Source organism: Elgaria multicarinata, chromosome 7 (assembly GCF_023053635.1).
Source record: "Elgaria multicarinata webbii isolate HBS135686 ecotype San Diego chromosome 7, rElgMul1.1.pri, whole genome shotgun sequence".
NCBI lineage: Eukaryota > Metazoa > Chordata > Lepidosauria > Squamata > Anguidae > Elgaria > Elgaria multicarinata.
This window is the reverse complement of record NC_086177.1, coordinates 31,455,646-32,032,361: the sequence shown is the minus strand read 5'-3', so window position 1 is coordinate 32,032,361 and position 576,716 is coordinate 31,455,646. Positions and strand designations below refer to the sequence as shown.

At 43.0% G+C, this 576,716-nt stretch overlaps 5 protein-coding genes across 8 annotated transcripts; 3 read left to right on the top strand and 2 right to left on the bottom strand.

The window, feature by feature from the left end:
• Positions 1-63,989: 63,989 nt before the first annotated feature.
• NRN1 (neuritin 1) lies at positions 63,990-77,318 on the top strand. The gene is made up of 3 exons (XM_063129764.1): positions 63,990-64,078; positions 69,314-69,458; positions 76,948-77,318. The coding sequence occupies exons 1-3, from the start codon at positions 64,024-64,026 to the stop codon at positions 77,174-77,176; spliced, it is 429 nt and encodes a 142-aa protein (XP_062985834.1). The 5' UTR covers positions 63,990-64,023; the 3' UTR covers positions 77,177-77,318.
• Positions 77,319-182,752: 105,434 nt separating this feature from the next.
• FARS2 (phenylalanyl-tRNA synthetase 2, mitochondrial) lies at positions 182,753-451,572 on the bottom strand. 2 transcript variants are annotated; one of them, XM_063130326.1, is made up of 11 exons: positions 451,464-451,572; positions 449,679-449,762; positions 437,821-437,984; positions 395,881-395,959; positions 392,801-392,998; positions 389,503-390,135; positions 377,381-377,540; positions 372,356-372,487; positions 298,584-298,744; positions 278,060-278,211; positions 182,753-183,023 (listed from the first exon to the last, which is right to left on the bottom strand). In XM_063130326.1, exons 6-11 carry the CDS (start codon positions 390,115-390,117, stop codon positions 182,885-182,887), a joined length of 1,359 nt encoding a protein of 452 aa, XP_062986396.1. In that variant the 5' UTR covers positions 390,118-390,135; positions 392,801-392,998; positions 395,881-395,959; positions 437,821-437,984; positions 449,679-449,762; positions 451,464-451,572; the 3' UTR covers positions 182,753-182,884. The 2 variants fall into 2 exon arrangements, with proteins under 2 accessions (XP_062986396.1, XP_062986395.1); XM_063130325.1 differs by lacking the exon at positions 437,821-437,984.
• On the top strand, positions 451,481-520,495 carry LYRM4 (LYR motif containing 4). 2 transcript variants are annotated; one of them, XM_063130337.1, is made up of 4 exons: positions 451,481-451,821; positions 458,516-458,636; positions 518,427-518,593; positions 520,139-520,495. In XM_063130337.1, the coding sequence occupies exons 1-3, from the start codon at positions 451,736-451,738 to the stop codon at positions 518,568-518,570; spliced, it is 351 nt and encodes a 116-aa protein (XP_062986407.1). In that variant the 5' UTR covers positions 451,481-451,735; the 3' UTR covers positions 518,571-518,593; positions 520,139-520,495. The 2 variants fall into 2 exon arrangements, with proteins under 2 accessions (XP_062986407.1, XP_062986408.1); XM_063130338.1 differs by lacking the exon at positions 518,427-518,593 and having other exon boundaries at positions 451,497-451,821.
• A 7,657-nt stretch (positions 520,496-528,152) lies between these two features.
• PPP1R3G (protein phosphatase 1 regulatory subunit 3G) lies at positions 528,153-532,863 on the bottom strand. The gene has a single exon (XM_063130331.1). It carries the CDS (start codon positions 532,514-532,516, stop codon positions 531,464-531,466), a length of 1,053 nt encoding a protein of 350 aa, XP_062986401.1. The 5' UTR covers positions 532,517-532,863; the 3' UTR covers positions 528,153-531,463.
• Positions 532,864-552,638: 19,775 nt separating this feature from the next.
• Positions 552,639-568,009, top strand: RPP40 (ribonuclease P/MRP subunit p40). 2 transcript variants are annotated; one of them, XM_063130318.1, is made up of 8 exons: positions 552,639-552,772; positions 557,086-557,230; positions 558,607-558,675; positions 560,800-560,895; positions 562,291-562,416; positions 564,601-564,799; positions 565,275-565,409; positions 567,228-568,009. In XM_063130318.1, the coding sequence occupies exons 1-8, from the start codon at positions 552,647-552,649 to the stop codon at positions 567,421-567,423; spliced, it is 1,092 nt and encodes a 363-aa protein (XP_062986388.1). In that variant the 5' UTR covers positions 552,639-552,646; the 3' UTR covers positions 567,424-568,009. The 2 variants fall into 2 exon arrangements, with proteins under 2 accessions (XP_062986388.1, XP_062986389.1); XM_063130319.1 differs by lacking the exon at positions 558,607-558,675.
• The last annotated feature ends 8,707 nt before the right edge of the window (positions 568,010-576,716 follow it).

Genomic DNA, 576,716 nt, shown 5'->3' with positions numbered 1-576,716 from the left:
CACACACACACACACACACACACACACACACACGACTACAGAAGGAAAGCAGAAAGACTCACCAGCTTCACTTCACCTGACCCTATACCTTCCTGGCTTACATGGGAGGCGTTTTCCTCTGTCTGCACTTTTTCAGGCAAGCAGTCCCCAGAGACTGGCTTCCTGTATTCCCATTGGGGGATGCTGGCCCATCCCCAGAAATGCTGAAAACCTCCCAAGGGCAAACACATGTCCTTTTCTTTGCACATTCCAGTACTCAGAGTAGGCTGTGTATAGTAGGGTGACCATATTTGGGAAACCAAAAAAGAGGACACCTAGTGTGTGTGTGGGGAAGCAGCTTTCTGAGTCCTGCAGAAAGTACGTTATTCCCCCGCCACCTTAAAGAACCCAATTGGAGTGGAGGAGGGGAAAGGATTTCATTCTGTACCACCACCATCCACTCCAATTGGGGCCTTTTCTATAATGTCCACGAATGACCCACTTTCCCCTTTAAGACCTCAATTGGAGCTCGGGGTGGGGGGATGATGTGCCTCAAGAAAGCATGTCATTCACTCCTGCCATGCTAATGGCAGCCTTAATGTGTCATTCCAGGACATTATTGAAAATTATAGAAAATCCCCCCTGACACCATGGAAAGAACAAAAACCAGGACAAATCCGGGGAAATCCTGACAGTTGGTCACCCTAGTGTATAGCAGCCCTCCCAAAGCTGGTGCCCTCCAGTTCTGTCGGACTGCTACTCCCAGCATTCCCAGTCAGCTTGGTCAATGGTCTGGAATGCTGGGAGTTGCAGTTTGATGCACAGGTAGGGAAGGCTGGCCTATAAGACTGCAGTCCCAGACACAGATATCCTAAGTAAGCCCTAGCTGGGGCCTAAGAAAACATCTTTGGTGTACATCATCTAAACGTGTGAATACAACAAAACCATGCTTTTAAGCAAAGAAATCATAGACTCCTCATTAGGGATCTGTGATGTTAAAATATGCTTGGTTTTTTAAAAAATATTTCATATTTCCTGTTCTTATATCAGACTCTAAGGGTGCAATCCTATGCATGTTTAGACAGACATGGCTGGCTGGGGAATGTTGGGAGTTGTAGGGGGTGTTTTCTGCCTAAATGTGCATTAGATTGCACCTTAAGGAGCTATCGGGTCTGCAGCTATTCACTTCAGCAGGACTGGTGTGCAAAGTGCTATCAGGAAGTTCAAATTGTTAGGGTTGTCCGTCATTCGGAACTCCGTTTTGCTTTTGGCTTGACGGAGTTCTGCAGGGTGTCCGGCATTAACTAACACCAGCAATGCCCTAGGTTCCAGGGTTTTTTAAAGTGCTCTGGATTATCACACTACACTACACCTATGATAATTTTTTGGGTGGGGGGCATGAAGTATGAAGCACCATCACTTAAAAGCTTGGAATAGTGAAAGACAGTCAGGCCTAGATGTACCAACACACAATCCTAGGGACATCTAAGTATCTGGGCAACTTTACACTAGGTCTGAGGTCGGCCCCACCTGATTGACTAGCCAAAAGCAGCAAAATGCCAGAAAACGTATCTGCTTTTGATTAGACTGCAATCAATAACTGGAATGCCAAACTGTAGCTTTGATTCACCTAATCTGATCTCAGCAGCAGAAGCTCAGCTCAGAAACTATTGGGTTACAGTTGACTCAAAAAGTTTCCCTTGCACAGCTTGGCAGTTTATCATCAAGATGCTTGAAGAATACCGAGAAATTGGGAATCTCTCCATCTATGCACAAACACACACACACACCACGTCTCCCGTCAGGGTAGTTAGCAAAAATGAAACAAACTTTTTTTTTTTTTTAAATCTATTCCTGTAACCTGAATAAAATGAATTCGTTGGCTGAGAAGTCTGCACGCTCATCGATTGCATTTAAATACATGCAGATTACAGTATAGGTACATTTTTCAATTAGTGAAGGAAATGTGAGAGAACTTACAATTAAAGGCAGCAAAAGCGACCAGGTATTTTTAAAAGGGAGAGGCGTCTTTAAACGTTTCTTTTCCATGTCCTGTTACAGTATCCTATTAAAATAGCTTCCAAATCTATTTGCCAATCTCTTGGCTTAATTCGCACCAATTAAAACTGCCCCTGAATTTGGTGCATATTAGGCATGTGCTCCGCTCCGATTAGGTGAGGAGAAGCAGTAGCGAATTGGCCTGCTCCTCTTTCAGGCGGACCGCTCCGATCGCCATCTTGAAAACATTTCGCCCATAGGATTGCATTGCGGGAAATAATCGCGCATAACTGGGTTGTTTTTGAAGCTATCGTTCTGAAAATTCTTGTGCTCAGAGAGTCGTGGATGGGGGTCATTTTGAGACTACTCTCACCTCTCTGCGTCGTGCGGGTCGCGTGCTAGAATTTTTTAAAAATTGGGTAAACAAACGGACAGCGCGGGTCAAACGGCGGTTTTCACCCATAGGATTGCATTGAGGAAAAGAATTGGGGATAACTGGGTTGTTTTTTAAGCTATCGTTCTGAAAATTCTTGTGCACAGAGAGTCGTGGATGGGGGTCATTTTGAGACTACTCTCACCTCTCTGCGTGGTGCGGGTCGCGCGCTAGATTTTTTTAAAAAATCGGTGGGAAAAATACCTTTTTCAAAGGGCTGAAGGGCAGAGTCAGCTCCCAGTCATGATGATCCCAAAGTTGGAGGAGGGCATAGGCAAAACGGGTAACTTGGGATTCTGGGAAACTTCTCTTTCTTAATCTGAACGGACTTTTCCCAGTGTTTTTTAACACAGTAGCCCCACCAAATGCACAAACACAACCTGAAATCATATACTAAGCCAATAATAAGAGATAGAAACACAGCATTGCTCCCCACCCTAACTTTGGGGAACAACTGAAAAGATGTGGTGCAAGGGGATGAGCTCCCCTAGGGCATCTCATTGTGGACGTGCCCCCACTCTCTCCTGTACTGGAAGGCCATCAGAGCCTTCCAAAGAGAGTAACCCGGTGGAGCAATGCCTATTATGAGTCGAAGTGAGCGTTCTACTTCTCTTAGTGGTGGAGCAATGCCTATTATGAGTTGAAGTGAGCGTTTACTTCTCAGAGCTGTTGGTGAAGCAATGGCTTTCTTGAGCTGAACTGGCAGCTGCTTCCCTCTCCCCCGGGCACGTCCCCCTATTACTGGTAAAAGACAGATATAGCCTTTTTTTTAAAGTTCTTCTTGTTGTTTATTCAGCAACACTGCTGCTTTTAATTCCACCCCTCCTTTGTTTATTTATTTATTTATTCCATTTTATATGCATTACTGGCTTATCCTTGGCTCACTTCCTTATGCTCCCAGAAATGCCAGCTGCATGCCTGCCTGCCTTCCCTCCCTCCTCCCCTGTCCACCTCGCAGGGATGTTGTGTGTGTCTGGCTTTGACTCAGGGGAGAAGTCCTTCCTGCGCTCACTTGGAGTTTTGGAAGTTCCAAATTTTGCAGGGTTTTTTTTTTTTTTTTTTTTTTTTTTAATTTTTTAAAATTTTATTCAACAACATATAACAACAACAAAACATCAAATAAAAAACACTTGTTACATATACATAAAATTACCTTAATATCAAATATTCAAATTTGCCTATTAAACATATTTATACTAAACATAACAGTGCTCCCCCCCCCCCCTCGGGATCTCATTCCTGTTTCCAAAAACTCATAGTTTCTTCTGTTGGTGGTTTCCCACTGCCTTTAGAAAATACAAACTCCAGGAACTTTTTCCATATACCCTCAAAATCATTTGTTTTTGCTATACCTTTTTTCATTTTAATATTACATGTCAATTTATCATTTATAGCAATGTCCCACACTTCTTTATACCATTCTTCAATACAATAGTCTCCTTGCATCTTCCAGTTCCTGGCTACAATCAGTCTCACAGCCGTCAACAGATTCGTTATTAGCTCTTTCGTTTCTTTATTACATTTAAGTTCTTCTTGCGGTGAAAGTAGTGCAATCCTTGGTGTGACTTCTACTTTAAATCCCACTATCTGCTCAATCTCATAAAAAACCATCTTCCACAACTTTTGCACATGTTTACAGTCCCACCACATATGTAAATACGTTCCTTTTTCACCACATCCCCTCCAACAATCTGCTGAAAGCTGATTATTAATCTTATTTAATCTAACCGGAGTTAAATACCACCTCCATACCAGTTTGTAGTAATTCTCCTTTATTCTTACTGACATATTTCTCAACACTCTCTGTCTCCATAATCCCTCCCATCTCTGCTGTCCTATCTGTATCTTCAAATCAGTCTCCCAAACCACTTTCCCACTGCTATCCCACACTCCTTTCTCAGTTAATATATTGTATAGTTGACTCATTAACCCTTTTATCCCTATATTTTGTCCCTTATCAATCCCTTTTTTTTCAATTAATTCCTCAAATTTCGTCTTCTCTCCACACTCTCTATTTTCTTTTACCCAATTTTTAGTCCATTGTTCCAATTGCCCATAGTTTAACCATGATAATTTCAAATCTTTTAAAACATCTTCCATCCTCTCTCTTGTATTCATCCCCTTTAACCATTCACTTAATCTCATTTTATTTTCCTCCTTTAAAACTTTACCTAATCTATTCTTTAAATTTTCAGGAAATTTCTTTAGCATTATCACTGGTGTTAAAGGGGAATTAATTGAAAGCAATTCCTTTTTATATTTATTCCAGAGTTCCCAATGGAACTTCAAAAAGTAATTATCTATTTCATTAAGCCAATTACCCTTCCCTTTTTCCTTAAAAAAAACATTCTGCAAATTTAGCTCAATATTATCTAATGTATTTTCTTCCATCCATTCTAAGTCCCCTACCCCTAGAATTGCTTCAGCAATGTGTCTTAACCTGTTTGCTATATAATAGTACTCAAGGTTCGGGAGACCCAATCCACCCTTCTTTTGATTTATATACCAATTAGATTTGTTAATTCTTGCTTTCTTCTCCGCATTGCAGTAATTATTTATAAGATTCTGCCAACTTTTTAACTCTAAATCTGAAATTCTTATTGGTAACATCCTGAAAATAAAATTGATCTTTGGCAAAATTTTCATCTTTATTAAAGCTATTCTTCCAAACCAAGAAAGATTCAGTTTCTTATACTTCTTTAGCTTTTCTATTACCTCTTTTTTCAATCCAATTAAATTTTCACTTTCCAAATCTTCTAAATTTTTAGTAATCTTAATACCCAAATATTTAATTTTTTCTTTACTATTCAAAACTGAAGCCTTCCCTTCCCATTCCTTCTCTTCCTTTTTAGTGTAATTAAATAACATCAACTCGGATTTTGCCCAATTTATTCTTAACCCCGTAACTTCTTCAAATTCTTTTAACTGCTGTCTAATTCTTTCCATTTTGCTTATCGGATCTCTAAAAGTCATCAATGTATCATCTGCAAACATATTCAACTTAATTTTCTTTCTAGTACCTATCCCCTCTATCTCCCCATCTTCTCTTATTGCATTTGCCAACAATTCCATCACCAATACAAACAGGACTGGCGAGAGTGGGCATCCTTGTCTTGTCCCTCTGGCTAGTCGTATCTTATCCGTTATTCCATCATTTACTACCACTACAGCTGTGTTTTTAGAGTATAACTGCTCTATTATTGCTCTGAATTTGTTACCAAATCCCATTTTGTTTAAAACCAACTTTAACGTTTGCCAACTCACACAGTCAAAAGCCTTAAAAATATCTAGCGCTAAAATACCCGCCTTATTCTTTGACTTTTTTATCCCCTGTATTGCATTTAAGACTCTCCCTATTAATGTATGCATCTGTCTGCCTGCTATAAAACCACATTGGTCTTCCCCTACATAATTTGCTATAAATTTATTTAATCTTTTGGCCAAAATAGTTGAAAAAATTTTAGCATCTTGATTTATTAACGAAATTGGTCTATATGAATCAGGGAGAGTCAAATCCTTATCTGGTTTCGGGATTAAAATTATTATAGAATGCTCCCATGACTCTGGAATCTTCTCCCCTTCCATTATTGCATTATATAATTTCAACAACTTTGGCACTATTAATGTTTTAAATCTTTTATAAAACTCTGGTCCCAGGCCATCTACCCCCGGTGATTTCCCTACTTTAAGCTGATCTATGACCTCCTCTATTTCACATTGCAGTATGTTACTATCCATAATTTTCTTATGCTCATTTTCTAATCCTTTTTTCACAAATTTACCCACATACTCTTCCTTCCTCTTCGTTTGAATATCTCTTTCCTTGTATAAATCTTCAAAAAATTGCTGAAAATTTTTTATTTTATCCTTCATCATATGACAATAATTACCCTGCCTATTTTTTACTGCCCCTATCCCATTTTTAGCTTTTCCTTTTGTGTGAGTTTGGCAAGCATCTTCGAGTTCCTGTTACTATTTTGAAAGTATTCCCTTTTCATATAAATTAAGTTCCTCTGAACCTCTTCTAAATTAATATTTTCTAGTTCCTTTTTTTTTGCCTGTACTTCTATTAATTTATATTTATTTTTAGTTTGCCAATATTCATTTTCCAGCTTCCTTATCTCATTCTCTAAAGTAACCTGCCTTACCTCCTGTTGTCTTTTTAGATTACACATTTCCCTAATACAATTCCCCCTAAACACAGCCTTCATGGTATCCCAAACCACTGCCGTTCTTGTTCCCCCTTTCTCATTTATTTCCCATGTTTCTGACAGTTCCTTCTGCATTTTCTCAATTACTTTATCGTACTTAAATATCTTAGTATTCAGTCTCCACCTTAATGCTTGTTTGTAATCCTTATCAACTGCGAAAACTAAACTTACTAGTGCATGATCCGTTACCTTAATTGTCCCCAATTCCATTTTACATATCTTAGTTAAAAAATCTCTGGATACAAAAATATGATCAATCCTGGAGTATGTGTGATGGACTGGAGAATAATATGTAAATCCTGGGTCAGCCCCTCTAAGAACTCGCCAAGAATCAACAAAATCCTTTTCTTTAATTAGTTTGTTTAAGATAGTGATATTGTTTCTTTTTTCTATCTCAGAGGGATTTGACCTATCTAGTCTATTATTCATAACCATATTAAAATCTCCAGCCAAAACAGCATACCCCTCCTTAAATTCTTCAATCTCTCTTAATACCTCCTCATAAAATTCTTTTTGTTTATTATTTGGAGCATACATATTGATCAAAGTATACATTTTCCCTTCCAATTGACCCTTTATCATAAGATATCTCCCATTCTCATCTTTTTTAATATTTTCCATCACAAACCCACTTCTTTTTGAAATCAAGATGGCCACTCCATTTTTTTTTGATGTCCCCAAAGACACTTCGTAAAACACTGGCCATTTCAAACGAATAACATTATTTTTTTCCTTAAATTGATGAGTTTCTTGCAAAAAAATTATATCAGAACCATCCCTATTTAGCAATTGTTCAATCCTTCTCCTCTTTACGACCGCCCCCAGACCTTTAACATTGAGTGTTGAGATTCTTATCTTCTTATCCATATCTAATTCTTTGAACTTCTTCTCGATCCCGAACGTGTTGAAAACTTAACTTACATACATAAAAATACAACAACCCACACAAACCCTTCCCTCCCACCCCACTTCCCCTTCCCCTCCCATCTCTTTTCCCCCCAATATATCTCCGGGAGTCTAACACTCCGGCCATTATTTTAACCCTTGGGGGGGGGGGAAAGCAGCCAGGAACCCAAAGCCAGTAGGATCTAATATGATTATACTTCTTATCATCCCTATAATATCCACTTTACACCACTCCGCCTACTGCACCTCTTTCTTCTTCGTCATCACTCTTTGCGTTACCACCGGCTTCTCCTTGCGGACCCAAACCTAAGCTCTCCAGAAGCTCCATGCCTTGCTGAAGGGAGAAAACCTTATGATTTTCCCCCTTATATGAGAAACGCAGAAAAATCGGATATCCCCATGCATAGGGGATTTCCCTCTTCTTCAATTCCCCTGTTATAGACTTGACACTGCGTCTCCACTCCAAAGTTTGTTGGCACAGATCATTAAAGACCTGCACTGTTGCTCCCTGGAACTCCAGCTCTCCCAATGCTCTCAACTCCCTCATAAGCTGCTCTTTCTTGTAATAACTTGAAAATTTCACCAGGACATCTCTGGGAGTTGCACCGCTTCTAAAGCCGCCAACCCTGTGAACGCGCTCCACATCTTCTTCAGTTAGTTGCAGGGTTGGGACTAGTTCTTTAAACCAGCCTAGGAGATTCTTCCTGAGGTCCTCCCCCTTCTTCTCCCCCAGACGACGAACGCGTAAATTTGCTCTTCGTGAATTGTCCTCCAAGGAGATAAGCCTCTTATCATAGTCGTTAAATTTCACTTCTTGGTCATCTTGTATCTTTTTAAGATCTTTAAACTGATTTTTCATCTGATCCACCTCTGTCTTCAAAAAGCCTAATTGCTTATCTCTTATAGCCATTTCAGCAGCCAAATCATCCACTCTCTTGTTAGTTTTGCCAACTTCCGTTTCAATTTTCATAAATAACTCATCTTTTAGCCCTTTCAGCAGAGCTGAAAATTGCTGCATCATCTCTCCCTGCTCTGCTGGCACTAAGCCAACTTTAGCAGCCATCTTGTGCTCTTCTGTTGCTGTTGTGGATTCTTCTTGCTTATCTTTTTGAATATCTTCCCCTTCTGCCTCGGCTACTTTCTGTAATCTCCTAATCGTGTTGTTTGACGCGTGGGCAACCCACCGTGGCTTGGCCGCAACTTGTTTTTTGGGTGGCATATATTCACGATTACGGCTGGTATTAGTTTCGTTTCAAAGTCAGTCACTCAGCACACTCCTGAGGGGTTTATTGCCGTGTTTAACAAAATTTACTGCTTGCTAAAGGAGGGGTGGCTATTAATCAGTCTCTCCCGACGCTGGCCTCTGCAATTAAAATTCCCTTTAAGATAAGCACTCCGTCTGGGAGACTTCTTATAATATCGCTCCTTGAAGTTTTTAAAAAAAACTTCCTCCGGTCTAGCCCCCCTCTCTTTGCCTTTAAATTGCAGCCTTTACACAGCAAAATGCATTGTTCTTTCAACCCCCGTCTGTGGCTCCAAGCTTCCAAACACTTTAATCGGTGTTCTTCACCATTTCCAGCCCTGACACTTTTAGATGATAAGAGTTATTCAAAACCTACCGCGGCAGGAACAAATTCTCCTACTACGCCATTAGGATGCTGGCTCCGCCCCCCCAAATTTTGCAGGTTTAAGCCCCGCCAAAAAACAGGGGATGATGGGACTGCCTTGAGTCTTGGCATGCAGCGTATGTATCCCTGAATAAGCTGTCATGGTGATGAGTTTGAGGGGTTTTTTTAACGTGCAGATTGACGGAGCTATTGGAAAGGGGTGTGAATGGGGTGCCCGATTTTCATAAATTCCCCCAAAATCAGGGGATGATGGGATTGCCTTGAAACTTGGCGTGCGTGTGTATACGTCCATGAGGTGTCATGGTGCCAAACATGAGGTTTCTAACTTGAACAGAAAAAAAAGTTGTTTAATTTTTTAGCTTTCAATGCAACCCTATGGGGGGGGGAAACGGAGCTCCGATCCGGATCCGGAGCTCCGAGCGGAGCGGAGCGGAAGTGGGCGGAGCGGGGGCGGGGTGAAGCAGCCCGCTCTGAAAATCGTGGATCTGCAAGTGAAGCGGAGCGGGGGGTCTGTGCACACCCCTAGTGCATATGTTGATCCTTCGGCGGGGGGGGGTTGTGGCCAGGTGGTGGGGGCCTTGGGAGAAGCACCTTCAATGCTCCCTTCTCTCAGTGAGTCTCCCTTCTCACCACCATTCTCACCAGCTGCTGTTTCTCCTCCTCCAGTTTCCCACCACTTGCTTGCTTGACAGTCTGAGAGCAAGCCGGTTGTGGCATCTTCTGCTCCACCTTCTTACCACCCCTGTTGTCTAGGCCAGAGTGAAAGGTGGGAGGACAAGCAGGTTGCAATGGTGAAGAAGAAGAAGAACTACCAGGGGGTGCTTTTGTCAGTGGGCCCCTGCTGGGATATGGATCCTTGGCAGGTGCCCAACCAACCCCACCCTTGATGCTGTCCATGGGGTTTACTTCTGAGTAGTCCTGTATACAATTTCACTGTTAATGTTTGAGTAATGGATTAAAAACTGAAATGCTCCCCTAATTCGTCTGAGCTGACTGACTACTCCAAAGTCATGCAGGGGAAATCTTACAGGCTCTCCTTTTCAGGGTTGGATTGAGAGAATCCAGCTTCTTCTTTGGAGAGGCTAGGGGCATGTCTACACCTACGGGTGTAGAGGGCCGGAGAGGGGGAAATCCCAGAATTACCTACTTCCGGGATTGTCGCCCTTTGTCTATACGTGGCGCGCAACATCCTAGGAGGAAGAGGACGGCACGCACGCCATTTTGTTGTTGTTGTTTTTATCGGAAAAGAGAGCACAAGCGACAAAGGTAAGTTCTTTTTTAAAAACAAAAACAAAAAACCTCCCGCTCCCCCCCACCCCCAGTTACTCATGAGGAGCCGGGACAAACCCAGGACAGCCAGCCACATGCCCTGCGGTCTCAAGATCATCCCGAGACTGCGGGAAAAGTTGGGATTAAAGGATAGGGCTATATCCCGGGGACGGGGTGGGGGGATCATCCCTCTCTGCTCCCGGTATCGCCTGCACGTCATGTGGACGCACAGGGACAATCCCGGGACGATCCCTGGGATATCGCCCCGTCCACACATGCCCTAGGTCTTCTTGTGCTGTGGCCATGATCAAATTCCCCCTTCTCTGGTGGCCTTTTTTAAAGAAAGAAATCATGCGGAGAGTGCATTGTGGGCCTCTCATGTAAAGTCTCCCTTAACCCTTTTTCCAAAGTCCTCATGCAAAGTGAGATTGACAGCATGGTTTGGCAGGCAGGGGTGGGCGGGCTCTAGACTGTGCACATGAATGACTGAGCTGGGTTCTGACACTGAACATATGGGCTCCCCACCCATGAACTGCCGGCCATTTTGTTGATAGCCCTACTGAACCTCTTTCACCCAAAGGGCCAAATTCAGTTTTGGAGAGGTATTCCAGTGGTGGGCAGGGCCAAATTATCCCCAAATAACAGCATTTTCTTTTAGCTTAAAGCTACTTTAAAATTACTTTAAGGGCTTTACTCTTTCTAGTTATTCTTACTACCAGTAACTAAGCCTTAGGAGAGGCATTGTAACATTTTACAATGTGGGAAAACACACAGAAAAGCTGGGAAACCACAAACAGTTGTTGGACAGGGCGAAGTGGGTGGGCTATGGGAAGGGAGCATAGCCTTCTGGGGACCCCCCAAGGGCCAAATTGGGACACCTGGAGGGCCAGATTTGGCCCATGGGCCTGAGGTTCAGCACCTTTAAATTAACATTCGCAGGCCTAATGCCACATTATTTTTACCACCCCCATGCTCTTGAGATAGAGTGAGTTGAACATTTTGGTGAACACACACAGGTGATCATCGGTGTCTGCATATTTGATGATGGATTTCTCTCCATGGATGCTTTAACTAAAGTCCTTTTCAGAAACTTTGGGGGGAAATGATGCAATAAAATGCTAGCTAACGTCAGACCAAGTTGCCTTTCATCATGATCTTCCAGAAATATTGGCAGTTCCCTAATGGGTCTGGCCCATCAGTGTGTGGATTTTAAATTCTTGTCAACTGCTTTTAAAAAAGAGAGCTTGTTATTGATTTGGAAATATTAATGCATCCCAATTATATGTGTCTCTGTGTGCGCATATATTTCCCATCATAGAAGCAATTCCTTTTGGTACATTATGTATCATATAGGCAGTGCACTTTCTGGAGTGAAACCACTGGCCTGCTAAAGATGCAGTGGAATAGAAACACTCTAAATTCAAATCCCCATTATGTAAGGGGGGGGGGGAACCAGCTTCATTTACTTTTACTTTTGCAAAGCATGCACTCCTTAAATTTGAGACAAGATGCACCCATGTGACAAGGGCATGAGGGTGAAATAATTTGATTTGTCCTGGAGCAATGTGGGTTTGGTCTAGGGTTTCCATATATCAAACCTACTTCACTTTACTGACTGGCTGATACTTTTTCTATTAAGATTAAGATTTAGGATTATTTCATACAATTGTAGTTTGGTTTATTTTCTCTCTGTCATTGTAAGCTCCTTGGAATGCATTCTGGAAAAGTGAGTTACAGAGATGGATGGATGGATAGATAACTTAAAAAACTGAGTTTTACTGATTGTTATGCAGGCTTGCCATTTGCTTTCTAGGACAGAGCTGGGTGTCTTTAAATGATTTACCAAAATACATTACTATTTTTGAAAAGCACCCAACCGCCTGCCCCCCCCACAAAACCCCAACAATAGAAAAATGATCAGAAACAACAACACAGGTTTCTCTTCAATCTAATATGTCCACAATGCACATTCCGATATATAATAAACTATTATCCATTATCTGCTGGATTCATCATTTGACAAGAACCAGATCTTCTACGAAGATGCTTTTAAGAGTTTTGTAACTCTGCCTTTAAGAGCTTCGCGGCTGGGAGAATTTTAGCAGCTTTCTCCATGTGTTGAAGACCAGATATTCAATAATTCCACAGAGACCCAAGACTGTAACAACAAGGAATCATTTAATTTAATTATTAGAAGACTCTTTTCTTCCTGGTTGTTATGTGTCACCTGGAGGGATGATATAGAAGGGTTTTGTGTGTGTGTTTTGTAATTTTAGTTCCAGTTTTTCTCTTTTGTTTCTATTATTATTTATCTTTATATTGAGTGCTTTATTGTGCTATAAATTATTACTTTAAAAGAAAAATTCAGCATCATAAATCCATATTTTGTGCCTTGGTGTAGGTGTGGATGAATGTCTATTTCCAGCCCATGCCAGATTTGTATTGAATCATAACCCCATTCCATCCCATTTCTGCATCAGTCTGTGGGGCTTTTTTAAAAAAACAAAATGAACAAAAATTTGAATTTAGTTCTGTCCACAATTTCCCCCAAAAGACACATTTTTAATGAAACTTTACCTAATATGTGCATTTTTAGATACAACTTCCTGTAATATGTGAATTGTTGTATACCACTTTCCTAAGATTTCCATGTTTGCTACGTATTTTCTGAGCAGAGAACTGTATCCAAAGAAGCACAACATCCAAAGAAGCAGAGTCTAAAGTATACCTGTGCCCTATGTTTCATGTTGCTCCAGAAAGAGCACATTAGGTCAGTTCGCTTAAAAATGTGGACCAAAGAAATGCACCTCATTTCTACCTTGAAATGCATTTGGAAGAATCCTTTAGTAAGGAAAGCATGCCTTACATGGCATATAGTAGGCTCCCTGCCAATCCTAATTTTTTCATTTCATTTATGATTTTTAAAATTATTTTAACTGCACGTTGCAAATCAAAGTTTTGCCCTCCAGCACCATCTTTATTTGGATTCAAAAGAGCAATTGTGTGTTTTAATGTTCAGACCTACCGCCATCTTGTAATTAGGTTCTTGGGCAAGTGGCATTTTTCCCCCTCTTCTTTTTTAGTCTCACCACTTTACATACTAGGAAATGAGTGTTTTGTGAACAGCCATGCTCACTATGTCAACCTTTTTATGAATGGGCAAGCTCCACCCTCATGGCATCCATTTTGTGAGAGTGCTCATGGCACTGTTAAAATTCCAAATGTGCCTCAGAATGGTTGGGGACCACCTGCCTTATAATGAGTAGAGCTCACATGTACAGGGACCTAAACAAACAGAGGTGGGAAAGAAAGATGAACACCAGGCCTAGCCCTACCTATAGGCAGTGTGAGGCGGCCTGCCGCCTCAGCAGCAGTTGCTGGGCAGGGGGATAGTAGGAAAATGTTGGAAGACAGAACTGTGTGTACCATGTGGCCTACTCAATACTCCAGGATGGAGAAATCTGCCAGTTTTAGTTGTTCTGTTTCTCATTTTTCCAATCTTAAATTTAGTTTGTGCCCAGTTGTTGCCTTTTAAGTTCACATGAAAATTCGTAAGCATTCTTACTCACATTTCCCCAATACGTTATATTATTGTATTAGGAAAATGTGCATTATATTAGGAAAATGTGTATGTTAGGCAAGCATGTATTCATTTTCCTAATATAATGCATTTTAATGTGATTTCCCCTAATGTATGCATTTTTGTACATCATCATCATCATCATCATCATCATCATCATCATCATTATTATTATTATTATTATTATTATTATTATTATTATTGAAGAACTCCATTGTATGATTTGGAGATGTGCGGATTTCGAAGGATAACTAAGTTTCGGTTTCACCTTGAAGAAGCTCTTGCCAATCCAGTGGTGGGCAGGGCCAAAGGTAAAAGAAGTGGTGCCAAAATCCTCCAAATACCAGCATATTAGACCGTAAAGCTCTTACTGCCAGAAACTAAAACTTGGGGAATGCATTTCAACCTTTTAGAATAGGGAAAAACTGCATAGTAAATGGGAAACCATCCAATGAACGGTGGTTAGAAGAAAGAGGGTGGGGCCAGGGGATCCAGATTTGGCCCCAGGAGTGAGTTTCTGTACCCCTGGCATAGTGGTTCAAAGGTGAGAAATTGTTAGCTGAACAGCAAGAACCTGACGAGGCTGTGCTGTGTGAATCCCAGCTGAAAGAGAACACTTTGCCCTGGATGAATCGCACTGGAGACTCTGGATCAAAGGAATAAGAAAGCTTGCATTTTATTTCAGGAAATGCATGTTGGATAGGAGAGTCCCCAACACTGGATGGAAGGAGACCCCAAAAGATGCCTCCTCTCTGAGAGGCAAGGGTATATAGAAGGAGGAAGTGAGGTAAGCAACCCTAAGGGTACCAGTCCAGCAATAGAAGAAAGGTCAGCACAAATCAGAGGGCAGTCTAGGAAGCTTGGAGGTCCTCCTTGTTTTCCTTTTGAAGCTAGCCCAGTTGCACCCACACTTCCAACAGAAATTCATTTAGATATGAATTGAATGACTGTCTCCCCATTCCTACTTGTACCCTCTAAATTAGACTCCTGCCTTTTGGTGTGTTAGGACACTTCGCCCTCCACCAGCGTTGGAATAAAATTCAGCTGCTCGTCCTGTTGGCTTCCATATGTGGAACGTGGAGGAAGACACCTTGTCCTTTGTTTCAGGTAGCAAAATGACTTGGGATGGCCTTGATGCGTGCACAAATGTGCACAGGCAAAGAAAAGAAAGGCGAACACACATACAGGAGGCAGAGAAGGGCTCAGTGCCTGGTTGGAGAGAGGCTTTTCTATTGATGAGATTCCTGGAACAGGCAAGTCACGAAACACGTTCTCCTGAGTGGTGGTTCCATGGATGAATCTGTCTATTTGTCAGGCTGTGATCACATCTTGATACGGGGAGGCTTCCTCCTCTGTGCCGAAGAAAATCCTTGCACTACATTGTATTTAGAACAGAAGCCGCATGGGAGCAACCTGCTTTGGAGAGATTATATTTTGCTTGCTATTATTTCAGCTAACAGCTTACTCCTGTGCTATTTTGGCCCAGCCACCTGCTCAGCCAAGCTCAGCATGTCGCTAAGTGTCACAGTACCCTAAATCAGAAGTGGAAAGTCAGCCAAGCCTCGTGCGGCAGCAAGCGCTAATGAGCTTGCCACAGAAGTTTATTTATTTGTGTGCAGACATCTCAGCTCCTGGTATTAGTATAACAGTACACAGGGAATCTATGAATATGGCTAAATGCGGCACACCATTTAAATAAATATATAAATACATATGCTTTGACATGTGGAAGGGGAACAACATCGCCGGGGTTTCAGTCCTTTCCCATAGACATTCTGTTGAATTATATTCTCGGGCAGATAGAAAAGGCCTAGTCCCATATCAGTTGAAAATTCCATATAGAAATCATGGGTCTATACCAGGGATAGGGGGAACCTTTGGCCCGTAGGTCTAATACAACTCATGGAAGTGGAAGCTGGTGGCTCCCATTCTGGTGGGGCTGTGAATTCATTCTGGGTTTTAGTCAGAAGCAGCCAGAACTCTAAGGTTGCTGAAACTATTTTGGCATGGGTTCAGCACCTTGGATAGCTCCTTTAGAGTTCTGGCTTATTCTGACTGAAACCGAGAATGGACTCATAGCCCCATTGGAATTGGAGCCACCAGCCTCCACTGGCCCATGTGGAGTTCCATCTGGCCTGCCACTCTCTCCTCCAAGGCCTGCCCCTATCCCTAGGCCATGCCCCCTCTCCCCCACCAGATGAAAATCTCTTATCTCCACCTCTGCAAGAGTTTTGTATGTGTGTTTGAGAGAGAGGAGGGAGGGATGGAGAGAATGGTGTCAGGACAATCATATTGGGAACTACATGCCCCACCCATTTTAGGATATGACTCCACCCACTACTGGCATGCCGCCCTCCCCCAAGATACTTGCACAGAACCAATTAAGCCTCAGGCCTCAGCACCATCTAGTGGTGGAAGATCCTGCTTTTTCAGATATTACCACTTTAAAAGTAGTTCTTTTCATGATGGAATTTGCAACCAATGCTGTGGGAGATGTCCTGGTCATTTAAAGACCTGCAAACTTTTGTGAGCGGCCAATCTCAAACATGCAATAAATCGTTCGTTTAGAGGAGTCCTTAGATTGCTTTCCTACCTTTCAAAAATACCCTTATATTCAAAACACCATGAGTCACAATTACATTAAAATAAGCTAAAAACACCAACTCTATAAAAGCTAATTGAGGGGCTATCAGAGGACACATGGGCTGTGGACTGTGTTGTTGTTGTTTTACTTTCTGGAATTTTATGGACATTTAGTCATAGAAAAATATGTAAAATAAACAAAACACCAGCAGGAAATGTGCATTTCTCCCATACACTAAAGCACGAAAATACACATTGGGGAGGGATGTATTTTTTTGTGGGGGGAGGGATTTGTGCATTTTCACAAGTGCAAAGTTGCAAAATTCTAGAAACAGGGAAAAATCTGATTCCATCAATGAATGCACAATGGAACAAAAGGCACCTGAGAATCCATAAAACGCAGACACAACAGATTTTACAAAATCTATACATTTCTATCTGATGTGAAGAACAAGATGGTGCTTGCCCTTTCATTCTGTGTGAGGTGAAGGACAAAATGTACATATATCAAACTGACTGGATTCTTCCATCAACATTGGTAATGGGTAGCCTCTTCACCACACCTGAAGGCAGCAGACTAGCTTAGGAGACATGGGATATGCTCTGTGGCCCACAACTCTCTCTTCTAATGTCTTGATGCCACTTCCCAGGATGACGCCTGAGGGGCCTACTTCACTTTGCTTCATGAGAGGGCTGGCCCTGAGCACATGGAGGCTGTATACAGAAGTAGAAGACAAAATTAGAAAAGGGAAAACTGAGACAGAAAAAAAGCCACCAGGGAATGTAAATCTACAAGCTAAAAACTCGACTGTGGCATGAAAAAACTGCAAATAAAAATGAAAGTTGATCTAGACTTTGCAATGATGGCAGATAAAGAGAAAACGATGAAGATGAAACTGTTTTGATACCTGACAGGGCAAGAGGAAGGGAGATTAGTGAGATTCCAAGTACAGGTACTGCCCAAATGCAGCATTCACTACTGGCCATAATAATGGATAGCTCTGATGCGCATTGCAGAACCAGACGAATGAAAGAGTGGGGGAAATACATGTTCTTCACCCTGGATTAAGGAGCACAAGAGGTACGAAGAAGTGCTGCTCTAACTAAAGATGCTACCAGTTTGCTCCAATTTTGATTGGAGCAAAATCCAAGCATAATCCAAGATTGTGTTGGTTCCAGGAAACACAAGAGTAGTTCAGAGAAGCCAACTTTTACATTATTATTTTTATTGTAAAATTTCAACAAAACATAACGAAATGAAAAAAAGAGAAAAAGAAGAAAATTATCACTACATAAACTTAAATGTAACAATTTCAATGTGTGTTGGTGGGTGGGTGGGGGCTTTCTAAGAATTTTACATAAACTTCAACAAAAGCAGACCAAATATCCATATAAATATCCATTCGCAAGTGCTGACTGTCTATATATCACCCATTCAAATGTTCAAAGCATTGTTAGGTCCTTATAATCCATTGCATTATAGGAGGTGAATGTGATGATTGGAGATAGAATATTATCCTGGCAGTCTATTATGGCTAGCAGATAAAAGTTCCTGTTCTTGAAAAGCTCCCCCATATTAGGATAATAACACCTCCCTGCATGTAATAAACTAGCACATCAGGGAAGAGAGTTATGCTAAACCATTCTACATGCAGGGACACTGTACTGTCTAGAATTCCACCACCTCAGCTAGACCTCATTCTACATCATGAATAGAATGGCTTTCAATCAGGCTGCCTCCTACCAGTTCATCTCAGCCTGCCACAAACTCAGCAAGGAAGATATGGGGGAGAGGAAGCCTGCCCAAGGACAACTCCCTGGATCTCATTCTGGCAGACAAGAGCTGATGGGAAAACAAAACAAAACAAAACAAAAGCTCTAATGCAAACCACAAAGAGGTGCCCTATGCATCACTCTTAATGTGTTCCTTAATGCAAGAGATTTTCAATTTGTTTTCCTGTGTTAGAGTAAGGTGGGCACTTTACAAAAAGAGGGGGGATCTCCCCAAAAGAGTATAAAAGATGACACAGGTTTGCATGTGGGAGAGAAAAAATAGAAATTATGATTTAAATAGAAATACAACATAACTCACCAGAGTGAGAACACCTATGACCCGGTGACCAGCGTGCCTCCTCAGTTTGCTATCCAGGTATTAAATGCTGGTGGCTAACTTCAAGGCCTCTGCTGCTCTCCCTTCTTATGGGTCTTTATCTTTAAACAAGGTTTGGACTGGGCAGCCATTAAATTGAAGGACATGGCTACCCTATTTTAAGCCTGTCCATTGTTCCATTGTTGGCAGCCCATATTTCTGGCTAGAAGAAACAACCTGGCCAGAAAAGGAAAGGTCAAGGCCATCCTAATACAGCCCTAAACACGCAGCCTTTGGGGCTTTTCCAGCTGTATACCTTAGGTCAACAGACAGTTTTTCCACTGGGCTCTACCCTGAATTGAATCCCATACATGGCCTGCCTTAGATTACCTTGGGGCTCACAGGGGAGACTGGGTTGCAGCAGTGACACTGCATAGAAAGGCTGGATCATGTCTGGCACAGCGAGATCACATCCATTGAGGCACGGTCAGGTTAGGCAATGCAGGTTCCCAACAAGCCAGGCCTGTCAGGACCCTGGACAGATCACTGGCTGAAACTCACCTACAAAGGGTGGTTGTCTCAGCAATGTGTGGAGGTCTTCTGGAGCCTTCTGAAGGCTGGCAGGTCTGGACCTGCTGTTCAATCTGCCCCCCTCTGAGGAGCTGTGTACTTCTTAAAGGTCCATTGTCTGATTGTGCAGTGTGGAGGTGGTGAGGACTGCATGGGCTGCCAACAATGTCCTATGGCCTGCCAGGCCTGCCCAGAAAGGCAGATGATGGGTTACTGGATGAATCCTCTTCCCCTTCCAAGTCCTCCTCTGAGCCAGAGGAAGGTATTGAGCCCAGAGAACATGATAACACACACACCTCGTAAAACAAATAGAATGAACTTCCAGACCCATATATGCCGCCCGCCCCCCAAAACACTGGGTTCCACCCTTGGATTTGCTTTGGACAAATTCCCCCTCACATTCTCCCAGGCCTGCACAACTTACTCTTTAACCTGTCACAGAGGTCTAATGATTCATCCTCCCGATCAAAAGACTGTTTGTGCAATCAGTTTTCAAGCCCTTCTCACCCTTTTTGTAGGAGAGATGATAGAAAGGAGGAGGAGCCTGGAGTCAGTCCTCCTTCAACAGATGACCAGCACTCTTCAAGTAGATACAACGAAAGAGGAATAAAACATTGAAGCACTGATCATCATGCCACACGTGGTTGATGGATCCACCATGGCACCGGAGACCTACATGTGCAACTGAGGATCCCTGATTTGGAGATACTGGGAAGAGGAACTGTCCATGCAGCACAGGAAGTTGCCTCATACAAGGTCAAATCAGTGGTCTGCCCAGCTCAGTACTGACCACACCAACCTCCCCAAATTTGGTGCCCTCCAAATGTTTTGGGTTACAACTCCCAGCATTCCTGATCTTTGGCCATCCTGGCTAGGGCTGATGGGACTGCAGTCTAACATCTTGAGGATACTTGGATAGAGAAGGCTAATCTATATCCACGACCAATGACTCTCCAGAGTTTCAGGTAGGAGTTTTTCCAGCCCTTCCTGGAGATGCCAAGGATTGAACCTGGGACCTTCTGCCTGCAAAGCAAGTGCCCTGCCACTGAGTTCTCCCTGAATTCTCCCAGCACCTTTTGTGTGCTGGGATAACTCAGTGGGGCTGGACTATATGGGGAAAGGGATGCACATAGATTACAAATCAAGATAACCAGGCTTCAGCTAACGGGGGACTCCTTCAACTGTGTTCCCCAAAGCGTTGAAAGGCAAATTGAGAGACTGAGCAGGATATCTGCTTCTCACTCCTCTATTAAAGTTGGAACGTCCTACCCTAGAATCGCATCAGGCTCAAAAAAACATCAGAGGAGCATAACTAGTGGAAGGAGGAAACATAAATGCAGCTCAGCTTTCTAATGCACAAAATGTCTTACTGGAAAGCACAGGTGGTGACTCTCTGAAATTAATCTGATTTCAGTTTTCTAGCACCAGAACCTATATTGTATAATAGCATTTGCACTTACTGTAATTGAATTTAATGTGATTTTGTTTGAATTCAAAAGGGCATAATTACAATAATCGATACATTATAAAGTGGCATAAAAGCATATATTGGAGCTCTGGTTCGTGGTGGTGGTGGGGAAGAAAGATCTTATGAAATCATAGCAATATCCTTTACCATCTTTCTACAGTGTTTGAAGCTTTACACATTTAAAATGAGAATTTTAGTAGGCATGTCCTCCGCTCCGATTAGAAGCGGAGAATCAGAAGCGAATTGGCCTGCTCCGCCTTGCCCAGAGGCGGAGTAGAAGTGGACCGCGGACCCCTAGAAGCAAGGCGAAGAGAAGCGCCCATTTTCAGAGTGATCCTCTTTCCGTGGACCGATCCGACCACCATTTTGAAACATTTCGCCCATAGGATTGCATTGCGGAAAAGAAAAGGGGATAACTGTGTTGTTTTTGAAGCTATCTTTCTGAAAATTCTTGTGCTTAGAGAGTCATGGCTGGGGGTCATTTTGAGTCTACTCTCAGCTCTCTGCGTGGTGCGGTTCGCTTGCTAGAATTTTTTAAAAAGTAGGGTAAAGGCGGGAAAAAGATTACCTTTTCGATTGCTGAGGGGCAGAGTCAACTCCCGGTCATGATCACATGATCCCAAAGTTGGAGGAGGGGATAAGCAAAACGGGTAACTTGGGATTCTGGGAACTTCTCTTTCTTAGTCTGAACGGACTTTTCCCAGTGTTTTTTAAAACAGTAGTCCCACCAAATGCACAAACACAACCTGAAATCATATACTAAGCCAATAATAAGAGATAGAAAAAAGACAGCACTACCCACCCTAACTTTGGGGAACAACTGAATAGATGTGGTGCAAGGGGATGAGCTCCCCTAGGGCATGTGGACGTGCCCTCACTCTCCTGTACTTGGAGGGCCATCAGAGCCCTCCAAAGAGTAACCCGGTGGAGCAATGCCTATCATGAGTTGAAGTGATTGTTTGCTTCTTAACGACTTGTACCTAGACAGGAACTGTCAAATTGGCAGATGATTCCCCCTTTGGGCACGTCCACACACACCCTCTTACTGGTAAAAGACAGATATAGCCTTTTTAAAAAAGTTCTTCTTGTTGTTTATTCAGCAACACTGCTGCTTTTAATTCCACCCCTCCTTTGTTTATTTATTTATTTATTCCATTTTATATGCATTACTGGCTTATCCTTGGCTCACTTCCTTATGCCCCCAGAAATGTCTGCTGCCTGCCTGCCTTCCCTCCCTCCTCCCCTGGCCGCCTCTCAGGGATGGTTTGTGTCTGGCTTTGACTCAGGGGAGAAGTCCTTCCTGCGCTCAATTAGACTTTTGGAAGTTCCAAATCCATTTTTCAAGTGTGGAAGAAGATTCATATTTAGGTTGATCTCTACTCCCCAATTCATGGCATCTTGGGATTTCCTTTGAAATGGCCCCATTGAGCTGTCTGCAGGTTTAAGCTCCGCCAAAAATCAGGGGATGATGGGATTGCCTTGTACCTTGGCATGATTGTGGGTCTAGATGGCATCTGTGAGTGTGCCCACTTCCCTTTTTTTTAATCTGTCCAAATGTCAGAGAACAGTCCACATCTGCAAATGGGGTGCCCGATTTTAATAAATTCCCCAAAAATCAGGGGATGATTGGACTGCCTTGAGTCTTGGCATGCATGTGTATCCCTGGATAAGCTATCATGGTGGTGAGTTTGAGGTTTTTAACATGCAAATTGATGGAGCTATCAAAAGGGGTGTGAATGGGGTGCCCGATTTTCATAAATTCCCCAAAAATCAGGGGATGATGGGACTGCCTTGAGTCTTCGCGTGCATGTGTATCCCTGGATAAGCTATCATGGTGGCGAGTTTGAGGTTTCTAATGTGCAAATTGACGGAGCTATCGAAAGGGGTATGAATGGGGTGCCCAATTTTCATAAATTCCCCCCAAATCAGGGGATGATGGGATTGCCTTGAGTCTTGGCATGCATGTGTATACATCCATGAGGTGTCATGGTGCCAAACTTGAGGTTTCTAACGTTAACAGAAAAAAAGTTGTATACTTTTTTAGCTTAATGCAAGCCTATGGGAGGGAAAAAACGGAGCTCCGATCCGGATCCAGAGCTCCGCAGCAGAGCGGAGCGGACATAGGCGGAGCGGGGGTGGAGCGAAGCGGCCCGATCCGCAAATCGCCGATCTGGAAGAGAAGCGGAGCGGGGGATCCGTGCACACCCCTAAATTTTAGTGTACCACAGAACCTTTCCTCCTTGATTATCAAAACCTTAGTAACCAAAGCCCCTAAGACAATGGAAGCCAACCACGTTGGCAACAGTGCCACAAGCTGATCCCAAGGTTGAGCTAGTGCCCTGTCTAGACCATGTATACTTCCAACCACAGTCTTGGGATGGTTGGATGGATGAATGGTTTCTATGCTACTGTTCTGGAGAGCCGGCAACAGCACTGTGCTGGCGAGCGAGGCAGGAGTACAGGCCTGACACCATACAGTTTTGCCAACTCTTGATTTTAAACAGTTATTGGCCTTCACAATAGAGCAAGTGGATCAAGCCAGAAAGGACCCACAAACAAAGCCAGGGTCAACTGGGATGAAGGTAAGGATACTGCCCAATCACGCACACACATTAACACTCCTGCTGAATCTAGTGGTTCTGAGATACCCGGCCATGCTGATAGAGATGAATTGATATGGGATTGTGTCTGGCATTAGTCCTACTTAAAGAGCCATTGACATGAACAAGACTTAAGTTAGACTAACATTGGATACAACCCATGAGGTTTGTCTGCAGCTCCTTTAGCTTGCTTCTCCGGAGTCTACTGCACAAGCATAGCAAACATATATCTGATAGCAGTGTACATGAATGATTTGGTGATTCTGGGCAAGTTCATTACTGTTCCTCTTTACCACCCTTGAAATCTCACAACATGCTGGGCATGAGAAGCACTTGTTCTGAAAGCTAAGCACTGATATATCCATGAGCTTGCTAGACGAATTAATCTTCCCACTCTTCTGAATAAGCAAAAATGGCCATGGATCCAGATCACATGCATGATCCAGATTCTTTTATTTTTTTGTTACCCCCTACTCCCTCAATATTATCATCTGCAAACATATTTTTTTGTTTTTGTTTTGTTACCTATGATCCAGATTCTAAACATGCAGCAATCCTGGCTACTAATAAGAGAGAGACAGGCACCCCAATATTATTTAGCTACTTCTGAAGGAGAAAACAAGACAATATTAAGACATATTGACATGTAGGTTATTGAAGTCGGTATGTATGGTCAGGACAGTATTCTAGTTTGAGCCCCAGTTTGACCTCACACTCATTCTCAAGTGAGCCAAGAAGATATAAAAGATGATGCAATGCTATGAAGCTAAAATTTTAGAAAGAAAGCTGATGTGAATGACACTCTACATTTCAAGTCCAAGACAAAGCTTGATTCTACCCCCACCATATTTTTTCCAAAGAGGCAAAGAAAGATATAAACTCACGAAGATATAAACTCATGAAGATTGAGTTATCAGAATGAAACATGGTATCTACACTTATGACATAGTTCTCTGTTTGATGTTTGAATGTTGGCTTGACTGTGCACCTGTTTTACAGAGGAGGGAAGAAAGAAAAGATGCAAAAGACATTGTGATGTCTCCCAAATATTGTGCTTTACTAGTACATTTGGAATTTACCTTTTATACACATCTCAATTCCAACAGGGTGATGGTGCAATAAAACTTCATCCAGAAGCACCATTAGAGTAGACTGAAAATGATGGGACTTAAGTTAGTCATGATTAACTTAAGTCCCATTGATTTCAATCGGCCTATTCTTAGTATGACAAAGTCTGGATCCAACTCAGGCTGTTTCTACACCTGCCTTCCCCCCCCCCCCCCCGGATCATCCCTGTGCATGCAAATGACACACAGGGGATCCTGGGAGCAGACAGGGATGATCCCTCCATTTTCCTGGAATAATCCTTAGGTGTAGAAAGGGACCCAGTATGTGTAACCTCTACTAGAAGAAAAAGTGTCTTAAACTCTCATGAGCCAAGACTGCACAATTATAAATCTGGCTTTCCACTTAACTATTGCTTCGGTTCTGGCAGGATCCAGTGCGTTAGTTATTCATTCTCTCTGTGTTGTTGATATAATAGTTAATGACCTCTTTAACATAACCCAGAAGAAAAATGTTCAAATGTAACAGAAGATCATATAGAAGGCTTTAAAATGTATTGCCTTTCATGTTAGTTGAGCTTGACTATTTTAGCTCCTGAGGGATTTCCTTTTGTTCAGCAGCACTTTCAAATCTTGAACAGAATATCACAATATTGGGCTATAGACCGTTGACTGTTTTCCAGTGAAAGGGAAAACTAAAGCAGCTGGTTAGCACTTTTAGACAAGTCAGTCAGCAGTCTGAAAATGCTACACGTGATAGAAGCTGCCACCTTGACCACTCACTCCTTGGTACTGTGGTAATAAATTAGACAACATGATGATCAAACTAGACATGGGAAGAAAACATGGGTGGGGGGAGGGCGGCGACTGATTTTGAGCATAGAAATGGCCAGAGGGGAGAGGGCTAAGCAGCCCACACTGCCCCAATGTTCTTCTGCTCCTAGCTGTCAGGGGTGGGGGTGGGTCGGACATGCAATGGAACATTACATCTAGCCTAACCCTGAAAGGCCAAAGTCATTCCGAAGGATGTCTGATCTTGGCTAAATGTATGGGGAGGGAGCATTTTATCTTATGCCCATTACTGTCCACTCACACTTTTTCATGGGTCCTTTTGACGAAGCCGTCCACCTCCCACATGTCTCCTGCTCCTTCTGGCCTTCTTTCTGCCACAAATAAGACCTGTTAAATCTGATTGTTTTTTGGGGAAGTGAAACTTGCCACCATTCCCTGCTGTGTGCAGGAAAAGCAGTGTGGGGAAAAAACACCCACTGAATGGGCCACGTGGTCATAGTTTACTTCCTCTTTCTTCCCCTGTGTGAAGAAAAAGGAAGTATCATGGGACAGAAGCAGTTGGGGGAGGGGAAGCGACCGTAAGGAAATGTGATTTCTCCACGTCTGAAGATGCTTTTAGAGGAGTTCTTGCCCTGCCCAAAGGTGTAGGTTGGCTTTGTATGAGATCCTGCTTTGCCCAATCAAGAGAGGTGACTTTCGGGGATGTGGATGAACACCTGGCCTCCCCCTATGGACAGCAGAGACTTCTAGGCTTTGAGTGGGCATATTGTGCCTTCCCAAATTGTGGGACCACCTGTACTTTCCACTCTGTCCCCAAAAAAGATGCTCCTACAGATGGCTCTTTTTCTACTGCAGCTAGCAGCAAAGAAAGCCTGATCTGTGTCAGGGATGTGTGTCTGCATGTATGTGTGTATGCATATGTGTAGCTCTCTCCCTTTCTGTGTGCATTTTATTTATTTATTTATTTACAATATTTCTATACCACTCCCTATCCGAGGATTTCGGAGCATGAACAAATGAGGTAAAAAAATAAAAACGTCATTAAAAATTACATTTTAAAAGAACAGGTACAAATTAAACCACGGCGGTTATTCCGGGAAACCATCTTGAAACAATCATGTTTTGAGGAGGTGCCGAAAGCAATACAGTGTTGGCGCCTGCCTGACTTCCAACAGCTGGGAGTTCCACAAGAAGAGGGCCAACACACTGAAGGCATGAGTGTATTTGTGTGTATCTACCCCTGCACGCCCTGTGTGGGTGCATGTGTGCAACCCCTGACCCAGCATCACATGACCCAGCATTGCCCTCGGGGAAGCACAGGGGCGTTACACCTCTTTCAGTTCAAGGGCCAAATTCCGTTTCATTGAAGCTCTCGGGGGTTGCATTCCAGCAATGGGCAGAGTTGAAGACAAAGAAGGCGTGGCCAAAAATACTGTCGTTTGAAGCGCTTATTGCCAATAACGAAGCCTCAGGAGAGGCATTTCAACCTTTTTGAATGCGGGGGCGGGGACTGCAAAAAATGCGGGAAACCACGAAACTGTAGGTACCTGGGGAAAACAGGAGGGGCAGGGTGTGTGGCCTTCTAGGAGACTCCAGAGGGGCCAGATTGGGACCTCAAGTGGGCTGGGTTTGGCCCCTGGGCCGCAGTTTCTCTACCCCTGAGGTAGAGGATGCCAGTATGAAGGACTTTTCCACAGAAACAGGAAGAAATCAGCAGCCTTGATCTGCTTCGTTGGTCCAAATGTATTTCCATGGGCTACCCTAATCAGTACCCCTTTATTTCCATGTGCTACCCAAATCAGTACAGGAATAGTTACTGGTTAGGCTGAAACTCAGCTACATATCTGAAGCCTTTGCATGTCCCCCGCAGAATGGGGTGCCAGTATAAACCGCAGTCCTATTTGATTCATCCAGATATTCTGGATGTCCCGCAGGCTATTTGAATAAATGTGGTTATCCTGTATTGAGAACTAATTTGACCAAAATCCCAGCAGTCAATGCAAAAGATTTCTATTTTGGGTTTTTTAAAAACAAAGAAGGAAAAGAAGCTGTTTCCCTTGAAAAGCACTACAGCAGAAAAATAAATAAATTCTGCTTTATTGTGTCCATATTGATCCTGCCTGAAGATAATTTCTATCAGATCGCTGTGCTCCTCTTTTGCCTTCAGGGCCTGATGTTGATGGGGGAAATGAAGCTATATTACTAAATGGAAAGTGGGGGCATTAGTTACCGGAGCAAAAGCAAACCCAGCACAAGCATTCATTCACAACAAATAGATCTCAGCTGCTGTGCTCGGCATCTTTGTCTTGCGGGAGGGAAGCTAAGTGCTATTTACTTACTCATTTAAAATCCCTCCTACTGAAAGCTAAGCCGAGGGTAATACAGTTAGGAAGGAAGGCTGAAGTTTAAGGGAAGTTTTCAAAACTAACTGTATATTTAGTTCCCAGTAGGTTAGGTATAAATGTAGTCCAAAATAGAAGAATTTCTGTTATTGTCGTTGCTTCAAAACCAGGCCCAAAGTAGATGTGATGCAGAAGAAGGCCCGTGACCAAAAATCTCTGTAGGATTTTTTTTTTAAGTGAAAAGCATGAAGACGTGGGCCCTTTCTACACCTAAGGATTATCCCAGGAAAATGAAGGGATCGCCCCTGCCTGCTCCCGGGATCCCCTGTGTGTCATTGGATGCACAGGGATGATCCTGGGACGATCCCAGGGGAAAAGGCAGGTGTAGAAATTGCCACAGACTAGAGTAGGCGTGATGCAGAAAATCTGTGACTAAGATTTTGTGTAGGATTTTTTGTTTTTTAAATGAAAACTAAAAGTAGTCATAAGAGACTCAGGCCAAAGTAGACATGATGAAGAAGGTATGAGATCAAGATATCCTATAGGTACTTTTTTAAAGTGAAAAGCAGTAATGGGAGACCCCGGGTCCAACCAAAGCTGTAATTTGTGCTGGGGTAGAAAGTTTAACCCATTCCCATGTCACTTCCGCAATCTACTGTATGTTTCCAAGATAATCCCCTCCTTCTGCAAGGCACTTTTCCAAATATTGCCATGGACTTCTCCAGTTTTTTTTTTAAAAAAAAACAACATACAAAAATGTATATATTAGGTGGGAAGTGTTTAAAATGCATCGTATTAGGAAAATTGTTTCCTAATGGTAAAAAAGGTGCATATTAGTGAAAAAAGCATTTATTAGGAGAAATGTGCACAGAAATGGTTATTAATTTTCCAGAAAAAAGATTCTCAAAGTTTGGGACTATCCAGACTTATGTGAACTGAATTTAAGATTGAAAAAATGAGAAACTGAGAGAAACTGAAACTGACAGATTCATCCACCCCTGCTAGGAATACAGCCTATGTGCTGTTGACACTTTTAGGAGGTTTCAAGTTCTGAAGCACTGTGAAGATTGAGATTGAGAATAGTGGCCAAGGCAAGAATAGCCAAATGTGACATAACAAGGTGTAGAAAGATGAACAAAATGCATAGGTGTTTGTATGCTAATATTCAGGTATTACAAGGACAAGAATTGATCCAAGAAAGTCCAAGGTTCACTTTGTCCTCAGAACTCCACACTGGGATGGCTGGCCAAGGCCTTAGCTAGACCAAAGGTTTATCCTGGGATCATCCCGGGGTCATCCCTGTTCATGTAAATGACACACAGGGGATCTTGGGAGCAGGCAGGGACGATCCTGGGATAAACCTTAGGTCTAGCTAAGGCCTAAGTGAGCCATCTTCAAGTGCATTTGCAAGGAGACTCATGGGGTGGTGTTGATATTACAAATCTGCCTGTAATGAGACTATAGTTATATATTCCTGTTATATCTCTATTGTGTTTATGGTGAGTACCTCTAGTGTGAAAATGGGTGAGTGACAGGAAGAATGGAGGATTTCCTACGTGTGATGATTGGTTGAGTGTATGAAGTGGGGGAGGAAGTTTGCATGCTATATAAACTGTGCTGTGTGAGTCAGATAGGAAACAGAGAAATAGTTTATATTGGATGAGTAAAAGAGAGGGAGGTCTGTGGAGATTGTGAGGGGATTGTTTGAAAGTGTAATCTGGAGTACTGTTTATAAAAGGACATACTGTACATAGAGTCAATTAATAAAGCTTTCTTTGTTGAAAAAATTCTATGCCTTCTGCTCTTGGCTATGTAAGAGGGAGGTAATAAAGGGAACAGTACATGGTTATAGGGTTAAAAGGTTATAGGATAAATAGAGTAAAGTCTGTGTGTCTTTAGAGACTGTGGGTTAGGCCTGAGCTTAAGGTCCTGGTGGCAGAAAACCCAGTGTGGGGGAGAGGTGGTTCCTGCTTGGGATAAGAAAGGCCTTAGAGAAGGGGGATTCTCATAGGAGAAGGAAACTTAACGCTCAACCTCACAACTCTGCCTTCTCTCTGCTCCATTTTAATTCCATTTCCCCCTCTCATTACCTCTTAATGATGTTTGCATTCATCTTGCATTCCTTAATATAGTTTGTTTGCATTTTGATTGTTAATTTTAAGAGGTGACTATAGTGGGAAGTTTGTTTGTATTTTGAAAAATTAATAAAAAATTTAAATAATTAAAAACAAATGAAGGTAACTTCTCGACAACTGGTTTTTGCCATGTGTTCTATTTGCGTACTCCCCTCCCCCTTCCTATGGCTTTGGATATGTTTCCAAAAATAAAAAGCTCTAATACACTTGAACGTTATAACAGTGGGGACCCCCAAACTATGTTCTGATTATGTGCATGTCATTTCAGTGATTATCGTAGGAGTGTGAAACATGTGGAAATAGGCACACACAAAACAGCTTTGATAAAGGGACTAACAGAGGTGTGTTCTCATTTTGCAAGTTTTCACTTGAAACTAAGGCTGTGTACTACTTCGGCTCTGGCTCCAAATTCTGAGCTGAAGTGGGCTGATCCAGACTGAATTGGTCTGGATCCGGAACAGATCAGATTGGCCTTGAAGCACTTCAGACCAATCCAGACGATGCAGCAGCCCAGCCTGGACAATAGGGTGACTGGCTTTCCTGAGTGGGCGCTGAGCAGCTGCCCCCACATGCGTATCCCCCACTTATGCCCCCCTGGACATGCCCACCAAGCCGTACGAGCCCCCTGCTCCTTACCTGGACCCACCGCAAGCGCCCACAGCAATCCGTGCTAGGGTTCAGCACCTATTAGAGTTCTGGATGGCTCTGACTGAAACCCAGAATGGATTCACAGCCCCACCAAAATTGGAGCCACCTGCCTCCACTGCATCACATTATTTATTTATAAAATAAACTGCTGCAAGGTCTTTATTCTTGATATAAACTAGAGGATGGATCCAGGAGCACCCCCAGGCTGCAAACTTAGGGCCTTGCTAGACGAGGCGTTAGCGCGCTTTGAGGCCCGTTTTCCCTGCTGTGCGACCACATGACGCACAGGGGAATCCGGGCCCAGGCCACACTAAAGCCTCCCCTAACGCGCCATAAGCGAAGTCACTTATGGCACGCCTTTTCCGCAGCCCCGGCCTGAGGCCGGGGCTGCGGAACGTCTAGCAAGGTCCGTGGCTTTTTGCGGCTACTCGCTTACTCGCGAGTAGCTCGTAAAAGCCACGGACTGGGCACAGCGCTGAGCACTGTGCCCATCGGGCCAGGGGGGTGGATCCCGGGGGGGGACATGGGGGGGGGGAAGGCCGGACCGGCAGAAGAGGGGGATGGCGAAGGGCGACACGGGACAGGGAGGGATGGCGAAGGGCGACACGGGACAGGGAGGGAGATGGCGAACGGCGACACAGGGGACGGGACATGGAGGGAGGGCAGGGAAAGAGTGGGCAGGGGGCTTAATTTAAAAAAAGTGGGGGGCTTAATTTTTTAAAAAAGGCTCCTACCTTGTCCGCAGTCTTCGGGGTGCACGTGGCCCCTTTAACAGAACAAAAAACATGGCCGACGCTGCAGGGCTTCCGTAGTCCCTGCGCATCGGCCGTCTAGGAGGCGGGGCGGTGCATGCTAAAGTTAGAGCGCCATCGCCCCGCCTCCCTGCCGCCTTATCCGGCAGGGTCCAGCAAGGCCCACAGTCTTTCATGGGGAGTGTAACCCCATCCAGAACTGGTTGACACATCTCCAAACCCAGGTTAGGGCCCTTGACAGTAAGCACCTCCGTTTTGTCTGGATTGAGCTTCAGTTTTCCTTATCCAGCCCATTACCGCCTCCAAGCATTTATTCAGAGGAGACATACTATCCTTAGCTGATGCTGTTATCGAAGGCATAGAGAAATATATTTGGGTGTCATCAGCATACTGTTAGCACCTCGCCCCATGCCTCCAGATGATTTCTCCCAGCGGTTTCATGTAGATGTTAAACAGCACTGGGGATAGGATGGTGCCAGGTGAAGACCTTTTTATTCTCCCAGTATTTTAACAGTCTATAAATTAATTTGAACTTTGCTGTTTTAAATTTGTATTTTAAATTTGTATTTTTGCATTGCAGCTGTTTTTATCTTGGTTGTGCTTTTATATTGTATTTTATATTATGGTTTTATACTGTTGTTTTGTTTTGAATTGTCTTAAATTTGTAAACCGACCAGAGAGCTTCGGCTATTGGGCGGTATAGAAATGCAATAAATAAGTAAATAAATAAATAAATACAGCATCTCCTTCTTTGAGGAGCAACTATCCCTAAGCATCACCATCTGGAACCTACCTGAGAAGTAGGGCTGGAACCACTGGAGCGTAGTGCCCCTGAGTCCCAATCCCCTCAAGCGTTCTAAAAGGATACCATGGTTGATGGTATCAAGAGCTGCTGAGAGGTCTAAAAGTACCAGCAGGGATACAAACCCCTGTCAATACTCATAAGAAGATCATCCACTAAGACAATCATAGCGGTCTCACCTCAATAGTGGGGGTGAGGTGTTTTGATCGCATGATGCCTATATTGCACCAGCCACACTGGTTACCAGTGTGTTTCTGAGCACCATTCAAAGTGCTGGTTTTGACCTTTAAAGCCTTAAATGGTTTTGGGACCTAGTTCCTTGAAGGACCGCCTTCACCTAAATCAGCCTGCCTGCCTTTTAAGATCAGAAAGAGAGGCACTTCTCATTTGCACACCCATGAGAGCAGTTAGGTGGGTGATCATGCATGAGAGGGCCTTCTCTGCAGTGACCCCACAACTTTGGAACAAGCTCCCATCAGAGGTCCACCACACATACTCCATCTTTGCAGGCTTTTAAGAAGGCCTTGAAAACATTATTTTACCATGGCCTTCTTGTGATATGGCTACTCTTGTTGCTGCTATTGTCATAGTTGTTGCTACTCGTTTTATTGTTGGTTTTTATTGTTTTTATTGTTATTTTATTGTGTTTGTACTTTTATTACTTTTTATATTTTAACTCTCTCTCTCTCTTTTTGTATTTTATGGTTGTAAGCCATCTTGTGAAGGCTTCTGCCCAGAAAGGCAGTCAAGACATGTTTTAAATAAATAAATAAAATCCTTTAGGTAGTACAATAAACTTTGGATTGATTGATTGATTGATAAATAAAATCTGATCAGGGAAGGTTCTGATTTGGGGGGGGTCCTCCCTCTTGTAAAAATCCCAGCATAACATACACATTAATATTCACAGATGGTCTTCCACCTCAGCACTGACCAAACCCAGATCTGCCTGAGCTCACACATGTCTTCCTCCCCTGAGTCACTCCATTTTGGCTGCAATCCTAAACACCTTTACAAGGGATTAAATAGGGTGACCATATTTGGGAAACCAAAAAGGAGGACACCTAGTGTGTGTGTGGGGAAGCAGCTTTCTGAGTCCTGCAGAAAGTACGTTATTCCCCCGCCACCTTAAAGAACCCGATTGGAGTGGAGGAGGGGAAAGGATTTCATTCTGCACCACCACCATCCACTCCAATTGGGGCCTTTTCTATAATGTCCACGAATGACCCTCAATTGGAGCTCGGGGTGGAGGAATGATGTGCCTCAAGAAACCATGTTATTCCCTCCTGCCATGCTAATGGCAGCCTTAAAGGGGAAGGTGTGTCATTCCAGGACATTATTGAAAATTATAGAAAATCCCCCCTGACACCATGGAAAGAACAAAAACCAGGACAAATCCGGGGAAATCCTGACAGTAGGTCACCCAGATTAAATCCCAGGATTTGCATCAGAGTAAACACGCAGAGGCTTCCACTCTTGGTTAGTTACTTTCTGGTTTGTGGCAAACCACACTTCACCGTTGCATCCGAAATAGCAAACTAGCGCAAATTCTTGATTTCACATTATGTTACGGTAATCCTTACAAGAGTCCCATAAAGTATTATTTTTGGAAGACTGCTGAGGTTAGATTTGAATCAGAGTTTACCAGACTGGCAATTCACTAGTCTTCATGCTAAACCACCTCACTCTTCAAGCCTTAAAAATCTGATAAAAAATATAACATTCTTTTAAAATTAATATCCTTACTGAAGAATATAATATCCTTATTTGAAGCAGTTCAAACTGGGGCTGGTTATTTCTGACTGAAGTTAGGATTCGAAGTGCATCTAGAACTACGGTAAGCCCATCACAAGGAGTAAAATAAGTAAGATGCTCCTCCTTCAATGATCAAAGTTTATTTTCTTCAAGGGATATTTTTTCCTCAAGCTGACTTTCCCTGGCACCTAGTAATTCTGTTGCATTTTAAAAAGACAAATTATTTACAGCTAGATTAATGGTTTTTCCCATTTAATGGATGGGGAGGAGTTTTCCCATCCAATAGTCAATAAAACAAAATTACTGTGCGAGCAGTTGAGTTGCAAGCCAAAGATGCTAGAAATCAATTTCTCTATTAAAATCCATTTGAGACCAGGTGTCTGCCATTCATTTCCAGCTGGGCCATTTTTATTTATTTTTATTTTTGGAGATTATAGTTTGAGTCCTGGAAACACAGGGTGCTCATGTGGACTTACCATCATTTTTAAGGCATGGGCAGAAAGAAAGAGAAAGACAGAGAATTGATTTGGGGCTGGGGATATTATGATTCTCCAGTTATAGACTAACAGTCTGTGTCAGGCTTCCCCAATCTGGTGGCCTGCAGATGCGTTGGACTATAATTCCCATCATGTGCAGCCAGCATGGCCAATTCTGGAGAAAGCCAATCTAAGGAGATGCTTGAGCTGCCTATGCCCTGCTGCACACATCCCTAGCCATTGGCCATTCTGGTTGGGGATGGTGAGAGTTGCAGTCCAATACATCTGGCGGATGCAAGGTAAGGGCAGATGGCCCTACATGGCTAGTTTCTGACTGCCAGGTGTCCTGGGGGAAAAGGTGGTTGTCTTTGTGGCCACTTGGCACACAGCTGATCACTCCCTGGAGCACTCCACCCACCATGCAAGCAGACCCCATTGGAGAGATGTGAGAATCCATGAGTGTTGAATTCGGTGCCTTTTTGTAAATTAAAGGTTATAGAAAGGAGGAAGAAAATGTGATTTGGGAAGAATGGGACCCTGGGGACAGGTGTGATCCTGGCAACAAGAACCCAAGGTCTTCTTCAAGCTGTCCAAGAAATGGCAGATGAATGATAGAAGCAGATGCTTGCTTTTGGCACTGCTTGTGATGGACAGCCGTACAGAATGTCAAGCAAACCTAGGAGACAAGGCAGCCATTATTTATAGCTTACACAATAGCTGCATTGGTGCTTGATTAGCATACAGATTTATGAACGTATAAATCCAGCATAACCGCAGGACTCCTAACCCTAACCTGAAGTCATCCTTGAGGTTTTCCTCTCAATGGAAGAGGGGAATGTGGCTTTATTTACATGCAAGTCAGAGGTCCTCAGGAATTTCACCGTTTGGCCCGAGAGACTGAACTACAGATCAATAAGTCCCCAGTTCAAATTTCACCTCTGCCATGAACTCATGAGGAAGCGTTAGGCAAGCTTCCCTCTCCCTCAGCCCTCTCACTGCAATATGGCAGAAAATGCTACTGAGTTACTTTGCACAGTTGTTGTAAGGACTGCAGGTAGATAATACACGTCAAACGCTAGCTTGAACACTTGAAAGTGCTATATAAATGTTATCATCATCATCATCATCATCATCATCATCATCATCATCATCATCATCATCATCCCCAGATTGGGATTGAGGGTGATGGGTCTGGCAGAGTTATGGAAAAGGAACAATGGAGCCACGGCTATCACTCAGTGTAGTCATAAGGGCTTTAGAACAAGGACAGGGAACATCTTTCAGGCCAAGGGCCAAAATCCATTTCAGAGAGGCCTTCAGGGCTGCCTTCCAGTGGAAGGTGGGGCCAAAGACAAAGGGGGCAGGACTAGGGTGACCTTATGGAAAGGAGGACAGGGCCCCTGTATCTTTAACAGTTGCATAAAAAAAGGGATGTCAGCAGGTGTCATTTGTATGCATGCGGCACCTGTGATCCCGTCTTCATCACAATGGTTAAAGCTGTAGGAGCCCTGCCCTCTTTTGTATCTGGTCAAGAGGGCTGTCAATAATAAAGGCTTTGTAAAAAATAGTGTAGTAGTAGTAGTAGTAGTAGTAGTAGTAGTAGAAGAAGAAGAAGAAGAAGAAGAAGAAGAAGAAGAAGAAGAAGAAGAAAGTTGACCACTTGCTAATGCAGTAGCTGCAGATCGGATTCTTATTGCAAAATTTTGGAAAAAGAAAGAAACATCACTATTTAAGTTATGGGGTGAAAGCATATGGCAAAGAATATTAAAGTATAAAATAACTCTATAAAAATTGAGAAGGTAGAGCAACAAAGGAAGACTCAGTGAGATAGTGGAATAAATTTATTATTTATTGGAAAGGAAGAAATAAACATGATAGGTTTAATTGAAGAAGTTCTGGAAGTAATTTAATTATTGGAAAACAAGAGTATTCAAGTGAGAATAACAACTATTGATCTACTCTTTATTGTTGAAAGTCTTGTGTAATGAGAGTATGGGTCATTTTACTCTGTTGGTTATAACTAGAGGTGTACACTGATCACAAGATTTGACTTGGACCCCTGATTCAGTGCCATGGAAAATGTTCCACTTCTGCTCAGATTGATTTGGAGGCCATCTGTTTTGACTTGGTACCAGATTCAAATTGGGATTTGGAAATCCAAGGCTTTGTGACTGCCATTGACTAACATGGGAAATCAAAAAAACTATAACATGTCTTTCTCTTCATCAGAATCGGATATAACTTTCAGGCATCATAGTCCCTTAGGAGGGTTTTATGCCTTCCAAATTTCAGAAAAGTAGGTGCAGTATTGTTTGTGCTATACACCTTTATATTTTATTATTTTAAAAGGGAATTTAAGTCTTGGGAGAATTAAATTAAATTTGCAAGGATAGTTGCCCCTTCTGAGGAGATCAGACCTGCCAAGTTTCAGATGAATAGGTATAGGGCTTTTTGTGCAATATCAGCCTTTACATTTTGAAAAATTATTTTAAAAGAAGGGGGGGAAAGATGCACCTGACCCCCTATGGTCCTTGTGTACCATTCTTCTGAAGATGACAGACAGCTTGGAGGTGGCCCTAAATAAGAAAACTGCAAAGTTTCAGGGGGATAGGTGCAGGAGTTTATGTGGCAGGGATGTCGTAAAATTTGAAGGCAGTGTGTGAGGGATTCACTTCCCCTTCACTGCTTCCATGTGCTGCTGCTGCTGTTGGTGGTGGTACACTTCACAGAGGTGTCTCCAGGCAAGAAATCTGGGAAGTTTCAGAAGAGATGGATGTAGCTGATGGTTTTTCATGATGGTTGAAAAAGCAGTTTAAGGTTTGTTTGTTTTTCATAGACCTTGTTCAGGGAACATGCTAAAACATGCCACTTAACCACAAAATGGTTAAGGGAATGCATCCTTAACCATTTTGTGGTTAAGCAGCATGGTTTAGTGTGTTGTCTGAACCAGGCCATAGTGAAGCATAGTGGTGTTGAAAGAATGTCCAGTCTCAAAGTCCCATTCTTGCCCTCCCCAAAGTACAGTGATTGGAAAAAATATGCCATATGATTAGAAAGTGGACCTGTCAGTCACCCAACATTCCCCTCCCTTCCCCTCCCTCCCATCAGTGTTTAAAGAAATGAAAGCAAATATGCTATTTTTTTGGAAACACGCTGTCTGCCTTTCCAAAGCCAATTTATGAATGAAGCTCCATGCAGGGTCCAACTTCGGAGGAAAGCCCATTTAGCCACAGGGATCACCAAAAGTGGTTTCAAAGGGCCCAATTTGGCCTGGACTTCAGCCAAATTCAATGCACATTCCTATTTACAACACATTTCTCTATGGCAAAAATCCTACTGATTTGCTTAATACAAACAGCGGTAGATTGCACCCATAATTTGAATTTCTCACTTTTTTAAAAAAATGACAGTTTTTTCCTTCACCTAACTAGTTTTCCAGACTGTTTGGGCTATAATAATAATTTATGCTGTTTATATTTGATACTTGTTTGGCTATCATATTAAAAGGTTATAGTCCCTATCATTCTGGTTGGTTCACAGAAAAAAGTACATCTAGCTGTCACATTTTATCTGAAGATGCCATGATGTATTGGTAATTTTTATTTCTAAGCTCTGTATCACCCTTTATTGTGTTGGTAAAGTCTGTCAAACTGTCATCCCTACTGGATTTATTTAGAGTGAAAAGTGTCAAAAATGTTTTCCAGATTTGAGGACTTATTTGCTAAAACAGAATAGAGCAAAATTGTTATAATTAAGATATATATAGAGAAAGGAGGCTTATGCCATTACCAGTGACAGTACAAGAACTGAAGCACAGGCAGTGAAGGTGACAGTTATAGGAGGTGAGTGCCTTGGACAGAATTTCCAGCTTGCAAGAAAAGTACAGGGTGGTGTTATTTTCCAAGTTCAGGACATTTGGGGTCAATGGGCCTGTTCAGACAACATGCTAAGCCATGGTTAGTGAGCATGTTTAAATTGTCCAGCAAATTGATAGTGTGTTTAAACCATGGTTACATAGCCACCATGGTTAGGAATGGTTCCCATGACACACTGAGTCATAATGTTCAATTCACAATGCTGAACTGGCATGGCTTAGCATATAATCTGAACAGGGTTAGTGTGGCCAGTCTATAAATTCAAGAGTTTTTCCTGATTTCAAGGACTGTCAGATTAGATGGTTGCTCTATTGGAAAGATTACCATGGCCATAACTAGACCTAAGGTTTATCCCTGGATCGTCCAGGGGTCAAACCTGTTCACCTAGGTGACACACAGGGGATCCAGTGCTCAGGCAGGGGTGAACCCTGGATGATCCCAGGATAAACCTTAGGTCTAGCTATGGCCCATGTCTGAAAGGTTGTGGCCATCAGAATTAAAGTGTTTCCCTAGATGTTGTCCTGTCTTCCTTGCTATTATAGCTGATTTTATGGTTTCTGGATCTTGTACAAAGATCAGTGTTGCGTCATGTTACAACAGGGGTTTTTGCACTTGGTGATATTTGTCACATTGTTAGATTTGCAAGTGATGTGCTGTTGTGTTTTTGAATCTTGTTGCCTCATGCAGATAAGAGCAGGTAACGTCATGGCTGGTCTCCAAACTACCACTTGGCAATTGAGGACTTAACTGCTACCTCTCTATGTCTTGCAAAAGCCATGATCTAGTCACCTGTGGTTGCCTTCAGCCAGCCCAAGCTTCTTGTGAGAACAGATTTCAAAAATTCCACCAGGGATCTCCAATCACACCAGTGTACACACACACACAGATGGGTTTTTGCATTGGAAATATGCACCCTAGTATATCCAACAATAATCAATGAAAAATACAAGGAGGAACACATGAAACACCATAGAGGTATAGAGCTTTTCTATATGAGGCTGTTAATCTGCTTTTGATCCACTGTATCGCCAAATTGAGTTCTGAGCATGACATAAGGAATGTTTCCTTTCCTGCTTTTCCAATACATAACCTTTAGGTAGCACTGCGGTATAGTAGAATAGTACAAACACACAACAGGAAATTGGTCTTTCTTTTGCTTTCACAGTTTGGAATGTTGCAAAATTCCACCTGGGTCTATGAGGGCAGCAGACACCCCTGCCTCTGGCCCTCACGGGCCCAGATAGACATGCTAAGAGCTGGGAAGACCTGTGGCCAAGTGCTCACAAGTCCCCAAAAGCACTTGGGTGCGAGTCTTCCCTGGCTTCTGGATCACTCTCTTTCTCCCTGCTGTGTTAATGGCAGCAGCCGTTAACACACCAGGGAAAATACGTAATTTCCCCCTCCAAGCTAAAGTTGCTGCCATTAGCACAGAGGGATGAAATACACAATATCCTCAACCTTGGGAGATCGCATGTTCGCCCCCCCCCCATTGCTGGGGGACTTAAAGGCCTATTAACACTTGCATTAATAGGGCATTTAAGGGGCCCCTTGGGGAGGGGGAGAAACATGCAATTCTCCCAAGGAAACATGCAATTTCCCCAAGGCGCTGCCATTAGTACGGGGGGGGGGGATATGCAATTTCCACAGCCTTGGAGAAATCCTGTGTTCCCCCTCCCCCAGCTTATGGGGGGGGGCTTAAAGGCCCTCTTAACACTTGCAGGGGAAATGGCTGAGGCCGGGTGAGTATCTGCTGAGCATTCATGAACCTCGTGAGTACTCGACAACCCCTACTCACAATTAAGTTTCTCATTTTCCCTGCTCTAAAAAAAATTGCCCGGTTAGACAAAGAAGTGGAGGTTCACAACAGCATCTAAAGATCCTGGAAACAAAGATGAGTATGCAATGATAAGCACATGATAAATGCCTCATGTAGAAAACTCCATAGTCTGAGGAAAAATGGTGCTGCAGAGAAAAAGTTCATCTAGAAAACCTGAAGTATATAGGGACAAGAGCAGCTTGGATTCTTGCAGACCAATTAGGATTGTAGATATTATTGCTGTGATCTGACAAGGCTCTAAGGAAGACTCTTTCTGTCCCTTATTTATGTTCAAAGATAACTGACAGAATGGCACCACTGTTTGAGAGCAAGAGGGAACTATTTGGAACAGGATCAGCTGTAACATGAAGCAAGATGAAGTAGTGGTTTCAAACAACAGTTTCCCTGTGGGGGCACCATTCTCCTGCCTCCAGTCCTGATTTTCATGTGCCATTATGAGCCAAAGAGCTCAGCTTCTGAGAAATGAGGAAGCATTTTTACTCTTTGCTTTGGGTGCAGATATAGAGTTGCCATCTTGTAACCTGGTATTGCAACAGATATTTCAGTCTCCCACTACAGTGGGTAACAAGGCAACTCCAGTTTATCCCATCGTTCCCACCATGATCCTGTCATTTCATCTTCTCCAGCTGTGGAGCCCTATTTACCATAGCAGGCGAGGAAAGGGAATGGAAGACAGAACCGGGTAAGGAAGAACTGGGAGGAGCCTGTCTCTCACTGTTGTGGATGATCTATACGCATGTGTCCAGGTAGTACAGGGGAAACCTTTGTTGGTAGTTGTTGGCAAATAGCCAAGTGATTTCATAGGGTCCTTACGGCAAGGCTTCTGACTGATGGGGCATACCCTGATGGCAGCAGAGGCTGGTGGTTCCAATTTCGTTGTGTGTTTGTGAATCCATTCTGGGTTTCAATCAGAACCAGCCAGAATTCTAAAGAAGTTATCTGAGATGCTGAACCTTATCCCCAAAATAGGTTCTCATCTTGATTTCGTATTCAAGACTCTCATCTTTAGTTTTCTTTGTCATATTGAGGGTCCATTGATTTGGTTAATGTGTGCACATGAACATTAGGGCACTGTGCAGGTCCCAGGACTAACCCCTTGGTCAATTTAGCCCCAGCATCATGACCCAGCTATCCAAGGCGCTGAACCTATTGTGGGGATAGGTTTCAGCACCTTGGATAGGTCCATTAGAGTTCTGATTGCTTCTGACTGAAATCCAAAATAGATTCATGGCCCCTCCAAAATTGGAGCTACCAGTCTCTGCTGCCTGGTGCCCATTACTGATTTGCCTGTATATTGAGTAGGGCTGGAGGAGAATTTCATTTGGTCTGCATATTTAGGTGAACTAATCTCATTTGCACTTTCTGGAGTAATACGCAGATCAGAATGCCGCGATCCCTTCATGTTGTGAGATTTTGTGATGCAGTTCTTGGCTTGAAAATTGCATCCAAAAATGTGTATTTGGGGTGGGGGAGAGGGCAACTAAAAATTTGAAGCTCGGGGGTATGTGTGTACAAAATTGTATATTTGTGGGGGGAAACGTGTGCCATTTAAATGCAGATTTTGTATGGGTTTTAAAACATTTGCAGAAAAAGGGACAGAATGGACTTCAGATTGAACACATGCCGAAGTGGCATAGAGCACAAAGAGACTTATCCATCCATCCCTAATATTGAGTAATGTAACTTAAAACCACTGCTCATTGGTGCCTGGGGAATACCTTTCCTTTACAAGGGAAGTCCTCCTGTGGTCAGTTCCACTTGTTTTATGGCCATTTTACACTGAGACTCACAGCCCGTGCTTCACAGTTCTCTAAACTCTTGTTTAATAAGAGCCCGCAGGATCCCAGGGGGAATTGCCTCTTCCAAAGATTTGCCTTAGGAACAAGGGGAGGGGGAGCAGTGCTTTTCAGAGAATGTATTACTAGGCTCATTTCCCCCCCCCCCTTTTCTTTGGCAAAGATTTACAGCACGAAGTTCCTCCAATTTTGATATTGTTTTGCTGTCTTTTTTGGAAGACAGGTGAAACAGTTGATATTATTTTGCGTTCAGTTACTGGGTGTGTGTTTCTTTCAGTGAGGCCAACCCCATGTCTTGAGGCGATGCACAATAAAACAGAACAAGACATCAGGATCTCAACCCAAACCATAAAAATGTATCATTGTAGAGTCATAATAAATACAGAAAAGGCTATACATATCTGACTAAGTGCATAAATGTCTACAAAACATGATTTGGGAGTTGTGCTGCCCTATTGCATAAAGCAGGGACAGGCAGTTCGGTACTCTCCAGATATTTTGGACTAAAGTTCCCATAAGCCCTAGCCAGCTTGGCCAAAGGTCAGGGACTATGGGAGTTGTAGTTCAAAAACTCTCTCTCGGCTTTAGTACAGTCTGGCCATACTGGTTAGCGGTGGGAGCGTGTTCGTAAGCACTAGCAATGCCCCTTGCATGCCACACATTTAGCGTATGTACATGTGCAATGCTCCTCAGCATGAAAGGAAATCCTGATTCTCCCAGGAATCCTTCTCTCATAAAGCATCATCTGATAGGGGGTAAATCGCGTTTTCCTACTGTTATTTTGCTTCCTGCTTCTGTCTCACAATAGGGATGAACAGCTCCCTCTTTCTTCACATGGGGAAGAAAGAGGAAGCAAACAATGACGACGTGGCCCATTCAGTGGCCATTCTCATTGTGCTGCTTCTCCTGCTCACAGCAGGAAATGGTGGCAAGCTTCATCACAGCCCAAAAAACGAGCAGAAGGAGTGGGAGGTGCGTGGGAAGTGGACAGCATCATGAAAAGGACCTGTGAAAATCTGTGATTGGCCAGTAACAAGTGTGCGATAAAACACTCATCTGATGACACTCATAGAGAAAGCTACATGGGTACCTCTGAATGTGTGGACAGCCATGTCACACAGATACCAAATGTGTGACTTGTTGGAGGTGCGCCCAATAAGCACATTGGCAGGCAGGGAGTGTGGCCAGCACACTCCTTTGTTGCCCCTTCATGTGACAAGGTGTTGTGTGCAACTACTGGTCCAAGACAACAGAGAACACACTGCTTGTTGCTAGAAGAATGGGAAGGCACACACACACACACACACACACACACACACACATCAAAATAGTATGTGGTAGAATGGGGAAGAGTCAAAATGGATCTCTTACACCCAGATGTATGACACAATGCGGATGCACACTGAATGCCCATCTGCAGCCAATCATGAGCATGTGCTTCCTAATCCAGATAGAGGATCCATGAGCAGCATCCAACTTCCACAGGCAACTCTACCTTACTGGCATTAAGAGTATAAAGTAGCATAGAGGTTCTCGAACTGTTGCCTGCAAACTCCTTTCAAGTCGTTCAGAGGAACATTTGTGCCTGAACTTTATTTATTTATTTTCCTGAGGATAGAGATGAAGGTCATTTTGACCAGAGCCAAATGATCAAACAGGCTAACAAGACTCTCACCTAGGGCCCGTGATTTTCATAACATGGTACTGGTGCTGTCTGCACATTTTTCCCTTTAAAAATTACCAGGTTAAAGGTAACTTTGCTGAACCTGAACTGAGCCTCAAGTTGACAAACACGACACCCAACTTCACAGAACTTTGCTTGCAGAAACTGGCACATCCATTGCATTAGCAAGGCATGACTGTGATTATTGAGATAAGAGTTAGGCATGCACTTTGATTTGCAGAACAAAACTAAGTTTATTAAGAGGTCCGCCGGGACCCCCAGCAGTTTTCAAGTGGTCTGGAAAGAAAGAAAAAACAGTTTGAGAACTGCTGAAGTGGCACATTTAAATTCCAGAGCTCCTTGAAGGCACAGTAACATGCCTAACCGACAAAACAAAACAGCAGTTGCTCAAAACGCCAGCTATTTTTCAGTTACTCGTACTTCTAATGCTTTATGTGTTTCTCTGTATCAGTTCAAAATTATGACATTTCAGAATAACTTGCCAAAGCCTTTTCAATGACTCCACCTTTGAGAACCTCTTTTCAGATTTCCTTGGCAGTCACCAACACAAAAGCTTTGTAACCGCTTACAGGTATGCAGAAGCTCTAAGGTTGCTTAACCCTTTCGAAATGGCCACCTTCCCAAGCTACTTCCCTCCCTCCATAGGGGGATTTCGAGGAGGTTAAAGATTAAGTAACCTCTCACAAATTCCCCCTTCCCAGAGGTGTTTTTCCAGCAACCCTACCCCCTCCCAAATCTGACAAGGTTCAGCCTTCGTTGAAGAAGATATGCAGTGAAGATGTGCCTGAACTTATATTTTCAGGAAGGGAGTCTGAGGAAAATAGTCATGGTGGGTATATATTGCCTCCTCTATTGGAGGCATTGTGCCTCAGTATGGCATTTGCTGGGGAACAAAAGCAGGAGAGTGATGTTGCACTCATGTTCTGCTTGTGGGCTTCCCAGAGGCATCTGGTTGGCCACTGAGTTGGACTAGCTGGGGCCTTGGTCTGATCCAGCAGGGCTCGTCTTGTGTTCTAAATGCATGTTGTTGGGCCCTAAAAGTCTGAAACTATCAGTTGTCACTGGAGGTGGGGGAATTCTGTTTTCCACTTGGCAGATCTGGGCATAAGATGCCTTTCAAGAAAATGCAGTCTCTTCTGTAAAATGTGAGCTCACACTGGATATTCTTCAGAAAGTGCTCTTATTGCAGAATATATATTGTCGAGAAAAACCGCATTTAAAGTAGCAAAACAAAGGGTTGTTTAGGCTAATGCAGCGATGCAGACCCTCTTTCATCCCAAAGGTCAAATTCCATTTTGGAGAAGATCTTGGGGGGACATGTTCCAGTGGTGGGCGGGGCCAAAAGCCAAAGGGGTGGGGCCAAAATACCAACACCTTTTCGCTTGACGCTCTTACCGCCAGTACCTAAGCCTTTGGAGAGTTGTTTTAAGCTTTTAGAGCTCTATCAGATGAGTGTTTTATTGCACGCTTGTTCCTGGGCACTCATTGATTTTTGTGGGTCCCTCTCATGACGTCACCTGCCTCCCATGTGCCTCCCACCCCTTCTAGCCTTCTTCTTGCAACAGAAAAACACCCTAGTAAGTCCAGCTTATTTTTAAAGACAGAAGTTACCGCAATTTCCTGCTGTGTGCAGGAGAAGCAGCACGATCAAAACGGCCCACTGAATGGGCCATGTGCAAGTTGTTTGCTTCCTCTTTCAAAAGAGGAAGTAATGAGGGACAAACGCATGGGCAGAGAAGTGACAGTAAGGAAATTCAATTTTCCCTTGTTTGATGATGCTCTTAGAATGGAGGGGGGGACTGCAGAAAAGCTGGAAAAACACCTAATGATCAGTGGTCTGGGGGAAGGGGGTAGGGCCAGGAGAAGGGGGGTGGCCTTTGGGGAACCCTCAAGAGGGATAGATTTGGCCTCTAGGCCTGTGGTTGTGCATCACTGGGCTAATGTATGTCTTCTTTGCTTGGCTTGGATGTAGTTTACTAGGTGAGCTTATAGTTCCTAGAATTATTCATTCAAGGCATCCTAAAGACCACAAAAGGGTTTCCCTAGTCTCAAAAACCAGGGAAAGACCAAAAGAGGCAGAAAAAGAGTTTGCAAGTAGTTTCGCCACCTTTTAAGCCTAAGATCTTCTATCTTGGTAACTGGATGAGATATCCAAGCTTCCAGGGCACTGGGTCAATTATTACTAGGTAATCACGCCTGACATTATGCAGTGGAGCTGGGTAATCTCACCTCCACCAGGTAACCAAACCTATTAACATTTATATTGAGAATTCCAAGGGATAAAGGCAAACTAAACAGAATCTACATCCTTGCTGCTTTTGTTTGACACGTAGGATCCACACACAGGAAATTAAACATGCAGCACGTATGGGTGCTTTTTTACACCCTTGGTGGTCTCCAAAACCGGTGTTGGATTCTTTTAAAATGGAAGCCACTTCAGTCTAGCTGGTCAATTCTTTACAGCCATGATCCATACATATTTGGGCTCATTACACTAGGATTCACATGTCAGATGGTTCTCAGGGTCATGTCACATGTTACTTTTCTGAGATGTACACTAAAGAGATCATAATTATAGTGTTAAAAGTTTTTTTGTTTTGTTTTTTAAGTCAAGTGTGAATGTGATGACCAAGTTTGAAAACACATGTAGCATCGGGGAGTCTCGACTGACTGCATCTCCCTGTTGAGTGCGTGCTTGGTGGCAAACTTGGGTGTGCCCCTTTGGAAATGTGCGAAATGGCCTTGATGAGTCTCCCAAAACAGTGATGCTGCAAGTTGTCAAAGGCAGTGGCTTCAAGCCCAGGAGCTGAGATACGTTTACACACACTGTCATGCACACATGGTTCTCTGCTTCCTGATTCCACCTGTCGTAATGGGCAAGTGGTTCTGAGCTTCTTTGCTATGAATGGTGGAAAGAGCAGGAGAATAAATCCACAGCGTTTCTCATTGACCCTATTCAATGAACCATAGTGGTTAAGCATTTTGAGCTAGACATTATGGCTCAGCATGTCGTGTGAACCATTCCTAACGATGGTGACTACATAAACATGGTCAAAACATGTTCACCAACGATTTGCTGCGAAAGAGTTAGCGGCCTAGCCATGGCTTAGCATGTTGTCTGGACAGGCTGATGTCTCCAATATTAGTGGGACTGTGAATCTGCTCTGGATTTCATGCAGAACCATTCAAAACTCTTAAGGATCTATCCAAGGTGCTGAATTTATTTATCTATTTATTTATTGCATTTTTATACCGCCCAATAGCCAAAGCTCTCTGAGCGGTTCACAATCTACTTTGAGGATTGGCTTCCACACCTTGGATAGCTTCTTCAGAGTTCTGACTAGTTCTGACTGAAAACCAGTGCAGATTCACACCGCCACTGACACCAGAGCCACTAACCACTATTGATTGTGATCTGTCTTCTTTTCATTTCAGTGGGAAAACTGCACACTTTTAAATGCATACTCTCACCCATAGACCAAAGCATAACAATGCACATTTATTTTCCAAATGCAAGTTCATGCGAACTTCTCCCGCAAGGATGCACTCACGTCCGCGTTCATAGGTGCAAACAGGCCAATTCAAATTGAAAATGACACAAAGCACAATTCTTGGACATCCCCATTCTGAGCCCCTTGCGTACTCTGCAAAATGTGTGAGGATGGCAATCAAACCGCTTTACTCATTCATTCAGGGTTCATTCATTCAGTTCTGCACAGTCCACTCCTCCAGCAGGCGGGTGGTACTTCATTGCAACGCATCTATACAGAGAAAGTACCTGTTTCCTTATTAAAGCAAAAGCAAAAAAGCCAATGACCCACGCCTTAATAAAACTCCAAGCGGGCTGTCATTGAGTGGGTGGTTGGCAGTATGAAGGGGAGCTCCTAGAATGAGTCAGTTTATCTAGATGTCAGCGCTTACTGCTGCCCTTTTACTGATCATTATTTATTTTTCTCTTCTTCATTAGGAAAGAGAAACCCTACATCCAATGTATTTGGTACCATTCCTTCACTTTGAGGAGGACCGCTGGCCAGCGTCCTGATTGGGAAACCTGGAACGGCATCATAACTTTCAGAAGCGGCACTCTCACAGCGTGCCGAAGTGTGAATACAATGACAGCTCAATCCCATGCTTGTTTACTGGGCTGTCAAGTCATAGTGAGCCAGTGTGGCTTTGTTGAAAGTAAGCGTGGCTAGGATTGCAGCCCTGATAGTTGGACCTTGCTGCCAGAGGAGGCATTTAGACGGCCTCATCCTGCCTCATTCACAGAATTTTATGGGGTGGGGAGGGGCAGACATCATCGTATTCCACTTGTAACTAGGCATGGATGAACTCACCCTTGCCCACCTCACACACCGCTCACCCAAACCCACCAGCTCGCTCACCCTGATCACCACACATGGCAAGCCGCCAGACAGTCCGTGGGAGACTGGTGAGCCGTGTGTGGCATTCTGCTGCTCCAGCAGCCACCATTTTGCAGAAAACGGCAGCTAGGCCTCTTATGCAAATCACCATTTTGCGCAAATGGCGGACGTGATTTTTACAGCTGCCATTTGCACAAAATGGTGATTTATGTAAAAGGCTTACTCATGATTTCCCACAAAATGGCAGCTTGCGGGTAAGCAGGGGTCCAGGGAGCCAAGCAGGCAAGAAACCTGCTGAGCTTGAATGGCCAACTGGCCTCTTGCAAACATCCCTACACACCCCACTGCTTCTTCCATCTTTTTTTTCTTACCACAGAAAGGAGGAAAAGTTGAAAGAGCCCCATAATGCCTTCTAACTTATAGTGCTAAGAGCCATCCTTCTAGAGATGTGGACTGAATGACCTGAGTTCAAAGTCAAATTCAGCCAAGGCTTCTCCCTGGATGGCTGTTAGTCATGATGGCTATGTGGAGCCTCTGTGTTTTATTATTTATTGTGATGTGTTAGTGTGGTGTAGTGACTAAAGTGTTGGACTGGGATTTGGGAGATCTGAGTTCTAGTCCCCACTTGGACATGGAAACCCACTGGGTGACTTTGGGCCAGTCACAGACTCTCAGCCCAACCTACCTCACAGGGTTGTTGTGGTGAGGATAAAATGCAGAGGAGGAGGATTATATACGCCACCTTGGGTTTCTTGGTGGGGAGAGGCAGGATATAAATACAAATAATAATAATAATAATAATAATAATAATAATAATAATAATAATGTTTATACTTTATTAACCAACTTCATAGAACACTTTCCATAAAGTTTCAAAGCAGTGAACGTGCAATATTCAAACAACTATCAAACAATAAAACTACACAATCATTTTAAAAAAACTAACCGGTGATAAAACTGTATGCTTTGCTGTGTACTAGAGACCGCAAGTGCCTGGCCACACGTCAGGGAAAGCCTGTGTGAAGAGGACATCTCCTATGTGCGGAGAGGTCTAAACGTCAGGTGATATGCCACTAAATGCTCTGCTGCAAGTGGTCCTGAGGCAAACTTCAGGAGCGTGTGGCAACCATCAGGAGTGCTTCCTCAGATGACCACAGAGATCAGGCAGGGACATAAGGTAACCTGGTCCCAAGTTGTTTAGGGCTTTATAAGTTAGCAACACCTTAAACTTGGTCTGGTAGCTTATTGGCAGCCAGTGCAGTTCTTTTAACAAGGGCTTAGTTAAGATGCCTAGTCAGCAGCCTTGCCGCTACGTTCTGCACCAGTTGCAGCTGCCAGACTAAGTCCAAGGGAAGACCCACATAGAGCACATTATCATAATCCATCCAGTCTTGAGGTCACCACCATGGCAAAGCTATCAAAGTCCAGGAATGGCTGTAGCTGCTGTACCAGCCGAAGCTGGTAAAAGACTCTCTTAGCCACCGAGGCCACTTGAGTGTCCAGTGACAAACATGATTGCCCCCCAAACTACGCACCTGTTCCTTCAGAGGGAGTGCAATTCCATCCAAAAGAGGCAACTGATCTATTTCTAAGAGCTGTGACCCACCTGCCCACAGTGCTTCCATCTTGCCAGGATTCAAACTCTATTTATCGGCCCTCGCCCAGCCCACCATTGTGTCCAAGCACCGGTCCAGAGCCTGTAGGGCTGCAACTTGATTCAAATGCCCATAAGATGCTCCTGCTAAGTGTTCCTGGTTCAGAGCACTTTTGCAGGATGTCAAGTCAAAGATCTTTGTACACCTGTGATTTATTTTTCACCTTGCTGCTGAGTTTATGCATTATGGTTTGTGATGGCCTTATGCTGGATTGGATTGATTTGATTATTTATTTATTTATTTATTTATTTGTTTATTTATTTATTTAGGGCACAATCCTGTACATGTTTAGGCAGGAAAAGAATCCTACAATTCTCAGCATTCCCCAGCCAGCATATATAGGATTGTGCTCCAAGGTATTTTATATATTTGTATCTTTACTGTTTTAATTATGGTTAGTTCCTCTGAACACTTTCTTTCTTTCTTTCTTTCTTTCTTTCTTTCTTTCTTTCTAGGCAGAAGGTTTCAGTATATATGCTTACAATAAAATATATAATAATAAATTCCACTATCTTCTCTTCCACATGTGTTGCTTTATACCAGATGGAGATGTCTGTTGCATCCTGTTAACTATTTGACATTATTGCAGAATACTGTTCTTTAATACAGTCCCTGCTTTATTACTTCCAATAGTTGTTTGGTAGAAATATCCTGTGAGCTTGACCTGCCCCATGTCCTAAAATGTCCCTGACTTTGAAGAATATTCCTTCTTCTGTCCAGATGACAACCCCAGAGGGCCATTGTTCGCTCTCTCCCTCCCCCCCTTCCTCTCTCTTTTTCCTGCTTCCTTTGTGAGTTAACCCTGTCTGCCCGTGTCCAGATAACAGTATTATAGACATCGTAAGCTGGCTTTGCTGATAAAACAACTAGGCCTGTGCATGGACGGACACACCCCATCCACTTTGGTGGCAGATTCAGAGCTTCCATATCAAACCTGCTCTGCCTTGGCCTGCCTCGGTCCAGATCCAATCTGTTCTGGATCCCAAGCAAGATTTGGATGTCTGAATTATTCAGATATCCAACAGGCCAGATGGACAGCACCAGCTTTTCTGGGTACCCTGGAGTACTTGCCTCTGTTTGTGAGTCCCCATCACTGTACAAGCCCTCTGCTCCTTACCGGGACCCACCGAGAGCACCTGCCACCATCTGAGCCTCTTCAAGGGAGTCTTCAGGGCCTCTTCATGGTTGGTCCAGGTGAGGAGCAGGGGCTCATGTACTATATGTGTGTGGGGGGGTGTCTGAATCGGTCTGAAGTGCTTCAGACCTGATCTGACCCAATTTGGCTCAAAGCAGCCCAGAGCCACCATGCTTTGGTTCTGGATTGATTCAGTCCAAATCAGCCTGCTTTGGCTTGGAATTTGGATCTGGAGCTGAAGGTGAGCACAGCCCTAAGAGAAACACATCTGCTTCAGGTCTCAGGTGTAACTTGTCTAGTGGTTCTGTGGAATAAGCTAGAGTCTTTTCACAATGGCAGAGTGTCATGAGTTGAGCTAACTTCCTGCATGATTAATGTGAATCAGTTCATCAATATCACTAGATGACCCTATGTGGTCTCCGATAACAATCAGTCTGTGACTTGGCTCAGTTCTTCATGTAGATATAAGTGACAACCAGTAAGATCAAAGTGTTTAATAGGTGAATGTGACTTTGAATACAGCCCTATCAGAAAGCTAACAAATGCAGGGGTTGGCTACAGATTGGGGATGGTTGTCATGTGTATTACTGAAATCCTCTACAGAGTGCTCCAATTTCAGGGAGCACATGTCCTTCTGATATGAGCCCATCCCACCTTTAATATCTGCCAGTGAAGACATTCATTAGACAACCCAACCATTAGCATCTGCCAATGTTTTGAGTACTATAAGTTATGGGTGCTAAGTGGTTGTTCTCAATAACAAGCAATCTTTCTATCTATGGTGGTCCCTGATTTATGGAACCTCCTCTCTTTTTCTGAAGACTTACCTTTCCACTGTACTATCAGCAACTAGGTTAAACAAGTTATTTTTGCTGTTGTTTTTGCTAGTTGTGATGCTATTGTGATTGTCCCAGTGTTGGAGTTATTGACCCTGTTCAGATGACACACAACGCCATGGTGGTTAAGCAGTTTGAGCTAAACATTATAGCTTAGTGTATCATGTGAACCATGACTTAGCATGTTGTGTGAACCATTCCTAACCATGGTGGCTACATAACCATGGTTTAAACATGTTCACTAACCATTTGTTGCAAAAAGATGATCAGTCTAACCATGGCTTAGCATGTCATCTGAACAGGCCCATTTATCTAGAGTTTGGGCCTATTTAAAAAAAAATAGGCTTGAATTGTTGCAATTGTGAATCATTGCAACTTCTTTTTATTGTAAGTCACTTTGGGAGCTGTTGTGGCTGAAAGGCGGTCTATAAATGAAGAAACGGAATGGAAAAGAGATGCTCCTTCTTAAGGAGGAAATCTTTCCCCTCCTAAAACCTGATTGTAGAATCTGCTGGGGATGTACTGCAAATTGCCCCAGACTTTCCAGGAAATACATCTCTGGAAATCTGTGGGTGCTGCAAACTGCACACCTTCATCAAGTACTCAACAGTATATGCAAGGTCCTATGTCCACCCTCTTACATTGTTAGCCTACTGATTCACTCCACAAAGCAAAAAATCCAGACACAAACCTTGGAGGCTGCCAGACAATTTAGATAGATGACAGGATGCTGAACGACTCTTGAAATTTCTGCCTGCCACCTCCTGAGCAGCAGCTGTCATATTTTAACTATGGCATTTCTGTTAGTCAGGTTTTTATCCAGAAACAAGGATATTAGGGAGATACATTTATATGATATGCCTATAATGGATTGAGAAATGTGACAATGATCATCATCAACATTTCCTCCCCCTCCCCCTGTCTCTGGCCCAGTCCTATGGGATGTTGCTTGAACAAAGAAGCAACAGCAGTGGAGGCTGGTGGCTCCTATTTCAATGGGGCTGTGAATTTGCTCCAGGTTTGTCAGAACCAGCCAGAATGCTACAGGAGCTATCCAAGGTTCTGAATCCATTTGGAGGATATGGTTCAGCACTTTGGATAGCTCCTTTGGGGTTCTGACAGGAATCTAGAGCAGATTCACAACCCCACTGAAATAGGAGCCACCAGCCCTCACTGCTCACCCTATTGTGCTTTATATGACCACTGTGCCAGGATAACACCACAGCACACCTTATTGCCAAAGCGCAAGTTGTTGCTACAGCAGCCACCACGGCCATTACATGCCAAGCTAGCATAAGAGAAACAGTGCCGTGGAGTGGTTAGAGTGCTGGACTGGGACTTAGGAGATACAGGTTCAAATCCCCAATAGGCCATGAAGTGCACTGGGGTGATTTGTGGCCAGTCATTGGCTCTCAGCCTAACCTAACTCACAGGGTAGTTGTGAGGATAACATGGAGGTTCCTTGCAAGAGGGGGAAAAGGGGAGATATAAAGGTAATAGTAGTGGTGGTGGTGGTGGTGGTGGTGGTGGTGGAGGAAGAAGAAGAAGAAGAAGAAGAAGAAGAAGAAGAAGAAGAAGAAGAAGAAGAAGAAGAAGAAGAAGAAGAAGAAGACATTTTGGAGCCTAAGAAATAAAATGCAAATAGCATCTCTTCCTAACGGCTAACAGGGGGCACATTCCACTGGGGCATCCTCCAGCGAAAGCCTCATGGAAATGAACAACAGCTCCTGTAGTAGATGGTGCCTACACTCAGTTCTCTGTGTGTGTCTCATATAGACTGCCTTAATGGCATCCCAAATCCACTGCCTCAGCAGCCACTTCATTTCTGCTCATGGCAAGTCCACCTCCGGGCCTGCATAGCCAGGAAATGTATAGTCACAGAATCACAGCGCTGGAAGGGAACATTTAGTCCATGGAGTCCAGTTCCCTGCTCAGTGCAGGAATCCGATTTAAAGCAGCCCCTGTCCAGTCTCTGCTTGAATACCTGTAGTGACAAAGGGCCCGCCAGCTTTGTAGCCAGTTGGTTCCATTGTCTGACTGCTCTGACCTTTAGGACGTTTTTTCCTGATGTTCAGCTGAAATCTGCCTTCCTGTAACTTAAGCCCATTATTTTGTGTCCATCAGTCTTGGATGAAGAGGAACAGGTTGTAGCCCTCCCCTGCGTGGCAGACCTTTAGGTAGTGGAGGCTAGTGGCTCAAATTTTGGTGGGACTGTGAATCCATTCTGGATTTGCGTCAGAACAATCCAGACCTAGCCAAAGTGCTGAAACATATTCCTGAAATAGATTCAACACCTTGGATAGCTCTTTTAGAGTTCTGGCTGGTTCTGACTGAAATCCATAGTGGATTCTCAGCCCCACCATAATCTCAGCCCCTACCACTGCCTTTAGGTACCTGAAAAGTGCTATCATATCCCCCTCTCAGTCTTCTCTTCTCAAGGCTAAACATACTCAGTTCCTTCAATCATTCCTCTTAGGAAGTAGCGTCTAGTTCCTTGATCAACTTTGTGGCCCTTCTCTGAACTTGTTCCAATTAATCTGAATCCTTCTTAAGGTGTGGTGTCCAGAACTGGATATAGTATTCGAGCTGAGGTCTGATCAGCACAGAGCAGAGTGGAAATATTACTTCCTGTGGTTTTGAATCTCTAGTTCTATTGATGCAACCTGAAATTGCATTTGCCTTTTTTGCAGCCACATCACATTGCTGACTCATGTTCAGCTTGTGACCAGCTACTACTCCAAGTGAAAGAATATGGCAGGGATTGGAGACACCAAGACTGGGAGCAACTCACGTTTGAACATTTTGGCCACCCCAGAGTTAATTACAGGCAAACCTCTGATATATTGCTGCAAACTTTCATAACCAAGGATGGATGCTTTATTTTCCTTGCATGGCATTCAAGCACCATTACCACTATATGTAATTCCAGCATGGATCATGAAATAAACATTCCATTCTGGACTGTGAACCCTCAGAAAATCTTATCAGGAACCATAGTTTCTAGGTCATGCAACACATGATATGTTTTTAACCAGTTTTATGCAGTTTATGTGATTTTGTATTTAATGTTGTCCCCACCTTGATCCAGAGGGAGAGGCAGGTAAGAAATAAATATTCTATATTCTATTAGGAACCTACAAATATAAGAAGAGCCATGCTGGATCAGACCAAGGGTCCATCTAGTCCAGCACTCTGTTCACACAGTGGCCAACCAGCTGTCGACCAGGGACCCACAAGCAAGACTCAGGTGCAGCAGCACCTTCCCATCCATGTTCCCCATCAACTGGTCTATATAGACTTGCTGCCTTTGATACTGGAGGTAGCACATAGCCATCAGGACTAGTAGCCAATGATAGCCTTCTCCTCCTGGAATTCCTGGTGCTCTTCATTTTTGTCTTCACAAGTATGTCTCCTTATACCCATCTCTCAGCAAGCTTGGAAGTTGGAGCACAGAGCTCAATGTGAGCTGTTAACCCAGCAAAGGTATGGGAGGAGACTGAGGGCATAAATCAGTGTGAGAGGGTTAGAGTGCTGGATGGGGACCACATTCCAGTCCCCCCCCCCTTGGACATGAAGCTCACTGGGTGACCTTGGGCCAGTCACTGACTCTCAGCCTAACCTACCTCGCAGGGTTGTTGTGAAACTAAAATGGAGAGGAGGAGGTCTATGTATGTTGTCTTGGATTCCTTGCAAGAGGAAGAAAGCGAGGATATAAACGTAATAAATAACTACCCATTAGCTGCCTCTCTTCCTGGTCCAGCTGGCTCTTCCTCATTGTCTGCAGCTGGGACGTCCCCTTCCCCCTGAGTAGACTCTGGTCAAAAAGGTCTACTAGTGGCCAGACGAACATTCCTATGAGGACCGAGTCTCCCACCTGGTCCACCACTTGTGCTCTGAAGAACGACAGGACAAGGGATGAGGATTGGGTACCAAGGCAGGATGCTGGATGGGTCTCCTCAGGCTGTTCCACATTGTCTGTAGTATTGGGGTTCACTGTGGAACCTCCTCCTCAGAAGTTTCCCCTGGGCTCAGGTGGGCTGGGCGCTTGACCCCCTCCCTGTAGCTCTGGCACCCATTGGATCATTTATTTCATCCTCCCACAACCTGGAGCCCTCCAGATAATTTGGCCTGCAACTCCCTTCAATATCCAACACATCTCCAGGTTGACAGGTTGGGAGAGGCTGCTGGATTGGCATCCATGTCATACCAGAATGTCTTACATTGCTTTTGTGGAGAGAGCTGATTCGGAGGAAAGAAGCCAAGAATGTTTGTATAGAGTCGCCACATCGACCCTGGCAAATGGGCACCTGATCCAGTGCTTATGCACAGTGGCAACTGAGGCCTTAGCTAGACCTAAGGTTTATCCCGGGATCGTCTTGGGGTTGTCCTTGCCTGTGTGTCATTTACATGAACAGGGATGACCCCAGGACAATCCTGGGATAAACCTTAGGTCTAGCTAAGGCTTTAGTCTCCATTTCTATATCTGGGATATGGATCAGCCAGACTTGTATGGTCTTATGTTTTAGGCTACAATTCCCATCATCCCTAGCTAGCCATAGCCAATGGTGAGGGGTGAGGGGAGTTATAGGTCAAATTATCTAGAGGGCCACAAGTTGCTCATCCTTGTACTATTATACATAACGTGCCTGGTGCCTCTCTGCCATGGGTGTGTTTGCATGGGCTGCTGGTGGCCTATTTCCTTTTTCTCTTTCTCTTCTTCTTTTTAAAAAAACATAAATAGCTGGGTTGGTCCATTAAAAAACAAAATGCAAAATCCATAGTAGGGCGATTGAAAAACAGAAGCATGGCTTGCTTGTTTATTTATTTAGGTCCCAGCAGCCCTCGGTGCAAACTGAAATCTGTTAGCACCTAGCATAGGGTAATCCAATTAGAGCTTCTGTCTTATATATACTTACCTGGAAGTAAGCTCATTGAACTCAATGAGACGTACTTCTGAATAAACGTGTAGGATTTGCACAGTAAGTCTGCAAAACCCTTGCAGGTCTGCATTTTAAACTGTTACAACTGCTGCAGACTTTGTGGTTTAATATCATGCCAGCCTTTTCTCTCCCCCCTCCCACTGCCCCCATTTTAAACAAAACCCATTTTGCTTAACATCTAGCCTGAGGAAGGATTCTGAAGAACTCAAAAGCTTGCTCACTATTTTGTGACATTTGGTATTGCCTCACGGTCGATTTTGGATTTTTAATCATCCTGAAGTTCCCTGGCAAATGTGGATGCATTGCTGAAGAATGAGGATGTGGAAAGCAATTATTTAAAAGAGAGAGAAGCTATGGTCCCATTCAACCAATATGCTAAGCCATGGTTAGGCCACTCATCCTCTTGCAGCAAATGGCTAGTGTGTGTGTGTGTGTGTGTGTGTGTGTGAAAACCATGGTTATGTAGCCATCATGGTTTGGAATGTTTCACACAATATGCTAAGTCATGATTCACATGACATGCTGAGCCATAATGTTTAGCTCAAAGTCCTTAAACTCCATAGCTTCGCATGTTATTTGAACAGGATCATTATTTGTTTCCAGGGCAATGGGTACCTGATAAACCCTTCTCTCCTGCCCTCTTTAAAATGTGTCCTCTTCAAAGTAAAATATTGCTTTAAAGGAGTAATATAGATTATCAAAAAGAAAACTCAGCTTGAGGTTTTTAGATATTCATGTGTGGCTTTGACTCGAGTTCAGTAGTGGCTCTTGCAATAGGTGCTCAATAAATCCATAAAATAAATACATGGCCCAGTTTACTGATTACTACAAAAGGCCCTGTCTGTTTCCCAAGTGCAGTCAATGGATGCTTTGCCAATTAGAGCAGCTCAAACAGTGCAAGCTGACACATAGATTTCACGTCAGCTATGAGCCGTCATTAAGAAGGCAAAAATTGTCACCAAGCTGTGTTTGGTATGCCTGTAGCAGACCTTCCCTGTCCCAAGTCTCCCTCCTCCCACCCATCCCCAACTTGGTTTTGATTTAGTTTATCTCGCTACACCTGTATTGCCCTTGTGCTGTTGCACGCCTGTAAGGCACATGCACCAGGAAGCAGCTCATCAACCATGTCATAGGAGGTACAACTCAATTTCAAGTGGTGTGCTGCACTCTCAAGTAAAATACAATTTTCTCAGGAGTAGGAACCTCTTTCCCCTATCTTCCACTGTTCCAGCCAACAATTGCAAAAATCTTGAGATGACTGGCTGTTTTAGCCAATGGAAAGGTTACATTTGAATTTCAAGTACAGAATATGCACTTAGTAACTTTAAGAACAGGTGCCTGAGCTTTCTTCTTCTTCTGTGAACAGCCCAGAGAGCTTCGGCTATTGGGCGGTATAAAAATGTAATAAATAAATAAATAAATAAATTCTTCTTCTTCTTCTTCTTCTTCTTCTTCTTCTTCTTCTTCTTCTTCTTCTTCTTCTTCTTCTTCTTCTTCTTCTCCTCCTCCTCCTCCTCCTCCTCCTCCTCCTCCTCCTCCTTCCTCCCAATCCCTTTTTCTTCATGTCTTTTACATTGTAGACATCAAAGCAGGGATTGCCATGCTACTGAACTTTGTAACCTGCTCTGTTTGTCTAACAAGAGGAGTAAAATAATATCAATAAATACATAACATGCAAAAAAGAAAAGACTACTTGTGAAAGCAGCCTTATGGCACAATCCTGTCCATGTTTACTCAGAAGTAAGTCCCAATGAGACTTACTTCCCAATGAGACTCAACCCAATCTGATGCATGTCTGCTCAGAAGTACATTCTATTGAATTCACTGGGGCTTACTCCCACTAGAGTGGGCAAGGACTGCAGCCTAAATCTGTCATTTGCTTGCTCTTTCATCCTCAGGTTTTGAAAAGGTATTATCGCTGCATTCTTAAAATAAAAAGAAATCCAAATCAATTCTAGACCTCCTTTTCAGTGCATCTAGCAGAGGGATCCACTGCACAACCCTCCCTGCTTCTAGAGCATAATGACTTCATTATATTTACTCATTAGGTGGACAAGGACGGGCAAACAGCAGCAGCAGACCTTGCATTACTCACAACCTGCAACCTGCTGCTTAAACCATGGGATGTGAGTGAAGGGCAGTAATTATGTGCGCTGTGTTATATGGCAAAGGGAGGAGCTGACCATACAGGTGGTAATTTTGTAGTAGGGAAACAGAAGGAGAAGGGGGTAATTTGGTAGCATGAGCCCTGGGGGAGAGCAGCTATGCTGTGGCGGTGATAACTAGGTAATTGCTGGTAAAGACAGCAGAGGAAATAAGGACAGCTAGGCTGTACTACTGTGAAAATGGACTCTGGATGCAGCAGGATTTTGCAAACTATCGTACTCCATAGCTAAGAGAGGGTTGCAGGTAGGAGAGGAATTCTCCATAGACATTTGGATGTCAGCCTGCTAGAGGAAGAAGTCATAGAACCACTATTAAAATAGGAAACCAAGCACTGTCATTAAGGTATTAGCATCATTCTTCCACCTTACATTTGATTCAGCATTCCAAAATGCAATCCCTTTATTAGGTCATCTTCAAGGTCACCAAATATGTGCATGCTTTCAGGGTCTTTGGATGTCTTCATCAGGCAAGACGTTACCAAAAATAAAAATAAAAGGTGTGTGTATGTGGGTGTGTCTTATTCCCAAACCCCTCCAACCCGCTTTTTGTAACATCTTGCTTGATGAAGAGTTCTGGAAATCTCACTTGCACAGTTTTGGGTGATCTTGGCTTTGGTTGGCCTAATAAAGGTATTACACAGATATGGATTTTGGCATTTTTCTAACAGCCAAATCAGGCTTCCTTTACTTAGTGAGATATCTTACCTACGGAGCTTTTCCAGGTCACAGCTCAGGACCTAATAAAGTAGAAAACAGGCAGAGTGAGAGAATAGATTTTTCCTCTTCCTCTTGACAGACGAGTAGCTCCCCTGACAAAGCTGAAAGGATGGCAGAGAGAACTCAATAGCCACGTCCACAACTGCATTCCTCATCCTTGAACAAGGCAGGCAGCTCTAGCGAAGGCCAAAACAGCCTTCTGTCCAGATGTGTTAGACTGCAACTCCCATCCTCCCCGACCAGCATGTCCGACACATCTGGAGGGTGCCGAGTTGGAGATGGCTAGGCTAAACCAATCCTAGATGTTTGGCCACCCTACTGGTACACCATCCACAGCTGTCTGCCCTCAGGAGCACTGGTTTTGATTCCTGTGCAATCACAGAGCGCAATGTCTGGATAGGCAAGAATTCTACCTGAGAAGCCAAAATGCAAAGAAGCATTCTAGCAATGCAGGGCAGTGGCTAGGGCTTCATTGCTTGCACTGATCCTCATTATGGCAAGGATTCTTTTGCCTCTATTCAGACTTTCCCCCTGCTCACCCCTAGTCATGGCTTTCCCTTCTATTCCCCAGCTCCACACAACTGCAAATTCAGCAAAAATCTGGATCTTGGAAGCAGATCCAATCATGGGGCAGGGTGCAAAATCACCACCTCCACTTGCAATGAACCAACCATCTATGCAACTGGTTTGCCATGATGAGAACAGTTTCAGAGCAGGCTCAAGCAGAGAAGAAGAAGAGGAAGAAGAAGAAGAAGAAGAGGAGGAGGAGGAGGAGGAGGAGGAGGAGGAGGAGGAAGACCAGCACGCTTGGAAGTCCCCAGTCTAGATCAAGGTCCTGGTGTGTGTGTGTGTGTGTGTGTTTGTAGTGGGGGGGGCTTGGTCCCTATAGAAGCTTTTCTTTCAGTGTAGCTGCTAATTGCATGAATGTGCCCAGTTTGGCCCTAAGTTACAGTCCTCTCTTGTAAAGTGCACATGGGATGCACCAGCGTTTGATCCTTCCTGGCCTAGCTGGTGGGATCTGTTTTCAGCAATCATTTGAATGCTTGGCGGAGGGGGGAATATCATATCTCCATCTCTGCCAGACTATGAATTGCATAGGATTTTTAAAGTGATTTGTGAAGGGGAGAGGGGAGACTCAGTCCACATGAGACACCAGCCAGACCTGCAGAGCCTTGCAATTGCACCATGCAAATGGAACTGCCCCCACCCCACTCCCAGGATATACCCAGCTCTACCCATACAAGCGTGCACTGGAGAAGAAGCCGTGGTGGACAAAGTACCTTCCAGGTAACTTTGTCTACCATGACTCGTCTTTTGGTAATCAGACGAGCATTTTATCACACACTTGTTACTGCCCACTCACGTTTTTTTGTGGGTCCTTTTGATGATGCCGTGCATCTCCTGCCACTTCTGCTTGTTTTCCTGTCGCAAACAGAAAATTCAATTTTGTTCATCTCTAGCAAAACATGCCACCATTTCCTGCTGTGTGCAGGAGAAGCCACACACCCACTGAATGGGCCACATGGAGGAGGTATGGTGGGAGAGAAGCGGGGGAGGGGAAGCAATGGTTAGGAAACACGATTCCACCCACCCACCCCGTCCCCCATCTGATGACACTCTTGAAGAACTCTGTTGGAGTTCCACTTCCAACACCACTGCCTTGGCTATCCTCTATCTAGAACTGGAGCAGGGAAGTGGTGGCCCACCGGATGTTGCTGGACTCCAGCGCCTTCATCCTTGAGCAATGGCCACATTGACTGTGGCTGATGGGAACTAGGAATCCAACCACATCTAGAGGCTGGTGACTCCAATGTCAGTAGGGCAATGAATCTGCTCCAGGTTTCAGTCAGAACTCTAAAGGAACTATCCAGGGTGCTTCTGACTGGTTCTGATGGAAGCCTAGAGCAGATTCACTGCCCACTGTCATCAGAGCCACTAGCCTCCACTGTTTGGAAGCTTGTGGGGCCCTGGTCAACAGCTGGTTGGCCATTGTGTGAATAGAGTGCTAGACGAGATGGACCCATGGTCTGATCCAGCACCGCTCTTCTTACGTTCTCCAGCCTCTGGCAAAAAGCAAGATGGCCACGTCATCTACCTGCTCTTAAGAACTTTCTGCCTCTGTTCTTCGCCTTATTCCCTAGCTTATTCTCTGTTCTTCACCTTATTCCCACACTCTCCCGGATATTCCTAGTCTAAGCAGCCCTTCTGAGAAGAAAGGGGGTCAGGATAGAGCCCCCCTCACTCTCCCATGTGGTTCTAGGACATGCAATACCACAAGGGAGAGAGCCCAAGCTCTCGACCTCAGAGAGAAAAAGAGAGAGAGAGAGAGAGGGGTGTGTGGTGGGGGGAAACAAGTCCTCGGTCAAAAAAATAGGCCGATTAAAATTCTGAGCAGGCTCCGCAGCCGGGACAAACCAGCTCTCTCCCCTCCTGCCACTTGCGGGTGACGTCATCGCTCGGAGTGTGGGGGAGGGGGAGGCTCCAGAATCCTCCTCCTCCTCCTCCCCCCCTTCCTCACTGCAGGGGCCGGACTTGGACAGCTCCTGCAAAAACGGCAGGCACCGGCCGCCCCCGCAAGCTGCTGCGGAGAAGCGGGGGAGGGGAGGGGAGGGGGATCCTACAGTGCTATCCCCACCTAGGCGAGGGAAGGAAAAGACGGGCGATTGCTCACGCTCGTGTTCTCCCGCCCCCCGCCTCCCTTGGGGCTCCTGGATCTCTCTGCAAAGCTCCCCCCTCCCCTCCTCTCCCCTCCCCTCCCCTCCGAAATCCCCCCTCCCCGAGGCGCCTCCAGAACCTCACCTGATTCTCAAAACTCCGGCTACGGCTCTCCCTTCTGCAGCGAGGGTGATTTCCGCGCCGCGGAGATATCCCCCCCCCCTTCACGGCGGGCCCCAGCTCAAGAATACCGGAGAAACACATCGCCGCCTCTAGTTTTCGCAACATGATCGATTGGAAGGGGCGGTGGGCAGATGGATGCACCGTAGAGAAATAGACAGAGAGTTCGAATTAAATTACAAACAAAAAAACTCGATTGATTGGTGCACGCTGGGGGGGGGGGGCAAAAATGCTTTCGCCTCTCCGAGGAGAAAGTCCTTTGATAAGACCCTACCCTAAAAATAAATAAATAAATCCCCCCTTTAAAAAAAAAAAAAAAAAAAAAGGAAAAAGGCAGCAACACTCGTTTTCCTGGGAGTCAATGGGACTTACTTGTACACATGCCTGGGCTTGCCCTAGTAGGCGTCCTTCAACCCGCTCCTGGGTTGCAGGTCCGGCTGGGGCTGCAATCCTACACGCTTCGCGGGGAGGACATCCCATCGAACTCAATGGGGCTTTCTTCGGAGCAGGCAACGCATAGGTTGGCGCTGTCCCTGCACTGGCACGGCAGGCGCTTTCCCGCAACATCACTAGGGACAGCTCCAGTTGCGTCCCCTCTAGTGGGATTAGGATTCCCCCACATCTGTGTTTTCTCGTTTATGGGATGCTCTGTGTATTACATAACGGGGCGGTGGCAAATGCAGCCTTTTCGGAGTCCGCAAGCAAGGGCACATATATTGGAGAGCACAGCGGGGATGGACAGGTTTTTTGTTTTTTTTTACGGGTACATATCAATGAATTTAACTGGCAACGGTGGAGGCTGGTGGCTCCAATTTCGGTGGGATTGTGAATCCATTCTAAGTATCAGTCAGAACTCCAAAGGGGCTATCCAAGATGCTGAACCCTAGCCCCCAGGATAGGTCCAGCACCTTGGATGGCTGCTTTAGAGTTCTGGCTGGTTCTGACTGAAACCCAGAGTGGATTGACAGCCCCACCGAAATTGGAGCCACTAGACTCCACTGTCTAGGTCTTCCTCTACTGCGTCCTAAGACCAAAGCTCCTTCTTCTGCCTAAGTCCCAGCGAATGTTCGCGGCAATCCTAACTTATCTGTAGAAAACCTCCGAGACAGCATACTGGGTAGGGGACTGACGACCCGACCCCAGCGCCAGTGCCTGTTGCTCTCCGTCCGCTCCGGCCAACTCTACGCGCGCCTTCTGGGCTTGCTGATGGAGGGCGGCGGGCCGGCAAGTGGACGCGGCGGCGAGCGAGGAAGCGCGCCCCCTGCAGGCCCGGCTGGAGCCTCGCCCGCCGCCTGGCCTTGGGAAGCGAAGGTGGGACTGGACTAAGATGGCAGGCCGGGCCAGGCGCAGGCGGGCAGGCGGGCTGGGCCAGCGTGGCCTGGGGCTGCTCTTTGGTGCGCCCACGAGCCGACGCGCTCCTCGCAGGTCCCGCAGGGTCACTCAGCCTGGCGACTCGAGGGTGGTGGGAGAGCTGGGAGGAGAAACCTCGCTCCGAGGAGAGGCGCGCTGGCTCAATCCAGTTCGTAATGCCTGTAAATGGCGTATTCTCTCTTCCAAGGTGCACATTTTTAAAAAATAGTAGTAATAATAATAATAATAATAATAATAATATGGGGGGTGGGGTGGAAATCACTCCGTGTCATCCCCCACGTCAGGGCCGCTGTGGGCGTGAGGTTGTACTTCCTCCGCCCCCTCCTAATGGAGTGAACCATTCCCTGCTCTTCCTTCCTACCCTCTCTCCTTCTCTTTCTATTTCTGCCCCCCCTTTTCTCTCTATCTCTCCTTCTTCTCCAGCCGTCCCTCCAGCCTGGTGTGTGTGTGCGCGCGTGTGTGTGCGTGCGAAGAAGAAGAAGAAGAAGAAGAAGAAGAAGAAGAAGAAGAAGAAGAAGAAGAAGAAGAAGAAGAAGAAGAAGAAGAAGAAGAAGAAGAAGAAGAAGAAGAAGAAAGTCTCTTGGCTGCTCGGAACTTGTTGGCAATGCCTGGGGTGCAGCAGCCCCCTACATTTCCCCAAGACACACTTTAGGAACAAGAAAGGAAAAGAACGAAGGAAAGAAGGGGGGAAAAACCAAGATCTGCAATCGCAAATGGTTGTACTAAATATAGGATGGGACTTAAGTTGAACGGCAGATACATTTCTCTGGTCCTTGCAGTGCAACTAGGTAAGTGGACTCGCACCTTCTTATGGGAGCAAGACTGGAGGTCTCTGGAAGGGAAGCGTTCGGGGGTTGTTGTGTTTAATGCATCATAGCAGGCAGGCAGGGGGGAAAAGGGGGAGAAAGCAGCAAGCGACCTAACTCGTAATATCTAAATTGATGGCAAATTATTGCCATTAACTGATAGCAACAGGACTCTGCAGTATGTGGTTTCTCTCTGTGGGCATTACATGGACTCTCTTTTTTATTTTAAAAACCAAGTCTCTGCATTTGTGGGTTTATTCAAGAGGTCAAGGTGTGTGTGTTTTCTACCACCCACCCCACAAGACACAATCCTTAATTGCATTGCTATATTTCTCTCTCTCTCTCTCTCTCTCTCACACACACACACACACACACACACCACCTTCCCTCGATACATACATTCATACACACACACACACACACACACACACACACACACACACACAAATTGCATCACAGTAGAGTGCATTACAGCATGCTATTTGTCCAAACCAAAATTGTTCTCTCCCACCCCCCACCCCCTCCGGAGAGAAAGGCAAAAAGGAAGTATGGGGAAAGAGAGAGAGAGAGATGCAAAATTATCTAGTTTGACTATCTGGGGTGCTAATTTGCAAAAGAAAAGGAAAACAATTCAAGGCTGTTTGAAGTTTCTGTCCCAACTGCGGTCATTTTGATAAAATAATATTTGGGAGGACGAAGAGGAGGCATCTTGTGCTGGGTTAAAAGGAGGAGAGGACGAAATAAATCAAATTGGGCTAAGTTTGCTCGGATATTTCTATTGCCAATAGAAAACTTCTTTTTTTTAAAAAAAAAAATCTTATATTGGGGAGGGGTATTTTGGTGCTAAAAATAGCTACGCTTCCTTTCCACACTGGCGGTTGGGGAATTGAGCTTTTCCTGGGTTTGTCTGATGTGAGTCGTGGTTTCTCTTGCTGAGAGTTTAAGGCGAGGAGAAGGCTCCTTTGAAGTTAGCAGCACCACTTTGGGTTCTGCCCTGAGCAAATTTACTATTTTGCTGGTGTGGTCGGGGATTTGGGGTGGGGGGAAGGCAAATTTGTTTTGGGAGCTTCATTGAAATCCTGCCCTTCTACGTTTTGTCAAGGTGATCGATTTAAAGAATGCAGCACCTGGAAATGCTTTTTTCCCCATCACCCCCAGAAGCTTATAGTCCAAAATCTTCAAGTCTGGGATTTCTGTCAATGGTCCCTGCAGCATTTTGGGAGCAGAGGTGGTTCTGAGCGGGGAGGGGGGGAGACGCTGGCTTTGTAGACTCCTCGATTATCTAAAATAATAATACAGGAGAGGAAATAGTACGATCGTTGCAGTGAATATGAGACTTGAGCAAACAGGCGAATGTTATTCCAGAGCCATCCCGGGACTAGGGTATATGGGAGGGTAAAGCTTTCCTGCCTCTCCCCCCACCCCCGCCATACACTACCGGCCCCCAGTTGTGCCTTTACTGTGTTGGAATTTCAGTTCTATGAAATAAATGTGTGCATGTCTATATTTAGAAATAGGCTCTGTCTCTTTCTCCTCCTGGTCCCACCAGCGCAGGTTATTTTTGCGAGAAATGCGGGATTGTCCTCCAAATGAATTTGTCTCCATTTGTTCCTTTCACTGCATTCAAGAGCTCTCATTACACCGATAATGCACGAATTGGGAAGGTTAAATTGGGGAGAGGAGACAAAAACGAGAGGCATCGAGAGGGATTGATTTTATATAGGCGCATATATATATATATATATATATATATATATATATATATATATATAATCAAGCCCTTTAAGATCTCTTAACCCCGTTTGGTTTTGAGTATTTTTCCTCCAAAATCTTTTTCAAGGTTTTGTGCAATAAGAGTCCACTGTTGGTAGTCGTTTAAAAGGAGAGGGGGGTGGGAAACCGACAGCATCTGGAGATCATTTACACGGCGAAATGTGTTAGACAATGTCTTGATGATTTGATTTGGAAACCAGCCGTACACAATGACTGGTGGGTTTTCCCCTCCGTATGCTTCAAAATAAATGCATTTCTTTGCACCAGTATGGCTGGAATGTGTCCGGAATGGGTTACCTTTGGGGGCAAACAAGGTTGTTGGAAGAGAAGGTTGGGAAATACGGGCTGCGGGAGCTAGAGCGATTTTAAATACACGGGGAGAAAGAGAGAGAGAGAGAGAGAGAATGAGAGAGAGAGAGAGAGAGAGAGAGATTACACAGAGACTGACACACACAATTCTTCACATCTACCAGTTCTTTAGCGTTATCCAAGGATTTGGGGGGGGGGAGTCGGAGGAATCACGTGTGTGTGTGTATGCACGCGCGTGCACGTGTATGTTATAGTGAACGAGGTTCTGTCACCTTTTAACCGTGCAGGTGGCTGAATTATGGATTATGGGGAAGAGAAGTGGAGGCAGAAAGGCTGCTTCGGAGAGCCGCTGGCAGCGTCCCTCCCGGTGTTCTGGCAGCGTCGCGGGAGTCCGTTTCAGGCGCGGCTGCGGCGCGTCCCTGCGGGGACGGCCCTTCTCTTCTGGCAACTCTGGTCAGGTCAACCGAACAGGTGGGAGGGGAGCGGCGCCTGTTTTCCCCCACCCTCTCCTCGGACCACCGCCGTCGCCCCCCTCCCCTCTTTGCACCAAAGCGTGAAAGTGCAGGGAGGCAGGGAAGGGGCCGGGAGGCTTCCTCCGGGAACGGACTCCTTCCCAGCGATCGCCTGCTCAGCCCAGGCCAGGCGCCTCGAGAGCGCACGTTGTGCTCGGCCGCGCGTGGACTCTTGGGATCGTCTCCCGGGCCTGTTATTTGTTTGCAGGTTCCGTATGTGAGCCAATGTCTGCAGCCTCTGCGTGTTTTGACGTGCTGGGGAGTGGGCTGGAGGAGGAAGGAGGCGGCTACTAAATCAGGTTAACGCTACATCAGGTGGGGAAGAGGAGGGGGTGTCCACAGGCGTTGGGCTTTATGGGAAGGATATCTTTTATTTTGTAGTTGAATCCTCCTTTCCCTTCGCCCTTTAAATACACACACACACATTCAGCCAGGCAAAGCGTTCCCGTCGAAATTCTCTAGGGGATTTATTATTATTATTATTATTATTATTATTATTATTATTATTATTATTATTATTATTATTATTATTAAACTCCCTTTTCTAGTTGCAATCCCCGATCTCCACTGCATGTCCTCGAGGCTGGGCAAGCGCACTAGAATGACAGAGAGAAATTGACACTTTCCCTAACGCGATTGCTGTTGAAGGCTGGGGGGGCGGGTTACGGGGGGAGGACGTGAGCAGCAGCTTTGCTCGGGATCAAGCCAGTGATCAATTAAACCAACAAGTCGCTAATTCCCTTTCATTTGCTGCAGGATTGATAGGGATAAATTCCCCGTATGCTGCTCTCGATCCATCCACCTGCTCTTGCAAAGCCAGAGGAACTGTAACCGCGGCTGCTGGGTTGGATTTGTGTATGTGTGTGTGAGAGAGAGAACAATGTCATCAATTAATTGGCCAAGGCGCGAGTAAAAATGGCACAATTACTCTCTCTCTCTCTCTCTCTCTCTCTCTCTCTCTCTCTCTCACACACACACACACACACACACACACACACACACACACACACACAGAGTATGTGTGTTGCGTGTGTGGGAAGAGAGATCCCCCCCCAGTGCAATCCAGATCCATTACGATCCCAGAACGTTTTGCCATTGACTTCCATGGGAAAACACCGCCTTTGGGGAAAATGTGGAACGAATAACAAAGCCACTCAAACGAACGGGAGTTTTCCCCTCGACTTCGATGTGGTCTTGCATCCAACAGAGAAGTCTCGGCCCCGACCCCTCCCCACCCCAAAAGGGGTCACAGGAAAGACTTCAGCTTCCCTGCGGATCTTTCCGAGCGTCTGGGGCTTTTCAGTGCGGGAGAGGCGGGAGGTGGAGAGTCGGCGTCGATGATGCGTGCGGCGGAGAGAGACAGCGGAGCAGACGCGGTTGGGGTGGCGGGATCTCGGCGAAGGAGGGTGGTGTAGCGATTAAACGAGACAGGGGGAGCCTGGAGGAGGCTCTCCTGTCTGCACTCAGCGGAAGAGCCAGGGTGGATCCGTCGTGGAGGGGGAGGAGGAGGAGGAGGGACCACATGGCAGGCATTAAGCATGCACCCAACATGCCAGCTACTCTCGAGCTTCTCACTCAGGCAAGGAACACATGTAGGGATTGATCTGTGAGTAACTAGCCCACGCTTCTCCCGGGTGCATTGCATTGCATTTACTACATCGCCTTTCCAAAATGGGCGGGACTTTGGGAGCCGGTTCCTATCAACATTCTCATGATGTAACACCGGCGGGAGGGGGGAGGCTTTACTGCAGGAAATAAATTACCGAAGAGAAGAAGACCCTATACATCCATGTGCGATGATTTGTATTCTCTTCTTCTTCTTCTTCTTCTTCTTCTTCTTCTTCTTCTTCTTCTTCTTCTTCTTCTTCTTCTTCTTCTTCTTCTTCCTCCTTCTCTTATGGACAAATTCGCAGCAGCTCCAATTTTTGAAAAGTGCTTTAATATTATACACACGCACACAGTTGTCCTAGGAGTCAATCCCTCCACACACACACACACACACACACCTTCCCCCACGTCCTTCTTTGTAGATTGCTGCAACCCACTTAAGGGTTAATCGCAGCAATTATGAAGTGTCTCTAAACTGTTTGCTGAAATGTATTTATCGATTCTGATCTCCTCAGAAGTTTGCATTTTGCATTTTTTTAAAAACGAAAGGAAACCAACAAACAAAAGTGTTCTCCCCTACCCTGAAATAATAATAATAATAATAATTAATTCAAAAGTTTGTATCTTTAAGAAGTAATATAACAAAAAAAATTAAGAGGATCTATAACAGGAAAAAATACAAAGAAATGCGATTATTATAAGAAGTAGAACTATTTTTTTATTTGCTAATTTATTTATTTATTTATGGGGCATTTTAAGAAGAACCAAAGACAGGATAAGCTGTCTGTGAATTGGAGTACATGTTATTTCATTTAAAATGTATTCCATCCAATTAAATGCTCTTGAAGAGGGGAGGGGTGGGGGCTTTTGTGGGGTGAGGAGAGCTGATAACACAGCGGAGGGATAGTTCGGGTCGATCACGCCGTTTCCTCCAGTCAAACCAGTGTTGGGAATCGCGGAGCGCTTTACCTTGCTAGGAGCTGTCCTTCTGATGTGGTGCTGATCTGTTCCCCAGCGTACCTGGTGCAAGCAGTCAGAGCGGCGGGCAAGTGCGATGCGGTCTTTAAGGGCTTCTCGGACTGTGTGGTCACAATGGGCCAAAACATTGCCAACTATCCGCAAGACCTGGACGACAAGGAAAATCTCGAAACAATCTGCCGGTAGGTTTACCTCTTTTGTTGTTATGCCTGATCCTGGTCATTTGAGCGTCTATCTTGTACTAATATATCTTGTACTAATATATTAGTACTATCTTGTACTAATACAGTTGCGCTCACTCGCTCTCGCTCTCTTTTTAATGCATTTTGCTTGGCTTCATACTGGGGTCCTCTATGTTGCATGAACGTAGTAGTTTTTTCCTATGTGGTTTGACAGCACATCTCACAGGCTTAATCCCCAACCCACTGAAATGCTAAGTTAAGCATAACCACACAAAGCAGGCAAGGATGTCAATGCAGTCTTCATGCCATTGAAGCAGGTGACAAAATCCGCACTGAATTCTCTAATGCTAAACCTAGAAATAAAATACATCGAGTGGGATTTGCTTCCATATACATGTGACTTTGTGTGCGGGTCACATTCCATTGAAAGTCAATGGGGAAATGGAGTTTTTTGAATGGACCTCAGTTGCACTCACTGGGCCCTGTTGCAATTAGCTGTGATGTTGAACGGCGATTCTTTTATTTCCTTTTTCTGACATGTTTGATGGTTTTGTTTGTTTAATAAACTGACTGGGTGCTATTAATAGCGTTCCCTCCCTGTTAATAGTTTAATAGGTCTTATGCATACCTCCACCCATCTTGGCAAACCTGTTGTTGTCCCTTCCTCTTTTGAAATGGTAGTTTTCCATGCACACTGAATGCCTGAGAACAAGGCATCCAACAGACTTTGAAGCAGCTTGCTCCATTTCCTTCATAGTCCATTAGGAAGTTCTTCTGTCAAACTGGATTTACCCTGTTTTCCCAATAGCTTAGTGAAGGTAGTAGTAGGAAATAGCTCCCCCAAAATGAGTCAAAGGGGATCGATAATGCTTTAAAATAATTCTCGAGCAATGATAATGTTTTCGAATGGGATGTAACATTGCAATGTGGTATCACGGGGCATTGCACTAGCATTTTAATACGATGTCTACCTTCGCCATGTGTTGTCATCATCTACTCTAGCTGTATGTATAATTTAAACAATCCATATGAAATCGAATAGCTTGGTCACTGTGATGTGGCAGAGGAATTACGTTGGGATTTCCCCCCACAACCCTTAAAGAGTTGCTGCAATGTGAAATGCAGGTTTGAACCCAGGTCTCTTTTCACATCCGATACTCCTTTTCAGAACATCACATTGGCCATAGCTAGATCTAAGGTTTATCCCAGGATCATCCCGGGTTCATCCCTGCCTGGACACTGGATGCCCTGTGTGGCACTTAGATGAACAGGTTTGACCTCAGGACAATCCTAGGATAAACCTTAGGTCTAGCTACAGCCATTGACTCGCCATTCAAAAGTGAAGCCATTCAAGGGTTTTACATTGCAATTTAGCAGTCTGGTGTGGTCTTGTAAGCCACAAGCAACTTTTGAGCCACTTTAGCTCTAAAGTAACTGGGGATGGAACTCACTGTGTTTCCATTAGAGCAATGGGATATATCACATTTTTAGAGGGTCCTTCCGATTTAAATCCTAAATCCTGCCCCTGTTTATAGGCTGTGTTAGCGAAACCTCCAGCCATGCTAGGCGCACTTAAAAAGCTGTGATCCCAAATGTGCAAGCAGGTTGGATTGAAAACAACAGAATGTAATGCTGTGAAAATATCTTTGAGATGGGTTGCGTGAACCCAGTCCAATATTCAGATGAAAAGCTGATATGCAGTCCAACCTTCTCCCTGTTTGCTTGGAAATAAGTCCCTCTGATTTCAATTAGATTTATTTCCAAGTAAGACTGTGTTGACCTTGAAGGAGATTCTAAATAATCAAATGAAATTTGCTTCCAAAACCAAGACTCCAATTTTCAAACAGATTCGCTAGAAATTAAATTTACTGGGAGTGATTTCTGGGTAAGCCTTCTCGCATAGAATCGAGCTGTAGACATGTTTTAGTGTTGTATTTTCGATGGTTTCTGTCAAGCGTAGGTTGGGAGGAAAACTAAGCCGACTTACCCGGAAGTAAATTCTGTTGAAAGCAATGGGACAATTCCCGGTTAAAGGCATCGAAGATCTGGATGTCAACCAGTTTGAATGCAGGGTGCGGATCGGGCTGCGAGATGTCTCACACCTCGATGCTAAATCCATTTACTTCGAAGTCAGTCCTATTAAAATCACTGTGTTTAAAATCAGATTGAATTCAGACAGTGTTATTGACTCTGGTATGTTTTTGTTGTTTTTTAAATAAAGAGTGCAATCTTTTTTCTTTTTTTAAAAAAATGTAGGCTCCGAAATCTTAAAAAGAAATCGTCATTTATTCTGCTCGCTTCCCCACCCACCCCGCACCTAATGTGGTGGTGCGACATTGCGTTTTGCTGTGGAACGCTTTGAATGACTAACATTCCTGGTAGATCTCTGTCTAGACGAGACAAAGTACTGGTATTTGGACAACAGAATGCGGGGTGGAGGGAAGGCGGGGGAAGAGAAAAATCTAAATACTCCCGGCGTGAAACCTAATAAATGCAAGCAACCGTCTAATAATAATAATAATAATAATAATAATAATAATAATAATAATAAATGCATGAAGTGAATACATTTGCTACAGTGCTTAGAAAGAACTCCCCTTTCGTCAACATATTGGAAATCCCCTCCATTTCTCCAGGAAAAAAAAAACCCGAAAAATGTCTGCCTGGCACCCTGGTGGAATAAACCCTTGGTGAGCTACAAGAGCTGCAGCGTGCCTTGCGCGAGAAAGAGGCGAGATGTGCTTTGCTCTTTTGGCGAGGGGGGAAATGAGCAAGTCCTTGCCCTAGATTCTGGAGTCCCTTGCAGCGCCTGGATTCTAGAGAGGTCGCCTCCTCCTTCTCCCCCCCCCCTCCACTTCTGCTGCTGCTGCTCTCGCTGCTCGCCCTTGTGTGTGTTGAAAGAAGCTCCGCGAAGATTTAGTTTTCCTTTGGGAGATGCAATTACGGCAGAAATACAGCAGGAGAGGCGCCCTCTCAGCCTCCCCGCCATCTCCATGCCTCATTATTTATTACAAATGCAGCCCCGCGTTGGACTCCGCCACCAGCTCCGTGTGCTCATAAATTAGGAGGTGCAGCACCCAGCGCCGTAACCAACCCAAGCCAAACAGGGGGTGGTTTAGGATTTTTTGTTTATTTAAATTATTCTTATTTGGGATGGAGGAAGAGAACAAAAGAGAAGGGATGGAGACCAACAGGGCATCCTCCAGATGTGTTGGACTGCAACTCCCAGCATTCCCAGCTGGCATATTCTATGGTGTAGATGCCTCAGGGATGATGGGAGTTGTAATCCAACACACCTGGAGGGAACTGGGTTGGGATAGGCTCTTATGTTTGCCTGGATTAGCACATGCCACTTTCCTCTGAAAATGCAGCTCTGCAGTGAAGCTGGAACAAATTGCTATTATTATTATTATTATTATTATTATTATTATTATTATTATTATTATTGAAATTGGTTTCCAATCTAGAAATGAGAGATGGTAAGCCTAGATGAGGTCAGGTATGCAAGTATGTGTTCATTAAAAAAAGGAAAGTGCCAAGGCTGCCCCACGACCCAGTGTTGCCTGAGGTAGAAATCTCTTCCCCCAACCCAACATCCCCAGGTCAACTTGCTTTGGGACCTGAGACAGAAAATCCCATCAGTGTCTTTCTCCTTCTCTGGCTGTAAAAAGACAACAGCTGTAAATTAGGTCACCAACAAATTGCTGGGCACCCAAAGCCAGCTGCCTGAAGTATTGGCAGCACTAATGGTAGGGCCAGCCCTGGAAAGTTGGTATCACATGCACACAGGGCTAAGTAAATGGAAGGGGACAAGCTAATAGCAGTCTGGGGAAAGAGTATGTGGATCATAATTGTGTGCTTGCAAGATATCCTAGCATCAGATGACACAGAAACATTTTAGCAACTTACAGAAGTCAGTGAGTGGTGGAAAGGTACACATTATTATCAACGTCACATTTCCAGGGATCAGCTTTGGAACTGAAAGCAAATTCCAGAGCTAAGCTATGGTGAAGTCAGGCACCTATGAAACCCTGAGTCGGTGTTATTAATGATTGCTATTCAGTTTCTACCATTGGCCATTCACATGTGCATGCACTAAAAAGTCTGCATTCTGCCTCTCTGTGCACTTGGAGGCACTTTAGAGTGAAGACTGATCACATTCGTTGCACATGCATCCTAAGAAGACTTTAATATTTAACAGCTTCAAAAGAAGAACCAGCAGGGCAGTAAAACCCTCATTGTTGTCATCATCCATCATCAAGTTCACCAAAGCAGACCAAAATAGAAGCCCTGCAGCAATCTCTCTGCAGTGTGAAGGAGGCCAAGTACAATCAGACTGCTAAGGTGTACTCCAGGCAGGAGAGTACATCTCCCAGTCTCTGCAGCTGTTTCCTCTGGTCGCATCCAGAGCCTAAAAACAATGGGTTTAGGAGGGGCTGCCATCAGATTATCATGGGCTTCCAAGTAAGTACACTTAGGCCTACTGCCCAAGATGTACATTCAGATCCCCAAGGGGAAGGGTTTAGTAAAGCAGTAGCCAGGATGGACCAGGAGAGGTGAGAATTGGTAGCACTACTGTGGTGGTACTAAAATAATCTACCCAAGGCTTAATAAATATGGCTCCATTTGGCATGCACTTGATAGAGAGCACCAGAAAATAGGGGACAATTTTATATAATGGAATCCTTCCGAGCACCATTTTTGCTCATGACTAAGTTTTCATAAAATGGGCTAGCTGACTGGTTTCTCATGGAGCCACATGACTGATAGCACCTGGACTACTGGGATGAAGGTTTATGGATTGCCTGTAAGTGCTTGCATTTGTGACATGTCTATATCTTATTTAATGGAGTGGGATTTTCCAGCATTTGACTTTGTATGTGCAACTCCATTGTTATAGTACATCATTATAATTCTTTGGGCAATGTATTTTAGGGGCCATTGTTTCTCATTTTAAGGGGACCTATTATTTGTATTTTCTATTATTACTTTTAAGTCCTCCTTCCTTCTATGCCTTGTTCCCTCTCCCCCTCCCAATATGTTTGGCATTGACAATGACAGAGATGTGTGGGATTTTTTGTTTAAACAAGTAAAGGGGAATTTATCATCCTTAGGGCCTGTAGTTCAAGCTTTCTAGGGCTCAGATCCAGCAATGGAATTCAGTACCAGGATTCAGTTCCATAACCTGCTAAGCTACCTGTGAGGTAGCTTAGGCTGAGAGCTAGAGACTTGCACAAGGTCATCCAGTGAGCTTCATGGCTGGGTGGGGTTCTGAACCTGGCTCTCCCCAGTCCTCCACTGCCCTAACTACTAGAGGCATAACTAGGGCATTATTTTGTCAGGCTCATGTGAGAGCTATGTGACCTGCTTTTTCAACTCACAAGCTCAGCCCTGAAAGATAGGAAATAATAATGATAAAAAAGAATGTTGCTTTGAACATATGCAGAGTGCATTATCTTCAGCACCTGAGTAATCACAACTCAGACTTCTTGCACCTGCCATTTAAGAAAGGAAGGCACTTGCTGTGTAAGGCAGAGATTTCCAAGAATATCCTATCCCCTGAAATCAGCACTGGGAGAGCGTACCTTTGGGCACATGCAATGTGTTTATCTATCACACTACATATTCACAGCCATCTCGCTCCCCACCCCAACCCAAAAGCATTGCGATTGAGGTGGGAGAACGAGAAGAGATTCCAGGCTAGGAGGTTCCCATAGTTCAGCAGGGCTTTTTACGCAGATGGTCTTCGGTTCAAATCCTGACATCTCCAGTTAAAAGGATCTCATAGAATCATAGAATAGCAGAGTTGGAAGGGGCCTACAAGGCCATCGAGTCCAACCCCCTGCTTAATGCAGGAATCCACCCTAAAGCATCCCTGACAGATGCTTGTCCAGCTGCCTCTTGAATGCCTCTAGTGTGGGAGAGCCCACAGCCTCCCTAGGTAACTGGTTCCATTGTCGTACTCTCTTTCAGAACCAAGATGCTGGACTAAGGTGGATCCTTGGTCTGGTCCAGCAGAGTCCTCCTTATGTTCTTAGTAGCAAGTATTGAGAAAGATGTCTGCTGACATCATGGACCAACTATTGTCAATCCAGTGTCTTTCAGATGTATTAGACAACAATCTTCACCAATGGCCATTGTTGTTTGGGGATGAAGGGGTTCATAGTGCAACTCATCTGGAGAGCACCAGGTTGGGGAAGGCTCTTCTGTACAGCCACCTGGCCTTCAGTCTATTGAATGAAGTCCCACCAAGCTAGGGGAGAATGGAGCTACTACCAGTAGGAAAAGATCTTGCTTGACTGAATGGTCCAGCTCAGTAGGAGGCACATATAAATGGCGCTATAGCAACCCAATTAAGAACATTATAACAAATTAATCATCTAAATTTTAGTCTATTAATTAAAGAGTCTATTAATTACACTTGCATGTAAAGTTAATATTTCTGAAGCATGAAAGAAGCCCATTCCTTTGTTGTTTTTATTATTTCTTTATTACATTTCAAGGCCACACAATAGCCAAAGCTCTCTTGTTCCAAAATGATGCATACCTGTATCTTACCAAACCTCATCTTAGAAGGAGCAGTTCCTCCTCTGTGTCAGAGTAAGAAGAATGCATCTCTTAAGATAGTGCTTGCCATCTGAGGTTTTCAGAAGCACTTGTATTACACAAATCAATATGTTTTATTTATTCCGCCAGATTAAGGGGCTTTTTTATTTGACTAAGAGCACAATCCTATGCATATTTAGACACCGAAAATGTCCTACAGTTCCCAGCATGCCACAGACAGCCATGGTGGCTGGGGCATGCTGGGAGTTGTAGGACTTATTTTTTTCTTTCTAAACATGCAGAGGTTTGCAGCCTAAAAACGTTTAATAGATTTATCTGATGAATTGATTAAATGTGGAAACTCCACCAGACTTCTCCATACAGGTGCCCTCCAGACAAGTTGGGCTACTTTGGATCCAGCATAAGTTGGGGATAATGGGAGTTGTAATCCAACACGTCTGAGGGGTTTGGGGAAGGTTATACTAATAGCAAGCTTATTCTCTGAGCATGGGTCCTTATGTAACCAGAAGGGCACCATGTACGGACAAGAGGGAGGTATCAGTAGGGTTAAGGGAACCCCAATAGTTTCAAAACTCTTAAAGGGTGGGATGGAGGGGAAACTAAGGAAGGGGGATCCAAAAGTAGCCCAATGAGGACTGAGCATGCTCAGTGAGCAGGTATTGCTGACAATGTCGGGGGTGGGGGAAATGGAATGGAACCTCCCGGGAAAGGGCATGGCTGGCTGGAATCCTGACGGAGGAGGCTGCAGCCTTTTGTAGCAGGGCCCTTCTTGTAGGCTTAATATTCAAGTGACTGCGAGGCGCCTCCACCTGTCCTTTCCGAGCTCCGCCGCTGGAGGGAAGGGGGGAAACGCTGGGGTGCCCACCATTCCTGATCATCTCCTGTCCTTTCTCTCCCCCCTCCCCCACTTTTCTTTGATCAGATACTGGGACGATTTCCACGCCTGCACCCTCACAGCCCTCACGGATTGCCAGGAAGGGATGACAGACGTCTGGGAAAAACTGAAAGAGAAATCCAAAAAGCTCGACTACGAAGGCAACTTGTTCGTCCTGTGCAGCAAAACCAAGGGGGCGGCTCCCTCCGCCGTGGCGTCCGCCTCTCTGCTGCTGCTGGCTCTTTCGGCCGCGCTGGCGACTCACTTCTGCTTTTAGAAGGCCCTTCTCGTGTAGAGAGCACACCCGTCCACACGACACCGCGCCCGACCACCCACCCCCCATCCGGCCGCCTCCACTTCCCACCGCTTCTTCTCTCTTTCTCCAGGAACTGGATTTATAGAGGAAAAGCCTCCATCCCTTTGCTTTTTTGGGGGTGGGTGGGGGTGGGGGTGGCCAGGGGGGAGGGAGAACCGTTGTGAAATCTCCGTGATGCTGAGCACAACATCCATCTTAAGGCAGGACTGTGTGTGTGGAGGGAGAAATCGGCAGCCACCGACACCCCCCGACGCCTCTCTCGCCACCGACACCTCCCCCCCTCTCGTTTCTTCCTTTCCTCCTTTGCGTTCTGATGATTTGCCAAATGGTACCAAACGGTGAGCAACCAACAGCCAAAATCGGACCTCAGCTTTATTCTTCTCTTCAGATCAAGGTCAACTTGAGCCCTCTTTTTTTTGTGTGCAAAAAGAATCTCAGGAACGGCTTTGAGCCACCACCGAATATTAATAAAGCGTTAATAGGTAATAATAGTAGTAGTAGTAATAATAATGATACTATTCATAATACTACTCGCGGCAACAAAAGAGGGGCTCTTCTGGGGAACATCATCAGGAAGGATGGAGTTGAGCGAGGGAAGCGGAAGCGGAGCGGAGCGGGGGAGGGGCGGAAAAGAGCACCGGAAACGGATCCACCTTCGCTTGGCCACGTGCGTGAAGAGGCGTTCCAAGGTGAATCAACACAGAGACGATCATCTTTCTTAGGAAACTCTCGTGGTTTGTTTGTTTGTTTGTTTAAGAAAAGGATTTTTCAGTCATTCCACTTCAAAGACATAAGACCCCCCTCCTCAAGGCCTGTGGGGGGAGGGGGACAGAGAACCAGGAGGACAAAAATGAAAGAGGGGGAGGGGGAGAAAGACCAAGAAGGGAAAATGAAAGGAAAATTAGCGAAATGATTGACCCAATGAATGCTGCTAAGTTTGCGGAGAGTTGGGCTTTACTTAACTGTCAAGGCATCTTTTCAAGTTCCACTGGCTTTTCTTTCTTTCTTTCCTCCTTTTTTAAAAATATAAGTTTCCCCCTCTTCTCTTGTTTTTTCGGTGTTCCACCATTACCGTAAGGTATTTGATTATCCAACAGTGTAGATCACAGGAAAAAAAAAGGGGGGTCGTATATGTTAACGTAAAAAAGAAAAAAATTAAAATAAAAGTCTAAAGGGTTGGGGGGATAGTATTAAAAGAGCCTTGATTTTAAAAGAAAAAAAATGTACTTTAAGAAAGTTTATTATAAAGTCGATTCAGCAAAAAAAAATTATAAAAGATTTGCTACGAAGTATAGAAAAAAGGTATAAAATAAAATTATTGTTTGAAATGAGGATGTAGTTCTATTTTTTAAACATCTCAATGTATATTGGTATACATAATATAAGAACAGAATATATAATATATAATGATTATATTATATATAGTCTTTGAAAGGTGCTTTCAAAGGCAAGTGATTGAATATAGTGTGGAGACATAGCGACATTGGAGCATAGGGTGAAGTGGGCAGATGTTTATGAGCGATGACGTACACGATCGATGTACGGTCAGAACGTGGGAATGTCTGATGCACAAGCTATCCTATAGATGTTGAGACAGAAAAAAGCCCTGCAGTTCCCAGCATGCTGGGTGCTGTAGGACTTTTTTTCTGTCTCAACATGCACAGGATTGTATTTTAATTCGGTAGGGAATTCTTGCTTTCAGTGGATTCGGTCGCAATTAAGGCTTAACTCTTGCTCCCCCCCCCGCCCCATTGAATTGTATGAGTGAAGCTGATGGTACGTTTTCGTGGAAATAAATGCAGACCTTTGTATATGTTTACGTTTAATATTTAAAGGATGCCTTGATCGAAAGTATAAGGCAATTTTTCTCCCAAATTAGGGGGGGGGGAGAGAGAGAGAGAGAAACACCCACGACATCCCAAAATGTAGCTCCTCCCCACACGTCTAACGCACAACTCAAAAAATGTGAAAAGTCGGGAGGAAACTCTTCTTTCAAATCCTCCTTGGAAGCAAAAGCGCAATCCTAGACACGCCTACTCAGAAAGACGTCCTATGGGGTTGCATCCAATGTTAGTCCTACTCATAGTAGACCTATTACAATGAATGGGACTTAAATTAGCCTTAATACCCATTTGAGTTAAATGGGGCTCACTCCTAAGCAAATGGATATGCAGCCTTCCCCAAACTTATGCCCTCCAGATGTGTTGGACTACAACTCCCAACATCCCCAAGCCAGCCATGGGAATTGTAGACGAAGACATCTGGACAGCACCAGATTAGGGAAGGCTGGAATATGGGCTTGCTGGCTACATCCTACTGCATAAAATGAATACGTGCACTTTCAGGGTGTCATCACTGCCCCCAAGACCAGCTTGGGCACATATATATATATATATATATATATATATATATATATATATAAAGCCGCAATCCTAAAATGGATGCTTTGGGAAGGGAGCCCCATTCCTTTCAATAGGGCTTTCTGCCAGTGGAGGCCTGTGGCTCCAATTTCGATGGGGCTGTGAATTCACTCTGAATCTAATAGGTTCAGCACCTTGGATGGCTCCTTCAGAGTCCTGGCTGGTTCTGACTGAAACCTAGAAAGAATTAAAACCGTAATCTGAGCCACCAGCCTTCACTGCTTCCTGATGATGCCGTAACCCTCAAGGTACTAATGAAGTGTGGGGGGTGGGGAGCACGTTTCATCGATTTCAGTGAGGCTGAAGTCTGACTAAAAATGCATCCTAGCATCGCACTTCCATTACTTTTAAGGGCGAGGTGTGTATGAGAGAGTCAGAACCTATAACAAATACAAATCAAACCGCCCCCTCAATCAATTGCTGTGTTGATAGATTCCGGGGCATCGTTTCAAATGTGGGGGTGGGGGATTATAGCAGAGTGCAAAGACCTGCTGTTGGAAATACACAGCTCAGTGGAGACTAGTGGGTCCCATGAAAGCGGGGCATCAGCTCCGGGTTTCAGCCAGAGCCCCCCAGACTTCTAAAAGGAGCGATCCAAGGTGCTGCTCTCTCCTCCCCCAAACAAGTTTTAGCACTTTGGATCGATCGCTTCTTTGGAGTTCTGTCTGGTTCTGTTGAAACTTGGAATGGATTCACCACCCTACTGAAATCAGAGCCACCAGCCCCCACTGATGATCTCTCTCTCTCCCCCACCCCAAGGGCATTGTATTTGGAGATTATTTGTAGTTACTACGTTTTAAAGACCCTATAACAAATCAGAGACAGACCTGCTCCCAAGGAAATAATCACGTGTAGTTTGAAACACGCGAGACAGGGCAGGCTAAACGCCATCCCTGGGCGGAGGGAAAGGTAGATTATCTGTTTGCATCCATCTGTATACAGTTTTGAAAGACGGGGGGGGGGGGGAGTCCTACAACTTTCTTGGACTGATTTCTTCCCCGATTGTGCAAAGGGCAGAAGAGTCTCCCAGGGTGCCTCCTCAGGCGCAAGCCCCATTGAGTTCAATGGGACGTACTTCCACGTACAGGATTGCAGCCTACGTGCCTGTATTTAGATCTTAGATCTGTTAAATTTAGCCTTCTCGTGTCCTGAAATGAAATCCCCCCCCCAACGCCCCGTGTGTGTGTGTGTGTGTGTGTGTGTATCTACACTAAGCAGGATATGACACTTTGAAAACGTTTGAAAACAGAATATGGAGTGTGCCCTGGGCCCCAACAGTACTGTTATAAACCATTTTAAGCAGTAGTGTAGATCGTGCCCATGTGTAAGAAGAAACCACCCCTCCAATGCTTTTGACTCAGCCCCACACCATAATTTATGATTTGTTTTGTGGGGGAGAGCAATTAACAATTCCTGCAAAGGAAGAGCTGAACGCTGCTCTGGCGAGTTCTTTAATAATTAATAAAGCAGGGGGGGGGGGAGGAAAGAGAGGGAGGGGGAGGGAGAGAGAGAGAGAAAGAGAGAGAGAGTCTATTGATCTGGCACCAGAAACTGCTGTAACCTCGTCTATTTATAGCGTCCTGGTGCCTTTATAAAGAAGCAAACATCAAAGAGTAAATAACAGTCTTTTCCTTTTTCTCTCCCCCCCTTCCCCCCCTTTTCTTTACACCCACGCCTTTCCCTTTTTTCCATTTAACCGGAAGAAAGGGAAAGTTCTATGCAAGAGAAAGGAGATAGGGGTGTGTGGCCTATACGTGTATTTCTCTGATTCTACTCTACCAGTCGCGTGTTTGTTTTTCATCTGAGGGTGGGTGGGGGGATTGTGCGCACGCGCGCCATCAAGCAAGGTGTTGTGCGGGGGGTGGGGGAGCGGCAGCAGCGCTTGCATTGTAACGCCCCGCTCACTATAACAGGCCGAGCAATGTAATGGGTAAGCAACGGCCAAACGTAACAGTCCATAAATCACACACAGCAGGGCGGCTAGCCAATCTGCATTTCCCCAATGGCTCCAATTCCAGCAACAAATGTGCCCAGGAAGTGCAGCCAGGCGCCGGCAGCCTCTAAACGTAGTCGATTCCCCACCCCCACCTCACCACCACCCGGTTTGGTGATGATTAACCCGTCTGGCCAAGCCTCAGCGCCAAGAACCCACCACAGAGAATGGATTTCGGGGAATATTTTCTACACCCACAGACAGTCCACCCGGGCTCGCAGCCAGGGGTAGGCTGGAGGGCTGCCCCCCGTAAATTCTCCCTACCCCCCTAAAAATATTACAAACAAATGATTAAAAATTGTTTGTAACTTTGTGTTTAAAAGAACTGCAGATCAAATGAAGTGCTCCTTACTATTCCCCTCCCCCCCAAAAAAACACGTTTAGGGTGGCTACGGGCGTGTGGCAACATGGCTTGGTCCTCTCCCCTCCCCCCACATAAACTCGAAGGCTGCAATCCTATACCCACTAATCTGAGAGCAAGCCCCATTGAACTCGATAGAACTTACTTCTAAGTAGACATAGCTCGGAGGATTGTGCTTTAAATTGGGGATTCGTTGGTTTAAAACGTGTGTGTGTGTGTGTGTGTGTGTGTGTGTGTGTGTGTGTGTAAAAAGCAACTGTTGGTGATTCCATATAAATGAGAAAGAAAGGAAGGAAATCAGGAAATCAGGATTGCAGTTCAGGTGCCATTGAAATGAAAGATGGTGTCGTACATTTTACGCATACTAATATTGTGTTTTTTGTTATTTATTTATTTATTTATTTATTTATTGCATTTATATACCATAGCCGAAGCTCTCTGGGCGGTTTACAAAAGTTAAAAACAGTGATCATTAAAACAAATATACAAAGTTTAAAAACATAAAAAGCATAAACTCCTATAGAGTCCTGCAGGACTCCATTTTGTCTACTATCATGCCTTCGATCCCAGACGTATAGTGGATTCCCTGAGAAATTCCAGAGTGTTGTTGTTGTTGTTGCCAGCAGTAGTTTGATAGGTTGAGCCAGACGGTAGACTCAAGTACACGGACGCTTATGCATCATCAATGTGTTAGTCATCTTTTAAGGTGCCCTAAGAGACTGTTGTTTTTAGATGAATACCTTCATTCGCTGATAATGGTAGTAACGGTTATTCTTAGCGAATAAGATGATCTTACGCTAACTAGTCGATTGTACGTGCATACAGCTACGCACAGAGTGATTTCAGTGAAAATTGGTTTCTCCCTCCTCCCCAGCAAATTCTCCTTGAAAAAAGAGCCCTTGCTGGTAAACCTGTTTAACCTAATCCTTTAGAAGAGCCCTCACTGAGTTGGCAAAATTAACAGGACTGGGCTGACCGAGCCGAGGTGAAGCCTACAGTTCTTAGGCAAGAATTTGGCTGAGTAAAGAAATCCAGGTTGAGAGAGAGAGAGAGAGAGAGAGAGAGAGAGAGAGAGAGAGAGAGAGAGAGAGAGAGGAGTTTAATTCGAATAGGTGAGTGAATGGGTTCGAAAAACAGAATGGGCATTATGATAGATGGACAGAATTGTTGATGGAGTAGAGAATCGAATTAGATTGACAGAATTAGATTAGATTGATGACAGGAAGAGATAGGCGCCGCTTAACAATGGATGCGAATTTCAGGCGGACCTTAGCATGCTTTCTCGGAAGTCAGTCTCATTGAGTTCAACGGGATTGACTCCCAAGTTAGTGTTTACGGGACTGCAGAGACAGATCGACAGACATCCTTTTCAATGGGGCTGCAGGTTTGGATCCGAGATCAAGTTCTTTCTTTCTTTCTTTTTCTCCCCGCCCTCTTCTTTCTTTCTTTCTTTCTTTCTTTCTTTCTTTCCTTCTTTCTTCTTTTTTGCAAAAAAATACACCTTAATGAGTGGGCTACAAATATTTCCAGGCTCTTTTTCCTGGGATATTTCCCCCCTACAAGTACGAAAACCCAGCCGTCTTCAGGAAAGGGGCGATGTCCTCGATGTATTTCCGAGGGGGATGAATTATGAATCACCCTTGGTCTATAATTAGCAAGCACGCGATTGCCAGCTACGATTCGAATCTGTGGGCCTTTTAAAAAATGATAACGATAACATAATAATAATAATAATAATAATAATAATAATAATAATAATGAAATTTGATCAAACGACTGGTGCAAATGACCCTTTCCAATGTGATTTTTGAGGAAGCGGGCGGGGGGGGTGTAGGTTAGCAGTGGCAGAAGCGTGCTAGACGATTGTCTGGGTTGGGGGGGCGGGTGAACATTTGGAGAGGTTGGCTCCAGTGGAGGCTAGTGGCTCCGATGTCAGCGGGGCGGTGAATCCACTCTGGGGCTCAGTCAGGAGCTACTCTACTTGAGCTATCCAAGGTGCTGAAACCTCCTTTAGAATTCCGACTGGTTCAGACTGAAGCCCAGGGTAGATTCATCACCCCACTGTTCTCGGCGCCACCATTCTCCACTGCACTGATGGCTCGTTTGGGAACCTTATGTACGTATTTGCAAAGAGATTGTAAATGGTTTCGACCTTCGTCTCAATTTTCCTGGAGTGTTTTTTGTTTTTAAAGCAAAGAGGGTTTCTTTCTTTCTTTCTTTCTTTCTTTCTTTCTTTCTTTCTTTCTTTCTTTCTTTCGCAAGACGAGGTATACCAGCGTTGCGCGCCCCCCGGGAGATCTCTCCTTTTCGCTGCTATTTCCATCTGCAGCAGCATGCAGATACGGCTTGTACCACCGACAAGCTCTTGCTTGCCCCTTCTCTCCCCACCCCACCCCTCCACACTTCTTCCCTTTTATTTTATTTTTTAAAAGAGAGAGAAAATAAAACGAGGACGACAACGTACACGGGGTGGATACATCTACATAAGACTGAACCAAGGGCTCATATTTATTTCCTGTGTTTAGCAGAAGAGACAGGAAGAGTGGGAGGGGGGAGGAACAAGCAGGCTATAAATAAATAAGGCATTTTACGTTGTCTGCTTGTTGCCTTTCCATAAATAGAGAAGAGGCGCCCACACAAGCCGGTGCTGAAGAGGGACAAAGCTTCCAAAGCTTCCAAATCAAGGAAATCAAGGCTTTAAAGGAGCCAGAAAGGAACTATCGCAGCCATTTACAGGCTAAGACAGCATTTCCTAACTTTGCCCTCTCCACCACCACTACCAAGGCGTGTTGGACTACAACTCCCATATTCCCCAGCCAGCCAGGGGGTGATGGGAATTGGAGTCCACTAACATCTATGGGAAAAGCTGGCTGGAAGGAAAGGCTATGTCATATTAAGGGCATCTTTCAAAAGAGGACCCTGTCCTCCTGTCCTCTCTCTGCCCACCCTCAATATTTTCAGTAGACGTTCATTCCTTTTCAACACGGAAAGCCCAAGGGACAAATGGTTGATGTAAGGAAAAAAAGCATCCATAAAATGGGGCAATAGGAAATGCTAAGGATGTCTTTCAGAATAGGATCATGGGTCTACTGAGGAGGAGACATATTTCCCTAAGAATATGATTATGTCTCCACCCAAACTGGAAGGGTGACCTTGGTTCCCACATAAGAATAAATAAGGGTATAATTTGAACTTCTTTTCTGATCTAGCTGAGTGGTGTTAATCTACTGTATGAATGTATTTATTTTCAACATTTTAAAGCATTTATTGATTGATTTTGTATTAAGCCATTCTGGACATGTTTAAGTCGTTGCGGAGTAGGAGAAGAATGAATGTAGGTTTAGAGAGTGTAACTCCAAACTAACAGGGTAGCTCTCCACCAGCTGTGCTCTTGGGTCTTCAACAGCAGAACAACAGGCAAAAAATAACACTGTAACTGAAAGTCTGTTTAGGATTGTAGCGTAAACTGCCACCCCCACCCACCCCTCCAGAAACACTCCAGCACTTAGGGAGAAATCCTATGCATGATTGGAGGGGGGGAGGAAGTCCTACAACTCCCAGCATGCCCCAGCCATCATGGCTGGCTGGGGCATGCTGGAAATTATAGGACTTTTCTCTCTTATTATTATTTATTATTATTTATTTATATAGCACCATCAATGTACATGGTGCTGTACAAAGTAAAACAGTAAATAGCAAGACTCTGCCGCATAGGCTTACAATCTAATAAAATCATAGTAAAACAATAAGGAGGGGAAGAGAATGCAAACAGGCACAGGGTAGGGTAAGCACATTGGATTGTGCCCTTAATGTCTATGTTGGGGTTGCATAGCAAGCTCGTGCTAATGGCAGAGGATGAGAACCAGTTAAAAACTTGGCAACCCTATTAATGTACCATATTTACTATGCCCATTTGCCTAAGAGTAATTCCCATTCAACTCAAGAGGGCCTACTTTTAGTAGGCATACCTAGGATTGCAACGTCTAGGGCAGATTAATTTGTCTGCCTCCAGTCTAGCAGACCTGACATGTGTGTTTTTATTTATTTATTCAGTAATTAAGCAAATTAGCTATTGTTGCAGCAAGTACTTTATAACCTGCCTTTCTCATACTCAGGGTAGCTAACAACAATATAGCAAGGGAACATTAAAAACAATACACATCAAAATAGAACATAATTGAGTTTGAGTCCAGTGGTGTATTTATGGATGAATTTAGAGAGAAGGAGGTCCTGCTGATTTCCATGCAATTTCACCTAAGGAAGCAAGCACTGGTGTGGGAATTTTACACAGATTCCACTCAATGACACTAATTCAGGGTTGGCTGCTGCTTCACTCATTACAAAATCCCTACACAGAAGTGCTAGCTCAGTAAGAATAATCACCTAATCTATTCACTACGTGTTGTAGGTTTGCCGTAAGGATACATAATTTTAAAAAGTGTGCAGTCGTCATGCATGGCGATTTATACGCAGGCTGCATATTAATTCCGACAGTGAAGTGTGTGAAACAGCCCTTAGCACCTCCAGAGGAGACGGTGCCCATGCCCAGCTGGCCTTGATCCCACCAGTCACACAGTAGAGCAGCTCTTGGCAGCTCAGCACACTCCAGATGTGTTGGACAACAATGGCCATCATCTCCAGCCAATCGCCATGCTGACTGGGGAAGCTGGGAGATGTTGCTTAGTGAGTCTGGAGGGTGAAGGACTGGGACAAACCATAGCAGGGTATTGCAGGGGGGCTGTGGGCCTTAGAGCAAGCAGGACACTGGTTGCACCCCATAGCCAGTGAGAAACAAGATGGGGGAAGGAACCACTGGAGCAGCGGTTCCCTTGCTGCCTTCAAACATTTGAAGTAACAAGCAGTGTCTTCAGGTGATATCTTCTATATAGTAATATGCCATGTTTATGGGACTGTGGAGTGTTTGAAGCAATGTGCAGAATAACTATGCAGTAACTTTGCTTCCCACTTTACTAGTCCAGTTGTTCCCTTATGCTCATACGTTCTGGCCAGCCTACCCAATGGTGAGTGCTAATGGAAGGTGTAGGCCAAACCATTTGAAGAGCCACAATTAGCCAACCCCAGCCCTAAATAACCTCTTAGAGTGTGAATTAGCATTTAAATGGTTTCAAAACATTAGGCACATCTCATGTAGCAATGCAAAACATTGGGTTGGATCCAGGGTTAGTCACACGAAGAGTAGACCCATTGAAATTGGTGGGATTTATGTTAGTCATGACTAGCTTGGACCCCTTGGTTTCAATGGATCTGCTTCATTTGTGGAACACCCTACCCATGAAGGCGCAATTGGTGCTAAAATGGTTTTTGTTTGCTTGGTTGGTTGGTTTCCCAGGTTGGTCACTTTATTTTTTCGGTTCTTACTCTTTTTTTTATTGTTTTATGGTTGTGTTTCATTGCTTTTATTGAATATTTATTCACTGCCCTGCTATCATTTAATGAAGGGCAATGTACAAATATTCCAAATAGATAAATATTTTAAGTATGAATAAATCTGGATCCAGCCCATGGTTAAGGATTTATTCAGTCTGTGAATCATAGCTTTCCCATTCATTTTAATCAGTCATACAACATAAGCAAATTGCCTAAGATTTATACTGTCTTTTCTCTTGTAAGAAGTAGCTAATGTAAGTAGTAGTATTAAACCTAAATTAGCATATTCACGATCATCGCTTTATGCAGCCTTCCCCAATCTGGTACTCTGCAGATGCGTTTGATTACAGTTCCCAGCCTCCCCTGGCTGGGGATTATGGGGCTTGCAGTCCAACACATCTGGAGGGCAGCAGGTTGGGGAAGGCTGACGTAATCACTTGGCATTTGATGACTGACAGCTAAATGTCTAAACAGACAGAGTTGAAAAGAATTGTATTTGAAGTGATGAGAAGGGAATGGACTTCTTGTTGTACTCATCAAGTGATGAATTTGCATGTGTAAACCAGTTCCTAGTAATTGTTTTGCCCTTACCCCGAGGGCTATTCCATATGAGACCATTTGTACATGGGTCTCTTTAAATCCATACAAAATACATAAGAACAAACTATTCAACACTGTGGAGCCTACTGTCAGACAGCTGTTAGACAGCTCTTAAAATGGGCTAGTCATATTTAGGGTGGATGCGGGGAGCTATATCAATAGTTTTTTAGTAGCCTACTGTGGTTGGTATCTCTGAAAAAAGAAGATACAAATTTCCATAAAATCTGCATAGCCTAATTTATATGTATAGATTCCAATTTTGACATACTCACTATAATTTAAAAAGCAAGGCAATCCATCCCACCGTAGCGGGGAAGACTGTGACAAATGACTAGTGTGTGTACCTGCTCAGTCTGCTGTACAGGTGCTAAGGCTTGATGGACATTTTCAAGGGCCACGCTCTCCCTCTGGTTCTGGTTTTGAAACCAGACTTGGGCTGGACAGCCCTTCAAATAGTCCTTTATTTTATAAGACAGTCCTTCAAACAGAGGACTATCCTCTGTAAAGTAGGACACCTGGCTACCCAAACTTAGCCATGATCACTAAAAGTGGAACCTCCATCTTCATAGGAAATACCTCTCAGTACTAGATGTGGAAGCGATACAACTGGAGATGGTTAGCTCAATGGTGCCTTCCTTTTGCATTTCCAAGAACACTTGCACTGTAGCCACAGTGGGCTGGAGGGTAGGGAGCTGCCCCTCCCCGGGGGGGGGGATATTTCAGGCCCTGTGCCTGAATTTTAAAGCTTTTTCCCCCCTTTTAAGTCTCTAGTTCTTTTATTTGTGGGTATATAGTGTGCAGGCATGAATCCCACCTTTCCTTCTTCTGGCCAATGAATTCAAAGACTCTGACATGATTGACAGGCACTAGGCCCTTTGCTTTACATTTTGTAAAAATAAAACCGCATTTTATTTTATTAGTACTAGGACAACAGTGTGAGTTTAAACATCTTACGCTACCTATCGTTATATGGCTCTTCTGCTCCCTTCCTAGTGCAAGTCGTCTCCCTCACCACAACATGTCTGGCTCTTGACCTGACCTGGTTGGCCATTGCTGGAGACCAAGAACCAGAAGTCTGCACTAGATGAGCCTTGGGTTTAATCCAGCATGGTGGTTCTTATATCTGCCCCCAAATGAGCTGCAAATCAACAACATGCTGCTACTACTCCTGGCTCTCTGTCAAACATACTCTTATGGTATAGAATTCTGTTGCATTTACCATTGTCTTTTTAGCGGTACCCCTAAAGCAAGGGTAGGAAAGGTCTTTCATTCTGAGGGCCAAATTCAGTTTCGGAGAAGCTCTCAGTATGATGGGCAGAGGATCAAAAATATAAAACATACAGGACACATGCTGGCATATTTTAGCTTAAAACTCCCACTGTCAGTAATTCACCCTTTGGAGAGGCATTTCAACAATCTTTTAGAGAGGGGGGGGACTGCACAAGAGCTGGGAAACCACCGAATGATTGGTGGTTGGGGGAAAGCGGTGTGGCCTTCTGGAGAAGTACAGAGGGCCAGACTGGAACACCAGATGGATTGAATGCGCCCCCCATGCCTGAGGTTCCCCACTGATGTAATGTGTGAAGTGACACAAAATTGACAAAGCCAACTGCCAGCTAGGAAGGCTTTGTCTTCATAATCAGGGCTGCCCCACAACATTGGGGCACCTGATGCAGAATTCCAAAAAGCACACCTAGAGTTGAAGCACCATCACCATCGCCACTAACAACCACCACCAGCAGCTCATGACAATTTGCTGCCCTTCAATGGTGTCCACAATCCCATGCCTGATGGAGCTGCTTGCTTCATTCATCCCCATGGTAGGGGAGGCCGTCATGGCTAACAGATGCATTAACTAAAGATGACCGGTGAGGCCAATGGGACTCTTCTGGGTTTCACCTGCAGCTCTGGTCTCAACTCACCCATTTTCCAGGCTGCTCTAGCATCGCTGTGCCAATTCCCAGGCTTGGGGCAAAGGGGTACTGGGTGCATGTGTGCCAGCCAAGGCCCAAACCAACAACTTTTCAAATCAAAGGATGGGCAAATCTGTCATTTACTCTTTCTCCCACATTCACATTTTTAAAGTCTCAAGTTAATTCTCTCCTGAATATGAAGAATGCCATGTGAATTTTGGTAAATTCTTTTCAAAAATGATCTAAAGCACAACTCTCATCTATCTGCAGCAGCCAAATTCAATAGGCACAGCTATTTTCAGCATGGAGAGAGCCATGATTTACCCGGCTGCCGTGTAGCAGTCAAAGATGAGGAGCCTGTCAGAAAAAAAGTGGCAACCCTAATTCAAGCACCAACATGGTCAAATACACTGGCATTCAACGCCATACTTTTAAGAGCTCAGCACTCAAAGGCCTCGGTCTGGATGGGCAAAGCTGTCAATTCCATCTTCTCCCACATTCCTTTAAAAAAATATCTCAAGTTGCTTTATCCCAACTATGGTAGGGTGACCATATGGAAAGGAGGACAGGCCTCCTGTATCTTTAACAGTTATATAGAAAAGGGAATTTCAGCAGGTGTCATTTGTATGCCTGCAGCGCCTGGTGAAACTCCATCTTCATCACAACAGTTAAAGCTGCAGGAGCCCTGCACTTTATTGTATCTAGTCATGTTCCTGCAGCTTTAACTGTTGTGATAAATGGAATTTCACCAGGTGCTGCATGCATACAAATGACACCTGCTGAAATTCCCTTTTCTATATAACTGTTAAAGATACAGGAGCCCTATCCTCCTTTCCATATGGTTGCCCTAAACTATGGAGAACTTTCTGAATTTGGCTAGATTCTGATCAAAAGCTGAACGGAATCAAAAGCCTCACTCATCCCTTGGCCTGTTGTAAGTTGACAGCAAAGACAAAACCCCATGCCAGCTCTACAAGACAGGCTTCCCTTTGCTCAGATTCCCAAGTCAGCTCTACTTTGGCTGGGCTTCTTGGCAGTGTGCATTTTTCAGAGGCGTTCTTGTGACAGTGGGTGGGTTTTGTTTTTGATCTCAGTTCAATCTGTGAGCCACATGCAAGCTGCAACCTGGCATCCCCTGAGACTCCCCAGGAGCTGAAATCTGGATGAACTCATATTTAACGACACAGTGCTTTCTTGCTGAATAATCCTTGGCAACCCTCTCCACCTTTTAACAAGGAGCAAACCACTGAGCCACGCAAAGGGAGGCAGGAGCAAGATGCCCCATTAGCTTTGGCTTCTCAGTTTGGGTCGCCCATTAAAAGACATCTGACGGACCGAGAATTAACTTAAAAAAAACAGCAACAGCAGTGACGGCTGTCTCCTCTGCTCAGTGGAGGCAGTTGCCTCCGATATCAGTGGAGCGGTGAATCCACTCCGGATTTCAGTCAGAACCAGTCAAAACTCTAAAGGAGCTGTCTAAGGTGTGGAGCACATTGGATAGCTCCCTTAGAATTCCAACTGAAACCTGGAGCAGATTTACCGTCCTGCTGGCATCTGAGCCGCCAGCCTACACTGACTCCCTGAAAACCTCTTGCAGTGTAAGAAATGATAAAAGGCCCTGTTAGACGTATGGTGGCGAGGAGAAGAGATTGGTGGATGCAATATCAGGCTTTCAAGCTTTATTTGGGGAAAGTGTCTGCTGCTGGCACCCAGTTGTGTGGACTATCTTCCTTATTTTATTTATTTGTTACATTCCTATTTATCCCGCCTTTCCTCCAAGGAGGTGTGTTCATGATCCTCCTCCAATCTATTTTATTTTCACAACAACCCTGTGAGGAAGATTATTATTATTATTATTATTATTATTATTATTATTTATTTATTTATTTATATAGCACCATCAGTGTACATGGTTCTGTACAGAGTAAAACAGTAAAACAGTAAGTAGCAAGACCCTGTCGCTTAGGCTTACATTCTAATTAAAAGTAAAACAATAAGGAGGGGAAGAAAATGCAAACAGGCACAGGGTAGGGTAAGCAGGCACAGGGTAGGGTAAAACTAACAGTATAAAGTCCAAACAACATCAAGTTTTAAAAGCTTTAGGAAAGAGAAAGGTTTTTAGCTGAGCTTTAAAAGCTGCGATTGAACTTGTAGATCTTAAATGTTCTGGAAGAGCGTTCCAGGCATAAGGGGCAGCAGAAGAAAATGGACGAAGCCGAGCAAGGGAAGTAGAGACCCTTGGGCAGGCGAGAAACATGGCATCAGAGGAGCGAAGAGCACGAGCGAGGCGATAGTGTGAGATGAGAGAGGAGAGATAGGAAGGAGCTAGACCGTGAAAAGCTTTGAAGGTCAACAGGAGAAGTTTATATTGGATTCTGAAGTGAACTGGAAGCCAGTGAAGAGATTTCAGAAGTGGAGTAACATGGTCAGAGCGGCAAGCCAGGAAGATGATCTTAGCGGCAGAGTGGTGGACAGAAACCAACGGACTGATGTGAGAGGAAGGAAGGCCAGAGAGAAGAAGGTTACAGTAGTCCAGCCGAGAAATAACCAGTGCATGAACAAGCGTCTTGGCAGAAGAGACAGACAAAAATGATCGAATTAGCCTGAGAATGTCAGCAACTGGCTCAAAGTCACCCAATGAGCTTCACGGTCGAGTGGGGACTTGAACCCGGGTCTTCCCAGTCTGAGCCCACTACACCACATTGGCCACTAAGGGACAATGAGACACACTGCAACCAATTTACAGTTCCAGTTGCTACCCTCTTGATGGTGCGCTTCCTCCATTTTGACAGTTGCCAGAATGTTGACACCCTCATGGTCAATACACTCTCTCTGGACTGTTAGCAACTTGCTTCCTCCTCCTCCAGCACTGTTTGGGCAACTTTCATGGAGTGATCGCGCCGTTTCAGTTCCTTGCTTATGCCGTTCCTTGTTCCCTGGAGGTGTAACAGTTCCTTGAATATGATTGCCATAGAGTAGGGTGACCATATGGAAAGGAGGACAGGGCTCCTGTATCTTTAACAGTTGCATAAAAGGGGGGGATTTCAGCAGGTGTCCTTTGTATGTATGCAGCACCTGGTGAAATCCCCTCTTCATCAACCACCTGACACTGAGCATAGGGCCTAGGTCTAGAATCCAGAGTAGTCCTCATAGAACCCCTGACAGCAGCCCAAAAATGCTGTGTGCTGAAGCTGGTCCAAGTAGCCATGACAATTAAAAAAAACTATAAAAATTAGGCATCCTTATAGTATACAAGGCCTCAAGCCTTGGCTCCATTATGGCAACTTTAATCCCAGTGATAGAAGTGGATGAAAAGCTTTGCCAATACCTGATACCAATCGGTTTCTGTCCAGTTTCACCACTGTCCACCAGATATCAGCCTTCTATTGAACTGGTTCACACATGTCTGCAATAGCCAGTGATAAATTACATGTGTGAAGGAGCCATCCGAGATTTAAGGATTGAATTCTCTCATCACCTCGAACACAGTACTTTTCAATAGTTCCCACTTTTATGCATTTATAGGGCTGGCCCTACCATTAGGCAGCGTGAGGCAGTCACCTAAGGTAGCAAATGCTAGGAGGTAGCAGCAAGGTGTTGGAGAAGAGAGTTGTGGGACACGCAGCTTGCTCTGCACTCGCTAAACTAGCCTGCTGCCTTCAGGTGTGGTAGAAGATGGTGTCTCATCTCCGGTATTGCCAGTCCAATTGACCTCTGTACATGGAATAGGAGAAGGCACCATTTTGTCCTTTGCGTCAGGTAGCAAAATGTCTCCGGCTGGCCCTGATGTATTACAGGACGCATCACTGACCAATACCACATTTCACCCTATGCCTCAAGTAGCTGGGGAGGGGGAATGTCAATGTTTTAGCCTTTATTTGCCCCCCAGAAAAAGCAGCCAATAAAGGGGAGTGGGAGGAGGGGAAATGCACATACAGTGATGGAACACCATCAAAACAATTTTTTTTTCAACAATTCATTGTTTTAATGGTCCTTTCATGCCTGTAACGTTGCGCAAATCGCCCCTTTACAGCTGCCATTTTTTGCAAAATTAATTTCCAAAATGGCAGTTTACTAGTTGGATAGAAGACTTGAGCGCTTGCTGGTTCATCACGCAGCTCATGCCCCACTAATCGTGCAGCGGGCTGCGACAGTGGCTCAGCGAGCACACAGCAGGACCAGACGGAAGTGAGTCCATCCATCTTTTTCACCTTACATGGTCCTCCTCCTTCTCCCGATTTTATCCTCACAACAGTCCTGTGAGGTTGGTTAGGCTGAGAGTCAGTGACTGCCAACACTCCAACCACTGAATCACACTGGCTCTCTAACCACTACACCTCACTGGCATTGAGTTGTTTCTCCATGGCCTCCACGTGGCTCTCACAGTGGCCCTTTGTGTAAGTCAAGACTCCATCCTGGCACCACACTAGCCTCATGTTTAGACATTGTCTGTGTCGCATGATGCGAGGAACAGAATGGTACGGGGCACTTTCCTGTGAACTTCTGGATGACAAATGATGTCTTTTGTCTAGCGCAGACAGTCATTATCTGAAATGGAAACCGAGAGCATGCTCCCTTATCAAAGAAGTGTCATTGGAGCTGACACAGTGGGCAGCGCGTGACATGCGAGGGCTGGTAATGGATTGGGCCACAAGCAGCTCTTCTACCTGAATGGCAGCCGCCATGCAAGGCCCTTGGAGAGCTTCTGCAGCAAGTGGCTCTGCACCGTGGCAGTGGTCAGATGTTCTTGAATTTGCTTGACGCCTTTGGATAAGCAGGAACACCATCACCAAAGACAGGCTGGGATCAGTGGGTGGAATTGTGGCGGGGGGTTCCGGCTGACAAACATTCCTCTGAAAAAGCCTGGGGTTTCAGTGCAGCCTGAGTCACTGGTGTAAGAAGTATTCCAGAGAGCCAGTGTGGTGTAGTGGCTAAGGTGTTAGACTGGGAGTCGGGAGATCCGAGTTCTAGTCCCCACTTGGACATGGAAACCCACTGGGTGACTTTAGGCCAGTCACAGATTCACAGCCCAACCCACCTCACAGGGTGGTTGTTGTGAGGATAAAATGGAGAAGAGGAGGAGGATGTACTCTGCCTTGAGTTCATTGGAGGAAAAATGGCGGGATATAAATGCAATAATAAATTGTCTTTGTCTGGGCTAATTGCCTCTGGACAATGTGTGTCTGTGTGTGGCAGCTTTAACCTCATCTTCTCTACGCCCTCCTTGATGTGAGTAACTCCATTTCAATTGTCCAAGATGAAGGAGATTTCCCAGTGCAACATGCCAAGATAAGATGTTAGTGATAACCTATATACTTTGTCAGGGGCACATGAATAGCTGCATCAATGCTGCATGAATAGCAGATGTGTACAAAAGCAAACACACAAAAGGGTCTCAAAGCCACATGAGGGCTAATTTTGAAGCATATGCTTGAGTTGCCAAAGTTCCTCCCCTTTGTTCACAAAACTGCTACTGAAAAATCCCACCTGGTAAAACCAGAGGCAGAAATAGTAAGGATTTATGTCAGTGATTTCAAGTTTAATGGAAATTGGGATGTACAAAAAAATTCATTTCTGTTCTCATTCTTAAATGTGAATGCAAGCAGCAGTGCCTTTTTTTTCAAGAGACGTTAGAAAATTCCCGAATTTGTGATTGCATTCTAAAAATGCATATATATATATATATATATATATATATATATATATATATATATATGAGAGAGCAGTTTGAAATGGGCATCATTTTAAAATGTATGCATTCTCACACATTTTAGTCAATGGGGAACAGTGCACACTTCTGAAACATACACACAGAAATGTGCAATTCACGCAAATATACACTTTCCCTGTTCAAATGAGCTGAAAAACAGGTTGAAAACAAAATCTGAAATGAGCTCAGAAGAGAATTTAGGCAGGCATAAAACTCAGTGGCTCTCCCATCCCTTGGTGAGTATCTGTGTTCAACTTTATACAGCACTTTTCTGGCTAAAAACAGTTTTCAGAGTCGCTTAGAATATCACCTAGAGTTATGATATTGCCAGACAGGGTTGGGGAAAAACCTCATAGCCCAGAAATATGAGACTGGCAAATCATCATCATCCACAATGCTTAGCATTAACATTGTACTCTCAACTCCTTAAAATGCTTCTCAGACAGTGGTGGCACCAGTAGTTCGCAGCAGAGCCTGGGGGAATATACATTTCAGCTGAGGCAAGTGAGCACCAAAGGTTTTTTAGTCTTGCAAGTGAAATACATATTCAAGAGACTGGTGAACGGTTTGTGCATCTTTAAAGCTACAAAACCCTTGATGCAAAATGCAATTGCTTGGTTAGGAGACACACAGCCTTCATTCCTTATGTAAACATGCATTTCCCATCCAGAACCTCTGCAGAGGCACCCTTATGCATTAACTTAATAGCCCTCACAGGTGGGCAAATGAGAAAGGCCTCTCTTTCTTACCTTAAAGTGCGGGCAGGCTGATATGGGTGAAGGTGGTCCTTCAAGTAACTTGGTCCCAAACAGTTTAGGGTTTTAAAGGTAAAAACCAGCACTTTTGAATTGGGCTCGTAAACACACAGGTAACCAGTGCAACTGGTGCAGTAGAGGCGTTGTGTGGTCAGTTCGCCTTGCCCCCATCAATACTTGGGTGGCCGCATTCTGCACCAGCTGAAGCTTCCAAACCATCTTCAAAGGCAGCCCCATGTACAGTGCATTAGAAAAGTCCAGCCTGGATGTGACTAGTGTGTGGATAACCAAGGCTAGGTCTGTCCTCTCCAGATAGGGTTGCAGCTGGCTCCCCAGCCTATGTTGGTAGAATGCACTCCTGGACATCGCCATCCAGTTAGCTCAGAGTCCAGGAGGACTCCCTAACTGTGCACTTGGTCTTTTAGGGTGAGTGCAACCCCATCTAAGACCAGTTGTAAACCTCCATCCAAAGTAGTTGGTTTCCCCACCCACAGTACCTCCATCTTGTCTGGATTAAGTTTCAGCTTGTTCACCCTTATCCATCCCAAAACAGCCTCCAGACACTGGATCCAGAGTTCCCCAGCCTCCCTGGGATGTGCAGATGGAAATGAGAGCTGCACATTATTAAAACCTCATTCATGTAAGGTATTCATTTGTTAAAATTGTGTTCATTTTTGTATTATTTCATGTATTTACATTCTGTCCATGGCTCTTGTGCTGTCTGGAACTTCTGTGTTTTCCATTCCATCGGCATCCCCTCAGCACGACATTTTCAGGCCTTCTGCTCCCCCTCCACAGCATTAGACCTGCCAAACTTCAGGCAGCTTAGAGATACAGGTCCTTGCTACATAGGCATTAAAAAAACGAGTAGACAGACACAAAGGTCAGACTATTAACTAATTATCTCTCTAAACTACAAATAACTAAAACATAGGGAAATGGAAGAGATAGGAAAACACAGAGTGAAATGGACTGAAAATGCTTCCAGCAATTATAAGAAATGATGAATTAGGTTTTGTTTTTTGGCACAAACTCAAAGAACAGACTAACAGAGGAACCTGCAACTGCTCAGTTAAAAAACAAGCCTTCATCTTCCATTTTCATAAACGTTCACATGTCCCCACGACCACCACCACCTCTTTGCCACTGTGATCGGAAACGTTTGTGTGAAAAGCAGAGCTGGCTTCCAGTTTTTGAGGGCCCTTGGGCAAGAAGACACCCTCAATGCCCCCCCCCCTTCAGGGACTCTACCTTCTCACCACCATTGTCACTCTTCTTGCTCCTCCTCCTCTTTCTCATCATTGCTGCTGGTTGATTGATTGACAGGCAGAGAACCAGTGACCAAGCAGTGTCATCTACCAATCCTCCTTCTCACCATCACTGTTGTCTGAACCAGAACAAGAGGCAAGTGAACAAGCAGGTTGTAACAGTGAAGAACCATACATTCCTCATCCCTGGAGTAGATGGATGGATGGAAGCTGTGGGTGTGTGAATGTGGGTGTGTGGAGAAAGTGTAGGGTAGTAATCAGTGTGAATGCAGTTTGTATTGCTGTATGGAGTTGTGTGCATGGAAGGTGTATGTGGATGGATGAGGGTGAATGTAGTGAGGATGTGGCTTTGGCTCAGCCGACTTTTGGCTCCATCCCTGCCCACCATTGATGTGCAGCCCCCGGAAACTTACCCACAAGGGAATGTAGCCCTTGGGGTGAAATGCCCCCACTATAAACACTTGCCAAGGAGAAAGTCTCACCGAACACCATGGGGGCTTACATCTGAGTAAACATGCATAGGATTGTTACGAGTCCATAAACGTTCTCAATAATGACACCCCAAATCTCTCCAGGTTGGTATCTGACTAGGACAATTTGCATTTGTCCTCTTTTTTCCTTCATAAAAGTCAGTGAATGTCCAAGACCAACATGGTGTTTTGTGCCTAGCAGCATCTGGCAATAAAATTAATAAAAACCACTTCTGGATTTATTTATTTATTTATTTATTTGGGGGGTTTGTTTCTTTTAATGAAAAATGGTATAGAAAACCTCTGAAATAAAAATAAATAAATCAAATAAAACCCTTAAGTCATTTTTGTTTTGGGGATTTTGTTGGTTTGCTTGCTTGTTGGTTTGCCTCTGCTGGGTTACCAGCAACTGTAAGCAGAAAATTCGTTCTCCCTATCTGTCTCCAACACTTTGGCAGGATATTGCACTATGAAAGCAGTATAGAAGTGGTATATCAAAGGCAGGAGCCACACCAAGCAGGATATAGCACTATGAAAGTGGTCTATGGTATGTGTCAATGGGCCCCAACAGTTGTCAGTGCACTTCAGTACCACAGCAAAGCAGTAGTGTGGCCCTTGCCTCTTATATACCACGTTCATAGTGCAATATGCTGCTTGGTGAAGATTAGGCCTTTGACCGCCCAGGATATTCACAGCAGAGCTTAGACAGAACAGTCTGCCAATGGAGCCAGCCCTATCAAAAGGCTGATGTCCATCAAATATAACATGGTGCTACCCCTTTTCGGGACAAATTGCAGTGACTAAGGCCATGGCTAGACCAGGCCTATTTCGCAGGATTGTCCCGGGATCATCCCTGTGCATCTAAATGACACACAGGGGATCCTGGGAGCAGGCAGGGATGACCCCTCCATTTGCCTGGGATAATCCTTAGGGCTAGCTAAGGCCTAAGACTAGCTACCATCATGATCATCATCATCATCATCATCCTGGCAATATCTTCTGCTGGATGGGTGTGTATTGCCAGTGGCATTTCAGACTCCAAATGATCAGACACTGGAGCGGAGCAGGTGGTGGTGGTGGTGGTGGTGAGAAATGTTTTCATCAGAAGAATGGCAGGAGGGAATGGACCACTACTCCTGCTCAAAGCAAGGCAGCAGAGGGAAGAGAAATAACTGTCAAGGAAAGAAAGAGAGACAGAGGCAGAAAGCATGTCAGAGGGAGAGTAATGAGAGCGAGCCTGTTTGGACTGTTTTTGCAGTTGCCGCTTTGATAAATCAATGCACAGCCTTTAGCGGCTGCCACTCTCACGAGGGAAACGGAATCTGTGACATTCCTTCAGAGCCTTGGAGCTTGGCTTCCTCTGAAAATGGGTCCTGTGCAGGGAATCCGGGGTAGAATGGCCCCCATGTCTTACATTACAGAGGACAGTCCTCTGTTTGAAGGCATCCTCTGTGGGACTGATGGGCTCTCCAGTCCAAGTCCAGTTTCAAGATCAAGAACCCTAAGAAGGGACAGCAGCAGGGGCCTTGGAGTAGCCTATCAGCAGGTGGCACCCAGACAGCAGACTGAGCAGCCAAACAGGTCACACTCTGGTGGGAGGTGTCATATTTCTCTTTAAATTAAAGTGTCTATTTCTTATATATCTATGCACTGTATTTAGCATTTGCAGGTTTTAGGCAAATCTGTGCCTGTGTCCTCTTCCTTTTCTTTCCTTTTTTTGCGATGCATAAGTGGCCACCCTAATAAAGGGTGCTAACAGGATTTTCTGGGCCCAATCCACCGGATAAGGATTGGGCCCTCTGTCCTCCTCACCACTAACACCTCAAAAAGACTCGTTGCACCAGTCAGAGTGCTAATCCAATTCCTGCCTTTATCCACCCCTCTTTATTTTCTATTTCAAGGCTGCAATTGCATGTATACTTGCCTTAGTGGACCCAGTGGAACTTGCATCTCCGTATAACTACATAGGGTTGCCCTGCATGTCCTGCCACCTGCTCTTTTTCTCCGTCATACTCCTGAGTAACTTGGCTGTACCTCTTGCAGAGAAGGAACAACAGAAAGAAGGTAAGGAGAAAGACCAGAAGCAAGACTTCAGCAAAACTTCCTGGCTGTTAGAGCAGTACAACAATGGAACCAGTTACCTAGAGAGGTGGTGGGCTTTCCCACACTAGAGGCATTCAAGAGGCAGCTGGACACCCATCTGTCAGGTATGCTGTAGGGTGGATTCCTGCATTGAGCAGGGGGTTGGTCTTGATGGCCTTATAGGACCCTTCTAACTCTACTATTCTATGATTCTAAGAGGGGGGAAGAGAAAAGGGGAATAAGAGTGGGGGAGGCAAGAGGAAGTAACACCAGAGGAGAAACCAGGGAAAAGGAAGAGGAGGAAAATGAGGCAGAAAGGAATGGAAAACCCCAGCTTAAATAATAACACTTTCTTTCCAAAGTGTCGTTCATGCACACTTTGGAAAGAAACTACTTGGAGAACAGGGTGCAAAAATATTGATGGCTCTTTGGTTCCAGGCAGCTTGGTTCTTTCCTGGTGACTGAGGCATGTTGGACAGGACAGAGGAACAAGCAGTGTCCATGAAACAGGGACGGTGGCAACTCCTGGAACCCATTGTTAGCCTGCAGGCTGCGTGGCTGACAGGCTTAGAGCTGGGCCTTCCCTCGGCAGGGGCCAAATGGGCGGGTAGCTTCAATGTCCGCCCTTCTTGACAAATAGCTCCGCTACAGCTCCTACAGCTGTACCCTCCCCCCAACCAACAGCTCTATGGTAATTTAACATAGCTAAATGTTATGTGTGTGTCTCAATTTCACAAGTTTCGAATTCAGCCTTCCAAAAATCTCCATGTTGTTTTTGAAAAAACAAGTTGCTAGGCCTTATGATTGCAAAGACATGCAACATTTCAGAAGGCACAAGACATGCTGAATAGGATGATTTAAAGTAGCCAGGGCCAGACTATTCCCCAGAACTATCAAACCTAGAATTTGCAAAAGAGTAAATGGCAGATAAAGCTTGCAACACTTTAAAAAAAGTAATCATCAAATTTGCATAACATACCACTCACATAGTTTAGCTTTTAAATGATACAGAATTTGGACCACCTGGATGCACTTTTTAAAAAAGCACATACAGCATTGTTCATATCACTCGGGCCATGCATTAATCAAACTAAGAAGAAAGTAACCAAATTAAGGTCACTTTTGAGAATATTTCCAAGGTTTTTCTGTCATAGACTCCAGAGCCCTATTCAGGTGTTTGCCTGAATGCACAAGGGCTGGGTAGAAGGTCAGGGCTGTGCACACTGTCCCTGCTCCCTAAACCCAGAGAGGATTCACAGCCCCACTGACATCAGAGACATCAGCCTCCACTGTCCACATCAATACAGCACACTGACTGCTGCTGTGAAAAGTACACTTGCCAGTGATTTTATTTATTTATTATCACTGCTGCAGAAAGAAGTTGGACTACCTAATCTAGGGTGACCATATGAAAAGGAGGACAGGGCTCCTGTACCTTTAACATTTGTATTGAAAAAGGAATTTCAGCAGGTGTCATTTGTATATATGAATTTCCTCTTCATCACAAGAGTTAAAGCTGCAGGTGCCCTGCCCTCTTTTAAATCTGGTCACTCTAGCTGTTGTGATGAAGAGGGAATTTCACCAGGTTCCTGATATATACAAATGACACCTGCTGAAATTCCCTTGTCTATACAACTGTTAAAGATACAGGAGCCCTGTCCTTCTTTTCATATGGTCACCCTACCTAATCTTTTCCACTTATCAATGCTCGACCCAAAGCGATAAACGCCTGAAGATGTTGCGGGGTTCCCCCCCCAACCCACCCCGCTGCGCCCTCGCCATCCAATCTATCACATTGCTCACACAACCTTTCCGATAATTGGTTTAATTGTTAACAGACTGAAAAGCCTTTACAAGCAACATGCTAATGCCGGCAGCCCATAATGTTGCACAGATGTTCCAGGAATGCTGATGGCATCATAGACAAATATGCCAGCATGAATGGTTAGGATTTCAATGCCGGACCTGTTGATTTCAGTGACATGAAAACTACTAAAATCCAGGGTCAGTCCTACGTAGAGTAGACACATTGAAATGAAAGTGATTTATGTGCACTGTTGTTTGTAGGACCTGCTGGCTGACTTCCCTTTATTCCATGGGTTATTTATTTATTTATTTATTTGCAATATTTATATATTGCTCCTTATCTAAAATAGGTTCCCGCTTCCTTCCTTCCTCAGATCAGTCCTGAAACCTTGCCCTGCGATTTCAGTAGGAGCTGGAGGCCGCTGAGCTGAGAGACTGGTGTTCAGCGGAGTCACTTCTGTAACTAAGTCAAGAGACAGAGTGGTGGCATTTAGAGTCTCTCCCCCACCACCCATGAATAACAAACTCTTCATCTATTCTAGTGTTAACAACAAGACAGTGTTCAGGGTCATTAAGCAGCCAATTCTAAGGAGGCTTCTCTTAAAGGGGAATTTACAGCATGCATTTGCCAAAGTTCAATGATGCAGTAGATCCAGAGTGAAGCACCACTTCACTTGAACACAGAACGCCCACGTGTACATCATCAGTTCAGTCACCAGCAAAGCATGAAGGTCTAGGATTTCAAACTTGCAGCCACATATAAGGCACATTTACTCAGATGTAAATCCACTTTATTTACTGGCAATTATTTCTGAGTAAGCATGCATAAGATTGCATCCCTAGTCAGGTGTTCATACGGTAGGGCTCCTGTATCTTTAACAGTTGTATAGAAAAGGTAATTTCAGCAGGTGTCATTTGTATGCATGCAGCACCTGGTGAAATTCCCTCTTCATCATGACAGTCAAAGCTGCAGGAGCTATACTAGAGTGACCAGATACAAAAGCGGGCAGGGCTCCTGCAGTTTTACCTGTTGTGATGAAGAGGGAATTTCGCCTGGTTGGCTACTGTGGGATGAGATAGGTCTTTGGTCTGATCCAGGACAGCTCTTCCTATATCCTTATGACAAATTTCCAAATCTGAGTTGTGCTATCTCACATTGCCAATACAGAAAAGGCTAAGGCACTTCTGCAGGATGAGTTGGATGACCTCATCAACTGGAACAGAAAAAGCCTGAATTAAATGCAACTGTACCAAATCATGCATTTGGGGGGGGGGGGGAATCAATAACCATTTTGGTTGTCAGCTGGGGGCTCATGTGCTGGAGATGCCAGAGGAGAAAATCAGGGCTGTTGTTTAGAGAAATCTCAAATGGAGCTCCTGGAGGAAAGTGATCGTAGGATATTGGCAAAGTACTAAATGCACTGATACGGAAGCACACAAACAACCCGGCACCCTCCCTCCACATTTATCTCCACAGCATGAGAAAGAAAGAGCCAGGGTAGAAGTAAGTGAAGTAACAGCATCTAAATCAGGGACATAAGACCCTCATCAATTAGGGTTGGGTGGCACACCGACCCCAAGTGAACTTTTCATTGCAGAATTTACACTGAAGCAGATCTGCAGCATAGCCCTCCATGAGAGTGTTACATTCTATCATCTGCATGACGTCCCAAAATATCAGCTACTACAACTTACTGCTTTCATTTTGGAAACAAAAACATGCCATAGGCATAAAATTTCACAATAATCTATTGATTTTGCCATGGGTGTGTGTGTGTGTGTCTTGATGCCCCAAACATAAAGTGCAGAAAAGGGCAACTAAAGTGATTAAGGGGCTGGAGCATCTCCCCTATGAGGGAAGGTTACAACAACTGGATTGTTTTGCTTGGAAAAAGGGAGTCTAAGGGGAGACATGATAGAGGTGTACAAAATTATGCATGGTGTGGTGAAGGTGGCTAGGGAGACATCTCCCTCTCTCAAAATACTAGAACCCGGGGTCAACTCATGAAGCTGATTGGTGGGAGATCCAGGACAAATAAAAAATAAGTACTTCTTCACACTACCACAAGATGTGGTGATGGCCACCCATTCGGATGGCTTTAAAAGGGGGTTGGATAAATTCCTGGAGGCGAAGGCTATCAATGGCTACTAGCCCTGATGGTTGTGTGCTATCTCCGGTATTTGAGGCAGTAAGCCTGTGTGCACCAGTTGCTGGGGAACATGGGTGGGAGGGTGCTGTTGCACCATGTCTGGTCTTGTTGGTCCCTCGTCGATGGCTGGTTACCCACTGTGTGAACAGAGTGCTGGACTAGATGGACCCTTGGTCTGATCCAGCATGGTGCTTCTTATGTTCTTAACATCCTGGGGTATCAAAAAATGTCCCATGGGGTTTTGAAACAAAACTGACCTAGGAGAACAGACTTAAGTATCAGTAGATTGGCACATGGAATTTCATTGGGGAACACTTACCTCCCCAGAAAAGATTTGTTATGGGAGAAGAAAGATATTCCACAAATCACAACATGTTAGCTCTTAGTAATTGATGTTTTACCTAAAGTATTACCTTGACATTTTATGATACTTTTCTAATATTTTGAGTGTATAACATACTTCTTCTGACACCGCAGAAGACTTCTGTTTGCGGGGGCATTTTACCACACCAGGATACATCAGAAAATGGCTTGCGGTAGTAAGATGTCCCACAAACATATTTGTGTAGATTTTTTCCCCACCTGTGCACAAAGGTTATGTCTCGGGTCTAAAATTTCCTAAATGCACCACTGTAATCCCAACAAGTCCGCAACAGGAGGAACTCAGCACTACTTTCCCTCCTCAAGCCCCAGAAGAAAATACTGAGAAAGACACAGACTTCTGATTATATAAATGTATTTTCAGGTCTTGATACGAACAGAGATAAATAGGTTTCTGAGTGTTGTAAGTGGGAGCAATGGTAGGTCTTAGATATCACATATTCAAACTTCGTACCTCAGAGGCTACTGTGATACTTTGGTACAAACAGAATGAGTACAGTTCTCCCTGGAGAGCAATCCAGTCCTTCCTAGGTAGGAACACAGATACATGAAAAAGTAGCATATCGCCTGGAGCCAAGATGAAGAACCACCAGCCCATGCGTCTGGGGGGGGGGGGGCACACAGGTTCCACGGCCATGGTATTGTCCATTCAGTTTGTAGAGACTGCTGCCAACATATACTAATGCAATGCAATGAAGTTCTATTTTCTGTATTTGGGGCCTCAGTTTGAGGCTCATGAATACCATTAATCATACTAGATTAATATGAATGTTGTTGTTGTTACTGTTACTGTTACTGATACTATACATTCATATACTGCCCTTCATCCTACTGGGATTTCAAAGCAGTGCACAACCAATTACGTATTTATTTATTTATTTATTACATTTTTATACCGCCCAATAGCCAAAGCTCTCTGGGCGGTTCACAAAAATTAAAACCACAATAAAACAACCAACAGGTTAAAAGCACAATTACAAAATACAGTATAAAAAGCACAACCAGGATCCATCCAAATAACAATAAAATAAAACAGATTAAATCCTAAAAACAAAACTAAAATTCACAGTCTTTTAAAATGCCTGGGTGAATAACATTGTTTTGGTCTGGTGGTGAAAAGATTGTAATGCAGGCATCAGGCAGGCCCCTTTTGGGAGAGCATTCCACAACCAGGGTCCCCTCACCAAGGAAGTCCTGTCCTTTCTTGTGAAGTTGCAGACCTCTGATAATGGAGGTGCCTGAAGCTTCATTGGAGAAGATCTTAACGCATGGGCAGGTTGGTATGGGAAGAGGAGGTCCTTCAGGAATCTGAGTCATTCTCCAAAAGTGTTACCAAAACAGCACCATCTATGTACAAAAGGCTCGCTCAGAGATGGAGCTTACATCTTTAAACTGATGAAAGCACTAAGATGGGAAGCAGCCTTTGTGGGTCCCACTCTGTTCTTCCACTGATTGGCCATATACATTTTCCACCTGCTGCAGAGCAATGACATAGTTCTACTGGGGATTGGATGGTGGGTATGTAGGCCAGCAAGGTAGGACCCCAGTATTCTGATGCACAGATACAGTGCGAACACTGCAGTCCGTGGAATTCCTCATTTTGGGACTTTCTATGTGCTACCACCTTTGAGAGGAACAGTTGCAGCTTTCTACCTGTCCCAGCACAATGGGGCCCTCGGCTGCAGGGGAGTCCCTGTCCCCCAGATTGGTGGCTCTCCTCTCTGCTCATGGAGGCCAGTGGAGGGACACCAAAATACCATCTTAACCCCTTCCTGCCATCATAACTAGTGCAGTGGAGTGCAGTGGCTCCGATTTTGGTGGGGCTGCAAATCCATTCTGGGTATCAGTCCAAACCAGCCAGAACTCTAAAGGTGCTGAACCTCTTTTGAGTTCAGCACCTTGGATAGCTCCTTTAGAGTTCCGGCTGTTTCTGACTAAAACCCAGAGCCACCAGCCTCCACTGCATTAAGGAGGTTAGAATTGTGCTCTTATAGATAAAAGAATATGGAACACTGAAAAGATTTGTTAAGTAAGCAATTAGTTTATTTGTATAATATCCATGAAAATAGAAGAGCAGGGAATACCACCCCCCCAAAAGGGGAAATCACAACTTATATAGAGAAAAGGAAATCCATTCACACTTAGATCATGTCGTTTATTAGTAACTAGCAAGCATTTCGTTCTTTTAATCTTCTTCAACCCAGGGTTTAATTATTTGTTTGTTTAAAGTGATATTTTTTTTACCCTGCTCTTCAACCAAAAAGACTCCCAGAGTGGTTTACATATGATCAATAAACAAGTCAACCCCTGCCTGCAGGCTTACAACTAGAAAGACATGACACAAAAGGAAAAAAGGAGGAGGATGTCAAAAGAAAACCAGCAAACCTAGGTGCCAAATCTTAAAGTGACAGAGAGCTCGTAAATTAGCAGTTCTCATAATGGGTTAACCGCTAGAAAGGAAGATGAGATGCTGAAAGAGTCTTGTACAGGAAGCAATCAATTCCAAGAAGAAAGCAAAACTATATCAATTCCGAGAAGAAAGCAAAACTTGCCCTCTTATGACTTCTGGCAACTCTCCACAGCTACCAGGTTTCCATCTTCTTACTTCTCTTGTTCAAAACAGGATTCCCCACAGTCTCTGTGCCAGTTGGAATGTAGCACTGAGTGCACACTTAGCACCAAGCTCCAAGCTTTGCTCTGGTGCGTTCACGGCAGTCACCTGATTTTCAAGGGAGTTGACCTGGAAGTGCATCTCCTGCTGCTGACCCTCTGTTCCCTTTCTAGCTCCAGTGAGAGAGGTCAAATTCGGTTAGGGGTTTAGTAGTTGACAGAGTGACTCTGTGTGTGTGTGTGTGTGTGTGTGTGTGTGTGTGTGTGTTTGAGGGTGAGGGGATAGCAAATAAAGCTGTCATGTGGATAAAGCCAAAGTTGACAGTGTTCTCCTCAAGAGAAGAAATTATAGGGTGACCATATGGAAAGGAGGACAAGGCTCCTGTATCTTTAACAGCTATATAGAAAAGGGAATCTTAGCAGGTGCCATTTGTATGCATGCAACACCTTCACCACAACAGTTAAAGTTGCAGGAGCCTGGTCCTCTTGGCCAGATACAAAAGAGGGCAGGGCTTCTGCAGCTTTAACTGTCATGATGAAGACGGAATTTCACCAGGTGGTGCCTGCATACAAATGACACCTGCTAAAATTCCCTTTTATGTACAACTGTTAAAGATACAGGAGCCCTGTCCCCCTTTCTATGTGGTCACCCTAAGAAAATGATTTGTTTAAAAAGTACCCATGATAAATTCTACTGGGACAGGTTCCATGTTCTGCTAAAACAAAAAGATCACAGGCCCATTTCTGCTCACTTCTTTGCTTGTTAGAGTAATCATTATTTTTTAAAGTGCTTTGGGATACAGCCAGGGCATAAAAACAGTAATGGGAAAGCCAAATTCTTTTGCTAAGGACAGCCAGCTGAGCATGAGTCTGAGAAACATGAGACTCACTCTCTCTCTCTCTCTCTCTCTCTCTCTAAGGCACAACAAGTTGGCAAAAGGCAGAAGAGGTGAGCCGTTTGGCCTACTGAGTGAGCTGTTATGAAACGTAGCTGCTCTCACATGGGCTGTGGAGCTCTAGCGCGGAGAGCAGTGATAATTGCAGAAATAGCTTGCCAGGTCTTGTATCTAATCTATCAAGCCAAATACAAATAAAAGGGTGATTTCAAGCTGTTATGCTTTTCCCTTGGGAACTCCAATCTTGTTGATCCATGCCCATTATTGTGGTGGATTAAAAACAAACAAACCTAAGTTATTATTTATTTTATTATTGCATTTATATCCTGTCTTTTTCCTGCAAGGAACCTAAGGTGGTGTACATAATCCTCCTCCTCTCCACTTTTATCCTCACAACAACAACCCTGTGAGGTGGGTTGGGCTGAGAGTCTGTGACTGGCCCAAAGTCACCCAGTGGGTTTCCATGGCCCAGTGGGGACTAGAACCTGGATCTCCCAACTCTCAGTCCAACACTCTAGCCACTACACCACACTGGCTATTACTGGTCCAATATAAACCTATGCCCTTCCTTGCTTGCTTGTTTTAGTTTGACATTTGGCTTGGAGGTCAAAAGTTGTTCAGGCTTGCTTTATTTATTTATTCATTTATCTATTTCCTTTTTATATCTCACTTTTGACCTACAGGTTCTCCAAAAGAGTTCACAGCATGTTTAAAGACAATGAAATCCAATTTAAAATTAGAACGATAAAGTGATCAGATCAAAGAATTTAAAAGCAGGAGGTAGCATTCGTTCTTACCACAACAGTTTATGACCCAATAACCCTGACCTGAACCTCCCTCCCCAAAGAGAATAGCTTTAATGGCCTCCTAAAAGGGAACAGATCTGACTGGTGGTTTCCTTTGGGAGGGAATTCAACCAACTAGGAACCACCAAAGTCCTATTCCTGGTAGATGTCAACCTTGTGGTTGGACTTACAAAAGGACCTATATGAACTCTCTGATACTTTCTCAAATATTTTGGAACTGGGCTGTGAAAAGTCAAAACCAAATACTAGTGACTTCATTATTGGAACTTTTGCAGAATTCAGAGTATTTTGGCAAGGCCTGGGGACAGTGAACATTGTGGGATGTGGGGAGCAACAATGAAAGAGGACAGAGCTATGTGAAAGATGTTATTCCAGATAGTAAGATCCAGCTGCCAATCTGAGCAGCTTCTGTACAATGGAATGGAGGGAGGGTGCCATCTTGTCCTTTGCAAGAGGCAGCAATATGTTTTGGGCTGGCCCTGGAATGGAAATAGGTAAACAGATGCCATGAGGATAGAAGATCTGGATCCATAAGGACAGATAGTGGGAGGAAGGCATTATTTCTGAGTAGAAATGCACAGGATAGGGCAATTAAATTCTATTGAATTCAGTGGGAGACTTAAACATGTGCTTAACTTTTTGTAAACTGCCCAGAGAGCTTCGGCTATTGGGTGGTATAGAAATGCAATAAATAAATAAATAAATAAATAAATAAATAAATAAATAAATAAACAAACAAACTTCCTCCCTTCAAAATAAGTGGGACTTTAAAATGTTCACCTCTGATTGGATCATGCTGACAGTGCCTCTGAACATGTCAGCCACCACTACAGGAACTATAGAACCATCTTTCGACCTCCACTAGAGGAACCACAGTCCACACAACTTTACACATCAGGGATTAGAGAGTGGGTCTCGCAGGTCACTGAGCATCACTGTTAGGAAGATTCTTTTAGGTTGCAATCCTATACATATTTACCTGGAAGTAAGTATCATTGAACTCACTGGGTTACATCTGAATAGACATGCATAGGGTTGTGCTGTTAAAAACTAACCATTCCTTCACGTAAATGTCATTTTAAAATCCCTCTAATTAAGAACACAAGAAGGACTGTCCCAGATCAGACCAACGCCCATCTAGTCCAGCATTCCGTTCACACAGTGGCCAATCAGCTGCCACAGGAAACCCACCAGCAAGACGTGACTGCAATAGCACAGGAGACTGGAGCAGACAGAGACCATCAGACCATCAGTTGGACCCCACCCCACCACAGGGCTAACTGTCATCTTCACCCTGTGGGGAAGAAGGAGTGAGGAAGAATGGAGCAGGCAGAGACCATCAGAGCCTGTTTCAGTTGGACCAACCTGCCCACCCCCTGCCGCCGCCGCCACAGGGCTAACTTCTTCACCCTGTGGGGAAGAAGAAGGAGCTGTTGATCTGCCCCTCCATTGGGAGCTGATAGGATGGAGCAGGGCCTTCCCACCAGCCTGAACAGTCTCCTTAATTTCTTTTTATTTTCTCCCTCTTCCCTCCCCTTACCCTTTTCCTTGTGTGTCATGTCTTTTTTAGAATGGAAGCCTGAGGGCAGGGACTGTCTTCTTTACTGATCAATTGTAAGCTGCTCCGAGAGCCTTTTTGGCTGAGGTGCAGGACCATGTACATTGATGGTGCTATATAAATAAATAATAATAATAAATAAATAAATAAATAAATACTGCTTCTGGTACTGGAAGTAGTGTATAGCCATCAGGACCAGTAGCCATTGATGGCCTTCTCCTCCAGGAATTTGTCCAATCCCATTTTAAAGGCATCCAGCTTGGTGGCCATCTTCATTTCATTGTGTCACACACACACACACTTTTGACACACCCATTTAAACAGTAAGTTAAAAGAGAAATTAATTGAAAGATAGAATCTGTCCTTCAAAATCAAGTACTAGAAAGATGGATGCTCACTAACTATTTGCTGCAAAAGGATTAGCAGTCTAACCATGGCTTAGCGTGTTATTATTATTATTATTATTATTATTATTATTATTATTATTATTATTTATTTATATAGCACCATCAATGTACATGGTGCTGTACAGATTACACAGTAAATAGCAAGACCCTGCCGCATAGGCATAGCTCTGTTTTCCAACACATCATGGCTTCTCGTCCATCATCTGTTGCCTGGGGTGGCCACCTCGCTTTGCCTAATGGTAGGGCTGGCCTTGCATTCATACCACCTCTAGACGGAAGCCCTGGCTACCTCAAAGGTATGATTGAGGATAGTTGGTTGCCTAGGATCTACCTTCTGATCACACACTCCAGAAGTCACAAGAGATTTTTCAATATGGAGGCTGGCCTGCCAGTCACCATCACAAGTACAAGTGCACCTACATGGAGGAAGCAACCGAAGGTGGAAGTAGTCATTATAAATATTTATATACCGCTCTTCAGCAGAGCTTCCAGGGGGGTTGACAAAAACAAAATTTATAAAAAAAAAAAACCACCCAAATGAAGCAGAAAGAGGTCTGGAGAGCAGCAAGCCTCCTGAATGTTTGACCTTTCTGGTCAAAAAGCTTATATACACATCCCTTGAATGCAAGGCTATGAGCAAGGAGATGCCTGGTATTTTCAGTGACAGCTTATTTCAAGTGAACATTATTGTAAGGAAAGGATGAATTTGCTACTCTCAGTGGTGCTGTGGATGAATTATGATACAGAACATAATTTTGAATAACAAACGGGTTTGTGAAAGTCACAGTGAACTTCTGAGTAAGACAGTAAAAAGAGCAACTTCACTGAAATTATTATAACAGATCTTCTGTGTTTTAATTCTGTTTGGTGCATGTGTTTTTCCTTTTTCCTTTTAGGAGAATCTTACAGTCTGGTAAGAAAGGCATTTGAATGAGTCAGATGTGGAAAATCTGACATCAGATTTCTGCTTCAGATTATTTTTCTGCCTTATTGGGGATGAGAGGTACTCACCTTTCCCCAGGCTCATTAATTAATTAATTTTATTTATTTAACTTTATTTTTAGGTCACCTATAAGGATGGAACCCTCTCAAGACAGTGTACAAGATAAAACCACATGAAGAGGGTTCAATAAAAATCAAAAAGTGTATATTCAACAAAAATCCATAAAAAGAGAGATTACCAAGACAAACCAAAAAAAGCAGAATTTACCAATAAAACCAGCAGCCCAGACATTTCAGGAAGGCCAACAGAAACAGGTGGGCCTTCAGAGCTTTTCTGAATGGGATGGGAAGGCAGTGGCACCCAGGGATGAAGGGAAATGTTGTAGCTGTCCCAGTTCTGCTCCTCTGGGCCTAATATTTTCTTCTGCTGCCCCTTACGCCTGGAACGCTCTTCCAGAACATCTGAGATCCACAAGTTCAATCGCAGCTTTTAAAGCTCAGCTAAAAACTTTTCTTTTTCCTAAAGCTTTTAAAACTTGATGCTGTTTGGACTTTATACTGTTAGTTTTACCCTACCCTGTGCCTGTTTACCCTACCCTGTGCCTGTTTGCATTCTCTTCCCCTCCTTATCGCTTTACTATGATTTTAATAGAATGTAAGCCTATGCGGCAGGGTCTTGCTATTTACTGTTTTACTCTGTACAGCACCATGTACATTGATGGTGCTATATAAATAAATAAATAAATATAATAATAATAATAATAATAATAATAATAATAATAATAATAATAATAATAATGTTTGGACCCCCTGTCATGCCCCAGTCTTCCCACTATGCCTGTACTTACTATCCCTTTGCTTAACCATCTAACAAATGGATAAGACCGCTTCTATCATTTCATGCAAATTCTGCAAGGATAATGCTTGCTGATCTATTTGAAAAACCAACAGGGCAGATTTGGAAGCAGCTTCAGAAGCAGAGTTCTTAGCAGTGCATCAATGCAGCAATCTCCCACTGTGCCCACTGATACCGACTTCTTAACCTTTCTTCAATCTCCTTCAACACCACACACACACACACACACACCAGCTGAAAATCAAAATGTTGCTATTTGTACAAATGCGGTGGCAAACTGCACATATTTACTGTACAGATCAAAATAACCCGGAGAACGCGGAATGTTTTCCCAGAGGAGAAAGGTAGGGATTATTCCCTTCTTGTTTAAAAAGAAAGCACATCACTGAAAAGGCAGAGAGAGAGAAGGGCCAGAAAATCGGCCCAGGCTGCATTTTAGGATATGTCACAGCTGTCTATATGGCAAAATCATTGCCTAAACCAGAGGTGCAAACCCTGCAGCCCTAGATCCCTCCAGGTGCGGCCCGCAGAGCTGTGGGGACCCCACCCACTTCCTTCCACAGCCCAGCTAATCAACTGGACTGTGGGGATGAACACTTTCTCCTCTCCCAAACCCCAGTGATCCCACTTGTGAGATCTCTGTTTTCCCAACATCCATGAAAATCCCTAAGTCAGGAAGCAGAGATGGGACATTTAAAGCTGGGGTGGAGTGGGGTGGGGGAAGCTGTGTAGGGAGGAAATGGTGGGGGGAGAGAAGTTGCTGCATCAGCCAGAAGGGAGCTTCTGAGGGTGGGTCTCCCCATCCAAGGTTGGATCTCTCTCCCCACCCTCACTGTGTTCAAGTGACCTGTCTGCCTGGTCAGTCTGCTGCCCCTGTGCCAACTGTTGATGGGCTACTCCAAGGGCCCTGGGTTGCCCTGCCTTATGATCCTCTGAATGCTTCTAGATGGAGGGTTCCTAGCACTGCAGTGATTCCACTTTTCACCTCCTTAATGGACGTTCTGTGATTTTTAAAAAAAAGACGGAAAAGCTGGGGAAAAACACAGGAGGGTTTTGAGAGGAAGCCGTCATTTTCTGCCCCACCACCACTCACTCTACTAAAATTCTGGGAAGGAGGCAGGACACTTGCATAGTAAAAGCCTCATCTGGGGTCAAGCTTTATCTTTACACTGGACTTCGATGACTGGACAGTCCTTCAAACAGAAGACACCTTCAAATAAAGGACATCAGGAAAAACTTCCTGACTGTTAGAGCAGTACGACAATGGAACCAGTTACCTAGGGAGGTTGTGGGCTCTCCCACACTAGAGGCATTCAGAGGCAGCTGGACAACCATCTGTCAGGGATGATTTAAGGTGGATTCCTGCATTGGCAAGGGGTTGGACTCCATGGCCTTATAGGCCCCTTCCAACTCTGCTATTCTATGATTTTATTATTCTACCAGGAGTGCTGTAATAGTGGGTTTCCAGCATCACCAGAGGGTTGGACTAGATAACTTTTGAGGTACCTTCCAATTCTTTCACTGAGCTAGAAGTATTTAGCCACCTTGAATGTCCAAGCTTTGCAGATGGGGGCCTGGATGAATGGACAGACTGGTCACATGTTTTTAGGCCAAATCTCAGAAACTAGGCTCTCCAATCTGCAAACATCTTATTGTGGATGGAACACAGGAGTAATCCTTGTAGAAGACAAATACTGACACATGGTAAGTCTCAAACCCGTGGCTGAAACTGAAAATGTAGCTCCTTGATTAGCTGAATCCCTGGGTTCAGATTGGAGATGCTCCTTGTTCCTTACCGAAGGATATAACCTTTACTCCAGTGCATCACACTTCCATAAAATAGAATGGATGTCCCCTGTGTCACAAACACAACAGCACTAATGTGTCCATTTGTGAAATCTGAACGTGGCAACCCTCCCTTAAAGAGAGAGCATTAGAACTGTCTTTGTCCATTTGTTGGCTTTTCACTCATCTGTCTTGAGTAAAGTACAGCCATTCCTGACTCTTGCTTCTTCCAAGCTATCACTTTGTCAATATGTAAAAGAAAATAAATCCACAGGAGCTCAGTTCTCTCTTACTAGAAGAAAAGCAGTCCTACAAAGACCATTGGATTTCACCACCATCTGGGAGGACAGCCACAGTGTATCCGCACAGTTATTTAATTGGTTTATTTGTTCTAGAACTTTGGGTACCGCTCTTTATCAGTTGATCCCTGACAAAGGAAGTGCTGACAACTTTCAAATTTCATGGCATAACTGGATGAAATTTGCAGGGATAGTTGACCCTTCTGAGGTCACAGAATCATAGAATAGTAGAGTTGGAAGGGGCCTATAAGGCCATCGAGTCCAACTCCCTCCTCAATGCAGGAATGCAGGTGACCAAGCCTGCCAAGTTTCAGATGAACAGGTGCAGGGGGGAATTGTGCAAAAAAGATGTGCCTATCCCTATGTCACATACAGCATAGAGCTGGTCCTAGTTAAGAAACCTGCAAAATTTCAGAAGGATAGTTGCAGCATTTTGTGTTCTAATGTTGGGGGTGGGTAAGTGAGTCACTTCCTCTTATCCTCTTCCAATTTGGGGGAGGGGAATTTGTATGGAAATGGCATATGGCATAGAGGTGCTCCTGGGCAAGGAACCTGTAATATTTCAGAAGGATAGGTGCAGGAGCTTGGAAGTTATGATGAATCAAAAACTTCTTTTGTTTTCTGCTCAATTGGCACCAAAGTCACAGAAAGTGTATTCCTCCTCCTTGTTCTCCAGAACAAAAAAAAAATTATGAAACAGAATATATATATATATACACAGAGAGAGAGAGAGAGAGAGAGAGAGAGAGAGAAAGAGAGAGAGACGAATGTCCGAAAGTGTGTTAAGTCAGGAGTGGTGTGAGTAATGGATGGGAATGTACAGTGACAGAGGCAGAAGGTCTTGAACATCCAGCATTTTCTAAGCAAGCACCCAATGCTACACCCTCCCAGGTCCCACAGACTCCACCAAACCCCTTTAATGTTCCTGCTCCTGGGAGAGAGAACTAGCAAAGAGTTGTGATATATTACTTCAACATCCCTTCTCCCAAAACACTGGGATTGGAGAGCCCTGGCAAAGACAGCTTGGAGAGAAATGTACCCATTCTGTGTCAACCTGAATCCCAAATCTTCACCAGTGTTCAGATTCAGGCCCTATCTACACCATCCGTTTTTCTAGGGATCATCCCTGGATCATCCCTGTGCATCCAAATGACACACAGGGGATCCGGGGAGCAGGGAGGGATGATCCCTCCATTTCCCCGGGAAAACTGAGACCTCAGTTATCCCGCTTTTACCTGCAGTCCCAGGACGATCCCGAGGACCACAGGCGGTGTGGGCACCCGTCCCAGCTTCTTCCCTCCTCCCCATGAGTAGCGGGGATCATCAGAGGGAAGGAGCCAGGATGAGGGGGAGCCCAGGGCCATTGGGGGATGGGGGTGGGGTCAAGCTTTTCTTTTTTAACCTTAATTTTCACTGGAGCATAAATGTACTAGGCATGTGCTCCGCTCCGATTAGGAGTGGAGAAGCAGTAGCGGATTGGCCTGCTCCGCCTTACCCAGAGGCGGAGTAGAAGCGGACCGCGGACCCCTAGAAGCAAGGCGAAGAGAAGCGACCATTTTTCGGAGCTCCTAGTTCAGGCAGAGCGCTCCGATCGCCATCTTAAAAACATTTCGCCCATAGGATTGCATTGAGGGAAATAATCGCGGATAACTGGGTTGTTTTTGAAGCTATCGTTCTGGAAATTCTTGTGCTCAGAGAGTCGTGGATGGGGGTCATTTTGAGACTACTCTCACCTCTCTGTGTCGTGCGAGTCGCGTGCTAGAATTTTTTACAAATCAGGTAAACAAATGGACAGCGCGGGTCAAACGGTGGTTTTCGCCCATAGGATTGCATTGAGGAAAACAATCGGGGATAACTGGGTTGATTTTTAAGCTATCATTCTGAAAATTCTTGTGCTTGGAGAGTCGTGGATGGGGGTCATTTTGAGACTACTCTCACCTCTCTGCGTGGTGCGGGTCGCGCGCTAGAATTTTTTAAATAATCGGCGGGAAAAATACCTTTTTCAAAGGGCTGAGGGGCAGAGTCAGCTCCCGGTCATGATCACATGATCCCAAAGTTAGAGGAGGGCATAGGCAAAACGGGTAACTTGGGATTCTGGGAAACTTCTCTTTCTTAATCTGAACAGACTTTTCCCAGTGTTTTTAAACACAGTAGCCCCACCAAATGCACAAACACAACCTGAAATCATATACTAAGCCAAGAATAAGAGATAGAAACACAGCACTGCTACCCACCCTAACTTTGGGGAACAACTGAAAAGATGTGGTGCAAGGGGATGAGCTCCCCTAGGGCATCTCATCATGGACGTGCCCCCACTCTCTCCTGTACTGGAAGGCCATTAGAGCCTTCCAAAGAGAGTAACCCGGTGGAGCAATGCCTATCATGAGTCGAAGTGAGCGTTCTACTTCTCTCTTAATGGTGGAGCGATGCCTATTATGAGTTGAAGTGAGCGTTTACTTCTTAGAGCTGTTGGTGAAGCAATGGCTTTCTTGAGCTGAACTGGCAGCTGCTTCCCTCTCCCCCGGGCACATCCCCCTATTGCTGGTAAAAGACAGATATAGCCTTTTTTTAAAAGTTCTTCTTGCTGTTTATTCAGCAACACTGCTGCTTTTCATTCCACCCCTCCTTCGTTTATTTATTTGTTTATTTATTCCATTTTATATGCATTACTGGCTTATCCTTGGCTCACTTCCTTATGCCCCCAGAAATGCCAGCTGCATGCCTGCCTGCCTTCCCTCCCTCCTCCCCTGCCCACCTCGCAGGGATGTTGTGTGTGTGTGGCTTTGACTCAGGGGAGAAGTCCTTCCTGCACTCACTTGGAGTTTTGGAAGTTCCAAATTTTGCAGGTTTAACCCCCGCCAAAAAACAGGGGATGATGGGACTGCCTTGAGTCTCGGCGTGCGTATGTATCCCTGGATAAGCTTTCATGGTGGTGAGTTTGAGGGGTTTTTTTAACGTGCAAAATTGATGGAGCTATGGAAAGGGGTGTTGGATTTTCATAAATTCCCCAAAAATCAGGGGATGATGGGACTGCCTTGAGTCTCGGTGTGCATATGTATCCCTGGATAAGCTTTCATGGTGGCGAGTTTGAGGTTTCTAACGTGCAAATTGACGGAGCTATGGAAAGGGGTGTGAATGGGGTGCCCGATTTTCAAAAATTCCCCAAAAATCAGGGGATGATGGGACTGCCTTGAGTCTCGGTGTGCGTATGTATCCCTGGATAATCTTTCATGGTGGTGAGTTTGAGGTTTCTAATGTGCAAATTGACGGAGCTATGGAAAGGGGTGTGAATGGGGTGCCCGATTTTCAAAAATTCCCCAAAAATCAGGGGATGATGGGATTCCCTTGAAACTTGGCATGCGTGTGTATACCCCCATGAGGTGTCATGGTGCCAAACATGAGGTTTCTAACTTGAACAGAAAAAAAGTTGTATAATTTTTTAGCTTTCAATGCAACCCTATGGGGCGGGAAAAACGGAGCTCCGATCCAGATCCGGAGCTCCGAGCGGAGCGGAGCGGAAGTGGGCGGGGCGGGGGCGGGGCGAAGTGGCCCGCTCTGAAAATCGCGGATCTGCAAGTGAAGCGGAGCGGGGGGTCCGTGCACACCCCTAAAATGTACTCTAGCACTTCCTCTTTTTTTTTAAAAAAAAAATGGCTACCGTGACTGGCGCGACGCCCGGGACATCATGTGGCCCATGTAAACTGAGGGCGACAATCTCAAAAGCAGGTAAGTCTGGGATCGCCCCCTCTCCCTCCCTCTACACCTGTAGGTGAATAAAGAGCCTCAGATTCGGACAGCTCTAGAGAAGCCCCACATTGATTCAGACATCTCCCAAAACTGTCTGAATCAGCTCAATTTGATTAGGAGTTTGGGAACGAGATTCATCCAAATCCAGAGCACAGCCCTAATATATATATATATATATATATATATATATATATATATATATATATGGCAGCCACCACACATTATGTGGATACACATTTATTTATTGCATATGAAGTTGTCACTCGGCATGTATCTCTACATCTTTATACACTTGTGATACCCAAGGATTGTAGCATTGAGGCTGCAATTCTATGCACGCTTACCTGGAGGTAAGTCCCCTTGAACTCAAAGAGTTATACAGGTGCAGCCAGACATAGGTTTGCACTGAAATTATAGTCAGGCTAAGAACTGAAATTGTCACTGGCCTTGCACTTTTGGGGAGAGAGAAAAGCGTTGATATGCTTTAATAGTTTCAGCCAGAGCAGAAGCGGACAGCATGTCCCAGCAGTGTACTGTGGTTTCCTAGGCAACTGAAGTTGAAATAAGGTGATCTCTAAAACTGGGTTGTTTCAAATCAATTTGCCATAGGTTCACACTTAAGGGGTGGGGAGAATAACACATATAGCCCTTAAATAGGCTGTAATGTTCATTCTGCTTCTCTATTATCAAGAACCAATTTCTCCTCTAACCTAACCTGTGAGCAGAGGGTCCTATAGAAAATATTTCCACACATATTTTATATTATTTATATAGTACATTTGTTAGGCTACATCCAAAACATCATGCAAGAAGTCTTCCTTACATGACAGGAACTTCTTTTTTTCTCCTCCCCTTGCATCCCCCTGTGCACCCCTCAGTCTACTGCAGAGGGTCCCCCAATTCTCCAGAGCAGATTTCGGGGGACCAGCAAGAGGAAGGACAAATCTGTTCCCCCCCAGAGGTGTCTATTCCACTGGAGGATGGAGACTATGAGAATACAACCCATAATTGTTATTATTGTTGTGCCTAACAGCTAGTTACGTAGCTCTGGACTTCCCTTAGTGATAGGAAGTTCCAGTTCCAGAATTTGTTTCTTCGTATGCTCAAAAATGGAAAGGTTCAATATTTCCCACAATTGATGAATGGCTAATAAAGATGGTGGAACTGGCAGGGATGGCAAAACTAATGTCAATAATTAGAAAAAATCAACAGTTACGTTTTTGACTGAATGGAAACCTCTTTTAGACTTTTTTGCAGGGACTAGAAAATAATAATAATAATAATAATAATAATAATAATAATAATAACAACAATAATATATCTATTTATTTGTTACCCGCCTCTCCCTCTGGATTGAGGCAGGGTACAACACAATTAAAAACAACATAAAGTACATAAAACTAATTCAAACATTTAAAATCAGTGCATCATTACTGGTTACCTGGTGAAATTTCCTCTTCATCACAACGGTTAAAGCTGCAGGAGCTATACTGCAGCTATACTGTCACCAGATTTAAAAGAGGGAAAGGCACCTGCAGCTTTAACTGTTGCGATGAAGAGGGAATTTCACCAGGTGCTGCATGCATATAAATGACACCTTCTGAATTTCCCTTTTCAATACAACTGTTAAAGATACAGGAGCCCTGTCCTCCTTTTCATATGGTCACCCTAGAAAAAAATATATTGAAGGAGCAATGCAAATGCACATTGGGAAGGGAAAAAAAGTTAATAGTAAAAGCAAAGTCAAAATGAAATGTAATTTTCCTCCCCTGGTTTAAAGAGGACCTGCTCCCAAATAAATGTAGATAGGTCTGCACAGCCTTAATCCTGTTGATCTCAGTAGAGCTTATTTTGCATAAACTAGATCAGACAGTAGATGTTGTTAGCAATCCTCAGCCTTGGGGGAATAGGGCAGGTTAAAAATTGTAATAAATAATAATGCATCAATCATCTTTTTGAGAAGCACCAAGATACTGATTATGGTAGTGATAAATGTAACTGTCCTGCTTTACTTCCCTACCTACCATTTTTCAGGCTCTGATCTGGATATTACTGATTAAAGGATACATTCTCAGTCTGGAAATGATGGGCTGCCATCTCAGAGATCTTTAATGAGAAATTACAAATTAATAGAACTTCTTGAAGGAAAATCTACCTGGGATTGTAATGTGCTGAGAAACTGAAATAATAATTCATTGTCTCCACAGTCCCGAATAAGCACCATTTACTGAATAATAGCATGGCATTTCTCTAGAATGAAAGGGTGGGGTGGGAGTTTGAAGGAAAAAACCCACGTGGCTTAACTGTTTCATGTGGGGCCTCGCTATGGCAAATTTAATTAAGGAGTTTTATTTGCATCAATAAATTATCACCCAAGGTAAAATAAATGTTATTTGATTTCTTAGCAATCCAGTTTTGCTTCGGTGTAAAATTAGTGCAGGCTTTCCCTGCTACAAAATAGTTCAGGCATGAAATCAATGTCAGCAGCATCAATAAATGGTACCAAGCAGACTCAGTACATGCCTCACAGGTAGGAATCTGCACATGACTGACAAGTAAACATTCCTCTTCAGCAATGCTGGTTACCCAAATTTGGGTTCCATCCATTACCTGGCTGTTGCAGTCCTAATAAAAATAATTTCCCCTGTTTGAATTAGATGACCTATTGCAGCCTTCCCCAACCTGATGCTCTCCAGGTGCTGGCTATGGATTATGGGAGTTGTAGTCCAATGCATCTCGAAGGCACCAGGTTGGGGAAATCCGATTAAGTGAGGAGCCTTTGGTATCCATGTACGTTCCCTGTGCAATTTTTAACCCAGATTTCTCCCCACTGCAGAAGTTCACTCTCAACATATGGTGGGTGATAAAGATGGAGAGGAGAAGGCTAATCAGAAAACTGAATGTGTGTATTTGTGTATAGCATGAGTAGATCTTTTCAAGGTGGCCTGAGAATGTTTACAGATATTTGGACAGAACCCAAAGCTCGGTATAGATAGATGCTACGCATGGACTGGGGTTCTCGAAACCTTCCGATTGCAGTTCCCTGTACAATGTGACAATAAGCCAGAGATCCGTCTGGAGGGGTATCCATCCAAAGCAGTGGATGGGCTAAAGCTATGAAAGGAACGCACAAGTGTGTGCTGCACTTTTGGCCTCAATGTTTTATAGCCGTGCTTTTAGAGAGCTAGGAAGCTTGACATAGTTGAGGCAGGAATCCTCCCCAACATAGAAAATAGCCTTTGTGCAATGTTTCATGCCCAGCTGAAATGAAGACACATTGGCTATCTAATGATGATCATTCTAACGTGATTCCTTGGCAGACGTTATAGGACAAATGGTGACAGCTTCCTTGTAGGAGGGGAGCCTTTTCTAGAGTTTTCGTATTTGAGCGAAACATGTCGCACAGCACTTTTTTATGCAGTTCATCAGAAGAGCATTTTATCACATGCTCACTACTGCCCACTTACAGATGTGCATGCATCCTTTAGGCAACGATGTCCGCCTCCCACTCGCCTCGTGATCCTTCTGCTCATTTTTCCACCACAAAACAGACCCCTTTTAATCCAGCTTTTTTTTTTTAATGGAATGTGATGCAATCTCCTGCTGTGTGCAGGAAAAGTGGCGCAATTAAAATGGCCCCTGAATGGGCCACGTGGTTATTATTATTATTATTATTATTATTATTATTATTATTTATTTATTTATTTATATAGCACCATCAATGTACATGGTGCTGTACAGAGTAAAACAGTAAATAGCAAGACCCTGCCGCATAGGCTTACATTCTAATAAAATCATAATAAAACAATAAGGAGGGGAAGAGAATGCAAACAGGCACAGGGTAGGGTAAACAGGCACTGGGTAGGGTAAAACTAACAGTATAAAGTCAGAACAAAATCAAGTTTTAAAAGCTTTAGGAAAAAGAAAAGCTTTTAGCTGAGCTTTAAAAGCTGTGGTTGAACTTGTAGTTCTCAAATGTGGTCTTTGTTTACTTTCTCTTTCCCCTCAGGGCAGTACTAATGAGGGACAAACGCGGGGGCAGAAAGCAACGGTAAGTTCGCCGATGACACCAAATTATTAAAAGTGGTTAAAACACAAAGGGATTGTGAAGAGCTCCAAAGGGATGGATCCAAGGTGGGAGAGTGGGCATCCAAATGGCAGATGCGGTTCAATGTAAGCAAGTGTAAGGGCAAAAGAAACCCAACTTCAAGTATGTGATCTGAGCTGGTGGTGACCAAACAAGAAAGAGATCTTGGGGTTGTGGTGGATAGCTCAATGAAAATGTCAAGCCAGTGTGTGGCTGTTGTAAAGAAGGCAAACTTCATGTTAGGCATTATAAGAAAAGGAATTCAGAATAAAACAGCCGGTATCATACTGCCTTTATACAAATCTATGATGCGACCACACTTAGAATGCTGTGCACAGTTCTGGTCACCACACCTAAAAAAGGATACTATAGAGCTGGGAAAAGTGCAGAACAGGGCAACTAAAATGATGAAGGGGCTGGAGCATCTCCCCTATGAGGAGAGGTTACAACAACTGGGATTGTTTAGCTTGGAAAAAAAGGAGGCTAAGGGGAGACATGATAGAGATTTACGAAATGATGCGTGGTGTGGAGAAGGTGGATAGGGAGACATTTTTCTCCCTCTCTCAAAATACTAGAACCCGGGGTCATCCCATGAAGCTGTTTGGTGGGAGATCCAGGACAAATAAGAGGAAGTACTTCTTCACACAGTGCGTAGTTAAATTATGGAACTCACTACCACAAGATGTGGTGATGGCCACCCATTTGGATGGCTTTAAAAGGGGGTTGGATAAATTCCTGGAGGTGAAGACTATCAATGGCTATTAGCCCTGATGGTTGTGTGCTATCTCCAGTATTTGAGGCAGTAAGCCTGTGTGCACCAGTTGCTCGGGAACATGGGTGGGAGGGTGCTGTTGCACCATGTCCTGCTTTGTTGGTCCCTGGCCGATGGCTGGTTGGCCACTGTGTGAACAGAGTGCTGGACTAGATGGACCCTCGGTCTGATCCAGCATCAGGGCACTTCTTCTGCTCTTATGATTTCATGAATTATCAAAAATTCACAAATATGGGGCTTTTCCAAATGAAGGTTTATTGAGGAATCCAAATGTGGATTTATTGAGGAATTCATCCACTTTTCATGGGTGGTCTGCATGAAGTCGTTCTTTTGTAATCTGCCAGTGTTTCCCCAGCAATTTTGACTTTTTTGCTTCAGGTGGAAAATCCATTAAGGAGGGAAAGAGCAGAACAACTGTACATTTTCTTTGATGGTGTGAACAGTAACATGTGGAATGGAAGCAGTGCTACCTCCATTATCCAAGAAGTAAGCCTATATACGCCAATTGCTGGGGAACATGGGCAGTACGGTGCTGTTGCACCTGTGACCTGTTTGTGGGTTCCTGGTTGACAGCTGGTTGGCCACTTTGTGAACTGAGTGCTGGACTAGATGGACCCTTGGTCTGATCCAGCATGGCTCCTCTTAGGTTCTTATAATCAAAGTGGGAGGGGTTTTCCCTAGGGAAGGTGGTATATCTGTTGGAGATGCCCCTTCTTTCCTGATTGCCATGTATTTCTTGTCGTAGAGTCATGTCCTGCTGTTTCTTCAAACTCTTGAAAACAGCACTAGCAGCCAATTAATAAATTGTTTCGTTATTTTACTCCCAGAATGCAATATGTTTAGCACCAGAACTGAAATTGCCTGCTTAACTTCATAGTTTGCTTTGGTGCTTTTAAAAAAAATGTTAGTGGTATTCCAAAAAAACTTGTGCAGGGATTATAAATAAAAATTAGAAAGTTGTAAATTGTGTGAGACGGCTTTGCAATGGTGGTGATGGAGGTGGGGGCAGGCTCTGAGGCTTTCTTTTTACCGAGCAGCTACAGTATGTGCTACGAGGGCTGGGGGCGGGGAGGATCTTCTCAGTCCTTTAAAGAGGAAACTGGTGCAATCTCCTTTCAGTTCTTCCAAATGGCATTAGCAGCCACTATTGTTTGTTTGTTTTGCTGCCTTACTCCTGGAATGCAGTACTGCGATTGCCTGCTTAATTTTATAGTTCATATATTAAAATTAGAAATGTATGTTACTGGTATTCCAGAAGGACAGACTTGCACAAGGACTATAAATTTAAAAATAAACAAAATTGTGTGAGACATCTTTGCAATGATGGAGAAGGGGTGCTGAGGCTTTGATTTTTACAGTGCAGGGAGAAGAGGATCTGCTAGGTCTACTCTCAGCTGGCTTCCAGTAGGACCCCTTTCTAGCAGCCATGTTTGTTGAGAAACCGAGCAGGAAGTTAGCAGATGTAGGAAGGTTGCATACCCCATATTTCTAAATCAAGAAATTCCAAAATACCACTATATATATATATATATATATATATATATATATATATTGCAAGTTACACTCACCAACACACATGCCCATAATGGAGAAACGGTACTTTGGGAAGAATATGGACCAATAGGAGGAGCCTTCGGAGGGCCAGGGAAATGACACCTGGACACATTCTGTCATGGATTGACCATCTCCTGTGGATGTGAAATCCCGCCATGGCCACCAAGAAAAAGTGGCTTGGTGTGGATCATGGGTTGCAAAGGCACAGGCAACAAAACCCAGTACAGATACTACCTAACCACACACACACAAAAGGTAGGGCTCCGTCTGGAAAAACCCATCCTGCTTGACAGGACAATATTGACAACCGCAGCTATCATGGTCTGAATCTCCACTCTGGCTCAGAGGACTCAGAGGGTGAGGAGGGTTCACCCGGTAACCCATCATCTGCTACTCCAGGAGCCCCAGGCCAGATGAAATGGCTTTACCAAACTCCCCAGACACATTGGTCCCTCCTCTGATGCAGTTCTAACCCCCTCCACACTGAATGACCAAGGAGCTGCAGAATTGCACAATGGCTCTTCAGTAAGTAGATATTTCCACAGAAAGAGCTGGGTTGACAGCACATTCCTACCTGTCAGCTTTCATGAGGCTTCAGAAGGCCTCTGCATATTGCTAAAACAACAGCGCTTTTTGAGTAAGTTCCAGCCCATTCCTCCATTCCTGTCACAGTGATCTGTCCGCAGTCTGGACAAACCCCACCTGGCCTGACTTTGCCTTGCCATGGTCCTTAGCCAGACCTAACTCTGCTCCATTGGACTTGACCCTGCCTCATCCTCCTGGCAAGTGCAACTGTTTTTATCTGGTTGAGCTTTTATATTGTATTTTATATTGTGGTTTTATACTGGTTTTTTTATACTTTGAATGTTTTTAATTTTTGTGAACCGCCCAGAGAGCTCTGGCTTTTGGGTGGTATAGAAATGTAATAAATAAATAAATAATAAATAAACTGCCTCATATCAGCTTGTCTGGGAACCTTGAGCTGAGTTAGACAGGCCAAGAGCCTCGCTACTTATTATATCAAAAATAGCCAGGCTCCTACAAGAATTAAGAATTATGATGCTCCTTGACAGCCTGCCTCCGTCTGGAAAAGATCCTAGGGGTGGGGAACCAACCCCCTGTGGGCCAAATCTCCCAGCCTCCTAATCCAAACCTCCCCAGGCCAACTCCCCTTCTCCCTAGGCCACACTCCTCTCCCCAGGCTACTCTGGGTAATTGATATTATTTACTCCGTCCGTTTTATCTGCAGCTATAAAGCTGATGAAACCTTGCGTTAAGCGGGGGAAGGGGAATGCCGAGTTGCAAAACTCTTTTCTTTACCATGGGATAGAACAAAAGGAAGAATCACATCCTTAACTCCACCCACTTCAGGCCACACCCACTGCTGGAATGCAGACTCTGACAGATTTCAGCTGAGGTAATGTGGACCTTGGCAGGAAAGAAACATTTCCCACCCCTGGCCTAGACAAATACACAGGGGAGCAGTAGCCTTTGGCTGCCTTCCTTCATCTGCTGTACCGCTCTCCTTATCTGGTCTCCTCTTCAGCAGCTATTCATCTCTAGAGGCAGAGAAGGGGAGGAGGCAGGAACAATTAGCCACTAAAGGAGAGATAAGCAGAGGTAATTTGTATGAGTTTTAGCAGGTCCATTAACTCATTAATCAACTGAATCTGCACGCGTTTGCGTTTGAACGAAACAACACTGCCAAAGAAAAAGAAATATTTTACTTGTTTTGGGGGAGTGTCTGCACATGCTGCAGAGACCACCACAGAAGAAGAGGAATTCAGTCCTGTGTATTAGAAAAGGGTGTTGCTTCTTCTAGACTGGGCCTGCTATTTACAGTAGAAGTAAACTCTTGTATCAAATAACCAACCTTTTTAAATACTATTTTTTTAAAAAACCTAAATGGTCCAATTAATCATATTCACCTGATTAATGCAATATAATTATTCAGATTCACCAGATTCAAATATATATATATATATATATATATATATATATGTGTGTGTGTGTGTGTGTGTGTGTGTGTGTGTGTGTGTGTGATTATATAGAGAGAGACTGGTCACATAAAGCTGCAGTTCTACACACACTTACTTGAGAGTAAGCCCCCTTGAAATGAAGGGAATTTCCATCTGAGTAGACATGTGTAAGATGACACTGTAAAAGTTATAGCTTTACTGACTTCCTAAATAGAAATAGTAACAAATCCTAAACAAGAAGATTAGAGAGTGTATCTGCATGCTCAAATTGTCGGTATGACACCTTTGGCTTCTGAAACACTAGAAATGTGTGAAAGGTAATAGGAAATCCCACAATTGCCCTTGTAAGAGCATCTGCTGCCACTCTGTAGCATCTGAAACTAGACAGTTAGACAAACAGATAGTCTGAAATTCTCAGACTATGCTTATCTTCTTAAGATGCCATCAGCTGCAAACACAATATCTCCAAGACCACTCTACAGAGCAATATGGAAAGATGAATAATACAACCCCAGTGCTGGAAGCTACCTAGTCTCACATCCTGCTGCAAGGTGTTCAGCTCACCATCTCTCTTCCTCCAAACAATCCACAATGCAGTCTAGAACGTTATGCATCCAAAAGAGAGAAACACCAGAGAACTCACAGTTTGTCACGGATTGTGGTCAGAAAATTTTGTTTTGTTGGTTGGGTTAGCTGTGTTTTGTTTATTGTGAAGGTAGGGTGACCATATGAAAAGGACATTTGTATGCATTTGGCACCTGGTGAAATTCCCTCTTCATCACAACAGTTAAAGCTGCAGGATCCCTACTCTCTTTTGTATCTGGTCACTCTACAAAAGAGGGCAGGGCTGCTGCAGCTTTAACTGTTGTGATGAAGAGGGGATTTCACCAGGTGTTGCATGCATACAAATGACCCCTGCTGAAATTCCCTTTTCTATACAACTGTTAAAGATATAGGAGCCCTGTCCTCCTTTCCATATGGTCACCCTAGTGAAGGCAGTCTGTGTGTAACTAAGGCCCTTTCTACACCTAAGGATTACCTCAGGAAAATGAAGGAATCGTCCTTGCCTGCTCCCAGGATCCCCTGTGTGTTATTTGCATAGGTGTAGAAACAGCCTAAATTTCAGTAAGTTCTGCCTTCTGTTTCAAAGAAACGCACTGGGCAGGGGAACAGTTTCTGGTAAGTAACGAAAAAAGAATGGTTTTAAAAACAACTAATAATAAAATAAATTAGGGCTTTGAGTCTGAACCTGCCTTCCATGAGAGGAAGAGACTTTCAATGGGTTTACCCTAAGTAGAACCTTAAAATGGGGTTGGATCCAGGATCTGCCTTCTGCAAGAGGAAGGAAACTTCCATGAGAGGAGTTCTGTTTCCGGATGGTCCCTTCACCCCAGTTTTGGAGCTCCACCCTCCACTCCGTGCCACAGCTCACCCATTCAGCAGAACCTCCTGACTCTCTCTGTAGCATTTGCAGGAGGCTGGAAGGGCTGCTGTGGAAAGGTGAGAGCAGGGGAATCTGCTCCCACAAAGTCCGGTTGCTCAAGCATAAATCTGGATCCAACCCTTTATTTGGAGAAATATAATACAGTAATTTTGTTTGCTATCTTAATAAACGAAATTGCTGCATAAGGGGTTATAGTCGTCATTGGTGACCTGATTTCCATCTCTGCTTTTAGGAATTAAAATAATTCAACATACCGTTGTATCCCATGGTGGCTCTGCACTGCAGGAAAACATTTCCACTTGAGCAAGGCTGGGCCCTCAGTTTTTGTCAATCTATTTTTTAATTAATATTTTTTTTCTTTTTATTGTGAATTAAACAAAACGGAAAACAAATCTTGACAAGAAAAAATGAAAAAGGAACAGAAAATTACATGTGTAGAAATATCAACGTTCTATCAAATGCAACATTCTTTTAAAAAGGGGGGGGCGAGAGGTTATGCATAAGTTTCAGAAACGCAGATCAAATATCCAGATATTACTCCACCCATGAGTATATACCACCCATTCAAATGTTGAATGGGTGGTATATAGGTCCTCAGTCCATTCCATTCTGGGAGGTAAACATTTATCCTTCCAATGTTGTAATATCAGTCTTTTCGCTGTCATAAGTAGGCTAGATTTTTGTCAGTCTAGCCTACTTACTGCAGCCTTCAATGCCATATCCCACACTGCTACAGAGAGCTCTCCAATTCTCAGGAACATCTTTTGTGGGGCTGCTTGTTTTGCCCTCTGGACTGCTCTTAATTTGCCAAGTTAAAAGACGGTGACCCTAGGAAAGGTATCTTCACAGCAAGCAAGTTCTAGATTAAACACATAAGAACCAAAGAACCTTTTCTTTTTCCTAAAGCTTTTAAAACTTGATGTTGTGCAGACTTTATACTGTTAGTTTTACCCTACCCCGTGCCTGCTTACCCTACCCTGTGCCTGTTTGCATTCTCTTCCCCTCCTTATTGTTTTACTATGATTTTATTAGATTGTAAGCCTATGCGGCAGAGTCTTGCTATTTACTGTTTTACTCTGTACAGCACCATGTACATTGATGGTGCTATATAAATAAATAAATAAATAAATAAATAAATAAATAATAATAATAATAATAATAATAAAAACCAGACAGCACCAGCCTTTCATTCACTTGAAATGTTTTCTGTTGCTCTTCACAGATTTTATTTTCTTCAAGGCTCCTTCTCTCTCGATGTATTCACCAGGTCATTTCCATTGTATTGCTTAATGAAGGAGAAATGGTTTTGCTGAGAAGCTCATTCCTGACTTGCTTGATGAAGGGAACGCATCGACATTAATACATAAAAAGTGCAGCTTCATAAAGCCATTTTCATTTTGCACATTTGCTCCCATTGATACAATTAAACTATCAGCGTTATACCGCCTGCAAAATGTGCTATCACAGTACATATCCAGTACTTACAAGCATAAGGTGCTAAGATGGGACACTCTTTGTCGCCAGCCTGGAAATGTAAGGGACTGTGAACCAAGGCTCATTTCAGACGTAACTCTAAACCATAGGTTCGTGCTGCATGAAGCAGCAGCACAAGCTTTCCCACCACCCGAGGTTGGAGAACACACGTGGCCGATGTCCACCATTGCTGCCAACGCCACCCCATCGCCACATACCCTGTCTCCATGTCCCACTGCCACCCTGTCCCTGCTCCCATTGTGCCACTGCCTGAGGCGTTAGTTCATGTAGCTGAGCCCTAGCTACATGAACTAGAGGAAGTGATCCACTGCCCCCCATTACATCCTTTCTCCTCCAGCATGGCCAGTAGGAGGAGATTAGAAGCATTCTCTTCCTGCCTTAATCTTGCAGTTTATTGCTATGCCCTTAAACCAGGAACATTCTGGTTTGTTAACAAGCCAAGATCAAGCCAAGATCATAAGCCGAGGTTAGAGCCAGAAACACGAATAGACTTTTTTTGTTAGTTTGAAACAGAAAATATCCAATATTCTTTTCTCAGCCATGTAGCAGGAGAGGGAGAAATGCAAGAGTCCAAGGCGTACTCCTGCTTTGTCATGTAGCATTTACACATAGTTTAGTGTTAGTATTACATTCAAAATGGGCCAGCAAAGATGTCAAAGCTAGTGGTGCAAAAGGCATGGCCTACAGTCCACATGCAGCCCACCAAGCCATTTCTGGTGGCCGGCCAGGGATCTCCTGCATCTGCTGCAGTGGCAACCTTCCTATCTGTTGCTTATGTCGGATCTCTCATTTCTTGCTTGCTAGAGCTGATGAGAGTTTCAATTTAAGCAGTGATGCTGGGGGCACTGGGGAAGGGAGGCGGATGCAACCTTCTCCCTTCCCCAGAGATCCAGAACCAACCAGCATCTCAGTTGATAAAGCAGCAGCCAAACTGGGGCCACCGGAGAAGACAGGAGACTACAACTTCTTCCCTTCCCCAGTGACCCCAAAACAGAATGCTGTGTCTCCCACCCCACCCCCAAAGCAGAGAGGTGTGTGGGTGTGTCTGTTTCTCCCCACCCACCCCACTGTGTGTCTCCCTCCACCCAGTTGAGGCTGACGGCTTTGATTTCAGTGGGGCTGTCAATCCATCATGGCTTTCAGTCAGAACAACCCAGACTTTCAATGGAGCTATCCAATGCGCTGAACCCACCCACCCACCCCAGTGTCAGCACCTTGGGCAGCTCCTTTAGAGTTATAGCTGGTTCTGGCTGGAATGGATCCACAGTCCCACCAAAATCAGATCTACCAGCGTCCACCCCAGTGTAAGCACAGCCTCCCCGCCCAGCCACCGGGACCCCCAAATTCCTCTTGAGGCCAAAAGGGTTGTGCACTCCCCTGGGCTAAGCAAAGTGATGGGCCTTCCACCAGACATTAAAGTCATGTGTGAGGACATGTCACGGTGATGCCAACCCCACTCCATCCTACATGTTGCCCCTGACCCTACGGGCCATGGGTTCAATGGCCATGTAAAGCATCCCTATGTGTGTAAAGATGTATGTTCAAAGGGTTCTCCATCTAAGGGAGAGTCCTGGACCAATCAGAATCCCCTGCCTCACATGGAGGAGCCACGTAACATTGAAAGCCATCCTGGAACTCACATTTGTCTGAGGAAAGGAAACTCGCACCAGGACTCAACCCTGCTAACCTTTTTGCTTTTTAAAAGTACAAGATTTGTCTTACTATAAAAGCATTCTTCCCAGGTATCAAATAGGCTCTTCTCCTCTGGATGTTTTGGATTTATCTGCCTCTATAAAGCATGCACTTGATCCCACTAAAACCAAGATTTTGCAGCTGGCAGACAAAACTGGAGTTGCTACGGTCACTTTGTCCTCATTTAGAAGGTAATAAAAAAGTGGAAGGGAAGGTGAATGAAGCTTTAATACTTCATTACCCAATTCTTTTTCCTCTGACAAACTGATTTCTGAAGCTGGCATCTGACTGAGGGGCCATGAAGACCTGTGTTTGTCTAATTTAATTTCACTTCTGCCCAACACAATCAGAAGCACCCAGGCCAGCAAGTTAACATACGGGTCTTCCTTCTTATACCAAGTTAAAACATTGTGTCATGCCCTGCATGGAACCGGAGTCGGGAGATGAGGGGGAGTTGGCAGAGGCTGGACCCAGTACAGTGGGGCCTGGCGCAGGAGAGGAGAATGGACTGGCAGAGGCTGTGGCAGAGCCTCAGGGAGAGGAGCCACGGCCAGCAGGAACCTCTGCCAGCTCTGAGGGCCTGATGCCAGCAAAGACTCTGGAAGAGAAGCAGGGATCTGAGGAGGAGACGGAGAAGCCCGGTTTCAGCCAGTTCCGGGCGGAGAAGGCCACCCGACGCAGGTCTAGCCGTCTCCAACAGAAACGCCAAGCAATCAGAGACCAGCTGCGGAACGCTGACTCAGCACTCTGACTGAGGATAAAAGAGCAGCCGGGAGCCCTGCCAAATTGTCAGAGATTATCTGAGCTTTCTGGCGAAAGCCTCGGTTCCTGCATCTCGTGACCTCGTGCCTTGCTCCCTGACTCCTGGTTCCTGATTCCGGCATTGACTCCTGGACCCCGTGACCACGCCTTGCTTCTCTGGACTCCTGGTTGACCGCGGACTGGTTAGTGACTACGCTTGCCTGTTATTGCCCCCTGGACTTTTGGACTGTTGTTTGGACTTTGCTGAATGCTGGCTGTGCTGACCCTGGACTGGACTCTCGACTACCTGCTTTGCCAATTCCCTAGACTTTGGACTGGACATTGACTTCTCTGTAAGCTTGAATCCTGATCTGCCACGTCCTTTTGCCTTTACGTTCACAGCTCCGTTTGCACTGCCTTCCCTGAACTGTTTGCATACTGCAATAAACTCATCTGTTGCTTAGTTACCCGCTGTTCTAATCTGTCTTTGTCAAGCCATTTGGCAGCTTTCCCGGACAGAATAATCTCTGACCTGGCTGACAAAGATAAGGGCAATGGAAGAATTACTAGCAAAAAACCAGCAACTGGAGACTCTTGTTATGCAGTTACAGACCGCCGTCGCTGTATTGCAAACGCAACCAGCCCAACCCCCGCCCCCCCTCGAAGGAATACATGTTTGGCAGCCCTACCTGAGAAATTCTCTGGCAAACCGCAGGAGCTGGAAGGCTTTTTGGCCCAGTGCCGGCTGCATTTCCAACTCAGGCCAGAGGATTTCCCTACAGACACTCAGAAAGTGGCGTTTGTCATCAGCCTCCTGTCTGGACCAGCGCAGCGATGGGCCACTCCGTATCTGCTCCAAGACCACCCGTTCCTGAACCAGCTGGACAATTTTTTAAAAGAGATGTTGGCTACCTGGGGAGATCCAGTTAAGGTGGAAACAGCAGAAAGGCTCATCCATCACCTGCACCAGGGAAAGGGCTCCGTGAGGGAGTACACCACGGAGTTCCGCCTCATCGCTCAGGACCTCACCTGGAACGATAGCGCCCTCCAAGCCCAGTATAGATATGGACTCTCAGACGCTATCCTCGATGAATTGGCCCGAGCGGCTCCACCTGGGTCTTTGGCTCTGCTCATGGAACAGGCGGCACGGATTGATGGCAGGCTGCATGCCCGCAGGCTAGCCCGCTTACAGAACCCTCCCAGGTCAGAAGGGTGGGCTTTGGGGAGACATGCAGCTGCTCCAGAGACATCCATAGCCTCGCCCAAGGTGCCTGTACCTAGCCCACCAGAGGAGCCGATGCAGCTGGGAGGAGCACGTCCACGTCTGTCAGCAGCAGAAAAAGAGCGAAGGAGGGCAGGGGGCCTTTGCCTTTACTGTGGGCAGGGGGGCCATTTTGCCCGTGTGTGTCCTCTCAAGCAGCGAGGGGCCTCCTTGCCAGGAAACGGACCCTCCCAGGCTTAGTTGGGGTTAAAAGCCTGGGAGAACCGGCTTTAGCCACTACCCCACCCCAGTCAGAACCCCGAAGGGATCCATTGCTGGTCACAGCTACCCTTAGGGGACGGGAGGGCCCGGTGATGTCAGTAGGGGCCATGATTGACTCTGGGGCGTCCAACAGCTTTATGGACCTGGGGTTTGCCACCCAGCATCAGGTGCCGTTGCAGCAATTGGAAGAACCCCGGCCAGTGGAGACTATTGACGGACGGCTCCTAAAGTCAGGCCCCGTGACCCAACAGACGGAGGTGCTGACTATGGAGATTCAGGGCCATGTGGAACAGGTCCAGTTTTTCGTGGCCGCTGTCCCACACTTCCCGCTGGTTCTTGGGATGCCCTGGCTGACCCAGCACGACCCTTGTATATCATGGGCTCGGAGGGAAGTGCTGTTTGCCTCACCCTACTGTCAGGAGCACTGCTGGCCCGAACGGATCCCTGCCGCCCCAGAAACACCCCCCCAAGAACCTGCGGGCAGCCTACCCGCAAAATATCAGGAATTTGCGGGAGTCTTCAACAAAAAAGAAGCTGAGCGACTGCCTCCACACCGGACATATGATTGTGCCATAGACTTAGTCCCAGGAGCCCCTATACCGGCGGGGCGCCTATATTCATTGTCGGAACCGGAACTGGCCACCCTAAGGGAATTTTTGGAGTCCAACTTGAGGAAGGGCTTCATTCGTCCATCCACGTCGCCTGCAGGGGCCCCGGTCCTCTTTGTGAAGAAGAAGAACACTACTGAACTCAGGCTCTGCAATGATTACAGAGCTCTGAACAGAATTACCATCCGCAACCGGTACCCGCTACCCTTAATCCCGGAATTGTTGGAACGTCTTCATCATGCTCGGGTTTTTACGAAGCTGGATTTAAGGGGAGCCTATAACTTGGTGCGCATCCGACCCGGGGATGAGTGGAAGACTGCCTTCATGACCAGATACGGCCAGTACGAGTACACGGTCATGCCGTTCGGCCTGTGCAACGCCCCAGCCGTGTTTCAGCACTTCGTGAACGATGTGTTCCGGGACTACTTGGATCGGTTCGTAATAATTTATCTGGACGATTTTTTGATCTATTCCCCGAACCAGACCATCCACGACGTCCATGTGAAGGCAGTGCTTCGGAGGCTCCAAGAACACCACCTCTATGCAAAATTAGAAAAATGCGAGTTCGATTTGACGGAGGTGGAATTTTTGGGGTACCGGATCTCGGCAAGAGGGGTGGAGATGGACCAAGCAAAGGTGGAGGCGGTGTTATCCTGGCAGCCTCCGAGGAACAGGAAGGAGGTTCAGAGGTTCTTAGGATTCGCAAATTTTTATCGGAGATTCATTCCCGACTTTGCAACCCTCGCTGAGCCTATCACCCAGTTGCTCCGGGGTAAGGCCCCGTTCCAGTGGACTATGAGCACCCAGCAGGCCTTTGAGAAACTGAAAACTAAGTTTACCTCGTCTCCAATTCTACAGCATCCCGATCCTCGGACCCCTTTCATAGTTGAGACAGACGCCTCGGACGTTGCTATCGGAGCAGTGCTGCTGCAGCCAAACAAGGAGACATCTCGGTTGTCGCCTTGTGCCTTTTACTCCAGACAGCTCACGCCCCCAGAACGTAACTACACCATCTGGGAGAAGGAGCTGCTGGCCATTAAGGCAGCCTTTGAGGCATGGCGGCATTTGCTGGAGGGAGCAGTACACCCGGTGGAGGTGAGAACGGACCATCGTAATCTGGAGTATTTGCAGACTGCACGAAAATTGACGCAGCGTCAGAAGCGATGGTCCTTGTTCTTCGTCCGGTTTAACTTTAAGCTGAAGTACATCCCACGCTCCCAGAATCGACAAGCGGATGCGTTATCCCGGAAGCCTGAATATGCGACACAGCCTGGGGAAGAAAAGAGGTCAACAATTCTGCGTCCAGAACATTTTGCGGCTGCCCCAGTAGGATCCCCCTTGATCGAGCAAATTCGGGACCTCCAGGGGCGGGACTCTTTGGTGGCAGCACACGCCAGGGATGACCCACCAACTCCGTTCGCCATGAAGGACGGCCTTCTGTATCACCGTGGCCGTCTTTATGTACCAGGGGGGCCTTGTCGGGATTCGGTGCTTCGCCTGTGCCACGATTCAAAGCCTGCCGGGCACTTTGGGTTCTGCAAAACGCTGCATCTCCTGACACGTGAATTTTGGTGGCCTCGGGTCCGAGCGGATGTTGGCCGCTATGTGCAAAGTTGTCCAGTCTGTCACAGAGCAAAGGATTTGCGGGGGCGGCCGGCAGGGTTACTGCACCCCTTGGCGACTCCTTCAGGTCCTTGGCGGGTGATCTCAATGGATTTTATAACGGACCTTCCGCTGTCTTCAGGCCATACCACCATCTTCGTGGTAGTAGGTTTATTTTCAAAGATGGCCCATTTTGTACCTTGCATAGGGATGCCCACGGCAAAAGAAACGGCGAGGCTCTTTGTAAATCAGGTGTTCAGGTACCATGGCCTCCCAGAGGGAATAGTCTCAGACCGTGGAGTGCAGTTTACGGCCAGGTTCTGGAAGAGTCTCCTCCAGCTGTTAGATATCAAGGCCCACATGTCGTCAGCATACCATCCTCAGACGGACGGTCAGACGGAGCGAACGAACGGCACACTGGAGCAGTACTTACGCTGCTATACAAACTATCAGCAGGATGACTGGGCAGAGTTGCTCCCCTTGGCGGAGTTCGCATATAACAACTCGGTCCATGCCTCCACCCAGCAGACCCCTTTTTTCACGACAGGGGGGTTTCATCCTCGATGGTTTCCAGCAGTCGTTCCTTCTTCGGCGGTTCCTGCAGCAGACCAGTGGTTGCGGGAATTACAGGCAGCTCGGGCATTGCTTCAAGAGCAGTTGGAGGTCGCTAAAGAAGCATATAAGGCCGGGGCGGATCGGAAGCGACAGGAGGGACCTCCCTTAAAGGTGGGGGACCGAGTCTGGCTGTCGACCCGAAATCTGCCTCTGCAACGCCCGTGTCGGAAGCTGGACGCTCGGTTTATAGGGCCGTACCTAATAACCGCAGAGGTCAACCCAGTGGCATTCAGATTACAGCTGCCTCGAACCTTACGGATACACCCAGTCTTCCACCGATCCTTGTTAGTCCCGGCGACTGGGGTGCGACCGGATTCAGGGGCGGGGCCTCCTCCTGCTCCAGTACTCGTAGATGGGGAAGAGGAATTTGAGGTGGCACAGGTGTTGGACTCCCGAAGATACCGTGGTCGACTCCAATATCTGATCGACTGGGTGGGCTATGGTCCTGAGGAGAGATCGTGGGAACCAGCTTCAGAGGTCCACGCTCCCATCTTGGTTCGCGACTTCCACCGCAGGTATCCCCGGAAGCCGGGCCCTCAGGGTTCGGGGGAAGGGGATAATGGAGGGGGGAGTAGTGTCATGCCCTGCATGGAACCAGAGTCGGGAGATGAGGGGGAGTTGGCAGAGGCTGGACCCAGTACAGTGGGGCCTGGCGCAGGAGAGGAGAATGGACTGGCAGAGGCTGTGGCAGAGCCTCAGGGAGAGGAGCCACGGCCAGCAGGAACCTCTGCCAGCTCTGAGGGCCTGATGCCAGCAAAGACTCTGGAAGAGAAGCAGGGATCTGAGGAGGAGACGGAGAAGCCCGGTTTCAGCCAGTTCCGGGCGGAGAAGGCCACCCGACGCAGGTCTAGCCGTCTCCAACAGAAACGCCAAGCAATCAGAGACCAGCTGCGGAACGCTGACTCAGCACTCTGACTGAGGATAAAAGAGCAGCCGGGAGCCCTGCCAAATTGTCAGAGATTATCTGAGCTTTCTGGCGAAAGCCTCGGTTCCTGCATCTCGTGACCTCGTGCCTTGCTCCCTGACTCCTGGTTCCTGATTCCGGCATTGACTCCTGGACCCCGTGACCACGCCTTGCTTCTCTGGACTCCTGGTTGACCGCGGACTGGTTAGTGACTACGCTTGCCTGTTATTGCCCCCTGGACTTTTGGACTGTTGTTTGGACTTTGCTGAATGCTGGCTGCGCTGACCCTGGACTGGACTCTCGACTACCTGCTTTGCCAATTCCCTAGACTTTGGACTGGACATTGACTTCTCTGTAAGCTTGAATCCTGATCTGCCACGTCCTTTTGCCTTTACGTTCACAGCTCCGTTTGCACTGCCTTCCCTGAACTGTTTGCATACTGCAATAAACTCATCTGTTGCTTAGTTACCCGCTGTTCTAATCTGTCTTTGTCAAGCCATTTGGCAGCTTTCCCGGACACATTGGCCCTTCCAGCCTGGTATAGACTATTCCAGGAGTGCAGGACTTCTTTCATCCCAAGGGCCAAATTCCATTTCAAAAGAGCTTCGAAGGGCCACATTACAGTGGTGGGTGGGCCTGAAGGCAAAAGGGGCAGGGCCAAAATACAAAAATTATCAGCCTATTGTAGTTTGAAGTTCTTACTGCCAATCACTAAGCCTTAGGAGAGAATGGGGGGAACTGCACAAAAGCTGGGAAAGCACCAACTGAACGGTGGCTGGGAGAAAGGGGTGAAGCCAAGGGGAGGGGGCGTGGCCTTCTGAGGACCCAGAGGGCCAAACTGGCATCCCAGGTGGGCTGCATATGGCCTGAGGGCTAAGGTTCTGTACACCTGGTCTATTCTGATTGGCAGAGGCTCCCTATTTTGTCCCAGCTCTGCTACCAGAGATCCTTGGAAAAGCCATGGCTTGATCTTGGGTCCATCTGTGTTCAAAGTATGTGCTGTCTCATTGAACCATGAGTTCCATGAACATGTGCAAATGTCTTCCTCCTACCCCCAAGTTACCATAACCAATTCTTAGCATTTAGGATGAAGGCATGGGGAGATTTCCAGGGCAGAAAATGTGACCATCAGGCAAACCTGAGCCTTGGCATCTCTCTCATTTTAAAAATTCAGCACACCATGCTCTGTGCACCTACTAAGTCTCAGATAATTATAGAAGCAAAGAATCTCGACTCTACAGCTTGCTTATCATAGTAGTGAATCCAGCTCTGAAGACATCCTCTACCCTCTGTCCTATATTGAAAATTAAAAATTCTCTTTCTCTTTCTTTTCAACTTCTCTATTTATTAATTAAAATAGAAACCAAACTTAGGAGCAAGCAGGAGTTGTGTTCTTAGAAGCTACAGAGTGCTTGTGTGGACTTACTTAAGCAGACGAGTTCCATTTTTAAATTAAAAAAAAAGAAAGCTAAGATTTACTAACATCAACTAATCTTCACAGGGTCACAGTTTACATAATTTTAATTAACTTTCATTGAATGTTGACACTCACTTTCCAAATGGAAATATGTTCATTAAAACACTTATTAAACAGCTTTGCAGCAATGCCGCTAAAACGAAATGCTAAAGCAAAGGACAGTTTAAATCATGCTGACAGTACAATTGTCCTTCATGTATTCAAAAGGCAGGATGCAATGGGAAGTTCTCCTCCACAAGCTCTTTCACAGCTTAGTTCCTCTGTGCTCTTGGGGAGCCCCTCTTCCTTTCAATGGGGCTTGTGCAGGAGAACAGCGCAAATTCTTTCCATTTATGAAAAAGGGAAACAACAAAACCAATGAGGGCAGTGGCAAAAAAACAGGACAGAAGCGGGCACCGATTTGAATAAAATTTGCATATGCTTTTTTATATGTATCAATCCAAACAGTGATGGCTGGTGGCTCTGCTTTCAGTGGGGCAGCGAATCCATTCCAGGTTCCAGTCACATCCAGCCAGAACTCTAAAGGAGCGATCCAAAGTCCCAAACTCTATACCCAAAGTGGACTCAGCACCTTGGATAGCTCCTTTAGAGCTGTACTGGTTCAGACTGAAACCCAAAGTGTATTCGCCACCCACTGAAATGGGATGCACCAGCCTCCAGTGGATGGAAATGTATAAGGAATCACTATGATCTAAACATAAATAGAATATATATCTCTTTAGTGGGGAAGACTGTGATCAGACACACAATCCACTGTCCAAGTCCTCCTAACAGTGGGTGGGCAACTTTGAAGTCTCTGCTCCTCCTTCTTATAGTTCTTTATAAGAACTGGAGTTGAGCTAGGCAGCCTTTCAAATAGGGGATGTCTTCAAACAGAGGACTGTCCTCTGAAAAGTAGGGCACCTGGCCACCTTACAAAAGAGCATTATGAGAAAATATAGCTATTTTCAGCCTATTAGAGTCTCATGTTTTCCCTGAAGAAGAAACTGGTAGGGTTTTAAAGTTGAGACACATTGGGACGGTCATGCTGAGTAATGACCCTGTTCAGATGACACACTAAGCCATAGTGGCTAAGCATTTTGAGCTAAACATTATGGCTTAGTGTGTCATATGAACCATGACTTAGTGTGTCACGTGAACCATGACTTAGTGTGTCATGTGAACCATTCCTAACCATGGTGGCTACATAACCATGGTTTAAACACGCTCACTAACCATTTGCTGCAAAAGGGTTAGCGCACTAACCATGGTTTAGCATACTGTCAGAACAGGCTCATTAAATCCATTTGCACTTATCCAGTCAGGAAGTGCTGCTTTGCTTTACATTTGCCATTATAGTCAAAAAGCAAATGTTTTCTCCAAAGGCAGTTATTTGCGCCGAATGGATTGGAACTGAGAGGCACGTTATTATTGTAAATCTAGTCCTTTCAGTTGGAGCTGCATGGGGACTTCCTGGAGACTCATTACCTTAACGAGGAAGGGAAGCTGATCAAGAAGCCGGGTGACCGCATGGCCTCATATCCTTTAGCTTTTAGGATGCTGCAAAGTTCTGTCTTGTTCCTGTGCTTTTTAATATGTACATGAGCCCACTGAAGGAAGTCATCCAGAGGTCTGGGTTATTATGCCATCCTGATGACGAGCTGTAATCATCATTGTACAAGACAGAAGTACTGTCAGTTGGGAAACTGATTAGCCTAGATGTGAGTGTCCCACCAGTTCCAGATGGGGTTGCACTCCCTTTAAAGGATCAAGTAGATAGAAGGAGCGGGGGTGGGAGGAATGATCCAGGACTCAGTGCTATCTGTAGAAGCATAGAGATTGTTAGGAGTGCCTTTTATTGGCTGAAGCTGATACGTACGCTGCCACCAGAACTTTGAACTGGGCTTGGAAGTAAATAGGCAGCTGGTCCATTTGATATAATATTGGAGTGACCTGCTCCACAAGCATCATCCAGGCAAGTTCATTCTGCACTAGCTGAAGTTTCTGAACAGTCTTCAAAGACAGCCCCACAGACAGCATAGTGCAGAACTCTATCCTGGATATGATCAGGGCATAGATAACTGAGGCAAGGTCTGCCATTTCTAGCTAAGGTCACAGTGGATCCATTTAAGCTGATAAAAGGCACTTCTAGCCACTGCCACCACCTCTGCCACCCATACAACTAATAACTGTCAGCAGAGAGAAACACTTACACAACACAGATCCAAAGATATCCATAGATCAGCCATAAATACCCAGGCAAAAAGATAGGTCTTAGCTTGGTGCCAAAATGCCAGTAAAGTTGGCACCAGGTGGACCTCTTGGGGGACACCCTACCTTGTATCACCACCTCAGTTGAACCTAGACCTGGAGGATGTGTTCATCATCTCAGGGTTCCTGAGGCTGAAGTTAGTAGTGCAGCTGCTCTGCTAACACAGGGAAAGGTAGAAGTCTGGGCTCCTAGCATGTATACCACCATGACTGGACCATCCAGGGGCTTCTTATAGTGCCTGCCAATCGTAACTGTTGACACTGCATTCCTCTCTTTACTTTTGCACCTGAAGAGGATTCTGAGCATGCATATTCCAAACTAGCCTGAGCCTTGCCTCAGACCACAAGGTTTCTTGTTAGGCTCCCATGTCCCTGGCAATCTTTCCCCCCTTGTGAATCCACTTTAAGAAGGTTAAATAGCACAGAATGAACACAATCTCTGTCCAGGCTATGGCCAGGACATTGATGGGGTGAATGCAAAATTGGGTCTACATGCCTTGCAGGTTCACTTTTATTTTACTCTGAAAGCTAAACATATCTACGGAAGACATTTAGAAAATTGCACAGCTTTTGGCAGGTTCCAACCCACCCACCCTTGTCTTACTAGCCTTTTTCCCCCTGGAGAAGAGTTCGTGTTCAAAACGTGTCAAGAATTTCTGTTTGCTCAGTATAGCATTGGACACCCACTGGAACAAAATATTTTCCTGACACCTTTGCATTGCCAGTTCTGCATTACCATATATAAATTTTTAATTTTGTTTCCCAGTACAATCATTCAAGACAATTACAATACATAAACATAACTTATATGCAGTATAAAGTGGAGGCTGGTGGCTCCTATGTCAGTGAGATGGTGAATCCGCTCCGGGTTTCAATCAGAACCAGTCAGAACTCTAAAGGAGCTAGCGAAGGTGCTTCTGCACCTTGGATAGCTCCTTTAGAATTCTAACTGGTTTTGAGTGAAACCCGGAGTGGATTCACTGCTTCACTGACATCAGAGCCACCAACATCCATATCTATAGTTGCTAAATTACCTATTATTCCAATAGATTCCAATTATTGGAATCTATTCCAATAATTGATAAAAGGTATTCCACTTTTTTGGAACATCTAGATGGAGTTCATTCTTCACTCCAGTAGCAACTTATAACTTGTTATTTTCATCACCATGGCAGTCCGAGGCCTTAGCTAGACCTGTCATCCCTGTCCATGTAAATGACACACAGGGGATCCCGGGACAATCCCGGGATAAACCTTAGGTCTAGTTAAGGCCTGAATCTTCTTTTCCATTGTATCAGAGACAGTATGCATCGTGATCGCCAAGCTTTTGCTAAGAGGATCCTTTGAGCTATTAACATATAACAACCATCCCCTCTATATCGCAAGGGATGTGATTTTTAATTTAACCCAGGGGTATAGTTGTTGGGGTTAATGGCAACTCATAGCCTGTCATTTCTCAGATGCTGTTCAGTATCTTCTTCCAATATTCCTTAACAGGACTGTAAAGTCAACATCTATGGGCAAAACATCCTCTACCACTATACCCCAGAACCTATTTGCTACCGTGTTACCATTTCCCAATGGATTACGCAACCTTCTGTCTGAGAAGGAGTTTATCCAAAGCCTGCACAGTTTTCAGGGAGGTCACATACTTCGTTTAACAGCTGGCAACAAAGCAAAAAGGCATGAGGTGCGATGCAAAGAATTTTCAGGAATGCTTAGACACCCTCAAGAAGACTCAATTAAAATGTCTCTGGTTGCCTGGTGTCCTCTTTTACAGAGGAGAGTCCTCTATTTGAAGAGTTGTCAGAGGACCATCTTCTATTTGAAGGTGCTCTCCATTTGAGGGGCTGCCCTGTCCAAAGATAATGAACCCAAGAACGGTTGTCCATCAGCAGTTAACAACTGAACAACAGGCTAAACAAGGAAGGCACATGAGTCAGTTGGTTGCACTAGTCTTCCGCACTGTGATGAAATGCGCTGTGTTTCTATTTAAATTATAATAATTATTTCTAAATTTGCATTAATACATATAAACTGGCATATGCAAATGTTACTGCAAATCATTATCCTTTTTGCTCCTCCTTTTTTGATGGTGCATTTCCCTTTTCTTTCTTTCTTTCTTTGGCAATTCATATGGGGCCCATCCTGGTCTGTCTTGTGAGGCCATTTCAGACAACTTTCTCAGAAACGAGGTTTGCAATGACTTCAGCAGAGGGAAGTGTGAGGAAGCTGTTTATGAAATCCCCATTCAAGGGATTTCTACATTGTCTTTCACCAGAGCCTCAAGGTTCCTTACAATTAAAACATCATTTAATCTACAATAAAACACAATAATAAAAAAATACAAGAAACACAACGACCTGGCAACTAATAACAAAATAGCTCAGATAAAATTGCAGCTCAGATAATTAAAAGGGGACAAATATCATAGCTCAGTGTGAAAGAACACATGTTTGTATGCAGAAATTCCCAGGTTTGATCCTCGGCTTCTCGAGGTAGGGTGAGGAAATGAATCCTGCCTGAAACCCTGCCAGTCTGCTACCAGTCAGTGTCAACAATACTAAAGCTAAGTAGACCAATGGTCTGACATAGAGCATCATCAGACGAGGGTTTTATTGCATGCTCACTACTGCCCACTTACGGATGTTCGCACATCCTTTAGACAATGGCATCCACCTCCCACACGCCTTCCACTTCCTGCTTGTTTTCTATCACAAAAATAGACCCCTTTTAATCAAACTTTTTTTTAAAAAAAAAACACCAGAATGTGCCACCATTTCCTGCTCTGTGCAGGAAAAGTGGTGTGATAAAAATGGCTCCTGAATGGGCCACATGGTCTTTGTTTACTTCCTCTTTCTTCTCCGGGTGGAAAGAGGAAGTATCGTGGGACAAGAGCAGGGGTGAGAAGTGCCAGTAGGGAACCACAATTCCACCCCCACCCACCCCATCTGATGACGCTCTCAGTATAAGGCAACTTCATCTGTTCTTCTCATAAATTCCACTAAAAGGCCCAGAGAACAGGATGGATTTCCCTTGGCTCCTAAAAGATAGTTATGAAAGTGCATGAATGTATGCACTTAGTATGTTCACTAGGTATGGTGAACATATCTAGGCAGAAAATTTCTGAATGCCAGCACAGAAAAGCCGTCTCTCCAGGAGCCACCCAACTAATCTCTGATGAAGGCAGTAGGGATGGGTGGGTGAGAATTTCATTTCAGGTCAGTTTTGATTGAGATTTAACAAAAGTCACAAAGCTCTGCATATTTGCAGGGCGGGGGGAGAGAATTTGATTTTTTTAAAAAAATGAATGCAGGAGAGACCAAAACTGACAGCTTTGTCCATTTAAGCCCAAGGCATTCAGTGCTTAGTTCTTAAAAGTCTGGGTTTGAAAACCTTAGTGCTAAATTAGGGTTGCCGTCCCTTTTTTCTTACAGACTCCTCTTCTTTAACAGCTATCTGGCAGGCAGGTACATTATGGCCCTCTTCATGCTGTGAATGGCTGTATTGAATTTGGCTGGTGCAGATGGTGTCAATTCACTTTTGATAAGAATTTACTAAAATTCTCAAGGTTCATATCTGGGAGAGGGGAAGAAACTGAGATATTTTTTTTAAAAAAAGTATCTAATGTTGGAGAAACCAAAACTGACAGATCTGCCCATTCCTAGGTGGGGGCACCTGGAGAAAGTCCTCAATTTTCACAAAATTAATCTTTGCTTCTGCTACCTCTAGCTGATGAATGTCCTCTTCCATAGACCTGTAACTACACCATCTATTATTAAAGGTTAGCTGGATAAAATTTGGTTACCAGACACAGAATGACTTTTCATTCTGTCCCTGTATAATTACCTTGAAAGCATCATTTAATCACTCCAAGATACACATTAAAGAGCTGCTTTTATTATTACCTGATGAAGCCACTGATGTGCCTTGAGATAATAGCATATTCTGGGCTTTGGTGAAGGTCAAAGAAAATGGTAGACAGTGAAACAAAAGCCAGTATCTGAGAGTCGCAGTGAAACACCAGCCTCCTCCCTTCATCAAGTAGTTAAAGTAGATACTAGGCTGGTTCAGACATAACAATAAACCATTATATAGCATTATGACAATGTGCCTTGATTCTCCCTGGGCTTGCATGCTCCCCCTACAAGGAGGAGTTCGGCTTTGATTTCCATTTTAAATTAACCACAGCTTGCCATGTTATCAAAACCTAGATAAACTGTGGTTAATCTTAACTATGATTAATGGAAAGGCACTATGGGCCTGTTCAGACAACACGCTAAGCCATGGTTCAGTTGCTAACTCTTTTCCAGCAAGTGATTAGTGAGTGTGTTTAAACTGTGGTTATGTATTCACCATAGTTTGGAATGGTTCACACGAAACACTAAGGCCTTAGATAGACCCAAGGTTTATCCCAGGATCGTCCCGGGGTCATCCCTGTTCATGTAAATGACACACAGGGGATCCCGGGAGCAAGCAGGGACGATCCCAGGATAAACCTTAGGTCTAGCTCAGGCCTAAGTCATGGTTCACACGACATGCTAAGCCATAACGTTTAGCTCAAAATGCTTAAAATCATGGTTTAGCATGTTGACTGAACAGGGCCGTCAAGTCCTAGTTTATGAAGCTGGCTTATTTTCCCTACCCAGTTAAGATTAAATACAATTAGGACTCAGATGACACACTAAAAGAGAACCTAATTGAATTCTGAATTCCTTGTGGCTGTACCAGAAAAGGAAAGGAAAGTGATTGGGTCGGGGGGATACATGCAAGCTAGGCTCGGTCTCAAAACAAGGAACCATGGTTCAGCCAAACTCCACCATTATGTCTGCAACTGCTTTTAAGTCGACTATGCACCTTGTCCACATCATGTGACATCTCAGCAGGGAAAAGGAGAGCTCTGAGGTTGGGGAAATGGCAGAAGGAGAACAATGAATTATTTCCAGCCAATGGAACACTTTGCACTGAAGAGTGTATTTCCATTTATTATAAGTGCCCAGTTATTAACTATTCATCATAATGTATTATCGGAGGCCCTACCCCGGGCACTCAGAGCACTTCCTTCAAAATCCCACGATGTCTTTGATTCCCTAAAGCATTATCTTAGCTGATTGGTATGAATGCTGCCTCTCTCCTCCTCAATGTTCCAGCTGAGAAATATATTTCTGATTTACTTTCCCTATGTTCTCTCGTTAACAGAAGTCATTTCCTTTTAGTGCCACTGATGCAGGAATGGAAAGTTTTGTTTTATGTACATATTACAATTTCATCCCGCCTTTCTCCCAAGGAGCTCCAAGTGTTGAATATTTGGGCAAGCCAGCATCTTCCATTGTATCCTCACAACAACCTTGTGAGGTAGGATGGGTTGAGAGAGAGTGACTGTCCTGAAGCCACCCAATAAGCTTCAGGGCTGGGTGAGGATTTCATCCAGAGTCTCCCAATCCTTGTCTGATACTCTCTAACCACTACACCACATTGGCTCGATGAATTTATATCACACTTGTAACAAAATGAGATAACTAATGAATAGATTAAAACTTCTTGTGCCATGTTTGACGGCTGCTGGCCAGTCCTAGAACCCAGACAACCTCAGAGGGCAGAAGGTTATTTAGTCCCTGTGTTCTTTGGCTGGCTGGAATCTATGCATTCAACCTGAACTTTGTAATGGCAGAATGGAATTTCACAGGCCAATTTCATGGGGGTCGGCAAATGATTCAATTCCAAGTGTTTTGGACTACAGGTCCCATAATCCCTGACCATTGGCCATGGTTAAGGATTATGGAAGTTCTGAATCAACTGATAGGCAGGTGATGAGATGCACATGGTAGAGCACCGAAAAAAAGAAAAGAAAAGAAAAGACCACTAGTCTAATTGTTATTTGTTTTGTGTTTTTTATGCTTATGAAAGTTGCATCCCAGCATATCTGTAGGACCTGCCCTTGGGCAGAAGGAGGCCTTGCAACAGAGGTCAACTTCCTGTCCTATGTCAAACATTCAGAAGACTGAAATGATGCTATTCTCAAAGGTGCTGTCAGAGTTCTGGGCATGTCCCATACGGCAGAGCACACAACTTCATTTAAAAAGAGTTGGCAGAACTCTACATTTATCCAAGTTCTGTGGAAGGGGCAGCAAGGTAACTGAAGTGCAGGCGGCGGCTGCTGCTGCTGCTGCTGCTATGCTGTGATACTTCAAGAGAACATTTGAAGGACAGTGTGGGTAAAGAGGCAGTTCACACAATGGCCTTAATCTGACCCTGTGCTTGTTATAGTTCCCTAGCTTGAAAACATTCAGTAGCTGTGACATTAGCCTAATCTACACCAAGCAGGATATTGCACTGTGAAAGCGGTATATAAAAGGCAGGAGCCACACCAAGCAGGATAGAGCACTATGAAAGCGGTGTATGGTATGTGTCAATGGGCCCCAACAGTTGCCAGTGCACTTCAATACCTCTATAAAGTAGTAGTGTGGCTCCTGCCTTTTATATACCGCTTTCGTGCAGCTTTCATAATGCAATATCCTGCTTGGTGTAGATTAGGCCATTGTCCCCGAATTCAGTGGAGAAACTCGGCTGCCATTAAAGCTGAGGTGTTGAGTCTCTTTCAGCCCCAGGGCTGAATTTCATTTCAGAGAAAATCCTAGGGGGCTGCATTTCAAGGGTGTCCAGAGCCCCCAAATCCCAAAAAAGCCAGCATCTTTTAGCTTGAAGTTCTTGCTGCAGGGAACAACACCTTCAGATTTCATTTCAGACTTTTAGAATGCGGGGGTGGGGGGACTGCACAAAATCTGGGAAATCCCCAAATGTTCAGTGGTCAGGAGGAAGAGGATGGGAACAGGGGGAAAGGATGTGCAGGGATTGTCACTGCAGGTGAGCCAAATTTGGGCCCTGGGCCCGTTAAAGGCACATGTATTGAGATGGGGAACCTCCCATGGGGCCTAGAGATAAGAGAGGTCATGCAGCACGTGTATTGGGAAGGTGGCAAGAGGGATGTAAGACCCCAAAATAAGAACAGCTATAGCTATAAGCGTTTGTGGAAAGAGGCCTAAGGTCATCAGAAGTGGTTACCTTCTACAATTGATTCCCAGCACAGTACCTGGAGTAACAGGGTCACCATTTGTTTGTTTATTTGTACAGGATACCCCAAATGCATCTCAACATGCTGATGTCAATCCCCACTTAGTAGGAAGTAGTTTGAGCAGAGTCAATGATTCTGGTGGCCCAGTTCCTACGAGCCAGACTGTGGGGTGCCATAAAACCAGGGGAGCATGCGCATTGCACAGAACGGACCTCTCTGCAGGATCACCTCAGTTTTTACTAACAACACTAAGTCAAAGGGTTGATTTATTTGCTTACTCGTGGATGATGCATTGAGCAAAAGGCTGAAAATCTATTTTAATGTCACCCTACAGCTTCAGGTAGATGTCAGATGCGGCAGGAAGCCAGGCAATTAGAGCAGCCGCCTTCACCCTGATATTAGCAGAGGGCTTTTCTGGAAGTTGTGATAGATGTAGGTCCCTAACCATTGATTTTTTTTTGGTACCTGTCTGAGTATATTATGATAAAGTGGGGGTTTAAAAACTCAATTGAGTTACTGCAGCTCCATGAAATACTAGTGATGTCATTCTATGTGAGCTGTCGGAATACCTGACACACAGAGCATTAGAATTCATCATATCTACTATTGTCATTGTACCAGCCAGCTGCTATACATGCAGTCACACACTGTCAGGGCACAACTCTGGGGCAGAGGTCCAGAGCCCCATTCAGGAGCAGGGGGCTCAAACACAGCAGGACTGGCTTCCCAGTGGAGGCTGGTGGCTCCGATGTCGGTGAGGAAGTGAATCCACTCCAGGTTTCAGTCAGAACCTGTCAGAACTCTAAAGGAGCTAGCCAAGGTGTGGAGCTTCTTAGAGTTAGAGCTTCATCCCATGTACCTGTTTCCCTCGAATTATCCCCATAGCGCTAAGCTGTTGGCGTTGTTGTTGTTGTTGCTACCAGCGGCAAGATCCTTTGCATACCAGGAAATGGGTTTAAGGGGGTAAATGTAAAAAAATCATAAAAAATCAATGGATGACCCAATCCAATTCAAATATGGTATGCTTAAAGGTCTCCTTAATATCTATTACTGTGCCAATTTTGATGTCTTTATCTTTAAAGCTTACGCAGATGTAAACATTTGTTTATTTTTTCTTCAAATCCTGCTCCTGCGCCCCAGTTGCTGCTTGGAAATGATATGCTCGAAAACTAGTAGCAAAATACGGCGAGTCTTTTGCCTTTATAGCACAATTAAAGCAGGATGCATGGGAGCACTTCACAATAAAAGCAGATTATAAGCTGGAAAACTTCAGAGTCCTTTGCACGCAATTCACAGTGATTGCACAGTATAACGCTGGTGTGATAAAGCGCTTAGAGCTCTGACTGAAACGTGGAACAGATTCACTACCTCACTGACATCGGAGCCATCAGCCTCTGCTGGCCCTTCCCCCATTTTGAAATCATAGAAGTAATACCTAGCGCTACTGCCAAATCTCTTCATTAGTCAGTTCGTTGCTTGAAATTCATCCCGAGCCTGGATCAAAGTCTTAAGAATTCGCTATTAAATTCAGAACTGATTGTGAGCTCCAGAGCATGCCCAGTAAAGCAGTACATCAATCCCACACAAATTTCCACTCCTCTTACCACCTAGACCCCACAAGCTCTAACTTCAAGATAGATGCTTGTCTCCTGGCGTTATAAAGCCAGCTTCGGGTGGACCACAATGCTGCAACCGGAAAAGATACCTTGTACATTCTGGGGGACCCATCTACCCTGCACTAGCACTTGCACAACAGAAAGTTTAGGTGGAGCTCCGCTCGCACTATTTGAGCCTGTAGAATAACACCGTTGGGTTCTGCCCTGCATGTTTGCTATTTATATATGCATACATGGGAGCAGTGAGCAATTTGCAGGTGTAATGTACCACTGGGTGCTGTAAAAAGGGCACCTGACGTAGAAATGGGTTCTCTATCTTTGTGTGTGTGTGTGTAACAGAGAGAGAGAGAGAGAGAGACGTGCGTGCACAAACATAGCCAATAAAATGGGTCCTTATGGGCCCTTTAATGAGAAAGGGGGCTGTGAGTTGAAAGAAAAACATGTGGGTGTAGTGACAGCTGGGTAGCTAGGCAATGGGAACATTGCCTGCTTTTCAGGGTGCACTGCAAAGATCAATTTTCAAGTTGCAATTTTAACATTTCACTCTCTTAACAGCTCACTCCCACATGAAGGCCTCCTGCCGGATCCCTCTTCCCACCCCCCTTACCTGGGGTGAGCCAGCTATGCGGCAGCTTTCTGGAGGAGAGGATGAGCGTTCCTTTCCATTCCAGTGTGGCCTTTCTTCATCCGCTTCTGGTTTCAGCACGATCTCCTGAAGCAGGTAGCAGCAGCCCGGGACCACGGAAAAAGCGGGCCCAAAGGGTTCGGCTCTATCTCAGGGCAAGGGAGGGATCATCCCTCCCTGATCCCGGGATCCCCTGTGCGTCATGTGGACACACAGGGATGATCCCAGGGTTCACCCCATGATAAAGCCCGGTCAAGCTAAGGCCATAGAGACCATGTGTCCAACCCCTGAAGGTAGGAGCCACTGAAGGCAAACATCTTTAGTCATTCTTATAGACTTGGCAAATATTATTGGAGGAAGGTAATCTTTCAGGTGGTGCCAAGTCATCCAGTACCCACATAATGGATACTAAGCTTCATTGGACTTAATGGGGCTTTTTTCTGAGTAGACATGTATAGAATAGCTCAGTTAGAAGCTTAAAGGTCAAAAAAAGCAACTTCAGTTGTACCTGGAAATGCACTGGTAACCAACACTGAAGATTGTTTATTTCAGATATTTTTATGCTGCATTTCAAAGGTAAAAGCCTTCCCAAAGCAGCTCACAATCTTTTTAAAAAATAAATAAATAACACTATCAATATTACCTGAACTATAATGAATTTGAATGGTTTTCTAAAAATGTGAAAGTAACAGAGTAGTATAAAACGTATTGTAGCACCAGCAAACATCTGCAAAATATTCTAAAAATAATTAAATAAGATACATTGGGGGCCTTCTTTATTTTCTTTTTAAAATGACATCTTTGTTTTAATCTGGGAGAAGAAGAAGTGGGAGGAGGAGGAGGAGGAGGAGGAGGAGGAGGAGAAGAAGAAGAAGAAGAAGAAGAAGAAGAAGAAGAAGAAGAAGAAGAAGAAGAAGAAGAAGAAGAAGAAGAAGAAGATAATGCATCTCTCTAGTTGCAAACCTATCTAGGGATGGTAGATCTCACCTCAGTTACCCCTGTCTAGAGTAGGAATGTGAGTTCAAGCAAAACTCAAGCTTGTGGAAATTCTGCAAATTTCACCTTGAAGCACATTCCATCTTATGTCTGTCTTTGATTGTAAGCTTCTTTTTTTTACATGAAAATTCCTGTGTATTTTCCCAAGTGTACGCATCAATTGTACACATCTTTGAAATGTACCCATTAATCTTATTGATGAAAACGTGTTTGTGTGCATTTTCCAAAAGCAGGTATTTATAACATACATTTTCCAAATATATGCTTGTTGTTGGATGCATTTGAAGGGTGGGGAGTCCACAAATCACATCACAAGCTCAGAAATGTATGGACTTCAATTGCAGATTGTGTTTGAGTTCAAGTTCAGTCTAGGAGCTACAGACTGGGTGAATCCTGAAGGAAAATGAACTGAAACAAATCATTAGGAACTCTCCAGTTGGCAGTAACATGAGACAGCATAGAGATCAGCCATAGAAGCTCTGCTCACTGACATCATGATCAGGTTGGTAAGAAAGCGAGACAGAGCCTTTTCAGTGGTGGCCTCCCGTCAGTGGAACTTTCTCCTGAGAGACATACCGTTAGCCCTCTCGTTCTTTTCTTTTAGGTGGTCCCTAAAGTCATTTGTATTTCAGTCTACCTTTGGTTAAGATGCGGGCTTGGTGTAAGTATTGCTCTCCATCAGTTTTTAGAATATCTTTCAGTTGGTTTTAGGCACATGTTATGATGTGTTTAATGTTTAGCTTTTTAAAGAGGGAATTACGCTGCTTATGGTTTTTAGTGATTGGATGTGTTATTCTATTATTTGCTTTAAAATTCTGATTGTAAGCTGCTTTGAGAAGATGTTTTGGTGTTGAAAAGTGGCATACAAATTTCATAAATAAATAAATAAATAAATAAATAAATAAATAAATAAAATGACACTTATCCACCCAAAAGCTTTGTAGTATTGCAACCAAAAAGACCTGTGATGCTTTAAATATTAACTAATTAATTGAGTTTTGAGGTTGCCAATGATCCTTCCCCCCCCCGAACACACACACAATGGCGAAAGACTTCCAAGATTAGTCTTCTGAAAATTAAGAAGAAAAATTCTTTGTGACTTTTCTTTAACCTGAAACACAAAGCACATTAACTGATCAGAGTTTTAAAATATGGGAACTACAGAACCCAAGAACGGTTTGGCTAACAGTTTGGTCTCCTAAGAGCTGGGTCGGCTGCTCAGAGTCAAACCTGAAGGAGCTGTAGTCGAACTCTGAGGAACGACACCAGAGGGCATTGTAAATGTCCATGAATGATGGGACGTTTATGGCCAAAGGAATCGCAAGAGCATAAAAGATGCCTCTCCTAAGTATCTCTATGACAACTTGTAGCCTCTCTCACTTAGTAGTCTAAGCTGCAGGTATTTGGGATGCCTCGTAATTCAGGCTGGCAAAATTTTGCAAGCACACAAAAATCACAACAGTCGACTGCCGCATCTCTGTTTCAAATTCAGTTCATACTGTTTCACAGCAATAACCGTTCCTTATCTAAATGTTTACTTACAGATCCACAAATCCTCCAGCTTTATTAAGGATATCCTTGTGTGTATATATATACACACACCTGCACACAAGCTGTTAGAGGTGGAAACAAGCAAGAGCATAATGAAACCAAGGACAAATCTGGAGTGTGTGTGTGTGTGTGTGTGTGTGTGTGTGTGTGTGTGTGAGAGAGAGAGAGAGAGAGAGAGAGAGAGAGAGAGAGAGAGAGAGTCTGTTTGTTGGCAATGGGGGGAATATGTTGGCATTAATTCCCTCACTGATGGTTACCATGACCTGAGATACATGCCACAGCTAGACCTAAGGTTTATCTTGGGATCATCCAGGGTTCGCCCCTGCCTGAGCACTGGATCTCCTGTGTGTCACCTAGATGAACAGGTTTGACCCCTGGCCGATCCAGGGATATACCTTAGGTCTAGCTATGGCCACAGTAGCTCCTGTTCTCTCTCTCTCTCTCTCTCTCTCTCTCTCTCTCTCTCTCTCTCTCTCTCTCTCTCTCTCTCTCTCTCTCGTATGTGTCCAGAATCTGCTCTGATAGCTCATCTCCTTTTTTTGCACAAAGAGACAAAGCAACCCTTATAATAGGAACTCTAAATGCAGAATTAAGGGTTATGCCAAACTTTTGAAACTACAGAGAAAGAGAGCTTAAAATACCAAAACAATACAAATAAGCATTCTTCATGACTGTGCAACATGATCTGCTTAAGTGTGTTGACTCAGTCGTGCATTTGGGGCAATCAAGGCCTAAGGAAAGCCAAGGCTTTTTGGTTCACCTGCAGGACTTTTCACACCTGCTGTGGAGCAGACACTAAGAACATCTCTGGGATACCCATTTGATTTTTCCTAAATGGAACCCATTAGCAGCAGGATCCTACCTTTCTGTTAGATTCAGCTCAGACGTTTAGCTACAGGAAAGTCATACGCATAACCCACGGGTGAGCAACGTGGGGCCCTCTAGACGTTTTGGACTACAGCTCCCATATTTCTTCACCATTGGCCATGCTGGCTGGGCCTTATGGGACTTGTCTGAAACATCTGGAGGGCAACAGGTTGCCAACCTCCTGTAGAACCAGTTCATTGAATAACTGCATCTGTATACATTCACAGGGCCACATAAGACACGCTGTATGGGCCACAGGAAGATGGATGTCCTGAGAATTTGACATTTTCCACAGGAAAAAAGGAGAAGCCATAATTTATCTCCAATCATTAGGTTATGGGGAGGGGCATTAAAAGAATAGCCTTTAAGCCAGTCTTCCCCAACCTGGTGCCCCTCCAAATAGGTTGGATGACTCCCAGAATGCCCCCCGCCCAGCCAGAAATGTCATATGGGGAATTCTGGGAGTCATAGGAAACCAAGTTGGGAAGCCTGCCTTAAGAAGGGATGTCCAGCATGGGGAAATCCAGCCCTCTTTGGGGCTCGACAGATTTCCCCGGAACCTCTGGCTTGGTTGTCATTCAGAAGCCAAGCCCCTGGCTCCCCACTGAATCTCACTGCAGGTCAGGTGTGCAAGACTCTCCTTGCCCCTCCCAGGCCCTAGGAGGGAGAAGGAGCCACTTGCTCACAGCATGGCTGGCAATGGCGACGGTGGCAGCGGAAGTCTGTGAGCAGGCCCAAATCAACCTGTGTTGAGTCAGGCCAACTCGCAGAAAAGCGACCCAGAATCCGGGGGTCAAAGATGCCAAAAGCTTGGATGGACTTGACCCCCAGATGGATATGTCCACCATCCCTAGCCTTAAGCAAACCAGGGAGCCAAGAGACCCATCCTACCCTGACCATGCCACCGTGAAATCCCGTTTTCCTTTGTCTCTCTCAGACACTGCCTTGAACACCAGATATTACACTGGTAGAAACCCTTTGTGGATAGGTTATTATACATTCAAGAGAGTATATATATTCTCGAGTGGATACACACTTATCTAGTCATTTTGATTCAGATTGGATGTAGTTGGGTGGTAAAACTGCAACCCGAGGAAAGAGAATTCAACAAAGCATATTTCAGTACTGTAAACCTTGCTGCATACCAAAATGAACCCCATCACCACTCTGGGTTTGTCCAGTTAAGCATAACGCTATAACTATAAAAGGACAGAACATACTTCTAGAACTTCCCGCCCTACCCGTCTATGAGGCAGTTAATGCATTTCTCGTGCTTTTCTCTCTCTCCATGTGTGTATAAGGACTGACGCACTGAAAGATGTTAGCAGGCAAATTTGACAAAACTAAGGATGGAATGAAAGTTAGCTTTTATAAACTGGAAACTGGTTCAAGATGTTTCTTATAACAAGCAAACTGAGGGGCAGAAGATATCCATTATTAAAGAGTAGATTCAATATAAAATGTGAAGGGATACAAAGGAAATAATTGTTCTCTCTGCTTCCCCAACCTAGAATTTTCAAGGATTTGACTGATTGATTTTTGCCACTTACTGAATCCAGATATTTCTGCCCTTGGCTAAGCATTCTCCATTCCCCCTGTGTCCTCTGGTAATCCCAGCAAGAGACCAAACAGAATAGTGCCAAAAAGAATAAGCAGGGGAGGCAGAGAAATAAAATCTCTCCAGTTGATGAAGGGGTCATTCAGTGCTCATGGATTTAGTGGAAAGAGTATCTTTGACAAAAAAAATGCACTGTACTGTGAAGATATATTAACTGCATTGTAATTAAAAGAAGGAGCTACATCTACATCAAATGTATGGTAATATATATTTTCTCTTTCCTGAATTAAAAAAAGTACCCTGTATAGAATATGTTGTAATTCATTGACTGTATTTTGTCATTCTCCAGCTCTCCCCAACAAGAACAGGTGGATCTTCAGAGATTTCCTGAAGGCCTGAAAAAAAAAAAAAAGACCCAATGGATCTACAGTAGAAGCTCATTCAAGAAGCATGGGGCCACGACTGAAAAGCCCCCCTCTCTTGTACTTGCCAACGCAGCAGAGGGGCAAGTGAGAAAGGTCTCTGTTGATAGCCTCAAAGTGTGTCCAGGCTGGTATGGGAGAAGGTAGTAGAATTGTGAAGGGGAGGGCCATAGCTCAGTGTGATACAGCACATGCTTTGTATGTAGAAGGTCCCAGGTTTGATCCCCGGCATCTCCAGGTAGAGTAGGAAAAGTTCCTGGCTGAAACCCTGAGGAGCCGCTGCCAGTCCGTGCCAACAATACTGGGCTAGATGGAACAAAGGTCTGACTCAGTATAAAGCAGCTTCCTATGTTCCTGTGTGTATGCTGCTTGCCTCCATTTGAGCTCTACTTTGTAACTAAATCAAATACTACAAAATGCCATAGGTTTCTGGTGATCTCTCCTCCCAAAGCATATCGTATTCAAATAGCACAGCCCCTTTGAACTGGAGGAAAGCGGTTTGCTGACAGAATTTTGGTGTGTGAGATGTGAAGAGTTTCAGGCCGTACAGCTCCTTCCTAGTTTTGGAGGAATGACAAACGGGAAAAGTCTGGCACTTCAGCTCTAATTGAATCCAACTTCGTATCACTGAATAAAACCTCGGAAGGTTTGGGGCTAGAAAATGTGTGTTGGGATTCAACAGCTGACTCAGGAGGAAAGCCTGTACGTCTCAGTAGAATCTCGCCCTCCCCTCTTTCTGCCCTATTTCAATCTTCAAAAACAATTAAGCTGAGTTGGAACTACTGCAATGCCATGAGCCATGGAATGATTACATGATGCATCCATGATAGGAGCAGATATTACTAGTGTTGTTTTGAGAACTATCCAGAAAGCTTCAACTATTGGGCAGTATAGAAATGAAAAAGATGATAGATAGATTGATTGATCGATCGATTGATTGATTTTGGAAATGGGAGGAAGAGGTCAAAATTCGGGATGCTGAAGAAATCTGGCATGGATCAGCAGGGAGTTCGCAGTGGACTGGCTCTTCCTGCCAATGTGTTTTCTGGATTTGGGGGTGGCAGGGAGTTCCTTCTGTAAACAGGGCAAGATATGCCAATTGCTGCTGCAATTTCTGCATCTTGGGCAAATTATGGCTGTAGTTTGCATATTTTATGCAATTTGAGGCCACAAAGTGCTTAATTATGAGTAAATTGTGCCTATTTATTTATTTATTGCATTTCTATACTGCCCAATAGCTAAAGCTCTCTGGGCGGTTCACAAAAATTAAAGCAATTCAAAGTATAAAACAACAGTAACAACAGTATCGAAACAACAGTATCGAAACGCGATATAAAATACAATATAAAAGCACAACCAGGATAAAATCAGCAGCCGTGCAGAAATACAAATTTAAAATACAAATTCAATGAGCTGAAGAAGAGAGGGATGACTCAAACTGAGACCTTCCTGTCCTTGTGATGCAATTGGGAGAATTGTGGGAGTGAAATTTCAGAAGTGGGCTTGGCAAAGACTGACATATTTCCTGGTGCTTATTTTTAAATTGAGGCCAGTTCTGAATTGGGTCACTCTTGTAACACGTGCACACACTTCCATCACTCAAAGGGATTTATTAGTACAAATTATACATTTGTCCAAAGGTAGACTGCTAAACATTAAAAACACACGTACACAAAAACCCAGTGGTGTGCAACATCAAACCCACAAACATCAAACACACACAAGAAGAGAAAAAGATAAATAAAAACATTCCCATGGTCAATCAAATCAATGGGTCGGGTCTAGGTTCTGCCTTCCTCAAGAGGAAGTCACTTTCCATGAGAGCAAGTGCACTGGTTATGGAAGGTCTCTCCACCCAATTTTTGGGTTCCCGCCTCCTTCTCACAACACAGCTCACCCTGACTAGCTGGGTCTCTTGAGTATCTGCATAGCATTTCAGAGGGCTGGAGAGGCTGCCTTGGGAGGGATTGGGCAAAGAAGTCCACCATTCACCAGCACAGTTGATCCAGCATCAATCTGGATCCAACACAATGTGTGCATGGCTGGATCACATCGCAGGGAAAGCCTGAATGAAAAACAAAACAAAACATTTTCAGCAGGTGCCTAAACGTCAGTACTGTTAGTGCTGATGTCTGGCATTAACGGGGAGGGGATTCTACCAAGTCAGAGCAGTGACACCAAAAGCTGTGTTCTTAGTAGCCAAAAGATGGCCCTCAGGAGCATGCAGCACTATCCGGAGTGCTTCTCCTGAGGACTTCAGTGACCAGGCAGGGGTATAGGTTCGGAAGTCAGATCATCCTTGAGATCACCTGGTCCCATGTTGTTGATATACATTCAGATGCAGACGTTATTGCTTCTTTTGTCAAGTCGGCAGCTTTTCAGCGTTTATCGTGAGTGGTTAGGCAGCGTTTGGCTTTCCCTGTTTACAAGCACACAGGGAGGCATGAAATGGAAGTATCCATATGTTTAAAGCACTGAGAACATTCACCTTTCCTCCTGAGCCCCTTCCACGGGGCAGACTCGTGTGTTCTTTAGGTTAAGTGGGCTTTGGTTAGATATATTTATTGAAAGCCTCCGGCCTTAAACAGAAGTCAAGGAGGGAGGAAGCTCACCTCTGTGCCACTCCTCCGAGGCAACCGCCATTGTACTGGAAACAAAAGGCCCTGTATTACTGCCACGTTAACGTTGCCATTCATCAGGTAGCAGAATGCTGGATTAGGCTGCTGCATTGTTTATGGCTCACAAAGTTGCCATCATTCTCAAGGTGTGCAGTATAAAAACAGGGACAAGAAGCTTCCGCAGGCCAAAGAGGACACAGATCTTACGAATGGCAGGCTGAGGCAGGGCAGCCGGGAATCGTGTTTTATGATGAGTGGAATGATTACCCCCCACTGCAGCAAAGGGTTCCTTGAAATACGGCTGATTTCAGTCAAGGATTCAGAGCCGATGTGTAATGACAGCCTCTCTGAGCAAAGGTGAGCTCTTCACAAAGGGTTTATTTTCATGAGCAGGAAGAATGGAGAGAAAGAAGAGTTTTCGCTTTGATTCGTACAAAGCTTGCCTCCCTGCCCAGATGTCCATCCGTTTCTAAAACGGACTGCAGTTCTTGGCAGGCAAACCAATCAATCAAAACTCCTCCACCAGAGGCATGAGGGGTCCCTTTTAGCTAATCCCCAGCACAGGATAGATAAAGGGAAGGCTGGATATCATCTGGTCGACTTTCCTCCGGCAACAAATGTACAAGGAAAATATTACACTGAATGGGAGGGGGGGGGGGAAATCTGGGTTTTTCTAAAATGTTTCCGAACCCAAACTCAAGATTCCTGCTGACTCCTGCTCTTACATCTTTCCTGCTAAATCCACATGCATCTTCCATTGATTCAAGATAAAGCCTGATCTGCGACAAGTGCGCCTATCAGTAGGTTCTGCTTCACTCAGATTTATTAACCTGAGTAGGGGTGTTGGAACTCAGTCCCCTGGGCCAAATCTGCTTCCCCAAAATTAATATACCCCCTTTCTACTGAAAAGATATATAGCATGTATTTGTTGCATTCACCTAGTATCCTTTTGATATTGACAGATTGCACACATTGTAATGAGCCAAACTTTCTTTTGATGGTAATTTTAATAATAGCAAACACTAATTGAGATGCAAAGTATAATTAAACAAACAAATACAGAAATAAACATAAAGCTGAAAAGTTCCGTACCATCCTGGCCTTTTCCTAGCTTTGCAGACTAAGAGGGGATCTACACAGCGTACTGAAGGCGTTTGCGTGCGCCTCCAGTGCACCCCGAAAACGATGGTGTAGATCCTGCCTCGGACTATGCTGGGAAGGGCGCCTCTAGTCCGTCCGTCAGGCTGGCCCTGCCCCATCCCGGCCGTGGGCTTTATAATAGGAAATCCTTCCTCCCAATGGCCCGGGCTGAAGCATTTAACCTGTTGCTGCTGGAGGGGGCAGACGAGCAGTTAGTTTAAGCATCCTTCTCCCCCGCCCCCCCCCGCCGCCGCCGCCGCCCCCCGCCCCCAGAAACGCCGAGGCAGCAAGGAGGTTGCACTCACCCAGGGCCCCGTAGCTCTGTGGGGATGAACCTGAGGGAGAGGCCGCCCCCTCCAGCAGCAACAGGTTAAATGCTTCAGCCCAGGCCATTGGGAGGAAGGATTTCCTATTATAAAGCCCACAGCTGGGATGGGGCGGGGCCAGCCTGACGGACAGACTAGAGGCGCCCTTCCCAGCGTAGTCCTAGGCAGGATCTACACCATCGAAGCACACGCAAGCGCCCAGTACGCTGTGTAGATCCCCTCTAACAGTGGCTGGGAAAGAGTCTTTGTGACAACATAAACTGAATATCTGGCACCAAACAAAATGAGATTGTGTGAATGTTTTTATTTAAGTAAATAGCAACCAAGGGAACCTTGATCCAGATTGGGACCATGGTGTGAGTGAGAGAGACTTTAACCGTTTCCCCCTGCCATAGTCTCAATTTGGATCAGGCCCCTCACTGCTGTTGTGTGCATCGGACAGCAAGTTTCCAATGGAGGCAACGGGAGCTTCTTTCCCAATCCAAATAGCAGTTGCGGCAGGGAAGGATGGGCGAACAGGATCAGGACCATGAGTTGTATCCAATAAGTTGCATCTAGGGGTGTACAGATTTTGTGAAATCCATTCCTTCTGTGTTTTATGGATTGTCAGGCATCTTTTCTTCCATCATCCGCTCAATGACAGAATCGGGTTTTTTCAGAGGATGTACGAGAATTCCATTCCTCTTTTGCTAATGCTGATGTGCAGACACGCAAATGCAATTCAGTGCTAATGTGTATTAGTGCAAGTGCGAATTTGTACAAATTCCCACCCAAATGGGGTGGGGTGGGAATGATCCGCAGATCCACAAAATCCACGACTCGAAAAAAAGCCGGTCTGTTGCAGAATCTGCAGGACAGATTCATGGAAATCCAAACACAGTTGAATCTGTTGAGGATTACTCCAGCATCCCTAGTTGTATCCAATGTTAGTCTAACTTTTTTTGTCTTTTTTGCTAAGTGTAAGCCGCTCCGAGAGCCTTTTTTGGCTGAGGAGCGGGGTATAAGTATGATAAATAAAAAAATAAAAAATAAAAAAACTTAGGTTCTACTCACTTTAATGGGTCAACTCAAAGTAGGGCTAATATTGGATGCAACATTGTAGGCAGGAGAAACTCATGGCTTTTAGTATATTTATGAAACTCCTTTGAATCTAGACGCAGTAATAAGAGTCTCATCTATCATCATCATCATCATCATCATCATCATCAATGAGTGCACCTACTGTGCTGGTTTGCCTACGTTTTAAATTATTTCAAAGGATGTCAGGATGGTTTTAAGACTATTAGAACCTTACTAGGGGCATGAATAGTAAGCTGATTAATTTCTACTTCTGAGAGCTCTATTTTGCACTTAGCAAAGAATTTGTCCATCCTCTCGAATGTATATATGGATGTCATCTTTTAATATAGGTGTTCTGTGGGCTGTCTACCACATAAACTGTTTGTGAAATGTAAATGTTTACCAGTTATTATTACGTACGTTCTTCTTTTTGTTGCCTTTATTTTGTTAACCTTATTTCAAAAATAAAATAAAAATTTCTTGAGTAAATGTTTACCAGTTCTAACAGACTTTGGAGATGTTGACCATAGCATCAGGGAGCTGTGAGTGTGCTCTATAAATATATAAACAAGGTTAAATGCAGAAAGGGAACAGAGAAAGATTTCAGTAATGAATAAGTATTGGAATAATATCAAATAGCCATGTGCTCTCTCCCTCCCTCCCTCCCTCCCTCTTGCTCGATCTCTCTCTCCCCGGTCAGAAACCAGTTTTACTGGTGGATAACTTTAATAAAGGAATTTGATAGATAGGTCATAGAATCATAGAATAGCAGAGTTGGAAGGGGTCTACAAGGCCATCAAGTCCAACCCCCTGCTCAATGCAGAAATCCACCCTAAAGCATCCCTGACAGATGGCTGTCCAGCTGCCTCTTGAATGCCTCTAGTGTGGGAGAGCCCACAACCTTCCTAGGTAACTGATTCCATTGTCGTACTGCTCTAACAGTCAGAAAGTTTTTCCTGATGTCCAGCTGGAATCTGGCTTCCTTTAACTTGAGCCCGTTATTCCATGTCCTGCACTCTGGGAGGATCGAGAAGAGATCCTGGCCCTCCTCTGTGTGACAACCTTTTAAGTATTTGAAGAGTGCTATCATGTCTCCCCTCAATCTTCTTTTCTCCAGGCTAAACATGCCCAGTTCTTTCAGTCTCTCTTCATAGGGCTTTGTTTCCAGACTCCTGATCATCCTGGTTGCCCTCCTCTGAACAAGCTCCAGCTTGTCTGCGTCCTTCTTGAATTGTGGAGCCCAGAACTGGACGCAAAACTGGTCAAGGCCGTGTAACCTGTCCCTACCAAATAGATTGCTGACAGATCCTGTTGCCATAAATTATGCTCATTTACACCCCAGTTTTGTCCTGGGGGCTTGGCAAATGAAGGGACAGATGGAGCCGCTTAGAGAATAAGATTTGGTCCACTGATTGCCAGTTACTGACACACACACCACCTATTAACAGGATAGGTTAGAGTTCATAAGAAAGTTTCAATTTGTGTGTGTATATATATTAAGCAACAACAACATTCCTCTGTTTATCAGAAAGCCTATATGCCAGGCATTTGTTTCCCTGTTGCAGAATCCTAAAAATAAGCATTTTGAAAGCTTTTGAATAAAATGCCATATGTTATAACAACCACCCTCCATATATATTTTTAAAACCAACCCCTATTTCTACAGTATGCATTATCCAGACACAGGACTGCAGCAGTGAGAACAAAAAGGCTCAGTTGCAGAAAATAAAATGCAACACACCACAGGAATTGGGAGCAGACACACGCACACAGTGGTGCAAAATACATAGGGGACACCGTTGCCATAGTAACCGGCATTACGGCTTGCTTCTGATAATTAATGGAGGGGTTTGCTATTACAGTATTCTTGAAATTTCGCTTTCCCCCACCTCTTGTGCTGCACTGCAGAATGCAGTATCATTTTCCCATTCATAAATATTTCATCACCACAGGCTGCTGTGTTTCATCATCATTGCTAACAGTCGGCCTAATCGCCCCTTGCTGGATTCATGTATTCCTGTCAGGACGGCAACGCTCATTGCCTCCTTTTACTTCGGCAGGCTTCATTGCTATTTATTTCGTGGGCACGTTCTTGGGCTTACATTCTTAAGTTGCAGGTGTGGGTTTGGGAGAGGAAGGGTCACTTAAAATGAACCGGAGATTGTGCTCGGAGATTGCCTCGGCCTTTTAAAAGCAAACAAACGGGACGGCTCAAAAAGACAATCAGTTTTTTATATGCTTAACAGATAATCTACTTATAAGGGGCACAGGTGCCTCAGCACTTGAGTAAAGGCGCAACAAGCCACAGTCCAGCACACCTATGCATCTTTAGGAGCAAAGGAAGCTGCCTTATACTGAGGCAGGAACTACATTACTGCTTTAAAATGGTTTATAAATGTAGAGCTCCATCCGACGAGCGTTCTATTGCACGCTCGTTACTGGGCACTCATGGATTTTTTGCAGGTCCCTCCCATGATGGCGTCTGCCTCCCTTGCGCCTTCCCCCCCCTTCTGGCCTTCCTTGTGTGAAAAAAAACCTCTTCACAAAGCCCGATATATTTTAAACCCGGAAGTTGCTGCTCTCTCCTGCTGTGTGTAGGAGAAGCAGCGCCATTAGAACAGCCAATTGAATGGGCCTCATGCTCGTTGCGTACTTCCTCTTTTGAGAGAGGAAGTAACTGAGCAATGAAAACATGGGCGGAGAAGCGACGGTAGGGAGTGTGTTTCCTCCTGTGTGATGGAGCTCATAGTGACAACTGTTGGGGCCCAGGACACAATCAATATACAGTTTTCACACCGTTTTCAAAGTGTCATAGCCTGCTTGGTGTAGATCGGGCCTGAGTCAGAGCATTGATCCATCTGGCTCAGTATTGTCAACACTGATTGGCAGCAGCTCTCCAGGGCCAGATCTACACCAAGCAGGATATTGCACTATGAAAGCGGTATGAAAGCAGTATACAGGGTGACCATATGAAAAAGAGGCCAGGGCTCCTGTATCTTTAACAGTTGCATAGAAAAGGGAATTTCAGCAGGTGTCATTTGTATATATGGAGAACCTGAGTCAGGGTTTCCTGACTCAGTGAAGCGTTTTCAGGGGACTGGAGGGGCTGCCGTAGGAAGGAGGGGGCAGGGAGCTCCAATTCCGTCAGTGCAATGCAGAATGAATCTGGATCCAACCCCGAATATTGCTCTGCCCTGAACATGTGCTCTGCTCTGTCAGCACATGGACCTATGGTCTGATTGGAGTCCACCAGGAAGATCCTTCAGTGCGTGGCCCCCTTTCCATGGAATTCCCTGCCTTTGGAGGCAGGCATCAACACTGCATCGTTTCCGGCACCTCCTGAAAACGTTGCTGTTCTAGTAAGCTTTCCATGAATGTTTTAATAGTACTGGGCTTTTAGCAGAACTTTGTTCTTTTAAAAAATGTATTTTCAGTATAAATATTGTAAATAAATAAATGAATAAAAATAGTACTGATCACCTCTTAGGTGGGTGGGAACAGGAATGGGACGGCCAAGACCAAAGGGACCATCTCCTTCCCCCAACACCTAACAGGAAATTGGCATTGTCAGAACAGGCCGAGGTTGCAACATGTACATATGAAGAAATCATGACTAAAGGGCTGGTGGGAGATTGCTTCTACAAGGCCCTACTAGTGGGCCATGGCTCTGCAAAATATATATATGCACAGGGCTTAATTTAAACTTTAAAAGTTTCACTCAAAAAGTGTGAATGCTCATTTCTTTTGCAGCTGTTGAGCCTTTCATTTATGACACACTAAAATTACTGACTCACACCTGGCATGAGAACCATTCCCAGAGGTGGCCCTCGGCCGCACTCTGCAATGGCAGGATTTCAGTGGGGGTGACTCAACACGCATGTACCTTTATGCAAACCTGCTGAATGAAAACCTTCAGATGTACTATGAGCAATCCAAGCCCTATACTGATGAGGAAGAAATGACTGGGGGGGGGGGGGAGATGATTTCTTCACTTCGCCTCCTTGGCAGATTAAGAGCAAAATTACAGGCATGTGGCTCATTGTCATTAGCAGATGTGAGTCACAGCAAAGTGTGATTCTTTTAGCATGACTTTTAAGAAAATGGAAAACAATAGGAGTCACGAAGTAGCTGCTTTAGTGAGCTCCTCAATGGACAGCATGTACAACATATTGGAATAAGCAGCAGGCCCCTCCACGATCACCTCCTGCTGCACATTTAAAAGCCCTTTCATGATTAAAGTCTTTGTGAGCACTTGGAGAAGACACCCTCAATGGGCAACCTCACCACCATTGTCACCAGCTGATACCGCTTCTTCTCCTCTTTCTCATCATTGCTACTACTTGCTTGCTTGACAGGCAGAAAGCCAGTGAGCAAGTAGGCAGGGGCATCTACTACTCCTCCTTCTCACCACAACCATTGACTGGGGCAGAGTGAAAGCTGCTGAACAAGCATATTCCAATGGTGAAGAGGAGAAGCAACTCCAAGGGGCTTTTGTCAGTGGGTCCCTACTGGGGTTTGGGCCCTCAGCAAGCGCCCAACCATTCCTACCCTTGATACCTGCCATGAAAGCCGTCATAATTTTTATTTGTGGATTTAAATGATTTAAAACAATGTAGACTCTGCCCTTCAGCAGAGCTTCCATGGTAGCTTACAAAAAACAAGATAACAGATAAATAAAATATACTATACACAAAAAGAGAAAATACATTCATTTATAGTTAAATGCCTGGGAGAATTTTTTAAAAAAAACATCTTTGTGTGGTGCTGAAGGGACAAGCATGCTGGCACTTGGTGGGCCTCTCTGGGAAAGGAATTCCACAAATGGGACGCCATCACTGAGAAGGTTCTCTGTCTGCTTGCCATTTGCCTTATCTCAAATGGTGGGACCTTGTGGAGGAAAGCCTGCAAAGAGGACCTCGTGGGGTTTTTTATTAAAACTTTGTTCTTTTCAAAATTGTGTTTTCAATATGGTGTTTTATTCTTTTATTCTATTTGTTGTTCGCTGCTCCAAAATCTTTGGATGGGGAGTGGTGTATAAATAACGTAAATAAAATAAATGCATTGGCAGGTTGGGATGAGAGCAGGTACTCCTTCAGGTACCTGGTTCCTAAGCCAAACAGGGCTTTAAAGGTGAGTGAGCCTATGCGGCAGAGTCTTGCTATTTACTGTTTTACTCTGTACAGCACCATGTACATTGATGGTGCTATATAAATAAATAATAATAATAATAATAATAATAATAATAATAATAATAGTGTCAGCTCTTTGAACGGAGCTTAGAAACAGAGCAGAAGCCAGTGAAGTGACATTCCCACTGACTGGTCCCAGAGGGCCAGACTGGGGCCCCAGCAGGGCTGAATCTGACCCCTCAACCTAAGGTTCTGTACCCCTGTGTAATGTATTTGTTATGATTGATTAATTGGCTGTGCCTACTATCAATTGCTCCTGTTTTGATTGTTCGGGGCTGCCAGCAAGCAGTTGCCAGACAAGCCCCTTTTACCGTTTTGTCATTTGGGTTCCAGTAGCTTCCTAATAAAGATGTATAGTTGAAGCTCCAAGCCTGACTCCTGGTCCTTATATTACAAATAAATAATAAGGACACAACACCCTCCTTTAGGGGAAGGGTAACCCCATCCATAATAGATTGAAAACCATCTCTCTCAACAGATGTGATTACTATTCTTAATGTACTAGCTATCAATGAGGTAGCTGCTACTTATTTCAAACCCACATTGGGCCTGTTCAGAAGACACCTTAAACCATGGCTTTAACCATGGTGGTTAAGCCAGAAAGCCAGGCCGTGTTCAGAAGACAGTGACCAGGCAAGTTGGCAACTGACATTTATATCCTGCCTTTTCACCAAAATGGGTGCTTAAGGTAGCCAACAATAATAAAACTGAGATTAAAACAAAAAGTTAATTAAAGTATAATGTAAAATAAATTCTTTTTAAAATGCAAAAAAATGCAATTAAAACCACACACTGAAAGAACTAAACAGCAAAATAAAATAGCTGACATTGACATTTGAGCAGGAAACAAGCATAAAGGCAGAGGGGCTTTTTAACCCTTTCCCTTCAGGTTGTTTCCCCACTAATCCTCTGCCTCCTCTGCTGTTTTTATCCCCCAAAAAGGAAAAGATAAAACCCATAATATTTGCCTTGTGGGGTAAAAGCAACATGGAGATGGTTTTCTAGCAGGAATTCTCCCAGCCCTCTCCTCACAGAAGAACCTCTCTCCTCCTTGAAAGTACAGTCACAGCGACTGCATTTTGTTAAACAGAAAACAGTCTTTAAAAATAATTGTATCACATGTAGTTCTGCCTTGAGGAAGATGATAAAGATGCATCCCTCTAAGGGCCACTTTTACGTGTCTATTAATTCAAGAGAACGGATTTGCTTTGTTAATCACAGAAACAGGTTTCTTTATAATGGTTCTAATTCAATGTTTTCTTTTTAACCCATTCTATCTCTTTTTAAAATTATTATTATTATTATTATTAGTAGTAGTAGTAGTAGTAGTAGTAATAATAGTAGTAGTAGTAGTACCCTCCCTCCCCCTCCCTCAATGATGTTCCAGGTGGCTGACGATCATAGGAACTTTAAAAACAGATGATCGATGGAATGAGCTCCCCACTCTGGCCTGCCTGGTGCTGACACTGTCATCTGTTTGGTGCCAGGTAAAGACTTCCCTCTACTCAGAGGCATTTAATGATAGTTTATAAGGTTGTGCACTGTGTCAGGCTGAAACCGTGAATCGGAGCTAAGGGCCCGTGAATCGGAGCCAAATCTGAGGTGGTACCAGGTCAGCCTGAGGCACCCTGAGGCTGAAGTGGGTCAGTATCGAAGCCCTGGGGGTACCTCAGACCAATTCGAAGAGGTGGTGGACCACTCCGCCTGGGAAAGTCAGCTCAAGGCTGGCAGTGAGTCCATTGGATGCACCAGATTCACCTCCCTATCCCTTCCCACCCTACCTGGGCATCTCCTGCCACCACTACCAGTGGGACATTCCTGTGCGTCCTCCTCTCTGAGAACTGAGCAGCAATTTAAAGGCAAGATCACGGGGGCTCTCTTTTTTTAATTGCTCTATGGCCACAAACTATGGCAACCATAAAGAACCATTTCCCTTAGTTTCTGAGCATAGAGCTATTAAAAAAAGAGAGCAGCTGTGATCTTACTTTTAAATCATGGCTCGACTCTCAGGGAAGCAGACGCATGGGAAGATAAGTTCCGGCAGTGCCCACTCCAGATTTGGGGAGAGGGAGGGAGCAGGTAGGCAGGGAGTCCAATTGACTCCCAGTTGGCCTTGCTCCCAGCTTTCTGGGGTTGCCTGCACGTGGCCAGGCAGCCGGGAACCCCGCAAAGTCCAACCCACTTCAGGAGAGACGAATCTCGCTTTGGCTTCAGTGCCAAGCAAGCCAGGAAAGCCCTGAAGTGGCCCAAGTTGAATCAGGTTCTGTTGATATTAAAAGGATACATCATTAATAAAGTACAACAAAAACATGTATTATTATCACCATCATCATCATCATCATCATCATCATCATCATCATCATCATCACCTTTTTTCAGTTCAGAGTCGCATCAAGGCATGGATATTAGTATGTACCCTACAAGGGTATGGCTATCACCATTAAAATGAGCAGCTTAAACTGCTGCATTACCAATAGAAACCAAAAGATGAAGCTCATTCCTTCAATGCATCACCATGCTAGGAAAAGGTTTCTCCTGTAAATTTCTTCCTGCTTTCAAAAGCTGCAGAGCATCTGTCCACTATAAAGGCACATACCTTCCCTTGCAGACATACCTGTGGATGGGACCCTTGATCCAGTCTTGGATCAGACCTCAGTCATAAAGAAGTCTGAACTCTGGCACAAACCCAACAGAGAGCCAAGAAGTTGGCATATAAGGCTATGAGACACCTCTCACAGGCACTGGAAGTCAAAGGCCCTGGGCAATCATTTCTGAGCATACAGGAGGCTACTGTGACCTACAGCTTTGAAATCTTTCGAGCAGAAGTGGTGGAGTCAAGCAGCATATTAAGTACATCAGCCAAACAGACCAAATTTTCCCAGTTCCTGGCTGATTCTAATATTCATCCCATTACGATTCACTCTGCTTTCTCATCAGGGCCCCGTGGAGCCATAAAAACACTGGGTACTTCATGGGCTGCCTGAAATTAACAAGGGAGGAAATAGCGATGGGATTTGTTGTTGTTTTTAAAGAAAAATCTGGACACATTTATATGAAAAAGAGCTCTGAAACAAAATCAGCAAAGGTTTGCACATAGCACTAATTGTCTTTGGAGGCAAATGAGGCTTTTGAAATATGCTCGAGCTATTTCTATCACGCAGCCCAACAGAAACTGCCTTTAAAAGCATTTGACCTGTTAAAGGTGAGGTGTTTCCTTGGTAACTGCGACAGATGCCAAATCGGCTGTTCGCTATGTGTGAAAGCGGTCTGAGTTTCAGGCAGGGTGTTGTCAGACTCAAATGAACTAGAGATCCCAATTCCCCATCCAGCAGCGGCTCAGGGGCTGCAACCCCAAAGATCAGTCCCAACTGGATTTGACAAATTTCATCTCAGGGACTAAAACTGCATGAATTAAAAAATGTGCCTGCATCTTTAGCCAGTGATTTATTCCAGCAGAGACTTGTGGCTGCGATTTTGGTGGGGCTATGAAAACATTCTGGGTTTTAGTCAGAACCAGTGGAACTCTAATGGAGTTATCCAAAGTGCAAATTCCATAGTTTAATGATGTGCTGTGTGAAGAGGTCCTTTCTTTTATCTGATTCAAATCTCCCACCATTCATCTTCATTGGATGTCTAATAATAATAGGCTGCAAAAAGTATCTAGAATCTTAGAATCATAGAGTTGCAAGGGGCCTATTAGGCCATCGAGTCCAACCCCCTGCTCAATGCAGAAATCCACCTTAAAGCATCCCTGAGAGATGTTTGTCCAGCTGCCTCTTGAATGCCTCTAGTGTGGGAGAGCTCACGACCTCCCTAGGCAATTGGTTCCATTGCTGTACTGATCTAACAGTCAGGAAGTTTTTCCTGATGTCCAGCTGGAATCTGGCTTCCTGTAACTTGAGCCCATTATTCTGTGTCCTGCACTCTGGGATAATGGAGAAGAGATCCTGGCCCTCCTCTGTGTGACAACCTTTTAAGTATTTGAAGAGTGCTATTGTGTCTCCCTTCAATCTTCTCTTCTCCAGGCTAAACATGCCCAGTTCTTTCAGTCTCTCTTCATAGGGCTTTGTTTCCAGACCCCCGATCATCCTCGTTGCCCTCCTCTGAACACGCTCCAGCTTATCTGCGTCCTTCTTGAAGTGTGGTTCCCAGAACTGGACGCAATACTCAAGATGAGGCATAAGGTCTTAGGATGACAAAATAGAACTCCAGACTTGGTCCTCACCGCCAGGCCTTATATTTATATATAAGGCTTAGGTAAACCATATCAGTTTCAAAAGTAGTTTGCTATATGGCAGAGAGGGGACTGCAGTTTAAAAAAACAAAAACTCTGCCAGATAAATCTCTCCTCCAGCTTCGGCAAATGGCTCTTGTTATGTGGTGGTTGTTTGAATCCCAGTTAGTGAGATTACACTGGAAATTAAAATAGTTTATGTATGTGCAGAAGCAGTCTTCCCACACCCTTCCATATAGCAGGCACATTTACATTGCTATAAGCAACCAATCCTGTGTGTATTTGGGTGTGTGTGTGTGTTATAAGTTTGAGAAGGAATTTATTTGCTGTTGATTAAGATAGAGTAGAAGATTTAAATCTAAGAAACATGTGACCCTCTACTATAGATTTTGGAATCACTGCGATCCAGCAACTTTTCTGGTATTTCTGACTACAGCCTTGCGACAAGAATTTGTCTTTAGTAACAATATATTGCTTCCTTCTTTCTTTGTGGCACTAATCTATTCCGTTGTCATGGCAACCAACTGAAGTTCAGGTACCTGTTTCCCAAATAACCCTTTGCACTGAAGAGTGTCAGATATGGTGGGGTGTTTGTTATTATTATCATTTGTCCAGCTGCCTCTTGAATGCAATCAAGGTGGTAAGAGTTTGATGTGCTATGAACTGAACTTAATCTCTGGATCCCTTCACTAATTCTCAGTGATGCTGGAGTTAGCTGCTAAGTGCTGTTTTATATGTTATGGTAGTAAAGAACAAGACACAAAGCGGATAAGACACCCGAAGAAAACTAAGGATGATCCACAGTCGATGTGACAGACAGGACGGCTAAGGGGTCCACAGTGTTACCTGCTGAAAAAGAAGCGTTAGTGTACATCTAAACCAGGTGTGGGCAACCTGTGGACCTCCAGATGTTGTTGGATTCTAATGCTCCACATTGCGAATGCTCAGGAATGATAGCAGTTATTGTAGTCCAACAACATCTGGACAGTACAAGTCCCCCACTCCTGCTTTAAGCACCCATGAGTACGCTCCTGAGCACCTTGTTTTGATCAAGAGAAAGGCCTCTTGTCAGTAGTAAAGCGCACATTTTGCATGAGGAAGACCTCTGGTTCAACCTTCAGCACCTCCACTTAAGAGATTACATGAAGACCCTCCTAAGCAAATGTATACAGCAGCAAAGTCGTGTATACCAGCACACAATTGGAAGTTTCTCAAGCAACAGCAGTTCAGTAATAAAATCTAGGAGACTGTGGGCATGGCTAGACGAGGGGGTGGAGGGGGATGATCTTGCGATATGATGATCGCGAGACCCTCCCCTTCAGTCTACATGCGGCGCATGGCATCCCGGGATGAAGAGGATGTTGCGCCCGCCATTTTTTTTTTAATCAAAAAAGAGCACAGAAGTGCTCCATCACAAAAGGTATGTGTTTTTTTATTAAAAAGAACCTTCCTGCGCCATCACCCCACCCCTGATGGGCACAGAGTTCCTGAGGAGCTCCACGCCCTATGCCTGGTTCCCGGCTACTCACAGTTACTTCCGAGGAGCCAGGACGAAACCGGGACAGACAGCCACTCATCCTGAGACCGCAGGAAAAATCGAGATTAAAGGGTAGGGTGATATCCTGGGGAAAGGGAAGGATCGTCCTTTCCTGCTCCCGGAATCCCCTGTGTGTCATGTGGATGCACAGGGATGATCCCGGGACAATCCCTGGGATATCGCACCATCTAGACATTCCCTATGATTACGTACAAGCTTATTCAGCAAGTGCAACTAGCAAGGAATCTCAATTGTAACGAGGATGTTATGGCACCATGGTTTCCATTTATTTCCTATACTGAAGCCATTCAAACTTCTGATCACATCCAGTCAAACACAAGTGCTTCCCCACTCCACCCCAGCTATGATTTGTCCAGTGAGTGGTTAGTGAGCTTTTCCTTAAACCAGAGGTGAGTAACATGTGGCCTATGGTCTCCAGTGTGCCCCCCCCAGCCTTTAGTTCAGTCCCCCCACTGCCAGTGTGCCACCGAAATTTTGCACTGGCAAAAAAAATAGCAGTTTGCCATCAAATTTCAACAGCAAACTGCAACAGAGGCTGAAAAGGACAAATTTAGTTTAAAAACAAGTTCAATTTGTCCCTTTTTAATCCATGTTGCAGTTTGCCATCAAAATTCAGCATCAAACTGACAACTTATTTGCTGGCAGCAGCAGCGGGCGTCCATTACCTAGTGGGGGGAGGGGGCCTGGAAAATGGCTCCTGGACCTGCCAAAGTTGTCCGCCCCTGCCTTAGACTGGTTTACTCTAATTCTCCCACAGGCTTTGCCATGATATACTGGAAATTCATTAATATCCCTTTTCTTTTAATTAGGGATGGACAGATCTGGCAATTTTGGTTTCTTTCCGTGTCCTATGGTCCCATTTCTGAGTCTGGAATGGATGTCTCCATTGTCCTGCCAACAGTGTGGAATGCCAATTTCAACTCTGCATGGAGCTTGCAGAAGAAGGACAATGATTTAGTGGTGGTAGGAGCCATTTGTCTGGATGCACGCTCTGACACCCTAGCCCTGAGAGGGTTTAGGTAGAACAGTGGTTCTCAACCTTCCTAATGCCGCGACCCTTTAATATAGTTCCTCATGTTGTGGTGACCCCCAACCATAAAATTATTTTCGTTCTTCTCTACACGATCCATTGTCGTGGGATGGTTTGCTAATGAAAATAATACATAACAATAGCTTTAATAATACAAAAGATGATACATGACATAGTTCAGTCAATACAGTTTCCTAAGATCATCGGAAATATGTGTTTTCCGATGGTCTTAGGCGACCCCTGTGAAAGGGTCATTCGACCCCCAAAGGGGTCCCGACCCACAGGTTGAGAAACGCTGAGGTAGAAGATAGTGGAGACATTCACGCCAGACTGAGAAATGGGACCATAGCGTTGTATCCAATATAGATCTAAGTCAAGTCTCATTCATTTCAATTGACTAAGTAGGAGTAACATTGGAAACAACCCATATGAAGGAACATCAGAAATTACCTTATAGCAAGAGAGATTATTGGTCAATGTAGGTCAGTACACTTAGCGGCATTGGGAAACCCTCTCCAAGGTTTCAGTCAGGAGTCTTTCCCAGCCTTACAAGATGTCAGAATTTGAACCTGAGACCTTTGTGGTCTACCACTGAGGTTCAGGTTCATTTATTTTTTTGGCCACATAATGAGAAGACAGGATCCCCTGGAGAAGATGCTGATGCTAGGGAAAGTGGAAGGCAAAAGGAAGAGGGGCTGACCAAGGGCAAGATGGATGGATGATATTCTGGAGGTGACAGACTTGACCTTGGGGGAGCTAGGGATGGCGACAGCCGACAGAAAGCTCTGGCGTGAGCTGGTCCATGAAGTCACGAAGAGTCGGAAACGACTGAATGAATAAACAACAAAATCCTGAACCAGAGCTTCTGGGCAGAGGAAATGGACAGAGGAGGAGATGGACAGATGTGGCTTCCCATATGCCATCAACCAACTGAATCATTGCTCAGCTTCTAAATATCTGCCTTTAAACCAATCAACTAAAAGATAATGTTTGAACCCACCCTCAGAGCTTCACATTATTTATTACAGTGTGCATTGTTCTTTTTCCAGTACAGGTGGATGGAGCTAGTTCAATGGCAATTGCTTTCCATCATCTTGGGAAAAGCGTGCTTGAAGCAAAATAACCATCTGCAGCCAGTCCTGTCTCCTCCGAGACATCTTTCACCCAAGTTTGACTGCCCAGTTTCTCTCAAACTACTGTTCCTTCCCCTCTCTGTTCATTACTTTAATCGTAGTTTATGTGAGACTGGAGGAGAGGTTAATTTGTCTTAATCACCTATATATTACTGTCCCCTTTGAAGTAAAAGCAGAGGCAGCCTGGCTCACTGCTTTATTAATTCTCTTTGCTGTAAAGTGTCAAGAAGTCAATAATCATCCCAAACTACTCTGCAATGAATTATGAATTGTGGATTCATTCAAAGAAACACAGAATGGGGCCATGCACCAAAGCTCATTGGGAACAAGCATTCTTTGATAAGGAACATATTGTTTGTCATAAAAGGCACAGGTGTTCGGCGTGCTTTGGCATTTTTCACATGAATGGGAGCATCTCTTCAAAGGAAAAAGGAGGTAAATTTAGGGACAAACTATGCTTTAAAAAGCTCTGATGGTCTCCTTCTCCCTTGCCAAGTCCTCAGAAGGGGCAGTTGCACTGGAAAAAAAGATGGGAAGAAACCCTTTCCTGCCCGTTACTTCTTTCCCCTTGAAATATCTTCCCCCAGCTTTGATTCAACCAAGTGTTCCGTGCTCATGTTTACTTCAGAACACAGGCCTGGAACCCCATTGGGATAAAGCCTGGAAGGGGGTAGACATTCCTTGGGGATAGTGTCTGGCAGGGGAAACCCTTCTCTGAGGGTGCTTTGAAAAAGTGAAAGAACCATCCATGCTTTGGCACACATGGCCAAGATGCTTCATGTATTTCACCCCTTAAGGCAGGATCTACACTACCCCCATCCCCATGAAACTACACTTGTGAGCTCATTCACTCCTCTAACACAGCAATTTGCTTTTGAAGTGCGGGCATTTCCCCCTCAGAGATTACTTCAAAACAGTCAATGCACAGTGGAGTCAGGTCTGTAGGAAATCGAGTGATATAGATAGATAGATAGATAGATAGATAGATAGATAGATAGATAGATAGATAGATGGATGGATGGATAGATAGATAGATAGAGATATAGAGGCCTTAGCTAGATGGGGCTTTATCCCGGGATGAACCCCTGGATCATCCCTGTGCGTCCACATGATGCACAGGGGATCCCAGCATCAGGGAAGGATGATCCCTCCCTTGCCCCAGGATAGAGCCCTCCACTTTGGGCCCGCTTTTTCCGTGGTCTCGGGCTGAGCCCAAGACTGCGGAACGTGTGGCCCGTTGCTGCGGGTTGACCCGGCTCCGCGCGGGAGCCACGCAACGGGGCACAGCACTCCTCATGAGTGCTGCGCCCATTGGGGGTAGGGTGGGGGGAGTGGGAAAATTTAAGTATTTAAAAAAACCACTTACCTTTTGGCGCTCAAGTGCTTGTGCGCTTCTGTCGCTTTAAAAACTAAAAAATGGCAGGCGCAACGCCTCTCCTCCTGAGGTCGTTGCGCCTCATGTGTAAACAGAGGAGGGATCTCATGATAATCACATTGCAGGATCTTCCCTATTCCGTCCTGGATTAAAAGGTAGGTCTAGCTAAGGCCATAGGGAGATAGATAGATAGATGAGATAGATAGATAGATAGATAGATAGATAGATAGATAGATAGATAGATAGATAGATAGATGATAGATAGATAGATGATAGATAGAGTATTCCTAATTTGTTTATATACATGCTTCAGATCATTGTTACATGAGCAAACCTTCATGATCAGACAACATTGAAACACAGAGAAACAGATAAATACATGGTAATTTATTTGCCTCCTCCTTCTTTCTAACATCCTTATGCTTCTCTCTCACTCCAACTGCTACTTCATCTTCTTTACTCTAGCTAAACAACCCCTGCTCCTTCCTCCCCACCCCACATTAAAAAAACCAAGTAATTCTCACTTTCTAGCCAACAGTATAATGCAGGATTGCCAATAACCCCAAAGCTGGTGCATTTCAGTGACAAGTGCTAAAAGAATCAACATTAAATACATATCTACACGGTTCCTTGGAATTTCCCCCCCCCTTAAAAACACGCTTTGAAAGTCAATCCTTTTCATAATCATTTCCAATATAGCTATTTTCACTCTACTGTTTACAAGACTATTTTTGAATCACATTATTTGCCAGACAAACAGTCCACTCTCTCGTGCTGTCAAATCTGTCTGTTACTCTTCCCAAGCCTTAAATTAACCTTGGGCTTTTCCCCTCCCATTTCTAGTATTGCTCTTTCAACTTAGTTACTTAATTTAACACCTAGCAGATATATTAACATAGAGAAACAAAGAAGATGGAAACCAAAACATTCGAAGATCTAGCTGGGATCTAAGGAGCTGCTTAGGTTTATGGTAAGAGGCCTGGGCTAGCACAGTAGAGATCGTTGACTTTTTTCTCTGAACAGCTGCTCTCCCCGCCCCCCACCCACAGTGAAGAAGGTGTGGAGAAGGTGGATATGGAGATGTTTTATCCTTTTCCCATAACAACCTGGGGTCATCCCACAAAGCTGAATGGTGCGAGATTCAGGACAGATAAAAGGAAGTACCTCTTCACACAGCTCATTGTTAAACAACACAACAGACTTTGCTACCACAAGATGGCCACCAACATGGAAGGTTACCAAATTCATGGAGGATAAGGCTATTAATGGGTACTAGTCATGTTGGCTGTACATTACCTCCAACAATGCCTCTGTACACCAGTTGCTGGGGATCACAAGTGGGAGAGTATTGCTTGCATTCCATTCCTGTCCTACCTGAGATGTCCTTTCTTCCATTGTTGGGGTGGGGCCAAAGGCAAAAGGGGCAGGGCCAAAATACCAAAAAAAAAAAAATAGCTTAAAGTTCTTACTGCCAGTAACTAAGACTTAAGAGAGGAATTTATTTTATTTTATTTTATTACATTTATATACCGCCCCACAGCCGAAGCTCTCTGGGCGGTTTACAACAATTAAAAATGGTAAACATTAAAAGTATACAAAATTTAAAAACCATCAAAAACATAAAAAACCAGTATAAAAACAACATTTAAAAACAGCAATTCTGGGGTCCATTAAAAACAAACTTAATGTTGTTAAATGCTGTTAAAATGCCTGGGAGAAGAGAAAAGTCTTAACCTGGTAACAATGTTGGCGCCAGGCGAGCCTCATCGGGGAGATCATTCCATAGTCGGGGGGGGGGCACCACCAAGAAGGCCCTCTCCCTTGTTGCCATTCTCCGAGCTTCCCTCGGAGTAGGCACTCGGAGGAGGACCTTAGATGTTGAGCGCAGTGTATGGGTAGGTTCATGTCGGGAGAGGCGTTCCATCAGGTATTGTGGTCCCAAGCCATGTAGGGCTTTATAGGTTAAAACCAGCACCTTGAGTTGGGCTTGGAAACATATAGGCAGCCAATGCAAGTGGGCCAGAATCGGTGTTATATGCTCAAACCTCCCTGTTCCAGCTATCAATCTGGCCGCTGCATTTTGCACAAGCTGCAACTTCCGGATCGTCTTCAAAGGCTGCCCCATGTAGAGGGTGTTGCAGTAATCTAATTACTGCAATGCCCTTTCAACCTTTCAGAATGCACAAAAGCTGGGAAAGCACCAAATGTTCAGTGGCTGGGGGGAAGGGGGTGGAGCCATGAGAAGGGGGCATGGCTCTCTTTGGGAATCCTGGAGGGATGGATTGGGAGGGAGGGATTGGGAGCCCAGGTGGGCCAGATTTGTTCCATAAAGATTTCTGCCAAGTAAGCAGACATTTGATCAAATACATATTTTATTTAGAAATACAATGTTAATATAGATGAACTCACCCCAGTTAAATTCCCCTCCTGTCTCCACAGGACACCATCAGAATAAAGCTTTTAAACACCTTTCCTAAATTGTATACTGTGGTGGTGGGGTTGTTTTGTATTGAAACGGGCTTAAGTCCTACTCTCTCAATGCACTTCTCCGCACCAGTTAAACTAAATCCAGACCCACAGATAATAAAGGAGCAAGTAGAAGTTGTTTTCCTCTGGGCAGGTCTCCTTTGTTCTGGAGAGATTACAGAGGAGAAGAAAAAGAAACATCAGAATCAATCCTCCCCTTTGTTCCAAGGCCTCTCAAAATGGAGGCCTAGGCCTGCCTGTCTCTTCCTACGGTATGAGAGAATGGGCAATGTGAATAGAACCCCAGTAAACTCTCCACACAATCATGTAAAAAGCTACACTAGTGGAGCAGAAAAGGCTGTTAAGCAGGCCGTTTCACCTCTCATCGTAGTTTCAGGACTCCTAACAGCGCCCGATTTGGAATAGCACATCTCCTGAAAGGCTGAGCATACTAAAGCCCAGGTGGTAGTTGCTTGGCTCCTGATGTAGGTTTTGTTCAGGCACGGCAGGCAGAGGTCCTTGCAAAAAGCAGATCCATAGACGTATAGAGATCTGTAAATATGCTAGTGCCTGGCCCCTTTGTTCTCACTCAACATGCGCTTTTGCAAAGCGCGGAGATTAGAGCAGCACCATTAAAAGCCTTGCAACATCCCTCCTTGGCTCCCATATCTATCTTCTGCTAAAATGAAAGGCTTCCAGGTTTTTGAAGAGAAACACTCCATTACAGCTTCCTAAGCATCACCGTAAAGAAAAAACGGTCAGATCAGTTATAGCAATAAACGACCCAATACTCACAGTGACCTGGCTCGCACAATGTGATAAGCCATGGTGGGTTGTCACCATGGGTTCTTTCAGGGTAATTTACGGTGACATCCAAACCCAGAGTGTTTTTTCATCGTGAGTTGTTTTCTACGAACAAGCCATCCTGAGAACCCATGGCTTGTTCTTGGCTTGTTTTCAGGGTGGCTTGTTGTGATGTCCGAACCTGGCAGGGCAATTTCATCATGAGTCGTCAGGAACAGCTAGAAGGACACCCGGCAAGAGCAGCAAAAATCCCTGCAGTCCTTGTGATCTTGCTCATGCTGCTGCCATCCTCCTTCATTCTTTGTCAGTGCCCTAAAAATCTAGAAGAAAGGACACCGGAGAGTGTCTTGGCCCCTCCTGATTTTTATTTTATGTCTTAAGATTTATTTAAATTACTTTTTTTTTAAAAAAAAAAATGGGAGGCTGGCATGCTGCTGATTGAGGTTCTCCACCCACCACCCACCCCAGTACCATCTTTATTTTGGTTCAAGAGTAGTTTTGTGTTTTGGAGCTCAGACCCCCACCTCTGTGTGGTACTTCTGTTCTTGGCCCAGTTACTTTTATTGTTGTCTCACCAGTTTGCGTTCTGGGAAATGAGTGTTTTATGATCAGCCATGTACACCATAGTTGTCATTTTATGAATGGGCAAGATCCACGTCCATGGCAACCATTTTGTGAGAGCAGCCATGACATTTTCTCAAAATTCCAAATGTGCCCATTAACCCAAAAAGTTTGGGTACCCAAGTATATACACTAATCTCATTGTCACCTCATTGTTGCATTTTTCTCTTTAACATAACCTTTATTTCTGAGGTTTTCTTCAATGGAACTCAGGGCATATGCATGGTTGTCTGCTGAACTCTGGCATGTTTATTCTCACAACAACCCTGTGAGGTAGGCTATGCCGAGAAGGACTGGCTGAAGGTCACCTTCATGGTTCAGTGGGGATTTGAACCTGGGTCTCCCTAGCCCTGGTCTGATTTGACACTCTAACCACTACACTGCCGCTGGCTCTCTTGCATAGATTTTCCTTTGCAGGCATGGAAGTGATTTAAAAACCTGCAAACACATTAGGCCAGAGATGAGAGGAGGACAAATGTATTGTGCATGTACACAGAAGGCCATTGTCTTCAGTCCTCCTTACTGGGCAGGATGGCTTTGTATACTTCAAACCCTTGGCATATGGAGTTTTCTACTTGTACCCAGAAGTTTGTAGACTTCTGAATTATCGTTTTACTAGACACATTGCATATTTGTGACAGTTGGGTGTAGGACATATGCTAGGTATAGAAATATAAATGGTGCCTTTTTCTGCTAACAAAAACGCTCTTTTTAAATAAAGCATTTAGACAGTTTTAGTTAGAAGAGTTTCTTTTATTTATTTATTTATTTTAAAAAATGCTTTTATTCCCAGTTATGAGGAACAAAAAACACACTTTCTAGCAGGTGTTTCAAAGAATCATAAAAATAGATTCCACAAAGACAGTAAAGCAAGAAGGGTAAAGTACTAGAGCTGAAAGAGGAGGATTTTCAGGGTAAAATTGCCTGGCCTCTGAAAAGGGAATGTTCACAGGAGTGCCGAGTCTAAGACAGCAGGAAACTTTATGAAGTATTTAACTTCCTTTTGGGAAGGACGGGTAATTCTCCCTTACTCAAAGCAAACACTGCAAGGTTGAACATTTCTGAACACACAGCAAAGAAAAGAAAACTCTGCTTTTCTGTATTATATAAGCCAGGTTCTTTTCACCAGAATCTGTTATTTCTCCAATTTGCTTCCTTAAAAGGCTGACTCACATGGCCACATTTGAGGTGGAAAATCCCTAACTAGAATATTTGTCTTGTCAGAATTATTGTGGTCTACACCCCTTACCTCTGGTATTGTTGTGGGGGTGGGGGGACTGAGTCTGAGACATGGCGGCTTGCCTAGGGACACCAAGTGAGTTCTTGGCTGAGGTAATATTTGAACATGGGTCTTCAGCGGTGTAATGGAGCCGTTGCTCATTTTTATTAGAAAGGATGTTGAATTCATCTGCCACCAACTCTGTGAGTCCTACCCCAGGCTCACACTCATAGCCACTTATACACACCACCAGCTCTCAACATGTTACCTTCTGACCTTGTGAGGACCAATCACCTCACGGTGGTGATGGTTTTTCCACCTCAGAAACGGTCCTTAAATCTATTTATTTGTCAGAGAGGTCTTGTGCAAGTCCGACATATGGATTTGACAGATAAGCTTCAAGGAGATTTGCCAGCAGTGTGCATGAGTCCCTTGTATTGTCACATAACTTTATCCATTTTACCTCTGGACTTCCCTATGCCTATGTTTAAAAGGTGCCTACATTTAAAAGGTGAACCTTCCTTGTGCTGTTTTTTTTTTGTTTGTAGTGTATTTATTCATTTAGCTTTTTGTAATCTGTCCAGAGAATGTTTGTTTTGGGCTGGATTAAAAATAAAAACAATAAAATAGATAGATTACCTGCCTTCCTGCCCCATTATGTATTTATTTATTTATTATTGCATTTATATCCCGGCTGTTTTTCTCCAAGAAACCCAAGGTGGCATACATAATCTTCCTCCTCTCCATTTTATCCTCACAACAACAACCCTGTGAGGTAGGTTGGGCTGAGAGTCTGTAACTGGCCCAAAGTCACCCAGTTGGTTTCCATGGCTGAGTGGGGACTAGAATCTGGATCCCCTGACTCCCAGTCCAGCACTTTAGCCACTACACCACACTGGTTGAGAAGCACCTCCATTTCAGAGCAGCAGCATTCCTAGATGGAGGTCCACTCATAATAATTCTGAATTATTCAGTCTTTCTTCTGCTGTCCCCTGACTAACAGCTTGGCATAACGGCAAGTAATTTGTTTGCATTTTAGAATATAATAAAACATTTAAAATGAAAAATGCCACCACCACCACTTATTACTATAAAAAGAAAATAGAAGCAATCATGATTGAGGCTGAAATCTTAAACTCACTTATAAGAGAGCAAATACTATTGAAATTAGCAGATTAATGTCACAGTAAGCATGCATAGGATCAAGCTGTAAACATCTTCAAGTGTATGACATAAAATGTCTGCTGCAGCTCTCTTTCTCAGAACATAAATTTTGGAAATATTCAATAGGACAATGGAGGTGGCAGGCAGATGTACCAATACCAAGGAGGAATATAGTCTCCAGGCAGTTTTAAAAAATAAAACTGAGTCAAAAAGACATCGTGTCGCTCAACAGCCGTCAAATGACCCAGCGAGATAAATGAAGTCTTGATTGTGAGTACTGTGTACCTGGCCCTTTTCAGATTAACGTTATTGTCCTGGGAATGTGTGTTTACGGTAGAACTCATTGGAGTCTGAAGTGGTGCAATTGCAAAGCAATTTGTGGTGCAGGTAATTCACAACTGTTTCCCTTTGTAAGATCTTTACAAGGAAAGCTCAAAAAGAGCAAGTTAAGCTGTAGGGTTGTTATGTATCCCATTCTCAGTAAGCTCCTGTGTACTCCAATATGTTTTTTGCGCAAGGCTTGACCAAATTAGTTTCCAAGGGATTGCTTCCATCACCATTTTTATAGCACAAAAAAGAGGTGGGCTGGGGAGAGTGGAATGGAATGGAGTTGGCTGGAGCATAACATCTTGCTGTAACTCCCACTTGTAACGTCCAGTTCAGTCTGAGCCTCAAACCATCTGTGAAAGGCTTGTCTGTAGATGGTCAGGGACTCTTATCTCAGGGGTGGGCAGAAAGTAGATTCCCTGATGTTTTGGACTTCAAATGCCAGCATTCTTGACTATTGGCCATGCTGGCAGGGGCTTCTGGAAGTTGGTCCAAAACATCTGGATATCTACTTTCTGCCCACCCCTCCTCTACCGCAAGTGCATGGAACTTCCTACTAGTGCAGAACTAACATACATTCTCTGTAGTTTAATACAACCACAGGAATTGATTAATAACATACAGCATAGCCAACAAGGTATTGATTAATGTTCACTCACACCGCCAAGTTATTCATCTTTATTACGTGAAAGTTACACATTGCCAAAGGCTTCCACATGATGGAAACCATTTTCAACGGGGAGAAAATGAAGAGGAAAAAGGAAAAGAAAACCAGAGGATTCAAAGCTACAGGGTCAAAATCTTCCCTCTACTCCTAATTCTTGTACAACAGATTGCTCAATGGTGTGATGGATGTTGCTTACTTCCTTCTGAGTCAAGGTCCTTTCCAAGTGCCGGTAAGTTATTTGGTAACAATGACTGACCCGTTTTGTCCTGGAAAACAAACCAGATGCCAGGTGTTAGTTATACATCAAATTGTACACCTTTAAAGGGAGGGGGAAAGAATATCCTTGTACTCATCCCTTGCGTTTCTTGTCATATTGTTAGGTATATTGCTCACATTACTAATACAAGGGACAGACTCAGGTTCTACAACTCCTCTTGTTAATGCATACTTCACTTCAAGGGGAGAGCGAGAGCAGTCTACCTGTTTCTCAAGGGTTGTAGCCAATATTAGTCCTACTTAAAGTAAACTTATTGACATGAATGGGTCTACTCTAAGTAGTACTAACGTGAGCTACAATTCAATATATACAATCATCTCACTTTTTCATCTTTTAACATTCTCTCCCATCTTGAAATCTCATTGCAGTGATTTATGTTTCCCTCTGCAGATGTGTTTGGGGGAAAGCAATGTGAAAATCATCAGCCTTGAATTGGTTAACACCTATGAATAGAAATTTAAAAAGAAAAAGGGACTTTAGACAAGAAATAGTTCATCAGGGACTTGGAGGTGGCATCAAAGCATCATTGCTGCAGTATGGAGGTGCGGCCCTCCAAATGTTTTGGCCTACAATTCCCGTCAGCCCTAGACAACAAAACCAATTGTGAGGGATCATGGGAGTTGTAGGCCGAAACATCTGGAGGGCCACAAGTTGCACATGCTAATTTCCTGTGGATCACTGTAACCTCTAAACAACTGCTTTTGCAGTTTTCATTGTGTTTCAAGCTGTGCCAACAAAGAGCTAAAACTAGCACTCAGGAGAATAATCAATGATGTTCAACAGGTGCTGACACATGGGGAGGCAGAGGGACAGAGTGAGAGAGCGAGAGCTTGTTCTCTGGACCAATTACAGCCAAAGAGAGCTGCTGTTAGCCCCGTTTGGTTGGAGGTTGGGCCCACTCCAATCAGGAGGAGGGCGAGACGGGGAGCTGCGAGGTCTATTTCTGTCTAGAGATTGGACAAAGCTATTGGTTTTGCTTTTGACTTTTTTTTGGCATTTGATTTTTTTTAAAAGGTCTCAAGTTCTTTCAATATATAAGAAATTTCTGAATTTTGGTATGTTCTTCTTGAAAACGAGCCAAAACTAAATTCTCACTCGTCTGCCTAGGACAAATTCAATCAGTGCAGCTATTCTCAGCCTGGGGTGGACTATGTTGTACCTGCCTGCCAAGATGAAGAGCTTGGCAGAAAGAAAGAAAAAAAGAGGTGGCAACCCTAATTTAGGCCACAAACATGGTTGAATGTGCAGGGATTCAAAGCCAAACTTTTATAAAGAGCTCAGCGCTCAGAGCCCTCTCCCTAGATGGATGAATTTGCCACTTTCGCTTTTGCCCACATTCGGATTTTTTAAATCTCAAGTTCTTTCTGTACCATTTATGAAGAAATCCGTAAATTTTTATAAGTACTTAAGAAGTGGGGGGGGGAACTGAACTAAATTATCAGCCAACTGGATCATGACACTTCCTCAGCTGGGAAGCTTCAGCAGTGCCTGCTGAAAGAGAGAGAGAGAGAGAGAGAGAGAGAGAGAGAGAGAGAGAGAGAGAGAGAGAGAGAGACCCTGTTCAGATGTCACACTAAGCCACAGTGGTTAAGCATTTTAGGCTAAACATTATGGCCCAGTGTGTCATGTGAGTCATTCGTAACCATGGTGGATACATAACCACAGTTTACATGTTCACTGACCATTTGCTGCAAAAGGGTTAGCGGCCTAACCATGGCTTAGCATGTTGCCTGAACAGGCAGACAGCAAGAATACAGGGGGAGTGGGGAGAAACAAAGGAAAGGAGTGAACCAGAAAGAAAAGGACAAAGTGTGTGTATGTTAGAGAGAGTGCAGATATGGATGAAAGATGAATGGATGGATAGACAGATATAGACAGACAGACAAAATGATTTATTTATATTTTTAAATGGGTTGATCATTGCACCCGCAGTGGCTTCAGAAACAAATAATACAATGGGCAAAGAAAGGGCAAGTCTACATAGAATCTTGGAATTTTGAGGCTCCATCTTATGTATTACAATCTTCCCAAACGGCACCAAATTGATATGGTCCATATTACAGAGTCGTAAACAAAAGCTGCAGTGCAACTCCTAAAGGCACAAAAGCCAGAGAGAGAGAGAGAGAGAGAGAGAGAGAGAGAGAAGTGGTGGTGGTGGCAGCGGAAACTCTAGAAACTAAGGTGTTATGTTTCAAAACTTAGTAGATCATTAAATAAATGATTTGGCTCAAGGAAGGAAAACAATCTACGTTCCTTGGAACACTATGTTAAATGAAAGTTTTTGACAACCCTGGACAAAAAGAAACCCAATTCAGAAAGAGGCAGGGTTGAAAGATTAGGGAGAATGAGGATTATGTTACTCTGTAAAATACCATTTTGATTGGGAGTGCTTTATAAATCAAAAATAAGAATAATGCATCAAATACAAAAGAGAGACGTGTGGCACCTTAAAGTCTAAAAGATTTATTGTGGCATAAGCTTTTGTGGACTAGAGCCCACTTCATCAGACACATGATGTGTTATTCTCAGTTGGCAAACACACACACACACACACACACACACAGAGAGAGAGAGAGAGAGGGGGGGGAGGGAGGGAGGGAAGGATAGAGAGAAAAAGTATAAATGGTATGGCCGAAAGTCCATGAAATGCAAGCTTCGGCCATGATAAATCCAAGTCCCCACTGCCACAGTTTCTTGTTACATGTGAGCCTGGAAAGGTTGGGTTGTTGGGATGGTTGACAAGCTACCCAAAATCCATGGGCTGTCTTAGGGTTGCAAGTCGTTTGTCAACCACCCACCTTTGCTGGGTTCACACATAATGAGAAGCTATGGTGTGCCCTGCCACGCTCCAAATTTTCAAAATGGTGGCTGCCATCTTGACCTGAAGCCCCGAAGGAAAATTCGCCCATGATGGGTTCTTGTTATGTGTGAACCAGACCAAAGTGTTAAAGCAGAGGGGTGAGGCAGTATTCCCTCAGAGCCCACATACTGGTAAATTTAAGATGCCATGAGATGTTCCTGTGTTTCCTATAACATGGCTAGTCGGACAGAATCCTAAAATAAATGTTCAGACATACAATTCCACTGTCTTAACCGCCCCCCACAGATCTTATTGGTATTATTATACACTGATAAAATGCAACAGTGCACTGTCACTCTGTACAAGTAACTCATGTTACATTTGCATAAGGATTTTTTCATTTTTCGTTTTTTTGTTTCTTTTGTGTGGGGGGTATTATTACCACTTGCAAAATGTCACCATGATTGCACAATAGCACATAGTGACAGCTTTCTTAAACTGAGCAGGCTGCATATCAGAACAGAATACTTGTCTTGATACTCAGTAGTATAATGCCTTTGCAGAAAAAAAACATTTTTTTACTGTGCCAAGAACATAAAACACAAAATCAGCTCAATACGTACTTATGGCAAATCAGGATTGATTCCAAATATATTCAGTCGAAGAGGATGATCTCAAGTACACAAAAGGAATAAAATAAGATCTTGAAAGAAATTAGGGGATCCCATTCTGTTTCCTCAATGAGGGTGTTTGGGGAAAGGGCGTAAGAGGGTGTAAGCATGTCCAAAATCAGTCTTTCAGGTGACACCACCATCATGATCATGTATTACTAGAAGTGCTTGAGAACATACTGTAGGTAATACAAGGGAGATGGTGAGTTGTATCTAATGTTACTCCTCCTTAGAATAGACCCATTGGAATGAATGTGATTTAAATTAGATTAACATTGGATACAATCCATTAGATAAGACAACGCACCACCCACACTGTACATTCTGGGCAATATCACTTTCTTTTACAATGGTTTATCGCTGCAAGCAAACAGTAAACAAGATTTATCTCAATATAATCAGTATATACCATTAAGAGTTAATATATCGCTCTGCTTCTTTGCTGGGTGCTAAGAAGGGGAAGCCTCTTTCTAAGTGCCCAGCAGTGAAGACAGAAAAAGACATCCTTGGTGGGGGAGGGAGTATGTGGCTGAATCAATGTAAATGGGGGAGAGTGGGTGGATAGATGGAAGATGTGAATAGGGGAGGGAATCTGGATGTATGTGAGTGAACGCCTTCGGCTATGGCCCTTACCAACCACCAGTATGTGGGCTCTGAGGGAATACTGCCTCACCCCCCTGCTTTAACACTTTGGTCGGGTTCACACATAACAAGAACCCCTCGTGGGCGAATTTTCCTTCAGGGCTTCAGGTCAAGATGGCAGCCACCATTTTGAAAATTTGGAGCGTGGCAGGGCACACCATAGCTTCTCATTACATGTGAACCCAGCGAAGGTGGGTGGTTGACAAACCACCTGCAACCCTAAGACAGCCCATAGATTCTGAGTAGCTTGTCAACCATCCCAACAACCCACTCTTTCAAGACTCACATGTTACCAGAAACTGAGGCAGTGGGGACTTGGATTGGAAAGGTGGTACCTACCATGGTGGGCTGTGGTGACTCTGTAAGCCAACTCATTGCATTGATCTAGCAATTTTCCTAACTCCTAAAAGTGTTTAGTGAAATTGCTAGAACATTAACCTGAGCCCACCCTCCCCATACACACACACACATTTTTGTGTGGGTTTTTCACTGGACCTACTCTGAGCACCCACTTTCAAACAGGGTAGAAAAGGACAAGCAGTGTTGGAGGTGGAGCAGGATGCACAGTGGTCCTCCAAGCTTACAGCCTTGAATCAATGCTCTGCTACCCCACCATTCCGGATAAGCTGATGTGGAAGTGTGAAGGAAAGTGGGACCAGAGGCATGTCTAGACGGGGCGATATCCCGTGGATCATCCCGGGATCGGCCCTGTGCATCCACATGACGCACAGGGGATCCCGGGAGCAGGGAGGGATGATCCCTCCCTTTCCCCGGGGTATGGCCCTACACTTTAATCCTGGTTCTTCCTGCAGTCTCGGGATGATCCCGAGACAGAGGGAGGTGTGGTCAGGCGTCCTGTTTTCATCCCGGCTCCTCGCAAGTAACTGCGGGGAGCCGGGCACTGTGCATAGAGCTTTTCAGGAGCTCCGTGCCCATCGGGGGTGGGTTGGGGGTAGCGGGAGAATTTTTCCTTTAAAAAAATACTTTTTCGAAGGAGCGCTTGAGCGCTCACTTGAGTAAACCAAAAAATCCAAAATGGCGGATGTGACGTCCTCTGTCCTCCCGGGACGTCGCACGCTGCGTGTAGACTGAGGGGGAGGATCTTGCAATCATCATGTCACAAGATCCCCTCTCCACCCCCCTCATCTAGCCATGCCCCAGTTCCCCTGCTTCCTGGAGCCTGGGTTCCTTGACACTCATCCTGAATGGGGGAGAGCTGAGCAAGCGCTTGTGTCCAATAAAGGCACTTCTTTCTTCCCTGCAGTACTATTTTTCCCCATTTCCTGTCGGCTTGGCTTGCTGACAAGCGCTTCCTAACACTGAAACGAGCAAGCTGCATGTATCCCCCATAGTGCACACATGTGGGTGCTATAACAGAGGCAACGTCTCCCTCTACCCAGTCATTCCCAACTGCCTTTTCAAAGAGTGCAAAAATGGAGAGCTTTACAAAGGAAAGGGGATTTTAAAGAAGTCCTTTGAGCCTCTGTGCTGCTTGTTCCACCCATGGAATTGTGCCACCTTATAGCCTTAGCCTCTAAATCAAGCCCTTTCTCTGCTGCATCGCCCACCCAGCTGTTGGAGGCTACCTATAGGATATTTCCTCTATCTGGAAATGTTGCAAGACACTGTGATAGAGAACGTGGCTGTACTGCTGTTAACAGCTGAAATATCAAGCCTGCGGTTCTGCTAGGTCAACAAATGCTCAGGATTAACACTGAGTAAGAAGGACATTATTTACCTAAACTGCACCTTCCGACAACTCCATCCGGTTTGCAGTCACACAGCCTCCTTCTCCTTTCATTAAGCTTTAATTGATCTTAGCATCACAACATACTTGGCCACAGCCTGCGGCTTTTGGGTAATGAAACACCGTAAATACAGAGCAGTGCTGCACAAGGCTGGTTGGGTGGGGGTGAGTAGCAGAGAGATATTGCTGGATTCTGATGCCACAGGGGCACAGCCTCCCACCCCCACCCCGCAACTCTCCACCAAGGAAACAGCTGAAACAATATTATTTTGTGTAACTTTGTCGGCAAGCTTTTAACTCAGTAGATGCTGGTGGTTCCTCTTCTGATGGGGCTGTGAATCCATTCTGGGTTTCAGTCAAAACCACTCAGAACTCTAAAAGGAGATATTCAAGGTACTGAATCTGTTTTGGCAAAAAAGGTTCAGCACCTTGGAGAGCTTCTTTAGAATTCTGGCTGGTTCGGACTGAATCACATGATGCCCTTCCTTAAATATGTGCGCTGACCTCCTGTCTGCTCCTGGTTTCAGCCCAAGCATTCTGAGCTTCATCAGATGGGAGGAAACCACGGTTCCCTACCATCGCTTCTCCGCCCCTGCTTCTGTCACACAATACTTCCTCTTTCTCAACTGAGAAGAGGAAATAAACAATGACCACGTGGCAGTGGTCTGTTTTGATCGCACTGCTTCTCCTGCACACAGCAGGAGATCGCAGCAAATTCCATTTTTAAAAATAAATGGGACTTACCGGGGTCTTTTTTTGTCACGGGAAGAAGGCCAAAAAGAGCGGGAGACTGATGGGAGGTGGATAGTGTCGTGAAGAGGACCTGTGAAAATCTGTGAGAGCCCACTTCCAAGTGTGCTATAAAATGCTTGTCTGATGATCAACTCTCCATGGCCTTACCTGCCCCTGCCCGCCTTGCCTCTCTGCTTTTATATCCCAATACATCCCTGCCTGTGATACTTGATCCTTCAGCTCCTCCATCGTCCAAAGGTCTCCTATCCCCTTTCCTCAAAAGACTCCGCCTTCCTACCTGCCACCCCGTATGCTTGAAACTGCCTCCCACAACACCTGTGTGGTGACACCTCTCCCACTTCCTTCAAATCCCTCCTCAAAACCCACATTATCCCTGAAGACTTTGCCACAATCCCTAGCTCCCATACCCAACTTGAACTCAACCCGAGCACGTGGAACTGAAACAATTGCATATTGCTTCCCTATTTACCTCAGCCTCCACTTCCTTCCCTTTCTTCATTTGTTTCCCTGTGTCCAATTTTAGATTGTCACCTCCTTGGGGCAGGGACCTGTCTACGTGTACTCTCTCCACTGCCCTGCACACTGATGGAATTATCTGAATAATAACAGAAGCAGGGTAACACAACCTCAGCATTACCAAAGGCCGAGAGATAAAAAAGTACAGCCAATTATTTTTGGGCAACGAGAGATACTCATCTCTGTAGCTTTATGAAGCATGCAAACAGTTTGCTCTGCTGTCGAAAGATTTTCTGCACACATGTACACTGAAGTTTGCTACACACTTTATTCAATTGTTCGGGCAATAACCATAGAGCTCTCATTGCTAGAGATCTCGTTCTACTAGAAGAAAATATTACTAAGTGATTAGAGTTGACAAATAATTGTTGTTTCCTCTCCACTTTAGGCTTTCAAAACACCACATCTACCAGAGTGCAGACAATTACTCTAAGTCATGCTACAAATTTTAAAGCTGACAGTTATTGCTCTTGGCTCAAATCCAGATCATGGCAAGTTTGCCAAGGCTTGCGTGATACCACATAGTCAATGATAATATGATTTAAGTCAACAATCCTGATGCACATGTGTGCAACAACATAGCCCCATCAATGGTGAAATGCCGAACCGCACTTAAAAGTGTTGCTGATGGTGCAGAGTGAAGCATGCGTCTCAGAACGAGAGGTTTATGATCTCTGTCAGATGGACAAAAACTGAAGCACAAGAAAAAACAGAAATGGACTAATGAAGCATAGGGAAGAGTTCAGTTACAATGGAAGGGCAGGTATGTGCCTGAAAGGTACAAATCAGTCAGAGAGCTGCTGCTTCAGTAATAGGCCACCAGTACGAGCTTTTCTACATGAAGCTTTTAACCCACACCTTCACCAAGGTTTCTGCTTCCAGATTCTTTGCAGGATTAAGATCAGCTCTTTTACATGATTCCCCCCCCCTCGAGATTTTATTTCTCTATCTTTCTATATATTCCATTATACAGGCACTATGTAATGCTGTGGTATAGCAAAATTACACAATTTCTATGGTATTATAGAGGCCATTCATTAAAAAAATCACACTTTCCCCATTAAGAAAAAAATGTGATAATGGTTGCAAAGCAAAGGTGAGGCACTGGACAATAACAACATCATGTAAAGAAACCGCAAACTACAGCGAGTGAGTAATCTCAAGCGCACAATAAAAGCCTTGTATAGAAAAGGCTCAAAAATGAGAGCCTTATCAGCCTATCCTAAACTGGTGCCTTCCAGATGTGTTGAACAACAAGTTGGACAATCTTCAGTCAGCATGGCCAATCCTTAACCAATGGCCATGTTGGCTAAGAACTTCCAATGTGACCCCTAAAGCTCTAACCTCAACGGTTAGCCAGATACAGGATGGCAAAATCCTAACAAAACCCCTTGGACTAAAAAGAAACATGAGCAGTTGAAGCCAATCAAACCCGAGGATGGGAAGGGACGTTCAGATTTTACTAAATCTGTTCCATCTGCATTTCACGGATTCTCAGGTGCCTTTCCCTCTGTCATCTGCTCATTGACAGAACTGGATTCCCCCCCCCCCCAATTTCCAAAAGGTGCAGATTCCCCCAAAATGTGCATTTTCACGCTTTACCCTAGGGAAGAAATGAGCATTTCGACCCGTGTTTTTTAAAACTAATTTATTTACTTTATGTATTTTTCTATGACTAAATGTGTGTAAATCCATGAGACTCAGGAAAAGCTGGTTCCGCTTCAGTATCTGTGGGTTGGATTCACAGAAATCCAAACTCATTTGATTCCATTACAGAGTTCTCCAACATCCCTAAAGATGGGCGCTCTTCTGTGGCCTTCTATTATTATTATTATTATTATTATTATTATTATTATTATTATTATTATTATTATTATTATTATTATTTACATTTATATACCATCCCATAGTTGAAGCTCTCTGGGCGGTTTACAAAATAATAATAAACAGATGAGGGCAATGACCTGGCAGAAGGACAGGGGCCCAAAATAATGTAGAGTTTAGGGGAAACATGCAGAGATAACTCTGGTTTTGACATTCTTGCATCTCCAATGACCTGAGGTGAAGCTAAATAAGGGGCATTCAGGGGTGTGTATGGATGCGTACGTGGGACAAGTCACAGCATCTCTTCCCACTACATGCACACTCCGTTCAGTCTTTAAAATATAATTTGGTTCTTTCCTCAGCAGAAAGGTAAGTCATGATATTTTCCCATAAAGCCTCAGTTCGAATGAGTCTATGTCCTGGTATAACATAATCTTTGTTTTACCACCAATGCTTTTGGAAGGGTGCTACATCAGGACAGATCATCACTGGAAGGGAGGGATTGAGAGAAACATGGTGGTCTGCTGGGCTCCTGAGGGGGGGAAAAACCAATGCTGCTGCTGGCACAGGAGGCCAAAGGACACTTTTAAAAAGGTAGGGTGACCATATGAAAAGGAGGACAGGGCTCCTGTATCTTTAACAGTTGTATTAAAAAGGAAGTTTCAGCAGGTGTCATTTGTATATATGGAGACGCTGGTGAAATTTCCTCTTCATAACAACAGTTAAAGCTGCAAGAGTCCTGCCCTCTTTTAAGTCTGGTCACTCTAGTATAGCTCCTGCAGCTTTAACTGTTGTGATGAAGAGGAAATTTCACCAGGTTCTCCATATATACAAATGAAATTTGCTGAAATCCCCTTTTCTATGCAACTGTTAAAGATACAGGAGCCCTGTCCTCCTTTCCATATGGTCACCCTAAAAAGGGGACGGAGTGGGGGGGTAAATACCACCAACGCCACTGCTCATCCTGGTAAGCTCTGTCCCTGAAAATATGGAGAATTCCCCCTTAGAAATAGGTGAAAATGCCATCTTACTTTCATGGTCTGCCAACGGAGCTGTAAAGGCATAATGGCATTTTCAGCTCAACTCTACTTCTACAAAGGCCTTGCAACCCCATCACTGGAGCAATATGCTTTTCCATTCTCCTCCTAAAAGTGCTGCTTCTCTAGTAATTCACTCCAACTGACCATTACTAACATTACCACCTCAGAATCTTGGATTTAAGAGCTGTGCAGAAACATGATTTAGTGATAACAATATTATTTTAAAACATTCTTCTTTAAAAAGTATTTGACTCATCATTCTGGAAAAGGGAATATTCAGTAGGAGGTTTTCCCCTCCAACCATCCCTCCCCCCCAGTTCCATTTTTAAAATATTTTATTTATTTATTTATTTATTTATTTATTTATTACATTTTTATACCGCCCAATAGCTGAAGCTCTCTGGGCGGTTCACATTTTAAGCCATATCAGCCTCCCGCTCGTGCATGTTCACATCTCTATGTGTGACAAATCGGTCAGACTGGGGAGCCAGGCCAACATCAGCAGCTTTACAGGACCACCTGGCACCTTACTGGCCCTCATAGGCGTGTGCAGCACATTTCATTAGGTGGTTCGGCCAGGGATTATTATTTTTTAAGGTAAACATTAATTGAATATACAGTAATAAAGGACTTTTTTTTCATTCATCAAACAAACGAAATAAACGAAAACTGAAGTAAACTGCATTTTTTTTTAATTAACAAGTAATCTGTACTGCACTGTTGTAATTATTTGATTGAGACTGAAGTAGAGGAGCACTAATTTTACTGTACTTATTGTCTTTAAATATGGTTAAATATCCCAGTTACCTTGCTATTCTATTTCTACAATTCTTTTTCTCCTGTCTTTTTTTTTCATCCTCTCTTCGTTTTCAGGCTGCATCCTATGCACATTTACCTCAGAGTAAGTTTGATTGATCTCAGTAGGGCTTACTTCTGTGTAGAGATACATAGGATTGTGCTGCAGCTCTGTTTTAAAGTCACACAAGATACACACATACCATGTTTACCAAAAGAACGGCTTGAAAAAAGGGAGTTGGACACCCTAAAATAAGCAAGGGCAGATAGGAATTGTTTTAGAAAGCATTCTGAAAAAGGTGCTGCTGAATGAACCCTCCTTAGCCAGGAGGTCCTGGAGGGCATTGCAGTTCTCCCCCCTTCCCCTTTCTTTTCTCTTGCTGGAGGGTGGTGGGGCAGCGATGAGGAGAGAAGGCACGTAAACATACAGCTTCTCTCTCTCTCTCTCTCTCTCTCTCTCCCCCCCCCCCAAACATTACAGTACCTGCAGGGCTGATGAGGAGAGGAGGGCAGCAGCTCCGAAGGGGGGAGGGCCCCAACCCGCAGCTCCAGGCCATCTTACTCCTTACAGAAACAGCCCCCTCCTCGGCTCCACCATGTGCTGCTTCCTGGCCCCAGCGTGGCTGCTGCTCCCACCTTGTTCAGCAACTGTCGCAAGAGGTCAGGCAGAGCAGCTGGGAGCAGGGAGTGGCTGAATGAGTGAGTGAGTGAAAGAGCGAGCGAGCTGGGGGGGGGCAGCGGGTGCACCGGTGAAAAAAGCCTTCCAGAGGAGGCGTGCGGTGGGGAGCAATTGAATTTGTCGCTCTTTCCTACAGCTAGCACTGGCCCTGCTACCGCAACATGGCAGCGGCGAATTAGGGTGTTCAGCTGAACCCTTTGAACCTGTTGTCCGCACGCCAATGCTGGCCCTTCTGTTATCCTTTCATACCTGCCATGTTGGCAGTTGCAATACCACTCCTGGCCATCTGCAGTGCTGTTGCTGCAATATAACAGAGATCAGGCCAGCAGTTTTGTCCTCTGGCAAGATTTCACATGATAGGGGAAGAGATGCTGTGATTTGTCCCACGTACACATGCGCACACACACCCTTGAATGCCCCTCACCTCAGGTCACTGGAAATGCAAGAATGTCAAAATCAGGGTTTTCTTTGCACATTTCTTTGCATCCCTTGATTACAGAGGCACATTTTTAAAAAATGTCATACCTGCAGAAGGCTACTGCTCTTCCAAGAACCCTACAGAATTGAAACATCACCTCCAGTTAGCCTAGTAGTGCACATCAACCATCTTCTATAAGTAAATTACTTGACATTTACATGGTCCTGAGGAGCATGTCCAATTTTATTACTAAATCCATACAGAATGATGGTGCTGGGCTTTGCGTGGAAATATAGCAATAAAATAGAATAAAACTGAAACGTGATACATTTTTCAGTCTTTATTACTAATAGATCAAACCCAAAACTTATAAATAATTAGCAGGAAGATTCCCCCCTCCCCCAATTACATGTTAATACTAACGGATACAAAAAGTATATCTAAAAATAAGATTAATGTCAGATTAAAAATGCATTCAAATAATGAACTAAAAAGAGAATTGATAAACAGAATTTAAGACTAATTTGCCTTATTTCAAGGAAGCAAACCCGAATCAGAGTGACAGCAGGTGTCTAGATATTTCCTAAGTTTAAATCAGTCACTTGGTTAATATCCTAGGAACCCAGGACTCTAACTGACTTGCCCAGTAGAGTGTGCTGTGACGAAACATGCAAAAAGTTGGCCCCTTGCAAACCATGCAAAGATCTTTTTTTCTTATGATCAAAAGCTGTAACCATGGTTGCAGCAAAAATAGACGATGAGATGCAGATAAATAAGGAAAAAATTAAAGGCGGAATTAGAGGTGATGAAGAACATGGCCAAAAATGGCAGCCCCCCCACCTCTCCTGGTTAATGTGTAGTAATACAAATACATGCTATGATGTCACCGTGTTGTACATCTCCACATTTCCCTGCAGTGAAAATGAGGTGGGGAAATATGAAACATGGTGATGTCATGTCACACATTTCCATTGTTGAAAGTTACAGGGAAGAATTGGAAAGGAACTTGACAGGAGTGCATTGACATTTCAGCCAGAAAATTTCATGTTCTTAGGTCTGCCCAAATATTCCTAGCTGCATGCGCTATGCAAAAAAGGAGGAGGAGGAGGAGGAATCATCCCAATTCTACATGAAAGAAACATCCAAATCTGCCAACAAATTATGGAATTTATGCAACAATCTGCTTTCGAATTTTGCATAATACATGTATTTAACTTTACTAAATTTATTCCATCTCCAAAATTAAAAGGGTACTTGGACCATCCAGAGACTTCAGAATTTTGGGCAAGGACTGGGATAGCAGCAAAAAAATGGAGGGAAAGGAGGTTATGGAGAGAACTACTACAATGTAAATAGTGGGAAAGACTGACCTGTGTGCCTGCTCCATCTCCTGTCCAGGTGCTAACAATTTATGGACGTTACATCACCTGATCTACCTTCTTATGCTTCTTTATCTTTATACTAGACTTGGACTGGACAGCACTTCAAAGAGAGGAAGCTTTCAAACAGAGGACTGTCCACTGTAAAGTAGGACACATGGCCACCCTATCTCAGAACGTGCTGAAAAGTTATTATGTGCTCAGAAAATCTTGTTGTCCAGGGGAAAGGCATAAATGCAGGTTGCTTACCTGTAACTGTAGTTCTTCGAGTGGTCATCTATGCATTCACACATATGGGCTTTGCGCCTGCGCAGAGACCAGACCGGAACCTACTATAGCTGAGTGGAACGTTTTTGGCGGGAACCCCTCCCCCACGCTACCGCGCATGTCCATGGGGTTCCCGCCCTTACCTCAGTTTACAGGAGTCCGACATCGTGCCCCCATAAACATGAGTGTAATAAAATAAAGTACATTCCATAATATAACAGTGTTATTTTTAAGTCTCACACCACCAAGTGGGGATGGTGGGTGGGTTGTGTGAATGCATAGATGACCACTCGAAGAACTACAGTTACAGGTAAGCAACCTGCATTTCTTCTTCGTGGTCTCTATGCATCACACATATGGGCGAGTAGCAAGCTGACATACCTTTGGAGGTGGGTTGGTGCATCATCTGAAGATCTCTGAAAGCACTGTCCTCCCAAATGAGCAGTCCTGCCTCGCACGGGTGTCCAAACTGTAGTGCTTGACAAACGTGGATGGAGTGGACCACGTTGCGGCTCTACAGACGTCTGCCAAGGGAACACCTCTGGTGAAGGCCACCGATGTTGAAACAGCTCTGGTGGAATGAGCCGTCACAGGTTTCACTAACTCTAATTTAGAAATAGAGTAGGCCAATTCTATTGTCTCCACTATCCAGCGTGACAACCGCTGGCAAGAGACAGGGAGTCCCTTAGAAGGCTCACCATAACAAATAAACAATTGCTTTGTTTTCCTTAAAGCCTCTGTTCTGTCTTTGTAAAAAGCAAGAGCCCTTCTTACATCGAGAGTGTGCAAGGAAGACTCAAGAGGTGTAGTTGGATTAGGGAAGAAAGCAGGCAAAGTAATATGCTGGGACAGATGAAAAGTAGACACTACCTTAGGTAGGAAGGCTGGATCTGTGCGTAGCACAACCTTATCCTTATGAAAGATAGTGTATGGGACATCTATCCTAAGAGCTCTAAGCTCACTTGCCCGTCTTGCCGATGTAATGGCTACTAGAAAGACAGTCTTTAAAGTAAGTAGCCTAAGGTCTGTCGAAGCCATAGGCTCGAAGGGTTTGCGTGTCAGTGCTTGCAGCACAACTGACAGGCTCCATGGCGGCACGATACTCTTCACAGTCGGTATCGTGTTCTTCAGACCTCTTAGAAATTTCTTGGTTGTTGGATGGGTAAAAGGTGTAAACCCATCTATACCTTGGTGAAAAGATGTAATCGCAGCAAGGTGAACCCTGATGGATGCGAGCTTAAGTCCCTGCTGGAAAAGTGTCAATAAATAATTGAGAATAAAAGATAAGTGGCAAGATTCTGGTGTTTGATCTTGTTTTGAAGCAAAATTCCGAAATCTTTGCCACTTTGCTGCATAAGCTTTCCTCGTAGAAGGCTTTAGTGCTGCCAATATAATGTGGTCCACAGTCAAAGCTCTGGTTCCAGAGGAGGAGCGGTTGCTATCCTCCATGCAGTCATCTTGAGGGTCGACAGATCTGCGTGTCGAACTTTGCCCTGGTGTCGAGACAGTAGCTTCGGTGTCGACGGGAGCCTGATGTAATTCCCTCTCGATAACCGAAGGACGTGAGAGAACCACGTCTGTCGAGGCCACCACGGTGTGATCAGGATGCAATTGGAGTTGTCCATCTGGATCTTGGCTATCACTCTTGTCAAAAGTGGAAAGGGAGGAAACATGTACAGGAGATTTCCTCTCCAAGTCCTGGTGAAAGCGTCTCCTAGAGAGCGCTTTCCTTTTCCTGCTCTGCTGCAAAACTTGGTACAGACTGCGTTGTCCTCGGTAGCGAAGACATCGACAGCAGGGCGGCCCCAGTACCGAAAAAGACTTTCTCGAACTTCGACATCGAGCTCCCACTCGTGGTCGACATGGAAGGACCTGCTGAGAGAGTCCGCAAAGACGTTCTCCTTGCCGGCTACATGGATTGCAGTCAGGTAAGTCCTTCTCTTTATGCACCAGTTCCATATCCTGAGTGCAGAACGGTTCAGGGGGTGAGATCTTGTTCCACCCTGCCTGTTGATGTAAGCCACTACGGTAGTATTGTCCGTCGCGATCAAGACATTCTGGCCCTCGATCATCTGTGCAAATGCTTTTATCGCATTTTCTACTGCCAGGAGTTCGAGGTGATTGATGTGCTGTTCTCTCTGTGATCGAGGCCAACGACCTTGAGCGGTAAGGGAGTTGCAATGGGCTCCCCATCCTTCTAAAGATGCATCCGTTGTGATCGTTACCGAAGGCGCCTGTTGTTGAAACGGAACGCCTTCGAGAAGAGTCGATATCGAGAACCACCATTTCAGCGATGCCCTCACTTGCTTCGGTATCGAAAGGTAAGTTCGTCGAGCATTGTGCCTGAGATCGAAAGTCCTCAGAAACCAGGCCTGCAATACCCTCATTCTGAGTCTTGAAAACCTGATGACTGCCGTAGTAGCTGCCATCAGACCCAACAATCTTTGAACTGTCCATGCCGAAACTTTTCGGCGGCTCTCGGTATCGATGGCTAACTGCTGCAAGGTGTTTGCCCTGGTTGAAGGTAAGTATGCTCTCCCGTCCTGAGAGGATAGGGTTACCCCTATGAAGTCCAATCTCTGCTGTGGAGTCAAAACGGACTTTTCGCGGTTGACCCACAGTCCTAACGAGTCCAAGAGGTTGAGGGTGGTTCGTATGTCCGACTGGAGTGTATTTCTGTTGTCTGCTACGAGGAGCCAATCGTCCAGGTATGGGTAAATGTAAATGCCTTCCTGTCTTAGGTGGGCGCATACTACCGCCATGACTTTGGTGAAGACCCTCGGCGCCGTGGCCAACCCGAACGGAAGAACGGTGAACTGGTACTGGGATGCACCGATCGAAAACCGAAGGTAAGCTTGATGCAACTTCCTGATGGAGATGTGGAAGTACGCATCCTTCAGATCCACCACTGCGAACCAAACTCCTTTTTGTAGAAGCTGTAAAATAGAAGTAACCGTTGTCATACGGAATTTCCTCGGGGTGATGAACTTGTTCAGATGTCTTAAGTCCATGATCGGTCGAAGACCTCCATCCTTCTTCGGGACCGTGAAGTAACGGGAGAAAAATCCCTGGTTGAGCTCCTCTGCAGGTACGGGAGAGATAGCTCCCTTCGATAGTAAAGTCTGTACCTCGAGAAGCAGAGGAGGGGATGGAGCCGTTACTTTCACGCCGGAAAAGGGAGGAAGGGCATCGAGCTCGATGGCGTAGCCCGAGTTGATGATAGTGAGCACCCAGGAGTCTGATGTTATTAACTCCCATTGATGGTAATGGGGTGCTAGGCGGTTCGCGAAGGGAGGTGGATCTGGGTCCGAAAAGTCAAACCCGCTGCTTTTTAGAGAAGTCGGGCTGCCGCTTATCCTGTTGGTATCTGCCCTGGTAAGGCCTCTTCCTCTGCAGCTGCTGTTGTTGCTGCCGAGGTTGAGGCTGATATTGTGGTCGATGTTGTTGTTGTATGGGAGGCCTTGTCCATCTTTTGGTTCGGTATTGGGTCTGAGGAGGAGCAGTAAACCCCATCTTTTTTGCTGTTGTCCTTGCTTTATAGATGGAGTCCAGTGTCTCATCGGTCTTGGTATTAAATAGACCTTCGCCATCGAATGGCATATTTTCAATTCTCCACTTTGTTTCTTGTGTGAGATTAGCTGATCTGAGCCATGCATGCCTCCTCAAAGAAATGGCACCCATCATCGACTTTGAGTGGCAGTCCACTTGATGTCGAGCGGTGGACAACTGTTGTCTTGCTATGGCCGTCGCTTCGCTCTGAAAGACTCTTGCGAGCTCCTTTTTATCCTCAGGAAGATGCTCGCATAGGGAACCCATCTTTTCCCAAAGGAAAATCTGGTATCTCGCCATAGTCGCTTCATACGCCGACGCTTTGATTCCCAAAGAGGAGGATGCATAGACTCTTCTTCCAGTTTGATCCAACTTTCTCCCCTCCCTATCTACAGGCGCAGAATGGGCTTTATGAGACTGTCCTTGTGCCGATTCTACTACTATAGAATTCGGCTTAGGATGCTGTACCAAGAATTGTGCCTCATCCTCCCTAACGCGATATAGTGTCTCTAGTCTTTTTGATGTTGTTTGAGCCACTGCTGGAGTCTTCCATGACAACTGAGCCGCTTGTTTTAGAGCGTGGGGTATAGGAATGGCCAAGCGTTGATTTGTAGTTGTTTGGAACACATCATAAATAGGATCGATGACGGATTCATCTGCCTGCTGAATGTCGAGACCTAATGCGTTAGCCATTCTGAGCATATGGTCTGAGAACCGGACCATATCATCAGACGGAGAAGAAGGGTCAGCATCATCGACTGCATCGTCCGGCGAAGGTGCGGTTGGAACCAAAGAGTGAGCCGACTCGGAGTCAGATGGATAGTTCCCTTCTGGCGAGGACAGCGTCACCACCTGCAAATCTAAACGTTCTTCCTGTGTAGGTAGTGCAGTCGATGCAGCGATCGGTATCACATGTTGCTCATGGTGTCGAGGGGTCGACACCGTGGAGACTTGATGCTCGGAAGGAGGAGGCAAGGGCAACTGGCATACCCTCGATGTTGGAGGAGGATGTGCATAATAGCCCTCAGGCTGGTAATGCTCCTGGCCACCTTGAAAAAACTGCTGTGGTCGGTAACGATCCCACTGGTAGTAGCCGTATCTGGATTGGGGATCAGAGTACTGAGATACTCTGTCCCATTCACGCCTTGGAGTATGTCTTGGCGAGGGCTGCCCGGGGATTAAACCCTGGAGCTCCAAGGGTCTAACAGGTTGTCGAGCGGAGGCCACCGACACCGAATCTCGAATCTCGCCTTCGGATAGACTTGTAGGACGTGTCGGTACCGTGGCCATCGGTACCGACATCGATCTCGATACCGAAGGAGACCTCGGTATCGAAGTGGTCGGCGCGGCGGGAGGGGTGGAATGGCTCCTGGCCGATTCCCGCGGCCGAGGTGACGCTATGGTGGATTTCTCTGCGTCCCTCTTTTTCTTCTTCTTCTTCTTCTTCTCCAGCTCAGAAGAAGGTATCAAAGTTCTGGCTTTTTTAGAGATCTTTTTAGCCAACGAACTTGATAAAGACCGACCAGGCGTGAGGGGTATCTCAGCCCTATTAGCTCTGGCCTGCACTTCAGTGCTGTGGTCTGGCGGTTTTTCCGTTACAGTCGTTGTAACTGCCGTCTTACGGGCAACAGACTTTTGAACCGCCGCTCTCTCCATCGTAGGGGCCTCCGTGGCCTTAAGAGCTTTTTCCCAGAGTGTCGAACGGAGTCGGTCTGCTCGATTTTTTCTAGTTTGCTTGGTAAAAGACATACAGTGGTGGCAGGTCTCTACCACATGTCCCTCTCCCAAACAGATAATACACAAAGAATGGCCGTCCGAGGGAGGAAGCTTCGCTCCACACTTTACGCACTTTCTAAATGGTGCTTTGATTGCCATAAAGGCCTCACGCGACCGAAGTCGCTGAGGAGAAATCTAACTATAACAATTTTTTTTTTTTTTTTTTTTATAGGACAGAATAAAGGCTAAAGAAGATAAGTTAAAGTGAGAAGCGAACGAGAAGAGAAAAGAATGAAGAAAAAGGTATTTTAATAGAGAATACGCTAAGTAGGCTGGTTCTATGTCTAAGCACGATGGCGGACGACGAAGAACTGAGGTAAGGGCGGGAACCCCATGGACATGCGCGGTAGCGTGGGGGAGGGGTTCCCGCCAAAAACGTTCCACTCAGCTATAGTAGGTTCCGGTCTGGTCTCTGCGCAGGCGCAAAGCCCATATGTGTGATGCATAGAGACCACGAAGAAGAATTAGCAGACTGAATAAAAGATCTTGCTTAAATTCTAAGCAAGGATTAAATTATCAAGGTTTTGTCAAAAGGCAGAAAGTGACAAAAGAAAGAAGAGGGATTCAGTAGAGCTTCTGATCAGGGGGGAAAAGTAGTTGTTTTTTTAATGTTACTCTTAGTGCTTCTTTGAACATTTAACAGCACCTGTGAGTTCTATACTTGTGTGAACACTATAATGTGGGAGGAGGCAACTCATGCAATATGGCAGGACAACATGCACCAGCAGAAATTTCCACTAAGTGCTTCTGAGTTCCCTCCTCCCACATTAAAGTGTTCGCGCAAGTGGACTGCTCATGTGAAGTGTTAGGAACATTAATCAGCAACTAATGGGGATAGTTGACTCTCCCTGGCTCGCCTGCCAATTCATTTGTTCATCAAGCTTTCTCTGAGAATTCTCAGAAAATGTCTAGGGGGAAAAACAAGACAAGGGGAGATTGTCTACAACTCCCATGAAACGTACCCTTCTGAAGGTGGTGAGAACATTGGCAGTGAGGGCTAACTGGAGGCTGGAGGCATCTTGTGGACATCATCTTTAAGGATGAGCACTTCTGAATAAGCTCAGTCAGAGTCCTTCCTCCTGGAATCCATGGGACTTCTACTTTCCTGTGCTTCCCAAGTGAATCAGGAGCCATTGGAAATGACAAATGCCATGAACTCCAGCAGGAAAGGAAGCAATTAAGGAATTCAAGCTTCAAAGATAAGACCTACAAGACCTATCCGGCATCCAATGATCCCTCCTCACTGGGTTTTTTTTGGTTCAGCTTGTAATGGCCATACATTTCTGAACTGACAGAGTTCATTTTCTGAACCCCTCCCCATTTCCAAAATTTGCCATCACCACTATGAAATACAAATGTTTTGATAATGTACAGCAAGGATATAACAGAATAGAAGTTTTTTCTCTGCATAGATTGAAGTTAGCGGAAAGCATGCAGAATTTTCATTTTCATAAGTTCTATGTTCAGTATTTTTTCCTTTGATTTCTGGGGAAACAAGGTAGAACTTTTCCTGTACAAAACAGGATTCCAGCTGTTTGCATTGCTTTCAACTGAGTAGAGGACTTAATTAAGGTCCCAGTCCTCCTCCTAAGGAGAAGGAAAAGAAAACCCTTCAATGACACACAACGTAAGCAAGGTGATACCTTTGATTGGACCGACTTTTGGCGGTAAGAATATGCAAACCTTCTAGTTCACAAGACTTCTTTGTGAGGGAATAAAAGTTCTGAAAATTAATTTCCATCAGAAGTACCAATCTGTGAAAACTTGTGCTCTCATCTTTCCTCAAAGCCCAGAGTAGATGGGGGGGGGGGGTCGACCCATCACTACTTTCCCAGTGAAAGAAATGGATCTTAACAGCACAATACGATACATCCTACTCAAAAGTAAGTCCATTAAATTCAAAGGCATCTACTCCCAGGAAACAGCAGGCAGATTGTAGCCTGAAAGTACTTAACCGGCCCGACGATGCCATAAACAGACAGGCTAGATTGATGGATATTCACAAGCCCTGTTTAGGGGTTATGTCCTGCATGCAGGAGCCATGGGGGCCACAGAAACTGCCCATGCTCCCAACATCCCCATCCGTTCCACACACACACACACACCCCTACCTGATTTTCTCACACTGAGAGGGAAGATCTGAAGGCAGCTTCTACTTGGCTGAATGCATGTAGAACCCTTCCTGTGATCAGGAACTATGCTTTATTGGGGTTCCTGATCATGGGGTGGCTTCTACGTGCTTTCAGCTGAACATACGTAAAAGCAGCCTTCGGACCTTCCTCCTCAAGGAAGGGCAGGAGTGGAGAGGGCAGGGCTGGGGCACATGGGGACACTGAAGGACAAATAAAAGGAAGTACTTCTTCACACAGCGCGTAGTTAAATTATGGAACTCACTACCACAAGATGTGGTGATGGCCACCAATTTGGATGGCTTTAAAAGGGGGCTGGATAAATTCTTGGAGGAGGCTATCAATGGTTACTAGCCCTGATGGTTATGTGCTACCCCCAGTATTCGAGGCAGTAAGCCTGTGTGCCCCAGTTGCTGGGGAACATGGGCGGGAGGGTGCTGTTGCACCATGTCCTGCTTGTCCATCCCTGGCTGATGGCTGGTTGGCCACTGTGTGAACAGAGTGCTGGACTAGATGGACCCTCGGTCTGATCCAGCGTGGTGCTTCTTATGGAGTTGGGGCCAGTGTGCATGTACGGCCCCTGATGCCCCTACAAAACTTGGGACTCCCTGTTCAATCATAATGCCTGAAGAGACAAAAACATTTGGTGAGGGGCTTAGCTACATGAGGACATTCTACTCAAATCCATCTTTCAATGGTTATCAGCGAAATGTAATCACGAATGCATTTTTCATCCACATGTCAGTTCCTATGGCATTTGTGAGAAATCTAAGCTGCAACGGGCAGCATGAACTACTTGTGATAATTTCTTGTCATGAAGAGACTTTGGGAACAAGCTGATATCGTTTCCCAAAGAGAAAGCGGAAAGTGGAAAATCATAAACACGTGGTTTTAAGAATGCATTTTTTTTGTTGTTGTTAATGAACATGAGCTACTAGACCAACCTTTCCCAACTTGGTACCCTCCAGGAATATTACAATTCCCATCATCCTCAATCAGCTGGCTTTGAGAGAGATCTGTGGACCTGATCTCGGTGGTTGCGTGGCAAACTGTACTATCAGCCAGCTGCTGCTGATAGCCTCCACCTGTCCCCACCCCTGGAGGGGGATACAGAAGCCGACAGGCTGAGGTGTCCTACAAGAGCCGATGCCTGCAGGAGAAGGAGAAGGGGAACACCACCACCACCACCACCACCACCACCCAGGGAAGAGGGAGAGCTGCCTGTTGCTGCTGCTGCCTGCCTGCCTACTGCTGTTGCTGCTGCTCAATTACCATCGCCGCCCTCTCCCTGTTGGACTCTGCTTGCAGGCTGCCACGCCCTGCAGGACAAGGCCCCCAGGTACTCAGTCAGCTGTTGCTGTTATCCGCCACCTGTCGTCGTCCCTGGAGGGAATTCATAAGCCGGCTGGCTGAGGTGTCCTGGGAAAGCTGGTGCCTGCAGGAGGGTGGGGGGGGACACACCACCACCACCACCACCACCCAGGGAAGAGGGAGAGCCACCTGCTGCTACCTGCCTGTGGCTGCTGCTGCTGCTCTTTTTTCTTTCTTTTTTCTGAGAGTCTTAAGCTATGTGCCTGGGAGGGGGGATACAGAGCCAAGTGGGGGGATCTGAGGGGGCCCCAATCAGTGTAGTGACGGGTAGAGGGCGATATGGTGTTGTGAGGAGGACTTGCCAGGTAAGGGGAACGCAGCCCAGACAGTTAATGGTTGTGCCGTGTTCTGCTCCTCCCCGCACCCACAGGTTTGTTGGTTGCCCTATCAGCCAGCCCTCTGGCCTCCGGATGCTGCTCTTAAATGCCAGACTGGTGCATAGTAAGAGCTCCCTCATCCATGACTTAATTGTGGATGAGGCAGCCGATCTGGCATGTATAACCGAGACCTGGGTGGGTGAGCAGGGAGGAGTCAGTCTCTCCCAGTTATGCCCACTGGAGTACTTGGTTCAGTATCAGGGTAGACCTGAGGGCTGGGGAGGGGGTTTACTGTTGTCTATAGGGATTCCATCTCCCTCTGCAAGCTTCCTGTCCATGTGACTACTAGTCTGGAGTGTTTGCACCTTGTGTTGGGTCAGTGGGACAGATTAGGGATTCTGTTGGTGCACCGCCCATCCCGCTGCTCAACAGATTCCCTAGGTGAGCTGACGGAGGTGGTCTCGGCTGCACTGCTGAAATCCCCCAGACTGTTGGTTCTGGGGGGTGTCAACAATCATGCTGAGGGCACCTTATCCAGGGCAGCTCAAGATTTCATGGTCTCCATGACAACCATGGGACATGCCATCGGCCCAACGCATGTAGCGTATGTCCTGCATGTAGCAGGGCATACTCTTGATCTGGTTTTCGCAACTGGACATGGAGATGGTGATCTGAAAGTGGGGGACCTCACATCAGTCCCTTCGTCATGGTCAGATCACTGCTTGCTGAGTTTTAGACTTACAGCATCTTTTCCCCCTGGAAGGGTGGGAGACCTATTAAGATGGTCTGACCCCAGAGACTAATGGATCTGGATGGTTTCCAAAGGGCTCTGGGGAGTTTTCTGGCTGATAGGGCTGGTGCTCCTGTCGAAACCCTGGTTGATCTGTGGAATGCAGAAATAACCCGGGTGGTTGACACAATTGCTCCTGAGCGCCCTCTCCTGAGTACAGCTCATATGACTCTGAGCTGAGACCAATGAAACAAAATAGGAGATGGCTGGAGGGCAGATGGAGATGAACTCCTAGTGGATGCAACCAAACACTGGTAAGTGCCTATAGTAAGGTATATTCAGGGGCAGCGAGGGTAGCAAAAAAGTAATACCTTGCTGCCACTATCAAATCATCAATCTGCTGCCCAGGGGAGCTTTTCAGAGTTGTCCGGGGGCTATTACATGCCAACCCCAAGGACATGGTAGAACCATCTGAGGCCCACTGTAATGAATTTGCTAGGCACTTCCAGAATAAAATCTTTGGCATCCGCCAGGACTTAGACTCCAGTGTTACACCAGGTGAATCTAGTGAGGAATCCAGAGCACAACCTTGTCCAGTTTTCTTGGATGAACTTCAGTTGATGCAGCTCGAGGATGTTGACAAGGTGCTTGGACAGGTTCATGCAACCACCTCTGTATTGGATCCTTGCCCCTCTTGGCTAATTAAAGCTAGCAGGGATGGAACAGCCGGCTGGGCCAAGGAAGTGATTAATGCCTCTCTGCGAGAGGGAGTGGTCTCGGGCGGTCTGAAAGAGGCGGTAGTGAGACCACTCCTGAAGAAATCTTCCCTGCACCAGGAAAATCTTAATAACTACAGGCTGGTGGCAAATGTTCCATTCCTGGGCAAGGTTCTTGAGCAGGTGGTTGCGGGCCAGCTCCAGACTCTCTTGGATGAGACTGATTATCTGGATCCATTTCAGTTGGGTTTCAGGCTTGTTTGTTTGTTTGTGTTTTTTGAAACAATAAAACATTTAAAGAGAATTAAAAAAAAGAAATTTCAAAGAAAAAGGACACCATGTGAGATACATATGGATTTCTGAAAAAATATGAGCAATTAAAATTAAACTACACAGCAATTATCAATGTCCACAGTAACATTATTCTGCCATTTACCGTTTAATTAAATATGCTTTGAGATCTGGATTTATGAGGCTTAAAAATTAGCACGGATTTTTGAATATATATTTTATATTTTGGTGCAGATGGGATGGATGAACTGCAACAAGGTTCTTTGAACAGACATATCTGTTCTGACACTTTCACTGAGCAAAAGGAAGATTGGAGGAGAACACCAGACACTCAATATAAATCACTGATCTTTCACCTCTTAGGACGTTTTCACATTCAAACTGCGACTGTAAATGAGTTCAGAGCTTAATATAAAGAGAACTTAAATTAGAAAACTACCACCACTGGCATAATTCATTTCAGGGTAATGGCGTAGCTTAGGCCTCAAGGTTGAGTCTGTCTGGCAACTCTATTATAATCTTTCACCCAGTGAAAGAGACACCTAGTGACAATATTCCTACAATTTATGACTACAATTCCCCGTCCCCCAAGATAACACATACTCTTCAATACCACCCCAACATCTTTAAGGAAAATAGAAAGAGGTCACAACTTAATCCCCCCTTCTGACCCCCATAGAATTCTAGTTCATCTATCAGATCATTAGTTACAACACATGGCATGTTCAGCTGACTTGATCCAATAGCAGTTGTTGTCAACCTAGCACAAAGGGCTAAATATCTGTTTTTGTGTGTAGCCTGCCTGCCCTCTCTCCATCTCTCTACGTCAGCCTTTCCCAACCTGTTGCCCTCCAGATGTTTTGCATTCCAATTCCCATCGGTTCCTGGTAAGCATAGCCAACACTGTGGGTTGTAGTCCAAAACATCTGGAGGGCACCACGTTGGGAAAGGCTGCTCTAAGGGGATATGCCGGCTAGAGATGAGCGCTGTTTGAGCTTGTCCAGATTCTTTAACTCCACCTCGGATCGCCTCACTCCCGTTTTCAATGGAGATCTCTTTCCTTTTTGTTTGACCAGGACATATACACCCCTAATTGTATCTTATTGTGACTCTTTTTTTAGTCGTTTTAAATTGTTTATAAATTTCATATGTTAGAGATTTTATATTATGTTTTTATCATGTTATATTCTGGGTTTGTAATTTATTTATTTTTGAACCGCCCAGAGAGCTTGAGCTATTAAATGGTATAGAAATGAAAGAAATGAAATGAAATGAATGAATCATGCCAACGCTCTTTAAGTCACAATGTCAGGGCACTGGATACACGGCTACAGCTAGCAAAGAACAGATATAATATAACATCCTAGGTTCAGCAGATGAAAGCAGTGTGCTCAATCCTCCTGGTAAGAAGTGCTAAATGAATTGTCTCTGCTACTCTGTGAGTCAATGTTACGAAAAATGTGAAGTGGGGCTTCCCTAGAGAGGTGCAGACAGCTTTCAGGGAGGTGCAAGCTTCTCCATGGTCCCTCTTAGTTGGGCTAAGAGACAGGGCAACAACCCATCAGCACAATAGGCAGCAAATTGCATGCTCTAACACTTCTGGCAATTGTCTGTTTTTTTGTGAGCATTTCAACTCCATATAGTTTCTCTCACAGGATTTCTAAACAATACAGTGTGGTCTCATGAAGCACCACCTCGTCCGTTTTCTGTTGAATTGTCTTCTCCCAAGCTAAGGACACAAGTGTTTATATGCTGCCAAGTAAAAGACTTGAGAAATGAAAATGCAGAGGGAGGCGAGAGACATCTTCTTAAAAGACTATGAGCTCCTGCTCCTGAATTGTGTGTTCCTCTGAGTGTTCTGTAGTACTTTCTACTCAGAACCTTCCCACGGTGCCTTTCTTCATATTTAGTAGAAGTAATTCCACTCTGGAAAGTAGACATCTCACATTCCGACACTGGTAAAGATGCTTCAGGATTTTTTCTGTTAGCATTTCAAAGGGAACTGACCTGATTTGCACTTTCCAGACTGGAACACTGTTATCCTTTGGAGCTCACACGTCTTCCATTTTTGCGATGCATTTCCCTGCTCAAATAAAGTGCTATTGTGTATATTAATTACAACCTTTGGGATAAAATACACCTAGAAATGCATACTTGGAGGAAAAAATACCTTACGAAATTGAAATTCTCTGAGGATCTTTTTTTAAAAAATCATATTTACGTATGATTTTTCTGCAGATTAAAAACAAAACAAAAATTAATGCAGAAATCTAGACATGATTCTCCTTTGGAGGGGTGGGGGTGGAAAGGCAGGCAATATATTCTGTTCAAAGTTAAATTCACAGTTTGGAGATCCAGGGATGTTTAAGCTTGCAGCCTAGAGATGTGAAGGCCTGGTTAAAAACCCGGAAAAATTCAGAAAAAAACACGTTTTTTTCAAAGCCTTTTTTGTTTTTTTCCCCAAAAATTGAAAAAAATGGGGGGGGGGGAATGAAGAAAAAATGAATTACGGGATGTTTTATTTTAGCATGATGAATAAATGTTTAAGACAAGGTGTTCAAATATTTACTTTTCCAAATGATTTCTAAACACTATGTACAGTATTAGATTATTACAATTTCTGTGCATCGAGGACAGTCAAGTCCCAGGTTGCAAACTGAGACTACAACTCTCAAATGCAAGAGCAAGATACATTTCTGCCTTTAGGGGGCACTGCCACTGAAGCAGAGACTGAAACTGATAGTGATAGCTATAGCTCAGGAAATGAGTCTGATTAAATTTCATGCATATTCATTGAATCTTGGTCCCCCCTTTTTCTCAGTTCTTTTTGTGGGAATGGGTGCTTTATGTCCGCTTAACACTGTGGAGGACTAGTGGAGACATAAATAATTTTCTTTGTTTCTAATATTGATACTTTCCTCTGTCGTTGTTTTAAAATTATTTTTTGCCTGCTCCTCATAAATCGGTAAAATCAAAGAGGTTCCTTACAGTTCAGGTGTTCCTAACAGTTCAGGAGCTTGTAGCTCCATTTGTTACCAAAAAGGTAAAAATAAATAAATAAAAAAGTAAATTCAGTTTGTAATAATTGTTTGAATACACTGTACTTTTAATATACCAAATGTAATAATTTTATGCCAAACCAACTTGGACATAATTACTTTTTATGTTCCTAAAGTAACAAAGTGACTTTCAATCTGTAAAAAGTGCTAACATTGCATTATTTCAATTTTTCTAAAAAAATTCATTTCCCCCCGAAAACCCCCAGGAAAAAATGTTTTTTTTCCATGGCTTCAAAATTTCCAGAAATTTTACATCTCTAAGCTTGCCAAAATTCTCCAAAAGTCACTTCGAAGCTTGATTTGGCTTGCTCCTATTTCTGTCTGTGACCTGTTTTCCAGTTCATTCAAATGGGAAAACTGCACATTTCTTGTAGGCATTTTTTTTTCAAAGTGAGCACTTTTCTTCCATTGACTAAAGTATGAAAATGCATAGTTTTTGAAAAATGTGCATTTCGACATGTGCATTTTTTAAAAAAAATGTTTTTGAACACAATCACAAATTCAGAAACAAATTAGTTAAATGGTTTTGTGTGTGTGTGTGTGTGTGTATGTGTGTGTGCATGCATGTGTGCATATACTCTTTTCTGGGGCTTTTTAGGAATTATTCCGCACTTACTTATGAAATACCCAGAATTTATTTTAAGCAGCCTGATTTGCAACCTTGAACAGATTCCAATTTCAACAGGACTAGATATGCTTAATTTTAAGGGAGGCGTAGGCCAACTGGTGCCCTCCACAAGTTTTAGACTACAACTCCCATCAGCCCCAGCCAGCATGGCCAATAGTCAGGGATTGTGGGAGTTGTAGTCCAAAACACCTGGAGGATACCATATTGCCTACCCCTCTTGTTAAGGCTTAACAGTGTTATGGATCAGCTTGTCCGTCAATCATGTAACGTGTGACTTCAAAAATACAGCTGAAGCTGCAAATCCATCTCTGGTTTATCGAGAGAGATTCATTTTATGGCTTGTCAAGACTTCCAGCCATGATAGAAAGATTACCAAGGTGCAGGAGGAAAAACATTTTTATTTGGGGATTTTAGCAGCAAGCAATACAAGGCTGAGCTCATGGTTAAAACAGGAATTTGCTAATCCAGAAGCAGTGATGCAGGAGATTTTCATTTCATGGAATGGAGAAGAGGGATTTGCTTGTCAGGTGTTTCTCCAGAAACATTTGCTTATGAGAGTGCAGGGAGGCAGGAAGGTCCCTGACATTATTTTTGGGAGAAGGAGGTCCCCTGAAGGATGCTGACATCTGTTTTGATGGGGCGCCCCAGAGATTTGCTGACTGTTGTTTTGCCAGATGAGGTAGCTGTGGAACTAAGCACTGCACTATCTTCTTGCAATAAGAGCTACTCTCTTGGATAAAGACAACCACAAAAATAGAAAAGGGAAATGCTGAATAGATGGTAAATTTTTCTCATTTCAGAGGATGAGACATGAACGCTATGGCACAGTACTAATCCAGGCAAGCCTTCCAGCAGGAATATGTTTTGGGAAACCAGAAATAAGTAGAAAATCAGCAGCAAACCGCATCACCACATTTCGGTGACAAACTGCACCACCCAAACTCAGCAGCAATTTGCTTTCTCCCTTTGCTTAGCAAGGACGAATGATGTCATGCTAGCATAAACCAATGCTAGAGCGATGTCTTTAGCACTAGGGCTGTGACAGCCACACCACAGTACTAAGTCATTGAAAGCAACTGGAACAGCATTACTCTCAGGAGAATGAAGCTTAAGAAATTGAATAAAGCAGACTGTGAGAATCAAGGTGTGCACAGAAAGGGGGAAATAAGGTTGGGAGAGGCCAGGGCTGAACAAGTTGATCAGTTTACTCAGTAGTAAAGGTAGCCTATTTTATCTTGCATGCATTCAAAAGCACAAGGAGTGAGCTCTGTAGATCTGTAGGTTGTTGGTGTGTAAGCCTCTCCCAATCCTTGTTCTCATGCACGTACACACACACCGTTTGATTTCTCAAAATTACATGAAGGAACTGGTTGGCTCATTTTTTGACATATTTCCGAGCCAAGATGAACTGAAATTGATTGGAGTGTGCCGTGCATATGTAATACATATAGTTTTGCATGTTCCTGATGCATGCCTAACCAAACACAAATAGAATGAAAAGGTCAGGAACATTTTATTAGTTGTTGTAGGGAGATTAACTTGGATATGGATGCTGACAAGATGAAGACTCATACATCCCTGACCTACAGCTAGGGATGTATGGATTTTGGTTTAGAGATGTATGAGAATTTTGTTCCATTTGTGCAAATGTACATTTGCACAAATCCTCCTAAAAGTTTTTTTTAAGGTCCACAATTCTACAGAATCTGCACAACTCAGAAATAGCCGATCCACTGTGGAATGCATTTGATTCTGTGGTGGATACATAAGAGTCAAATGTACTTCTCTATTAGGCAAAGCCATTCATTCAGAAATGATGGGAAGTTGCTTTCACCCACCAATGACTTGATTTGGAACCTTGACTTCCAAAATAATAAGGTAATTGTGTATGTGTGAAATAAATTAACATTTGTTTTGCTGTATCACAGTGCATAACACTTTGTACTAAGAAAATCTGAGAGCCAGCACCAACATCCCTGATAAAAGGCTTGACGGTCATTGGGATTATGTAGAATGTGTAGTTGCACAAGCGTTATAAGCCCATATTGGATATTTTCTGGGATATGAAAATCCACAATCTCCTTTCCCCCTTGTGAACAGGTCTTGTGGCAAAGGTACATCAAAATCTCCTTGATCCATGGACTCTGTCAGAGACGCAACAGCTAGAAATAGGCTTTAACTCAAAAGTTTAACGAGAAAGACTCTCCTAGCTACAACACTGGTAGTTTTCAAACAGAACGTTAAAACAATTGGGTAATAGCTCATTCGTTAGAAGAATTCTCGCCACCTTCACCTACGGCAAAAAATGTCACCAGGCACTTAATATTCTTTCTCTGCCAAATGCACCAGAAGAACCAGCACCCACAACTGCTAAATGTCTCTGCTGTTTCCTCATAGGAACTTTCCCTCAGAAAACACGAACATGTCCTCCAGTCTTGAGCAGTGAAGTCAGTTGCAGCCTTTTTAAACTTCCTCTTAATGGGTAGGCCTTTTCTCTCCCCAAGAAGTTAAGAGGCTCCTGAGGAGTGCAGACTGTCAGCTGCCAGGTAAAAGGCTGTTCCTACCTCCTGGCTTGCATCTTGGGTCTCTGTTCATCTCCCCTTCCCTTCTCTCCTTCTCCACCTCCCCCGCTATCTCCTTCCTCCTTTTACCTAGTGTCAGCCTGCTTTTCCTCCTATCATCCTCTTCACACACCCTTCCCTCTTCCAGATGAATCCCATCACAGTGATGGGCACAAGCCTCCAACGTGTGCTGGCTGGCACTTCAATTCATTTGCACTGCTGCTACTTGCAGCAGCCTTGGTATAGCCAGTCTGCTTGAGCCCAGCATTTGAAAGGGAAGCCCAGTGAAGGAGCAGTTCCCCCACAGGTGGTGGCAGTGCCGCAGGGAGGAAATCCCCCACAGGGAGAACCTGGATCTGATAGATACATTCAACGAGGCAGAGAGGGCTTTGCATGCTTAGCTTTCAAAAGTTTGGGTTTGGATTCTTGTCTTTTTAACCACTTTATGGTGCTGAATTAGAGTTGCCATCTCATTTTTCTTGGAGCTTCATCTCACGTACCACTTTCCCTCGAATTATCGCCATAGCATAAAGCTGTCATTGTTGTTGTTAGCTAAACCACACCCCGGGCGGCAGCGCTCCTAAGATCCTTTGCATACCAGGAAAAGGGTTTAAGAGGGGAAATGTAAAAAATCATAAAAACAACAACGGATGACCCAATCCGATTCAAATTCGGTATGCTGAAAGCCCTCCTTAGTATCTATTACTGTGCCAATTTTGATGTCTTTATCTTTAAAACTTACAGAGATGTAAGCATTTGTTTAATTTGCAGTTTAAAAATATCTAGTCGTATCCAGTGGCCGCTTGGAGAACAACAAAAGATTTGTTCTTAAAGGAGTCCAAAATATGACGCTTCTTTTGGCTAAGAAGCACAATTAAAGCAGGATGCACGGGAGTACTTCATAGAAAAAGCAGATTATAAGATGGAAAATTTCGGAGTCCTTTGCACGCAATTCGCAGTGATTGCACAGTATAGCGCTGGTGTGATGAAGCTATTGGAGGCTCCTCATCTTTAACAGCTAGCTACATGGCAGGCAGATACAACATGGCCCTTTCCATGATGGGAATAGCTGTACAAATTGAATCTGGCCAGTGCAGATGGGTGATTTTTGTTGTTGTTGTTGTTCAGTTTGCTTTTTAATAAGTATTTGAGGATTTTTTTAGATTTTGGTAAAGCCGGCCCAGCAAAGTCACAAACAAAATTCAACCTATAAACTAACAAGAAGGAGCATAAGCTGTCTCTGAATGGCTTTCCCAGCATGCCTCTTTAGGGTGGTCTGCCTCACAGGTGGAGGCGCCATAAGACCAAATTGTTAGCACTCTCTCATCTCAAGTTAACAAGATTTCAAGACACTCCGCATATCAAAGAACTATATTCTGTCAGAGTTTTTTTGATATTTGATATTAGTATCACCACACTAATAGATTTTTTTAAAATTATTCTCTTTGATATTATGCTTTAAAAAAAACCAACACCTCCCAATATTTCTGCCAAACACTTTGAATTCAAATGGTGCCTCAAATACTTGATAGCTCTTGTTAGATAATTACACCTTCATTTCCTTGTTAGGGTCACAAAGAAATGGCTAATATAAGCCTTTTCCAAAAAGATAACAATTTACACTAATGTACCCAGGCAATGCTGCTTGGAGAAGGGTGAGACTTAAAGGTCAAATTCCACTGTAATTTCGAAAAGGAAATGCAAGAATACCAAGTAGCATATCTCAACCTTTACACTGCAAATTAGCTGATCTCTTTTAAAGTTCCCATTCAGCCTTTGCAAACTATGGTGCATGTGTTTTTAAGCAGCCATTAGATAACCAACCCATCACACTGACACCTGATTTCTGTGCAGCTTAAAACACTAAAATGCGGAGAAGCACGAGCACCATGCCACATGCTCGGAGGGAAAAAAGAACAGATTTTTCAATGGAGAGGGAGAGAGCATACATGATGGACTGGTAGATTTGGGAACTCTGTCCTATAATTGGGGAGAGTCGGGTTGTCATTTTAGGTCTACTCCATATATTGCAAAATGTCCTACACGAATATCAGTTCCTTATCTGAAAACCATGCAAAGCATTCATGTTTTGACTGCACATATCTATTTTGGTACTAGGGTGGACACTTAAGCATTGCCAAAAAAGAGGAAATGAATAATCAAAACAGAAGATACCAATTTGCATAAAATATGCATAAACTCATGTATATGTCCAGATGCAAATTTAGAAATTATTATTATAATTTAAATAGAAATACAATACATCTCAGCAAGGTCTTTGAGCAGGTGACCCTATGTACCTGCTCTGTCTGCTGTCCAGGTGCTAACTGGGGATGGCAAGATCAAGGCCCCTGGGCTCCCTTCTTGGGACTCTCTATTTTTAAACTGGATAGCCCTTGGAATAATGAAGACGGTCCTCTGTAAAGTAGGACTCAAGGCCACTCTATATTGCTGCATGCATGTGCAATATATACATAAGCTTTGAAACAACAGTCATTCATGGCTTTCTGGCATGTTTACCAAGCGAAACAAACATGGGTGTAACAATCTACATAGCCATGGGAAAAATCTAATTTTAACATATTTTTTTAAAATAAAGAATTTAAAAGTGTAATTCCCCCTGCTCCCCTCATCATTAACAGATTTAAGTTAGAATTCTACGCACACATACTTTGGATTGATCCCCGCTGAAATTAATGGGTCCTCCTTCCAAGTAAGGACATATTTAAGACTGCACTGTTAGACTGTAATCGTATGGTGAGGTGTAGATCCCACTGAACACAAGTAGACTTACAAGAAAACATGGATAGGCATAGGCAGCATCACATGAAAGCTCATGTTACCAACATATATAATAGGAAGTAACAGCTTTCATACAGTAACTAAATAATTCCTTTTAAAATTTGACAATATTTAAATTTATTGTACATGTTGGATTTTAAGTATACATTTTAATGTCATCCCCCCTGTAATTGGGATCCACTCTGTTATGAGGAAAGATGTGATAATAACATTTAAAGTAAATAAATTAACCATTTGCCTCCCTTTTAATAGAGCACAAACCAGCAGGAGTTTGTTTTTTTCTGCAGAAGCGCCACTGAAATGAATGAGAGCTGTGCAAAAGTAATAGAATTTACAACTAGATTGTACCCTATGTGCAGGCTGGGCAGAAAATAGATCTTCACATGTTTTGGACTTCAGCTCTCAGCACTCCTGACCATGCTTGGCAGGGGATTATGGGGCTTGAAATCCCCAAAAAGGAAGACCCACCTTTTGCCCACCACTACCCTTTATTATTATTTGGTACTAGCATTTTATTTGTTAATTTGCATCTTTAGTACATCCCTTCTTCTAGGAACTTGGGAAAAGCACACATGGGGCTTCTTGGTGGTCATGCCACATTCAGAACTGTTCAGCTTTCCACGAGGCACTATGCACCATTCTCTGGCTAGTGGGTCTCGTGTCCCTTATAGTTACTGCCATGTTTATAGAAGCCAAAGACTAGCCTGATGGGGGGAAATTTTATGAAGAATTAATACACAGCATGGGGCTAAGACCTCAGGGACAAGGCAACTTCCACAAGCTCAAAACGCATGGCACATCAGAGATATTAGTAGAAGTGTTGCATGCTAATATCCAACCATATAGCCAAGCTGGTGAATTAGTTGGATCAATAGCAAATTAGATGAAAAGAATGCCACATAATCAATCACCACGCATAAGGACAAACAGCTATGATATGGTTGATAGGGGAGCTAGTATGCATTAATGCAATATTATTTTGCCTTCATTTACCCCACAGGAAATATTCTGTCTTATCATAAATAACAGATCAACTAGATCTTCTTCTTCTTCGCTATAAGAACATTGATTTTCCCCTTTGAATACAGTACATGCCTCCTATCCTTAAATGCCCTCCTAAGCTCAGTTTTTGAAAAAATGGTACAACGGCCATCTGCAGAAGGAATGAACATTGTGAGTTCTCAGAGACAAAGAACTCAAAATTGCCATACATATAGCATCTACAATTCTCAAGGCTGGGTCTTAATCATCAGGCTTACAACAAATCAAGCACTTACTTCCCCCTCCACTGTGTCCTAAAGTTATTTAGATCAAAACATATGAAGCAGTGTTGCTGTTGTTGTTTTTTATGCCTGGCATGCTGAGCTCTCATACGTGGAACTAAAAATGGGATTCCTTCCTTTCAGAAAAAAAGAGATGTTCTTGAAATACATATTGGGAGTTCTGTAAAGATGTTTTCAGTGATGGTTAATGTCTGTTTTTGTCTGCTTGACAGATAGCCTACTTTGTGTTCGGGTGCAACAGTAAGAGAATAATTCAAAGCAGCTCTTTCTTTAACTAGCTGTATCAAAGGGAAAAAACACAAACCTGCGAAAACCAAGGCATAATTTGAATTGTTCCCTCTTATGCATCACCAATAAAGAGAGGAAACGCATCACCAAAAAAGAGGACATGGGTTTGCATTAAAAATGCATATGCTGATTTATACGAGTAATTTTAAGAATTACTATTATTTAAACAGAAATGCATCTTACCATAGTGATACAATACAAAGGCATAACCGTGAGTAGTTCATGCTGTCCTTTGCAATCTTAGATTTCTTGGAACTGTAGCTCATTCCTATTGATAATTGTAATTACATTTTTCTGGAAATCTTTGAAAGGAGGCTTTGGAAGAGTTGAGAATAGCCTCGTCCAGCTAAGCCCCACCAAATGCTTTTTGTGTGTAGCTCTGTTCAGTCATAATGCCGAGGCATTATAACTGAACAGGAAATTCCAAGTTGTGTAAGCCCCTGCCAGCATGGCCGAAGGTCAGGAATGTTGGGAGTTGAAGTCAAAAGCATCTGAAGACCTCCCCACCCTTGGTGTAGGAGGCGTGGAGGCACCCATGCTGATCCTACTGCCAGTGTACCCATGTGTGTTGGCCCCACCTTCTGCACCTTCCCAACCATCAATCAGACAATGAGCAACTGCAGCTTGCTTCCTGTCTCCTCTCCCAGCATGAATACTGGTCCATTTGCCAGTTGTCCTGCAGATGCAGAAGTGAGGGGAAGGTCCCTCTGGCCCCTGTCACACTGGACTCCTGGTTAGTTGCACCACCATCCCTCCTAGCAAGAATGCCAGCAGGGGAAGGTCAGCCTGACTCCAATCAGAAGCAAATGCCTGTGTTAACAATTCAGTTTTCAGTCCTGGCATTCTCAAATTCATTTCCTTCTACTCCCTTCCCTTCAGTATCTTGTCCTTTCATTTATTTGTAAGCCCGAAGGCAGGGCCTGAGCCGCATTTTCATTTATGTACCACACCCACCAGTTGAATTTCAATTGCTGTAAGGTGTTTTGGGAGACCATTGCTGTCTGAAATATGGAATAACAAAGAAAGAAGGAAAAACAGTTCTGTTCTGTTTTCAATGCCAAGGATCACCCCCAGAACATCTGAACTGGCATTTTTTGGCCTGCTTTTAGGGTGCTGGGGGCAGGGGCACTTGAATCCAGGCAAGTCCCGAAACCTTTCCTCCTGCACCACCACAATTTTGGTTCGTCAACAAACCTGAGCAGCTACGTTCTTGGGGTCGGAGATACCATCTAGGCTACAGTAGCAGCCTGCTGAAAGATCACCAGCTGACCCTACCTACCCATTTTGTTTGCCAAGCTCTATAAAGCCCTGCACTCAGAGCTTGCTCCTCACTCTAAGCAACAGGTCTAGAGTGTGAAAAATCTGCCTCCCCTTTTCTGACCTCCTCCTGACTTGACCTCATGCCTGTGCTGCCTCCAGTTTTTTGAGGGCCCATGGGCAAGACGCGTTCAATGGGGCCCCTCCTGCAGCGAGCCTACCTTCTCAGCACCATTGTCACCAGCTACTACTGCTCCTCATGCTCTTTCTCATGATTGCTATGACTTGCTTGCTTGCTTGGCAGAGAATCAGTGAGCAAGAAGACAAGGGCGTCTACTGCTCCTCCTTCTCACTACCACCATTGTCTGCAGGAGGCAGGCGAACAAGCAGGTTGCAGGGGTGAAGAGGAGGAGTAAGTCCAGGAGGCTCTTGTCAGTGGGCCCCTGCTGGCCCTCAGCATGTGCCCAACAATGCCTTGACACTGGCCGACGGCCTGCTGCTTACTTTCAGCCCTTCCCTTTCAGTATTTCTGCCTTTAGTCTCGGGCCCGATCTGACCACAGCTATGCTTTTGCCTCTGATCCTCAAGATCCTTGCTTGCCTTTTCTGAAACATGATCTTCTGTTTGGTTCTGGTTATAGCCCTGCCTCTGGCCCCTTGGATACTCTTTTGCCTGGGACAAATACTGTGCCTGATTTGGACCACCTGCCCCCTGGGGACCAAATGGCCAGGTTTCCGGGGTCCTGGGACAGAACAAACCAGGAGCAGGTCTCTAAAAAGGGATGATGCTGAAGAGGAAATTGCCTCTGAATATGCGCAGAGTACCTTCGCTTCACTACTGAGTAGCAGCAGACAAGGTAGAATAATTATATTATTTAGATTAATAAAAATGCCCGAATACTTCTGGGCCTTTGAGCATATACATACATAAAACACCTAGCAGCCAATTAACAAAGAAGATTATAAACATAAAACATTTCTCAGCACTAAACACAGTTCCTGATGTACATATATTCCCAGATATTTTTTCAACCTGCGTCTGGGATTTTGAAATAATTACCTCCTCATATAGCATACTCTAATCATAAACACACATATCCCCCACCTTTTTTCTTTCTTTTTTGAGTTTTGAACACCCATGCTAGTCTCATCCTAGGTTAAAGTAGATTAAGAGCCCAATCCTATGGATATTTAGAAAGAAAGAAAAGGCCTACAACTCCCAGCATGGCATGATGAGAGTTATATGCCTTTTTTCTGTCTAACCATGCATGGAATTGAGGCCTAAATTAATTCCAGTTCATGCATACCCTAAAGGAACATCTACTCATTCCATGCAATCTTTACACAAAGAATATCATAGAATCATAGAATTGTGAGTTGGAAGGGTCCTATAAGGCTATCAAGTCCAACACCCTGCTCAATGCCTTTTGAATGCCTCTAGTCTGGGACAGCCAATGACCTCCCTAGGTAATTGGTTCCATTTTTGTACTGCTCTAACAGTCAGGAAGTTTTTCCTGATGTCCAGCCGGAATCTGGCTTCCTGTAACTTGAGCCCATTATTCCGTGTCCTGCACTCTGGGATGATCAAGAAGAGTTCCTGGCCCTCCTCTGTGTGACAACCTTTTCAAGTACTTGAAGAGTGCTATCTTGTCTCCCCTCAGTCTTCCCTTCTCCAGGCTAAACATGCCTATATCTTTAGAGGCCCTTCTCCATGTGTTTCTGCTGTCTGAGCTGAGGCAGATGGCAACGGGAGAGAGGTCCTATTTGGTTGTGGCACCTCACTTATGGAATTCTCTACCTGGAGAAACTCACCTGGTGAAGTGTTAATATCTTTTCAGCACCAGGCAAAGACCATTTCGTTTTCACAGGCTTTTCTCATCTAACGAGGCATTAACGCCTGACTGTTCTAATGCTGTTTTATCCTGCTTTTCTAATATTAATTACTGTTATTCTACTGCAGGGTTAGACAACTTGGTGCCCTCCAGATGTTTCGTACTTCAACTCCCACATTCCCTAACCACCGGCCATGCTGACTGGGGTTTTGGCAGTTGCAGTCTAAAACAGCTGGAGGGCACCAAGCTGCTTACCCCGGTTTGTTTGTGTTTCTCTGTTGTGCTGTTGTGTTTTTTATGAAATACACTGGCAATTATTCACTAATGGGTAGTATACAAAGTTAGAAAACAAAACAAGCAAACAAAATGATTATTACTATCTGCATTTCTACCAACAGGCTGTCCATTAAAAGATGAAATGTTGACATCCCTATGTCACAAAGGCTATAAAGGAAAATATCATGGTGTTGTTAATGTCTTGCCATGTTTACCATCCTCCAGGGCCCAGTTAAAAGTATATTTGTTTCTGCCTGCTTCTGTTCCTTCATGTTCCAACTTTTTTTTTCTTATTTAAAAAGCATTTTAGCATCTGTCCTTCAGTCTTTTCATCTCACACTCAGTCAATCTTATTGAGAATGTGTATTCCTTTTCTCTACACCTGCTGATCTGTGCACCTTCGTATTTTCATTTTATTTATACTCGTACAGGAAGTAAGTCTTGAAAGGTTTTGTATTCAAAGATCTGGACAGGTAGACGGCCATGGCAGGGACTGGTATCTAGGCATGGGATCTTGACAGAATATGGATTATGCACAGGGCACAACTATAAGGATGGCAAATGAAATGAATCCACACAACACTGTACAAGGAAAAGTCATGCTGGATATATATTACTTTTCAGGTGTACCTACGGATCATTTTCATGTAATTCCCGGTTTTACTCTCCCCATTTTTTCCTAAATCCATACTTTAATATCTGACTGAAGAAGAAAAAAACAAGCAGAGAGTTTGCAAACTAATTTGATGTACAGGAGGCACATTAAAGACTAATTTTCCTCTTTAGAATTTTAACATGCATAAAAGCATAAACTCATAAAAAGCAACATGGCACTGTAGCATAAATAATGTGCTGCAAGTAGGCATAATGTAAATAGAAATCAATAAAAGACAACTGAATAATGCTAATTAAAGTCTGATTTAATCTGCAAACAATTCTGAAATTTCAAGGATAAGAAACAACATTGTATCAGAGTAAAATGCGGGATGTCAACTCAGGGAAATTTCCCATCTCTGTTTTGAGAATATATGACTACTTGGCCAAGGCTAGAGAAAGACAATTCACACACACTTGAGAGCTGAAACTGGTATGACAAAGTCATTGCTGATTGGGTTTTCCACTATTGTTGTTTATTCGTCCAGTCGTTTCCGACTCTTCGTGACTTCATGGACCAGCCCACACCAGAGCTTTCTGTCGTCCGTTGCCACCCCTAGCTCCCCCAAGGTCAAGTCTGTCACCTCCAGAATATGATCCATCCATCTTGCCCTTGGTCGGCCCCTCTTCCTTTTGCCTTCCACTTTCCCTAGCATCAGCCTCTTCTCCAGGGTATCCTGTCTTCTCATTATGTGGCCAAAGTACTTCAGTTTTGCCTTTAATACCATTCCCTCAAGTGAGCAGTCTGGCTTTATTTCCTGGAGTATGGACTGGTTTGATCTTCTTGCAGTCCAAGGCACTCTCAGAATTTTCCTCCAACACCACAGTTCAAAAGCATCTATCTTCCTTCGCTCAGCTTTCCTTATGGTCCGGCTCTCGCAGCCATAGGTTACTACGGGGAATACCATTGTTTTAACTATGCGGACCTTTGTTGTCCGTGTGCTGTCTCTGCTCTTAACTATTTTATCAAGATTTGTCATTGCTCTCCTCCCAAGAAGTAAACGTCTTCTGATTTCCTGGCTGCAGTCAGCGGCTGCAGTAATCTTTGCGCCCAGAAATACAAAGTCTGTCACTGCCTCCATTGCCTCCAGTACTTCCTCCCATAGAAATAACTGATACCTGGCCATAGTGGCCTGGTAAGTAGCCGCGCGTAACCCCAGCGATGTGGAAGCGTATATTTTCCGACCTAATATATCTAATTTTCTTCCTTCCTTATCTACAGGTGCAGAATGGACCTTTTGCGACCTGCTTTGTGCTGACTCAACTATTATCGAATTTGGTTTTGGATGTTGGAACAAGAATCCCACATCCTTTTCTTGTATGCGGTACATAGATTCAAGGCGCCTCGAAGTAGGGGCGGTCGACGAGGGAGTTTTCCATGAGAATTGTGCTGTCTGCAGCAAGGTAGGTGGAAAGGGAATTGTGATGGAAGCATTAGCCTCTGTATGTAGTACATCATAAATTGGATCAACCAGCTTTTCAGTCTGCTGTTGCGTTTCCAGGCCGAGTGATTGAGCCATCCTAAGGATGTGTTCAGAAAATCTTCCCGTGTCATCTGAAGGTGATGGTGGATCTTGGGAAGTAACTGCATCCTCTGGGGATAGTATCGAAGGTGCTATCGACACCGATGACGCGGAGTCCGAGTGATAATTGTCATCGGGGGGTGACGGTATTGCAAGTTGTACTGACTGATCTGTTGGTTGAATTGCAGGTACTGGTGCCGAGCTCGGTACCTTGGCTGACGGCTGTTGGCGTCTTTCCAGTTCGGGCAATTGTGGATTAGGTAATGATCTTGCCACTGGTGGAGGATATGTGAAGTATTCCTCAGGCTGTGGACGATAACGGTGGCCGTATTCGTCCGAAGGGTAATACGGGTATGGGCGGTAATAATTCCAGTCAGGATACTCATAATGTCTCCGAAGAGAAGCTAAGTATTCGGATCCTCTGTCCCACTCCGAACGTGGCGAATGAGAGCGTTCTCTATATGTTGGTGGTCGAGGAGACCGAAATGTAGCAGGCGAGGGGGGTGGTATCGATCCCCTTGGGGATGTGATAATCTCGATTGGGTCTTGTTGTAAAGACAGAGGCCCTTGTTGAGTTGAACGTGGTGGCGTGGAGTCCCATATTTCGCCCTCCGAAATAGACTCTATAGGTCTCGCCGCCAAAGTTGGACGAGATCTGCTTTGGTTCGGTACCGAAGTGGTCGATATTGAGGGTGTCGGTACGGTCGCCGGCTTCAGTCTGGTTGGTACAGGTGTTGTTTTCGGTATCGAGTGAGTCGTCTTCGACGTCGAGGGTCTCGGTACTGACGCAGTCGGTAGCAAGGGACGTTTTGAGGAAGGAGACTTGGTAGCGTCCTTTTTCTTCTTCTTTTTGGCATGGGTTTCAGAGGACTTAGGTGTCCTGGCCTTTTTTGATATTTTCTTGGCCATTGAAACTGCCAAAGATTGACCTGGCATTAGGGGTATCTCTGCCCTATTTTGCGCCATAGTGGTCTCAGAGATGACAAAAGAATGTATGTCAGAGCTCGCTTCATCAGCCATTTTCTGGCTATGTATCTTCAGATTTTCAGTCGGTTTTGGTCGAGGTGCGTCGGTGGCCTTGAGAGCTTTTTCCCATAAAACTGCTCTTAGTCGGTATGCTCTATTTTTCCGGGTTTGTTTGGTGAACGACATGCAGTGGGGGCAAGATTGAACAATATGGCCCTCTCCTAAACAAAGAACACAGAGCGAATGTCTGTCCGTTGGTGGTAATTTGCTGCGGCAGTTGACGCACTTTCTGAACGGTGCCTTAACGGCCATACGCCCTAGGCCGTGAGCGACCGAGATCGCTGAGGTAACAACACTAACTATAATTTTTATTTTTATTTTTTATAGATAAAGGAAAAAGAAGACCGTTGAAGAGACTGAAGATAAGAAAAAATGAGAAGAAAGAAGGTGAGATATAGAATATTTTTACAAAAACGCTAAGGAGGTTGATTCGTGCGTCTAGTCACAATGGCGGACGACGAAGAACTGGCCTTTGGGCGGGAACCACGTGCACATGTGCAGTAACATCGGAGGTGGTTCCCGCCTAAAACATTATACTAAGCTATTGGAGGTTCCGATTCAGGTCTCAGCGCGGGCGCAGAGCCCATATGTGTGATGCATAGAGACCACGAAGAAGAACACTGACAGAGATAAGCTAACACAGTTTCTGACATTCCACAGGTTGAATAGGCCCAAACCCTTCCAGACTACTTCTAAACAAATCCTGGCTATATCCGGCAAGGCCCACTGCAGTGCTGAAGCTGGGCCCTGAGAGAGTCCTCCCCCTCCCTCCTTGTCTCCCACTGAACATCCTGAATGAGCAAGCCCTGCCCAGTAAGGACCTCAAGCATTCTGATTGTCAGGTTATTACATTTTAAATTGTTGCAAGCCAGCTCGAAAGCTTTGGTCGTATACAGGGCATAAATATTCCAAATAAATAGTCTCCTAATTGTGTGTCTTAATGAAAAGCCATTACAGGAGGCTGCAGTCTGAAGCAGAACTACTAGAAGAGGTTGCTTAATGCTTTCTCCCCTAGGGGAGAAAATATACAGGTTCCCTGTCCTACCCCCAATGGATAAAAAAACAGCTTATGTGAGAGTTTTCGAGTGGAATCCAAGCCAGAAGACTTATGGGTACGAAGCTCTGCTCCCCCTGCCCCCATGCTTAAACCCCTCAAACACCAAGGATGCTTTTGACTAAAAAATGTCAGGGGGAAATCACATGACTGCATATAACTAGGGATGCTTGAGAAATCCAGACAGCACAGAATTCTTTTCAAACAGTGAAATCATATGGAATAATCAGACTGTCTTTTAATGCCCGTTTACGTGCTGCTTTGAATCCTAAAATGCAGCTTTCCAATATCCACAGTTATAATTGACATCCAAAGAAAACTAAAGTTGCAATCCTATAAATACTTACCTTGGAGTATATCCCACTGAACTCATCTGGGCTTATTCTGAGTAGGCATGTACTGGATTGCACTATAAATCCGTAACCCTGTAATCCAATGACATGGTAGGGATGTCTGTGCTAGTTGCCCAGAAGCAATCCCTGGCCAGCACCGTGGTTTGACAAAGGATTGTTGACACCCCGCCAGTGATGTGTGTCCATGGTGTTAAGAAGGCCAGGTGTGTCAGAGATGACTCATCCTCATCCCCTGTCCCCCCAGCCAGAGGGAGCCGGCAAACCATACCCTGCGTATAATCACAGGATTATTATGAAGCAGAATAATTTCCTCTGTTTCTTTTTCTCATTCCTAAGGCTTTGGCAGGCTTATGGTGCTGGCGTCTCATAATTCCTCCTTTCCTTGTCTCTACAACTGTGCACTTCTTTACGATTTCAGCTGCTGTTTGAACTAGCAACGTGGAATTGCCCTATCGATCTCTGCTGTAGAACATGTGCGGGAGGCTACCTCACCAGAGATGTTTTTGCTTTGCTGGTTGGCATTTGCCTGTTGCACAGCTAGGTGCTTTCCTCCTTCTCCTAGATCTCTCTTCCCTCAAAGGAACAACATGTGCTGCTGGAGCTGAACGAGATCCTAAGAGCCAGCAGTCACATTAAAAGGAAGGTACAGCCTCACGCTGGGAGGGTCTGTTCAGGATTAAAACTGCTTCTATCCTATTGGCTGCCCTCCTGGGACTAAAAACCCCCCACCCAAAAACAGTTTTGTTTCATTTAGCAGATGGAAACATCATTTGGACGCATGTGACCTGAAACCCACTAGTGTTTTGTGAGACCTGAAGCCCATAGCTATCAGCATTGCCTTTTCCCTTCTCTCTCTCTCTCTTTCAGCTGTAATATTCTAATGACTAAAGCTCTAAAATTCTGGAACAACCAAAATAAAATGAAAATTATGATCCTGTTAAATAAAATCAAAATGTTACAGGAGGACAGATATAACTAGAGAAAAGGAAGGGGAGCCCACGAATGTATACAATGCTGACAATGTATAAATTCAATGTTAAAATTTATATCCAAGGAAAATTAAGGTTGCAATCCTATATGCACTTATCTCAGAGACCATGAACTCAGCTGGACTTATTCTGAGCAGGCATGTATAGGACTAATATTGTAGGACTAAGCTGAATAAAACTGACTGCTAAGCTGAATCATTTGAGTGAAAATGCTGGTTCTTTGTAACACCTTCACCACACACAGTTTCTCAAACTTAGCAGAAAATTGCCAGTGCTACTGGATGGACACATTCCACATATGGATTTCCTTGCTATATATGCTAGGGATAATCACGTGAAAAACATTCATTACATCTTTGAAACTGCCAAGCTTTCCTGATACTATAATTGGAGTTGACATCCATTCATTGTATTAATGAACTTATGAAATGAAAAAATAATGCAGTGGAAAATCTCTGGGCACCAACTTACTGGGCACCACAACAGAAAAGCCCCTTCCCCACAGTTGCCATCAGAAGTACTTGTGCAGGTGACAGGACAACCAGGAGGCCCTGATCTGTGCATCTCAGTGAACATGAAGGTTGATATGGGAGAAGGTGCCCCCTCAGTTAGCCTGATCCCAAGTTGTTCAGGGCCTCAGATGTCAATAACATCACCTTGAACCTGCCCTGATAATCAATCAATCAACATTTTTTTCTAAAATCTTCTAATCAGTGCAATAGGCATCTTACCACACTGACCCAATCTCCATCTGGTGATAAGTGTTGAGAAGGGTGACCCAGATGGCCTTTCATTAAAGCACACCAATGATCCCAAAGCGACATGTTATTTGAAAAGTAACATTGGAGCCAGTGCAGGTCTCTAAGCAAGGGTGTAATATGTTCACTGTAGACTCAGGAACCTAAGTGCCAAATTCTGCACTTGCTAGAATTTCTGTTCCAGTCTCCAGCCTCACATGGAATGCATTGTAGTAATTTAATCTTGAGGTTACCAATGCATGGATCACTGTGGCTAATTTTATAGATTGTAGTTTTACAGATTGCAGAACTTTAACAAAAGGTTTGATCACTGTCCATATTTCACATCTGAAATTTAACATCCATCAGACAGATATTTTGAATAGCCATGCCTGGTCTTCAAATCTATATCCCTTCTGAACACCACCATCATTTCGTTCTTGCTCTTAAATATTTCAGTTTTGATCTTCCCTAATCTGCAGTACACTTCAAATGTAGCAATGATATCATTGGGGGATGTCATCCGTTCAGCCTTGACTAAAATCTCCAAGCCATCCCCAGTCTTATGCTCAAATAAAATACCCAGCATTTTCTGTAAATCTCCTGAATTAGCCAGTGACACTGTTATCATCTGCATAATGAATTTTATTTCCCCATTAATCATACACTTCAAGGACTGCATTGATTAGCTGTGTTAGACTTACTGTTGACGCTCGATAAAGCTTACATGGCATTCTACAAGCCTTACCTCTTTGACCTCTTACTCTGGATTTCTTTAAGCCTTTATAGCAGGGATGGGCAACATATGGTCCTACAGATGTTGTTGGACTCCAACTCCCATAACTGGGCATGCTGGATGGGGGTGATGGGAGTTTAAGTACAACATCTGGAGGGATCAGGTTGCCCAGCCCTGTTTTATAGAATTCTTTTAAAAGGTACAACATGCAAATGTTTCTGGGTAATCCCCTAAATTGATACTTCCATATCAAAGCTCCCTTACTTTCTAGCTTCTGGTTAGGGGAAAACATTTTCATTTAAATGGAAGACAGAGGGAGAATTCACAAGTCTCCAGTTATATTTTGGTTAGCTATATCACTTCTAGGCTATGTTAGTTTTGATTACCTTTATTTTACTTGTGTTACCAGATTTATTTATTTTTTGTATATTTATTCTATTTTATAAAATGTTATAAAATAAGTTATTTTTAGTCAACCTCACTGAAGGTTTAGGTAACTTAGCACTCATGAGATATAAGGAAGGTCCTTTACTGGATCAGTAATTGGTCAAAAGACAGAGTTCCAGCTAATGTTAGTTATGACTAATGGTCAAACTACACAACACCACTTGCAGCTCCATTTCTTTCTTTCTTTCTTTCTTTTTTTGTACATTTAATAGCCACGCAAGGTGCCAATGGAAGATGTCCTTTGTGGGCTAATAACAGGTATGTGTGTGATTTTGACTGCAACTGTGGTGAAAAACGTTAACTCTTCCTCCCTGGATGCTGCTTTCCCAAGAAATACACCCCACCCCACCTCCATAGGGACTATATGTGTTGAAGTAGCAATCGTAGAATCAGTGAGGTTTGAGCTTCTCCGAGATCCACCTTAAAGCTCAGTGCACCTCACTCCCATATTTATTTATTTATTACATTTACACCCCACCATTTTTTTCTCCAAGGAACTCATACATACGTAGGTCCATAATCCTCCTCCTTTCATAACAACAACAATCCCGTGAGGTAGGATGGGCTGACAGCCTGCGACTGGCCCAAAGTCACTCAGTGAGCTTCCATGGCCAAGTGAGGACTGAACCTGGGTCTCCCTACTCCCAGTCCAACGATCTAACCACCACACCACACTGACTTTTGATTAAGATCTGTTCTTTTTTTGTTCAAATGGGTAAAGTGTGTATTTTGGAATGCATTTTTTTTGGAAAGTGTGCACCCAAATGTGCACTATGCACACTTTCCCCCATAGACAAAAACATTAAAATGTGATTGATTGATTTATAAAAAGCATTTTTAAAGCTGTGGATTTTTAAAAGTGCACATTTTTTGAGTGTGAAGACAAGTTCAGGAGTATGTGAGCTTTTCTTGAAAAAAATGTGCTTGAGTTTGTCTTCAAGTGTGGTGATGCAAGTGGGGCATATTCGAGTCCAAAAGAAAGCAGCAGCAGCAACAACACCCTCATACAGCCCTGAGGAAGAGGAACAGGAGGAGGAACAGAGAGCAAATGACACATTTAGTCCTAATAGGTTAAAAGGTCAGCCATACAATTCTGCCCCGTTCAAAGCAGGTATTGGGTGGGGAGTTTAAAGCACTTGAATACAGAGAGGTAAAGTGGAGAAAGGGGGTAGATTTCACTCCCCTGTCCCAGTGATCCCTTTTCATCCCATTCCTTCCTTATGGTAGAATCGGGCATATATGGGTAAAACACACACATGTGACTTCCAGTTTGGTCCTACATCCCACTGAAACCCATGGAACAATTTAGTTGCAACTAACAAAAATCCCCTTACTTCGAGTGGACAGAATCCCAACTTTAACTGGAAAAGGGCCAGAGAGTTGAAGGCAGGAAGAAATGGGCAGTGTTCATAATGGAGAGAAGCAAGCAGAGGAGAACATAAAGATCTGTACTGTGCCTGATACTATTTAACTTCATTATCAATTATCTGGAGTCCATGGTGAAGAAAGAGGTAGCAATGTTTGCAGATTTACTGGATAACAGATCTTACCCATTCACTTCTTTCTTTCTTTCACTATCCCTAAATCATTTGACTCATACATCTATAGATAAATAAATACATAAATAACATCATATAAACACTGGTTACTAAAAGTCTGGAGAATGTAGAAAAGGAGGCAACTAAACGTTTTATGGATGATTAAGCATCTTTCTTAAAGGTCAAGGAATTGGGGCATTTCAGATTTTAAAAAGAAGATGACTAAGGAAGGACATGATAAAGGTGGATACAATTATGAAAGGTATGGAGAAAGTGAACGGACATATATCTACTTGCTCAAAGCATTAAAACTCAAGGCTATCCAATGAAACAGCTTGGCAATAGGTTAAGGTCAGAGATAAAGAAAGGAAAGAAAAGGAAATCTTCACATCACTTGTGGAATTCACTGCTATGTGATATTTAAAAAGGAACAGAATTAATAGAGAGGTAAAAATTTGAACATGCATGCTCAGAGATAATATATCTGATCACCAGAGGTTATCATACCCTATTTTGTAAGCTTTTCCTGGAAGGGTCGTCTTGCTGTTAATGGACTGGAGACAAACAATGGGAGTAACCCAACAAAGGGTAGTTTTTATTAGGAAAGAGCAAAACTGACCGAAAAGAGTAACAGTGCTGGTAGAACCCCTCTCTGCATTTCCAAACTCCACTGCAAGCTTCTTTTCTAGTGGCTTCTCTTTTGTTTCCTTGGGTTGCGGTGTTGCGGCATTCCATTTGCCTGGGTTCTACCTCTGAGGAAGCTATGCCCAAGGGGCAGATAAAATCATCCCCTTATATTGTTTCTATATCTGTTTTTATAGTGCACAAAGCTCTTTGTGATCCTTCAGGTTGAAAGATGCTATAAAAGTGTCATTTATTTTTTATTATCTTTATTACTATGGAATTTGACAGAAGGGCTGCTCCAAAAAGTACAATGAACAGGATACTGTGCACAACTCAAACAGATGTAGTGGACGGTAAATAATTTAATACATTGGTGAACAAGTCATAATTCCCTTATTGTGGGAGAACATGGTTCAATTTATTTGCCCAGTACATCCATTTGTCAGATGGGTGGGGTTTGAAAGAGCACCCACTGGGGCACATGAAAAGGCAATTCCCAGGCATTTCTGCTGGGGAACATAAAACTATACGCAGGGATTGAAATGAAACATTTAATTGATTTGTTAATGTTGATTCCTGGTGTAAAGCCATGGGAGGACTTACGGGAATCAAGCTCTTTCAGAAATGTCCTAGGACCTTCATCTGTCCTTTATTTATTTTTTAAAAGTAAAACCTACAATCCAGGGGTGTGCAACACACCTGTGAACCCCAATGGCCATTTCTTCTTCGTTTACAGAGATATATGGTATAGTGTATAAGCAACGTATCTTACCCAAACCACTCAAAATGCTCCCAGACCTTATTGTTCTGGGTAAATAAATAAATAACGTTCAAAAGAACTGGGACAAATATCAAGCACTTGGGAATTTGACACTTTTTTTAAAGTATTAAAATGTTTATTTTATCAATGATAACCACATTGTTAACATATTACACTCCTAAATTTCGGTTAACACACCTTATCTGGTGTAATCCATTTTATCTGGTGTGATGGCATGGGATGCAGCAACCTTGATGAAGCTAAGTGAGTCTAGGCCTGGTTAGTTTCTGGAAGGGTGACTACATGGGAACCCCATGTACATTGATTCCTGTATTGAGCAGGGGGCTGGACTCGATGGCCTTGCCCCCTTCCAACTCTATGATATGATTCTACCCATCCCAGATTATCACATGCTTAGTGGATGAACATTGAGAGAGCACCCTTTGAACCACATCCTTTCCTTCACGAAATCATAACCATATTATTCTCACCCCAAATTACTTATACCATTATTTTTCTGTTTTTGTTTTAGGTAAGCCTAGAAGTCTCGATACAAAGCACAGGGAGGATTCACACGTCACAATAAATGTGTTCATAAACACTGCATGATCACTCCTAGTGTAAGGGGGAATGGTTAAACAAACCCCAGACCATCTCTCCATGGTTTGTTAGTATGACATGCAGACTCAGACCTCTGGCTTGTCTCTCCTCTCTTCTGAGGAACAACCCAACAAAAAACCTGGGGTTATTTTCTTTGGCCACTTGCAGCAGGAGTAATCAGGTAATGCGCACAAGCACACTGCTTCTCCACTGACGTGGAACCAGACCATATTCTCTACACTAATATTTACCTCAGAATGGAAAGACTTCAGGGATTTACTCCAAATATGGAATATCGTCATAACTGCACATCTGAGGGACACCTTGGCCCCCACAGGGTCTCGTGGGTACGGCTCTGATAATATTGGAATCAACATTAAAAGAAAAATGATCCCGCACTTCATTCCCATCACCATGTGTAATTCCATCTTCTATAAAGCAAGGCGTTTAGAAAGTGCTTCTTTATAGGCCCCAGTAGGTGCTATTCCAAACCCTTTCCACCAAACAAACGGAGAATAAATAAATCACCCCTAGCTGTTGGGACTCTAATGCATGGAAATAGTTTGCTTCAGTTTATGAACATGTCCCTGGCTTTGAACCTTATAAAAGCAACTCAAAGATATAACAACACATTTTGGGATGCTGTCTCCTTTCATCTGAAATCATATGAACCCACTCGGCTATCTCAAATAAGGCTAATCAATAGAGCTACATTTGTCACTGCCAGCTACAAAGATCTACATATAGAAGACCACTCTCATATTCTTGCTCCACATTTTCCTCTGACCATTTCCTGATATTTTGAAACGTTTACACAAAACAGGCCCTAATAATAATAATAAAAAAAACCTGGACACACAAAGAGCCTAGATACCTGCCTCTGCAGGGGAAGGGCAGTTCACACACGACCATGCATCACTTGTCAACTGTTAACTGGTTTTACTCAGATTTTAGCCAAGCCACCCATTTCCCAATTGCACCATTAGCTGGCCCAGATTCCTTTAATTTATTTTTTTTAAGCCTCTAGTCCTTTGGAGTCGAGTTATGAGGCAAAAAGTGCAGGAACTATACTGATCAAATAAGAAAGCACCGAACTGAGTAAGAAATAGTCAAGAATGTCTATGGCCCTATTCAGAAGACACCTTAAACCATGGCTTTAACCATGGTGGTTAAACCAGAAAGCTGGGTTGTGTTTAGAAGACATCTTAAACCATGGCTTTAACCATGGTGAATAAAGCAAAAAGCCTTATTCACTGTAGTTAAAGCCGTGGTTTAAGGTGTCTTCTGAAAATGGACTGGCTTTCTGGCTTAACCACCATGGTTAAAGCCATGGATTAACGTGTCTTCTGAAGGAGCCCACAGTATAAGAAAAGAAAGGACAGACGATGAAGGATACTGCAGCCTTTACAAGCAGCGATGTTTTTCTACAATGTTTTGAATTGAAATAATTTCCAGAAATTTGCATAGTAACATTTCCAGTTTGATTCAGAAAAATTTCTACTGCCCATGGCTGGCTGAGCATTGTAGGACTTTTTTCTATCTAAAGATGTATAGGATTGCACTCTTATATATTATAAGATATCTAAAGATGAAATGTTATGCCCACTTTCTGGGAGTACCCTGATTGTATTCAATTGCAGCCCATAGCCTTTGGGGATTCAAATATTCAAGAGAATCTAAGAAAATAGAGGTGACCCTGTCCCCAACATCTCTGGCAGCTGCACTCCACTTCTTAAAGGAATACCTTTCCCATTTCACGTCACAAGCCATGGATTACTACTATTTAACCATGGGAAAAATGTTCCCACTTGGGTACTCTACACATATGAACAAACAGCAGAAAAACCTCCACATTTGATTTGTAAACCTCCACATTTGAATCCTGGCGATCATGTGAATTACTAAAAAACAAATGTTTCCAAGCCCAATTCAAGGTGCTGGTTTTAACCTATAAAGCCTTTCACCGCACAGGATCACAATACCTGACAGAGCGCCTCTCCCATCATAAATCTATCCATATACTACGCTCAGAGACTATACTACAGAGCCAAGGATGGCTCTGAAGGTGTCAAGAAGGGCTTTCTCAGTGGTGGCCCCTGATTATGGAGCAATCTCCTCAGTGAGGCCCACCTGGCACCAACACTGCTATAAACCACCCAGGGAGCTTCAGCTATTGGGCGGTATAAATATGCAATAAATAAATAAATAAATAAATAATAAAATCTCGTTGGCACCAGATTAAGATCTTCCTCTACTCTCAGACATTTAGCAGGTTTTTAATTGGATCCTGGGAAGGTTTTTTTTTTATTGTTGATTGTTAAAATGGTGTGTGTGTTTATATGTAAATGGTTTTTATATTATGTACAATATTGTGTTTTTAAGGTTTTTAGTACCTGTAAACTGCCCAGAGAGCTTTGGCTATTGGGTGGTATAGAAATGTGATAAATGAAATGATATGAATGAAACATCTATTTTTTCTGCCATTCATTCATATATGGAGTAATGAAGTCTTTACCCAACACAGTTGCCAGTATTCCCCCTCTGCAGACATTCTTGAGTGGATTGTGCTGAGAGAACTCTTTCCTGGGCTCCATCATTAATCCAGCCTAATACTAGGAAAGGCTTGAGATCTTGACTGCAAGAGCATCCGCTTCCAAACCAAATCTTGAAATTTCTGAGTTGTGACTTGCACAAGCAGAATTCCCATAGGTGGGAGAACACAGAGATCACAAAGAATAATCTTTTGTCTATCCAAGAATGCAAAAGCAATTGCTTGCTTGTTTGCTACTACTGGTGGTGGAAATCAGGCATATGGTATGCAGCTTGGTTTGCGAAAGAAGCAAACTTGGTACCGTACTTGGCGCTGCCTTACATGGCTTGGGACCACAATACCTGATGGAGCACTTCTGAACCTACCCATTCATCTGAGGCTCTCCTCCAAGTGCCTCCTCTGATGGAAGCTCGGAGGATAGCCACAAAGGAGAGGGCCTTTTCAGTGGTAGCCCCCCAATTATGGAACACTCTCCCCATTGAGGCCCATCTGGCACCACCATTGTCATGTTTTCAGTGCCCGGTCAAGGTTTTCCTCTACTCCCAGGCATTTGACAGCATATGATAAGGTTTGAATGGGTCCCGGGATTTATTGTCGATTGTTTTAAATTGTTTTATTGCTGCATCCAACAGCAAAGAAGGGACGAGCTGAAGGATGCATCATCCAAATCAGCCACTCCTGCTCTAACCTGAAATACACTTACCTTTTATGCACAGCGGTGGGTGCCGTCAGGTGTCTTTACGAGAGCTGACACAAGATTAACACAGAACAAGGAATGCCAAGTAGGGGTGTTTGGCAGGCTTCTGGCGTAAAACACACAGCCTGTGCCACCAATAGACCTGAGATGTACTCTAGAGCTTAATGGAGAAACGAAACAAGAACTATCTTTAGGAGAGTCAGAAGGGATGGGTGTGATAAAATCGCCCTTAGTGCTTCCCTGTGTTTTACCGCGTTGAGCATTGCACAAACATTAACTAATTAGTCAAGCTTTCACAATACCCTTGAGAAACAGGTCAGTAGTATTTTATCAAGTCAGACAGGCTAATGCAGGAGAGCTGATTTGCTCTGAAATGTGTCTAAATCACCTGGCACAATGGGCTTTGTTCTTGTTGATCAGCAGCAGATGTTTAAAATGAAATGCTCTTCATTTGAAAGCCACACACACACACACACAATTAGAAAAACCAAAAACACAAAACCGTGTAAGTCCTAAACATTGAGCCTGGGCATAGAAAGTCATTTGTGACTTCTTCCAGAGAATTATTATGAGCAATAAAGGTCATGGCAGGGCAGATTATTATAACCTTGTTTGCAGTTGTACACCTCTCTTTACATATGCTCTTTCTTCATCCAGGTAACTGCTATGACATCAATGAGATCTTCTGGGCATTGGACTGCTGAACTATATTTGGTTCTCAAACATAATTGTCCACCCCCCTCTCCAGTACACCTCCTTCTTCCCTGCCCATATGAATACTGCTCTCTAGATACAAGAATGTACAAGTCTGATCCAACCCTAAATGTATTTCTGAACAGCACCCTAAAATCCTAGTCTGGTCCTAAAATCTTACAGATGCAGGAAGTTCGTGCCTGGCCAAAATCCATTACCATTAAATTTTCATTGTACACAAGCTATCTTGCTCTACAGCAGTGCCTGTCAGACTTGATTAGAGATAAAGCATTCCAGAAATGTCGAACCCTCTGTCAAAGCTACACTAGAAATTCTGGAGAAAACGGAGATATCTTTATGAGTTGGTTGCAACAGGAGTTGCGAACTTATTGAAAAAGAAATGTATTAAGTTGAAAAACCAACTGGCCAGCTATCCCCCATCAGACTAGGGGGAGAGGTTGGGTTCTCTTGCTGGTCTGGGTCTCAATAAGAAGATATACAGCGCGCACACACACATCCTTCCAGGCTGTTTCTCTCACCATCTCTCACTGAACACATTGGTTTAGAAAAATGTCCCACTCGTTTCTGCTGAACTTATTTCCAAGAATCCACTTTTAAGATCTCAGTGGTTGCAGCCATTATATTGAAACAGCTTCTCTTTGGACCAGGGAGTATCCAATGCTGCCATTCCACTTACAGAATTGATGTAGTGGTAGCGTATGCAACCTCTAGCACTATGCAAATAGCATAAGCTGGTGTGACAGGTTTTCTGGGGAAACCCCTCCCACCAGAAATACATTATTGGCATTGCACTAGAGTCCACTTACCTCAATTGTGTGAGTGGAGCAGCAGCATTGGATACTGCCGATCATTTTGAACTAGTGTCCTTGCATGCAGACTCAGCACCAGTTCAAGCCCATGGCTAAGTCTGTGCCAGGGCTCTGCAAAGGAATTTTCAATATCAGGGCTGAACTTGGGGATTTGTAGAATCATAAGAAAGGGTGGGGTCACTAAGCATGTGCAATGTGTATTTTCCTCCCTACTGAGTAGCTACAGTTTATCTCCACATAGTTAAAATTAAGGAACAGGGCTCGCTGGGTAAATTGCTTGGCTTCTAAACAGGCTCATGTTCTCACATCTCTGATTTTAGAAATTCATCACTGGCCCCACTACTTATGTAGAAGCAGTTCTGTGCATTGCACCAGAGGATGCCCTTTGCCCTGACTGCCACACAGGGTTACCTCCAGACTTTTCTCCGTTGTGAGTATTCAAAATGTCATTCTGGCCCATAGGAGCTACAGAAGCCAATGAAAACTTGATCTGGCCATATTCAAATAATGGCAGTGTTAGGGTCTCCCCTTTGGTGGTCAAGTAAAGCAACAGGTTTTAGCTAGAACAATTGCTGCAGTTTGAAACATTCAGTATCAGTATGACCACATTGCTTGACCATGACTACTGTTTTTTGCATTTGGCCATGCACATTTTGCTTGTTTAATTTATAACTGCTGCTCACTCAGACAGAAAATATATTAACCCTATCCTATTTATTTATTTATTTTAGAAACTTCAGGGCCTTCCATTTCTAAATGGCTGGGGGGAAAAGGCAGAAAGTCATCCATCTCTCTATCCAACTCATAAATATAGAGATAAATAAAGCCTAGGTATGTTCAGCCAGAAATTTGGGCCAGGTCAATCCAACCCCACTATGCACAGACCTACCAAATGTCCTGGTTTTGCTACCTTACTCCATTGCTTTCTGGCATATCATCTGCTGTGAAAATCCTTCCGATATGCCAAACAGAATAGATTATAAATTCAAATGGTGAGCTACCAGCAGGAGGTATGAAAAGAAAGAAAAAGAGAGCTACACTGTGAAGCGTTTGATGCCTTGGACTGTGTTTTTACAAGGTTTTATTGCAATATAAACAGATTTGACATAATAATTGATACAAGGATGAGAAGTGCAGTAAAATATACAAAATCCTTTGCGGGCGAGAGAATGCTTCTGTACTACAGATGTGGCTATTCTCTTTCTGACTTACATGAGACCTGTTTACATTCGATGGCACCTCTTGTGTGACAGCAGTTTGAGGCGTACCCAGGACCACCAACTGGGCTTGTGGTCAGGCCAGGGTTGAGTGGAGGCCTGAACCAATGCCTCTATATTGGTTGTGTATATCCAGACAACAAGTTTTCCATGATGATCAATGACACTTTTTAAAGTCACGGCCACGCCAGACATCACAGTAGTTTTGTATAATCCATTCCGAATAATGCACAGAAATGGTGTGCCCATTACATAGGGATCAAAGTAATTCGTGAACCAGCTCTCTCACCCACTTTATCCTAAGAGACTGACAGTTTACATAGCATCCTTATTTTATTTTATTTCATCTGAGAAGGCAACAACTACATGGTCCACCTCACTTTTCATAATCTTCCACATTTTGAAAACCACAAATTATGCAGTTCAGTTTCCTGCATTTGGGGAAATCACAGGGGTTAGCACACCCGGAGTGCAATGGATGAGCCTCACCCTGGGAAAACCACCTTCATGAACCCCAGTTTGGAGGAAGAGATATTGCAGGGCAAAAGCAGGGGACAGAGGTAAAGTTAAGCACCCCTCTTTCCACATGTCACTTCTCTCTGTCCTAACGTCATTTTGCAGAAGGGAAGTTGCAGCTGGGGGTTTTAAGATATGAGGTGGAGGCTAAATGCATAGTTCTGGCTCAAGGTTATGTTGAGACTGCACAATTTCCTCAAAGCAAATCTCAATCAACTTTAGGGCTGAGCAGGCAACTGAATAGAGGGTTCCACCTACTGAGCCACATTGGCTATTTTAAGGTCTAGATCCATAAATATTCCCAAATTTTGTCCTCAGGGATAAGCGTTTACTGTATTCACTGAGTAAAGCTGGATTTGGGTTCTCTGAGACTAAAATTACACCAGTAAAAATCACATCACCCAAACCCCACCTAAACTAGGCCATAGTAGCAAACTGTTAGCCAAGGTGACAGATTTGCTTCCCTTTAGCTGGTATCAGAATACAGTGATTATATTACTTGTCAAGAGGCATGAGGAAAACCATGGTGGAGCTTAGGAGGGAAGGGGAGAAACCGCACACAAGTTGAATTACAAGTGCAGTCCAAATGTGTAAAATACCCAAACACCCATATAATTTCCAGCATATTATAAGGTGAAACTACATGTAGTGTGTGTGTGTTTGGCTGGGGCGGGGGGGGGGGGGGGAGAGGCGGGGAGACTGCCATTGAAAATGGGACCAGTGTCACATTCTCCCTTCTCCACACAATGTGACGTCATGTCATGCACTTCCCAAATCATTGCATCAAATCACTGGCTGCCACTGGCAAAGGTGGGGAAATGCACAATATGATATTACATCAGTGTGTCAAATGTGTATATTTTGAACAAAGCATAACATAAAGAATGGGTAGGGGACAAAATGGTAAAAAAATGCCCATCAACATCAATTCCACCCTCCCCCACCAAATTATAAACTTCCCAGGGATATTACGATAGCTGCTATTAAAAACAGAATGCTGGATTAGATTCTTTCCTCTGATCTGGCCAGTAAAGAGGGTGGTTTGATTTCCAGTGGCAGCTAGGAAAATATCTACATGGTGGTGCAGAATGCAAACAGTATTATTTTATACAGGTGTGGGCAAACTTCAAGTGTGTGGAGTCTAGTTCGTTTTTTATTAGGACCATGGGGTAGTATCCCAGCAGGGTCTTCTGTGTGCGGCCAGCGCACGTCGTCCTCTTTCAGTGCTTGCCCCCGGGAAGCGCTACTTTGCCCCTGCCAATGGTAGGGGGCTGTGTGTACACCACTGCCAACAGGGACAGCTGCACATGCACTGGGACCGTTGGGTGCTGGCCACGCACAGAAGGACCCATTCTACCCCTGAGGTCCACCAACAGTGTCATGTGGAAAATGGTGGCTCAAACAGGAGAGAGAGCTAGTCGGGCACAGCACCCCACAACCCTTACACTGTGATAACATAATATGACAACTTCAAATCTACATCTGAGTTATTACAGATCAAGGATTCTAACAGCTTAATTTCTGCTACTGTTTAAACCCTTGGAAGTCTGAAACTCTTGCCAATCTACTGCAAGCCATTCAGCAATCTACCAGTAGTTTCAGAGCTACCTTCTGCCCACCCTTGGTGTCTTTCACCATGCTACATATCTTCATCTATGTTCTCCACAGGCAGAGGAGTAAAACGAAATGACAAAAATGTTTTCTAGATCAGGGATAAATTAGAAGTGCCGTGGGCGTGATCTGAATGGCACCTCTCCTGAGAAACTACTAGATTGTTATCTGTATTTATTTCACAAAAATGTGCACCTGGTATAACAGTACTTTGACAGCAGAAAACAAAACCCTATTGTAATCTGACACACAATTACTAACATCTACTTCACAGAAAACTACCACAAACTAGTACTGTGTTAAGGCTAGTTAAGATTAATACTCCCCAAAAATTCTGGTGTGTATATTTCCCCCCTAAAATTCCCTTTTGTATTGTGCTTATAGGCCAGCTGGTGTGGATAGTTTCTTCTCAGAAATCTAGAGCGAAATGTTATCCACCTACCTAGTCACCCATCCCTGTGTTGTCAGATGTTTGCAGAATACATATAAAAAGAACTGGCTGTTCTTGAAAATAAGCTTCCAATAGGAATTGGGGCAAGACATTCAGGGTGCAGTAAGGAGTAGAGCTTTCCAAAAAAGAAAGAAAGAAAAAGGTAACTCATGTCAATAAATGGAGTTCCAAAGATCTGGGGCAAGAAAGGGAAGTAAAGAAGAGACCCACTTTTTCCAAGGGCTCTGCCATCTGGGGGGAGGTTTCACTCTCCAAATCCTTTTGCCAACAGTCCAATAAGGAACTGAAGCCATTCTTGTCTGATGGGAGACTGCAATTCAGTCAGCAGAAACTGGTGTTGGCATCTCTACAGAGCACAAATTCTATGGAGAAACTGAACTGGCATGGGATGGGAACCTCTTTCAGCCTAAGGGCCAATTAAATTTTGGAAAACCTTTCAGGGATTGCATTCCAGTGGTGGGTGGGGCCCAAAAGGCAAAAGGGGTGGAGCCAGGGGAAACCAGCATATTGTACCTTAAAGCTTTTACTGTCAGTAACTCCGCCTTAGAAGAGACATTTCAACCTTTTAGGGGTTGCAGCCAAACAAAGGGGCATGGACAACTTGTGAATCCCTGATTCTGAGGTTCCCCACCCCGGGTCTAGGGATTGATGTGTGTAGAAGTCCACATTTCACTTAATATGAAACAGTAGCTTTATTAAATCATATATTGTCCTAGAGGAAAATTAAATGGAAATAACCTTGCATTTACATCACCCATTGAAAGCAAATGGGAACTGTAGTCTGGCGCAACTGGAGGGCACCAGGTTGAGGAAGGCTGATATAGATACGCAACACAGACAGACGGACATGTGTACACACACATACACAAACACATAGAGCGGGAGAATATGCTTCACAATATATTAACTTTTTGTGTGCAAAAGTGAACAATGAGGCGCCAGCTACCTCCATGCCTAAAAGAAGTCCAGTGAAATGTTTTAGCTGTTCAGTTAGCTTTAAAACATATTACCCCAAAATGTGAGCTTGAGATGACTTGATTCCTTATGGACATTATTAAAACACACAGATCTATTGTACATTTCAGGGACATTCTGTCAAACATCTAGAATTTACTCTGGAATTAGCGAGGGACTCGATGTTTGAAGTCTGCAAATGAATGTAAATCAGGTTCAGAATGAGTATATTAAAATGATGATTTAAAAGCACTTCAAAGACTAATTGAAAGCTGATTAATCTAAATTTTGTTTCATGTCTTTTGCCTTTGTACACTGAAAGATATGGTAACTTCCCTGCAATCAGTGCTCCAGGAAAACACCCTATATATCATGCTACCCTTTGCTAATTTTTCAATTAAAAAGAAAGTACTTAAACTTTATATACTGAGGGTGCAATTCTACGCATGTTTAGACAGAAACAAGTCCTACAGCTCCCAGCATGCCCCAGCCAGCCATGCAGGACTTTTTTTCCTGTCTAAATGTGCAAAGGATTGTACCCTAAATTCTAAAAATAATGAGCACTTGAATGGCTTCTTCACTGGGTCATCTCAAGGTATTTTGGCACCCCCAAACCCATGAACAGCATAAAATGAAGGTGGGGAGTAAGTAATATGCATGGGATATTAACGTTTTCTATTTTTAATTTGTTTCTGTCTTAAATCTGATCCAGTCAGGACCCACACTCAACAGATTCGAAGGTACCTATATGACTCAAGTCCACTTGTGGGGAAAGGATGATGCAGGTAATAAAAGAAAAAGTAAAGAAAAGAAAGAAAGAAATGCTTACACACGCCTCTCAGCTTAAAGTTGTAGTTACTCCAGTTTCCTTGAAGTAACAGGCATTGTCCCAAAAAGCTATTTATCTGAACAGGTGGTGCACCTTCCTTCCCCACCCCAACCCTTCCTCAGAAGAGAACAGGTAACAGGACAATCTGTTCAGGATTTTGGAGGGCTTGTCTCACTGAGTTTCAGACTGGCAGAAGGCACGCACACAGCTCCCTCCCACCACCACCACCGAGGAGAAAGGGAGAACCTTCGCTTTCTTGGAAGGAAAGGAAGTTTCTCTCAGCAGGGAAAGAAACATTCCTTATCAGAAATAAGGTACAGACTGTGCAAAACAGCTACTGTGCTTTATCTAACTTTTGTTAATAGCAAAAAGCATTGAACTTTACTGTATCGCTATGAAAAACAACTTAACTTCGTAATAGTTGCCAACTGCTCTACCAAATAAGTATACATAATATGCTGCTAGACACTGCATATGACTGTGAAAGCTCACCCCTGACTCCTCACCATTCTTCCGAAACCAAATTCAATATACTTTTTCTAATAAGGAAACGTTTATCCATGTCACTATTCCGTAAGGTGCTTTAAGCATTTGTTTGGAACATAGATAGTTAAATCAGGGGTTTTCATTCTGTCCAGACCCGAGTCCCACCTTTGATTTCCAACCTGGAACATGGCACCCACTTTCACATTTCCAATTGGTGTGTGTGTGTGTGTGTGATGGGCGGGAGAGGACACAAACACGTCTTTGAATACACATTATTCTTTTCCGCAAACAACTCCCATTGCACAGAGAATCAAGTGACTTTAAAATTATGAGTGCAAAATAGTTGGGGTAGGAATCCACACAGATGTGTAAAAATGTTTATGAAATATTATCCGCAGAGCAATAACACAGAAAAGCAGTCTTTGGAACACAACAGCAACACATTGCAAAAAGAGACACTGAAAGATGATGATTATAATATTTCCAGAGCCACACAGAAAAATATCCACCTCTTTCCAAACTCCACCTCTTTCACAGAGCGTATTTATAGACACCCCACCCCATAAGTCCTCAGAAGTAACAGTGAGAAGCCACACAGAATGAAAAACCTGATTATGCATATCTCCTCACAAGTAAGGGGGACTGTATTACTCAGGGGTAAGCATGGCCGGCAAGTTCTGAACATCCAAAACGTATATCTTTGCTTGAGCATGGAGCTGTGCGGGGAGAGTCTGTCAGCATCATGGGTGAGGGGGAGAGCATTTTCACCATCTTTGGGATGCCGCTCGGCATCTTCCACATCAAGTTTGTTGTGTGTGTGTGTTTTTTAAAATCTCACCTTCGCGCAGGATCACGCCTGCACAATTGTGCAAATGTCTTTTTTTTTAAAAAAAAAAAATGGTTCCCCAAAACGCCCCTTTTTACTTCTGGGACAACTCGCTGGCGGGTGGCCCTCGAGGGACAATCCCGGAAGTAGAAAAGCCCGTAATCGTCCCTTCCCACTCTGCAGGTGCAGATGAGCCCCAAGTCTTCTGCCCTCTTACCAGCAGTGAGAGCACTTGTTGGTGGGTGTGGTGGTAGGCAGCAATAGTGGCCAGGCTAGGCTTGGCACACAGTACAGAAAAGCACTGCATTGGCAAATCTAGGCTGCAGCCAGACACCATTTTAGAACAAAATATTTTTCTTTGTGTGGGAGCGGCAGCTGAATCAATCAGATAATACTTTGGGGAACACAGTGAATAAGGGCTGAAGAGCAGCTAGAGGGAAGGCCTGTAACTGCGCTAGTGCCCTCATTGGCTGCACACACACCAAAGTTAGCAAGCGGATTGGTTGAGTTCACTGCTTCTCACACTAGGAAAAATACTGGAATTTAAAATGGCAAGCAGATGCAGCTCAGTCTGGTTAATGCAGCACTTTTCTTTACTGTTTGCTAAGCCTTGCCTGGCCACTATTGCTGCTGCCTGCCTAGGGGTCATTCAGTGCCCTGGATGTCTTGGAATCCTAGGTGATTACCTACTTTGTCACCCTGTAGAAACAGCCGTTTCCTCAGTACTCAGCCAACAGGACAATATTTAAGGTGGTTCTATCTGAACCAGGGATGACAATCCTGCTTCAAACCCTGGTTAAAATAAGGAACCTAGTTAGTGTTAACCATGGTTAGCCCTGGTGCAGTGGAACTCTAAGCCATGGTTAAAACCAACACGGGAAGGAGAAAGTACAGGCCTGAGGTGAGGAGAAAGAGGGAGCTCAAAAGCCTATACCTGAAATCTGGGTTACATATGCATCAGGTCCTTTTTAAGTGATGAAAGATGGACAAATACCAATTACTTACATTTATTACTCCTAAAGTTACATCATTTTTCTCTTACATTTAAACTGCTGCAATCCTATGCACTTCAATATAACCAGCATTAGAAAAAATACTCATTCCTTTTCATAGTAAAAACTGGAACTAATATGGCTGGTAGTTAATTTCTTAAGCATTCATTATATTTTTGCAGAACTGTAGCTATAGTGCTGAAGGGACTTCACAGGCTATCAAGCCCAATTTTCCCCTGAGAGGAAGAAAATCCTATACCAACCATTCCTGTCAGCTGTTTATGTAGACTCATATTTAAAATAACCCAGTGATGGAGATTTTGCACAACATCTCTCGTTTGCATATTCTACTGGACAACTACGCTTATCATTAGAAAAGTTTTCCTAACAGTAAATTTCATGTTGTGACACTGCAGCTTAAACCCTATTATTCAACTGTTTTGTGCCATACATTTCCTCAAAGGTATTGGTGCACCTGGTTGGCCTCTTACATGGGAGCAAATAGGGAACCCTGCATATATGGGAGCTCCATGTGAGTCAAACCGCCGTGTTTTCTGCAAACTCCAAACAAAAACATATTGAATAAAATACAATAGCCCTTTCCAAAATGAAATTCAAGTACTTAAGAAAAAGACATCCTTATGGAGATTTATGCATCATCAGCAGTTCCTACACCTTGGGCCCAAATGACATTTTGCCATTAATGGGTGATACAAATGGGTAATAATGTTTAGGCAAAGACAGGTGGGCTGTGTTTAGATAGAATGCTACATCCTGGTTTAGTATTATGAGAACAAGCTGCTACAAAAATCGGGTTTAGACTCTCCTTCTAGGTTCATGCACTCTCCCCCTCAGCCCAATCTCTGGCACAACCACAAGCAGATTGGAAACTTCTGCTTCCATTTTAGATTAACTGTAGTTTAGCATGCCATCCAAACAAATTATGGTTTGTTGAAATTAACCAGCGTCATAACCCATGGTTTCAAACAAACCATGGTTACATTTAACTACAGTTTGGTCAGGGTCGGGTGACACGGCAACCTGCGGTTAATCTAAAATAAAAGCAAATGCTTCTGAACTCCTCACGGGCATACTGAAAGAGGAGGACGAGGAGGGGAGCCCCCGAACCCGGAGGAAGATTAGGCTGGCTTTCCAACCCCATGATGTTCTCAGAGGTTCCCCACTTCCACTCTACTTTATTGGCTTGCACTTGGTGGGAGGAGGAGTTCGGGAAATGCTGAGCATGCTGCTGCTACACCACATCCCTTCTTTAAATAAATGTTGTTGCGCGGATGCGGGTTGGAGGCATTCATGATAACATGTAGTTTGGCCTTGAGAGCCATTTATTTCGTGAAAAGCTAAAGCAGCTTTCCAGAGTGAATTACTCTAGTTCTCTTTCAGCCCGGGCTACTCAGCACTTGCAAAGGATAAATGAATCCCCAAAGCACTGCAAACTTCCGCGGCAAAAATGTAAATGGATTATCTCCCCTATTAATATCTCACTAAACAGCCACACTTTAGAAGCAATCATTTATGTGTTGCTCACAAACATAAAAGCTAAACGATATTTTCACCATGAATCATTTGGTTGCTCTAAGATGAGTGTAGGAAGGGGGATGGGTGTAACTCAACATTCTCCTAAGAGAAAATAAAATATTTAGACCATCTTGCAAGTAGGCTTTCAGATGTCACTCCCTCCACCCACTCCAGAACCAATTTACAAGTAATAGTTGATTTTTCTGCCCATGTGATGCTAGGTTTCCAGCACTAATCTCAAGGAGCACAAAGGAGGTTTGTGCCTACGGTGTTTGCAATGACACAAATAAAAACTTAGAATAACGATCAAAATAATTCTACTGGCATTCTACCAATTAGGACCTAGATATTTTTATCCATCCAATCTACTTTGCCCAGAAGGAAGCTGTATGCCAATGTTATCATATATTTATCTTATTACAATAGGATAAATAGACTATGAGTGTCATCAGACGAGCGTTTTATAGCATGCTCGTTACTGGACACTCAGGGATTTTTGTAGGTTCTTTTGACGATGCTGTCCGCCTCCCATGCATCTCCCGCCCCTTCTGGTCTTCTTTCCATCACAAAATAAGACCCCAGTAAGTCTGGTTTATTATTAGAAGTGAAACTTGCCGCCTGCTGTGTGAAGGAAAAGCAGGGAGATAAAAACGCCCACTGAATGGGCCGTGTGGTCTTCATTTACTTCCTCTTTTTCAGTGTCTGGAGAAAGAGGAAGCTGCCATCCCTATTGTGGGACAGAAACACGACTCAAAACAATGGGAGGGAAACACAATTTCTCCCCGTCTGATAACGCTGTATGACCCTGTTCAGATGACATGCTAAGCCATGGTGGCTAAGCATTTTGAGCTAAACATCACCATGTCTTAGCATTTCATCTCAACCATTCCTATCCATGGTGGCTACATAACCACAGTTTAAACACGCTCACTAACGATTTGCTGCAAAAGGGTTAGTGGCCCAACCATGGCTTAGCATGTCATCTGAACAGGGTCATTAGCTACTCAATTAACCGCTGCAACGCATGTCACGCTATAGGCTAGAGCCACACAAAAATTCATCTGTCCATTACTCAAGGCATGAAACATTTCCTTTGTATGTATGAAGTTCTGGAAAAGGAACAGAAAAAAGCAGCAGCAAATAAATAAATAAATAAATAAAATCAAGGCCTTGGCTCACTTTCCTATGAGAAAAGGCTAAACATGGTTGGAATGTTTTAATTCAGAAAAACATCTGACTAAGGTGGTGGTGGTAGAGACATGATAAAGGGACATGATGAATTGCAAAGAGAGTAGATAGAGGGCATGTCTACACCTAGGGAGGGAATGGGGAGGATCTCGCAATATGCTGATCACAAGATCCTCCCCCTGGGTTCACACGCAGTGCGTGATGTTGAGGGAGGAAGCAGGACGTCACACCCACCATTTTTTTTTAAAAAAAGGCAGGAGCTGGAGTGTACTTGCACTCCAGTGAAAAAGTAAGGGGGGGAGAAAGCCCTAACCCACTCCCCACCCATCCCCGATGTCCTTGGACTCCCCCTGTCCTGGCTCCTTCCCTCTGCTGACACCAGCTACTCATGGGGAGGAGTGAAGAATCCAGGATGGGTGCCCACACCACCCACGGTCCTTGGGATCATCCTGGGACCTCAGGAAAAGTTGGGGGGGAAAGTGTCTGTAGATATCCCAGGGAAATGGAGGGATCATCCCTATCTGCTCCCGGGATGCACAGGGATGATCCAGGGACAATCCCTGGTATAAAGACTGGTGTAGACATGTCCAGAGACAACTTTTCTTCCTCTCTCTTAGTGCTAAAACTTTGATCAGCAGTACAATTAGAACAGGCAAAAGGAAGTACTATTTACATAATGCATAGTTTACTTATGGACATGGTGATAAGAACTGTGATGACCGGTTGTGTGATATAACGTAGTGTGTGTGTGTTAATGCTGTCAAGGTCAATTATTTAGAGTAAATATAGTAAGTGGGTTATGGAGGAAGAGAATGAATGGAATGTTGGTGTGCTGGTGCCTAATTGGTGGAGTTTTAAAAAGAGGAGAGTCAGTGGTCAGTTAGTGAGTTAGTGTCAGAGAGTGCAGGGACAGGCTGTTTCTTTTGGGGTTAGAGATTGAGGGAGGAGTTGAGAATAGGCTAGGTATTATTAAAAGGAAACAATAATTTCAGGGGGCCGGCTTTAACCCACACAAATACATCTCATCTACTGTTTAAAAGTGTTAATAAATAATCATTTATTTTTGTTCATCAACCTACTGAATTTTATCAATCATTCAAGGTAGTCTCAAAGTGAGACAAGAGGTATATTATTGGGAATATGTGGTGGCAGCAGTACTGAGAGTGGTCATAGAATGATAGGAAAAGCAGTATTTCCTTGAATTGGATGTTGGGTGTATAAAGGGCAAGGTTTTGAAGTGAACAGATGAACTTCATCTTATACACAACATAGTCTCTGAGAAGGGGCATCAGGGGAGGGATAGGACCACCAACAGTTTAGATCATTTTAAGAAAGGGTTACACAAGGGATGGGGGAACACTGTGGCCTCCAGATGATGTTGGATTCTAACTTCCATCAGCCAGCATGGCCAATGGTCAGGGATGAGGGTTGTTGTAATCCAACAAAATCTGGAAGGCCACAGGCTTCCCTTCCCTCAGCTGTTCACCATGATAAGGGGTGGACAGAGCAGCCTATTTCTGTTTCGTGTCAGTTTTGCATGAGTTCAATCAAAAGTCTGTTCCATCCTATTTTCTGTGAATTTTTAAAAACATGAACAAAAATGGCCTTTAAATTGCATGCATTTCTCCATAAAACATGCACTTTTGTACACCATTTTCCTTAGGACACACATTTTTGCATGCATTTACCTCTAATATAAATGCTTTTTTGAGCTGAAAACTACATCGCAAAATTCAAAGAAGTGCACTATCCAAAGGATAACTGTGTCTGATCAGGGTATTAGTCATGAAAGTGTCAGTTAGCTTAAAAATACAGATTGAACAAAATTCTCCCTCATCTCTAGCCATGACAGCAAAATAAAGGAATGCCAGATGCTGGATACATGAACATAAGAACATAAGAAGCACCATGCTGGATCAGACCAAGTGGCCAACCAGCCATCGGCCAAGGATGACAAGCAGGACATGGTGCAACAGCACCCTCCCACCCATGTTCCCCAGCAACTGGTGCACACAGGCTTACTGCCTCGAATACTGGAGATAGCACACAACCATCAGGGCTGGTAGCCATTGATAGCCTTCACCTCCAAAAATTTATCCAACACCCTTTTAAAGCCATTGAAATTGGTGGCCATCACTACATCTTGTGGTAGTGAGTTCCATAATTTAACTATGCGCTGTGTGAAGAAGTACTTCCTTTTATGTGTCCTGAATCTCCCACCAATCAGCTTCATGGGATGACCCCGGGTTCTAGTATTTTGAGAGAGGGAGAAAAATGTTTTCCCTATCCACATTCTCCATACCATGCACAACTTTGTACACCTCTCCCCTTAGCCTCCATTTTTTCCAAGCTAAACAATCCCAGTTGATGCAATCTTCCCTCTTAGGGGAGATGCTGCTGCCCCTTAATCATTTTAGTTGCCCCTTTCTGCACTTTTTCCAGCTCTATAATATTCTTTTTTTAGGTGTGGTGACCAGAACTGTACACAGTATTCTAAGTGTGGTCACAGCATAGATTTGTATAAGGGCAGTATGATACTGGCCATTTTATTCTCAATTTCCTTTTTTTATAATGCCTAACATGGAGTTTGCCTTCTTTACAGCAGCCGCACACCGGATGGACATTTTCATTGAGCTGCCCACCACAATCCCAAGATCTATTTCTTGTTTGGTCACTGCCAGCTCAGATCCCATTAGGTTATACTTGAAGTTGGTTATTTTTGCCCCAATGTGCATCACCTTACACTTGCTTACACTGAACCACATCTGCCATTTGGATGCCCACTCTCCCAACTTCAAAAGATCCCTTTGGAGCTCTTCACAATCCCTTTGTGTTTTAACAACCTTAATTAATTTGGTGTCATCCACAAACTTGGCCACTTCAATTCTCACTTCTAATTCCAGATCATTTATGAATAAGTTGAAAAAGATTGGTCCCAATACCGATCCCTGTGGGACCCCACTATTTACTTCCCTCCATTGGAAGAATTGACCATTTATTCCTACTCTCTGTTTTCTGTTCTCTAACCAGTTACTTATCCATAAGAGGACCATGTTCTCTTATTCCATGTCTACTAAGTTTGTTCAGGAGTCTTTGGTGGGGGACTTCATGAAAAGCCTTTGGAAGTCCAAGTAAACAATGTCCACCGGATTACCCCTGTCTACATGTTTGTTGACACTCTCAAAGAATTCTAGTAGATTAGTGAGACAGGCCTTGCCTTTCCAGAAGCCATGTTGGTTCTTCTTCAGCAGGACCTACCCTTCTATATGCTTGCTAATTTTGTCTTTAATAATGCTTTCAACCAATTTAACTGGAACAGATGTCAAGCTAACCGGCCTGTAATTTCCTGGATCCCCCCTGGATCCCTTTTTGAAAATTGGTGTTACATTGGCCGTCTTCTAGTCCTCTGGTACAGAGGCTGAGCTTAGGGACATCTTACATATTTTTGTGAGGATTCTGCAATTTCATATTTGAGTTCTTTGAGAACTCTAGGATGGATACCATCTGGGCCTGGTGATTTATTTGCTTTCAATGTGTCAATAAGGTTGAGAACTTCGTCTTTTGTCACTACTATTTGCTCAGTTCTTCAGACTCCCTTTCTGAAAACATCAGTTCAGGCACAGGCATCTGTCCTGTATCCTCTGCAGTGAACACCGATGCAAAAAATTCATTCAGCTTCTCTGCAATTTCCCTGTCTTCCTTTAGTACTCCTTGAACTCCATTGGCCCCATTCAGACAACATGCTAAACCATGCTGCTTAACCACAAACATAGTTTAGCGTGTAGTCTGAACAGGGTCATTGTCATCCAATGGTCCAACTGCTTCCCTAGCTGGTTTCCTGCTTCTGATATATTTAAAGAATATAGCAATGTACTCTTCAAAATGCTTTTTTCATCTCTTATTGTTTGCTTGCATCTCCTTTGTGCCAGCTTGTGCTCCCTTTAATTTTATTTACATGCTGCAGGTTGTTGTCTTCATGGCTTCTTTGAAGGCTCCTCAGAGACATCTGGTTGGCCAGTGATAGAAACAGAATGCTGGACTAGATGTACGCTCAATCTTATCCAGCACAAACTCTCTTACGTTCTCCTTATAAAAGTAAGATATGAGTCCTCTATACATATACTCAGAGATCTCAATACCCTCAGCAAACGGAGTTATTATGAATTCAATCTTACAAGGCTATTTAGAGGCATCTCACATCCCAAATAGGTTATTAAACACATCATTTCATAACGCAAAAAGTGCTTTATTTTGGTAACTGCTAAGGTTCGGGTGGTGATGTTGGACCAGCCTTGGGTCTATGAAATTCTACAAACCCAATAGAAATCCTCCTTTTTGATCAATTCCTGATAAATGCCTATGTCAGAAAATGCCTCCCAGCATGCTGCATGAACAACTACCCTACATCACTGTTAATTAGACTCCTAGCAAATTTCTGAAGATCAGTTACTATGAAGTGTGCGTAGTAAAGGGATATTCGAGAGCCCGGAGGGCAGGATGAGGGGAGGCGTTTGGATAGCTCCAACTTCTAATCACACTTTGATCTAAGCAGGAGAGCAGCAGCAGTAAGAAGTGAAATAGGGGGAAAGATCTAACTATATAGGTTGCCTGACCCAGCATGGCTGCGATTAAGAGGTGTCCTCCTTTCCTGTGCAACTCCAGAAAGCAGCATCTAAAACAGAACCTGCTGCTCCGATCTTGAATTGTAAAACTCATGCTTAAAAAAATTGTTATCCTATTATCTGAACAAACTAGGATTGTATTAATAATGTGTTATGCCAGGTGATATTTAGCCGACACTTTCTCCGAATGAACAGAATCAGAAAAACCTGTGTCTCTATCAAGAATATATTAGTCATGCAGTAGTGGATTAATCAGTTTGCAATGAATATAGAGTACTCGTCAGCCCTTGAACAATGTGCAAATTACTTGAACACATCGCTACAGATGGGAGAGATTTTATTACATTGTGATATGCATCAATGAAACGGACACACTTGTGTTTTTAGCTTCAACACTACACAATTTGTAGCTGTTTCCAAACAATTAATCTCTGAGAGAGAAAGCCTCCCTGGAATTGTACGGGGGCACTACTATGGAAATGTGGGAATATAGCCATGAAAAGAGGCAGGGGGGGTCTCCCTTTTCAGTATTTACAATGAAGCAACAGTCAATATCAGAGAACACATCAGGAAACAGTATTCTCTGTTCTTACTGGTTTGCTGTTCTAGGGCCTTTCCAGACACTGTGGTTCTCCCAGAAGGGCTCCATAGCTATGACTGGACTATTAAAAACAACAACAACAACGCCCCAGTCAGCACTGGAACTGCCGTACAGCACTCACAAAGCTAACCAGAGTGGTTAATAAAAGAGTTATTCTTGGCCATCAATAAGCATGACTGTTGCTGCTGCACACCTGCTGCTGCACACCTTTTGCAATATATGGTATGTCACAAGACCCAGTTCATAAATCTATGCCATCTTCAATTGAAAATATGTTTCAAAATATGATTCCCAGCTTCTTTCTTCCTCCTCACCCCCCTACACCCACATGGAGACTGTGAACTCACCATCTTCAGCACGTGAGTAGTATACACACATCCTACAAATTTTGGTGTATGTGTGTGTGTGTGTGTGTGATTTTAAAAGATTATCTGCCCATGCCATTAAAATGTTGGCAGTAGGCCCGTTCAGACAACACACTAAGCCATGGTTAGGCTGTTAACCCTTTTGCAGCAAATGGTTAGTGAGTATGTTTAAACCATGGTTATGTAGCCACCACAGTTAGGATAGGTTTACATGGCACGCTACGCCATAATGTTTAGCTCAAAACGCTTAACCACCGTGGCTCAGTGTGTTGTCTGAACAGAGTCAGTGAAAGCCTATGTGAAAGTCAGAATGTAAGCCTATGCGGCAGGGTCTTGCTATTTTATTGTTTTACTCTGTACAGCACCATGTACATTGATGGTGCTATATAAATAAATAAATAAATAAATAAATAAATAAATAAATAAATAATAAAATAATAAAGTCAGTCATTAATATATTACCCTATTTCTTTGATTCTAAGATGCACTTCCCCCCCCCCCCATATAAACATCTCCAAAAATGGGGTGTCTTAGAATCACGGGTGTGTCTTAGGTTTTTTTTCTGTTGGTGGTACTGAAATTAGTGTGCGTCTTACAATCGATGGCGTCTTACAATTGAAGAAATACGGTAAAGGAGCAATTGAACGTTCAAGCCAGTCTCCCCACATGGAGGTCTAACACCTCCAAATGTGTTAGACTACAACTCCCATTATGATGGGATGACTGCGGCTGTAGTCTAACACATCTGGAAGGCACCAGGTTGAGTAAGGCTGGTTTAGGTAAATGGAGACAGAAATGACAAGAGTGGGGAGAATTGAAAAAGAAGTAGGAAAGGATTTTAGAGAAGTTGAACAGCAGCAGAAGGGCAATTCTTCATCCTGCATCTGCAGAGAGAAGGCTGAGATATGAAAAATATGAGCAGACAGTGAAGTGGATGGATTTAAGGGAGAATGATTGCACTGAGGATTTATTTTATGAGTTTAGTTTTGAGTTGTGGTTGGTTTTAAAAGCTGCTAACATAAGATACAGCAAAATTAAAATAGCGTATGTGTGTGTGTGTAAGTGTATGCATGTAAAAAGACATGTATATGAAGAATACAGGATTCTGTGCACATATGTACTTCACACAGTCAGTTATGCATATTTGAATTTTTATATAAAGAAATATGGTATGTTTTCTTATATTTCCTGTATGCAGTTACATGCCAAGCTATGTGCTGAACAAATATGCCATTAAAACAACAAGGCCGTCAGAGAAATCTGAATATAGTTCAGCATGAACAATTGATCCTTTTGCTTCTTGTTTGACGTAAGGATTTATTGAAGGGATATCACAGCCAAATAAGTATGTGTTAAAGTATTATGGGACAACAAAAAATTAGGAAGTAACACGCAAACCAAAACAGGAACATGGTAAAAAGTTCCTGATAGTGCTACGCGTGCCTGTTCTCTTGTGAAACTTAGGGCTGATTCAGACAATGTCAAATCCTTGAGACAGAATGGCCCTGTGTATGTGGACCCATGAAGGAAATGACCTGGTGCATATATGGTGTAAGCTGCCATTCCTGGCAGCGATCTGACCTTTCCGTGACCACCGCAGCTGCAGATTTTTTAGCCTCCAGAATCTCTGACCACAATCGAGCCCACAGCTTAGGCAAACTTGTCCATCGACTTAACTGTTCACATTTGCTACTTCATATGGGCTCCACCAAAGCGGAAGGAATCTGAACACTCCAGAAAATCACACGCAATTTGTATTCAGATGGACACAAATCCCTCCAATTTAAGAATGGTACTCCCTCTACAGGAAAAAAAATCATAGTTTATTACATTCCATAGAAAACAGTTTATCATTTTACGTTTGGTGGAAAATGAGTTTTCCAAAAACAGAACCTTTTCCTTCTGCATATACTATTGGATTTCCTATCCTACAGACTGCCACAAAATGTCTGTGCCCAGTTTTATTTAACATGTTTTATTGAAAAAGTGGGGACTGTAAATAGTTTAGGAACAGCAAGCCTATGTAAGAGATGGATAAGATTTAGTTTCTGCAGCACAAACAATACTATATACTGTTCATTGCTGTGCTATGCTGTAGCAACAAAAGTAGCTCCCTGATCCTGACAAATGGACCATGTCAAGAAGTGGGGGCCTGCTAAGGCTGACATTTTATTTATTATTTATTTATTATTACATTTATATCCTGCCTTTTTTCCTCCTTAAGGAACCCAAGGCAGTGTACATAATCCTTCTCTGCTCCATTTTTAACCTCACAACAACAATCTTGTGAGGTAGGTTGGGCTGAGAATCTGTGACTGGCCCAAAGTCACCCAGTGAGCTTCCATGGCCGAGTGGGGACTAGAACCCAGATCTTCTCACCACTACACCACACTGGCTCTCCACATTTTAGCTTCCCTGAGAGGGGCTGGAATAGCAGATTCCAGTTGGGGCAGTGCTTCCAGTCATGTCCCATCCTGCACACCCTCAGATTCAAAAGGCAGCTTGCCAGGAATAGTATTAGCATGGGGGAAGGGGCGGAATCCCCTTCAGTCTAAGGGCCAAATTCCATTTCAGAGAAGCACTCAGAGGCTGCATTCCAGTGATGGGCATGGCTGAAGGCAAAAGGGGGCAGGCCCTAAAGGAAAAGAGGCAGTGCCAAAATTTCAACAATACCAGCAAATTTTTACTTAAAACTCTTTCCACCATTAACTAAGCTGTAGAAGAGGCATTACAACCTCTTAAGGCAGCTCTACATGAAGGAAAAAACCTGCACCCTTGCCAGCCTTTTTTCCCCCCACCATTTTTTCCACCTTCACTACAGACTCCTTTAGACGGCAATCAAAGGCGACCATATGATTTGTAATTGAAAACTTCCTCTCCCTGCAATGGTCTATGAAGTTCTATGAAACACTGCCATCTAGTGGTGGAACTAATCCCATGATTATTTTAAATACTGCATTATCTCTTTTATTATTAAAGTGAGATTATTGGGGGAAAGCACGGCAGACCTCCCGGAGGTTGACAGTGTCATGTAAAGGACTGCAAACTTCTGTGAGTGGCCAATAAATTCAATAAATCGCTCATGTAGAGAACCTCTTAGAATGGGGTGGGGGAAGGGGAACTGTACAAAATCCAGAAAACTGCCGATGATGGTTAGAGGAAAAGGGAGGAGGGCAGGGGAAGTGTGTGTCCCTCTGGGGAAGCTCAGAAGATCAAACTGGGATTCCAGGTGGCTCTGTGCCACTACTTCCTTGCCAATACTCACTATTCTCAGTCAAACTCTGGTGTGGATTGCTCTTTTCCTTGAGCCAATCCTATGTGATCCAGTACTGATTGGTTGGTGGGGTTGCTTCTGTCAATCATAGTCATCCCGATCAATCAGCATCAAACATGACATAATGCCCATTTGGCGTTGACCCTCTTTTCCATCCTTGATCAAAACATGATGCTTTGCTGATTGTCATAGGGATCCTGATAGAAATCTAGTGCTCTCTTAGATTACATAGTATAGGAATGAAGGTAGACCAGTACACAGGTATTTCGGTTTTGTTTTTTCCCTTTTATAGTGCATACTCACTGCTTTCCTTCAGTGTCCTGTGTTCAACTTGCCTTTAATAGATTCTACTTAATTGGGCGGGTTTTGGATTACTCTTTATCAAGTACTGGAGGGAGGGAAGGGAGAACAATGGGATTGCATGCAGACTGGGAGCAGACATGACTGTCTTCCTACTCCCACAGACACACCCTGAGAGCTATAGGAAGCCTGTTTACCCCAGCCTCGCTAATGAGCAGTGGTAGCAGAGACGAGAGAGTCCGAGAAGGACTAGTAAGCTAAAACAAACCAGGCCCCTTTAAAGGTCAATACCTCAGTAAAGGCAGAGATGGAGCAAATCTGCCTAAATGCAACTAACTTCCTATTTAAGCCTCAGTTTTGTTCCGATCTTTGTTGGTGCAATGCACCGACAATCCTGCCTGGCTTCCAGCCCCAGCACCACTTGGAACTTTCCGTGGTGCTGATCTCTTTCTGTTGTGCTTCCTGAGGAAACCGACCTTTGCTCAGGATCTGATCCCTAACAGAACCCAGTAACCCATGCTACATCTCAAAGGACTCACAGCCCAAAACAGTACACAGGGCCCACAATCCCAATCTGAATTGTGGGTCCTGTGCTGACTCTAGAATTATAGCTGCTAGATACACATTTAAAATAACATCGGTTTTGGTCCGAAGATCACAGGTAGAACTAAGGTAAAGGAGCTTCTTCTACTACTACTTCTTCTTCGCCATTTGCTGCCAGTTCTTCAACACTACCTGTTCACTGACAACACTTGCATTGAAAGCAAAATAAAACAGCAAAGCCAGGGTTAGTTCTGTTTTTCTTTATTTCTTGGCAATCCTAAGTAGAAGAAGCCAGGGCTCACTGGGAGAGCACATGCTTTGCAGGGAGAAGGTTCCAATTTCAATCTCTGGCATCTCCAGGTAGGGATGGGAAAGGATCCCATTTGAAACCTTGTAGAACTGCTGCCCGTCACTATGGACAATGTTGTAAACCGCCCAGAGAGCTTCGGCTGTGGAGCGGTATATAAATGTAATAAATAAATAAATAAATAAACTAGATAGGCTGATGGTCAAACTCAGTATAAGGCCGTTTCCTATCTTCCTAAGTGATCGACTTGGCCTGAATAACTTGTGAATGCAGCCTTCCAGCCATACAGAACTGCCTATCAGCCATATACAGTTGCCCACTAAAGGGTCCAGTAAGCCTGCAGTTTTTGCTGTCTGCCTGGAACTGTAAATGCAAAGGAGTGGTCAAGTTCATGGCAGGCCACTATACCAGGTGCATTTGGCTTGTTGAGTCACCATTGTACTGGTCTGTATTAGGAGAAAACACAGCCAAAACTAGCTGCAAATTAGCTTTGGTCATAATTCTCCACTTTTCTACACGGACACACATAGGCACCATTAGTAATATATCATGACTGTCTTTTCCATCTTCTCATTTCCTTGTTTCTCACACCCCCCCCCACCACCACCTTCCCAACTATTTGCTTCTGATTAAGTCAAGCAGGCATTTGGAACTATTATCGGAACACCACAAAAGGCTGCGTGTGATTCACTCGGCTTGGGAAAGGGAAAACAAAACAAAACACCTCAAATCTGAATGAAGGGGCACTGTGTCCTCACAATATGCAGTGATTACAGGATCACAGAGTAGATGTAAACCGCACGCTCTGTGCAATTAACTTTAATGCAATCTGTCCTTGAAGGCTTTTTTTTTTTTTTGCACGTGCACCCACACCCACACACAAGGTTAAACAGCTAATTTCAAAAAGAATAAAAGGAATGGGGTGAGGAGAAGGGATTCAAAGTCATAGCAGTACTCAGATTTATAACACATGCCAAGGAATGCATGCAAGATGGGAAGTGACGCTGCGCTGTGCCCCTGGCCCTCAAACAAAGGCTGGCGACACTTTTACAGGGGTCATTCCCATAATTCCTCCGGAACAGGAATATGGGCTGGCCAGATTGAGGCATCCGGCCTGCAGGGCCTTAGGTGAGGCCCCTGCCAAGAAGGGAGAAGTGGCAGGGAAAGCGAGAGAGGAGCAAAGCCGTCTGTGCATTCAGCCAGTGCAGTGAGTCCCAAGCTGGCTTCACTGCTCCCTCCCCTTCCCTGATCAGGGAAGCAAAACCAGCTCAGGACTCTAACAGCTCCTTGAGGTGCTGGCTGAGCCCACGTTGCTCCTCCCGCACTTTCCCCAATCAGGAACAGTGAGAGAGGATAAAGGCCAGCTGTTCACTCAGCCAGTGTCTGGAGAAGCCACTTTGGACAGGGTAGATGGTGAGAGGCAGGTGAAGCTAGCTGCTGAGTCCCTTTCTCCAGGAAGAGGAAGGCACAGAACACCTACTCCATGCCTCTCGCTGCACAGAGGATGGGGACAGATAATGTCGGGTGGGTGGGTGGGGATTTTGGGAAAGGGAGGGGCTTTCATCTACCTGCCCCTCCAGTCCCCAAGACCAAAACAGTCTCCCCGCCCCACCCTATAAATTTAACTGCAGCTAGAGCTAGTTTAACTATGATCCAGTTCAGAAGACACTTTAAACCATGGCTTTAACCACGGTAGTAAAGCCAGAAAGCCAGGTCATGTTCAGAAGACACCTTAAACCACAGCTTTAACCGTGGTGAATAAAGCAAAAAGCCTTATTCACCATAGTTAAAGCCGTGGTTTAAAGTGTCTTCTGAACACGGCCTGGCTTTCTGGATTAACCACAGTGGTTAAAGCCATGGTTTAAGGTGTCTTCTGAATGGGCCCACTGAGCTCCATCAGACCGGGAGGGGGGCACGCTTCTCTACCACCACTTCTTCGCCCCTGCTTGGTTGCTTGATACTTCCTCTTTCAAAAGGCCCATTCAGGGGGCCATTTTGATCCCGCTGCTTCTCTTGCACGCAGCAGGAGATAGCGGCAACTTCCGTCTTTAAGAATATTACGGACTTTCTGGGTTTTTTTGTGGCACAAGGAAGGTCAGAAGGGGAGGGAGGTGTGCAGGAGGCAGACAATGACGTGAGAGGGACCCGCGAAAATCTGTGAGTGCCCAGCAACGAGTGCGCAATAAAACGCTCATCTGATGGAGCTCATAGTTGCTCAAATTGTGATCTCAACAACTATATAAATGTTGACATTTTGTAAACTGCATATCAAATGATGCCATTTGTTATAAGCAAGAGTTCTATCTGATCTAGTCAATACTGTGATGTGACCTAGGAAAATCCTGATCCAATCTCACCTCTTCCAGGAACTCATCTGAAGGCTTTAGGTCAGCCAAACCAAATGAGACAATGGAAATCTGTGATTGAATTTCCTGTCTCTACATTTTTGCAAAAAGCAACTATATACAGCCATATGCACATTTTGGGGTTACATAACAACAAATAATTTTGGGGGGTCAAGATACTACATGGATCAGTTTGGCATGAGCTGAAGAAAGAATATTTAGGAGGACAAATTATTAAAGAACCCAATTACAGTTGATGTACATTTGTGTACCGTACTGGCTACTTTATATATGAGTGTTTTCTAATTTTACATCCGCCTGTTTCTGTATTACCAAAAGTCATGCGTATTAACTTTATAGATGAATCTCAGTTACACCAAGCAAATCAATCCAAAGAGCTGACAAAAACCCTGCTTATAGTTAGGGCTGAGCCAAATGTTTACCCACAAACATTTTCAGGTCAATATCATGTTTTCAAGTGACTTGAAATGTCACTCAACTCACCCATTCCACTCACCTTTTCCACACTCTGTTCTTCATCCCTGATTGACTGCTGCATTGGTGCCGTTTTGCTGTGCTCTATACAAGAGTGGACAGAAAGCAAATCTCCAAATGTTTGGACTTCAACCCCCAGCATTTCTGACCATCGGCTATGCTAGTTGAAGTCCAAAACATCTTGAGATCTATGTCCTGCCAAACCCTGCTTTGTACGGTTGGCCCCTGGGTATTGTAAGGACTGCCTTCTCTAATAAGAGTCTGCCCACCTATTAAGGTCATCAGCAAAAGTCTGCATACCACCATCAGGTGTGTGGTTGGTGATGAAATGAAGCAGAGCCTTCTTCGGTAGCAGCAACTAGGTTGTGGAATCTGTTGCCTTGGAAGTTTGGTACAGCTCTCACACTGTAGGTTTCCCCTCAAACTGTGAAGACCTTTTCATTTCATCAGACTTTCAGTCTGGAGTAATAGTGTTACCTGACACTTTGCCATTTTACTTGGTCCTCCTGCTTGTCATTGTTTGATTGATCATGTTTTATTATTGCTTGGATTCTATCTGTTGTGTAAGCTGCTTTGGCCGAAACCCAGCCTAGAAATATTAAATAAATACACATATACATATTTTCTATTTTTGCTTCACTTTGTCTTCCTCCCAGGACAAGGGATGTCATCACAGAGCCAGTCAGTCAATTTGGTTCTGTGTTGACATCACAGGGAACGGACTTCGTCAATTCAGAGTGAGGGCAACACTTTCAGAATTAATTGCCCACCCAGTGAGCATTCCATGACTCTATTTAGCCAATTAGATTTGGCAATGTAACAACTTCACTGAAGGCAACAAAGCTATTTCAGAACAAAGGCAACCCTTCCTGCCATAATACTGCCCTCATCTTGAATACTTTTGCACCCTTTGAAGCCCTCTCTCAAAGAAGGAGCAGGCACTTTTCACATAGGGTAAAAATGTTCAGGAATAGCAGCAGCTCATTTCAGCTCAGCAGTACGTCTGATCCACCATGGGTTTATTTCAAAGAAGTTTTCAACATACTGCTAAGCAGAAGCTGCTGAAAGATTGTAAAACACAAGGTTGGCTGCCAATGCTGGGCAGGCATGGCTGCAGCTGAACAGGCTGTGGTACAGCATAAATCGAATATAATTGAAAAGGAAAACGAAGGAATTGGGCAGGGGTGACAAGCAGAACTGACAAAGAAGCAGAACTGAGGGAGGTGAGGTAGAAGAGCAAATCAACACCCCAAATCAAATCAAACCAAAACCAACGGCTTAGAGAGCAGGCTTAGGCCTCCAAATAAAGTAACTCTCGACATATTCACATCAGTAATTCAAGTGGCAAATCTGTGGCTACCAACAGCTCCCCCCCTCTTTTTGAAATTAGGTTATTCAGTTTGAATCTACCCAGGAATAAAATAAGATGCAACTGTCATAAGCTAGGATATGCTACAGGGCAATGCGTAAATACATTGGTAATATTTCTGGAGTTAGGTTAAGATCACCTGTTCCCCTTCAATTTGAAACACAGAAAAAACTAGACGTGAACAAGCTAGGCAACTGCAAAAGATAAACATGTCAACATTCAGTCAGTTTCCACAAGTTACAAGGACAGAAGGTTCATTCATGAGAACCAAGATTTCATATATTTTGTTCACTCCGACTCAATGGTAGAGCTAGGTAATTTTAGGCCCTGGACCTAATAGCTTTAGATAGCCAGGTGTATTACTTCACTTGTGAAGCATACAACTAACATTTCTCTTCCATGTTTTACAATTGCCTCTATGTTCCTGATATATTAGAGCAAACTACCCAACAGTTTGCTCACCTGAACAGAAAAAAGTATTCTGAGCATTTGTAGATTCATGTATTAAACTCACTTAAAGCACAGCATCCTCCTCATTACAGGAATAAAATGGAGTTTGCTTCTGCTGTCCTGATGCTAGACACAACAACTGAGTTTGGCGAACACTCAGGGGGAAGAAGCCATCGTGGCGTCTCCAACCACCCTGCACATATCGTGCGCATGACTACTGTTTGCCTAAACCCCCACAATGCAGCACAGGTTGGTGTGTCTTCTGAATGGAGCGCAGCACGGGTGGCTTAATATCCACCCTAAACCCACAATGTGCAGTAGAGGTTGCAAGGTGGGTATGAACCCGCCATGCGCCAGGTTCAGACAACTCACCAACCCATGCTGCATCACAGGAGATGATGCAAATGGCAGCTGCACAGGAGCAGAGAGAAAAGTCATGGTGTCTTCTTTCCCTGCGTGATCGTTCAAACACACCCAATGACTTGGGAATATTCACCACCCTTTACTAGTCCCGTTCAGAAGACACCTTAAACCATGGCTTTAACCACGGTGGTTAAGCCAGAAAGCCAGGCTGTGTTCAGAAGACACCTTAACCCACAGCTTTAACCATGGTGAATAAAGCAAAAAGCCTTATTCACCGCGGTTAATTAGCCGCGGTTAAAGCCGTGGTTTAAGGTGTCTTCTGAACATGGCCTGGCTTTCTGGCTTAACCACCACGGTTAAAGCCAGGGTTTAAGATGTCTTCTGAATGGGCCCACTGTATATTTTTACAGTAAAAACATTCAATTGACCCTTTGTAACTATGTACATGCATGGCCAGCCACCCCCTGACCAAAAAAATGTGTTTTTTTACAAAAATAAAGAAGAAAGAAACATAAAAACATAAGAAGGGCCATGCTGGGTCAGACCAAGGATTCATCTAGTCCAACTTGCTGTTCACACAGTGGCCAACCAGCTGCCTACGGGAAACCCACAAGAGAGACATGAGTACAACAGCACCCTCCCACCCATGTTCCCCAACAACTGGTGTACATAGACAAACTGCTGCTGATACTAGAGGTAGCAGATAACCATCAGGACTAGTAGACATTGATAGCCATTGAAGAAAGGATGTCACGGTGAGCAGAGTAAGCTCCAGTGGGCCTGGTATGCCAGGCTTGTTTGATGCTATCATCATCACATCATCATACTGCTCCCTGGGTGATCATTTTTTTTTGGGGGGGGGCGCTTGGGCAGTCGAGCCCTGGACTTCAGCTCTGAGGTCCAACCCTCGCTGCACTAGTGCTCCTCCTGTCCACTTGTGGGATATATTATAATGTGGTTTGTGTCGAGCGTCAATGTATGGCAGATTCTCCACTAGGTCATAATTTTACCAAGCACAGAGTAATGACAGAGTAATGATTGAGAAAGTATGATAGAGCTTGCAAATACATTATCAGTTGGAACAGAGGAATGGCAGCTTACCCTTACTTCATGAATGCAATGGCAATGTCATTTGCCAGCGACTTGAATGGGATTCAGAATGAACTGGGACTCTGTTGCAGGCAGCTGAGTGAAAATGGCTTACAAATGGACAGACGGAAGTCATATATGAAATAACATATACAGAGGAAATAAACATGCTTCCACTTAAGAGGCAATGACCAATAAAGGACGCAGGAGTCTTAACACTGTCAGAAGGGACAACACAAGTAATGCATACGCCACTAAAAGGTTCAAGATATCACTTGGGAGAAAAGCAGACACACCAGAACAATTCTAAACTTAATTTGGCACAAAACAGATGACACTCACTATTCACTTGCATTAAATAAAAGCTGTCCTGGAGTGTGAAGACCTCCAATTAACATCACAGATACAGGGGAGAATGCATAAATATTATGGTATGCATCACATATATTGGACAGAACTTGGACTTCACTTTCAACAGCATTTCAAATTCTAAACCTTTTCAGGTTTTGATTTCCCCCCTCCATTTAAGAAGCACAGCGAACAAAAAGCAGCAGCGTGGAAGTACTGCAGGCTGCCTACGGAAACATTTCCTACCCAACAACGTGAGGTGAAACACAATGGAGAAGCAATCCAACTGGGAATAAAACCACAACCACTCTTCCAATCCCCCACGTTGTAACATGACATTCTTAATGACTTTCCATCACAGTGTCCTGAGGTTTGCTACTAACCACTGTATATCCACATCCATTCTGAGGAAAGCTTATTTTCTGCTCAGCCATCCTTGGTTCTTCACTGATATCACTTCTATGGTTTGAAAAGAATGACCAGGCTTAATTTGGAGACCTGTCTTTCTTCTGTGGCTGGGGATTGGCGGCTAGGATTTAGAAACGTGGGGCACTGTAGGAAGTCAAAATGATGTGCACAAAACACCACAAAAATCCATTAGGAAAGTGATACATCACCAAAAAGATTAGCAATGACATTGTCTGCCAGCCCGCTCAGACTTCCCTGTGCACTTAGCTGCAATCTTCACAGTAACAAGGGGGTGGGGGATCAATTTCGCCAACAGCAATACATTGATGTGAGCCATTCCTGTTGTAATGCAAAGTTTTTGGGGTGGCTTAATCATTATTAAGACCCATAAGCTACTTTTAGTGAAGATGAAAAGTGCTAGAACTGGTTTGCTGACTTTAAGATCAAATACTAGGAAAAGTACTAGGAAAAGAACCCCGTGGAAAACCTTGAGCTGGGGTGTGCATATTACACATGTACACATACCGATATAGATCAACAAAGTTGCTTGCATTTTTTACTCCCTTTCAGAGCACGGCTATGGGGACTGTCATGATGAGAGCCTGCCCTTCAAAACTGGCCACTACATTAATGTGTACATCTATATGCAAGTCGGAAAGCTAAATACCACTGCAATTTCTCAAAATCAGTGCAGCAGAGCAGATTGGCATGCTAGTGATCAAAATTGGCACTCATTGTTGGGTGGAGGAGTAGAGAATGGAGGGGAACCCATACCACAGCTGAGGGTTGGACTTTGTTTTTTGATTCCCCAAGGCAGTGTTAGTCAAGCCTGTGAACTTTAGCCACCACCTCCACCCATCTAAGCTCTCTTTAATTTAGATTTGGGACACGGGCACACACATGGACATGGACATGGACATGGACACACAAACACACACACACACACACACACAAATCCGGCATCGGTCATTCAACACATGAACACATAGTTGCATGCGCACAGCCTATTCCTGCCATGTGGACCTGTGGATTGGGACATTCATTCAACACTGGCATTAGAAAAGGAACAGAAGGGTTTCTCTCTACCGCCCTCCTTAAAATGACATGCAGGGAAATATTAGAAGAAAGCAACAGCATCTGATGGTGGAGCACTGGCAGCACAGTCACTCCCCAAGGTTGAAATGGGAAACAATAAGGATCTTCTGCTGGGGGATGTTCAACCCCCTCAGTTCTCTTCTCCATCTCTGGAATTTTCTTCCCTGTCTCCCCTCCCCCTTCATTTCACTCTAAAGCTGTCTTGCCCTTTCTGTGGAGGATGTGGCTGCCATGTCAAACCCTAGTTTACAGGAAGGAGACCTCAAGTCACCTCTGGATTCATCACCATCCCTGGAATTTAACACACACACACACACACACACACACACACACACACACACGATGCCCTAGAATCTAAGAACCTAGGTGGTAGAGTTCATTTTTAGTGAACTGAAAAGCCCACTGGAACTCCCAACAGCCCTGCTTCTTCCATTTTCTTTTCATACATAATCACCCAGTGGAGGATAAATATGGATGCTGCCTCTAGATAAAAACAAAGGCCCCCAGTCTGCCCCAGGCTTTTTGCGAAGAGGAGGTTGGATGTGTTCATTCAATGCCTGCCATCCATGCAAGCCACAGAAGGGCCCACACTTAGCCCAACTGCAGACGGAGGGATGGGAAATGGCAGGCACTAGAGCTAGACCAGGGCATTCCAGTGTCTGAGGCAGAAAATCCAAATCCCGCCCTAGTGGTAAAAACAAAACAAAACGAAGTCATTAACGACCTGTGTCCTTTACCTCAGCCTCATTTGCCGCCCAGATTTTTTGGATTGCAACTCCCCTCAGTCCAGCTAACAAGGGATGATGGGAGTTGTAGTCTAAAGCATCTAGAGGAGGCCACATGACACCACCCAAGGTGGGCCACTTCACCCTGCCTAAAGGTAGGTCCATTTCTGTCAGCATGGGCTCCTGCTATGCTGTCTCTGGACACCAAAGAGGTTGCCTGTGCATGAAACCCTTCACTGTACTGTGCGTCCTTTTCATTCAGGCATTTCCTGTTAAGCATTCAAGCGCCAAAGCAGGCACAGAGGCAGCTCCCTTTGCACGGGGACATTCACTGCCTTGCCACCGAAGCTCTGTGACTATTACAAAGCCCGAGAATTCCTGCCATAATGTATTCAAGAAGATAAAACGTAACTTTTATTTATTTTGCAGAACAAAAGGTGCACCGAGCGCCTCTCTTTCAAATTGTTCAGATATTACCTTTTTTAAATGATGTCCCTCTAGGGTCTCTGAAAACTCAAATAGTACTGTGGAGTTTTCCAACGCACTTCACAGGAAGTATCTTAGGAATTAAGGGTTGCGATTTATTAAGTGCTTTTAGCAGGGAGCGGCCTGGTGAAAAGGGACTAAATGCAACACTTTGAACTGGGGGGGCTTTCAAGCGCTTGTGCCCCCCAACCGCCTCCCTTGTCTTTCCTCCTCCCCTTCCCATTACCCCATGGCATTCCCCCTCTTGAAACTGATAATTATGAGGGTGTGAGGATTTAAAAGCACTAATGTAGAGACAAACATGTGCACGGAATGCTAGAGCTGTGAAAACACTTTGTAAATAGACATTAAACAGGATTTTCTGAAGGGATTCAGCATCGGCTATTCTTAAGAGACTACAGAAATGCACAGTGGCAAACAGCGAGAGGAAAGGAACGTGCTTCTGGGCCTGTTATCCATCTTTGACCTGGATATCAGTTTTCCATATCTGTAAAAAATCTGCTTCTTTTCCGTCCTCTAACATGAAGCCTCACCCCACCCCCACCCCCACTGCATTTATATTATGGCATCATCTGTCTCTCTCAAGAGCAGCTCAGATGCTTTCTAAACAACAGCTTCATCTTACAGGCACCCACTTGAAGCCTCACAGTTCTTCCTGAGCACATTAAGGGACATCCTGAGTTGTATCTTGGGAGGCAGGGTTTGGTATCATGGACTCATTTTTTTTTTTTCTGATTAAAGAATGTTCTTTTCAAGAAGGCTAGGCTGATCAATGACGGAGCATATGCCTTGTATGCCACAGGCTTGCATTTCCAGCATCTTCGATCACAGACCTCCACATGAGTTTGAGCCCTATTGCATTCAGTAATTGACCAGACTAGATGAACCCTTGGTGCCTCCTTCTGTGGGTAAACCTATTGGGTAAAGTTGCTGATGGGCTTTTCTGCTGCAGAGAGCTACCTCTTCCTGACAAACTTCTGTTTCCACACATGCACCTTGACCCTAAAGTCAGGGTTGAGCAAGCAGGGGTACTCGCCCCTGTACATAAGAAACATCTCATGACGGAGACATTCTTTCTAACGAAGGGGAAACAGATGCACCTCTGGAAGCTCAAATCTCCTGGGTTTAAAGAGATGCTCTATAGGAGCTGCTCAGCTCAAAAATGGGTCTCACTGGTCTTTCCTGGCTAACTCCCTCTCAGACTCAGAGCAGGTTTAGGTGTTGTGTGGCTCAGCTGTCCCTGTTGCTCAGACAATCAGCTGAAGTGTACCATCCACTGCAATAATAGCAGGATTCCTGCACACTGATCACACCTTTGAAGCTATGAAGCACTAGTCCATACAGTAGATCTGCACTGCATTCCTGAAGTTAAATATTACTGGGAAGATAGCAGGCAACCAATAAACCATCACGGAGAGTAATTCCATGGAAAATATATTTTCTGATAAATAGTGGCCCCATGTCCTTCCTCATATGGTGTGTGTATCTGTGTTTGTGTGTGCTTTCAGCAAACCCAGTGAACCTAATACTGGAACCTTTGGAGACCCACTGTGATAAGTTTACAAGACTCTTCCAGGATAAAATTGCTTACCTTCATACTGACTTGACCACTGCTATTGATGCAGTGTCTGTTGAGATGTCCAGTGTATTAAGCAAGCATCTCCATCTGTACATCACACCACATGTTCTCTCGACCTTCACCCTTCATAGCTTATTCAAGCTAGCCATAGGGACTGTCCTGATGGATCACGGGTGAACACATCATTGAATGGTGTGGTCCCTACTGCCTTGAAGGAGACAGTGGTATGGCCACTAATGAAAAAAAGCTCCCCGGAACCAGAGCTTTAGGCTAACTACCATTCAGTCACAAACACTCCGTTCCCATGTAAGGTGCTTGAGAGAGTGCTGGAATCTCAGTTGCAGGCACTCTTGAATGAAACTGATTATCTGGATCCATTCCAGTCTGGATTCAGGCCCAGTTTTAAGATGAATTTGGCTTTGGTCACCCTGACAGATGTGCCAAAAAAAGCCAAGGGCAAAGGGGTAGAAAAAAGGATGTTTAATATAAAAGAGCTCTGACACGTTTCGGACCCTCATATCCTTCTTCAGGGTACTTTGCTAGAACGCAGTGGGTATCATTTACTCTACATCCCCAATCTTTACAGCTATGCTGGATTCAGGCCTTGTTTTAAGATGGAATCGACCTTGATTGGGAGAAGGACAACAACATGGGGAGTGTTCCAGCATGGGGAATGCAACCCTGTTACTTCTACTTGACCTTTCAGCAGATTTCAATATTGTTGACCACAGTATCCTCCTGGACCTCTATGAGTTGGGAGTTAGAGACACTGTTCTATACTGGTTCAACTCATACTTGTGGGGTGAATTCCAGAGAATAGCATTGGATGATTGTACCTTGGCCCCATGTCGGCTGAACTGTGGGGTGCCACAGGGCACCATCTTGTCCTCAATGTTATTAAATATCTATATGAAGCCATTGGGAGCAGTCATCAGGAGATTTGAAGCAAGGTGCAGGAAACATAGACTAGAAATTACCTAGAAATATATTGCAGTAGGACATTTCCCTATTCCTGTTAATATGATAAAGAATCTAAGATACTTGAAGAGCATTTTGTTGCTTAATAGGACTCTTTCCTTGGTAAGTCCTCAGGGGTTTCCCAAGGGCTATTAGAATTTATCAGCTAAATATGAATTTTTGTATATGTACCAATTGTGAAACAGAATATTAACCCCATTGATCATTACAATAGCCATAACAGTCAATCACATAAATATGTGCTTTGGCAAGTGCAGTTTGTTTGTTTCTTAAGGTGGACATTTAACATTACAGATTAAAATTTTCCAACCTGGAGGCACTGATTACTCATATACAAGGGTTGACCTCAAACGTACATCTAACTGCAAATGTAACGTCAGGCCAGCTATGTTATTTTTATGGTAGTAATTTAGGACTGAATTTATGGAAATGACTGGGTAGCCTTTATTCGGATTTAAGATCTAAGTTACAAACAACTTGATCATTCTCAACTCTCTGAAACTCATTCAATTGCCCTCCCCTGTAATCTCAGTGAATGTTTTATTAGTGCCAAAACACACATTACCCCACTGCCCCCAAATTCACAAGGGGAAATGTATTTAAATAAAAATACACTTCTAGGGGTTTTGTTAAAGTTGTACCCTTTTTGTCTTTTCACTATTCAGATTATGGCTCTGTTCATGTTGGAATTTTTAGCTCTTTTGTAAATTGGTGTTCTATGATGATTACTTTGTTCAATGCATTATCATGTGTTTGCTCTTATATTGGGTTTGTTCAGACAACACGCTAAGCCATTGTTAGGGTGATAACCCTTTTGCAGCAGACGGCTAGTGAGGGTTTTAAACTGTGATTATGTAGCCACCATGGTTAGGAATGGTTCACACAATATGCTAAGTTATGGTTCACATGACATGCTAAGCCATAATCTTTAGGTCAACGTGTTTAACCACTGTGGCTGAACAGAGACACTGTTGTATTTTACTGTTTTACGCCACTTTAAGTTCTTTTGGGAAAAGTTCAGATATCAGCTTTTAAAACAAATGAAATAAAAATGGATGGATGGAAAAAGATGCTTAAGCATTCCTCTGCCCACTAATGCTCCTCAACCTCTCACTCTGGACCATCCCAACCTCCTGGCTCATTTTTAGTCAGTCTTCAGGAACAACAGTTGGGAAATGACCTGTGCGGAGGGGTGTGTGGGTGTGTGTGTAAGAATTGGCAGGCAGAGGAATGGTTAAGCATTCCCTCTGGCAGATCAATAGCTCTACTGACAATGCACTAGTAGAAACCAACACTTGTACAATGTCAACAGCTCTTGTTAGCACAACAGGCTTCCCAGGGAAACTAGCCATACTAGCAACCGCTATGGACACTGCACAAGCATTCATCTCCTCCAGTGCAACCTCAATAGCGCTAGCGGCAGCGCACTGTCGGATCCTTCCTAACAAGGCAAAGCTGGGTTGGGCAATCTCCTGTTTTGCATCTGTTTTTGGCTGTTTGCACACTAGTACGTCAGGCCAGCACTCTCCAACTTCAGAAAGAGCAGTTGAAAAAATTACACACATCATCCGTAAGAGACAGCTTTTTCATTAAAGAATAGAGCTTTCCCCTGTGATATGTGAATGCCTGCGACAACATTCTCCTCATCTGCTCATTCTTTCCCTAAAGGTAATTGCGGGACATGCATTCTTGGATGCAGGCATCGCCATGGGAATTAGGATATTTAACAAATACTACAGGAAACAGCTGACTTCTGTGGAAGCTTGAGTAAAATGGGCAGAGCACAGCTGTCGCCTATCATCTACCTCTTCAAATTGTAGCCTTCCTTACGGGCACATTTGGACCTTCTCCGATCAAAAGCCAAGCACACATTGCAACACTTTACCCTGGAAACAGATTGGTTTTGCTTACACTCCTTCAGTATCGTTTTCCGGGTCTCTGTGTGTTTATTGATGCCATGGAAGTGAGATGGCAGAGGGGAAGGCAGATGAAGGCAAGGGTAGCCTCACCCCTCACCCTGAGGATGAAAAGTCACCGTCTAATTGTCACCACTCTATGAAGGGGAAAAGAAGAGGCCAAGAGCCAACCTCCATCCCCCCAGGGGACAAAACTCCATATATAAAATATCAAGCAGAAGCAAAAATACCAATAAGTCAGATGGCTTAAAAAGCTTCATTTCAGAATAAGATTACAGGATTTTGAATTTACTACATTAGGGCCTGTTCAACTCTCTTCTTTTTTCCTTCTCCCTCTTTTCCTGTCGATCTTACACAGTTCTTCTTGCCCTTGTGCTCTGTGATGTTTTCCCACAATTTCTCTCTTATCAGCCCATCCTTTCCTCATCATACTTTACAATCTGGCCTTTATGCATACTCCTCCCGGTGCTGGCCAAGTCCCCTGCTGCCTGCCCACATCCCTGCTGTTATCTCCAATTGGGAACAACAATGGAGATTCCTGCACAGAGCAAGACCTGCCCCCTGAAAGAACTCAAGGAGACTCCATGAGCCAGATGGGGGACCTCTGTGGGCAGGATTAGACCCACAAGCCTGGGATTCCCCATCCCTCCTTTAACCCACTATTTCCATATCCTGTCCCTGACTCTGGGGGTCCCACTTTGCATGCCAGTGCCTACTCTGTCCCCTTCCTTTAGCACAGGGGTGGCCCTAGACTAGGTGCCAGGAAATGGCGCCCTAGGCAAACCATGCACTCAGCACCCAGGCAGAGGAATTTAGGAAGTTGGGAAACTTTTGCCCCTATTTTCCATTTAATACAGAGGCAACCCCCTACCTCCCTGTGCATCTTCAGAATCAGAAATACTATCATTGGTAATAAAACATGCCCAAAATATTTGTCTGTTGTTATTGTTTTTTGCTAAGCACTGTATCAGCGCAGAGGGTCTGATAAAAGCAAACGAAGGAGATGAGCACAACCCTGGAAGAAGTCCCCGGTTGTTGTCCCAGTTGCATCCTTGGGGCGGCATGGCCAACAAGAGCTTTATCACACCAGGGTTATACTGTGCAATCACTGTGAATTGCGTGCAAAGGACTCAGAAGTTTTCCACCTTATAATCTGCTTTGACTGTGAAGTACTCCCATGCATCCTGCTTTAATTGTGCTATAAAGCCAAAAGAAGTGCAATATTTTGGTACTACTTTTCGAACGTATCATTTGTTGTTTTCTGAGCGGCCACTGGGGCACAGGAGCAGGATTAAAGAAAAATTAAACAAATGCTTACATTTGCGTAAGCTTTAAAGATAAAGACTAGGGATGTGCTCCGCTTCTCCTCGAACCAGAGAAGCAAGAGCGGAGCGGGGGGCTTCGCCTACCCTTAAGGCGGAGGCGAAGAGGATTGGGGGACCCGCGGAGCATTGGGAAGCAGATTGAGGTGAAGGCGGATCCTTCGCCTTGATCCGGAGCTCCGCCAAAAAGGTAAGTGGGGCAGGGCCAGGTAAGGGACCAAGGGGGAGGGGGGTCTTACCTGAGTCCGTCACGGCCCATCCCAGCTTCACGAGAGCCCATGGCTCAACCAGGAAGTGTAGGCCGCAATCGGGGCCTACAGTTCCTGGTTGAGCGGCCCATCCCAGCTTCACGAGAGCCCATGGCTCAACCAGGAAGTGTAGGCCGCAATCGGGGCCTACAGTTCCTGGCTCTAGTGAAGCTGGGATGGGCCGTGACGGACACAGGTAAGGGGGGGGGAGGGAGGGGGCCTTACCTGATGCCACTCCCCGCTACTGCGGAGCTCCGATTTGGAGCCGGAGCTCCACAGCGGAGCGGAGTGGCCCCCAGGCGGATCGAGGCGGGGCGGAGCGGGCCTGATTCGCAATTTGCGGATCAGCCGCGAAGAGGATTGGGGGGGTCTGTGCACACCCCTAATAAAGACATCAAAATTGGCACAGTAATAGATATTAAGGAGAGCTTTAAGCATACCAAATTTGAATCAGATTGGGTCCTCCGTTGATTTTTTATGATTTTTTTACATTTCCCCCCTTCAAACCCTTTGCAAAGCGCTGCCGCCCAGGATGTGATTAAGCAGCAGCAACAACAACAACGCTGACAGCTTAGCGCTGTAGGGATAACTCGAGGGAAACAGGTACATGGGATGACGCTTCAAGACTCTGCCAACCCCTGGGCTCTGCCCTCCGAAGGCAAAGAAAGCGGCTGCTCTTGTGTAGGAAGCTCTCACTCCCTGCCTCCAACTGGGAGCAGCAGCAGAGCAGAAGGACATCCCGTGACGCCTGAGGGAGGACCGGGTTCCAAAAGTGGGCAGGTGGCATGCCTTAGCTCCACTATCCCCAGTCGGTCCCTTGTTCACCATCACAGCCTCAGTCATATTTCCTCTGTATGCACACGGGAACTGAAATAGTGTCAGCTTGGTTGTTTTATTTGCATTTTTTTATTTGTATTCCCCCCTCAAATGTGGAACCCCACTTTACTTGGCGCCCTAGGTGACTGCCTGGTTTGCCTATATGGACGGGGCACTCCTGCTTCGGTATCACACCTCTTGGCTTCTTTTGCCTTGGCTTCCCTGTCTTCTAGACCTGTCCTCACACCTTTCCAGAGCTGACCCTTTCTCCTTTGCTCTTGCTCTTATTCCCAAGCCGATGGGATGGTTTTTCTTGGGTCAAACTGACATTTCAATCGCCACACAAAACGCTGCAAGCGACCGCCTTTGAGCTCCATTCGGTAGCAGTTAGGATATTCATGAACATTGCAAAGCATCAAAGGAATTCAGATCTCACTGTCTGAGATCTCTGTAAACATTAGGATAATTCCCTGCTCCTCTTAAAACTGGGTGTATTGACCAGGCCCACATTTGAAGCTAAAGCAGACAAATTATGTCCCAAATGTACATATCAAAGTTTTCAAGAGAATTATCCACTTTCATGGAAACAGGTAGATGGATCAGGCCCATACTTGAGCTGGAAACACAGAAATATCTCCTTCATAGTTAGAGTCAAGGCTCTAGTGTTACGTTCAAGAGAGGTATCTCGCCATAAACAATCAGAAAATGCCATATGTTTGTGTTCAGCCAAAAGCCTCCCTTTACTCCAAGCTTGGTCAATTAGACTTACTTTTATCTGAGCGAAGGAGAGAGCACTCTTGTGCATGAAAGGATGCAGCTCATTAATAGAAAATACTTTATCCTCTGATGGCTGATGTCAAGCCATCTCTGTTCTTTCGGGTTTTGTGTATGAGAAGCTACTCGCAGGACTTTGCTGGGTCAGCAGTAGTTAAAGGCAATACCAAGGAATCCCTTTGCAAACTGTTCTGTGCTAAGGATGAAGAACACCACAGTGTGGGAAGTCTGGATGATTAGGTTTCTCCTTTCTGTAATTCTAGCAGAAATGTTGCTCCATGATCATTCATTTCTTGCAAGGCAAAATTCAAGCAAGGTTTGGAAATAAATGAATAAATAAATAAATCATCAGCTGGGATGTTTGTTTTTTAAAAAATAAAATAATAAGCAGGGCAAATGACAATTTGTCAGAAACTTGGGAAGGAGAAAATGCAGCATCCAGCAATAAAATGAGAGGATCTCATATAAAACAACTCTTTGGAGGCATAGTGACAAAAAGCTATGAATGGATGCAGTTGTATTTAGAAGATAATATTTGCCAGCGTTTCCCACCCCACCTCAAACTATGTAAATTGAAGGAAGGAGGAGGAGGAGGAGGAGGAGATCATTATATCCTAAAACTCGTGGCATACCCAAGGCTTTTAAAATGCTAACGTATCTAACTAAATAACGATGGCTATTAGCTTTCCTTTCCCCGGTATTAATATTTGCTTTAGACAGTTACAAATGAGCAATGCTGTTTCCAGAAAGTAAACAAGCAAATCATTCAAATCTAAAAAGAGATTTCTCCGTTCACTCCATTTGCCTTTTTTTTTCTTTTCCTTTAAAGACGACGGCGATGCAGCAAAAAGCAACAAAATCAATTTTGTTTCTTACTGTCTCCCATGATGCCTTTTCCATGGTATTTTTAGTTGTTCTGATTAAAAATTTACTTCCTACGTACCACTGACAGCACAGTTCATTTCTGGTTTGGAGTTTTGTGTATTTTATCCTTCCTTCTTCTGTATCTTCCTTTACCTAACCGTAAAAAAGCAGTATTTTTTCTCCTGTCAAGCCTCTCAACAAAAGGCCCAGCTTCCTGCACTAGAAAAAGGAAACCAGAAACATACAGATATTCTGCTTTATTGTAACAAAGAGAAAATGAAATATGTCCCAAAGGAAAATGCATAACAAGATGGATTTGGGTGAAGTTATGATGTAATGATACATGTGATAGCACTTCTTTTATGTGATAATGTGTACATCTAACTTGGAGCCAAGGATATTTGGGACAGTGAGCAAATGTAGAGAGATAGAAGACCAAGGGCCAAGGTACGTTACATGCAACATGTAAAACAAGTTCCAGTGCTTTGATTAATGGAGAAGTGGAGGGAAGGGGGGGTTGAGCAGTTATCCCATCTCCTATTTTTCCACTCCCCCACCACAAGCTGCTCATGCCCCACACATGTATGGGGTCCCCATGTGCTTTTGCAAAAGTAAACATTCACCAGGAGCCCTACAGAGGGAAAAGCGTGAGAGAAAGTATAAGTGTCCTGCTCCCCCACTCATAAACTGTCCCCTTCCAAAACTGCTTTTAATTTATATATTTTGTTTTATATTTGTTTCTGTCCTCAAACATCTATTGCTACAGAAATATCTATATGTCTGTTTCCATCCAGACATATTTATATCTATTTCTGTTCAGAAATATCTGGACAGCTTTCATTTTCTTATTCACAATAAAGCAGGAAACACGGTGAGGGTTTCATTATACCCAAGGAGTTTGCCTCTGAGGTTCAAATGTTTGATCAGCCACGAATCTCACTGAAAGGCACGGGGCAATTCCTTTATCTCTCCTCGTGAACAACCTCACAAGGCTGTTGTAAAAAGGATATAATGAGGCAGGGATATATTTGGAAGCTGTCAACTTTAGGCTGAGGCACTCAATTTGTCTTACCTGAGAAGGCCGCTTGACATCATTCCCAATGTCAGCTTTGTGAGGTAAATCAGTCACAAATATCCATAGACTTTTTTTTTAAAAAATTATGTCTGTGAATGTCTGCAGAAGAATCATTTCAATGGTATGAAGTGTACATGATGGAACACTTGCTGCACGTGTAAAGGCTGCTGTGAAGAGCCATTTAAAGCTGCCCCCTTTTGGGAGACATTTCTTTCTGTATTGGCCCTGAGACCCCAACATTTTGGATACAATCCACAATCTACAAACATAAGGCCTGTTCAGACAGCACACTAAGCCATGATTAAGCCATGATTTTGCAGCAAATGGTTAGGGATCATGTTTAAACCGTGGTTATGTAGCGTCCATGGTTAGGAATACTAAGGGTATAGCTAGAAAGGGTGATATCCCGGTGATCACCCCAGGATTGTCCTTGTGCGTCCACATGACACACAGGGCATCCTGGAAGCAGGGAAGGATGATCCCTCTCTTGGCCCGGGATATCACCCTACCCTTTAATAATGGATTTTATGCAGTCTCAGGATGATCCCGAGACTGTGGAACGTGTGGCCAGGCGTCGTGGGTAGCCCATGCTCCTCGCGAGTAACTGGGGGGGTTACATCGGGGGTGGGGGGAGGGAGAGGTGTTTTTTTTTTAAAAAAAAAACTTACGGTTTTCGGATGAGCACTTGTGCGCTCCTTCTCATTTAAAAAACAAAAAACAAAATGGCGGCTGCGATGTCACACGCCGCATGTAGACAATGGTGACGATCTCGCAATCATAAAGTCACAAAATCGTCGCCCTCAAACCCCCTCATCTAGCTATGGCCTAAGTCATGGTTCACACAACACACAAAGCCATAATGTTTAGCTCAAAATGCTTTACCACTATGTCTTAGCATGTTGTCTAAACAGGGTCACTGTGTCCACTTGCATTATTTCCTTTCACAGATGTTTTCTGCAAACAAAAACTGTTCTGCCAGACTCCTGGTAGCTGCTTATCTACTTTTTCTCCTTCCCTTACGGCCCCTGCACTTGCCCATGAGCAGCTGTCTATTTTCTAGCACCCAATCTACCTTCTTTCCTACTTTTGCTCCTTGACCATCTTGCTGTTGACATGACCCCACTGATTCCAACACATTTTCTGCTATGCCAGTGCTAATCCTGTCCATTCCTCAGGCAAATATTTCTCTCTTTCAACTTGCTCTTCCTGATTATCTCCAGCATACAACATCCCTCTCCATTTGGGTCAACTATACAAGGGCCATTTAAAAAATTATTATTATTATTATTATTATTATTATTATTATTATTATTATTGTTATTATTATTTCTTTTGGTCTGGAAGATCCACAACTTGTCGCTAGTCCGATGAAGTCTGGACAAAGTATGCTTTTTTGGCAAGGTAGTGCATATTTCATCATAAGCATCTGACAATGAAAGAATCTGTTTGACTTACTCTGGATGAGTGTATTCATCAATGAGTTCAACTTTTTCCACTATGTCTCCTCCAATTGTTCGGACTAAATCATAGAAGTCATTTTCAGAGTACTTGTCAGAAGGCAGCCAAAAAGAGATATCGTTGATCACAGGAGGATATTTGCTGAAAGGCTAAACAACAACAACATTTGTTATTTATGGAAACTGCTCCTCAGTGAGCTATGCGAGAATGTAATACAGTTACCAATTTCAAATTCTGAGGTAATTGTGCTGATTATCTAGAAAAATAGAATTGGAAATAAAATACCTCTACCACAACTGAAGTTAGCTCATGCCCTTGCATGTTGAGAGCCATTTGTACATAAATGTTTCCCACGGCCATGGTAGTCGCAGGTCGTTGGGTTTTTTTTAATGCTCCTGAGATTAATAAGTGTTTTAAGGGCTTTATAAAATAATTGGTGAAAAGAAAGGTGGATTCCTGCATTGAGCAGGAGGTTGGACTTGATGGCCTTATAGGCCCCTTCCAACTCTACTATTCTATGATTCTATGAAATATAAGGAAAACGTTTAGGGTCCAGACACTATCTTCAAAGAGCATGTATATCATCTCACAGAAGTCCACTTCCAACATAATGCTCAAGAGTCCATAGATTGCTTTTAAAACTGAATATCCCTAAATGAAAACTTTATGGGCAGGTCAGTCAACCACACAACTTTCCTAGACCTGTACTGGGGAAAAGGTTCCAACATATTTCCTACAGGTCTAGGAAATTTTGCAATCCCCATGTAACGTATCTGTGAACTTGTACCAGACATGGCCAAGATCCAAGAAGGGGGTTGTATACTGTGGTGTTCCTTCCCCTTTCCTACTGAGAATTCTCCTTGTCTAAGGCCTCTCTCATCCCAAGCAGGAATCACCTTCTCTCTCGCACACTTGGTTTTGCTGCCTCTAGGTCCATTCAGTCCTCTTTCTGTGAGGACACACATACAATATGCTTTGTAAGATTTTTATAATCCTTTATTACCTCCCCCTTGCGCAGCCATGAACAGGAAGTGTAGGATTTTATAAACAAAGAAAGCTTTATTAATTACAATAATAAGCTGTTGAATAATAAGTAACTCTTAAATGGCTCTATCGATTTATGCTTTTTTTCCATAAATCACAATAGACTTTCTCTCTCTGTCAGTTCTTAAACCTAAAATTTTATCTCTGATCTAAACCTTCTCGCATTATATCCCTGTCTGCCTCCCCCAGGCACAGCACCCAGTTTCTCTCTCTCTCTCTCTCTCTCTCTCTCTCTCTCCCTCTCACTCACACACACACACACACACACACACACACACACACACACACACCACCCCCTCCTTTTCACTCTCTCAACCAATCATCTCACAAACACAAATCCTCCATTCTCTCCCTAGACATACTTACCAAACCATAGATCTATAATTAGAATACACAGTTACAAACATAAACTCAGCATGTAGAGGCGTATAATGTTACATATCAAAGAGAGGGAACCAAATGACAGCTAGAGCTTTGTTTCTTGATTGTGCAGTAGCCCACCTCCAGCGCCACTCAATCACAGTGAGGACAGTCCTTTATATCCATACTCTGCATAGGCTTCATTATGAAGTCCCAAAATCAATTCAGGATGAGGACACGAAGAACTGCCTCTCTCCTGAATTGGCTTTATAATGTCACCAGGAAGCCAAATCTATTTGGCTTCAAGCACCATCACAATCATAAAAAGATTGCCAAATAGATGAGATTACAGAAAAAAAGAGAGAGAAAAGGGAAAGGAAGAATTAAAGGGAAAACAGCAATGAACACGTTAGTCGGGGCAGTCTGGAGAGGCATTTCATTTCATACCAACACGCACACACACAAAACAAAGTGGTTGCATAGAAATGTTCACAAGAAAATATTTGTGCCATCTTAGTTCAAAAGTTCTCTAAGATCCAGAATGAACTTCTTTCATGCAAAGTTGGAATTAGACAGCACTTCTTACTAAATTTTAAAAAACAATTCTAATGGTTGTTGTTTTTACACGCTTTCACAAGTGGACTTAAGCTGAATTAGGGCTATACAACCCAAACCCAAAGTTTCTTTCATAATATATTTGCACAGGAGAATCAGTGAGCAAGAAGTGAGTGCTTAACCTTCCCCCAGCCTCTGATTCTCCACTACAGATGCCCCTTCCCCCAGCTTTTCATTTTTAGTGGGGGTTTTACCCACTACAGGAAGCAGTCGAGAAGAAAACGGGAAATAAAGGGGCGAAGTAGCAACCACTCTCCGCAAAAGCTCACCCCAACCTCTCATTTGCGTTGAGACATGTTTGCTGGCATAACATGCAGTTTTGCCCATAAGTGAGGCTTGGGGATCCTCCAGATGTTGTTGAACTACACCTCTCATTATTATTTTTACATTTTATTTTATTTAAAGTGATACCAAAAAAATTAAAATAAAAAATGAATACAAATAATCCCCTAACAATTAATATCAAACCAACAGTTATATGAATATGTATAATATACAAACAAAAAAATAAAAGTTGATTAATACAACTTCAAGGAAAGGAAGCTTAATTGAGGTAAAGTTTTTTGTTGTTGTTTTTGTTTTAAAAAGAGAGACAAAAAAGGAGAAGAAGAAAAAACCCCAAATCATAAATGTGCTGTAATCCTTCATTTGTTGTTACAATGTTCATATATTCAGAATGTGATGTATATTTAATGAATCTCCCCCATATGACATCGAACGATGTTGATTCTGATTTCCCTTGAATTTGAAGCAAGTCATAAGTTACTTTTTCTGATATTACCACAGACCATATATTTCAATACCATGCAGATAAATTCAAATTATCCCATTTTTTCCACTGCTGCGTGATTGTCTGACGAGCAGCCGACAATAAGAACGTTATTTTTTAAAACTTTTTTAAAAAATTTATTATTATTGATTAACAATACTCTAATACAATACTACAAAAATCACAACACAAGGAAAAAAACAATACATAAATTGCATAACCTTATAACATTTCTAATTTAATATTTTTACATCATTACATAACATAAAGTGCACCCCCCCACCCCGGGATCTATTCCTGTTTCCAAAATCTCATTGATTCTTCTGGAGGTGGTTTTCCACTCCCCTTAGATAATACGTATTCTAGGAGCTGATTCCAAATTCCCTCAAAATCATTCGTTTTTGTTATCCCTCTTCTTACTTTTATATTACATGTCAATTTATCATTTATAGCAATATTCCAAATCTCTTTATACCAATCCTCAACATGATAATCTCCTTGCACCTTCCAGTTCCTAGATATGATCAACCTTGCTGCTGTCAGCAAATTTGTTATCAGTTCACAATAAGAACGTTATTAAGTCTTTACATTTCAATCCAGTATTACGTCCTTTGTATATTAATAATAAAAATAAATCTGGATCATATACAATTGTTTCTCTAGTAATAACTATTAATTCCCTATGTACTGATCTCCAGAATCCTTGTATATATGAGCAAGACCACCATAAATGAAAATACGGGCCTTTTATCTTACAGCCTCTCCAATAAAGGGGACTACAAGTTTTAGTGATATGCGCTAGTTGTGCTGGAACTACACCTCTCATCATACCCCACCTGGGGATGATGGAAGTTGGAGTCCAACATTTGGCGAGCCAAAGGTTTCTTACCCCGCCTTAAATGTACTGCCAAGTGATCCACAGATGTTTCAAGAGCCTACACTTTCCCTCACTTTGTTCCCCCCTCCCCAGAGCAGCTGATGTGTGTTCTGATTAATACAATATATTATCTCAATAAGAAAATGTATTTTACGCCTAGAAAATGTTTTATGACAGAATAGTGAAATCCTAAGTGAATACCTGATAAAGCAATAAACCTGTAAGAAGGGTAAATTTACAGTGCCGTGATTTATACAGATCTGGCTGCACATGACGCAAACACTTTAATGAATATCTGATAAGGAATACTGTGAGAGTTTTAAATTAACAACCCCACAGCGATTCCAATTGTGAATCACAAATGATTATCCAACTTGTTACATGAATAAACTTGTCAAACAAATTCATCGCCTGTATAGCAATTGCAAAACTCACCCCTCGATAAAGCCATCACATGGGTGCTCTTGATGAAATACCAGTGTCCATGACTGATGCTTCATCTGTTACACCAACGCCACTCTTGCATGTTAAAGAGCCTCTATAGATAATGTATGGCCACAAAGCTCATGTGAACTAGGTGATTTATTTGATCAAAGTAATAAAGCTCTAGTATGATTAGGGCCGTATTTTTATGGCAAAAAGTTATCTATTCCACTGTATACATTTGCAGGCCTCAAAGTGTGTGTGGACCCCAAAATATTTCATGTTTACATAGGAGATATATATGTCACATTCATATACACATGCCATTTCCATTCCCTTGCTTTATTTGTTTATAAAGCATTTTTTAGCCCACCTCTCGCCGAACACCTCCGTATGGCCCTCAAGGCAGATCACACCCACAAGGTAATTGGAAGTAATACAATTAATACAATAAACAAAGCAAAACAGGGAGTTTAAGAAAACCCAGAGCCAATGAAACAGGGGTGGGAAACCGCAGTTAGTCCGAGGGCCAAATTCAATTTTGGGGAAGCTGTCGGGGGACACTTTCCAGTGGTGGACATGACCAATGGCAAAAGGGGCGGGGTCAAAGGCAAAGGGGTGGGGCCAAAAATACAAAAGAAAACCCACTATAATGTAGCCCCGTGCTTGAGTTTCCCCCCCACCCTTGCAATAAAACATAACTCCCAGCAAACACGTAAGAGAAATCCACACGAATTCAAATGACTTCAGATTTCTATGAATCCACCCTCCAGATTCCACAGTGGAGTCATGTGGGTTCCACAGAGGATTTGCAGACAGTGTTATAACTTTTGGTGGGGATTTGTACAAATGCGATAACGTGCGTTTGCGCAAGTGGAATAAAATTCTCATAAAACACTAAAAAAAAAAATACAATTCCATCAAAGAGTGGAAGACAAAATGAAAGACACCTGACAATCCGCACAATACAAGCAGAATGGATTTAAGAAAATCCGTACATCAAACTCCCAGCAGTATAAGGGGGTGGCAGGGGGAGATTATATCAAGCAAAGGCTTGGCAAAAAAGGAAGACTTAAGAAAAACTGGCATCAATACAACACATCAGAGAATCCAGCTCAATAAGTGACCATATCAGCCTGTAATAGGAAGACCCGTGAAAGACTGCAGGAGGCCATGCAAACTGCATAAAAATGAAAGAAAATGTTCATGCACAACAAACATACAATCACTGCCAATCATTCATATGTGGAAATTTAATTACAAACGCATAATTTTTGGAGAACTAGTATAGCATAGTGGCTAACAGACTGAACCAGGAACCAGAAAGTTCCCGGTTCAAATCTTGCCACTAGCATCATCCTAGGATCAGGGAAAAATTCATTGTGTTTTTCATGTGTTTTTCTCTGGCTATGTATATGAATAAGCACTGAAATTAATAGCTTCCTAGAGTGAAACAAAATTCATGCAAGATGTAAAACATGCCCGTATTGAGCAATGCCAAGACAAATATTGCTGTTTTAAATTTATAACACAGAGCAAAACAAAAGCAACTCTCTCTTGTCGTTTGGCTTGATTAAGCAGAAAAATCCCACTATTTGCATAGAGCTGAAAAGATGTTCTTTTCTACTTATTAAGATCTACCAATCTGGAGAAATATGACTCATGATACTACATTTATCTTATTATGCAAAAATTATTACAAAACCCAACAAATCTTGAAAACTTTGCAATCCTCAACAAGCCCAACATTTGTAAAAGCTTCTCTACGCCAATGACTGAACTACAATAATAGTTTCGAGAAGTCACCAAGGCAACTTCTACATGTGGTTTAACATTTTTTCCCTACTAGATGTGGTTTGTTTCACTGAACATTCCTGAAGCTAAGTGAAAAATGAGCCTTCAGAGTCAATGCAAAAGAAATGCCCGGTTTTCTGTAAACCTCGCAACATTTGGACAATTCCACAGCCTATAGCATCATAAAATCTATGTTCCCTATGAGGTCATTTTGAAAGTCTTCACTCTGTTCAGCAACTGACCTGAGCTTAAATGTGGTGGCTGTGAATTACTAATTGGGATGTCCATAATATTCACATACCATTCCTAGAAGATGTGTGCCACAAGCTACTAACAACCATTTACTTTAAGGTGGCCCCAGGGCCAGCATCAAGGGTAGGTATGGTTGGGCACCTGCCAAGAGTCCACACCTCAGCAGGTGCCCACTGACAAGACCCCCCCTGGACTTCCTCTCCACCGTTGCAACCTGCTTGTTCACTTGCCTCTCCCTCTGGCCCCAACAATGGTGGGGATGAGGAGCAGCAGTAGATGATGGCCATAACGAAAATTCCAAAATCCATATTGGTGTAACAACTTTAACAGGACAACCAAAGATCACAAAAAAATGTGCAAGTTTTTGAGTTCTCTTTGAGACAAGATGTAACCAAAAACATATTTGGGAGGGAATAACCAAACTTATGGTGAAGTCACAGTGTCTGCATGTTCAGGATCCCAAGACGGATTGCGTGAGAAGGGCTTTGTGGATAAATTTTATTTAGGCCTTAGCTAGACCTAAGGTTTATCCCGGGATCATCCTGAGGTCATCCCTATCCATGTAAGTGACACACAGGATATCTCGGGAGCAGGCAGGGATGACCCCGGGACGATCCCGGGATAAACCTTAGGTCTAGCTAAGGCCGAAAACTGCCTAGTTTCTTGCTGTGATCCACAGACGAAAAGTGCCTGTGTGCTATGTCCAGGATGGAAACAGTTCTGAGTAACAACTAGAAACTATATTTTCAAACATAGGGGATCAAATCTTTAATAATAATAATAATAATAATAATAATAATAATAATAATAATAATAATTTATTTCTTACCCACCTCTCCATTTTGATCGAGGCGGGGAACAACAGTAAATCTAAAATACATCCCTATCGTGCTCCCAGCAACCCTAGAAGCAGTTTCACGTCCAACCTATTACCATCACATGACCTGTTAGAGCCTAATATGAATGTCAGTGAGGGCAAGCCATTGCAGTGCTGGGAGGGAGGGGAGGAAGATTATGCCGCCTGCCCCCCGGCAATGTTATCCCTAAGTAAGACACTTTATTTCTCTTCTATATTAATGAAAGCTATCCACTTATGCAGGAGAAAGCATGGGGTGCACCTGAGGTAGCATCCAATGGTACTCCTGTGCAGAGTAGACTCATTGTAGCACTACCATTGGATACTGCCCCTGGAGACTATGCGTGCTTGAGGAATTTGTTTGGTTTACATTCCAAGGCAAACGCTCTAGATTCGCAACCTCCTGGACGAAGGCATGTATCGGAACACAATTCTCCTTTGGAATTTGCATCTGAACAAATGTGCAGTCTGAGGACTGCCTTTTTTAAAAAAAAAACAATTATTAACACACACACACACACACACACACACACACACTTTTCTTCTTTACAGGTAATAACCTTTCCAAGTGACTGCAAAGTTCAATCGCTGGCAGGTTCAAAATGGGATGTGTGTGTGCAGATTACAGCCTCATTTTGTGCACACCACCAGCAGCCTGATCCCTACTAGAATGGAGAGACAACTGGAGTTGTGGCTATACCTGTTACCTGCCCCTGGTGATCCCAGCCATTCAGGACCGAATCGTACTCCTATCTGCACAGCCCCATTCTAGCTTTTGTTTTTGTTGGTCACTCACCCAGGTGACAGAATGTTGGAACTACGTTCTATGGAGAGATTAACCATACAGACTTGTATCTCATAGAAAGAAATTACACTTGCTGTAACTATTATAAGTTTACCTTTTGGGATCATAATAAAAGCTAAGCTTTATGCAGTATATGTATTAATTCATGAGCTATTTGTTGAAGAGAGTCTCAGAGGCAAAACTCTGAATCCATACAAATTAAGAGATCATTCTGCACTCTGGTACATTTACTTTTTAAAATGGATCAACTATCCTAAGGTACTGCTTAAGAAAGCATTAAGAAAAACTGCACTTGGATTTGGTTTTGCCTTTAAAAAAACACTAGCAGAATTCTGCCACTGAAAATATTTATATTTTAAAATAAAAAAAACACTAATGTAACGTTATCATTTGCAACAATTTCCAAGTTCTTTTTGCTTTATGTTATCATCAGGGGAAGAAATATTAGAACATACAGGTGCTTCTAGCTGGATCAAGAGGAGCGTGCGGGGTGTATTAATGCCCCCCCCCCAATCAATATAATAGGAGGCAGTAGTTGGAATAACACAGAACGCTAGGGGTACAAATGCATTCAACCACATAAACACACAAAGAGTATAATACATAAACAATTGGTTTATAAGAATGAAATATTTTTCTTATCATGGATTCACATGCATTCCATAAGATGCCTTATTTAGTACATTGCAGTGAATTTCAATATACAATACACAAAGTGAACAAAAGCACAATATATAATAGCATATGCGCCTAACCAAAAAACTAAGTATATGTAACCATATTGGTTTATCAAAATTATAAAAGCAGAGAATGCAATTAACAATCCCAACAGAGGCTTATAATCATAAACGCACTACAAGCTGTATGAACATTCTTCAACATGTAAATCATGAACCTAATTGTGAACTTAAAGCTATATGTAAATTCTTCAGCAGAATATTGGAAGACTTAAAGATGTATGGATATTCTTCAGCGTCTCTATCATAAATTTTTTTGACAGGTGACCGGTTACATTGAAAAAATCCTGTTTCGATATACTTCCTCAGAAAAAACACTGCAAGAAGATAAATAATGTTAGGATTTGCCCCAGGAAAAGATAAGGGTCATTATTCAAAGTTTAGTAAGACAACCATTTAAAATGAAATGAAACAGAGCAGATTTCCCCACCTGTATTTTGGGGGGAAATTCATGAAGTCAGAATTCCACAATGGTATGTCCAGACATTTCTTTTCATTGTTCAGCTACAATTCCCACCATACCCGAACCAGATTGGGGATTATTGTGATCCAACACTTCTGGAGGGCACCATGTTGGGGGAAGGCTGTTTACAAAATGTGTTGAAGTACATATACACACTGCTTACTGATACATTCTATGGATGTCAATGTTCTTCTAGAGCAGAGCTTTCCAAACTTTTCATGTTGGTGGCACACTTTTTAGACATGCATCATTTCGCGACACAGTAATTCAGTTTTACTAGCAAACTGGAGGTTAAACTAACCCCTTATAAGAGATACGGACACATACATAAATTGTAATAAAAATGTATGGGGACACAACATATCTCATGAAAACCTTTCATTTATATTTTTTTAAAATATATGATTTGCAAGATAATAACATACATTTCCAAGACTTTTCACATTGAACCAATTTTGTCGAGCTGCGATCGAGCGGCGGTTGAGACGGTGTTCTATCAAAAAACTGGACCCATGGAATTTCTTGAATACGTCACTTCAGGTGCAGCCGCATCACTGGAAGTGATGCAGAATCAGCTGTTTAAACTCGAATATGCATATTGCGCATGCGCAGTACCTGTATGATCCCTCGACTGTGGTGTGCATACACGGATACGACGGAAGGGGAATATACTAGTGCACCATACTAATCGGCACCTTTGCTGCGTAAAAATGCATGCAAGTTGGTATTCTTATTTCACATAGACTCAGAGGTTTCTCGTTACGTTATGTGACACACATACACACTGCAGCTGACACACTAACATGTCAAGACACACAGTTTGGAAAGCTCTGTTCTAGAGTGTGTTGAAAAGCATCTCTTCCTTCTGACTATCTTCAGCACATTGCAAACACATTCAAAAACATGCTTTTGCTGACACCACATCTGATATCATGGACATTTATAAAGAAAATCTCGCCTTCATCATCATCAATAGCATCACTTCAATTTATGAGGTGCCCTAAAGCTGAAGCTGTCATGGTGACATACATAACAAACTGAAGTTTCCAAACTGTCCAAGGCCAGTCCCACATACAATGCATTGCAGTAATCGATCTTGGAGGTTATCGGGTCCAAAGGAGACACACAATATGATTAATTGCTTTCCTCTACCCAATGCAGGAGAAGTAACAAGGAAATAAGGATTTATCTGGCAGCTTAAAAAGACAAAGCAACACATGGGATTTTGTATTTATAAATAAACAAATAAAATTTATTAGATACAAGAAGAGTTATTATTAATTAAATTATAGTTGGTCCTGTCCTACCTACTCTACCCCTTCCAAATTCTATTCTGAAAACCCCCTACACTAGATGTATCGTCTTCAATCCCTAATCCCTGACTTCTGTCAGTTTATTTATTTATTTATTGCATTTTTATACCGCCCAATAGCCGAAGCTCCCTGGGTGGTTCACAAAAATTAAAATCATTCAAAGTATAAAACAAACAGTATAAAAACATGATATAAAACACAATATAAAAGCACAACCAGGATAAAATCAGCAGCAGTGCAGAAATACAAATTTAAAATACAAATTTAATACAGCCAAGTTAAAATTAAATTTATAGACTGTTAAAATGCTGAGAGAATAAAAAGGTCTTCACCTGGCGTCTGAAAGAATATAGTGTGGGTGTCAGGCGAACTTCCTTAGGGAGCTCATTCCACAGCCGGGATGCCACAGCAGAGAAGGCCCTCTTTTGGCAGGGGCTCATGGAGAAGGACCCCTGAGGATGACCTTAGTGTCTGGGCATGTATCTCATTTGAACAAATTTTCAGATGAGATACATGCCCGGTTCACCCCGCCTCGATCAGGATGGAGAGGCGGTTAAGAAATTATTATTATCATTATTATTATTATTATTATTATTATTATTATTATTATTATTATTGTTATTATTTTAAAACCTCTCTCACACACAAGCCCCTCCCACCTTTCACATACTCTTTAAACATCCATTAATCCTAAGTAAGCCTGGGTCACATTTTACAAAACAAGCACATACATTTATATTAAATACCATATGTTCCAGAGGTCATATACAGTGAAGGCAGAAGAAGGAAAGCACTGAAAGGGAGCAGCAGCCGGGGGGGGGGGGGGGGGAGAAATGAGCACCAAACAGCAGCACAATAATGTGAACACTTGGCATGTTGACTATTTTTCAGTAAGCTGTTTGGCTGCATCAGTTCTGCTGCTTTTAATGCACATATGAAATTTAGAGAACATTTGACACAGCAGTAATATATTCTGCCTCTATGGGAATTAGACCTGAACTCTTGTGTATTTGATTCCTCTTTTGTCTCCTGCTGTTCTGATAATAATGTTGCTGTATTTCCTGATCATATACACCCTCCTTCTGGAACTGCAGACCTGGATTATTTCCCCCACACACACACACACACACTAAAATTTGCACAATTGCACTAGTAAATTGCATACAGTGACTTAGTACACATCCCAAAGGGAAGAATCTTTGATATGGGATGACAAATGTATTTATATTTATATATACTGAGATTTATATCCAGCCTTATTACAGAAGCCTCAAGGCAGTTCAGAACAATAAATACACACAGGGGGTGAGTTCAGAAGGGTCACTGATTTCTGTACTGTAAAGTAGGTGGTCTTAGCTTTGGCTAAAAGAAGACATGGAAGTGTGTATGGGAAATGAAGGCAATGGTGGAAACTTTGCACGGGAAGTGGGGGAGACTCTAATAATTAGGAAGTGGGTTGGGATGGATGACCATGAATGATTTATATGTGAAAATAATGGGGCTTGTCACAAAGGTTCTGATCACATCAGGTGTACAAACAGGTTTTAACTATTGTCTGTTGCAAGGTGTGTCCAGGCAAAGAGAAGAACAGCCTTTCGATTAAAAATGTAGAAATACTAAAAATGTTTTTAAGGCTACTTACACAATGGGTTTTTCTTGTACTATACTATCTATTCTAATTTGAAACAAATGTCACAGAGACAAACAAGTTCATTGTGAAATAAAACTTTTACCATTAGAATCAAATAAACTGGATTTCTTTTCAGCAAGACATCTCGAAGTAAGTGCCCTGACCCGAAAGTGCAGTAAATACCTAAAAAGTCAAAGCATATGACATGTTTGCTTCTATTATTCAGTTATTAACATGCTAAGAAATCTGGTGGTGGGATGTCTTTACTACTGTCATTGGAAGTACAGACCACAGGCAGAAGATGAGGCAGAGAGACACACAAGAGACATTGTGCACTTATCTTGCTCTAGCGAGACCAGCCATCCCAAGAGGCACAGCCCAACAAACTGCATCTAGGGGCGTTCCGGGAGGGAGGTGGAGAATCTTGAGATATTCTGCTCGCGAGATCCTCCCCTTTGGGCAGATGGCACGTACGACATTCCGGGAGGAACGAGGGATGTTTCAGCTGCCTTTTTCTTTTTACTGACAGTGAGCGGGAAAGTTTTTTTTAAAAAAACTATGATCACGCTCCCCCCAACCCCCCCGATGGGCATGGAGTGCCTGAAGAGCTCCGTGCCTGGCTCCTCGCATTCACTCGTGAGGAGCTGGGATGAAACCAGGATGGCTGCCCACATCTCCCGAGACCACGGGAAAAATCGGGCTAAAAGCCGTCCCGGTTATCCCGGGGAAATGGAGGGATCATCCCTCCCTGCCCCTGGGATCCTCTGTGTGTCATGTGGACGCACAGGGATGATCCCCGGGATAAGGCATGATGTAGACATGTCCTAGGATAGACGGGAAGCTGCAATCCAGATATTTTCAGAGATTTTGCTTGAATTCTTTAACAGCTCTTAGGTAACCGACACTTAAGCTTATGACTTCCCATCTCTTTTCTCTCTCTGTGTGTGTGTGTATAATAGCTTATTCCATATGGCACCCAACAAAATGGACCCAGGTGTAAATTCCCTCATTTATGAAGACCAATATGAAATACTTAGTTTCTCCCCAATATACCCCTGAATGTATATTTTAAATCTTGTAGTCCCTACAACCCAAATGATTCACTGCTATGTAGGATATTTGTAAACTAAAAAAAAGTTCAACCCCTTCAAGAACACTGGAATCTAATAAACCTTATAATAGTTTCTTTCGATACATTAGAAGTAAGTCTTTTCAGAAGAGTCTCTACAGACTCTCTTCAGCTAAGTGATAACAAACACTGGCAAGTTGTTCTGTGCAATGACAAGACAAATCAACGTTCGTCATTCACTTGCAGCAGGAAGTCACCACATTCAGTGATGCAGTAAGGTAATTTTAGGCCCTGGATTTAATGGTCTTATGGGGGGAGAGGATTTAGATAGCCATGGGTATCACACACACTTCAGTTGTGAAGTACACAGGTAACATTTCTCTTTTCTACCATCACCCTGCCAGTATTTTATGCTTTACAATTGCTTCTACATTCCTGAAATGTTGGGGGAGGGAACAAGCCAAAAAACTCCCCAAATGATTTGCTCACCCTCGTGTGTTTTTTAAAAAGGAATGCTCTGAGCATGCGCAGTTCCACAGTTTAAACTTGTTTAAATCAAACCATCATCATGACGATAGGAACAAAATGACATTTGCTTCTGCTGCAAAACACATTTACTTTGGAATAAGCACCACTTTGTCACAGAAAAAGATAACACGTATTTTAAATAAAAATTGTAAAATGTAGCCATGCAACCATGTTGACAGCTGGTTGGTCACTGTGTGAACAGAATGCCGGACTAGATGGACCCTTAGTCTGATCCAGCATGGCTTTTCTTAGGTTCTTAAATGCATGGTCAGCTGTCCTATAAGTATAAAAACAATTTTAATGACCATGCCAACCCAGGTACTGATACCAGGCCTGTCTGCCTGCCACTCTCTGGCTGGTCATTGGAGTGGGAGCTAGACTTTGACTTCAAGGTCCAGCCCTAGCTGCACCACTGACCACACTGCTTCCATGGCTCTGGGGATTGATGAGAAGACCTTATCAGCCTGAATTCAATGTGCTCTGTGCCCTCAGGCTGGCCTCTCACCCGGCCAATGGGATCCTAGTTACAGCCTCCTTTTCCCTTTTACTGAAGCAGTCTGGCTCCTTTATTCTTAGCTGTGGTGTGGTGCCAGTTCATAGCCTTGTCCCACCCCCGTGCCTCACCATTGCTTCTGTTGCTCTTTGTCACACACACACACACCATACACACATATCTCTTGCTCCACTGATGTTGGATGATGTCGCTTCCAGGTGCTGAAGGATGCCAACAAGGTGAACTACTCAAACACTGGAGTGCAGGTGTAGCACAGCAGATGGCCTACCATGCTCACACCTTGCTAACCCATAGCAAATAAGGCAGGGGTAAGCAACATAGTGCCCATGGACACCAATGCCCATGGACACCTTCCTTGGTGCCTGCCAAAGTGTCCTACCCACTCCAGATTTTCTAAATTTTTGTGAACCACCCAGAGAGCTCCGGCTATTGGGCGGTATAGAAATGTAATAAATAAATAAATAAATAAATAAATAAATAAATAAATAAATAAATAAATTTTTACTGGCAGGTGGGATTGCTTTGAAATAGGTTTTTAATGGTGCCAAAAACGTTGGGTTCAAAGGAGTTCTTTAATGTGTCGGCGCTCAGCCCCACCTCTGCCTTGTACTCAGCCATTTTGTAGTGGTACCCAGGAGAGTTTCTCTAATTGGCCCCAATATGTATTTATTTATTTGGTTTGATTTGATTTGTACCCCACCTTTCAGCCAAGAAAAATGGCACCTGAAGGTTGCCTAAGCCTGAAATAAATGAGCTATACATTTCTTGTAAATTATCATTTCGTCCTGACGGATGTTTTAAGAACTGTTGGTGAGTCTGCTGATCCTGGATGGCATGTTCACTGTAACAGCAGCTCTACAGGTTTTACTTTCCTAGCGACAATAGTGAATGGAATCCTTATAGTTCAGCAAAACAGAAGAAAGACAGATTCACTTGAATTAGTATTGAGAATCTTTGTGCTGATGCAAATTCCTGGAATCACAGAATGGGCTGTGAGATGATTTGGATACTTATTGGACTGCTGCATTGTGCTTTTGACCTTTCCATTTCACTGCCGGCTCCTGTCTTTTTAGTTGCTTCTGGATAGCATTTTGAAGGCTTTTCAATAGCTTTTAAAATTACCATTTTGTGCTAATAATGAATTATTGCTTCAAAACGAACAATTACAAATGCTCCTGTAACATTTGCCAGTAGTGTAATCCATGGCTACACTAGATAACAGAAACTGACAACAGGGTGATAATGTGTTAGCCATCATGGGATGGCTTTTTCAAGTGGTTTCTTGGGCATGTAATCCATAGAAATAATACATCAAAATGAAGCTACAATCCTATACTTGCTTATCTAGAACTAAGCCACAGTGAACTCAGGAAGACTTACATCTGAGTGTACATGTATAGGACTGCACTGTTAGTTATTCTGGTAAAGTGACTGAAGTTGCATCTGTGAGAGCAGAACACCACAGGAATCTTGGATCCTGTTGAATGCAGGAAAAAACTTTGCAGGTAACACAATCAGACATAACTTCTTCTTTTTAAAAAATGTATTAGGTTGGTTTATATCCACTCGATCCCATGGGCTCAGAGTAACTTAGAGCAATTTATCCAAAGAGAAATAGTTCCGCCCCTTCCCACTATCTAAATGGAATCATTTGGGGGATGAAAGAGACCATACTAAATACAAATGACACTTTATAGATATGAAGCCTATTTAAGAACAAAAACAAAACAAACCTGAATACCCGGAACATGTTGTACAACATCGTCAGTTACAGGAAAGGCTCTAATAATTAAGAAATGAGGTGGGAGTAACTGCCAAATGGTTATATCCAGAGAGAACAAGAAAGTATTTATACCAGCCAATTTTTTAAAAAAAATAATTTTGAAAATTAATTAATTAATTTTTGAGTGCAGGAGTTACACCGAGGAATGACCAGTTAACAGAGCCATTCTGTAGTAGGGATGCATGAATCACTTTGAAGTTCTTCAAATTTCACTTCAACGCTGCTTTCAATTTGTCTATGTACTAAATTAAGAGCTTGGGTATGGGGTTGTTTGCATTAAAATTTCAGTGCACAGTAAAAGGTACGCATTTTTCTCCCAGTATTATTGAATTATCTTTCAATAATATGTTTGGTTTTTTTTCAAATGTAGGCATTTTCTCATTTTTCTGAGGTTTGCAAATTGCATTGCGAGCTCAGAAATGTACAGACTTCAACCACAGATGGCGTTCAAACTCAGGAGGTGCGAACTCTGGTCTAAAATGAATGGAAACAAACTTCTCATACATCTCTATTCTCTATTGTCGATAAATGGACTTGTCTGTGATTTTGGCATGAGGATCCAAACTTGAGAATGATCCAGTGCATGTCCATACCACAGATCAATGGTATGGCCCAACACGTTTTCAAAGTTTTCCCCAAGCTCTATTTCTGGCTAGTAAGACATCAGTCCTATGAAGAAATAGGAGCATTTCAGCTAATTGCTCATGGCCCGATCAATCTGGATGTAAGAAGGAGCATTTACAAAATTAATTCCATGTATGAAAATCCACTGCTGGGCACCACCACATAAATATGACTGTGTTGACTGCTTTTTTCCCCCTCAGGTCAGTGTGTGCACTACCAGACTGCTAGTTTACCTCAAGAATTCTCTCAACTCTACAGAACCAAGTTACAGCTCACACTTCCACTCAGAAGAACTCTATTGCCTGTCAATGTGGAATGAAAGAGGTCCATGCAGCAGAACTAGAAAAATAACATGTTTCTGGGTGACATATCATACTTGTAATATGTGAAAGACTGAGGCTCTTTTCACACGCAAACTCAGATATACTCACACGTACATGCAAACCCAGATATATACACTTTGCACATATCCTCAATTACAATAAAGCTAATTAGCCAATAAATCACATTGTGGGCTGCACCTCATTATTTCAGGCATCCAAGTTCAATTTACATACTAATGGCTGCGTATTCGCCTTTAATAGATGTGCTATTAAAAAGTAAACATAATGAATGAATAACCATTTAAGCATCGTTACCCTATCTTGATGAAAAATATCTGAGAATGCAGCACCCATTGAAGCTATTTACTGTTTTGTTGGGAAATAATGCTAATCATAAACTAAAAGGACAAATGTAAATTATACAGAGAAGAAAACTAGTGGAGAATCATAAGGTCCACCCACACTTCCGTTAATATTAAGGTAAAATGGGCTGAAACAGCAGGTTTGTATAAACACATTTTTTCCAGAAATGAATTTTACAGATGAAAGCAAGAGTTCCCAACCCTCCCACCCCAGCGGTTAAAGTCAATTTTGTGTATTTGGGGTTTTCCTAAAAATTTCCAAGCAAGATTATAATTTCCTAGTGTTCTTGTGACACCATCTCATCATGCAACATGGACACAGTGATGTCATAATCTCTGCTTTTATGGTAGCCCTTCTACTCCGAACTCTGTAGTGGTGTGTCACAGTGACATCACAGGGAAAGCATACAGGAGCACAATTATCCAGTACAAAGAACTTCATGATTGGTTCCTAGGTCCTTTGTATGAGCAGAAGGAGAGAGGATGGAGGAAGACCAAGTGGCCTTCTGTGTTTAGGCATGGGATTACAGCTTCATGTTCTAGCATTGAGTTATAGGACCATTGGAATATTGACCAGAGTGGGGATGCTGGCAAGGGTGGAGATCTGGGAGGAAGATGCTAGCTTAGGCTTCCCAAACCCAGTATCCTCCAAATATATTGGGCTACAACTCCTAGCATCCCCAGCCAGCTGGGAAGGCTGGGAGTTGTAGTCCAACACATCTGGAGGACACCAGGTTGGGAAAAGGCTGTACGTAATCACCTGGTTCCTCCCCCTCTCCGTTTCAGTATTGCACTAGCTTTGAACCTACAAGGGACCATTCCTTTACTGCACTTCCCTGCCTTGTAAAATAGTGCTGAGGCAACTGTTTGTCCTATTCCCTCCTGGGCTTCATGAGTACAGCTGCTAGTCCTGTCACCTCAAAACTGGCCTGGGTGCCACCCTCAAGTCAACTCACACATCTGTAGTGATTGATCCTTCCCCTCTTTTCCAGCTCTTGGTAAGACTTTCCTTCTCCGCAAAGATGCTGTGGAAGGAGCATATTGCTCCAGCCCTTATCAAGGGCCTCAGGATTGTCCTTATCTGTGGCCAAGGCAAGGCCCCTCCCTGCCCCTAGCATGTGCCACTCACTCACTTGTGCAGTTCTTTACCCATCCTCACTGCGGTTCTTCAAAGCACCATGAAAGACGGGTTAGGGCAGCCTTCCCCAGCCTGGGGCCCTCTAAATGTGTTGGACCACAACTCTCAGCATCCCCAGCCAGCATGGCCAATGGTCAGAGACACTGGAAGCTCTAATCCAAAACATCTGGAAGGCACCAGGTTGGGGAAAGCTGGGTTAGGGATTGCGCTGGATCAGGGACTTGGCTCAGCATGTTCTGCAAATCTCCATGATCCTTGGGCAATTGCCCGACTGTTAAGTGCTGGCTCCAGCCACATCAGCCAAGCAACTCCCAGTGTTCCGATTAGGAAACAAAATGCACCACGTCTTGGAACTCCCACAACTTTGCACAAAGGCTGAGCGCTGGAGGGTGGCTGCATAAGTCCATAAGTCTTTTATTTGTCCTGATTTGTTTACTGTTCCAGCAGCTCTCCCAGGCCTTGCCTCTTTGCAGATTCTTCTCCAAGCTGTTTAAGCTGAGCCAGACTGACAGTTTCCTTTTGGAGTCACTCATTCTTTCCCAGATGACTACAGGAATCATCAAGCCTGCTATTTCTCGATAGTAATGCGGTAGCCTGTCCAGATTTGGAAAGCAGGGCACACAGGAAACTGAAACCTCTGTGCCCTTTTCAGCTAACATTGATTAAGTTAAATGGATAAATAAATTAGAGGAGCAAGTTAAAGAAAAAACACGAAGGTCGCCCATGGAAAACGGAGCTGAATTAGCCCGTATATACTGTTTGCATATGTTATGCCTCCAGGAAGGTAACTTAAGAGATATGGAGGAAATGCAGTTTGTAGGCAGTAATGCGTTTGAAGCTCAGGCCTTCACATGAAAAATGAGTGACGTGTCTCTTCTCTCATGTGGACATCCCATATACGCCAAGTGCTGCATGTGTTCTTCCTCCTTAAAATACACATATTTTTTAAAAAGCAGTGGGCAAAATTTGGATGAACAAGGTATCTGCATTATAAGGCATTGGCCTGGCTCATATGTGGCAAAATCTGTGTAGCACAGGAATGGGCAGGGGCTATTTTCACACACCCCAGAACACAACCCCCCCCCTTGGGCTACACTAGGGTGACCATATGAAAAGGAGGACAAGGTTCCTGTACCTTTAACAGTTGCATAGAAAAGGGAATTTCAGCAGCTATCATTTTTATATATGGAGAACCTGGTGAAATTCCGTCTTCATCACAACAGTTAAAGTGCAGGAGCTATACTAGAGTGACCAGATTTAAAAGAGGGCAGGGCTCCTGCAGCTTTAACTGTTGTGATGAAGAGGAAATTTCACCAGGTTCCCCATATATACAAATGACACCTGCTGAAATTCCCATTTCAATACAACTGTTAAAGATACAGGAGCCCTGTCCTCCTTTTCATATGGTCAGCCTAGGCTACACACCATGAGGTGCCACCACAGTGGGCCTGTTTCAGACCACACGCTAAGCCCCGGTTAGGCCACTAACCCTTTTGCAGCAAGTAGTTAGTGAGCGTGTTTAAACGGTGATTATGTAGCCAACATGGTTAGGAATGATTCACACGACACACTAAGTCATGGTTCATGACACGCTAAGGAGGTAGAAGAAAGAGAGGCGAGCTCTGGTGCTGTGTGTAAATAAACAATGAACATTTTATTTTTGTAAAGACATAAAAACGCTCATGACCCGCTAAGCCATGCTTAGCTCATAATGCTTAACCATCATGGTTTAGCTTGTTGTGTGAACAAGGCCAGTCTGTGGGAGCCCCAGGGGAAAAAATAACAACAACACAAATTGGCGGCCACTGAAATTCAGCAACAAACAACTCCATAACGCTATGGAGTGGTATGGATACTACAGGGGTTAAATTTAGCTTGTTTGCAAGCTAAATTTGGCCCATGTTGCCCTTAGTGTATTAGATGAGAGTGTGGGCCATGCTGTTCCACCGTTATACGAGGACCCGGGTTCATTAGGAAACCAGGTTTAGCTGTTACGATTCTGACACACCCTTCCTCTCAGGAAACCTTCCGTGAAAGGTTTTCAAACTGCTAGGCTGGAACGATTGTGCAACCCTCTCCCCAGGGAGCACGCTCCCAAATGAGGTGGGACTCAATTCACTAGAAACCTCTCCTGCACAAGCCACATTGAAATGGATAGGAGCTGCATTTGACACGCCATTGCCCTCTGCAAACCCATGCTTTCCTTAAATCTGGAATATTCATCCCCATATTTCCATTTTACCTTGAATTGTATTTTTTGGTTGACGTGGGGCACATGGAACTGCTTCAGGAAACGTGCGTCTTCGCTCCAGAAAAGGCGGATGTCAGGAATGCCATACAGGATCATGGCCAGCCTCTCTAATCCCAGGCCAAAAGCCCAGCCGATTTTGTTCTCCGCGCCAGCTGCAATTACACAAAGCAAAACCTTCAAGACCTGAACAATGGAATACGTTGTACTAAGATGCACACAAAATGAGCGACAAGAGGATAAAATAAAGTTATTCTAACAGGACCGGATTAAGACATGCTGAGGTACTAAGCCATGTCGAGATTCAGAGGCCCCATACCATTAAAAAATAAAGAGAAAAATGTATTATGTTATAATGAAAGGGTACTGCCAGGTCAGACCACATCAGTGTACATATAAAGTAAAGGTTTGTTTGACCCAATGTTCATCACCCAATGCTACTGCTGCACTCCATAGATCAACATAATTCTGATCATAATTATGACACAAGCATAATCTGACAAGGAATGCTACATTAAGATGCCTGCAAACATTTCAGCAAAATTAATAAAACATCCTAAATGATTTGTATAAACCACTTAATTGTGGACAATTCAACAGCAAATATTCTCACACAATCCTTCAGACAACATGGGCTACAGCTGTGAGAGCAGGCAGCCAGCCACAGAGCCCAATCTCTAGTCTGGGCGCAGAGTAGAGGCAGCATCCGATAAGAACTGGGCCATAATGTTATTTGTGCTGTGCCTTGTAGGGTGTTATTTGACATATTCTGTGATCTGGTTCAGAGTGAGAAATCAACCCCTGAGGAATTAATCTGAAGTACATGGACCAGGCAAGATGGGGCAGAAACATTATATGATGACACCAGGAGTGAAGGTGCTTATTTTCAGTTTCATCATCAATTCTAAGAATAAAAGCCAATTTACTGCAAGTTGCTTAAATGTTTCAACAGCTGTCAGCAATGCCCATTACCCCAGCCCACCCTAGAGTTTGCATCTACTAAGCAAAAGTAGGCTCAGTTCAGACAACACATTTGTCAACGAAGTGTGAAAACTCCATTCAACTGTAGAGTTTTTAAGAGGTACTCCCCACACAACATGTTCTAACTCCACCGTTGTGTGACTATGGGCTACCATGGAGTTGAGTAAAATCCATCACAGCGTTTGATTGACAGTTCCTGTGCCCTCTCTCCTCCCTCGGTCCTCCCAATGGTATCCCATCAGCCATTGCTGCAAAAAAACCAGTCCCAGCAGCTCTCCGAGAGCAGCGCTCACTCCTTTCCATGCTCTTGCCAGAGAATTCTGTGACCAGTGGTAAAAGTCAACGCAACAGAAAACTCCACAGAGACTGCAACACAACACAACACAATACACTACAATTGTGCAGGAACTCTCTCTGCACAGTGTGGATATTCTGCATTGAGTGTTTCCCGCCCCGCCCTGCCCCCCAAAACCCCTCCACAGTTGCATGGAGTTTTCCTGCCAGACAACACATTCCTCAATGGTGGTGTAAAAACTCCACCATGGAGTTCTAAAACCACCACTGACTAACATGTTTTCTGAAGTGAGCCCTAGTTTTTAAAGAGGATTTCTTGAAGCAAGATCTGCTGAAACAGAATAGAATACAATCCTTATTTCAAATGAAGGACAGACAGAGTGTCCTAAGAAAGTTCATATGTTAGGAGTGTTTTCAAAAATCTCTAGTGCCTTTATTTTTAATCGATTTTTACACCTATCCCAAAGGTCCAAGGCGACCTTACATACAGAGAGTTAACACATGGAGGATGTAGCCTTATCATTTTGGAATTTTCCTGGTTAAATACATGTATGCTCCTGCCATAACCATATCAATAACTTTCAATGAAAAATACTGAAAGCTACAGAAATATCTGATCCAGGGGAGGGGAGGGCAACTCGTGGCCCTTCAGTTGTTTTGGCCTACAACTCCCATCATCCCTCATGACAAGCTATGCTGGCTAGTGCTGATGGGAATTGTGTGTCAAACATCTGAAGGACCTCAAGTTGTCCACCTTGATTCAATAGGATCTAATATGAGACAATGACCATGCCCAATTATTCTTCACACGACTCGGAGGGCAGGAAACTATTTAAAAAAAAAACAAAATTATTTATTTATTATAACAAATAAAACATTAATAAACAATAGGACAATTTAGGAATACATTGACTACCTCATTACTATACAGAGATTGCCTCATCTATACTCTATTCATTCATCCAACTCTTCAAAGCAGCAGAAGCTGCAAAATTGACAGGACTGGATGTACACCACGATGCGAATGACCTGCTGGAGGTCTGGCGGAGGGGTTGGGGGACGACGACAGGGAGACTAAAGGTTGTGAGCTCTTGCTGGCAGGCAGGCAGGCAATCTTCCAGGAGGCAGAGAAGACAGGCAGTCTGCCAAGGTGCTGATAAAATTTCTAGATCTGAAGTCACACAAAAAACTCCAATTGGACACACAGTTTTCAGAGTGATAGCCAGTTAGCCAGCACATATTAAAGGCTGCCCCCAAACCCTGCCTGTGCCATCATACAGAGAAATATTGGCAGACGTTGAACATCTGAGGATACGGTTTCTCTTGGCTGACTTCTGCCACCAAGAACGGGTATGAGACTAACTAACAACGTATTACGCTGCACTTGGTATGAGCACACTCCTTAGATGGAATGCCATTTTCAATTCCATTTTCCCTGCCACATCCAGCAAATTTCTGGAGAAAAATGTCTGCTTATTAGAATTCTGGATATTAGGCTGCCATTCTTTCAATGCTGTCAAATGCTCACATGAATGAGTATTGTCTGGCTGTTTTTGCTCATGTGTATTTCATGTGCTGTTGCACTGCATCATGGATTTTGACGGCATCATGGATTTTGGCTCTTTTTGCACATGTGTACTTCATGTGCTGTTGCACTGCATCATAAATTTTCAACGTCACATTTTTGCACAAGTGTATTTTATCACTGATTCTGACTGTTTTTGCACATGTATTTCATGTGGTGTTGCACTGCATCGTGGTTTTTGTTGTCCTAAGATTGCATAAACTATTGTCCTCATGATCATATGTTTCACAAGAATGAAGATGGCCAGATAAACAGATAGTTTGGTGCAAAAGGGTTAACAAATCCATCAAACGCTATTTATTCCAATTTCTCCCTACAAGACAGAACTACCTACATGCACCAGTCCACACAGATCATACCACATAATCCAGATCACAGCAGGCCAAAAGCGGAGAAGAAATGCAATGCGCAATAGTTTACTAGACGCACTGCAGCATATAACTCAATTCAAATAAGCAACTTCACAAATAATTTTTGCAGCTGGTATTATTGTGCACCAATATTATCTTCAAAGTAAGTAGCATCACTGTCATTTAAAGAAATGAATGACAAACAAAATGTCAGACTCCCATAATTCTATAATTACAGTATAATGTCAATTAATGCAATCCTGTTTTCTACTAGAAATTATCTGAAATGCTGAAAGGGCCATCATGCCTTTTAAGACTCACACTTATTATCAAGTTGCATCCCATCTATCATTATCCAAAATATAATTGAAAGACAAAACAAAAAAACAAAAACAAATTGGCAGGCAGCTTTTAATTGCATGCTCCTTTCCTATCTAGCTTGAGGGTTGTCAGCAAATCTCACAAGAAAAGAACAATGGTTTGTGTTGACATTCGATCTCCCCACATCAATGCAAATTCACTTTGAGTATTAATCACATTTGTTAATATGTGGAACATTGTAAAATGTCAACATTTAAAATGACTGGAATGCTATTTTACTACTGCCAAAAATAAATAAATCCAAAGACCTTTCTTTAAAGAGAAAGAGAGAGAAAAGACCCAAGAATTTAATCAATGCATTTCAGAGACTGGGCTGGAAATCATGGAATAGATCTTTTCATAAGCAGACTCTCTCTTGCAAACACCTGGTGTTCACCACTACTATTTTTTGTACTGGGCTGGAGAAAACACATCAGGAGGAGGAGGAGGAGGAGGAGGAGACAACTTTCCCAAAAGAAATTGAAGGTGACCTTCAACAAAATTAAAACATATATACTTTGAAACAATTATCCAGTAAAATCCAACCACCCCATAAAACAACTGAAACATCAGTAACAACCATAAACAATTCAACTGATGCATTAAAAAGTCTGCCATGTGCCATCAAATACCTCGGATTAGAGGGAAATCTTAACCGAAAGGCACCGAAAAGTTGACAACATTGGTGCCAGGCAGGACTTCCTGGGGAGAGCATTCCATAATTGGGGAGCCACCACTAACCCTAACCTTGTCCCAATCAAGTGGGAACTATACCTGTGACACTGACTCTGAGTCAGAGAGGAATGCTGTGGAGCCAGGTCCAGCTGTGTGAAGCCAGAAACCTGAGAATTCAGTTCTACCAGGCGTCCCACCTGGCTATGATCAAGGAGAGGGCTTATCTTCCACAATTGGGAGACCTGACCTTGACAGAGCCCCCCACGTCTCAAGCACGGACATCTTCCATGGGAACAGGGCAGCAGAGGGAGGACTCTGCTGGGGAAGGGAGATTCTAGGATACATCCGAAAATGTGTCATTAGCTAAAGAGGGCACAACAGAGGTGTAGCACATGTTTGCAAGCTAGGTTTCCCTGTCAGGATCAAATGTCCAATAGTGATCTTTAGGGGCGTTTCCCCTGTATTTAAATGAGAACAAGAGCAGTAGAGTTTGTTGGAAGCAACATCTTTCTAACCTGAAAAGCTTCCTTGTCTTGCTTCTTTGATGGAACTATTTACCCATTTGGACTTTATCCATATGCTGGACTCAAGTGTGTTTGGGTCTTTTGTTGGGAAACCTTTAAACTGACCCTGGTTAAGGAACTACATTGTAATCTGTTCTCTGCTGATCATTATTGGGTTTGTAAAGGCTTAAAGCCAATTACTGGAATTGCGGCAATAAAAGCTTTCCTGAAACTTGAGCCTCAGTATCAGGAACTCAAGATTCGACAACCACCAAATTGGCTCTCTCCTTTGTCGCCATCCTCCAAACCTCCCTTGGCAAAGGCACACAGAGGAGGGCCTCAGAGGTTGATTGTACAGTACGGGTATTGTGGTCCCGAGACATATAAGGCTTTATAGGTTATAATTGGGCTTAGAAACATATGGGCAGTGTATGCAAGTGGACCAGAATTGATGCTATATGCCCCAAACTTGGCTTTAGTAGTTTACGCTCTACTAAGTTCCAGGTTAGATTCTGCAACGTGCTATATTATTATTATTATTATTATTATTATTGTTGTTGTTGTTGTTGTTGTTGTTGTTATTATTATTATTATTTGGGGTACTGCTTTTGAAGACAGTTTAGGCATTGCAGCGTGTGCAAAATGCAGTGTCTAGATTGATAATGAGGACTAGAAGTTATCGCTGTCCAGATAAGGCCATAGCTGGGCCACGAGTCAAAGCTGATAGACGGCACTCCACACCACTGAGGCCACCTGAGCCCCAAGTGGCAGTGATGGCTCCTGGAGGATGAAAGGCTACAGACTTGCTCCTTCAGAGAAAGTGTAACCCCCATCCAGAATATGCTGAACACCATTCAAATGATGAATACAAACAGTCATTTTCCAAGTGGTAAATTACCATAGTATTCATGCAATTTATTGGATAAACTGGTCATAGGAATATAGCCAACATATACCAAGTCAAACTATTGGTTCATCTAGCTCAGTATTGATACACTGACTTGCAGCAGCTCAAGAGAACATCCTGCCACAACACAGCGCACATAGATTTCACCCACAATGAACTGGATTGGCATGCATAAAGAATGCCCATACCCATTCGTGGTTTATCTGACACCAGTAATGAGTTGAGGTTTATGGAAATGGTGTTTGGTTGATCGATCAGTTTGAGGTTCTACTATACATATTTTTTATCAATAGCCTAATTCTGATGAGGGATGTTGCTTTTTATGGCATAAAGCTATGTTAAGTGAGTCTAGGTTGTCATTCGGGTAACGAAGGCTGCCTGATGAACCATTTTGAAAGGTCAGGACTAAAGACATGTCAGGGAAGAAGAAAAGAGTGATGAATTGTTGTCAGCATTCTGATCTTCGTGTGGAACATGGCCAAAAGGCTAAGTATATATTTAAGGAGGACAACTTTGTTATTCCTTTGTCTTCGGAAGAATGCCATCGAATATCTGTGTAAGACTGTTACTATTCCTGAGACTGTTTGTGCTCCCCGTATTTGTTGCTGCCTGGTTTCACATTTTTGCAATAGCTAACCACGTCTTGTTCTGCAATTGCAGAAAAAAGGGTGAAACATTGGGGGCTGTTCAAATATTCAACCTGGTGTTCCAGTCCTGCTGCCCGGGTTCAGATGACACGAGCTGCGCAGTGCCATGGATTAAATAAGCCAGTGTGGAAGGGAGAGCCCAGACCACACCCAGGATGCGCCCCTTGAACCCACACCCACTGCCACATACAGTCCCTAGGGGTGGGGAGAGTTGCCCTCTCCTGGTGTAGACAGTGCTGTACTAGATTAACCAGTGGTCTGAGCTTTGTCCCCTATGAAGTTTTCAGCGGCAGTCCTGAGCCATGCATAATGTGCACTTTTACACTAAAGGCAGAAAAAAACAGAACAAAAAGCACTTGGCACATTTAAGATGAACCTGCTTTCTTCAGATCATGAAATGAGCAGTCATCAAAACCAGGCAGAATAGTCTAATTTGGTTCTGAAAAGAAGTAATCAAATCAGGGATATCAATTAAATAAACAAAAAGCAACCTTGAGAGCCATTAGGAAGGGCAAAGAAGGCATCCATGTGATTCTTTTACCATTTTCACTTTTAACATAACAGTCAGTGTGGTGCAGTGGATAAAGTATTGGACTGGGATTAGGGATCCAGGTTCTATCTCTACCTGGCCATGAAGCTCACTGGGTGACTTTGGGCCAGTCACCGACTCCCAGCCTAACCTGCCTCACAGGGTTGTTGTGATGATGAAATGGAGAAGAGGGGTTTATGTATGCTGCATTGGGCTCCTTGTAACAAATAAATAAATGGTAAACACTAAGAAGTGCATCTGAACCCCTCTTGTGTGTTTTAATGCCACAAAGTAATGTAAACGGGGATGAAAAATGGGATGAAAACACACACACAAATGTACCTTTTAACTAATGCAGGTTTTACATTCACATCACAGACTGATTAAAACAGAAACTTATTTAAGATTCAAGTTTGAAGACACCCTTAGCCTGTTCATAATGTATTTAACCAGTGGGTTGTTCTAAGCGCTTCTGATCTAGCCTCATCTATTTCCATGTTCATTTAGTACTGGGTGAGAAATATTCGAGGGGAAGGTTACATGAGGGCACAAAATGAAATTTGTGGCTCGTGTCCCTGGAGAGCGAGCCAGCTCACATTTCAGTTAGCCCTAGAGGTGTGCCCAAACTATCATTTTCTCTTTCACCTTGAATCGGAAATTGTTCTTCAGCTGAAAGACAGCCAGACAAATCAAAGAAAATGCAATTAGAAGTCTGTCACTGCTGCACAAAGTCATCATAGAGTGTGCTCCCAAAATTCGCATTGAGTTCATAGACATTGCCAAAATCACTGCCTTAAATACTGAAACTGTAGTAACTAAAGGCCAGTTCAGACATTACATCTCTTGTCCAAACAACCCAAGCTTTCCAACTTGTGTATGGATATCTTGGACAGAAGGATTGGCTTGTTGGGTCATACCAAATGTCCACCCCCCCCCCCATGTTGGCTAATTTCCATCCCCCAACGTCAGTCAGTTGAATTTTTTTGCATATCATTTATTTATTTATTTATTTATTTATTTATTTATTTATTAAATTTATATACCGCCCCATAGCCAAAGCTCTCTGGGTGGTTTACAAAAGTTAAAAACAGTGAACATTAAAAAGTATACAAAATTTAAAAACCATGCTACAAGAACAAAACAGACAGTCACAGAAAGAAAATGGTTGAACAAGCCACTCAAATCACTTCATCAAGTGCACAAATAAGCCAATTGATCTCCTCCCACTCAACCAAATGGGAAATAGTTTGGCTTATTTCTGAGTCAATCCAAATTTACCCTACCCCTGTGAGCCCTCCAACCCCTCCTTTCCACTACTGATCCACCAAATACCTCCCCCCCCCCCGCCCACATCAGGCTCTCTGGAGCTGGCAAGCCACAGCAAACAGAAGATAGGGAGGGAGGTCTCTGCCACTCCTCTTCCAGTATCTGGTGTGTTATAGAGCTCTAGGGAAATGTATTTTTTCCAAGGGCTATTGGATGCAGTACATGGAGGGGAAAATACTACAACTTCAGCTGCTTGATGGTTGCATGAACAGGTCTTTTGGTCTTGCATAGTCTCCTTCAGCAAAATAAAAGATGACGGCTTTCTGAGAGTCATAATTATGCTGCTATATATTAACATAGGATTAATACATGGAAGCATTTCATTCAAGAATAAGAAAGATGGGCTGGAATTATACAACTTTTTCACCTGAAAGATGGAGATTTGACCTCAGGGACGTTTAGAGCTGCTTAACTCTATTTTGTGGAGGTACTTAGGAGGCCCAGTCCAATCTACGTTGGTTACCTTTTGGGGGTTTCAACCGTCACTGTTCATCTCTGTACATGCCTACTATAACACCCTGACCCACAAAAAAACCCTAAAAATGTAAGATGAAGGTCTAACAATGGAAAAGTGCTCTACTCGATAGCTCCAGCAAATCCCTCGAACAAAAGCTGGATCCTGCACGAAGCTTCATTCAAAAATCAGCTTTGGAAAGGCAGAAATCTTCCAAAATAGCATATTTTGCTTCATTACTCTAAACATTTATGGGGGGAGTGGGAGGGGGGAGTGGCTGAAGAATCCACCTTCTAATCATAGGGCACATTTTACCAGAGATTCTCCAATCACTTTGCTTTGGGGGAGGGATGGACAAGGATGGGACGTGTGCAAGGATGGGACCATGAGATGGCCATTCTTCTAAGATTAACAGGATTCACTATGAAAAAAAAAGCATTAAACTGGTTTTCAATCATCATAACTCCCGAGCTCCTGCACCTATCCTTCTGAAATATTGGTTTTCTTACAAAAGTCCACCTCTATGCTGTCATTTTCAGAAGAATGATCTTCAAGAAACAGGGGAATATGTAAAGGCTGCTCTTGCACAAAAATCTCTGCACCTATTCATCAAAACTCAGCAAGTTTGATCCCCTCAGAAGGGACAGCTATCTCTGCGCATTTCAGTCAGTTCTGCCAAGAAATTAAAAAGTTATCGGCAAGTGTGTGTGTGTGTGTGTGTGTGTGTAACACAAAAAACACCACACCTATTTTTTTTCTGAAATTTGGCAGCTGTAAACCCCTAAAATAACAGAATCAAAGTTACAGCATTTTAAAAATTTTCTGAATCTCGACTCAGGTTTGGTATCTAAATCGAAGCGACTGGCACCCAAATTGGTCCGAGCAGAATCAAGCCATTTTCCAAAGCACAGAATCAGGGTCCAAGTTTATTTATTTATTTTATTTATTTATCATATTTATACCCCGCTCCTCAGCCAAAAAAGGCTCTCAGAGTGGCTTACACTTAGCAAAAAAGACAGTCCCTGCCCTCAGGCTTACAGTCTAATAATACAGTCTAAGTTAGTTCTTGTGGTCAGTGCAGGCCTCTACTTGCAATACATATGATGATGCAGTTTCGTGGTGCGTGTGGATAAGTATGTAGGTAGATAATATATAGGGTGACCACATGAAAAGGAGGACAGGGATCCTGTATCTTTAACAGTTGCACAGAAAAAGGAATTTCAGCAGGTGTCATTTGTAATAAAGCTAGAGTGGCCAGATGCAAAAAAAGGGCAGGGCTCCTGCAGCTTTAACTGTTGTGAGGAAGAGGGAAATTCACCAGGTGCTGCATGCATACAAATGACACCTGCTGAAATTTCTTTTTCTATACAACTGTTAAAGATACAGGAGCCCTGTCCCCCTTTTCTATATGGTTACCCTATATCCATTCATTTAATCCAGTCATGTAGCTATTCTTAGGCTGGGATTTCCAGGATGTTGGCCGTGGGTACCAATGTACCCAAGGACACCTCACTTGGCACCCACCAGGCTTCCTTTCCCTCCCGATTTTTGTTTTGTTTCTCTATCATTTTTAGTACTGTTTTTATCTGGGAGGCTGGCATGCTGCAAAGCAAAAGTCTGCCCTCCAGCACCATCTTTATTTGAGTTCAAAACAGTGATTTTGTGTTTCAGAGCTCACATTGCACCACTGCCTTGTACTTAGGTTCTTCAGAAATTAGTTTTCTTTTAATTTCACCAGTTTGCCTTCTGGGAAATGAATATTTTGTGACCAGCCACATCTACCATGGTTGCCATTTTTTGAATGGGCAACACACACACACCCATGGCAAGCATTTTGTGACAGTGCCCATGACACTTAAAATTTAAAATATGTCCATTGAACCAAAACAGTTGGGGACCACTGCACTTAGGACTTAAGAACATAAGAAGAGCCATGCTGAATCATCTAGTCCAGCACTCTGTTCACACAGTGGCCAACCAGCCATCGGCCAAGGATGAACAAGCAGGACATGGTGCAACAGCACCCTCCCACCCATGTTCCCCAGCAACTGGTGCACACATGCTTATTGCCTCGAATACTGGAGATAGCACACAGCCATCGTCCATTGGTGGGTTTAGATGGGTTTGCTTGCTGTTCTTTGGATCAGGGTCCAAGCAGTTATCCCACTGATGATCTGACCTTTAAAGAACAAGGTTGCACTATATTGTGTGTGTGCGTATGGAGTGGGACGGGGGGGGGGGGATAGAGAGATGTTCAGTGGATTCAAAGCAAAACAGATACCTTCTTGCATGCCTAGCAATACCTCAAGGTGACTGAAACAGGTTCCTCTTACAACATGAACTGAGAATGAAAATGCTGCAATATTATCAAGAGCCAAAAGCCACTGGCTTTTGGACAACAACAAGTGCAACCCAGGCTCTGATACTGTTACAACTTAAAAGCTAAATGGGGCCTATTCTGTGTGACACTGGGCAGAGATCCACAAATTTTGGCTGGGCTTACTAGCCAGCCAATATCTGTAATCAGCATTGGCCCCTCACTCCCCCAATACCTCTTCATTGCCAAATGACCAGGAAGGTGGCTAAGGCTACGTTCAGACAACACATTTCTCAATGGTGGTTTTAGAAATGTGTTGTCTGGAGGGAAAACTCCGCCCCATGGTGGCTTTTTTGGGGAAACACTCCATGCTGAATATCTATACTGTGCAGAGAAGAGTTCCTGCACAACCGTTGTGTGGCGTGTTGTGTGGAGGGCTCCGTGGAGTTTTGCGTTGCAGTGAGTTGACTTTCCCACTGGCTACAAAGTTCCCTAGCAAAAGTGGTGAAAGGAGGAAGTGCTGTTCTAGGAGAGCCGCTGTGATTGTTTTCTTGCAGCAATGGCTGATGGGATACCATCGGGAGTATAGGGGAGGAGAGAGGGCAGAAGAACTGTCAATCAAACATCACAATGGATTTTACTCAACTCCACAGTATCCCACAGTCACACAACAGTGCAGTTAGAACGTGTTGTGTGGGGAGTACCCGCTAAAAACTCAACATGGAGTGGAGTTTTCACACTGCGTTGACTAACGTGTTGTCCAAACTGAGACAGTGGTTGGTTTTCCTAAAGCCACCTAGCAACTTCATGGCCAAGGTAAGATTTGAACCAGGGACTTATCATCTCACTGTTTTTACTCTTACCCACTATGCTAGACCAGTATCACATTGGGATGATTAGAAAAGACATACATGGTTTCTTTAAAACTAGTTCCTAGAACTGCTATAATTAGCAGTGGATACATTCACACAACAAAGTTCACAAGGCAACTACATACTTGTGTATCCCTGTTGAGTCATTATGAGTCATTAAACTCTCATTGTAATGAATGGGGCAAAAGAGAAACAGCTATAACAAAATGAAGACAATGCAATTGATTCACACTTTCGAGTATGGCAACGTTCACTGAAATTCATAGGTTTGACTAAGGAATCTAATAGATGTCATTACAGAATGAATCTGATTAAATTGATAGGATAGTCGCAACTCTAAGATATTTAGCAGCATTTATTATTTGGTAGAAATGGATGGATGGAAGGAAAGCAGTGTGCTGGCATTATGTTCCTATTCCTATTTGCATGCATTATCATGCATGTGCACTAGAGTCAAGATGCATCACCCTACCCCCAGTCCCAACAAAAAATGGTTAAACTAGGGACTTGGGGAAAGGAAGTTGAGACCTGGGCCCTTTCTACACCTAAAGGTTATCCCAGGAAAATAGAGGGATCGTCCCTGCCTGCTCCCGGGATCCCCTGTGGGTCATTTGGATGCACGATCCAGGGATGGTCCTGGGGGGGGGGGGGAGGCAGGTGTAGAAACGGCCCTGACGTGTCTGTCTGCATGCTAGCAACATTTCAAAAAGTCATCCTTAACATCATTCCTAAAGGTAAAAATAGAAAAGAGTGTTTTACCAGAGATAAGTAACAAAAAATAGGAGTTGTCCCCAGTAAAATGTTTGATTGAGGCAAGGCATAAAAGCTTATAAGCGCCTTCCAGCTTGTAGGCCGTAGTCCCAATCCATCCAAGGTCATCTTAGTTTGGGCTTTTGACAATCTTGGCAAAATAAACCCTCCCAAAATTAAAAGGGGGAAAGAGCCCTCATGGGAAGCTGTAGTTAGTAAGCTGGCTCACAATTTTAAAACTACAAATAATAAAAATAATGACTATTACAAGTTACATAAAAATTACACCCCACAGTTCTAAATATTCAATCTACAAAATCCAGCTTCAGATACCAACACAAAAAGTATTCCAATGCTATCCATTTCATCCAGTTTTGAAAGAACAAAATACATTGCTTGAAAATAGTGGTTTTAAGTTGTTTTTCATATTTTATCTTTATTGATTAAAAAAATTAAACTTTCAAAAGGAAAAAAAGGTCAACAGCAGCATACTATCAACATTTCCTCTTCCTTAATTCAACAAAAATGGTTTGTCAATTACTGTAATTTGTGGACTGTTCCAAAATTGTTTAAACCACTTCAAACGTAGCACAAGACCTCCCTCCCTGACTAGCTTATTATCATTTCCCTAAACCAGGGCTCCCCGACCTTTTTGGTTCAGTGATCACCTTTGGAATTTCCAGATAGTGTCATGGATGCTCTCACAAAATGGCAGCCACTGTTTTGAATCCAAATAAACATGGTGCTGTTGCCAGCACTTTGCAACATGCCAACCTCCCAGTTAAATAATAATAATTAAGGGGGGAAATCTTAAGAAAAAATAAAAATCTGGAGGGGGAAGGAACCTTGCAGGTACCAAGAGAGGTGTCCATAGGTACACTGGAGACTCCAGCACTAAATCAATAAAGCGAGATGACCAATGTCACTGGGCAGAGAATTCCATAAACAGGACACTGCCAGAAATAATGCCCCAGACCATTTATGACACTTTACATAGTAGATCTCCTGAGAAGATCTTAAAGCAGGAAGCTACATCTAACCATGCAGTGAAGAGAACTTCCCTACACACACACACACACACACCACTTTCCCACACTTTTATTTTGCTCTAGGGGCCCAGGAACAGCTCCCTAATGGCTGGAAAAGTTGACTCTTCACTTCCATGTAGTTGCAGCCACCCAGTGATGAGTTTATAATTACTCAACATACTACTGGTCCTTTGGCCAAGAGTCAGGCAAGAAAACAATTTACATGCACATGAATCTCAGAAATGTTAATGTGTGCTCAGTTTTATATCTGGAGCAGCAAGCAGTAAGGTAGCAAAATAGCTTAAAATACAAAAGGAGTTTCTGAAAGAGTTTCAGAAAACTGAAATGATACAATTTCTAAAACTACAACACTTATCTAGAATGGAACATTAAGGTGAGATTTGAAGAGGGGAAGCTATTAAAAAGGACTGAAAGAACTTCCAATGGCACTGGTGACATTCACTTTCAGTGTTAATATCCTATTTACAATGATGGCATGGTAATAAGCTTTAAATTGAAGAAATGCAATTATACTTCAGCGAGGCATCACGTTTTGAATAGAGAGCATTGTTCTTTTTACTCATTGTTCACACTTAAAGTTCAGGTTCCATAGCCACATGCAAGAGCGTCTGCTCAGAAACATTTCATGTGAGGATATTAAAGGAGCAATCCTATGCCCCCCTAGACGGTGTATGGGGGACATAGGATTGTTCAGTTTCTGGGATTCAAGCAGAGCTCTGATCTTGGAGACCATTAACTGTAATCCCTCCCCCTCCCTCTAGTAGCTGCCGTGGTTTTCTCCATGATGGCTATGTCATCACACTTGCAAGCAGAGTGTGGAGATGGGGAAAAGGGAGCAGTTCCAGGTATAGGAGGAGATCACTCCTATCGAGTCTCTAGGCTCCTTCCCTCCCCACTCCGCAAAGCCACAGGTAGACAGGCGAAATCATTCATCTAGCCAAAAGGCAAGGCAGCTGGAGTACAGAAGAGAGGATCCCCTCTGTGCTAAAATCATAGAATAGCGGAGTTGGAAGGGGCCTATAAGGCCATTGAGTCCAACCCTCTGCTCATTGTAGGAATCCACATTAAAGCATCCCTGACAGATGGTTGTCCAGCTGCTTCTTGAATGCCTCTAATGCGGGAGAGCCCACGACTTCCCTAGGTAACTGGTTCCATTGTCGTACTGCTCTAACAGTCAGGAAGTTTTTCCTGATGCCCAGCTGGAATGTGGCTTCCTGTAACTTGAGCCCATTCTTCCATGTCCTGCACTCTGGGATGATCAAGAAGAGATCCTGGTCCTCCTCTGTGTGACAACAGCTGCCCTGCATTGGATAGTCAGCAGCCTCTGCTTTCAGAGGCTGGTGACTATCCGGATAGGATTGCAGCTTAAGAGAGTCCACATATCACACGTGGAACAATTATTCATTACATGTGAATCCATCCAGGCATAGCATTTTGCAACAATCCTATGAAGTTTTCTAGGCTGAGAGGGGACTTTTTTTCCCCCAAGGTCAATGAAAGAGATCAGGGATTTTAACCTGGGTTTCACACTTTCAAATCCAATACTCAAGCAGCTAGAGCAAGGGTGCAGAGCCTCAAGCTTAGGGGGCCATATCTGTCCCTCTGGGTTTCCCCAGATGTTCCCACCCCCTTCCCTGCCCCCTTTCTTCCATCTGCTTATCGTTTGGTATTTTTCAGACTTCTGTGCAGTGCTTTCCCTGTCCTTGAAATGCCTCTCTTGATCGTAAGAGGTTTAAGCTTAAAAATGCTGCTATTTTGGGCCCACCGCTTTTGCCTTTCTAGGCTGACCATATGAAAAGGAGGACAGGGCACCTGCATCTTTAAAGTTGTATAGAAAAGAAGTGAGGCAGGTGGCTACTAAGAGGAGGTCTTTCTCCACTGTGGCACCCCAGCTGTGGAATGAGCTCCCCAGAGAGGTCCGCCTGGCGCCTACACTGTACTCTTTTCGTCGCCAGCTGAAGACCTTTTTATTCTCTCAGTATTTTAATACTTAATTTTAACATAAATTTGAATTTTACTGTTCTAACTCTGTATTTTAATCTTATATCAATTTTGCTGCGTGGTTTTATCCTGGTTGTGCTTTTGATACTGTATTTTGTATTTGTGTTTTTAACCTGTTGGTAGTTTTATTATGGTTTTAATTTTTGTGAACCGCTCAGAGAGCTTCGGCTATTGGGCGGTATAAAAATGTAATAAATAAATAAATAAATAAATGGGAATTTCAGCAAGTGTCATTTGAATGCATGTAGCACTTGGTGAAATTTTGTCTTCATCGTAATAGTTAAAGCTGCAGGAGTCCTGCCCTCTTGACCAGAAAAGAAAGGAGGGCACCTGCAGTTTTAACTATTGCGATGAAGAGGGAATTTCACCAGATGCTGCATGCATACAAATGACACCTGCTGAAAATCCCTTTTTCTCTACAACTGTTAAAGATACAGGAGCCCTGTCCTCCTTTTCATATGGTCACCCTACCTTTGGCCCCACCCACCACTGGGACACAGACCCTGAGAGCTTCTCCAAAATGGAAGCCAGCACTAAAACAGACCAGGGATTATGCAAGGGTTGTTTAATGCTTATATAATCCACGCTTGCCAGGTTCGTGTGACCCGACAAACCCCAAGCAGGGGTTGCATATTCAAAATGTCAGCTGCTCCGCATGCACCACAGCTTCACCATGGGTTAAATAGCCCATGATGGGCTGTCATATCAGACGATCAGCCCCACTGTCTTTAAAATAATGCTTGATGTCCTTTGCTCATTTTCTCATTGAGGAAAGCTGGTGTTCTCTGGAATACAGTTTGGAAACGACTGATCTAAGAAAAACACTTCATCAGGCCCATTAACAGCCTCTTCATTCTTCCTAGATGCTTGCATGGGGGCTGCTACTAGTATGAAACTGGCTGGGAGTTATAATCCAACACACATCTGGAGGGTACCACACATTGGGAACAGCTGCCACAAGGTAACCGCTAAGTTTGACAAATTCAGCTTTAGCTTTGACCACTGAGCCAGAGAAAGTGTCGATCAGAATATAGTTTAAAACGATATTACATAAACAGGGAGCTTGTAGGACAAGAACCAATTTTCTCAAGGATGCTTGAAATAGGCTGGCTTGCATTTAGAGGACAGGGTTAGAAAACTAAACATATCATGTGAAATAGGAAGCTTTGCAACAGCATTGATTATGGATTATCTTTAGGCATCAACAGCGGTCATTAGGCAATTGATTAAATAATGTACTAATTGTGTGCCTGGCTGACTAAATCTGCATGCAAAATTATTTGGCTATTAAAGAGGTGTAAAGAAAAATGGATTTTCAGTCAGTTGCCAGGAAGACATTCGAAGCAGATATTTTATCCTTTGGGATAAGACCTTTCCCTCCGTTGTTCCCTTTGAAAAGGAAAGCTAACACCTGCAACCTTTCCATGTAAATAAATGGATTACCTCATTCTGTCTGCTAACATGCAAGCCTGCTTCTCAGCATAAGGGCCTGCAATAGGGGTGGGGTGATTAAGAGCCTTATTTCCCCTCAACATTTTCAACAGCTGGCACTCAACTTTCTGGCCCAACCAACACATTCATGAGGAGGAAGGGTTAAAAAGCAGCTCAGACCTCCTTGGTAACTGTCTGCACTTGAAATATGATGCTGTCTTATTTATTTATTGCATTTCTATACCACCCAATAGCCGAAGCTCTCTGAGAGGTTTACAAAATTAAGACAATTCAAAGTATAAAACAACAGTATAAATCCATAATATAAAATACAATATAAAAGCACAACCAAGATAAAAACAGCAGCAATGCAAAAATACAAATTTAAAATTCAAATTTAAAACAGCAAAGTTAAAATTAATTTATAGACTGTTAAAATACTGGGAGAATAAAAACTTATACTGAATTGCTCAGACTACAGGCCCAACCAAATGCTGTCTATTCTGACTACCAGCAATATTCCAAGGTCTCTGGCAGAAGCCGTTCCCATACCTGTAACCTCAAATCCTTTTAACTAGTGATGAGGAGGGACCTGCAATCTTTTACATGCAGATCATATACTGAGCTATGCTCTGCCTTATAGAAGCAAATTTCTCATTCTAAATATCCCCCGTTGATCTACGCTGGTTTTGATGATGAGCACAAGAGAACCTCTAAGAATACCCAGTCACATCCTATACCTGGGAGTAAGCACTATTAAAAGTTACTTCAAAGTAGACACACACAGGGATTGCACTGTGAGGGGGGATCTACACTACTGCTTTAAAGCGCTTTTAAAGCACTTTATAACAGTTTTGACAACTGTTGCGGCCCAGGACACACTGCATATACAGTTTTCAAAACGTTTTCAAAGTGCTTTAAAGCGCTTTAAAAGCAGTAGTGTAGATTCCCCCTAAGTGACTTTTGGTTAGGATTAACACGGTGCAAGTAACATGAGCCCAAACAGTGGCCTCAAATGCAAAGACATCCTATGCATGTTTACTCTTAAGTAAATCCCACTGAGCTCAATTGGCCTTACACCCAAGGGAAAATATATAGGATTGCAGCCTTAATATCCAGATCTTCTAACTGCCCCATGATCTCACTCATGGGCTCCAAAATTTAATTCATCGAACTGAGGGATATCAGTAGCTTAACAGCAACGGGGAAGAAAGAGGTTCCTTACACTGCACTAAATTGTGAGTGTATTAAGTCTGTGCTGATATATATACTGGAGGTCAACTTCCATTGAAAACTGGTGCACCCAAGTGGTCTACTTGCATGAGCAGTGTAATGTGGGAGCTGCAAACTCATAGAAGTTCACAACTCCCCTTCGGAGGAAGAAAAAATCATGGTGCCTTATGTTTACATGGAAGGCGAGCTGCAAAACATGTGAGAGTTTGCCGTTTGCCCACATGATATTATTCAGCAAGTGGATTCACATATGAACAGGATGGTAACCAATGCTAAAAAGTGATGGAATAGTAAGCATGGAGAAAGACCTATTAAAACCCGCAGCTAAACATGACAGCACAATGCAGGTTGGCTGTAGAATTGTAGAGGCAGGCAGAGTAGGTTGACTTAATTTAATGGATAAGTACCAGTCAGTAAACAGAAAGCGAAAAAATCCCACTCCTGTTCTATGGAAACATGACATAAGTGGAAGCTTATGGAATAGCCCTTCTCACCTCTTCTTTCCTAGGTAGGGCTAAAGGAGGCAAACATTGCCAGATTTGGTACTAGAAGAAGCCTAGGACATCTACCGTTGCTGCAACTTATTCCACAAAATAAGGCTTTACCCTACAAGCAAATTACTTAAGCACAAGTTTGCAATGTATTAGCATAATTTGGTTTAGCTGTGCAAGATTTATCAGGCTAGAATAAAGATTGCTTTCAGGCTAGAGTAATTTGGGCTTGTACTATGTAAAAAAAGGCCCTGACAGAATCAAATTATGAAGCCCCAAAAGCATTTAATAATCACAGGAACTAAGCCTATGCACTAATAAAATTAACGTTAATAAACTAGGTCAATTCTGAAACAAAGGAAAGAACTAGACGTGTAGAATGCAGCAACCCGACTCCTCCAGGGCTCCATTTTCGATTCAACTTTCTCTTACAGGATTGTACTTTACACAGTAATGACTGTGGGTTATGCTGCTCTTTGACCTGTGTAACACAGGCATTAGTCACAACACAGTGTGCTGGGCCTCTCGGCAGGATTCCGATTCGCAGTTGCAAGCGGTCAAGTAGCTACTTAGTGCAGAGGGTCTTGTTTGAGGAAACGCTCGTGAATCAACCCTCTATCGTTGAGAGCCTTTTAATGGTGAGAAAGGGGCTCAGCTGCACACAGACTGATGCTTAAAGGCAGTGGAGTCTAGCAAAGTGAGCCAAAGACTACAAACTGATCTCGGAAAGGATCCTCAGTGGTTTGTACCAACCACTTTACTTCTCTGCTTTCTCAATGAAGGGTTGTCAGTACAGTAAGGCTGCACGATGGCCCCTACTTATGAAAAAAATTCCTGCTAATCTTAGGAAAATGTATTCCGCTTCCCTTGAAATGCCACAAAAGTTTCACCTGAGGAGGAGCCTCCAAATTTGCTTTACTATGGGCAAAACCTATCTGCCTAGGAACATGCCTAAGCCCTGCGGGGAGATGTTCTAGATTTGCTTAAACTTTTCTGGAATTCGTCAAAATTCCTGATATTTCAGCTGAGGAGAACTCACAAAATGAGTTGTGAAATTTCAGAGGCCCAGAGAGCTTCAGCTATGGGGTGGTATATAAATGTAATTACCCTATTTCTTCAATTCTAAGATGTACTTTTTCCCTATATAAACATCTCTAAAAATGGGGTGCGTCTTAGAATTGCAGGTGTATCTTAGGGGGTTTTTTTCTGTTGGTGGTCCTGAAATTAGTGTGTGTCTTACAATTGAAAAAATACGGTAATTAATTAACTAATTAATAAGAATGGTCATCTGTGGCAACTGCCTACCCAACCCCATTTTGTAGCAACTCTAGCCACACCACTGCCATCCTTATCTATTTCCTATGTCCTGTGGGGGTCGCATACTATTTAAATCAAGCACACTTTATGAGCACAGTCAGAATTGAGTTCTAGAAGATGCTAAAGGTGAGTGGGAGAAGCAGGAAATGGGACTGCTGGTTTAACACTCAAGCAATATTTGAACACCAGCTTCATTGATGCCATCAGAGACAGAGGTTGCTGGGAGCTCCTTCTAGAGGCCAACCAGTTGCTCTGTCACTGCATTTTCTCCTTTGTTCATATAGCTCTCCAACCCTTTGCCTGCTTTCCAGCTGAGCCTGTCCTTAGTTACACAGCTTCTAGGCCCTGTTCAACAACAGGGTTCCTGTATCTTTAACAATGGTATTGAAAAGGGAATTTCAGCAGGTGTCATTTGTATATATGGAGAACCTGGTGAAATTCCCTCTTCATCACCACAGTTAAAGCTGCAGGAGCTATACTAGAGTGACCAGATTTAAAAGAGGGCAGGGCACCTGCACCTTTAACTGGTGTGATGAAGAGGGAATTTCACCAGGTTCTCCATATATACAAATGACACCTGCTGAAATTCCCTTTTCTATGCAACTGTTAAAGATACAGGAGCCCCATCCTCCTTTTCATATGGTCACTCTACACATGTCCTATTTTACAGAGGATAGCTCTCTATTTGAAGGACTGTCAGAAGCAGTCCTCTACCCTAAGATGTCTTCTATCTGAAGGGCTGTCCAGTCCAAGGCCAGTTTAAAGATAAAAGAACCATAAAAAGGGAGGGCAGGGGCTTGGGCCGTCCACAGTTAGCAGACTGAGTAGATATACAGGTCACCTGGTAACAGTCTTCCCCACTCTGGTGAGATGTATTGCATTTCTATTTAAATTCTATTAATTCTTTTAAAGTTTGAACCTCTACATATAAATTAGAATATACACATTTCATGAAACTTGTTATCTTTCTTTGACCTCTTTTTTTTTCTTTTTCTTTTTTTTGCCATTGCCTAGACCTTATTTGTGCCCTGATTGTACTCCTGTGATCCTGATCCTGCCAACACCCAAGGATCACCTACGATTTGATCATGACAATAAAGCAGTCCTCATTAAACACCTTGAGGGATATAGCCAAGCAAATCTTTAGTCAAGAGGGCTGCAATCCAATACTTACTTACTTGGGAGTAATTGCTATTGAACACAATGTGGCTTACTTTTGAGTAAATATGTATAGAATTGCACTGCACACAGAGAGAGAAAGCTTCATCCCATGTACCCGTTTCCCTTGAATTACCCCATAGCGTAAAGCTGTTGTCGTTGTTATCTTCTAAATCACACCCTAGGCAGCAGCACTCCTAAGATCCTTTGCAAACCAGGAAAAGGGTTTAAGGGGGAGAAATGTAAAAAATCATTAAAAATCAACGGATGACCCAATCTGATTGATATTTGGTATGCTGAAAGCCCTCCTTAATATCTATTACTGTGCCAATTTTGATGTCTTTATCTTTAAAACTTATGCAGATATAAGCATTTGTTTAATTTGTAGTTTAAACATATCAAATCATCCTCCTGCGCCCCCATTGGCCGCTCAGAGAACAACAAAAGATTCGCTCTTAAAGGGGTAGTAAAATATGACGCTTTTTTGGCTAAGAAGCACAATTAAAGCAGGATGCATGGGAGTGCTTCACAGTAAAAGCAGATTATAAGCTGGAAAACTTTGGAGTCCTTTGCACGCAATTTGCAGTGATTGCACAGTATAACGGTGGTGTGATGAAACTAAGAGAAGGATATGGGGAAAGGACACAAATTATTCCTGACTTTGTCTCTTATAGATTCCCTTACTCACACAGGGAAATTCTAGCCCATCAGTAAGACAGAGGAGCGCAGAATGCAAAGCTAAGAAACCAAAATCTTCATTAAAGCTCAGGTTTGGAAAGAGCTGACAAGCATTATAACACTGCTGAAGATTATTCAAGCTTTCCAGTATATGGGGGTTGGGGGAGGAATCGAGAACAGGCTTCATAAAAAAAGGAAAGAAAATCAAGGACAAAAGAGCAAATTCAAGAGAAAGGATCCAAAAAAGAAGGGATGGAAGCACAAAAGCTGTGCATTTAAGTGTTTTGAATTATGGAAGCCTTTTAAAAGAAAGCCTAACTCTTATTACAAATTCAGAGTCTAAAACTTTAGGGCTCTTTTAAAGAAATCTATTCTTGTAATGAAGGTCAATGCTACGATGCTACAATGTCTACATTTACAAAAAACAAGAACTGGAGGTATGGAGATATAGATGCAGTGGGTAACGAGGCAGGAAAAGCACTAAGAAATTAATTCCTGCAGAAGTGTTACGTTTAGGCAGGCCTGTCGATTTACCACTAAAGTGTGTCAGAAAAGTGTATGGGGCAATCATAAAGTAACTTGTACAAATTAAAACATGGAGTATTTGCTTAAAATCAGTCATCACATCAGATCATTAAAAAAAACTTTAGTACTAGCAAATTAAAGGGGGGGGAACTGTTGTTAAATGTTAACGGCTGTATCCCATTTTCTTGTCTCATACAATCAAGCCCGTTTCAAACTTATTTTAACAGTAATGGCTCCACCTAAGAGAACTTAGGAATTGTAGTTCTGTATTTAGGGACAATCATTAATTTCTGGCACCCACACAAATTCCCAATTCCGTGAGTTCTTTGGGAGAAGTCATGCCAATAAACCACGTTCGAACCAGTTTAAATGGGCAGTACTATAAAATGACTAAATTGCAGGCCTTCTTATGGGAGAGAGGGGAAGCAAATAAGCATCAAGGACCAGCAACTCCTTATAAGGACAACTGTCACACTGTCCCAGTCTTTTGTGTACTCCCACTCACAATGCTGGGGAAAAAGACACCGAGTGGACCAGGTGGAAGTAGACTCAAACAAACAAACAAGTGGGCACCTCGGATGCAATGTCGAGGCTAAGAAAAACCACTGAGGGGGCTGTCACAACACAAGCCTCACACACCGGGCTTTGATGCACACAAACCCTCCACGAGCCAAGTGCCACCACTTGAACGACCTGGAAGGAAAGGAAAGGAACCTCTCGTGCAAGCCCTTGAGTCATTGCTGACTCCTAGAGGGATGCCTGCTTTCGCTGACGTTTTCCCAACCTCGGAAGGATGGAAGGCGGAGTCGACCTGAGCCGGCTGCCTGAGAACCAGCTTCCGCTGGGATCGAATTCAGGCCGTGGGGAGAGTTTCGGCTGCAGTAACTGCCGCTTACCACTCTGCGCCACACGAGGCTCTGAACAACCTGAGGGTAGGGTAAAACACAACCTTTCCCTCATATGAGCGGGTAAAGGCTAGAATCTGAAAAGGTTTTAGTGTGTATGTAATAAGCTGAAGGTTATATATAAGGTGTTTATGATAGCAACTGTAGAGCAGGTGATAAAGCCAAGCAGACACGTGGTTTGAGGTAACAAAACAAAATAAAATGTTTATTTTTGTTTAACAGTTCTTAGTTACTTCAAATTTGAGTTAACCTACTTAATCTACTAGTTTTAATAAAAAACAGTAATCTTAAGTCACTTAAAATCTTATTTATTTATTTATTTATTTATTTATTTATTACATTTCTATACCGCCCAATAGCCGGAGCTCTCTGGGCGGTTCACAAATCTTGTCTCCTTTCACTCTCCACACCACTGACAATCCTAACTGACACTCCCAACAACCAACCAACACCCACGCTCTAGACTCCCCCATTTATACCCCTCCCCACTTCCACAGCATCATCAGCCACACCCACTCAGTCCAACATTCTGCACTCACTAGACATACAAACCCAGACATACCTAAAGGAACAGAACTGTGGGGTAATGCCACAGGGGTGCTCGGTGAGAAAAGTGTGAGAGGGGCCCTTCTTTCTGGCCTGTGACAGCAGGGATACTAGTTTTAAGTTGGGGTGGGGTGGGGAATGATGCTGAAGGCAGGGACAGACGTTTTCAAAATAAAAATAAAATAAAATAAAATAGTAAAATAAAATAGTACAAGGGCCGTTCAACAGACACAAACCATGGTGCAACCTTCTCATCTTCTCATTTTCTCCTCTCAAGTCTTTTCTCCTCATATCTGTCCCTTATGGCTCGTTCCAATTTTGTCTCTCCCAACTTAGTTCCTATTCGGTGTCTCCCCTCTTCTCAGTTGCCTTTTTCGTGTTCCTTATGGAACTGTCGCTCTGTTGCTTCTAAGGCCCCTGTCATTCAGGACTTGTTTATCTCTAGGTCTCTCCACCTCCTTGCTCTTACTGAAACCTGGCTTCCTGCCCATGATACCGCCATCTCTGCTGCCCTCTCTCTTGGAGGTCTCACTTTCTCTCACTCGAGTCGCCCAGAGGGTCAGGGTGGTGGTGTCGGTCTTTTATTATCGAGTTTGTGCCAGTTCCAGCCTCTTTCCATTCCACCGTCACATTGTTTCTCCTCCTTTGAGGTACATGTGGTGAGGCTTTTCGCTCCATTGCGACTGCGGATTGCAGTTTTGTATCGCCCCCCAGGCTCGTCCTTTAAATTTCTCTCTGATTTTGATTCGTGGCTGTCCTTTTTCCTCTCTGATAACTGTCCTACTCTTATTTTGGGTGATTTCAATATTCATGTGGATGACCCTCAAGATGCTGCAGCTCTACGATTTCGCTCCTTATCTTCCTCTTATGATCTTAAGCTTTGGTCTGATGCACCCACACATTCCCTTGGACACTGTCTGGATCTTGTTCTCACTCGGAATTGCTCTGTTTTGGACTTTTCTACTGCTGACTTTCCATTGTCAGATCATCACCTAGGTTCTTTCAATATTACTCATAATCCTCCTCCTTCACGTCCCGCTTCTCGCTCTTGTCGTGACTTGCAATCTATCAATTATGAGGCTTTTTCTCAGTCTCTAGCCTCCTCTCTTCCTTCTGTCTTTTCGGCTGTCTCCTTGGACTCAGCTGTCTCCTTCTTTAATTCCTCCTTATCTTCAACTCTTGATAATCTTGCTCCATCTACAACTCGGATAGTTCGCCCTTCTCAACCTCAACCGTGGCTCACCTCTTTCCTCCGCTACCTTCGCTCTTGTTCCCGGGCAGCTGAACGCCTTTGGCGCAGGACCAGGGACTGGGCGGACTTTGTCCATTACAAATTTGTACTCTCCTCTTTCTCTTCTGCCATTTCATTGGCCAAACAGCAGTATTACTCAACGTTGATCCAGTCAAATGCTAAGCACCCTCAGCGGCTCTTTGCGTCCTTCAATTCTCTTCTGAAGCCTAATCCACCATCTCTCCCCGCCTCTCTGTCTGCTAATAACTTTGCCTCTTTTTTCAATGCTAAAATCCAAACTATTCGCTCTGATCTGGCCAGCTCTGCTCCTCTTCCAGTTACTGTTCCTCATCTGTCGGTTCCTCCTGCAAATTTCTCTGCGTTTCCTTCGGTCTCAGCTGATGAACTGTCTACAATACTGCGCTCTTCGAAGCCTTCCACTTGTTCTCGTCATCCGATTCCTTCTCGCGTCTTTATTAATCTTATCCCTGCTATCCTCCCTTCCTTGCTTCATATTATTAATTTTTCTCTGTCCTCTGGTTCATTTCCTTCTGTTTTTAAACATGCTACAGTCTCTCCTATTCTCAAGAAACCTACTCTTGATAGGCTATCTCTGTCTAACTACCGACCTGTCTCTTTGTTGCCGTTTGTTTCAAAGATCCTGGAGCGTGTGGTCTACTCTCGTCTTGATTTTCTTTCTAGTAACTCTGCTCTGGATCCTTTTCAATCTGGATTCCTTTGCATTCCACTGAAACAGCCCTTACTAAGATTACCAATGATCTTCTTACTGCCAAGTCTAAAGGCCATTATTCCGTTCTTATTCTCCTTGATCTAACTGCAGCCTTTGACACGGTTGATCATGATCTTTTAGATTCCCTTCATGACCTTGGATTTTGTGGCTCTGTCTATAACTGGTTTGCCTCCTATCTAGCGGATCGCTCTTTCAGCGTGTTGGCTAATGGCAGCTCGTCTTCTTCTTTTCCCCTTTCAGTAGGGGTTCCCCAAGGCTCGGTGCTTGGTCCATTGTTGTTTTCTTTATACATGTTGCCCTTGGGTAATCTTATTCAATCTCATGGCCTCCAATATCATCTGTATGCCGATGATACAATTATATCTTTCATCTCCGGAACTTTCTCCTGATGTTCACGATTGTATCTCGGCATGTCTTTCAGATATCTCAGCTTGGTTGCTTCATCGTCGTTTGAAACTTAATATGGCAAAGACTGAATTGCTTGTTTTTCCTCCTAAACCTTCTCCTCATCTCTCATTCTCTCTTACTGTCAATGATGTTACGCTTACCCCAGTCAAGGAAACTCGTAGTCTTGGCTTTATATTTGATTCCTCGCTCTCCTTTATTCCTCATATTGAGGCAGTAGCTAAATCCTGTCGTTTTTTCCTGTATAATATTGCCAGGATTCGATCATTTTTGTCTGTCTCTTCTGCCAAGACTCTTGTTCATGCATTGATTATTTCTCGGTTGGACTACTGCAACCTTCTTCTCACTGGCCTTCCTTCTTCTCACATCAGTCCGTTGGTTTCTGTTCACCACTCTGCTGCTAAGATCATCTTCTTGGCTCTGACCATGTAACTCCACTTCTGAAATCTCTTCATTGGCTTCCAATTCACTTCAGAATCCAATATAAACTTCTCCTGTTGACCTACAAAGCTTTTCACTATCTAGCTCCTTCCTATCTCTCCTCTCTCATCTCACACTACTGCCCCGCTCGTGCTCTTCGCTCCTCTGATGCCATGTTTCTCGCCTGCCCAAGGGTCTCTACTTCCCTTGCTCGGCTTCGTCCATTTTCTTCTGCTGCCCCTTATGCCTGGAACGCTCTACCAGAACATTTGAGAACTACAAGTTCAACCGCAGCTTTTAAAGCTCAGCTAAAAACTTTTCTTTTTCCTAAAGCTTTTAAAACTTGATTTTGTTCTGACTTTATACTGTTAGTTTTACCCTACCCAGTGCCTGTTTACCCTACCCTGTGCCTGTTTGCTTTCTCTTCCTCTCCTTATTGTTTTATTATGGTTTTATTAGAATGTAAGCCTATGTGGCAGGGTCTTGCTATTTACTGTTTTACTCTGTACAGCACCATGTACATTGATGGTGCTATATAAATAAATTAATAATAATAATAATAATAATAACAACAACAACAACAACTGTCCTTTGCCTATGTTATTTAAGGAAGTAGACTTCCACACTGAGTGCTCCACTTCAGTGCAAGTGCCGTGCCTCTTACAATAGATGCCTCATCTCCCTCAGAGCCCTCTCGAAATTCCTGTGCAGCAATTAATAAACGGTAATGTATGCCGTCTGTCTCCCTTCTTTCTGTTCATTGTAAATATTTTATGAGTTTGGGAACGGTACTGAAACCTTGTCGGAGGACTCTTTCCTTGCAAGCCTCATGGTACATCGCCAAAGAAGGGCGTTGGCACCTGCGGTGGCTATGCATAGACATCCACGCACACAAATCCAATCACGGTACCCACAAAAATCTCAAGAGGAGCCTGTCCCAGGCATCAATCTAATGCTACTGTGCTTGAAACCAGAACAGTCTCGAAAGGCTGGGAGCCTCACAGACATGTGCCACTTATTTCTAGTTCCAACTTAACATTACCATTTAGAGCTGCCCTCTTTAACGAAAGCTGTGATTTTTCTTCTATACAACTGTGAAAATCCAAAAATGGATACCGCTGAGATACATGGACCGAAACAAAAAATATCGAAACTGGCCCTCATTTACTTTAATCAATCACTGAATGCTGACAATTATTTACAGCAATGTCAGACAGTGTCAACAATATCTAGTGAATATCAGCTATGGGCAGTTCTGGGGCTTTCTTAGTAACATACTGTATCTCATCAGGTTTTTAATGAGTTGAGTAATTATAACCATTTGCTTTGATCTTTTTGACAAAATTTGGTTGAAATTAATAATATATATATATATATATATATATATATATATTATTTGGTGGGTACTCAATAAATGTATCAGACTGTAGGCCATTTTGAGCTTTTGTAAGAAAAATAATATAGAAAAATATAAAGAAATTAACATATTCAGCCATCATTTCACACAGTTACTGAAAGAATGAGGCAAAGATACCTCTATAATTATTATATTTTATTCCTTCCCTTCCTCCAAAGGGTTCAGGATGATGTGCATGGTTTCCCCCCTAGCCATTTTATCCTCACAACAGCCTTGTGAGGTAAGTTAGACTGAGAGAGAGGAAGTGATTGGTACCAAGATCATCCAGCAAGCTTTGTGATTTGAACCAGGGTCTCTTGTATCATTTCAAGCCATGAAATGGTACTGATGATGCTCTGCTGCAGGGTTCTGTTATCAGGTTCCTCAGGAAGCAAGGCAGAAAGAGATCGGCCACTGGGGCTGGAAGCCAGAAAAGGTCAGAGCAAGACTGAAGCTTAAATAAAATGTTACCAGCCTTCAGGTAACATTTGAAAACTTGATCCTTAACAGGCTCTGAGCTATTTCAATTACCTCAAGCTGCAGAGACTGGGAGGGGTTGTGGCATGCTAATGACTTCATGACCATAGAGACTGAGAATAATGCAACCTCTTATGGATGGTGGGGGGAGAACCCCTGAGGCTCTTTGGTAATGTGGGTTCTGGGGAGTTGGAAACCTCACAATGACTTTCTAGGTATGAGTGTTCTTTTGATTTCAAAGCCTCTTCTGGGGACAAGGGGTTAAAATCCTAAAGATGATCATTTGGGATGCTAGTCCATGACAGTCTCCCCTGCCCTAGTCTGGCACTGGCTCTCTTGCAAGTTCTCCATGCATATTTTTCTTATTCTCCTACCCTCCTCACAGCATGGCCTACTGAAATTAAATAACATGTACTTATATTTATTTAGAGTATTTTTATTCCCGCACCTCAGCCAAAAGGCTCTCGGAGTGGCTTACAATTCACCAATAAAGAAGACAAATAATAAAGAAGTTTCTGTACTTGTGTGCGACATTGTAAGGTAAGTGGGACAGAGGTGGTAACTACCATCCCCTTCAGTAAAAACTAACTGCAGTAATTGCAATGCCCTGCAGTATATTAAAGGAGGCATTCCCATACAGTAATATCTGCTTAAAAGATGACCTGTATGGTGCCTTTAGCTTCTAACCATGTAGTTAAGCCCAACATTACCAGCCCTTTGCAGCTGTTGATTTCCAAGGAACTCTTAAGAATCTTAAATGCTTGGCCTGTCTGCATGGTCAGAAACTACAGATAACTGATCACCTTTGCATGTGGTTAGAGCTGCTACGTGATCATCTTTTAAAAGAGCTACAGCATGTTCCAAATAATCTAAATCCATGCTGGTAGTCAAAAAGCAAACTAGTCCATTATGCAGGGCCCTTCTGTAATCCCAGATATCACCATTCTATCTTCCCATAAATACTTAGTCTCTAGAACAGCTTCCCCTACCCACCCACCCTATACACACTAGCAAAATATCCATCCTTATGATGGGTTTGGGGTGAAGGGAGTCTGCATATCGCAAGGACCCTTGGTGGATTGAGGCACCTTTCCTCTCTCCGCGAAGAATGCACTATGTACTGCTTGAAGTTTAAAATGGAGGGTTGAGTTTTCCTAAATTAATGAAAGGATGTTCCAAAAAATATCAAGTCTGCCGGTGTGAACTCCCAATGGTACAAAGCTGACAAAGCTCCCTAAAATAATTTTGATCTACAAAGCTTGAAGCAGTAAGAAGGATCTCAAAAATAAACACAACGGCTCCCTACAAGCAACTACTTTTATTTGGTATTGAGTAGTAGAAGAAGAAAAAAGTTAGAGCAGTCCCCTGATCTATAGACTCTGTAGACAAGTTCTTCACAATGCTGTCGGCTTTTATAGCCATCACCTACAGGCCCAAGGAAAACAGTGAAATAAATAAGCCAGAATTGGACTCCTTGGGAACATTTGCGGAATTCATATTTACTCTTCCAGGATGATGTAGAAAATAGCATATACCAATAAGAGATGACAAATTATCAGTTTTGGAGAAGGGGTTGTCCCTAACTGTCCCAAAGTGTGCCTATGAAAGTGTGTCTCATTGTGAGGAATATTTTATATTAGGTTTCATTGTTTCAGATAACCTCGCCATTTACTTAAATAAAGTGTAGGTTATTCATATCTTCTCACCCTGTCAGCTTCTCTCCACTTGGGAAACAAATCTGACTTTCCCAAATGTGCAGTACCATGAGGGACTCCATTAGCCTCAGTTTCCATTAACCCTACTCATTTCTGGAGTATCACTAAATGCTTACTTTTCTTCAAAACTGGCCAGCCCTGCCATTAGTGAGGCAGCCTTCTCAGGCAGCAAATTCTGAGAAGCAGTGGGGAGGTGTTGGACGATAGAGCTGTGTGTGCCATGCGGGATGTTATGCATTTCCTAAATCAACCTGCTTCCCTCAGGTGTGGTGGAAGTCTTGAGCCTTAGCTAGACCTAAGCTAGATCATCCCGGGGTCGTCCCTGCCTGCTCCCGGGATATCCTGTGTGTCATTGACACAAACAGGGATGACCCCAGGACAATCCCGGGATAAACCTTAAGTCTAGCTAAGGCCTGGGTCCCACTACCAATGCTGAAGGAAACAGTTAAGTCCTAATTTAGTCCGCTTCTGTACTTAGAATTGGGGGAGACTTCTTATCCTTTGCCTCAGGTAAGAAAATTACTTGGGCTGGCCTTGTAGAAATCTTTGAAACTGTTTAATTAAACCACCTCTCTTATGATGGTTAGGCCAAATTCAAATGTTACCTGGGTGACATGGTAGCTGCACAGACGTTGTGGGGTATCCACCCTATAGTGATAATATATATATTAATTATATGATTAATGTGGACTAAATGGATATTTCCCATGCCAGCTCCAGCAGACCCATTTTCAAAACCCAGCCTATATTGTGAAATCATACAATGGCAAAGACAGAACTAGAGATACGCAATTGTACTTTTAGCTTTCATTTTTATCCCTTCCTTTTCCAGCTCCCCACCCACCCACCCCTGCCCCAACTCCAGCCCAGGAGTTCCCTCAAAGAGTAGTTGCAAGTGTCCAAAATTCTTTTCTTTATTAAAAGTAGCAAGACGGGCTGTTAATCCCTTCATACAGGACTTCCTTTCTTTTAATTTCAGTTTGTCTGCAAGCCTTCAGATCTTTTTTCTTTATTTTCAGAGCATGCCAAGAACACATTTTGTACCAGTGGGACTCAAAATCCGCACTCAGAATAAATTGTATTATCCTTGCATATGTTTAGTTTGAATAACGGCAGTTTTAAATCACTTGATGCGACAGCTCCATGTGCCACAGTTATGTAGCAGGTCCACCACATGGGTCGTACAATTCATCACGCACTGCTGACATTGAGAAAGAAAAAAGTCTAAGGAGGTGGGACTCAACCACTATACTCGAATGGTTAAATTTAAAGCACACCAAAAAGAAAGGAAATGAAAGGAAAAGGCTCTAACATGTAAGCCCATTCTAACTTATTTTGCTTCCAAGACTAAAGTTTTCAAATAGGACAGTAAAGGAAGAGAAAAACTTCCTCTATGAGATCTCTCATAGAGAAGTGTTCCTGTCTAGCCTCCTCATGTCATGCTAGTTTTCTGTGTGCAGGAAATTTTCCAACCAGAAGAGGGAGGATTTAAACATGCAACCCACCAACTGGAGTGGTACAATCCATGAATATGTTTAACACAGAATCAACCATTTGTGTGCAAAACAGAACATTTAAGCTCTTTCTTGCCCAGTTCTTCATCTGCTTTACATTTCAGGGAGGTGCCAAGGTCAGCAGCAGGTGCCAGATTAGGCAACTATGCAATGAAGCCATGGATGCCCAGAATGCCAACAGTTCTGAATTTAACCTGGACCAAGGCCTGGAATCTGGCCTAAGCCTCATTCATGTGATTCCTGAATAAATATTGGAAATACTGGAAATCATAACCATGTAAGTAGCACACTGCTGGATCAAACCAAAGGCTTATCTTGTCCGGCATGTTCTTTTCAGAGTAGCCAATTAGATGGCTATGGGAAGCCCACAAACAGGACATATGAGCATTAGCACCTCCTACTTACGTCCCCCAGCAACTACTATTCAAAAGCATGCTGCCTCTCATACTGGAAGTAACATGTAACCATCTTGGCTAATAATCATGGTTTGCTTTATCCACCATGGATTTGTCTAATCTCCTTTTAAAGCCGCCCCCCATGAGTGGAGAATCATCCCACTTGCCAAGCACCTAGAGCATTAATGACCCCCCCAACAGATTTATGCATGAATAATTGACAGGGGACAGGGACTGAACTAAAATCTTTATTTTCAGCTGCTCAAGGCAGGGGTTGCCCCATATTTCTCTTTGAAAAGCATTTCACATATCTTGGATGCTAAACCTAACAAAATTGTCAACTTATACAGAAAGAAATAGCCATGGTAATCTGAATATTCACCAGTAATTTCCAGATCACAACACTTTAGGACCCCAAGAAACCCCAGGTTCACCTACATATGCTCCCTAGGCATGGGATAAGAACGTCTTACACAGATGTAGGAAGGACTCAGTCATGCAACCACAGACACACCATTGTCTAAATCCTTTCTTATCAGGGGAATCGCTAACCTGGTTCCTTCTGTAAACAAGAAGGGAACCCTGCTCAAATTGCCCCCCATTCTGCCTTGAAGGTTGTATACTTCCTGAAATCCAGTAGCCTCCATTGCCCCTTTCTTGGCCTTCCTTCATGTTAAATTCCTCCACGTTAAATTTGTCCTCATATAACTTCTTTTCCTTGCCTGCACGTTACTCTATAGGTCAAATACCTTGATTGCTCCCTGCCCAGCCTTCTGCATCAGTGCCACTTCCTGCCCAATCTTCTCCCATCCTGCAGATCTACTCGTATGGACTGAGGTCTCACAAGCCTATGTCTTGGTCTGTGAGTGCAGCCATGCCTCTTGATGAGTTTATCCTGGCCTGATGTACCCTCTCTGATTAAAACCTTGGCCTCTTGTTGAACCACATCCCATCTTGCTATTCTGTTCTAAAATGTGAAGTTCCAAAAGAACATTTGTGCAGTTCAAAAATTTAAGATCATGCAAAAGTAGCATTGACTTAGCTGATTAAAAGGCTTTAGCTGATCACCAGTGCATATGTTAACAGCAGCTCGTATATCCAATATGACATTTTTAACAGGGACTGTATTGAGGCAAAGCTACATAAAACGTTTCTGTCTGGAAGTATCAGCAAAGCATAGCAGTCGATCAGGTCCACAATGAAAAAAGTCTCCTTGAAGCTTTTAAAGATTCCACCAAATACAAGACAATACTCAGCAACAAAATTATTGAATTTCAAGAGAGAAATCAAATATCTAGATGTATAATTCTAATGAAAAGTCATCTGCATACATGCATACAAAAGGAAAATGCACAGATGTATGGTAGCAGCATACCACAAATGAATGTGCAGTTCTACTGCAGCAGGACAGATTATATGGCTCTAGCCATGGGCATTGTGCTTACGATTGTGCTGGTATGCTTTCCTCTCAGAAAAGGTTTCCTAAAAGATGACATCACTGCAGACTAAATACAAAGGTATCTGTCTGCTCTCCACCAAAGCACAGTACCAATATTATTCTTGCTGATGTTCCTGTAAAAATCTCTCCCTCCATAATTAAGGCTGTCATGTAATCCCCAGTTAGCTATGACTATGAACCATTCATCTCAATGGGGCTTCTGAGTATATATGTATAATATTGCACTGCAAGTCTTAAAACAAGAATGTCATGGACCATAACTTCAAACCTTCATCCTTAGAGGATCCTGACACCTTCTCTTCTGAAGAAGCTAACAGCTCAGGAAGAGGATTTGATCACAGAATGTCATCATCAGGCTTCCATATACCCAGGAGCCAATTTCCCAGAAATATCCCAGGGGTTGTCTCCCCTGTGTCCAGAGGAAGTTGCCTTGCCATTTTTAGATTCTGAAGACTCCAGCCATGAGGATACTCACATGCCACACATCCACTCCCATGTTATTTCAGCTTGAGGCTGTTAGAAGAGGCCTTTAAGAGGCAACGTCTCATTCAGTGTAGAGGCAGAGCCAACCAGTCTAAATGCAAACAAATTCCTACTTTAGGCTCAGTCTTGATTTGCTTCATTTTGGAGCAACGTACGGACAACCCTGACTGGTTTACATCCCCAGCACCACTTGGAACGCTCCCTGGTGCTGATCTCTTCCTGTCTTTCTTCCCTGAAAACCTGATCTAACCTGACCCCTGCTATAAATAACTGAATATATCAAATTTATAAAGGTGCAATATTCTATTAAATTCTGAAGTTGTGTAAATTTGGCTATGTTAAAGATATTGTTTGAAAAGTGAAACAACACCTAGTGGAGGATATGGGTATTCAAAGCCCTATGAAGAGAGACTGAAACAACTGGGCATGTTTAGCCTGGAGAAGAGAAGATTGAGGGGAGACATGATAGCACTCTTCAAATACTTAAAAGGTTGTCACACAGAGGAGGGCCAGGATCTCTTCTCGATCCTCCCAGAGTGCAGGACACGGAATAACGGGCTCAAGTTAAAGGAAGCCAGATTCCGGCTGGACATCAGGAAAAACTTCCTGACTGTTAGAGCAGTACAATAATGGAACCAATTACCTAGGGAGGTTGTGGGCTCTCCCACACTAGAGGCATTCAAGAGGCAGCTGGACAACCATCTGTCAGGGATGCTTTAGGGTGGATTCCTCCATTGGGCAGGGGGTTGGACTCGATGGCCTTGTAGGCCCCTTCCAACTCTGCTATTCTATTATTCTGATTGCAAAAAACAAACAAAACCTACAACCTAACCACCATTAAATGGGAAATTGTGTTCTTACAATCACAGAATGGTTCACAGCTATTAGTCAATGTAACCATTTTCTACAAATTAGACAAGAACCATTAGGTTCTTTAATAGATTATTAGGTTGGACATCATCACTTAAGTAATATTGAAATGTGTTTGTTGTGACAAACTATTGTGATGCACAGTATATTTTGTACAGTCTGCTCTCATTTTCTTTGTGTTTTTTCCCCTTTGCATGACTTCATAAGGTCTAAAATCTATGAGTTAAGTCCAACGTTGCACAAACATACTTCTACTTGCGCAGTGAAACTTCCCTCTTCTCCTCTATGCAAGCACTTGTACTCCCCATCTGTGGCAGAGGGTTCCCCCAACCCTCCAGAGCAGATCTAGGGAGAGGCTGTAGGCCAGGGGAAAATTTGTTCTGCTGATGGACACCATTGTGTCGAAGGGAGCCAGTAGTTCAGTCCAACTCATTATGTCTGTATTGTAAACCTTAAGCTTGGTATTTAAACTGGTACAGACATTTATAATAAAATGTTCTTTTAAAAGAGCATTATTTGAGTTGCAGCCAAATTTACTTTGTTTAGCCTTCCCTTATCCAGACTACAGGAACTAGGGGCAAGTCATGTTTTTGTTTTCTTTATCTGCCCTCCCTCCATCTTTTCTCTTTCTCTTTGTTTTCATTCCTTCCTAAGTGAAACAGATGGGAGAAATGGAGCCTGAGCTTTGAAAAGGACCAGTAGAAAAACTGAGTGGGGCTGAGAAAGGGAAGGAAGCTCTTAAGGAGATACATGCTGAGAGGACCATGAAGAAAACTGATAGGGACTATCTTGAGAGGCAGTAGATTGAAAGACTGCAGTGGAGAGGAAAATGTAGCACATAGCTAAGCCCCACACACTTGCATCAGAGGACGTCTGTTGGCAACTACCAACAAAATAAGATTTCCCTTTATGACTTGCAGCTGCTCTGCCCTATTCCTTTTCCTCAGAGGTCCTCGGTGGACGCCGCTTCCTAAGAGATGGCAGTCAATGGGCAACACCAGGGAAAACCAAGATTGTGTGCACAAACTGCTGTCCTGGCACCATATGGCCACCATATTATTTCTTTTCCTGATTCAACGCCTTAGTATAATTGTATTGTGAGAATCTTTGGTAAGCTGCTGAAAGAGCCTTTTGGGGCTATAAAGAGGGATATAAGCATTCTAAATAAATAATAAATAGCTTTTGAGTGGTACAGTAGCACTGTCATCTTCCAAAATGTTAAGGTGACTATAAAGCGTTAGGTTATTTTCATGCTGTCTAGGAGTTCAATTCATTCACGCCAAATTGCCTTACTCCAGCTCTAATTAAAATTAATCACATAACACCTTTTATACATTTATCCAGCTGAGATTTAAATGAACCAAGTTATTTTCTGCTCCTAGAACTTCACCGATAGGCTTGATCAAATCTATCGCCAACTTTTTTCCAACCGAAAAAAAATCACCCCACGATATTTATCAGTTCCTTTCATTGTCAGTTCCTTTGATTGATTTTGTGTGGCCACTTCTTTAACATGGTTGTACGAACTGGTCACCAAACCTGTATTGTCAGATCAGTTGTCAGTTGCTGTGGATCAAGCTGCCCAGAGGTTAGCCCTAAAAAATATCACAGACAACACAGAAATGTTTCAAATCTTGTATATTTTATAATAAAATCCTTATGGGAGAGAAAATGAAGTCTGAAGAGTTCCTAAAAATAATTAAATGATCCATCCTTTTCTTGAGGAACTAAGAAACAGAATTTGCAGTCTGTGGAAAAATCAGAAAAATATCCAATTTTAGAAGTAAATATTCCCAGATGTAGTTTAAATTACGTAGCAATCATTTTTCATAACAAAATACAGGGGGGCACAGGTGTTGGCTTGACTTCTTAGCCAGACTTAAATTAAAATTGTTAGTGACCCCTCATACCAGACCTCTGCACGTAAGAACATAAGAAGAGCCATGCTGGATCAGATCGAGGGTCCATCTAGTCCAGCACTCTGTTCACACAGTGGTCGACCAGGGACCCACAAACAGGTGCAACCGCACCCTCCCAACCATGTTCTCTAGCAACTGGTGTATATAGGCTTCCTGTCTCTGATTCTGGAGGTAGCATATAGCCATCAGGACTAGTAGCCAATGATAACCTTCTCCTCCAGGAATTTATCCAACCCCTTTTTAAAGCCATCCAAATTGGTGGCCATCACTACATCTTGTGGTTGTGGATTCCAGAGTTTAACTATGCACTGTATGAAGAAGTATTTCCTTTTATCTACCAGAGAATATGGCAGAGGAGAGGAGGTGTTTCATATTCTGCAGGGCACCAGTTCCAGCATGAGCCTGCTTTACAGAAAGCTGCAATCGTGTGACTGAATATTGTCTCAGCTGCGTAGGAAGCTACTTCAAACAGACAAGAAGCCAAATGTCCACATCGTTCCATTTTGAAGCAGCTAATAGTTGAAACAGAATTGATGCAAGAGATTTGTGATTGGATTTTCCAATGCTCCCTCCTCCCTACTTAGCCAGGGGGTGGGTGCTCAGTGCCACAGCTGAAGGGGAGTGTTTGATTCTTTTCCCCTGCACTGTTTCCCCAATCTAAATTGCCTCCATAAAACTGCTTTTAGACCCCTCAGCAGGAAAAAAAAGCCAGGTACCTGTGTTGTGCCTTTCTGCTTCAAAGATAATAAACCTTTAGGGTGGGAAGGTGATTCAAATTGTGGGATTGATCAACATCAATCTCCTGTAGCTGCATTAAAGGGGGGAGGACACTCAAAGAGTCAATCATTACAGCACAAATCTTTTGGCCCTAAGAAGACACAGCAAGCATGAGATAATTTTTTTTGCAGGGGGGAGTAAAGGTAAATCACTGGTTAGGAAAGGAGAGACAGTGCATATAATGCATTAAATCATCCACAAACCTGGTGGAGTTTTAATTCAAGGTCTATCTTTTTAAGTTTTCCTTACCCTGACCTCTCCTTTTAACTTGTCTTACCAATGAAACATTAAAAAATATAGAACATGACAAGGGACTCTGTCCTGGTGATACAGGATAACTAGGGACATCTAGGTGCCTAAGGCAAAGCCCCAGGCAGTGCACAAATTCCAACAAAGATTGCCTTTGGACAGGTTGGGCTGTCACTGTGAGGTTGGTGATTTCTCTTTTGAAACTCCTTGCCTTGGTGTGTTTAGTTAGATTTCTTCATGTTGCAACCCTGTGTGTCCTGCCCCAAAGGTAGCCAAATGTCTTCCACTACATTTTCTCACCACAGCTTAAGACCATGAGAAACTTGTTGTTTTAAACATATGCACTTGCTTTGTTTTCAGGGTTCATGGTCAGGGCAAAGGTTTTTCTAACCTTATGGCAGGAATGTGTCAATCAGCATGCTGCTGTACCTTTAGTGTTGTTAATCGTTAAATACGGTACTGTTATCAGGACCTCCTACAGCTGAGCCACAGATACACTGGCAAAAGAGGTTATTCTTAACTCTGGAATACTTATAGTTGTGAATATTATTTCTTAGAATCATAGAATAGTAGAGTTGGAAGGGGCCTATAAGGCCATCAGGTCCAACCCCCCGCTCATTGCAGGAATCTACCTTAAAGCATACCTGACAGATGGCTGTCCAGCTGCCTCTTGAACGTCTCTAGTGTGGGGAGCCCACAACCTCCCTAGGTAATTGGAAATTGCCCTTTGGAAATTGTCACTGGTTCAGACATAGTTGCTATACTTCCTCTTTGCCTATGGGTCCTAGATGTGGAGTGCTTGCTCAGGCTTCCACACTCCAAGAGATTCTGCTCTCAGATCAGCACGCAGCAGACATAGGAAGGCCAAGAAACAGTTCCCTTTTATTAAGAACACATGGAAACATAACCTCCTGGTAGCAAAGCAAAATAGCTTATGGTGAATTCCACATTCTCCACCTTTCACACAGATGGAACAAACATGAGCAAACATGAAACTGAACCACACAGGCAAGTATCATAGGGGAAACTGGGTTGCTGCATTAAAAGCCCCTCCGAGATACATTCAGTATACCACGAGTTAGATCCATAATCTGCCTTCTACAAGAGGATGTTTGAAGTTTCTCACTTCTCTCACACACCACCACTCACCCCTTTCAGCAGCAACTCATTCTCTGGTCTGGTTTGCATGATCATCGTGGCTTAAACAGTGCATGCCAGGCGCGATTTGACTAATTACCCATCCAGGAGCGGCTTGTTGTGTCGTATGAACCCGGGTGGCACGGCTTGTTGGAAGGGGAAACAACCATCAAATAACCCAACCACAGGGTATCTGTTATTTGAAGTTTGTTTCACTGTCCAATAAACCAGGCCACCTGGGTTCAGAAAACACAGCAATTACCCTGGTGGGTAATTAAGCAAATAGCACCCAGCACACACCGTGGCTTAAATAAGCCACTGTGGCTTATTTAAACTGTGGTGATCATGTGAACCAGATCTCAGTGTAACACTTTTGAGGGCTGCCATAGGAAAAAGGGGGCAAGGAAGTTGTAGGGGCAACTACAAACCAGTTCAACATTTTTTATGATCATGAACATAATCTGTCTAATTGAAGATTTGCTGCCTGGAAAAGGTGACTACCAAAGGACTTTTACTAATATGACCCTGTTAAGATGACACACTAAGCCACGGTTGTTAAGCATTTTGAGCTAAACGTTATGGCTTAGGGTGTCATGTGAACCATTCCTAGCTATGGTGGCTACTTAACCATGGTTTAAACACGCTCACTATTTGGTTGACTCCAGTTTTAGGTGATTGGCCTCACCAGATACCCAGCATTTGAAGATCGGGCTCAGTAAGCTTATGCTAACTGGTGCAATGTTGTTGTTGTTTTTAAAAATATATCTTTGAAAAGTAGATTTCCATGCAATATCATAATCTGCTTTTGAAATTCTCCTCAATTTCAAAAGCAGCTTGCCATGCAGAATGAGATGCTATCTGAGAAGCACAGTTCCTTGGGCACATGGGATGCATTTTCTTTGCATCCTGAGTAGAAAACCATCAACTTCAATTGCTTCTGTGCTGGGGAACATGTGGCCCTCCAGATATTGTTGGATTGCCACTCCCACCATTGGCTATGATGACTAGGGTTGATGGGAGTTGTAGTCCATAAAATATCTGGCGAGCCACCTGTTCCATACCACTGCTATAGACAGAACTTTTTAAGTTGCTATCAGTGGTTTTCACTGATCTCAGGACAGTGGTTTAAATTAGTACATATCAACATTATTGATGATGGCGCAAAAGATGTAGACAGGAATTGGGGATTGAAAAATCAAGAAGACCATTGTACGATTCTTAAAAGAGCATTTATTTCTTTGACATATGCCTTACTCTAATATCTTGCCAGCTGGCCCGTTCTCCTAGCTGATCAACTGTTCCTATATGTCCTTACCAAGAAACAGTTAGCAATTACATAGACAAAGAGGTCTGTGATAATATAATTTTGGTTTTCTAACATCATTGTTATATTGCACCGCATGCAAGATACAAAGGAGTTTTGTTGCTTAGCGACCAAGAGCACATGGGAAGTACCTAATCAATACAGCTTTGACTATAACCCCTTCACAAACAAAAGTAAAAAAAGTAATTTACTCTGAAATTCACTGAGTAGGATATCTCCCATTGTGTCTTGACCTTTTCTTTCCTCTCCCTCAAGCTGAACAAATATTTGTAACTGATAACTCAATGATTTATCACTGGACAACCACTACTAAAGCACCTAGCTGATTATTATGTTAAGGAATACGAGGACCTGTAAGAATCTATCCAGTTTTAACAGAACTGTTTTGCACAGCAACCTACTAAAGAATTCACCATCCTTGCTACTTGTATTCCAATAAGAGGGAAACATCCATGATGTTCTATATTACAGAATTAACAAACCAGCCGTGTATTTCACAGCTGGGGTCACTCAGGATCTGTCTCCCCAGGAAGCTGGTAGGAAAGTACTAACTCTTTGGGAGGCTCAAATAAAGAGTGATTAATAGGAAGGGAAAGTCCCCCTACTGCAAAATCACAGCATTAGGACACACCATCAGCATATCACATCATTTTCATTATTAATATGTCACAGGACGGGCCAAGGAAGAGGTCCTTGCCCTTTGAAAGACTACACTTATGTCAACAACTTAATATGACACCATTCTCTTTTTGTGCATTACTTACACAAGTCACAGATATGAGTTTTGGCAGCATTTACAATGTATTTCTCTTCTTGTTATCTTGTGTTTAAATACATATTAAATACACATGTCATTTTCCTCACACTTTCATGAGCAACCACACCCAATAATCACTGGCTAGAACAATCCACCAACTAGAAAAAAATATACTACATGCATTAAACATTGGTTCCAGACAAAGTGCTGTTGTGAAAATGAACTCTTATCAGCTCATAGTTAAATGCTTTTCTGGGGATAAAGTGACAAAGAAATTCTCAAAAACAGAGACCATGCCTATTGCAACTGTTAGCACTAGGGCATATAAATACATTGATGAGTGTGTGAAAATACTGGCTAGCTCAGCCAAACATTTGTCATCTCAATATGCTTTTCCCCCATGTTATGTGTTTCCACCTCAAGAAAGAATCAACAATTCTGCAAGGAAAGCAAAATATAGTGGAAGAAAGAGCTGTTCTGCTAGCATTGGCTGAGTAGGACCATGTGAGGCTTGGGGAACAACACATTTTGGTGCCTAGAGATGGAAAACCCATACAGGCATCCTCATCCATCTCCACCCACCACAGGACACTGATATAATTCCAAATCGAAGAAGTGAAAATGTCCTTTACCTAAACTGTGCTCCATATTCTAGCAGGTCCAGCCCTATTCCTCTCTCACTTTGCACTCCACTTTGAACCTTCTTTTGGTTAGAATAGGAGTTAAAACTAGTTAAGAGGTCAATAAACTGAAGTAAATATTTGTGACAACAGGGTGTTCAGACTGTTTTTCAATTCCTCCACCAGTTAAATGAGAATTAATTAACAGAGAATGCAGTTTTCTCTTCCACTCCACTCCTTCTCTTTCTCTTTCAGATATGCACACACACACACCACCTGAAAGTTCTGCTGTGGTCTTAGCATGTACATTCACTGTAAGCTGACTAATGATTTTCTATGCCTGAAACCTTTTGTATGGGTTTTCTATGCCTGTGAAGGTTCCATGCCTAGATGAATGCTTTCTAAATCAAAGCGCTTATATAACTGCTGTCTTGCATAAGACTACTCCAATGCAAACTGCTCACCATAAATGGTTAAGCAAGCTCACCTCTTGGCACTGTTGTGTGTGTGTGTTTTTAATAATAAAGAAAAAAACTGCTAGTAATTACAACATGCAGCTATGAGCCCAATTAACAGTCTGCAATATGTCCTGCTTCTTTTATTCCCTTCTGGCACCACAGGCAGCAGAAACTCTAATAATAAATAGGTGACTACTGCTTAACACTTTGCACGGTTTCAGCACTTCCTCTCACCCCTGGTGTTAATTCTTTCTCTCCCTTGGCTATTAGCGGATAAGCCTGGCAGCAGGGGGTTGCTACCTAGAGGTACATCCAAGCACAGACACAGGCTTTGGATTCCCCCCGGGGCTTTGTAAGGCAGGTAGAACATCCTGGTTATGAAAGAGGGGAGCACACAAATTGCAAAATAGAAGATCATTAAAGAGACATTTTGTCTGCTCCTAGGCAGCACGCAATATTGACATTAGTCTTGAATGGGGTTTCTTTTGCATCCCAACTCACCTATAAGGTGCAAGCATACTAATGGGCTGACATCTTTTAATATGCCTTGATTCACTAAGCTCCGAGATTTCTTATGAGAATGCCAAGCTGGTTCCATAAGAATAAGTTGAACAGCAAATATAATCCATTCACCTATACTGGAGGTGATTAAACATGCAATTCAAGTTAAGTGCTGCTCTGTGGTGAATTCTGTCATTCTGGACGCATATGATTAATTGCTTAAAAAATATGAACCTGCAGGGTACTTGATACCTACCCTACCTTACAGCAAAAACCAGGGAGTCATCAGAACTACCTATAAGATAGATGTTTGCATGTGAATAAGATACAAATAGCAATTGCAATAACAAATATAAAATTAATTGCTTTGCAGTCCGTGTATTTGGTCTGAATTTTAGAAAATTAACACTGTGGCATCTGCATTTGGTTTGCATGGGAAATTCAGAGGAACAGTGACTAACTTAGCCTTTTTGAATTATGCATGGCCCTGGTATATAAAGGTTTGGTTGGGTTTCTGACCTTCGCTGGATTAATGCCTCAACTGCATTTCTAAACAACTGAAAACTAACCGGTTTCTAATAGCCTCTCCTCTTGCTTCCACCTGCCAGTGCTAAGCAACAGACCAGCTTCTTCTCTTGGTTACAAGATTTGTCATCCCTGCTGTATTGACTGCCAGATACCCTCTTCTTTTCCAAATCTACCTTTGCCTGTCTGGACCATTGGGCTTCAGCTACTGAATCCCAAACAGCAAACAAGAAAATATCAAAAAAATCCCACAAAAGCTGGCATATATGACCTGTAAGGAAATCCCTTCTCAGCTCTATATATGATACAAACAAAGCCCACCAACCACATCATCCCTGGGGCAACATTACTAGAGCCATCTCCATGCCAGCCAGCATCCTATTCCTGATTGTGACCATTCCTGGTATAAGGGAGATCATATATGGGGCAGAAGGGAAATTTTCCTGACCCCAATGGGCTACATCTGAGGTACCCAAAAAGACATCACACGGTCTGTTGACTCGCTTCCAGACAGCACTGCATGTCATTCAAATCCCCTTTACATACCAGCTGCCATAGCACCATCTGCATGGGGAATAGCGATGGGAAACGTAAGGCACAGTGCCTAAGCCTATGTGGAGCAGGCTGGACTTTTTTATGATGATCTGCACTGGGACCAGTTATATAATGAGAACTGACCTCTGTGCTCTGCCCCTCATAAGGCCACAGGGTGTTCCATCATCAGACTTTCCTCCTGCTGCTTCCTCACTTTCACTGTTCTAAAGTCCCTCAGTCAACTTCTTTGGTGCCCCAGCCAACTCATTACATATCCCAACCCCTGGCTCAGTGCCCCCTTCCCCTGATGAAAGCTTCCAGGAGAAATGAACAGAGATCACTGGGCTCTTTGCCACTCGGTAGGATCATACGAGTGCAACTTTATTGGGTGAACCAGAGACCTCCTATGGGGCTTGGGACTTAAAAGCCCTGCCATTGCAGACAGCTTGGTGCCAGGTAAGGATTACAATGAGGCTCAGCTTGCCTTGCAGCTTCACTGGAATTCTATTCCAGCTTCTGAAACCAAAGCAAAATGCAATGCCTCTTGCTAAGAAATCAAGATTGGTGAGGAAGAAGAAGTGAGGGAGACAGGAGCAGGCAAAAAGACAACCAGGGCCTGCTCCAGTTGGACCCCCTCACACACACACACAAGGCTAATGGTCATCTTGACCCTGTGGGGAAGAAGGAGGAGGAGTTGCTGGTCTGTCCCTCCTTAGTATACTTAGGGTGCAATCCTATGCATGTTTCGACAGAAAAAGTCCTACAACTCCCAACATTCCCCAACCAGCAGTGCTGGTTGAAGAATGCTGGGGGGTTTAAGACTTTTTTTCTTAGGATTGTGCCCCTAATGCTACTGAAAGACACAGGGGGTTGTGTTAAGAGACAACAATTTCTGCAGTTGTGATGCTGATGTGTGTGTGTTTTCAAATGTCCTTGCCAAAAGACATAATATTCTCTCCATGATAAAGTATGTCAACCAGGTGATATGCCTTGAATGAATGAATGAATGAATGAATGAATGAATAAATAAACAGTTGTATCCAATGGTGGATTTGCACTAGCAGAAAACACCTTTGCTCATGCAAGGTGGTACACACAGTTTTTGTTACTCTTCCTTATTTACTACAGCCTTCAGTGCCATATCCTATATAGTTCTAAAGTTCCCAACTCCCAGAAGCAGCTTTTGGGATAGAACAGGAGGCTGCAGATGATAGTTGGGAAATCAAGTGCCCCACCTTCCGCAAGTTGAAGCACTTTCTGCTAGTGCAAACTTATCACTGGACACAACCCTGTATCAAAATCTAACATCCAAATTCAAATAGTTTAAGTTTCACCCCACACTTTGAATACCATCCTCAGGTTCAACCTAAAACAATGCCTAAAACTTGAGATTTACTTTTTCAAAATAAGTAAAATGTAACTTACCCATTAATTTCTAGAATAAAACAACTCCCGAGATAGTTATTAAATAGCGTTGCACCATGTCCTGCTTTGTTGGTCCCCGGCCGACGGCTGGGTGGCCACTGTGTGAACAGAGTGCTGGACTGGATGGACCTTTGGTCTGATCCAGCATGGCACTTCTAATGTTCTTAGTGTATTGCGTGCGATGTTCTTATCTCACACACTGATATGCCAAATAGAATAACTTCTCTTTTTTCTGCTGATTGACAAAGCTCTAAAAACTTTATGCACCACTATCCAAACAAAATCAGCACAATCTATGGCTTTTAGCATAGGTCAAGCAGTAGGTGCATTTATGCTGTGTGCAGATGGCACTGTAATGGCAAATTTGCATCATCACAAAGGAAAAGAGATTAAACGAGTGCCCCAGGAAGTCACCTCTTTCTTGTCAATTGGGGATCCAGGGATAAAGAACTCTTTTGCATTGTAGAACTGATACCTCTGAAACAGCAGGAATAACTGGTCTAATGGCACACACTGGAATATAATTAGAGTTAAGGTAGTCTAGTCAAGTCTCTGTGGATCTTTTCTACAGCTAGGAAATAGCCACAGTATGATTGTTCTCAGAAGAAACTTATAAATAATACCATAAGTGGCATGCCACAGAACAAAAACATTTAAACACTACTTGAATACATGGAGAAACTGACACTCCAAGAATGCTGCTCTACTGGAGGGAGCTCCTTAGGCTCCCATAGCTAAAAATATATCCATCCTTTTCGTAGACCACAACACTTGATGGGTTCATCTTCTAAAAAGTCTGATGAAAGGTACATGCAAATCCAATTTCAGCGCAACAGAGGATCTTTTCATTGTCAAGCATGATGCTATTTGAATTTTACATTTGTACAGATGGGAAAGTAGAGGAAGTAACAGAGTTCAGTTATCCTGCTTCTTGTGCACCACTTTGGGAATTGGGTGGGACAAGTTATAAACCCTCCTAACCCAACCACTAGTACAGATATACAGACTTGGCAGCAATGAATGGGGATTTTTCCAAAGATGTTATATAACATTGAAATAAAGACGTTGAAACAGACACACAGCTAACTATTCTGAAATTACATTCACGCTCACCTATCCCTATTGAAGAAGAAAGAAATATTGGAAAAGACACTTACAAATGCTTTGAATGAAATCACCCTTCCAGACATCCATTAAAAGTTAAGTGGATGTCTTTTTACTTTAGTCAGAATTAAACTAAATACTAGTAGTGTAGTGCCCCCCCACCCCCGCTTACTATTAGCTGTGGATCCCTATAAGAATAAGTTTTTTTAAATTTCTTTGTGAAGTTTTTCTTCAGAAATCATATTGGGGTAGGGGGGAGAAGCAACTCTGATCATAATTATTTTCTGTATTACTCATTCTCAGAGTACAAGGAATGTTTGAGTTTGACATGGATGTCCCTGGGAAAGGTAGTTTCCCTGCGATACTATGGCTACCATGCAGGTCCCTTATATTCCAAATTGGGAGAAGGTGCTTGGGAAGAGTCTGTGGAAAGCTGCTACCAGCGTAGCTGCATCTGTGGACCCTGAGCCTGCATTTGTTTCTGTCCTTGCCCACCGGGTATTCCAAATTTTTACTTCTCATTGATCAGGGATGTTGATACTTCTTATAGTAGACAAATGTCCCAAGAAGCAGCTTGATGACACCCTTAAAATACATGACTAGGAACTAAAGATCATAATCTTATGCACTACTATGAAGATTAAAGTCACAGTAGCAACATAATCAATAAGTAATAGTGAATTAAAAGGCCGTTTTACAGGCTGATAGTTGGATCTCTCTAGGAAGGGTGTCCCATTAGGAGCTACCCCAATGACTGGCACACTTATGCAATGAATAAACTATACATTTGTGCAAACTACACTTGCAAAACAATAGCTCCAATCCCAGCAAAATGGATCTGGATGCAGAAATGGGTTTCAGTGTACAAACTGCCCTACCAGAGATGCAAGGAGCTAATGCCTATGACAAAAATCCCTACATCCAACGATTTGCTTGCCCCACTAAGCTGAGGAGCAGAAACACCACATTGTCAATTATCTGTTATCAGATAAGTGATGCAAGAGGTTTCTGAGTAATTATCTCACGTTATCTCAATTCAGACATCACATCAAACCATAGTTTGTACTAGCCATAGTCCATACTATGGTTTGAGCTTCCAGACATACAACAGCCAACCAAGGTTTAGAGCTGCTGCTCTGCTTTCTCTTTCTATCTTCCCAGCATTCAGTTTCATAAGTCCACTTCCATCTCCATGGTGCAGCAGCCTCTTGAAACAAAGCAACACCAATAACTGTGGTTTGTCAACAGTTTGTGGATTCAGGTATAAGTGGATTCAGAGTTAACAAAAACAAAAGGCGGGATACAAATAATAATAATAATAATAATAATAATAATAATAATAATAATAATAATTTAGTCTTCCACCCAATTTCTCTTTGGAACTGCGCTTATGGTTTTCTGGATCAAGACAAGTATATTTTCCCCACCCACTCTGCCATTTAAATATTCTTCTTTTCACTGCTTTCATTTTATCCAGTATATTTAACATGAAGGTGTGAAAGATTCATAGAGTTTTATTTTATATTACTGTCAACCACCATTACTACTCATGCCTCAGAGAGAGAGAGAGAGAGAGAGAAACAAGTCCTCATGCAATAGTGGAGGAAAGAGGGAGCAATTAATCATATATTTTTCTTAGTGCTGAGGTTCTTATTTATACACACATACACACACACTTAAAAAGTTCATTTTGAGAAGTGATATGTTTTGAAGAAAATCTGTTGTGAATAGAATTATTTTCCTTTCATGTATTCAGTTGGACAATTTACTGAGCCAATTAATGATAACAGTGGGTAACACAGATAAACTTTCTCCCCTTCTTTAAGTTGTTCCTCTTTCAAGAATGCAACTACAATCAGAGAAGGAAAGCAAAAGAGAGAGACCTAAAAATTAAAGAAAACATGTACCTCGTTTCTCATTGTTAAAACTGCCTGTCCTTCAAAACATTTAAGCATGACTAGTTCTTGACATTGCTTGAAGGGCTATTATTGCCAGATCCTTCAGTGGCTAATTGGCCATGCCATGTCTGGAGCCTGCAATCGACTTAAATGTGCCTTTGAACTGACTGCACTAAATGACAGAGTCAAAAGTGATCTTTGATGGAACAAATCAGAACTAAACAAATGGAATGCTCTTGGAGTTTTGTGCATGAAAAGTTGCCAGATCAGTTCAGTGCATTTGTTTCTATAGTTCTGCATCCAGTGTTGAAGTTATATCTAAGAATTGATAGAAAGTGGAAGGTTCCCTAGTCTAAACTATCCAACACACCCCACATTTATAAAATCTAGACTAAGCAACAAAGAGCAAGAGCAGAGCACAACAATGCTTGCATAGCAAATAGTTTGGGATGACCAACAAATGAACCATTTCATGATACAGAGGAATGGACACACATTTGATCACTGGCAATCTAACTTAGAGATAAATTCCTTCCAGGAATATGGTCATGTGTCTGATCCTATTCCCAAGTCATCCCAAATGATATTTAATTAAGTACATTTCTACATTCTGTTCCTGATTGTGATTTTTGCTGAGGAAGCACCAGACAAAGTCAAAAGCAAAAACAAAAGTCACATATAGAGGGGGGAACTATTCATGACAAGGCACTTTGCCGAATAAAAAGAAAGTTCTCTGCCTCAAGGAATGTACATCCTGCACTGAAAACAGAGAGGGTTAGAAGGTCAGTGAGTTGTTATTTAATTTGTTATTGTATTTTTACTGCCAGGTAGGGGAAGAAGTGTTTGTGGGATTTTTTGCCTCAGGTGTCCAAGTAACTTAGCTAGCCTTACTATGCATCTTGACTTGGATGCAGTGGTCAGAGGGTGCTCCACCTCAGACAGGAAAATGGCTTGGGCCAGCCGTGCAGGAAAAAGAAACGTAACAATGTATGGATGTGAGCAAACACACATACACATAGAATTTGTTTGAGTTGAAGACAAAGATTTGAGCGGGCAGGAGAATTAAGCAAAAATTTGATAATTTTGGACACATCTGTACAGATGTGCCTTTCTTCATTGGCTGTCAGAACCAGAAGTGTGGGAAATGACCTTGGATATATCAGGTACTTTCCCCACTGGAATATCAGGTCCTGAAAGCTGGCCATGAAAACTATTCCTGCAATTCTCCCTTATGGGCAGGGGAACCCAATAGATGTAACCCATTTTGGAGAGGACAATGTATTGGCAACACACAGGCAATGCAGATATACATTTGTACATACAAATGCTCAGCTCACATGCAATGTTCTTCGCACAGCAGCAGGCCCACTTTATTATTATTATTATTTATTTATATAGCACCATCAATGTACTTATTTCCACGGTGGGGTCCCGCTCCTCACCATGCCTACAAGCTTTTGACAGGACTGGTTTTCTGAATGCATTCTTTGGCATGTTGCTCACGTTACATCGTAAGACAATGTCTGCCTCTACAAATGCAGTGACTAAAAGCCTGTTTCTTATGTCAAAAAATATTAAATTGCCTTTCATTTTAAAAAGAGGACTAACCAGGATCCAATTCTTATCCTTGTTACTATGGTTTATACTCCAGTGTACACCTGCCAGTGTTGCAGTCCACTTCATGCATTTGATGAAATATTTTTGCTGTCTTTAAGGGCTGTGAGGGCTACTTCACACATGACATATCTTCTATATGAATATCTTCTTAGTGTAAAAAAAAAAAAAAGCACATACACCATGGTCCAGTACATTAAGTATCTCTTGTTGCTGTAATGCTAGTTAACGTCCCAGACATACTATGGTTTAGCTTTCAAAGCTAAACCCTACCTACAGAGTGCATAGGAAGACACGTTCAAGATCTGCTTGTCCGTTTGCAATGCAGTTTGGAAAGGCAGCAAAATTGCTTTTAGCATGGTTTTCCCAGCATACAGACTTAACCAAGGTTAATAAAAACTATGGTTTACATACCCACTTACAACCTAATTTTACATCTTGGGTCATAAGCAACCATGGTTCAAATATTTAGACTGCATTTTTAACCATGGTTTAGGAAAGCAAAGTAGGGTTTGTTTACTTTTAGCTCTTTTACAGTACATAGCTTTAAAAATCAATATTATTAACAATTATCAGGACAATATACATCAATTTTCTCAGTTTTCACTTCTTTAAAACACTTAATATTTCTGTGTGATCCTTTCCCCCCTCCTTTTTACTTCACTCTTTTACTGGGCCAATATTAGTATTAGTGTAGATTGATACAGATTAATTTTGAATTTGTAGATTATGTACATGGGGGTTTTCTTGCAAATAAATTAAAAAATATAACTTCAAATTATTAAGCCTATGTTTGTAAAGGGTCAGTGTTTGCAGTCACATGTAATAAATGAACTCAAGTCTATTTTGCCATATGTTTATGTGATGGGTAATGGGAAACTATGAACAGTTGTAACTTCCATTTCATGTACACATATGTAACTGTCACATAGTAACGTATATTCCTTTTCTTACATGGAAACAATACTGGTTTAGAAAAATGATCCTTTGTGAAGTGAGAATGACAGTTCTCCAAAAAGATCTCTCCAAACTGGTGTAATGAGCATTACATGCCAAGTTCAGTTCAATGTAAACAATTGAACAGCACATTGGGACAAAAAATCCCAACTTCAAATACACACTGATGGAGGGTTGAGCTGACAGTGATTGAGAAGGAAAGTTATCCAAGGGATGTGGTAGATAGCTCAATGAAAGCATCAACTCACTGCTAATGTGGAAAAGGCAGATTCCATGTTGGGGATCATTAGGAAAGGAAACAAAAATAAAAATGCCAACATCACTGTTGTTTTTATACTGTTTTTTATGTTTTTGATAGTTTTTAAATTTTGTATACTTTTAATGTTTACCATTTTTAATTGTTGTAAACCGCCCAGAGAGCTTCGGCTGTGGGCGGTATGTAAATGTAATAAAATAAATAAATAAATAAATAAATAAATAAAATATCATAATGCCTTTGTACAAATCTATGGTGCAACCACATTTAAAATACTGTATAAAATTCTGGTCACTGCACCTCAAAAAATAGATTGTGGAGCTGGAAAAGTTATGGAAAAGAGTACTGAAAATGATCAAGGTGATGATGGTGCAACTCGACTATAAGGAAAGGTTGCAAAGTCTGAGGCTTCTTAGCTTAGAAAAATTGTGAGCAAAAGGGGGACATGTTAGAGGTATAAATTATGCTGACATAGAGAAATTAAATAGGGAGAATTCTTCACAAACAGCACCACTAAACAATGGCATTTGCTACAACAAGATGTAATGATGACTATCAACTTGGATAGTTTTTCAAGGGGGTTAGACAAATTTATATATTGCCTCAGTATGAGACTGGATGCCTCTCAACACCAGTTACCCGGGAACATGACCAGGAGGGTCATGATCCCCATGACATCTGGTTGGCCACTGTGGGAACAGAATGCTGAATTAGACAGGCGCATGGTCTGACCTGACATGGTTCTTATATTCTCATGTATAGTGTGCACAAGCAGGAAAGACACAAGCTGCAAAGTTTTTCTCTTCAAAATATCTGGTGTGCACCTATTTTTAGACATAAAAAGCAACTCACACAAACGTTTTCATGTTAGTTTGTTTTTAATGTCATGTAGGAAACAGAATAGACTGTGTATAAATACAATTATGTTGGACATATGTGTCTACACCAGAGAAGACATCACTCACATATGAACTGACAGCCAAATATGGGAATTACATTATTTATTGGTATACACTATTTTAGAACAGACCTTCTCTGTTCCTTCCTTGTTAGAAAGAAGTGGGTGACAACCAGAGGCCCTTTTTTGGCTATGACTCCCTGTCCAGGGAGGTTTGCTTAGTGCTGGGATTACTTTCATTTAGGTGCCAAGTGAAAACCTATTTTAATTCTCCTAGGCTTTTAAAGTATTTTAGGCATTTTAAAGTCTTGCTGACTGCTCTGTTTTTAATCCATTGGTTGTTTTAATTACATGTTTTTATTGGTACTCTCATTTTGTAAACTACCTTGGAACCAAATTTGGTGAAGTTTAGGCTATAAAATATTTTAAATAAATAAATATACATTGCATTTCACACATAATAAAATTACATTCAGATATATGTATGTGTGTGTGGATGTATCTGGATATGCAAAGTGGATGGATATTTCTCCCTCCATGCTAGGGGCAGCAGATTGGACAAAAATATTTGCTGTAGGTTATTCAACTGTGATACCTCAGGGGGTTCAAGATGTGCTACATCTGGTGTCTGCTCAGGTTTTATGAGATAATTGCTCCCTAGCCCACCTAAAAACACGGCGTAACAGAGGGGTTTGCTTTCTAAATTTAAAAAACATGGAATGGGTAGGAATTGAATCAGTCATGCCTCGGTGGCATAGATAGTATAGGGTTGGGTGGGGTGGGTATAAATAAGGAAGCAACAGCAATGGTGCAATAAGAACATGATTAATCTAAGTGTGATTAATTCAGTGTCAGATTAAAATGGATATTGCCAGCTGCATCAGATCCATTCTGTTGAATTATTTCTGCCTGTCACTTTTTTGCCTTCCCCCTTGCAGAAATGGCCCTCTGTGGTGGATAAACCTTCAGGAGAGTTAATTGTCACATACATGGGTTTAATCACATTGTCCGCAGCGTTTGGGGGCCTTCCCTTCAGCGATCCATGACTAATTGTTGTGGTAATTTTTCAATCATTAACAGGAGCGCATATGCTGCCGACAAATCCCATGGCACCCACTAAAGCCCCACCGGCAAGAAAAGCACACGCCTTAATAAAGGCCACCATCCCCTCCCCTTCAAGGCCATTACACTTCCATTAATATCTTATAAGCATATGCCTATATTTTCCCCCCAGAAAGGAGGACTATGTTCCATATAGGAATGGCTCAGATGTTTATTTTCAACTTATTTCGGAGGCAATCTGAGGTAGATGTTTGGTGTGCGGTGGAGAGGGGGGGGGGAAGCTGAGGCGAGAAGAGAAGGAAATTAAAACTCCATCTGGGACAACCTAGCTGAGGCCTGTTCTGTATTCAGCTGGTTCCTCATTCATTTGCTGTGGAGCTCCTGCGTTTCGGCAAGTGCCCTTTCTTTGAGCTTCAGCTGTATTAGAGATCTCCATGGCAACCGCTGGTGCTCATCTGCTCCGCCATACTGCAGCTTCCCTCAGCTCAATTCTCCAGCCTCCCCAGTGTCAGACAGGGCATGCTATATGCACTGGTGGGACAAGACCTTGCCTCAGGGAGTCCTCTAGCTGACTGAAGCCTCACTCTAATCACCTCTTAATACCGATGAACAGGATCACATTTAAAAACAAACACACACACCTTTTTCCTTTTAGATTTCCCCTTTACATTTTAAAGTAAAATGCTTATAGCTTTCTTTGTGACTTGAAATGAAAGGGAGAGTGAAATGCAGCAAGGAGGACTCTTGCAACAATGGCACAGCTTATTAAAAGTTGGTCTTTCTTGTTGCAAAGCTAGCGGAGGCAAATATATATATATATATATATATATATATATATACACACACACACACACACACACACACACACACACACGTGTGGTGCTGCCAGTTCCTACTGAACAGATTGCTCCTTTACCTCAGCTGTCAACGCGATTGCCTGGGGAGCTGGAAGACCTGGGTTCCAGTCACCCCTGTGACTTCTCTTTGTAAATTAAATTTATTCATTGGCACGCAGCAGGCCAATCTGTGATACATGAGGTATATGGCACCCTCTACTGGTTCATATGTACTTAGGAGAGGGAAACATTTTATTTGTTTAGTTGGCAAATATATACAGTATATACCTTCTGAATATATTTCTGTGAGCTTATGTTTGTTGGTCAAAGGAATGGACTGCTGTCCATTTCAAGATGCTTAAGGTATGCACAGACGAGAAAAGGAGAAAATCCACACTCTTAAACATTACCATTATGAAAAGTAGTTTGCAGACCACATAAGTGACACTGCACTTCCCATGCTAAATTTAAAATTATTGGAATAGTGACTGTCCTTTGGTCCTGCCATGTCTTTTCCACTTCCATACATTTCAAATAGCAAAAAATGATTTACACATGCATGTCCCCATGAGCTTTGGCGGAAGAAAGCCAGAAATCCCTTGCCTTCTCAATATGATCACAGCATCCTGAACAGCAGCATCAAGCCCAGCCCAAGACATTTTTCTGTCTGAAGCAAAGGACAATATGGTGGCCCTCCATTCGATCCATGGACACCAACTGAACTGACAATAAATCTAACTTTAACATTGGTGATGGGACAGCACCATTCATCTTAGGTCATGCTGGGCAGATTGCGTGAAACACATAACTCTATCCTTCAGCAGAGAGGAATAGTCAGTGGGCTGCCACTGCTGTCCTCGCCACATGACCCAGTATCTGCTTCTTCCCTCCCTCAGTGCAATGGTAGGGCCATCCCCAAGCAGCATGATGATCTAGGCTTTGCCCTAACCCACCTTTTGTACTTTGTTGAGCTCTTTGGTTTATTGTATAATTGTCAATTTACACTAGGCTCAGAGGAAGAAATGATGCTACCCAGAAAGCCACCTATTCAGAGGCCAGGTTGATGGAAAGCATGTGTGTGGGAGGAGGGTTTATAAAATCGTACACACGCATGCACACGCGCACGCACACACACACACACACGTTATCTAAATGGGCTTAGGAAAGGATCTGAATATCTCTGACCCCTATTCTGAGAGTAGGACATTAATGGCTATTTTAAAAAAAAATCCACATGAAAATCTGCATTTTAATATGAAGATAAATACAATATTTTAACATATTTTCTGTCAAAATACGCATTTCTAAATATACACATTTTAAAATGCATTTTGGCATAGATTTTTTTACCCAAGAATTGCATTGCAAAATTTGAAGAAGTGAAAAATCTGAATGATAAGTACGTTCTGATCTGCATACCAGGACAGTTTGTATTGGAATTCGCAGTGATTGAAATTCTCAAGCATCCCTATCTGGAATGCAGCAATTGTGTGTTAAAAACTTGGGTATGGGAGAAACACTGATTCAACTTCAACAACAACAACAGCAGCAACAACAACAAAATTGACCCGGTAATTTGAGGAGAAATGGTTTGGTGAAATGGCCCCTTTCCCAACTTTGTCTACTCAGAATCATTTCACTGATTCTTCAGCACATTTACTTGGTCGTATGTCTCATTGAACACAATAGGGCTCATTTCTGATTAGACATACAAAAGAATGCAGTGTTAATATTTTATTCCCCCCTCCCTTTGCAAATGAAGACATCATGGAATCCCTTTTAAACCTTAGGGTCTGCTTTCGAATAAAGAAAGCATCTTTGGTTTACTTACAAGGTAATCTTATTTTAAATTTCCAAACCTATTTCATTGTACTGAACCTCTTAAATAAAATGAGCTGCTCGAGGAACAATCCACTCTTTCTATAAAAGTGTGTGGTTTTCTGTAGGTATTCAACTCCGATCCCCTATAACGGTGGCTCTAGTAAATGGCAACAGTGCAGCTGGTTTTTATCGGAGCAGCCATTTTAAATTTCCCAAAATTCAAAAAGCACCTGAAGAGAGCATCCTTCAAGAAAGAAAATAGCCCAAACAAAACAGCTAATTTCAAGGTGGGTGAACTCAACATGAACGATTCAAATCACTGCCTGATGAGGAATCCTAACCCTGCTAGTGCTTAGATGGAAAAAAACTGAAAGCTTTTGGAATCAAAGATAAACTATTCAAAATAGCAGGGTATAGGGCAAAATTTGAAGCAGTCCATAACAGCATAGCATATTACAGCAACTGTCCCAGGGAAATTTGAGGCTCCTTGAAAGTTTTCAGGGAACCTCAATCAGTAAAGGTGGACAAGCTTCTATGCCACTACCAATTTTGCCCCACTATCTACAGCCACACAGAAATGTTATATGTTTTCTTGGACAAAGGTCTTTAATTGGTGAGGTGAATTACAAAAGAGGATCACATCCTGACCTAAGGAAGGTCACGGCAGGGACATCACCACATGTACAGTTGTATGGAAAAGGGAATATCAGCAAGTGTTACACTTTTCTGTGCAACTATTCAAAGTTCAAAAGCCCAATAATATCTTTACATCCAGCAGTCCTAGAGATAAAAGCAGGCACATGGGACATGTGTGGCAAAAAGAAGAGTGGGTCTCATATTGCAAGTTGTAATTGCGGGTAGGTCCTGGGTCTGAACACTGAAGACTACTACTGAATGTTCAAGACAGAAATAGACAACTGTCTTTTAAAGAGTTCAAAGGAAGGAAGTTCCATCTAACAATATTCCAGTGGGTAGAACAATATCACCTCTGCTGAACGCTGCTCTGCTTTAAAGCCCGTAAAGGCTACCTAACCCTTTTGCACATTCACTTCAGTCTCCTTCTTAGAAGTATCTCCATTTGCTTCTCCTCTTCATTTCTTCTCACCTTTCTATCCACACTCTTTTCATCTACTATACTTCTCAGATACTGTTCTTTCTTAGCAAAGGATTTGTTTCCCCCATCTCTTATCGTCATACTTTCCCCTTAGCAATGCCATACCTTTTGACCACCCTCTGAATCTAGATAATTAGAAACACTAATCTAATCCCATTTCAGTGATTCTACCCCAGTTTGGTGACTTTTTCCATAGGGGTACTTAGACTCTGGAATTCCCTTCCTCAAGAGGTGTTTGGCTCCCTCCCTCTGTTTTCTGATGGATGGTAAAGTTCTTATGGTAAGTGAAGATGTGCTTGCTGATTTGAAAAGTATTATTGTTTTGCTTTTTAAAATTTGGCTAAATTTTATTGTTTTATTTGTATTATAATCTTGTGTGCTGCTTTGGGGCCTTTTAGCATAAACTTTAAAGATGGTAGTGCACGCACTGGTAACTTCAAGGCTCGATTTCTGCAATGCGCTCTACATAGGGCTACCTTTGTGCCTAGTCCAGAAACTTCAACTAGTTCAAAATATGGCAGCCAGGCTAGTCACCAGTACACCTAGGGGAACCACATTATACCCATTTTAAAATCGCTTCACTGGCTGCTAATTAGTTTCCAGGCGAAGTATAAAGTGTTGGTTATCACTAGGGATGTGCGGAGAATCAGAAGCGAATTGGCCTGCTCCACCTTGCCCAGAGACGGAGTAGAAGCAGACCGGGGACCCGTAGAAGCACAGCGAAGAGAAGCGCCCATACGCGGAGCGCTTCTCTTTTCGCGGTGCGATCCGATCGCCATTTTGAAAAATTTCGCCCATAGGATTGCTTTGCGGAAAAGAATAGGGGATAACTGTGTTGTTTTTAAAGCTATCTTTCTGAAAGTTCGTGTGCTTAGAGAGTCGTGGATGGGGGTCTTTTGAGCCTACTCTCAGCTCTCTGCGTGCTGCGGTTCGCTTGCTAGAATTTTTTTAAAAAACGGTTAAAACAGCGGGAAAATGTACCTTTTTCGAAGGGCTGAGGGGCAGAGTCAACTCCCGGTCATGATCACATGATCCCAAAGTTGGAGGAGGGGATAGGCAAAACGGGTAACTTGGGATTCTGGGAAACTTCTCTTTCTACTCTGAATGGAGTTTTCCCAGTGTTTTTTAAAACAGTAGCTCCACCAAATGCACAAACACAACCTGAAATCATATACTAACAGATAGGAAACACAGCACTGCTACCCACCCTAACTTTGGGGAACAACTGAATAGATGTGGTGCAAGGGGATGAGCTCCCCTAGGGCATGTGGACGTGCCCTGTGCTGAAGCTAATGCCTGTCATGAGTTGAAGTAACAGGTAGCTTCTTGGCATAGAAGCAGCTGAGCTAATGCCTTTCATGAGTTGAAGTGAAAGGTTACTTCTTAATCCCCCTCCCCTTGGGCACATCCACTCCCCTCTTACTAGTAAAAGACAGATATAGCCTTTTTTTAAAAATCTTCTTGTTGTTTATTCAGCAACACTGCTGCTTTTAATTCCACCCCTCCTTTGTTTATTTATTGATTTATTTATTCCATTTTATATGCATTACTGGCTTTGAAACTATCCTTGGCTCACTTCCTTATGCCCCCAGAAATGTCTGCTTCCTGCTTGCCTTCCTTCCCTCCTCCCCTGCCCAACTCACAGGGGTGGTTTGTGTGTGTCTTGCTTTGACTCAGGGGAGAAGTCCTTCCTGCGCTCACTTAGACTATTGGAAGTTCCAAATCAATTTTTCAAGTATGGAAGAAGATTCATATTTAAGTTTATCTCTACTCCCCAATTCATGGCATGTTGGGATTTCCTTTGAAATGGCCCCATTGAGCTGTCTGCAGCTTTAAATCCCTGAGATACTGGGGTGTCCGATTTTCATAAATTCCCCAAAAATCAGGGGATGATGGGATTGGCTTGAGTCTCGGCATGCATGTGTATCCCTAGATAATCTATCATGGTGGTGAGTTTGAGGTTTCTAACGTGAAAATTGACGGAGCTATCAAAAGGGGTGTGAATTGGGGTTATGGGTGGTGCGTTAGAGGTTAGAGCCCCGCCAAAAATCAGGGGATGATGGGATTGGCTTGAGGCTTGGCAAGCATGGATAATCATGGTGCCGAGTTTGAGGTTTAACTTTCTAACATGAAAATTGACGGAGATATAGAAAAGGGGTGTTTGTTTGAATTGCGGGTAGGGGTGCTGCGTTGGAGGTTAACCCCCCCCAAATCAGGGGATGATGGAATCTGCTTGAAACTTGCCATGAATGCGGATGTGCCCGCTTCCAAGTTTTTTTATCTGTCAAAACGTCAGAGAACAGTCCATGTCTGCAAATGGGGTGTCCGATTTTCATAAATTCCCCAAAAATCAGGGGATGATGGGATTGGCTTGAAACTTGGCGTCCATGTGGACACATGGATAAGCTGTCATGGGACTGAAGGTGAGGTTTCTGACGTGCAAATTGATGTTGTTGTAGCATGGGACTTGATTTGGGGTGAGTTAAAAGGTTTAAGCCCCGCCAAAAATCAGGGGGTGATGGGATTTGCTTGAAACTTGGCATGATTGTGGGTCTAGATGGCATCTCTGAGGGTGCCCACTTCCCTTTTTTTATCTGTCAAAACGTCGGAGAACAGTCCATGTCTGCAAATGGGGTGTCCGATTTTCATAAATTCCCCCAAAATCAGGGGATGATGGGATTGGCTTGAGTCTTGGCATGCATGTGTATCCCTGAATAAGCTATCATGGTGGTGAGTTTGAGGTTTCTAACATGCAAATTGACAGAGCTATCAAAAGGGGTGTGAATTGGGGTTATGGGTGGTGCGTTAGAGGTTAGAGCCCCGCCAAAAATCAGGGGATGATGGGATTGTCTTAAGTCTTGCCATGAATGTGGCTCTAGATGGCATCTGTGGGGGTGCCCACTTCAATTTTTTTTATCTGTCAAAATGTCGGAGAAAAGCTCATGTCTGCAAATGGGGTATCCGATTTTCATAAATTCCCCAAAAATCAGGGGATGATGAGATTGGCTTGAGTCTTGGCATGCATGTGTATACCTCCATGAGGTGTCATGGTGCCAAACTTGAGGTTTCTAACTTTAACAGAAAAAAAGTTGTAGACTTTTTTGGATTTCAATGCAAGCCTATGGGGGGGAAAGTGGAGCTCCGATCCGGATCCGGAGCTCCGCAGCGGAGCGGAGTGGACTATAGGCGGAGCGGGGCGGAGCGAAGCGGCCTGATCCGCAAATTGCGGATCTGGAAGAGAAGCAGATCAGGGGGTCCGTGCACACCCCTAGTTATCACCTTTAAAGCCCTACATCAGCCTTCCTCAACCTGGGGCGCTCCAGGTTGAGGAAGGCTGCCCTACATGGTTTGGGTCAAGGCTACCTCCGGGATCACCTTCTCCCGTATAATCCGCCCCGCACACTCAGGTCCTCTGGGAATAATTTACTCCAGCCAACAAAAACAAGGCTGACAACTATTACCCAGAGGACCTTTTCTTCTGCCGCTCCCAGTTTGTGGAATGGCCTGCTGGGAGAGATTCATCAACTTAACAGTCTTCCGAAATTTAAGAAAGCCATAAAGAAAGATTTCTTCCGGCAGGCCTACCCAGTTGAATTTTAAGATGCCTTTTTAATAATGTGCTGCTTTTAATAGTGTATTCGTTTAAAATGTTTTAATTAGTTATATGTACTTTATGGTGTCTGCATTTGTGTTGTATCCCAGTTCAATCCAGACGGAGAGGCGGGTAATAAATTATTATTATTATTATTATTATTATTATTATTATTATTATTATTTAACCAAACTCAAATGTAAAAATTTCTTATAAAGGAAGCTCTACAATGTAGTACTTAGTATTCAAAACCACATGTAGATAGTTGCACCTGTTGATCTTCGTCAAAAGGTTTTCACTGCACATACGTGCACTGTGGGTTCCCAGGATGTGTACATACAACAAAAGCTTTGTATACAAATGATGGTCAGACATGACAACCTACATGTGTGTTTCTTGCTAATTCCTACTTGGAAGGGGTGTCTATATAGCATTTGTAATGTATTCAAATCCCTGTGGATTATCCACTGCTGTAAGCAAAAATTTATAGTCAATGATGGTTTAGAAGTTGCAGTCAATGACAGTACAGAACAGAATTGGCTAATGAAGTCTGCGCTACTATGAGTCACAGGAAGGATTTCCCTTTCTATCTACTTGTTCTTTTGGAATAATTCATTAGCTAAATGTTTTATGTTCCAGTCATATTCAAATTCTGACTCAGACACTTTTCCGCCTCTAAACACAATCCTTAATTCTTGCCTGCACTCAAAATGTTCCGGAAAACAAGTTAATTTAGGGGATTTTATAGCAGTTGGTTATTTGGAATCAGGAGAGCTTTTTGCTTTATGATTATACACTGTCTATTCACACAACTACTACATTCATGGCCAGGTGCATTTCCCCACCCCCACCCCCTTGAGTTGCACCATGATTGTGACAAACAGATTGTCCAAACCATTGATTTTGATGACAAATTGCATTTTTGTATATCACCTCTCAAGTTCAGTACAAATAAGCAGGAGCAATAACACAATACCATTTTAATTTACAAAATGACTCCTGACACTCAAAAGGGCAGAACAGTCATTAAAAATGAGAAAATCCCAATACAATAGGCCTGGAGGATATCAGTAAGTTTCACAATACATGTGCTCCCACACAGAAAAAGCCCTAGTTTTGGTGAAGGACAATCTCGATTCAGGTTGTTATTATACCTGAAGCATCCCCACTCTCTAGCTGAACTTAATTCAGTGTGTCAGGGAGGGGGCACATATGGAATAAGGTAGTCAATAAGCATGTGTGCATTATGTATTCCAATCTGCACTGGAGTTCTTTGGGGCTGTGTCATTTCATTTGCGTGCAGAGAAGTAATGTCACATTAATGAATGTTCCTTATATACAGAATCAGAAATTCTCAAGCCTTGAAAAGCAGGCATATCAGAGAGATCTCTAGTGGGATATAATGAGTTTTGTTAAGACTTCCAGGAATGTATTTTACAGGTGGTGCCATTCAAACATGGATCCATATCCATATCTGCATTCTGAAGTGGTATAGTCCTGTGACAGCTTATGCTGAACAGCTCTCACACTGCTACTAAGAATGGAATTTAAGCTACAACTTGCAACATTCTGCATTAATCTAATATTGTATGGAGTACATTAACTCGATTACAGGAAAGTTGGGAAGTGCAAGTAGGTACAAAGTGGTATTCTCACTTCTTCAACAATGTAAATTTGCTACCTGGCCAGTTTATAGTGCAACACCATTCAAACTTGTTTAGAATGCTAGAAGTGGTCCCTTTCTCTGGCATTTTACACACTGGCCTTATTGGGGGAGGGCGCTTGTTTAAAACATGTAAATATGTTACGATGAAGAAAACTGACGTAACATATATTTTTATAGAAGTGGTACATCCATTCCAGAATGTATCTATTCATCTCCAGGACTAAGCAAGGGAGGGAGGGAGGGAGGGAGGTTTTAATATATTTACAGCAGAAGCTGGTTGTGCATAACACTGACTGGCTAGCTCCCATGTCTCCCATGATGTCACAAAGAAATCTCCCTTCACCCCAATTGCCAGAGAAATTTTGTACTTAAAAAAACAAATAAAAAGGCAATGAACAGATAATTAGAAAAGTGCTCATGCAACATTTTTTAAAAAAATTGAAGCATGAGGGGAGGGGCAAGACCAAACAGCTGAGTCAGCATCTGATTCACTTGTGTGCATGATCTCTCATTTAATTTCTTCATTTCAGTAGTATAATTTGGAGGAAGGCAAAGTCATTTTCTTAAAACTATTGTTAAACAACTGGAAGCCAGAATTCCTTGCTGATCTACTGCAAATCACACAGAGATTTACTATTAGATCCAGATCTACCTCTTGTCTGTCCCTGCCCTAGATATTCCTTTCTTTTAGATGGTGCTCTATAGTGAGGGCTTAGCTACAAAATCCCCTGCTTTGAAACAGAGATGTGATTGGCTGTAGCTCTGATCCTGTGCAGTGCTTACATTATTTTAAGGGCAATGGTCATGCTTAGGAAGAAAGCAAACATTTATTCTGCTCTTATTGTACATCTTTGACCATGCCCAAACTGCAAAAGAGAAAGGAAAGCCATTAAAGGTCCAACTTGTCTTAGATTGCCAGTGTATGCTGTAGAAGGGGTAAAACCAAATTGTGTCAACCAGCATCTTCTTTTTACCCTTGGCTGAGAAAAACACTTAAAAACTATTTCCAGGGGGTGGGGAGGCCCCTGAATATCAAGCTTTTTGGTTTATTCAGACAAGCATTTTAAAAAATATTGAATGCTAGAACCTTTCTGTGAAGCTACTAAATTACCATTGATTATATCATTAAAAAAAAGCATTATATAGCAGTAGTTCTTACCTACACCAAGGATAGGCAGGAGGTAGATCTCCAGGTGTTTGTGACTTCAGCTCCCAGAAGCCCCTGCCAACATGAGCAATGGTCATGAATGGTGGGAGATAAAGTCCTAAACATTTGGAGATCTACTTTCTGCCCACCACTGACCTACATTATTCTATATAAAGGCTCCCTGTAACTTGATTTAAAAGCAGACACCAATAAGTGGTTTTCATTGGAATGCAGACCCCTTATTGGTACTTCTTACATAATCATCAGATTGCATAACCTAATTGTGTCTGAAGTGCTCATGAAAAATGAGACATCACTTTAAAATTGGTCAATAATTCAGTAGTGCTATTTGGGTGGAAAAATACTTTTAAGCATCTGGAGCAGCTGACACTTTTTATTGACTTATTCATGTGAAATGGGTGAATACTAGTAATAAATATTTGGGCTCCACCTGTCACTGTGGGACAAAGGCAAAAGACATGCAGACTTTGCTAGGAAGGAAGTTACACAATGGCATAAGGCCTTGGGCCCTGCCCTAAGTGAATGACAACACCAGGCAGAGGTGTAGGGTAGACAGGTGTCCTCTTTTACAGATGACAGTCCTCTATTGGGATTTGAAGGGCTGCCAGAGGATGGACCTCTATTTGAAGGGTTACTGGTTACTGATGTGTTTCCGATAACAATTTAAAGTGCTGGTTTTGACCTTTAAAGCCTTAAATGGTTTGAGACCATCTTCACCTATATCAGCCAGCCCACCCTTTATGATCAGCAAGAGATGCCCTCCTCATTTGCCCACCTGTGAGAGCAGTTAGGTGAGCAACTACATAACAGAGGACTGTTTCTGCAGTGACCCCAACACCTCTGGAATAAGTTGCCATCACGGGTCTGTCAGGCCTTATTATTGCAGGTGTTTTAAAAGGCCATGAAAACATACTATTATACTTTGGCTTACCCCTGATATGTTTGCTGATGTTGCTGTTTGTACCAGTGTTGTTATCAATGTTTGTTTTGTGTATTTGAGACCAGCCAAGAAATATTTTAAACAAATAAATAATAGTAATTATTTTTAAATTTGCATCTATATATGTAAATTGGCATGTGCAAATATTCTGCAAATCACTAACCTCTTTTATCCTCCTTTTGGTGATGCATTTCCTCTTCTTTGATGATTTATAAGCGGCCACCCCAGCAGAGGGGCAGGAAGTTTTTATCACAACAATACAAATCTCATCTTTTACCACATTCTCCCACCCCTGATAGTAACCAGAACCCTTTCAAGCACTTCCAAATAACAATTCAAACTAATCCCCCAATAAATGTCCTCCCACCCCATGCCTTCCTTTTGGACTCCAGTGAGACAATCCCTTCTAGCAACTCCGCCCACTGTACAGCCCCACCTCATATTTAAAAAATAAATAAATTCAGCCACACCTCCAAACTCTTTAGTGACCAACATACTTTGGTCTTAGCCTTTCGTTGTTGCCCACAACCTATCTCCATGTGTTCAGAATCTAAACTGACTTCCTGTACAATTGAGTGAACAACCTCCTATATCACCCAGCCTCTCTCTAGGCCCTCTCTAAAATTACAAAATCCTTACTAACAACGATTTCACACTATGTGTTGGATCCAGCCTAAATTAGTTCCACTTAGTCCCCATTGAAATCAATGGGATTTAAGTCATAACTAAGTTTGCACACTGATTTCAATGGCATCTAATTTAGTCTGGATCCAAACAAATAATTTCTTAATCCAATAAATCCATGTTTATATCTCTTTATAAATATTTTGCTGCATGGATATTACATTCTGAGCATCATTTTGTACCTGAAAAAATGTGATGCCTCCCCTGCACAGCCACAGACATTACTATAGTGGGAGCCATATATAGTGCAATCCCTCAGTTTCATGGGAACCTACTGGATATTACTTGTGATGTATGGATGAGTGACAGTTCCTCTGCCCACTCAGGCTATTTTGTCATTGAGTTATGTTCCCCCCAGGTTGGAAATAACCACTGACTAATAACCCTAAATGAAGGAACGTGTTTCATTCGCTTTAGTTTATTTATACCTCGCCCTATCCCATGGACTCAAGACAGCTTACAGCAATTTCATCCAGGTTATCTGTTACCATAAAGGACACATAGCCAAACTAATTGTATGGGTGCCTTGTTGTCATTTCTTTAGATATACTGTCACTTAATTTAACTACATGCAGGGAGTCTACTAGATCAATGTTTCTTTTTTCTATAAACCACGAGTGTCCTGCAGGTAGAGTGAGCTATAAGGAATATTATCTCCTGCAAAGATTTGCCTACTACCACCTTTGAAATGTTTTTCCAGTACATCATTTTGAGGAGGCTAGCATGTGTCTCTTCTAACTAAACAGAAAAGATCTCTCACCCACCTTATATCACAGAGCAGGCAAACTGTCCTTAATTCACTTGCAAATTTTATCTGTAGCAAGGACCTTTAGTTTTGCAGACAGAAGCCCAGTCTTACGCTAGACTGCCAACTTGCCCACTCACTGGCTGGTTTCAGACAACACAATAACCAATGGTGGTTTAAATGGTTGAAGGTTACCATGGGTTATCGTGTTGTGTGGAGGGAGTTTTTTAATCAACAGTTGGTTATTTGGCCAAAATAACCAATGCAAATAACCAATGCTGTGCAGAGTTGACTATTTAAGCCACCATTGGTTATTGTGTTGTGGGGGGGGGGGCACTGTTGGTTATTTTATCAGCCATAGAGTCGCAAGGCAAGAGCGGTCAAAGTGGTGTCTGCTGCTCTAGTCCAGCTAGCAGGATAGATTTTTGGCAGCAATGGCTGATAGGATACTAGTGGGAGGACTGAGGGGGGTGAGAAGGTGGGGGGTGAGTGAGTCAACTCAGTGTGAACTCAATAGTCGACTCAATAGTCAACTCAACACTGATCCTAATGCAAAGCTCATGCAAAAGGCATGCAATGTAAGAATTGCAACAAGAATTCAAATGCCACAAGAGAACAGCAACTTTCAGAAAGCTGTCCTTCATTTTAAACAAATAACTTCTCAGAAACAGATGTAATTGAATTGTCATACAACAAGGCAATATTTGTTCATCCTATGCAAACACACACAGATTGTGAGTAAGACTATATTAATTCTTCCAGAGAATACTAAACTGCAGCATACATAATGGATGTGTCAGAAATGATAAAATCAGAGAAGCCAACTTTTCAAAAACATTATACGCTTCTTTTAAGACAAAGCCAAGCTCCAAAACTGTGCGCATGGAAAAAAAATGCAGCAGCAAATTAAAGATAGGCATAAAGACAAATTATAAGGAAAAGGAGAAAACAAATGATGCATATGTTTTGAACACACTGTACGTGGGTGTAGCTATGAGCAACAGATAGTGGGAGAGCATAAACATTCACAGTTTCCACTGCAGCCAACTAACCATGCGCTGAGTGATGGAAGTGGGCAGAGGATAATTGGACAACGGCAAAGGGTTGGTGAGAAGAAGAAAATTAGGTGGGTAAGTCTAGCAATTCTACACCTATGCAAATGTGGAGACATCGTGGGGAAGAGGAGTGGGTTTAGTCTGGTTGGAAGAAAGAGATCCCTTGAATTATTTTTATGATTAAATTGCGAAGTGGGAACAAGCATGGATTTATTTATTTTATTGCATTTTTATACCACCCGATAGCCGAAGCTCTCTGTAGAAAGATATGAAACTGCCTTATACTATTTTGCCAATCTGCTTTGATTGGCAGCAACTCTCCCAGGTTGCACGTAGAGGCCTTTCCTAGCTCTGCTACCCACAATTCTTGAACTCAAGGGTGAGTAGCACGAGGGCAACGGACCGCATAGAGCTCCTGTCACCCCTTGGTGTGGTGCCCACTGCTGCTGGGCCACAGAAATTTGCAACACTGGCAATAAATAAACAAATAATCAATGGTTTACTGCCAAATTTCAGTGGCAAACTGTTACAGAAGGCTAAAACAGCCAAATTTAGCTGGTTTTGAAGCTAAATTTAGCTGTTTTAGCTTTTTGTTAAAGTTTGTTCCAGAAAATTGGAGGCAAATCACCAGGGTTTTTTTTTTGTTTTGCATTACCAAATTCAACAGTGTGGTGGAAGCAGCAGGAGTGTGATCCATGAGGTGTTCAGGTGGCAAAAAATTACTCCCAGGCTGCGTGAAGTTGCCACCCCTGCTTTAACTGGGGATACAAGGGACATTTGGCATACAAGGCACAGACTATACCACTGGGCTATGGCAAAACTGATCACACTGGAAGCTCTTCAGAAAAAAAATGAGACACACACTTCTTTTTATTGACTAAGCATTTCAGAGCTTGTGAAACACCCTGCTTCAGCTCTAGGGTAGGCTTTGTATTTAAATAAGTAACTAAGCAAACAAAATGAGACAGAAACACTATCACGAGCTTCACGTCCAAAACTTCTCCCTCAATCTCTTTGCCCTGCTATTAGAGGTGAAAAACAAGTCATCATTCAGCCAAAAATCGGAAGAAGGGTCAAAACAACGTCAGTTTTTTACCAAGCTACGTTCTTTCCCTTCTGGTTTTGCCACAGCAATTTGAGATAGATCGTTAAGGGCTGGTTCACAAATAGCATTTTCACATGGTCAGTGAAACAAGCTTTTAAAAATGTGCTAGAAAAAGCTATGAAAAACTATAAGGGTTGATTTTCAGTTTAGGTTTCAACACATCCAAGTGTCCATGACACATTTTTACCTTCACAGAGTCTCACAGTGAATAGTTCTTTGAGTCCCCATGTGGTGAAAACTGGAATTTACCACTTCAGAGAGATTTTTGCTGTCAGTACCAGCTGCCTCCCATTTTGTTTTATCCTAATGAACAAGAGAGAAAAGACTTACTTTGGAGTCCAAAATTGCTCCCAAGAGATAAGCGCTGTATGACACTCCCCTTTAGGACTCTGCTTAGGACCGAGTCAAACTCTGTCACAGCTAATGTATGCAGCTACTCAACCGGCTTTTCAACCCAATCACAGACCAAAAGCTGAACTTGTATATGCTGTCATTGGAATGGTTTAACACTCATTCAGATCACCAGCCTGCTGAGCTGAGCTGCATGGACTCTTCCAAATTTAACAAAACCTGAGTGAGTATACATGTTAAATCACAAGCATAGCGATGCAAAGTTCTGTTTCAAAATTCCTGCAGTGTTATTGAGTAATTGCATTTTCTCCCCACAGACATTGCTATTGGGTTGGCTACATGTTTCACCTCCTTTATGGCTTCAGTGCCATTCATAAGGCATTGTCTGAAAAGATACAAGGTGCTGGGATGTGAGGCATAAAAGGCTCTCTTCACTAAGACACACCCTGCTGCTTGATATATGCTTCAAAAGACTACATCTCTAAAATCTGATTTAGAATGGATTCATAAATTAAACAAGTAAAACTATGCCTATAAGGTAACATTAGCAAGGCTTTTCCATTAGCTACTGGTTAATTACTTATTACGTGTGATGGAGGGTTTGAACATGTCGGATTTAAAATTGCTTAACACAAGGGTGCACAGTTCACGCCATCCTGAGGGCCATTTTATTACCATTTCTAGATAACATGGTCAATACCACAGGGCAGCGGTGGAGAATTTCTTTCAGTCCAAGGGCTGAATTAAATTTGGGGGGAAGTTTTGGGAGACTGCATTCCACAGGGTGGGAGGAGCCAAAGGCAAAATCCCTTCAGCTTCAAGCTCTTACTGCCAGTAAATTACGCACAAAAGAGGCATTTCAACCTTTTAAAATGGGGAGGGGGAGAACTGCACAAAACCACCAAACAATTGGTAGTTGGGTGAAAGGGGATGGAGCTAAGAGAAGGGGCGTTGTTCTTTAGGAAACCAGAGGGCTAGACTGGGCCCCCAGGAGGGCTGAATATGGCCCCCAGGCATGAGGTTCTCCACCCCTGCCAAAAGATATATGTGACCCGCAATAATGACTAATGGTAATAAAAGTATGACACACACCTCTGGGCTTGTGCATGTAGTGCCAGAAACAGCTTGTGGGCTGGAAGTTATATCCCTCACGGAATCCCCTATATTGTCCTTTGGACTCATTCAAGGGCTTTGTCTCTCTCTTCCACTAGGTTTTTTGCATACCAATATTTTCTAAAGTTCTATATCACCAAGTTTGTTTGTTTATTTATTTAATTTATATTGTACCTTTCCACCCCCAAATGGTGCTCAAGACTGTTAACAATAAGACATAGTTTAACAACACAAACTTAATTAAAACCTAACATAAAAACAAATACATTAGGAATACCAAAAACAAATTCATCTTTTAGGGAGCATGTAACTTACTCAGCCCACCTCTCTCTGGTTGTACTCTCAAGAGTTTCAACATCTCTCTTCAGTAAAGGCACAGGACAAAGTATTTCTGGTTTGGTTTGGTTTGGTTTGTTTAAAAACTGATACATAAAATCTGGTGCCATAATATATTGGTGTTATGAATATAAGCCTCTGAAAAGGTTGTATTAGAAGAAAAAGTGCTATCCTTTTCATGCTTAGGCTTATATTTAAAGATTATCTACAAGTTCGTTTTTCATGATGAGCACCCCCTCCTCATCCTAAGCTAGGAACTGATAGAAGGAATCATTCCCACAATGGTGCTGTGCTTCTGAGGCACTTGGAGTCCATCTAAAGTGCAGTTAAGATGAAGGAAGGGTGGCTACCCATCTCTATCCGCACTCCCTAGCTTAAATGGAGGACTGTGGCTCAGTCATGTCACACTGTACTTTGAGTGTCCCAAGCATCACAGAAACACAAAATGCCACAGATGAGCTACAACCCTCCTCCTAAGCTTGCAGCTTCACTCTGGAGATGCTCAGAACACCTCTAAAGCTCAACAGAAAATCAGAGGCAAGATTCTGCCCCTCCATCAGGAGAATCAGTATCCTGACTGGCTAAGTAAGCTAGCCAAAACCTGTGGACCTCTGATCTTTACAATGAGCACTATGTTTAGTCACAATGGAGCAGCCAAAGTTGAAATACACAATGAGTCCCCTTCTCTTAACCAGAAAACATCATCTCAAGCCAGCAATAGCTGTTCATTGTATGCCCAGAGAGAAAGAGTAAGGCTGACAGGCCTGGCTAGGGCACAGAGTCAGGCCTGCCTGCTCCTCCCATACTCCAAAATTACCTGGCTCACAAAGACCAGCGGATGTCAGTGGCCCTCTCTCATACCACTTTGGACTTGACTTGTGGCCAAAAATGTTGTTTGCTCCTGGTTTAATGGACTCATTATGAAATCCTCTGCACACTTACCTAGGAGTAAGCGCTGTTAAACACAGTGGAACTTACTTCCAAATAAACACACTCTGAGGATATTTAGTCAATTTTTTCTCATTGTCAGGCATATTTTATTTGAACCACAGAAGCATACTAAGGCTACTATGTGTGGAGCAATCCATGGAATAGATCTTACTTTATTTCCATGCAAAATCTTTCCAGATTCCCAGTTTCACTGTCAGTCGTTGTCATGAATTGCAAATTTCAGGGTCAGACCCTGGTTAGTTGGGAGGTTAGTCATACTCAAGGACAATATGAAAAGTCAGACATAAAGGTTGCAGAATCTTTAGCAAAGGAATGCAATAAGAAAGAAAATCCAGGAGTGAGGTGGGTGTGAGTGACACCACTAAAAGCTTTTGCTCTTCCCCTTTTCTGGCTATTCATTGGTGTGGGGCATGCTTCAATTCAAATATAAGTAAAATCAAGGAAAGGTTTCTCAATAAATCAAAGAAAGGGTGCTCAGTAAAATACTCTTCAGGACAGCATTATCTTCAGTAATACAAAGGATAAAAGGCCCAGCGTAGATTCTATAAGGCATTGAATAGGACAACGAAATTCTTCACTCATGACTAAATGTTCAAAACCAAAATCCTCAAAGAGTTTGGAAACTTCACTGAAACCTGAAATGCCCTCAGGTTTCCCTCCAAGGAGCAAACTCCCTTCATCATAAAGTACATGTGATTAAGCTGTGATGTTTTTAAACTCACTAGGGACAAGGATCTTGCCTTTTGATTTACCTGCAAAGTTCCTATCATATTTCTGTCATTACATATGTATAGAGAACAAGACAACCATTGCTTAAACGGGCATACTCCAAGGCAAATATTTTCTAACTTTATTCTTTAAGAGAATTCTTTTTTCATAGCTAATAAGTCTGACGTTCCTCAAGGCAGTGCTTAACTTTTTTTTCCTGTCATACTGTATCGTGCATGTGTGCTAATATAGAAAATGCTTTCCCTCAACTTTACCTTATCATTTTTTTGCCAACATGATAAACAAGCTGCTACCTGGAAGCTGACCAAGCAGTAACAATTGAAGAGCATTTACCTTCACTATTTCTTGGAATCTAACAAATACTTTGAATATAATACTTTCTTGCAAGTACACTTTATCGAATATATGAAGGAGAATTATGCCATGGAGAGTTTGAGGCATGCGGAGACAAGTGGAGAGCAATCTTGAGTCGTTTTGTCACTTTGCCTTATCTGGAATACTCATGTTGAAACCAATGTCTGAAATCCCATTTTTCTACTCTTGGTCTTCTGGTCCATTCCAATTATAACCATTCAGGCTTACGAAGCAGCCTAGAAAAGAAATGCTGAAGTCTTATACCTGGGGTGGGAAACCTGTGGTCCTCCAGATGTTGTTGGACTCCAACTCCCACCAGCCCCAACCAATGATCAGGGATTATGGGAGTTGTAGTCCAACAACATCTGGAAGGCCACAGATTGCCTACCCCTGGTTTAAGCCAAAGGCTGCATTGTGTGCAGTACTTAACTTGAATAGAGGGGAGAGAAAGAGTGAGGCTAGGAAGGCAGAGAAAGAAGATGGCCCTAACATTTTCCTAGGTTTTTATTTAAACATTTTTTTTTGAAGGGGACAAGGATAAGAGATCTTCAGGGGCACTGTTGGAGATCCCCACAAGTGCCGCGTTGGGGACCCCCATTGTACCGAAGCCAACCACTGGCTACCTAGTCTAGTACTGTCTACTCTGAGTAACAGTGGCTGTCAGATCTCAAGACAAAGAGCCAATGCTGTGTTCTGGTCTGATCAGGGCTCAGTGCAAGGCAAGAAAACACATTTTGCAGCACCCAGGAGAGCTCCTAGTGAACAGCTTACTCTAAAAAGGTCTGAGCTCAGACTGAAGCCTTTTATGTCTTAGTTCAGAGACCCCCTTCTGGTCTGGAGCCTCTGTCTCTCTGAAAGCTCACGCCAGGTGTGCTGCCTGTGTTGGCTCATTGGCTATATGGCATTTGGAGTTCTTGGAGAAGGGTGTGTTGGCCCAGTGCTGGAATTAGGCTCAGGATCTAAAGATGTTGGTCCAGGTCTGGGGATCTCTGGCATCGTACACATGGGGGGGGGGGTGTCTTTGTTTCTACAGTGTTGCTTGGGCCCACAGCCTCCTCTTTTGGCACCACTGAGACTAGAGTCATGACATCCTTGAAGTAACAAGGATGGACAAAACCTGTGCCATACCCTAATAAGTTTGATCCCCTTTTTAGGCTTGTTGCAACGTTGTGAAAAATATGGAGGGGGGAGAAAGATGTCAGCAGCTCTAACTAAAATTAAGCTGATTCTACTCCTGTAGAAGCAGCCTAGCAAAACTAGCTGGGGATAGGGGGGTATCAACAATGAGGATAAGTAAGCTGCTTGCCAGGCCCCTGCAAATTGACTTGTCAGTGGCAAGTGCCTTGGTGACGGCTCCTGCTCAGAGCAACACATACAACCCTCCTCCCTGAGTCGGGCAGGAAAAGGGCCTGACTCAGGGAGGAGGGTTGTATGTGTTACTCTGAGCAGGTTCTCATGCCACACTGCTGTGGTTGGAGCAGGCAGGAGTGCATTGCAGTTTCCAAATCCAAGAACACTATAAAAAAATCCTCTCTTTTCCCAATCAGGTGAGAAAAGGAGGGTTTCTGGTGTTGTGCTGCTGAGCTTTGGAGCAGGCAAAAACGGCACCGGAGGGCGCCCCTCTTCAAATGAGCACCATATCCCTAATGATTTTATTTAACCTTTTTTTATATATAGAAACAAACAAACATCACACAGCGTGTCAAGTAGTTCTACAGGTTAATTATGCTCTATGCGAATAAGTGCTCAGCCTCTAAGATTAAAAATAGCTCCAAGGCTTACCTTCGGTAAGGAGCCCTAGCTTAAATTGAGCTCTGATACTGTCGGCCGCCATTTGACAGCCTTCTCAAATTTGAAAAACCCTGTATGATATACAAAGATATCCATACTTTTGTGCAGACAATATAATCTCTACATTATTCAACCTCTCCACAAGAATGTTTTCCCTCCCACTACACAATACATAATTGGGCTTGAAGTGTTAGCTTCTGGTTTACCAATCAATGTGGCAACCTCACGGCGCAGCATGCACTGTGTCTGCTGTCTCTAAGCTGTTAGCAGTCACTGCTACTAATGCAGATCTGTATGTGAGTGTGCACTGCAAGCGGAGGCAACATAGTGGACCGTGAATGATTGTGCTGGAAGTCTTTGCTAATACAGATGTCAATGAAGCAAAAGAGAGTTTTCATACCTGAGTTAACTAGCTGCTGCTCCATGACCCCACAACCCAAGACCTCCATCCATTCTCCTTGGAAGTTGATCTCCATCTCAAAGGAAGGGTGAGTAAATGGGAAGTAGCAGTCCACCCATCTAATCTCAAGTCCTATGCCATTGTTTTGAACAAAACAAAGATAAAAAGGGGTGAGGGGGAAGGGCAAGTGAATAAAAGGCTGGTTTCTTCCACCCTTAGTAAAGCTTGCCCTTCAGTTAATGACATCAATTACTGCAATCCATGGGAAATAAATAGCAAACAAACCAAATTACAAGACTTTTGTGTGTGTTTGGCAATAAATCTTGGCTCTTGTGCAGGTGGAGGAGGGGATTAGCTGTGTCTTTTCTAATATGAAAAACACTTTGTGCAATTCAGGCACCCTTTAAAACCAAATCAATCACTTGTCGAACTCCACCAACCACCTGGCATGGCAGGAAAATGAGCCAAGATCATGGGCAACGCAGGTAATTTTGTTATGCTTGGTAACTGGAAATGACTAACAACTCCCCAGGGATGTAACTAAATCTCTTTTTTATTATTATTTTACAATTCTATTTTTTTTTAGCTATTACCTTAATGACCTCTTTTAGCGAATAAATCTCGATAGCTTTTTGCACTATTGTTGTAACCCACTTTAGATACAAAGCTATTCTCCCTTGATTTGTGCCTCTGTATGAATATTTTATAGAGTTGTATAATGAATAAAAACTATATATAAAGGACTGATGTGTTTCTAATAGATACACGACAAGCTCCATTAAGCAAATGACATGGGGGGGAAACTTCTGCACACACCAGAGAGAGATTAGATAAAATCAACAAAATAAGTTATACAGCTCTCGTCCTCTGACACAGGTGAAGCCAAGTCACTTTACTTTCAAAGCCCAATCTTTATTCAGATGAACAGCTCTGGAAAAGCCAGGACAAGGAACAGGTGGGTTGGATGACAGAGGGTAGCAACAAACAATGGGCAACCAAAGGAGAAACGAAGAGGTAGTGGGTGTTCACAGCTGCACAAAGCCGGTTACCTCAGTAGAAGGAACATATCTGCCAGATGAAGTATTTAGATGGAGAATAGAAAAGCTAAATGGCAATAATTAACAGACCAACGTAACCATAAATAGTCAACAAGAGGATTTTTGCCAGAATTATTCCTAACCCAGGCCTGTACATCATCCCAGGTAATGACGTTCTCCCTGACGAGGCTCACCTGGCGCCAACACTGCCATCTTTCCGGCACCAGGTTAAGACTTTCCTCTTTGCCCTGGCATATGGCAGCACATCTTAATCACCCACATGTTTAGTTTTTTAACGGTTTTTAATGCTTTATGTGTGTATGTTCTGTGTTTTAAAATTTTAAATTTTATATACTTGTTTTTATCTCAACTTTAGAATTTCTGTAAACCGCCCAGAGCACTCTGGCTAGGGGGGCAGGACCCTATTTCTTCGATTCTAAGACGCACTTTTTTCTCCATATAAACATCTCTAAAAATGGGGTGCATCTTAGAATCGTGGGTGTGTCTTAGGTTTTTTGTTTTCTGTTGGTGGTGCTGAAATTAGTGTGCGTCTTACGATTGATGGCGTCTTACAATCAAAGAAATACGGAATATAAGTAAAATAAATAAATAAATAAATAATAGTTTATTACATTTATAGCCTAGCTTACCTCCAAGGAGCACAAGGCAACACACAGGGCCTTCCCCACAACTTGATTTTATCCTTACAACAATCCTGTGAGGTAGGTTAGGCCAAGGGATAGTGATTGGCTCAAGGTTATCAAATGAGCTTCGTGCTTGAGTGGAGAATTTTTCCCAGTCCTAGTCCAGGACTCTAACCACTCTTTCGTGCATCCAATTGTAGCAAACTAAAAACTGAGATGCCAGTTAAAGTATACATTATTCGGCTGGGTTACAGAAGGCCAATTATTTTATGATGCATTAAAGGAATTACAGCATGCAGGACCTGGAAACTAATAGTAAATGTTGTATGAGGCCTAAGGCCCGGGATGAGGAAAATCTGCCTACACTCAACACAAAGCAATTATGCTTTTTTTAAAAAAAAAAACTCCATTGGTGCCAATGGACTCTTGAAAAGCCTAATTCCTATGCAGGGGGGGAGCATATTTGGTGGTGGTGGGTATTTGTTACTGCAGAAGGGAAGGCACACACAGCCCCGGACGGACGGACGGACACACCACATCTCACACAGACAGTAGGTAAGGCTTTTAAAACATCTCAATTAGTACCAGTTGAGGCTTTTTGAAGCCTAATTGCTGTGCAGAGGGCTTTTGGTAGTGGTGTCACTATTGAGGAAAAAGAGCTAAAAATCTGTAGAAAAGTCCTTCAACTTCCTGCTGCATTTAAGCTTGTCATCCCATCCAGCTGTTCCTTGCTCGAGTTTGGTAAGTATCCATCAGCCTGGTCTCTCTAAAATCTGACATTGTCATCAATGCGCAGTCAGAAGGAGAACATGGTTTAACAAGGTCAGCCTTCCCCAACCTGTTGCCTTCCAGATGTGTTGGACTGCAACTCCCATCATGCTGGCTGGGAATGTTGGAAGTTGAAGCCCAAGAGATTTGGAGGGCATCAAGCTAACATAGGAACACAAGATGAGCCCTGCTGGATCAGACCGAGGGTCCATCTAGTCCAGCATTCTGCTCACACAGTGGCCAACCAGCTGCCCATGGGGAACCCACAAGCAGGACATGAGTGCAAACGCAGTCTCCTGCCCATGTTCCCCAGCAACTGGTGTACATAGGCACACTGCCTCTCATACTGGAGGTAGCACAGAGCCATCGATTGGAGAAACCTGGTCTAGGATCGCATACAAAAGTTGTGATAGTGACTGGAGGAGACTAAAAAGAAGTGGCAAGTATTCATAAACTCCAAACAGGAAAATTTATGACAGTAAAAAGAAGAAAAACGTATTATTGTTTCTGTAGGTGTTTTAATTACAATGTTCTCTGCTAGATTTCCTGCTAAAAATACATCCCTTTAATAGCTTCAGAACCTGCCAACAACATCTTGCATGAATGTTAATGCTAGCCATCATTTCCTGGATAGATAATTGTGTTAGCCATGAAGGCAAGAGGTCTCGCTGGGAAGTGACTATAACAACCACGTTGCTGGGCCTCAGAGCAAAGTTCATCTAGTCCAGCATTTCATTCCCTCTAGAACTGCCTTCCTCAATTTAGTCTCCTCCAGATATTTATTTATTACATTTCTGAGCCACCCAATTGCAGAAGCTCTGATGTATGGATATCTCTCATTATCCCCATCCAGCATGCAGATGGGAGTAATGGGAGTTGTTGTCCAACACATGTGGGTGGGATCAGAATGGGAAAGGCTGGTGCAGATGTTTAGAAGCAGAGCTTCGTGGTGTTGGCTAACCTCTCTTGCTCATCTCCAGCTTCTGGTACTCAGAGATACATTGCTTCGGAACATGGACATTTCACATTATTATTATTATTATTAGTAGTAGTAGTAGTAGTATCCTGCCTTTTGCCCAATACTGGGCCTCAAGGCAGCCTTGCAAAATTTAAAACATATACATTTTAAAACCTAGGAAAAGAAATGTACAATTTAAAAAAAAAAAAACAATTACACTATTAAAACACTAAACGTTTAAAATACACAACAATTTTGCAAGTCCTTAACATAGATGGAGGACCAGATTATTCTCCTAAAGTCTGCCGGAACAAAGAGGTTTTTGCCTGCTATCATGGCTCACAACCTTTGATACTGTTATCTTGTAATTTGGATTTGAGATTTTTATTTTGCTGTTATTGTTTTATCATTTTAGTATGTATTTTGTTAGCCACTCTGTGTGTGTGTGTGTGTGTGTGTGTGTATAAAATTGGGATAAATAATATAATATAATGTGACCTATCCCACATTAATCCTTTTTTAAAAAAGCCACTTAAGCTATTGACAATGGCCATATCTTGTGGTAGAAAATACCAGAAGTTATGTATGCATGGTGTGAAAACAAACTGCCTTCTCTTCACTTATTGCATAAAATTTATTATATATAAAATAATACATAATTTCATAACAATGCAGGGACAAACCAATCCTATCCTAATTCATGGCTGATAAGCAGAGATAGAATTACTCCGAAATCCCCATGCACCAGTTCGGGGACAAGGTGAGGGAAACTGCATATTTCTGCTTGTCTAGCTTTGACATCATCATGATGTGTCTGATGTTGCTATGTAATGGTGTCTTCCATGCATGGATAATATGGGGGCAACATTGATGAACAATACTTTGATTGATGGATGGCTGTGGAGTCTTTACAGATGCTGTGTGTGATGTCACATGTATATATGCATTAATGTTATGACTCTGTATTTTCTGGTAAGTAGTTCTAGATTTTGAGTGATATGAGTGACAGGAGTTAGGATGGATTTGCATTTGTGAGATGGTGGCTGAATGGGGTAGGTGCGAATCGGTGTCTGATATATAAACGGGAAGCTGTATGGGGAGTTTAGACGGGGAACAGATAGGATAAATATAGATAGGGAAGAGTTAGATAGGGTTTGTGAGAAGGTGAGTGCCTAGGATCTGTGTTTATAGGATTAGAGTGAGGATTGAGTGCATGTAAGTGAGAAGATATATAGGAGGTTTTTAAATTACACTACTGTAACTCGATTATTTATGTGCAGGAGAAGAGCAAAGTGCTTATTTACTGTTTAACATCTTATCATATTTCTCAACTTTTCAAAATCCTATGCCTATGGCCCATGGCTACCAAAGGGGAAAGTGGTAAGAGAATAAAATATGTCAGAATAAAAAGGCAGGATGTCCTCATATCTTGAGAAGGAAAGGGTTTTGACCCGAAGTAAATGTCCTGGTGGCAGCATTACCGTGTGTGGGACGGAAGGTGTTCCCTGCTATGGGAAAGGCCTTGTTGCTGCGTTAACTCATTTCTACTGTTATTGGCTGCTGGAGGGCATTGCAATTACATTAACAAGACCATAGGATTAGCTTGTAAGGCACCTACCATCACCAAAGAGATGAGCCACAAGTTTTGTCAGTGCCAATTTCAAACTGTATTCCAAAAGTTTCGCTGCTTCCATGGTGTGCATCTCCTGCTTGTGTGGTGTACGGTGACCTTGTTCAAATAAGCAAAAACTTTCTCCGCCACTGACATTGTTAAATAGCTGTTCAAAAAATAAAACAAAACAACGCTTAGCATTTATATGGCACTGTTCGAATACTCAGAGCACTTCACATACATGCTCTCAATTATCCCGACAAACAGATCTGTGAAGTAGGTCAGTATTTTTGTTTCTAAGGCTTTAAATACTTTAATTGAATTGCAGTACATTTCACAAACATTCTTTTTTTAGAAAGCAGGTCAGTGTTTTCCCAGTCTTGGGCAGCTGAGAAATCGTGGCTTGCCTCAGGCCACCAAAGCAAATTCATTTCTAAGGTGGGATTTAAACTGGGGATTTTTGGAGGTTCTACAAAGTTATGGTGAATAGTGCAGCATTAGGTTTTCCAGCTGGTAGAGAGCAGGAGTATCGAACTGCTGTGGCTGAAAGCAAATGGGGAGGTCCAAAATACCAGCATATTTTAGCTTAACGCTTTTCCTGCTGCTAACTAAGGAGAGGCATTTCAACTTTTCAGAATAGGGGGAGGGACTGCAGAAAAGCCAGGAAACTACCAAATGTTAATAATAATAAATGACTGGTGATCAGGGAAAAGGGAAGAACCAGAAGAAATGGGTGTGGCTATCTAGGGAACCCCAAGGAACCCTACTGGGACCACAGGTGAGCCAAATTTGGCCCCTGGACCTAAGGTTCTGTACCTCTGCTGTATAATATGAGCATACCTTATGCTGAACTTTTACCAAAACCTAAATCCAGGGCCAGGCACCAGCCCAGGCCCAACAGCGGACCCCACCATCAAAGCACTCTAGGTCTGATCCTCCTCTTTCCCCCCATCATTTACACCTGTGTCTTCACCTGTCTTCTCCATTCCGTCCAGAGGAGTGAGTAAGCAAACAATGACTTACATAAGAAGGAGGAGTCGGAGCAGCAGCGGTTGGCTATAATGTTGAAGAGGATGAAATTGGGCCATTGACGGGATCTTGCCCAACACATGGAACCAGAACTGGCTAGACTTAATTTCTTTTCTTTCTTTTTTCTTTCGGTCTTTCTTCATAAGTAACTCAGCTTTAGGAGTAGGCCTGCCTAGCCCTCAAAAGATGCTGAGAAAATCCTGAAAGCAATACTATAATGTTGTTGTGTTTTATAACAAATGACTCTTTGTTAAACATTTTCCAGTGTGCAGAATTACTAAACAAATCTTATTTATTCTCACAACCACCCTATGAAGAGAGAGGTGTGTGTGTGTGTGTGTGTGTGTGTGTGACAGACAGATAGAGAGAAACAGACAGACAGTGTCCAAGGGCAATCAGTGAGTTCTGTGGCTGAGCAGCTATTTTAACCTGGGGATTCCACATCCAAACGCAACAATTTATCCAGAGTAGCTACCTGTGTTTCCTTTAATGCAGTTACTAAGTGCTCCTGTGGACATGGCACATTACTCAACAAGCAGTTCCTTCCTCCAGCCTCACCCTCAAAAAAACAGAGAATGACTTGCAAGGAAATCCATCATGGTTGAAAGAGAGAAGCAGTTGCCAAAAACTGCTGGAAGGGATGAAGTCAGAACCAAAGGCTCTTTTAAAGGGGTGGGTGGGCTCTGGAGGTTTTGGAAGGGCTTGGAACACATTAATACAGGCAAGGAACCTTGGGGACAAATTCCCTACAGAGAAAGGGAAGAGGAGCTGGGGCAGGTTTTCAGAGTGTTAGTAATATGGCAGTACTTACTCTGGATTAGCTTGCCCGGCTATTACATGTGTGCCTTCATCAACCCAATTGATTCCATTGAAAAAGTGACCAGGATGACACATAGCTACCTACAGCTTTTAACTGCTATTTCCTGATACTGGGACTTCAAAGACAAATCCAATGCGCTTCCCTCCCTGCTAAATCAAACCTCCTGAGATTCAACCTCAACTGTCTTTCATCCTGCTGCAACAAGTCTGTACACATCTCTTCCTTAGTTTTATATGGGGTGACCAAGACCCCATCTTTGAGTTTTCCCTGAATCTTACAACATCCTCGAATGTCAGCCATCCAGCCCCTGCTTAAAAACCTCTAACAAAGGAGAGCACACCACCTTAAGAACATAAGAGCAGCCGTGCTGGATCAGACCAACAGCTTATATAGTCCAGCATTTTTTCCCCACAGTCAACAACCTGCTGTCTGTGGGAAACCCAAAGGAAGGACAGGAGTGCAATAGCAGCCTCCCACTCGGATTCCCCGGCAAACAGCATACAGAGACACACTGCCTCTGATAGTGGAGGTAGCACACACCCATCAAGACTAGTAGCCATTGATAGTCTTACCCCCCCCCCTATGAATTTGTCTAACCCCCTTTTAAGGCCATCCAAGTTGATGGCATCATTACATCTTGTGGTTGTTAATTCCACAGTTTAACTATGAACTGTATGAAGAAGTACTTCTTTTAGCTGACATAAATCTCCCGCATTTATAGGATGACCCCGAGTTCTAGCATTATGGGAAAGGAAGAAAACCTTTTCCCTTTCCATTTTCTCCATGTCATGCATAATTTTATACGCCACTATCATGTCCGCCCTTACTCTCCTTTTTTTTCTAAGCTAAACGGCCCCAAACATTGTATGCCGATGTAGGGAAAAAACCGCACCAATAAGCATGGATGCTGAACTTATGCTGAACTTTATGCTGAAAGAGAAATCAACTCTGGTGCTTGATAAACATGTTAAAAACTATTTTATTCTTTCAATCCAAAAATGCTCTGCTCAACGTTTCGGACGTCTCGTCCTTCGTCAGGAGCTATAATAAAATATACAGTTTTTTAAAAAAATAACAAAACAGGAACAACACCTATGCATTACTGAAACATTTCATGTGGAAACCTCTGCTACTCCTATCTACAGATTTTGTAGTAGCCACAAGTTGTGGAGACTAAAGGTTTTTCTAGGGACACTTTTGTCCTTATCTCTCCTCAGGATTACATAATGTAATTTGCTGACCTTAGTTCACAAATTTTACACTTTGAAAATCTAAGCTTTTCTGATTTATCTCATCACCTCCCCGTTAATGGCTTAATTTTTTATTATATGTGATCACTATTTTCTCCCACAGACACCTTGCCATAGATATTTTAGTTTCCCCTGGCAATGCCTTGCGTAGAATATAAACTATTACAGTCATTGCATCACTATACACCCCAGTAACATGTACATAAAAATACAAATACATAAATACAAATACAAAGCCAAAACTTGCTCTCTCTAACCTGGAAACAGTTGCTGTGCTAGCAGGAGCTACTGTGCCTCACTGGTTTTCTCACCCGCAGTTATGGCGTTGAAATTTTTGGCGTTCCGTGTCGAAACTAAAAGCTATGCAGGCAATCCTGGTCTATCATCTAGTGTATATGTGGTTAGGATTTTTGGCTGCAATGTGCATCACTTTGCATTTGCTTACACTGAACTGCATTTGTCATTTTAATGCCCATTTTGACCAGTTTGGAGAGATCCTTTTTGATTTATTCACTCTCCCTATTAACAGCAGGGAAATAGTTACTATGATCAGGATGGGGGGGGGGAGAGAGGTTAAAGCCTCCCCCAATACTCCTCAATTTTCTCAATCAGGAACACCACCGGGAAACAGAGTGTGTAAGGACACCTATCCCATGTGCTTTTTTGCTGATGGCATCAGCTGTCCATGGGAAGGGGCATTAGGGGCAAGTCACCCACAACAGGTGGCACATACGGCCCCTGAGAGTCACATGTAGGCTGCAGGTTACCTACCCTAACTTTAGAAAAATGTATTTGCCGGTTTTTTTTAAAATGAATAAAATGCCTACTCTATGCAATTATGCCAATCTTCCTTCACATAAGAAAGAACCCATACTCTGAATCCATTTAGCCTGGCCCCAAACATTTTTGCAAATGCACCGCGGCCTCCAAACTGATGGATTAGCAATGACACTAATGCGGAACCTGTGCATCAACAAGAACGCTTCCTGCCATCACAATCCCGCTTTGACACAATAAAAAAACCTGGGAAGATCACACCCTGGCCCTTGCACTGTCAGTCAATGAGCAGATACTCAAGCCAATGTGTTAATAATGGAGTAGCCTATGCTGCTTACAGTTGGGACTTTTAGTTTGGGAAGAAAACAACACAAATTATTTTGGACAGCACCTTTCAGTGTAATCACTGGAACCTTCAGTCCACAAGCTAGCAACTGCAGAACACTGAGTTTGTTTATATTATACGAATCCAGCCAACACGCTTAGCTAGCAAAGTTGGTGTTCAGAAAAGAAAGTATCTCCCTGATATATAATATACCGATCGTTATTAATGTCATACTTTGGCACACTTTATTTCGTGGCCCTGCAGAACCACTGGTTCTCTGGTTAGGTGTCCCCTTTACATCTCCTCAAAAACTACAACCTGAGTTTTCAGTTTTCATGCCATATTGAAACTTATGCCACATAGGAAGGCCATTCCTAGGGAAATAACGTGAACTTGACTTGTGTTTTTCTCTCTGCTGTTTGCGCTCTCTGCTGACCACCAGTGTAAGAGCCCCGGCTGCCCTTCAGAAACAAATCTGAGAGTGAGGTGCTGGAAGGTGAAATGCTGCCCAAAGGATGTCAAAACCGGAAGAGATGGAGGACAGCCTCTGCTAAGGAGCAGGTGGAGCAGCAAGAAAGAAGCCAAAAAACCGAAAACAAAACCCTGAGAGAATCCTTAATCATGCAGAACTTATAAAATGTATACACAAATGTGTGTTGGGTGGAGGGTGGGCATTTTACTACCCCAAGCCATTTTCCAACATATCCTGCACCACCAACCTGTATTCCAACATATCCTGCACCAACCTGTATAATAGGCTATCTTGCAAATATTTATCCAAACTAAAGAATTTTTTTTGGTCTTCCACATTTTTGTCATAAGCATGAACTCTCCTAAGTTACAATTTTCATAGCGAAACAAAAGATATATTAAAATGTTTTATCAAATTAAGTTTGAATCAGTTTGATTCTAGCAAGCATTCTAACAGAAGCGTTTGTGATGACATGCTGGGACTTCTCGCCGACACAGGGGCCTGCTATGGGAAAAATGAAATTTTCCCAGACGAACTCTGGAAAGGAGTAACAGATGCTTCAGACAGGGAAGTTAGGAAAAAGAATAACTGCTTGCTGCATTATTGTCCATGTGCTCAGCTTATGACCCAAAGGAGTTAAAATAACATAAGATATTGTAAGAAGTAAACAGGACCTACGAAAGAGAAGCACTAGGATATGAGAGACCACAACACATGTTCACACAACTCACCTTGCAAATAAGTGACACAGTGTGGGTTGTTTGCAGAGAAACCCACAGAGTCCCTGGGCTTACTGTGGATTGTTCTCCCTCTTGATCCTCCACCCAGCATCATTCACAGCAGAGCTCGTCATGTCTGCCCATCCCTTCCCCGTCCCTGCACCTATTATGATCCCTTTTCAATCCCCAGCTTAAAAAAAAAACCACCCCAAAAGTGTGCAAATGAGGCTATAATTGGGGGGGGGGGGTTTGGAGATGCTCAAGTATGCACTTACAGCTGTCCATTCTGTAGCCTTGTCTTGTCAATGCCCTTGCATGTTTCAGCTGTGAAAGGCAGCAAAGTGCAGGATGAAACATGCAAGGAAATTGGCAAGGCAAGACTACATGTAGGCTAATTTGTTTACCACTGACAGTGACAAGTCCGGAAAAGAGGACAAGATCGGCCACTTGGCAAGGTGATCCTCTGGTTTTACGTGCTGAATTGACAGTTGTGGGTGCCCCGCAGCCATTCCACTCTTCCTGAATTCAACAGCAAATCCTTATAGGAGAGATCTAGGGTCCACCCCTTTTTCACGGCTCCTATTTGCACTAAGCGCAGAAGTAACTGCTCCAATTGGGAGACATTTCAGCAAGTGATGATCACTGCACCTGTGGAAATCATGGGCAAAACCCAGGGTCATGCCTCATATTTTGTCATTACATCCAAATCAGACAAACAATGGTTGCTACAAACCATTGTTTGCCTCCCAACCAGTTCAAACTGTAGTTTCTAGTCCTGCTTTAGATGAAAACTATAGTTTATAGCAATCGTACCTTGGTAGATTTGGTTATTACACAGTAAAATGTGAGTGTGGCAATGGGAGAGTGAGGGAAGAGGAAAGAAAGAGCTCACAATGGCTCGGCCATAACAGCCAAACTGGGCCTGGGCACTAAGAAAAGCTTCACCTGTTGAAATGTTGCTTCTCATTGAGACAGACAATACAAGCTCTGCCTAGAAAAAGCTAAGGTGTCAGGCCTGCCTCTTATGAGACATTGTGCAAAACGTTTGGCTATTCCAGTGTTTGACCACATTCTAGAAGCAGAGAGATAAAGAAGTATCTGGGAAGGAAGGGCCAAATTCCAAGGGCTTCTTACACCCTCACCTGCATCTTCAGGATCTCTTCCTTACATTAAAGGTGATCCTTCTTCCTTCCCCCCTCCACATATTCTTCCTTATCTTTGAAGCCCTGCTACTGTTTTCATCAGTAGTTTCTGGATCTAGATAAGAACTACGCCTCTTCACATGTTCCATTAATAAAAACAACAACGTGTAGTTGTACTACTCTGTTCATCCTAAATACCTTTATTATGCAAACATCAGTATGCACTTTGAGACATTAAACCTGCCTTCCCTAAACTGGGGCTATCCAGATGTTTTGGACCACAATTCCCAGCATTCCTGAACACTGGCCACGCTGGCTGGGGCAGATGGGAATTGAAGTCCCAAACACATGGAGGGCACCAGGCTGGAGAAAACTACACTGAACTGTATTTTCCTCTGAATAATCAGTTGCTGAATACAGTCAGCAATAGGAAGCTGAATGAGCGGAAGGATTCTCCCACATCCCCTGAGATAAGCTTCCCAAAAGGTTACAAAAGGTTGGCATCATCTGAAACAAATGCTTCAAGCTGTCCACAATATGTATATTTTAATTGTTGCTAATTGAATCTTCTTGCTCAGTTATACACTCTTTGGATTTGCATTCGCTCCCTCTGGTGGAGAGAATAATGCAGGTTAAATTTAAAGTGGGATTACTTTTCTTTTCTTTTTTTAAGATAAATCATGCTTTTCAGATTAAGTTTTGAAGACATGGTTTGTACTCTGGCAAAGAACGCCGGTGTTTGAAGGTTCATATAAATAGAAACAGGCGAAGCATGAAAAGCCCCCAAATTCCACAGCCTTTTACTCTTTCATTTCTACACTTACCAGTTCAACTACATTGAGAGGAAAGCTACTGATTTTAAAATTAATCGCCTACTATAAACAACTCTAATCTGTCTCATGCTCCTTCTGCTCTGCCTGCTGGTACTTCTACAGCCCCTCTTGAAGAAGAGGAAGACAGTGAAATGCAGTATGTCCGATATAAATTACAGTCTGAAGTTCTCTCTCCTCTGTGTGGGCTCTTTTCTTTCACACAAATAACTTCCAATCAACCCTGAGATTATTACTCCTGATGCTAACAAAACAGCACTTTACTCTTGTGGCAAAAATTTCAGTTGTCAAAACAAAGAGACATAAAGGGCTATGGGGGAAATTGGCATGTTCAGAAGGAATCTTAATTTTCTAGAATGTGAGATTTTTTCTTTAAAATAAAAGGAACAGTGAACCCCTTCAGAGGGGGCAATTTGCACATTCTCAGGAGCATTGTCTCTGTACTGATTTCTTTCAAATAAAATCAACTTCCCATCAGGTAATGCCTACTGCAGATCAAAATCACTGTGTCTTTAGGCGTAGGCATTTTTTTAAAAAACAAAAACATTTATTTAATTAAGGAATTCTGGATATGCTCAGAGACACTCACTTTGAGATACTAAAGTATTTGATAATGAAATTGCTGGCCACCCTATTTAAGACAGATTCTCTAGGATAGGATAGGATAGGATAGGATAGGTTCAAAGTGGAGGAGACAAAAAGAAAGGATAAAGCATAAAGGAGTAACATCTTCCAATCATTTCCCCTAACATATTCTAAAATGTATGACCTCTTCCTCTCTCCTTCATAGGAATCTCATTTGCAAAAATAAAAGAGAAGTTACACAAGATCAGAAAAAAAGAACATAGCCCCATATTTTAATACTTGAGTGCTGAGCCAGAAGTATTGGGGGAGGAAGCATATTGGCAGCCGGGGGAGGGACAAACGGTACAGGATTTAGCATATCCTTCCTGTATGTAGAATGCACCACCTGCAATGACTCCACAATTCTATTTCAGTGTGGAAATATATGCCACAGACCGTGTATTAGCTTCTTCCATATAACAATGAAACAATACGATAAAATGAAATCTAGCAAGCGGCGCTTTTCAGAGGGCATTTACATAATGCTCTGGCAAGTGCCTCAGTCTCTTAAGCAAGAACTCCTGGCTCAGGTCCCATTGACTCTGTTGATGACTCCCCTCCAAAATAAATAATAAAGAAAAACTGTCCAGTCATCCCCAAAGAGTAACAGTGGGCTCCGCCATGGTGATTTCTAGCCAAGATATATTCTGGAATAATCCAAGAAAAATGTAATACAGACAAGAGTATTACCTACCTTTTTTTGTTTTTTTTAATGGCATGCATTTTCAATGAAGAACACAGTGGTCAATTGGACCATTCAGTCCCTATCTGGAATGCTCACTCAAGGTAAACAGTAGCATTTTGTAAATATATTTACAAATGCAAGATGCCCTGATATGTCAAATAGAAAAAGGACAAAAAATCCCAATGCAATAAGATAAAGGTCAGATTAATCAAATGAATTGATAGTCACTATAGAAGGGGCTGCTTGAAGCCAATTATGGCTTTGACTCTTGCCCCCTGGGAGCCAGCCCTACCATTAGGCAGAGTGAGACAGTGGCCATTAGCAGCTCATTTGGACTGTCATGAGAAAGCAACAAATTGTTGGTTAATTTATTATTATTGTATCTTTTTTTGCAAGGGAAGAAAAGAGATCCTAGTGGGATTTTCTGCCTCATGTGCTAAAATAATTTGACTGACTTTGGGCACTGTTCCTTGACTTGTGTGTGAGGGGGCACCACTTTGTGCTCCACCTCAGGCAGGAAAACGTCTTCTGCTGACACTGCCTGTGCCCTTAATGGCCGCCTGCATCACTGCAGCAACCTCCTTGATGCCTATGTGCCAGCACTATGTCAATTCTGAAATACAGTCAGAGCATTAAAATTAGCTACTTAACCAGTGATGCTGGGAGAAGAAAGAGAAGAGAAGGGTAGGAGAAGAGAGGACTATCAGTAAAGTGAGGTAGTTTTGCAAATACAGAGGGAATTCCAGCTGTGAAGATGTGCTGTGAATGTTGAGGGGCCAATGCGGGTCAACTGTTTATATGTGTGGTTAGAGGGAAAGCCACCACTGGATGAATGAGGGAATGTGTCTGCACAATGAAGTGTGTATCATTCACCATGGTGACTAAGGCTTTTTGTCTGAGTCACCATGGTTAAAGTCACCATATGAACACGGCCCGACTTTCTGGCTTAACCATCATGGTTAAAGCCATGGTTTAAGGTGTCTTCTGAATGGGGCCAAAGTTTATTATACAAACGCACTTCAGGGAAATCCTCAAAAGAATCCCCAAAAATACATTTTGGAAAAAGCACAACATAAATCTGTAGAGAGCTTTTCAAATAAATAAATAAAGCGTTTGTAGTTGTACATGTTTTACTCTTGCACTGAAACATGTATAGCCAGTGAAAATACATTCATAGGCATTTCAAAAGTCGCAAAGAAAGCAAGACAACATTTTGCAAGGAAAGTTAGGCAACTGGAAAATATGCCTGCCTGGCTAAGTGCTTAACAAAACTGCTGCAGAATACATCAGATGTTAACATTTAGCAATAACATCTCAGTCACTCTCCAGAGAAAAATCATCTCCCGATTAAATCCAGTAACAAAACAAAATGACAGACGGTATGGACACTTTCAAGATATAAACTATTAGGACTGTACAGTCCTGTGGTGCCCGTTCCATGCAGACGCAGAGAATCGAGCCAAAACCAAAATGTATGTTGCAGCCCGTCAAAGCAAAGTAAAAATAGCTAAATTGTCCTGCAAGAAACGCACCCCGTCATAAGGTGTGGAACACAGCAGTTTTGTATGAGAGGCTTTGTCATGAGGCAGGAGCTGCTCATCACAGCAGCCCATCCAACTGTTATCTAACCCATCCCATGCTCTAAAGTGGTGAGGAGCTTCTCTCTCATCTAGCATTTACATATAGTACGAGTGCAGAGTCTCTTTCAGCCCGAGGGCCAAATTCCATTTTAAAGAAGCTCTCAGGGGGCACATTCCAGTGGTGGGCAGCGCTGAGGGTAAAGGGGTGGAACTGAAAATACTGGAAATCCCAGTATATTTTTGCTTAAAGCTCTTACTTCCAATCACTAAGTCTTAGGATATCCATGTCAACATTTTAGAATGGGGGAAAACTGCACAAAAACTGGGAAAACACCAAACAATTTGTTGGTGGTGGGGGAAGGGGGTGGCGACACTGGAGGAACTAAGGTGGGCTGGACTGGGATCTCAAATAGGCCAGATTTGGTTCTGCAACCTTGACATTTAGACAACATGCTAACCCATTCAATGTGGGTGGTTGTTGAACCATGAGTTATCATGTTGTCTGAACGCAGCACATTTTCCACAGGGTGGGCTATCATGTTGTCTGAATGCAGCACTTCTTCTGCAGGGTTGGTGATTAACCATGAAACGTGGCTTGCTAACTACCCTGAACAACCCAACAACAAGTCATGGGTTCTCCAAGTGGTTTGTTCGAGAAAAATAAACCACACTGCATGGTTAACAAATCACCCTGAAGAAAATGTGCTGCGTTCAAATAACGCAATAACCCACCCTGCGGAAAATGCGCTGAGTTCAGACAACACGATAACCCATGATGGGTTAGCATGTTTTGTGTACCCAGCCATAGTATTATTATATTTTAAAATAGAGGTTTTATATCAATAGTCTGTTTTAAAATGACAAACAAATTAATAGACTGAGAGTAGTCTGCCAAAATGGGAATATTCTCTGCATGACTTGGGTGCCATTAAACACCTGGACTTTGATTCCATTTCCAAGTCTGAAAGAGATACTTTAAGCCATCAAATATTTTGGCCGTGCCCTAGTGAGATTTTTGATTCCCATCTTGCCAGGGCCAAAAGTGAAAACTTGCATATTGCCAAATGTGGAAATGCATCACACAAAGGGAGGACAAAAGATGAGACAGATTTGCATAAACATTGCATGTGCTAATTTGTATGGATAGATACAAATTTATAGTTTAAATTGAAATGCAATACAATAGTAGGGAAGACTGTGACTAGGGGCTTACTGCTCAGTCTGCTAGCCAGATATTAATTGTTCAATGGACCACATCAGTCCCCTGTTGTCCCTTTTTATGGTTCTTTATCTTTAAGACAGATTTGGATTGAACAACCTTTCAAATAGGGGATGCCTTTAAATAGAGACTGTCCTTTGACAGCCCTTCATATAGAGGAGTGATCTCTGCATAGTAGGATACACGGCCACCCTAGTCAGGGCTGGTGTATGAACAACCATCTGGAGCAACGTTGAAATTTGCCTATTGCAATATTTTCAGAAGGACTTTTCTGATAACACTTTTGAACCTCCAAAACATTTTTACTCTTTGAATCTCTCACCAAATCAACTGAATGCTGCTTCAATCTTTTCCTCCCAAAAGTAGATTCTTGTCTTTAGTTACATAGAATTTGTAAGGTTTTGTTTTTGTGGGTAGTTTTGGTATTATTTCCCAGTTTCTATGCTACTTTATGGACATTTCAGATATTTTTGTTCTTTTCATATTACTGACCACATTATATTATTAATAATTGTGTTGTGATACGAAGAATTTGTAATGTCACATTAGTTGGTAAACTTTGGGGGGACAAGGTGAGGGGATGTTACCTTCTAATCTACTCAGAAACAAGCAAGGAGTACTACTGACCCTTCCTAAACCTCTAGAGCATTTCTTACCTCGTGGTTGGAGAAGAGTCGGACTCCTTCCATCTGGTGAAAGACCGGATAGTGGGTGCCATCAATCTGATCACGGCGGTAAACATCTCCCACAACCAGAAAGGCATCCAGTCCGGAGTGCATCAAGTCCCATTGATGGGCAGATGTGTGAGCCCTTAGCATGTGAGTCTGGTTCAGGTAGTAGTTATCCCCTTTCTTCCTGCTGGGATGGTCTTGTGGAATGAGCAAGCTGTCAAAGTTCTGTTCTACTGTGACCACTGGAGGCAAATCATCATATACCGAAAACAGTGGGGTCCCAAAGCGTCCTATGTACTGCTTATAGAAGTGGTCTTTCACACGCTCTTTGATCAGCCACAAAGGGTGATGCTTTCGGTTGTGCAGGTTTTTCCCCACTTTGGAAAGAATCTTCTTTGTGATGTTGCTGTAGCTATCTGAGATGTAAGGTTTGCCAAGAAGTTCCACTGTGTTTGCAGTGGGTGTCCTGGAAGCAAAATCTGAAGCTATACTTCTGCACCATGCATGGCTCAAACTAGCAGCTCTTTTTATTTGAAGTCCCCAAGGTGAGACTATTTGGCCGCAATGGACCATTCGTGTGACATTTCTGCATGCAGCCATCACAGTGACCTTTATGTGCTGGGAGCAAAATCAAATACAAAGAATGGTATTTTACTGCAGCGTAGAAATTGCAGATAACTAGACAAAAAGATTCCCCCCACCATAAAGCACAATACATAATATCCGATCATGGGCATCCGTTCATAAGGGTAAGCCGGTGCAACTGCCCCAGACCCAGATTCCAGTCATGACATCATTCTAAGAGGGGCAACAGTGGCTGCTCGTGCTGCGTCTGCCCCATCTATCTCTGCTTTCAGTTTCCAGCTATATGGGCAAAGCTTAGGACAAGCATGGAGGCCAGTAAATTAACACAGGAGTTTAACTAGCATCATAGGAGCGCCTCTTCATAAGGCAAAGAGGTAGTAACAGGCTGCAGCATGACCAGGCAACTTGAAGCCTGGAGGAGAAGGCTATCAATGGCTACTAACCCTGATGATGATGATGAAGATGATGATGATTACATTTATATCCCACTTTTTTTCCTCCAAGGAATCCAAGGCAGTGTACATAATCCTCCTCCTCTCCATTTTATCCTCACAACAACAACCCTGTGAGGTAGGTTGGGCTGAGAGTCTGTGACTGACCCAAAGTCACCCAGTGGGTTTCCATGGCCGATTGGGGACTAGAACCCGGATCTCCCGACTCCCAGTCCAACACTTTAGCCACTACACCACACTGTTTCATGCAGCTCGCAAAGATGCGGCTCGCAGAGATGGGGTGGCACAGAAAGAGAGCACGATTTCATCCTGCAAGGTTGCAAACCCCACCCATATTTGGCTTTGGTTCCACCCAGGTTTGAAGGACCACCCACCACCAGCCTGTAGTCCCTGGAAGACTAACCCCAAGGGCAATCAACACGTTTTAATGTGGGTTGAGGGTTTTAATGGAATTGTTTTATATGTTTATTGTAAAGCGCCTCGATGCCAGAAATGGTGAGGCGGCGCTATAAAAATGCTTTAAATAAATAAATACACACAAAAATGTCCCCCACCCTGCTCTAGGTTTTTTTTAGACCAGCTGCTATCGCTCCATTTCAGCTTTCCATCTGCAATATACTGACCCACATTACAGGCTTGTTGTAATAATTACTTAGACAGCACTGAGCACTTTGAGCAGTCTGAATACCTAGCATGGTATAAATGCTATGTATTTACCACATCCACCATTAAAGTTTGTAACTTCTTATCTTGTTATTTATTTAACCAAGACCCACTAGCTGCTTTAGGGTGTGTTTTAAAGGACAGTACACTTTTCTTTAAATTAATAAAGACAAATAGAAAACAAAACAAAAAGGACTTAACAGCACAATTGTGTTTAGCATAAAGTTCTTCACAGCGTTTTTTAAAAAGGAAAAGTAGAACCATTAGCTTAAGGTATCCTTCCCCAACCTGGTGCCTTCCAGATGTGTTGGATTACAATTCCCATAATACACAGCCAGCATGGCCAATTATGGGAGTTGTAGTCCAACACATCTGGAGGCACCAGATAAGGGAAAGGCTGGCTTAAGATCTTATGTAGGAAAACTTCAAGTATGGTATGCTGGTATTTATAACAATGCTGTTGGAGACACAGCTGAGGGCCAGCTTGGTGTGAAATGGAAGAGTCTTTCTGGAGGTTCCAAATGTATAAATGCAAAGTATTGCTCCTGTTCTTTCTGGGTGCTTCATCTCTAATTTGGGACATATTTTTTTCTGATCCTCTGATAGATTTTTTTTTATCAAAGTGGGATGGGGTGGAGGCAAGAATCATAGTGCAGCAGTAGAGTGCATTGTTTGTGTCCAGAAATTCCCACGTTCAGTTCCTGCCATCTCCAGCTAAAAATGATCTCAAGAAAGCTGGGGTAGCCCAGTGGCTCAGAGACTGAACTGCCAATCAAAATGCCCTGGGTTCAGATCTCATCTCTGCTATGAGACATGAGCTCTCCTGGGTGGCCCTAGACAAGTCTCTCTCTCTCTCTCTCTCTCTCTCTCTCTCTCTCTGTGTGTGTGTGTGTGTGTGTCCCTATGCTTCCCTTCCATAGGGGGGATAGTAATACTGGCTTATCTTACAGGGTTGTTGTAAACATTACAATTAGATAATGCACCAAGAAGCATGTTGGAGTAAAGCAACAACACTTGTGATAAGTCATCTGAACCAGCGGGGGGCGATAGACAAAAGGGAACTTGCTTTCTCCCTCTACTAGTTTTTTCTTGAAATTACTCTTTGATGTGGAGTGCAGCCTGCATGCGTTTATTTCCTTCCTCCTTCTCCATTGGTAATAAGTGTTTCTTGATCTGAACACTGCAGTCACAATGGCTGCAGTCAACCTTTTCCATCCTGCTTTTCCAGGAGCTCCTGCTTTTCCAGGAGCTATGAACTCCCAATACAATCCTGTTTGCTTTTGAACTTGCAGTGTCTCCGTGTGTTTCTTTCGATAGCATTTGCCTTGCACCAGTTCCACACCGAAACTACACAGCTATAACTTACCCAATACATATAACTCTAACAAAACGTAATTTAGCAAGAGTTAAATTATTCTAAAGGAGTTGAGCTGGGAAAGAGCCCTGCCCTGAGAATTTAGGGCGCAGCAGCTGCAAGGCAGACAGTACTGGTCCAAAAGTACCAATGGCCCAACAAAGCGTAAGGCGGTTCTGTATGTACGCTTCTAACTTCCCAATTAAGGCAACCCAAGCAGAACGCCTACCTGAATAGACAGCTCCACTAAAGCCTCAAGAATGTGTGCCTCTCTCAAAGAGTGTTGATAAACAAGTGATGCCAAGCAGACGTCTTCTGGTAATATTCAACAGAAGGTCTTGGAAAAACGCTGATAATGCTCATACACTGGCAGGAGTTCAGGAGAAATCTCTGTGGATTCTTCGGTTTTTCGGCAAAAGGTTGTTGGCTAATTATAATGGCAAGATAAACAAGAAAATAAAGTGAATGTTTAGTTGTGATGATGGATCGGGATGCCATGAAGGTGGATTCTTTATTTATTTATTCCTCTCTGCTGTTAACTCGACCCAGCTGAGTACAGAGCAAAGGACATCTGGTTCACACCTTCTTCATCCTTACACAGCACTTGGCTTGGGAGCCAACATTTCACTCAACCTTATCTAGGCAGTCACTAGTCCATGCAAGAGGAAGAGGAGGAGGAATTCCCAAGTTGCCACCATTACAAACGCCAGCAGCACAAGCCTCTATGGTTCCACGTATTTTCTCACTAAAAGAGTAACCCTTTAGGAGCTGGGAAGAAAGAACTGCCACTTCCTAAGCCCCCCCAAGACTTAAGCCAGGCAGGGCAGAAGTGGCGGGGAGATGCACCTTCCTTCCTTTTTGGTAGCACTGGTTTTTCCTTTTCTGTATCTTCACTCCCACTGGTTTCAACAGTAGGGGGAAACAACGCACCAGCTCCACCACCAGGGCTGGTGTCGTTTCTTCCCCGCTACAGGGGCACATCGTGGGAAGGAAGAAGCTTTGGATCCAGTGGACCCAAAGCCTCTCCCAATCAGCCCTCTTTTTGCTGCCACTGCTGGCAGAGCACCACCAGCGGGGCAGCCATGGTGTCAGAAAGCTCCACCACTGTTCAGGGCAGAGGGCTATATATAATTCTTCCTATATAATATTGCCAGGATTCGACCATTTTTGTCTGTCTCTTCTGCCAAGACTCTCGTTCACGCACTGGTTATCTCTCGGCTGGACTACTGCAACCTTCTTCTCTCTGGCCTTCCTTCGTCTCACATCAGTCCGCTGGTCTCTGTCCACCACTCTGCCGCTAAGATCATCTTCCTGGCCCGCCGCTCTGACCATGTCACTCCACTTCTGAAATCTCTTCATTGGCTTCCAATTCACTCCAGAATCCAATATAAACTTCTCCTGCTGACCTTCAAGGCTCTTCACGGTCTAGCTCCTCCCTATCTCTCCTCTCTCATCTCACACTATCGCCCCGCTCGGGCTCTCCGCTCCTCTGATGCCATGCTTCTCGCCTGCCCAAGGACCTCCACTTCCCTTACTCGGCTTCGTCCTTTTTCTTCTGCTGCCCCTTACGCCTGGAACGCTCTTCCAGAACACTTGAGAACTACAAACTCAATCACTGCTTTTAAAACTCAGCTAAAAACTTTTCTTTTCCCTATAGCCTTCAAATATTGAGTTTGTTCTGACTCTATACTATTAGCTTTACCCTACCCGGTGCCTGTTTACACTTCCCTGTGCCTGTTTGCATTCTCCTTCCCTCTTTATTGTTAACTACAACTTATTAGATTGTAAGCCTATGCGGCAGGGTCTTGCTATGTACTGTGTTATCTGTACAGCACCATGTACATTGATGGTGCTATATAAATAAATAATAATAATAATAATAATAATAATAATAGGGCTGCAGGTGGATCTCCAGAGAGGGAGCTCCTCAGTATCTTATGGCCCCTGGGACCCCCAAGGACCATAGAAGAACATCAGGCCTCAAATACCGCAAGTTCACAGATTGATATAGAGTCAGGGGAGGCATCTGCACATTCCTCTCTGGACCCCTTAGTAAAGTTTGCATTCACTTATATACTCTGGGGCTTGCACATTGACATTTTTCTCAATCTACTAAAACTAGCTAAAAATTGTGAACATCTCCCAAATTCTTAGGCTTCGTGCGCTCTCTGTCTCGAAAAGCCTTGCTGATGATGTCCAGATGGACTGAACTGCACAAATTCTGTAAACTGACAATCTAAACCCCAAATCCCTTAAAGCTAGTCATTTCTCCCTTCTGTCCAAAAACACTTGATGGACCAAAACAACAACAACGAAACACTATGGAAAATATTAGGAAGCCAGGGCTGCCGTCTTTTGTGATCTGACAACCTTTTGGGGTGCAAGGAAAGAAGTTTTAACAGTACAGCATATGTTACGAACAAAATAATAAACATATGCTAAAATTACTAAAATTGGGCATTTACCAAGCTGCCTAGCAACTTAATGAAGCACTCTTTTTAACATGGAAATGTGCGTGGGCATAAGGCTGTAAATGTTATAGTTAATGGTATACGTGATAGTCTAAATTCTATCTGGTTAAAATGGAACATAAATCCAAAGTGAATAAGATATAATTTATGGGCCGTGTGAGGCCTTCAAAGACGTGCTGGAATTCTGAGAAACTCGGAACTTTTCACAATTGTCACTCCTTAAAAGACATGAGTTTGCACTGGCAGTTTATGACTGAGGCCTTAGCTAGACCTAAGGTTTATCCCGGGATCGTCCCGGGGTCATCCCTGTTCATGTAAATGACACACAGGATATCCCAGGAGCAGTTGGGACGACCCCAGGACGATCCCAGGATAAAACTTAGGTCTAGCTAAGGCCTAAGTTATATTTAGGAAGAGCAGACTGGTTCAAAGATAGGGACTATCTACTTAAGTCCATGAGCATCCTCTCTCTCAACCACACTATCCTCCATGGTGCCTTACAAGGAACAAAGGAAAATGGGATAGCATTTTAAAGCATGAAGTACAACAGAAATTGGTACACCTAGGAATAAGAGCAGCGCATACATACAACCATAAAAAGAACTCTGCCGGATCAGAACAAACTCCAGCATTTTGTTTACACAGCAGTGGTCAATGCCCATGAGGAGTGCATAAGCAGGACATTATTGAAGGCAGTAACAAAAAGGGATTATGAAAAGTTCCCAAACTGGAGACATGGGCATTAAAATGGCAAGTGTGATTCAATATAATCAAAAGTAAAGGGATGCACATTGCAGCAAAATATCCTAACTTCATGCATACCCTGAGAGGGTCTCACCTGGCAGTTATTCACCAAGAGAGGTATCTTGGAGTTGTGGCGGATAGCTTGATGAAAATGTCAACCCAGTGTGTGGCTGCTGTGAAAAAGACAAATTCCATGTTGGAGATCATTAGGAAAGGAATCAAAAATAAAACTGCCAATATCATATTGCCCTTGACAAATGTATGGTACAATCATGCTTGGAATGCTGTGTACATTTCTGGTCACCACACCTCAAAAAAGAATATTGTGTAGAACTAGAAAAGATGCAGAAAGGGGCAACCAAAGTGATCATGGAATTGGAGAAACTCCCCTCTGAAAAAGGATTTGGGACCTATTAGCTTAGAAAAAAGGTATACAACTTTGTGGAGAAAGCAGATAGGGAGAAAATCTCCACTTTCTATGGGTTCTAGTATTATGAAAGATGGAGAAAATATTTCCCTTCTCTTATAATACTAGAACTTGAAACATCAATTCAGGTGAATGGTGGGAAATTCAGGTCAAAGTGCCTTTCATCAGATAGCCTGGCCACAGTAACTTCTAGAACCGCTTACTGTCTGTAATGAGATCTATGTGGGGCTACCTTCAAAGACTGCCTAGAAACCACATTTAGTCAAATACACAGCTGCCAGCTTACTAACTGGGAGTGGACATGGCAAACCCTATATCACTTGGGATTTGGATACCAGGAAAGGAAAGGAACCTCTCGTGCAAGCACTGAGTCATTACTGACTCTTGGAGGGACGCCAGCTTTCGCTGACGTTTTCTTGGCAGGCCTTATAGCGGGGTGGTTTGCTGTTGCCTTCCCCGGCCATTATTACCTTTCCCCCCAGTTTCAAGTCTAAAAGCTTCTACGTTCCTTGTTCTTAAGGGGGTTGTCTTTCTTAATTTTGCAAAAAATATTAACATCATTTCATTCAAGGCCTCTTCAGCTCCTGAAAGGAGACATCGTGTCTTTCAACATGTCAGGAATTATTTTGGCAAGTGAATTATGGAACAAAGCGAATAATGGAACAAAGCGAATGGCCCACAGACATAGTGGGCCATTCTGAAGGTGGGTTGGAGCCAGCTTTCAATCCAAAGACCTTCTATCACCCCAACAGGGACCAGGAGCTTCCATAATGGATCCCCCCATTGGTTTCAATGGGGGAATTCCAAAGAAAACAGGTTTATTCAGCTAAAAAGCCCAGTAAAACCAGCCCCTATACACACAGACACCCTGCCCTGTACCACCGGGGCCAAGCTATCCCTGTCAGGGTTCATTTTCAGTTTGTTGGCCCTCATCCAGACCATTACTGACTCAAGGCACTGGTCCAGGACTTGGACAGCCTCACCTGACTCAGATGTCACAGGGAGAAACATGATTTGCATAAAGCTTGCATTTGGCCATGAGAGACAAGGTGCAGCTGGAACTTCCCTTTAATGTCACAAAGTAGTAAGTATAGACTTTTGTGACTCAGAGAACCAATCCTAACTGGGGGTGGGGTGGGGAAGCAAAATAGCAGATTGCCCACTACTTCCAAAGTCCAGCCAGCTTACACTGGCAAGGGCAGGAAGTCTATGTGTATAGAGTCAATCAATAGCTATTAGACATTACAACTGGGACCTGAAACAAAACATTGTAGTGTGGAGTGCTTCTGTTCAGGGGTCAAATCAGCCAGCCATGCCCTCCTCCACGATATTCCGTTCCATTTTCCCTTTCATCCAGTATTCCATTCCAACCCCCAACTCCCCAGTAGTCAGCTAGCATTCTGTGGCCCACTGAGCACATTTATTTATCTGTTTGGTGGGGGAGAGGTTCCACTCTAAAAGATGCTCTAATATTTTTGCAAACCTTGGGGTTCCCCAAAGCCTGCTGATTCATCCCTCTTGCACAATGACAATGATATTTTGACTATAGAAAGACCGACCCTAACATCTAATATTAGAAATAGAAGGAATAGTTCTTATTGGAATGGAATCTCCATGTTCAGAGGCAGTATATCTTTGTGTACCAGAAACTACAAATTACAAGAGATAGCCATTGCAATCATGCCCTGCCTGTGAGCTTCCAGAAGTCCGTGATGGGCTGTTCTTGAGTCTGATTCAGCGAGGCAATTCTTATGTTCTTATGCTCAACCCAGCACAAAATAGAGCTTATTGGGGCAAGTGCACATTGTATTGATGAACATTATGTACACTTCAATAGCCAATCTGTAAAAGGAATAGGCATGCAAGTTCCTTCATGGATTTTACTTCACAGTCAAATTCAACTTATAGCTTTCAGGTCAGAAGGAGCACAGAGACTATGTAAGGTGTACACAGCACTGCCACTGCTGTGGCATTGTACCTCCCGGCTGCACTTAGTAAAGGTACATTCAGTTGTGTAAAAAGGAGTCATCTCCAGTTCGAACTGTACCAGCTCCCATTTATCTGTCGTTGGTTCTAACACAGCATTTAAAGGAAAGATTAGAACGCTTCAGCAGAGGCAGCGACATTTTGTAGCCTAAGGCATGCAGCTTCTACCAGTTGGTAAGATAGGGGCTAAAATATTAATGAGCAAACCATTTCTCAAGGAAATTATGCAAGGAAGCCTGGACGTTGCGCAAAGCAGCAAGCAACTTAAGACACAAAGCCAAGGCGGCTGATCCAAGAGCTTTCAAACTGTTTGGCTTTCTGAACCATGCTTCTGAGCTCCTGTACCTTTATAAAGAATTCCAGATATGGGGGAATAAAAGGATCAAGCACCCAAAATCTGAATGAATGTATTTTATAATAAGCCCTTATTTAAAATGAATATTAACATTAGCAATTTAGGTCTTATTTTGTCCCCGAGTCATACCCAAAATGGGTTTTTTTGATGGATTTGGGCTGTGCTTATACACACTTTCCTAGATATGATTTTTTTTAAGTAGTAATGTGTCCACCTGAAATGTGATCTGTCATGACAAACTATATTAATTAATCTATATAGAGTTGTTAACTGAAAAAGACCACAGCACATTTAAGAGAACTATGTTATGATGGGCAAAAATACGTTCTTTTAAAAGTAGTCGAGTGTTTTCTCAAAAATAGTACAAGTTACACACAATACTCAGATGTGCTTACTTTTGTCTAACTACATGTCAACCCCTTCAATTGGACAAATAGACATTTTTAATGGCCCTGGACAGAGAATCTTTGGAATCTGAATTATTGATAAGCAAATTCACAAATGAGGAAGTAGTAACGTTTCTGAAAGAAGTATGCTCCACATACTGCATTGCAAGAAAAAGGTCACTGCAAAATCGCTAGATTTACTATATGCTGCAAGAGAAAAGTGGTTGCAGTTATGATCTGATAATAATTAATATTTATTTATTTATTGCATTTATATACCGCCCCATAGCCGAAGTTCTCTGGGCAGTTTACACCTTCCTTCCATTTTAAATGATCTCCCAATTGTAAGAACATAAGAAGGAGCCCTGCTGGTTCAGACCAAAGACTAGTCTACCGTATTTCTTTGATTATAAGACGTATTTCCCCCCCCCATATAAACATCTCTAAAAACAGGGTGTGTCTTAGAATCGAAGAAATACGGTAGTACAGTATTCTCTTTCCCACAGAGGCCAGCCAGATGCCCCAATGGAAAGCCCACAAGCAGGACAAGAGGGCAATAGCAATCTTCCATATTCCCTGGGCATACTTTCTCTAATATTGGAGGTAAAATATAGCTATCGTGGGTATTTACAGAAGGGGCAAGGGAGGCTGCTGTCCACTCCACCATAGACCATAATCCTGTGTTTCCCCATTTTCATTTTTTTAAAAAAGCATGTCCTTAGCCTTTGAAGAACCTAACGTATGGAGCAAAATGTGCACCCACCATTCTGCCAATGCATGTTATGAGAAACTATCCTGTTCTTGCCTTTCAGTGGTTTTAGCCAATGAATGAAGTCATAGCAATGATTGACACACCTACTGTCTGGGGAAAGATATTCCTGGTTCATTTTTAAGCCCCCCTCCTTTTTTAAAAAAAAATGTTGGTGGAAAGTGATTGCTGACACATAAACTATTCAGAAATCCAGCATTTTATTATAGCTGTGATTATGCAGTAGTCTACCCAAAAACAAAAGGTAGCAGCAAATACAAGAGTTCGTTATCTTCCAAACTCAGGTTTACTTTAAAATGATTTTCCCCCTTTGTTTGTAAGCGTTTAAACAATTACCCTAACAATATATGCAGAAAAAGTCAATCATTATTTTACCCAAATTGCAGGAGAGTGTTTGAGAGAGTGTGGGTTATACCAGGCTTTCAAAGTAGCCCAATGTTTTTATACCCATTTTGTTGGGAGAAGCGGGGAGTTAGAATATGAAAAACTTGTCGTATAATCCAGCATTGTTCTCATGCCTCCTGGCACGTTAGATTTTTTTTTAAGAGAAATGCAGGGAGGGTGTGTGAAGTTGACTGTAACAGCAGTGCAATGTGTCAAGGATAGGCATGGTTAGGCAGCTGTGGAGGGCCCACACACAAGAGGCCCCTGGAGTTGCTCCTCCTCTTCACCATGGCAACCTGCTTGTTAGGGAGGGATTTGGTGCATTTGTAAAATGGGGCCTTGAGGGCCATGTGGCCCAATCACGAAAGAAATATATTTAAGGAAAAAAAGGGGGTTATGTATATAACAACGAGAAAAGGCAAGAAAAAAGCAAGAAAAGAAGTAAAAAGAGAAAGTTCGGCACTGTTCTTTTAGAAAAGATCACAGACATTTCCGATGACGCGTCCGACTAGCGAGGCGGTCGAAAGAGAACTGAGAGGAAGGGCAGGAACCCAAGGACATGCGCAGCGGTGGGAGAGGGGTTCCCACCCAGAAGCATGTCTTCAGCTTTGGAAGTTTTTCCAAAAAGAGCTCCGCGCAGGCGTAGAGCCCATACGTGTGATGCACAGAGTCCACGAAGAAGAACCTGCTTGTTCGCCTCTCTCTCACTCAGACCAAGACAACAGTGGCTGTGAGAAAGAGGAGCAGAAGGTGTCCCTGCCTCCTTGTTCACTGGCTCTCTGCCTGTCAAGCAAGCAACTGGTAACAATAATGAGGAAAGGCTGAAGAGCAATAGCAGCTGGTGAAAATTGTGGTGAGAAAGTGGACCCCCTGAAGGAGGAAGGCCATTAAGGTATCTTGTCCGTGGGCCCTCAAAAATCTGAAGTTTATTAAGGGCCTAAAGCGGTTGCGATGTATGTATGTGTGTATATAGTTTAAGAGGACCTGCAAGTTTTACTTTCTCTTTTTTCCTCCAGGCCTTGGAGCTGAGGCAGTATGCAATGTGGCTACTCATAAATTCACATTTTTCATGAGTTGTAGTAATAAAGAGCCCTGTTGCAAAGTTACCAGAGTCTCTTGCGTTTTGCTTGGACAGCAGAATCTAAGTGAAAAAAATATCCTTTTTTAAAAACATATATACTTACATGGATTTGTATGAAAAGCATACAACTTCCTAGCAATTATATTTGGGCTGCCACAAAACTGGACTAAATATCCAATTAAGTATCCATTTGAAGGTGACATCTATATGCCATCCTTTCAATTATTGAAAGTGTTGAAAGGTCCTCAGTCATTGCATTATAGGAGGTGAGTGTTTATCTTTCCAATGTTGTAATATCATTCTTTTAACTGTCAAAGAAAGGAAAGGAACCTCTCGTGCAAGCACTGAGTCATTACTGACTCTTGGAGGGACGCCAGCTTTCGCTGACGTTTTCTTGGCAGGCCTTATAGCGGGGTGGTTTGCCGTTGCCTTCCCTGGCCATGATTACCTTTCCCCCAGCTAACTGGGTACTCATTTTACCGACCTCGGAAGGATGGAAGGCTGAGTCGGCCCGAGCCGGCTGCCTGAAACCAGCTTCCGCTGGGATCGAACTCAGGCCGTGGGGAGAGTTTCAGCTGCAGAAACTGCTGCTTTACCGCTCTGCGCCACACGAGGCTCTTTAACTGTCAAGGGTGTCCATTTATACTGACCATTTATTAATTTCCATGAAGCAGGCAAATAATTGTACATCAGTGTACATCAGGGTGTACATCAGTGAATATTAAAGACTGTCCCTACAAAATATCTCTGTGTAATAACCTCCTAACAAAAAGAAGCAACTACTGGACACTGCCAAAACATACGTTTAAAAGAAGTGTTAGCTGTATTGCACTGCCAGCAATTAGAGGAATAGACCTGATATACAAATTTCTCAAAGGTCTTGCCTATATATCATGGTCAACCTGGTGCTCAGGCATTGTGACACCTCAGACCTTAGATCTACCAGAAATGTTAGATCTGTTCTCTCCCACTATCAGAGCTTTTTTTTATTTATTTATTTTTTAAAAAGGTCAATCAGATACAAAATGTACAGTTACAGTGGGAAAAACTACAATTCCAAAAGGAATATTTCTGCATTTCAAAATTCAAGTGATGCAAAAGTCCTGTTATGCTAGTTATTGTAAAAAGTAGCTGAAAACAGTGAGTAGAAAAATGAAGTAGTGAGCACTACTTGCACGAATTTCAACCCCATTCATTTTACAGCTTTCATTCATTTATTACATTTCTATAATGCCCCATAGCTGAAGCTATCTGGGCAATTGGCCCCACCCCTGGAAAATTTTATATGGACACCCATGATAGCCATTGTGACTAGCAGCCATTGATAACCTTATCCTCCATAAATTTGCCTAATCCCCATTTATAACTATTCAAGCTAGCAGACCTCATTACATTTTATGGTACCTAATCCCATGGTTTAACTATATGTGTGTGAAGAATTACTTCTTTTCATTTCTCCTGAATCTTCCACCATTTAGCTTCATGGGAGGACCCCGGGTTCTAGTATTACAGAACAGAGAGAAACCATTTTCCCTTTCTCCACACCATGCATTATTTTATACCCCTTTACCATTTCCTAGCCCTCTATTTGCATTTTTCCTAGGTAAAAAGCCCAAATGTTGTAAAAAATTCCATACGGGGCAATTGCTCTAGCCCCTTGATCATTTTGCTTACCCTTTTCTAAACCTGTATTCAATCTTCACAACAAACATGTATGAATTCATTCAAACAATTAATATTAACAAATACAGAAAGTGCTACTTAAGCCACTGTATTATACATGGGTCTTTGATTTATTAATTGTCCTGCTTACCTAGCACTTTTTCTCTTGAGCTTCTCAAAGTTCATTACATCCATTATAATGGTTTGTTGCTGGGTTATAACTCTGGGTTGTTTGTTGCTAAATAACCCAGAGTTGTAGGTTCGGATGTCATATCAAACAACCCAAGGACAAGACAATTTTGTGTTGTTTGAGAAACCAGATGAAAAGCAGAAGCGGCAACCAGGCAGGAGGCAGTGTGCTTGCTTGCTTGCTCTCAAGTGGCCCCAACAATTCATCAGTTAAACAACCCATGAATTGCCATTACGGGCGAACCACATCAGTAGGTACAATACTGCTTGTTTGTTTTTTCTTCCTCCCTGCTTGCATCTTTTAAGACAAAAAAAGGGAAAAGAAAAATAGCTCCCATAAGCTTAAGAAGTTGACGAATCTACCAAATTAATTCATGAATGAGGAAGTGCAAGCCCTAAATCCATTTGCAGTGTTCGGCTGTTATATTTGAAGCAGGCTGGTGATTCGAAATTGCTAGTGCAGAATTCTCAACAAGTCACAGGAAGGATATGGACAGGTCACAAAGCTGCTGGTACAGTATCAAGCTGACAAGTTAAACAGGTGCAAATTAAGAGAGAATGTGGTTTAATGTGGACATTTAAAAAACCCCAACACTAATTAGAATCATGACAGAAATGCAAATTTGGGAAAAAATACAAAGAAATGAAAAGCTAGAAGGTGCCTGTATAATGGCCTTCCCAATATGGTGCCTTCCAGATATTTTGGACTACAACTCCCATCTGCAAGGCACCATGCTGAGAGAAACTGCTGCATATCATTTAGACTGGGCCTGAACATTGAGGCAAAAAGCTCTTAACATAAACCATCCTAAATGTCTGACAGCCTAATAATGCTATTTAATGTGGAGCAACTGTGTTATTTACACAGATTGATATGCAAATCCCAAGACTGCTTTATTGCCATCAACATTCGCAAACTGTTTTGCAAGAATCATTTCTTAAACTGATGCACAGATTTTCTTTTGATCTTTTGCATGGGAGTGAATTTTGGTCATTTGCACAGCTTTGAAAAATGAGCTCGTGGTTTGTATTTCCTTAACTGGATCTTTGGGATAAAACAAAAGAAAAGTTTTTTTAAAAAACTACGCTGTATCTTTCTCAAGCACAGCACAGAAATCAGGTTAGAGGAGCAGAGAAGGTGACTTTAGAGCACATTTCCATCTTCCTGACTGTGAGCAGCTCAAAAAGGCCAAAGTGACCCCTGGCACTGCAGACAAAGTCTGGGAGGCCATCCAAATTATGGTAGCCTGGCTCCAGATGTCCATGAGCATCAGCACTGTCCAGAATATCTGTAGTGCTACGTGAGACCACAGCTATCATCCTTGTTTTCTCAACTAAGAGAATTGCAAAAGCTCCTTTATGCAATTCTGCATCTTTTAGCTAGTACGTAAAATCTAGAAGGAAGATGGGAGTTTTTAAGATGCTCTTCAATTAAACCTGAAAGAATACATTCCTCTTCCCACCCACCCCGCTCTCTATGTGCATGCACACACAAACATTATTTCTGTGTCTACATATTGCATCGCATTTGAGTGAAGTTCAAGAATGTGTGGTCTGACTCAGTCTGTGCAGCAGAAGTAATTCTGAACACCACAACTCAACCCATTTGGATTATGGTGGGACGTCATGCTGGCATTTCTTCTAAAGGGAATAAGATGTCCCATTTATCAGAAGCAGGTCATTTCCTGGCACAGGGGGACCACCTTGCTGATTCACCAGTAAGAAGCTTTGGGAATAGTCCCCCTTAGCTTCTTTCTGCCTTCTTTCTGGATACTGCCCTGATTGGCCAGGTACAGAAACAAAAATTAATGTTCTCAAACCAGGGATGTGAAATGGCTGTGGCTCAAGGGTAGGACGAATATGTTGCATGCAGAAGGTCCCAGGTTCAATCCCCAACATTTCCAGGCAGGGCTAAGAAACCATCATGCCTGAAACCCTGCAGAGCCACTGCCAGCCAGTGACCTTGTTCAGATGACACATTAAGCCAAGGTGGTTCAGCATTTTGAGCTAAACATTATGGCTTAGCATGTCGTGTGGACCATGACTTAGTGTGTTGCGTGAACCATTCCTAACCATGGTGGCTACATAACCACAGTTTAAACATGTTCACTAACCATTTGCTGCAAAAGGGTTAGCAGCTTAACCATGGCTTAGCGTGCTGTCTGAACAGGCCTGCTGTTGACAATACCAGCTAGATGAACCAATGGTCTGACCAAGCAGCTTCCTATGTTCCTGCAAGGCCCATGAGCCTTACTCCCTAGTGCCACCAAGACAGTTCTAAAATGGAAGGAGATATCTGCCCAACCTCTGGTCAGCTGTTCAGCGCCATCCAACTGGGCAACCTGAACAACCGACAGCAGCCTGGCTGGCTCTAAAACCACTGCTCCACGCTAGCTTCCAGAGCAACTCAAACCTGGGAGAAGATACGCAACAGATACCTGGTCTGGCTCTCATCTCACATCCTTGTAAGCCTGTTCCAGAAACGATTGGCCCTTGACCAACCATACTGGCTGTGCCAAAGATTTACCTCAGCATGGCTGGGGGCTGTCAATATGGCACAGCTTTGGCTACTCATTCCCCAAACAACTGAGCTGTTACAATTCATTGAATTTATGTATTATTCATCATATTTATTTATTACATTTTTATACCGCCCAATAGCCGAAGCTCTCTGGGCGGTTCACAAAAGTTAAAACCATAATAAAACAACCAACATGTTAAAAGCACAATTACAAAATACAGTATAAAAAGCACAACCAGGATAAAACCACGCAACAAAATTGATATAAGATTAAAATAAAGAGTTAGAACAGTAAAATTTAAATTTAAGTTAAAATTAAGTGTTAAAATACTGAGAGAATAAAAAGGTCTTCAGCTGGCGACGAAAGCAGTACAGTGTACGCGACAGGCGGACCTCTCTGGGGAGCTCATTCCACAACCGGGGTGCCACAGTGGAGAAAGCCCTCCTCCTAGTAGCCACCTGCCTCACTTCCTTTGGCAGGGGCTCACGGAGAAGGGCCCCTGTAGATGATCTTAATTGCCCTTACTTTCATTCCCCAGACTTTAACATCGCCATGAAGGTCATTACTAGGCTTGTTGAGCCTGCTCTGAATTCCCATGCCTAACCTGCACTGGGATTCACCTCCTCTCTTAATCCTATGCCTACTCTCTTAATCCGAACTAGATAAACAACCGTGGTGACATTGGAGCAATATATAAAAGTCGCGATAAAACAACACACAGACTCCGTTCAGACAACACACTAAACCATGCTGCCAAACCACAAAATGGTTAACAGAATGCTTAACCATGGTTTACAGTGTCATCTGATACATGTTTTCCCTAACCATCTGCCCCGTTAACCACATTGGCCCCATTCCGACAACACGTTAAACTATGCTGCTTAACCACAAAATGGTTAATGGAATGCTTAACCATGGATTACGGTGTCGTCTGACACAAGTTTTCCCTAACCATCTGCCCCTTTAGGCTCACCAAGGAAAACTTAGCCACAAAAGGGTTAAAAGTGTTGTCTTGCAAGCATTCCACACGTGGTTAGCATTAACCACAGCTGAACATGGTTAAGCTAACCACAAAGCCCAGAGTGTCGTCTGAACCAGGCCATAGAAAAATCGCAATTTTGAAGGGAATAGTATGATGTGGCTGCGAGTTGGTAGCTGTGTCATATAAACAACGGAGTGCAGCTGCGCAGCCACAATGGGGTATATAGAGTGTACAGACAAGCTCCTGGTCTCCTGCAGCCTGTTGCTGAGCTTGGCCAAGCTCAACGGCCCTGCAAATAAACCCACAAAAGTTACTAACCCACAAGGCTTTTCTATTAGTCCACCTGCCCGTAGGTGCAATGTGTTTTGTTTTATTTACTACATTTATATTCTGCCCTGATTTAAATGAAGTCAGAGTGGCATATGTGGTTTCCCTCCCCTACCCCCACTATTTTATCTGTCGCCACAAGCCTGTTAGACCAACGGCATATGATGCACTTTTGGGCTGACTGGAGATTTGAATCGGGGCCTCCAGTCCTAGCCCAACATTCTAACAACCACAGCACACTTGTATATGAACACCTTGGAGAAAAAAACATTTTCCATTTCCATCCAGTTTAGATGTGCTTGGGCAGGGGGAGACCACCCTATCTACTCACTTAGGGCAGTATCCACTCTGGCCATGGAGCAAGTGGCTCCTCCCGCTGACTCTGTTGTGCAAGTGGGACTCACTATTTTGGCAAAGATTTAATGCTTCCTATAGGAAGCCCCAAAACAAGCAGAAACATTTGTTTCTGGATTAGGACAGGTCAGCCACTGACCTGCCCCCATTCCAGGAATAAGTGTTACTGCTCATTTCCAATTGCTCCCGGAAGGGCTAAGTCTCCATTGTGCAAGCGGTGGGTCTCTTAGGTATATTTTCAAACCTGAAATGGCACTATCCAGTTTAGCATCCATTCTTCTCACCCTCACTGCCAGCTTGCCATAATGAAAGTAGCACTGATCCATGTATTCACTTCAGAAAACGTTCCTTTTAATCAAAATTATGAAAAGAAACCATTCACTTCTCTCTCCCTGCCTCAAAAGAAGGTGTAAAAATTAAAAGATTCTGTCTGCTTTTGTTGGGCTCACATACACTCTCAAATGGTGCGAGCTATGATGCATCTCTTCCTCCAAACAACGACAAACCAATACTGAAATGACCTGAACCACGTAGCCAATGAGACAGAAGAACCTATTCCAAAAAGGAATTAAAATATTGTTTCTGATGAATAAAGAACTGAAATCAGGAAGCTCATGGAAGCTCAGAAGCGGGACCATGTATTGCTTTGCAATCCAGTCATAGCGTGTTGCACGGTTTGATCTGCCCCGTGTTTAGAATACTATCACTTGGGAAGTTAAACCTAGTGACTTGCATCCTTAGGGGTGGGGGCACGTCTTACATCTATCCACTTAACAGTGACAACAGAACAGATCAAATAGCATGAATAAATAGAGAGTGTAGCACGAAAATGGATCATCTTCTATGACAGGGATAAATCATGTGTGCAAATTATGCAGCAAAGACGAGAAATGGGATAGAAATTTCTTTATTTTTTAAATTAAAAAACATTTTTATTTATATTATTATTATTATTATTATTATTATTATTATTATTATTTATATACCGCCCCATAGCCGAAGCTCTCTGGACGGGTTACAAAAGTTAAAAACATTGAACATTAAAAAAACAAATATACAAAATTAAAAAGCATAAAATACAAACAAAACCCGACAATATCTGAGTGTTTATGGTTAACTTCATGCAACACTACGGTTAACCGGTTTATGGTTAAGTTATGCAACACTAAGTTGACTAAGCACACCAATATTTATTGAACTGATTGAAATTGTTTATGACCTTCTCAATTGAAGCTGTGTGTTCTTTGGTATAACCAAACATTTTTATAGCGTCACCTCACCATTTCCGGCATCGTGGCCCTTCACAATAACACATAAACCAAATCATTAAAACCCCTCAACCCACATTAAAATTCAAACCGCCCCTCCCCCAAACTCTTGTATAAACAGGAAATGTAATACAAATGTTGAATTCAGAAGATGAACCAGTGGCACCCATTGCCAGTGGTGTGTTTTGGTCCAGGGCTGGCCCAGCAGACTCGTACCAAGCCACACTATCAGGAGGGAAGAGCACAGATGCCCCAAGCAACTGTTGCTAGAGGAATCTCTTGCACCCTACCTGTTGCTGGGAAGCTAAAAATTCTCAAAGGGCACGAATTGCAGCAGACAGAGAACAGCAGCAAATAAATGCAAGTTTGGTCAGTTTCGTATTCACACCTTCAGCATCCTTCTCTGAGCTATCTCATAAAAAAGGCAAAAGAATGAAAAAAATCTGTTGTGGTTCTTATTAAACTGAAGTTTAAATATTAAGAAGCAACTTTTATAACCAGACCCTGGATAAAGAGAGACCCACCCGCCACTGCCAAATATAGTGGGTTGTTGTTGTTGTTTTGCGGGGATGGGGGTGGGGAGTTGCTTGCCGCTTACTGATAATATACTAAACATATAGAAATGGATAAAAATAGGAGCAGTAAAATTAGCTAAAGGGGGGGGAGAGAAAAGCAAAGCAAAAAGCATTCAAGAAAGAAGTGAGAAGAGGGAGAAGAGATTATTACAGAAGATCACTTATGCCTAAATGGCTAATATTAAGTTTTTGTTTAAACTCCAATATGACACTTATGCATAATGCAAGATCGTCTTTCAGGATGGAGTTCAACTGGGGTGCTAGAGCTTTGTTTCAGGTGTTAAGTTTTCCCTGCCTAGAGAATGGTTTTATAATGAGCGTAATATATATGCCAAATTCAAAACCTAACCTAACCCATTCATCTCTCCTACTTGAGGATATCCCATAATTAAGTGTCTATGTTAACACTGAGGGGATTCCTCCTACTTTTTTTGCTTCCAAGGATCAGCATCAGATGGTTGACAGCTGGCAAAGCCTTAGAGCTTCTAAGGAGCTTACAAAAAGCTCCAAAAAGTGTCTCCTTCTTCCACATGGACCCACTTTCCTTCACTTTCATGCCATCCAGCCTCAGTGTATTGTTCCCCCAGCTGAACAGACAGATCTCTTACAAGCATCTTGGATGGACTAATGCATTCCCTCCACCATGTTTATAATGCCCTTTGGACAGTCTTCCCCAACCTGGGGCCCTCAGTTGTGTCGCCATGCTGGCTGGAGTGGTGGTGCTTGGACTTGTAGTCCAACACATATGGAAGGCACCAGGCTGGGAAGGTTGCCTTTGGCTATTACTGGACCACCAATAAATGCAATGTCCTGCTTCCCCTGTAAAGCAGGCAATGTAGGGAGGGAAGCGAAAGACCTCAAAATAAGGACCCCAAGGATGGGTAGCAAACCTCAGCACTGGGGAAGAGAGGCTGGGCTCCAAGGGGGTGAAAATGCAGATAAAGAATTTGGAAGCTGTGGTACTGGATATTTTGAGGAAAAAATACACATCATTTCTAGAGCCGGCCCTACTGTTAGGCAAAGTGAGGCAGATGCAGATGCTGGAAGGTGTCAGCAATATGGTGGAGGAAAGAGCTGGGTGTGCCACGCAGCCTGCTAAACTAGCCAGCTGTCTTCAGATGCAGTGGAGGATGCTCTCCTTTCTGCCAGCATTATAGAAAGGTTCAACTGCCAACCCAGTCAGCTTTGTACATGGAGTGGGAGGAGGTGCCATCTTGTCTTTCGCATCAGGCAGCAAATTGTATTGGGCCAGCCCTGATCATTCCTATACCATGCCAAAACATTTTCAAAAGCATACACACATCCACAACAAATATGCAATGCTTAATGAAATAATTCTAAGTTGGTGGCTTGGGTATCAACTATACACCATGGCAAGGGGCGGGCAGGCAGAGAGGTTCTGTCAAATGAGAAAAGCCTGGAGCTACAAGCAGAGGCAAGCTGATGCACTTCTGCCTCCCCACTTCAGCTAAGAACTGGAGAGAGGACATGGAGATGTGTGGGCTTCCCTCTGCACCCAGAGCACCTCTCAGGTGCAGACACAGAGCAAACTGATGTGCCTTTGTTTTTCCTGTCCTCTGTGACTGAGGGGGCATTCTAAGCTTGGTTGGCTGGCCAATAAGGCCTGCCAAAATTTGTTGACCTCTGACGACGTTACTGAATGCACGTAGGGGAGAGATTTGGGGGGTAGGCCCTGCCTTGTACACACTCAGCAGACTGTCCGGAGAAACCATGCATGCACACAAACTGCACACAAATATTCTTGTCGACTCTGTGCAAGCATAGAGCCTGTGTATGTACAGTTTCTAGGATCGGTCCCAATAGTTTACTGAAAACCCGTCTGTTGAGGTGGTTCTTAGCACTTTGATTCCATTCTTGTTTCCACTTCCCCCACACACTCATTATTGCTAGGCTTATCATCTGAAAAGGGCTATTTATCTAGTATATCATCATTTGCAGTAAAAGGCTTTAGGGTACTATTTTATAGCAATAAAACCAAGATTATTATATCTTTCGTTACCCCAAAAAAAGAAGTATGGTAGTTGGCCTGCAGTCTTTCAGATTAACTGGCATCAGTCCAAATAGCCCCAAACAATATAAGAAAGTTGAATCATCACGAACAGTCACAGTTGGGCTGTGCACACTGAAACACAGAACAACATTGCCTACAACAGCACAATTATGTACCAAGTGGCAATGCAGAATCGCCCGCAGACACAATGGAAAGTGCAGTGGCTAAGCGGCAGTAGCAAGAAGCAACCAGCTAACTTCACATAAATGAAAAAGTATGCTTTACTGCATGTCTGCTGCTTGCTAGTAGCAAATATTATGGAGTACAGACATTGTTCAGCTCTCATTTTGACCCAGAATTCGGTGCATCACAACCAGCATGACTTGAAGAAAGCCCAGGAGACTTGAAATATGCCCTATTCCAAAAGTTGGCCTAGTCCAGCTCTCCAAATCCAGGCAGCTGCCAAATCTGCATACTATGCAAATTGCTTTCTAACTATGCAAATACAGGGTGAAGCAACCATGCCCTGGCTGCTCTGCCACTCCAAATCCTTCCTTTCAAAGTTGTTTTATAGCAGAGGTGAAGAACTTCAGGCCTGGAGGCCAATCCGGCCCACCTGGGGTTCCCCAGACAGTTATGCCCCCCTTCCCCTGGCTCCACCTCCTTTCCCCCAACCACCAGCCAATTGGGGGTTTCCCAGCTTTCGTGCAGTTTTTCCCCCATTCCAAAAACTTGGAATTATTATTATTATTAATTTATTTATATAGTACCATCAATGTACATCGTGCTGTACATAGTAAAACAATAAAAACAGCAACACCCTGCCACACAGGCTTACATTCTAATGACTCTTAACACTTTTAGGTGGCATTTCTTTCTCTGCTACAGACCCCGATGATGATGATGATGATGATTAAAAGATGCAGTCCAATACACAGTTGCTTTGGAGTAGCTCCATTGAAAATAAAAGGGCAGAACAGAGGCTGCCATTTCTTCCTTGTAACCCATGTTCTACAATGGGTAGAGATTTAGAAAAAAAGATGGGAATCCAGGCCAGCTAATTTATTATTTATTTATTATTGCATTTATATCACGCCTTTTTTCCTGCAAGGAACCCAAGGTGGTGTACATAATCCTCCTCCTCTCCACTTTATCCTCACAACAACAACCCTGTGAGGTGGGTTAGGCTGAGAGTCTGTGACTGGTCCAATGTCACCCAGTGAGTTTCCATGGCCGAGTGGGGACAAGAGAGCTCCGGCTATTGGGCGGTATAGAAATGTAATAAATAAATAAATAGAACCCGGATCTCCCGACTCCTAGTCCAACACCTTAGCCAGTACACCACACTGGCTGTCACAACATCACACTGGCTCTCTAATAGTACAAATGGGCACTGGGTGGCATGATTAGAACGAAGGTAGTATGGCAATCCTACTCATTCCTATACTCTCCTTTTCCACATGCCTAGCTGATAGAAACAAAAGTATAAAATTATTTTAATACAAATTGTCATTTACGCTTGAGAAGTAATCCAGAGAAAGGCAAAGACAAAGAAAACATGATCATCATCTGATGGGACTATTCCTTTACAACACCAGAGGATCACCATGTTAGTTCATTGCAGCTAAAGCAACCTTAAAGACTTATTTCCCCCATGGGGCGTAAAATCTCCTTACAGAAAACAACATAAGGGAAGTCAGAGATGAAAATCAGCTACAGATATAGAACAGATATCAGCTGTGAATTCTTTGTTCCGCAATGCAAATTAGCTAAGCAATTATAGAAGGGTTTTTCTCAGAATCAGAAATTAAGTTCCCATTTTCTGTTTGCGCTAAGCAAACCAACTCTGACTTTCAGACAGTTCCCTGACTCTTGTTTGGCAAATTAGAGTAAAATTCCAGCAGCTGAATGTAGCAAGTACACAATTTCCAGAGATCTGCACAAGACCCTTTGTTGATTTAGCAAGGACAGTAACTTGAGTCATGCTCATGATCATGTTCAGCATGAGCCAAGGTGGAAAACGTCTTGTCCCAATTCATGAGCTTTTTGAGAGTTTCTAGAAAACAAGAGACACATACAGAAAATGCGGACCAAAAAAATGTGTAAATGCAAACCAAATGAATCAACATTGGTATATAGCGGAAAGAATAGAGAACCAATAATGCTAAGAGAGCAAGAGGGCGTTCAAACTGCATTTATACAGTTCAAGAAATATTACAGCTCTTAATAGTTCATTAAAATAGTTTATATTTGTACAGTACCTATACAGTACAGTTAGGCAAATAATAACGCCTGTTAAAAATAACACCAAAAATATGTGCAGATATACAAATGTTGCTTTTCACAGTAAAGCCAGTATTAGAATTTCTGCCAGAATTTTTCTTATCTGTACAAGTTTAATCTCTTAGGGGCAAACTATGCACTACATGGAAGAGTCATGACTGGATCTCCTGTTATATCTCCTTCCTATCTCTCCTCTCTCATCTCACACTATTGCCCCGCTCGTGCTCTTCGCTCCTCTGATGCCATGTTTCTCGCCTGCCCAAGGGTCTCTACTTCCCTTGCTCGGCTTCGTCCATTTTCTTCTGCTGCCCCTTATGCCTGGAACGCTCTTCCAGAACATTTGAGAACTACAAGTTCAACCGCAGCTTTTAAAGCTCAGCTAAAAACTTTTCTTTTTCCTAAAGCTTTTAAAACTTGATTTTGTTCTGACTTTATACTGTTAGTTTTACCCTACCCAGTGCCTGTTTACCCTAACCTGTGCCTGTTTGCATTCTCTTCCCCTCCTTATTGTTTTATTATGATTTTATTAGATTGTAAGCCTATGTGGCAGGGTCTTGCTATTTACTGTTTTTCTCTGTACAGCACCATGTACATTGATGGTGCTATATAAATAAATAAATAAATAAATAAATAAATAAATAATAATAATAAATCCTTTCTCCATATACCATGGAGACCCTGATCTAAACTGGCCTCTCTAGAACAGCTATTACCAGAAGAAAAAATTACTTATATGTTTATCTCTCTGGGGCTAATAGCACCCAATGCAGGGCTGCTTAGAGAAGAAGAAAAGTATGTCAAGAATTCCAATTGCCAATCTTCCACATATTTAACCTCCTTTTAGTGGTAGTATCCTATTGTGCCCGTGCACTTGAGTGAGCAAATGCTCACACAACAAGACCTTTGCACTTCTAAAAGTAACCTGAAATGAGTGGAAATGCTTGTTTCCGCAATGGTACAGGATGCAGATCTCGCAGAATTTTTTTTTTATTTATTTATTTATTAAATTTATATACCGCCCCATAGCCGAAGCTCTCCGGTTCACAAAAGTTAAAAACAGTGAACATTAAAAGTATACAAAATTTAAAAACATCAAAAATATAAAAACAACAGTATAAAACAACAGTATCCATTTAAACAACAGTTCTGGGGTCCATTAAACAAACAAACAAACTTAGCATATGTTGTTAAATGCTGTTAACTGCCTGGGAGAAGAGAAAAATCTTGAGCTGGCGCAGAAAAGATAACAATGTTGGCGCCAGGCGAGCCTTATTGGGGAGATCATTCCATAATTGGGGGGGCACCACTGAAAAGGCCCTGTCCCTTGTTGCCATTCTCTGAGCTTCCCTCGAGTAGGCTCTCGGAAGGGAGCTCAACTGACCTATCCTAATCCGGAAACGTGTGTTTCCACTATCACCTTAGGATATCAAATGCCCTGATGGTTAACGCTTTTGAGCATCTGAAAAAGTGGCCAGCAGAGTTGTCCTTGCAGTATTCACCTTGATCTTCTAGGGCATTTTGCTGCTGCTTTTAAAGTTAACTTTGTCAGGTTTGAGGTTAAAGCTATTACATTTTGCATAGTTTCTACCCAAAATTAATACCCTGGCAAAATTCAGTCCAGGAATTTAGATCACTCCATCTCCTATTTCAGGGCTGCAGCAAAGCCGAGTGCCAAGCTCGCTTCGCAGCAGGTTAGGGTTTCATTGTCTCATTGCGTACATTTATCCAAGATTTGATGCAGGAAGACACAATGTCTAAATCAATAACTATTCAGTCCCCAAAAGCCAAAGGAGCAGGATCAGTACAAGAGGAGGAACTTAAGGACCGAAGCCGGAGTTACACATTCCATTTCCATTTCCACGTTCTGCAATTCCAAATGTTGGAAAGGGTCCATTTGCAGAGCGGAAGCAGACACGTGGGAAGAGGGGTGCTTAGCCCTTCTCCCGCTACTGATTTTGCCTTACCCACAACTAGCCAGAACTCCAGATCTCGGTTTCTGCCTCAAAGATGAGTCTGGAATCCTAGCTAAAGGAGTTACAGTCAGGTACTGAAGAGCAGTTGTAAAGGGAAAGCACCTGCGGGGAGAAGGAATAAACATCCCTCCTCCTGCCCTATGACTGCTTGCCTGCAAGTTGCCCCCTCCTGCCTCTGCTTTGCAACAGAGAAACAGCTGGCAGGATTTGGAAGCCCAACTGTGGTGTGCAACAACTCTGGCTCCAACCTGAAGTTGCAAGGGGATTGGTTGTTATTTGTTTTACCTTTTAGGCATGATGTCACATGCTTAACTCTCTCCCACTGGAATGCATGGATTTCAACACAATAAAGTAGAATTGGTAAAGCCATAGCAGTTGATGTTCACCGTTGCTTAGAAGTGCGATAGTTGTAGGTCAGTGGTAGAGCACATGCTATGCATGTAGAAGGTCTCAACATCAAGGGTTAGAATATTTTGCCTCAAACCCAGTCAGTGAGCTAAATGGACCAATGCTTTCACTCGGTATAAGGCAGCTTTATGTGTTCCTAAAATGGAGGAGAGCTCATTCCAATTCTGGGACAGGGACCATCACTCACTTGGGTCCTTCTTCCTAATCTGAGATGAGTATTCCACATTGGCTAAGTGAAAGGCACTCCGCACATGATTGTTGTCAAAACAAATTTGTACCCTATCCTTCCTTCAAAGAACTCAGAGCAATAGACATGGGATTTCAGATAAATTAGGCTGAGAGATCATAACTAGCCAACAGGAGCTGAAGCCAGCTCTTCTTGATCCATATCCAGTGTTGCCTCTCTGCAACACTGCATGCTCAAATGCCACTCTTCTCTTTGTTATTTGCTCCCATGTTCCCTGATCAAGTCCCAGCACTGAAAGGTTTTGGGTCTAAGCCCTAGTGAGGCCTAGCTCAAATTGAACCCAGCCGAAAAATAATCAAAAACGACCTGAATCAGGAAGTGTACATTGTTTACATCATTCTCAAATCTAAAGTGCTTTCACAAGACTCAACTCTAATTAACATTTTATTAGAATCTGCATATCCAATCTCCATTTAATGAATCCATCAATTGATGCTTTCAGTCCTACATAGTAGCTGCTAAATTGCTGGTGCCCCTTTGTCACGAGAGCTGGAATGTATTAAAATTATTAAGTGAACGCTGTACAGTTATAGCCAATATTGTATCACTTCTTTTCCCCATTTAGGCTACTTTATTCTCTCTCTGGATCCAAAAGATATAGCAAAAAGGTAAAAGCTGAGTAAGAAACATAAAAGGAAGATTTTATTTCCTACATCAGCTATCAACAGCAAGTCCCAGAATGAGAGTTAAGTTAATGTTCCTTGATGTAGTTTAATGTTTTTGGTTTGCTATGGATGAGAATGTGAGATAGTAGTTAACTACAATTTGCTGAGGCTGTTCAAATCTTAATTCTCCTTTCTAAAACATACCATTCACACACTTGTCAAAGCTAGAGATAATAGGCTGGATCCAAACTTAGTCATACTTAAAGTAGACCCATTTAAATCAATAGGACATAAATTTAGTCATGAGCAATGTCTCATTATTTATTATTATTATTATTATTATTATTATTATTATTATTATTATTATTACATTTATATCCCACCTTTTTTCCTCCAAAGAACCCAAGGCAGCATACAACTGGTACAAAACAGGGCAGCACGCTTACTAACAGGGACTGGCCGACGAGAACACATTACGCCAGTCCTTTTCCAGCTTCACTGGCTGCCAGTCCAGGCCCGGGCCCGATTCAAAGTGCTGGTATTAACATTTAAAGCCCTAAACAGCTTGGGGCCAGGTTATCTGAAGGAACGCCTCCTCCCATATGTACCTGTCCGGACCCTAAGGTCATCCTCAGGGGTCCTTCTCCGTGAGCCCCTGACAAAGGAAGTGAGGCAGGTGGCTACCAGGAGGAGGGCCTTCTCTGCTGTGGCACCCCGGCTGTGGAATGAGCTCCCTACGGAGGTTCGCTTGGCACCTACATTATATGCTTTTAGACGCCAGGTGAAGACCTTTTTATTCTCCCAACATTTTAACAATTTATAAATACATTTTAACATGGTGTTTTAAATTTGTAATTTTGCATTGCTGCTGTTTTTATTTGGTTGAGCTTTTATATTGTATTTTATATTATGGTTTTATACTGTTGTTTTATACTTTGAATGTTTTTAATTTTTGTGAACCGCCCAGAGAGCTCCGGCTATTGGGCGGTATAGAAATGTAATAAATAAATAAATAAATAAATAAATAAATCCTACTCCTCTCCATTTCTATCCTCACAACAACAACCCTGTGAGGTAGGTTAGACTGAGAGGCTATGACTGGCACAAAGTCACCCAGTGGGCTTCCATGGCCAAGTGGGACCTAGAACCCGAATCTCCCAACTCCCAGTCCAACACTCTAGCCACTACACCACACTGGCTCTCATTGAGTTCAATAGGTCTATTCTAAGTCTGGATTCAACGCACTACTAGTTGTGAACGAATTATATGAGACCTTCAAAGAACATCACTAGATGTACCATGAGCTGTGCCTTATTACAGCCTACTCTCCGGATCAGCCTTCCCTAACCTGGTGCCCTCCAGATGTTTTGGACTTCAACTCCCATCAAATCCAGACAGCATAGCCAATGGTCAGAAATCCTAGGAATTGAAGTCCAAAACATCTGGAGAGCACCAGATTGGGGGAAGGTTGATCTGGGTCAATGCAATCATGTCATGTTAGTTGTCCCTAAGTCATATATGGAACTTCCACATACAGAGGCCGAATAGTATGGGCAGACAAGATAGGATGACCATCACCTGGAGCAACAACAGCAAAACAAACCATAACTAAAAAAGAGCTGCCTGACATCTGGCAGTGTTTAATTATTCAGCATGGTGCAGGTTTGCTCTGTCAGAAGTATCTGATTGGGGATGTGAACATGATGCCTTGTGCTAGACTTCATGCATCATTGGCTCCCTGGCCTCACTTGCTCAAGTCACTTCTTTAGACCCTGTTATATTGCACATGTGGGGGCGGCAGGGAAAGGGAAAGGGAAAGGAACCTCTAGTGCAAGCACTTGAGTCATTGCTGACTCCTAGAGGGACGCCTGCTTTCGCTGACATTTTCTTGGCAGACTTTGTAGCGGGGTGGTTTGCCATTGCCTTCCCCAGTCGCAGTTACCTTTCCCCCAGCTAGCTGGGTACTCATTTTACCGACCTCGGAAGGATGGAAGGCTGAGTCGACCTGAGCCGGCTGCCTGAGAACCAGCTTCCGCTGGGATCAAACTCAGGCCGTGGGGAGAGTTTCGGCTGCAGTAACTGCCGCTTACCACTCTGCACCACACGAGGCTCAGGCGGCAAGGACAACCCACCAATTGTGTGGTATGAGGTTCTATTAATATATATTCCAAACCAGGCTGGAATTTGGCAGACACAACTAGCCTCTCCCTCTTAATCACAATGATAGACATTCTCTGTGATCTCCAGAGATGACTGGGAGAGGGAAAGGCCCCTTCTCTGATTTCATGCTGCACTTGAAATGTAAAGCCTCTGTCTTAAGCACAATCCCAAGTCACAGATTAACTCCACCTGTCACCCAAACCCAGTGGCACAGTGGTAAAGTTTGTAAGTGTAGGTGCTCAATGTTATAATCCCAGAGCCACGCTGCCATGGAGAGACCAAAAAATGCAGGTGGCTGGGTTGATCCATAACAACAAACCAGTTCTAGCAGTTTTCATCTCCACTGGGAGCAGGTCTTTTGTAAAGCTAGTGGGTCAATTGCCCATTCAAGACCAGGCCAACCCAAAATACTTTGCATTACAAGAAGGAAGATCCACAACGGAATATTGTTGCTGGGAAAATCCATTCCCCTCAGCTACTGTGAGGACTGTAGCCAAGTTCAGAGGGAACAAGGAAGTCTGAAGGGCTGCTGGTGACAGATGATGTCATTGTCCCTGAGAATGAAAGAGTCCTGCCGCTTTGACCCTGTGAGCCCTGGGTCCACTGCAACACAGCCCAATTCTAGAACTTATCATGTCACATTCGGAGTGAGGGCTGTTCAATGAATGACCTCACGCATTGAGAAGGGGGAGTAGCTTCGTGCCCACAAGCTACATTCCATCAGTGTGCCTACAGGCCATGTCTTCCTTCCCCACAAGGTTGCACCTACAAATATGCACACGTAGCCCCCTTTCACGTTGACACTAAATGCATGGCCACCAGAGGACGTAATCAATGGGCAGCATCAGAGGGGAATGGCTGCTCCCCTGTTGCACATTCACTAAACTCATGAGAATCTTTGTTGGAACAGCCCTCTCCATGTTCAGAGTGCTCTGGTGCACAGCATGAAATCAGCTGAGGGAAGGGATGCTCACCATGGTGAGAGTGGGAAATGAGCCCTTGCCTATTCACATGCCACCAGTGCTAGCAATTTGCAGAACAGACTTCTATCATTTTAACACTATGTTGTTGTTGTTCTTCTATTGAGTCGGGTCTAAGTATGGGGCACTTCAAAGTCTTTGTGTTAAGTCTTTTGGGACGCTTTAGTTAGATGCTATTTTTGCCAGGTTCCACACACAGTTTTCAGAACCAGCCACTGTTCAGGAACTTTAGATGGTTCTTGCCTTTCAGAATGCGCAACTAGTGATTATTAAGGAAGTGTTTAAGGAGGACGGGGGTATTCCAGTAAGGCAGTTGAGTTCCATTTCATTTCCATAATCTACAGTCATTTTAATCATCTTGTAACAAGATCAACTGCTAACATCTGATAAACAAAAGAACTTCTGCTTCTTTAAAAGTTGTGTGATGGGCAGGACCAGCTGCAGGTGTAAGCCGCTCTCCCGGCAAAGTACCCTCTAGTGAGCACCCTCCATCACTAGTCCCTCACACCTCCATGGACTTACTGGCAGTAGTCAACAGCAGTGACACCATCTCCAGCGGGTGGCTGTGAGCCTCCCGTCATTGTGATTACCTATAATGCATTGACAAACCACTGCTCTGGGGCACTGTGGGAAATTTAAAATGGCATCTTCCAGATGCCTACCATTGCCTAAGTGGAAGTGGGAGGATCAGCTACAGGCAGGCATCACCATTGGGGATACTAGGGCCTTGGCAACTACCCAAGTATGCAATTGCCTGGCCTAATGATGGGTGTGTTTGAGTTTGGTCTGCTTTAAAAATTATCCTGACATAGGGCTGGAGTGCTTATGGTGTGCCTCCCTGTGCTGTGTCACTGTTAAAAGCACCATACACAATGGGCACTGCCAACCAGTGGATTACAGATGATGTGCATGAACCACTGATGGGAATATAGGTAGAAATCATCATAGCAAGTCCTCCTAAAGGGAGGGCAATTATTATACATGTGACGAAAACATAAGAAAAAATTTCTAAATATTTGCCTCTCTTGCATGATCCAATCCAACATGAAACTGGCCAACAAAATTCAAGAGTGGACATACCTTGACCACATGTCCATCACCTAGTTTTCACTCCCTTCTTTCACAAGATTCATAAAATAGCCCAGAGCAAACAATGCATCCAATTTTGGTCCAATTTTGGCCATGTGAAAGTAGCCTTAGCAAAAGCAGCTACTACTTTTTGCTTCAATTGCTGGACTAGTTAAAAAAACTAGGGGCAGGGGATGAACCAACATGTGCACCTACCATTTTGAACAAATGTTGAGGACGCATAGACATTTCTACCAGACAGAAATTTAGCAAAGTAGCATTGGCAAATAATAATATTTGTGTGATTTTCTAAACCAGGGCAACTTCTGGCACTCCAGATGTCTTGTCCTACAATTCCCCTCAGCCCCAGCATAATCCATGGTGAGGGATGATAGGAGTTGTAGGCCAAAATACCTAGAAGCTCAAAAGACCACAAGTCACCCACTTCTGTTCTAAACCGAAAGGATTCTATACTGTGGCAGTGGTATATAACTCTTTACTAATCTGAAAACACTGTATTGCAATAAGATGATCAACAGCTAGCAAACAAGATTTACAGGAAGAAAACAGCAGAATCACTGCAGTGCCACAATGAATTCACACATACACGAGACAACAAATGAATAAATGTCATTGTCAAGTGCGGTGGCAAGGAACACCTGCTCTTTAATTCTCAGGGCTGCAGGAAATAATAGTCACACTCAACACACAGTCATTTGCATAAATCCTGCATTAATTTTAACAAAAGTTATACTCCAGCACTGCTGAGTATCTCAAGCTACACACAGCTCCATATACCACTGGACTATAAATATGATCGGGTGACATTCTGCCCGGCTTGAAGGAAGAAAATACATCACTTGTTTTAAGATATTCTGTATAGCCAGGGAAGATGTTTACAAAAAAGACCATTTACCATTGGCAATTGCCTTGAGACCAACATGATTAAGGAAGCATTCCTCAAGTCAAGCTTGCTTAGATGGTCTGGCCGAAGCAAGCCATGGCTGGGCTGAAATTCCGAACAGAAGCCTCAAGTCTTTAACAACAAATCTTGCTTCTAGTTCATGTGCTCACCGGCTGTAGCGCTCAGTAATCCCTGAGTAGTACAGCCTGAGTACTATGGCCCTTAAGACAAGGATACAGATGGGGAACCTCTTTGATGGTGAAACGCAAATTCCATTTTGGAGACACTCTCGGGGACCTCATTCCAGTTTTGTTTGTTTTGGGGGAGGTTGGGGTCAAAGAAAAAAGGGGTAGGGCCAAAATACAAAAAGTTCCAGCGAAATTTAGCTTAATGCTCTTACTGCGAGTCATTAAGCCTTAGGAAAGACATTTCAAACTTTTAGAATGGCTAAAAAAAAAACACTGCACAAAAGTTGGGAAAGCAGCAAATGATTGTAGGAAAGGGGCTGGGGGCATGGGCATCTGTGGAAACCCAGAGGGCAGAATTGGGATCTGAGGAGGGGCAGATTTGGCTCCAGGGCCTGAGGATCCCCATCCCTGCCCTATAACAATGGGGGAAGGCAGAGAGACAGGTGGTAAGGGGAGGAGTGGATGAAGAGGCAGGCTCTTGCCTGAAATTAAAAGATGCACACTACCTGACATGATACATGTCATGACTAGGCCTCTTGCCCTTAGACTGGGGAAAGCAGTTTCAGGCGATCCTTCAGAATCAGATACTGAAGCAGAAAAGATGGCGCCAGAAACATACCCACCTATACGGGGAGTGGGGAAGGTGACTCTCACAGGCTCTTCACCAGCTGGGAATAAACCTTTGCCAGACCTTATCTCTGAAATGGTTAACAACACACAGACTGTGGGAAATCAGTATTCTTCCGAGGGGGAGGGCACTTCAAGGCTAGCTGATCTTAGAGTACGCCACAGACTAAAACATGCAGAGCTAAAGGAAGGTGAGAGACGGTCAGCCCGGCTAGATTCTCGTCAAAGGCTTCTTCAGAACCAGTCTCCTTAAAGCGTTCTGGGAAAAGGCTTTCTGTTCTTCTTGAAAAGACAATTGTCTCACTTAGGCCTTAGCTAGACCTAAGGATTATCCCAGGCAAATGGAGGGGTCGTCCCTGCCTGCTCCCCGGATCCCCTGTGTGTCATCCTGGGATATAGGCCTGGTCTAGCCATGGCCTTAGTTTGCATAGTTTTGCCTAGAGGAAAGTTCCTAGAGGTTGGATTCTCTTCAGGTGGGAAGAAATGTTTATTGCCTGAATAAAGCTTTGTGGATTACATGGCAGACCTCTTTACTGTCTCCCAAGATGGCAGGAGGTTTTGGGAAACACGACAATACAGGACTCTGGGACACACTTTCATTTGGTATACAGCTAGGTCAGAGACTAATAGCATATGCTGGGGTTTCTGGCATCAAGTTCGTCCTTTATGTACATCTTGGCCTTGTTGTCTCTGGCTATCAATGTTGTTATGTAATCACATTTATATCTTCCCCTTCCCCTTCAAGGCTCTCAGCACGGCACACATGGGGTTATCCTATTTTACCATAAAAACCCATCCGAGACAGGTTAGACTGAGTCTGAGATAAAGTGACCAGCCCAAGGTCACCCTGTGAGCTTTCTAGGGAGGTGGTGACTTGAACTCATGTCTGCCCAGTCCAGATCCAATGCTCTGTGCACAACTCTGCCAACCATTTTTGGTAAGATAAAAGTCCATTTGAAAGGAAAGCAAACTAAAAACAAAAACCCTTACACATTAAGGTTAACATGTTTTAGTTGTTCGATGAGAGTAGAAGAAAGGCCAAAATATTTTATGTAGAATAAAAATACAAACATCTAGAATTTGTGTCTTGGGAAAACATGTTGTAAGAAGTCTAAATCAGGCTGGAAAAGACCAAAAAACAAAACAAAGAACCTGAATTCCTGCAACAGAAGGAAAATTATGAAATTGCTCATTTTGGTGGTTTTGAGATTCATAATTTTGCAGGGTTGGCCCTCCACTCCCACACAAAGGTCAGCCTTCGAAAAAGGCTCCGTTATGACAACTGACAGCTGCTTACAAATCTGAGACTAGAACTTACATATGCAGAAAATCTGAGTCTAACCAAAATATTCCAGTTCCTTGCCAAGCGCACCTACAGCACACTTGAGACTAAGGCTGCAATCCTATACACTTACCCGGGAGTAAACCCCACTACATTCCATAAGGCTTACTTCTAAGTAAAAAATGCACACTATTGCCCTGCTAGGCATGAATTTTGTGATGCAAGCAAATTTCCTTTTACCCAAAACACTATTTCCCTATTCTCAAGTCCAAAATAGGTAAGCAGTAAGACCATGAACCACTGCTCTGAAAAAAGATGGCATGCATTTTCTCCAGGACTTGTAACCAGTGCCCTAATTTATGTGCTTAAATCTATACAAACTCAAACACCACCTACTATATATGCCAACGCATTGTCACCCCCCACCCAAAAAATGTAAAAAACAACAACATATGAGCTGAAATGTAAACTCTGAGTCACGCTGAAATGAATGCTCATCACGATAGGGTGTCGTCGTCCCCCAACACCAGCTAGAGAGTATCAGGAGACAGTACAAGCAGGTGAGAAATTAAAGTGGGAGGGGGAGAGTATAGCATCACGAATATATTTATTCCTGTACTGTCTTCCACAAAAGAAAAAAGGACACATTCTATTCCACCATTTTATTTTGGGAACATTTTTCCAATTTTTTTTATCCACGGCAATTAATCTAGGTTAAGCTAACCCTCATGGTTCCTTTTGCCTTTGGATTATTTTAACCTTTCTCTGTTAAACAACTAACATCTTGCATTCCCCCCATTAATATTATTAAGGTTATGCAAGGGCAAAGTTCTATTTTCAGTGAGGCAAGGCAAGGCAGAGTCTGGCAAGGCATGGTGAAGCGAAGTCCGGGTTCTGTTAATGCAGGCAATTTAAGTTAAAGGAAAGCAAAGGGAACTTAAGACAGTCTTCCTAGAAACAAGGCTCAAATGGTGCATCAGCAACAGGCAGCTTCAGACTGAGCCTCAAGCAGAACTGCGACTCCATTTTTGTGGCTAGCGGTGGCCTTGATGAGAGAAGCCGCTTCAGTGAAAGGCTTCCAGCCTGCTTTAACAGCCACACTCCAGGACCACCCTGGGCAAAGCATCCTCTCCCCCCCCACACACACACCATACTTGAGCCTCGCACTGCTTACCTGCTGTAGCCCCACAACCTACTATCTCACATCTCCTTTTCCTTTCTATCAGCACCACTACACTTGAAATGCTTTTCCCTCCTGGCAAAATCACCACAGCGCTACCCCAGTTTTAAAGGGGGGCTGAAAGAGGGGATTTGGAGCAACCCACCAGAATAACCCTCCAATGCTTTTTCAAGCTAAGGCAGCCTTCCCCAAACCTAGTGCCCCCCAAATGTGTTCAACTACAGTTGCCATGGCTGGCTGTGGGTGATGGGGGTTGTAGTCCAACACATCTGGAGGATGCCAGGTTTGAGGAAGGCTGAGCTTGGCAAAGAACTGCTCAGCCCAGCACAATCTCCTCTAAATCTTCAAGGACTAGAAGCAACTGGACACCCAACCATGTATACTGTTCTGTCGTTGTTTTCCATGGTTGGAAGGAGCAGCACCAGTGGAGGCTGGCGTCTCCAACATCAGTGGGACAGTGAATCCACTCTGGGTTTCAGTCAGAACCATCCGGAACTCTAATGGAGCTGTCCAAAGTCCTTTATGGTAGCACAGTTGCAACAGTTGTAGGATGAGTAAATTCCCACCCTACTAAATTCAGTCTCCCTTCCTCAACAAATTAAAGCTTCTTTTTAAGAACATTGTCCCTTTATTTTTCATCTAGAACAAATAAACTAACGGTAAGCAGCCCCAGGTGTATGTGAGGTGTGTGCGTTCCTTTTACCTTTTGATGTCACAATGGACTGCTTACACTGGCACTTTTAGAAGTTCTGTACTTTTTAGAGGGCACAGATCTTCCTTCAAAATAATTAGTAACTACAGAATACATGCACAGCTACTTAAACGTGTGCATTACAATGGAGAAACTTTGCTATTAAAGTTTATGGTGTGAGGATAAAATGGCTTGTATGGTTTTCAATTAACTGGAAGCATTTATGCCTAGAGATCCAAGTTTCTTCCACATGGGGGGAAACAGGGGGAACTCAATCTATTTATTGTTGGTACGTAACAGGAAAGAGGCAACTGCAGGGTTTGTTGATGTGATGAACTGAACAAAAAGTGGGGAAAGTTCTTGAAACTGGATTTAAGTAAGAAATGTGTGACAAACTGCAAAAATCATACTAGGCCCCCTATGAATTCTGTGAGCAGAAGATTATATATATATACACACATAGAGACTTATTTTGTGGTGTCTATGGATATTAGAATCTACCATCACAGAACTCGTTGCTTTCTAGAGATGATACATTTTCAGAAATTTTGAAGACATGGGGGGGGGAACCATTCCCCCCCCCCTGTTTTTTTTCAGGTGGGAATGGAAATTTGGGGGGGGGAATGAAAAAAAGCAATACTTTTTTTCGTGCTCTTTACAGATCTAAAAATCACTTTGTAGCTTGAAGACAACCTTTCCCATCCTGCTGCCATCCAGATATTTTGGATTTCCGCTCCCATCATCTTAAGGCAGCATGGCCATTGGTCAAGAATGTTGGGTACTGTCGTCCAAAACACTTGGAGGGCACCAGGTTGGAAGGGCTGCTTTAGGAATATAAAACAGCCTCTCTGTTGCCAAAGTTGCTTTATGTATAACTTAGTTTGCTCAAAAAATCATCACTATATCATTTAAAAAGTAAAGTCAGTAAATTTGTAACTATTGTCTGAATAGATTAGAAATACATTAAATGACTGCTACAGCATCAGAAAAACAGGACTCTATAGAACAAAAACCAAACTGTCAGGAATGCATAACGGTTATTCTACACATATGTTGGGAAACTGAACATAAATGTCTATCAGTAAAATATACTTATAACAATAATTTTAATAAGGAATGAAAGAAATAACTAATAACTAGGAGGAGGGCTTTCTCCGCTGTGGCACCCCGGTTGTGGAATGAGCTCCCCAGAGAGGTCTGCCTTGCGCCTACACTGTACTCCTTTCGTCACCAGTTGAAGACCTTTTTATTCTCTCAGTATTTTAACACTTAATCTTAACTTAAATTTAAATTTTACTGTTTTAACTCTGTATTTTAATTTTATATCAATTTTGCTGTGTGATTTTTATTCTCGTTGTGCTTTTTATATTGTATTTTGTATTTGTGCTTTTAACCTGTTGGTTGTCTTACTATGGTTTTAATTTTTGTGAACCGCCCAGAGAGCTTCGGCTATTGGGCGGTATAGAAATGTAATAAATCAATAAATAAATAAATTCTTACAGAGAGGATTGAAAAACATTTTCCCCATAGCTTTATTACTTCCAGACATGATACATTTCCAGCCTTTCTATAAAAGTGTTCTTATTCCATAGCTTTTAGAAAGCATTTTGGGGGGTGTAAAAGCTGGGTAACAATATATAAATACTTTGTCTTAAATTAGCATTTTAAAAAAGCAATAAAGACTGATCTATTCCGGCAGGTCTATCCAGAGAAATTTTAGAATATTTGTAGGATGTTTTTAATCATGTATGCTATGTTTTTAATCCGTTTTTTAAATGTGTTTTATATTCACTGTTGTTCCCCGCCTCGATCCAAGTGGAGAGGTGGGTAAGAATTTTTATTATTATTATTATTATTATTATTATTATTATTATTATTATTATTATTAATAGAAAATGTTCCATAATCTTAAGATTTTTTTAAAAAAATCAATTTTTCAGGGGAAAAACGGGAGGGAAATACGGAGGGAAAACAGGAGCTTTTCTGAATTTTTCTGTTGTTTTTTTCAGGGCCTTCACGTGTCTATTCTTTTCTAGACCAATGAAAGCTTGACTATTTGGAATCAGTGGTTTCATAATTACCCACAGTGGCAAAAAAAGACTAGCTGAGGTGAATTGATAGATAGACCTCCCCACTTAATAGATACTTGATGAGGCTGCTATTTCAGTTGCTCCTGCAGGAGACTAATAATTATTTGGTGAATCTGGCTGTTGAGAGAATTTGGTGAGGGATTGATTCCCTTCTTAGGGCCTGAGAATGTGCTTGGGAGGGAGAATATGGGGCCAACTGATAATATGGGGACAATCGGTATACTGATGGGTAGAAGAAGATATGGCATTGAAAGGAGGGCTAGCCAGGTAAGAGAAACATGGCTGAGACAGTTCCAGACCCACAACCCCACACCCACGGAGGTTCCTCCACTGTTAGGAGTAGAGAGACTGGTCACAAGTGGCAGGATCTTCTCCAAGGTGGTGCCAAAGTTATGGAATGACGTCCTGCTAGCCACATCATGGGTTCATTCATCTGCCTCTCTTCCAATGTGATATCATCTGCCAGCAATGCCTTCCTACATTCTACGTAGAACAAATGGGTCAGTCTCTATGCCAGGAGTGCAGAAGTTCTTTCAATTGCATTATTGCTTTTTGAGCTAAGAACTTCTGCAATCCTTGCTGTACAAATTCCACTTTAAATTACTCGAGATGCTTCCAATACCGAAAGAATTTGTACTTCTTCCCTCTGAAAAAGAAGGGAAATGGGTGATCTTCACATGTGAAAAGTGAAGCGCCAAATACATACGGCAAAACTGTACTTGACAGTATGTATTTACATAGTGCGTCTACTTTTCCCACCCAGATGGAGGATGGGAAACAAATACTGTTTTTTTAAGAAATGCAGGAAACTAATTGTTATTTGTGAAGCAGAATCCACCACAAATTTCCACTCACCTAATATGACAGGTTAACTAACGTTACATTACATCAACTTTAAGACACTGCTGGCTAGAGAATTCCAATGATCTACAACTTATGGATCTAGAGATTGAAATTCCCTAGATCTACAGGGCTGCAATACTGTTTCCACTTCTCATTCTTAAAGCACTTCCTTTGCGGTAAACCTTAGCTGCTTGTGCACTACAGACATTCACTGACAAACAGACGTTGTAGGAGCAGCAATCACCTATTATACAAAGCCAAGCCAAATTTTAGTTAAGTTCCAATTTTCTCCTCAAAACGTGCATATTCACTGAGGGAGAATCTCTCAGGTACACAAACCAGGCTCATATTGAAAACGGTTTGCTTTTCATCCAACTTCTGAGAGCATAAAACAGTCCGTGCCTGGCACATGATTGCTTGTGACTGCCTTGCAGGATGGTGCAGGATTCAAGGGAGGCAGTACATGGGAACTCTACAGTTTAAATCAGGGGTGTAGTCAAGCCAGGACTTGTAGGGACAATTACATCATCTGCCACCCCCTCAGAGCTTAGCTGCAATCCTCACAGGAGCTGGTGGGGGAAGAGGGAATTACTGCAGCAACAAAATACAGCGATCCATATTGTAATGCAAAGTATTTTGGGGTGGGGAGTTAATACTCAACAGCTTTATAAAAGACCTCCTCCTGCTGGAGATGAAAAATGCTAAAATTGGTGTGTGGATGCAGATCAACACGACTGCCTGCATTTTTGACCTCTCTGTGGGGTTGTGCTATAGGGACTATTATGATGAGTGCCTGCACTTCAAAATTCCCCACTACATTGGTTTGAATGTGCCTGTTGTGGGACCCAGAATAGCCTCTGTCTGGATGTATTCTAATAGAATGCTAAGCTAATGCTTGATTTATCATTGTGGTAAAAGGTGAAACAAAACCAAAAATAGGAGCAGAACCAAAACACCATACAGAACAAGCCAGAACAAGGGTATGCCGCCAGCACCTTAAGTAGGAACAATACGAAGCAGAATTCCCCCCACAAACAGGGTGACATCCAGTTCAGACACTGCAGCATCTGAGCATAGCTCAGGTTTCCTCAAATCTGCACCCACAGACACTGGCCACGTTTCTGGTTTCCAGAGAAGTGCTGCCACGGACCATCTCTGGATCAAGAATTCAGCTGTTTTTCTCTTAGCCTCTGTACGACCAAATGACCGAGATGTACTGCACCAGCACTATCTGCAGCGAGAGAGGCTAGCAGCACATAAAGCCAGCAGATGGCTCTAAACGAGTATAAAGAGAGGTGACAAAGTAGCCTGAGTGGAATAAAAATAAGAACGGGAGCAATGCCACAGCATTATCGTTTTCGTAGTGCCACCTGGAGGTGTTGCAGCCTGAACAACGAATGCCAAAAACATGTCATGCCCATCTGCTTATCCTCATAAAAACAAACAAAAAAACACCACTTACCTCATTGTGGGAGGGAGATGAAAATCCTCTCTGCACTCCTCCCTCTCAGCAGACCTATTTGTTTAGACCACTGGCATGGGTCAAGCAGGGCTCCAGAACACAGCCGTTACTTTTTAAGGGCTATCATTTCACGAGACCACATCTCACATCAGCCCCAATAATAATTAGGGAAAGCAGCAAAGCGTCAACAACATTTAGCATTTAAAGCAGAGCCTAAAGATCGTTCATCGTTCAGTTGAGACACCCTCAACTGGACTCCTTCCCCCAGTGAGGTCTGCCTTCTCACCACCACTGTCACCAGCTACTGTTGCTCCTTATTCTTTCATATCATCATTACCACTTGCTTGCTTGATAGATAGTGAGCAAGTAAGGAGTGACATCTCCAGTTCCTCTCTCTCTCTCACCACCACTGTTGACTGGGCAGAACAAGAAACAAGTGAACAAGGAGTTTGCAAGGGTAAAGATGAGGAGAAATTCCGGGGGGCTTCTATTGGGTTGCAGGGCCGAGCAAAGCTGGTAATAGGCCCAGGCCAGATAGGAAATGTATTTCAAACTGCTCATTAAGTATTTTTTAAATCAGTTCTAAATATATATGAACTAGGACGATTTATAAAAAGGTAATGGCAAGCACTTTTATTCAAGATGTATATAAGATGTATATCTTCACATTCAGAAATGCTTTATGTGCTTTTCTTTGGGCAAATTCATTATCATCAACAGAAAAATCAAGCAACTTTGCCCAGGGGGACTCGGAGTAGACCCCCTCAAAATCATAGGCCCATGCCAACTGGCCCCACTGCCCAGCCCTGCTGGGTCGTGGGCCCTCAGGAGATACCCAACCATGCCTACCCTTGACACCAGCCCTACAACGTAAGAACATAAGAAGTACCATGCTGGATCAGATCAAGGGTCCATCTAGCCCAACACTCTGTTCATACAAGTGTGCTCCTGCCCCCTTTCTGAAGATAATTCTCTTTCCTTCTCAACATAGCACTAGCATTAATCACCGTTCCCTTGTAGACCAGAATTTAACATCATGATTTTACGTGGATTTACAAGCCATGGTTATAAGGGAACCTAATTACTATTAACCATAGTTACCACTGTTGCAAATGTAACTCAACTTCGTGGGGAACTAGGGGAGAAATTCACTCCCCTTCCCCAAAAAGGTAGCATTGACTGGTGACTGCTAACAAGACTTACTGCAAATATCAGTAGCATATACCAACAGCAGAGGATTCTCAAAAAACAAAAACAAAAATAGGAACACACACACTAATCAATATCACTAACATCTCATTCATAGGCTCCTAATATTTAAAGACTCCTCTCCCACCCCAAAAAAGGTATAAGGGTAAGAAAGTGTAAGCATAAACTGTGTCCAGGCCATAAAAGGATGATTTGCAACACCACCAAAAAGAAGCTGGATACCTTAACAGTTCTGTTACTGTTATTCAATGACCTTCATTACATGTCATCAGTGACCCTCTGAGATGGACACGAACAGCTTGATAGCTGCAAATGTCAGGCGCTACAAAAAGTATTACATTTTAAATAGTAAAAAATAATGAAATACTGTTCCCTGAAGGACAGAAAGAGATTAACTCAGAGACATATTAAGCAGGCCATAGTGGTCTCTCATTTTACACCACAAATATCTTTGCATGAGGGCAGTTACGGGACTTTTTACATGGCTTATAAAGCTATAAAACTAGTAAGCATTCCACATATCCGACTAAGCTCTTTTTTAATCCGTTCTACTTAATAGGGCCTAATCTTCCTATCATTAAATACTCTTTAATGGCTGGTTCTCTGTCCCTCTCACACACAGAGACACACAAAAATACTCTCTGCATCAGCCTTCCCCAACCTGGGTCCCACCAGATGTTGCAGATTACAACTCCCATCTGCCACAGCCAATGTTCAAAGGTTATGGCAGTTGTAGAATAAGATACCTGGAGGGACCCAGTTCAAGGAAAGCTGCTTTAGAGGGTCTTCAACTGGGAAAATATGTGAACTGGCTCCAAGATGCAAGAAATCACTTTAGATCCATCACGGCCATATTTCATTAAGCATCATACCGCTTACCATATTGGCTGGCAAAGGCTCTTCAGGCTATGTTTTTCACTCTTGCTTCTGCCTTTTGTAAATGGCAGGATCTTCACCTTCAGGTGAACCTGGGGCCAAGTATAGAAGCATAGCCTCTGAGCTGCAGTTTCTCCTCTCGCTCACACTTCTCAGGAAAACAGGGCAAGTGAACACTTTAAAAATGAGCTTCTCACTAGAGCAACCATCTGGAGGTTATCAGGTTGGGAAAGGCTGCTCAGGAATAGTTATATTACAGGGTTTGCGGCCCTCCAAATGCTTTGGAATACACCTCCCATCAGTCCTTAGCCAGCATAGCCAATGGTGATGCATGATGGGAGTTGCAGGCCAAAATATCCGGAGGGCCACAAATTTCCCACCCCTGTTATATTAGCTTTGCTCTACCTTGCAGACAGCTAGTTGATGACTATAGGACTACTCTTGCCCGCCTCCTTAAGTAGAACCTTCTCTCCCCCCAAATGCTATAGCAAGGAGGACTCCAATTCGATGCCGCATTACACAACAGGGACCAGTGAAGGAACAAGGCAGGAGATAGTTGCACCTTCTCCCAGTGCCTTAGAGGTTTTACAGCAGCCTTCTCCTACCAGAATTCCTGACTATTGGCCATGCTGGCTGGGGATGCTGGGAGCTGTAGGCCAAAACATCTGGAGGGCACCAGGTTGGGGAAGGCTGTTTTACAGGTATAGGAAGGATGCTGGGCTGTAATCTGCCACCATCTATTGCTGTGAACAAAGGGAAACTTGGCAATACAACAGGGGTGGGGGAAGTGTGGCTCTCCAGTTATTGGACTGCAACTCCCATCAGTCCTAAGCAGCACAGCCAATGGTGAGGGATGATGGGAGTTGCAGTCAAACAACATCTGGAGAGCCACAAGTTGTCCTCCCCTACAATGCAAGAAATGCATGCTTGCATTTCACAGGCCTTGTTTCTAAAAAAGAAATGGCAAGCAGGTCAACTCTCTCCCCTTGCCATGGTCCTAATGAAAATCTTCGCTGCTCATGCTGGGAGCAGAGCTGCTTTGGTGTCAATGGCAGCTGATCTCTCAGAGCAAATAGCAGCTGTCAGGAAGTGATTTTCAGTGGAACCACAGCCTGGAGGCAATGCTACCCCCAACCCTATGGTCAGATATGCACACCTGCAAATTCTTTAAAAAGAAGACGAAAAAAAGAAATGTGAAACGCAATTCCAACCACATATTTCTTGCACTGTTTAGTTTGGACAGTTTACTGATTTTGCTAGTAATCAAGGTTTCATGGACTACATCTGTACCAAATAAAACCACCTGTTCTGAAGTAATAAACTAAGAACTCTGGCATGCCCACAAATCAGTCACTAACTTGGTTCACGCTGTGTAATACAACATGACAATCCAGAGTATGGTTTGTCATTGAAACTTTGCACATGAAGACGTGGTTCATATGATCACTGAAGGTTAAACAAGCTACCACAGCTTGTTTAATCCTTGTTGTGTCTGTGGTGCCATTTGCCTAATTACCCACTCAATTTGCCTAATTTCCCACTCAGATGCAGCTTGCTGTGTCATATGAACTTGAGTGGCATGGCTTGTTGGAGAGGGAAATAATTCTCCAGTAATCTATGATGGCTAGTTTAACCCTCAGAACCAGCCCATTTAGAAGCACACTTGTACTGCATGTTTGAAATGGCTGCATCTTGCCATGTTACATTTTGTTTTGCACCCACAACACTAGTCCCAAATGGGCACTGTTCACAGGCAATAGTCTTGTACACACCACTGATAAATCATGTGACTCCCTCTTCCATGAAGTGCTATGCTCAGGAGTAACAGCATCTATAAGAACTGGATCTCTTTGCAGCCAGATCTCTGGCCAATGACAAGCACATACAATTTGGACCTCAAAAGCATCTTCGTTGGAGATGGCGTATGCATACCCCTCTTGGTAAACAGTTGTAATCTAGCATGATCAATGGCTTTGGCATTTAGGACACCACACATGTGGCACACAAATCTCTTGGCACCTGAGTAACACCCATTTCATCCAATACCACTGACATGGTGGGCTTGTTTTTTCAAACAGCAAGTCCTCTTTCCATGGCCACTGAAGGATGAAACTGTTTCATAGCAAAGTTCTTCTATACATATCTTGGAAGCCTTGTGGCAATGCCATACAATGGGTAGCATCTTCAGCTAAGGCTGAGAACTCTTCCCAAACCATGCCCCCTCAAGGGCTTTGCCTGCTGCTCACCTTTCCTGATCGGGACTCAACCAGCACCTCAAGGAGCTTTCCACCACACTGTGAAAATAAACTACATTCATTTGAATACTGGAAAGCATTCACTCAATGCTGCGAGTTTTTGTACTTCTATATAAAATTCATGATGATAGGTTGCCAACTATGACTTCAGCATGGATTACTGTATATGCCATAGTGCTTCATATGTCAAAATGTGAGAGTGCATTTATTTATTTATTTATTTATTACATTTTTATACCGCCCAATAGCCGAAGCTCTCTGGGCGGTTCACAAAAATTAAAACCATCATAAAACAACCAACAAGTTAAAAACACAAATACAAAATACAATATAAAAAGCACAACCAGGATAAAACCATGCAGCAAAATTGATATAAGGTTAAAATACAGAGTTAAAACAGTATAATTTAAATTTAAGTTAAAATTAAGTGTTAAAATACTGAGTGAATAAAAAGGTCTTCAGCTGGCGATGAAAGGAGTACAGTGTAGGCGCCAGGTGGACCTCTCTGCATATTATGCATGGCATAATATGCTTTGCCCTCCATCACAGTGGGTGTGCCGTTAGATGCATACATCCCCAATTCTATCTGCAGGACATCCAAGTCAGCATTTTCCATATGCTGACCAATTACCACGGGATATAATATGGTTTGAACTGGTTAAAACCGTAGAGCGGTCCAAAGCCACATTTTTGCCATAATGTCTGGTGTTTATAGTGATCAAGCCCTTATGCCACTTCACTTGTCAAAGGCCGTCACTGTGTTTGGTAGCTTCATTTTGGTGTACAATCTGTTGAAATACATTCATTATTTCCAGAGCTATGAGAGTTTTCCCGAAAGTAGCCTAAGCCATGCCATGCAGCGATATGTGACCTTGAAAATGATCTTCAAGGTCGTTTTTGAGGGTGGCATCCACCCACATCGTCTTTGCCACCCTATGTACAACAGATCAGGAATGGGCGCCTGTTTCAACATACCAATATTATGACACGCTAAAAACTGTCATTATGGTTGGCGTACTATAAACATGGTGCAAGTGCCCTTAAAGCCTCCTCACATCTACAATTTGTCCTCTATCACTTGAGCAATAAAACTGCTACTCCGCAAATGGATCCCTTTTCCTTACAAGCATGTCTTCTTATCAGAGTAAACAATAGTTGCTGAACATCAGAGATAATTCAAAGCAGGAAGGGGGGATTTTAAATTCCTTTCATGCCCTCTCATGTATAAGTTACTGTTGAATGCAGCCATTTATTACGAAAGTTCTATCTAGCTATTTTCTTTACCGCTTTGTTTTTTCAAAAGTTGCCATAGCAACTGCCATATAGCACAGAACATATGTTACTTCTGAAGCAGACATTACCTTCCAAAATAAACACAATATGAGTACAAACAGTTCTTGCGCTCTGTCTGTATCATCTGAAATGATTTCTACTATCACCAAACATTCCCAATGGCAGAAAGCACAAGGCCAAAGAGCCAGTGGGCCACCTAGCATTATAGGGTGGCCAGGTCTGCATCACCAAAGAAAGGGGACACGTATCTGCATATGCTAATTTACAAATAGATGCACATTTAGAAAGAATTGTTAAAATGTTGATAGAAATACAGTCCAAATCACCATATTGGGAAGACTGTGTCCCCCAAACCCAGAGGGCCAAAGTAATTAGAACACACACACATACACCCCTTTCACCAACCAGCAGAAGTAATGAAAAAATCAAGTCCTGCAGTGCCAGAGAGAGAGAAGGTAAGGAAGCCAGCAAAGGAGCAACTGTAGACATGTCCATGATGAAAGAAAGGAGAAGGAACTAATTTCTATTGTCATACGAGAAAGACTGGAAGGAAAGTTTGGTGAGTGAGTCAGGAGAAGGAGTAGCATAACCATTTTCAAATAATTCCGCAACTAGTGATGTTGGCAAAATCTGCAACAGATTCGAATGAGTTTGGATTTCTATGAATCCAATCTGTGGATTCCACAGCAGACCAGTTATTTCAGAGTTGCGTGAACGCGTTTTGGGTTTTGTTTTTTTATATATTCCAGAATTGTATGCAAATTTAGCCATATAAAAAATTCAGGGGGAAGACAGACTCCAACTGAAAATGTGCATTTTCCTCCAAAGGCTAAAGCGTGAAAATGCAGGTGATGGAGGGTTTGCGCAAATGTGCATTTTCAGAAGGGCACACTTGAGCAAGTGCGTGCTTTCCAATGCAAAAGCAAGCTCAGGAAACTGAGGGAAAACTGAATAAAAGCCCTGCCCTCTTGACCAGATACAAAAGCAGGCAGGGCTCCTGCAGCTTTAACTGTTGTGATGAAGAGGGAATTTCACCAGGGGCTGCATGCATACAAATGACACCTGCTGAAATTCCCTTTTCTATACAACTGTTAAAGATACAGGAGCCCTGTCCTCCTTTTCATATAGCCACCCTACCCATAGGGATAGAAAAGGTTTAGGTTTATATACCAACAGCATTCAGATCTAGAATAACAGAAAGTTAGAGGACAAGCTGGAATCCAGACATAAAACTGGAGAGAACTAAAACAAAGTGCCATCCAGAACAAAGCAGGACATCTGGCCACCCTATATGGCAGCACATATGGGTACGGCCTGTAGGTTTTTGAGAAGTGCATCAGAAACTCAGTTTTTATACCAGAGATTGGTGGGACAAGTCATTCTTGTCCCTCCTGCTGCTTCCACACTTGCAGCCACCAGTATAGCCTCTTCCTGTGCTTCCTTCCCCGAGGACATAACACTGATGATCCCTTAACACAGCCTTCCTCAACCTGGGGCGCTCCAGATGTGTTGGACTGCATCTCCCAGAATGCCCCAGCCTGGCTGGGGCATTCTGGGAGTTGTAGTCCAACACATCTGGAGCGCCCCAGGTTGAGGAAGGCTGCCTTAACAGGAGAGGAGAGGCTGCAGCTGTCCTTGTTTCTTTTAGCTCTGTGGCTTTTAAAGGTGTGCACTGTCTCTGGAGCGTGACCTGGCAACTCTAGCTTCAAATAGTAGTAGCCCACTAACACTTGCACTGCTTTCAAAAGAACAGCCCTTGAGATTGGCTGTGTGTGCGTGTGTCAACTTCTGAATATAATCAAACTCTGTATATCCAAGAACATGATCACGCTGTGGTTTACACCAGACTTTCCCAACTGGGAAAGGCAGGGGGTCAGGGGGGTGGACACTCCATATTTTTCAGCCTACAACTCCCATCAGCTCTGAACATTAGCCATGCCGGCCAGTTCTGATGGGTGTTGTAGTCCAAAGCATGTGGAGGGCACCAGGTGACCTAACCCTGGTGTAAACGACAGTTGATACAGCATTATCACACTGGGAATCCTCAACGCCCCATCTCGCTCCACATAAATGACAGCTCACAACAGTCTAGCACGCGGTGAACATTTGTACACACTAAAGGGGAAATTCACCTTTGGGATTCGCCGTGGGGATACAGATCCCTGCGGTATGTAGAAAGTACAGTCTGTTGCTCTTCTTAAAACAACACATTTCCCACTTTTATAACCATCTGCACTGCCTGGGGAGATTTACGAGAGAGCAAGGGAGGCGGGGGGAAACTGGTTGAAGATGCCACCTTAAAATAAGTCAAAGAAGAAAAGAAAGAGAAATCTCTGTTCAAACAATTGCTTTACACCTCAAGACTTCATACAACACAACAACAATACACAATGAAATCCTTTAAGACAACTTCCCCCAACCTGGGGCCCTCCAGATGTGTTGGACTACAATGCCTAGCATCCCCCCAGGCAATGGCAGCTGAGTGGTCCAACATGTTTAGAGGGCAGCCAGTTGACGAAGGCAGGTTTTAGGTACAAGAAGAAAAAGGTTAAAAGAGGGAATTACAACTCGGTTGTGGCATTTTCTTTTATTAACATTAAGGGAACTGCAGCCTGTGGCATACTTCAGAATCAAATTCCTAACCTAGGCTCATTGGAATTGGAAGGCAAGAATAAGATGGCTAAGATCAAATGAATGCAGTGAACAGGACGGGGAGGTGGGGAGGGAGAGAGATATAAAAATCACATAGGGCCTTTCCCAATAGGAAATTCTCACATATCTGTTAGTACTATAGCAGTGCTGGCCTCATGTGGGCTAGTATTGCAATTTGCTGCATCTATACTGATGGATGTAGAAGGAGGGGGAGAGATAGATAGTGTCATCGGATAAAACAGAGCAGGGAGGAGTCTTGCCAAATAGTAGGGCAGGATTTCTTGTCTTTTTAATTCAACAAGGCTTGATGAGCACTCTCGCTGGAGACAGCGGGGAGTACTCAACCTCTAACAGACTAAATAAAACTCACGCATGCACACATTTATGTATTTATATATCATCCAACTGGCAAATGCCTTCAGCATGGTTTGCAATCAAAAAACCAAAACAAACAAACAAAAATGCAACAATAAAAGTATCACAATAATACAATGTTAAACATTAATGACATAAAAATATACAGAGAGAGAGAGATGCATACATGCACACAATTAAAAGGCACACACTTCAAATAACACAAGCATTGGAGGGGAGGAGTATGTGACTGGTCACCAGGAATGTCACAGGTACCAGCCAATAGGTGCCTGTGACATTCCTGCAGCTTAGGACTTGTGTTCTCACGAATTTGGCACCCTAGATTGTGAAGGACAAGGGGTCTGAAAATGGGTTTCATTTTGTTCTGATTTAATGTTGCTTTTTGTGTCTGCCAGAATGTGTATTTCATTGTGCTTCGAGCTTCGCTGTCCCAGGCTCGGGTGGGAGGGAAGGAGTTGGGAGCGCCTGCCAAGGTCAGCTTTGCCTGGCACTTCCAACTCCCACTGTAGCACCTGGGGATTATCAGAGGTGCTTAGAAGTCAACTTGTTTCAGCTGTGGGAAAGAATGTGGGTCTTGTTCCTTTGGGAGGGGTTGCCAGAGGCCCGGGAAGGGCATTGGGGGGAATCCGCACGTCGTACCAAGACCACTTCTAAGCGACCCCAGTGCGACGTGAAAGCGATCGTGTAACTTGCCTTTGGAAGAGCCGAGGAAGAGGCGTCCTTGCCGCCGCCGCCACCCACAGACCTCCTCGCCGGCCGGCGAGGAGAGCTCGACTGAAGAAGGTAGAGTGGAGAGCTGAAGACGCTCTCCACCCCACCTTCTTCCCCCAAGCTCTCCGTCCCAGCCGGTGAGGAGGTCTGTGGGTGGCGGCGGCAAGGACGGCTCTTCCAAAGGCAAGTTACATGATCACTTTCACGTCGCACTAGGGTCGCTTAGAAGCGGTCTCGGTACGACGTGCGGATTCCCCGTTGGTTGGTTGGTGTGGATCATGGGGCCAGGTGGCCAAAAAGGGATAAAGTGTCTAGTGTGGAAGAGTCTCCATCTTCTTTGCTGGATGACACGCGTGTCAAGGGAAGATCAGGTCCTGGCAGTCAAGGGGGACTGCTCAGAGTTAGTTAGGCTTTTCTTATGTTTTAATGTGTTGGGGTATTGTGGACAAGGTCAGCCGCCGCTGCGGCGGGGTGGTGGAATGACTGATGGTTTTATTGGGGTAATTGCTAGCTTCCTTCCCTCAGCTTCGTTTCTCACTCCTTTTTCCCCACTTCCTTCCTCAACCCTCCCTTTTCCCCTTTGCTTAGCTTTTACTGACCAAGGCCTTACATGTTAGTCTTAGTGGTGTTAATAAACCTGCTTTGGTCCCTAATGCGTGTTTGTGCTTTATTCTTGGAACGTCTGGCTCGTCCCGGTTGTGGACAGGGCTAGGGAGGCGGGTTGCCTGGGAGTCTAGGACGTTTGGTCCAGGAGCCTACCTTGCAGGGACGTCAGGTGGACCCTGACTTCTGTTACATAGATAATGAGTCAAAAAGAGGTTACATTACAAGTACTTTGATTATTATTAGTAGCACATGTTTGAAAAAGTAATTTTCCTCTGCAGAGAGATCATTCTCTCTACTGCACAAACACAGACCTGGTGTCCATAGTAACAGTTGCTCAAGTATGCCAAACTAAAGGAAAAAAAGATAGCCAGAGATACAATGTTTTATGAAAAAGAATACTGAAAGTTTGAATGTAATCATACAGACTTGCAAATAAGTTTATAAACCTTACTAGCCCATCTAAGCCGCTTAATCATTTGTAGCATATCAACAGTCTACAAAAGACCATTAAAAATACAAGGTGGTTTTAAAAAACACACGTTAAAACCAAAGGATATTAATCTCAGTATTTTAAAACCACAAATTTAAAACATGTCAGATTACAACAGGATTTCGAAGAGACGAATATCTGATATTCTTCTCTACCTTAAAACAACGTCAAGGGAGAAATATACTCCCTGCTCTTCACAAAATAAGGGTGTCTGTTTTGCCCAAGGTGACACCTATTGAAAAGAACGGCTTAGAATAGGCTTTTGCAATGGGAGGGGGAAAGTCCCTGTTCCTACCCCACCAACCTTAACCTAGTATTTAAAAAACGAACTCATAAATATAAAAACATGTTTTAAATTTAACGTATTCATTAATCAGGCAGATAAACATCTAGATATTATTTAGAGTACAATCCTATCGATATTTAGAAAGATGTCTGGGGAATGCTGGGAGTGGTGGGAATTATTTCCATCTGAACATGCACAGGATTCCACCATTAGCTGCTAGAAAAAAATGATTATACTATCAATTGGTCAAGAGACTGATTATCTCATGCGCAGCCTTCCCCAACGTGTAGCCCTTCAAATGTTTTTGGACTACAACTCCCAACATCCCTGATCCTTGGCTATACTTGCTGGGCTGATGGGGTTTGAAGTCCAAATCAACAGGAAGGCACCAGGCTGGGCAAGACTGGTCTAAGGAAAAGTAATACATGAAACAGATTTTTACAATTATCTTCTAATGTAACAGGAAACTATGGTTTCCCACAAGCTGCGTTGAGCCTTGGTCTGGTACAGTCCTCTCCCCTTCTCTTTCATACATTAGGAGGAGGCGATCAGAAGCTTTCACTTTCAGTGTCAAAGGCGCCATAGTGCCCTGTTATGACTGCACTTAGAATGGACAAACTAAGGATTCTTGACGACTTCATTCAGTCCACAAGCAAACCAACCTGCTTTGCGCTTCCTAGGCTAATATACAGTGCCAAAAGAGCTCATAAAAATGGGCATTTTAGGTTAAAACACATACAAAAATCCATACTTTATGAAAAAGTTTTTTGTTTTTTTAAAAAAATGCACATTTCCCCGCTTTAAATAAATAAATTCGCAGGCATACCCAGTTCCTGAATGCCTAAATAGGTCTATACGTTGAGGCGGATACTCAAAATCCTTAAGACTTCAGTAGGATGCTTCTCTCCCACACAAATGAAAGCAGGGGATCTGCAGGCAGAACAACTGCATTCTTGCAGTCATTTTTTAAACTAGTACTTTCAAGAGATTTTGGATCCACTGACTAAGATCATCCTGTAATCAAGCCCCTACTTGTAGCCCTCCCTTCTCTCCATCTACTCTACTTTATTAACATTCAAAGTCACTGGAAACCAGTGGCATTACATCCCTTTAGTTCATTCAACCTAAAGGAACCAAAGGATTGTTTTTTGCAAAATAACCCCACTGGTTAGGGTGACCATATGAAAAGGAGGACAGGGCTCCTGTATCTTTAACACTTGCATAGAAAAGGGAATTTCAGCAGGTATCATTTGTATATATGAAGAATCTAGTGAAATTCCCTCTTCATCACCATAGTTAAAGCTGCAGGAGCTAAACTAGAGTGACCAGATTTAAAAGAGGGCAGGGCACCTGCAGCTTTAACTGTTGGGATGAAGAGGGAATTTCACCAGGTTCTGCATATATACAAATAACACCTGCTGAAATTCCCTTTTCAATACAACTGTTAAAGTTACAGGAGCCCTGTCCTCATTTTCATATGGTCACCCTACCACTGGTAGACAAGTAAAGTCAAAGCAGTATGGCTTTGTAGACCAATTAAAGCAAGGGTGTTGAATCTTAGGCCTGCAGGCCACATCTGGCCCAACTGGGGTCCCAATCTGGCCTCCAGAATTTCTCAGATGGGCCGCCTCTTCCATCCCCTGGCCCCACCCCATTTTCCCCAGCTGCCAATCATTTGGTGACTTCCCAGTTTGGGCACAATTCCCCCTCCACACACAAACACACTCTAAAAGATTCAAATGTCTCTCCTAAGGTTTAGTGACCGGCAATAAGAGTTTTAGGGTACCACCCTATGCACGTTTAGACAGAAAAAAGCCCTACAACTCCCAGCAGCCCTCTAGCCAGCCATACTGGCTGGGTTATGCTGGGAATTCTAGGGCTTTCATCTTTCTAAAGCCGCACAGGAAAGTGCCCAGTGTAGTATATATGCTAGTATAGCTGGTATTTTTGCCCCAGCCGTTTTGCTTCTGGGCCCGCCCCTTTTGCCTCTGTCCATCACTGGAATGAGTCCCCCAAGATCTTCTCTGAAACTCCATTTGGCCCTGCTATAGCTTGCTGTTAGTGGCATAGTGGAACTCAAGAGTTCAGAAAGAAAAATACACTTTTTATGTTGGCTCTTATTCACGAACGTATACGAAATTAGTTTATCTTGCCTCCAGGTAGTTGTTTTTGCTCACACAGAGACTGCCTTACAACTTTTTATAATTCACTTTTACTTCTAACAGCTCCCCTCTGTGGAAAATAAAAAAAAAACACTACAGGTTGCACACTAGATAAATTCCTTGATATTGTTTTTACTTCCTCCTGCTATATATAGATGCTTTATCCACCATGAACATTTTTCATAAAGTGCATAAAGTTAATAGCCATGATCCAGAGAATTACACATACAGGCAGGGCTCACTATCCACTAGGAAAGGCAAAGATCCATAGCCAACACAGGAAATCAAGTAAAGAAGACTCATTTGCTGTTTTGCAGATATGAAGGTGAGGTAGACCTTGGCATATCCGTGAAATTTTCGTATTTGGATAGAAAAACCTCATTCCAATATTTTTAAACTATCAAAGCCCCAAGGAAGTCCAATGCACACTTAGACAAGTAAGCAATTACTTATAACCTTAGGACAATAACTGGGTTCGGACGTCACAATAATCCACGATGGGTTAAATAAGCCACAATGGTTTATTTAACCTATCATGGCTTATCATGTTGTCTGTCGAGACTCTTTTTTAACCCATGATGGCTTATTTGGCCAAAATAACCTACTCTGATAACCCATGGTCTGCAGAGTGGGTTATTTAACCCATCATGGGTTATTGTGTCATCTTGTGGTCACAGTGGGTTATTTCTTAGAGAATCATATAAGGGCTGACATCCACAGGAGGAAAATGCCTGATCTTTTGAAGGCACCAATGATTTTCTTTTCATCTCTAGCTGTACATATGCACACGCACACTTTGTACTCTACTAGCGCTATCAGGGTTGGCATCAAGAGTAGGCAAGGAACAGTAGATACCACTGCCTACTTCCTTGCTGCCTCTTGGCCTGTCAAGCAAGTTGTAGCAATGATGACAATGTAGAGGAGGAGCAATAGCTGTGGTGACCACAGTGGTGAGAAGGTGGACTTACTAAGGAAGGGGGGGCAACTGAGGGTGTCCTGCCCAAGGGCCCTCAAAACCCTGAAGCTGGCATAGAGCACTGTTACATGTTGTATCCATGAGCATTCTACACAGAGCTGGCCCAACCATTAGGCAGACTGAAGTCATTGACTCAGGCGGTAGATACTGGCAGACGGGGAGCTTTGGCAAGGTATTGGAGGAAAGAACTGTGGGTGCCTCACGGTCTCCCCTGCACCCACAAAACTAGGTTGTTGCCATCTGGTGCCATGGAGGATGCTGCCCCTTTCCCAATGCTGAAGCAAGATTCCACTGCCAGCGTGCTCAGCTTCTGTGCATGGAACAGAGCAGGTATCACCTTTGCCTGAGACAGTCAATCGTCCAGGGCTGGCCCTGATAAGTGATGCTCATAAGCAATTTTTACATGGAATCTTGGGCAGAAACCACACCTGGATGACCAGGCAATTGTCTAATCACCAGAACTGGGGCATTTACAGGAGCTATTTCCTACAGAGGAAGCACCTGCAGGGCCAGTTCCAGATCACAAAGACTTACTCCCATTACTGCTATTTTTTAAAAAAAATATCCCAATAATATTTAGTTGTGAGGTTATGAGGTTATGGTCACCACTGTCAGCTTTGCACAAAACAGAACACACATGATGGAAAGGTAGTGGCAGGGAGATAAAGCATCTAAAAACAGATGCACTTTTAGTGGTTTCTGACCTATCCCTTCTGTGAATATTTTTGTATTTCTCATAGACCCTTGTCATATGATACGCTAAGCTACGGAGGTTAAACACTTTAAGCTAAACATTATGGCTTAGTGTGTCATGTGAACCATGACTTCGCGTGTTGTGTGAATCATTCCTAACCATGGTGGCTACATAACTACGGTTTAAACACACTCACTAACCATTTGCAGCAAAAGGGTTAGCAGCCTAACCATGGTTTAGTGTATTGTCCATATTATTTTTATCTTATCCACCTCTTCCTTTAGGAAACCCAAAGGAGCATTCTCCCTCCCATTCAGGCACCAATGAAGTCCCAATTCCTCAGAGATGCTCCCAGAAGAGTAAATACAGTAAATCACTTGCAGGATATTGGCATTGGCTGGGGAATGCTGGGAGTTGAAGGGCTTTTTTCTGTCTAAATATGCATAGGATTGCCATTAAGTCCAGGGTCTAAAATTACCTAGCTGTGCCACAGCTTGAGAATCTTAAACCAATTTTCAAATAAAGAACCATCAGGCCCCAGAAGTAAGAATTTTGAACTAACCTGCCTTTGCAGCATTCAACAAAAACAGCTTCATGTTTAGGGTCTCCCCCTCCCACCAGCATCCCACCTACATCCACTGAAATAAACTCTCAGAAGGTTTTTCACCTGTATTGAGGAAGAGAAGGGACAGACCACAAAGCTACTTCTGAGAATGTGCCCAACTCCGAAACAAAAGTGAATATTGTTTTCAAAGATCTTTAGGTAAAGGTGAGACCAGCAGACCAGTGTCTTTCAAAACTAAAATTGGAAGCGGTTTCAGGGAAAGCAGAAAATGGAGGGATAGCGACAAAGGCACAGGGCAGGACAACCAGAGATCTTTGAGAAATTCAGACCAAACTAAGACCTCAGTGTTGTTCAGTTTTGTTGCATCCTACCTGCTTCTAACACAGTTGTGTCAAAGCACCACCTACAGAGAAATTAATGAGAGGGAAACTGAAATACTTCTTTTTGTTATTAGGAAGAGATGATTTATTGACTAGCAGAGATTGCTAGTTCCAGTCATTTGTTATTTTTGCAGAGAACTCATCTGATTTTGACATCTCTGTGTTAGATACAACATTTCAGACAAATGTCTTTTAAAATTTAATATCTAATTGATATACCCTCTTTTCCTTTGATTCCCCACGCCCTATTATTTCTTTAAGCCATTCAAGGCTTGTTTTTCATGCCAGGAGGGACAGGTGGAGTAAAACACAGCCTACCACAGTTTTACAGAAATCCATTTTACATTTAGCAAACCTTGCTATTTATTTAACACATTATTGAAACAAGTGGAGGTGGGGAGAGGGAGGAAATACAGAGCCAATAGACTGGAAATTACAGCTGACAAATCTACACTTCACAATAAGCTTCATACAAGAATAGAATATCTTGCAAAAAGTTCCATGTGGATTACGGATAATATTTATTAATATCAATGGCAAGTGGATGTAGAACAGGTTGGGCCGCTTTGGGGGGCATTCAGGGGTCAATTTCTCCTGACGCACTGACTATTGCTGCTACTCCATGACCAAAATTCATTGGTGTGGCAGCAGTAAAATAATCCACTGAATTTCAGCAGCAAACTGCTACCGAAGCTGAAAAAGGAGAAATTTAGCTTGCTTCCAAACTCAGTTCGTTTGCTGCCAAAACTGGGTGGCAACCCACTGGTTTTTCTCCTGGCAATGGGTACCGCACCAGAGGATAGGGAGCTGCATGTGGCCCACGGGCATCGGGCCATGCATTGCCCATCCCTACTGTTGGTAGATGTGGTGTAGTGTAGAGTGTAAGACTGGGAGTCGGGAGATCCAGGTTGTAGTCCCCATTCAGCCATGGAAAGCCACTGGGTGACTTGGGGCCAGTCAGACTCTCAGCCCAACCCACCTCACAGGGTTGTTGTTGTGAGGTTAAAATGGAGAGGAGGAGGATTATGTACACCGCCTTGGGTTCCGTGCAGGAAAAAAGGCGGGATATAAATGTAATAATAAAAAAAAAATAAAAAAAATGTGGTGGAGCAGAGAGAAAGGTGTCTCTTTGCCTTCCCGTTCCCCAACCCTAATGAATTGATCAGCCAGCCAGCTCCAGGAAGATGGCAGGCAGAAGCACCAGCAGTCATTGCTGCTGGCACAATGGAGTGCTTGGCTCTAAGAAATCCTGGAGTTCAGTTACAGTAGCACGGAGCCAGATGTGCAATGTGCTTCAGCAGGCACTACCACTCAACTGGCCCCCATGCTGATAGAGATCAGTGTCAGCTGAATACTCCTTACAAGTAGCTTCCTGCACTAACCTTTGGAGGCTTCTCCAAGAGAAAGAGATACATGCCTTGCCATGGGGCAGTTCTCACTCAGTCAGTCAGTCAGGTAGGCACTGAAGTACCCAATCAGGAATGTCAGAAGTTTTCACCTGGACACATCTTTGCATTCCCTGTATATTTTTGTGAGGAACCCTGAACCAGTCCTAGTGCTGCGTGACTTTGCCCACCTTGGCTAGCAACGTGTGATACCCATCAGAGAAAACTCAAGCAAGAAGAAGAGGACAGAGGTTTTCAATGGCTTTTTTAAAAGCCGGAAAAACAACAATACTAAATGGAAATTATTATTATTATAACATCATGAAAGTCAATAATCACTCAAGTGCACACAAAAATAAAATAAAAATCACTGTGAATAACTAAATATCAGAGAAACACATGCTTACACTCTCGCTCCCCAAGAGCCAAGTGCTATGTCATAAAACTGAAAGGACCCATAGCAAAAAATAATTTAAGCAGCATATGACAATATTACAAGTATGCCCTAGAGAATGCAACAGCTGCTTCCATCCACACACTTCCATGATCTCTGCAGGTATTATGTTCAAATTCATTTGTCTGCTGCTACAGCTTTAGACTATTATTAAGTGTGCCAGATGGCTATGTTTTTACATCCTCTTTAAATTGCTCATTTATCCTGAAGTTTCATAAAAGGCAAGGAGAAGACCCAAACAGGTTCCTGTTGTGCAGAACAGGGCACAAACCGAAACTAGCTCTCCGTCTGGGGCACCAAAAGTCTAGAGATTCAAGGTTTGTTACCTTCCCATTCTTCATAACTGCACTGAGTGAGCTGAAGTAGTCACACTTAGACTCATTTGAAACTCTACCCAACCGTGCAACTACAGCAGATAAGCACAGCAGCTCCTACTAACATACACATTAAAGAGCCCTATTGACAAGAGCCAACTTTAATCCGCATTGCACTGAAGCTATTATATTCTATCCATCAAGACACCCATTGATGACAGGAAACCTGATGACCTCCAGATGTTTTGGACTTCAACTCCCATCAACCCCAAATAGCATGGTCAATAGTCAGGAATGCTGAGAGTTATAAGGCAGTATCCAAGTCGGCCCATGCATTGGGGGGCACAACTGGGAGCTAGCGGTTTAAAAAGCAGCCAGAAACAAGTGGAAACACTTATTTCCAGAATGGGGCAGGTCAGTGGAGTTTGCAGAGAGAAGCTCCACTGATCTGTCCCAATATGGAAACAAGCGTTTCCAGCGATTTTGGGGGTTGCCTTTTGAACCACCAGCTTTCCGATGTGCTCAGGTGGGTCCCGTTGGTGCAACAGCGAACAGTAGCACAATTGCAGTATTGGATACTGCCCATAGTCCAAAACACCAGGAGGGCTAATGTATAGAAGGCTAATGTCTAGAAACATGGTGACATAGATGAACTCTGGGTGGGTTAAAGCCAACTCTTGTCTTCCTTTGCTACATCAGGACCTGCTCCAGTTGGTCTGCCCCTCCTTCAGGATATGAGAGTTGGGAGCAGGGCCATCCTACCAGCCCTGCTGACCTTCCCCTTAATTCCACCCCCCTTTCTTTTCCCCCATTCTTCTTTCTCCATCCCCTTTTCCTTGTGTGTTGTAACTTTTTTAGATTGTAAGCCTGAGGGCAGGGACTGTCTTCTGAGCTGATTGGCTGAGGATGAATAATAATAAAAAACCGGACTGGCTTTGTTTGTCACCCCTTACGTCCCCTTGGCCTTTGTTTCCTCTAATCTTCACCCTCTTGGCTTTTCTTCTTTCTATGGCTTTCTGTCCCTGGGCCCTGCAGCCTTTTCATCTCCATTTACCTTCTTTCACACCTGCCACCACTCCCACCCCTCTCTCTTGTCCCCTGCTTCAGGAAGACTGAAAGGGAATTGAAATAATAAGAGGGAAATAAGTAGATCTTCAATCCTAAATACAACCACTAGCAAGTAAACCCCATTTAACTCTATAAGGCTTACTTCTGAGTAAACTTACATAGAATTGTATTGTACTTTAACTTAATATATGAATGGATTGAAGTGAGCCACATTGGAGGGGCTGTAAACAAGAGGTTTACCGTATTTCTTCGATTCTAAGACGCACTTTTTTCACCATATAAACATCTCTAAAAACGGGATGCATCTTAGAATCGCGGGTGCGTTTATTATTTCTTAGAATCAAAGCTTTTTTCCTGTTGGTGGTACTGAAATTAGTGTGAGTCTTATAATCGATGGTGTCTTAGAATCGAAGAAATATGGTATATCTCTATATTTGCATAAACTGAACCAAGGTCCAGCCATTCCGGTTAGAAATAATATACAAATGAAAGATGCAGCAGGTTTTCACTTAGAACTTTCCCCAGAAAATAATATTACCAAATCTAGCAAATGGGGAAGGATAAACCTGCCTGCCTAAAGGACTCAATAGCTATATGCCAATAACCACAGGACATATTGCCAAAGAAAACAGGATACTACACCATGTTAAGCTGTGGAAGGTGAAGATTTGAGCTATATCCCTGATGGAAAAACAAACACATCAAGTAAGATGTTACCAAGGCCAAAACACACACACAAATGAAAATGTGATTTCTATGGCTTACCTATACAGAAAAAAAGCTCATGGAACAGCATAGCCCACAACAATATGGAAGGCTATATTTTGCTGGTTTTATTGCATAACATTCTAGTTGAGAACATGCACACTTACCTGAAGTTAGGACAGAGTACCGGGCAGTTTATTTGTCTGTAAGAAGCAGTTGTGAGTATCAGTTGCCGTAAATGCGAAATATCTCTAAAGAGCAGTGGGGACAGAAAGAGAGAAATATGCCACAGGAAAAAAATTAATATGGTTTTTTTTGTAGTAATTCCAGAAGGGGAACAGGTACAACAATGATTATTTTTATAGAAGTTATGGAAACATTGTTTCGTCACATGGTGGGGTTGCATTCTGGACAATGCTTCTTTCAACAAGTTTTTAACATTTCAAGAAAAAAGTGACATTTAGAATATGAACAGATTGGGTTCAAAGAGTTCATTTCTCAACAAACTGCAGGCATAAATTGTTATTTTTGCACAGAGCTCCCAGATGAAGGGAAGAATACTATCTCATATAAATTCATGTATTGTATTAATGATGTCAACACTTTTAAACATGTATTATTTACTGTAAAACTTCAAAATACTTAAATTAAAAGTTTAATAGCTTTTAATTTTTAAAAATTGAGGAAAACATAAGGTGCATGCATACATGCGCATATACATAAAGTTTCCTTGTGTCAAATCAGTGCTAGTAAGGATACACTAGGGCCTTAGCTAGACCTAAGGTTTATCCCGGGGATCATCCCGGGGTCATCTCTGTTCATGTAAATGACACACAGGATATCCCAGGAGCAGGCAGAGATGACCCCGAGACGATCCCGGGATAAACCTTAGGTCTAGCTAAGGCCTTAGACTACTACTGTTCAGCTTCCACAGAGGTCTTGCAAGCCTGTTTTGTGCTTTAAGAAGCCACATATATGTGGAAATTATATAGTTGATGCCTCTAGTTTAGAAGTTGGAAACCTACAGCCATAGGGCCACAAGCAGCCCTTAACCTAATTTCATGTGACCCATGGCCAAATTTCAAAAGATTTCTGCAAGCATTCCGTTCAGACCTCTATCCCTCTCCAGGCAGTCCCGCACAGTGGGACTGGCAAGGGATGTTCAGAAACAAGAAGTGAAAAAGTTCCCCCACCCACTACCTTGTCGGAGTCTGTTAGCCACCCCCAGCCTAAGGCCCTCCAGGTGTGCTGAACTGCAACATGGATCATTCTCTGCCAGCATGCCATCAGGAGGGCACCATGTTGGGGAAGGCTGGGGTAGGTAATGCAGAAAAGCTTACATAGCAGAACTGTGTACACAACCAGGGACCCGCGTTCCCAATCGCACACACAAAACCCACATTTTCTTTCTTTCCTTTCACAGGTTACGCTGAACACGTGTAGAGCCCGCATCCCCTCTACATGAGCTCATAGTAACAGGGGTGGGGTGCGTGGGATGTCCTACTCTCTGTCACCAATTTCATCACTATTCTAGTTCCAGGACAGCACGGCCCAGCGCCAGGGGCACGCAAGTGGAGGAGAGTTTTCTTCCGCGGTACCTGGAGGCGTGGCCACATCAATGAAGCGGGACAAGCATAACTTGTGAATGGAGTTGATGTGCGTTATTAACCGGGCGCTCGGAAACGCACGTGTGGTTTAGACAGAAGTTCATGGCATCGCAGCTCGCTAAGCGAACGTTTTAAGTGAGGTGTTTTGGAGTACTCCGGCCCGGAAGATCTTTACTTAGCAGAATTAGGCCTTTAGCTTTTTAGAAAGGGCGACCCAATGGAAGCGACGGGGGAAAAAACATGCGTTTTTCCAGCCCGGTCACTAACGGGGATCCCATTCCTGCGGCCCAGCACCTCCCTGCCTCCACGCTCACTGATAGCCCTACGCAGCCTCCTCCGACTCACCTTCCCTTTCTCCTCCCCAGATCAGGCTCGCGCGGGCTGGGCGCCGAAGCTGCCCGGCCCGCGCCTGACGCTTTCGGAGAGGGGCCGCGGGTCCGGCCGAGTCCCTGCGCAGCCAGCGGCCTCGCCGCCTCCCACGCGGACTCCGGCTCGCTCCTTCTCGCGAAGCTGCAGTGGAGCTCCGCGCTCTTCCCAGCCGCTTCCGGAGTCAGGCTCCAGCCGAGGCTGCAAAGACGCTGGGGCCTTGCCGGGAGGCCCGGCAGAGTGTTTACAATATGGCAGCGTCCAGACGGGCTCAGGTGCTGCGGCTCTACCGTGCCCTGCTGCGGGAGAGCCAGGGCTTCACTGCCTACGGGTACAGGTAGGGAAGTTTCGTCCTGGTGTTGAAGGCCTCTAGCGCGATCCTTTCCTGCGTTTACTTGGAAGTCGGCCCTACTGAATGCAATGGAGCTTACACCCGAATTAAATGTGCGTAGCGTTGCAACTTTTCTTTTAAGCAGATAAGTACATAAATGAAGGTGTCTTGGAACACCTTAAAGACTAACGGATGTATTTATTCTGGTGTAAGCTTTCATGGTTTTGTTGATATATTTTCTTTTTTGTCGTGATCGCAAGTGCATTCATATGTGTGGCTACTCAGAAGTAAGTCCCACATTATTCAATGGGGTTTACTCCCAGGAAAGTTGGTATATAATTGCAACTTTAAAGTGTGGGTCGGGGGTGTTGTTTTTAAATGTTATATTTTGTACATATATTTTCCTACGCATGTTTTTTCTTCTTTGTTCTCTAGTAAGTGCACTGAAGTTGCAATGTTTGAGACTTTATTGGGCTTTATTCTAAAATAATAAAGCTGTAACCTGCCCCACTACTTAGAAAAATAAGATAGAAATCTATGAATCTGGGGTGCATTTCTGCATAAAAGCACGGGATATGTGTTTGCTGCCTCTTAATGCGCTTCAGTCCTGCAAATTTATTGAAAATTATTATTTATTACGTTTACATTATTTATTACATTTCTCTACCTCCCCAAAGCCCATGCTTTCTGGGCTGTTTACAAAATCTAAAAACCAGTGAAAATACAATATACAAAGTTTTAAAGCTATTTACGAAAAACACAGAAACAGATTTAACATATTTCTAAAAACTTTAAGCAATCAACCATAAGACAACCCCAGGACCTGATTAAACTCAGGTGTTTTGGCCTACAATTCCCATCTGCCCCAGCCAGCATAGACAATGTCCAATGGTGAGGGATGATGGGAAGTGTAGGCCAAAACAACTGGAAAGTTTAAAGTGGTTTCCCCACAGTTTTTCTTTAAAATGATTTGTGTACCATCAAAGTACTTAACCCCCATTTCAAAGCCATATCTTAATAGGCAGATGATTTCTCCATAAAATGAGTTGGATTTTCAGTTAAGTTTCCCTTAGAAATGCTTTGAGCAGCCCGATCCATGTATATTTAGAAGTAAACCCTATGTTCAGTGGAATATCTCCAGGGAAGTGTACATACAACTGCATCCTTAGGGTTTGTTTATAGGTTACAAGAGAAAATATGTGCCTCTAAAAAATATGCACATATGACAGTATATCTTGGTCATGAGAGGCCTGGGAAGGTTCCAGACAAGGCTTCTTTTTTCATGCAGTTGCCTTGTCCCTGTAACCCTCCTGAGTTGCTTCTTCCATCATTTTACTTTTCACGAATAACTCTGTTATGTCGGAAAAGATTAAATAGCCGCAAAGTGTCTTTTGATTGGTAGCACTAGGAGCCCTCTGTCTGGAAGGACACATCTTTCAAAACAGTTTGAGCGACCTCATACATAATGCGGTTGGCGTTCCTCACTACACTCCCAGGTCTTATTGCATCAGGGGATTTAAAGGTGCAGCACAGTCTTCCAGATTACAGTTTGGCAATCCTAATTAGCACACAGGAGCCTTGCATCTTAGAGAGGGATGACATTCATTAGTACTCTGGAAATGCAGTCCATGAGTATCTGTATCTACTGAGACATAAGCCCCATTGAATTCAATGGGGCTTATTCCAAGGTAGGTGGGTACTGTATTGCATCCTGAGGCGCCGGTCATCTGCAATCAGTCTCTGTGCTTCCTGACTGAAAAGCAGAGACCCAGAATATCAATGAAAGTGTTCTGTCAAAAGATAAATTACCTCTCATAATTGCTGGGCGGGGCAGGGGGAGCGTGAGTGAAGGTCTGTAATACAGCACCCTTGCTGAAGCCAGACAAGTCTGGGTCTGGTCAGTGCCTGGATGGTAGACTGCCTTGAAACCCTGTATTTGCTGACATGGACTACTTTGAAGAAAAACAGCATCTATAAATGTTTGTGGGGTGGGGGCTATTTAAAGGAAATTGGCGATTTCCTTCTCAAGGGGTTTCCAAGCTTTGCAGGGCATTGCTCAGCGGTAGACCACATGCTCTGCATACACACGGCCAGGTTCAGTTCCTAGCATTTCTATGTAGGGGCTAGGAAAGTATCCTGTCTGAACCCCTGGAGAGCTGCTGCCAGCCAGTGTTGACAGTATTGAGCGAGATGGACCAATGGTCTGAGTCGGTATATGGCAGCTTCCTAGGTTCCTACATTGCTAAGATTGCTTAAATCCACTGGAACATGCTGCATAATTAAGAGCCAGCATGTGGTGTAGTGGCTAGAATGTTGGACTGGGTTCAAAAGAGTGGTTTCTTTCTTTAGCACTCAGCCCTCACTTCTGCCTTGTGTTTAGGTTCTCGGGCAAGTCAAGTTACTTTTCTTTTTGTCCCACCAGTTTGCTACAGTGACCACATGGAAAGGAGGACAGGGCTCCTGTATCTTTGAAAGGGGAATTTCAGCAGGTGTCATTTGTATGCATGCAGCACCAGGTGAAATGCCCTCTTCTACACAGCAGTTCAAGCTGCAGGAGCTAAACTAGAGTGACCAGATACAAAAGAGGGCAGGGCTCTTGCAGCTTTAACTGTTGTGATGACGAGGGAATTTCGCCATGTTTTCCATGCATACAAATGACACCTGCTGAAATTCCCTTTCTATTCAACTGTTAAAGATACAGGAGCCCTGTCCTCCTTTCCATACGGTCATCCTAAGTTTGCCTTCCAGGAAATGAGTGTTTTGTGACCGGCCATGTCCATCATGACCATCATTTTAATGAATGAGCGAGCCACATCCCCATGGCAGCCATTTTGTGAGCGTGCCCACAGCACTTCCTCAAAATCCCAAGTGTGTCCACCGACCCAAAAGGACTGAGGAAGAGCAATGGCCAGCCGCAACTTAGCTCTAAGTAACTTGTGACTGGCTAATGGCACCAGGAGATGTATGAAAGGTACAGTATTTTTTAAAAGATTCACTCACAGATTAGGTGAAGACATAACCTGTGAGATGGAAGTCAGCAAATACTATGTGCCTTGTATCCCCACATTGTTTCGACATTCACAGCCAGAGTGGAACTGGAATTGTTTTTAGACAGCTGGGGATTTCGACATGCATGTGAATTTTAGCTCTAATAGTGTGCAGTTGATATCAATGAGCCTTCTGGCACAATATATTTAGAGGGGCATTTTATTGTGCTGCTCATACACTTTATCTGAAAATCGGAAGTATTTGATGTAACACTATGAACTGGTGTTTCAATCAGTGATATGAATAACGTTGTTGTCTTGGTCACTACAAAGCCATTGCAGGCCCTTTCTGAGGTGAAATTTGTGTAACTGAAATGAAAGCATTTGTTATTTGGTTTGGGCAGTTATCTTCCTCCCTTCAGGTTTTGAATTGCTTTTTGTTTTTCTTCCTTGCTTTTGGCGCCTGGATGCAGCAGGTGGTGCTGAAGTGTGTTCCAAAATGGAAGATAACGCAGTTGAAGTGCAAATCAAAAACAAGAGCAAGAGGCTGGAGCCAGAGATGTGTATAAGGGCTTCTGACAGAGATAAAAGTACAGCTATGACTGAGATTAGGAAATGGTTTTCTGAAGCAGCACTTAATCACTAAGGGCATGATCCATTCCACTGCGTGTGCAGCATCTGCGCCTAGGTGATTTCCATATGTTCAATAGAGGCCTGTTCTTTCCCTCACACATAGGCATCCAGACAAGCAGAGCAGTGGCCCAATAAGAAGAATATGTGCATTTCCTGTATACCAATCCATTCCTCCCTTTCTGCTCATTACAAGTCATTCTAGCTTTACTAGAGTGACCAGATACAAATGAGGGCTCCTACAGCTTTTACTGTTGTGATGAAGAAGGAATTTCACCAGGTGCTGCATGCATACAAATGACACTTGCTGAAATTCCCTTTTCTATAAAACTGTTAAAGATATAGGAGTCCTGTCCTCCTTTCCATATGGTCACCCTAATCTAGAGTGTATCCTCCATGTCCAGGCACTGAGCCGAGAGTGGGCTGAAATACGGGCCACGTTTTTGTACTATCAACCCTGCCATACAAGGCTTTTACTTCTAGTGCACAAGGCCGGGCTTCAATCTGAAAATCCCTTCCTTAATCAGTAATTTTTATTGTACTCAAATATCTTTAGGGCTGGGGATTTGCTTTGTGTCCCTTGATAATAAATGAGCTCTATGCAATATCCTATCGGTTGGAGCATAACTAATGTAAGTCCCATTGGTTCTAGTGGGTCTACTCAAAGTATGTCTAAGCTTAGATCCAATCTTATGTTTTGTTCTGCTTTTTCCCTAAATCCAGAGTAATTTGTTTGTTTTGTTGCTTGTTCCAACAGGTATGCTTTTAATGAGATGTTTTTGTATGCACGCTGCTTCTGTTTTTAGCGTTTGCAGCTCAAGCATAATAAAGTTACCTATGCAAGGTTGGGGCATTAATACCTTCTGATTCTCCTATAAAGCGATTTCTATAGTCATAACCCTGGTCTGCATATCAGGCTATCAATCCTATCCCTTTTCCTATTTACATTTAATAGTGCTTTAGTGCTTTTATAGTGCAGTCCTAAAGACATTTATGTAGAAGTAAAGCCCTCTGGTTTCAATGGGACTTCGGATTGGAACTTTACAATACAATCCTATACATATCTACTCACAAGTAGGTCTCATTGAGTAGAGTGAAGCATGTGCCCAGTGAATAGGTATAAGATTGCAGCCTTTATCTTCCAGTGCGTACTAATTATGATCATGATAAGTTCAGGCTATTTATTAGCTTTTTGTTCTGTAGAAAACTCTATGCACCATTCCATTTTTGAAAGTGTAGATTAGTGGTGCAGAACATTATGATCAGGGTGATCTGGGGTCTGGAAACAAAGCCCTATGAAGAGAGACTGAAAGAACTGGGCATGTTTAGCCTGGAGAAGAAAAGATTGAGGGGAGACATGATAGCACTCTTCAAATACTTAAAAGGTTGTCACAGAGGAGGGCCAGGATCTCTTCTCAATCATCCCAGAGTGCAGGACACAGAATAATGGGCTCAAGTTAAAGGAAGCCAGATTCCAGCTGGACATCAGGAAAAACTTCCTGACTGTTAGAGCAGTACGACAATGGAATCAGTTACCTAGGGAGGTTGTGGGCTCTCCCACACTAGAGGCCTTCAAGAGGCAGCTGGACAACCATCTGTCAGGGATGCTTTAGGGTGGATTCCTGCATTGAGCAGGGGGTTGGACTCGATGGCCTTGTAGGCCCCTTCCAACTCTGCTATTCTATGATTAGGGCTGGTGACCAAATCTTGGCCTCCTGGGATTCCACTCCGGCCCTACAAGGTTCCCCAGAAGGCCCCTTTCTGCAGTGGTTTTCTGGCTTTTATGCAGTTTTTTTCCCCACTCTAAAAGGCTAAAATGAGTCTCCTAAGGCTGAGTTACTGAAAGGCTCACTTCAGACCACACATTAGTTAACGGTGGTTTTAGAAGTCCACAGTGGAGATTTTACACTACCGTTGAGAAATATGTTGACTGGCGGAAAAGCTCAATGGAGTTTTATTTTGTAAAACACTCCATGCAGAACATCCACACTGTGCAGAGGAGAATTCCTGCACAACCGTTGTGTGTTACGTGGCAGGCTCCATGGAGTTTTCCATTGCATTGAGTTGACTTTTCCCACTGGCTACAGAGTTCCCTGGCAAGAATGGTGAAAGGAGAGAGTGCAGCTCTAGGAGAGCCACTAAGATTGGTTTTTTTGCAGCAGTGGCTGATGGGATACTATCGGGAGGAACAAGGGAGGAGAGAGGGCAGAGGAATTGTCAATCAAATGTTATGATGGATTTTTCTCAACTTCGCGGTAGCCCACAGTCACACAACAGTGGAGTTAGAACAGGTTGTGTTGGGAGTACCTCCTAAAAACCCAACCATTGACTGGAGTTTTCACACTTTATTGACTAACATGTTGTCTAAACTGAGCCAAAGTAAGAGCTTTAAGCTACAATGTGCTAGTATTTGTCTCACCCTTTTTTCCTTCGGGCTTACCCACCGCTGGAATACAGCCTCCGAGTGCTTTTCCAAAATGGAATTTGTCCCTCGAGCTGAAAGAGGTTCAACACCCCTGGGATAGATCATCCTTTGAGGCTTTCTACCTGTTTTAAAAAAATGCTTTTAAAAAAGTCTCTCTTAATCTAATGCCGAAGTCCATTGTTAAATCTTTCCTCTATTATAAACTTAGTACATATTTACCCAAGGAAAACATTTCGAGCAGTCTAAAGTAAACTTCCCCAACCTAGTGGCTTCCAAATATTTTGGACTTCAACTCCCATTAGCCCCAGACAGCATGAGCAATAGTCAGAAATGCTGGGAGTTACAGTTCAAAACACCTGGAGGGCACCAGGTTGAGGAAGACTGTTCTAAAGTGCTGTATAATACATAATAATACATAAAACAAGAAGTTTAGCTTGCTATGTTTTTATATGGCAATATATATACATAGTGTGCTACACTTCTCACTTTATGTATTAGCACTATATAAATGCTAGGCATTATTATTTGTGTCAAGCAAATCACCTTTCTATATTACTTAAAATCTCAGTGCTCTGCATCATTCCGGTCAATTTACAGTATGTATTTCAAAGGTCCAAGAACAGCGGACCCTCATTTTTCTTCTTAACGTTTTTCTTAGGACATATGCTGTCAGAAGAATAAGAGATGCTTTCAGAGAAAACAAGAGTGTCAAGGATTCTGCAGAAGTAGAAACACTAGTGAACAAAGCAAAAACGAATCTGGAAATGATACGGCGGCAGGTAAGCATGGTTTTCTTAGCAGTTTAATTAAGTTGCAAACACGTTGTGTGTTTTTCCAGTCTGCTGTGTCCCTCCACATACATTTGGTGAAAGATACACAGTTTCACGTAAAGTTGGTGGAAATAGTCCTGATGGCTGTGTGCTACCTCCAGTATCAGAGGCAGTAAGCCTATATACACCAGTTGCTGGGGAACATGGGTGGGAGGGTGCTGTAGCACTATGTCCTGCTAGTGGGTCTGTGGTTGACAGCTGGTTGGCCGCAGTGTGAACAGAGTGCTGGACTAGATGGATCCTTAGTCTGATCCAGCATAGCTTTTTTATGTTCTTAAATATAACTAGTTTTGGACTGTAAAAATGTGTCTGTATATATGAGGTAATGGTTTTCTTTCCTTGAGGCCGTTGAACATATGAACCAGTGTGGTGTAACGGCTAAAGTGTTGGACTGGGAGTCAGGATATCCGAGTTCTAGTCCTCACTCAGCCATGGAAACCCACTGGGCAACTTTGGGCCAGTCACAGACCCTCAGCCCAATCTACCTCTTGTTGTGAGGATAAAATAGAGAGGAGGAGGATTATGTATGCCACCTTGGGTTCCTTGGAGGGAAAAAGGCAGGATATAAATGCAGTAATAAATAAATAATAAAAATATTATGGTGCCTCTTACCAAGGCAAATCATTAATTTAGTTGCCTACACCAGAATGTTGTACAGAGGTTTTCCTGCTGTGTGAGATCCTTTACCTGAGGATATATTAGAGACTGAACCTGAGATGCTCTGCAGGGAAAGCATGTGCTCTACCCATTAAGCTGTGGCCAGTGGCAAAAATATAATTGTTTCTGCCCTCATCTTACCTATTCCCGCAATTGTGGGACTGCTTTTATTAAAAAGAAAAGGGATCGTTGGTAATCACAAAGCCCAAACCAATTCAGGATTGCTCGAAAGTAAGTTCCGTTGATTCCCATGGGACACGCTTCCAAATCACTGTGCCTCAGTGGGTTGTATCCAACCATAACAAGTTGGGGGACCCTCCGGAGCAGATTTGGGGGGCTGTGGTGGGGAGGAGAGAAAGGGACGGTTCCATCACATGAACAGAACTGTGCTTGTGTCACCTTGGATGCCACCCATTGTGTTATCAAAGAAGCCGATACATTTCACGGTTAGTAAGCGGCTGTCTGAATAATACAGGTTTAGCACAATGAGTGCACACTTTACACTTTAGCTGTGCATGTTCTTTTGTCATGGTTGTGTTTCTGTTGCAAGGATGTTACATATTCCAAATATGGTCTGGGTGGGCTAAAATGTTGTTCCTCGGAAAATGTAATACATGCATGCACGCATGTGCTCACCCACACACTCAAATGGTGTTTCCCTTGCTATTCTGATTATGACTGCATACTTAAAGAGAAGTCATTCTCTGGCTGTGCATCCTTATGTAGCCAAAGTTGCACCATCCACACACAAGAAGAAGGTATCAGCTGGCTCAGGGAAACCCCCAAGTTTGCAGAAGTATCCCCCCAACACACACACACCAAAAAAAAAATACCCCTGTGAGAACTAAGCATACTCTATGGGCACAGACTGCTGTAGGGGAGCGGGATGGGATAAAAACTTGGAAGGGGAATGGACTTAGTATCCTGGAAGAGGACATGCAGTTCTCACTGTAAGTTTTTATTGCAGTTCTCCCTTGTTTCTTTTATGAGAGCCAGGTGGGACATGGTTGCACAAGAGTCATAGGTACTTCTTGTATCTTGTCTGTGATAACACCTGAAATTTCATTTCACCCTCTTTTAGAGAAGGACATTCAAAGTGGTTAACAAAATCCCTAAGGAAACAATCAAAACACAATCATTGTATTGATCGTATCCAATTTGTTCTTGAGTCAAAAATAAAAGCAGGTGATGTGTGGTAGGATTTGCTTTGAGCACTGACAGTGCAATCCTCTGCATGCTTACTCAGAACTAACTCCCACTGGTTTTGATCGAACACTGTTCACCCTCGTAAGTGTGATTAGGATTACAGCCTAAGTGTACTTCGATAAGTGAAAACGAAGTTGACAAATGGATGTTGAGGTTGTATTGGGAGTTTCAAACATTCAACTAGATTCTCGGTGGTATAAAAACTGTTTCTTTCGTTTTATATGCTTCATTTCTAAAAGAAGAGATAGTTAACAAGCAAAAGGGGGGGAAAAACCTCACTCATAAAATACACTTGCTAATAAAGGTTAAAATAAACTTCTTGGTGATGGCTAAACCTATGTTGATACTTTTTCTATTTCTTGCACATAATTATGTATTTTGTTTAATCAAATTTAGGAGCATTCCCATTATTACTTTTAAGTGCAACGTCTATTTTTTGAAACATACGGAGCTGCCTTATACTGAGTCAGGCCATTGGTCCATCTAGCTCAGTATCGTCGACACAGACTGGCAGCGGATCTCCAGGCTTTCTGGGCAGGATTTCTTTGTAATCCTACCTGGAGTTGCTGGAGATTGAACCTGAGACCTTCTGCATGCAAAGCAGGTGCTCTGCCACTGAGCTATGGCCCTCCCATTGTTCTTATGTCCGTATATAACTGAATAATTCAAATAGTGAAGTGTGTTGAAATCAGCTGGGGCTTTTTGAAATCTTAAACTTAAGCTGTGTGTTATGAGCAGAGTTTTAAAACCAACCAGTGGAGCGAATCAAATATTAGATGTGTTCTGCAGTTTGAAGCTGTATTAAGATGTAGCACATCTCCTTTTGCTGAGGTTTTTTTTTCATGACATGTCGATAGAAATTAGATAATATCCCAGCTGCCTGGCAATTTGTTGCGTCTGTGAAATCAAATTTATATTCTCTTTACATGCTAATTTATGGTTTAGTCATCAAAGTGACCGTTGGCATCTCAGGTTCATAAATAACTATTTGAATCATCCCAGGGGGAATTGTAGGAACGTGACAGATTGCTGTCATTTTGTTCATGTCTTTCACGGGATTTGACTGAATTTTACAAAAGGAGCTTTCTAACACTGCAAAGCATAAATGAGTATTTTTAACTACTGGCGTGCTTTTTATATTCTGTAGGTTCTTGGTTTTGATATGGAAATGGATAAAAGAGCAGAATAGTCATAACTATAGACAATTTATTTGTATATTGCATTTTCCCCAAATACATTTTTGTCAAAGCAGATAACAGTATAGAGGATTTAAATGCAATAACCAGAATGGTAGATTACAACATAACATTGGGTTGGATCCAGACTTAATCATACTTAAAGTAGACTCATTGAAACCAATGGGGCTTAAGTTAGTCATAATTAATGGGCCTACACTAAGTCTGGATCTAGCCCACAAACAGTTCCAAAATTAGAGTTTGTTTAAAACCTATCAAAAGTTTAAATGAGCATAAAACCTACCAACAGATCAGTTGACAATACCCAGTGCCAATAATATCATCATTATACTCATAGTAAGCCATTCATTCAACAGTTCATATTAAGAGATCAAACAGTAAGGTTCCTTGTCTGCATCAAACTAGCAGCAAAAGAGAAAAGAGAAAACAAAACAACCACCAGGCATTTCAGACCGCCCAAGCTGAAACAACAGAAAGAGACCCTCCTCTTCTCTTGAGCTAAGAAACGGCACCTTCCTTCTAGCTTTTTCTAGGCAGCAGAGCTCCAAGATAGGCAAGACAGCAAAAGGTTTTCCCTGGGCAAATGGCCCCATGAAAGGGTGTATGGCTAAAAACCACATAAACTGTGCCAAAAGCAGTCCCAAGGCTGTTGGCATGAATTGCTGTTGACACCCCCTCCCCACAAAAAAGCTTTTATAACTACACTAAAAGGGCCAGAAAATCACCTCACCGTTCCTTCTGCTGACGACTACTATGGCTGGCATGGGGCAAGGCATAGAATAGCCCTATACAGACATTCCTAGAACATGTGAAGGCTCAAAGTGTGTAGGGTGATGGAACTACACATGCCACCCTCATGTCTCTGTTTCTGCCAGCCCCCCTCACCCTCTGAAGCAGAGTTCTACTTGTATTCTTTGGACACAAGTAGAACGCTCTGCACAATTGAAGAGCCTGGCTTATCACTGTCCTCAGTTGGGCAGAACCCATGTTCAGGTGAATGTAAGTAGAATTTTGTTGCTGATGCAGCAAAGTCGGAGGGGGCAGGGCTAGTATTCATGGGGATAGAAGGGTTGGGGCATCTGATATTGTTATAAACTGCCCAGAGAGCTTTGGCTATTGGCCGGTATAGAGATGATGATGATGATGATGATGATGATGATGATGATGATGATGATGATGATGATGATGGCAACTCTCTCCCCTCACCATTCCATCTGGCTGTGCAGCTCTCTTAGGAAAGGTCCTAGAGCTGAGGCAAACCAGATGGAAACAGCGAGACCCTAATGTCAAGCACTGGAGCACAATCCTTTGCAGGTTTACTCTGGAGTAAGTCCCACTGTATTCAGTGGGGCTTCTTCCCAGGTAAGTGCACACAGGATTGCAGGTGTTTCCTGTTTGACTATGACAGGAGTGGGCAACTTCTGGCCCTCCAGATATTTTGGCCTATAACTTGCATCGTTCCTGGCCATTCGCTAATCTAAAGCTGATGGAAGTAGTACATCTGGAGGGTCACAAATTACCCGTCCCCAGACTGAGCTTTTGAGCAGAAAAGAAGTTTGTTTTAAACTCTGATTGTAACCCCACAGTATCAGTGGAATATAATTTGAGGGGCCATTGCCCAGTGGTACAGCACATGCCTTGCATTCACAAGATCCCAAGCCATGTTCAGTCATCCCGATCTTAAAAATCTTCGGCAGCAGGTAGAGATGTGGAGGCCCAGAAAAAACCCAGGAAAAAATGGAAAAAGCCAATTCTCCCCCCCCCCCATTTTTTTTCCTAAGCCTTTTTTGGTTTTTTTCTGAAAAAAATTGAAAAAAAATGAAGAATTATTTTTTTAAATTATTAGTTCTTTTTATGGGAATGGGTGCTTTATGTCTGCTTGACACTGTGGAGGACTAGTGGAGACCTAAATAATTTTCTTTGTTACTAATGCTGATGATTTCTTCTGGGTGTTTTTTTAAATTGTTTTTTTTTTTTTTACTGCTCCTCATAAACTGGCAAAACCAAAGAGGTTCCTTACATTTCAGGTGTTCCCTACAGTTCAGGAGCTTGTAGCTCCATTTGTTACCAAAAAAATTTAAAGAAGTAAATTCAATTTGTAATAATTGTTTGAATACACTGTACTTTTAATATACCAAATGTGATAATTTTATACCAAACCAACTTGTACATAATTACATTTTATGTCCCTAAAGTAACAAAATGACTTTCAATCTGTAAAAAGTGCTAATATTGCATTATTTCAATGTTTCCAAACATTTCCAGAAATTTTACATTTCTAGCAGCAGAGCTGGAAAAAGTCCACCGCCTGACAGAGAGGACAGTTCTGAGCTAGATAGACCAGCAGTTGGACTCTATCTGTGGCAGCATCATGTGCTCTTAAACATTTATACATACAAATTAATCAGGCTACTAAGGTCACACGTGGAACTTCGCCATGGTGGAAGGGCAACTGCTTCTCACTGCAGAAAAGCAGACAAATTCTGTCATCTTAAAGCAGCATAAGCCATGTTACCGCTTTGCAGAAGTACTGAGATCAGTGCAGGTGCCCCCAGCAGAGGGCATCCTGTCTCTTTACACCAACAGGACTTCCCTTAGCTTATGGACATTATCCAGTAGGCATTCTGAAGGAGGGGGAGACGTTAGGCTTCTGGGATCTACTTTTTCTTTTCTTTTTTCCTTTTCTTTTTTTACTAGAACTCACGGTCCACCAAATGGACAAAGTGATGAATCAGGAGGCAGAACCAATGATCCTCTGCAACCTCCCCCAGCCTGATGCCCCCCAAATGTGTTCGGCTACAACTCGCAGCAGGATATGCTGGGAGTTATAGTCCAACACATCTAGAGGGCACCAGATTGGGAAGACTAATCTACTGTACTCTTTCAGACGAGACACTGAAAGAACCTGTATTTACAAGTACAAATCTGCAGCTGATCAGCAATTCTTACATAATGCTCTAAAACTGCATAGTTCAGGAATATGAAATCTCTGGCCTACGGAGCCTCTCTCAGACCAGAGATAACAGTGGGGATGTAGGCCATGAGGACTCAGCCATTCTTCAGTGCCATCTGTGTCTTAAGAACCTAAGAATTTATTTATTTATTTATTTATTACATTTTTATACCGCCCAATAGCCGAAGCTCTCTGGGCGGTTCACAAAAATTAAAACCACAGTAAAACACCCAACAGTTTAAAACACAATTACGAAATACAGTATAAAAAGCGCAACCAGGATAAAACCACACAGCAAAGTTGATATAAGATTAAAATACAGAGTTAAAACAGTAAAATTTAAATTTAAGTTAAAATTAAGTGTTAAAATACTGAGTGAATAAAAAGGTCTTCAGCTGGCGACAAAAGCAGTACAGTGTAGGCGTCAAGCGGACCTCTCTGGGGAGCTCGTTCCACAACCGGGGTGCCACAGCGGCATGCTGGATCAGACTGTTCACACTGTGGCCAATCAGCTGTCGACCAGGGACCCACAAACAGGACACAGGTGCAAGAGCACCCTCCCACCCATGTTCTATAACAACTGATGCTTATTGCCTCTGATTCCTTGGTGCATCTTCTCGCCACCCCCAAGGGGGATGGCAGGAAGTTGGCGAAGAATGCGCCCAACTCAGCACCTCTTGGCACGGAACTCCATGCCTCTCTCAGCATGGAAAGAGGCAAAATGGGTGGGTCGATGTCATCAGCAGCCACTATGTCATCTGACCCGCTCAGCACAGACCTGAATGGCAGAGATATTTTTTATTTACTTACTTACAATTTTATTTGCTATTGTCAAACGATTGGGAGTCAGAAATTCTTACAGATCTATTGCAAATCACTCAGGGATCTACAAGTAGATCCTGATCTACTCACCCGTTCCTGCAATAGGATGAAAAGGGAAGTTAACAAAGAGTCAAGAGCAAATGGGACACCATTCACATGCATCCGCCTGTCAGACAAAGGCTATTTGTTTGTTTGCTTGCTTGTTATAGTATTTCTATACTGCCTTTCTAAGACCAGTCAAGGGAGTTTACAAAAGGTCCAAAACATAAAAATCATAAGTGGGTAAAAAAAATATATCAAAACAGTAAAAACACCATTAACAGCAAGAATTTTAAATGTCTGGTTGAAAAGATGCATCTTGATCTCCTTCCTGAATGCAGAAAGTGAGGTTGCAACTCCAGCAGGAGTACATTCCACAGCTTAGAAGTAACACATGTGGAAGCTCTTCAGAAGGGCCTCTCCTGCTGATTTTAATAACAGAGCAGGCTCATACCAAGACAGGTCATCTCTCAGATAGTCAGGCCCTAAACCATTTACAGTGTTAAAGGTTAACATCAACACTTTCAGTTGCGCTCACGTCTTAGACTTCAGAAACCTTAGGTTTCTGTGACCTGGTTTGCACACAATGGCAAGGTGCCGTGGGTTAATTTTCCTGTTGAGCTTGCTGTTTTTTATTTTGAAACTTCAAGCTGCAGCATTACATGCTAACCAGGGAAGGGTAGGTAATGAGACTACCACAACCCAGGGCCTGTTTTAGCATTGCAGGTAGCTTGTGACCCACCCCCAACAACCCACCCCAGCCAGTTTCTTGTGTAGCGACAAGGCGTGGCGTGCCCCTGCTGCAGCTTGAAGTTTCAAAATGGTGCCACAACAAGACGCCCAGCGGGGAAATTCACCCATGGTGGTTTCTCTACGTGCAAACTGGCTTTGTAGCTATGTTATACTTATTCTTATTCCCCGCCTCGATCAGGATGGAGATGCGGGTAAGAAATAATCATTATTATTAATGTTGTAGATCCTCTGCATGCAAATAAATCTCTGCCTCGGGAATACAGTTTGTGTAATGGGGTATGTAGCATGGAGGACTGCATTAACTCAGCAGCAGAACACTTGCTTTACGTGTATAAAGTTCTAGGTTCATTTTCTGGCCCTGCCAGTTAAAAGTCATCAGGTAGCAAGACGGAGTGGGGGAAACTCTGCCTAATGTCTTACAAAGCCACTGCTTGTCAAGCCTAGCAGGATAGGCAACCTGTACTCTCCAGATGTTTTGGACTACAGTTCCCATAACCTCTGCCCTTTGGCTAGGGTTGAAGGGGTTGTAGTCCAAAACATCAGAAGGACAACAGAGTGCCTACCGCTAACTGGGCTAGATGGGCCAATGGGGTGTCTATTATAAAAAATGAACTAGGAAAACTTGTAAAACTGCTAGGTTGGTTTATGGTTTCATTTATTTAGGCAACACAAATGCCTTTATCTGTATCCAAATGAAAGTCTGGTTTCTAACCGCATGCTTAGTTGCAATGTTTTAGTGAACAAAGACACTATTCTTTCTTCCTGTTGCTTAAAAAAATGTCTTTCCCTTCGAGCCATATTGGATGCATTCACATGTATATGGAGGAGAATACATGGAGTGAGGGATGGGTCTTCTGTTCCTATGGAGATGTTTCTTGAGCTCCTTTAGAGGGTCATCGATCCCTTTTAGTAGCCTTGGATTAGAAATAGGCAATTGGGTGTCAGAGAGCTTAATCCAAGCCTCATGAGCGTCATGTTGGGCTCCAAGTCTAGCAAAGACCCCCCCTCTCTTCCTCTATTATGTATCTCATTTTCTTTCTCCTATAGAGGCAGGCAGAGAGCTCTATGCCCCTGTTTCCCATAGTGAACAACAACAACAGAAGCCGTGGCAAAGCTCTTCCCTTAACCTTTTTATTCTCAAATCACATGCAAAGCCTTTCCTCACCAGTGCGAACAGCACCAGAGGCTCTGCTACAGATCTCCTCATGCACCTAGAGGGCTCATCTACACCAAGCAGGATATTCCACTATGAAAGTGATATATAAAAGGCAGGAGCCACACTACTGCTTTATAGTGACACTGAAGTGCACTGACAATTGTAGGGGCCCATGACACATCTACACCAAGCAGGATATGAAAGCGGTATATGATATGGCTCATGGGCCCAACAGTTGTCAGTGCACTTCAATACCGCTACAAAGCAGTAGTGTGGCTCCTGCCTTTTATATACCGCTTTCATAGTGGAATATCCTGCTTGGTGTAGATGAGCCCTGAGTTGCTCACTCCAGTGCAGGATGCAAAAAAAGGAAACTGTAACAGAGCCTCATCAGGGGTAAGCAAGCTGGTGCCCTCCAGATGTTTTAGTATACAACACCAGTAGCAGAGGCAGTGAGCTTATGTACACCAGTTGCTGGGGAACATAGGTAGGAAGGTGCTGTTGCACTTGTGCCCTGTTGGTGTATGAGCACAGTGCTGGACTAGATGGGCTCTTGGTCTGATCCAGCAGGGTTCTTCTTCTGTTCTAACCCATCATTCCAGCCAGCATGGCCAGTGGCCAGGAATCCTGGGAGATGTAGTCCAAAATATTCAGGGGGCACCTGTGCCTAGGAAAGGAAAGACTTGAAGAGCTCTTTGGCATTGTCTTGGCTCACATAGCAGTAAATTGTTGGTCCTTATGTGCTTCAGAATAGCACACACACACACCCCATCATTTGTTGTTGTCAACCAGGATCTTGGATTGGTCAGTTTCTCACCTGAAATCAAACACATTGGTATGGTCTGCTGCAATGCAAAATGCAGGAATAGAGCAGGCTTCTCCAACCTGGCTGGCTGGAGCATGCTGGGAGTTGTAGTCCAACACACCTGGAGGGCACCAGGTTGAGAATGGCTGGTATAGACTTTGAACACTTGATGGAAAACTTTGACTGTGTGTTCTTGAAGGAAGTTTGCTGAATTCATAGTTTGATAGCCCGAGAGCAGCCTTTTGAGGAAACAAGCCCTTGGGTTCAATCTCACCAGAATTAGTTGTCTTATTGCCCATTTAAAAAGGAATTAGTCTGGATTTCCCAGGAGATTTGAAGGGTGCACCACCTATTTGAAATTTTCAAAGCTACATTGTTGTTGATGTTTTGAAGGGCCCTTCAGTAAAATAACAGCTTTGAGGCACATCACGGCTTTTCTGTTTCATTCTGTGTAATCCAAACTTGAGAGAATTGTGCTTTAAGGGAGAAACTTCTCCTGCAGAGTGACAGAAGACTCTCAGAACTTCTAGCAGGCCGGTACATATGTGGATCTGAGCTTCACAGAACAAAGCTTACATTGTTTTCAAGTTGTAACTGGTCAGTGAAACAGTTATAATATATGTTGGCTTTTGTGTACATCTCTGATTTTATTTTCCTATGTGTGTGAATGAATTCATCTTATATAAGAATACAGTAGTAGAATCATAGAATCATAGAACAGCAGAGTTGGAAGGGGCCTACAAGGCCATCGAGTCCAACCCCCTACTCAATGCAGGAATCCACCCTAAAGCACTCCTGACAGATGGTTGTCCAGCTGCCTCTTGAAGGCCTCTAGTGTGGGAGAGCCCACAACCTCCCTAGGTAACTGGTTCCATTGTCGTACTGCTCTAACAGTCATGAAGTTTTTTCTGATGTCCAGCTGGAATCTGGCTTCCTTTAACTTGAGCCCGTTATTCCGTGTCCTGCACTCTGGGAGGATCGAGAAGAGATCCTGGCCCTCCTCTGTGTGACAACCTTTTAAGTATTTGAAGAGTGCTATCATGTCTCCCCTCAATCTTCTCTTCTCCAGGCTAAACATGCCCAGTTCTTTCAGTCTCTCTTCATAGGGCTTTGTTTCCAGACCCCTGATCATCCTAGTTGCCCTCTTCTGAACACGCTCCAGCTTGTCTGCGTCCTTCTTGAATTGTGGAGCCCAGAACTGGACGCAGTACTCTAGATGAGGCCTAACCAGGGCCGAATAGAGAGGAACCAGTACCTCACGTGATTTGGAAGCTATACTTCTATTAATGCAGCCCAAAATAGCATTGGCCTTTCTTGCAGCCATATCACACTGTTGGCTCATATTCAAATTGCAATCTACAATTTGTAGATTGCAATTTGGCTTATTACTTTAGATCTACCAGACTGTTTTTACTTATTTTTTCCACTCGAGCAGCGTAAATATGCAGAAAAATGTGAAAGTTTGAAAAAGTTCAAAAGCTTGAGCTTTAATAGCAGTTAATTTCAACCAGCCTCTCCACCAGCAAGATGACGGGCAGCCCTGCTCAACCAATCAGTGTGGCTTAAAGGCAGTCCCCGGGCACAGCCATGTGGTTAGGCTGTTACCACCAGTGCGGAGGGGGAAGGAGACAGAGGTGGCCAATTGGGGTGCGCAAAGGAAGGGGAGGGGCCATGCCGCATGCACATTTGGAGGGAGGATTCACTATGCATGAGCTACATTTGCATTATACATGAGCCCTTCTGTGGTGAGGGTACTGAGGGGCAAAAAAGCAGGAATTTTGTAAACCGCCCAGAGAGCTTCGGCTATTGGGCAGTATAGAAATGCAATAAATAAATAAGGAAAGGAGCAGAAGTAGTACAGTAAGAATGTAGTACTACTAGTACAGTAAGAATGTGCTACAGTAGATGTTCTTCCCTCTGTACCTCATTGTGATTTTGCCTCTTGCCTATTTATGTATTTGTTTATTTAAACCAATCCATTTTATTGTTCTTATTTTCACAAGACAGTTGGGCATTAGTTATGGCCCAATTGTTGTGTGCTGGGTTTGTGGTGTAGAATCATGCCTTTGGGCCATTGAGTATTATTTTTCACTGACCTCTCTCTGGAGGCACCAGCTAACCCAGTTTGCCAGTTCCCCATCAGCACAACTGTATCAGGAGCTACAAAAAGTTAAATGTGAGCTAAACAATATTCTCTCTCAGCAAGCGGAATTTTCCCTAACTTGTTTGAGACAGATATACTGGGGAAGCGGGGAATGTCCCGTTAAAATTTTGGCACATCTTCTTAAACTACCAAACAAAAAGTTAAGGATATACACAATAAAACAATAATGTTTAAGGTACAAAAATAAAATAAATGTTAACAATAATATTGCATTAAAAGTGCAACCTCAAATTGCACAAGAACAAATATCTAACAGGAACAACGTGAAGTAAAAAGGCCAAACGTGTTTCAACACAAGGTCTTCATCAGTGGCCAATGCAGGCTGACCTTGTGTTGAAACGCGTTTGGCCTTTTTATTTCACGTTGTTCCTGTTAGATTCTTGTGCAATTTGAGGTTGCACTTTTAATGCAATATTATTGTAAACCTTTATTTTATACATTATTGTTTTATTATATATATATATAACTTTTTGTTTGGTATTATATGGTTGTTTGTTAAGGACTACACCTTTTCTTGTGTTTGCTACGTTTTCTTAAACACCAAAAACATTGAAATGCCGTTTTTGCCATTAAAGATGCAAATAACATTTCTCCTACCAATATAAATTTACAATTTTTTAAATTTTATTCGGAGTTGTATAGTAATGGTAGCGAGATATTGGAGCAGGATATGAATACTTTTTTTGCTCAGCTTAAGCGCCCTTGCTTTGTGCTGAAACAATCTATATTATGGAACAATGTGCACGCCCTCCTAAATTACCTACCAGCTTCTTGGAAGTTCACACATGGTCAGCGCAGATGAATCTTCAGGGCCCTTACGACAGCCAAAAGACTGTTGGAAGGACAAATGCTTACCTCACATAATGCAATGGATTGAGGACCTAATAACACTATCAACTTTTCAACGCATGTGATATAGGCGCAACTTGTAAGTGGATAAATATATGGATATTTGGTCTGCTTTTCTTGAAACTTATGTATAACTCCCTTTTTTTTCACGAACGGTACATATGATGTAAAAATATTGCTCTATATGTGATGTGTGTTCCCCCCCCCCTTTCTTTTTCACAACGTATTTTCTGTTCTGTTTTGTTGATATTCACAATAAAGGGGAGGAATGTTGGCACAAGCTGGAGCTGGGTCAACTTTGACCGGCATCTTGAGCTAAGCTTTTCAAATGATTGTGATTTTTAAAAAAGCACTAAGTCAAGTACAACATTTGGAGTCTTTGCAAGTCCTATTTAGGTGTTCTGTACCTGAATAAGGCAAAATCTGAGCGGGGGGGGGGGGGCCGCACACACAAGCCAGAACACTGATTTTCCGTGAGTTGAGGGTGATGAAAAGCAATGATGGAGAGGTACAAGGTTGGAGCGTTCCCTCTCTTCACATGTTGCCCTCTTCAGGAATAGAATGCCTGAATAGGGCTGTACTCATGACGATCTCATTGCCTGTGGTTCCCTGAGGAAGTGGAGAACCGTTGCTCACAATGCTCTGTAAAATCAGTAAATACAGAGTTCTTCCATGGAGCCTCCCTTGAGTAAGCTTTGCATTGTGCCTTTTGGGGTTTGAAAAACATTTTAACTGCAGAGTATGCTCTGTGAACATTTGAGAAGTGAGTTGTGTTTCCCAGTTCTGAAAAGCTGCAGGACTTTTATTGTACTCATTCGAGCATATATCTTCATGAAATATAATATTTTTTTTCGACATTCTGAATGGAAATTGGCTCTTGGCTTTGAATTCCTAAAATGGGCTAAGTGATTATCCTCCCCAGTATTTTTCCATTAGATACTGAATTCCTATGAATTGCTTCTAGCAGTCTCCAAATTTGAACCCTTGTACAGCCTATAGTGGTTGTATAACTTGAATGATATTTTATCTACTGCTGTCTTTGAATTGTGGGTCACTACCGCGTTTTGTTTATACTTTATGGGCATGTTCAGACAACACGCTAAGCCATTGTTAGGCTGCTAACCTTTTTGCAGCAAATGTTTAGTGAGCATGTTTAAACCATTGATATGTGGCCACCACCATAGTTAGGAATGGTTCATGTGACACGCCAAGTCATGGTTCACATGTCATGTTTAGCTCAAAATGCTTAACGACTGTGGCTTAGTCACGAACAAGACCTATATGTGTGCTATAGGTTTCAGTATTGACTTTTCAATCCCAGAGGTTCACTCCTTTTGCCTCTTGGAAGACAGCAAAAGCTGCCTGAAAACAGAGGTGCCACATACTGAGAGGGTTGTGAAATAAACCCTTGTCCTGTGGGAAGAGAAGCTGATGAGTGAAACTTGGCTCTAAGCTTGGCTGATTTCCGAAAATATTATTTCAGCTTCCCTGGTATGTCAAAAAAAAAGATGGCCTAGTTAGTTGTGCTGGTTCTTATCCCACATAGAATGATGGAAAGGGGAGGAAGCACACATATATTACAAATGGGTCCCTACAACAAAGTGTAGCAGTGCAGGGTGCGTCTGTTCAGGGTTCCAGCCACTTCTTTCCACCCCCGACTCCCAGTATTCCAGCATTCAGACAATGTGATGGTTCTTTCTACACTTTTCTATTTCTATGTCCTTTTCCAATCACTCCTTTCATTCCCTTTCCCACCTACTTATTATTCTGAGACGATAATTAAGTATAACTTCCAGGCAGACCTAATATTAACTGGGTCATTCAAAATGGTATTGACTACTTGCCTTGGTTTAAAGTTTAAAACTTTGCAGAAATATAAGCTATGGAAATACATCAGGGGCCCTTCTTGGCTAATATTAATTATGCCCGCTTCTTCAATTCCATTCTGATTGACATATGCCAATCTGATTGCTAAAATCTGTTTAAATTGCAGCTGAATGTGCTTCCTCTGCTGAGTAAGGTTGTCTAGAGCTTTGAAACGGGTGTTCTCAATACGCTGATGACATTGTGCTCTATATTTCATTAACTAAGCAGCCAGGAACTGCTGTATCGGTATTAAACTGGTGTCTGGAGACTATATTAAGTAGTTGAGGGTGAACAGGCTGAATCTGAATCTAGGAAGCCAAACAAGCCAGAGGCAAAGGGGTGAAAATGGAGATGTAGTATTTTATTTTAAAAATTACCAACACATTTCGGACCATAAAGTTCTTCCTCAGAGTAATCTACAAGAAATATGTATAATATTTACAAAGACAAAAAGTCAACATTATCAATCACAATAATTAGTTCAATATACATCAACATATTAAAAATAATTATGATTGCTTGCAAATAGAAAAACTTATTTAAAAACATAATAGTAAGAGGCTCAAAAACTTAAAGATTATTTCTACCTTATCATATATGTGAAAGTAAAACATACTTACAACAAAAATAAGTTATCAAATCCTTTTGGGGATTCCTTCCTTTTTTGGCTTTTGGATCTGAATCTAGGCAAGCTGGAGGTAGGATTGATGGTGGTTGGTTGGGATGCTGTGAGATTTTAGCAGCGGCCTTGCAACCCAAGACTTCTCCTGGATCCATAGCATACCTAGAGGCACAGGTGGTGGCTGTAGCAATGGCCAGGAGTACTTTTTATCAATTTTTATCAGTTGCATCTAATACGGAGGCTATACCCCTTCTTAGAGAAGACAGATTGCGCTATTAATTTTTGTGAACCGCCCAGAGAGCTCTGGCTATTGGGCGGTATAGAAATGTAATAAATAAATAAATAAAATAAATAAATAAAAATATTCTCACCCATGCCTTTGTTGACTTGACTACTGTAATGAACTTTATGGGGTACTGCGCTTGAAGAGCTCAGGTAGTGCAGTATACTGCAGCTCACCTCCTGATGAATGTAGAGGCGTGAATTTCTCGAACCAATTATGCAGCAGGAGCTACAGAGGCTGCTTACTGATTTCTGGGCCCAATTCAGTATGCTTCATTTCAAAGTAGGTAACCTTTCAGCCCATCATGGCCTGACTTACCTTTGAAACTGCTTCTCACAATTTAATATCTGCTTCTAGTCTCCTGCAGAAGGTCGAATCAACCTCTTCAAGAAGTTGGGCCTTCTGATGGCAGCTATGTGAAACAGTCTTCCAGAAGCACATGCCTGATGGCTCTCAGAAGGAGACCTGTTAGGAGCTGATTGCAGGTCCTTATATGAAACCGATACAGCTCATTTGCATATTCTGTTGTAAATTTTAGCACTTTTTAAAAAAATATGGTTGAAGTTTTGTTGCAATCCATCTCAAATGCAGGAGAGTTAGGATAGAAAGGTTTTTAATAAATGGATGGATCCAACTTGAACAATTGGATTCTGATAGAACAATCAGGTGGTTATGGCAGATTTCAGCTTCTGAGAAAGCCTAGAGAATGATCTTACTTTGGGCTAAAATGTTTTTTAAAATTGCTAGGATTCAAGACCTGAATGGGTTTCAGACTTAAATTCTCTGCCATTTGCCTTATGATAAAGTCGAGCCAGTATGATGTGATGATGTTACACTTAGAACTGGGGAGACCAGGGTTCAAATCTCCACTTGGCCACCAACTCTCAGCCTAACCTACCTCACAGGATAAATATGGGGAGGAACCATAATACGCCTCCTTGAGCTCCTTGAAGGAAAAGTAGGAGAAAAATGAAATAAACTAATTAAAATGTATTTTTTTATTGGAACATTCACAGTTGGGGTGCGTGAGTGGCAAGACCAGTGGCAAACAGCAGACGGGTTTTGCCAGTGATCTGAAACCTCAAAAACATGCTGTATCTTTATTTTTTTATTTGATTTGATTTGTACCCCATCTTTTTACCAAAAATGGCAATCAAGGCAGCTTTTACAGGCACAAAATTGATTAAAACAATACATTAAAATACAATAAAAACATAACAATTACAGAACAAAATAATAATAATGGCTTTGACCCCACCAGCCATTGGAATGTGGCCCCCTCCGAAATTGAATTCAGGCTGAAAGCGGTTCAACACCCTTCTCCCCCCCCCCCAATTAACTCTCTTGTTGATGCTGTTACGCATTTCTGGTTTAAATGGTCGTTTCGTTATTTTATATGGAATCTTTTGAATTGTAGACGACTTTGGTTGCCTTATTAGAAAAGCAATATATTGAATGTTTTGAAGAAGCACTTTTGCAAACCGGTTTGAACTAATCGCGCTTAGGGTTAACAACAGTGAGGACTTAACGTTGCACCACAGTTAGCTCTGAAAAGGGAGGGTGATTTGTGTATGAGTGGGAAATTGCATCCATGGTTCCTCCAGTCTCCTAACCAGGCCTGGGAGATCTGGAATGTTACAGCTTCTTGCTCCTCCAGTTCTCTCAGAAGCAATTATCGATATATCAAATTGCTCAGAAGAGGAAACACTTAAAAATTCTAGTATCGGGAGATATCTGTTGACAAGATTTATTATTGGAGTTCCGCTCTTATAGCTTGACAATTAAGAAGTATTGGCAAATGTAAACACATTATTGATGTCAATTTTTAAAAAGCCCAAGATGGATTAACATCCCAGAGGAATGCTAACAGAAGCAAATAGAGAGTAATAGCCATCAATAAGTATTCAGTACTGACAAATGCAAAAGGTTATGCTGCTAAGAGGCAGACTATCTTCTATTAAAGCTAAGATCCTATAAATACAAATGTTTACCATTGCATCTACATTTCTCTTAATTTAAAAACAGATGACCCTACACCATCTAACCCACCTCAAAAAAATCTTGTGATATTAGCAAATCATTTGACATCGCTTTCATTTTGCAGTTTTTAGAAATGGTTTAGATAGTTTCAACAGTGAAAATAGTCACCTTGATTATGCTTGCATTTTTAAAGTTCCCTGTTCTGTTTCTCTTCTCATGCTGGTGTGGATTAATATCCCACTCTATAGCTGCTCGAATGTGGCAACAGGCTGTGTACACACATCTGTACAGTACATTCAACTGAGGAACACAAGACGGGTTCAGGATTAGGGAGCCCAAAGGATAGATTGTTCTTCAGCCTATTTTAATCTTTTGGGGCTTGGGGACCTCTTTTTTTTGTGTAAAATACCATGTACATTGATGGTTCTGTATGAAGAAATGAAGAAATAATGACCATCCCGCAGAAATCTCTTCTTTCACCTTTTTCCCTCCAAAGCCCTCCCATAACATTCTCATTCTTTTCAATTTTCCCTTGTGTATACTTATTGGAATGTACGTAATTATGACATTTATGTTTTCTGTACTTTATATAAGTTATGTGTAATATTTGGGGTTGTTGTTGTTGTTGTTTAAAAAGTGCCAATTATATGTGGGGTGTGTGTTTACTGAGGAAATTATTTAGAAGTCATGAAATGTTAGGCTGTAGTCAGTAGTTTCCCAGCAAAAGCCTTCAAACAAAGATGGAGATATCTGTACTTCTTGGTTAAAAATTCCAAGGAGCTTGAACCAAGAGTTTTGACCTATTTATTTAAAGAAAACAAGGGGAAGGGAAGAGGGGAACATGGGAACAAAGGGGTCCAAGGGTGTCTAGCAGTATAGTAATGGAGATGACCTTTAATATCGAGGCCTTTGGATCAAATTTAAGTTGGCATTAAAAATTTCTAATAAATTCCCTGCTGAATCACGGGACGGGATATTTTTTCCTCCCCCTGCCCTCAGAGTTAATTCAATAAGGTCACAATAAAGCAAGTGCTGTCTGTGCTGTTGTAATTGCTCTCAGCAGGCTGGTAATACCAGTGCATAGAATTGCCAGCTACTGTGCTTTTATTTCTCTCCCCAGCCAGCCCTCCTTATTCGCTCCCTTCTCTTCTCTTCTTTTTCTTTCCCCACTCCTTGCCTCTTCGGTCCTTCCAATGTTGAAAATGTTAATGCTGTTCACACACACTCACACTCCATTTAAAATATAATTTTACAGTAGTACTTCCCTGCATTCTTTTCATGATAGGGAACAGAAAGCACAGATAATATACAGTGAATAAAGTAATAATAAAAAATCTGCCATATTCTCCAGTCAATGGAATGCAATCTCTGATCACACACTTGAAAAATGCAATCTCGCTAATTATTATTCATTAATGCCTCCGGAATGAAAAAGAAAGAAAGAAAGCTCTGGTTTCTTTTGAGTTGCAGATAATATCTGTTGGAGGTGCTAGTTAGAACATTACCTCTTCTTTGCTTGTGCCTAGAAACCTCCTTCTACCAGTATTATTCCGTATGATTGTGGAAAAGAAACCCGCTAGTATGAGGGTCCAGTTGGAAAGCTTGCTTCCCATTGTAACGTCATCTCCTTTTAGTTTGTGCCCTGCGTTATTCTAAGGAGAAAAGTACAGACACTTTCCCAAGGATCCAACAACCTTGCCCACCAGCCGCTGCATATTAGGAACCAGGGTGACAGCTTATAACCCGCCTGGCTGTGGGCATAAGCATGGCTTCCAGGTCAGATTAGTTTCAGCCCCACTTTTCATCTAATGCTCCATATTAGAACATGGCTCAATACTCCATGTTTTCAGCATGCTAGAGGAATGCACCAGGTGATACATTTCAAAGAACCAGCATCTCTTATTGCTGTTTGTGTCTCTGTGACTGCTTCCAGATGGAGGGTTCCTAGTACTATCAATTAAAAGGTATTGTGCAGCAATTCCTGTTTTGTTTTCCCTCTTAATGGGTTTTCTGCAAAGAGGAAAAAGACTGAAGAAGTGGTGGGAAAACATGGGAGGGTTACAAGTGGAAGTTGGCAATGTCTGGACCATGCCCCGTAAAATTCCGTAGATGAGGCAGGGTGATGGCGCGCACACACAAAAAGTCGCATCTGGAAACATCCTGTGTTTGCTAGCATCTGCCTTTTGCTCATGCTAGAATATTGTCAGGAAGAAATGGATTAAACTAGGAATAGGCATGCAGAATCTACTTTGATTTTTTACGACAACTTTGAGCCAGGTGTTAATTAGTGGGACTGGACATATACTTAGAATGAAGGAACGGGGTGCCTCTGGGCGCATGGTCAGCCCAAGAATTTGTTTCCAGTCTCAGAATGTTGAGTTCATAGTCCTTCCATACCCAAAAATATTTCCCTGGTTTTCTGCCAGGCTTCCTTCATTTCAGCAACTTAATTCAGAAAAAAGCTGCTATACTAAACAATTGGGAGTCAAACTTCTTGCTAATCTACTGTAAACCATCCAGAGATCTACCAGGAGATTATGATCTACCTTCTGACCCATCCCTGGATTTGACTGTACCTCCTTAATACTAGTAAATCGGCGTGTCTTTAGCTCTCTGTTCTTTATCAATGCTTCAGGACTGGAATGCATCCATTGTTGACATGTGCTTGGACTCTTTTATTTTATTTTATTTTTTATTTAGAATATTTACCACTCCCCATTGAAAAATTTCGGAGCGGTGTACAAGGCAAAATGAAAATAAAAACAGTTAAAAACAAAATTTAAAAATTTTATCGTTTGAGATGTCTTATTCCCACATAATGGCAATAGTTTCTGAATGTCATTATCTTCTTAGGTTTTTCTCCTTTTTGCTGGGAATCAAGTATGCAGAAACCACTTTTAAATCCCATCTTGATTAGTGGCATTTGACTGCCTTGCTTTGTATCATGTATAGTCCAAAGAGAGGATGATTTTGCAATTTCTTTGTTTTCTCTCCAAAGTGATTTATACTAATCTACTAATTTGGACTGTGCAAAGAAAGGCACAGGACCCTAAAGTGGACAAAGAAGGACTCATCATAGAGATAAGTGGGACTAGATCTCTGTTATTCTTTTAAGTAAAGTCTTTTTCTCTGTCTTTTTAAAAATAATAATAATTAGAACTCCAGTTCAAAGTGCCTTGATGCAGGGGAGACAGGGCTGCATGAACTGAAATATAATGCTACATTGTATTGATCTTGTTGGCTGTTTTCCCAGAATTATATCTGCGGGTTGTGCTCAGGGCCTGACCGAAAGCAGCAGCATGTTTAGGAAAGATTCAAAACTCAAGAAGAGATTAGTTTGATGACACCTCTTGCATCAATATCTGTGATTTCTATTATCGCTGTGATTAAAATCACGCTGAGGTGATTCGTAAGATGTCTACTATAGGAAGCAACAGTTCTTTGTAGAAATGTCATGTGTCTCTGGCTCCTAAAGGTAGGTAGGTGTGTGTATGTAAGAAATTGTCACATTTGAGAATAAAGCTGAAGAAGTCAAAATAAGTGTAAATTAAAAATGGAGGGCCTCCTGTTGAGATGTTTCCTCTGTCACTGTATTTAAATTAAATACGTTATAAGAGAGACATTAACTTTTGATTTTGCAATATGCAGTTCTGAGGAGGACCAGCGGCAGTGTGAATAAATAGGCTGCCCTTGTTGAGAATTATGGGATGTGCTCCTGCATGTACGTTGCTTGACTTCTCATAACTTCATTGCGCAAGACTTGAGTCTCAGCTAAAAGTGTGAAATGGCTCTCTCAAACAGCACCTTATATTTGAGGTGTGGGGAGATAATACGAATGTTCTTTTGGATCAGGGATGACTCAGTCTTTAAGCAAGACTTCACTTGATGCTGCAGCCATGAAGTGCCAAACATATGCAACATATATGTTTGGCACTTCAGGTCGGATATAGCTGAACACTTCAAGCAGGGTATGGCTGAAAGGCATATGAGCACACACTGTTTACTTTTTTGCTCTCGAATGCATCTAAATGGCAGTAAACAGCTATTTTCCTTCAGAGGGGAAAGAAATTACCTGGCTTAATCTGCCATCGCCCCAAGGCAGTATAATGAGCACAATGCCTACTTCTGGCTGCAGAAGGACAACTTCTGCAGAAGTTGATATCTATTAAAGAGTAATATTGGGTTAGTGGATTATGGATGGGTTAGGATTGGAAACAAGGGCACCTTGAAGTTTAAACTGATGTTTTTCTTCAGGCATCTTGCACAAGTCCATTTGTTCCCATTGTGTTGCTTGATTCCCCTTCAGTGCCTGTCTTTAGCACTCCTGTTGTGGTTTATTAAATCACCATTTCCCGTTACATCCAAACTGGGAAAATGTGGTTTCATGTCATGGTTTGTAAATGGAGGTTAAACCAGGATGGTTTTCAAATCCAGGTTAGTAAGCCAAGGTTAAACCACAGTTTCTCAGTTGGGATGAAATGGGAAACTCTGGCTTAATAAACCCTGGAGATGTTCCAATACAGTGTGGGCACAGCAACTGTTCTCTGTCTTAAAAAAAAGTCATGGTTTGTATTATTAGACAGTGAGTGTTATATCTGAACCAGGACAAAGTGATCTTGAGATGTGGAGTATGTTTAAAAGAAATCATTTGTGATGAGGCACACTAAGCATTTCCCAAAGCTTGTTTCTGCTACTTCAGAGAGCAGTTACTTATTTTAAATCAAGGGAGTTAACCTAGAATCCCTCAGAGTATTTCCAGCTAATGCAGTCTGAAAGGTCTGTCCCTGTATTAGTCTCTACCAATGCCACTTAGGAAGTATGCAGCTTTTTTCTTGACCTGCTCCCTGTGACCAAACTAGCTCATATATTTTTTCAGTGACACCGTCACTCTGTGAAGCATTTTTCACAGTGCCAAATTAAAGGGCTGATGGACTAGTGTGATTGCAAGGCTAAACTGAAATCAATAACGGGGCTCAAACTACAAGCGGAAACTCTGTCTTCTCACTAGCTTTTCTCATATCCCTAAGTAACCTCACAATTTAATTCCAGGCCTTCTCCCTCCCTGCTCCCCACCCCACTCCATTTGTATTTGAGTAACTACTAAATAACTTGTAATGGAGCCCATTGCTTGACAATCTCCAAGCAGGTTTAATGGCCCAACATTGTGGGGGTTGTTAATAACTCATCAGTGACTAACAATTCAAGCACCTGATATCAGGCCTATCTTGACCCAGTGCGTGGTCTTGCTGAGATTAATAGCCTTGCATGATTAAACTGTAATTTATCACTAGACTATACTGCACAGTGATTATTGCAGCTTCTTGGAGAGTCTAGGGGAAGATGGAAAGTGATAGTATGTTAAAGCAAATGCCATCTATTAGTTCCACTGAATATATCTGTTTAAAGGGGAGTGTGGAAAGAAAGGTTCACTAAATCTCTCCTTTTTTGTAGTGCAGCATGTTCAAATGTTCTTGGAAATGCCATTTAAATGTTTAGTATTCAGTTAGATTTTTCCACATACTCTCCCAGCGGCTTCTGGCCAGGTTGTATCACACACACACACACACCCTTTCCTACCAACACATTAAAAAAATCCAGTTCCCTTTCATCAGCTTGCCACCAGCTGTTGGAAGCCAATTCAAGCAATACGTTTCCTAGAAGTCTTGAAGAAGATGCCCTGTCAAGTTCTGACATTGCATAGTTATCAAATGATCAATGCAGTTTATTGCTTGATAACCTCTGTGTGTAACCTGCCAGAATCAGCCCTCTGGAACGATAATCAAATCTTACCATCTCATGCAAACGATGCAATATGGGAACCAAACTAGGACAGGTCAAAAGAGCGATGATATTTCTAAAGTTTAGTTTATATTTTGACTGTATTGGTGCTACACACACACACACACTGACATGCCTGGCACAGGCCGGGAAGTCTCTTCAGATGGAGGTCCTGACATTACAGAGCCGAAAGACTTTGTGGGGGCCCCTAGCCCAAGTTAGACTCTAGGCACCCCTGGCATCAGTAGGGAAGCTACACAGGCCCTTCAACAGCACTCAATGCTGAGGAACCACTATAGAGAACTCCTGAGGACTGTACCTCACCTATGAGGTTGGAGGAGGAGGAGGCTGAGCATTCACCCAGCCATAGAACATACAGGTTCCAGAAGGTAGAGACACAGGGCCCTGCCAAGAGGTAAAATACACATCTCAAGAACTGCAGCAATCAGGATATTTGGGAATAAAGGTCTCCTTGTGAACAAGGCCCTTCTCATGAGGAGGACTTCTTCCAGAAGCCTCTGATGTGCTGCGGCTGAGTCCTGGGTGGGGCTCTGGAAGCTCCAGCTTATAAACCTTCAGTTGGGATTTACTAGCTGCTGGAACAATACTTTCATCTGAGCTTCTAGTACCTTGAAACCTTGCTTCCTTGACTTTGCGATCCCTTGGAGTGAACTCTCATGCTGCCGACTCCTGGACTCCTCATTAGACCTTGCTTTTAGACTGCCCTTTTGCTGGAACTCTTAATACTGTGTTCTCGACCTTTTGCCTGCCTGTTAACTTCTCCTGCTTTGGACTGCCTGTTTTGCTGGACTGATACAACTGTACTTTGACCCTTTGCTTACTGATTTTACTAAATGTATTTGCCCCTAGTTTGCTATAGGGCTGAGACTCAACCCAGCAGGATATTCACATCTACACATCACGTCTCCATCTGAGTTGTAACAGGTATCTTCTTCTTGCCCTTACACAGGGAGCTGCCCATTTACTATGAAGTGGGACTGCAAATATTAGACTTATGCCCCCACTTTTCCCTTTCTTGGTGCATCTAACTAACACAGTGCTCTTTGAGTGCTTCCAGATGAAGAATTTTTAAGTGGCATGGGAGCTAATTCAGGACAATTGACACCTCTCAAATGCACTTTGCCCATCCTGGTGGTGAATGCTTCTAATCCAGATGACTGGTGGCCAACAAAATCAGCGTGGGTAACATAATTCAGAACAGGGATTCTACTACAAAAGCCCCCCATGCTAGCTGATGTCTCTTCCTCAAGGTATTTTCTCCCTTCTAGTGTAGCATTACAGAAGTAAATCATCCTTGGAGGAAACTGCTGAAATGGGTCATTGGAGCTAAATGTTTCTGATAACCCGAAGCCTTAAAAAGCAACTTGCTCTCTTAGATCTCTGTAAAGATATCTCTGATTTGTGTATAAGCCTTTCCAAGGCATAAATATAAAAAGCATCCCTATAAAGCAGATCGTTGGAGTCATAACTCAGAAGAAACACAGAGCCCCAGCAGACAGAAGACAAGAGATATTTTACATTTTGCTTACTGCTGAAACCATCATTTGGCCATGCCTATGCAAAGAATCTCAACAACCAAGGGCCTATTCTGGCATAACATTAGCAGTGTTGGAGCCACTGCAGCATATAACAATAGAACACCACTAGATATTAACATGGGAAGCCTCAGGTCACACAGGAGGGCCCAACAAGCATAGCTACTTCCTGTGCCAGTACTGAGGACATCTTGGGCATAGAAACAGTGATTAAGTGTTGAATTTTTGAAATGCAGGCACTCGTCATGACAGTCCTCATAGCCACACCCCAAGGGAGTACAAAAATGGAGGCAGCTTTGTTGATCCTATCAGCGAACCAGTTTTAGCAGTTTTTATCTCCACCAGGAGCAGGGTTCTTGTAAAACTACTGGGTATGAATTGCCCATTCAAGACCAAGCTACCTCCAAATAATTTGCGTTACAACAGGGAACAATATATCATTGTTGAGAGAATTCATTTCCTCCTGCCCCAGGTACTCTGAGGACTGCCACTAAGCTCAGAGAGAAATCTGAGGGGGGTGGCAGATGATGTCAGAGTCCCTGCTAATAAAAAAAGTGCCAGCACTGGATCCCTGTGAGCCCTGGCTCCACTACACAGGGAGGAGCTGTAACTTATGGATGTACAAAGCTGCTTTATACGGAGTCAAGTGAAAATTCCAAGAACTAATGCTTGGGAGCTTCTGTGTGGCAAGCATGGATGTGGCCACAGAACTGTTGCCCCTACCCCTTAGATTTATCCCCGTTTACTAACAGGGACTGGCCGACGAGATCACATTACGCCTGTCCTTTTCCAGCTTCATTGGCTGCCAGTCAATTGTGTTTTTAACCTGTTGGATGTTTTTTGTGGTTTTAATTTTTGTGAACCGTCCAGAGAGCTTCGGCTATTGGGCGGTATAAAAATGTAATAAATAAATAAATAAATAAAAATGTTGGATCTGTGGCCTCCAACATTACTAGAATGGGCCAAAAAGGAAATATGCTGTAATCCCATCCCACAAATGTAATAGGAAATATTCATTGTGGCATATGCTGCAGCCAAGCTTGCACAACGGATCTTTCCCTCCTGCTGCAAATGGCTGTGCATGTCTATGCACACATCAAAAAAGCCTCTCCAGCAGTTTAGGAAGACCTAGCAAACATTGCCCCCATTCAGACAACACATTAAACCATGCTGTTTAACCACAAAATGGTTAATGGAATGCATTAAGGTTAATGCATTCCGTTAAGCATTTTGTGGTTAAGCAGCATGGTTTAGCGTGTTGTCTGAACGGGGCCATTGTGGGTTGTGTCTTACTAGGCTGCAGCGGGAGGGAGGAATCGCCAAAACGGGCCCGTAGGCAAAAAGTGCACAGTTCTTCCCCCATTTTTGTGGCCCTATAAGAAGACACAGTCCACAATGTTGGGGAGGTTCCCAAATCCTTCTGCCATGGCTTTTCGGAGGCTGCAAGGGGGGAGAGAAAAATTGACTGAGTGCCCTTGCCTTCCACTCTCACGACACTGGATATTGCCCATTGTCACAGCACGTATGCCAACATTAGAAGTTCAGCTATTTTGGCATTAGTTTGATTTTGTCAAGGATCCCCTTCCGTCATAGAGGCAACTTTCCAATCTCGCCATCTTTTCTTCTGTTCACAGCATGATTTTTAAAAAGAGTAGCTGGACAAAGCATGTTTTCCATTATGTATCATCATGGGTTACTCTGCATCAGAAATTGGCCCTGATTTAGCCCAGGATATTATTCTGAATGCAACACACTGGGTAGATAATTTCTGTCCAGCTCTGGATACTACTGAGAGCATGCAGCTGCAATGCTTCCATAAAATCGGCTCTCTAGTTGGATGTCGCCAAGTTCTGGCTGAAGCAGACTTTGAATAAAAATGTTCTGTTCCATCACAGTGGAATGTCTCCAAAATTGCGGTCAAACTTAATGAAATCTGCAGTAATGGGCACTTAGAAGACAGTGGACCCACTTGTGTTGTGAAGCTGTTTTTTAAGTGTGATGTAGACCAGTCAAATGTGGAGTGTTTTCTGTTAAAATAAGAAAAAGTTAAAGTGCACCACTGCTATGTGAGTCCAAGGAAAATTGGATTGTAAAGCATGCCTTTATAATACATTTTGTAGCGAAAGCTTCTAATTAGTGTTCCACTGTTGAGAAAGCCTCTGGGAAACAAAACAGGTGGCAAATATATTGGGATTCCTGGAAGATTTTTGTTCTGTTTTTTTACAAAAGTACTTTTAAACTTTGTTTTTTGTGCCGACAACAGAGTGACCAAGATGTTGCCTTTTAAGAACCACCACCACCCTGTCCCATTTTCATCTTGAGAGGAAACTAAAGGGCCTCTTTGTCACTACAAACAATAACTGGTCATTAAAGTTAGTGGGGCAGGGGACATGGCCTATGCTGTAAAGGAAAATGAGCTGCTTCTATTAATGCATATAATGCCATTGGCTGGGTAAAAGAAACATAACTGAAGGGAAAATCTTAATGGTCCCAGGATATTACATAATCCTACAGGTTCTTGCACAAGGGCCATTGTGGCCTCTGTAGTGCCTGTCTGAATTGTATTAAATCTGAATGGCCACATGGCCTTTGACCTCCTCTATGATCCAAAAGTTTAATTCCTTTTCATCATGTCCAAAGTCACTAGAATCCTTAACCATAGGAGATAGAACCCTTCCAAATGGGTTGCAGCTCTTGCCTTCACTGCTCTCATGATCAAGCTGAGATAAATCATATTCCAAGAGCATTTAGGGGAGGGGCCATAGCTCAGTGGTAGAGTATGTGTTTTGCATGCAGAAAGTCCCAGGTTCGATCCCCGGCATCTCCAGGAAGAGCTAAGAGATCATCCTGCCTGAAATGCTGGACATCTGCTGCCAGTCAGTGTCGACAATACCGGGCTTGATGGACCAAAGGTCTGACTCAGTATAAGGCAGCTTCCTATGTACATCATAAATGATAACCTTGGTGTATTATTTGATCTTAATATTTATTTATTTATTACATTTCTGTACCACCCAATAGCCAGAGCTGTTCAAACAGACACTACAGAGGCTGCAAGGGCAATTTCCAACTACCTTTTCACACACACCACACTTTGTAAAAGAAACCATAAGAGGGGAAACCGTCAGTGCATTAAGAACCAATATCTCTTTCATATTAACATAAGAAGTGCCCTGATGCTGGATCAGACCGAGGCTCCATCTCGTTCAGCACTCTGTTCACACAGTGGCCAACCAGCCATCGGCCAGGGACCAACAAAACAGGACATGGTGCAACAGCACCCTCCCACCCATGTTCCCCAGCAACTGGTGCACACAGGCTTACTGCCTTGGATACTGGAGATAGCATACAACCATCAGGGCTAGTAGCCATTGATAGCCTTTGCCTCCAGGAATTTATCCAACCCCCTTTTAAAGCCATCCAAATTGGTGGTCATCACTACATCTTGTGGTAGTGAATTCCATAATTTAACTATGTGCTGTGTGAAGAAGTATTTGTCCTGAATCTCCCACCAATCAACTTCATGGGATGACTCCGGGTTCTAGTATTTTGAGAGAGGGAGAAAAATGTCTCCCTATCCACCTTCACCACATCATGCATCATTTTGTACACCTCTATCTTGTCTCCCCTTAGCCTCCTTTTTCCAAGCTAAACAACCCCAGGTGTTGTAACTTTCCATCATAGGGGAGATGTTCCACCCCCTTAAGCATGTTAGTTGCCCTTTTCCGCCCCTTTTCCAACTCTATAATATCATTTTTTAGGTGTGGTGACCAGAACTGTACACAGTATTCTAAGTGTGGTCGCACCATAGATTTGTATAAAGGAAGTATGATGCTGGCAGTTTATTCTCAATTCCTTTTCTTATAATGCCTAACGTGGAGTTTGCCTTCTTTACAGTGGCCGCACACTGGGTGGACATTTTCATTGAGCTGTCCACCACAACCCCAAGATCTCTTTCTTGTTTGGTCACCGCCAGCTCTGATCCCATTAGGTTATACTTGGGGTTATAAGTTGGGGGTTTTGCCCCAACGTGCATCACCTTACACTTGCTTACATTGAACCGCATCTGTCATTTGGATGCCCACTCTATCACTGTTTTCTTAAGCTTTAAGAAGATTTTCTTGTCTTTTTAGCTTTATGCATCACTTGTTTAAGATTTCTGTGAGGGCATAATTCCACTAGAATATCTTTTACTGAATATCTTCAGTTCCGGAGCCATCTTAACACTTGAGGATCTGGTGGATTCCATTTTAAGTGACCTGGTTTGAAAACTATCGCATGCCAAAAAAGAGTCGGAAAATACAAGTTTCCTAAACTCATCTATATAAAACCACTGACCCTTTCTCCTAACCACCACATCCAGAAAATTCGTCTTGCACTAGATAGGTGGATCATGGAGCCACATCTAACCTGTTTGAGTCACTGTGATTGACTTGCCAAGCCACTGCTTATTCTCTACATCTCCCCATGCATGTGCAGTAGAATGGGGAATATTGTAGCTGCTGGAAGCCACAGTTGCAAAGGAGTGGCAATGTACCGGAAAGGGCAGATTAAGGTCATAGATTTAAAGGATGTCAAGCAAAGCATTCAAGAATGTCAGGTTAAGGGTAGGCATGGTTGAGCACATGCCAAGGACCCATGCCCCAACAGGGAAGAGAATACTGGAGTTGCTCCTCCTCTTCACTACTGCAACCTGCATGTTTACCTGCCTCTCACTCTGGCCCAGACAATGGTGGCGGTGGTGAGGAGGAGAAGCAGGAGATGCCACTGCCAATTTTCTCACTGGCTCTCCGCCTGTCAAGCAAGCAGGTGGTGGCAATTGTGAAAGAGAGGACGGAGGAGGAGGAGCCATAGCAGCTGGTGAAAATGGCAGTGAGAAGGGAGACACACTGAGGGAGGGGCCCCATTGAGGGTGTCTTACCCAAGGGCCTTCCAAAACCTGGACCCACAGTGATGGCAAGACTGAGAATTCTGCCGTTCATGGGAGGAGGGCTCTATGAAGCGAGAGAGAAGTTATGAGCCAGCACGTAACGAACTATCTTGCAAGCAAAGCTGATGAGATGTAGAAATGGCAGCACTGAAGAAAGGGAGGCAGCAGATGGGACACCGTTGAGTGGCCTCTAGCTGTGTGTGCCTTGTAGCTCTCGGCCATATGAATCTGATATGCAGTTTCTAGGTCAGCTATTTGTCTGCCCATGTGTAACATGTATGTAATGCTGAATATATAATAGATGCACAAGTGAGTTGGATCTTTGCCAACTAATAGTCCGGCAATCAGTGTTTGTGACACCAACAGTATATGTTTAATTGGTATATTGGCATTTACAGATGTGTAATGACATAAAGCTCAGGGAAATTTAATAATGGGTCTGGCAAACTCCTGCTGAAGGAAGGAGGCAGTCCAGATGGCTGAAAATAGCAGCAAAATATTTTGTTACGTGTCTGCAGAAAACTCATTACAGGCGCATAAATGACAGCCTCTTTAACTGCTTATATGCTACATTTAAAGCAGTGGCAATGTTTGTGGGGGATTTTTCCCAGTTTTTAAAGTGAGGCCATGGAAAGACACTTCTGTTTATCAGTTCTAAAGAAGATGCAATTAACAGTTTACTCATTTATTCTCAATTTATGATTTTTTCATTATAAATAGTAAGAAACATCATCTCAGCCCATTATTCTAAGCCTGGACGAGCTTGGGCTGTACTTACACATTTAGATGATGATGATGATGATGATGATGATGATGATTTTAAAACATTTATATACCGCTTCCTATTTAAAAAATGCTGACGGGGTTCACGACATATTACAAAATGATACATCATTATATGTAGATGTCTTTCTGTGGTTAATGCAAAAGGATCCTTGGGGTTTTTTTTATTCCTCTGCTTATTCAAATCAGGATGCATTCGTATGTAATGATAGGCTGTGGGGTTTTGTTAAACATAGGCAAGCTGCAAGGAGATCAGAAACTTTCACTTCCATTTTCAACTAAATACTGTTTAGCATTATGTCTGAACCCAGACAAACTCTGGTTAGTTTTAACTATAGTTTACTAAAACTATCCAACTTCAAACCTTGATTTATGAAGCTGAGTAACCAGTGTCTGGGTTCAGACATAACGCTAAACCACAGTTAGTTAAAAACAGAAGTAAAAACTTCCAATGTTCCCTTTGTGGCCATGCTTGTGGAAGAGAGTGGAGTGGTGAAGTGGGTGGAGCATGCAACTCCTAGGCTCATTCCTATAATGAAAAAATGTAGTTTATCATTCCGTCCAAGAGCAGCCACAGTGTGAGAGCTTCTTCCACTTGAAGGATGGAATGCATTTTCTTGGACATTGCAAATGGCCAATGAAATTTTCTAGGACGCTTTTTGTACTGCATGTTTTCTGTCAAGCTAAACTGAAGTTTCTGCAAAACTGAAGTTTCACCCTGGCCTTAGCTAGACCTAAGGTTTATCCTGGGGTCGTCCCTGCCTGCTCCCGGGATCCCCTGTGTGTCATTTACATGAACAGGGATGACCCCGGGACGATCCCGGGATAAACCTTAGGTCTAGCTAAGGCCCCTGATTTTTTACAGAGCTGAAATATACTAATAATCATTCCTTAATTTGTGGTGTGCTTCTGAATATGGTTTCAAAGCTACTGCTGTAATAAACTGCAAAAACCTTTCATCTCCTTTACTGGCAACACTTAGAAAGCTGAGTTTATAGTTCCATGTGATTCTGTTGCCTAACAAGAAGCTGTCCATCAGCCCAGCCATCATCTTACCCCTTTTGAATGGCAACAAAATTCTTGCCAACCATCGTCAGGGTCACTTATTGATTGCTACTTTCTCTAACAGCGGCATTCTTATTGATTCATCTACGCCTCACCACCTTCCCTTTTACTCTTTGTTTTTGTTTGATACTTGGGTTTGTTTTGCATTTTCTTTTGCTTTCTGTTCCACCCAAATGCCAGTGTCCAAATCTTGAACACCATTGCCAGATATTGGATTTTTTTGTTTTATTTTCATTTTGTCCTACAGGTAACAGAGGGATCCACTTTGATATAGAGGAATTGTATGAGCTGATGTCAACAGTAATAAGAAGCCTAAGCTGAACAAGACAGTTTGATCTGTCTTGGCTTTGTACTTTTGCACATGTAATAAAGGATGGGGTCAAATAGATTCATACTAGTACAATTTTCCACCGCTGGCATCAGGTGAAGGTTTTGTTATAGGCTTTAGTTGATTGTTTGTTACACTTTTGTACCACCTAATTGCTGAAGCTCTCCAGGCAGTTCACAATACAGATTTTAAACCATAAAATATAAGAACAGAATAAATCATAACATTAATACCTAGAACAATCAGCTACAGCATAAAACCAAAGTAAAACCAACAGCAGCGCTAAGACAGAGTTCTTAAAAATGGAAGGATTGAGTTTCAGTTCTTTTGACGCTTTGACTATTGGTAAATGATAAGACTCTAGTTCAACATTGATTTAGATATAGCTCTAAAAGAACATAGCATTTAGGCCTTAGCTCCCTCTTGGAATTGTATGATTTTACATATCAGGACATAATAACAATAATCTGTTCCTTAGCAGGTCTAAAAATTAGGTAAATACAACCTCAGATTAACAACAACACATGACATATTACACCATGTCATGATTTATTTAACAGAAATAAAGCCAAAATGGAGAAGCCATGTGTGAAAAAGTAAGTACACCCTTACTGCTTCCATAGGAATTAAGATGCTAAGTAGCAGACAGGTGCTGCTAATCAAATGCCCATGATTAATTGATTATCAGCAAATATGACCACCTCTATAAAAGCCAAAGTTTTTTCAGTTTGCTGCTCTGGAGCATCCAGGTGTGTGTTAACACAATGCCAAGGAGGAAAGACATCAGCAATGATCTTAGAGAAGCAATTGCTGCTGCCCATCAATCTGGGAAGGGTTATAAGGCCATTTCCAAACAATTTAAAGTCCATCATTCTACAGTGAGAAAGATGATTCAAAAGTGGAAAACATTCAAGACTGTTGCCAATCTTCCCAGGAGAGGATGTCCCAGCAAAATCACCCCAAGGTCAGACCGTGAAATGCTCAGAGAAATTGCAAAAAACCCAAGAGTGATATCTCAGACTCTACAGGCCTCAATGAGCATGTTAAATGTTAAAGTTCATGACAGTACAATTAGAAAAAGACTGAACAAGTATGGTTTGTTTGGAAGGGTTGCCAGGAGAAAGCCTCTTCTCTCTAAAAAGAACGTGGCAGCACAGCTTAGGTTTGCAAAGTTGCATCTGAACAAACCACAAGACTTCTGGAACAATGTCCTTTGGACAGATGAGACCAAAGTGGAGATGTTTGGCCATAATGCACAGCACCACGTTTGGCGAAAACCAAACACAGCATATCAGCACAAACACCTCATGCCAACTGTCAAGCACGGTGGTGGAGGGATGATGATTTGGGCTTGTTTTGCAGCCACAGGACCTGGGAACCTTGCAGTCATTGAGTCGACCATGAACTCCTCTGTATACCAGAGTCAAATGTGAGGCCATCTGTCCGACAGCTAAAACTTGGACGAAATTGGGTCATGCAACAGGACAATGATCCCAAACACACCAGCAAATCTACAACAGAATGGCTGAAAAAGAAAAGAATCAAGGTGTTGCAATGGCCCAGTCAAAGTCCAGACCTCAACCCGATTGAAATGCTGTGGCGGGACCTTAAGAGGGCTGTGCATAAACAAATGCCCTCAAACTTCAATGAACTGAAGCAACATTGTAAAGAAGAGTGGGCCAAAATTCCTCCACAACAATGTGAGAGACTGATAAAGTCATACAGAAAATGATTACTTCAAGTTATTTCTGCTAAAGGTGGTTCTACAAGCTATTGAATCATAAGGTGTACTTACTTTTTCACACATGGCTTCTCCATTTTGGCTTTATTTCTGTTCAATAAATCATGACACGGTGTAATACGTCATGTGTTGTTGTTAATCTGAGGTTGTATTACCTAATTTTTAGACCTGCTAAGGAACAGATTATTGTTATTATGTCCTGATATGTAAAATAATACAATTCCAAGAGGGTGTACTTTCTTTTTCACACGACTGTATCTGCCTTTATTTACACTTCTATGTCATTTGGATGGCACTGCTAATTTTAATAATGTGACAGAGGTAGGCAACCTGCTGCCCTCCAGATGTTTTGGACTGCAGTTCCCATAAGTCACAGCCAGAATGACCAATGATTAGGAATTATGGAAATTGTTGATGAAAACTTCTGGAGGGCACCAAGTTAGTTACCCCAACTTTGGAGCATACTAACAAATGCATGATTGAATTGTGCATCAGCTCAAGTTCATACATCTCTCATCATTTGACTGCTTAGCGCTTGAGAATTCTCAGCTGTTTCAGCTAATGTCAAAGCTCTCTCCATGCTGTTTGATCTGTGAATTATTCTATTATTTTATTTAATATTTTTATATCCTGCCTTTCATTCAAGAATCTCAAGGTGATGTACATGGTTCTCCCCGTCAGGAGGTGGGCTAAAAGAGTATGACTGCCCCATGTTCACCCAGAAACTTCCATGGCTGAGTCAAGGTTTGAACCTGGGTCTCCCAGAACCTAGTTTGACACTCTAACCACTCTACCATACTGACGCTCATTCATACATGCAAGTCATCCATTGATGTTCAGTAATCAGACAAGGAAAATGCTTGTGTGAACCCTGCTTTGTTCTAAGAACATAAGAAGCACCATGCTGGATCAGACCAAGGGTCCATCTAGTCCAGCACTCTGTTCACACAGTGGCCAACCAGCCATCAGCCAGGGAGGAACAAGCAGAACATGGTGCAACAGCACCCTCCCGCCCATGTTCCCCAGCAACTGGTGCACACGGGCTTACTGCCTCAAATACTGGAGATAGTACAAGCTATTTGTATCCCAATTTAGAAACTAGAATAGCCTAAGACATTTTGCGTGTCTGTTTTATCCATTTCAAGCAGATGTACTTGGAGGTAAAGCAAACACAGAATTAAGCCCATTTTGCTTTATGATCGAAGTGGTTCAAATTGCTCCCAGTTGTTTCCCTCACAGCAGCTTTGGTAAATTTGGGGAGGAGATTGGAACAAAAGGAGGGAAACCTAGATGAGATGAAATTGAAAAATCAATAAGAGGTAGGGGGGAATGTTTTAAGTCTGCTCTATGACTGGCTTGGAAAATCTAATAAGGCCGCTTTGTAAAAATGATTAAACATTTCTGTACGTTCTTGCTGCTCTAGAGTCCATGATGATGTAATTAGCGCCATGTGACCTTTGCGTTATGCTTTCAAATGGGATCTATAAATATTTAATAATGCTGTAGACACTCTGTTCTCTCTTTATAAAAGAAAGAAAAGCTACTGTCAGCCACAGTGCTGCCTTGCATTCAGAAGTCGCAAGGTGACGGCTGGTCTATGCTAAACCTTATCAAATCCGATTTTCTGCTTCCCCTAATCAAGCTAGCTCAAGTCAACCACCAGGAGCCACAGAATGCTTGATGGTTTCCAAGGAGCAATTATGGGAGAACAGGAGTTCTCTGCAGAGCCTGCGGTGTGCAGGCCACATCAGGGTCTCCCTGCAATCCCACACTGCCAGGGCCTCCTTGGGATGATTATATTCCTTTATTTTACATCCTGCTTTATTGCCAACGCCTTGAGGCAGGGCGCATGTGAACGGCACAGCCATGTGGGTTGGGAGGTCATTTGCTTGGCTTTCTCCCTTGGAGGCAGCACCTTCAGCAGAGTGCTGATTTCGTGGCAAAGACCCATGCCAGCCTTCCCCAACCTGATGCCTCCAGATTTGTTAGACTACAGTTGCAAGCCTCCCCCAGCCAGAGCAAAAATCCAGTTCACACTTTGTTCTAGTTCCAGGGAAGCCGCTTCCCTGTTCTTTAGCATCACAATTCTCTGAAATAGTAGGCCTCTAGGCAGAGAGATTGAAACCTCCTTGTAAGATTCCTAGTTGATTGGGATTTTTAATTTGAGCATTCTAAATCTAAAACTAACGCTCTAATCCGGGCTTCCCCCACTTGGTACCTTCCTGCCAGTTTGGACTAAAGCTCCCAGCATTCTTGAAGATTGGCCATGCTAGTTGGGATGGGCGGCAGTTGTAGTCTTAACACATCTTGAGGGCAACTAGGTTGGGGAAGGCTGACCTATCCAGTTGACTGTGTTAATTGCAGGAGTGCCACTGAGCTCACTCAACCTTTCAGGCTGTGCGTGGCAGTCATGACAGCATCCAGGGGAAACCTATGGAAATTTGGCCGGGATGAGCCCAGATGAGATGAAGATGCCCCCTCAGGAAAACCCAATGAAAATCAACCCTCCTCTCTTCTCCAGCCTTCTTCCCACCCACAATGCACTGCTCCTTCCGCCCCTAGGCTCCATGTGAACAGCAAACCAGGGCCAGCTGCTTAGGTGTTTTGGACAGGCATTTTTGCCAAGGCTGGCAAAGACCAGCTGCAGCATGAGAGGAGCCTGCATTTAGCATGCTCAACCTCTTCCTTGTTAAAGGGGCCCACAATTTTTGAGGTGGCCTTGGTGTACCCCTAAAAACCTACCGTGCTCTTCCAGACTCTCCAACAACCCTGGGCAGTCTTGCCCTTGTTTTAAGAGACCACTTCCTTGCTCCAGCAAAAAATCCAGCCCTTCCCTTGTCCCCCCCCCTCCCTTGTTTCTAGCCACTGTGCAGTCAAAGCCCCGTTTTCCCATTCTAGACTCACTCGCTTCAACCCTTCAGGCACTACTTCCTTTCCGCCCTCAGCTCAGCCTGCCACGGAGGAGGCCCAGTTTTCTCTTGCACTTCAGTTCCAGAAACCTGAGTTAAAGTCTCCATTTGGAGCGCAGTATGTATCAGAGGCTGCATGAGAGCCCTCTGGTGGCTTTGTGCAGCTATGGCCGTAAGTGGCGACACATCTGAAATCATTGTTTTTCACAGCGTACGGGCTGAAAAATATCCCTCCCAAACAGTGAAAGGTGAAAACACAAATATTCTAGTTGCCCAAGAAAACAAGACACTTGGAGACTAGCACTGGAGGATATATTGCTGGCAGAAGACCTTAACTGTGTTGCCACACCTACATTTTCAAGCAGTGCACTGATCATTTATTCCACATTAAATTTTGCAGTGAAGTACAAAATTTATGGGAGCACATTGTGCCCACATGGCTGTTCACATAGCTCTACTGTTCACATGGCTACTTCTCCCTGGCATACTTTTGCTTCATCTATGTTTGCTATGTGGAGGGGAGGAAAATCAGCAGCAGATGTTGGCGGTCTTTTTATTTTAAAAATTTGGGAGTAACATCAAAGGAGTAATACGTTACATATTTAATCTTGGTTTTGGCACACTGTCATTGCACCTTGTTACAATACAGTATATGCTATGCTGTATTATTATCTTACACCACTTTATATGAGGGAGTAAGAAACCCTGTGGCCCTCCAAATGCTGTTAGATTACAACTCCTATCATCCCTGATGATTGGGCATGCTGGCTGAGGCTAATGGGCATTGGAATCCCATAATATCTGTAGAGTCATCTTTTCCCTACCCTTGCCTTTATAGAACGCATCCGTTTTCCAAAGGGATGGAGCTCTTTGAGTCAGAATACCTCCTCACACCCAACCCTCTCAAGCAGGGGCACAGACTTCTCAATTTGGGGTGGGGGTGGGGCTAAACTTGGAAAAGGGGGGCTAGGCTTATTTGTTTACATTTACTTATATATTTCTATTTCTGGAAACCATCCTTCATCAACAATGAGTGTTTAAAGCCACATATTAAAATAACAAGTAGTCCACAAAAATATTACATTTTAATTATAATCTTATGGTAGTTTACACACTACCCCATCACCCATAGTCCTATACAATATACCAGTGTTCTTCAATTTCCCCCCACCCCATAACCCAGTGCAATAATATCACATACTGTGCAATAATATCAAGAACCTCTTCCTGTGCTTAGTCTGAAAATGTCTGACATGTAATATGCTTTTGACTCCTTAGTCAAGACATACATCATTTAAGGAGATTCTTCATAACTAAGTAAGTCCCAGGGAGCTCTCTGGAAATTACTTCTAAGTAAACATGCATAAGTTTAGATAGCTAAAAGTGTTTAATAATAGTTGGATTGTGTCATATTAGTATAAGTATTTATATAGTGCCATATATATATATAGAGAGAGAGAGAGAGAGAGAGAGAGAGAGAGAGAGAGAGAGAGAGTATACATTTTTTTGTTCAGACATATTTAAAAGGCAACCCCTCCCACACATCTTAATTCCTAAATGGGCAACCTTTTGTCCTCAAGGAGGCAGGAGTAAATGAATCTAGGGAAGGCTGAACCTGACACCAAAGGAGAGTGGCTTTTGTCTTGCAAAGAGATCTGCTGGGCAGCTGAGGAAGAAGCAGGGTTTGCTTGGAGGTAATTTAGTCTGACCCCCAAACACATAACAAGACTGACTGAGGAATCTGCCAGCCAGGCTGTGAGCTTACTGATGTTACCTGGTTGGGCATTGCACACACACACACACACACACACAGAAAATCCCAGTGGGGGATTGAGCCCCGCCCCCATAGTTTACACCCCTGCTTTCAAGCTAAAATATGCACAACCTAACTAAATTAATTTTGGTGTTATTTATAGGTCTGGTTGTCTGTCTTTCCTTTACGGCTTGTCCAAAAGAGATTCAGGACAGATAAAAGGAAGCACTTCTTCACACAGCACATAGTTAAACTATGGAATTTGCTACCACAAGACAGAGCCACAACCATCAGTTTGGATGGCTTTAAAGGGGTGTGTGTATTGATTTATTGATGAATTGGAATCCTGATTGGCTTAAGTTCCAATTAAATAGTTTCATGGGTGCTAAAGTGAAACAAAACACAAATGGATCAGTCTAACAGTTTATTGATATGATATTCAAAGCCTTTAAGGATATGAGAAAGAGCTATGCAGGTTGAGGATAAAGCAAAGCAATTTTGTTTCGCTCCAAAGGGGAATCATGCGCTACCAGCCTGGAGAAATCTTGCCAGTCCTAGGGGAATGTCTGATATTCTATGGGCCCCCCGAAATACTTACCAGCTGTGAAGGTTTGCTTTGTCACTGAAGGGACGTGAGCTTTCTTTGTATATTCTTTCTGCCTCTATATATCATCTTTGAATAATCAATGAACTGTTAAACTTAATTTGTTTCACTTTAACACCCACAGATCTGATTTAATTGGGACGTAAACCAATCAGGATCCCAATTTATCAGTAAATCAATAGAGAAATTCCTGGAGGAATAGGCTACCAGTGGCTACTAGTCCTGGTGGCTATATGCTACCCCCAAGATCAGAGGTGGTATGCCTATGTACACCAGTGGCTGGGGAACATAGGCGGAAGGGTGCTATTGCACTATGTCCTACTTGTGGGTTTCCCGCGAGCAGCTGGTTGGCCACTTTGTGAACAGATTGCTGGACTAGATGGACCTTTGGTTTGATCCAGCGTGGCTCTTAAGTTTTTAAAACACGCAAGGCTGTGACTGCAACAGTGAGTCGCATGTGTCTGGACTGCAACCCTGAGCCGCATGGATCCTGAGCGCACTGCTACTGGGAAGGAGAGGTAGAAGGAAATGGTGAAGCCTTTTCTTCATGAGAGTTGGACCTTGGAGTTTGGAGCAATCCAATCTCTTATGCCACTTCCCTTTCCCTGTACAGTGCAAGCTTTGCAAAGGAAGGAAGGAAATCATTTAAGCGGAAATTTCCGCAATCCCTCTTCTGCCTGCCCTATTGATTCTCCTTTAAGCACTGTGTGGTTGAGTTCCTCCAAAAAGAAGCAGGGGAGGTTGCTGGGAGACTGGTCTACGTCTGAGGGTTTTGTTTTTTAAAACAATTCTTACCCATCTTTCCATTCTGATCGAGGCGAGGAACAACAGTAAATATAAAATACATAAAACTGAATTAAACATAATATACATTGTTAAAACATCCTAAAATCATTTAAAAAGCATCCTAAAATCATTTTAAAACATCCTAAAATTCCCCTGGATAGGCCTGCTGGAAGAGATCAGTCTTTACAGCTTTCTTGAATGCTAATAGACTGTCAAGTTTATGAATCTCCTCCGGCAGGCCATTCCACAGTCTGGGAGCAGCAGAAGAGAAGGTCCTCTGGGTAAAACTTGTCAGCCTAACTTTGACTGACTGAAGTCGATTCTTCCCAGAGGACTTGAGTGTGCAGGGCGGATTGTGTGGGAGAAGGCGATCCTGCAGGTAGCCCGGACCCAGACCATGTAGGAGTTCCTTGATGGCCCTTTACCCCATGCTTTGCCTTCTTTGAACCAACTGGGTTTTGCTGTTGTTTGGGTTCTGCCCCCTTTTGTAAGCTCCTTCTGGCCTCTCCCACGCCTGTCTTTGTGCTGGATGCCCATCTGCCTGCCCTGGTTTCCTCGTTTTTGCTCCTGCACAAATGTTCCTCTCAAGCCCTGATCAACTTAAAGCCACTGGTTGACTGGTAAGAGAAGATTAACAAAGGCGCTGTTTGAGGATCTGGTTCCTCACACAGGCAACTTTGAAATACTTCTGTTAATAATATTATGCTATCCTATTACATTTGTTATGATGATTCATTTATAAGACTTACAGTTGTTCTGTTCCCTTGCAAGCTAGGGGTTTGAAAAGGCTAGTAGGATTTCAAGCTGTCTTTAAGCCCTAAGCACATATTTGTTTTCAACCCAAAGAGATGTAACATCTGAGGTCGGATTTCTTGGTACTTCACCATGCTGAACGTTCTTTCTGCATGGGGAAAAGCTGATTAGCATATGAAATTCCCACCCCCTTGGAAAACATCTGTTTTCGCTTTTAACACTCAAAATAACATCGAAAACACATTTTACTGTGCTTCTGATGACTCACTGCTTAGAACTACAGTGTCCTTCTGAGCAAGCCACTGACAAAACACAGTTGTCTTCCTTCCTGCATTCATGATGGTTTTGTTCTCCTGAAGTGCAGCATAATGTAATCATGGCATGAAATGAAATGGTGTCTTGACATAAACCAAACAGTAGCTTCAGAGTAATAAAGCATTAATGCTATGTTATGTTATGCTCTTGTCTTACTCAGGTGTGACATAGATCAGCCTTTCCAACCTGGTACCCTCCAGATGTTTTGGACTACAACTCCCAGGATTCCTGACCATTGGCCATGCTGCCTGGGTCTGATGAGTATTGAAGTCGAAAACATCTGGAGGACATCAAGTTGGGGAAAGCTGACATGGATGTTGCTGTCCATATTTGAATGCCACCGAAAGGTCTTTTCTGGGACCCTGCTCCATGGAGAAACCATAATGCTCAAATGGGCTCGTAGCTCAGTGGTAGAGCACACACTTGGCATACGTGAGGTCCCAGGTTCAGTCCTTGGCCTCACCAGTTAAAGGATCTTGGATAACAGGGCTGGGAAACTCTTCTACTTGAGATCCAGGAGAGGTACTACCAGTCAGAGTAAGCAGTACTGGGTTGGATAAACCAATAACCAGACTCAGTGGGTTGAATCCAGATTTATTCACACTTAAGAGTAGACCCATTGAAATCCATGGGACTTAAGTTAATTGCAGCTAAAGTCCTATTGATTTCAGTGGATCTACTCTATGACTAGGTTTGGATCCATCCCAGTTAAAGCAGCTTCATATGTTCATAAATTAGGACTTTTGCTCAGTAGTGTGGTGGTAAATTTGGAAGTGCAGAAGGTCATCATGATGATACCAAAGAGAGTCCAAAAATGCAGCCAGCTGCATTGATCAGTATGTATGCATGTGTACACACACAGGCAGTAGTACATGGCAAAATAACATAATACACAATTTATTATGGTAGGCTGACAGTCATAGAATAGTGAGCTGGCAAAGGGCAGTGTAGCCACCCCAAAATACAACAGGGATAGCTCACAACAGTGCTATTGTTGCTGGGAACAGCCATTTCCTCCCAGCTATTGTGAGGATTGCAGCTAAACTTAGAGGGAACAGGGAAATCTGAGGGAGGTGGCAGATGACTTCATCATTCCTGCTAATAAAAAGAGACCTGGGACTTCGACCCTGCGAGCCCTGGCTGAACTACACCACCGCTGTTGCCCAAATATTTATTTATTTATTTATTACATTTTTATACCGCTCAATAGCCGAAGCTCTCTGGGCGGTTCACAAATAAAGAAATTACAGCTGATAGATCATTTGAACAAACTTGTTGATATATTTTTTCATGCATCAGATATGGAGATATTTGCATATTAACATTAAGTCTGAAGAAAATGGACACAGTTTAAGTGATACACACAGATGTTCAGCAGATGCTGTTTTAGAAGAAAAGTTCTCAGTCTTCTAACATGGTATCTGCAGTAGTACAGCTAGGATAGGACCTTGGGGCCAAAGTCCAGGGAGGGGCCAAATGACAAGTCAGGGAACAGCAGATGATGATGGCATCAGGGTAGCAGAAGGAGAGTCCATTTTGTTCCTGTAGTCATGATGGTGTTAAAATGCAAAATTGCACATGCTCTCAGAGAGAGATGCTTGTTTTTAAAATTAGAGTTGGCATTTTTAACATACAAGAAATGTAGAAGCAGTTGTAAAGCAAGGAATGGTGGTTGTGGGATGAGGGGGAGAAATGTTAGTTGAGTGCCTACAACTGAACTAATACACGTGGCCATCTAAAGGGAAACCCCATAAAGTCATTAAGTCATTAATGATCTAACTCCACCACTGTTCACCTGGACTTTCCAAAGTACTAGCAGCTTTATAAAATGGTTTACTTTAAATCAGCTACCCAATTAATGGAAGGCACCTTTTTGAAATAGATTCACTGGCTAATTGTTGGAGTCATAGTTTTGTTTTGTTTTTTAACTTTACCCATCAGCCAGTCACATGGAATCTATGGACATCAGTGTTGCCACTGAAGGGATAGGCTAGTGTCGACAGGCAATGGCTAACACAATTGGGTGGCATTTAGGATAAGAAGATTTTCTAGCTTAACCATAAACTTGCCAGATTTTGCCCCAAACTGGGGAGTTATCAGCATAACCCATTGAGCTTTTAGTTCAGTGGAATGCTGATGTTTAGAACAATTACGTTTAGAGAAGCAGGATCCAGGGCATTCTTCCCCAATCTGGTACCCTCCAGATGTTTTGGCCTACGACTCCCATGAGGCCAAGGCAGCATGGCCAATGGGAAGGAATCCTAGGAGTTGTAGCCCAAAACATTTGGAGGGCACCCAGGTGACAGAGACTGGTCTAAGGATATTTGAGTTCTTTCACATGTTCAGTGACATTACCCTTGATAGGCCATTTATGTAAATGAGCTCTTTAATGAAGTCTGCATTTGTAATTAGTTGCATTTTTATTTTAAAAGACAGCCCTATGCACTTTTTTATTCTTTATAATACTTGAATTAACTGTGAACGTTTCTTATGGGAATACTTGTAATTCCCATCTCACGCGGGTTAATCGCAGTAATGAAAAGAGCTTCCTTGCCTGTCCTTTAAGGGCTTTGCATACTAATGAGACTGTTTGGGAAGTGCTGATGGAAACTGTCTACTTGCCTTTTTAAAACATATTAAGTGTGACCTTCCTTGAAAATGAAAATTCCTTGTTCATTTTAAAATGGGGAGGAAGAATGAGAGAAGCAACATGCTTTGATTTTTAAAGCAAAGTCCTATTGGGCTGGTACAGATGTAATGCTTCATATCGCTTAACCATGTGGTCTAACTCTCTAGTTTTTCCCCTCCAGTGCCATTTCTCCCTGTCCTTCCCTCCACCACCTTAACTATGGTTCATAATTATGTCTGCACTGGCCTTATTAACGCTAACCATGGAAAAGGGGTTTGAAGTGGGTTTGCAAACTCTAGTCAAGGTGTGACCTTGTTGGGTTAATATTAACAACGGTTCCATTTTGTTGTGCAGACATAACCCTTCACCGTGGTGGGAGCAAGTCACACTCAATCCCATGGGCCATTCTTGATGTCTTAATTATGCACACCTGTCCGGTGAGAAGGTCTGATGGAAATGCACAGCTGAACCAATCAGTAACAGTTGTTGACTTCATAAATTCTGATTCCTTCCAAGGTAAAAAGCACTTGGAAATGATCAACAGATACCAGAGTATGAATACAATCCCCCAGGGACTTCTGCTTGAAGCTTCAAAAGAGATGAGGACTGACCCATTGTTTTTAGCTCTTCCAGTTCTTGTTTGGAGGAAGGGATTTAACAGATCTATGGAGCCATCCAGGTTGTGTTGGTTGAGAGAGAGTAACTTGGAATTAGTTTACAAAAATAACGTATCATTTATGATGTACATCATGGTGTATATTGTGGTATCATTTATGGTTTACGTAGGAAGCTGCCTTATACTGACTCAGACTATGGGTCCATCTGGCCCAGTATTGTCAACACTGCCTGGCAGCGGTTCTCCAGGGTTTCAGGCAGGATTCTTTTCTAGCACTTCCTGGAGATGCTGGAAATTGAACCAGGGACTTTCTGCATGCAAAGCAAGTGCTGTATCCCTGAGCCGTGACCCCTCCCTTAGTACTCTATGTGGCAATATATGAAGCAACTCATCAGTCAAGCATCTTGAATTTCTTCTTCTTCTGTCAACTAGCATAGGTGATCACTAGGTGAGATTGTGAGAATTAAAAGAAATAGACTGGAGTGAATGTGTGTGTGCAAAATGCATGGATGCATGCTGTAGTGGGCAGGGTGGTATTGACTTGCCAGTTATATACAATGAGAGACAGAACTGGTAAGGTTTGTATCTTTTATAGTATCATTGAAGGTTGTTAAGGTTTGCTAGAAGCCTTCAGACAGCTCAGAGATTCATCATTAGCTTCGTGCACCATGTATGCATGTATGTTGCAATCCCACCTTTACATCCCTGTAAGGAAGGTTAGACTAGAGATAATTACATGCCCAAGGCCATCCATCTAGCTTTATAGCTAAGTTGGAATTTTATAGTTGGTTTCTACCATTCATGCCCAGCATATATGAATCCCCCCCTTTGCTATGAATACAGAATTCTAAAGCTTTTTTTAAGCGCACTCTTCACAGGTTCATATTTCCTAAGGTTTATAAAATTACTTGGATTGAAATCAACATTTAAAGTGTAATCCTGTAAATGTTTAGATAGAAAAAAGTCCAACAACTGCCAGCATTCTCCAGCCAGCCATGTTGGGAATTGTAGGACTTTTTTGTTTGTTTGTCTAAACAAGCACAGGATTGTGCCTTAAATGTTGGTTTCATTTAGCTGGGGAATTCTGGGAGTTGTAGGACATCAGAATTGGACATCAGAAATCCTTACTGATTTGCTGAAAATCACCTGCAGAGTTACTGGGAGATCCTGATTTCTCTTCTGCCCCTGGATTAGGGGATATACTGAAAAGAAGCATAAAATCATTTTTAAACTTTTAAAGCATCGCATTGATTAAAATAAATAAGTTGGAAATATATGTTCTTTCCCCCGCTTTTGTGTGTGTTCATACAGTAGAAATAACAAATGGTTCCAAATGTTTTGTAAAATTGATAGTCACAGCATTCATTGAAATACACTGAAGGAAAGGCAGTAATATTAATACCAAACATTCTGAGTGTTCATCTGTGCTAATTTGCAAATGTGATATAAACCATCTACTCTTTAAATCTTCCTTTGTCAAAACAGTCTCCTTTATTTTCTTTCGGGGCGAAGTAGCGCTGTAGAGTGAATTTTTGCTGGCGCTACAAGCTGACAACGCCTTGCTTTTAATAATCTCTTTTCTTCCTCATATAAGAGCATTAGCAAATCAGTTGAACAGTAAGAAGAGTTCAGTGGGGGGGGTTATGTTAACGCTTAGTGTGCCTAAATTAATGTTGAATAATGAGGCAGAATTAGATGTTAAGGCAGACGTGTGGATGCTGCTAAAAACAGAAGCCCTGAGTTTTCTCTTCCTTCTTGTTCCCTCCCCCACCCCCTGCCACCAGCCTCATAATACCTACTGATGTGACATCATTGTGCCGTGTGTTTCTCAGCGGTCTCTGCATAACATAGGCTGCCACTTGTAGAAGAGTAGAAAACCTGCAGTGCAATGATGTGATGTCATACATTTTGTAGCACTAAATCAGCCTTCTCCAGCCTGCTGCCTTTCAGATGTGTTGGACTACAACTCCCAGTATCTCCCAGCTAGCATGGCTGCCTGGGGAATGATGGGAATTGTAGTCCCAAAACATTTTGACTGTACTAGGTTAGGGAAAGCTGCATTAGATATTAGCAAGGAGAGGGAAGGGATGTGGCTCCTCTTTTCAGCAGTAGCTCTTTGTGGGCTGTACAGTCTCATTCTGACTATAAATTGCAGGAATGGGCATGCTACCAAACTCCATGTTTCTGGATAGGTGAGCATATTTTTTTAGGAGTAGAGGTGATATTAATCACATCTTTGGAACCTTCCTTACATTCCTAAACGTTAACCACATTAAGCACTTCAAGTAGAGGAGGTGCTTTTGCATAAAGTTCCATGCTCCTTAGTAATCTATATTGGAGATTGTGATATCAGTACTGTTAAAAGAGTGTGATACATTTTTTATTCTGCATTTCTCCAAAGAAGCCATTGAAGTCTTTCCACTAAATTATGCAGTTATTTTAATATGTAGCACTAGTAATATGCCTATAAAGTGGGTTTAAAGGATTAGTTTGTATCACACAAATGGGTTCCTGGTGCTTGATAGTTAAAAAAGAAGAAAATTCATGTGATTAGCAGATGTCCTTAGGTGGTGATGATGGAGTTATGTCTGGACTATGAGTTGTAACCAGTGTTGATCCTACTTATAGTATACCCATTGAAATGAATGAGCCTTAAATTAGACTGATATTGGGTATAACCCAATACCTGCACATTCTGAATTTTAAATTCACATGCATGCACACCCCATCCCTCTCCTTCTGAGACAGACACTGAGAACTGGGCTGTATGATAGGATTTCTTCACACCAGAGTCACAAGCATATTTGAATGATGGGAGCTATAGTCAAATGCATCTGGAGGGAACCAGATTGGGGAAGACTGGACTGATAGATCAAGCTGCCTTTCAGTTACGTTCTCTGCCACTGACCCCGTCCTTCTCTGCTTCTGAACATTCCCAAAAACGTACTTTCGCTTGTTCCTTTGGTAATTTTGTAACCACAGACTTGATGAGCATTTTGCAAGCTTTACAAAACCACATATCCAAAGTAGCAAATAAACAAAGATAGTTGTGCTGATCATGAGAAAAATTCCAAAATCAGTATTAGAGTAATTAGGCAATTAGTGTTATTAGGTCAACCAAAAGTCCACAAAAAATGTGCAGACTTTCGGGATCTCCAGACCTCTGAAGAGATTGTTACATCTAAAGGAGGTGTTTTGTTTAAATTCCAGAAGTATGTGATTACATATTTCGTAGTTTGCTTTTGCTTTTTCCAAAGAGCAACTGCATTTGGATGTTCATCATGATCTGTTTGGTATCATATGGAGGGAACCTTGGAGATGGCATGGACTGCCCATGTTCAAGAGTTGGATTCCTCCAGGCAAAGGGGAGTGATATTCTATATTTAGCATCAAGTGGGTCAGAGCTGCCTCACCCTCACACCGTTGTGCAAAATATTTTTTTAAAAAAAATTATTTACATTTATATACCGCCCCATAGCCAAAGCTCTCTGGGCAGTTTACAAAAGTCAAGATTTGGCCAGTAAGCCAGTTTCTAAAATAAGACTTCCCTAAGCTCGTGCCCCCCAAATATTTTGGACAACAATTCCCATCAAACAGTATGTCCACTATTGTCAGGGATGATATCAACCATCATCACCTTGGAGACACAAGGATGAGCAAGGATCTAATTTATTTCCTGTAAGAACATCTGCACATGAACCCTTAAAGGAAATGTTTGTGCACCCAAGAAATGTGTATCAGTCATGTTAACAGCGATCCTAGTTGCTCTGCACTCAGTTACCTTTGCCACACAAGCTTCAGAACCAAAAACTAAGGATGGAAGTGGGTTGCCATTCAAACTCCTTCTGTTCCTCTTTGCTGACTAAGTAGGTCCATGAATTGGACTCAGGGCTGTCAAGAATATGGTTCTGAGTTCCACTTCCCCATATATTGCTGACCAGAGGGATCTCTTTCTCCCAACCCTCAGGGCTGCTCAATCTTCTTGAAGTGTTATTGGAAGGTCATCTTTATTGAAATGTCAGGGACAGAGAAGGATACAAATATTTTCAAACGTTGCAAGATGGAATCAACAGAGAAAGGGAGAAAAGGGAGATGGGATCGTGTAATTATCAGATTGTGCCATATACTAGAGTACCAGCTTAAGGCTGAAGTCAAGTGTTTCCTAATATGGATGCTACTCCTTTTTGACATTTTGTGTTATATGGAATTAAGCAAGTGCTCCACATGGACATGGGAGGCTTTGCAGAACACATTCAATGTCAAGTAAAATCCACAGTTGGGCAAAACCTTTATTAGGATCAAGCAAAATTCCACCACATTATGCAAGCTTTCTAGTTTTCCAGAACTCTCCATCAGGCTAAGTTCTGAAGAAGTCATTGCCCAACTGTGGATTTGGAGTTTTTTCTCCCTCATGGACCAGCAGGAAAACTTCTGGTGGGGTGGCGGGGTTAAAGTCTTTTAAAAAGAAATGGCAGACCATGGAGGCTGGTGTCTCCAGTGTCAGTGGGGTGGTGAATCCAGTCTAGGTTTCAGTCAGAGCTCTAAAGGAGCTATCCAAGGTGATTCCATGCCTTGGATAGCTCCTTTAAAGTTATGACTGAAACCCAGAGCAGATTCACCGACCCACTGACATTGGAGACACCAGTCTCTGCTGATGGCAGCCATTCTGGACTTCCAAAGCAGAACTTCCTTCTTTCAAGCTTGGTGCTGCCTGAAGTCCTGGCAAATCACATACCTACATGGAGACTCCCTGGATCAAGGGTCTTTCACACAGTGTATGTGGCTGTTTCTTCAAAAGAAAATACTATTCATTTCCGGTTGATAAGTCTGTATAGACTAGATGTGAGCTGTTTATTCATTGAGCACATGTACCGAAAGGAACTGTACCCAGGTAAATAGAGCTGTTAAAAATCCAAAATCTAGTTGGCAATACCTTTATTAGGGGCAACCAAAAATAAAGATATTGCCCAACTGTGGATTTTAAATCCCCCCTTCGGATAACAAAGTGGTTCTCTTTGCTTCTTATATAGATCTGTAAAAAGCGTTCTCATGTTCCTTTTCAGCATATTTTTTGGAATTCCTGTGGAAGTGCAACACTGCCATCTGTTGGCTAACCCATTTTTATTTACTTTGAGCTTTACTAAAGTGTCTTATATGAACACAGATTCTGTTTAAATTAAGATGTATTCATAGAGATGCATTCATACTTTTGAACAGACTAGCAGGTTACACACGCATGCATGCATGCGCATACACACACATGCCCCAGCATTGGCATTTGTTCCTTCTGAGAACGTGGCGACTGAACATTTCAGCATGGAGTCAGAGCCAATTGGTCTATTCAGCTCAGCACTGTCTATTTGAATGACAGCCGCTCTACAGGGTCTCAAGTAAAGGAGGCCTTTCCCAGCCTGAGGCTGCCTAAGGATTGAACCCGGAAGCTTCTATATGCCAGGAGTGCATGTGGCGTTATCCCACAATTGTTTATATTGTATATGTCTGGATTAGTATGTCTGGTAAGTATGGAATGTTAGAATTGAGTGGGTGTAGTTTATGATGTAATAAGGGGAAGGAGTATATAAGGAGAGAGTTGGGAGTTTGTGAGGTATGTGAGTCTGAGTGCATGTGAGGAGAGTTGTTTATTTGTAGAGTAAGAATAGTTTGGGTTCTAGGGATTTAGGATTGGTGTGAGGAGAGAGAGGTGGTTAGTGTCAAGAAATACTTTTGTAAGCCGCCATGAGAGCCTTTTTTGGCTGAATGGTGGCATAAAAATCCTTAAATAAATAAAATAAATAAATAGTGTGTGGAGAGTTAAAGTGTTATATTTTTATTTAAAGCTTTTAAATAACAAATTTATTATTGTGTTAGCTACCAAATACCACGTCAGCATCATTTACCTGCTTTACAGTTATTAAATACCCACACCAGATTATACCCACGGCATATTTAGAACAGATCCTGACTTAAACCTGTTTCTCTCATAGCTAGGGGAAAAGTTTTAATTAACCCTCCCTCAGGTTTTCAAGTGGTGGTGCTTGGCCTGAGAAGGGTTTATGCGATGGGCCTAGTGAAAGGGTCTGTTACATCGCAGTACACTCTTGCTACTGAGCTTTCCCTAGGTCAACCCCAAACTCATTATCAATTGCAATGGGAGAAACAAAAGAAAGTCAGGACCGGCCATAAATTACAAGTCGAGGAAAGGACAATGGATTAAATTTGAACAACGTGCAGTACCCTTTTCGACACTAGCACTAATGTAAGTTATGTTACACAGGCATAAGGGATCTCTAGTGCAACGCCAATAATGTTACTGGCACAAGGAGTTTTAAGTTAGTACTAGTGCCAAAATAGGCTACTACCTATTTTCTCTTTTGTTATTCCTTTTCTGAAGATAGATATAGAAAGAAAATGCCTTGTTATTAAGTACTGTATATTATTGCTTTTATTCAGAAGACCTTCCTGGGAATTCTTGTTGGGAAAATATGTTTTCAGTAGGCGCCAAACACCCAGAAGAGCTGGCACCTGTCTTAGTTTATAGTGGTAAGAAGTTGCAGAGAGTGGGTGCTACAATGCTGAAGGTCCATTCCAAACCATCGTGGACTGGACCTCCCAATATCTTGGGCACCACCAGGAGGGTATCTCCTGATGAGCACTTAAACTGAACAGGCAACAGGAGGTCAGGGGATCTCTTAAGCATCCTGGTCCTGAGTTGTTTAGATGTTTGTAAACGAGTACCAATACCTTAAACCTGGCCCAGTAGCATATAGGCAGCCAATGCACTTCCATTCATATGAGGAAGTCAAGAATAAAATATTTGCTAGGAATATGTAAGTTCTGTATTAAGTCTCTACATTGTGCTTGGGGGGACGAAGAAGTCCAAGACATCAGCTCCTGTAACTCAGTGATAGACTTTCCCTCTGAGGACATTGTACCAAGAGCTGATATAGGAGCAGGTTTGGAGCTTGCGGTTTCTCAAGACTTGAATACCCTCATGCTTGGATGTTCAGTTGCGAGCCTTGACTGAAGAATCCCCAGGCCTCAGCTGCCTTGTGGATACCTTGAAAGAGTCAGATCACTGCTTTGAGAAAGTGGAGACAAAGAACAAACTCCTTTCAGAACCTGCCGTTCCCGCACCTATCACATCTCATTCTGATGATGTCACTGCTTTGCCCCTTTAAATACTGCACACCAGCAGCTGAGCACGTGGAGCCAGAGTAAGGCCTTCCAGTATAAAAGGACTTATAGGCCCCATGCAGAAGACACCTTAAACAATGGCTTTAAACATGGTAGTTAAGCCAGAAAGCTGGAGACCGTTCAGAAGACACCTTAAATGACGGTTTGAACCACGGTGAATGAGGCTTTTTGCCTGACTTACCGAGGTTAGAGCCGTGGTTTTAGGTGTCTTCTGAACGGGGCCATAGTGGGCTAAGATAGGACTTTGCTAGAGCAATGTGTCAGCTATTTGTCCCTGGAACACCACCCCAACTGCTTTGCCCTGCTTCTTCAGTCAGTTACAGGTCCTCAGATCTAGGGCTCATGTTATATGGCAACCCTAATTCCCCCACAAATGGTGACATCTCAGATTGTCTTGAAAACTTATGTAACTCACTCCTGCTCCCTGATATCCTGCTGCTTCACCTCCAGGGCAAGTTTACGAGGCAACTCTCACTTCAGAGCTACTGAATAGGACAGTGGATGGTCCAAAGCACTTTGACAGCTCTCTCTCCCCCCCCTCGAGTGCCCTCCAGATGTGTTGGCCTACAACTTCCATGGCTTATGGAGGAATGCTGGGAAGTTCACTCCAACATAATGGAAGGGCACCATAAGGGAAAGGCTGAAATATATATTCTAGCAGAAACAAAATCATTGCATGTGGATTAGTTATTCCTCAATGCCACATATTCACAGGATGACAGAAGAGTCGATATCTTTCCATTCTTTCAGTTCAGGCTTATCCTGCAGCAAAGAATGGATTCTAATCCACATCTGTGATTCTGAGTGTGGAAGCATAAGTGGTGGGTGATAGTAATTGTTCTGAATGAATTAGCACAGCATTCTGTGGCTAGGATCTTACCCCTCCTTCCCTAAACTGAAACAGAGTTCACAGAACAGGACTTTCCCCGTTCTCCCTTCCTCCTGCACATCTGCTCCTGGGAGTGGGAAGATCAGTGGGGGGGGCTGCCGATGGGGTGGAGATGGGGTAGAAATTGCCCCTCCTCTTGCTCCAACCCTCCCCAACCTGGCGCCCTTTGCATGTGTTGGACTACAGCTCCAGTCATCCGCAATCAACACAGCTGGGGATGATGTGATTGTAGTCCAACACATTGGGCAGGCCTCGGGTTGGGGAAGATTGAGGAGCAACTTCAGATTCAAGCCACTGACATTGCTTTCCGTGTGCACCAATGAATTCTCAGCTCTGAAGTGAGGAGATGAGAAAAAAGGGGTTGCGGGATACACATGACCTTTTGAATGTCAGCAAGATAAAAAGTTAATGGTCACAGAAGATCCAGACACTTCTATTTACTCACGCTATACACTGTCTGGAAAAACAGCGGAAGTTGCTTTTTTAACTAAGCTAGCGCTCTCTCAAAGAACCTTACTACAACTTATGATGATAAACTCATCAGCCAAAAAAAGAACAAAGACTTAACACATTTTTCCCACCTGTTTGTGCATTTGATCACTGGGAGGCAGAGTTAAGTTTAGCAATTACATCAGTACATCGCTTCTCATGAAATGGGGAATAAATATGGGGTGGGGTGTGCATGTGTGTGTTTGTAAAGGAAGTGGGAGTTATTCATTTATCGCAAAGACTAGGGAAAACAAAGTACATTCGGGGGAGTTCAGTTTGGGGAAATTGAGGGACAGCTGACAAATAGCACTCTAAATAAAGAATACATTTTGCAAATCTTTATCCCCATCCCACTTCACCATACCTATGGAAGTAAGCTCAGTTGAAATCAGTGGGGCTTACTTCCAAGTAGAATTGACCAGCTGACTGGAAAACCCTGGCCTGCTCTTGTGCCTTTTAACATCAGCTTGCTCTGAAGAAATCAGCAGGTGAAGTTTTTTGTAGCATGGAAAGAAACATTGCCACCTGCTATTAGCATAATGTTGTTGAAGGCACGGAATCAGTGGCGAGTAAAATTGTTGGCAATCCTGCTGCCAAGTATGTGTCTTTAAGATGCTTTGCCTTCTAGTCTCTTAAATCGAGCGATCACTGATGCAATGGGATGTATCCTATTGTAAATGCTTCGGCTTCAACTAAGTGGAACTTATTCCCAAATAAAAGTGCATAAAAACTGGGATGTAAAATAAACAAGCATCTGCGGACCTCTCTTTCCCACACTGTTATTTCCTGTTGCTTGGGAAATGTACATAGATATCCTCATATTTGTATATGTATTCCTCTTGGCAGCCACACAAACACACATACAGGGTGATCCGGTAGCTGGTTTGACAGACTACCTTTGAAGCATCCAAAAGCTTCAGTGTTCAAAGCCCCCCATAGCAATCTTCCATTTCAGCGCCGCTTGCAAAGTTTGACGTCAGGAATCGCATTTGCAAACGTCAGCATGTGCAGGCAGTTCAAAGAGCTGTTAGCAAGACGTGATAAAACCGGCTCTTCAAAGAGTTCCGTGAATCTAGGGTATTAAAAACAGAGGCGAGGATGACTAGTGGGCTTTTCTGCCGGAGGCTAAGCGATTGAAGAATTTCCCTTGCCCCCAGACATACAGAAGTCTGAAGATGACGTTAGTCTATCTGAAGCTAATTACCCAATCATTTGACATCATACAAGAGAGGAGTAGGAGGATAATGGCCATGACTATTACACTGAATTCTGACCCTGTTTGCTTACGTTGTCTTTTGGATGTGTTCTCAGGTAATCATGTGGAGTCGTTGTCGCTGTCCTAGGTAGTTGCCCTGTGTTTCCTATAGGGAGGACTGCCAAAGGTGTTGCTGTCGTAGCGTGTGCACGCCCTTAATACCATCTGTGCATGGGTGACAATCCCTCTCAGGGTGGTGATACCTTAAACTTGACCTTTGGAAAGAAATGGGCGCCTGCTGACTGGATCTATTGCTGTGTTTTCATATTGATTCTCACTCCGTATGGACAGATAAAACATTAATTCTCAGATTCGACCAGGGGTGCAAAAACACTTTCAACCTTTTTTATTTATTTTATGCCGCCATTCAGCCAAAAAAGGCTCTCATGGCGGCTTACAAAAGTATTTCTTGACAGTACCTGCCCACAGGCTTACAATCTAAAAGACATGACACAAAAGGAAAGGGGATTGGGAGGGAGGAGGAGGGGGGAAAGGAAAATGCACAAAAGCTGGGAACCCACTAAATGATATGTAGAGGCATTTGGTAGTAGTAAATAAATATATGATGCCCATGGTTTAAGACAGGACTAGAATAGAGAATTGGAGTGTCCTATTTTGCCTAATCGATGGATTGTTGCCTTAGAGTCTATATCTGAAGCTTCTATGGATCTTAGGCTACATCTATGGATCTTAGGCTGCATTGAGCAGGGGGTTGGACTCGATGGCCTTGTAGGCCCCTTCCAACTCTGCTATTCTATGATTCTATGATCTCATTCAGCAAAAACACTTGTTTCGCATTTATTGGACTCTGCAAAACTGTTGGAGATGTAATACTCCTATTGCTTCTTTAATTCATATGTTTTGGCAGTGTCCATTAGTTGCCCCCTTTTGTGAGGTCAAATAAGGATAAATTTTGTGCTGAAACAATCATTAATATGGAACGATATGCATGTCCTCCTAAACTACCTACCGATTTCTTGGAAGTTCACACATGGTCGGCACAGATGGATTTTCAGAGCTCTTATTTATTTATTTATTTATTTAATCTTTATACCGCCCAATAGCCAAAGCTCTCTGGGCGGTTCACAAAAATTAATGACAGCTAAAAGACTTATACTATCACATTGGAAGGACGAATGCTCACCTCCCATATTGCAATGGACTGAAGACCTAATAACTATCAATTTTTGAATGGGTGTTATGTAGGCACGACTTGCGAGTGGATAAATACATGGCTATATGGTCTGCTTTTCTTGAAACCTATGCATAACTCCACACACACACACACACACACACACACACACACACACACACACTTTTTTTTTAATGAACAGTATATCTGATGGAAAATGTAATGTTTCTTTGTTTTTGTTTTTCATGATGTATATTTTGTGTTCTGTTTTGTTAATATTCTCAATAAAAAAGAGGGGATGATGGGCATTTGGGGGAAAGGGGGCCAGGTTATCTGGAAAACTTTGGACGGGTGGAGTGAGAGGGTAGAAGAGGAGGTAGAGGACATATTGTCATGCAGCAGCTCACGGGGAAGGGGGGGGAGAGAAGAAACCTGTTTTCTTCAGCAACCCTGGTGCTAATCAACAAGACCAGTTTTTAAATTGCAAGGGACAACTGGGCACTTGGGTGTTTGCAAAATCATTTGCCAGGTTTTCATAGGTGGACATGTTGGCGTTTTTCTGCAATAGACTCTTTCCTTAAATTCCCAAGACCATAAGCCAGGGGTGCTGAACCTCTTTTTGCCCATGGGCCAAATTCAATTTCAGAGAATCTCTCAGAGCCTGCATTCCAGTAGTGGGCGGGGCCAAAGGCAAAGGGGTGGAGCCAAAATGCCAGCACATTTTACTGCCCATAACTTACTGCCCGTATCTAAGGAGAATTCAACCTTTTAGAATGGGAAGAAAAATATGCAAAAACTGGAAAACCACCAAATGATCAGCGGTCAGGGAAAAGGTCTGCGGTCAGGGAAATGGGACATATCCATCCAGGGTTGGATTGGGACTCCAGAAAGACTAGGGTTGAAATTACTCACCCCTGCCATAGGCAGGCAAGTCTGAAAAGAGCTTTATACCATGAGATTTGACAAAACAATCAGTTCAGGGATGGCTCCTGATTGGGCTTCTACTTTCTGAGCCTTTTACACATGCTTTTAGCTTAGCTCTGTCAACCTATTAGGTCAGAGAACTTTGTAGAACTCTCATTTCTTTGGGGCTATAAAATTAGGGTTCCTATCTGCCTTTTACTTAACTGCCTGATGTGGTGCAACTTTTATGGACAATCTCTCAGCTGTGGCCTAGAGTTAGATGAAAAATTTGTTCTGGAGTGAACTGTACTGTCGATTCAGTTTGCTGGGGTCAGTTGAGTTGCCAAGGTCGAGCGGACATCCCACTCCGGTGACAGCTCCACCCTGCTCTGTGATTGGCAACCTCAGAGGAGGCTGAACAGTGCGTGAACAGAAAAGAACCTGATGTTCATGGGCTCTCTAGGTCAGTGTCCTCAGCCATTGCCTACCCATTCGTAACAGTACTGAGCAAACAGACTTTTAAGAGCGATAGCATATGTTCGCTCGCTCGCTCGCCTTTAAAGTCATTTTTAAAGGCAAACATTTATTGAATACTCATTATTTTATTCATTTATTTATTAAACACTGTTCCACTGATGCCCTACTCCACATTCAGATTCCCTGACCCCACAGGAGGGCTGTTGCAGGTGAAGGGGGGCGGGAATGAGGAGACATTTCTCAAGCCCCAGCATTGGTGGGGCTTTGTGGTGACAATGGCTGGAGGAGGGTCTTACGACGCAATATTAGCCTTCAGGTTCCCTCTTCCTGGCCTCTTTGAACTGTGGCTCCCTGCAGAGAGACATTGCTTGAGACATTAGGGTGTGCCTGGGCACATCCAGCACACCCCTTGAGCACACCTGTGTAAGTGACTGATTTGCAATGATTGTCAGAATGAAGTTTCATACTCTTAAAAACGCCATCATTAGGGACAAGCCTCAGTTCCGCCATGCCCTGCTTTGATTGTAGTAGGATACATGTAGTGGGATGCAGGACCAAACATTCTCTGTATCTGTCAGTGTTGAGTGGCACTAAATATAATCTAGCAGGAAGCTGCTTTCATTAGCATTATCTGGCAATGAGGGTGGCAATCCTGTTATGTAACACATGCATAACTGCATATATTTTTTTCAATTTCACATTCAATCAGATGATTTCAGAATTATTTTGTACTTCTCATCTTTTGGAATTACATTTGCTGTGCAGATTATGCCCACAAATTATGTTAACGCCTTCAACAAGCCTGCATAAATGTTTCGATTTATCAGTTGGAAGGGAGAGCCCATTTTGCAACTAACAAAAACATGGATAAATTTGGAGAGAGATCTTAGGAGGATAAAGGCATCATGCTGGCTCCCTCTAATTAGGCCAGGAGAAGCAATAAACCCAAAATTCAGCAGTTGCTGTGCTTGGACCTGCCAAGTCTCAGGGCTTGTGCCAAATTCTGGAGTAACAACTCATCTTGCTTTCATTTTGGTCAGCATCTGTGTGCGTATGGGGGACAACAAAATTGGCACTCAAGAAAAATATATAGAAGGAATGAATTTGGGCAACTGAGACAGCCGTCAGCTCTAAAGCAGTTACAATCTTGAAGACCTTTTCCCTGTTTTTGGTTTTTCCATTTGTTTCTATGGAAACACTGAAACGGAAGAGACGTCGTGCCAGGAGAAGTAAAAGTTGGAACCCTTGTAAAAATGTTCTTGTTTGGGAAAACAGAAATTAGCATTTACTGGTTTTTCTTGCCAACCACACCTACAGGCATTGGGGTCCAAAGGGCCTATAAAGATTATTTCCCATTAGTAAAGTTCTGTGGACCAGACCAGCTAAAACAGGAACTGCAATTCATTTTTCTTCTCTTAACAAGGAAACAGACCACTTAGGGCCAATTTCTACTATCAGCAGAATAACGTGGTCGAGATTTGCCCAGGCTGCATTACTTTAGGCTGCAAAGGGAAATTGCATGTTTGAATGTTTCCCCATGTTTTTCTTTGTTTTATTATATAAATTCATATCCCACCGTACCACACCTTGGTGCCCAAGGCAGCTAACAACAAACAACATAAAATGCATACAATATGAAACAGTATATAGAAAGCAAGCAGATAAAAAAACCCCACACACACCAGTAAATCAGCCAGCTAAACACAGTAGCAAATAAAGATCAGCAAAACCAGGGAGGTGGCTGAACAGGCCTTTTAGGAATGGGGTTCCAGAGCCTGGGTTCAGCCACTGAAAAGGCCCTGTCTTGCGTCCCTGCCAAACTTCTGACAGAGGCGGGCAGAAAGGTGTCTCCTGAAGCTCTTAAAACATGGGCAGGCTTGTATGAGCAAACACCAACATGCCAGGGAGAAAGCTAGTCTGAATCTTTCTTCATGATATGCCAGATTTCTACTTGTGGTTTTCTTCCCTTCATTGTGAAGCATTCAAAGATGCAACCCAAACTTGGAGCTTGTGACAGCATGGCTCAGGGAAAGCCTCACCATTTAGTTCTGTTGATTGTATACACTCACCTTTCTATGCAGGCTTGCTTTCTCATTCAGTTATGCATTGATTTGTTATCAGAATTGAACGGGAATGCGCAATTCTGCACCACTCATCATCTAGTTCAGCTTTCCCCAACTTGGTGCCCTCCAGACGTGTTAGACTACAGTTCCCAGCGTCTCCTAGCCAGTGAGATGCTGGGAGTTGTAGTCCATTGGTGTGGAATCTCAGACCCAGGACCAAACCAATATCCCCTAGCCAGTGAGATGCTCTGCCCACTACTGGAATATGGCCTTTCAGAGCTTCTCTGAAATGGAATTTGGCCCTTGAGCTGAAAGAGATTCTCCACCCCTGGAACTTACCTTCCAACACATCTGGAGGGGAACCAAGTTGGGGAAGATTGATCTAGTTGTGAAAACTCTTTGCACCTTTATACAAGTTGCATCAGTCTTATGTGAGACCAATTGGCAAGCTCCATTCAATTTGTTGGCAAAAACCATGTGGCCTTCACAACCGCAGGTTTTTGGCATTACGCTATTGGGCAGCATAAAGAGCTTGCCAATCTAGTTGCAATCTAGTTATGCTTTAATTGTTATAGCAACCAATGATTACATTATTCAGGCCTTGTTTCTTGGAGGGTGAAATCAATCTACCCTGATGAAGTCAATACTTCACATGTTCAGCTAAAAGGTATCCAGTGTTGGGTTAGTCAAGTAATGAGAAATATTGTGTGCATGAAGCCAACTATACATTGTAGTTGGCACAAAGGTCTGTGCAGGAGTAAACATAATATGTGAGCATTGAAAGCCAGTGAGAGTACTGAGAGAGCTTATGAATATGTTTAAACTGAAAGAGTATATTTATCTTAGTCGTAAAGTAAACGGCAAGAGACCATCCTCACCGTGCTGTTCTGACAATGGATGAAAAAAGGCCTCTCTTGAGTTGGCAGCAGGACAAATGATTACGTTTTGTGATATTCTTTCCTGCCTGAATACACAGTTGATCAGCTGGAGCTAAGGGGTGGGGGTGTTGCATGAAGAAAAGAAAGTTCAACAGCTTCTTGAACGTTTGATCTAATGGCTCTCCCTTCTGCCAAAACATTGGGGAGGGAATGTTGTGTTCTAGGTCATGCGTACATTGGGCAGGCCAGCATTCCTGTTTTCGGCTAGCAGTGCAAAACCCCAAAGTGTAAACAAAGGATAACCATTATCTGGCACAAGTAACAGCTGCCAGAAAAGCCACTGCTTCCCTTGTGTGTTCTTAGAGGCGTACCAGTGCAGATGTGTATGAGGCTAGCCTTAATTGCCATATTCAAAAGATTATGCGCTATAAATGTTATACAAGTAGACTTAGGTGTTCCGAAAGGGTTTTTGTGAGCAGTCCATTCAGTTTGTGGAACTCTTACTTTTAACTGCTTTTCTATTTTTGAAGCCTGATATAATGAACTGTGCTATCGACTGCAGGTGCATAGGAAGATAGGAAGCTGCCTTATACTGAATCAGTCCATTGGTCCATCTAGCCCAGTTGTGTCAACACTGACTAGCAGAGGCTCTCCAGGGTTTCAGCCAGGCGTTTTCCCAGTCCTACCTGGAGATGCCAAGGACTGAATGCGGGACTTTTGCCATGCAAAGTAGGTGTTCTACCACTAAACTGCAGCCCCTCCCTTTTTTAAACAAATACTCCCTTGCAAGGTTTGTTTGTTTCTTTTGTAAGTATATCTCAAGGCGTTGGCAACTTTTTCACACTTCCCATCTCTAAGCTAAAGTGGTGCAGTCTGTTCTCGTTTCACTGCACGTGTAGACCAGGCTGATGGAGGAATTATGATGAGAGTTTGTACTCATGCTCAGGAATAATGTTTGTTCATGTTTACCCCACATCCGTCTCCAGAGAGCCTCTAATTGCCATAGCTGAACTACCCTCTGACGCTACAACAGCAGTTGTTTCAAATATATCACTGGAATGCAGTCAGAAGGGGTTGTAACCAACTGTGGGGAAATGCAGCACGGGATAATTCTGGGATGCTACTGTATGTCTCAGCTGGATTTGAGGGGACCAGAATGTGTGAAAGTACAGAAGTAAGGCACTTATTGCTCTAATTTATATGAATGCAGTAGGAACACAATAGGTAGGAATACGAAGCATCAGAACACACAAAAAAGACTTTTATAAGGATACAGGAGAAACATGAAGTCACAATATAATTCAAATAAAGACACTTTCTCTTAAATAAGCAGCAAGTTCCAAGAGTTGATCTCTCATTCTGAATAATTACTGTATGTTATACAAGAGCGAAGAGCCAGATATATATAGCATTTGTTGAGTATGATAATAGTTTCGCTTCAAAAGTAATTACTAGCTATAATGGTCCTGTCTGATAGCAGCTGCAAGTAACCTAGATTGACAACCAATTTCTTCTTAATAAAGCGCAGTTTGATAAGGCGTTTTATGTATGAACATTATTTTTCTGTCTATTAGTGTTATTCGTAGGCTGTTGACATTTCTGGGTAGTAAGAGAATGGAATGCTTGCTTGCAGAGAAAATAGCGGTTGCCTGAAGAGCAGGGCATAAATCCTCCTCAATAACGACAAGACCAGTCCAAAACCCAATGCTTTTACAGTGCATCTTGGGCCAGATCAGTCATTCTGCAGAAATAGATTTCCCAGAGAGAGGGGGAGGGAGGGAAGGAGGGAGGGAGGGAGAGAGGGAAGGAGGAAGTTAGTTTAAGAAAGATGCAATATAAAAACCTGTTGCCCTCCAGATGGCTTGGACTACAACTACCACCAGTCTCAGACAATATGGCCAATGTTCAGCAATGCTGGGAGTCCAAAACAGCTGGAGGGCACCTAGTTGGGGACAGCTGGGCTAGAGTGTTAGTTTTAGACTTTGGAACCCCAAAGTAAAATCTCCACTCAACTATGAATCTTACAAGAAACTCTCAATCTCTCTCCCTAGCAGCCTATTTCATAGAATTATGAAGCTAAAAAAATGGTGAAGCAGTTTCCCTGACCCTAGAAATCGGACTTTTGCTCTGGACCATTTCAAGCTAAGCGTACCACAAATGATCTTCTTGTGTTTCCAAAATGATCTCTTGTAGGCATGTATACTCCGGATGGCCTACTGTAGGCAAAACCACACATGAAAAACTATAACTACAGATATTTTTCTTTTATTTCAGGTCACCATAGGTCAACTATATTCAACAGAGAAGCTTGTTATTGAGGGCCCACAAAATGTCTGATGCTGGATGAAGACTTCTCCTCCTGTAGCAGTGGTGGACCAGCCTCAGTATTCCGCAACGCACACAGATTTTTACTTGAACATACTACATTCTACGTTTGAGCTGTCATATTTTGCTTATAGAATATAATTAAAACTCCACACTGTACACTCAGTCTTAACCTAAGCTGCCTAGAATTTCATAGCCCATGTGCTCTCCATGTGCCACTAAAATGATGAACATGTTCTGTTGTGTCTTGAATGTCAGTGTTTGCTAGTGATCCGTTTCCTTGACAATAAAATTCTATAAACCAAAGGTCATTTGCTGGCTTGCTTCTGTTACTGACATGAATACCCTTTTTACCTAGCTCAGGAATACTGATATGAATATTTGTCACAACTTGGAAAACTGGGTATAGGGGACAGTCTCCAAAACATGTCAAGATAATTTCAGAAAACAAAGTTAAGGTTGCAGTCTTAGAGCAGTTTTAGGGAGTAATCTTATGCATGTTTGGACCGAAAAATGTCCTTCAGCATCCCCCAGGCAGCCATGGCTGGCTTGGGGGTGCTAGGAAATGGAGTTTTCTGTCTAAACATGCATAGGATTGCACCCTTAATCAATTACTTAATCAATTAGCTTCCACTCCAATGTGATTTTATAGAAAAGAAAATTAATTTCAGTATCGAGAATATAATTTTGTTGAACATCAGTCAGTGTGACAACATTCCACAGGTTTTAAAATAAATTAAACATGTTATTTCTGGAGCTATGACCTTTACAATTAAAGAATTGCTTTTCTTCCAAAACTATCTGTTTTTATAGAACTGAAACCTCAATTGTGCTTTTCAGATTCTTTTCCATGTCTTCATTTGCTATGCCAGATCAGAATGGTGGTCTCAAGATGTTTTTATAATTCAACCTTCTTAGCTCTGTTTCAGTGTTATGTGAACCTACAGTTCTTCAGAGCAACACGTCACTGAAGTAGTGGATTTATTTACAGTGTAAGAACTTAAAATGACAAATGGGAGAAGATACATAATTAAGGGCACAATGGTTCCCACACAGGTATAATACCTTTACTCTGCTCTTGAAGGGGAATTCCTTAAGCCCAAGTGGACGTTTATTCAGCATTATGGGAAACACTGGAAGTATGAACTGGAGGCCTATGATACTGAGACTTTATTTTCTAGCTGAGTATGTGCAGCTAGAAAATAAAACGTTAATGAATCTAAGAGGTGCAAAGCTAATTAGAGCTATGCAAAACATTGTATTACATTCTTGCTCAGAAATCGTTAGCCTTCACTCCTAAATCGAGATAGTTTAAGGACTAAGTCACAGGAGTGAAAAGAGCAACCATGGAACTATCAATGCAGCATAAAACAAAAATAACTATGCTGTTGCTTTCTTGTTTTACGTCTTTTAGTGTTTAAGGGAGGATATTCTCAAACTTCTGCAGCATGACGGATGGAAATGTATGTTTGTGAGAGTAGGGAGCTAATATCCTAGAAGGAGTACAGCATTGTCATTTAAACGGTTGGGTGGATTAGTTCTACCCCTTGACCTGTTGCATCACCTGTCCTGTGTTTCCCCACAACAGCCTTCCCCAACCTGGTGCCCTTAAGCCATGTTGGCTAGGGATGAAGTTGTAGTCTAACACATCTGAAGGACCCCAGGTTGGGAGAAGTTGCCCTACAATACTGGACATGCACAACGCCAAGGCAAAAGCCTAGCAGTGTCCCTAACAGCTAACAGCACACCAAAAAAGCTGATTAGGCAAAGCCTACAGATCACCTGCAAAGAAACATAAGTAGCCTTTCTAGATCAGACCTAAGATCCATCTAGTCCAACAATGTCTCTAATAGCTAACCAATACTTCTGAGATGTTCACAAGCAATTGCAGCCATCTCCTCTTTGTCCCCAGCACACTCTGCCCTTGTATACAGAAGGTCCATTTTAAATGCCATATACTTTGGCATATCCTATTCCCCGTGAATGCTGTTTCATTTTTCTTTTTTGAGGCCATCACTGCACCTTCTGGTGATGGAACCTGTATGTTAGTTACATGTTGTAAGAACTTACACTTTATCTTGGACTAGAATTCTACAAGCTGCGCAGGAGTGCTTATGTCATTTTACTGGAAGTACGGTATGACCCTGTTGAGATTACATGCTAACCCACGGTTAAGCAATTTGAGCTAAGCATTATGGCTTAGTGCGTCATGTGAACCATTCCTCACCATGGTGGCTATATAACCATGGCTTAGCGTGTTGTCTGAGCAGGGCCTATGACTGAAGAAGTCCATTTAACCTTTGCTCTTCAATCTAATATTGAAGTGCATTAATTTTTATTTAATATGTTTTATTTTTAGCAGTCACAGCTTTTTCCCTTTGAACATCATATTAATTTATTTTTAATTAGCTAAAATATGGTTTTCTTATGGGGAAGTAAAGACTGGTGTGTAATTTTTCTTTCTCCACACTAACAAGAAATATCCCAGTTAGCATTCATGGCTAGTTCACAAATTGCTTAGTATCTTATGACGATAGCAGAAGCCAGAGAAAGAGGCTAGGGGGAATGAATTGCTTAAAAAATGTTGCTTCTTTTTCCATAACCTCATTATCAAGCTCAAAACTCAGCTCTTTTACTACTACTATTATTATTATTATTATTATTATTATTATTATTATTATTTATATAGCACCATCAGTGTACATGGTGCTGTACAGAGTAAAACAATAAAATAGCAAAACCAGGCACCAGCGTTAAGTTGTTTGCAATATCAAAGTTCAAATGAGCTCTGCAATACAACATCCAAACAATATCCTGAAATTTATCAAAACATCCAGACCTTTCTAGCATCTGGGGTGGCCATGTGTCCTACTTTATAGAAAATAGTGCTCTACCAGAAAGGATGTCAGAGAACAGTCCTCTATTTGAAGGGATATCAGTTACTACATGAGATTGCAGAAAAAAAGGATTTCTGTGCATCAGGCACATCAGACTACGTTCAGCTTGCGCAGTCACCAACTTTACAGGCATATGCTATTTACAGCAATCTTAGAATCCTATGCATAGCTTCAAGCACTTAAGCAGACATTTCAGATTAATATTACATGCAATTAATCGTATGGTTAAATCTACTTTCCCCAATCTGGTATCCCCCAGATGTGTTGGGACTACAACTCCATAAATCCCAGGATTGAGAAGGCTGCTCTAAATGAAGTATCTCAATAGTTAGCCTCTCTTAACTGTTGCATCTCTAAACAGCTGCATCATACAATTTATATGCATCCACTTCAGAACAGGATCACAGAAGAGCCTGCAGACAGCCACAGGTTGCAGGTTGCCCATAAGCTGGTAGTGTAGTGAAGTTTAGGAAGGAGTGATAAAGCCATCTAGCCAGTATGGTGTAGTGGCTAAAGTGTTGGACTGGGAGTCGGGAGATCCGGGTTCTAGTCCCCACTTGGCCATGGAGACCCACTGGGTGACTTTGGGCCAGTCACAGACTCTCAGCCCAACCCATCTCACAGGGTTGTTGTTGTGAGGATAAAGTGGAAGAGGAGGAGGATTATGTGCGCTGCCTTGGCTTCCTTGGAGGAAAAAAGGTGGGATATAAATGCAATAAGAAAAATAAATCTAGGATAAGAACTACGTATGATAGCAAGGTCTGCCTTTCATCAGGCAGGATGTTGGATTTTTTTATGTCTTTAAGCCCCCACTGAGTGGTGACTTCCAAACGCTGCAAGCAATCGTTTCAGACCACTGAACAGTGCATGGTCACTTTCCCACTCTCACTGGGACAGACACACGTTCCAACACCACTCGAAGACCCTGGATTCCAAGGTTTGTTTTATAAAATACCAGAGTCAACATCTGGCAAGCTCAGGACAAGAGGCCACCTTGACGTATTCCCTGTTGCCTCAACTTTGCCTATGCTGCTTCCATCTAGAGAATGGAGAGAAAGCCACACTGGAAATACAGCACACAAGGTAGGAGGGCCATTACCAGTTCACATAGGCCCTTTCTACACCTAAGGATGATCCCAGGAAAATGGAGGGATCGTCCCTGCCTGCTCCTGGGATCCCGAGTGTCATTTACATGCACAGGGATGATCCCTGGGAAAAAGGCAGGTGCAGAAATGGATGTAGCCTTGAGTGTAACCGTTTGCATATTGCTTTCATAAGCATGGTCATTGTCATTACACACACTGGTGGGTGTATTAGGCTGTCTTTATTGTAAAATGCACTTAAGAATAGGCCCACTGAAATCAATGGAACTTAAATTAGTCACAATTTACCTGCCCCATTGATTTCAGTGGGTCAACTTTACACGTGACTGGATTCAACCCAAGGAATATATCTGGATTCAACCCAAGGAATATATTTTTTTATTTATTATTTATATTTTTATACACCACTCCATAACTAAAATAGGTTCTAGAGCAGTGAACATAAGAATAAAATGGCAAAAAGAAACATCAAAAACAAATTAAATTTGTTCAATTTAAAACAAAGTACCAATAAATACAGTGGCTGGTCAGTTGAGGAATGGTTCCTGGAAGAGTTGTTTTCAGGAGGCACTGGAAGCTGTAGTGTTGGTGCCTGCCTAAACTCCAGGGGCAAGGAGTTCCAAAATGAAGGGGCCACCACACTGAAGGCTCTTTTCCTGGTGGACTCCAATCAGGCCAAAGGTCCATGTGCAACCACCAGGAGCATGCCTTCCAATGATCTCAGGCTGGTAAGGAAGAAGACACTCTCTCAGATAATTGTCAAAACCTCACCTCCATCTAAAGTGAAAAATCAAAGCAATTAATTCACACTGCCTTTCACTTGCCTCTTTGTTCTTAATGTTATCACAATTTCCAGCTTGATCTCTAAAATTGTGAACTAGATTTTTTTTAAATGCTTAGGAACACCAAGTTTCCTCAGCCTATATGTTGCCCACTGTGATGATTTACTGTTTAGAGTTAAGTTGTAAAGTATAAAGTATTAAGAACTGTGGAGTTTAAAAGGTAGTACTTACAGTGTGTATGTTGCAGGTTGGTAAGTATGAGTCATGAAAGGGTTAATGTGTGCTGGATGAAGGTGAGTGTTGATTGGATGTTGGTGGGGAGTGCCTGGATTGGCTGTGTGTGAGAGGGGGAGGAGTCGGAAGACTGAGTGGAATAAAAGAACTGCTTCTGCGGTAAAGTGTGGAGAGAGAAAACTTTGAGTTAGAGTTAAGAAGGGTCTGTGTGTTTTGGGAGATCAGAGTGTGAGAAGAGGATAGTGTAGTTAGAGTGGGTAGAGTAGGCAGGAGGACTACTGAAAGTTATATTGTGAAACATTTAAGTGAATGAACCAAAGAAACCATTATGCTCTGTGCTTGTAACCATATGCTTGTAACTGAAGGAAAACAATACACTTTGAACCTGAATGATCTTCTTGTTAAATAAATATCATTTAATTAATCCTGGTGTGGACAGTGAAGTACCTGGGAAAGGGTACGGGTGAAATCTATGGTGGCAGCAGAAGGGAGAAGGTTTGGGTAAAGGTGTTGATCTGGGCTGCTGTGGGGCCTAAGCTGATGCACTCTGTGGCAGGTGCACCACAGAGACAGACTTGGCATCCATAGCCCTAACTTGTGCACCTGAGCTGGTCCTTTGGAGTCGCAAAAGTAGTGAAGTGATCCAGGAGGATACCCAGTGGAGGGTGGATGTCTCTCCCATGGCAGCAGGTGGATTAGGAAGGTTCCTAGGGCCAAGGGGGACTGTCACACCCACAGTTCAAAAACAGGAAAGTCTGAATGTGGCAACGAACTCATACTCCCTTCTCACAAGGGGTATAGAATACTAGTTATTCAAGTATCTGAATAAACTTGCATGAAGAAGTCAGGCTTCATAAAGCCTCACTTGGCTACTTGAATAGCAATGTAGCTTGCACCTCTGACAACCTATAATCATGAAATCCAAAGGCATAAAGAGTGGAATACTTCCAGAAACAAAGAGCCTCTGCTATTATTATTGCTATAAAATTCAACTCACCTGTAGTTCCATCCTTCTGAAATATACTCCAGCTGAGAGGGCATACCACTTCATGGAAACAGATGGTTATTTTTCCTTAAGTATATACATGTTTTGATCCTTATTCTATGTGCTGGAAATAATGCTGTCCTCTCATAATAAGTTTATGCCTAGCTATTAAATGCAATGGCTGGTGCATACCTTAATACAACACCAGTGCATTAAAGGGCTTTACTATTAATTGGATAGATCCATAAATTCCTGACCATTGGCCATGCTTGTTGGAATGACAGAAATTGGAGTCTAAAACACCAGAAGAGCATAAGGTTGGGGAAAGGGGGCTGGTCTAGATGGCTGTGGAATCTTCACGGGTTGGATCCAGACTAGCCATTTTATGAATGGAAAAGCTCTTCCCATCCACAGAACAGATTGAAATCCAGTAGAGGCTTCCCAATGAAGGAAGGTGGAAGCAATTTTTGCCAAGTTCTCCTTCCTGCTGCAGTCCCAATGCTGCTGTGGAGCGGCGGGGGCAATGTGCTAATGCCCCCACCCCATCCCGCAGCATTAACATATCTCCAGCAATCATAACGCTGGATTCAACGCAGACCTGGTGCACACTAAAGTTGAAAGCACTAAAGGGAGATTTCTTCTGCCAAAGAAGCATTAAATGTGTGTACGGACATTTGAGATTTTGCTTCTTTAAAAACAAATTAACACATTTCAGAAAAGGAAAGATGCTTTTAGATTCAGATGTACTGTGAATAACTAGAAAATACATGCCGGCAGTTGGAGCCAGAATCAGACAGACCTGATGGAAGGGAAAAAGGACCGGACTTGAGTGATCACTACTGTTCAAACTCCTACTATTTTAGATATTCTCATCTTAATACCAAAATCTGCTATAGAATGGAGCCAACATTTTGTTAAATTAAACCACATTTCTAGCCCTTTAGGCAGAAGCAAATGAAAACAAACAGAGCCTTTACTCAATTCAAGTCTCATTTAAAAGAAACAGTTGAGGTTGCCAACCCGAAAGGTCTGTTATGTTTGCACAGAATTTTGTTAAGGCACACACAAAAAGATTACACTGAAGACAAAAATGGTTGTGGTTGAACATAGCAAACAGGCAGCCTCATTAACTCACAGGGAAAGGCATTTTTATTCATAAAGGTTTACAGTGTTTGCTTATTAAAGCAACTGAGGGAATTCGCACAGCACTTCTTAAAGCAAAACCCTCACCCAACCCTTCTCCCTATTCTTCTATAAAGGCAAAAGACAGAAACATGTTTGACATTCCTTAGAAAAGAAAAGGCAATCACTTATACACAGAATGCAGCCCATACATTTTGCATACTCTAGAGATCTCCGGAAGGTCAGTTAGTATCCTCTGAATACTCTTTTAACAAGATTATTCGCAGCAAGTACAGGAAGAATTCTCTATAATTCTGGCAAAACCACTTCTTACCTGTTTTTGCCAGAATATACACAGCATGCTAGGGATTTTCTCCTTGTCTTCTGGTTTAGCTTAGGCATATCAGCCATCATCTCTGTTCTCTCCTCTGAATAACAACTCGTGGGAGGAAAAAAGGAATTAAATAAAAAGGAAATGAAGAGACTCCATCAGTTACCATGTGCATGCTGATTAGCAAAACGCAAAGCTTAACTAGCTTTATGTTTCCCAAATCACTTAGTCAAACCCTATGTGTTAAGAGAAGTTCTGTTATTGCATCCTCTCCACACCACGCACACACCTCCATCTTCTGCCAGCTCTCCAGGATGTATAAACATTATTCTATGGGAAGATATAAACTAGCATCTCCTCTGAAAATGGCAAGATCTTTACCACTTAAGGTAGCAGTGGCAACAAAGCTGATGTTGAACACTTTGTGACTCACTGCTCGCTCTTTGGCACAGGATCAATTTTTATCCAAGCAAAATGTTAAGAACTTCAACATACTTGCGCTTGCTTCGTTTCAGTTGCTTCGTTTATTTAAAACATGTTGGAAATTAATTTTAGAAGAAATAGAAACCCTGCAGGGTTATTCAATATTTACAATACAGCATTAGGAAAAGTAATGAATATGATTTTTTTTCCTGCATGTTAGAGACCATAATTACTCTGGTTGGAGGAACACAATAGCTTTTAAGAGCAATGAAAGCAGTACAAGTCAGTATTGCCCTTGGTGTGCATTCTCTCTCACTCTCATTTCTTTTGTCCCTCTGGCTCTGTAACAAGAAGGCTTCCACTACATTTTAACTTTTGTCCCAAACAGTTATTCAGCTGCTAAGTCCAAGGTTATAGTATAATTTACTGTCAGACGGTCTGTGTTTCAAAAACAAACAGCCATTTAACTCTTTAGGAGCATCATGACATTTCCAAAAAATATCCAAAATTCTCTTTTAAAAAGCATATTAAATCCAGAAGGGTTACATTCTGCATACTTTATACATAAAAGAGCAGCTAAGGGATTCTGGATTGCTACATACAACAAAGAAGAGCAGTGTTTGCTGTGCCGCCATTGCGGGGATGCGTAACATATGAAAGGAGATACCAATCTGCAAACTTGCAGTACGCACCTGCTTGGAAGCCATGTCCAGCCATGTCTCCTAGACTCATGATTACAGAGCTTCAAATGCTATCATATTGACTGCTCCCCCACAGTGGCCACACTGCATACACCATTTTCCTTACCATGTTAAGTGGCTCTGTCTCCCAGAAATACATACACGCGGCAAAGCAATACCAATAAATGATGCAGTCACTGCAGGCTACAACTGCAAAAAGTAGATAACCAAGCATGGCTTTGTAAAGTTTAGCCTTGCTCACATCTCCCTTCACCTTCCAGGTGGCTATGCCAATGAATTGTATTCATATATCACACAGGGTCCCTCAGAATAAAAAAACACACACAACTTATTCATACTACTGAAGAATCAGTCACACCTTTCACCATTTCCCACAGGAGTTCTTTGCCTTACAAAGGTGTCAACCTGTTACCTGTCTTAGGTAAAGATAGCGATGGGCCTTAGCATTAATTCCTCAGAATTCCAAATATGAAAGAATCCAGCATTCCAAGTTTTAGTGAATATTGTAAGAAAGCACAAACTTCAACAACATTGTGACCATCTGTCATGATTCAGGAAATAAAGGCATGACTGCTAAGTAGACTTTTTACACTACATATAGGTGGATATAATCCCAAAGGTACCAGTTAATGCCTTTAATTAGAGACCAACTCAAAGTTCACAAAAATGTGCAAGTTTGCACATTTTTATGACCTTTGGACTTGTCTAAAGGTATCAGATTAAAATAAATTCCTTATGGCAAACACCGCTACCTTTACTTTTTGTATGACCAGTGAAATAGTTGCTGAATTGTTCCTTCAGAAGCATGTTTTAGCCTGGTTTCCCAGAATGACTGCTCTTATTAAGAACTGTACAGGCTGAGTGATGGTAATGTTACAGCTAGCTTAATAGACCACTAAGGGTTGTGAAAGTGCAATACGTTTCAACATAAAGGAGAGCCCAGAAAAGATACCCACAACCTATAGAGATGGGATATCCAGGTAAAGAGGGCCACACTAAAAGTGATAGAATGGTGCCTGCTCTGACAACAACTATTGTCACAGTATGTCATCTCAAGTGAGAACTCCCAAGAAGGGAAACTTCAGGAATACTGGATGAGCTCACAGTTTAAGGAACTAAGTCACCCATCTATAAACATAAATGGTCCACGAGACAGCTGTGCATGTGGTAGTCTAGCTAGACATTTTTAAAAGAAAAGAAAGACTCATGCTTGTGCTTCTCACTACTCATGACCAGTTAGATGTATGCAGCCACTACCACATTTAGGTATCAGCCTTTGCACTCCTGAAAACGTCATGTGTTTCGTGCATGTGTGTGTGTTTACAGTTTTGCAGGAGTTTGTAAAAAGCTTAATGCAATGTGGTGGCAAGTGTAGCTGCAATACAGCTAGCCGCAAGCAGGAAGCCAGCCTAGACAGGATGACCTAATGAAAAAGAGGGCAGGGCTTTTGTACTTTTAACGCTTGTGCAAAAGGGGGGATTTCAACAGGAAAACCAGCACCTGCTACAATCTCCTCTATTACACATAACTACTTCTACACAACTGCAAGTTCTGAAGTTCCCTGTCCGCCCTTACATTTGGTCACCCAAAGTGGGCACAAAACTGTCAATCCACTTCATCCTAGTGTGAATACTCTGGTACACAAAGAACACACCTTTCACAGACCCTGAAAGCTCATGTGTGCTCTACTGGAACAAAAATTAAAATCCTCAGTGCAAACAAAACTAAGTACAGTTACAAAGTTCCTTAAAAACAGCATTTACTCAAGTCCCTATCCAATTTCTCAACATACCTCTCCATCTCTATTGCAAAAATCAAAGTAAGCACCTCTCCCTACATTGTATTCAGAACATTAACTATATTTCTGTCTATCTTAATGTAAAGAAAGAACCTTCATTCAAAAGGTACAGTATTCAAGTTGGGGGGAGGGGAAGAAGGGAAACGCAACCCCCCCCCACACACACACAAACCCTGAACAGCTCTGTTTGCCCAATTCTCAGAGTGAGTTTGGTGATTGTGCTAAGCGTTCTTCTAAGGCTTTTTAGAGGTCACTTCCTATAAAGGAATAATGGAAGGCACAAATCAGAAATGGCTTGTTTTCTTCTTGCAAATTTTCAAACCTATGGCGACAGCAACAATAAAGTTGATGCATTCTCTCTCTCTCTCTCTTTCTCTCTCTCTCTCTCTCCAAAGAGAGGCATATATCCCACCACCACCAAATGATAATCTGGCGGTTTCACAGCACCAGATGTCAATATCCGCTACCCAATTACAGCTACCAGGTTCCAGGCAATATCTCTGGACAAAAATGCAGGTAATATGCACATTGGCTTGGAACAATAGGGATGGCTTTCCAAGGGGAGCATCCCTCTCTCCTAGGACGGGCTGTAATTCACACATTTTCTTCTCTCTCGGTCCCGACGGGGTTGGGTAGCTCTGCTGGTTTGACCCCTCTTGGGCGCCCACATTGCTTGCTAGGCTGGTTGCAGTTAAGGCTAAAGGCACGTCTGGCTACCCGATCCACTCCAAAGCTTAAACTTCCGGAAGCGGGGAAAGGCACGTAGGCAGGCTGAGCGCGGGACGCCCCTGGATGCTGCGGGGCTCCTTGGTAGGCCGGCTGTATAACGCGAGGCAGGCACCGCTGGCTTCTAGGCTGGAGCATCTCGGGGCTCTCGCAAGGGCTGCCGCCGTCCGACTCAGTAATACAAGGGGCTTGCAGACTTCTCGGGGCTGCTACATCCGCGAAGGGCATAGTTGTCCCCGCCGTTGTTATCCCAGTATTCGCCCTGCTGGCTGCGGTAGCAGATGGCGAAATGCACGGCCGTCCCGTCTTGCAAGCCAGGAGGGAGGCACAGCGCGAACTGGTAGCGCTCGACGGGGCTGGAAGGATCCGCGGGGTCCCCGTCGGGCGGCAGCAGAACGGCGGGGGCGTCTAAGAAGGAGAGCCACTCGTTGAAAGTGTAGCGCACCGTCACCTCCTTGGGGCCAGGGCAGCTCAGCACCCTCACCACGCCGCGCACGTCCGTGGGCACCCCGGCCAGAGCCGTGCCCGCCGCCGTCTCCAGGCACACGCGCTCCCGCTGCAGCCGCGCCGAGTCCGGCGGCTTGCCCGCCCCCTCCAGATGGAGGGCCTGAGGCTGCGACTGCTGCAGCGGGCGAGAAAACGGCGCCGCCGCGCAGCCGCCCAGCTCCGCCAGGGCGGCGCTGAACTCCTCGAAGTCCCGCTGGCGCATGGGGAAGCTTTGCAGGCGGGAGAGCACGGCGGGCGGCACCTGAGGCTCCTCGGCGGCGCTGAAGTGCTTGACGCTGGCCAGGCACAAGCCCAGCGAGTCGGCGAACTGCACGCGCTTCTTGCACTTGGTGCAGCAGCCGCTGACGCCCGACACCGACGCCCCGTCCTCGTCGTCGTCCCCCTCATCGCTGTCCCCCTGCAGTCGCCCCCGGGGGAAAAGCCGCGCGGCTGCCAAAGTCGGGCTGGCGGGCAGCGAGAGGGAGCGCCCGCGGCGACGGCGCAACTCCAGCAGCGCCTCCTCGTCCTTCTCCCAAGCGGCGGCGGCTCCCCCCGCGCGGTCCCGCCTCTGCTGCTGCAGCTCTACGGGGTTCCGTCCTGCTGCCGCCGCCGCCGCCTCTTCCTCCTCGCAGCCCCCTCGCCATGGTGGCCTCGAGGCAGCGTCCTCTTGCTTCTGGTGCTCCCCGAAAGGAGCTAAAAGTTGCCCTAAGCCCAGCACCGCGGCGCCACGGCTCTCCATAGCATGCCGCCGCCGCCGCCGCCGCCGCGACGCTTCAACACCCGCTCGCTGGCCCTAACCCTTCCTTCTGGTCTCCATTTGGAGCTGCTGTCAGGCAGGGTCTCTGCTTGCCTTCAAGGCAGGGTCATTGTATCGCACGGTGCGGCTCCTGGCAGAAGAAAGTCGTCGCGCGCTGGGAGAAGGGGGCGCGCCCCCTTCCCCTGCCTACTTCTCCCCCTCCCCCGGGGAAGAATGGGGCGGGGCGCGGCGGGACCTCCCACAGGAGGAAAGACATTTGCCACAGGCTACGAGGCACGTAGCTGCTTCTCTCTTTCTCTCAAACTGGGAAGAGAGCGCGCACCCGCGCACCTCTCCCGAGGTGGGGGGAAGGAATAATGGAGGGGAACAGCCCCTCAGAAGGTGGGTGCATCCACAGTGGCCCAGCGGCGGCTCTTTCAGCGCAGGAGGCTTGGCCTCGCCACGCCCACCAGCAGCTCCCTCTATCCTCCCTGGCGTTGCTGGAGCAGCACATCCAGTTTGGGGCGGGGGAGGGGGGGAGTGTTAGGCTGTGTACATTCTGGCAGGGAGGAAACGGGATATGCGAAATGGCCCTTTTCACCACAGGAAGCTATTCCTGACTCAGCTCCTCATTCCCCCTCCTCCTTTTACTCCTTTCCTTTCTCGGGTTTGGTAAGCTGGAATCTGCACTAACCTGTGTGAGGCAACTGCAAAGGTTTAAGGTGGCAACCCTGGCTGCTCTTACCTTCTGAAGAGACACGCATAGGATCGCCTTGCAAGTGGCACATAGCCACACTACAAAAGCAAACCAAAGCATTGTGAAGTGTTTAAAAGGGTGGCTTCTGAGCTCAAATTTATCTGGAAGTTGCTATCGCTTTCTAAGCCTAAGTGCGTTAAGAGTCTAATAACATACCGCCAATTCCCGCAATCTGTATATGTGTGAAACAGTCCCTGCAATCTTTGGCACATGGTCACACACAAAAGCACAACTTTTGCAACCTGATGCTCCCAAGATGCTTTGGAGTTAACTCCCATCAGCCCCAGCCAGCATGACCAATGGCCAGGAATTCTGGAAGTTGTAGTCCAAAACATCTGGAAGACAACATTGGGCAAGGCTGACTTGGACAATCATAGACCTGGGATGCTTCCAGATGGAGAGCTAATGCTACCAATCAAAAGACATTGTACGTCTGTTCTGTCTTTTCCTCCTTAATGTGTTTTGTTTCACGGGCGGGAACAAAAGGCAGAGGAAGCATTAGGAAAATTCAGGAGGTTTACAAATGGAAGACAGCATCTAGGCCCCCCTCATAAATTTCAGTGTTTGAAGCAGGGTGATTGCAAGATACAAACCTTGTCTGGAAGCACCCCTGCAGTCATGTCTTTCATCGTGATGGCACTGTCTCCATCTGGCACAATCGCAGGATTTGCTGCAGATCATCTTCATGATAGCTCAGTTTGGAAATTAAGTCCCCCCACAGGACTGTGGCATGGCCACACCTGCTTGAATGATCTGTTTCTCAGAGGCAAGTATAAGGCACTCCACATGTCCTCAGAAACACTGTATTTTTACTTCACATGTTCTGTGGACCAAACTTGGGCATTAAACAACTGCGTTGAGCTAAACTCTGGTGATCAGTGGCCCAAATTAAACGGTCTGCCAAAGTAAGTCTCATGCTGTGATCCTGAATCGATTAAGGCTGTAATCCTAGGCACACTTAAAAGGGACTCAGTTTTACTGATGTTGAATATGCACCACCTGATCCTGTGCATGTTTATGTGGAAGTTAGTTCTATGGCATATGATAATGCTTATTCCCAAGTAAGTGTGGATAAACTACATTTCCTAGGTTAGCCTTCTCCAGCCTGGCATCCTCCAGATTTCTTGGACTACACCCCCTAGCATTTCTGGCCATTGGCCATGCTGGCTGGGGTTTATAGGAGTAGAAACCTAGAATATCTGAAGGGCACCAGGTTGGGAAAGGCTGTGTAAATCAAGAGTGCTGTGATTCCAAGGGAAGTATTAAACTGCTTTGTTGTTTATTCATTCAGTCGTTTCCGACTCTTCGTGACTTCATGGACCAGCCCACGCCAGAGCTTTCTGTCGGCCGTCGCCACCCCCAGCTCCCCCAAGGTCAAGTCTGTCACCTCCAGAATATCATCCATCCATCTTGCCCTTGGTCGGCCCCTCTTCCTTTTGCCTTCCACTTTCCCTAGCATCAGCCTCTTCTCCAGGGTATCCTGTCTTCTCATTATGTGGCCAAAGTACTTCAGTTTTGCCTTTAATACCATTCCCTCAAGTGAGCAGTCTGGCTTTATTTCCTGGAGTATGGACTGGTTTGATCTTCTTGCAGTCCAAGGCACTCTCAGCATTTTCCTCCAACACCACAGTTCAAAAGCATCTATCTTCCTTCGCTCAGCTTTCCTTATGGTCCGGCTCTCGCAGCCATAGGTTACTACGGGGAATACCATTGCTTTAACTATGCGGACCTTTGTTGTCAGTGTGGTGTCTCTGCTCTTAACTATTTTATCAAGATTTGTCATTGCTCTCCTCCCAAGAAGTAAACGTCTTCTGATTTCCTGGCTGCAGTCAGCGTCTGCAATAATCTTTGCGCCCAGAAATACAAAGTCTGTCACTGCCTCCACGTTTTCTCCCTCTATTTGCCAGTTATCAATCAAGCTGGTTGCCATAATCTTGGTTTTTTTTAGGTTTAACTGCAACCCAGCTTTTGGACTTTCTTCTTTCACCTTTGTCATAAGGCTCCTCAGCTCCTCCTCGCTTTCAGCCATCAAAGTGGTGTCATCTGCATATCTGAGATTGTTAATGTTTCTTCCTGCAATTTTAACTCCAGCCTTGGATTCGTCAAGCCCAGCACGTCACATGATGTGTTCTGCATACAAGTTGAATAGGTAAGGTGAGAGTATACAACCCTGCTGTACTCCTTTCCCAATCTTAAACCAGTCCGTTGTTCCGTGGTCTGTTCTTACCGTTGCTACTTGTTCGTTATACAGATTCCTCAGGAGGCAGACAAGATGACTTGGTATCCCCATACCACCAAGACCTTGCCACAGTTTGTTATGATCCACACAGTCAAAGACTTTAGAATAGTCAATAAAACAGAAATAGATGTTTTTCTGGAACTCCCTGGCTTTCTCCATTATCCAGCGGATATTGGCAATTTGGTCTCTAGTTCCTCTGTTTTTCTAAACCCAGCTTGTACATCTGGCAATTCTCGCTCCATGAATTGCTGGAGTCTACCTTGCAGGATCTTGAGCATTACCTTGCTGGCATGTGAAATAAGTGCCACTGTCCGATAGTTTGAACATTCTTTAGTGTTTCCCTTTTTTGGTATGGGGATATAAATTGATTTTTTCCAGTCTGATGGCCATTCTTGTGTTTTCCAAATTTGCTGGCATATGGCATGCATCACCTTGACAGCATCATCTTGCAATATTTTAAACAGTTCAGCTGGGATACCGTCGTCTCCTGCTGCCTTGTTATTGGCAATGCTTCTTAAGGCCCATTCAACCTCACTCTTCAGGATGTCTGGCTCTAACTCACTGGCCACACCGTCTGAGCTATCCCAGATATTATTATCCTTCCTATACAGATCTTCCGTATATTCATGCCACCTTTTCTTGATCTCTTCCATTTCTGTTAGGTCCTTGCCATCTTTGTTTTTGATCATACCCATTTTTGCCTGGAATTTACCTCCGATGCTACATTCAAATAAAATACGTAATCTATGGTTCATTCTAGCCGCATTTAACCACCCAGCAGTATAGAAAAGTGAACCAAGGTTTGCCCAAATATTCCTTAAAAATGAAGGGGGCAAACGGACCACTGAGGAGTTGGCGTCAAAGTTTTGAGTATCAATTGGAGAGAAAAAAACAACTGGGTCCAACCCTGACCTCTAATCATTGGTCCCAAGATACAGAGCATGTGGAGAGAGAGCACACATGTCTAAAGCTTGTGAAGAGGTTTGGATTAGTGTGCAAAAAGCAGAGCCAGCAGGCATAATCCACCTCCGCCCATCCACACATTTATTATATACAACCATGTCAGTGGACTACTGTTTAACACCCAGTATATGCTACTTGACCCCAGTCCAATCCACAAATTTGCTAAGACCAGCAACGACTTGTATTTATAGCACAGACCTGGGCTTGTTAGGAGGCTGACTAGCTTGCCATGGTACATACAGGGGTGCAGCGATGGACATCTTACCTGGAGCACAAGATCAGGCTGCCCCCATAATTCCAATCATTCTGCTTCAAGTGCTCTGTGAATTGTAGCTTTGGTCTGCTTTCACTGGTTCTGCTTTATTCACTGAGAAATTCCACTGACTTTAGTGGAGCTAACCCAGATGTTTTGTACCAATATAAATGAGAACAGAGTACAGCTTAGAGACTTTTAATTAAATCATAAACTGCAGAATCCTTTGGCAACTAAATTGCCAGTGTGAACACTGAAAATCAGAGAGTTGCTTTAAGCAGCTTGCAGCCAGAAATTGGATAATTCACTTTCAATCACCTGGGACATTTCTGTGCTTAATCAAAACTAAACGGAATAAAAGTCATAGTACCCATTTCATTTCCCCCCAGTAAACTGAAATTGTACCATATAGTTTACTTTTAAGTCAGCTAATTTGTAATGATTTGCTGGCCAAGAAAAAAAAAGTCCAATTACACTTACAGCTTTTCTGTATGAGGGTGTCACTGCATCTACATTCAGCTTCATCTCAGAATTGAGATCCAAGCACTACACAAAGAGTTTTTTCCTTTCCTGCTTTTCAGCTACATCACCCCTAGGTGATGCTGTGCTTTAGCAGAATATCAGAATTACACAAGTAGGAAAATACCTTTCTTTTGCTTTCAGAAATAATACTTCATTTCCTCCACTCTAACACCCCCTCCTGGAAAAGTGCTCTTCAAAAATAGAAGTGAAACTGGAGGATTACAAGGTCATCTAAAGAACCCATAAACAACCGTAAGGAATCATGAGCACACTATAAATGTCTCATGCAGAAAAGCTCTTCTACCTTGATCACTGTCTGTCTATTGAAAATACACATATAAATATCCATTTGTATGGTGAACAAATATAACCTAGTCTTGACGTTGCCATCTTAACATTGCTGAGGTCTCTCTTTACATTCATGGTAAACCTTTGAAATCAATAGATAGGATGGGGCTGCAAAAGAGAGAAGCAAGATGAGAAGAATACCACAAAGAAAAAGATATGTGTTGTTTCTGGTTAATTTCTGCTGCAAAAAGTTGTTTCTGGTTAATTTTTACTGCTGGCGCAATGGGGAGAGGCAACTCCCCCTTTACACCCCTTCAAAACCTGCTCTGTAGGGTTGGGGAACCTTCCAGAGCAGATGAGGGGGAAATGGCTGCAGGGAGGAGGAGAAATGGGAGAGGGAAAGGGAAAGTCCCATGGTAAGGACAGACATCTGCTCATGCAATGTTGGGATTTTGCCCAAAGAGAATAATTATAGAGGTTCAAAGGAATATGCACTAGAAGGGCAAGAAGTGAACTGAAGCCCTGTGGCATATTCCATTTGGTTTCTCAGCCTTCATCATACAAAACCCAAAGGCAGTCCTCCCTTCCACTCTCTGAAGCAGTCGTGCATTAGCATAGTATCTAGAGCAGTGTTCTTCTCTGCAAGACTCGAAGGCCACAGGCAGCTCCTAATCTCTTCACATGCTGCTCTCTGCCTCTCTCACATTCTCTCTTTGAAGTAGCTGTTCAGTCTCAAAAGGGCTCTCTATGGAGCGTCATCACACAGGGGAAATGATGTTTGCTTACTGTAGCTTCTCTGCTCACGCGTTTGTCCCTCATTACCTCTTCTTCTAAAAGAGGAAGTAAACAACTTGCACATGGCCCATTCAGGCCATAGCTAGACATAAGGTTTATCCCTGGATCGTCCAGGGGCCAAACCTGTTCATCTAGGGCCACAGCTAGACCTAAGGTTTATCCTGGGATCATCCAGGGTTCGCCCCTGCTTGAGCACTGGATCCCCTGTGTGTCACCTAGATGAACAGGTTTGACCCCTGCATGATCCAGGGATAAACCTTAGGTCTAGCTATGGCCCAGGTGACACACAGGGGATCCAGTGCACAGGCAGGGGCGAACCCTGGATGATCCCAGGATAAACCTCAGGTCTAGCTGTGGCCGCAGTGGGCCGTTTTGATACTGCTGCTTTTCCTGCACACAGCAGGAGATAGCAGCAACTTCCGCCTTTAAAAATAAGTCGGACTTACTGGGGTGTTTTTTTGTCACAAGAAGAAGGCTAGAAGGGGCAGGAGGCGCGCGGGAAGCACATAACGTCGTGAGAGGGAGCTGCAAAAATCCATGATTGCCCAGTAACAAGTGTGTAATAAAACACTCACCTGATGGAGCTCTAGGTTTGTTGTTTACTCTAGCAGTGATTTAGCTGCTGGGATCTGGGCTTCCAGAGGAGGCCTTGGGGTTAAGGAATTAGGAGACCTGCCACTGGAGGTGGAGGTGGGGTCAGAAAAGGAGAATGCAGGAGCAATCAGCAAATTAGTTGTGGTGTGCAAGGAGCCTAAGAGGCAAAGAGCCATGTAACTGGCTAGCTGCAGTTGGTGCACTGTACAGGCCCTCAAGTGGCCAGCAGTGCTGACCTAGTGTATGTTTATGGCACGCATAAACTACTTCCTTGGAGCACAAATCTGTTTTGTTTTTGTTTTATATTATTTCTGTAAAGTGGATATATGATGATGATGCAGGTGTACATACAGTCTTCCATTACCCTAATTTCTAGAGCATAGAGTATTCAGTATCATCTATGGAAGGATAAAATAATGTGAGTGCTACCGATGCTTCCTTCCTAATACCTGTCTTTGCACCACTCTGGTGAGCACAGGGAAAGTGAGAGTCCTCTCCTGCTGCCTTTTGCAGTACCCTATGTAACTTTTCCCCCCATCAAGCTGTGTAAATTGGCTCTGTCCTCAAGCCATAGCCCATTTAAATGCAAGCTTAAATCCAAGCATTTTTATTCCCGCTGATGTCAATAGGAATCCAAGAACATCTGAATGCTTTGCCTAGATTGTGGATTAGTGTGCAAAGGCAGTAGGTAAGAATGATACCTGAGAGAGCGCCTTCTCCCTTACCAACCTGCCCGGTCACTGAGGTCATCCGAGGGCCTGCTCCTGGTGGTTCCACATAGATCCATCCTCCGATTGGAATCCACCAGGGGAAGAGCCTTCAGCGTGGTGGCGCCCCTCCTGTGGAATTCCCTGCCTCTGGAGGTCAGGCAGGCGCCAACTTTGTACTCCTTTCGGCGCCTCCTGAAAACATCTTTATTCCAAGAAGCCTTTCTCTAATATGCAGCCTTGGATTACTGTTATTGCTTCTTTTAAATTTTGTTTTAACTGTTTTTATTCTGTTTTTATTTTCATTTTACCTTGTACACCGCTCTGAAATTTTTCAATGGGGAGTGGTATATAAATATTCTAAATAAATAAATAAATATCTGAAAAGGTTTTATAATTTTGCTGAAATAGTAGGAATGAATATAGTTGTAAAAGTCCTAAGCTCTTGGAAGTCAATTTAATTACTAATGCATAATTATTTCCCATTATTCTTGTATAACTTTTCTATTATTTTTTTAAGGAAGCTTATTTGAGTTGGGGGAGGGAAAAGGACTAAAATACAAGCAGACATTAAGAATGGATGGCCCGATTCCCAAAATGTTTGGCCAGAAATGGAAACAGCAAAGTTTGGCACAGGGCTCCCTTTATAGATAGCCAGCAGGCAAGTAGTGAATGCTCAGACCATGAATATGGATGCACAGTCTGAATTTGTTGAAATTAACAACAGTCCTTCTACCACTGAACTCACAAAAAGGATTTGGAACCCATCCAAGATCTCTGTCAAAGCCTATCAGAATACCTGAAGGTTGCCTCTTCACTTTATTCAACAGTGCAGCTGTATGAAGCTCAGATTAAACAATGAGATGATTTGTAATATGAAGGCTTCAGGGCTTCTACGGCAGGGCAAATGTTGTTTCCAGAGACTAGCTTTCCTATTAAAAACTCCCGGAGGAAATTCTGCCTACTTCAGTGGTTCAGAATAAATATTACAAAATGAATCATGTTTTTATTAAACATTCTAAAACTTCAAGCCAAATGGATAACTTCTTTCAGAATAACAATGGATATGGTTAAGTAGTATAAGCAATGGTACACCCATACATTGAAATTAACATACATAATGGCAAATGATTTTGGTTTTCTGTCCATTCATTTAAGGTAAAACCGTTTAAAAGGTTTGTTCTTATTTTTTAAAGATCATATACACACACACACACACACACACACACACACACACAGTGTCTGACCGTATATTTATTATTATTTATTTAAATTATTTCTTGGCTGCCTTTCAGCCTTCCCAAGTTAGTGTACAACAATAAAACCAATTCAGAGCGACAAAAGCATAATAAAACAGCCAGCGTGGTGTAGTGGCTGAAGTGTTGGACTGGGAGTCGGGAGATCCGGGTTCTTGTCCTCACTCGGCCATGGAAACCCACTGGGTGACTTTGGGCCAGTCACAGACTCTCAGCCCAACCTACCTCACAGGGTTGTTGTTGTGAGCATAAAATGGAGAGGAGGAGGAAGATTATGCATGACGCCTTGGGATCCTTGGAGGAAAAAAGGCAGGATATAAATGCAACAATAAATAAATAAATAATATAATATAATCAATAACAAAAAAGAAATAAATATAACCGATTCTAATAGGGCAGTTACATATGTTATGAAACCTGTCCAGACCATAAGATCATCTTCAGCGGTCCTTCTCTAATGTCAGATAGTGAAAGGAAGCTTACGGGAGTGGGTTTCCCTGCACTCTCCTACCCTCAGCAGCTCCCACAGCCCCTGAAAATGCTATACTGAGAATGAGGGGACTGCTGTTTGGTGTTAACTGTGGCCACAGCTAGACCTAAGGTTTATCCTGGGATCATCCCGGTTTTGTCCCTGCCTGAGCACTGGATCCCCTGTGTGTCACCTAGATGAACAGGTTTGACCCCTGGACGATCCAGGGATAAACCTTAGGTCTAGCTATGGCCTGTGAGACAGGGGTTGAGAGAGAAGCAGGGATCTCCAAAGATTGGATGGAGGTGCCTTCCATGAACTGGATACAATCCAAATAAATATCATTTATGTAAGAAACATGCATTTTCCTGCCTAACTGTGGGTGGCCCCAAATGTCCTGGTTTTACATTCATGTTCATTCCTTTCCCAGTGGCCATCTTTCTTGGAGGGACAGTATATGCAGTGAGTAGAACTGGCCATGCCAGCTGGAAATGATAATGGGAGTTACAGTCCAACACATCTGGAGAGCACCAGGCTGGGCAAGGCTGGAGTAGAGTATTGCCCTAGAACAGGGGAAATATGGGTTTAAATCCCCATTCAACTATAACCTTAGGTAAGTCACTCTGTCTCTCTTGATGTAACCTATTTCACAGTGGGGTTGCCAGGATAAACTTGGATAAATATGTAAATGCCACCCCGAGCTTCTTGGGGAAAGTGCATGATATAAATTATAAATTGACTGCTGGACCTTGGAAAGCTGTTAAGAATAAGGCTGAGCTCAGTAAATGGTCTTAAGAACATAAAAACGTAAGAAGAGCCATGCTGGATCAGACCAAGGGTCCATCCAATCCAACATTCTGTTCACCAGCTGTTGACCAGGAACCCACAAGCAGAACATGAGTGCAACAGCACCCTCCTACCCATGTTCCCCAGCAACTGGTGTACATAGGCTTACTGTCAGAAATGAAGTGGACAGCTCTTGATCTGGATGGGAGAACAATAAAAACTCTATGTAAGAATGGATACTGTTGTTTTTATACCTGTTGTTTTTATGTTTTTGATGGTTTAAAATTTTGTATACTTTTTAATGTTCACTGTTTTTAACTTTTGTAAACTGTCCAGAGAGCTTTGGCTATGGGGCTGTATATAAATGTAATAAATAAATAAATATAAAGAACGGGGTACAAGAATAAATAAACACTGTTTTCAGTTATAATAATGGATTACGAGGCACATTTATGCACCTTCACTATGTCTGGAAAAGATGGTTCCTAGAATGTAGTTTATCTGCACCATACACATCAGTACTTCATATGCATGACTATGTTTGAATGTAATAAATGGGTTTCATTTTAGCAAAATGTTGTTTTTAAAAATTGGAAGCACAAATCTCTGACGGCATTTCAAAACGGGAGAGTGAAATAAACATAGTATTAAAAGTATAAGAATTCATTTTATATAATTAGATTTTAATTATGCCTTTAATTGCAACAGATTAGTCAGAATGCATGAAAATTAAAATTACATTACCCTTTAATTCAATGTTCTGCTCTATGCTTTAATCTGATATTCTTCTTAGTCTTCAGTCAAGAATAAAGTGATATGAATTGTACGCAAGGCTGAAAAATGCACACAGCGGAAGGAATTGGCACCTATAAAATGTTTCCTTTCTAGCATGCTTTTTTTTTTAAAAAAAAACCTTTTAAAATTATTATTTTGTCAACCGTTGAAAGTAATGTTTATCAAATTCACTTTGCCTTATGTTTTTGCAGTCTCTTGCCTCATGGCATTTTATATAGACTACCTGGTATTATGTACTTCAGAAACTGAATTTCATTAGTGGTGAATTCTTAGGTCTTGATTTTGTAAGCCCCCACACAGAAGAATGAAGAGGGGTTCTAGAGAAGTTGAACAGGTGTTTTTTTTTAATCTTAGGAAGTTCTTTTTTTCATGATGCATAAGGCTCACTCACCTAATTATCTAGACTCATTTCAGGCTGGCTTTTCATAACCTGGTTTCAACCTGCATTTGGAACTGAAATGGCCTTGGCCACCTTGATGACTATATTTTACTAGATTGGCTCTGCAGTTTAGCTGTCGGGAGCATGGTAATATAGTGGTTATTATTATTATTTATTTATTTATTTATTTATATAGCACCATCAATGTCCACTTCTACCAACAGGGTTGGTTTCAAGAAGTGGCATTCGGATAGGTCTTCTCAACCCTATGACATGTGAGCTGTGTGGGGTCCTGCAAGGGTCCATCTTCATCTGACCCTCATGCTCTTTGACATCTACATGAAGCCGCTGGGTGTCAGCAGCATATTAACAGCACCCATTTAAAGTGCATATGCTGATGACACTCAGCCAACTCTATTTCTCCTTGTCATATGAGTCAGTGAGGTTGCACAGGTGCTGAACTTGGGTATGGAGTCAGTCATGAGCTGGATGAGGCCCAGTGAACTAAAGTTGAATCCTGGCAAGATGGAGGCCTTGTGGGTAAGTGGTTCTTATGTTTAGGAATTGGGTGTTCAGCCTGTTCTAGATGGAGTTGCACTTCCCTGTAAGAGCAGGGGATATTCCTTGTATTGATTCAGCTTTTTCAACTGAGGGGCAGGTAGTCTCGGTAGCTAGGAACAATTCTTCCTAGATGACTATGGTCTGCCCACAATTGTTCACATTCCGTAACCCCGCAATTACTGTCATGCATTGAACATGGGGTTACTCTTAAAGACAACTCAGAGGCTTCAGCTAGCACAGAATGCGACATCCAGAATTGTAATTGGTACAGCCTGATGGAATAATATTTCACCAATATTGAAGGAGCTGCACTGACTGCCTATTTGCTTCTGAACTCAATTCAAGGTGCTGATCCTTAGCTTTAAAGCCTTCTGCAACCCAAATATCTGCAGGAATGTCTCTCCCTATATCAGCTTACCTATGACTTGATCTTCAGCTGAGGCTCTTCTCTAAGTACCTCGGTTACAATATGTGTCAAGTCTTCTTGGTTGTGGCACCCCAACTCTGGAGTAACGCACCAGCGTTACCCACCACCCATTTTTCTGTTTTTATCGTCTGTTTGTTGCCTTCTCTGTTTTTTATCGCAATGGTGTGGTTTTAGTGGTTTTGCTGCACTGTGTTTTATTTTCATATTTGTATATCCACAAGGATGAATTGCGGTTTAAAATGTTTTAATAAATTAGAAAATAATTTGAGATGCAGAATTAGTCAGTCAAAAGTCAATGTTTATAGTGACAGGCTTGATTTTCGAAGAACTGGGTCTAGTGGTTATAAAACAGCCAAACTTGATGGGACCATAACTCAGTGGCAAGAGCACATGCTTTGCATGCAGAAGGTCCCAGGTTCAATCCCTGGTATAACCAGGTAGGTAGGACTAGAAGAGAATCCTGCCTGAAACCCTGGAAAGCTGCTGCCAGTCAGTGTTGACAATACTGAGCTAGATGGACCAATGGTCTGACTCTGGGATCATCTATATCAAGCAGAATATTCCACTATGAAAGTGGTATGGAAGCAGTATATAAAAGGCAGGAGCCACACTACTGCTTTATAGAGATATTGAAGTCCACTGACAACTGTTGGGGCCCATTGACACATACTATATACTGCTTTCATACCACTTTCATAGTGTTATATCCTGCTTGGTGTAAATGCATCATGGGCCCCAACAGTTGTCAATGCACTTCAGTACCACTGTAAAGCAGTGGTGCAGCTCCTACCTTTTATATACTGCTTTCATACCACTTTCATAGTGGAATATCCTGCTTGGTGTAAATGCGTCATGGGCCCCAACAGTTGTCAATGCACTTCAGTACCACTGTAAAGCAGTGGTGCAGCTCCTACCTTTTATATACTGCTTTCATACCACTTTCATAGTGGAATATCCTGCTTGGTGCAGATGAGCCCTCTGTAGAAGGCAGCTTCCTATATTCCTAGGTCTTTGACCTGTGGTTTGCCCGGGTGTATTTGGTTTTAAAATAAATAACCAGTAAAAGGGTAGAGTAGGTGAACTGGATTAGGACTGTGGTACGGGAGACGGTAGCTTTAACCCTTTGCTTCTACCATAGTCCTATTCAGAATGCTCCTCTTACTGGGCATCTGCTATGTACATATAAGAAAAGCTTCCATTGGACTGGAGTTGGTGGGAATGTTCCTCCCATTGCATGTAGCAGCTGCAAGGGCTGATCCTGATTGGGACCATGGTGGGGACAAAGGGTTGAAGCCCCCTTCCCCCACACTGGCTGGTGCCATCTATTAATTTTTCTTTAACAATAATAATTTTTAAAAAGCATGCCAAAGCAAACTATACGATAAGTGTTGCATTTGGTTTGGCCCTTAGGCAGGGGTTAACACAATATCTGGACTTGGGCAAAGGCATCATTTTTCTCAAGTTTCCTGTCTAGCAAGAATTCTATTCTAGTTTGTCAAAGAAGCGCTGAGTACTGACAGAACAAAAGCCTTCTGTGCAATGGGCTTTGGAGAGGTGCAGTGCTTGGTCAGGTGGTTATCAGAATGTCAACACTGGGCAGTAGAATTAATTCTTTTCATCTAGATGGGCTTACCAATGGGCCAATGAGAATTAATAAAAACATATTGAATTTAACACAGGGAAGAGTTGTCTGGATTTCCATAAGACATTGCATATTAATATTTGACAATTATGATGCCCTCTTTAATGGTATCAGCTTTTCTTTTTTGCCTGTGACCTGGGAAATATTACTACTAATATAGCACTACCTTGTTTCAATATCTTTGCCCCAAAAGTGCACGCTAAGCATACACAAGGCAATAAACTATTCAATAAAAAAAGGCCTAGGGCGTAATCCTATGCATCTTTAGACAACTCCCAGCCTGGCTGGCTGGAGAGTGCTGGGAGTTGTAGGACTTTTTTCTTTCTAAACATGCAAAGGATTGAGTCCCTAATATAGTATTGTTATAGAAGCTGACATGCTATTGCCTAGTCTTCAGAGATTTCTGGCAACTCTTCACAATCTGCTAATTTTGTAGAAGTCATAAATTTTCCTCCTTCTGCTCTTTACACTAATGAAGTATTCAATTATTAGCAGAAAGCACACGGCCCCACCTCATGCCTTGGGGAAAATACTTCGTCTCTTTCCCTTGTGAAAAATACTTTTGGATCTAAGCAAACTAGATTCATTTCACTACTTAGGGCCAAATTTTGTGTTACATGGGAGATCTGTGACTGGATCTCTCCGCATAATTTTCAGGTGCAAGGGGGATGAGGATTTGTATAATAGAGGGGGACATCTTACCCTTTCCCGCTGTTCCACAGCCCTAATCCAAATTGCCTACTGAGGCTGTTATTAATGGAAAGAAAGGGTGGGTTCACGCAACACGCTAACCCACCCAGTGTAGGTTGTTGTTGAAAAGTAGGTTATCATGTTTTCTGAATGCAGTGCTTTTTCCGCAGGGTTGCTCGTTAACCTTGCAGTGTAGCTTGTTAACCACGCTGAACAATCCAACAACAAGCCACGCTTTCTCAAGGTGGCTTGTTCAAGAAAAACAAACCACACTGTATAGTCAACAAGCCACCCTGTGACAAACGTGCTGCATTCAGACAACACGATAACCCATCCTGCAGAAAATGTGCTGCGTTCAGAAAACACTATAACCCATGGTGGGCTAGTGTAAGGTGTGAACCCAGCCCAAGGTTTAAACATGCAAATAGTTGTACCATGACCAGAACCACTAATAATTAGTCAGCCAGTAATGTCTAGCTTGGCCCTTTGCTTTCAACTTGGTCAGTTTCCTTAGGAAAGTAATCAAAGTATCTCACAGCCAAATTTAACTTAATCACAAGGTTATTGTGAGAGTAAAAGAGGCAAAAATCATAATGCATTTTGTATACAGAAAGTGTTACAGAAATGACAATAATTAGGGACTGGTTATTCTTACCCTTTCCTTTAACTTTTGTTGAGCTAGTCCATGAAAAAAATGTTCCCTTTTGTTGATGCACAAGGAAATATGTGCAACAGCTACTTAGTAACTTCTGTCCCAACAGATATCCACAAATATTAAGTTTAATTTTCTTCCACTGTTAAAACACTGTTACCAGGATCACCTTGCTCTCCCAAGCAATCATTTCTTAGCCCACTCCAAGAGAAAGAGCTGAGTAAATACTAGAAGGCAGGCAAACAATTGATTTGTCTTATTTTTGTCTTCATGATCTTCAAAAATAAGCAGGCTGGTATAATCATATCTTACTCTCTCAACAACCCTTTGAGTGTTACTTATCTGAGGCCACCCACAAGTGGGGTCTAACACTTCTATCCAAAAGCAAGCATTTCCTATTTAGCCCCTACACCTTTTTTATTATCTGAAGCAGTTTTTCAAATAAAACTGCTTTTCAGCTGAAAAATGCTCCCAGAGCAGCTTACAAAGATCAGCAACTATAGCAAGTCCCACCTTCAGACTTACAATTAAAAAGGCACAACACAAAAGGGAAAAAATAGGAGGGAGGGGGTAAAAAAGCAAATTCAGATGCATGTTCTTTGTTACATTGGCTCTTTTCCCCCAAGTAATGTCTTTCTCTAGCATTCTCATAAATGAAAAGAATTCAGCAATTGCATATGGTCAGACTCCTGCTGCTGCTGAATGTGGTATTTAGAGCCAAATACAGAACATTTACAGTCTCAACAAGTGGGAAACAATTTAAAGGTAAAGGAAATGATGAAGAGTATCACATAGTAAGACATGTTCAAAAGTCACATTTGAACAGAAATAACACTATGTGGCTGTATTTCAATCTGTGTGTATTACGAGAGTCCCAAGATATAGCAGTCATGTGACAGAGGGAACAGAGACTGCTTAAAATGGAACCATACACATTAGAGCAACAAATGTGGAAACATAAAGTTGCAGAGTCCTGAACTGATGTTGTTGTTGTTGTTTCATTTCTGTACCACTCAATAGCCAAAGCTCTCTGGGCAGCTTACAACAATTCATAAAATAATACAATATAAAAATATACACAATTTAACTGTTTAAATTTAAAAGAATTTAAACAGCTAAAAACAGTTTCAATAAAATACTAGCCCTGTTTAAATGACTGGCATAAATGCCCCATCATATGCCATTAAATGCCTAGGAGTAGAGAGCAGTTTTAACCTAGCGACAAAAAGATGACAGTGTTGGCATCAGGCGGGCGTCATTCTCATTCTATAGTCAGGGGGCTAGCACAGAGAAGGCCCTCTTTCTTGTCTTTGCCCTCTGAGCCTCACTCAGAGCACACACCCACCCCAGAAGTTGATTGCAGTGTGCAGGTATGTTCATGTCTAGAGAGGCATTCCATCAGGTATTGTGGTCCCAAGCCATGTAAGGCTTTCTAGGTTAAAATGAGCACCTTGAATCGGGCTTGGAAGTGTACAGGCAGCCAATGCAAGTGGGCCAGAATTGGTCTCATGTGCTCAGACTTTCTGGACCCAGCTATTAAACTGGCTGCTGCATTTTGCACAAGCTGCAGCTTCTAAACAGCCCCACATTGCATTGCAGTAATCTAACTTAGACATTACTAACTTGGAATGTATCAGTTCATTCTGCATGCAGGCGAGGAAATCATATTCTGTTTGCTCCCCTACATAAACACTCTGTGCAAATCAAATAACTTCCTGTAACAAGAAAGGTTCTAGCCCACCCCTCACCCTGTTGGGCTAGTTTTCTATTTGAAAGAAGTTTTCAGAAGGATGTATCCAAAATGTGGTTTCCTCTCTTAGAACAGAGAAAGGAAGCCTGTGGCCAAGGGCCACATGCAGAACTTCTCCTCGTTTCCTGCGGACCTTGGCCTAGTTTCAAAACTTGTCCATTTTGCACTCTGCTCACTTTGGCTCTCTTCCATTCACTTTAGCTCCATCCACTTTTGGCTCTGGTCCTGCCCACTGCTGGAATGCAGATCTCTTCCCCACCCAACCCCAAACATATTTTGACCAAGATAATGTGGACCTCAACAGGAAAAAGTTTCCCCACCCATGAGTCTGAAGCAGTGCAGCTCATTCTACTACCACATCATCTACCATCTCATTCCCACTTCATTCTGCTCCATGTATAGATACAGCCAGTGTGATAGGTCATTTTGATGTGGCAATTTGTAAACCACAAAAAAGGTGGATGTGTTCTTGTGCTGAAAATCACCAGAGCTAAATGTAGTCCTGTGAAATGAGTGGTGGTAGACCCAGATATTTAGAATAAACAGCTGAAAATTGCAGCAGCAGCAGCAGCAGCAGCAACAAAAATGAAGTCCAAATTGGGGAAGAGCTGTCAGAATGGGAAATGGCAGGTTTCTAATTAATAGCACTAGTATCTCTGGAACTAATGAGATATCTGAAACTAACATTCCTGCACTCAAGGTGGCCAAATCTCAGAAAGCAATTTTGAATGGATCATTCACATCCATAGGCTGGGAACATGGTGGTGGGTATGCTAAGGTAATGTTCACAAGAAGAACCACCAAGAGAGACTGAGCAGCAGTAAGCAGAACACTGGAGGGAACTCTTGAAGGCATGCACCACCATGACATCTCTTCTAGCATGCTGTAACTAGGTATCATTCTAGGTCAGCACTTTACAGGCAAATCAAAAAGATATCCTTCCCAAATTAAAAAAAACACACCAAACCAACTCCATTATGATGATTTTTTTTGCATCAGATGGACATTTTCAACCATTCAAATTCCTCCACATATACTGTGGCTGCAGCAATGCAGGCTTTCCCCCTTTGTAATGTATGGAGGTAGGATGGCTCAAACTTTAGGCACCAACTGTACATGAGGACAGCCACAACTTAATTCAACTTAATAATTTCTGCTCCTACATCTACTGTTGAAGACAATACTCCTTCAGAGTCTTTCATCAGGTTCAAAAATGGAGTGTGAATTGGATGGACGCAGACTGGGGTGGGAGGCTTGAAAGAGATTGTTTATGATCAGTTGCAACACTAGCAGATCTACACTATCGCTTTAAAATGGTTTATAACAGTAGTGCCAACTGTTGGGGCCCAGGACACACTCCGAGCTCCATCACACCTAATTTTTTACCTGGTATGTACCCACGATTTTTGTCCTGTTTCACTAGAGCAGCAAGCACTGGTCTCTTTCACGATTGCCGCTATACTGGTGAACTCTTTTTTCACTTGTTTGCTTTCCCGCTATTGCGTCCGCCCCACTCCACCCCTTCTCCTTCCCCCTCGTTCATTGGTTCTTTTCGGGTGATGGGTGTGGGCTCCTCTGCCCCACCCCCCGCTCTGTTTTTGTTGTCTAGCGTTTTACTGATTCAGCGTTTAATCAGCTGGGTGCCATTTCTGCGGGCAACGAGGGTGGGGTTGGAGCAGCAAATGTCCGTTTGACTGGCTTAGCACAAGCCCGTTCATTTGACCAACAGACTCATCAAGCTGGAGGAGAACCGCCCGGCCCTCCTCTTTCATCAGGAGGACCGCCCCCAACAAAAGCAACATAGTGCAAGGCCAGCAATACACGGGGATGGAAGGGCACTTTTATTGCGCGTGGAGCAAATAAATCACATTTTCCCCGCCCTAGAAAAAGATGGAAAATGGAGACAAGGCAAAGTGACTGCAGGACAGGCATGACGTCATGTGAGTATCCTCTTTCAAAACTGCAAACCAGGCAGGACAAGAGTATGATAAAACACTGGTGTGATGGAGCTCTCCATATACAATTTTCAAACCATTTTCAAAGTATCCTGCTTGTTGTAGATCTGGCCACTGAAAGACTCTTCAGCAAAACCTTCTGCATCTTGTATTGTATGCATTGTTGTATTGCATTATATGCATTTGTAAGTTGAGATGAAAACAGAACTGTAAGCGTTTGGGTGGTGTGATCCATTCCTCCATGTGATGGGTATTGTGTTCAACATGTTTGTAGCAACTGCCAATTGGAAACACCAGTAAGTCTATTTGTTGAATAGTGATGCCTACAATGTTGTGAGGCCTGCTAACAAGTATTAGTGGCCCCATTCAGAAGACACCTTAAACCACGGCTTTAACCATGGTGGTTAAGCCAGAAAGCTGGGCTGTGTTCAGAAGACACATTAAACCATGCTTTTAACCATGGTGGTTAAGCCATAAAGCCTTATTCACCTTGCTTAAAGCCATGGTTTAAGGTGTCTTCTGAACATGGCCTGGCTTTCTGGCTTAACCACCGTGGTTAAAGCCATGGTTTAAGGTGTCTTCTGAATGGGGCCATTGACTGGATAGCTCACTTCCTTGTTCACACTAGGAAGCTATTTTGTTAATATTGCACCACAATCCTATGCTTGTCTACTCAGAAGTTTTTAACTAGAAATCTACAATTTTTCAATATAGTAGGTTTGTCCTAGGTTTGGGGATGGGGGGCAGGGGACTTTCAGGCAGTATGTTTATCATGGCTATCAAAGAAGTGTGCCCTGCGTTTTTCAGCTTCTTATTCCAAATGTCCAGGTTTGACGCAACATTGTGCTAGTGGAGTAATGGGAAACTCAAAGCTTGCCTGTCACACGAAGCAGCTCAACATGACTGAATTTCCACACAGTCACCCAAATGGCTGTTTGCATGTGTGAACTGGTATTTCCATCCCCGCAAAACAAGTTTTGCTCAATGTGATAGATGCCAAAGGAAATGCGCGTGTGTGTAAACATACACGCAGCCTTTCTTCGCATCTAGTCGCAGTCTTTAAACTGGTTCGTTTCAGTCCACAACTTCTTCAACTGTGTGCCAGTAAGTGGATACCTGTTGAGCCTTCTGCACAGGATGAAGCAGCAAGGTAAATCAATAATACCCTTGTTTCGTTCTATTTGCCCATGAGCCTGAAATGCCATAACCACTGTGCAGTGTTTTGTTTTTTAAAAAAGAACTCTTGTTTCATTATTTCATCTCCCCCGCCCCCAAGCCTTGCTACTCCCTTTTCATCCGTCACTAAAGGCACAATCCGATGCATGTTTAGACATGGGGGGGAATCCTACAACTCCCAGCACCCCCAACCAGCCATCCTTGCTGGGGCATGCTGGGAGTTGTATGACTTTTTTTCTGTCTAAAAAGGCATCGGATTGCGCCCTTAGTGGTCCGAGGCGCCTAAGCAACGGCACAGGAGGAGGAGCTTCCCTACTAGCTACCCACACATGCGCGCCAGTCCTTCTCCGCCTCTCGGCTCTCTCGCTTTCGTTCTGCCTCTTCTCCGCCTCCTGACGGAGTGACGTACGAGCCCCGCCTTCCCAGTGGCCGATTCCAGCTTCCGCAGCTGGCGGCGCGCGCTGGTGCGGCGGAAGCATGTTTGCGCCTTTGAGGTGGCTCCGCGAGTCTCCGCGTCACTTGCTAGTGTGCGAGAGGAGCCACGTGCGGCACGAGCGATCCCGCCACGCGGCGCACGTGCGCGACCATGCCTTCAACTGCCGGGTGAGCGCGAGGGAGGGAAGGAGGGGCGCGTGGGGAGGGGGCGCGGAGAGAAAGGAACCCGGGGCGCCGAGAGGGGAGCGTGGCTCCTCCTGAAGCTGGTGGGGATCTCGATTCAGGAGCGAGGTGTCTCAAGGCTTCATCCATCACCGCCTCATTTAGCATGACTCTCTTATTCATTTTACTTACCTTGACTGTCCTTTTGCATTTCATAATTTCATAGCCATTTCTTCCCATATTGCGCCCCCCGCTTGCGCACATACAAGATTTATTTATTTATTGCATTTATATCCCGCCTTTTTCCCTCTAAGGAACCCAAGGCAGCATACATAATCCTCCTCCTCTCCATGTTATTCTCACAACAACCCTGTGAGGTAGGTTGGGCTGAGAGTCTGTGACTGGCCCAAAGTCACCCAGTGGGTTTCCATGGCCGAGTGGGGACTAGAACCCGGATCTCCCGACTACCACTCCAACACTTTAGCCACTGCACCACCCTGGCTGTTTTATTATGCTTTTGTCACTCTGAATTGGTGTTATTGTTGTACACTAACTTGGGAAGGCTGAAAGGCAGCCAAGAAATAATTTAAATATATAATAATATACAGTCAGAGTGTGTGTGTGTGTATATGATCTTAAAAAAATAAGAACAAACTTTTTAAACGGCTTTACCTTAAATGAATGGACAGAAAACCAAAATCATTTGCCATTATGTATGTTAATTTCAATGTATGGGTGTACCATTGCTTATACTACTTAACCATATCCATTGTTATTCTGAAAGAAGTTATCCATTTGGCTTGAAGTTTTAGAATGTTTAATAAAAACATGATTCATTTTGTAATATTTATTCTGAACCACTGAAGTAGGCAGAATTTCCTCCGGGAGTTTTTAATGGGAAAGCCAGTCTCTGGAAACAACATTAGCCCTGCCGTAGAAGCCTTGAAGCCTTGATATTACAAATCATCTCATTGTTTAATCTGAGCTTCATACAGCTGCACTGTGGAATAAAGTGAAGAGGCAACCTTCAGGTATTCCAATAGGCTTTGACAGGTAGGGGAGTATGGGGTAGTATCCAATGTTAGTCCTATGTAGAATGAACCCATTTAAATGAAAGACTGAAGTTAGTCCCGACTAACTTGACTCATTAATTTCTACGGGTCTACTCAAGATAGGACTAACGTTGGATACTACCCTAGGATTGCAGCCCAAATGGCGAAATTGATTAGTCCCCCGTCCCCACGAAGTGTTATATTATTTTGAAAGAAAGTTAACAAAATAAAGGCGACAAAAAGAACCTAATAATAAATCAACATCACTAACTGTCAGGATGATTTAGTGTGCAAATCCTGTGCGTGTTTAGGCAGAACAAAAGTCCTACAACTCTTGCCATAACCCAGGCAGCCATGGATAGCTGGGGCATGCTGGAAGTTGTAGGACTTCTTTCCTTCCTAAATATACATAGGATTGCACCCTTCAAGATCTAATGTTTTTTGTCCACATTACTTATAGAGCTGCAGACTTGCTCTTGTGTGCTGTAAAACCTTTACTGTCACTTCTTTTTTGAAAAAGTTTGCATCGTGATCACATTTCTTTATCCATGCACTTTCTCCCTTCTTTCATAGCTGGAGAGAGAAAGATAACCCTGCAAAGTATGGAAGTAACTGTTTATCTGCCTGCTATTTAATGTTTCTATCTCTTGTGAGGCGTTTACAACAGCATTTAAAAAACACAGTCCATTAAACACCCCAGTGAAACCAAAGGCCATTATTTAACACTGCTGCTCCACTTGTGCCATTGGTGTAGCGCTAGCATAAGCAACCTCTAGTGCAACATCAGTAGCATATGCTGGCACGATGCATTCCCCAGAAATTTTGTGCCAACATATGCTCTTGGCATTGCACTACATGTTGCTTACGCTAGCACTATGCCAATGCAGCATTGGATATTGCCCAAACATAAAACAAATGAAAAGTAACCAGTGGCAACGTTGTTCAACAATACTGTCCAAATCAGAACTTCAGCCAACAATTATAAAAAAAAGTTGGGGCTACCCTAAATGTGACCACTGCAGGAAAGCTTCAGTTTCGTCCCTTGTGTGCCCCTTTTTAAATAAGCATACACATATGCACTGCTTTATACATGATTGGGGTCAACCCATATTTCAACGGATTGGTTGCCACATCAAATCTGGTTTTCCCTTAGCATACTATAAACATTGGATATTTCTTTATTTGTTGGTTGATGTAACAAGAAAATATCTACTGAGGGCTGTAGAAAGAATCAAAATACTCCCTCCCAGAATGGTTTAATGACCTAAGAGACACAACACAAAACATTTATGAGACAGTGAAGGGAAATACCAGCAGTCTATGTGGTCATATTATATGTGTTGTTATGTTCACATTGCTTGCAGAGCTGCAGGCTTATGTGCTTTTCCTGAAGAAAAAACTACAGTAATAACGTTTTGATTAAATAACTTATGTTTGATGTATTTGGTATTGTGGGAATGTTGCTCCTCTCTATAAAACCTCTACAGCCACTTCCCTTTCTTAAAAGTTTGCACCATGTGATCGCATTTCTTTATACAAGCTCTTTCTACCTTCTTGCATAGCTGTAGAGAGACGATCCCCTGCAAATTCTGTTGGACGCTTTCCTCCCAATATAGACAGATTGAGGTGGGTGGGGTTTGCTCGCCCCAGTCTTATATTGCATTAGTTGGATCTTTATAGCTCAAGCAATAGTTTGTGTTAGGAATGGGCAGATCTGTCTAATCCAGTTCTGTGGATTTCTTGTTTTGAACCACCTTCAAGTTTGTTCTGTGCCAGTCCTACGTGGATGTTGTTTTTCAAAGGAAAATCTTTTTGTGGGGTCATATCTTTAAAAATGTGCACACTTGTGCAGATTTTCCCAGTTGTGCACATTTTAGTAGACAGTCCATTAAACACCTAATAAAACCAAGGTCGACATCTGTAAAAATAATAACAATAATCAGACAGAATGGATTCCTCATACAGTATTGGACTGGGAGTCAGGAGATCCGGGTTCTAGTCCCCACTCGGCCATGAAAATCTACTGGGTGACTTTGGGCCAGTCACAGTCTCTCAGCCCACCCTACTTCACAGGGTTATTGTGAGGATAAAATGGAGAGGAGGATTATGTACACCACCTTGGGTTCCTTGGAGGAGAAAAGGCAGAATACAAATGTAATAAATAAATAAATCTATATTTTATACTAGTATAACTAGTTGTTGTAGAAGTGAGTACAAAGACACACTGGCCTCTTTCAGTGGCTAGAAGACCAAGGGCTTCTGGGAGGTTGTGCCTTTCCCTCTTCCTGCCAGAAAGATGGTTCTGCTTCAATTGCCAGTTGTCCTGCAGCTGAAAAAGCGGGAGGAGGAAACTTTCCCCCATTTATTGGCCAGAGGACTAAGTAAGCTCCTTGATAGTCTTATATTATTTTAATATGTTATAAGCTGCCTTGAAGAGTGATTGATCGAAAGGCAGTATATCCATCTTTAAAACAAAGGAATAATAACCAGGGGATCCTATTCAGCAATAAAACCCACCGGATGGCCCAAGTCACTGTCAGTGTACCTACTACACAAGATTGTTATGAGAATAAAATGGGATAAATCCATGACACCGAATTTTAGGGAAAGAGTAAGGTACAAATGCAATAAATTTGTACCACCTTCTCCCATATGGGCCTGCCTGGTTCTTATGATCATTTATTTATTTATTACATTTTTATACTTCCCATGAGCTGAAGCTTTCTGGGCAGTGCACAATTAAAAAACATAAATCAAGTACAAATAAATTTAAAAACAGAAGTTTTAAAAAAGCAGTATAAAATGGCAACTGAAAAGAGGGCCTTCTCTGTGTCCACTCGCAGACTGGAACTCCCTCCCAAGAAAGGCCTCTCTCTGCTGCCCTCCCACCAGCATGCAAATACGTCCTTATTCAAGTAGGCCTTTGGCCTGTAGATGAGCCTGGAGTTCAGAAGGCTGTTTTTAATTCAACAACAAACCTATAATTGTTACATTCTTATTGTATTTTAATGTATTGTTTTACTGTTTTAATCAATTTTAATTTTGAAAGTCGCTTTGAGTGCCATTTTTGGTAGAAAGGCGGGGTACAAATCAAATTAAATAAATGAACTCTAATTAAAATATTGGGTACAATTGAGGGGTAATATCTAAACTGTTCACTAACAACTTTCATTCATTCATTTTAATATTCTTGAAGGAGCTGTGTAAAAAGGTATTTTATCAATGAACAGAATACCTAATTAGGCTCCCAAACATTCTCTTCAATAGGTGTCTTTTTTGATTCCTGATTGTGGAATAGCTCCAGATGCACTAAAAAATGCAGTTGCCAATGTTGGAGAATATTATCTGGTGAAGAATTTATCCCTTCATGAGTTTGTTACACAAGAATTTATTAATACATTTGTGAAAAAAGGTAAGAGAACTGAAATAGGTAAGTGAGAGAAACTCTGCTCCCCACCATCTTATGAAGGTTGGTTGTAATTAAGAGCATTAGCAGAGTTATGCTGGATCAGACCTATGAAGTCCAGCATTCTGTTCAAGCTGTAGCCAACCAGCTGCTTGTGGAAAGTCCACAAGAATGACATCGCTGCAGTGCCACACTCATGTTCCACAGCAACTGGTATACAGAGAGGCATACTGCCTCTCATATTGGCGATAATATATAGTCATCCGGACTAGAACCCGTGGATAGCCTTCCTTAAAGAAAATGTGTTCCAGAGTTATTTGGTTCTTGAAGGATTTTGGAACTGAAGTACAGCATTATAGAACTGGTCATTCCCCGTCATACTGTTTGTAATGCTGTTTGGTAGTTATCAGCATTTGCATCTGGAAGTTACCAATCCTAGACAGATATTATGACTGCACCAAAACTCATATATACGCTGATACCTTTTGCAGAAGGTTTTTTTTTATTGTTCTTTAGTATGGGGGAGTTACCCCTTTCCCATTTCTAGAAAATCCAAACTATTCTTTTGCAGATTGTTTTTTACTAAAGTTGAAAACTTGCAGTGACCCTGTTCAGATGATACTCTAAGCCACGGTGGTTAATCATTTTGAGTTAAACGTTATGGCTTAACGTGTCATGTGAACCATGACTTAGCTTGCTGTATGAACCATTCCTAGCCATGGTGGCTACATAACCATGGTTTAAACACGCTCACTAACCGTTTGCTGCAAAAGGGTTAGCAGCCTAACCATGGCTTAGTATATTGACTGAACAGGCCCAGTGTGAAGCCTGGCAGTTGGGGGCCTTTTTCTCCCCTTACGAAAACTTCTGGGGCTTCATATCTCCCCCCCCCCCCACCCCAGACCTATTGTGGTCTGTAGTTTAGTATATACAAAGGTGTATGTATGTTTTCCTATCAAAATAAAACAAAATTCTGTTTCATGGTAAGCCAAATTTATGCACAAAGAAAATAAATGAGCTTAGATGTGCTTGACTGTGCACGAGATTGCTGACTTGAGAAGTCAAACATCATTTAATCCATTTCAGACAAAATCATATAGAGAAATTAAACAACTGTATCTGTTTCTGCATGGTTGGGGTCTAACCTTTTATATAATATGAAAGTTCTGTGGATTTGAATTGAATTGATTCAAGCTGCAAATGATGTTCAAATCTTGTGACTTCGGGAAGCAGTCTTGTGATGTTATTAGAAGTAGCAATGGCATTATTTTATTGCTTTTCCCTGCAAAAATGAACCTAGAGGGAAAGATAAGTCCCAGGTACAATAAATACACTGATAACCATTTTATCAGACTGAATTCTGATGTATGTGTGTGTTCTAGGTTCATGTTACGCTCTTACATATAATACAAGGATTGACCAAGACAATACTGCTGCTCTGCTACCAACAGGTACAAAAACTTGTTCAAAGCATGCTGATTTTTAACCTTTTATGCATTTTATAGTTCTAGTATATCAGTCATTGAATTCAGTGGGATTAACCAGGGATCCCTAAAAGTTGGGGCAGAGGTTTGTGTGTGGGAGAGAGAAAGTTGGGGAAGGTTCAAGTTAGGAATATAGGAAGCTGCCTCATACTGAAACAGACCATTGGTCCATCTCGTACAGTATTGTCAGCACTGACTGGTTTTTCACCAATAAATTAGTTTATAGCATCCTGAGACTATTCTCTCTTTTTGTGTTAAGGCATCACATTTGTATAATAGGGAACCAAGCATGCATGTTTACCCCTTCTCAACACACACGTAAGGTAACATGCGCCTGGGACATTGCATGCATTGGCACCTATATACATTGTCTTGGTCCACGGCATTGTGTTCTTTCTCTTGTTGAGGAGGAAGGATTGCAAGAATCAGGCCTCCAGGCATATTTATTTATTTCCAAAATTTGTATACTGTTCCATAAAGATTCTGGAGTGGTGAACATAAGTATTAAAACAGTAAAAGATACAAAAATTAAAACACCATTATTATGCTAAAATTCACAAAATGCCAATAAAAGCCTTGGCTGTCAGTCAAGGAATACTACCTGCAATAAGACTGTTTTCAGGAGAAGCCGGAAACAACACAGTGTTGGTGCCTGCCTGACCTCCAGGGGCAGGGAGTTCCCCAGAAAGGAGGCCAACGATGGTGAAGGCTCTTCTCTTGGTGGACTCCAATCGGGCCATAGGTCCATGTGGAACAATCAGGAGCATGCCCTCTGATGACCTCAGTGATCGAGAAGGTTGGCAGGGGAAAAGGTGTTCTGTCAGGTGTCCTGGTCCCAGTTGTTTAGGGCTTTGTACACTAGTACCAAAGTCTTAAACTTGGCCCAGTAGCAAATAGGAAGCCAGTGCAGTTCCCTCAGCAAAGGAGTTACATGCTGAAAGGGGGCAGCTCCCAACAATAGCCGAGCTGCTGCGTTCTGCACTAGCTCCAGCTTCCGGAGCAGCCTTAAGGGCATCCCCACATAGATCGTATTGCAGTAATCCAGTCTTAAGGTTGCTAACGCTCGTATTACTCTTGCCAAACTATCTGCATCCAGAAGAGGCCGAAGCTGGTAAAAGGCATTCGGAGCTGCCATGGCCACATGGGCTTTCAGCAGCAATGATGGATCTAGGAATACTCCTAATCTACGGACCTGATCTTTAGCATGTGTGTAGTCCTCAGGTTATACTTTATGCACAGCTGCTCCTCCAGTATCCAAAAATGATCTTCAGCCAGGTGACATTATGAACCAGCCCATAGAATTCATATGCTCAGCTACTGCATGACTGTTCTGTTGTCTCATTAAAGAGCTGGAGTGGGAATTTCTAAGCTGCCTTTACTAGCTTTTAAAGATTGGGACAGTCTCTTGCGACAATACTATAGTTGAGGTGGGCAAGGAAGAAAAGCACATTCTTTTTTGTTCTATGGTTGCTCATTTGGGCAGTTGGTATTTGTCCTAGGCAAGCAGTAAATCGTTCATCTGCCTGAAATGTCATTAGGATCGGTGACTTTAAAAAATGTTTCCACTGGAATTCAACAGATCCACGAAGCAATACATTCTGAATATGATAGCATGAATTTCCAGGGGTTTATACTTACAGGGAATAATGTGTTGGTGTTCAAGTGAGTGAATTTAGCAGTTACATCCTCAGTCATGGAGTCAGATACATGAAAATCAAGCTAATCTTTTAGATGATTCGGTCCTAGTTTCTACTGATCAGTTAATGAAGTGGATAGGACTTCCTCATAATTATTTTTAGGACTGGTCTAGATGCTTTATTACTTTTTTAAAACGATGTGGCTGATTCCTGATATCTTTTGATAATTATTATTATTATTATTTATTTATATAGCACCATCAATGTACATGGTGCTGTACAGAGTAAAACAGTAAATAGCAAGACTCTGCCGCATAGGCTTACAATCTAATAATGCTAATTATTTACAAGCTGTTTGTAACCTTAATGGTTTGTTTTCTGGCTATATTTTTCCATTACAGTAGACAGTCAGAAGTCTCAAGATAATGGTTATTTAAAATTATTTTCATTTTAGGCAAATTAATTATATCAGTAGACAAGGACACTTATGAAGAGCTTGGACTGCAAGGCCGCCCTTCTCTGTATTCTGGTAAAAAGCCAATGAGATACAGTAAGTATTCACATGAATTGCATATGTGCCATTTCTTAGATAGAACCCCACTTCTTTCCAGTTCTTTGTATATATAGGCCATCCCATACTGAAGTTCTGGCATTTGAATTCAGCTTGAAATAAATATGTTAGCATCCTACAAATGATAACAGTTGCCCTTATATACTGGAGAGATCCACTCATAGAAGTAGTAGTTCCCCATGCATGTAGCTAATGCAAATGGATACTTGAATGTGCATTGCCATTTGTATCACATTGCTCATCCAGGCCTTGTTGAACTGACTGGGGCCATAGCTAGACGGGGCGAAATCCCCGGGGTGATCCCCGGGATCGTCCCTGTGCATCCACATGACACACAGGGGATCCCGGGATTAGGGAGGGATGATCCCTCCCTTGCCCCCTTAGGCCTGTTTTTTCCACGTTCAGGCTGAGCCCAAGACTGTGGAATGTGTGGCCAGGCGCCTCGCGTTCCTCGGGAGGAGCTGGGACCCGTGCACAGGGCGCAGAGCTCCTCAGGAGCACTGCACCCATCGGGGGAGGGGGAATTTTTTTTTTAAAAAAAACCCCCTACCTTTTGCGCACAAGCGCTCGTGTGCTGCTGCCTCTTTAAAAATAAAAAATGGCGGGCGCGATGCCTCTCCCTCTGAAGTCGTCGCACACCGCATGTAAACAGAGGGGGGATCTTGCGATAAAAACATCATGAGATCTTCACCCCTCTGTCGCACAATAACAGGTAGGTCTAGCTAAGGCCTGGATGTGTCTTTTGTTGCAGACTAGAATATGTATCCCCATCTGGAGCTAGTAGGTAATATGTGGAACTAGAGCTGAGCTCATTTCATGGTGCCTTTAATGTTATGTACAAGCTCGGTCCCAAGTATCTAAGTTGCTCAAGCTCTGAAACCTTGCTCCAGATTCTGTCCTTCAGGCTAATACGATTATCATCTACTAGGAACAGGACCTTATGGTGGCTTAGGTGTTGTGGAACGCTTTCCCCCTGGTATTCTCTAGTGTTCTTTGATAATCAGATGAAAGTATCTTTATTCATTCAGGTATTTGGGGATTAGTGGATATTCCCATTATTTTTGTTTTATATTATTTTAAATGTTTGTTTTGTTAACCTTTTTCTGGACCGTGTAGATTGTTTGTATTTGAAATTGTTTAACTTGTTTGTGTTTTAAATTTCACTGTTAAAGTGAACAATTTTATGCTGAAAGGCAATCTATAAATATTGTAAATAATAGATGTCTCTGATACATGTATGTAAACATTTTTATTACAGTGTTTAATGTTTTGATTAAAGGAGAGAGAGAGAATCTAGTTTAGTTATCCAGGCAATGTAAGATTTATTGATATACAGTGCTTACATCAAAATCTGTCATTTCCCCCCTTAAATAGTTATTACTGTTGACTTGAATGATTCAGCCTTCAGTCCTAAAAGTAAGAAACATAACAGAGTGATCTGGGCCTTGAAAGAAAAAAAGCCACTAAAGTTTGATTTCTTATTGGCTTGGCATCACACAGGTAAGAATGTGTTGACCATGAAAGAAAACTGCAGAAGATGTGAAATTATATATTCTGTTCTAAAGACTGCTTCTGGTATTGTGTTTTTCATGTGTGGCTAGAAGTGTCTGCATATTTGGTAGCATAAGCCTTATTAAGATCTACCAGACCAATTTTGCTGATTTTTGTTTTCAACTAAAGCTTGAGCAATGTAAACATGTAGAAAATTTTGAAAGTTTGAAAAAGTTCAAAGCTCAAGCTTTAATAGCAATTAATTTCCTCCACGTCAAGCAGGCAGGTCAGCTTCTCTGCCAGCAGGATGACATACAGGACTGCTTGGCCAATCAGAATGGTGCGAAAGCAGGGAGGAGGAAAGGATGGAGGCGGCCAACCAGGCAGTATGAGGGAGTGGGTAGGGTCGTGCCACATCAAATTTGGAGGGGGATTGTGGTGGAATCGCTCGGTTTGACTCCGCGATTCCCTGGACGGAGAAGGGGGGGTTGACTCAGCCAGCCCAGACATACGCCCCTTCACTGCCACTTGTTAACCCTTTGTAGTCTAGGTTCTCAAGGAAGCAACACCACACTCCAGAGATAGGGACCAAACACTTTTATTCTTCACATTACACACTTCCGTAAGGGTCCACACATTAAGGTAAACACGTAAGAGGTTTGGGGGAAAAACACGAAAAAAGGAATGACACACTTAGGACAGCAGGAACTAATACCTCCCCCTCCCCCTTTACACGTTCAAGCCAATTAAGTTCACACACTCTCCCCACTTAATTACCCACCAGCCGTAACTCCGGCAAGGTCCCTTGCCCGCTTGTACCCAAACCTAGACTAAAACATAACAAACATTTAACTCTGTGACTCAACCTTTTTGTTGCTCACTCCGACTCGGCTTTACACCACTCGAATTAAGACTCCTTCCTTCAGCAGCCACGTGGAGCCTCCGCCATTCAGCCGGCCCGGCCTGGATGCTCTGACTCATCACGCACACACTGGACTCCTGACACCCACAGGAAAGAGACTGGACCCTTAGGTGCCTAGGCTTTTTATCCCTTTCTGGGACACCCTTGTCACCAGACCCACCTTGACCAATAGAAACCCCACAGCAACCCACACCTCTACCCAAGGGAGAGGGGAATGCTCCCAGACATTACACAGCTGCAACTTGTTCCTCTCCCCCTGGTACCAGCCCGGGGAGGCATTATCAGATGCCAGGCGCTTCTCACCCAGCACGGCCTTGGCATTTCACTTGCTACTCCCTTTTCAGACACAAAGAAACCCCTCTCCCTTGGATGAAGCAAAAGATGTTCTCTTAAAGGGACCATGGGCTCAGCCCATGACAGGGATCACTATGCATGAGCCACATTTGCACTATTCATGAACCCCTCTGGTGAGGGGACTGAGGGGCAGAAAAGGAGCAAGACTACTAGGCGCCCATGGCAACATGGGCTTTATACTAGTAATATAGGAATCTGTCAGGGGAAATGCTTGTTTGGCAAGGTTACAGAACTGAGTCTGAGAAATATACCCCTTTCTTTGGAAATAGGTGTACTTCTAAGTGATAGAAAGTAATGCTTCTTATGACTGTGTGTGGTGCACGCAAGATTATTCTTAATGAATCCTATATCAGTTATTTTGTCTTGCAAAGCTTGCATTTTATACTGTTACAAGCTTTAAAGAAAGTGTGGATGAGAAGAGTACATTTGAATTATGAGCTTACACACTTCCTAATTTGCAGTGATTTAGCTGTACCCTTGCATTTTCCCCCAATAGAGCCCTTTAATTTCCCTTTACAGTTATGAGTATTCAGTAAAAACTTCTTTTATGGATGTTATCTAAGGCCAAGTTTAAGTTTCATTTTTCTGTTTAAACCTTTAATAATGTTGTTGGTGTAAATTCTGGCTAAGTGGATCAGTGAGGTAACTGGATCTGAAAGTATACTTTGTTTCCTAAAAGGAAAGCAGTGACTTGCGGGACTGGGAGGAGGAGGAGGAGGTTGGAAGTCAAGGCTTTTGGCATGACATAGATAAACATTTTGCAAGATTTCATTTCTGTACAGTTTTTCACCACAACCATTTTTTCATTTCACATATAATCATAAAAGAGTTGGAAGTGTTTGAAAGAACATGCTTATTTTTGTGATGGACATTTTTTTAAAAAAAAATTGTGGGGGGGGGTGATGTTTGCTTTTAAGGATCAGAAGAATCAAGTCTGAGGTCATACTTTTTGAAAAATGAAATACAGGCCCATCAGCCAAAAATAACATTCAGCACATTAAAACATGTGCAGTGTCCAGTTCTGGAGAGTAATAAACTGCAAGGAGAGCCAGAAGCAGCATGCAGCGCACAGGAATTCTTTGAATGGCTAGGGGCGATTTCTACTCATGTTGGCTTGTAAGTATCTATTGTTATATATATATATATATAAATAAAATACCCCACTCTTCTTCCAGAGAAACCATAAAATCACATAATAGTGCAAATATAATCACAAATTGGAAAAAACAGTAAAGGAAATAGCATTATAAAACAGCAAAAACAATTATATTATCCAAATGAAACCAACAGTCTTGCAAAAAGAGTGGAGCAACTCCAACAGAGAAATAGTTAGATTCTGTATTGCCATATCTAGGTTATTAAAAGGTGATCTGCATTTTTCAAATGAACATCACTGTCTGCCACTAATCTCAAAGGGCAAAATCCACTGTTACATTGACACTTGTACAAGAAATGTTTCCAGGGTATTGTGCCCAGGGTATTGTGAGAGAGAAATTCTTAACATTTCATTGACTTAGCTTCTTGATGCATTTATTTTTAACGCAAAGAATGTTAATGTTCAAGTCTTACGTGTCATTTTTTTTGTTTGCAGAGAAAACACATCCTCTAGTTTCTTATCAACCTATTCATGCCCTCAGCCAAGCACACTGGTAGAACAAGCATTGTTGTGTACAATAACTGGCTTTATACTTCCAGAGAAGATAAATCATTTATTGGAGCAAATAAGGTAAGCAGTTAGTACTACAGTCTGGACCCATTTTCCATTTTATAGCAGCATCTGGAATTGTGCAGATTAAGGCTGCAATCTTAAATATTCTTGCAGCACAGTGAAATTTGTTTCTGAGTGCACATGCATAGGCTTGTACTGCATGCCTGTTTCTGCAAAACTGTATAATTCATTTATTTTTATATCTATCTCGCCTTTCCTCCAATGAGCTCAAATCAGTATTTGTGGTTCTCCTTCCTCCCCATTTTAGCCTCACAACAACCTTGGGAGGTAGGTTAGGCTGACAGAGAAGACTGGACTAACATCATCTGGTGAGCTTCCTGGCTGAGGGCAGATTTGAACCTGTGTCTCCCAGGTCCTAGTCCAAAAATTGGTTTTGAGATAGTTTTTCAAGGTTTGGAATATTCCCCCCTTCTATTATGGACTAGGTAGTAACACTTAAACCTTATTTGCAAGAATGTGTAAGGTATTTACACATGTATTGTACACAGGTATTTACCAAGCAACCTTTTAGCAGTGACTTCCCTTTAAGATAGAGGTTTAATAAACTGAATAACTAGACATATCAAAAGTAAACAAAGGACTTTTAAGGCCTATTGATTTTAAGTCAGAAAGATTTAAGTATGTGCTTAATTCTCCCACTGAAATCAAGGGGTGCTTAAAGGTGCTTGACATTTGCACAATTGTTCTCGGTGTTTTTGACTTACCAGAATGTTTTATTTTCAAATAGCTTGATATCATTTCTCCATGCCTGACGAAGCTATTTGTTAACCACTCCAACAACCCACCCTCACTGGGTTTGCACAACACAACAAGTCGCAAAATGGCCGTCTGCATGCACCGTTAGGCCGTGTTAAGCCTTTGTCTCTTAAAGAAACACACTGCTTCGCATTCATAAAACTTGATCCCAGTAAAACTTAACAACCAGCCATGAAATACATACCATACACATAAACATGGCTATAAAAGGGGAAAACCACATTACCTTCCCAAGTATAAAATTTGCAATAAACAGTAGTCTTAACAATGGCAAGAAACTAATTTTAACCAAAATTACAAGGGCCTGATGCTCATTATATGACTGCCATCTAGTCAGTATCATCACTGGGGCCACTAGTGGGGCCATTTCTAAATCCCATAGCTATGTTTTATAAATTCTTTTAATGGTGTAGTACCAATCTTCTGTGTAAAATTTGCAATTCTTCCCTGATTCCTTTTAAAATGCTGTCTTGCTTCTTTTAAAAAGAATTGTCATTATTATAATAACAAAACTTCAATGAAAATTAGGATAAAGAATAATATTTTGTAGAGTATACATTTGTAAATTTTGGTGACTGCTATTTCTATTAATAGCTGTAAATAATGATGATGGGTTTATTAGGATCCTGTTTTTATATAAGGCAGAAAGAAACCTATTTTCAAGATAACCATTGCTCTTTTTTCCATCCTCTTCTGTATTCATAAGGTATCATTGACCATCGTTGTTCCTAGTGAAGATAGCTATTTCATTATTGCATATCTCTAGGACTGAATAAATTAGTTGCACTTAATACTTGTCAAAATCAATGGGACTTAAACATGACTAATGTTTTCCATTGATTTCAATAGGACCTAAGTGTGACTATCTTTACGTTTATCTGGAATTTTATCTGGATCCCAGATCATATCTTTGGCTACAATCATATATGCTTTTCAGTAAGACATACATTAACTAATGTGCATATAATCAGGCTGTTTATTCCTGTTTAAATAACTATAAGCTACCATCTTTTGCAAAACTTTAATGTATTGATAATGCTTTTCTGTCTCTTTCAACAGTTACTATTTTGAAGAACCAAAGTTGGCTCACTGGGTATCTCTGGTTGTACATGGCTTTGCTGACAGTCCTGTTTCCTGGAGAGAAAGTGAACATGGTTTTCTAAAGGGGGGAGAGAATTTATACAACTTTGTAATTTTTAGGAGCCTGGACTACTGGCTACAAATGGCAGTTGGTGCATATGATGATTGCCCTTAAAGACAATTGGATCCATTCAGAGATGTTATATTAAATAGATATTCCTGTAAAATTCCTGTATGTTTGGTTTTTTTATAGTTAAAATTTGGGGGGTTGATTCTCATCCTCAAAACCTTATGTGGCAAAGTTAGAAAGCTGATTATGTGGAACCTGAAAAAAAGGGAAGTGAACTTCTGTCCCAGCACACATTTTTAATTAAAGTATTTGAGAGAAGCTCTCTTGGGCAAGAAATCTGCCTCCTAAAGTAATAGCAAAATCAAAACTTTTTTTCTTTACAGGATAGCCCATGGAGGCTGAGCTGGGAAAATATGGTTACCAGCTTTGGGGCGGAAGGATCTTTAACCAACTTCAAAACGTGGTTTAATATCTTGGCTTGTTCTGCAGTTAGTAACCATAGTTTACTGGTTCGGTTAAAAGGGAAAACTATAGTTAATTCGAGGCATCCTGGTTTGTTTGTGCCATGAAGGGAGGAGCAAAGGGGTGCATATGCAGACAAAATGCTAGTTTGTATCTCAGCTTAAGTGCTCTGGGCCATTATGTTATGATTTGATTTGTAAATAAAATACATTCTGCTTTTTTAAGGAAACTCAGTATTTGCATTTATGTAACGAGAAATTACAGAAGTAGTGGAATATTTAGACTGTGGACAACGTAGCTGTAATACTAAGCATGCAGTTCAAAATTATTGTACAAGTCCTAGATCCAGCACATTCATACAACTAGACTGTTCTCTCTGTCAAAGGCATCTATCTCAATCCCTTTTCCAAGCCCCTTGTGTAACACTACTGTGCTGTCTTTTTTCATGAAGGAGAAGGAATTCTAATTGCACACAAAATCATCACTGGAAATTGCTAGGAATTAAAACGGCATGGATATAAATAGGAGATGATCTTAGCATACGTCTGACACATGTGCGATGGGTACAATTTTATCATTCCTTGTGAGTCAATTGACAGGATTATAGTAAAACACAATTGCACTTGCTGGAGCAAGAATTGGAGTGTACCAGTAATTTGGACTGGCAGCCTGAGTACTAGTAAAGAGTAATTCTCCAACAACACAAATGCTTGTACAGTGGATTTGCACAATCTTCTTGGGTAAATGTGAAAGATAAGCTCTTATAGGAAAGAAGGAATGGTACTAATTTTATAGTTTTGCCAGTTATGTCCCAGTGCTGGTGCCTATTGCTATAACTTCAGGAAAGCAAGACTTTCAGGTACCCATCTATTCACTTGCCATTTCTGTGCTCTTAAGAAGCAGAACTGAAGTCCTTGTATGCTGTGGCTGGTGTGAGAATTAACAGTTGCAGCAGTAGGGTGGCTTCTCCCTTCTTGACTTGAATAGTCAGGTACATAAGGAATATGACTGTGACGTCACTGACCCTTACACTAGGTCCGTCGCACAAACCCTCTCAGGCCAAGCACCACCACTTGAAAACCTGAGAGAGGGTTAAATAAAACCTTTCCCCTAGCTATGAGGGAAGCAGGTGTAATATTGGATCTCTCCGAATATAAAGTGAGTATAATCTGGTGTAGGTGTTTAATAACTGTAAGGCAGGTAAATAATGTCAAGCTAACATGGTACTTGGTAGCTAACAAAATAATATGTTTATTGTTATGTAAAAGCTTTAAATAAAAATATAATACTTTCAATCCTGCCTAATCTAAACTCCACACACCAACCACCTCACTGTCTTCACACCAATCCTAGAATCCGAACACCTCAATAAACAACTCACTCCTCAAACTCACCCCCTTCTCCTTATATACTCCTTCCCCCCCCATCTATTACATCATAAACCACACCCACTCAGTTTTAACATTCCATACTTACCAGACATACTAATCTAGACATACACAAGATACTAAATTGTGGGGTAACACCACAATGACCTCACTTGGACATCACAGCTTGCAACTGGTTTCAGCTTATGCAACAATTTACAGTAGGCAAACTTATTGCAGCATGTTCAATTCGGACTGTTAAGGTCAAAGCAGCTGCAGTTCCTTTAGAAACAGCCTTTCTTGTAATTGCTGTGCTGAGATCTTGATCCTTGCTTTCCACTCAAGTTGAAAGCCAAGCAGGAAGGAAGTGAGCTCAGCTGTTGGGGGTGGTGGGGGGGAAGATGCAATATGTTCTGTATCTGCTGCAAGAAATTGAGATCGGGAGAAGGACCGTCCCCTTTCTTCACTTGTTAGTTACGCGTTCAGTAATCACTAAGGAACAAATGAATATGCATTTCGTAAAAGATATCGGAAGCAAAAGATCCTTAACAAAAGTGACCACAGGAGGTTCATACTTCTCTTGGCATGACAACAAAAGTGGCATAATGATAAAACCTCATCTTGGGAATCCTAGCTGCGGAATTAATCTTTAAAAATACTGTAGTTTCTGCAGAAGAATAGAGTGTGTTTGGAGAATACTCACTCTACATTTGATTCTGTAGAACTTTATTAATCAGTGTACTTTTTATTAGGCTGTTGGCCTTTCAGACTTGTAGGATGTGACCTTAAATCTGAGCTAGCTCACACACAGTCTCAGTGATTAGGCTGAACATGTGTCAGTGCATGAAAGTAAGATTCAGTGCATGGGCTCTCTGAAACTATAGATAAAAACTTTGATTTGAGTTGGAACCTCTTCACTTAAATTCCTAGATGCATGAACTCTACTCATGCAATTTGTCCATTCTTTTTTAAGCAAGAGACTGTTGTGAAAAAGGCCTGTGTACATATGACATACTAAAAGATGAAATTTGAACCCAAGACTGCTTTCCATGCCCCTTAAGTGTGAACTGGATCTTTGTTTGTTCTGCTCATAAAAAATGGAGAAAAGGCACAAGGTCTTGTCTATATTCATTTACTTGTAAGTAAGCCCCACTGAAATCAATGGGGTGTTTGTTTGAATAAGCATGTATAGGATTTTGTTATAAATTTCTCATCCAAACTCAAATTTTGTACATGCTATGGATATACATGGAAGAACATCATTGGAAGCTGCTTTATAGTGAGTCAGGGCATTGGCCTATCTAGTTCAGTAATGTTGGTACTGATTGGCCACAGCTGAATTAGAGATGCCGGAAATTGAACCTGGGATTTTCTGCTTGCAAAGCATGTGCTCTACAACTGAGCTAAAGACCTTCCCATATAATCAGACATTCCTCTGCCTCTCTCTAGTCCAAACCTCAGATGTTCAATACTATGAATTCTATTGTACCCTGTAGAAGAGACATTGTCATACTTTCTGTCTCAGTAATTAGCAAGTGTGGGGTATCCTTAAGAGGCTTATAAATTATTGTCATCTAGATTCAGAGGTGTCCTTTGAATTTCACTAAGATTAGACATAGGCCATAGCTAGACCTAAGGTATATCCCTGGATTGTCCAGGAGTCAAACCTGTTCATCTAGGTGACACACAAGGGATCCAGTGCTCAGGCAGGGGCGAACCCTGGATGATCCCAGGATAAACCTTAGGTCTAGCTGTGGCCCCAGCCTCTTATGAAATAGCTTGTTTATTTTAGGAATTAAGAGTGTTGGACTGGGAGTCGAGAGATCCGGGTTCTAGTCCCCACTTGGTCATGGAAACCCTCTGGGTGACTTTGGGCCAGTCACGGACTCGCAGCCCAGCCAACCTCACAGGGTTGTTGTGAGGATAAAATGGAGAAGAGGATTATGTATGCTGCCTTGGGTTCCTTGGAGGCGAAAAAGCCGGGATATAAATGCAATAGTAAATAGTAAAAATAAACACAGAGGCTTAGAGCCTTGAAATTCAGTCAGCCAAACGCACTGCAGTACTGCTGATGTGCACTTTGTCACAAAAATATTTTAGAATATTGATAATCTGGCATGGTTCTCTATTACTTTTAAAACTTGATTTTGTTCTGACTTCATACTGTTAGTTTTACCCTACCCAGTGCCTGTTTACCCTACCCTGTGCCTGTTTGCATTCTCTTCCCCTCCTTATTGTTTTATTATGATTTTATTAGAATGTAAGCCTATGCGGCAGGGTCTTGCTATTTACTGTTTTACTCTGTACAGCACCATGTACATTGATGGTGCTATATAAATAAATAATAATAATAATTACATATTTTCTATCTATCCTTTTTGTTGTTGTACTGCATAGCTGTTTGATACTGCAGAACAAGGGTATACACAGGCTCAATGCAATTGCACACTATTCTCTAATTTCCTCTGTACCAGTGATGGGGAAGATGTGGCCCTCCTGATATTGTTGGGAGTGCAATGCCTATCAGCCCTAGCCAGGATAGCCAATAGTGAGGGATCATGGTAGTTGCCGCAATCCATTTTAGAGATGATGTCATCTATGGATCCCTGCATAGGGAAGTGTTTGTTGTTGTTTTCATATGCCTGCTGTCACCTTTCAGCTGGGCCTCAGATCAACATGCTCCTCTGCATCAGAGATTATACATAATCCTGCTGTAGAGGTTGGCAAAGGCTGTGGAGATATGTAAAGATGCTCCTTTGTTCTGTGACAATTCCATGAACTCTGGTTTTCTAGGAACAGAACTGGATCTCCACTCATGCGAAGTCTAAGGCTGTCTTATCATTGCATGTGAAAAAGGGATGCAGAAGAAAGCATCCTTAGAGCAGGGATGGGTGTCTGAGGCTCAGTTGAAATGTGACAGCAGGCAAGATAAAAAAAAACGTATACAGGGATCCATGGATGACATCATCTCTAAAATGGGTCACCACACCTCAGTGTGCCGTGTTGGCACACCAGCACGGCACACTCCCATACCAGAACTCCCTCGCATGCTAATATTGCCCATGGAGACACTAGTAATATTATTTAGATGCAATGTTGATTGTCGATCCTCTGCATGAATAAGTGTTTTGTTTGTTATATGTGCCCTTTGTCACTGATCCTGAGTCCTGCAGATGCATAAAAACATTCCTTTTTCTGGTTGATATAAAATAAGTCACACTAAAAATATTCAAGGAGGAAGACAGCATAGACAGGTGGAGCAGAACACATTTCTGGCACAGCTCCCCAGAAGGCAGCGGAGCTGTGCGAGATTGGAATTTGCTCCATTTTAATCTTCACAGCTGTTTGCCGTCTCTCTTGGGAAACACACACACATTAAGCCCTGAAACCAAGAAGGATGCCAGCAAAGTGAATGTTTCACTCTTTCTCCATCTTTTTAGATATTTAATCCAAATCATTCCACTGCACATTTTAAAAAGTTGCATTTAAACCATAATTATTGGAAGTAGAATGAAAGGACAAAGCGTCACACACACCCTCACGCAATAGGGTCATTGTAAACATGTTGAAACTGCTTGTTTTTTGTCGAAAAGATGTACATCCCTCCATTTATGTATGCACTGCAACACTTTTGGATTGCCAACATTAAATAAGAAAATAAACCCAACTACTTCTTGTGTACATATATTAATTAAAATTCATACAGATTTTGGAGCACAATTCCATGGTCCTTGGACAGCTGCCCAGGTGGCATAGGATGCAAGGGGGTGCTGGGACTCTGAGGCTAAGATCAGTGCTACAACCTCAAAGGGTTCATTGTTGTTGTTTTTAAATCAGGGCTCTCCTTTTGGCGCCTTCAAACCATTGTGGAGACCTGTACAAGCTCAAACACTAGGTGATTGGGGGGGGGCAGGGGGGAGTGCTGAGGACCTGGCCTGCTAGAGATTGGGGAGACCCTGCCTCTCAAGAGGTTTCCTGGGTTTTTTGGAGACCACGTACACTCGTGTAGCAGTGTTCCTCATGTGAGTAGCATCTGGTGAGTGTGTGTGTGTGCATAGAATTCACTTCCAAGAGATACTGGCAAATTAGGGCCTGGATTGAATAGAACTTAATGAAATTTCCCATTCCTAGCCTACCAGCCCCACTGGGCACCAGCCACCAGTGGCCATCTTTGATTCCAAATTTATATAGAAACATCGCGTACAGGTTATGAAATAATTCAATTTACATTTTCCAATGAGGTATATATCTTTATCTCTTTGAAATGCTCTTGAGGACATCTAAATGTTTTCTGCATTGGTGACATGGGCAGAGTCTGGGAGGAGTTATGGTGCCTTGAATGCTCAGCCACTCCACTCCCATGGGCAGGCCCCCAATATGCCTATTTTATACCTAGTACAAGTCTCCACAGTGGCTGGAAAGGACAGCTTTGTTAAGAAAAAAAATCACCTCAGAGGCCATAGCCCTGTTTTCAGCCTTGGAGAGTTGTTCCTCAACATTAAGGCCCTTGGGAGACATAGGGACGCTTCACAGTAGAAACAGGCTAGCCAACAAGTTTCACTGGTTTATTTTTAAAATGTCTAAAAGGGAACCTTACGTTGTCTATAGCAGAGCTGTGAGGGGCTATTCAAATAATCTTAATCTGAAGGGAGATTGAGCACATAAACAGAGGGTGGTGGCTGTTGAGGGCATGTGGATCTAAAAGCATTTTAGGGGATTTAAATTATGGATTAGATGCATAACATCACACTCTTGAAAGCCTCATCATGGTCTGATATGCTGCGCTGTATTTATAATTATGTTCTCTGAACACAATGCCAACTGTGCGCTGAATCTGGCACCTGCTGTTGTAATTAGCTTTTCTGGAATGGTTTGTAATGTGCCCTGGCCAAAGGCTTATCTCTGTGTGTGCGTGTGCGTGTGCTTCCCACCATTAGTGGCAAAATCCAACCTGTTCCTTTTGCAGTTTTCCATCCATCGATCCTTTTCTATGAACTCTCAGGAAGATAAAACATCATTTTCAAATTATGAAACCCAGTTTTGATGTATTAAAAAGAGCCAAGGAGGCTTTTACAGACAATAAAAGGACCCAACTGGAGTTAAAGTGGTGGAGTAATATTAGATTAGATTAAACAAAAGCTTCTGAAAGCAACACTGAAGCACTATCAACATATTGTCTCTGACAAGAATCAGAGCTGTCTGCAGCCCACTCATCTGCATCTGTAGTTTTTGGATGAATTAAAGTTTGATAACAACATCAACAACAATAATGGCATAGCAATATCTAATGACAAAAATGTTGTAGAAAAGGAAGAGGGGAAAAGAGAGAAATGTACACCACTGGCCAGGGAAGTCAAAGAACTATGGCAACAAGAAAAGGTCACAATTATTCTGTTAGTCACATCAGTCACCAGCATCACATCAAAAAACTATACAGAAAACCTTCAGAAACTGGGCCTACCAAAATACAGCCACACCAACATCCAGAAAGCAGTCATAATGAAAACATGCTCAATCGCCAGGATATTCCTGAATCAGTAAAAGACGGCATGACCTGGCAAAACCCGTCATGCCCATCCAGAAAAGCCGCTAAGAGTGAGAAAATATGATAATGATGATGATGATGATGATGATGATAATAATAATATCTTTCTGGCGCCAGGTTAAGATTTTCCTCTGCCCAGGCATATGGCTGAACATCTTAATCACCCACATGTTTATTTTTAACAGTTTTAATGCGTTATGTATGTATGTTCTGCATTTTAGAATTTTAAATTTTGTATACTCATTTTTATCTCAATTTTAGAATTTCTGTAAACCGCCCAGAGAGCTCTTGCTATGAGGGTGGTATATAAATGTAATAAATAAATAAACAAACAAATAAATAAATAAATAAATAAATAATTTCAATGAAAAAATTGGCTGCTATAAACCCCGAAAGTGGAAAAGCCCACCACTTTTAAGTTCTTTTGTTTTTAACTTTTCGATCGAAAAGGCCACCCTGAACTTCCAGTGCACTGTGCTGATGTAAAATCTATGTGATGACCCCAATAATGTTTGCTAAAAGGCAAACGTAACCATCAATCCTGAAGAGCTGTTGTAGAAAGTTTAACTATGTGCTGGGTGAAGAAGTACTTCCTCTTGTCTGTCTTCAGCCCCCTACCATTCAGCTTCACTTGATGATCCCAGGTTCTAGTAGTGTGTGTGTGTGTGTGTGTGTGTGTGAGAGAGAGAGAGAGAGAGAGAGAGAGAGAGAGAAGGAGACAATGTTCATAATATACTGATTTAGCAAGGCAACACTGTGGGTACACTTTCAGCCTGATGTGGAGAGCTAAAGTAGATGCTCATTCAGATGTAGATGAGCGCTGTGGTGCTCCTATGATTCCCATTGGACTTGATGGATATATCCGATGGTGACGCATGTCCACAGTTAGGTCCAATTGTTGTATATACAACGAAGTACAACTAAAGCCGGATCAAGCCTATTATTGTGGGTGACAGTACAGATGCATTATCATTAGGACATAACGGGGAATTATAATGGGTCTTTCGTACTTTCATGTACTTGAGGCATGAGTAGTGTAGGAAAATTAAATTCAGGTGACTGGTACCTACAGAACCCACTTTAAAAAGTCTTATGGTGAAGCAGCAGCCCAATTTTCCAACCTTGTCACCCCTCTGCTCCCCCAGGTTCTTGAGCACCTGCACAGCGGCAATAATGCTGGACTTAGCCTCTTGACTGAATATTACATCTGATTGCTTGTTCCCCACATAGTACAGGCACCATGCCATTATATGGCCAGCATGCGGCTCTTACTTTTTAAAACTACTTCACAATGCACCTTTATGGGGCTGATTTAGACGACTGGAGACTACATTTATTTCAGCAAACAGTAACTCCACTCCACCCTGGGGTGATCTGATGAGGACATTATTACATCATCAATTTGCAGCTGACTTCCAAGAGATCTGAGGAAATGTATGTTGCTGGTTTTGGCTTATTATAAAGTCCTAAATAGTTTTGTGACTTGCATAGAGTCCATCGTTTATGGGTTCGCTCATGTGTCATCATGATATTGAATCAGTGTGTGTCCTCAATGGCACCTAGAAAGAAAGACATCCCCAGTAGCCACCCCACAAGTTTGAGGCCTTTCATCCCTTCGTGATTTGCTAGAGCCTAGAATCATTAGGAAGAACACAACTATTTTTTTTACTTGGGCTAACATTTGAGCAGAGTTATATTAATTCACAATACTTTACATTATAAAAAATATACTATATGTGGCATGGAGGAAGTCTCAAACCATGTACATATCATTCAAGACAGGGTGGAATAAAACTTATTTTTTAAAAAAAGAATGCAGAAATCCAAGCAATGGGATGTCACCCAGCATCTGATGACTGAAGCAGTCACTTCACTCTGCCTAATGGTAGGCTTGGCCCTGACTCTTCTTACATTTTCTTTAAATAACTTGATTTTATTTAAGCAGTTAAATAGGTATTTCCATAATATGCTCTTATTTGAAAACCTGAGGTGGGTGGGATTAAAATGATTTCCCAAAATGATTC

Coding starts and splice junctions, on each gene's coding strand:
- RPP40 (XM_063130318.1), top strand. CDS start 552,647: ATGTTTGCGCCTTTGAGGTGGCTCCGCGAGTCTCCGCGTCACTTGCTA. Junction 552,773..557,085: donor ACCATGCCTTCAACTGCCGG/GTGAGCGCGAGG, acceptor TCTCTTCAATAG/GTGTCTTTTTTGATTCCTGA. Junction 558,676..560,799: donor TGCTGCTCTGCTACCAACAG/GTACAAAAACTT, acceptor TTTTCATTTTAG/GCAAATTAATTATATCAGTA.
- FARS2 (XM_063130326.1), bottom strand. CDS start 390,117: ATGGCTGCATGCAGAAATGTCACACGAATGGTCCATTGCGGCCAAATA. Junction 377,541..389,502: donor GACTCTTCTCCAACCACGAG/GTAAGAAATGCT, acceptor TTTTTTGAACAG/CTATTTAACAATGTCAGTGG. Junction 278,212..298,583: donor ACCAAAAAATACAATTCAAG/GTAAAATGGAAA, acceptor GTTGTTGTTTAG/CCTTTCAGCAAATATCCTCC.
- LYRM4 (XM_063130337.1), top strand. CDS start 451,736: ATGGCAGCGTCCAGACGGGCTCAGGTGCTGCGGCTCTACCGTGCCCTG. Junction 451,822..458,515: donor TTCACTGCCTACGGGTACAG/GTAGGGAAGTTT, acceptor CGTTTTTCTTAG/GACATATGCTGTCAGAAGAA. Junction 458,637..518,426: donor TGGAAATGATACGGCGGCAG/GTAAGCATGGTT, acceptor TATCGACTGCAG/GTGCATAGGAAGATAGGAAG.
- NRN1 (XM_063129764.1), top strand. CDS start 64,024: ATGGGACTTAAGTTGAACGGCAGATACATTTCTCTGGTCCTTGCAGTG. Junction 64,079..69,313: donor GGTCCTTGCAGTGCAACTAG/GTAAGTGGACTC, acceptor TCTGTTCCCCAG/CGTACCTGGTGCAAGCAGTC. Junction 69,459..76,947: donor AATCTCGAAACAATCTGCCG/GTAGGTTTACCT, acceptor TTCTTTGATCAG/ATACTGGGACGATTTCCACG.
- PPP1R3G (XM_063130331.1), bottom strand. CDS start 532,516: ATGGAGAGCCGTGGCGCCGCGGTGCTGGGCTTAGGGCAACTTTTAGCT.